General features: G+C 36.3%; 3 protein-coding genes, 1 long non-coding RNA gene and 3 pseudogenes across 12 annotated transcripts; 5 read left to right on the top strand and 2 right to left on the bottom strand.

Moving 5' to 3' along the window:
• Positions 1-89,266: 89,266 nt before the first annotated feature.
• Positions 89,267-435,128, bottom strand: LOC129045995 (uncharacterized). The gene is made up of 4 exons (XR_010409386.1): positions 434,988-435,128; positions 427,245-427,408; positions 190,065-190,135; positions 89,267-89,331 (listed from the first exon to the last, which is right to left on the bottom strand). It is a non-coding gene; the product is annotated as an uncharacterized LOC129045995 (long non-coding RNA).
• On the top strand, positions 233,033-234,542 carry LOC135363588 (elongation factor 1-alpha 1-like; annotated as a pseudogene).
• Positions 367,408-367,824, top strand: LOC123848601 (profilin-1-like; annotated as a pseudogene).
• Positions 435,129-435,165: 37 nt separating the features above from the next.
• GNPDA2 (glucosamine-6-phosphate deaminase 2) lies at positions 435,166-465,556 on the top strand. Of its 7 annotated transcripts, XM_064584435.1 has the most exons (8): positions 435,272-435,288; positions 435,829-435,902; positions 438,211-438,372; positions 442,390-442,491; positions 443,599-443,781; positions 448,589-448,773; positions 452,516-452,690; positions 465,536-465,556. In XM_064584435.1, exons 2-8 carry the CDS (start codon positions 435,869-435,871, stop codon positions 465,538-465,540), a joined length of 846 nt encoding a protein of 281 aa, XP_064440505.1. In that variant the 5' UTR covers positions 435,272-435,288; positions 435,829-435,868; the 3' UTR covers positions 465,541-465,556. The 7 variants fall into 7 exon arrangements, with proteins under 7 accessions (XP_045737162.1, XP_045737164.1, XP_064440506.1 ...); XM_045881206.2 differs by lacking the exons at positions 435,829-435,902; positions 465,536-465,556 and adding an exon at positions 458,074-459,086 and having other exon boundaries at positions 435,166-435,288; XM_064584436.1 differs by lacking the exons at positions 452,516-452,690; positions 465,536-465,556 and adding an exon at positions 449,715-452,476 and having other exon boundaries at positions 435,230-435,288.
• Positions 461,982-483,611, bottom strand: GUF1 (GTP binding elongation factor GUF1). Of its 3 annotated transcripts, XM_045881211.3 has the most exons (17): positions 483,203-483,611; positions 481,404-481,515; positions 481,105-481,253; positions 480,763-480,843; positions 479,799-479,876; positions 478,558-478,641; positions 475,784-475,848; positions 474,872-475,075; positions 473,362-473,501; positions 472,080-472,203; positions 471,556-471,688; positions 470,599-470,742; positions 469,138-469,271; positions 465,711-465,812; positions 464,752-464,871; positions 463,164-463,200; positions 461,982-462,157 (listed from the first exon to the last, which is right to left on the bottom strand). In XM_045881211.3, the coding sequence occupies exons 1-17, from the start codon at positions 483,365-483,367 to the stop codon at positions 462,020-462,022; spliced, it is 2,010 nt and encodes a 669-aa protein (XP_045737167.1). In that variant the 5' UTR covers positions 483,368-483,611; the 3' UTR covers positions 461,982-462,019. The 3 variants fall into 3 exon arrangements, with proteins under 3 accessions (XP_045737167.1, XP_045737168.1, XP_045737169.1); XM_045881212.3 differs by lacking the exon at positions 479,799-479,876 and having other exon boundaries at positions 483,203-483,603; XM_045881213.3 differs by lacking the exons at positions 474,872-475,075; positions 475,784-475,848; positions 478,558-478,641; ... (3 more) ...; positions 481,404-481,515; positions 483,203-483,611 and adding an exon at positions 473,679-473,774.
• Positions 483,612-503,467: 19,856 nt separating this feature from the next.
• On the top strand, positions 503,468-529,465 carry YIPF7 (Yip1 domain family member 7). The gene is made up of 6 exons (XM_054508940.2): positions 503,468-503,574; positions 505,497-505,613; positions 513,662-513,820; positions 521,842-521,989; positions 526,285-526,466; positions 529,053-529,465. The coding sequence occupies exons 2-6, from the start codon at positions 505,498-505,500 to the stop codon at positions 529,213-529,215; spliced, it is 768 nt and encodes a 255-aa protein (XP_054364915.1). The 5' UTR covers positions 503,468-503,574; position 505,497; the 3' UTR covers positions 529,216-529,465.
• A 3,948-nt stretch (positions 529,466-533,413) lies between these two features.
• Positions 533,414-533,895, top strand: LOC123848604 (ATP synthase subunit d, mitochondrial-like; annotated as a pseudogene).
• Positions 533,896-571,124: the final 37,229 nt, after the last annotated feature.

Below are 571,124 nucleotides of genomic sequence, written 5' to 3'. Positions count from 1 at the left end.
AAATTACATCTACAAAATACCTTTACAGAAACATCTAAATGAATGTTTGACCAAATCACTAGCCACCATAGCCTAGCCAGATTGACAAATGAAATTAACCGTTATAATTTATACTTTATACTTAATTTAGCTTTACCTTAATGTTAGTTAAAAGTGGCCTGTGAATATCAAATATTTGTGACTCTAGTTTTTATTTTTTTCATTTTGGCTCCATTAGGAAACAAATATAAAATTGAATATATTCTATATAAAGAATGCATTATTTAGTATTGTTTTAAAATTGGAATAGCCTAAGCCTTAACATATTGAACATAATTTATTATTGACCATAATAGCATTAATTGGATGCAATTTTTATAGCCTGCTGTCTGTCTTATGTTGCATTCAACATACTTTGTTTTTTGCCTGGTATCCCTGCATACAAAACTATTTTCCATGAAAAGGTGCTTGGAAAAGGCATAAGATGGGACAGAATCCAGGAAAGGTGTTTGTAAGGAGAAAAAGATTCAAAACTATCAATATGAGAGGAGAAATAGTCATTTATTTTCCACTCCACCCATCTCACTCTTCTGCACACTCCTTAGTAATGAATGTGAATATCAATAGTACTACTGATGAATTGAAAGGAATGGAAAAATCCTCCAGGTAGAAATTATTTCCCCTAGGTCTTGAACTCTGCAAAGGTGGCAATTACACCCCAAATCATAGCTAAGCCTCTAGGAGGAAAATTTTACACTAGAGATTTTTTTCCCCTCACTTTCTGTACATAGAAAAGTAGCTATAACTATGAGACTATATTAGTAAAAAAAAATTGTTCAATCCTACATTTCTGTCTTATAGATGTACCCAATGTTATACCATTTTCAGATCTGTAAACATATTCATCTGATTAATGTGTTACTAATCAAATGAAAAATCAGCATGATAGAACACGGGTTAAGGATTTTGAAAATTCATCTAAATGGAAATTTGGTTTGTGGATCTAAATACAATTTTTGACTGCTCATTATATAAATATTGCAAAAAGAGATATTTTTCTTCAAATATTTTTATGAAGCTCAAAACTTTTGCAAAAGTAATTCTAAGCCCCATTCAAAACTCTAAATATTAAATTCCTTTGAAAAATAAACAAAACAAAACAAACCACTTTGTCTCAAAGCACTGTTGATCATAAGAGTAAAATTTATTTATATCCTAATGAGGATTTGCGGGTGTTTAATTCAAAGGACTTTTATAAGACAGGTTTGTGACTGGTTAAAAATATGGAAAATGCTATTGATAATCTATTCTCAACTAATTATTTAAAATGAGATACTGAAAAAAGAATGGAAAAAATGTGACTGAAATTTGCTTTGGAATAGATTTGCTAGTACATTTTCAGTGGGATAACCAGTATTATAAGATATTAAATCATAGTTTCAGGGATCATAGCAATATTATATGGAAGTTTTAAGAATGAATAAAAAAGAAGATAGCAGAAAGGGAAAAATGAAGGGGAGGAAATCGGAAGGGGAGACGAACCATGAGAGACTATGGACTCTGAGAAACAAACTGAAGGTTCTAGAGGGGAGGGGGTGGGGGGATGGGTTAGCCTGGTGATGGGTATTAAAGAGGGCACGTTCTGCAGGGAGCACTGGGTGTTATATGCAAACAATGAATCATGGAACACTACATCAAAAACTAATGATGTAATGTATGGTGATTAACATAATAAAATGAGTAAAAACAAAAGATTTGCATTTTTCTCTACAGAGCTTATGCTAAAATCTCCATGTCAAATGTTGGTAAATCACTAGGTTAATCAACATCAATACTGAATTTCTGTTAAGTAGCCAAAAAATATTAACACAAATGTCAGACTACACAGAATTTAGGTTCTATACCAAAAAATAAAACATGTTAATACAACGTTGTGAAAATAGTTAGAATTTTGATCCTAATGTCAAATAAGAAAAAAATACCTAAATTTTACTCTAGGTATCTCAGAAAAGTTGACTCATTTCTATCATTTAGTTAATAAAACCATTTAAGTAGTGTAGCATGAAACATCAAGAGTGAGCTAAACAGTCTCTGACAGAACAATTTGCACCTTCCTTGCTTGGTCTTTATAGTTTTCTAGAATGACGATCATCTGCCAACTCTGTGACAGAATGACCAGAACAGTTTACAAAAGAAAATAAGGAAGCAAAAAATTAAAAAAAGAAGAAAAAGAAAAAGAAAACAAAAACCAAAGTCAGGTGACAAGAACCCTACCTTCAAAGATTTATTCCATTTGAACTGATGTGAAATGCAGACATTAATATTTTTTAAGTTCCCAGAGGATTCTACTGTGCATTTATTTCCAGGTATTCTTTTAGATGTCTAGGTATATATTACCTGTTATTATGTATGAAATATTAACTCCTACTTTACAATTTTTTATCTCCTACTTTCTCTTTAATTGTTTTGTCTAATATATTAAAAAATTAAATTATGGTATTTGGCAACTTCACCTTTTTGCTGATTAGGATGAAGATGTTTCTTACGTTTTGCCATTGACCACTGGGCTTGAGTAGGTTTGGAGTATGAATTTTACCATATTAATATCAACTTCACTTGTTTTTGTTGTTCTTCAATGCATTTTAAATAGAACAATAATGGGACTGATTTCTTACTGTTGTTTAAATGAGGTAGTACACAACTACTTCACAAAATTCTTTAATGATAGTTAGCACTTGACAATATTTGTAAGAAAATGTGTTTCAATCTATTCCATACCATTATTTGAAATTCAAATAGTATATTATCTTAGAGAAATATTTTTGAAGTTATTAATCTTCAAATTCTTACCAATACTGGTTATCATTTAATAATATTTTATCTGTCTCTCCTCACTAGTGTATGAGAAATCAGTATTTCCTTTCCATGAACATATTTTTATTTACTTATTTATTTTTTATTTATTTATTTATGTTATGTTAGTCATGATACAGTACATCATTAGTTTTTTATGTAGTGCATGAACATGTTTTTAAATAAGCTAAATCAATGCTTCTTCTGGTAACCTATTCCAGATTATTTTAATTATGTATAAAAAAGCCAACATATAGCATTAAAATGTTCAGAGATTAACAAGATAATTAATAAAGACTAATCCACAAGAAATTTACACACTTCAAAAATACTTTACATATTGAATAATTATACTCTTCAAACTTTAGTGTGCATTCTTTTTGTATACACATGTTAACACAAACATGTAAACCAGTAAATTAGAAGTAGTAGAGGAGTTTAAGGAACTAAAACTCTTAATAGTATGTAATATAAACATTTTAACTACTAAAATGTACTAATCAATTTTCTATTTCAGTTCCAACATGTAAAGAGCCTAGAAGCTGCCATTCCCATCCTTACTCTAAGAAAACAGTTTAACAAATTGAAAAGCAATGTCTTGCCTTGAACTCATCAGAAAACTGTAGCTGCTGGGCATTCTACCTCTCCAAATTGTGGGTGCTCATTTGGGTTCTTGTGAGATGTAGCAAAAGCAGCTCTTAGAGGGAGATTATATCATAAAATGCATATATTACACAAGAAGAAAGATCTAAAATCAAAAATCTAAACCTCTAGTTTAGGAAACTGGAGAAAGAAGAACAATGCACATTTAAAGAAAGCAGAAAAAAGAAATGTAATACAAATTAGAGCAAAAGTCAATGCAATTGAAAAGAAGAAAACAGTAAGAAAATCTATGAAAACAAAAGTTTATTCTTTTTTTAATATTTTTAAAATTTTAAGATTTTATTTATTTATTTGACATAGAGAGAACATAAGCAGGGAGAGGGAGGCAGACAGAGAAGCAGACTCCCTGCTGAGGAGGGAGCCCGATGAGGGCCTCGATCCCAGGACCCTGGGATTATGACCTAAGTTGAAGGCATGCACTTAACCAACTGAGCCACCCAGGCACCCCACTAAAGTTTATTCTTTGATAAGATCCATAAATGCACAAAATCATAACCTTTGTTAAATAATCTAAAATCCTAAGTATGCATACATTTTCTGACATTCAACTTTTCCCTGACCCTGAATATATTTATTTAAAAATTGTCATGCCCGTACCCCTTCGGATCCCTACATTTGTATCTTTGGGGTAAATACCCAGTAGTGCAATTGCTGGATCATATAGTAGCTCTATTTTCAACTTTTTGAGGAACCTCCATACTGTTTTGTATCTCTGAAACAAATAATATATTATATGTTAAAAAAAAAGAAGAAGAAGAAGAAGATAGCAGCAGGGGAAGAATGAAGGGTGGGAAATCGGAGGGGGAGACGAACCATGAGAGATGATGGACTCTGAAAAACAAACTGAGGGTTCTAGAGGGGAGGAGGGTGGGAGGATGGGTTAGCTTGGAGATGGGTATTAAAGAGGGCATGTTCTGCATGGAGCACTGGGTGTTATATGCAAACAATGAATCATGGAACACTACATCAAAAACTAATGATGTAATGTATGGTGATTAACATAACATAATAAAAAAAAATTGCCATGCCATTTTTGTTAAATTTTTAAACTAATTTTACTTAGGTGTAATTTATGTATAGTAAAACTTATAGATCCTTAAAATACAGTTCTATAAGATTTACAACTAATCTTCAACAAAGAAGGAAAGAATATACAGTGGAAAAAAGACAGTCTCTTCAATAAATGGTGTTGGGAAAATTGGACAGCAACATGCAGAAGAATGAAACTAGACCACTTTCTTAAAACATACACAAAAATAAATTCCAAATGGATGAAAGACAAATGTAAGAGAGGAAACCATCAAAATCCTAGAGAAGAACACAAGCAGTAACCTCTCTGACATCAGCCATAGCAACTTCTTAGTAGACACATCACTGGAGGCAAGGGAAACAAAAGCAAAAATGAACTACCAAAAATGGGACCTCATCAAGAAAAAAAGCTTTTGTGCAGTGAAGGAAACATTCAACAAAACTAAAAGGCAGACTACAGAATGGGAGAAAATATTTGCAAATGACATGTCTGATAAAGGGTTAGTACCCAGAATCTACAAAGAACTTATCAAGTTTAATTCCCCCAAAATAAATCCAGTTAAGAGATGGGCAGAAGACATGAAGACAGTTTTCCAAAGAAGACATGTAGATAGCTAACAGACACATGAAAAGTTGCTCAACATCACTCATCATCAGGGGATTACAAATCAAAACCATAATGAAATACCACCTCACACTTGTCAGAATAGCTAACACTAACAACACAGGAAACAACAGATGTTGGCAAGGATGTGGAGAAAGGGGAACCCTCTTGCACTATTGATGGGAGTGCACACTGGTGCAGCCACTATGGAGAACAGTATAGAGCTTCCTCAGAAAGTTGAAAATAGAGCTACCCTACAACCTAGCAATGGCGCTGCTAGGTATTTACCTAAAGGGTACAAAAATATGAATTTGAAGGGGCACATGCTCCCTGATGTTTATAGCAGCATAATCAACAATAGCCAAACTGTGGAAAGAGCCCAAGTGTCCATCGGCTAATGAATGGATAAAGAAGAGGTGGCATATATATAGAGAATGGAATATTATTCAGCCATCAAACAGACGTGGATGGAGCTAGAATGTATTATGCTAAGTGAAATAAATCAGTCAGAGAAAGACAAATACAATATAATGTCATTCATATATGAAATTTAAGAAACAAAACAGATGAACATATGGGGGAAGGGAGAAAGAGAGGGAAACAAACCATAAGGGACTCTTAACTATAGAGAACAAACTGAGGGTTGATGGAGGGAGGGAGGTGGTGGATGGGCTAAATGGGTGATGGGTAGTAAGGAGGGCACTAGTGATGAGCACTGGGTGTTATATGTAAGTGATGAATCACTAAATAATTCACCTTAAAAACTGCACCCTCCCCAAAAAAGACAAATGTATATAAAATACATTTCTCTCTCTCAGTCCACCAAATTTCCTACCACCCAGAAAGATTGCTTTTCAGTCAGTCCTCTTTCCAAGAGGTAAACACTATTCTGATTTCTATCACTGTATGTTAGTTTTACCTGTTTTTGAATTTTACAGAAATGAAATCCTACTAGTCCTTATTTCAGTCTTGATTCTGAAATCTGTAGGGCAGGACCGTTCAATGGTCATAGACTTAAACATTCAATATTGTATTTCTACCCAATTAATCTATAGATTGTAGTCCCAAATCAGTATCAGAGGAAGTTTCCTTAGACAAACTTATTTAAAATATCAAGGAAATATAAATGAAAAAGAATAATCAAGATAATCTTGAAGATGAAGAACAAAGTTTAGGTTCCTATAGGCAAAATGTAAATACTTATTATAGAGATATACTAAGAATTTGTTATAGTGGTTCAGGGATAGACAAAATAATTGATAAAATGGAATACTCCAGAATTAGATGCACAGATAGCTGGACACTTATTACTGAGATGGCACTGCAGAGAAGTAGGATATGGTCTTGCATCCATTGTATATCCATATGAGTTCTTACGCCATACCATAAACAGCAGAATGTACATATTAATATTAAAAATAAAACCATATAGGGGCGCCTGGGTGGCTTAGTCGTTGAGCGTCTGCCTTCGGCTCAGGTCATGATCCCAGGGTCCTGGGATCAAGCCCCGCATCGGGCTCCCTGCTCTGCGGGAGGCCTGCTTCTCCCTCTCCCACTCCCCCTGCTTGTGTTCCTGCTCTCGCTGTGTCTCTCTCTGTCAAATAAATAAATAAAATCTTTAAAAAAAATAATAAAAAAATAAAACCATATAATGTCTATAAAATGTAAGATAGCACAAGAGAATACTTTCATGACCTGGGAGTACACAAAGTTTTCTAAAATTGGACACAAGAATCACTAGCTTTACATGAAAAAATATAAAAATTAAAATTAGGAACTCATTGTCAAAAGACAGCATTAAGAGATTGAGAAGTAAAGCCACATATTGAAAACAAGTCATTTGAAATACATATAACCAACAGAGGATTAATATCCAGAATATGTATAAATGACTTCAGCAAATCAACTTGAAAAAAGACAAATTATAGAAAAAGGATATTCAAATTTCAACAAGCCATATCAAGAAGGATTCAGGTCATTATCTGTGAGGGAAATTAAATTAAAACCTCAGTATCACACTGCAGCATACCCCCAAAATGGCTAAAACTGGAAATGATAATACAAATATGTGATATTGTGAAGTAACTGGACTCCTTATAAACTTCTCATAGGTGGGTATATGGCTCAACCATTTTGGAAAACTGTTTGATACTATCTACTGAAGCTGGTCATATTCATAATTTAAAATTAATTATAAATTATAAATTAATCCTAATTAATTATAAATCATAAATCAATCATAAATCTAAGAGCAAGTAATTCTCCTCTCCAGAGAATGAATAAACATGTGCATTAAATATGCATAAGAATATGTATTTCATCCATATGTCTCATAGCCTCAAACTGGAAACAATTTAAAATTTCTATCAATATTACAGCAGTGAAAATGAACAATATTCTGCTACACTGGTAACTGAAATAAATCCACAATCACAATATTACATGAAAAAAATCAAGCAGAAATACACTGTATTACTCTAAAGTTCCAAAACAGGTAAAATTTTTCTGTGGACATGTATGTCCCTAAATTCAGTCACTTTTATCCTATATATTAAAATATTCTGTAACATCTTTCCCTTTACATAATTTTGTTTAAGTTTTGAATATTTATTATACTTAAAATAGCAACATTAATCAAAAGTCACCTTTACTCTCCACAGTGAAAAGTAATTGTAAAGACATGTATTTTAAAGCATAAAAATAAGAGTTAAATTTGAATAATCTTAAAATAAATTTTCAAATAAAATTCACTCCTAAAATTAATTTCTTATTATGGGAAACAAAATTTTTTGATCACTTCATAATAATGCAACATGCAGCTTGATGTTGCTTTAATTATATCAAATCCAAGAAACCACAACACACACCCATAACACAAACACAACATCAAGAGGGGCATGATTTATTTAAATTTCTTGTAGTATTGTGGAAATCTGAAAATGATTTCAAGAGGACTTCTGAAGTATTACTCAGAATTAGTTTTTCCTTTGAAAATGTTATTTGGTAATGTCCAAATCATTGAGAGGGAAACTGGTCATTATTAGAATTAGTTTGGAAAAACACATGTGAAGATTTCTGTTCAATCACTACATTTTGTTTCATAATATTAAAAAAAGGATTTCAGTGAGTCTTTTAAATGAGCTTACAGTCTAATTATTCACATAATGAAAATAGTCAATTTGTTGATTGGTTGACTAGAGCGAGAAAAGGGATTTTCACCTAAGGACCTAGAGCCACCGTGTTCGAAGTAAATTATCAATAGTTACTATTTATTAGCCCAGTACCAGTAAGGTACTATGCTAGAAATTTGCCATACCTTAATTGTCACCATGATCTTACAAAGTAGGTATTTTTATTTTTTGCATTTTAGGATAGAAAAGAAACTTTAAAAAAATAGTCTGATTAAGAGAACAGCTATTTGGTAGCAGATTCAAGATGTCAACTTGAGCCGAGCCTACCCTAGCACCGAACTTTTAACTCTACATTCTGCCATGAGCTAATTCAGAAACAGTAGTTAAAGATTCAGCTCAGTTTCTTTAGTGCAGGAGCAAGAGAGAATTTCAGAAAGCCGATGTCTAACTGCCGGCAAAAACCAGTATTTAAGAGAAATTGTATTATTTACAAAGATACAGTACTTACATATTAGGCACTGCATCTAATGGTTTACATGTGTTACATATTTAAGCCTTGTGAAAGTCCTAGGAAACAGAAACTATTATCCCTATTTTACCCGTGAGGAATCTAAGTTGCAGAGTCATTAAGCAATTTGCCCCACAGCTGGGATTCAAGTCCAAAGTCTAATATCTTAATCATTATGCCATATTAATCACATATATTTATCACTATGCCTCCATGCCACATCCCTAGAGCAGAAAAGGATATAAAAATAAAGAGTAATAGATGATAAAGTATAATAAAGTAAGAAGTAAAGCAATTCTGAATAGGAAGGGTTTGGAAAGCTCCTGGAAGGATGTAGAACGAGGCTGGATCTTTAAGGAAATGTAGGGCATCAACAGGTAGATGTAGCAGGAAAACAGACTGGGAAGACAAGACGTAGCAGGAGCCCAAGTGGGCCAGAAACCTAGGGATGAGTGACTAGGTCACTAGTATTAAGTAGAAGGATGAAGTAGGAGCTTAAGAGCAAATGGCAGGTAGATTCAAATCATGAAACACCATATATTTAGATGAAGGATTTGGAATTTATGTATATTGTTGTATAAAGATAAAAATAATTATCAAGCAGTTATTGAAGTGATAAAATTTGGGTTTTAGAGATTTAGTTCTAATGACAGTGGCAGTATGTTCTAGGTTTGGCCCTAACCATCCTTGTTTATGCTTATTATCCTAGGAAAATTGTTAATAGCACCTCCTGTTCTTTAAAAGATTCCTAGTTAGGACAATATATTTTGTTGTGACCCTGACCTGGGCAAACATTTATGTATCAGATTGGAAAAATAAAAATTTGGCACCATCCAGTGTTGGTGAGTGTCTAAGATTTTTAAACTGGGACAGATAGTTTGAAGGGTAGCTACATAGGGCTTATTAATTTTTTTTTTTTTTATAAAAAGCAATACCAGACCTCTATACCTACCCCAGGGAAATGTGATAAGGAAGCATGTACAAAGATATTGTCTCCTAGGACAAATCAAAAAACAAAGACAACTGCCAATAAATGAATGGCTATATAAAATACAGTATACATTTATTATGAGTTATGCAACAGTTAAAAAGACAAAAAGGCCTATGGGTTCTGGTATAGAAAGCAAATAAAACAATAATAACATTAATTTAAATGAATAGTAACTAATGTAAATGAATAGCAAATGTATTCTCTATTAATGTAAATAACTAGTAAAAGGGCTGAAGGGAAATCTACAAGTCTTTAAAGAAAGGACTGGAGTAAGGTTTATGAACAAATTAACAAGCTGTCTATAATTATTTAAGAGAAAGTAAACTATAGTTGTGGTTTTATACATAAATAAAGTAGGCAGATTTAAGAAACTGCATGATTAGAATTAACAAGTTTTGGAAAGTTATTTATATAGAAACTAAAGGAGTAGGTAGACTTAAAGAAGTCTCCAAATTTTGAACTTTCATTCCTAGAATGTCCTCATTTTGGAAATATTGATGGACTAAAATAAACCAAACTAAATATAACACACTTTAATTTGTTACATCCTTCACTGAGGCCCTAATGGACCCGCCATGTAGAGATAATTAACAACAAGTTGACCTTGCTTCTCTCTTCATCCCGAGACTTGTGTTTACTTGTATGGTATTGGATATAACATTATACCACATTGTATTATGGCTGCTTTATGTTTTCCTCACTAGTCTGTAAGCTTGAAAATTTTGTTCAATTTTCCAGTTTTACAACTTTACAAAATCCAAGCCAGGTATTTACCCATTATAATATTTCATATTGCCTGTGAATATAATTGCAATGTCACCTTTCCTCATAACTCTTAAATTAATATTTTAGCCACCTGTAAGTATACCTATTTATTTTTACGTCCATGTAACACTATGATATTATATTGATGTGATAGAATTTATAAGACTGGATTATGACATATGATTGCATTTTTCTTCCCTACCAATCACTGAGCTGGGATGGGAACATGTCTTGATTGTGAATCATACAGTATCTGGTGTATAATAGATACAAAGGAATATTGGTTGAATTAAAATGCAGAGGCATGACATAAGGAATACAGAAATGTTTGATGAAAAGGCTAAGAGAAATATTGTTTTTCACACTGTCTGTACCCCTTAAGTTTATTTAATAGTTTTGTATTAAAACACTATATAATATTTAGTAGATATATTTTATATAAATAGCCTCTTCTGAGGCACTTTAGAAAATAAATTTCACAGCTGTAATGTTTGCTTTTAGAATTGCTTATTAGGCAAGAAGTTATATTGGTAAATCAAGCAGAATGAAACTATATAGAAAATCCAAATCCATTTCTTTATAATGTCCCATTGAGAAAAATAAGGATATCCTGTACTTAAGTTTATAGCAAATAAGCTCATTTAACGTCATCAGTTCATTCATTTTATGGACTTTAAGACTTTTTAGATCCACAGTACTGTTTTTGTTTTAGTCATACCTAGCTCTAGTTTGGGCAATCCTATTCATTCTGTGTTGTGTAACTAAACATTTGAATATGTGACTTGAAAGTCAACCTAAGGTCCCACCACATATTCCTGGAAGCATCTATGGGTCTAACTTCATTTTAGAAGAAAAGGGATGACAGTTTCTTATTTTGCCTCTATTCTTTGCATTTTAATTTGCTAGGGTGTAGGTTAGTAAAATGATTTTAATTATCCTATAAGAACACAGTAATATACAATTTCTAAGTTTATACATAACAGAAGTGATTAAAATAGTGTAATTCATTTTATATTCTTTTATTTTAATGTTTATTAGTTTCACCATGCCTTACGTTGAGTTTGCAACCTATTGGCTTAGAATAAAACTTTATTACAGAAAAAAAAAATCAATTCACATTAGTGTTCATTTTAAGAAAGCAACAATAATGAAAAGCTGTATCAATTTCCCATTATGGTTTAGAATAACTAGTGACATAAAACTGGATATATTAAAAAAATGATAGTTCAGTCCAACTTGGAATTTTATTTTAAAAGAGAAACCATACTTTGTCCACTTCTTGGTATATTCTACAGTGTTAATCAATTCTTTACTCTGCATAGGACACTGTATGCTAAATAAATGTCTGCAAAAATACTTATGGGAGTTGAAAAAGGAATATTATATATTATCTCAATTGAAATATAAAACACAAAGTACTTTAAATTGAATAAAAAGGTTTTAAAGCTGAATCCAATTTATCACTAGAAAAATGTAACCTTATGAAATGTAATATTAGTGTCAAAGATCTGAATCTTTCTACAAAGAGGAAAATAAAAGCCTACCACTTTCTCACATATAGTAATATAATAATGAAAATCAATGTATACTAAGGTTGGCCTCTGCAATGTATTATATACACTAGTGGTATTCTAACTATATTCAAATGTATTATTAAGGAGTCTGATCTTTCATCCTTTTGTCAGCCAGGAGAGACAGACAAATCCACAAGTTAAACAGCATGTATGTATGTGTGCGTGTGCATGCAGATATTACATATGAACATGTGGGGAAATTTCAGGTTTGCTGAGAGAGTAGCGTAAGAAGGTAGGAATATTCAGGGACACCTTGGAAACTTAGTCATCTTAAAAAATTTTTTTAAAGATTATTTATTAGAGAGAGAGTGCATGCACAAGCAGGGGGAGGGGCAGAGGGAGAGGGAGAAGCAGACTCCCTGCTGAGCAGGGAACCTGATGCAAGGCTCTATCCCAGGGTCCTGGGATCATGACCTGTCGAAGGTAGACACTTAACTGACTGAACCACCCAGGCGCCCCAGAAACTTAACCATCTAAGGTTCTCTGAGTAAGGATATATCTGAGCGGATACTGAAAATACTTTTTATAAAATATTTTTAAATGGAAGCATATAGATAGATAGCCTTAGTTGTTCTTGAACGATGTAAGCCTGATTATAAAAGGCATGTGGTGTAGCAAGAATTTGGCTTTATCAACTCAGAAATGGCTTATATCTGAACAGGAGTCATGTGCAGTGATTATGTCTTGTATGGAACATCGATCAAGTAAAAGGCTACAACTTCTCTTGCTCTTTTAGGTTCTATATTCTTAACTAAATATATCACAAATATATAACGTGTGTGTTTAGTGAGTGTTTACCCTCAGTAACCTCTGAATGGCCCCATGACAATGAAGATCATAATCAGTATACTCATTCAAAGATGTGTAACAAACAAAAACAAAACTGTAAATAACAAGTATAACAAAAAAGATCTTTACTTAGTTATCCTTATGAATCTCAACTCTGTCAAATAAATTTATAGGGCAAAAAAACCCTATCAAGACAAAACTTACCAAGTTTCCTTTGCATAAGCTATTCTGATTACTCTGATAGCATTTTTAAATACTTTCAGTTTATTAACCTTGATATTATTATCCTAAGCACCTCCTACTATTCTCACAATGCATCTATATAAAACCTTCAAAAACTGAAGCCAGTAATAACACATTAAGAAAAATCATATTTAAAAATGCCCTAATTATTGTCACAAATACCATCAACCTAAGAACATTGTAATTATCATTGTAATTATTTATAGCCAACAGTAATCTCCCATGAAATTGGAAAAAAATTAAATGAGTTAATAAGCAAAAAGAGTCATATTTAACTCTTTTTTAAAAAAAGATTTATTTGGGGCGCCTGGGTGGCTCAGTAGTTAAGCGACTGCCTTCAGCTCAGGTCATGATCCCAAGTTCCTGGGATCAAGCCCCGCATCGGGCTCCCTGCTCCGCGGGAAGCCTGCTTCTCCCTCCCTCCCCCCCCCCCCCCCCCCCCGGTTATGTTCCCTCTCTCGCTGTTGTCTCTCTCTGTAAAATAAATAAATAAAATCTTAAAAATAAATAAATAAATAAATAAATAAATAAATGAATGAATACATATTTATTTATTTATTTATGGGGCACCTGAGTTTTTCAGTCAGTTGAACAGCTGCTGCCTTCAGCTCAGGTCATGATCTCAGGGTCCTGGGATCAAGCCCCATATCAGGCTCCCTGCTCAGCGGAGAGCCTGCTTCTCCCTCTGCCACTACTATTGCCCCTGCTTATGCTGTCTCGCTCTCTGTCAAATAAGTAAAATCTTAAAAAAAAGATTTATTTGTTTATCTTAGAGGGAGAGAGAGCAGGAGCAGGAGGGGCAGAGGGAGAGGGAGAGAGAACCTCAAGCAGACTGTGCTGACCATGCACGGAGCCCAATGCAGGGCCCAGTCTCAGGACCCTGAGATCATGACCCAAACAGAAACCAAGAGTAGGACAGTTAGAGGACTGTACCACCCAGGTGCCCCTCATATTGAACTCTTGCCCTAGTTTTCATCTCAAGAGAAATCAGAGGGGAAAAAATAAGAGCTTAATTTAATATAATCTATATGCAGTAAGGGAATAATCTCATCTCATCAATATTGTCAAACATATAAAAGTCATTGTTGTTAATCTCTTAAACTTTCAAAATTATGTGGATTACCTTTTCTGCATAAAAGCTGGCCTGCAGGGACACCTGGGTGGCTCAGTTGATTAAGTGTCTGCCTTTGGCTCAGGTCATGATCTCTGGGTCCAGGGATCGAGTTCCGCATCAGACTCTCTGCTCAGCGGGGAGTCTGCTTCTCCCTCTCACTCTCCCTCTGTGCTCTCTCTCTCGTTCACTCTCAAATAAATAAAATCTTAAAAAAGAAAAAAAGGTAGCATGCAGAATCACAGTTTTAGAAATGAAAATAAAGGGAGCATAAAAGACCATTTTGTATAAACTTGTTTTGTTTTACAGATATGGAGAAAAGCTAAATGATAAGGTTGCTTCAATTTAATGTCATTACTTGCAATTTCCTGATACTGAAAATGTAGTCAACTTTCTAATTAATGTGTCAAAAACATTAACAGCATCCTCAAGTCCTATTTGCATTGAAAATATCTTATTCTTACACATCCTCCTAGGTACACCCTATCTCCACTCTTCTATTTATAGCCCCAGCTTTATGAAAATGGTCTACACTTACTGTTCAACATACTTGCACACCATTTAAAACTGTCCCAAGGGGTAGCCTTCAACCTAGGTGGAGATGACAAGAGCTCTTAAGCTTCTAAAGCTGATTGTGCAAACTCACAAAATTTGTTTGTGCTAAAATCTGCAGAGAAAGTCCCTGGTGGGTTTCTCCTGTGCTTGGAGGCACCAAGTGGTAATTAATCACAAACTACAGGACATCTCAGAGTATATAAAATACAGGTTGTTGGGGCGCCTGGGTGGCTCAGTTGGTTAAGCGACTGCCTTCGGCTCAGGTCATGATCCTGGAGTCCCGGGATCGAGTCCCACATCGGGCTCCCTGCTCGGCAGGGAGTCTGCTTCTCCCTCTGACCCTCCTCCCTCTCATGCTCTCTGTCTTTCATTCTCTCTGTCTCAAATAAATAAATTAAAAAAAAATCTTTTTTAAAATAAATAAATAAATAAATAAAATACAGGTTGTTGATTATACAGGGTTGAGAGATGCAGATTTCTGGTATCATCTCTATGTTTCAACTGTAGTTGCTATTCCCTACTGAAACAACTAAGTGAGCTAAATTCTTAGCTCAAGTTTTTAGGCTACTTTGAAAATTATCACAATTCTAACATTGTGCGTAGGCAAGTAGACAATCATCCGAAAAGTGTATGGTGAGTTGGTAGCCACAGCAATGATCCAATAACAACTATGAAACAGAGTTATACCTTAGGTCCTAAGATACGCCTCAGGTAAGAGCTCGTGGTCTCTGCCCCCACTGCCCCATAGAGTTGCCCCATAGCAACTCTTCAGGTCATGGTCTCCAATAACCTTGTCATTAATTGCAAGGGATAATTCTCAGCATACATTCTTATTTAAATCCTCTAAGGCTGTTGACATTTACTACAATATCCTTCTTGAAGTACCCCTCCCCCCACATACATACACCTTGGCGTTATTGATATATTGATTCAAAATATTTTAATACACATATTCTTGATATTATATTAAATATATAATAATCATTTCATGAAAAGGGACTTCTACTTGTCATCAGCATCATCACTATTATAGGTATTAATATATGTTACTAGTTTTAATATTATTTATCAACATTCTGAGGATTTCCTATATCCCAGGCATTTCATTAATACCCAACTAATAATGTATAACATTCAATCCTCACCACATGACACAGTGACCATGAGGTACCTGTCAGACTACACCCCACATCCAATCACTAGACCTAACCTACAATCTTCACATCTCCTAATTACACTGTTATTTTAATTAATTAATCATTATTTTAAGTAGGCTCCACACCCAACATGGGGCTTTAACTCATGACCCTGAGATTAAGAGTTGCATGCTCTACTGACTGAGCCAGCCAGACACCCCCTACTCATGCCACTTTTCTTTATATTATTTTTATTACAGCTATTCTAGTTGAGGTTCTTAACATTACTCACAAATATTACAACCTCCTCCTATCTGGTTTCTCTGCCTCCAGTCTTTTTTTTTTTTTTTTTAAGATTTTATTTATTTATTTGACAGAGAGAGACACAGCAAGAGAGGGCACACAAGCAGGGGAAGTGGGAGAGGGGGAAGCAGGCTTCCTGCTGAGCAGGGAATCCAATGTGGGGCTCAATCCCAGGACCCTGGGATCATGACCTGAGCCAAAGGCAGACGCTTAACGACTGAGCCCCCAGGCGCCCCAGTCTCTGCCTCCAATCTTATCCTTCCCATAATTTATTCTCTACAATGCTTTAAGACTGGTATCACCCTAAAAGTAAAATATAATAATATACTACCATCTCTCAAATAGTATAATAACATTAAAATTCTTCATTTGTCCCAAATTTCTTACAGATTCACTCCAAATCTCTCTTTGCATGGCATTCTTAATCTAGATGATGGAAAATGAAAACCTAAAGGTTTATTCAAGTTTTTTTTTTTTTTATTTCCAGTAGTTTATGACATGGTGTTGCTAAAGTTTTAAAAGAATTATGTGTGCCAATGTAAAATACAAAAGAGAGACCAAACCTGAAAATTTTCTGAGCAGGCAAAAACATTTAAGCCATACAAGCAAAACTCAATTTTGCTTATTCTGCAAAACAAGTGAAACTTAACTTGGGCCACTTGTAAATGCCTCTGAAAATCATAAATGAAACTTAAGCTGTTCTTGAAAAATGACATGAGGTAAACACCTTAACCAATTCCTTATCACTAGACAAACTCAAATGCTATAACCAATCACTGTAAAGAATAAATGGCCTCTGCATTTTCACTATTACATCTTAGAAAAATATAATCTCAGAGCCTCAGTCGTCTCTCAGTTGGAGAGCTCCCAGTTTGTGAACTGTTTTTATATTCACAATTAACTCTTACTAAATACTATTTTACTGATCTGGTGGTTTTAATTTTGCTATTTCTGAATTTTTTATATGAAAGACTTTACTTCACATCAAATATATTCCAAACTAAGTATCAGTCGACTCTGGCTGAAATCCAAATTTGACAATGTGATAAGAGTTTTGAATCTTCCTAAAATATTCTTATCAAACAAAGGTGCCTCCAACTATTCTCTTTAACACATTCGTAAATAATGGGAGTTAAGGGTGGGGGAGTAGGTCTGGTATCATCCATAAATCCAAAGATGATGCTATCAAAGTAAACAACCTAAAGGAACAAATGAAAAGAAGTATTTGTTCTTCATGGGACTAGACTCTTGTAAACTTATTTTGCCTGAAAAAGTTTAAATTCCTTCTGAACTTGGCCTTTCTAAATCCACATTCTTAATAGAGTGCCATTTCATCACATTTAAAACCCACAGGGAAGTGAATACATTTCCAATAATCCATGGGTATCACCAATTCCCTTATATTTACTTAAGCACTGAATTCCTGCACCTGCAACTCAGATGTACACAGCCAGACAACTTTCTGCTTAATTTAGCATGGAGACTAGCAGCCAGAATCACAGAAAAATGAATCTTATACAGATACATATATATTTTATATATATGTAAATCAATGGGGAAAAAAGAAGTCTGAAGAATTGGGAGAGGTTTTATTTTCCTTTTTTTTTTTTCACTTCAATTAAATATAGTAGGGGTAAAAATCTAAGTTGAAGAGTTTTAAAGAATATGGGCAGATTTTCTTTAATAAATACAATTCATTTCAATAAATAATTTTGATCTATTATGTGCAGTGTGCTTTGCTTGGAAATGCACATTTAAAAATGTTTACATTATAGTCCATGCACTTAAATAGCATAAAATCTATACTCAGGCTCTAAAAGGCAAGTCTTTAACATAATGAGCAGAGAAGGCTGAATGAGAGGTCATGCACACACAGACAAGGTAGCAGTCACATCTGGTTCGAAGAACATAAACTAACATTCATATATATTTCAGTTTTTATTCTAATTTTACCATTTCCAAAAATAGCAGCTTTCTTTCCAGCCTAGAGGTGGCTTCCTAAATACAAATTTTCACTACAGGCTATGAATGACATCTTGGGATTGTGATACTTAGGCTATCCAATAAACAGACATCATGGCTACTTGACCTTAGGCATCTATTCCCAAAGCCATGCCCTGGATCTTCCACCTGCAAGAATCATTGTATCTTAGGTATCTAAACACCAATATTCATTCAATACTCATTCAACTAATATTACCAATTGCCTACCCTGTGCAAGTACTCTTTTAGGGATGAAATAGTAAACTAGAGTGTTCTTGCCTCATGGAATTACATTCTAGTAAGGAAGACAAACAAGAAGCAAATAAATACACAGTCTAATTTCATTAACTGGAATTATACTATGAATAAATACAAAACAAATAAAATACTATGAAGAGATTTTATTATGCTATGAAGAAAAATAAATCAGAGAAAGGGGACAGAGCATGATGGAAAGGTGACTATTTTAAAAGTGGAAGTGGGGGACACCTGGATGGCTCAGTCAGTTAAGCATCTGCCTTTGGCTCAGGTCATGATCTCAGGGTCCTGGGATCAAGTTCCGCATGGGGCTCCCTGCTCAGCAGGGAGTCTGCTTCTCCCTCTGCCTCTGCTGCTCCCCCTACTTGTGCTCTCTCTCTGATAAATAAATAAATAAAATATTTTAAAAATAAAGAAATATAAAAAAATAAAAATAAAAGTGGAAGTGGTCAGAGAAAGCCTCCTATAGGTGACTTTGGTCAGAGACTAAAGTAAGCAATAAGCCACTTACATGTCTTAAGAAATAGCATTCCAAGTAGAGAAAAGAATAAGTGTAAAGTCCTGAAATAGGAACAAATTTGGGATGCTGAAGGTTCAGGAGGAAGGCCAATGTGACTGGAATGGAGTGGACAAGTGTAATCATGGTAGAAGATGAGGCAGAGAGGGCCAGAGAAGATACAAAGTAGAGGCCTTGTGTTAAGCTAATTCTAGCCGATTTCACAGGTTAACCTGAAATATCCATAAACTAACCCATTTTCCTGATATGCCAGTGGGAAGGGAGGAGGAAAGATGTTACTGCTCCATAAAGTCTTTAAGGTATCCAGAATAGCATCATCTTTAACATATGGCTTCCAAGTTCATCTTGTGCTAAAACTCCATCACTTAGAATACATTCATAAAGCCACACATCATTGAAAGGGAATTTGGGACTTGCCGTCTAGTTGTACGCCCATGAAGAAAATGGTAGGTTTAATGAGGTGGTGGGCACTCTCGGCTGAAGTTGTGGGTGCCATAATAGGGAAGAGTGTTTTTATTCTAACTACAGTGGGAAACTGTTGGAGAATTTTAAAGAGGAAAATGATATAATGTATATTTTAAAGATTAATATAGCTGTTGGGGTGATAATAAAATATAGGTCAACAAATTTGATCTTTCCTTTTTTTCAAAGAATAGTTGGTGATGGCTTACACTACACTAGCCCTGAAAATAGTTAAGAAGTGTTTATATTTGGGCTATATTTTCCTGGCAATTTTGTATGGGGTATAATTTCAACTAGGAAGTTCCCAAGGCTGGGTAATATTCCTCTCTTTTGACCTCTTATAATCCTCTGCTAAATCACTACTATGCATTTGAAAATTCTCTTTTTTATCACCTATTTATGTGACTGTTTCTATTACATGTTGAACTCTCTGAGGATAATGACGCTATCCTCATAACCCTGATAGTACACTGTCTGATGAATTGAAGTACACAATTATTTTTTTGTATCGAATGAAAAAACTTGCCTATGGACACAAGCACAATTACACTGTCGCAGACAGAACTGGAATTCCTCATATGGGTTATTATAAAACCAAGCCTCATTCCACTACTTTATGTTCTAGCAATTTATATGTGGCAAAGGAATAAGGCAAATTTGTACTTAATCCTAGCTCCTTGATGCCCTAGGTATCCAGTCTGGAGGTTAAAATGTGGCAGCAGAATTTGCAAATTCACAATAACATTTTATATTAGATGGATATTTTGTGTCATTCATTTTGCCTGGAACAAAAACCTTCAGACAGAATCAGGGGAGAGACAAATGGGATCCAGATCTTTAAAAAAAAGTATTGACCTGGGTTAATAAATGGAAATGTAAGATCTTAACTCAAAAAATATAAAGGCACAGAGGACTAACATCGATATTCATTTGTTGATTTGTTCAGTGAATATTTATTGCCATCTACTATGAATGAAGAACTGGTATATCTGATGAAGGTATAGTAGTGGACAAAAAAGTTAAAATACTTTGCCTTCATGAAATTGGCTTTCTTCTGTAAACTGAATTTGATCTTGAATGTGTAACAGAACTCCAGACAAATGAAATGAGAAAACACAAAAGAACCTAGACAGAACAGATATCTCAGTGGAAAGAAAGGTACTATTTTATTCCAGAATTGCAGGATACAAAGATTACTACGAATGTAGGAAGAAAAAAAAAGTCTCTTGCCTTGTTCAGATTTGCTCAGAGACCAAGTAAAAATAAGGATACCAGTTGAAGGTATTCAGTGTTTAAATCTGTGTGAACAATATAATGTTCTTATTGTTATACAGTACTTACTAAAATGGAAACGATGTATAGGAGCAAATATTAAAAGAGTTTCTCACAGAAACTCTCACATTTTTTTTCTCACAGGAAAAATGGAGGTTGTAATGGGTTTCTGCTTATGCAAAGAAAACAGAATATATTCCTCCATTTACCATACCTCACTTTTCACTATCAACTATGGGAATACTTTTGACTTGATGTCATAATCGATCTGCAGTTAATTGTGGGTGCTCTGCTCATAGGTCTCCAATCAGAAGTGGCATGGATGCTTATGTATCTCCATCAGGTTGGGTGGCAAACTTGAACCTCAACCTGTGTAGTCTCTCTTCAGAAACTCTTCCCATTAGGAATCCTAAATTTGTCCCCTAAGGATGCTTAAGGCATTTGTTTTTACCCATCTTAATTCTAACAGTAAACTTTATTAGATCTTTTAGGCATACTTTTAAGGTTAAATAACAATTTTTTCCTACATTTATACATAATACTGTTTTTATTTCTCTTTATAAATACTTTATCTGAATATTTAACTTTGTTATTTTATTTATTTTTTAAGATTTTATTTATTTATTTGAGAGAGAAAGAGAGAGAGTACAAGCAGGTGGAGCAGTAGAGGGAGAAGCAGGTATCCCATTCAGCAGGGAGCCAGATGCGTGACTCCTCCCAGGATCCTGGGATCATGACCTGAACCTAAGGCAGATGCTTAACCAACTGAGACACCCAGGCACCCTAAATTTGCGATTTTAATTGCATAAGAGGGATAACCAGCCCAAGCTGCCAATCCTAAACATAACCCTTACCCAAAAGAAGCAAATATCTTCTCTTCAAATTAACTTCACAGAAGTATTTTCATCTCTGTGTCTGATCTTAAGTAATTATCTGAGATCTGAAGACAGCTTAGACTGTGAAATATGGTCAGCAGCCTGGGACTTATAATTGCTGCTCTTGCTGACTCAAGATCTTCGGAAAAATCTTTTACTGAAAAAGCAGTAAGATGAGTCAAAAGAAACTCTGCTGGGATACTTTATTCCTCAGATAATGTCAGTCTTTCTAAAGAAAATTAATGAAGAAAAATCATGGTTCCTAATGAAAATAAAATTCAAGTGATTTGTTTGTTCTGGTGAAAAATGCATGAAATTTGAAAACATAACGTTAAAATGAAAGATGAGTCTCCTCCCAAAAAATTAATTAAACTAAATAAAAACTGGGTTTTAGAAATTGATTTGTAAATGTTGCCTATTCATAAGCAATTTATCCACTCTAAGAAGATTAATCTGCTATAGTTGTAATTTGACAGTTCAGCACTAATTGAGAATCAAGAAGCTTAGGGTATTGTCCAAACAAGAACAATACTCATTTTTTAAAATATTCAAATTATGACAAGATGATACATCTAAAATAAAAAAATTCCACATCAAAAATAATTTATAAATTGCTTGAATATACAATGGTATTTCAAGCTTAAATAAATATTTTTCTCCATTGGATTTATCATATATTTCTTTATTAACAAATGCATCTCTCATCATTACACAAACATACTTTCCCTGCAGCAACTTTGATTAATTGAACCTGAAAAGAAAAATTTATAGAATCTAGTATATTGTAAAATATTTTAACACAAAAATATACTGCACATGCACATATTAATAATCCCAGCGTAGGCAGTATGACATAACTCACCTCATTTAATTCTAACCACCTATAATAAAATCATCTAGAGTTCTGGTTAAAAATTCAGATACGGAATTATTCTTTAGACTTGCTCTCTTTGTCAAAAAATAGGGATACTAATAACAAATAACTCATGGGATTTTTGTAATAATTATATAAGAAAATCTATATAAATCACTTAGCACAGTATCTGATTTCTAGTTATTATTATGTTGTACTGGTACTAGGAATATACCCTCCTATTCATAACTAAATTATAAGAACCACAGGTAATGGGTAGCTCATATTTATTCTGCTCTCTTTACCAAAACAATCTTGTCTAGAATTATCAGCTGGGATGCATCTAAATCTTTACCTTAATATGAGAGTATCCAGTTGTATTACTTAACAGAGAACCTTAGAATGAGAACAAACTATTAGAACTTCATCTAAAATAATATAAAGGGAACCATATGAAGACTTAACCATTAGGGAAAAATGAAGGGGGGGAATTGGAGGGGGAAACGAACCATGAGAGACTATGGACTCTGAAAAACAAACTGAGGGTTCTAGAGGGAAAGGGGGTGGGGGCATGGGTTAGCCTGGTGATGGGTATTAAAGAGGGCACGTATTGAATGGAGCACTGGGTGTTATACACAAACAATGAGTCATGGAATACTACATCAAAAACTAATGATGATGATGACGATTAACATTAACATGTATGGTGATTAACATAATGTAATAAAATAAAATAAAATAAAAAGACTTAACCATGATTGTATTATCCTAATTTATAATTGAACATTGTAAACATACATAAAATATTGATAAAATGAACTTTATAAAATTCACAACTTTTATCAAAATGTTATATTAACTGGATTATTTGTTTTTTGGGTGTTGAGTTTGAGAAGTTCTTTATAGATCTTGGATACTAGCCCTTCATCTGATGTGTCATTTGTAAATATCTTCCGCCATTCGGTAAGTTGCCTCTTAGTTTTGTTGACTGTTTCCTTTGCTGTGCAAAACCTTTTTAGTTTGATGAAGCCCCAAAAGTTCATTTTTGCTTTTGTTTCCCTTGCTTTTAGAGACATGTCTTAAAAGAAGTCACTGTGGCCAGTGTCAAAGGTTACTGCCTATGTTTTCCTCTAGGAGATTGATGGATTCCTGTCTCACATTTAGGTCTTTCATCCATTTTGAGTTTATCTTTGTGAATGGTGTAAGGAAATGTATGGAACTGGAGGGGATTACACCAAGTGAAATAAGTCAAGCAGAGAAAAACAATTATCGTATTGTTTCACTCATATGTGGAACATAAGGAATAGCATGGAAGACCACAGGGGAAGGGAGGGAAAACTGAATGGGAAGAAGTCAGAGAGGGAGACAAACCATGAGAGACTCTGGACTCTGGGAACCAAACTGAGGGTTACAGAAGGGAGGGGGTTGGGGGGATGGAGTAACCAGGTGATGGGTATTAAGGAGGGCACGAGTGGTGATGAACACTGGGTGTTATACACAAGTAATGAATTGTTGAACACTGCGTCAAAAACTAATGATGTATTATATGTTGGCTAATTGAACATAACTAAAAAAAAGTAATATTAAGAGAATGAAAATGCCAGTCATAGAACTGGATAAGATAAGAGGGAGGGAAGATAGGTGATAGATACAGAAATAGATACATAGACACATGGATGCATGCATATACACATATATACAAAGAAGAGGGCTCTTGCATGAATTAATGCTAACAGTGTGCTCTAAGGAGCATGATTAATGTAATCCTTTGTAACTAAGGCCAAAAATGTAAAGATAGTCATATGAATATATATATACACAATTTCTAAAGATTTCTATCTGAAAAACATTCCCTAAAAAAATTATTAAGATGATCCTAAAAGATTTTTTTTATTTCTTTGAGTTGAGTTCTTTCATAGCATTAGTCCATTTCTATGCCCCATATTATCCTTGCATTTTACCTTACTGTTGTGAAATTCACTAGTGACTAATTTTGGAAAATTTTGAGGCTCAACATATGCCTTGGCTCACATTAAAGATTTTATTTTATTTTTTATTTTTTTAAAAGATTTTATTTATTTATTTGACAGAGAGAGGCACAGCAAGAGAGGGACCACAAGCAGGGGGAGTGGGAGAGGGAGAAGCAGGCTTCCCGCCGAGCAGGGAGCCCGATGCGGGGCTCGATCCCAGGACCCTGGGATCATGACCTGAGCCGAAGGCAGACGCTTAACGACTGAGCCACCCAGGCGCCCCCACATTAAAGATTTTAATTAAATATATATCATCTGAATCCTTAAGGGGTGTTCCTTTTTTACACTAAATTTAAAAATGCCCATGAATGACTCCCACTGCATGTAAGTCCATGAAGCACACACTATAATTTCAGATTGATGTCTCTCAATCTTGCTGCATGTTACACTGGTGAAATTGGTTTTATATCCTGACACTTTTACTGGAAAGAACTGTATTCAAAATAAATGTGGTGTACCAAAGCAAGCCCAAGCCCAACTATATTTACAAGAACCTCACTTCAAATATAATAATACAGATATGTTGAGAGTAAAAAGATAAAAAAAAAAAGTACACCATAAAAAAGTGAATTTAAAAAAAAAGAAAGAAAGCAGAAGTGGCTATATTAATATCAGGGGAAAAAAAGGCTTCAGAGCAAAGACAATTACCAAGAACAAAGAAAAATAATAATGATATAACTACAAATCCTGTATCTATTAAAAGGAAAATAAGGGAATACTACCAGCAATACTATGCATGTAAGTTAGAAAAGGTAGAGAAAGCGGCCCAATTTCTTCAAAACACAAACTGCCAAACCTCCTTCACCATGTACCAGATTACCGAATAGTCTCATAAATATTAAAAAATTGAATCTGAAATGTAAAAGCTTTTAAAAAAGAAATCTCTAGACCCAGATGGTTTCAATGGATAATTTGTAGAAAAACCTTAGAATACTTTTTGGCTGTTTTTAGTCTCTATAAAAGTTGAACATATGATTACAAGTCAGTAGTTCCACTTCCATGTATATTCTTAACATAAATATATATGAAATATATGTATATGAAATACATATTGTGAATATAAAATATATCTACCAATGTTCTTAGCAGTTATATTTGCAATAATTAAAACCTCAGGAAGACGTTCAGAGCTCAGTCTTCTGCTTCCCTCAGAACAACTCCACTGCCTTGCCCCAAACATGCACACACAAAAGTGATCCCTTAGGCTTCTTTTCAAAATCCTATAACTGCTAAACAGAATTTGAAACCCTGTGCTATTAGGTACCTTGAGGAAATCAACTCTACCTTCCAATTGACCTAAACTTTCAAAAATGCTTTTGTTCGCTTTGTTTTGTTTTTAAAATATCCTTCCTTAATGAAATAAGAATTAACACAAGTTTTATATAAACATAATTCTGTTTCTGGATTCTTATTTTCTCCATTAAATTGCATTATAAAATTTCAAATTTATTTACATTTCTGAAACAAAACTGAGTTGCTTCGGAAAGAAGTAAAACTTGAAAAATCTTAAGACCAAGTAGCTTTCTGAAAAACTTAATCAATATTTAAAATAATACAGTGGTTCTTACAGTCAGAATTATGTTTCCAACATAGGCTGTGTGGCAGATGGTTCATTGTTCTCCAAAATCCATTATAGATTTCTCCCTTAGTAAAAGAGTTGTAACTGTCTGCCCAGATAGAGAGAATAGTTCCCAACCTCCTTGGAAACTAGTTAATAGATACATACTGTGAGTAATTCTAGGTCACTCTACTAAAATGGAATTGGTTTTCTTGGACCTAAACTCTTAACTCCTTACATAGGGCCTGAATATCATTGTGACAATAACTCAGCTTTGATCATGCAATAGGAACAATGAGAAAGGCTGAGTGAAAAAAAATTAAAGAAATCAATGCTTGTGGGTGATTCTGTGGAGTATCACCACCCCACCAAACTGACCCACTACATCTAGAAGGAGGGAGGAAGGAAATATTTTTTAGTCATTATATTTTGTGTCTCTTTGTTGTAGCCATTTACCTTACACCTTAATATGGGCTGTACAGCCAGATTGGGATAATGACTTAATTAATAACAAAACCAATTTGAAACACTACCCTGAAACTTAGCTTCTGGTCCAACAAAGTTCCCTCACTTACAAGAAAAATCAGGGCACTGGTAGACAACTATTCCCTTACAATTTACTTTCAAACTGTTAACTTTCACGGCTTTATTCCACTCCATCATTTGACATCCCTTGTTTTTCTTAAATCCCATTTACCAAACGGTTATTTTACTTGGATTGCTTTCAGACATTTCATCTGCCTTCCAAATCCTTCTCACCTGTACAATTATGAATGTATCCCTTTAAAATATTTAGTTAATATACATTCTGTATACCTTCTATATACATTTAGCACATATAAATAATACATAATATATATACAATATTTATTGTATGTATACTTGTATATTTTATGTATATTTATGTGAATGTATATAGATACAGATACATATAGAGAGAAGGCGAAATATATAGAAGATGAGTTTAGGATATGCCACCTCCAAAGTATGACAGTTTGGCATATTCATTATCTTGAGCTAACAGCTCTTGAGAAACAGTAGATACAAGGGCTCTCTGATCTACTCTTTTCTATCCCAAAACAGGCCATAATATTTCCCATGAGCAAGGTGTTCCCCCATACCAGGAAGAAACAAATCCCCTTATCACCAGATACTGGGGACTGACTCTGCAATGGATCTGTACAAATAACCTAACCAAATAAAATGATTCTTATATTCCACTAGTTTCCTCGCCCCATACATGTCCTAGTCACTTCCCCACAATATGTATAGCCCGTTTGTATTGTGTTTTCCTCACAAATGTATTGTTTCTTTGTCAAAAAGATATAAAAGCTTTCTGCTCTGTCAACTTCTTCAGGTGTTCATTTTTTTTTGAAGTCCCCATGTACACAAAAAATTCTAATAAAATTTGTGTGCTTTTCTCCTGTTAATTTGTCTCATATCAGTTTAATTCTTAGGTGCAGCCAGAAATCCTAAAAGGGTAGAGGAGAATTTCTTCCTCCCCTATAATCTGTATGTATCTCTCTATCTCTCAAGAGAGACAGGGGTACCTTGGTACCTATCTAGAGGTACCAGAAAGTGAGAGAAAGAGAAAGGAGGAGGAAAAGGGGGAGAGGAGAGGGAGAGAGAGAGCGAAACAGCTCCACCATGCTAGACACAAAGAATAAATGATGAACAAAACAGGCATAATATCATTTAGTTATAATCTTATTACGGAGACAAACATTAATAAAATTAATTACACAATAAATATAAAATCACAAATGTAGTGAGTACATAAGAGATAAATGATGCAATAAAACCTTTTAATAAAGTAATTTGATCCAGTTAAGGAGGCAGGGAAGGTTTAACTGGGGAAATGATTATTGAGTTGAGATTTGAATGAGGAATAAGAGATGACTGGATAAGAAAGAAGGCCATTTAATTAATGGAAATAGCATGTTCATACACCTTCAAGTTTAAACACAGGAATGCAATTTATGACTGGAGCAGAAGGTAGGGTCTAACCCATCCTAGTTCCTTACAAGCAGAGCTCCTAGTGCATTCCTGGCCTTTCTCTGCTCGATTCTCTTAAATGCCAGGGGAGATGGAATAACTTTATCTAATTAGAAAATCTGTTAAAAATAAACTAGTCATATTCAACTTGCATCCTTTCTTCTCCTTTTTGATAGTGAATTTGCCATCAAGGTCCAGAATTTTTCACCATCACCTCAGTCCCTAATCCTTTTTGGAAAGGTGTTCCAGGTAGTGATTTCAGCTTTACCTGTGACTTGGAAGGACAGAGGAGATGGCTTATTTTTGAGGTTTATTTAAAAGGTCCATTTGCCTCCCTACACCAAGCTTAGATTTTATCCCTCACCTTAGATCGTGTTAGTAAGAATAAGTTGAGGGGCGCCTGGGTGGCTCAATCAGTTGAGCAACTGACTCTTGGTTTTGGCTGAGGTCATGATCTCGGTGTCCTGAGATAGAGCCAGGCATTGGCTTCATGCTCAGTGCAGAGTCTGCTTGAGATTCTCTGCTTCTCCCTCTCCCTCTGCCTTTCCCCTTGATCACTCTCTCTCTTTCTTAAACAAACAAACAAACAAATAAATAAATAAACACAAAATCTTAAAAAAAAGTTGGTATTTTAAAATCTTTTGTCTTCTTTCTCAATTTTTTTTAGAATCTAGAGGTTCAGCCAAGGTAGGTTTAGTTGCACTATCACCAAAAGATCAGAACTTCTAAGTTTCTTTCTCAATCATGCAGTGTACTATGTGTCCAGATGACACTCCAGAGAATCTATCTTCTAACTTTTGACTAATCATTTCAGGCTGCTTTGATTTCATAGCATTCCATATGAATAGGTGCTTTTGCTATTGCTATGCACAGAGAAAGAGTGCACAGATAATCACTCACAACTCTTAAATACTTCTACTTCAGAAAATATACATGTCATTTCAAGTTTACATTTCAGTGGCCAACACAAATCATATAGCCATGATCATCTCCAAGGGACATATTTGTCAAAAGAGAATAAAATCAGATACTTCAATGAGCCCTAGTGATGCCTTCCATAATCTTCCCTTTCAGATCACTTGCGCCTAGTCAAATTTAAAACAAATAGCCTAAGGCAAAACTTAAATAAAAAAAGTCTACCCTAAGTATATCTCTGCCAAATCCTAAGTCTATATCATATATCTACGTCTTAATATTCTAGCATTTTACCATTCAATTCCATTCATCAGTAAAAGAGAGAAGGCAGAAGAAATAGTTTCACTGTTCTTAGGAGTTTAAGAAATGTGGGGATGCAGAGTTTCAAAGAGGACTGCCTACGCCTGTAATACTAATACAGGAAACATGTGATTATTTAAAAGTGTCTAAATATTAATTCATCTTTTCATTAAATCTTTTCAGTGACCCAATCTTTTAGGATTTTAGTGCCAAAAAATATTCCTAATACTTTAATCTATACAATCCATCTCTTCCTGCCTTAAAGTTGGAATGAAATAGGAAGGTTGGCACGCCAGTGACATGGAAAGGGCATAAACTAATGCCAAGCTATTTGTGAAGGCCAATAAAGGCTAATGTTTGTTGGGTCTATTTTAAGTAGCAAGACAAGATGGGTGAAATTATAAAAGTAAGTATCTCCAAAAATCTAATTTCAAACATATTTTGGCATGAATATAAAATGTTACTCATATATTTCTAAAGTTTCTAATATTATTAACTAAATTATGTTAACTATATAATAGCTTTAGTAAATAAAGTTGTCCCTCCAATCCACCTTGAGTAATCATTTATGAATATCTTAAAAGTGGGTAAAATATACATTCATTAAATCTATCAGTATTACAGGGTGTCTATTAATACCCTGAGCAATGATATGTGTTAGAAGAAAGACAAAGATGAGCAAGTGGTGATTTTAGATTCTGAGGAGCTAAAATTTATTAATTATGATTCTACAATAGATATTAGTGTTCAGAATAAAGAACAGACAAATATAAGCAAATATATGGTTTGCTACCATAACTAGGAATAAGAGAAAAACATTTTTCTACATCTACTAGGGAGCAAGTTTCATTTTACTCTAGTGCTCAATTGTCTTCTGTAAGTGACTCATTCCCTTCTAATTAAAAAGATAGCATTTTATTTAATAAGTATGGTAGATATTATATGGACTTCTCAAAAGCTATATCCAAATTAATTTCCCTTGTCTTCTTCAATTAGCAAAGCAGTAAAACTAAAATACATATTATCCAAGGTTTCCTTGAAGCTATGATTAGTCACATGAAGTACTCCATGAAGGACCTATCTTCCTTTGATACTTTCCTTTCTCTTAATTTAATGGAGACATGTTCTTCAATGTGATCATGAGAGCCAAAATCACAGGCTATAATTAGTAAAGCAGGGAGATAAAGGTTATCAAGTTGCCAATGCAACAGGGTGTCACACTACCAGCTCTGATGAACCTCCTTCTGAATTTCTTTACATGAGAAATATAAGCCTATATTAGTATAAGTCATAGTAGTAGAATTTTGTGTAATTCAGAGCCAAATGCAAACATAATGATAGAGTGACAGTCAAAAGACTGTTAACTAAGAACCCTTAGGAATTTGTTTTATTTTGTCCACTAACTATTCAATTTTGGTAGTAAAAATAAATAGCCAACCTTATTTTATAAATCAAGATTGAAGTTCTCATTTATTTTTCTAGTATCTTCTAATTTTGCAAAATAAAATAAAATAAAATGAACAAAAATATGCTTCACAATATTACCATGTAAATAAAAACAACCTTTAAGCTTCTGGGCTTGTGGTCATGTTCTCATTGTCAGTTTACACAGAGAAATGCACACATGTACATACTTACATTTTTAATATACAGAGAAGGTTGGCACACAAAAGCAATTTTGCACAGTGTATGGGAAACTAATTAGACGTCTTTTGAAATAAGATGTACAACACATCTTCCCAAATAGAATTTTCTAAAAGATAGTATTAGATCAGGGATATCCATTCATAGTCCAGCTGCTGAGGGATTAGATCCAAATCTTAGTATTTGACCTATTGTTACTCTTTTGAAACATAAGGGATTGTTTTCCTCTTATGGATTTACTGAAAGCAAATTTGCCAGTTGAAACCATCTGTCACTTATCAAAGAAAAGATTTATTATTTTCACTGAAAAGTTATTTGTAACAAAAAAAATACAAATCACTAAAGATAGGTTCTCAGTTTATGATGCATTTTTTAGACTTTTTGAGTCTCATTAACTGTACTTACTTTTCTTGATGCAGTCATCAAGGATCTAGCAACTTCCTGAAAAATTGCATCTGGGAAAGTCAAATTAGAAGCTAATTCTTAGATTGTAGGGAGACAAACATACCTGTAGTAATTGACCAAAGATATAATAACAAAGTCTTTTCTGGATGCTATGTAATCTCTGATTTCCTGTTAACCTAAAAAGTCCCTCACCAGTTATTAATTGAGTAGTTCCAGAAAGGGATCACTTTTCCATTGCTTATGAGCAAGGAAGGTGGTGAAGAAATGAACAACTGGCTGGATTTGGGGCAGCAAGTAAAATCTCAAGAGTGACCCTATGCTCCATCTTGATAGACTCCTCTTTTTGAATGTATCATAAAGTCATATGTCAAAGTAAAACTTGTATAGACAACTTTTAGACAAAATTGTAATGGTAAGAAGGTTTCAAAAGCAATTAAAAAGCCCTCAGAGATCCCACTGTATTTCTCCCCACATCATTCATTTTCAGTCACATAAGCATCTCTAAACACCTACAACAGGCATAACAATGGGTGGCAAGTTCTTAAGTAATAGTTTTAGTGAAGAAATTTCTTTTTTGAAAATACAAAACTGAGCTGAAATAGATTGGAGGCAGTTTTATTGACAAATATGGACATAAGTATAAGGCAAACTTGGTCCCAAATTTCAGCTCTTAGGTGGTCTAGTTACTTAATAAGAACAAGAAAGATATTTATAATCTTGAGTTCCATTATCAATAAAATAGGGATCTCAACATCTCACAAGATTTTTGTGAAGACTAAATGAGCAATAAAATATCCTATATAGTATGTAAGTAATAGTATATGTTCAATAAATAATAAATGTGATAATTTCATATTACGTAATTCTAAACTTAAAAAAAACAGTAGTCAAATGGGTGGTTTATTAATTTTCAAGTTTACTAATTCTATAGCATATAGAATTGGCTGCCAAAACCTTATCATTAGTCCAATCTTCTTTTGAGATAAAATCCCAATTTCTTTTTTTTTTTTTTAAAGATTTTATTTATTTATTTGACAGAGAGAGACACAGCGAGAGAGGGAACACAAGCAGGGGGAGTAGGGAGAAGCAGGCTTGCCCGCTGAGCAGAGAGCCCGATGTGGGGCTCGATCCCGGTACCCTGGGATCATGACCTGAGCCGAAGGCAGACGCTTAACGACTGAGCCACCCAAGCGCCCCCAAATCCCAATTTCTAACCAAGTAATTAGACTCTTCTACTTGGATTTTACTTGGGCATCTATAACGTACTCAGCTGAATCCACCAATTCACCTGCATCAGCATAATTACAAGTAAAATACACAGAACACTATCACTACCACCATCAAAAAATCTCCCCTTCAATTCTCTATGAGAGTCTTACCAAAATCTTCAACACCCCTTTTGAACCTCCTTCCCTATAAACATTCAGTCACCAAGTTCTAATAATTTGGTTATATATTACATATATCCTTGAATGGCTTCCATTGTTTTTTCATTTTTTCCCCATAATCAGGAACATGCAGTCATCTATAGACACCTTGACTACACTTACCCCTCAGAATCTATGTTCTAACCATATTGAAGATCTTCCTATCCCTCTGACACACCAAGTTCTCATAAACACTATTGCTTCCATCTATAATATCTGCCTCATGCAATTCCTACCCATCCTCCAGTGTTCATCTTAAATGGCAATTCCCCTGGAAGGCCAAATATAATATTAAAGCATTTAGGTTTCCATGGATACAAACCATATGAGACAAAATGTCATGGAGCAATAGGGATGAAATTAAACTATTAAAGTAGAATTAAAGTGAGATTTTTGTAAAGAAAAGTGAGCGTTTAGAGTTGGAGTTGCCAAACCTAAAATAGTGTTTTCCTATGGGAAGTAATTAAAAACTATTTGTTGAATTTGAATTTCATTCACTCAACAAATGTTTATGGAACATCTACTACATGACAATTATTGTTCTATGTTCTAAGAATAGAGCAGAAAAACTAGAATCTCTGCCCTCCTGGCATTAACATTCTGAAATGAATTTTGAAAAAGTTTATCATAAAATTATCCTTTAAAGGTAATGTAATAATATCAAAAAATTTTAAAACTTAGAAACAAAGAAAAAAATTCCATATCATCCCACTGCTTTGATAAAATTGTTATTTTTCATATTGGCATCCTGCCATTAATATTTTCCTCCTGTAAAGTTTCAATATAAATCAATGAGTGTACTTGGTAGCACATTAAATACTACAGAAGAGTTTTTGAAAAAAATTTTCTGGGGCACCTGGGTGGCTCAGTCGGTTAAGCGTCTGCCTTCGGCTCAGGTCATGATCCCAGGGTTCTGGGATCGAGCCCCGCATAGGGCTCTCCGCTCAGCGGGGAGCCTGCTTCTCCCTCTCCCACTCGGCCTGCTTGTGTTCCCTCTCTCACTGTCTCTCTCTGTCAAATAAATAAATAAAATCTTTAAAAAAAATTTCTGATGTTTTCTTAATTATATATATATACTTGAAAATACAGATTTACAAATACATATATACAAATATACATACAAATACATATATATGTTTGTGTACACTTACTGATTTTTAACTTTACACACTAGGTATTCATTCTCTGACATGAAAGATCAGGATCTAGCTTACTTACTCTAGACTATTCTATCATAATACTTGTTATGTGTATTATTATTTTAGTTCTGTCATTTACTGTAAACTTTTAAATACAACATAAAGTTTTATTTCTTTTTCCATAAATGTTTTCAGGAAGTTTTGACTGTCTACAGTGAAAGATGGTGGTTTTAATACTCCTATTCTTTCTCCCCATTGCATCTCCTAAATTCTGCTACTGATATTTTATTTTTACACAGTGAAGTTTAATCTTTATTTTCAGTTCTATAATAACTACCAAAGTTTGTAGTTTGGTCCATTAAGTCAAAAGCTATTAAAATGAAAGAGATGAAATAACACTGAATTATTAATGGAATATAAAATCTAACATTAGACTTAGTAATATGTTAGAATAACACATTTTTTAATACATCCAAAGTGATTAACCCTGGAACCACATGAACGAAGATGTTCTAGCCATTTAGGTAAAATTCATGATAATTTTTATGCTTTAATGATTATTTAAAATTCATAACACATTTTACTCTCATATTAAGCCATTTTTATACAATTTTTGCTCATTTTCTAAAAGTTTGCCAATTGCCTCATTTTTGTTATACTATTTTCTTATATTCTTAGACTTTTTACAATCTCAATTACAGCGTATATTCACTTGTGGTCTTTCTATACTCATTGGCTTCAATTAAGACTGACTATTTTCAGGCTGATGCACAGTTGTCATCTTACACCCCATATTTACTGACCCTGGGATCTAATCTGTTTCCTGGATACATTTTCCTCTGTCTTGATTTGTAAATCAATTTTTCTGGGGTACTTCTTCTAGTAACTTTCTTTTATAATAATAAGTATGGGCGGTGATTTGGGGAACCCATAACAACCACATGTTTGGTGACTCACTTGAAGGAACAACAGGACACAGAGGCAGTTGTTCTAATGACTATGGTAAATGACAGTGAAAGAATACAGATACACAGCAACAGAAAAAGACACATCAGGAAGTCTGGAGGATATCAGGAACAGACTTCCAATTTTTTTCCTCTCAGGTTAGGGAGTGGTAGGGCTGCAAAGAACATGCTTCTTTCTCCAGCAATGAAATGTTGCAATATTTATACAAGTTTTCTGTCCAGGGAAGCCTACTTGAGACTCACAATACAAGGTTTTTAAAAGGGGCTGACCATAAAGGCATTCTCTGCCTGGGTCATAAATACCAAAATTACAGACTCCCAGAAGTAAAAGAGGTTATTTATCACAAATCACATTTCTGCATCTTCCAATTATCTTGATACAGCAGGGTTCAGTACCAAGCATTAAAAACAACCTTATTAATTAGTAACATAAAGAACCTTCCAAAAACCAAGTTACCAAATATTATCCAAGGACAATTCCACAGCAAATCCTCTTAAACAGCCACATCAGACCTATTGTTGTAACTCTGCCGCACAGAGAAAACTTCCTAAACATTTATATGTCCAAAATATCTGAGTGTAGAATTCTAGGTTAAAAAAAAAAAAATTCCTTTAAAAGCATATTGATAGGCAAAATTCTAGATGGTCCCGCAAGATTCTTAGCCCTTAGTGTACTTACCCTGTATAATCCTTTCCCCTTGAGTATGAGTGGGATTTGTGAATATAATTGGATCTCACTCCCATAATTAAGTTATGTTATAGGGCACAGGTGAAGTATTTCACAGATTTAATTAAGGTCCTGATTCAGTGGACTTTGATTTAATCAAATAAAAGTATCTTGGGGGTGCCTGGGTGGCTCAGTTGGTTAAGTGACTGCCTTCAGCTCACGTCATGAGCCTGGAGTCCTGGGATCGAGTCCCTCATCGGAATCCCTGCTCAGCGGGGAGTCTGTTTCTCCCTATAACCCTCGCCCCTCTCATGTGCTCTCTCTCTCTCATTATCTCTCTCTCTCTCAAATAAATAATAAAATCTTTTAAAAAAACTAAATAAATAAAAGTATCTCGGTTGTCCCTGACCATATCAGGTAAGCCTTTATAAGAAGTCCAAGATGAGAGGAAGGAAGATGGTGGCAGAGTAGGAGGACCCTAGGTTCATTTCTTCCCTTGAACACAACTAGATAATTATCAAATCATCCTAAATATCCCAAAATCAACCTGAAGATCGACAGAACTAACTTTGCAACTAAAGGGCGAGAAAAGGCCAGATCAAAGAAGACAGGAAGTGCAGGGATATGGTTTAGGGGAGAAACAGATCATGGCTGCTGCAGGAAGGAGCCATGGTGTCAGAGAAGGGGGAGAGAGAGAGAAAGAGAGAGGAGCACACATGGAAATGCACAAGAACATTTCCCCATAACCACTGGCTTGGGAGCTGAATTTCATAAGTTCTTGCAACCAGTGGACCTTAAAGTCTGGAGTTATAATGATTACTGGGCTTGGTTGGTATAGAGCCCAGAAGGCACTGTGCTGCTCTTGGAGAAAAGGCAAGCAAACAACCCAGTGGCATACGGTATGGAAACAGTGATCTGCAGAGCACTGGGGCAAACATTAGGGAGATTATCTGCTCTTCTCAGAGTGTGTCCCTGAGAGATGGCTTCCAGGAAGACACCTCTCAAGGAACAAAGGAGCTGGCCAGGGCCACTTCCCTCCACTGTCCCTCATCATAAACACAGAGTCACCTGCAGAAAGCAGCATAGCACCAACACTGGCTACCTAACTTGCTTATACTAAGCCCCATGCCCTTGCACTCTAGTGGAACTTCCCTTTTCAGTCATGCTTGCTTCAGTCCTACTGCAGCAGGCCCCTCCCACAGAAGATCTGCACAAACCCCTGCCCAAACCACATCTCCTGACCAGAGAGTTTTGCAGGGTCTCAGTTCTGATGGAGGTGGTAACAGGTCTCATTTCACAAACAAGCCAAAGCACACCTAGTCAAAACTCACCACATTCAGGCCAGAGACCAAACACCACCCATAGCAGGCAAGGATAGCCTCTGCAAATGATTGGTCTAAAGGATAGAGCAGCAAGAACACAAGAGCAGAGTCAGACAAAGTGGCACACACCTGTAGTCCCACCTACTTGGGAAGCTGAGGCAAGAGGATCACTTAAGCCTAGGAGTTCTGGGTTATACTGCGCTATGCCAATCAGTTGTCCACACTAAGTTTGGATTCAATATGGTGATCTCCCAGGAACAGAGGACCACCAGGTTGCCTAAGGAAGGATGGACTGGCCCATGTCCAAAACACAGCAGGTCAAAACTACCATGCTGATTAGTAGTGGGATCATGCCTGTGATTAGCCAGAACACAACAGCAGAGCACACAGAGCCCACACCAGAGACACTCCCTGAAGTTTCAGGTCCTGGGTACTATAGGATCTCTTCTTGATAAGGCAATTACTTTCAGGAAGAGGAGACATAACCAGTTTTTCTAACACAGAGAAGCAGGCAGAGACTTAGACAAAATGAGAAGACATAGGAATTTATACCAAATGAAAGAATAAGATAAGGCCACAGCCAGAGATCTAAGCAAAACTGATATAAGTAACAGGCCTGATGGAGAATTTATTTATTTATTTATTTATTAATTTTTTATTTTTTTTAAAGATTTTATTTATTTATTTGAGAGAGAAAATGAGATAGAGAATGAGACAGAGAGAGAGAGCACAAGGGGGGGAGCGGGAGAGGGAGAAGCAGACTCCCCGCTGAGCAGGGGAGCCCAACGCAGGACTCGATCCCAGGACTCCAGGATCATGACCTGAGCCGAAGGCAGTCGCTTAACCAACTGAGCCACCCAGGTGCCCCTGATAGAGAATTTAAAGCAAGGATCATAAGGATAGTAACTGGATTTGAGAAAAGAATGGAAAATATCAGTGAAACCCTTAACACAGAGTTATAATCAATCAGGGGCACTTGGGTGGCTCAGTCTGTTAAGCGTCCAACTCTTGATTTGGGCTCAGGTCATGATCTCAGGGTCATGGGATCAAGCCCTGTGTTGGGCTCTGTGCTCAGTGGGGAGTCTGCTGGAGATTCTTTCCCCCTGCCCCTCCCACTGCTCCACTGCTCATGCTCTCTCTCTCTCTCTACAAAATAAATAAAATTAAATTAAAAAGTATCAATCAGTGATGAAGAGTACAATAAATTAGATTAGAAATAAGCTTGATTCAATGAATAACAGGCTGGAAGTAGCAGAGGAGTGAATTAATTACCTAGAAGACAAAGTAATGGAAAACAATGAAGCCAAAGAAAAAGAGAGAAAGAAGAATTACGCAAAATGAGAATAGACTTAAGGAATTCAGCGTCTCCATCAAACATAGTAACATTTGTATTATAGGAGTCCCAGAAGAAAGAGAGAGAAAGGGGGCAGAAAATTTATTTGAGGAAATAATAGCTGAAAACTTCCCTAATCTGGGGAAGGAAACAAACATCCAGATCCAGAAGGCACAGAGGATTCCCATCAACATCAAAAAAAGCAGGCCCACAGCAAGAAATATTGTAATTAAATTTGTAAAATAAAGAGATAAAGAAAAAAATCTTAGAAGCAGCAAGACAATATAAGTCATTAACTTACTAGGGAAAACCCATAAGTCTACCTGGAGATTTTTCAACAGAAACTTGTCAAGCCAGAAAGGAGTGGCATGGTATATTCAAAGTGCTAAATGGGAAAAATCTGCAGCCAAGAACACTCTATCCAGAAGGCTATCATTCAGAATAGGAGAGGTAAAGTTTTCCATATAAACAAAAACTAAGGGAGTTCATGACCACTAGATCAGTCCTTCAAGAAATAGTAAAGGGGACTCTTTGAGTGGAAAGTAGAGACCAAAAGTGACAATATAAAGAATGAAACACAAAAGCAGTGAAAATGAGTATTTCTGTAAAACATCAGTCAAACTCACAAAAAAGATATAAAATATAATAACATATATCTAAACTGTAAAGAAGAGAGAAAAGAATGTATTCGAACATAAGCAACCATGAACTTATGTAGATTGCTACATGCAGAAGAGGTTATGCACAAAACTAATGGTAACTATATATCAAAAACCACTAATACACATGCAAAGAATAAAGAGAAAGAAATCCAAAGATACCACTAAAGAAAATCAGCAAAATATGAAAGATCATAAAGGATCAGAGAAAATCTCCAGAAACAACCACAAAACAATAAAATGGCAATAAATATATATCTATCAATAATTTCTTTGAATATAAATGGACTAAATACTCCAATCAAAATACATACTCTTAACTATAAAGAATAAAGTTACAGGAGGGAGGTGGCTAGGGGATGGGTTAAATAGGTGATGGGGATTAAATAGTGCCCTTGTGATAAGCACTGGGTGATGTATGGAAATGCTGAATCACTATATTGCGATCTGAAGAGAAACCAGAGTGCTGAATCACTATATTGTACACCTGAAACTAATATCGCACTGTATTTTAACTAACTGGAACCGAAATGAAAACTTAAAAAAAAAAGTCCAAGATGTTCACTGAAGATAAATTCAAAGCAATGAGATACTCTCATGCTAAACTTGAAGATGCAAACTTCCATGTTCTTGAGGCCATGTTGCAAAAAACTGAGGATGGTCTCTAACAGCTGAGGGTCACTGTCCCACAACTACAGGGAACTAAATTCTGCAACAATGGTGGAAAGAGGACCCTAAGCCTCAGATGAAGCCACAACCCTGGGCAACACCTTGATTGCAGTCCTGTTAGCCTTCAGCATAGCATTTGGCATAATATACTCCTGGCTCTAGGAAATTCTCAAACAAAAATGTGTGCTGTTTTAAGCCACTAATTTGTGGTAACCTGTCATTAAAGCAATAGAAAATAGTGTTACTCCTTTTCCTGTAGTATTCTGCATGTTTGATCAGAAGTCAGTTAGTCTGAGCTTTGTTCATAAAATAAAAGTCTGTTAATTATTTTTCTTCCCTGGAAATTTCTATAGTATTCTATTTTGGGCATTCTAAAATATCACCATGATGTATCTACATATTCAAAAAACATGTACTGGAAAACTATTATGTGTCATCTTCCATTTTAATTGCTAGAGGTTAAGTGGTGAATAAAGAACAAAAGACACTACAGCCATGGACCTCATATGAGAAAAAGTAAATATATAAGGTGATGGATATTATATTTGATTATAATAAGTAATGATAACTGCTCTAAAAAAACTCAAAACCTTAGTGGTTTAACTCAACACAATGTGTGGTGTTTTTGTTATAATTATTACTTCCATTTTCCTGCCTTTCCTTTCTATGTTTCAGAGTATATTGCTTTTAATTATCTTACCGAGAGAATACATTTATTTTGACTAGGTTTCAATAAGAAGGGAATCTTGTTCATTTAACTTTACATCTCTGACAATTAGAAGAATTTTTTATAGGCTACCTATGGAACCCTGAATTTCAAACCTGTTATTTTTTTCTGCCATCCACGTAACTCTGATGCTGAGTGCCACGGGACACAGTCATATCATGATAAGACCCCTGTCCCCTCATTTTTATACCATGACATTAAGTGAATTGGCACAGTGGGTAATCAAACCTCCTAAAAGCCATTTATACATATGGATAGTAATAAATATAGATGGGAAAAAAGCAAAATATGTGAATATATTCTCCCAAAGCCATCCACATTAGTCTTTTTTTTTTTTTTTAAGATTTGATTTATTTATTCATGAGAGACAGAGAGAGAGAGAGAGAGAGGCAGAGGGAGAAGCAGGCTCCCAAGGAGCAGGGAGCCTGATGCGGGACTCGATCCCAGGACCCTGGGATCATGACCTGAGCCGAAGCAGACGCTTAACCATCTGAGCCACCCAGGCGCCCCACATTAGTCTTAATTCAATATTCCCCTTTTCAGATCCTAAAATACCTGCTACCTCTCCAACCACACACAACAAAAGGTGAAATGTGAGAGATGGAGTCAGAGTAGAAAAAGACCAGTTTATTAAAGGATTACAGTTAAAATATCTTTTACAAATATATGCAAACACATGTTCAAAGCCCTCTATGAGTCCTAAAAGAAGCTGGATCAAGTAAGAGCCCTGAGTATTAAGTTTTACTAGCTTCACAGTAAATCCACCTCTAAGCACATGAAGTTATCAAATGCCAGGCTTAGAAGTGATGCACATAATTTATCCCCATGTCCCATTGGGCAGAAGTCAATTCCCCCCATGGCCAACTAACTGCAAGAGACATTAGGAAATGTAGTTTAATTGTGCACCTAAAACAAAGTGAAAGCAAGCTTTCAGTGAACTCTTTGACACTGTCATAGCTAATGATAAGGGCTGTGCAGGAACACAAAGAAAGTTGAGGAAGAGACGCAAGGGGTGAAGTTAGTTAATTAGTATAGGGGTATCTGGGGAACCTATTTCAACTACAACCACTATGATTTAGGGCTTCTAGTCATGGTTTATGTTGCAGCACTGCCTGGGTTTAAATCTTGGCTCTACTCTTACAGACAGTCTGACTTTAGAAAAACTAATATATCTCTCTGTGGCTCAGTTTCTCCATCAGCAAAATTGGGATAGTATTATCACCTAAAGTCTTAAAATTGTGTCTGACAGTCTACAGTATTTGCTATTATTATTAGGCTTTATTAATAAAGTTATATTTGAGCAGAGATATGAAGATGCAAGGGAGTGAGTCATATGGAAATATGAGAGATGTTCTAAATAATAAAATCAAAATGTAAGAGGCTTTGAATCAACTTGTAAAATTTTGCTGACATGAGTCTAAAATTTGCTCATTATATTTAGAAAGGTAGAGAACATTAGTGTCCTTTACAAGAACTGTATCTGTGGAATGATAGAGGGTAAGCCTACTTAGAGCAGGTTAGAGAGAATACGAGGAAAGGAATTACAGGCATTAAGTATATATTGTCATTTTAGATATTTGCTATAAAGTGGATTACTGAAAGAGAGTCTTCTGGAGATCAAGTAAAGGTGTTGTTGAGACAATACAGCATATCTGATTTCTAATGAAATGACTCAGTGGAAAGGGAACTGATGTTGAAAAGAAAGACAACTGTTTACTTAGGCAGAGAGGATGAAATCCAGGTGCAAATGAATCATATGAAGTTTTCTCTAATAATGGGGCAAAGGCAGTAATATGGACATAGGTTAAAAGTGTGGGCAAAAAAAGAGCTTAGAGAAACTCTTTCTAATTACTTCTATTTTCTCAGTAAAATAAAAAGCAATGCCATTCATGGAGAAATAAGACAGGAGCAGTGTTATTAGTGATTTGGGCTGAAGAGGGAACAAGTAAGATAGATGTCTAAGAGATTGTGAAGATGAATGGTCAAGAACAGTGATCCTCAAACTTTGGCATACATAAGCATCACCCAAAGAGCTTGTTAAAACTTAGATTTCTGGCTCCTCCTCCAGAGTTTCTAAATCATTGCATCTGTGGTGAGGTCTGAAAACTTATTTATAATAAGTTACCAGGTGGTGCTAATCCCAGGTGTTCAGTGACTACAGTTTGAGAATCAATTAATTAAGGAATTTAGAATTCCTGTGCAGCAAACACAGGTGCATTCATCATGGATTGTGTGAAGGTTGTGTATTTTTCTCTTACCATACACAGTTGAAAGAAAATAGACATGGATTTAATCATGATTTTTTCTCCCAATTTCACATAAGTGGCCAGCAGAGAGGGGATTTAGGGTGTATACAATAGTGATTATAACGATGGACCAAAGACTCTGGCTTCAGGAAGATGAAATATGAAGATGTGACAAGGTGAAGGACACAAAAAAAGTATTAGTGTGTGCAAATAAAAAGAGTTAACATAGCAGACCTTCGATTACTATGCTTTGAAAATCCTATTTACAAAATTGCACCTTGACTGGAATCTGGGAGTTTGGATTTAAAGACAGACACATAATTCCCTGATAGGAATGGCTTATGTTTTCTAAACTGTATGTATAAACAATATGGTTTATGCTCAACATATGTTTTCCTTCTCTGAGTCTAAAATTCTGGTACATGCTAGGCAGACAGTGCCTACATAACCAGTTTCCAGCAAATTCTTAGGGAATGAGTCTCTAATGAGCATCTCTGGTAAACAACATTCACACATGTTGTCACAACTCATTGCTGGGGTATTTAAGGGCATCTTACATAATTCCACTAAGAAAGGACTCTTGAAAACTTGCATCTTATTTGCTTTAAAGTTTTTCCCATGCTTCCTTCCCTTTGCTGATTTTGGTTAGTAACCTTTTGCTGTAATAAGTTTTGGCAATGAGTATGACTGTATCTTGAGTCCCATGAATCTTCCTAAAAAATTACTAAAACTGGAGATGGTATTGGGGACCATCAACACTTTATAAAACACACTCGCATAATATATCCACAATGCAACTCCTCAGACAATGCAACTTTTCAGACCTCACCACAGATGCAATGATTTAGAAACTCTGGAGGAGTTGCATTGTGGATATATTATGCGAGTGTGTTTTATAAAGTGGTAGTAGCTAAAAACATAAGAGATTGTGACCATAGAATAGGGTGCTTGAAAATAAAATTATTATGGAAATGCAGTTGTACATTAAAATATTAATGCTATGGACATGGACGTTGTGTCTGAGATAGGGTGAAGAGTCAGTTAATTGGAGGAAAAGAAACCAAGGAACTTAAAGGCCAGATTTTTTGAGGAATCATATTCGTAGGAGATAAAAAATCCCTAGTATGCAGGTCTTTAATTCATCCTGCCAGGCATCAGGGGTCTCCTTTCCATCTGCAGACTTAATGTCATTCATTCACTTGGATAATTTTTTTTTCTATTATTTCATCTCTCCATTTTATCTTTTATTTTTTGGACTTGAGTTATCCAAGTGTTGGATAGCTTGAATTAATCCATTATGAGTTTTACTATTTTCTATTTGATTTTTTTTTCACATTTTTTGACTCCTGCCAAAATTGTTGGAGAATGGCCTGTTTTCCCATTTCCAAGAATGCCAAGTAGATACCAAACATCCTCTTTCTTTGTGTTTAGAATTTTCCTGAGACTTTACTAAGACTGGAACTTCATCAGCCATTTTCATCCCATGTTAGAAGGATTTTGGGAATCAAGAGAGTTCCCTAAAATAGAAAAGCTTATTTCCTAATGGAAATACTCTGATATTCTCTTCTCTGCCCATGCAGTTGGTGCGGGGGTATGGAGATGATGGTTGGATGAAGAATCAGCCATACTCTTCAAGTTAAGTAAGAAGTAATAAAAGAGAACTACTCATAGAATTTATATAAAAACAAAGAAAGAAAGAAAGAAAGAAAGAAAGAAAGAAAGAAAGAAAGAAAGAAAGAAAGAAAGAAAGAAAGAAAGAAAAGAAAAGAAAAGAGAAAAGAAAAAGGGAAAGGAAAGGGAAAGAAAAGAAAAGAGGAGAAAGAAATTAAAGTGACGTGAAATAATGGAAAAATCTGGTGTCCATAGGTGAAGAAGCCATGCAAGTACTGGGTCAAATTTCCTTCCAAAAATGAACTTTCCATTCAGGTTTTAGCTGACACCCTTCAACTGTTAATGCCTTTGAAAGTTTGCTTCTTATTTCAAGATGAGTCCATGTACTTTCTGTCCAGCCCCAACCAAGGATGGGTCATGGTGTGTTACCAGAGTCTGGCCATTTGGACAAATGTTGGCTTCTATTAACTGGCAACCTTTGCTCTTGTGCTCTCCATAGGATTGACTACTACTTTTGCAGATCTGCATTGCAGTATGCACTTTTCTCTACTCAGTCCTGCTTCCTCTCCCCTTTAATTTTCACAAGCATATTACCATCCACTATTCCACAATAAGACTATACTCCACAATACCAGAGTATTACTAATGCTGACTCAGTGTCAGCAATATTTTAGCCTTGATACTTATCTAGCCAGAGAACCCTGAATTCCCACTGGATTCATTTGGGTGGATTATACCGAAAGAGTTCTTAGAAAATTTTGGATTTACCATAGAGTAAGGGATATAGACAAAGAGGCTGGTATCTCTTTCCCACTTGAAAATGAATTTAAGATTCCCCTGAACAAAGAAGAAAAGGTAACCAAGCTTGAGTCATATTTAATATGCCTCATCTAAGAGTAGCCTGCAAGGCAAAGGAAATGTTACCCCTTTAGCAATAAGAGGCTGTAGGATGCAAGTGACATGGGAAATTGATGAGGGATATATGGCAGAAACAAGTAGCTCCCCCAAAATTTTATGCTTGACTTTCAGTAGTATAGGATTGTCAATGGGAATCTGATGGCCAGCCAAGGACCACATTTCTCAGCTGTACTTGCATTAACATGTGCCTATTAAACTGAGTTCAGGTCTGTGAAATAGAGTTCTGGTGGTGCATTCCACTTCCAGGTCTGACCCATAGCATTTTTCAGTACTGCAAGTTACATGTTTTCACCTCTTCCACTGGATCATCTGTACAGTGGTCACCGTACAGTGATGCCTAAGAAATCTTAAGAATTTGCATGTTGAAGGGGGGAAGAGCTTTTGATAGCTTTTAAATGACTACAGACCAAACTCCTCATTCATTCCCAAGCCCCACTGACAAGAGATATCTCCATTAGATTATTAGGTGAGCAAGAAATTAGATTATATTTTATTTCACCACTTAAATCCCAGGATTTATTTGTTATAACACTTAGTTTTACCCTGAGGAGTACAGGGGGCATCTCAAAGGAGATGGCTTAAGTAATGCCCATGTCGAGTAATGAGACAGCCAGAGTTTTAACTGCAACAGCAGATCAATAATGTCCAAACTCTTATAAGAACTGACTCTACCAGATTTCATCAAAATTCACCAGATATGGGCAAACTGTTTTCCGACCATTTTGTTTGTTTGTTTGTTTTTTTAAAGATTTTATTTATTTATTTGAGAGAGAATGAGAGAGAGAGCATGAGAGGGGGGAGGGTCAGAGGGAGAAGCAGACGCCCTGCCGAGCAGGGAGCCCGACGCGGGACTCGATCCCGGGACCCTGGGATCATGACCTGAGCCGAAGGCAGTCGCTTAACCAACTGAGCCACCCAGGCGCCCCTGTTTTCCCACCATTTTAACAAATTTAAACTCCAGCAATAATATATGGATTTCCCCATTCTTCAAAAACTCGTAAGACTTTCAATTTATTTTTATTTTTATTTACCTAGCAGCAAGTAGGAGAAAATAAGGGGAGAATGAAGAGCAGATTTTCCCCTCTTTCCTATTACAAGTCCTCACACCTCTGCTCAGATCTGAGCTACAGGGAGGGGAGAAGCTTTGAATTAGATATGAGTGAATATTTAAACTGAATTAGGTAGAATTTAGTCTAATTTTTTAATGAATAATATATAGTACATATATAGTAAATATATAGTAAAAACATCAAAAAGAATAAATAACTATATAGTAAAAAAAAGAAAAGGTTGTGTTTATGTCCTTGCCATAGAAACACTCAATTTCCCACCCATGATGAAGCCACTTTTAAAAAGTAATAAGTCTCAAATATGATTTCAGAGATTCTTCATAAACACAAAGACAAACAAAAATTGTAGAATGCATTATACATTGTTCAGTATCTTGCTTTTTCCACTTAAAAATAAATTTTGGGTTATCATTCCATATCAGTAAAGATCTATATCATTTTTTTTCTATCCATTAAATGGCATTATCTAACCAACCCACTCTTAAATCACTTGTCAATCTGTTAATTATAAACAAAGCATTGCTTAATAATTTTTTACATGTCATTTTTCTCAAATGCATAATTATCTGTAGGATAATTCTAAGAAAAGAAATTGCTAGAACAAATGGCACATACATTTGAAATATTGATAGATATGCTAAATTGACTGTCATAGATGTTTTTCTCATTTATACTTGAGCAATATGTGAGTCTGTTTCTCCCTCTTTCTAAAGAACAGACTTTTGGTTCTTTAATAATCTGAAAGATAAAAAATAGTATCAAGGTATAATTTTAATTTGCATTTCTCTTCTTGTGAATGAGGTTGAAAATCTTTTCATATTTAAAAGTCACTTGTATTCTTAGTATTTTCTTTATATCATTCACCTCTTTAAAAAAAAAAAAAAAAAAAACACGTTTTTTTAAAAGTAAACTCTATACCCAACATGGGGCTTGAACTCATGACCCCAAGATCAAGAGTTGCAAGTTTTTCCTACTGAGCCAGTCAGGCATCCCTCATTCACCTTTCCTATGGCACTAGATGTCCTTGTAAGACACACATGTGCCAGAATATAGGAAATAAACTTTATGATGATTGAGATGAGACACTAGTAAAGTTTTTGAGTCCAGTGGTCTGAGTCATGCTGGGATATCACCATCAAGGTAAAAGACAAGATGTTGCTCCTCACCCCCACTCTCTGCCCCATACCTCTTACCATTATGAAAGAGTCAAAGAGCTTAGTGAATTTGCAAACACATACTATACTTGGGAATATTCTTGTAATCTATTTATTTGGTGACACAGAAGGCTGCCAGTTGCAAGTAAGATCCAAAGCAGGAAGGAGTTCTGCGGCAGGTTCATGCTGTAGCGAAAGCTGTCCCGTCTTTTTTACCACATGGCTTAGCAAATAAGATATTAGTTTGTGTATCTTTGTTGATTAAGAATCATGTGTAAAGCTTTTTGTAAACCCTAACATGATAGTTATAGGTTTGGGAGTACAGAAATCCCTCCTATAGCCAACTATGCAATATTTGGAAAAAATACTCTTGGCCTGGTACTACATCCTAGTAAAGATTGAGAAATTGACAATGGAACAAGATATAGCCCATCATTATATAGCCATCACTGGAACCACTGAAGTACAAAGTTAGATAGGCATAGAAGTATCACTTGTATAAGTGAAGCACTACATTCTATATTGGGCTCTAACAGATAGTTCAGACTCAATGGCACCTATTAACTGATGCAACAAAGCCTTTCTCTCAATTCACACTTATGGGCTAAGGGGCCATTTCCAATGACCAATTGATAGACAAGGAAATGATGTCCACCTAATTCTTACACCAATAAATGGATATTTACAATAGTGAAAAACAGACTGCTACCATATTAGAGCTCCCACTCACTAGGGTCCCTGAAAAGTGTTGAAGGGCAATCTTTCCAATAGACAAAGCTATGGGTTCCACCTGGAAAACGACATGAGTAATATACACCAAACTCTGGTGATTAAATAGATGGTCTGGTTGATCAGAGACAGGGAATAAAGAAGATTTAAAAACTGGAAGCATAGAGTAATGAGGTTGAAGAGGCCACAAAGATTGCCAGTTGTGTCTCATGCCAATTACCCTCAAAAATTACCCATTTCAGAGGATGCTCTCAGTGACCAAGTGAAGATAATGACTTAGCTAGCTTCTGTCTTCAACTACTCAAATGCTTACATAGTTAATCCATTAAGTTAACCCATGGTGACAGGGATGGAGGATATATGTGGAACCAACAGCATGGCCCTTTTACATGAAGGCTAATCTAGCTACTACCCTGCTGAGTGCCCCATTTGTTATAGGGAGAGACTGATGCTGAATTCTCAAGACAGGTATTTGGAGACTTGTTGATTACATTCCATCTTAAAGGAGATAGTGATTCCAACAAACCAAAATGATTCATATTACAAATATAAGTCTATCTTCTTTGCCTATAGTATCTCCAGGAAAAATACCACCAAAGACCTTACATATTGCCTCATGTTTTGGTATAATATCCTTTCAGGTTGCTTCAGACCACGAGATGCAACAATGGGCTCATTAACCATGTGTGCCATCACTCTATAGCTGACCTGATAGAATGACTGAGAAGTAACTCAAGGACATCTTGATTGTTGGAGTGTTATTCTGAAAGGGGAAACTAGTCACTGTATCAATGATCAGAATATGATGCAGTATCACCAGAATATACAGGTCTGTAAACAAGTGGCAGAAGTAAATAGGTTCCTTTCCTAAACATCTTCTATTTGAATATCTCTTCCATGCATTCTCAGGGTCTGATAGATTTGATATTCTAGTTCTTGGGATAGTGGTGAAATGCAAAGGTTGGATAATTTAGCTAAGGAAGACAGAGAGAACTTGGATGAATCTTAATCTGTAACTAACACCAGGGAACCAGAGGGTAAAGAATGGAGTCATTGCTCTACCTGGGATGATGGTCCCAATTACCATGAGGAACTAGGATTGTTAGTACACAAACGACAGGAAGATACACACCTGGAATTCAGGACATTCATTATGTTATCTCCTGATCTTTCTCACTTCAATGATAACTGTGGATGGGGCAACCTTACAAGAACCAGGCAACTAAAGTTTCAGACATTCTGGAGATGAAGGTTACTATCCATCAGGCAAATACCCTCAAGAAGCTAGGTTGATTTCAGAGAATCCAGAATGGTTGATGGAGGCAGAGGTGATAATTTATAGGTCTTGGAGAGCTGCAGCAGTGAAGATCTTACTTTGTTGTTCATTGTTTTAACCATTTTTAAGCCTTCTTACGGCATTACAACTAACTACTAGCAAGGGGCATTGTTGGATTTTTACTATTCCTTTCAGGCATGAATTGAGAATATCTTACTTTCACATATTTGTATAAGATCAGGTATCATAGAGGATATTGGATATGAGTAGTGAAAGGGATTGCTTCTTTGGATACATTTTATGAGTCTTTCATATTTATCTGGCTGTGCCTGCCTTCCAGTCCTTGGCTTCTTGATTCATCTACTAATGCCTCTCTTTATTTCATCATCCTCTGAGAAGAAGTTTAGTCTCCATATCTCCAACCATAAAGAGAGCTGAGAGAGGTCCAGTATCCAAGCCCAAGGAACTGGAGCCATGAAGCTCTGGTTTCTTCCAGCCCTTCCAGACTCAAATGAAGTGCTGTATCATAAAACATGGGATCTGGCTTTCCCACAACTTCTTAGTGGAGTCATGAAGCACAAACCAGAAGTGAAGGAGAACAAACACCCTATGGGCCTAATTTGGCCAATAAGAAGAGGAAGACTAAAAAGAAAAAAAGAAAAAAAAAACACAAACAAAAAAACAAGAAGAAGAAGAAGAAGAAGAAGAAGAAGAAAAAAAAAAAAAAAAAGAACAGCACAGAAACTTTTCTCCTCCATCCCCTCTGAATGTTCTGAGTCATAGTAGTCCCATACAGCCTTTCTGTAGATGTTCTATACATCCAAACAACCAGCTATATTTTCTGCGAAACTCAGTAATTCACCATCATGTATTTGCTTTCTCTAATTATTGAACTCTTTGTGTTCTTGCTACTCTGGAAAATACACTTTAGTAAATATTAACACATCCCCCTGCCCCCCTTTCCTTACCTTAGTTTCTATTTTTTACAGTACCTGGACCAAGACAAAGTCCATTACTATCACTTCAGCCATATCTATTCTAATATATGCTCATCTTAATTCAGCTTTCATTTTTTTAGAAGGTAGTATTGTTTTTATAGACATCTATTATTTTGTCCTTTCTTTGGAAAGCTTTTCTATATATATTTGTCTTCTCATATTAGAAACAATTTTACTTTGTTTCTCCTTATTTTTATTCTTAGTGAGGTATTTGGTTGTGGGAACATTTGATCTGAGGGAACATTTTTTTCATGATGGTATTATTAATCTATTTGGGGTATGTGTGTGCATGTGCATGTGTGCGTGTATGTATTCTTTTCCTATTTTATTTTGGAGTACCTCTGTAGACCTCATGTGGCCAGGGTTACATTAATACCAAAACCAAACACCTTACAAGAGAAAAAATTGCAGACCAAAATCTCTAATATGAAAATAGATGCAGAAATCCTCAATGAAATATTATCAAATCCAATCCAACAATGTATAAAAAGAATTATACACTATGATCATGTGGCATTTATCCCAAGTATACAAGGCTGATTCAACATTCAAAAATCAGTTAATGAAATCCATCACATTAATAGCCTAAAAATGAAACAAAAATCACATGATTATACCAGCAGATGCACAAAAAGCATTTGAAAAAAACCCAATACCCATTCATGATAAAAACTCTCTGAATACTAGGAATAGAGGGTAACTTCTTCACCTGATAAAGAATATCCACACAAAAAAGTCCTGCAGCTAACATCATACTTGATGGTAAGAAACTCAAAGCTTTCCCAACAAGATCAGGTAGAGGGCAAGGATGTCCCCTCTCACTACTCTGTTTGGACATGATACTGTAAGTCTGTGTTAAGGCAATAAGATAAGAAATGGAAACAAAAGGGATACAGATTGGGAAAGAAGAAATAAAACTGTTTTGTTTATAGATGTCATAATCATCTATGTAGAAAATCCCAAAGAATCAACAAGAAAACGCATGTAAATCATAAGTTATTCTAGCAAGGTTTCAGGATATAAGGTCAACATACAAAATCAATTACTTCCCTTTATACCAGCAATGAACAAGTGGAATCTGAAATTAAAAGCACAATATCATTTACATCAGCACCCCCAAAAATGGAGTATCTAGGTAAAAATTTAGCAAAATATCTCTAAGACCTACATGAGGAAAACTATAAAACTCTGGTGAAAGAAATCAAAGAACTAAATAAATGAAGAGATATCCCACATTCTCAGACAAATCAATATTGCCAAGTGGTCAGTTCTTTCCAACTTGATCTATAAAATCCAAGCAATCCAAAAAAAGCAAAAAACAAAAGACACAACCATCAAGTTATTTTGTGGATACTGACAAGCTAATATCAAAGTTTATGTGGAGGGGCAAAACAGATTAGCTAACACAATATTGATGGAGAAGAAAGACTGACACTACCTGACTTTAAGTCTTACTCTGAAGCTATATTAATCACGATACAGTGGTGAAAGAATTGACAAATAGGGGCACCTGGGTGGGTCAGTTGGTTAAGCGACTGTCTTCGGCTCAGGTCATGATCCTGGAGTCCCAGGATCGAGTCCCGCATCAGGCTCCCTGCTCAGCGGGGAGCCTGCTTCTCCCTCTGACCCTCCCCCCTCTCATGTACTCTCTCTCATTCTCACTCTCTCAAATAAATAAATAAAATCTTTAAAAAAAAAAAAGAATTGACAAATAGTTGAATGGAACAAAATAGAGAGCTCTGAAATAGACACTCATAAAAAGTCAACTGATTACTGACCAAGGAGAAAGGCAACCAAAAGACAAAATATAATCTTTTTTACAGATGGTGCTAGAACAATTGGACACACACACACACACACACACAAATATAAATCTAGACACAGACTTTACAGACTTTACATCCTTCACCAAAATTAACTCAAAATGGATCATACATCTAAATGTAAAACACAAAACTATAAAACTCCTAGAAGGTAATATAGGATAAATCATAGATAATTTGGTGTATGGTGATAAATTTTTAGATACAACACTAAAGCTACAATCCATGAATGAAAAAATTGATGAGCTGAATGTCATTAAAATAAAGAACTTTTGCTGTGCAAAAGACAATGTCAAGAGAATGAGAAGACAAGCCACAGAATAGAAGGAAATATTTGCAAAATACACTTCTGACAAGTGACTGTTATCCAAAATATAAAAAGAACTATCAAAACTCAACAGTAAGAAAACAATCTGACTTTTTTTAAATGGGCCAAAGACATTAGCAGACACCTCACAAAAGAAGATATACAGATGTCAAATAAGCACATAAGAAGATGTTCCACATCAGATGTCGTCAAGGAAATGCAAATTAAAAAACTGAATTACTATTACACACCTGATAGAATGCCCCAAATCTGGAATACCAAGAACACCAGATACTGTCAAAGATATGCAACAAAAGGACCTCTAATACATTTCTGGTGGGAATGCAAAATGGTACAGCCACCTCGCAAGATAGTTTGGAGATTTCTTGTAAAACTAGGCATACTCCTAGTGATCCAACAACGGCACTGCTTGGTATTTACTCAAGAGTTGAGAAATTATGTCCACAAAAAAATGCCTGTATGTGGATGTTTACATCCGTCTTATTCATAAATGCAGAAACTTGTAAGTAACTAAGATGTCCTTCAGTAGATGAATGAAGAAATAGTAGCATATCTAGAAAATAGAACATTATTCAGTGCTAAAAAGAAATGAGCTATCAAGCCACAAAAAGACATGGAGTTACCTTAGGTGTATATTTCTAACTGAAAGTAACCAATCTGAAAAGGCTACATACTGCATAATTCCAACTATATAACATTCAGGAAAGGGGAAACTCTATGAAGACAGTAAAATGATCAGTGGTTGCCAGGGGTAGGGGTTAGAGGAAGGATGAATAAGCAGAGCACAGAGGATTTTTAGGGCAGTGAAAATACTCTGTATGATATCATTCAGTACATGCATTTGTCCAAACTCATAGAATGTAAAACACTAATAGTGAACCCTAATGTAAACTATGGACTTTAAGTGATTATGATATGTCAATATAGGTTCCTCAATTGTAACAAATGTACCACTGTAGTGGGAGACGTTGATAATGGGGAGGCTGTGGGTGTGTGGGGGCAGAGGGTATATGGAAAATCTTTGTACCTTTCAAGTTTTGCTTTGAACATACAAATGCTCTAAAAATAAAGTTTTAATAAAATAAAAGATAATTTTAAAAAACACAAAATACTAACCCAGAGTTTATGAAAGTCCTGTGTGTCTGTGTGGATGGCTTACATGGAAAATAATACCTGTGACATTTTCTGGGGTGTGCAACTGGCAGCATCTTCTTTATACAGCTTCCTTTTACCATTGTATTATTTCACTGATTTTGAAAACCCTGCATTATAGTTAATGGGTGAGGTTTCATATAGTTCCAATTTAACTGAGGATGGAGTATACAGTTCTCTTTTCTATTCTCCTTACTACATTAAATGTGGGAAAGAAAGACAAGTCTAGATGAACATCAATTCTCTGGACTTTACTTTTTTAAGAGCTGAAACAGCATCTTGGTTACTGAAAGTACTCTTTCAGATGAAATATTTGGGCACCTTGTGTGGGACCTGGAAGGCTTAGGTGATGTGACAGAAAGCCCACTTTCAGGTTTTTGGCTCCATAAAATGCCAGCGCAAGAAGAAAAACAAACAAAAAGCAAAACAAAAAAGACAAAAAACAGTCTCAAAATTTTGTGTAACTCCTTGTATTTCCATACCACCTGATGTTTCTTAAATGTGTCTCTCATTTCTTCAAATAAAACACTATAATTTTAACAATACATGCTTCATATGCAAGTTTTATATATTTATTTATACTTATATTATCATCTCTCATCTTATTAAAATAACTAAATTTCAGAGAACTTAAATTCCCTAATGTAACTTTTGCCTGATAATATTTCTTCTAGGCAAAAAGTGGTATTAAAAGGACAATTTTTTAATGACTCATGATTAAGTATTGAAAGATAATAAAGTTTGAGGGGCACCTGGGTGGCTAAGTCAGTTAAGTGTCCAACTCTTGATTTTGGCTCAGGTTATGATCCCAGGGTTGTGAGATGGAGGCCCCATGTCAGGCTCCACACTCAGTGTGGAGTCAGCTTGAGATTCTCTCTCTCCCTCTCTCTCTCTGCCCCTCACCTGCTTTCTTGCTTTCTCTAAAATAAATAAATCTTTTTAAAAAAGACAATAAAATTTGAATTTGTGATCACAGTGCATAAAACAGCTTCTCTCAATGGAAAAAAGGGAGGTGAATGTGGTAGCTTTAGGTATCAACTTGGCTAATCTACGGAACTCTGGTATTATCCAAACACTAATCTAGATGTTGCAAAGAATGTATTCTGTAGATGTGGTTAGCATCTATAATCAGTTGCCTTTATTTATTTTTTATTAACATATAATGTATTATTTGTTTCAGGGGTACAGGTCTGTGATTCATCAGTTGCCTTTAATGTAACCTCATAATGTGGCCCTGACCCAACCAGTAGAAGGCCTTAAGAGCAAAACCCGAGACTTCATGGAAAAAAAAAGGAATTCAGCCCAAAAACTGCAGCATCAATTCCCACCTGAGTTTCCAGTCTGCCAGTCTCATCTAGAGACTTTTGGACTGGCCAGCTTTCATAGTCATTTGGGTCAATTCCTTAAAAGAAAAGTAATCTCTCTTCCCTCTGCCCCCTTTCTCTTTCTCTCTCCCTCCTTTCTTCCCTATTTGTGTGTGTGTATGTACACATATATACACACAACTGGTCTGGATTTTTGGAGAATCCTGACTGGTACAGTGAGGTATGTCCATACTAAGGTAGTTCTACCACCCATTCATGACAGTTTCACAGGAAGAATATCTGAGAAATCTTTACTCTCCTTCTTCTGCTACCAGTTGATTCTGATCTTATTACAAGTGAGCTTGTAATAAGATCAGAATAAGATCACTCAAAAGGATCCTACAGACTACCCCTAATTACAATTTTCTTATAAAAATTTCCATAGGTTACATGTTCATATTTTGAAGAATTTGGTAGAAGAACTATTATCTTACATAGCAAGACTCTCATTGACAGAGGTATCAGGGATAGAGACATCATGAAGACACAGTACATAGATTAGATTTAGAGAAAATAATGTAGGAATGAGCAGATAATGTCCTGTATTTAACAATTAGATGGACAACTATGAAAACTCTTTTAAAATTTAGGTACACCTAAAGTATATGACATAAAGAAGAAATTAAATTTAATAATTATATGGTAAAGAAAGAATAATTATACTTAAGGACATATAGAATCAATTAGTTTTATAATGAAAGAATTTAAAAGTCATGGGTCCAAATTTCTTCTTTTTCAGAACAGCTTTAGAAATGTGAGAGCTAGGGCGCCTGGGTGGCTCAGTTGGTTGGGCGACTGCCTTCGGCTCAGGTCATGATCCTGGAGTCCCGGGATCGAGTCCCGCATCGGGCTCCCTGCTCAGCAGGGGGTCTGCTTCTCCCTCTGACCCTCCTCCCTCTCATGCTCTCTGTCTCTCATTCTCTCTGTCTCAAATAAATAAATAAAATCTTTAAAAAAAAAAAAAGAAAAGAAAAGAAATGTGAGAGCTAGGGGGAACAATCAGGCAAGTGTTAAAACTACATGGTGAGCTAAATGAATGTTCAGGTGAATATTAAGAAAGGCCTAAAATAGATGAAACCAAACAATCTCAGATAACTAAGTGGTATTTGAAACTGTTTAGCAGGATTAACATAAAGACAGAGAAACCTTACTCCAAAAATCAGAACAATTATGGATTCTAGATGAAATTAAAGCCAACATGAAGATACACAATGCTCTCAGGATTAAATTAATATTTAAGAAACATGCAGAAAAATAAGCTAACAGGAGATCCTGAGGCACTTAGGGCTCTAAGTATAATCATTTGAAGATACAGTGAGAATGTTGAATGAGTCCAGAGTTCAAACAAGGAAACTAAAATAGATTATATTAGGGAAAGTTTTCAATTAGTAATAATTGCGCCTCGGATAAAACTCATTGGCTATGATACTGCCACTTCTTTGTAAATACTAATATATTTTTTATTTATTACTAATCTCTCAAAAAGTATCAAAGGCATTGGAGCTTTTTTAAGCTGGAGAAGATAATTTCAGTTTCAAATTTATAAAAGTTTTCCTTTTTGTGGCACAAAACACCATAACCCACTTGCACTCAACTTTAATACCATTTACTTTTGGATTTTTCTGACTCATACATAGAATGAAAATTGTGGCTATTTCCAGATAAGTTGAGGTATCACAGGAATCTTATCATTTGGAACTCCTTGCTGATTTCCCACTGAAGTGTTGTCTTTTTCTCTTAACAGCTGTATTGATGTAAAAATTTGCATAACCAAAAAATTCACCTATTTTAAGTGCAATGTAATGACTTCTAGTAAATGCACAGTTATGTAACCCAGGTATGTTTTCTTGTGTATTTTCCATGTGTGCATTAATATTTGCTATGTATATACACATTAACACTGATGTATGAGTTATAAATTTTTATTTTTATTTTTGTTTAATATTCAAAGTTAATTTCTGAATGATTCAATTCTCTACAATTATGTTTAGAGTTGCATAAAAAAACTAGAAACTGTATAGGAGCAAGATGGTGGAGGAGTCTGGTCATCTGGTCCCAGGAATTCAGCTGGATAGGTATCAACCCATTCTGAACACCTATGAACTCAATAGGATATCGAAGAAAAGAATAGCAGCAACTCTCTGAACAGAAAAGTGACCACTTTCTGGAAGGTAGGAAGTGCAGAGAAGTGAATTCAAGGTGATATTCGGGAAGATAGACGGCAGGGGAGGGGACCTCCGTCGGCCACTTCTGGCAAGTGATAGAGCCGTGGAGCACAAAACCAGAACTTTTAGAAGTCTGCTCCACTGAAGGACGTCGCTCCAGTCACTAAGCAGGGGGTGAAACCCTCACGGGACAGTATGGTCTCAGGACCCTCGGGGTCACAGAAAGACCGGGAGTGTCTGAGTGCGGCAGAGCTCCCAGGTATTGGAGCGGAGAAGTCAGTTGCAGAGACAGAGCGGAGGGACAGGATCTCAGCTCGGGGTTGCCATAAACCATGATCCACGGCATAGTCGGGCCACTGCTCCTCCAGCAGGGACCCAACAAGTGGCAGGTCCAGGGAGACTCCCCTTCCTCCCCCGGGAGGAGTGGCACGGGAGTTCACAGCAGGGATCTGCTGGGTTTGGAGACTCCACATGGGGTTGGGTGCCAGAGATAGAAAGGCTTGGTCACAGGCCGGTGAGAATGAAGTGTGGCCAGGGACCGGGCAAATGGGGGTGATTGACTGCTTTTCTCTGGGGGCTCACTGAGGAGTGGGGGCCTAAGTTCTTGGCTCCACTGGGGGGGAGATTGGGAGGTCGCCATTTTCACTCTAATCCTCCAAAGCTGTACAGAAAGCTTGCAGGGAACAAAAGCTCCTGAGAGCAAACCCAAGCAGATTACTTAGCCTGGCCTCTGGCAAGGGTGGAACAATTCCGCCTCCGGCAAAGACATTTGGTAACCACGGCAACAGGCCCCTCCCCCAGAAGATCAGCAAGAACAGCCAGCCAAGAACAAGTTTACCAATCAGTGAGAACAGCAGAACTCCAACCAGAACTCCAGCACTAGGGGAATACAATACATAGAATTCATGGCTTTTCACCCCCTTATTCTTTAGTCTTTCAAAGTTAATTTTTTAAATTTTCTTTTTTTTCTTTTTCTGTTTTTTTTTTTTAATTTTTCTTTTTCCCTTTTTCAACCAACATCTTATCAATTCCTTTTTTTAAAAAAAAATCTTTTTTTTAAATATTTTATTTATTTATTTGAGAGAGAGAATGAGATAGAGAGAGAGAGCATGAGAGGGAGGAGGGTCAGAGGGAGAAGCAGACTCCCTGCTGAGCAGGGAGCCCGATGCGGGACTCGATCCCGGGACTCCAGGATCATGACCTGAGCCGAAGGCAGTCGCTTAACCAACTGAGCCACCCAGATGCACCTCTTATCAATTCCTTTTTTAAAAATCTTTTTTATTTTTCATTTTTAGAGTCATATTCTATCCCTTCATAGTTGTTAGTCTTATTTTTGGTATATATATAAGTTGTTCTCGCTTTAAAATTTTGGGATACAGTTGCGTCTAACAGACCAAAATATACCTTAAATCACTAGTGTATGGCTTTGTTCTAGTCTCCTGCCTGATCACATTCTCTCCCTTTTTTTTTTTTTTAATTTCTTTTCTTTCCGTTTTAAACCAAAGTCTTATCAATTCTTTTATAAAATCTTTTGTAATTTTCATCTTTACAGTCATATTCTTTTTTTTTTTACAGTCATATTCTATCCCTTCATCGTATACCCTTATTTTTGTACATATATAAGTTTTTATACCTTTAAAATTTTGGGAGGCACTTTCTTCTAAGAAAACAAAATACACCCAAAATCTAGTGTGTGGCACTAATCTATTACCAGCCTGATCATATCCGATCATATTCTTTTTTTTTTTTTAATCTTTTTCTTTTTAAATCTTTTTTTCTTTCTTTCCCTGTCTTTTCCCCCGGTATCAGGTCTCTTCTGATTTGTTTAGTTTATATGTTTCTGGGGTCATTGTTACCCTGTTAGCATTTTGTTCTCTCATTCATCTATTCTCCTCCGAACAAAATGACAAGATGGAAAAAATCATAACAAACAAAAGAACAGGAGGCAGTACCGACTGCCGGGGACCTAATCAATATGGACATTAGTAAGATGTTGGAACTAGAGTTCAGAATGACGATTATAAAGATACTAGCTGGGCTTGAAAAAAGCATGGAAGATACTAGAGAAACCCTTTCTGGAGAAATAAAAGAACTAAAATCTAACCAAGTCAAAATCAAAAAGGCTATTAATGAGGTGCAATCAAAAATGGAGACTCTAACTGCTAGGATAAATGAGGCAAAAGAGAGAATTAGTGATATAGAAGACCAAATGATGGAGAATAAAGAAGCTCAGAAAAAGAGAGATAAACAATTACTGGATCACAAGGGCAGAATTCGAGAGATAAGTGATACCATAAGATGCAACAATATTAGAATAATTGGGATCCTAGAAGAAGAAGAAAGAGAGAGAGGGGCAGAAGGTATATTGGAGCAAATTATAGCAGAGAACTTCCTTAATTTGGGGAAGGAAACAGGCATCAAAGTCCAAGAGGGACAGAGAACCCCCCCCTCAAAATCAATAAAAATAGGTCTACACCCCGACATCTAATAGTAAAACTTACGAGTCTCAGAGACAAAGAGAAAATCCTGAAAGCAGCTTGGGACAAGAGGTCTGTAACCTACAAGGGTAGAAACATTAGATTGGCAACAGACCTATCCACAGAGACCTGGCAGGCCAGAAAGGACTGGCATGATATATTCAGAGCACTAAATGAGAAAAATATGCAGCCAAGAATACTATATCCATCTAGGCTGTCATTGAAAATAGAAGGAGATGGGACACCTGGGTGGCTCAGTTGTTAAGCATCTGAGTTTGGCTCGGGTCACGATCCCAGGGTACTGGGATCGAGCCCCGCATCGGGCTCCCTGCTCCTCGGGAAGCCTGCTTCTCCCTCTACCACTACCCCTTCTTGTGTTCCCTCTCTCACTGTGTCTCTCTCTGTCAAATAAATAAATAAAATCTTAAAAAAAAAAAAAAGAAAGAAAATAGAAGGAGAGATAAAAAGCTTCCAGGAGAAACAAAATCTAAAGGAATAGGCAAACACGAAACCAGCCCTACAAGAAATATTGAAAGGGGTCCTCTAAGCAAAGAGAGAGCCTAAAAGTAACATAGACCAGAAAGGAACAGACAATACAGAGTAACAGTAACCTTATAGGCAATACAATGGCACTAAATTCATATCTTTCAATAGTTACCCTGAATGTAAATGGCCTAAATGCCCCAATCAAAAGACACAGGCTAGCAGATTGGATAAAAAAATAAGACCCACTGATATGCTGTCTGCAAGAGACTCATTTTAGACCCAAAGACACCTCCAGATTGAAAGTGAGGGGGTGGAAATCCATTTACCATGCTAATGGGCAGCAAAAGAAAGCAGGGGTGGCAATCCTTATATCAGACAAATTAGATTTTAAACCAAAGACTGTAATAAGAGATGAGGAAGGACACTATATCCTACTTAAAGGGTATATCCAACAAGATCTAACAATTTTAAATATCTGTGCCCCTAACATAGGAACAGCCAATTATATAAGCCAATTAATAACAAAAGCAAAGAAACATATTGACAATAATATAATAATAGTAGGGGACTTTAACACCCCCCTCACTGCAATGGACAGCTCATCTAAGCAAAAGATCAATAAGGAAATAAAGACTTTAAATGACACACTGGACCAGATGGACTTCACAGATATATTCAGAACACTCCATCCCAAAGCAACAGAATACACATTTTTCTCTCATGCCCATGAAACATTCTCCAAAATAGTACACATGCTGGGTCACAACTTAGGTCTCAACTGGAACCAAAAGACTGGGATCATTCCCTGCATATTTTCAGACCACAGTGCTTTGAAACTAGAACTCAATCACAAGAGGAAAGTTGGAAAGAACTCAAATACATGGAAGCTAAAGAGCATCCTACTAAAGAATGAATGGGTCAACCAGGAAATTAAAGAAGAATTAAAAAAAATTCATGGAAACAAATGAAAATGAAAACACAACAGTTCAAAATCTTTGGGATGCAGCAAAGGCGGTCCTAACATGAAAGTATACAGCAATACAAGCCTTTCTCAAGAAACAAGAAAGTTCTCAAATACACAACCTAACCCTACACCTAAAGGAGCTGGAGAAAGAAGAGCAAATAAAGCCTAAACCCAGAACTAGAAGAGTAATAATAAAGATCAGAGCAGAAATCAATGAACTAGAAACCAAAAGAACAGTAGAACAGATCAATGAAACTAGGAGCTGGTTCTTTGAAAGAATTAATAAGATTGATAAACCCCTGGCCAGACTTATAAAAAAGAAAAGAGAAATGACCCAAATAAATAAAATCATGAATGAGAGCAGAGAGATCACAACCAACACCAAAGAAATACAAACAATTATAAGAACATATTACAAGCAACTATATGCCAGCAAATTAGACAATCTGGAAGAAACAGATGCATTCCTAGATATTCCTAGAGATGTATAAACTACCAAAGCTGATATAACCACTAAGGACATTGAAGCAGTAATCAAAAATCTCCCAACAAACAAGAGCCCAGGGCCAGATGGCTTCCCAGGGGAATTCTACCAAACATTTCAAGAAGAATTAATACCTATTCTTCTGAAACTGTTCCAAAAAATAAAAATGAAAGGAAAACTTCCAAACTCATTTTATGAGGCCAGCATTACCTTGATCCCAAAATCAGACAAAGACCGAATCAAAAAGGAGAATTACAGACCAATATCCCTAATGAACATGGATGCAAAAATTCTCACTAAAATACTAGCCAATAGGATCCAACAGTACATTAAAAGGATTGTTCTCCATGACCAAGTGGGATTTATTCCTGGGCTGCAAGGTTAGTTCAATATCTGCAAATCAATCAATGTGATACAATATATTAATAAAAGAAATAACAAGAACCATATGATCCTCTCAATAGATGCAGAAAAAGAATTTGACAAAGTACAGCATCCTTTCTTGATGAAAACTCTTCAAAGTATAGGGATACAGAGTACATACCTCAATATGATAAAGGCCATCTATGGAAAACCCACAGCAAATATCATTCTCAATGGGGAAAAACTGAGGGCTTTCCCCCTAAGGTCAGGAACATGGCAGGGATGTCCACTATTACCACTGCTATTCAACATAGTACTAGAAGCCCTAGCCACAGCAATCAGACAACAAAAAGAAATAAAAGGCATCCAAATCAGAAAAGAAGAAGTCAAACTCTCACTCTTTGCAGATGATACGATACTTTTTGTAGAAAACCCAAAAGACTCCACCCCAAAACTGCTAGAACTCATACAGGAATTCAGTCAAGTGGCAGGATATAAAATCAATGCACAGAAATCAGTGGCATTTCTATACACCACCAACAAGACAGAATAAAGAAAAATTAAGGAGTCAATCCCATTTATAACTGCACCCAAAACCATAAGATACCTAGGAATAAATCTAACCAAAGAGGCAAAGAATCTGTACTAAGAAAACTATAAAATACCCATGAAAGAAATTGAGGAAGACACAAAGAAATGGAAAAACATTCCATGCTCATGGACTGGAAGAACAAATATTGTGAAGATGTCAACACTACCTAGAGCAATCTCCACATTTAATGCAATCCCTAACAAAATACCATCCACTTTTTTCAAAGAAATGGAACAAAGAATCCTAAAATTTGTATAGAACTAGAAAAGACCCCGAATAGCCAGAGGAATGTTGAAAAAGAAAAGCAAAGCTGGTGGCATCACAATTCTGGACTTCAAGCTCTATTACAAAGCTGTCATCATCAAGACAGTATGGTACTGGCACAAAAACAGACACACAGATCAATGGAACAGAATAGAGAGCCCAAAAATGGACCCTCAACTCTATGGTTAACTAACCTTTGACAAAGCAGGAAAGAATGTCCAATGGAAAAAAAAAACAGTCTCTTCAACAAATGGTGTTGGGAAAACTGGACAGCCACATGCAGAAGAATGAAACTGGACCATTTCCTTACACCACACAAAAAATGACTCAAAATGGTTGAAAGACCTCAATGTGAGATAGGAGTCCGTCAAAATCCTAGAGGAGAACACAGGCAGCAACCTCTTCGACCTCAGCCACAGCAACTTCTATCTAGACACATCGCCAAAGGCAAGGGAAGCAAGGGCAAAAATGAACTATTGGGACTTCATCAAGATAAAAAGCTTTTGCAAAGCAAAGGAAACAGTCCACAAAACCAAAAGGCAACTGACAGAATGGGAGAAGATATTTGCAAATGATATATCGGATAAAGGGCTAGTATACAAAATCTACAAAGAATTTATCAAACTCAACATCCAAAGAACAAATAATCCAATCAAGAAATGGGCAGAAGACATGAACAGACATTTTTCCAAAGAAGACATCCAAATGGCCAACAGACACAGGAAAAAGTGCTCAACATCGCTCGGCATCAGGGAAATCCAAATCAAAACCTCAATGAAATACCACCTCACACCAGTCTGAATGGCTAAAATTAACAAGTCAGGAAAGGACAGATGTTGGCGAGGATGTGGAGAAAGGGGAACCCTCCTACACTGTTGGTGGGAAAGCAAGCTGGTGCAGCCACTCTGGAAAACAGTATGGAGATTCCTCAAAAAGTTGAAAATAGAGCTACCATACAACCCGGAATTGCACTACTGGGTATTTACCCCAAAGATACAAATGTAGTGATCCGAAGGGTGCGTGTACCCCGATGTTTATAGCAGCAATATCCACAATAGCCAAACTATGGAAAGAGCCAAGATGTCCATCGACAGATGAATGGATAAAGAAGATGTGGTATATATATACAATGGAATATTATGCAGCCATCAAAAAACCCCCTGAAATCTTGCCATTTGCAACAACATGGGTGGAACTAGAGGGTATTATGCTAAGCAAAATAAGTCAATCAGAGAAAGACATGTATCATATGATCTCTTTGATATGAGGAATTCTTAATCTCAGGAAACAAACTGAGGGTTGCTGGATTGGTAGGGGGTGGGAGGGATGGGGTAACTGGGTGATAGACATTGGGGACAGTATGGGCTATGGTGAGCATTGTGAATTGTGTAAGACTGTTGAATCACATAACTGTACCTCTGAAACAAATAATATATTATATGTTGAAAAAAAAAAAAGAAGATAGTAGGAAGGTAAAAATGAAGGGGGGGGAATCGGAGGGGGAGACAAACCATGAGAGATTATGGACTCTGAGAAACAAACAAGGTTCTAGAGGGAAGGGAGGTGGGGGGGATGGGTTAGCCCGGTGATGGGTATTAAAGAGGGCACATATGGAATGGAGCACTGGGTATTATACACAAACAGTGAAATATGGAACACTACATCAAAAACTGATGATGTAATGTATGGTGATTAACATAACATAATAAAATAAAATAAATTAAAAAAAAAACTAGAAACTACTATTTTTTTTTTTTTTTTTTTGCCCACTGACTTACCATAGCGTGACAAGTTTAGCCTGAGGAAGTTAAGACAATAATTCTTTACAGGCTCATTTTTAGGTTTGAGACACAGATCAGTAGATTTCAAACTCTGCAGGGAAAAGTCTCTTGCAATGTTTTAAGTAGGGGAAGAGCGTTGTTTCAGAAAAAATATATATATACACATTTGGGTTTTTATTTTAAAAATTAGACTTCTGGATCCGTAATCAGTAAAAAAAGGAAGAGTTCAAAAGCTGTTTGGGGACTAAGGGAGGAATGCATTATTAACTATATAGGTAGTAGGTATTGCTCCTGCTGAGTAGACTGTCCTGTGGTTTCCCACCTAAAGTTACTTAATTGGCTGAATCTTATTGCAGAGAGAAGAATTCATGGCATATTACCACCACAGGACATTTATAAATTGTGACTATCACTTGAGCACACATAAAAAGAATCAAATGTGGAATTTCATCTAAAGAAAGACTTCAGATGGTAAAATCCAACTCAGTCCTGCTTCACTGATCTTAAGGAAGCCACAGACCCATGTTCTCAGCTGGTTTTCTCTTAGTTTGTAGGAATGGTATTTTGGGGAGAGAACTGGATTTGTCTTCACTTGAATATCTTAAAAAAATAAATGGACAGTGATTTTGGCCTTTAAGCCTATGAATCTTTTGAATTAGGAAAAAATATTTTTTAAAAATTAGTTTTGGGGCACCTGGGTGGCTCAGTCGTTAAGCGTCTGCCTTCGGCTCAAGTCATGATCCCAGGGTCCTGGGATCGAGCCCCGCATCGGGCTCCTGTTTGGCAGGAAGCCTGCTTCTCCCTCTCCCATTCCCCTGCTTGTGTTCCCTCTCTCGCTGTGTTTCTTTCTGTCAAATAAATAAATAAAATCTTTAAAAATTAGTTTCATTGAATTATAATTAGCATACAATATTATATTAGTTTCATATGTAAAACAGTGATTTAATAATTTTATACATTATGAAATGATCACCTCTATAGGTCTAGTTACCCTCTATCACTATAAAATATTAATTTATTATATTCCCCACACTGTAGATTATATCCCTGTGACTTATTTTATAACTGGAACTTTGTGCCTTTTTTTTTTTAGTTGACACATGATATTACATTAGTTTCAGATATAACACAGTGATTCAACAACTCTATATGTTATCCTATGAACCCCACAAGTGTAACTATCATCTGTCACTATGCAACATTACAATATCATTGACAATATTCCCTATGCTGTAGCCTTTATTTCCATGATTTATTCATTCCATAATAGGAAAAAAATATTTTCTAAAACAAACTGAAGATTTATAGGGTTTTGGTCACTAGCACTGAATATCGTAAATTAGAACACTCACGTGTAGAAGTTATTATGGATCAAGCTCTATGAGATGTGCTATATGGGTTGTGTAATTCAGTTCTTATAATAGTCCCTAGTTAGATACTGTTATTATTCCCATTTTATAGATGAGGAGATGAAGAGCCAGAGAAGCTAATCAATGATGTACGCTGTAAAGCTGAATGGCGGAGCTAAGTGAACCTAATTCATGTATCACCAAAGACAGAATTTTAAAATATATCTGGGTGATGACTGGCTGAGAGAAACTAACATTATGCTATCCTTTTAGTTTCCCTGAAGATCTCTTATTGAAGATCTTATTGAAAAAATCATCATGTCTTGCATAGCAGTTTCCACTCCATTGCACTCTTACTGATGATCTGATCGCCTGATTATTTTTCTGGGACTCCATGTGTTACACGCTTTATGACACCCACTTGTTATCTTCTGCTAGAGGACAGTTGAGAATGGTTAATTGCATTGGAAAACTTGCCCACTGTGTACATAGTATATGTCAGGCTCTGACTATTTTTCATTTCCTGCCCCTGACTTGTCCCCCAAATGCCCATTTCACCTCACTAGGTATGTGAGTAGCCACTTTGAACTGAGTAATTTCTTTGGACCACAGTTTTCTGGACTACAAATTGTGGATACTAAATGAACCTTCATATGAGTTCGTCATGATGATCCCATGAGACAATAAACATAAAATGCTGGGATCAGCACCTAAAATACACTAGCCAGGTGTAAAAGCAGCAGCAGAAGAAACCAGTGTAGAAAGAGTAGTGGTAATAGATACAGTGGTAGTTGTAGGTAAAGTATCTGCTTTAGTATATTTTCTCTGATTCTAATTTTATTTTTATTTTTTTTGAATCTAGTTTTAAAAGACAAAAAGAATCATGTAGCAAAAGTGAAAAAAAAATAAATTTAAAAAGAAGAAAAAAAGCCTTGTTTACAAGGACAGAGAACATGAAACAGTTTACTATAAATTTCTCAGTTTGATAATCTTATTCAGTCTGTTTCCCTAGGATGCCTTCAGGTACAGAAGTAAAGTAGCACACTATAAACTGCTTAAAAATAGGGGTGAGAAAATTAGAGAAGCCTTGTTCAAAACAAAGAAGCGGTTGTACATATGATTTCACTCATATGCAGAATTTAAGAAACAAAACAGAGGACCATAGGGGAAGGGAGGGAAAAATAAAATAAGATGAAATCAGAGAGGGAGACAAACCATAAGAGATTCTTAACTATAGGAAACAAACTGAGGTTTGTTGGAGGGGAGGGGGGCGAGGGGATGGGGTAACTGGGTGATGGGCATTAAGGAAGGCATGTGATGTAATGAGCACTGGGTGTTATATGCAACTGATGAATCACTAAATTCAACCCCTGAAACTAATAATATGTTAACTAACTTGAATTTAAATAAAATTAAAATTAAAAAAAAATAATCCAAAATGGCTAAAAATCAACAAGAACAAAAAAGAAGTGGCTGCAAAAGAAAGCAGAATAGTATTGCTAGTCAACATGCAACTCAGGTGAATATATGATAATGAGAAGATAGTTTCAAGTTCATGTGATTCCAATGGAGTCATTCTGTTGAATAGCAATTTGTATCTTGATTTTCAATTTTGAAAGAGCTTTTTCATACATTGTCTCCTTTACTCTTTGCAACATAGTTGAGAGGTTGTATATCCATTTTATATCAGGAAACTGAGGCTTAATGCAGAAAATCACTTACCCAAGACCAAAGAGGAAGAAGGTATCAGAAACAAGGGATACGATATTTTGCTTCTGATGTATACTCAATTTTTTCTACATTGTTTTGTTCCATATTGTTTCACACCCTGCCGCTCATGTCACATAGACTGCATGATTATTGAGTCTTATTCTATACCTTTTCTATAATAGACTACTTCTTTGGTTTTTTTTAAAGATTTTATTTATTTATCTGAGAATGAGAGAGAGAACATGAGAGGAGAGAGGGACAGAAGCAGAAGCAGACTCCCCGCTGAGCAGGGAGCCCGATGCGGGACTCGATCCTGGGACTCCAGGATCATGACCTGAGCCGAAGGCAGTCGCTTAACCAACTGAGCCACCCAGGCACCCCTAGACCACTTCTTAAGTGCATAAAAAAATATGGGTAAATTCACATTTAAGGTGAAATCTTTGCCAAATATTAAATGCTCTATTGGTATTTTTCTGAAAATCAGAAAACATCAGAGTGTTTTCCAACTGTGACATTTTCCTGGTTGTAATAAAGAGAACCAAATGCAAATTACTTGGATCTATAAACAAATAGATTTCAGAAACAGGTCAAACGCTTCTTCACAAACCATTATGATGTATCTTATTTTTTAGACCCTATCAATGAAGGCTCTCCTGAAAAATGAAGTAGAAAATAGAATGTGGTTTAATGAATTAGCATATATTTTCAAATTTAAAATATCAACTGTACATGTGTGTGTATAAATATACACTTTTTATATTCATGCATTTAAAAAAATCCTTCCTTTTAGTCTATTAACTAGGAAACATTTCTTTTTGGTACCATCAGAAGTATCTGCCAGAGATACAATGCAGAACTTCTGTTATAAGCATCATAGACATGCCTATGAAATTGCTTTGCAAATCTAAAGTTTTACTAGTAATCTTCAAATTAAATTATAATTTTCAAAATTCTACTGCATTCCTGTATTTTCTTTGTTTGCATGTGATAGCAATAAGCTAAAATATCTCCCTTGCTTTGGAGTTTCATGAATTTTAAGAAACCAATGTATCTATATTTTCTTATGGAAAAATAAATCAAATATTAAAAGAGGTGTTAATTGAAAAATTAATCTGTGTGACTAATCCCAGAAATCATAGCCTGACAGGTGCATACTTTTTTCTAAAAGACATCAAGCATTACTTAATGCTTCTTCATGTGAGCTTTGGTAAGTTAGTAGTTAATAAATCTGCTGACACTGAGGGTAAATTTCTTCTCAGATGGCTGTTTCCAATACTATATTTTCTTCAGAGTAGTGATAACTTGTTTCTTGAAGTGTCAACATTGGCCACACACTAATTAGAAAAGGTGCTTCTCAATTGTATTTTCATCCTTGTGACTGCTAAAATGTGCAAATATATATATATATTCCTCAGATTTATTTCTAAACATTTCTTGGTCATCTTATTGTTATATGAAATGATAAATACGATAGACTTTTAAAAAATTTCTTACAGCCCTGTAATCAATCAAGTCAACCTGACAACTATTTTTGTTCCAATCTTATTCACATGACTACAAAAATTAAATAGTTATAATTATGGATAGCGTTCCAGTAGGTTTTTAAGTTTTTGATATTTTGAATAACTCAGCTGTCAAATGATATAAAAATGAAAATTTAAAAACAAGTTCCAGTGAAATAATTAAATTAAGATCATTTTGGACTTGTATTCTTTAAAAATAAATTAATTTATTTTTATAAATTTATATAAATTTTATATAAATTTTTATATAAATTTTTATAAATTTAATAAAAAAATAAAGTAATTCTTTAAAAATAAATAAAGTCAAATAAATCTAATTAGACCCTAGACTGGTTGCTCCATTTGACCTTTATCTGTCTAGCAGCTATATTCTGGCAAGACATACCATGTGAGAATACAAGGCTTTTTTACTTTCAAAATAAAAATATCATTAAATATCACTGCTCTGTAAGAGTAAAACTGTAAGTGCGGCCATTGCTATAGTAACAATAAAATAAGCAGTTAGAATACTAATGAATCCATTTTATAGCAAAGTGGAATGAGAATTCTCAAGTGACCACACAGTCAGGGTCAGCTGTATATCTCAGCTAGCATTTCAGCAGGTCAATCAATCATTAATTAACTTTTTTAATCCTAACGGAGAAGTCCTCTTCGGTTGATAAACATCTCAAGAGAATCCCTTTTCAATATGACAGAATGCCACGTATCCAAACAGATTGTTTATCTAAATGCAATATTCAGAGGTTTTCATCTGAGATGCAGAATGTATTTTAAACATCATATTTAGTATGAGTATGTCATCCCACCCTAAAAACATTTGTTGCCTAGGTAGTCAAGTCTTGCCAATCAGAGTTAAAACCTAGGACAGAACATTAATGATTTCAGTATATGCGTTTTCCTAAATTTTCCACAGTGTTCTTTTTTCCCTCAGGTGCCACCAAAGGCTAAGGTAGAGATTGAAGTAGCACGTGCAACATACCTAAGCCTCCAGAATCTCAAGTTATCCTACAAATCCTTTAGTAATCTGTTTCCACAAAGAAATAAGTTTCTTAGTTTCCTCCCTTCTTTGAATTTTTCTTGTTCTGAGTTCCCAAAGGTTCACCAGTTAATTTATGGTAAGAAGTAACAGAGAGTGCATGATTAAGAGCACAAAGTTTGGAGATAGATCTGGATTGATACTCCTGTTCTTCTACTTATTAGCTAGATAACTTCAGGTGAGCATGGCAGATGTCACTATTCTCCAGTGATAAGTGGTTCTTTTCTTCTGCTAAGCAATAAGAGAAGATGGTGCTTCTTGTCCCCTTGAGCGTAGGAATAAACTTGTGTCTATGTTTGGCTAATGAAATGTGAGCAGACATGGTATGTACTACTTCTGAGTGAGGGCATTTAAGAACCAGTATTCAACTCTTCAAGGGACCATATGTTTGGGAAGCTGTGGGCTTTGGATTCTCCCTTAACTGGAATAACTGGATGGCCATACCACAGGCAACTGCCCTGCAGAATCACCAGGACACGAAGAATTTTTTATAAGCAAGACAATAAACTTTTATTGTGTTAAGGTACTTGAATTGCAGGGTTACTTGTTATCACAACATAGCCATGCCTGACCTGATAGACACAGTAAGTTTATTCAAATTTTCTAGTCTCCATTTTCTCCTGTAAAATGATGAAAATAAGACTTAACCCTCACAGGGGTATTTTAATAGGCTATTAATTTGAAAATGTATGTTTAAAATAATTAGAAAAATAATTTTGCTTACTAAGGGGTTAAAAGAAGCTATCTTACTATTATTATATATCGTAATACATACACAGCTTCAAGATGGAGGCTCTTATTATCATGCCTACAAATATTCTTTAAATACTAGAAATAGCTTAAACTTTTTGAGCTCTGTCTTGATGATCTACCACATAGAAGTAACACTTATGTTGTGCTTTGAATTCTGAAATATCCTTCAGCTTTACTGATGCCAATATTTTTAATAAAAAAATTGGGCTTAGCCTGGTGGAAATATTGATTGATCCATTTACCCATTAACTCAACCAATTAAACTGAACACAAATTATGTGCCAGTAAGTTCCAAGAGCCTTATCAAATTTATTTCCGCTGTTGAAAAAATTTCTAATATGCTACCTCTGTTTCCCCAAATAGAAACTCAGGGCAGTAAAATTTAGCTTCTACCCATTTCCTGGGGAAGTCATGATAGTAATAAGTGAGGATTACGGTGAAAGGGAAACATCTACTGTGATTATAAGAACAAAATGCTTGGGGCGCCTGGGTGGCTCAGTCGTTAAGCGTCTGCCTTCGGCTCAGGTCATCATCCCAGGGTCCTGGGATCGAGCCCCACATCGGGCTCCCTGCTCGGCGGGAAGCCTGCTTCTCCCTCTCTCACTCCCCCTGCTTGTGTTCCCTCTCTCACTGTGCCTCTCTCTGTCAAATAAATAAATAAAATCTTTAAAAAAAAAAAAAGAACAAAATGCTTTTAAGAAAGGGAGAATTGGGAGGAAATGGTTAAGTCAGATGCTAACATACAAGAAATCATACAAATTCCAAAATGTATTATTGTCAAAGAGTTAGCAAATTAAAATGCTAAAGATAAGAAAAGGATAAATAAGCATGGCACATAACTTCAGGTTTTTGCCTTAGTCCACATGTTTTTTGATTTACCTATTTTCTCCAGGTTCTGGACAAATAAGAGATTTGGTCAAAATGAATTTTAGATCCATGTCAATCTTAAAATAGAGTACTTTGTTCCAGATCATAAACATAAATGAGAAGAAGGGTGTGGTTGTATGGAAAGGAGAAGTATAAGATCTGTGTCCAGGAAGTAGAACCATATAAGAAGAAATGGACAGGAGTAGTGATTGTATAACTCTCCACATATCTCTATAAGTCTTTATAGACATAGATATATCAGGTGTATCAGTCAGCTATTTTTACAATAATATTGTATAATAAACTACCTCAAAACTCAGTAGCATACATTAAGTATTATTCTCATATAAACATTTGAGTTGCTGGGAGACGCTCCTTTTCAAATTGCAATTTGAAGACTGACAGATTTTGACGAGTGAGGGCTCTGTTCAGCTGGGCTTGGCTCTGAACTGTGGATTTGGTCCAAGTTGGCTTCAAACATTAATCATTTTCCATCAGAGGCTATTCAAAGCAAGCTTGTTTGTTTGTTTGTTTTTCAGGCTGAGATTGCAAGCTTCCACAGAGGTGAATGGAAACATGCAATGTCTCTTCTTAAGGCCAAAGTTTCCAAATTTGGACATGTCACTTTTTCCCATATTCCATTGTTTGTGAAAGGAAAATCACATAGTCAAGTCCAACATCAATGGATTAGAGTACTGTCCTCCTTCCATGTTAAGGGAGGGTGTAAATATTTGCTAAACAATAATATAATCTACCACATCTAGCAAAACTATTATCTAAGTGTGCCACCATATATATACATATGTATACTGGTTTACTGGTATATATACACATATATACATATATGTGTATACATATACATATACATATATGTGTATATATACATATATATGCATATACATATATGTGTATATATACCAAAGCATATATTCAATTAGCTCAAAAAAAAAAATTGAACAGGACTGGGAAATCTTAGAACAGAATTCATTTCAAACTCAATCAAGGTAGATTACATAACGCTACGACAAATTATTCTTGAATGTGCAATAAAGTCTTGCTCCATTTTGGATGTTTGTCAATAGTTATGAAGCCATACCCCTCCCTCTTACCTTTCTGCCCTGCATCTGAGCAAGCTGTAAGAGAGCCAAGGTGTTCCATCATTTGGTGCCAGCAGAAAATTAAGACCTTTACCTCAGTTTCTCTCCCCAACTGCCATAAGAATCCTAAACCAGTTCCCTTTCCCTGCTTTCTGCAGCCATTATTGAATGAGCTTGGGAAACCTGCCCTGCTCTCCCCAGAAAGCCTCATTGTGGTACTTTTCTATACCTTTCTGGTGCATCTATAGCATCATCAATCTTGACATCCAAACCAAATTGTAAATGTGAGTCTATCCCATCTCAATGGGTCATAACAGGTAGTTTTTCAAAGTACATTCCAAGGACCACTTAGGAATTTGATAAAAATTCATATAATTGAACCCAATAAATGACCTCTAAACTCTGGATTATAAAAAAGCATCATCAATAATTTTAATAACACAATAAAGTTAGAGAAATATTGCTAAAATATTAGGATACATTTGTCTGTCTTCTGTCCTTCATTTCCACATATTTTCTTTCATTCAGGATAAGGTATAGCCAATGTCTTTGTGTTGATGAATGATAAAAATCTCCTTCAAATTTCAGCACATAGATTACTTCCTGAGGGTGGCCAGGCCTGGCTATCAAAGCATATTGTGATACTATCCTATTTTACTTCTCTGTATCGCAGTTACTACTCTTTCATATTTTTCTTGCATACTTATTTGTTTGTTTGCCTCCATCTCCCCACCATGAATACAGGTTTTAAGAGAGCCGAGGCTTTCATTGTCTAATTTATTTCTCTATCTCCTGGACGAAAAACAATGCCTAGAACATGGTAAGCCCTCAGTCAATATTGGTATTAGATAAATGAATAAATAAATAAGGCAAATAAAACCTCATTTTTTAATCTTACTGTTTCAGAGTAGATTCTTGAAACTCATACAAAGAAATATAAGCTTGAAGGGATTTTATAAAGGTCTAATTATTTAAACAAGATGAGTTCTTTAGAGTTCCAAATAGCCTATGAAACGAAATGAACTCAAAACATGAAGTTAATTATAAAACCTATGTTGATGAGAATGAATGATAAACTAAGGTTTTTGTTTTTGTTTTAACCTATCGTAAAATAAAATTTAACCAGTTAGAAAGAGGAGAAACTATTAAGTGGAACATAAAAAGATAATAGGTTGTTAGAGCTCTGATTCATGGGACTGACTCTGCAGGAACAAGCATCAGCATCAGGGATAAAGCAGCTTTCAACCAAAACACAATCTATTGTCAGGATAATAGTTGAATGGGAGGAGGCTTAGCCCCTAGAGAAACTCCAGTCCTCCCTCAAAGAAATACCATATACATACCTATGTATCTACAGCAGCCAATATCACATCCATATAAAAATCATCCAATGCAATTACTTAGAGTAGTGACAACTATCTGTGTCCAAAATGTTGTTTAGTGCCATCCAAAATTCCCATTTCAACCTCTCCTCTTTCACGGACCCAGGAAAACATATATTCCTTGATATTGAATTTGAAGTCTAGATCCTTAGGAGGGTGTCTACTAAGGGACTTAATGAAACTATTTTAATAACCTTTTTTTGTCTTTTTCTTTTTTTTTTTAAGATTTTATTTATTTGACAGAGAGAGACACAGCGAGAGAGGGAACACAAGCAGGGGGAGTGGGAGAGGGAGAAGCAGGCTTCCCATGGAGCAGGGGGTCTGATGTGGGACTCAATCATGACCTGAGCCGAAGGCAGACACTTAACGACTGAGCCACCCAGGAGCCCCTACTTTAATATCTTTACCAAAGCTTTGAAAACAGTGAAATCCCACTTCTACCTATCCTGCATATATGCCAAAATTAGAAAATAACATAGAAATAGATCCACTATATGGAAGAGTTTCACGCTCTTACTTCTAGATGCTAAACATCTGAGCACAGGTAAGTCCAAAGAATCAAGTCTTTGATTCTAGCTTTCTTGGTAAAAGCTAGCAGAGTAAAGGGATATAAACTTGCCAAGATGTAATGACTCACTCGAAATTCAGTGAAATAAACAGTACCTAAGGGAAAATATGATTTGTGGATTCAGTGAGGGAAACAGAAAAGGAATAAGTAGTATAATATAAAAAAAACTAAAACAGCATGAAAACCAACACAAACATAGAACAATGCAGAACAGCACAAACAAGTTTAAAGTATACTGACGTAAGAAATTAGCCATACCATAATCTTCAATTTGCTAAGAGCAGTGTTATATAAATCAGGGTTAAGATCTTCAGTATGCAATTTCCATAAATATGAATTGGATTTGAAAATATTTTTATGGCAATAAGGGACTTTTACTGCAAATTTGCTTATCTCATACTATTAATTATACTACCATCTAATATGATTTTTTATACCAGTAATGGTAGGAATGAATTCCAAAAAAGGAGTAAATATTAGGTAGTATAAATTTATTCAAAAACAATATTGGTGTAAACAATTAACTATTTCACCTCTACCCTGAACTTGGAAGTATGCCGATGGTTCTATCATGTCACTTTAAACCAATACATATTTAGGTCTTAAGCAAAATTGTGCTATGTTTTTGACATTTTTGGAGTAAAAACTTTGTCAGCAAAAGACAATCTAATCTTTTTTTTTTTTAAAGATTTTTATTTATTTATTTGACAGAGAGAGACACAGTGAGAGAAGGAACACAAGCAGGGAGAGCGGGAGAGGGAGAAGCAGGCTCCCCGCCGAGCAGGAAGCCCGATGCGGGGCTTGATCCCAGGACCCTGGGATCATGACCTGAGCTGAAGGCAGACGCTTAAAGACTGAGCCACCCAGGCACCCCAAAACAATCTAATCTTAATAACAAAGCTCAGCAATCTTTTTAGGAAAATTACTTTTCTTTCAAATATTAATTTTATAAATGGAATTAAACCTAGTTGAATGCATTCTTATTTATTCTGACAAAAATCCAAAACTTGATATTTGGGAACATCTCAGATATGTTGTTACAAGCTTGCCTGGTATGTGGAGGTCACAATGAAATATTTAAAAAATCCATAATTTTACCACTTAGAATTGCTGATAACTGTCTCCCTGATCTAACTTCTGGTCCACAGAAAACTCAAATGCAAGAAATATAGGAAAATATTGAACATCCTTTGTTTAAATTACTCAGCAAACCTGATGAAGCAATTCTCAATTTCCACCAGGTTAAAGAATTTAACCATACCCACAGAAGTTTTTAATCCCAGCACAGATCATGTAGTTCATTTTAAGCATTATGCAGTTTCCCCTCGCTGAATTGGGACAACAATGCAAGGCCAAGCCTCAGAATAACTTTCTCTCAGCTGCCTCTCCTCTACTCAGTAACAATGGCACATCTCTCTACCTAATTTAACTTCTGTTTTTATTGCCTATATTTCTCAGCTTCATTTTTAACTTCTTAAAATGTATTTATTTCCTGCCTTATTACAATAACAGGAGTTAAAATACATTTACAACAGCAACAACTTCTGTTTCAAATATATTGGAACACAAATTATTACATTTCTCAAAATACATACAGAAATCAATTTGAATATAATAAAATTTTACATGATGGAGTTCATAATTTCTGTATTGAAGGAGAATTTCTAGGCTGGTGCATAAGCAGAGACTTAGAATAAAACCTCTGAAACTAGAAAGCAGCATCCCACATCAATTTATCATGCTATAAATAAATATATATGATAGTGAAGAAGATTCTGAGGACCTAGGAAAAAAGAACTTAAGTCTCAGCCAGATAAAAGGTGATCCTCTTAGCTGTACTAAGTGTTTATACAAATTACTTAGCTATGAAGATTGAGTGATTCATATAAAAAGCCACCACAGTCCTAACAGTTGCTAAATGTATTTATACTAAACTGCATAGAAAAACATTTCATCTATATTGTTGGGTAAAGCATTTTCAACTAATTTTGTTTTGGGGGTTTGTAAAATTCCAACTTAAGTATAGAGTTCTCCCCCATTTTCTGCATCACAGATACATTTAAGAACTTGAAAGATCTTACCTGATTAACTCAATCAAGTGTACAATACCCAGGATAAGCAAGCTCAATAAACTTCCCCTCCTGAACAATATATTAACAGGATCCATATAAGTCCATGTAAGTATACTAACTTTCAAAAGTATTTACTATAGTATAAATAGACTACTTAAAAGCTATAATTACCCATGGACTCTTTTCCCCCAGTAGATAGTGAGCCATTTTAGCCAAAAACTGATCTGAGTTGATACCATTGTGTCTTCAACACTTACAATAGTATCTGCTATGTAAGATGCTCCCTATATGTTTGTTGAAAGAATAAATAAATGAATGAAAATGTCTAGTTCCTCAACTGCCAAGCAGCTTTAATATAAAGAGAATATCAAACAAGTCAAATTTTGATGCCTTGGTAAAATAAAATTCTTGTTGGCTTTTGATTTGCTTGAATAGCATATAAATTGTCATTTTAAAGGGGGAAATGACAGATTCAAATTACCAGTCTCTAGAGAAACTGATTTACAGAATTTTATTAAGGTGGAATTCTAAAGCAATACATTAAAGCACATCAATGGTAGAAATATAATTAAAAACTGGTATTACCTTCTGTGTTTAACACACCTTGGGGGACTCTAAGCAATAAGCTTGTTAAGGATAAATTAGGCCTAACATCTACTTGGATTAGCGACTATCATCAATTTTCTAAAAAGATAAAGAAAAAGTACTCACCTCTGATAATTTATACAAACAACTTATACAACTTATTGTATGCCTCATATTATAAAAAATATGAAAAACAAATGAAAAAAGTTCTCTGCAATATTTGTATCTTATTGTAAATAAATAGCTCCCTAGTGCTTGAATACTCATTTCTTTATATAGTGTGAATTACTTCAGCATCTGCATGGCAACTGTACTGTGTTTTCAAATCCAAAAAGCCAATGACTGACAAAAGACTTTAAAGGCACCATTTGCATTTTCAATAATGTTTTGTTCGACTTAACAGCTAATTCAGAGTGTGGCTGAATCGATGGAATTTATTCAAGGGTCAGAAATGGACACAGTGAACAGAATGACTACCAGATCATCTCTGATCTCAACTCTGTAAAATTTACTCTGAATTTAAAATGTATTCAGAATAACACTTAACATTGCTTTTGTTATACAACCAGCAGTTTTGAGTTCTGTATTTGCAGAGCAAATTACATTTTAATTTCAGAGAAAGCTTTTAAAAATATACTCTTATGATGCAATAACAAGCCCACAAAAAAAGCCAATAACAATAAGCAAAACATCTGAATAGTCACCTTACAAAACATGACGTACTAATGACTAATAAGCATGGGAAAAAAAGATGATCAGCATCGTTAGTTTTCACGGAAATATAAATTAGAACCAAAATGAAATGCCATTAGAATGTCTAATATTAGGGCGCCTGGGTGGCTCAGTTGGTTAAGCGACTGCCTTCGGCTCAGGTCATGATCCTGGAGTCCCGGGATCGAGTCCCACGTCGGGCTCCCTGCTCAGCAGGGAGTCTGCCTCTTTCTCTGACCCTCCCCCCTCTCATGCTCTCTATCTCATTCTCTCTCTCAAATAAATAAATGAAATCTTCAAAAAAAAAAGAATGTCTAATATTAAAACAGCTAACTATAATCACATGTTGGCAGTATATAAAACAACTGGAACTCTCATTCATTGCTACCATAGATTGTGTGTGCAGGAGGTAGGGGAGGGGCAGATGGAAATCCTGCCATTTAAAACATATGGATTAACCTGGAGAATACAATGCTATGTGAAAAAAGACTGTTAAAGAAAAATAAATACTATATGGTATCACTCATGTGGAATCTAAAAAAAAAATCACAGAAACAGAAAGAATGGTGGTTGTCATGGGTTAGGGAAATGGGGGAAATGGGGAGAAACTGGTCAAAGGGCGCAAATTTTCAGTTATGAGATGAGTTACGAGGATCTAATACACACTGTAGTGACTATAGTTAATAATACTGTACTGTATACTTGAAATTGCTAAGAAAGTCGACCTTAAACATCCTCACCAAAACTAACAAACTATGGAGGTGATGAATGTGTTAACTTGATTGTGAAAATCATTTCATAATATTTACATATATCAAATCATCTCATACTCCCTAATGGGGTTGTGGCATTTGAATTTCCATGATTATAAGGTTTCATCTTACACATTGTAAATAGATTTGCTTTTTAAAAAAAAAAAAAAAAAGTCATTCCCTCTTTACCTTGACTTTTGAAGATTTGCTTTAAAAAAAAAAAAAGCTTCAGGGGCGCCTGAGTGGCTCAGTCGTTAAGTGTCTGCCTTCGGCTCCGGTCATGATCCCAGGGTCCTGGGATCGAGTCCCGCATCGGGCTCCCTACTCTGCAGGAAGCCTGCTTCTCCCTCTCCCACTCCCTCTGCTTGTGTTCCCTCTTTCGCTGTGTCTCTCTCTGTCAAATAAATAAATAAAATCTTTAAAAAAAAAAAAAAAAGCTTCATTGTTTTAGCTGTAGTAAAGAAAAACAAAATACATGGATCCAATTTTTACTTATTCACCTGACATACTTTACAAGCTAGAAATTTAGGAAGTGAGCAGAAGATCCCAGGATTTAGAGAGTCCAGGGATCACTGGTAATCTGTAAGAGAGAACTCAAAGAAAGACAACTGATGAAAATCCTTCTGCCAGCCAGTTTTCCCTTTATATGGGAGACACATTTTCTATGGCATTTCTCTACATCTCTCTAAATTTAAATCTAGTATTTTGTTTTAGTAAAGGTCAGGAATCCCTGACAAGAGATGTCCTGAGAGTATCAACTTATGAACACTTACATACATCTCGATGATGTTTTGACTTCAGAGCACAGCTGGGCATGTAAAGCAGTGATTAAGAATTATTTTTGGGGGGGGGGCGCCTGGGTGGCTCAGTTGGTTAAGCGACTGCCTTCGGCTCGGGTCATGATCCTGGAGTCCCGGGATCGAGTCCCACATCAGGCTCCCTGCTCAGCAGGGAGTCCGCTTCTCCCTCTGACCCTCCTCCCTCTCATGCTCTCTGTCTCTCATTCTCTCTGTCTCAAAAAAATAAATAAAATCTTCAAAAAAAAAAAAAAGAATTTTTTTTTTTTTATACTATTGTAAATGGGTGACAGGCAATTTTCAAAGATGGGAAGAGAAATAAAATGCTGAAACACTCTGCATGGGAAGAGAAATAAAATGCTGAAACACTCTGCACAGGGGCACAAAAGTGGCAAGTGATAGACGTTTCCATCTGATTTTAGAACCTCTGCTTGTGGGGCGCCTGGGTGGCTCAGTCGTTAAGCGACTGCCTTCGGCTCGGGTCATGATCCCAGAGTCCTGGGATCGAGTCCCGCATGGGGCTCCCTGCTCAGCGGGAGGCCTGCTTCTCCCTCTCCCACTCCCCCTGCTTGTGTTCCCTCTCTCGCTGTCTCTCTATCAAATAAATAAATAAAATCTTTAAAAAAATAAAAAAAGAACCTCTGCTTGTATCCACTAAAAAGCACCACCTGACAACTTAAATAATTTTGCACATTATTCTTTACTATATCATACACAAATATAGTAATGTTTAGAGTTATTTGTATTTACTAAATGACTTCTATTGCTTTGTATGGTGTCCCTGGGTTAGTTTAAACTTGATATGTGTGTGTTTCTCTCATTATATGCCATCAGTGGGTCAGAGATCAGTCTTACATGTTTATTGCAACAGTTTTCCCATTTTAGTTTGCTTCTTTGTATCTATGCAAACAAAATAATATTTGGGGCAGCAACAATCCACATTAATATAAACTAATAATGGACATATGAAAACAAGTTCTAACAGGTTTTATCCTCCATATATGTAAATACATACATATATATACATATGTATGTGTATATAATATATATAAATATATATTTTAAGAGATATCATTCAAGTGAAGGTTTACTAGAGAGCAGTCCACTACTGGCTTCTTTTGTTTTTCTTCCCCAGCTTTATTGAGATCATTATAATTGACATATAATATTGTGAGGCACCTAACTGGCTCAGTCAGTTAAGCATGAGACTCTTGATTTCTGCTCAGGTTCTGATCTCAGGGTCATGAGATGGAGCCCCACGCTGGGCTCTGCACCAGGTGGGGAACCTGCTTAAGATCCTTTCTCTCTCTCTCTCTGACCCTTAACCCCCCACCTCCACTCACACACTCTCTCTCTCAAAATAAATAAAATATAAAATAATAAAATAAAATAAAATAAAAACATTGTGTAAGTTCAAGGGGGGGGCAAGGTGATGATTTTGTAAAGTATACATTGTGAAATGATTATCAGAATAAGGTTGGTTAACACATCTATCATCTCACATAGTTACCTTGTGCATGTGTGGTGACAATTTTTAAGATGTCCTCTCTTAGCAACTTCCAAATATACAATAGAGTATTGTTAACTACATTTACCATGCTGGACTTTATATCCTCAGAACATATATATCTTATAACTGGAAGTCTGTATGCTGTGATCACCTATGTCCATTTCCCCCATGGAGGGACATCTTATTCAGCCATCTTGCTGACACTATTCTTTTTTATTCCTTTTTTTAAGATTTATTTATTTATTTTAGAGAGAGAGAGAGCATAAGCAGGGGGAGGGAGAGCGAGCGAGGGAGAGAGAGAGAGGGTGAGAGAGAATCCCAAGCAGACTCCCCACTGAGCACAGAGCCTAAAATAGGGCTTGATCTCAAAACCCTGAGATAGGATCTGAGCCAAAATCCTAAGTCTGATGCTTAACCAAATGAGCCACCCAGGCACCCCTTGTTGACACTATTCTGTCTTTCCTGTATATATTCGATTAAACAGTTGACATCTTAAAGCAAATTTGAGAACTACGTCTAAGACAGAACATTAAATGTAGTTAATATTACATGGAAAAATTGAAATTAAGAAGAAGAAGAAGAATTTTATTAAGTTTTTGAGAATGTAATTACCAAAGAAACCATAAGCCAAAACAGAGTTGTTACCAATTCTGACTTGAAATAATCTCTGGGACACTAAATTTACATGACCAGTAAAATGACTTTTAGGCTGAGATCCCTCGAGAAGAGCATAATCTCCAACATTCATTTTAAAAATGTTATGGAGAATAAAAAATAAGAAGGATCCCCCAGAAGACAGTAAGGAAATACAGAGAAAAAAGAAAATTCCTCCTAAAGATAATGACTGCTCTACACGAATCTAGGATTGCTATGGACCAGTGAATTTTGAGTGTCTTCCATTCTTCCCATTTACAAATGAAGTTTTAATTTTTGTTTCCTGTCCCCATAACACCATTGCAAATTCACTGCTGGGTGGGGGGATTCCAAAAACTTGGAAACTTATTAGAAGTAAGACACATTACCTAATAATACCTATAAGAGAAATCTCTTTAGAAATAATACTAATTTTGAATAGGAATAGAAATTCTTGAATAATTAACTTTTTAATAATATTAATTTTTTGATGTGTTGAGTTTTCCTGATAAATTACTCAATAATCCAGCAAATAAAATATATTGAGAAGACACATGTTGGTCAATCCTTGCATTATGTATCATTTCCAGTCTTAGGTTCTTAAGTTTCCCTTTAATGTTCTTCCATTTTAATCCCTTGACCTCACAATGCCTGGCACGCATGACTTCCCTACTACTCTTGAGCACTCAGACTTATTGATGAACTCAATACAGAGGTATTTCATTTGATTCACTTATTAAAGCCAATACTAAGATCAACTGAAACCTCAAATGGAGCTTTACCAAAATTATAAGGCAAACAACAAAAGAAAACTTACATGAAATCATATGATATATTGGCTAGTTTACTTGAAAGAACTAAAACATCTCCATTCTGGGGCGTCTGGGTGGCTCAGTCATTAAGCGTCTGCCTTGGGCTCAGGTCATGATCCCAGGGTCCTGGGATCGAGCCCCGCATCGGGCTCCCTGCTCCGAGGGAAGCCTGCTTCTCCCTCTCCCACTCCCCCTGCTTGTGTTCCCTCTCTCGCTGTGTCTCTGTCAAATAAATAAATAAAATCTTTAAAAAAAATAAAAATAAAAAAAATAAAACATCTCAGTTCTGGGAATGCATTATCCTTATTTGCTATCTCTAACCTATATTAGATACTTTCTATTGTTTAACATCCTGGTGTTAAGTGCCTAACATTATGTTGCCACCTAAATCAATTAGGGCTGGTTGAAAGTATTCTTCTAATTAGTTCCCAGGAGCCATCTGCAACAAGAAGGGAGAGTTACAGCCACGGACACAGTACTTGCAGCCACTGAAGGTATTATCATGTGTCACTGAAATTATACCCGTCAATAGAGTCAGTGTTCTGGGACATTAGAAAGAGGAAGTTTACTTACTGTCTGTAGTATAAGTAGACAGCACAAAGAGAAAATGAACAATAAAGCAAATGAGTGCTGTGGGCTAAACAATAAGGCTCTAGATGGATAATACTCAAACAATGGAACAAAAACAGACATATGTCAGGGAACATCCATCTCTATGGATTATAATCTTTCCTAACTAACAAAGTATAGTAACATTAAAATATTGTGGAGATTTTAAGAATATATATAGAAATACTTCTTTTTTTTTCATTTTTTGTAAAGATTTTATTTATTTATTTGGGTGGGGGAGGGGCAGAGAGAAAGGAGAGAAAGAATCTCAAGGGAGACTGTGCTGAGCACACAGCCCAGCATGGGGCTCCATCTCAGGACCCTGAGATCATGACCTGAGCCAAAATCAAGAGTTGGCCACTTAACCGACTGAGCCATCCAGGCGCCCTTACTTAGAAACACTTTTAAAATGTTCATATTCTTTGGATATCTCTTATCGTTCTTGGAATATATCCAAAGAATGTAATTAGAACAACACATCAAGGTTTTTGTACACAGAGGCTCGTTGTAGAGTAAGTTTCGCTGTTTCAAAAATTTGAACTTAAATAGGTGATTGTTTAAAGAAAAACAATCAGACCTTAGGGTAGTTTGCAGATATTAATTATCACTTTATAAAAGTAAACTTAATATTTATTATTGATGACATATATTCTTAAATATTTTGAAACAGTACTTCTTTATGAAATTACAGATATAAAATCAAATATAATAGCTACCTGTTTTCCCTGTTTCCCAGTTAATCAAAAACTATGGTTCAATACTACATAATGGAACTGTATTAATTAGCTAACAGTGTTTGTTAAGAATTCTTACTTGTTGCTGACAGAACAGAAACTAGTTATGGATAAAGGAAAACACACTGTAATTGGTTTTATCCTTCCTGTGCATTTTCTTTTCCTTTTTTTTTTTTTAAAGATTTTATTTATTTATTTGACAGAGAGAGAGAGAGCACAAGCAGGGGGAGCATCAGGCAGAGGGAGAGGAAGAAGCAGGCTTCCTGCTGAGTGGGGAGCCCTATGCGGGGGCTCCATGCAGGGTTCGATCCCAGGATGCTGGGATCAAGACCTGAGCCAAAGCAGATGCTTAAACAACTGAGTCACCCAGGCACCCCATTCCTGTGCATTTTCAATAAAATAGAGGCTTTTCTGAGATAACAATGTCATTTGGCCTTGTTACTAGATGTTTCTTTTTGCAGATCTAATACAAGGTCTGACGTATGGTAAGAATCCAATAGTTTCCTGTTGCATATGGAACACCAAGAAACTTTTAAGAAAGCAAGCATAAGCTTAGAAAAAACACTTTTTATTATCTACCTGAATTTTCAATGTTATTTAATATATTCGACCTATGAACTGTGGTATTCAGCCTCTAAATGTGAAATGCTATCGCATGAAAGATCCATTAGAGAACTTTCAATATTGTTCTAGAATAAAGATGCAATTATAAATTTACTTGTATCTGTGTTGTTCTTTAAAGTAAAACTTCACAAAAATTATAATCTAGTATTATGTAAGCAGATATTATCCAATAAGGATAAAGAATATGTACATTTTCACTGAGTCTTCCAAAAATTCATTGTCATAAATATTTGAAATAATGAAGAATATTCAATCTATAAGAATAAGGCAACAAAACAGGAATCCAAGGGCATTCTGATACATGATGTTAGTGATACAGAAATAATGGTATTGAAACTTGTGCAAGTGAGTCAAAGGAGACTGATGAGAAGAGTTAATAATAAGGTAATTTTCTACTCATTGTTCATTTTCCGCTTCAGCCTTTCATGCGCAAATTCTTTTTACAGAAATACAGCTTTTGAGTTCAGCTTAGGAAGTCATGAAGCAACGAATTTTAAACTCAACCTTTGGAAAAAAAGAAAGAGATGAAAACAAATATGCTAGAACTGGAATTCTTTTCTAAGAAAATCTTCAGAGCCCACATGACTACAGATGCCCCATCAGTAATGAATCCCTTCCCACCTAGATCTGCACTTGGTCATGATGCTTGATAATTATAGCACAAGCATGTATCATAGGAAATATAATACAATTTAAAATAGGAGGAAGGCAGAAAAGATATTTTAGAAACATTTCTATCAAAATGGAATTCTTGAAGCCCTGGAATATAGAGTTAAACACCAACTAACAAGCTGTTTGTCAAGTTGTTTTTTAATATTTAAGAGAACACAAGTATAAGTACAATTGTGCCTTTATTGTTAGCACAAGTAGAATTTTTCAAGTGGGTCCTGGGTATCATAATATTTCATTTTCTGAATCTGAATACTTACAGGTCGAAAAATCGATTAACAATGAAAGTTGAGGCAAAAGACAAATTATTTTCCAACATTATGCCTGCTTCCTTAAAATTGTCTTGATGTTTCAAATACAATATGGAGTTCAGAGAAGGCAATGGACAAAATCTCTAGCATGTAATAAATTATAGCTTTTAGTAATATCAATTTGGGAAAGTCTAATAATCAGAATTATTTATTCTTCAGGGATTGTAGGTTGATAAAGTTTAATGCCTATTAGTAAATTATGACAAACCTGCCTTTTTAAAGACATCCTACACATCTTATGCAGCAATATGTATGCCACTGTAGTTTTTCTGAACAATAGTCCATTTTTGTCTTTGGTGGTCAGAACACAGAGATTAGAAGAGAAAACTGCAAATTTTGTGTTTCTCCATGTTTTAGAGTAGAATTTTAAAGGCCAGATACTCATTTTCATTGTACCATAGACTGCTGACTAAGAGTGAAGCAAAGAATACTCCTTTCAGATAGGACTGAGCTGCAGAAAACTTGCCACATGGTTCCTTTCGGGAAAGAGATTCTTCTATGGTTTCTTTCCAAGGAGGAAATTTACAATACTTCACACATAAGACACATCATTATTTCATGTACTACTAAGAAATATAAACATACTGCCAGTTCAAAATGGGGGGAAATTCACTTAGAATTGATGGAGTACAGTATCCCAATATATCCCATTGCTTACAAATGGGCTGCAAGAGCTAGAGGACCTTCCCAGGAAACCACCACCCCTCAGAAGCATCCTGCCCCTGTTCAGGAAAACCACAGTTACCATATCAGAAAACTGGTAAACATAGCACCACACTGCCTCTGCCATCATTGGGTAAATGCCACTCTAACCGTAGAAAGCTAGTGAAGTGATAAATGCAGACCTGTCATGTGCCAGAAAAATGGATGCTTGTCGCTTCTTCTTTCCCTATTTCCCTCATTTTGGAATTCAAGTCTCCCTGTAGTGCATGTGTTTCTCAGAGCTAAATTACATCTGGAAAACTAGCTGCAAAGGAACTTGGGATATATAATTCTAGCTGTCTATCTTCTACAATACAGAAAGAAACACATAGAAGGTTAGAGGTTAAAATGGGCATTGCATGAGCCATATTCCACACCTTCCATTTCATTTTTGCTATCGAGTACGTAGCTGATAGATTGCTGGTACTTTCTGAGTTCTTGTGGAGGTAAGGGTAGAGACAGAACTTGGTTCTACTATCAAAAGCAGAAAAACATTAGTTTTACGTCCATGTTAAGCTTTCAGATATTAAGTTAAATGATCTCAGAGTAATAATATTTTATACGTGTTAACAGGCTTTTTAACTTCTATCGCATTCATGCTCTAGCAAATCAGAGATTTTTTCCTTAACTTTTTAAAAGTGCTGAATGATCTGCCACACTATTTAAAAGACAGTGGTAGACGCTAAGGCGTAATAAGAAGCACCTGTGATATGCCTAAACTTGTCCTTCTGGGCCAATGCTTTATAAGAGAGAATATTTTAGTCAGTGAGAATACTTTAGAATTCTTCCCTAGTACAAGCCATTTCAAAAAACTTCAGAGTCTATAATTGCTACTTTACAATACTGTCATTATAGCCCCCAGCAAGAATCCTCCCACCTCAATTTTCATTAGTGGAAGAATCTGAATAAGAAGGGAGGAGCAGAATCAAATAGGGAGAGGAAACAGACTATAAAGATAAAGCTACTGGCAAATAAGTACTCCAACTGAATCTTTTAAAACTTCTTTTGTTCTTGCCTTCTCTTGAAAACTCAAATGAATTCTCTGAATTTGATAAATGGTTATTATTGTTGCTGGATTCTCATATGGATTCTCATTGGTATATTTATTTATAATAGCTTCATAAAATGTGTCATAAACCATAATTATTTACCATAAACTCATAAAATGTAGATTAAGAGCACATTAATCTATTAATATGGCATCTATTTTTACCACTGATCTCTCAAGTTTTATAATCAAAGATGGTCAAAACTGGGAAGTTATCCCCTTGTAGCTGTTAAGAATCTCATCTGTGGGCCCAGACTGACTAGACCTGAAGCCTGGATCAGCCCCTTTCTCCCTGAGTGACATGGGTAAACTTTATTTGCTTCATAGAACTTAGAGCTTAATGGCAGATACGGATATTCTAACAGAGGGTTACAAGAGTGTGAGTGATCTGAAAGGGGGAGCACAAAGGGCATTGTTGGCAGACATAAGGTACGGTTGAATAAAATGTATGTTAAGGTAAAAGGCAAAAAATTCGACTAATTGTCCAGAATTTCATCAAAATTCAAATACTGGATATTCTCTGAGGACTAACTCACACTATGCACATGACATGATGTTAAGGTAGGCACCCTGCCAAACAGACTTTCTGTCAAGAAGTCCTCATTACACGGGGGTGGGAGGATGGGTTAGCCTGGTGATGGGTATTAAAGAGGGCACGTTCTGCATGGAGCACTGGGTGTTGTGCACAAACAATGAATCATGGAACACTACATCAGAAACGAATGATGTAATGTATGGTGATTAACATAACAATAAAAACTTAAAAAAAAAAAAGAAGTCCTCATTATATTAAACCCAAATGTTTCTTCTGCTGCATTCACTTCATTTTCTTTGGTATAGACTTTGGATGCACAACAGAATGTTAGCACTGGCAAAATAGAAAAGAAGCCATGATTCAACTTTATTTCTCAAACATTATGATAATCCATCCTTTTAAAATAATTTTTGGGTTTTATGGAGCCAAACTTTTAAAGTAGCAGAGAAAAAGAAGAAAATTAATTTGCCTGCAGAGAAAATAACCATGGGAAAGTGGACAATTTAACCTATACACGTGAACTATAAAAAAGGTCATTAAATTTGAAAACTCCTAGTGAATCTATAACTGGCAATAATGCAAGCTCTCTGGGCTATCAATGAGATTTTTTTTTTTTTTAATGTTTTAATAGGATTGAACTTTAAGAACAAACTGCCTTCTTCCTTTCCACCAAGTAGATTTGGGAACAAATGCTCTTAGGTACAAATATAATTAGATCCACACTATAAGGGGGTCATTTTCAAATCTCTTGCATGGAAAGGAAAAGAGCATCGGTAAAGAGAATTGCTCCACTCATATCCCAAGGGACTCAGAAGTATAAAAAAGCAACTAAAATTATTGTTCTACACGGTAGTGTGACTCTCTCTCCCCAGAAACAGAGAGGATAAGGGAAGATAAGAAAGTGCTATTATGGGTAATGCCCAGTAACAAAGAATACATTCTGGCTAGTTAAAGCCAAAAGAGATGGTTTATAGAATCATTGTGCTTTCAGAAAAGACAACCAAAGCCACAACAGAGAATGAGCCACCAAAGGAACCACCTCTTCTATGATAAGGAAGCCACCTACTGAACTAAGAGACTAACCTTAGAGCTATTTCTTCTCAATCTATACAATACACTGTAACTAGAAAGCGCCTTCCATGACTGATAAAGCACTACTGGTTTCAGAACCATGTTATAATGGTCATGATCAAAACAATGTCCAATTCAGTCCTCTTGATGCCTGTGATGCTGCTGACTGGACACTGATCCCTCTGCTGAGTGTCTGGTGAAATAAATAAATGCATTATTAAATAGGAAAGTAAATAAGGCTCCACAATTTTGCTTACCAGCAGGACTCTCAGAAGGAGCAAATTTCCAGCATCACCCTCACTTTCTATTTTCCAAATGCATGCAAATATTTCTAAATCACTCTGCAATCTTACCTTGCAAAGGAATCTAAGTACTGTGATTTTCAGTTTTCCAGCCTCTAAAGTTCAGGAAATATCACTAGAAAGAAGTTCGAAAGTATGTCATAAACCAATTCACTAACAATGTCTTTTGACATTATGAATTTTGATTGAAACATCTTTAATAATTAATATTTATTCTTTGATGCTTCTTCTGGCATGTTCAGTCCAATACATCTAATAACCTCCAGGCAAGCTGATCCATTTATAATTCATGCTTGTGAGAAACCAGGAAAGGGAGAACTAACCCTATCTCCAAAAAAAAAAAACACCCAAATCTATTTTTTTTCTCAATACAGATAGTGAGGATTTAGATAAAGGAGAAATACCTAGAGATACATGACTGGTAATATAGCTTTTTACCAACCACTGAGTTTTTTTTTTTTTTTTTCTTTCTTAATTTCTGGAAAGTACACTATCCTAGGCAGAATTATAAAATAATCCCCAGATTCCCAACCCCTGCAGCATACATCCTGTTTAATCCTCTCCTCTTGAATGGGTGAGATGTAGATATGATGGATTTCACTCTCATTATTATATTATATAAGATAGCAAAGGCTAAGGCATTTTGCAGATGAAATTAAGATTCCAAATCAGTTGACTTTGAGCAAATATAAATGAAGATCATCCCAGGTGAGTATGGTTTAGTCTGGGAAAGCTCTTAAAAAGGTACTGAGCCCTCCATTCAAAGAGATTCTCCTTCCAGCATATAAGAAGTAAGCTGCCATGTTTTGAGAGACAGGCGCCACATGTCAATGACCAGAGGGTGGCCTCTCTGAGCAGAGTGATCTTAGTCTATAGCTACCAAGAAATAGAGATCTCAGTCAAAGAGCTTCAAGAAAATTTGTTTCCAACAACTAAGGAGTTCGGAAGAGGACTTCGGATGTGCTTAAGATGAGTTTGCAGCCCTGGGGCCAACACTTTTGTTATTGTTATTATTATTATTACTGTTGTTGAAGTACAATTGACATACAATGTTATATTAATTTCAGGTTTACAATTTACTGATTTGACAATTCTATATATTACTCAATGCTCACCACAATAAGTGTAGTCACCATCTATCACCATATAACATTATTACAATATTACTGACTATATTCTGTATGCCATACTTTTTATCTCCATGAGTTACTTATTTTATAACTGGAAGTTTGTATTTCTTATTTCCTGTCACCTATTTCACCCATCCCCTCACCTCCCCCTGTACCCCACCCCCTCAACTAGCAACCACTAGTTTGTTCTCTGTATTTAAGAGTCTATTTGGCTTTTTGTTTGTTTATTCATTTGTTTTGTTTTGTTTTAGAACCCACATGTAAGTGAGATCATATGGTATGTATCTTTCTCTTTCTGATTTATTTCACTTAGCATAAAACCCCCTAGGTCCATCCATGCTGTTGCAAATGGCAAGATCTCATTCTTTTTTATGGTTGAGTAATATTCCATTGTATACCACATCTTCTTTATCCATTCATCTATCAGTGGATACCTGGGTTGCTTCTATACCTTGGCTATTGTAAGGAATGTTACAATAGATATATGGGTGCATATATCTTTTCAAATTAATGTTTTCATTTTCAAGATATACTACAAAGCTATAGTAATAAAAATAGTATGGTAATGGCACAAAAATTGACACAGAGATCAATGGAACAGGATAAAGAGTCCAGAAATAAATCCTTACCTACCAGGATCAATTAACCTATGACAAAGGAAGCATGAATACACAATCAGGAAAAGATAGTCTTTTCAATGCATGGTGTTGGGAAAACTGAACAGCTACATGCAAAAGAATGAAACTGGACCACTTTCTCACACCATACACAAAAATAAACTCCAAATGGATTGAAGACCTAAATGTGAGACCTGAAAACTCCTAAAAGAGAACATAGGCAGAGATCTCTGGGACATCAGATGTGTCTCCTCTGGGACATTATGGATATGTCTCCTCGGGCAAGGGAAACAAATACACGCGCACACACACACACACACAAAACTGTTGGGACTACATCAAAATAGATTAAAAAAAAAAAAAAAAACCTTTCACACAGTGAAGGAAACTATCAACAAAATGAAAAGGCAAACTAGGGAATGAGAAGATGTTTGAAAATTATATATCCAATAAGGGATTAATATCCAGAATGTATGAAGAATTTATATAACACCAAAAAAATCCAATTACAAACCAGGCAGAGGGCCTAAATAGACATTTTCCCAAAGAAGACATACAGATGGTTAACAGACACATGAAAAGATGCTCAACATTACTGATCAATAAAAACCACAATGATATATCACCCCATATCATTCAGAATGGCTAGTACCCAAGAAAGATAGAGAAGTAAAGAAAAAGAAAAAAGGGGGCGCCTGGGTGGCTCAGTCGTTGGGTGTCTGCCTTCGGCTCAGGTCATGATCCCAGGGTCCTGGGATCGAGCCCCACATTGGGCTTCCTGCTCAGCGCGGGAAGCCTGCTTCTCCCTCTCCCACTCCCCCTGCTTGTGTTCCCTCTCTCGCTGTGTCTCTCTCTGTCACATAAATAAATAAAATCTTTATTTAAAAAAAAAAAAAAGAAAAGAAAAAGAAAAAAGAAGTAACAAGTGTTGGTGAAGATGTGGAGAAAAGGGACTGTTGATGTACTCTTGATTGGAATGTAAAATGGTGCAACCACTGTGGGAAATAGTATAGTGGTCCCTCAAAAATTTAAAAATAGAAATATCATATGACCCAGTAATTCCACCACTGGGGATTTACCCAAAGAAAATGAAAACACTAATTCAAAAGATATGTACACCTCAGCCAACATTTTGCAGCTTTGTGATCCCCTGAGCAGAGAATTCAGCTCTATGCCCAAATTGACTATATCCAAATTGATTTAAAAAGGGTACCTGAAATCAATATATTGAATTATTTACTCGTTTGATGTCCCCCTAGATTTTAACATTCCAGGTAATGCACCACAGTAAGATACAAAATGGGAGAAAGCTGTGCCTTTACTCTGGAAAGTGAAACAGTAGTTTTGAGAGCATGCTTATTGCCTTTTCTCAAATTGATTTTATATACAACATTTATAGAATTTAAAGATATGGAATTTTATTCCTGTGAAACTATCCAAATCTAGACACCCAAGTTTGATGTCTGCTGGAAAGAAAAAGTGAAGCAGTTCAACACACTAATATGGTTTTAATATGTACATTATAATGGTAATCATTTTATGCCTTATATATTCTTCCTCAATGTTCAATGGAAATATCGCTCACACTGTGGCAAATAATCTTTGCAACATTTTTTCTTCCATATGTTTAATATTCTATAATAATACCCTGATGAACTTCAAACAAGTTAATTTGCCTTATAGAGTTGGTTATTTTAGTCAATGGGTCACTATTAACCAAGACTTTTGGGTGTACCATCTGAAAAGGTCCCTCTTTCCATCATTCATATTTTACCCTAATTCAGAGATAATAGCCACTCACCTAATTTGTCTTATTCTGTTTAGTTTATGTAAAGACATACCCACAAACATCCCCACTGCAGCTAGTTACTGTAAGAACACTGCCAAAATCCAAAGAATTTTTCCCTCATATATGCATGCTATTATAGATTCACAGGAGAAAAATGCTACAAGGTGCTTTCAAGATATTGTTTGTCTCTCCACATCTTCATGTTCACAGTGCCCACATGAGATTATTTCCATGAATAATGAAATGGTAAAATTGTCCGTTGTCTCGTTTTCTTTGTTTTGGCTTTATCTTTTTTATAACTGACCTGCTAATGTTACTTTTTTTTTTTTTCCCACTCAGGTATTTTTCAGTTAAACTTCTGTGTACATTAAATTCTTGTTTCATAAATTATTCTGCAAAGGTATAGTTAGTAATCCTAGGTCATTATTTAGCTATTTCAACATATGGATTTTTCATCCGTTTCCTCATTTGATTGGTGGAAACAAAGCAAAACTCCGTATCTTTTCAGTTAATATATTTTTGTGACGAAAAAAATGCCACTTGTTTCAGGTTGCAAAAATGGATGTTGGCTATAAATTCTTTTTCTGCTGCTATATATTTAATATTAAAGACCATTGTAATGAGAGTCAGGAGACCCGTCAAACCTCAATACATGTGACACCATATGTAAACTTGGGCAAGAGTCATCAACTTAATTAGGCCTTTCTTTCTCCATCAATAAAATAAAATAATAGGATGATCTCAAAGCCCCTTAGAGTTCTGATGCTTCTCACTTTTTAATACATAATTTTCTCAAATGTCTTAATTTCAAAAATCTTTCCTGGAATATACTGTGCAGACAAGTGGACTTCCATTTATATTTATGCACAATTATCCAAAGCCTGCATTTTCAATGCAGAAAATATGGCATAGGGCATGAAGCTTGGGAGATATTCAAGTATTTCTTTTCTTCTTTTTGAAATTCCCCGGTGCCCAGACTTTCCTAGTTAAGAGTTCTTACACTGAGGTCTGAAATTTGATTGCATTGAAGCATCAGAATATCTGCAACCTGCAATGTTTGTTTACCCTTATATAACCTAATCTTCCCTCTGCAACAGATAAGAACTTCCTATGGAGAAAAATCTGCTGCTCCAGGAGAGAGCCCAAGTGATTTCAAGCTTGCAACTTCAAGTGTGCAGCATGTTAATATTGTTTCTGCCCCGTTCTATCTCCATGGCTGCAGCTTGTTTGGGGGTGCTCTTGTTAACTCAGTCTGCATGAATAAACCATAAATAAAGCTTTGTTCATTCTGTCAATACTTTCTGCATTTCCCAAAGCATGACATGAAATTTCCAATGTAATTTTTTAAAAGGCTGAGGAATGCATGGTCAATTAAAAAAAAAAAAAAAGTCTAGAACTACAACTAATGTAAAAGAGTAGAGAGTAAGATTGGCCCAGGAAAAAGGTTACTTAGGGAAAGACTTCAAAGAGTCAAATATCTTCAGGTTGGTTCCCACTTGTCCCACATCAAGAACCAGTTCTTCCCATTGGGCTGCATAAAAAAAAGATTTGCTGCCAGCTCGGTGCTTAATGACCTCAGAGCTGGGAGCTCAGCAGGGTAAGAGTTGGAGCAGTTACTGTAGGAAAGCAAAACAACCCTTCTTTGGGAAAGCTATCTTGTTACAGAACATATATTCACAATATATTTTTAACAATAGAAATACTTTTGGTATATACTGATCATGTCCATTTAAGGATGTGATGAAAACATTCTGCTTTCTGGATTAAATAAAGAATTATCGGGGCGCCTGGGTGGCTCAGTTGTTAAGCATCTGTCTTCTGCTCAGGTCATGGTCCCGGAGTCCTGGGATCGAGCCCCGCATCGGGGTCCCTGCTCCGCGGGAAGCCTGCTTCCCTCTCTCCCACTCCCCCTGCTTGTGTTCCCTCTCTCCCTGTGTCTCTGTCAAATAAATAAATAAAATATTTTTTGAAAGAAAGAAAGAGAGAGAGAGAGAAAGAAAGAAAGAAAGAAAGAGAAAGAAAGAGAAAGAAAGAGAAGAAAGAAAGAAAGAGAAGAAAGAAAAGAAAAAAGAAAGAAAGAAAGAAAGAAAGAAAGAAAGAAAGAAAGAAAGAAAGAAAGAAAGAAAGAAAGAAAGAAAGAAAGAAAAGAAAGAATTATCTACACTTCTGCCAAAAAAACATAATCTTATACCCCAAACTGTTCCTGGACTTCCAACACTAGTAAAAGAGGCATTCCTTTTATCTTTACCCCCCTGCAAGCAGTGAAATTGCAATTTTGATTCTGACAGGAAAAGGGTTTACAAAGATTCCCTCACATGGGCCTTCATATTGAAATACAATTCTGTAAGGTCATTTAAGAGCTCTTAAATTATATTTAGAAACAAGTTCCAAAAAAGAGTATTTTACAGGACAATGAATGAAAATATGGATAAGGAGGGGGAAAAGAAAGTCTTGTTATCTCTACAAAGTCTAGTTTCTCTATTATCTTACAGAGAGTGTAAAGCCAGAGAGGTGAAATTACTTGCTCAAAGTAACACAGCAATAAGAGATATTTGCAAACATTTCTCTTCTATCACAGCTGTTTCTCAACTGCAGGTGTGAGTAAATTGTAGTCTGAAATGTTTCACTGCATGCTGAGTGGATACATTGTGATGGCAAATTCATAAAGCAAAAAAAGGCATCTTTTCTGGAATTCACCATACCTTCTCTCTGCATTCCTCTAATATTCAACCTCATCTGTCACCCCTCTAATAGTCATTATTGTATGTTAAATATGTTCTCAGTTTGTGTGATCTCCAGAGTTACCAAGTTAGGAGCTGAGAGTCGAGGTATTAGAAAAATTGGAAGAATTTCACAGATAAAGTTGATGGTAAGCATGAACAGCAACGTACATTTGAGTACAGAGTGCAATACATAATTTTTGAAAATCTGGGAATTCTGTGCCATAAATCTAGAAAATAATCGTTATTTAGTCCCATTTTATTTCTCCCCACATTAGGTCTCCATTCATCAGATACTGATTTCAATGTTCATGCCACTGCATGTGGAAGCTCACCAACCCTATTACATGGTTTGCCCAGGAAATTCGTTACACAATATTTCCCAGCTTCCTTTGCACTTGGGAACAAAGGGCACAAGATCAGGTTCTAGCCAACAGACGGTGAGTAGCAATGGTGAGCATTAATTCCAGGTCATGTTTATAAAAATGTCACCCCATTTATTTTCTGTGTTTCCCTCTACTTTTCTTTCCTGGCTTTATGCAAATGAACACAATTATCCTCAAGATCATGGTGGAACCACAAGATAAAAAGGAGGTGGGTCCCTGGAACATCAATTGGAGGAAAACCACCTGCTATAAAGAACATCCACTTTAGAATTTGGATGAGCTTTTTTGTTTTTTGAGCCATTATACCCACCGGAGTTTATTACAGTTGCTATCATTAACTAATATGCTACCTAACCAGTGATAATCTTATTTTAATTCCTACTCATCTTGCCTTGCCAGGAAAAGCCCATAAAAATAAAATGATAGGGGCATCTGGGTGGCTCAGATGGTTGAGCATCTGCCTTTGGCTCAGGTCATGATCTCCAGGTTCTGGGATGGAGCCCATGTCTTGCTCCCAGCTCAGCAGGGAGTCTGCTTCTCTCTCTCCCTGCCCCCTCCCCCTGCTTGTGCTCTCTCTGTCTCTCTCTCTCTCTCAAATGAATAAATAAAATATTTTTAAAAATAAAAAACAAAATGATAAATACTTCCTAAATGTTAATCCTAGTTTATATGATGCAGCAATTCCTTACTTGAGGCACCTGTCTCCCTGGGACTGGGGTTGCCCTCCTTCCCCTCAGCCTATACTTGAGAGTTATTACTTTAAATGACAGATAGTCCTGAGGGAGTGTGGTATGTTATAAAAAATGTCCAGCAATGGTCAGAAATACCAATTAATGTCTCATATCTTCCATGATACCACTAGCATTCATCAGATCCTTTCAACACCTTAAACCAAAGGAATTTTAATGTGGGGATTCCAGTCAGGCAGTGGTAATAGGACAAAAGGAGGAATGCCATCTTTTTTTAGTAGGGAAATTGGGAGCAAAGGGAGGTCTCAGCCTTTAAAGCCTTTCTCAATGGGTGGATACTGACACCAATTCTACATCAAGTCAGTGCCATCTGGGGCAGTAAAAATATGCCACTTTTTTTTTTTCCTACTGTTTGAAAGTACTTCCAAATATGTCTTACTAAACACTGTATTATATCTCAGGAATTTTTACCCCACTTAATATAGATCTTCATGTTATCAACTTTCTGTTACCTTAAATTTGCCCTGTGAACTCTTGGAAATTTGAAGTCTATCCAAGTTATATACACCATATACTTAGTTAAGGCAAATTTTAACATCCAGACAACTGGGGGTGGGGCATAGTAGGAAGACTCTAGGCTTGCCTCCTCCCACGAACACAGCTAGATAACCAACAAATCATTCTGAATACCCAAGAAATGACCTGAGGACTGATAGAACAAACTGCACAACTAGAGGGAGAAAAGAGGTCCCAGCAAAGAAGTTAGGAAGTGTGCAGCTGAGGTTTAGAGGAGAAATGGATCCCGGGTGCTGTGGAAGGGAGAAAGGCAGAAGAGAGAGGAGCACACAGGGCAATGCACCAGGAGAACATTTCCCCACAGCCATTTGGCTGGGAAAACGAGAGGGGCAGATTTTTGTGAGTTTTTACAACCTGCTGGCTATACCTCAAAGAAGGGGGTCCCTTGGGCTTGGCTGGGATGGAGCCCTGAGGGCGTTACCCTACTCCTGGAAAGAAGGCACACAAGCAAGGCAGGGGCAGACAGCATGATCTGAAGATTTCCCAAAGCGCATGGAAAGCCTGTCCCTCTTATTATTTTTTTAAGATAGATTTATTTATTTATTTATTTATTTATTTATTTATTTATTATTTATTTATTTATTATTTATTTATTTATTTATTTAAGAGAGAGAGAACACAAGCAGGCGGAGTAGCAGGGGGAGGCAGAGGGAGAAGCAGGCTCCCCGCTGAGCAGGAAGCCCTATGCGGGGCTCGATCCCAGGACCGTGAGATCATGACCCGAGCAGAACGCAGTTGCTCAACCAACTGAGCCACCCAGGAAGGCTGTCCCTCTTAAAGTGCATCTGTGAGAGGCAGCATTCAGAGAGATGCCTCTCCAAGGACAAAAGAGCCAGACGGTGCCATTTCCCTCCTCTGGCCCTCAGCACAGGTGCAGAGACACCTGCTGAGAGAGGCTAAATCAGACACTGGCTGTTTAGCCTGCTTCCCTCCAAATTCCACAACCTTGTGCTCTGGCATGACTGGCCTTCTGGGTAAGACCTGCATCAGTCCTAGCACGGCAAGACCCTCCCCCAAAAGACCAGTGCAGGCCCCTGCCACATCAGGTCCCTAAAGTTTGGAGTTTTTTTGTTTTTTGTTTTTTAAGATTTTATTTATTATCTGAGAGAGAGTATGAGGAGGGGGAGAGGCAGAGGGATAGGGAGAGGGATGAGCAGACTCCCCCCACTGAGCAGGGAACCTGACACAGAGCTCAATCCTAGGACCCTGAGATCATGACCTGAGTTGAAGTCAGACACTCAACCAACTGAGCCACCCAGGTGCCCTCCAAAGTTTGGAGTTTTAAAGGTCAACAGGTGTCGCTGGGATAGAGCTCAAAGTGCACTTGCATAATAAAGGCATATATGAAAAAGACACAGCTAATATCATCCTTCATGGGGAAAACTGAGAGCTTTTCCTCTATGGTCAGGAATAAGACAGGGATACCCACTCTTACCAGTTTTATTTAACATAGTACTGGAAGTCTTGGTCTCAGCAAACAGACAACAAAAGAAATAAGTCATCTAAATCTGCAAGGAAGAAGTCAAACTTTCACTATTTGCAGATGAGATGATATTCTATATGGAAAACCCAAAAGACTCCACCAAAAAATTTCTAGAGCTGATACACAAATTCAGTAAAGTCACAGGATACAAAATCAATGTACAGAAATCTGCTGTATTTCTATACACCAATAATAAGCAGCAGAAAGAGAAATCAAGGAATCAATTCCATTCACAATCGCAACAAAAACCATAAGATACCTAGGAATAAACCTAACCAAACAGGTAAAATATCAATATTTTGAAAGTTATAAAAAACTGATGGAAGAAATTGAAGATGACATAAAGAAATGGAAAAACATTCCATGCTCATGGATTGGAAGAACAAGTATTTTTTAAATGTCTACACTACCCAAAGCAATCTACACATTTAATGCAATCCCTATCAAAATACCACCAGCATTTTCCACAGAGCTAGAATAAACAATCCTAAAATTTGTATAGAACCACAAAAGATCCCAAATAGTCAAAGCAATCTTGAGAAAGAAAAGCAAAGTGGGAGGCATCACAATTTTGAACTTCAAGTTATATCACAAAGCTGTAATAATTAAGTCAGTCTGGTACTGGCACAAAAATAGACACATAGGTCAATGGAACAGAATAGAAAACCCAGAAATGGACCCAACTATATGGTCAACTAATCTTCGACAAAGCAGGGAAGACTATCCAATGGGAAAAAGACAGTCTCTTCAACAAATAGTGTTGGAAAAATCAGACAGCAACATGCAAAGGAATGAAACCAGACCACTTTCTTACACCATACACAAAAATAAATTCAAAATGGATGAAAGACCTAAATGTGAGATAGGAATCCATCAAAATTCTTGAGGAGAACATAGGCAGTAACCTCTTTGACATTGGCCATAGCAACTTCTTTCTAGATAGGCAAGGGAAACAAAAGCAAAAATGAACTATTGGGACTTCATCAAGATAAAAAGCTTCTGCACAGCAAAGGAGACAATCAATAAAACTAAAAGACAACCTACAGAATGGGAGAAGATATTTGCAAGCAACATATCTGATAAAGTTTTAGTATCCAAAATATATAATGAACTTATTAAACTGAACACCAAAAAATAAATAATCCAGTTAAGAAATGGACAGAAGTGGGTCACCTGGGTGTCTCAGATGGTTAAGCTTCTGCCTTCAGCTCAGGTCATGATCCCAGGGTCCTGGGATCGAGCCCCACATCGGGCTCCTGGCTCAGTGGGGAGCCTGCTTCTCCCTCTCCCTCTGCCTCTATCCCTGCTCATGCCCTCTGTCTCTCTCTTTCTGTATCTCTGTGTCTCAAATGAATAAATAAAATCTTTAAAAAAAAGAAATGGATAGGGTGGGAGGATGGGTTAGCCTGGTGGTGGGTATTGAGGAGGGCACATTCTGCATGGAGCACTGGGTGTTATGCACAAAGAATGGAACACTTCATCTAAAACTAATGATGTAATGTATGGGGATTAACATAAGAATAAAAAAATAAATAAATAAAAAATAAAAAAATAAAAAAAAAGAAATGGACAGAAGATATGAATAGATAATTTTCCAAAGAAGACATCCAGATGGCTACTAGACACAGGAAAATATGCTCAACATCATTCATAATCGGGAAAATACAAATCAAAATTATAATGAGATATCACCTCACACCAGTCAGAATGGCTAAAATTAACAACACAAGAAACAACAGATGTTGGTGAGGATGTTGAGAAAGGAGAACTCTCTTATACTGTTGGTGGGAATGTAAGCTGGTGCAACCACTGTAGAAAACAGTATGGAGATTTCTCAGACAATTCAGCAATTGCATTACTAGATATTTACCCAGGGGATACACAAATACTGATTTGAAGAGATACATGCACCCTGAAATTTATAGCAGCATTATCAACAATAGTGAAATTATGGAAAGAGCCCCAATGTCCATTGACTGATAAGTGGATAAAGAAGAGGTGGTATATATATACAATGGACTATTACTCACCCATCAAAAAGAATGAAATCTTGCCATTTGCAAGGATATGGAGAGAGCTAGAGAGTATAATGCTAAGTGAAATATGTCAAAGACAAATACCATATGATTTCATTCATATGTGGAATTTAAGAAACAAAACAGATGAACATAGAGAAAAAGGGAAAAAAAAAAAAAAAGAGGGGCAAACCAAAGAACAGACTCATAATTATAGAGAACAACCTGAGGGTTGCTGGAGGGAGGTGGATGGGGGGAGGGTTTAAGTAGGCGATGGGGATTAAGGAGGGCACTTGTGATGAGCACTGAGTGTTATATGGAAGTGTTGAATCACTAAATTCTACACCTGAAACTAATATTACACTGTATGTTAACTAACTGGAATTTAAATTAAAAACCTAAAAAAAAAAAAAAAAAACCACAACCCTGAACTGTTATTCTTCCACAGTAAATTTTGTTTAAAATAATTCCCCCTTTAAGAGTACACTTAAGATGAGCACTGAGAAATGTATAGAATCGTTGAATCACTATATTGTACAACTGAAACTAATATAATACTGTATATTAATTATATTAGAATTAAAATAAAATTTAAGAAAACAACCATCCCTAATTTCATACTGAAATCTAATAAAAGGTAACCTTCATTTTGTCTTATTGAAAGCAAACTAACAAACAAAACAACAACAAAAATCTAGATAATCAATCAGTCAATAATTAAGTCTCACTGGTTTAGTATCAAAATTGTTTAATTTAGTCATATCTCTACTCACAATGTAAGATTCCACTGGGGAGGACAACAGAGTGCACATGCATTTCCAATCTCTCGCTAGGACAATAATGCTGACTACCTACCCAGATTTTGTCTAGTGAACTACTCTTTTAAAAAAATAAATAAATAAAAATAAAACACTATCCAAAGTCTAGGTAAGCCAAAGAGTTTCTCCTTAGGAAAAAATCTGTATTCTCAGACTGGTGACTGTGAAAATTTTATGCAGGTATTAGTATTCTTCAGGAAAATATTGAAGAATTGGTAGATTTTCTCAGTGTTTATTTTGATAATTCGATGCTAAAAACCTGCTTTTAACATTTTTCATTTTTAGGGATAGCTATATAATAATGCTTCTCCATTTTGTATTAAATGTGCTGTAAGGAGTGACAGGAGAATCCTCATCGACTACTATATGCTGTAGTAATTAGAAAGGAATAGAAATTTTCATCCTAATTGAGAAATGTTCTGGCTCTGTCTAAATGAGGACAAATAAAAACTGGTGGAAACTATAAGGATATAATTAAATGGACACTGTTTGTAGAAACAAATGCATACTGGAATACTGACACGTCATAAGGATGAGATGGTAAATCAATTTGTCAGTGAATACTAATGAAAATAAAACATGGTTATGAGGTTTCCTTTAAAATTCAGATAATCAGAGAAGTTGTGCAATCAATTTCTGAGTTTAAATGTCTCTGCAAAATAGTTTATCTGAATCATTAAACTACCACGCTCACCAACTATAAGGAAAATATGCTGTATGACCAGGTTAAAACTGAAAATTGTACAATTCAAAATGTGATACAGACAAAGGGTATGTGTAATTATTCTTCCTAACACGAAGGGCATTTCAAAGTAATTTCCTTGGAGTATACTTACAAAACACAGCAACAGGATTTGGTCATAGAGCTTTATCAAAGACACCTGGTCTCTACCTTATAGTGATATCTTTGTTATTTAGTAGAGGTGCTCTAAAAATAGGTCTGAAAACGAAAGAAATACAAATCACTAAAAATAAAACAGACAATCTGATTTTATGGGCCTTAGACAGAGATTAGTGTTTCATAGCAAAGACTTTATCACATTTCTCTGAATTGTTACACTTCTGGTGAACATCCTATGTATTGGCATATACCATGGTCTGAAGTCCTCAGAACCAGAGGCAGAATAAACCAAGCTACAAGCTCTACCACATTTTCCTCAATTCTGGTGCTCTTCAAACACTTAGGAGGATGTTTTCTCTAAGCCTCATTGAGAGCAATTTTGTGTGGATTGTTCAACATTTCTCCAGGCAATTGGGGTAATGTGTGTCTGCAGATGACTCAGGGACTCTACTATGTCTCTTAAAAGAAGTTAATTATACTCCTATGGGATGATAATTACCATCACAGACTGATAATCTCTAAGGTTTGAATGTATTTTGAACATTCAAGTAGTCCCCATCCTTTCTGATTCATGAATCTTTTTAGGTACAGGGAAATTAGTACTTCTCAAGAGACTACTACATGCCTAGAGACAGTTGTGAAAGTAAGAACATCATTTCTTATATTGTATTCATACTTATTTCTCCTTAGTCTTGGAGCATAAACTACCTGGAGTAGTATTTCTTACAACATGGCCCCTAAACCAAACTCAACACAGTCGTTCTTAACAGAAACAACAATAATCCTTTTTTTTTTAAAGATTTTATTTTTAAATAATCTCTATACCCAATGAGGGGCTCAAACTTACAACCCCAAGATAAAGAGTTGTATGCTCTACTGTCTGACCCAGCCAGGGGCTCGGAAAGCAACAATTACCTTAAGTAAACTTCGCTGAATGCAAACTTGTCTTTTAAAAAAACTACATGTCATTCCATTATATAGACCTAAAAGCAGATAATAATATAATAATAGAGATTCACATTTATCTAAACTCTTACACTGTATCTGTATCAGTCAGGGTTTTCCAGAGAAACAGAACCAATAGGAGATTTTCTATATATATAATTGGTATATATAATTATTTCTACAAATAGAATTAGAGTTAAATCTTATTTTATGAAATATTATACTAAATGATTGTCCTATAAGTTCAAAAATCATTTAAAATACAAAATTGTACTTGAAAATTCCCTAAGTGCTCATCAATAGTCAGTGCAGGGTTACAAAGATATGTGATGTAAGGGGATTGCTATCTTTTGTAATCATTTACCGTTTTCAATAGATAACCATTTTACAATTCCATCTGAAGATTAACCGGATTTCTAAAATATATTTAAACTGAGTACTAAAAATCTCAGGATCTCTTCATCCATCTTGGGTCTCAAGATTAATTTGAGAGGCATTGCAGAGATGGAAATCTAAATTTAAGAGTATAAATTTAACTGTGTATACACACACACACACAGAAAGAGACGGAGACAGAGAATTGTTATAGAGCAGAGGAAGAGCCCAAGTGGAATATAACTGAAGTGGGAAGATCAATTGCAATAGAAGGCTGCACCTAGGAGGGGCATGTTCTTGGAATGAGTAATAGTTTTACTAAGGTCGGAACTGACATAGTCAAAGGGATAAGAAACAAAGCAGCAAGACAGAGATACATTTTCCCCAAGGCCAGGATGGATATTCTCTAACAAGGAAATTCCTACAGTGATTATTTTCATCTGATTCACTCTCCCTGTGGGGTGCTCCATAGTTACTTCATAAAGAAATTCTACTTTCCCTTACCACAGTTTTCTTTTCATTTTAAGTACAAATATTAGTCTTTCTGGCAGAGAAGGCAGAAACAATTAGCAGTTGAACAATTCTTCAAGGAATTGTGCAGAAAAGCTTCCAAATCATGAATGTATAGTTCTGTTTTGTTCACTAGATTTTAACCCACACAATTTATCTGTATAAAAATATTTACTTAGATATTTAACAACTCTTTCTATACAGATGGCAAGAGATCTACAGAAAGTACACACTCTCTTATATATGGTTTACCATCATTTTCCAGATCACCCGGAGGTAACTATTAACTGTGACATTATAGATCTATGGCAAATTTTAGGTCATTTCTTCTAGGACAGAAAAAATGTCTAGACTCTTCACCTTTCACTGTCATAGCAATGAGAAAGAGTAAGGAAATAGAAGTGAGGGAAGTTGGTCCTCAGAAATATTAGCTACCATTTATATGGAATGTTCAAAGGAACATTGTGAGAGAATCTTAAGGCTAAATGAGGCTAAAATACCAGTTATTTAGCCAAGTTTTCTAAAACCAGGAAAAAGAAAACAAGCAGTGAGCCAAAAGGCAAAGCAGAATGCAGATGAGCAAGTTAAATGAAGCCATTAAAACAGAAACTGAGCAGAAATAAAGGGAAGTTAGACAATGAGAGCAGGCAGTTAGTTGCACATGGAGTGGGCTGAGGTGGAATTATACCTGAAACAGATAATGGCTGATTGAGAAAAACCCAAACAAGTGTGTCTACATAATCATGTCAGGGATGTATGTGAATTTCATCAAGATAAATGAAAAACCTACCTCTCATTCCAGCAAACTGCACACAGGAGTATTCATAAAACGTTATGAATTTGTGTGGCTCTGTGGGATGCCAAAGGTAATGACAGCATTTCAAACGCCCCTATTTGTCTGAAGGACTATATTTTACTCTTCACCCTCTTTCCATAGGCAACAAGGTGACCAAAAGGTCTTTTATCCCTCCTTAGGTGGGACAATAACATTGACCATGACTGATCATTGCCTTGAGTCCATTCCCAGTCAAATATTCAAATTTTCTTATCCTTCCTCTTTATGGAAATGTAAAAACCCCACAAGAGATGCTAATGGACAGATGACTGCACCATCATAGGTTGTGGAATATTAACTGCCAAAACACCAGGCCATTAGTTCTGAAAGTACAAAAATGTTTTAGGGCATTCACAGATTACTGAGAAATTCAGGGGTAGTTTCAGATTACCAAATCAGAAGAGATTGGTAGGAAGGGAAAGTAATTAACATACTGAATCTTAGTTAATCTTAGTTATAGAACCAAAACATTTAATTTTAAGTAATGTCAAAATACTTAAAGTTCTTCTCTCTCATTTTCTGGAGAGAGGTACATGCCTGTTTGTACAAAACTCTACCTACCCCTTGGACTTCTAGGAAAGGGAAAAAAAAACTACCTAATGCAAGTAATATTTTGACCATTGAAGAATTATGTCAATATACAGGGCCCTGAAAAATGGTTCAATACAAAGAAAGTGAATAGTCTCCGTGAAGTTTGTTTTCAAATATGGGTGACCAAGAATATCTCACACTTAGCAGAACATCTTATGCTATTTTATTAAAAATATGCTGTCTAACGTTATGGAAAATAAGTATTCATCCTTAATAATGCATTTCTAATATGCCTTAGAGGACTCTAGCCTGTTGCATTATTTAATCAAGATAAATTTAAAATCCCTTAGATTACAGAGAGGTAGTCTTGTTTACTAAAAATACCACTCGTAGTTGAAGTACTGACATCCCTTCACAGACATTAGCTTTATGTAATAGAAAATGTCTCCTGCTTCCTGGACAAAAGGTCCAGGTCTCATGTACTAGTAAGCTGAAAGTCAAAGTTACAAAATGAGTCAAAAATCAAAGGGGCTTTAGTATTTTTACAAGGATAGCAAATCTCTCAGATTCAGAAGAGAAGAAAACATTCATTCATTACAGAGTCTGTTTTCAAGCTCTTGTCTCTTCATTGTATTTGGTTATGAACTGTCATTTCTGTTGCACCCTCTGTTCTCTTGGGTAGTGTTGATTAAAATAAATTATTCTTTAATTTATAAAAGAGGTTATCTTTCTTTTTTCCTTTAATATTTTTTTTCTTTCTGTAGCACCTAAAAAAAAAAATACCATGAAGAGTCAAGAGAACTTTTCAACTCTATTCTCTGTGACTGTTAAAATATATTCTGTTCTTCTTTACAAAAGCTCTGTACAAACAACTACAACAATTCTGCCTCCAATAGTACATAATATATTCATATCCATGCCGAATGAGAATAGTTAAAAGGTGTTTCTAAATGCCTAAAATCTTAATGTCAGTGTAACAGTGTTATGAATCAGATTTGTGGATGAGATTTTTACCTGGCTCTAGGATTTGTGAGCAAGTTAGTGATTTTTAAGTCCCTCATATTTAAAATTGGGAAAAGAAAATGAATAAAATTGCTTTCATAGAAAGAGGCAAAATTTTGTAGCATTTTTTTTCACTAATATCAAGTGTCACATATGTGAACTGAGTTGATGGTTTAAGACCAAAATCCTGAATTATCTTCTTTTTAAAACTGGTAACATTAGCCTAAGTGTATTATTTAAGATGAATTATAAAAAAAAAAACAAAAAACAAAAAACAGTACTTACACACTGAGACATCTTTGCAAATATTATAGGATGGACATGTGGTTTCAGGATATCTTTCTACGTTTTGTGTATTCAAAAATGGGAAAACTAAATGGAAGACAATGCATATTTATTTGGACCCCAAACAATTTTAATTTTATAACTTCAGTGTTGGAGCTACTTTGGATGAATAATTATATTTGATTTTTACACTATGCATATCAAATAGGTATTACTAATTATTATTATTACCATTGTACAGATGAGAAACTGAATCTCAGAGAGATTTTTAACACTCACTCTAGTCACATAGATAAAAAAGAGGAGACCACAATATGAACCTGGATCTAAGTTTAATGGAAATTTTCCACTGTACCTCAATGGATTTATTTAATATCTATTTAAGATCAGTTGAAGAAAGAGACTCACAAATGTAATACTTTACACATGCAACCTCCTACTTAAAATCTCCTGGATAACTAACAGAAATCTAAAACATAGTATGTCTAAAACCAAGCCAACTGCCAAACATCCTCCCCTGAACACCACCACCACTGAAACAAAGCAAAACAAAATTTCTTGAATGGTGTCCCTCATCTCAATAAATGGCACCACAGTGTGCCCCTGAAACCCCTGCCCCAAGCCCAGAGGTGAACCTAGAGTCTTCCCTTCCCATCACTCTCCAAGTCTCAATATTTCCATTTGCCTCTTTGTCTTCTGTCTAGTCAAAGCCAACCCATTTCTCCTTTAGAATATGACAAAACACCCCAACCCTGCCTCTCTGCTCCCCTACATGTCAACTCCTCCCCCAGTGATCTATTTTCACAACAGTCAAAGTGACATCTTGAAAAATCACAAGACCTTGACTCTGTAAGTTTTGAGAGACATTTTAAGATCCCTCATACAAGTGAAATCATACAGTAAATGCCTTTCTCTGACTTATTTCCCTTAGCACAATGCCCTCAAGATCCAATCATGTTGTCAAAAATGTAAGGATTTCCTTCTTTCTGTGGCTTAGTAATATTCCATTGCATATATATACATATATATATATACCACATTTTCTTTATCCATCCATGGACACTTTGGTTTTTTCCATGCCTTGGCTATCATGAATAATGCTGCAGTGAACATGGGAATGCAGATATGTCTTCAAAATAGTGATTTCATTTCCTTAGGATATATTCCTAGAAGTGGGATCATTAGATCATACAACAGTTCTATTTTTTAATTTTTTGAGGAACCACTCTACGATACTCCATAATGGCTATTCCAATTTACATTCCCACCAACAGTGCACAGGGTTCCCTTTTCTCCACATCCTTGCAAACACCAACTTCTTTTTTTTTTTTAATAGCCATTTTAACATGTGTGAGGTGGTATCTCATTGTGGTTCTGATTTCCATTTTCTGTGATGATTAATGATGTTGAGCATCTTTTCATGTATATGTTGGCCATTTATTTGTATATCTTCTTTGAAAAAAATGGCTATTCAGGTCCTGAGCCCATTTTTAAAATTTTTTGATGGGGGCTAAGTTGTATGAATTCCTTATATATTTTGGATGTTAATCCCTTATTGGTTTTATGGATTGCAAGTATTTTCTCTCATTCCATGAGTTGCCTCTTCATTCTGTTGGTTGTTTCTTCTGCTGTGAAGAAACTTTTAAGTATGATGTAGCCCCACTTGTTTATTTTTCCTTTCATTGCTTTTGCTTTTGGTGTAATATCCAAAAAATCATTAGTAAGACCAATGTCAAATAGTTTTTTTTCTCTACGTTTTCTTCTAAAAGATTTACAGTTTCAGGTTTTACATTTCTTTAATGCATTTCAAGTTAATTTCTGTAAGTGGTGTAAAATAGGGATATAGTTTCATTCTTTTAAATATGAATAACCAGTTCTCCAAAGAACATCTATTGAAAAGAGTAATCTTCACTACTGAGTATTTTTGGTTCTCTTGCCAAATATTAGTCGACTATATGTGGGGATTTATTTCTGAGCTCTTTGTTCTCTTCCAATTGTCTATGTGTCTGTTTTTATGCCAATAGCATACTGTTTTGATTATTGTAGTTTTATACTCTAGCTTCAAAGTAGGCAGTCTGATGCCTCCAGCTTTGTTCCTCCTTCTCAAGATTGCTTTAGCTACTTGGGGGTTTTCTGTGGTTCCACACAAATTCTAGGATTTTTTCTATTTCTGTGAAAAAGCCATTGGAATTTTGATAGGAATTACACTGAATCTGTAGATCACTTTGGGCAGAATAGACATTTTAAAAATACTAGTTTTTCCAATCCATAAACACAGGATATATTTCTATTTATTTGTGTCTTGTACTATTTATTTCATTAATGTCTTATAGTTTCCAGTGTACAGAATTTTCACCTCTTTGGTTAAATTTATCCTTAAGTATTTTATTGCTTTTCATGCTATTGTAAATGTAGTGGTTTTATTTCTTTTTCAGATGTTTTATTGGCCGTGTATAGAAATGCAACTGTTTTCTATATGTTTAGTTTGTATCATGAAATTTTACTGTATTCATCAATTAGTACTAAGAATTTTTTGGTGGAGTTTTTTAGGGTTTTCTATATATAAAATCATCTCATCTGCAAGCAATGATGATTTTACTTCTTCCTTTCCAATCAGTTCCCTTTTCTTTCTTTTTCCTGCCTAATTGCTCTGGATAGGAATTCTAGTACTATGTTGAAGAAGTTGTGTGAATGAGCACCCTTGTCATATTTCTGACCTTAGAGGAAAAAGTAGATTTTTACTGTTATATATGATGTTAGCTATGGGTAAGTCATATATGGTCTTTATTGTGTTAAGGTCTGTTATATACCCAATTTCTATACCCAATTTCTTGAGAGCTTTTTTTTTTTTTTTTTTTTTCATGAAAGGGTGTTGGAATTTCATCTTTTCTTTTTTTTCCTGAATCTATGGTGAGGATTATATGTTTTATCTTCCAATCTATCAGTGAGGTGTATAATGTTTATTGATTTATGTATGTTGAATCATCCTTGCAACCCAGGGATAAATCCTACTTGATCTTGGCGTATGATCCCTTTGATGTGCTAGGAATTTGGTTTGCCAGAATTTTGTTAAGGATTTTTAAAACTATATTCATTAGGGATATTGGCCTGTAGTTTTCTCTTGTGTCTTTATCTGGATTAGGTATTAGAGTGATACTGGTTTCATAAAATGAGTTTGGGAATATTCCCCCTCTTCAATTTTTTTTTTTTTTAGAATTTGAGAAAGGATTGGCATTAATTTTTCTCTAAATGTTTGGTAGGATTTACCAGTGAAACCATCTGGTCCTGGGCTTTTCTCTTGGGGGGAGTTTTTAAATTACTGCTTGAATCTTCTTAGTTATTATTGGTTTGTTCAGATTTTCTGTTTCTTCATGATCCAGTCTTGGAAGGTTATAATGTTTCTAGAAGTGTATCCATTTCTTATAGTTTATCCAATTTGTTGGCAAGATTTGTTCATAGTAGCCTCCTATAATTCTTAGCATTTCTATGGCATCAGTGGTAATGTGCCCTTTTTCATCTATAGTTTTGTTGATTTGAGTCTTTTCTTTCTTGGTTAGTCTCACTAAAGATTTGTCCATTTTGTTTATCCTTTTAAAAAATCAACTCTTAGTTTCATTAAGTTTTTTCTATTGTCCTTCTAGCGTCTATTTCACTTATTTATTTTTAATTTTTATTTATTTATTTGAGAGAAAGAAAGAGCACAAGCAAGGGGAGGGGATGAGAGAGAGAAAGAATCCCAAGGAGACTCTGCACTGAGTGTGGAGCCCAATACAGGGCTTGATCCCAAAACCCCAAGATCATGACCTGGGCCAAAATCAAGAGTTGGTCACTCAACTGACTGAGCCATCCAGGCACCCCTTATTTATTTCTGCTCTAATATTTACTATTTCCTTCTTTCTGCCCATTTTGGGCTTAGTTTATGATTCTTTTCCTAGCTACTTTAGGTATTGACATCTATTTTCTTGATTTATAGCTGTAACCTTCCCTTTGGAAACTTTTGCTTTTCTTGCATCCCATAAAATTTGGCATGTTGGGTTTGGTATGTTGTTTTGTTTGTCTCAAGGTATTTATTTCCTGGGGCACCTGGATGGCTTATTCATTAAGGGTCTGCCTTCAGCTCAGGTCATGATCCCAGGGTCCTGGGATTGAGCCCTACATCGGGCTCCCTGCTCCATGGGAAGCCTGCTTCTCCCTCTCCCACTCCCCCTGCTTGCATTCCCTCTCTCACTGTGTTTCTATCAAATAAATAAATAAAATCTTGTTTTTAAAAAAAGATATTTATTTCCTTATAATTTCTTCCTTGACCCTTTGGATGTTCAAGAGTGTGTTAATTTCTGGATGTTTGAATTTTTCATTTCTCCTCCTATTACTAATTTTTAGTTTCATACCACTGTGATCAGAAATAATACTAGATATGATTTCAATCTTCTTAATTTTGTTAAGGCTGTTTATAGTCCGACATATGGTTTATTTTGGAGAATCTTCTCTGTGTCCTTGAGAAGAATGTATATTCTGATGCTGTTGGATGGAATGTTCCATATATGTTAAAATCACTTGGTCTATAGTGTTATTCAGATCTACTGTTTCCCTCTTCATTTGTCATGTGGATAATCTATCCACTGTTGAAAGTGAAGTTTTGAAGTCCCCTATTATTGTTGTCTATATCTCCCTTTCATTCCCTTAATATTTGCTTTAAATATTTAGGTCCTCCAATGTTGGAATGGACATACTTACAATTGTTATAACCTTTTAATGAAATGACCCTTCAGTTATTATTTCTGTCTCTTGTGAATTTCCATTACTTGCTTAAATAATCAGGAGAATTATGTTCTTTCCCCAATAAACGTATTAATAAACTAAAGAATAAATGGAGGCTTTATTCCCCCTCCAAATTTAACAAATTATATTGTTTATGTAAATGTAATAGGATTGAATAAAAATCTTCATAATTGTGTTCAATACAGAAAATGACTGAAGTAGATGAAAATGCAACCAACTGGAAATTATGAAAAACTATCTTAGTTAAATCAGTAATAAAAGTGAAATTATTATCATATATCAGCTACCTTATTTTTCAAGCTATTTAAATTGGAACATATTCTACCTGTGAGTTAAGTTCAGGAAAAACTGACAGTAAAAGGACTGTATCAGACACAAAGAAGTATAACTCACATTTTTAGTCTAACAACAAATCGTGTTTACAGAACAAGTTATATGGCTCATTTTGCAACACAAAACAATCCTGAGGGTTTTTTTTTTCACCTTCAAATCAAAATTCAAATTAAAATCAGAAATGAAATGATGTTCTTATTTCAGCAATGAATACATGAGTGACTTGATTTTTCTTAAGACTGCATTTTTTAACGCTCATCTGGATATAACACTTTAAAGAGTCCCTTTCAATCCTTAAAAGACATTCAGTTTGTGACTGCAAAACACACCTTTTTCAGCTCCACTTATTCTGCAGAAGGACCTTTCCATAGCAAAGATTAACACAATATGCATCACGAGTTCAAAAATTTCAATTTGCTGCTATCCTTAGCAAATAATGAGAACCATCTGGACTGATTGATGCGGAGATTGAAAGTAATTGATCCTGCAATTGAGAAGCTTTTATGAAACATGAAATTAAACAAGATGATATTAAGCATTCTAAAGTTCATCAGAACGACACAACCAATGTGTTACTAGCTGCATTTTCTTTATATAAAAAACCTTGACTGGAAGAATATAACAGAAATAGAAGCTAAAAAAAAAATCTAGATATTGATGTATTGATCAAAGGTCCACAGCTGGTTTACTTTGTTACAATAAACATTCTATGTGGTGCATAAAAGTCTTTGATTTCTTGCCAAATGTCCTTTGTAGTAAAACATTATTAGTGGAATTACAATTATTAATATGTACAGATTGCCCTTAAAAAAAGCAAACTATGTAGAAAAGAATTAGCAATAGTTTTACCTTTGAATAAAACTTTACACTATTTCAGATCTTTTTCTTATTAGCTCCCTCTTGGAAAAAGAAGTGCTTCAGGAGGCCAGTTATTATTGCCTGAATTTCACAGCAAACTTTGAGGTAAGCAGAGCTTATTTTTTCCCACTTGAAGGATAAATAGCTAAATCTCCCAGAAGTTATATCATTTGCTCTAGGCTGGGTGAGTGGTAGACTGAGGTAAGACCCCAAATTTTTAAGTTTTTAATTTATAGCCTAAAATATATTCTAATATATCACATTGCTTCTTGATAAGGAAACACAGACAACTGAAAGCATAAATACTGCTTTGCTAGGAAGTTTTTTCCAACATTCCATATTGCTAATGACTCTGTTTATTTCCCTGTATAAAAAGACATTGATTCATGGGCATTCTTCCACATTTGCATTGTATTCAACTACATCACTAACTTAGACACTATTCACAATTCTCCAACATAAAAGGACATCTGGCAACAGTGGCCACTGTGACTCCAGTTTGAATCAGAAGGCAGGCCTTTTGTAACTTAAGGAAGACATCTTAGAATTTATCAATGTTCATAAAGTAGTATAAAAAAAAAAAAGACCTGACCCTGGCCAAAAAGTAGGGCTACCATTTCTGGAGATGCTTAAGGCTATAAGAATCTTCTCAAAATCTGAGCATAAGGTACAACAATGGTATCCTATGATATAATCTTGGATATAATTCTCAATACACACTATAAAATGTGACAAATTTTTAAATGTGACCAACTAAGAAAGAAGCTAATAACTCTGTTGTATATCTCAGTGCTGCAAGTAAACTAATCTAGCCTGACATACAGAAACATAATACATGTATTCAGAAAGATGAATGAATATTCATTAATATTCATATTACATTAAAAACAAATCATGTATAGTCATGGAATGATGCATATTTACATAGGAAAATGATATACTTGTTGTTTCTCTAAAGCTGCTAGAGAGGTTTCATGTAGAAAATAAGATTTTATAAGCCACACTAAGAAAAAAGACATCTTGAAAGATTGTGGAGAAAATGGCATATTTCAGAAAAAAAAAAAAAAACACAGGAAACAAACTGAGGGTTGCTGCAGTGGAGAGAGAATATGCTTACCCTCACCTTCACTTTTACTGGCAGAAAAAAACCTGGGTTTTAAAAATACACGTAGAAAGTAGTTAGGGATTTCATCCGTTGTTTTTAATTATGTCAATATAGCATATTTATTTGGTGCTGAATAGCTTACACCAGCAGTGCAATTATTAATCTTGATATATTTATTTATTTTAAGATTTTATTTATTTATTTGACAGAGAGAGACACAGCAAGAGAGGGAACACAAGCAGGGGGAGTGGGAGAGGGCAGGCTTCCCGTGGAGCAGGGAGCCTGATGCAGGGCTCGATCCCAGGACCCTGGGACCACGACCTGAGCCGAAGGCAGATGCTTAATGACTGAGCCACCCAGGCGCCCCAATCTTGATATATTTAATCCACATAGAAGCTTAAAGATTTGTAATGTTATCATAAGTATTAATTACTTCTAGTATTAGTAGTGGTATAGTATTATAGTACAATTAGTAGTTTAACAGTATAATCAGCATTATATACATTAAGATTAGAGGAAACAGAGCATGATATACACCATTTCACTTGTGACTAATAAGTAATGGCGTTCTGTCTTCTAATCCAAGTTCAGGGCTACTACTAGAACATAGCTGCTTCCTCTCCATAAACCATCACAAATATCACTGCTGTAATATTTATTTCATATAATCACCACACTTAAATATAAATTATTTTTTGAATATTTTTTAAGGATTTATTTATTTTTGAGAGAGAGAGCATGTGCAAGAAGGAAAGGGGTGGCAGAGAGAGAGGGAGAGGGAGAGAACCTCCAGCAGACTCCACGCTCAGCATGGAGCCCAAAGTGGGGCTTGATCTTACTACCCTGAGATCATGATCTGAACCCAAACCAAGACTTAGACACTTAACCAACTGAGCCACCCAGGCACCCCTGAGCCACCCAGGTACCCCTAAATTATTATTTAGTATTCATTTTATCAGGGAATAATTTTCTAATGCAACACAGGAACACAGAATGATACTACTCACGAAACTTGGTTCATGGGGACACCTGGGTGGCTCAGTCGGTTAAGCGCCTGGCTTTGGCTCAGATCCTTGTCCCAGGGTCTTTGGATCAAGTCCTGCATCAGGCTCCTTGCTCAGCAGGGAGCCTGCTTCTCCCTCTGCCACTCCCCCTGCTTGTGCTCTCTTCTCTTTCTTTCTCTGACAAGTGAATCAATAAAATCTTAAAAAAAAAAAAAAAAAAACTTGGTTCATGATACACTGTAATTATTGATATAAATCAGGGCCCTTATTATTCTATTTATTTATATATGTAATTATGTATTTTTAAGAATCTAATGAATACTTGTGAATTTAGTACCAAATCCAATTACTGGATCTTTAAAAATAATTTACATGTACTCATGTGCTTCATGTACTTTTTCTTATCCCGTCACTGTGTCTATAACCAGAAGTATTGCTATTCTGTATTTTAATAATGGTTTTATGTTTGTAGGCATGTGCACATGAATGAACGTGTGTGTGTGTGTGTGTGTGTACTATAAATCAAAAAGAAAAGGAGAAACAACTCAACAGCACAATGGATGAGAAGCCTAAACAATCACCTCTTCAGAGGGAATCCAAATGCCCAAAAAGATATGATGATATGCTCAACCTTGTTACCATATAAAGGTAACTGAAGTTCATGATGAGAACTGTTTTTCACCCATTTGATTGGAAATAATAAAAAAGTCAAACAGTATTAAGTTTGAGAGGTTGGCAATGAATAGAATTTCTTATATACTGTTGGGATAAAATTTTTGAAATACTTTGTTAACTGTGACTTTATTTACATTATTTTCTTTGTCCTGGTTCTTGCTTCAGTGAGTCAGCTAGGATGTGCAGCTCTGTTGCTAACAGTAACATGAATAAAAATAGTTAGACAATATAATTTAAAAAATGATAAGGCAGAAAAAGTCTTACAAATCTTCCCCATATACTATCATTCCAAATGTGCATACACATACACATACTCTTGTCTGGCATAAAAACTTTCTGAATAATTTTTTGAACTTTTGGGAACTTGAATAGAAATAATTTCACTTTGACAACAGAAGTGTTATAGCATTTCAATGTAATTTTTCAACATGCTGAATTTAAACCTGGAAGGGGAAAACATGGGGTGGAGAAGGAAATATACATATCAATATTTATCATGTAAAATACATATAACTAGGGCTCTTCGAAATTTAACTATGTATGATTTTAAAAGTCAAATACAGAATTACATTTCTGTGCTTTCAGAGAACCAAACAATAACATTTATAATATTTTTATTGATAACTGCAAAAATCTTTTGTGAGTTATTGCTTAGTATTTATGAATTGGAACAAAAAATGGCATTTGCTGAATTTGCAAAACAGCTAATTCATAAAAAGGTAAGTGACTGAATATTGCATATAAGGTACATAGCATAATATCTATTACCATAGAATATATACATGTTCACATATATTTATTTCCATACTCTAGAATCAGATTAAGATATGTTAAAATATTCAGGAGTATTTGTGAATACAATTGAGAGATCAATCTTAAAATATGTATACCTCCTTATTTAAACAACTCTTATGCTGTCCTTTAAGTAGATTTTTTAGAGGTTGATTATGAAAGTCATTAATCCTTTCCTTCTTAAATATTTCATATTTTCTCCTGTACGATGGTTGATTTTATGTGTCAACTTGACTAGTGATTCTGTTTTTCTCCAGAAGCTTGACTAAAACACCCTGCAATCGAAAATCTATGCCATGGGGGAATGCCGGTCCAAAAAACAAAGCAGTAAAGGTACTGAATGGCAATAATTTCAGAAGTGTTTAGTCTTAAGCAAGGTAACTTGAAAGCCTTGAAATTGACTGTTATTGAACATCTATTCTTTTTCAGTAAATAAATTTAAAATATTTTTACATCTTTTCAGCTTAATTCTCCCAACAACGCCTTAGAATTTTTATCACATTGCTGCAACAGACACAGTGGTGCCACTTTAATGTGTTCAGGTTGCCCTAACAAAATAACAGACTGGGGGCCTTAGACACAGATACTCATTTTCTCACAGTTCTGAAGGATTTCTAGCCTTCAGATCACTTCATGATCGAAGTGGTGGCAAATCTGGTTTGTAGTGAGAGTTCTCTTTCTGGCTACCTGATTCCAATGTCTCTTCCACTTCTTAAAAGTGCACCAGCCCTATAGGATTAGTCCCCCACTCTTATGACCTCATCTAACCTTAATTACCTCCCTAAAGATCCTATTTCCAATACAGTCACATTATGGGCTAGGGCTTCAACACACGAATTTAGAGAGGCACATTACACAGTCTCTGATACTATCCAATTATTCTACCTATACCCCACATATTTCGTAGCCCCACTACAGTTAGACAGGGACATTGACTAGTTGTAGCCAACAAGATTGTCACTTTGAGATCTAAGTATGAAAGAACTAAAACAGAACTTTCTAGCGATCTCTTCCTCTGCCACAGCAACTGAGAAGACCTGGTGCTCCAGACTATACAATACCTGATGGTGGAGACTACATCAGCCTGGTATCAGAGAGATTGCAGACCACAGCCCCCTTGCATGTAACGTGATTGGGAAAATAAATATATTTAGTTTATCCACTGTACACTTGGGATTGCTTGTTATTGTCACTTACTTGGATTTATACCCTACTGAGTGGTAGTTAGAGATGCAAAAGTCACCTTGGTCTAAATATAAACTCTGCCACATATGAAATGTGTAAACTCAAGAAAGTTTCTTGACATCTTTCACAGTCTTCACTTATAAAATGAGAGTAATTAATAATGTCAATTTCATAATAATGCCCATGTCATGAAGATTAAATGAAAGATTGCATGTAAAGTGCTCTTAAAAGTGCTTTGCTTAATAGACGATCGATAACTGGGATTTTTACGTTGAGAATCTGTGGCTCAGAGTTTATGCAAACATTGATGATAAAAGTTAAATATTCATGAGTAATGTGGGAAGTTCTTAGAAAGCTGGTAAGGGCCAGAACAGATAATAACAACTGAACTGACCAGTTATTGGCCACTGCATAGACATAGCTCTAAAAAGATGGTGATACTCACATATAGAGAAATGAGCTGAGAAAATTCAGGTTCACACCTAATCCCAAGTGAGTTCATATTTACTCATGGATATAATAACCATATAAGCAGAGTATTGCCGGTGATCATAGGTAACAATTGTTTTCTGAATTCAATTTATCAGCATACATTTCCTCCTGGGAATCTATACACTATTATGACCAAGAGAAATTTCCTCAGAATTTTTACTTATTCGTGGACCTTAGAAACCAAGATTACCACATTCATACAAGTACGAGGCATTACGTGTCCTGACCATTTTGGCATAACCATTTATTAACACTCACTCATGATGCATGAAAAAGCAGTTCTGGCTGCTCTTGCTAAACTATAAAGCATTATTTTCATATTTTCCTAGTCCACATACTCCCAAAAGCCACAATTTCAATAATTTAGAAGAATATAGCAACTGTCAGAAGAAGGTTTGTATGAAAATAAATAACAAACAGAAGCTTCTCTGAGTTTAATGTATTAAACTCTTCTGTAATCTCTTGGTTATAATGGATGTGCATTGATATTGCCTTGAAACAATAAAAATATCGAGCATCTCTAATGTACTTGGTCATATAAATGCCTCAGCTCTGGCTGTTTTCCCAAGAGTGCCAACACTGTACTCCTCCCAGTGAGTCCCAACATGAGAAGCAAAGGAAGCCTGAAAGCTAGGAGTTAGTATACACAATAGTTAGGGACAAGCTCTGAAGTCAGAGAATACAGGCCATCGCACTCACTACTCCATAATGTTGGCAAAGTTAGTATCTATGAGTTTCTTTCTTTCTCCTTGTAAGTATGAAATTTCAAATATGTAAATATTACGTTGTTCAAAATGAAACTTGAAAAAAAGGAGGAGGGGCGCCTGGGTGGCTCAGTTGGTTGGGTGACTGCCTTCGGCTCAGGTCATGATCCTGGAGTCCCGGGATCGAGTCCCGCATCGGGCTCCCTGCTTGGCAGGGAGTCTGCTTCTCCCTCTGACCCTCCCCCCTCTCACGCTGTCTCTATCTTATTCTCTCTCTCAAATAAATAAATAAATAAATAAATAAATAAATAAATAAATAAATAAAATCTTAAAAAAAAAAAAAAAAAAGGAGGAAGGTGTCTTCACTACCCCCAGTCTAGGTGTGAGAACTGAATGAGAGAATTCAAATAAAGTTCTAAGGACAATGCCTGAAACACAATAAGACATCAATAAATGTTACCTTTATCGTCAGCAGTTAGGAAAAATTTAAACTTGTGTTCTATTAAAAAAATGTATTACAACTTTTGGCTTTTGGCTCAGAGGAGGTGAAGGTGCAACTGACTTGTGTCATCCCGAATCTGGATTCATCTAACACAAGCCACCTCCACCATGCCACCTAAGTTCAAACCCAATGAGATCAAAGTCCTATACCTGACATGCGCTGGGGGGGAAGTCAATGCCACATCTGCCTTGGCCCCAAAGATTGGCCCACTGGGTCTGACCCCAAAAAACGTTGGTGATGACATCTCCAAGACAAGTGGTGATTGGAAGGGTCTGAGGATTACAGGAAAACTGACCATTCAGAACAGGTCCAGATTGAAGTGGTACCTTCTGCCTCTGCCCTGATTATCAAAGCCTTCAAGGAACCTCCAAGAAGACAAACCATGAGAGACGATGGACTCTGAAAAACAAACTGAGGGTTCCAGAGGGGAGGGAGATGGGAGGATGGGTTAGCCTGGTGATAGGTATTAAAGAGGGCACGTTCTGCATGGAGCACTGGGTGTTATACACAAACAATGAATCATGGAACACTACATCAAAAACTAAAGACGTAATGTGTGGTGATTAACATAACAATAAAAAATTTTTTAAAAAAAGGAACTTCCAAGAGACAGAAAGCAACAGAAAAACATTAAACACAGTGGAAATATCACTTTTTTTTTTTTTATTTGTGAGAGGGACAATGAGAGACAGAGAACATGAGACGGAGGAGGGTCAGAGGGAGAAGCAGACTCCCCGCCGAGCAGGGAGCCCGATGTGGGACTCGATCCCGGGACTCCGGGATCATGACCCGAGCCGAAGGCAGTCGCCTAACCAACTGAGCCACCCAGGCGCCCTGGAAATATCACTTTTAATGAGACTGTCAACATCGCCTAACAGATGTGGCACTAATCTTTAGCCAGAGAACTCTCTGTAACCATTAAAGAGATCCTGGGGACTGCCCAATCTGTGGGCTGCAATGCTGATGGCTGCCACCCTCATTACATCACAGATGACATCAATAGTGGTGCAGTGGATTGCCCAGCTAGTTAAAACTATAAAGGAAAATATTTCAGTAAAGGGTCATTTGACACCAACAATAACAAAAATGCATTATAACAATCAAGGGGAAGAGGCTAGCATGACCCATGTAGTAATGGATTGGAGTTGGAGACATCAGTAAGAACTTAGCTTAATATATTACATACAGTTGCAAATAGAAATATTTATAGATATGTGTATATACATAGGTTAGTACACACACATACATTTCTCTGTGCTGTCAGCTGAGAGGTCCACCCCAGTAGCAAAGGGCACAGATCTTGGTTTCTAATACTGAACCAAAAGCTCCTTGGAGAAACAGCTGATTCAAGGACTGAATCAGGAATTATAGAAGATAAGCTTGGTGTGTCAGAAAGTAAGAACATACTAAAAAACAAAACAATAAAAAACATTTTTGGAGTTATGTGGGAGTATGCCAAAGGGACACAAGATCCAACTAAAAGGCTCCCAGTAGCCAAAACTGAAAAATTTCGAGCAAAAAAATAACTCAGATTAATACCCAAAATATAAAATTAGTTATCTATAAGTTTATATCGATGTATAAAAATAATTTAACAAATTAATGAATGGAGAAGAGACAACTGTCTCATGTAGAAGAATTCCAAATAATTATGTAGATACTTCTCCCCTACGGGGGAGGTGGGGGAGAGCATAAATCCCAACTCCATAAATGTGGGCTGTTGATAGTGGCTCTTCCAAAGAGTAAAGACTCCAAAGAGTCTGCCTTGACCCAATCTTCAGGGCTAGGGCAGACACGGCATTGACTTCCCCACCAGTGCATGTCAGTATATGACTTTGGAATTTTCTATTCCAAAAACAGAAAGGTGAGGAAAAGAGTAACTTTACATTGGAGAAATCTGACAAACACTACCTCAGCCAGAGTTATCATCAATAGTCATGAGTCATGATGCTAGTATACATCTTTCATATAATGTGATGAAAATAGCACTTGAGGCCTGTGATTTCCTCCCTAAATCCCATAGCCCAAGTCTAGGCATGAGAAAAACATCTGAAAAATTCTAATGGAGGAGAATCCTACAAAATATCTCACCAGCACCCTCCAAAACTATCAGAATGATCAGAAACAAGGAAAGTGAGAAACTGTCACAGCCTATAGGAGCCTAAGGAGACGTGACAATTAAATGTAATACGATATACTGGATGGGATCCTGGAAAAGAAAGACAATATTAGGTCAAAACTTAGCAACTGCGAATAAATTATGGACTTTAGTTAATAATAGTGTATCAATACTGGTTCATTAATTGCAGTAAATATACCATACTAATATAAGGTGTTAATAACAGGGCATACTGGGTGTTGGGTATATGGGAATGCTCTTTACTATCTTCTCATTTTTTCTCTAATTCCAATACATTCTAAAAAATAGTACTAAAAATGCATTACAATAATTGGAAGAATTTTCTCTAAGATCTTAGTCATTCTAGATGATACTAGGTTGCATGAAAAGTGCTTCCACATTACAATGATGGAGTTCAATTCTACCTCTGCCACTTTGTAGATGTATACATCAGCACAATTTCTTAAAGACATGGTGCCCTTTTATGTGTACAATGAAGATACAAATAACCTCAGGGATGTGGCAATGAGAAATAAATAAAATCAAATACATGGAGCACCCAAAACAATGCCAGTCACAGAAAGCTTAAATCTGCCCAAGAATATGCAAATGGAATATAGAGAGCCAGGATTAGGATTTGGCTCCGTGAGATCCCACTGTCCCTGATCTTGCCATTCTGCAATATTGGTTGTAATTCAAAAATCAGAATTCAACCATTAAAGTAGCCCAGTCTGGAAGATTTATTTGCTTCGATAGCCCCTCAGCTGGGCTGTAACATCCTTTAGCAGTGACAATGTGAACTTGGAGCCTGTGTATAATAGTCATTGTAAGTCCCTCCCTTGAGATCTGGCTTAAATGCTGACAGTCAGTAGGTGATGGTATAAAGCCTGTTGGAAGTAAGGAAGACATGGAGATGAGGGGATGAGAGTAAAGCAGGTATAGAACACTGAAAGGAAGGCAGAAGATTAAAAACTATATCTACCTTGTCTTCAAATGAATTATCTGTTTTCCTGGCTTTCTGGAACTAGATTGCTAAATTCAGTTAAATTCAACATATTCTGATTAGGTATCCATCCTCATATATTTCAGGGTCAATACAGCATACATTCTAGCATGGCAATTTTATTCAACATCACATAATTTAAAGCAACCACTTTTTTTTTTTTTTTTTCATTCCAGTAAGTGGCTTGTGCATGGTAAGGTAGGAATCCAAACTCAAATGAATTTTCAAAAGAAAAGACTTCACAAGAGCATTATGGTAGTAACAGACCTCTACAAACTATATCCTTAGCTCCCCCAGGTCACACATTCACTCTTCTCTGCCAGGAGGTTTGAGAGACTACGTGTTCAGCATCACAAGAAGCATTAAGGGCAACACAAGACTGAATATGGTATGACTACCCTCCTCTAGGTGCTCAAACACCAGACAAGGCAGATACACAGTGGTGTATTATAGAACACATTTTGTGCCGTGGTAAAGGTCTGAAAGTATAGATATGAGAGCCATTAGCTGAGTTTTTATTAATCCCCCACACCCCCCAAAACTTCACACCTGCAGATGGTTGATCAAATTTATACAAATCATCAAATTTACATCAAATCAAACTGAGATCTCAACTTCAGTGGCCTATAGCCACTACTTTACACTAAAAACTACTGATGCAGTCAGCAAACTCTAGACATGCCTTTTTTTTATTTTTTAAAGAAAGATGTCATCCTAGTTAAATGGGGAAAAAAATTAACTAAAGAAGAACTAGGTTGGGTAATGAAAAACTGAGGGTACTTCAAAAGATGATTTCCCCAAAGTATTAGAAATGATCATTTTTTAAAAATTTGTTATTGTTATGTTAGTCACCATACATTACATCATTAGTCCGTGATGTAGTGCTCCATGATTCATTGTTTGTGCATATCACCCAGTGCTCCATGCAGAACATGCCCTCTTTAATACCCATCACCAGGCTAACCCATCCTCCCAACCCCCTCCCCTCTAGAACCCCCAGTTTGTTTTTCAGGGTCCATCGTCTCTCATGGTTCATCTCGCCCTCTGATTTCCCCCCCTTCATTCTTCCCCTCCTGCTATCTTTTTTTTTTTCATTATATATAGATTATATAGAAAATAGATTACAAAGACAGATCCTATAAATATATAAATAAAGCTATAAATATGTAAACCATGGTCACATTATGAAGTTTAAAATATGTAACTTTTCAGCAAGGCCGCTCCTAAAAATGTTACTATGACTTACAATACTTTCTGCCGTTATATGTCAGAACTCATTAGGAATTTAATATAATTTCCTTCCACTGTGAATTATGGACTCCTCTCACTCTTCATTTTTTTTTTTTTCCCTGCCTCTGAGCTGCATCAACTGTTTCTAAGAAACAGAAGTTGAAAGCACTAGGGAAGAATCTTGTACAGAACATAATCTATTTTTAGACTTTAGCTCATTCTGACATGAATGCAAGATCCACTGCAACTACAATACCTGGGAATCTCCTGTGCTTAGTAAACAAGGTCAATATATAGCATTCACTCTATTGAGAACAGTTAAATTCACCAAATAAGTGACATAGGTTAACGTAGGATCAAAAAAGCCTTGAAAATTTCACGAATCACTGAATCAGGTCACTGTAATAAACAAAGAGAAGCCTAAATGGAAAATGCTTTAAATATTCAACAAAGGACGCAAGGAAAAGAGAAAAAGATGGAGGGGGCAAAGGAAGGTCTCTTAGTCCTCTCAGGCTGCTAGAGCAAAATACCATAGATAGGGTGGCTTATAAACAACAGAAATTTACTGCTTACAGTTCTGGAGACTGGGAAGTCCAAGATCGAGGAGCTGGCAAATTTAGTGTCTGGTGAGGTTCAGCTTCTTCACTGAGGGTTGTCTTCTAACTGTAACCTCACATGTCCGAGAGGACAAGGTGGCTCTCTCTGGGGCCCCTCTTAGGAGAGCACTAATTCCATTCATGACGCCTCCACCCTCATGACCAAATCATCTCCCAAAGGCCCTATTTCCTCATACCATCAACTTGGGCATCAGTTTTCAACATAGGAATTTGGGGAGGACATATACCCCAGACTAAAGCAGAGGGGAGGAAAAGAAGAGGACAGGGCGTAGCTGAAACAGGCTACCCTCTCATCCCTGCACAACATTGGTGCTAGGTATTCTCACATGTATCATTTCATTTCATTTTCATATAGCTGTCATTTAGACCTTCTTGGAGCCTCAGTCTCCTCATCATTTAAACCTTGCAAAATGGCTGTGAAGATGAACAATATATATTCTTCACCTAATGCCTCATAGTTAGGAGATACTCAATAAATGGCTGGTATCAGTATCAACTGTCATCATCTATACAGCTGTTTCTTAGAAGAGCCTTTCAGGAACACTTTCTCCCCTTCACAAAAAGGGGGAAGAAAAAGAAAAAAAGAGGTGCTATTATCCTCCTTCAAAAAAGGCAGATTCATCCATGCTCATGGACTGGAAGAACAAATATTGTGAAGATGTCAATGCTACCTAGAGCAATCTACACATTTAATGCAATCCCTATCAAAATACCATCTGCTTTTTTCAAAAAAATGGAACAAATAATCCTAAAATTTGTATGGAACCAGAAAAGACCCCGCATAGCCAGAGGAATGTTGAAAAAGAAAAGCAAAGCTGGTGGCATCACAATTCCGGACTTCAAGCTCTATTACAAAGCTGTCATCATCAAGACAGTATGGTACTGGCACAAAAACAGACACATAGACCAATGGAACAGAATAGGGAGCCCAGAAATGGACCCTCAACTCTATGGTCAACTAACCTTAGACAAAGCAGGAAAGAATGTCCAATGGAAAAAAGACAGTCTCTTCAACAAATGGTGTTGGGAAAACTGGACAGCCACATGCAGAAGAATGAAACTGGACCATTTCCTTACACCACACACAAAAATAGACTCCAAATGGTTGAAAGACCTCAATGTGAGACAGGAGTCCATCAAAATCCTAAAGGAGAACACAGGCAGCAACCTCTTCGACCTCAGCCGCAGCAACTTCTTCCTAGAAACATTGCCAAAGGCAAGGGAAGCAAGGGCAAAAATGAACTATTGGGACTTCATCAAGATAAAAAGCTTTTGCACAGCAAAGGAAACAGTCCACAAAACCAAAAGGCAACCGACAGAATGGGAGAAGATATTTGCAAATGACATATCAGTTAAAGGGCTAGTATCCAAAATCTATAAAGAACTTATCAAACTCAACACCCAAAGAACAAATAATCCAATCAAGAAATGGGCAGAAGACATGAACAGACATTTTTCCAAAGAAGACCTCCAAATGGCCAACAGACACATGAAAAAGTGTTCAACATCGCTCAGCATCAGGGAAACCCAAATCAAAACCTCAAGGAGATACCACCTCACACCAGTCTGAATGGCTAAAATTAACAAGTCAGGAAATGACAGATGTTGGAGAGGATGCGGAGAAAGGGGAACCCTCCTACACTGTTGGTGGGAATGCAGGCTGGTGCAGTCACCCTGGAAAACAGTACGGAGGTTCCTCAAAAAGTTGAAAATAGAACTACCCTATGACCCAGCAATTGCACTACTGAGTATTTACCCCAAAGATACAAATGTAGGGATCCGAAGGGGTACGTGCACCCCGATGTTTATAGCAGCAATGTCCACAATAGCCAAACTATGGAAAGAGCCAAGATGTCCATTGACAGATGAATGGATAAAGAAGATGTGGTGCATATATACAATGGAATATTATGCAGCCATCAAAAGGAATGAAATCTTGTCATTTGCAACAACATGGATGGAACTGGAGGGTATTACGCTGAGCAAAATAAGTCAATCAGAGAAAGACATGTATCATATGATCTCACTGATATGAGGAATTCTTAATCTTAGGAAACAAACTGAGGGTTGCTGGATTGGTAGGGGGTGAGAGGGATGGGGTGGCTGGGTGATAGATATTGGGGAAGGTATGTGCTATGGTGAGTGATGTGAATTGTGTAAGACTGTTGAATCACAGACCTGTACCTCTGAAACAAATAATACATTGTATGTTTAAAAAAAAGAAGAAGATAGTAGGAAGGGAAAAATGAAGGGGGGAAATCAGAGGGGGAAATGAACCATGAGAGACTACGGACTCTGAGAAAAATATGAGGGTTCTTGGGGGGGGCGGTGGAGGGATAGGTTAGCCTGGTGATGTGGATTAAAGAGGGCATGTACTGAATGGAGCACTGGGTGTTATACGCAAACAATGAATCATGGAACACTACATCAAAAACTAAGGATGTAATGTATGGTGATTAACATAACATAATAAAAAAAAAAAGGCAGATTCAGAGTCATCTGGCAACAACTGGCTTCTAAGAGAACTATTTCCTGGAAGTAAAAACTACTCTCTTTAGAGGAGATCAACAGTTTCAAATCATTAGGATGGTAACTGCTCACAGGACTGCTGCACACAGCATGTATGTCAAACAAAAATAATGCCCCCTGAAGACCCAAACACAACTGAGAATAGCAGGAGACAGTTAACCCCAAGCCCACAAGGCTATAATATATTAAGGCCAATATAGAGTTTACCCTGAGGGGCATCTCTGTATTGGCATTTCCACGTTGCTTTTGCAAATTCATAGAAACACATTCACAATTCACACATCACAGACTCAGTAAATACATAAAGAATAAACACTGTGCTCCCTATTCCTTAAAACTACCCAGAACTACACAACAGAATTTCCTCCTTAATTTCTACATTTTACACTACATTTGATTATTCTTCTTTTCAACATATTTCATGGATTCACTTTTTCTTTATTAACTGAAGTCATTTCCATGGTGTCAATAACTTTTGTAGCTATGTCCTAAATTGTTCAAAGAATTAGACCTTGTACGGCTGGAGAAATGAAGCACACTTTAGTGAAGAGAATGTAAGTGTTCTAAGAAAGATTTTTAGCATAGTACTTACTGCACTTACATGTGTATCTGATTCTCCTCCACTAGGTTTGATGGCCAGACATTTTTAAACTTCAGATTATAACTCCAAAAGGAGATTCTTTTTTCCCCATTTCTCAGTTCTGCCATATTCTCTATTGCTTTATTATTATGTAAGATCTCTTCATGTGTGAGCAAAGACAGTTGCTTGAAGAATTCCAGGATTTATGGTTTGTAAGGTTCAGGATCAAAGAAAGAAAAGAATCCCCTCTTCCACAGTGTTTCTATCAATCCTCAATAAAGAGGATTTATTGGCCTTACTACAATCATGGGCCCAGATGCAGATTAATCATTGTTTTTTAAGTTTACACAGATCTTAAGACTGCTTCTCCTTGAAGTGAAGAAAGAAGGGCTGAGGATTTTAACAATACCACATGTGGTACAAGAGGCAGTAAAGTGCAGTTCTCAAAAACAAAGAAAAAAGGAAACAAAAATAAATTTACATATCCACTCTATTTAATTCCCCTTAATTTTAGTTTTCTCATTTGTAAAATGTAAATAATAGCAACAGTCTCACTGCTCCACTGGGAAGACTGAATGAGAGAACACATGTAAACCTCCTGGCATGTGGGAGGAATCCAATAAATATTAATTCCTCTCTTCCCAACTGAGACTACAGAACATGGTGATTGGATCTAAAAATATATGATGAGCTGTAATCATCTTTGATATGTTCATAAATAGTATGCCAACAGTACTAAGATGTATAAATAAACAGAAGTCCATCTCTAAATTTTAGTTCAGGAGTTAAAGGTAAATTGTAAATTATTAAAATGCCTGGAAGTTGTAATCCTGGTGTAGCAATTTGTTTTCACCTGAGTAACTTATTACACTTCAAGATCCCTCATTATTCCATAACAATTTCATCGCTAATGAAAATGAAATTACAGTGCAACATAGCTTCATGAAGTTACTAGATGATTTCCCAATTTTTACACTCTGTAGGTTAATCATGAATGTTGTTCTCATTTCAGAAAGTCTCTAATGCCAGTCTTACTATTCATGTCACAGTTAGCATTAACATGCAGAACTTTCATTTAGAGACACACAACTAATGACACTCTAGTCTTGACAAAATAGTTTGATGTCCCAAACAGACTGACAACAGTTAGAACTGTTTCAACATTTCAGATTGAACATTCACAAAATATAGCAAGCTCAGAATGAGAGAGCAAGAAAAATTGCTATATTCTTTCCAATTAAAAGGCCAGTGTCTATATATTATTGTGTCCTAGTCTTTACATAACTTCTCTCCCAATTCAGCCTTTCACATCCTACTCATCCATAAAAGTTAAAATGCAATATCTTCACATCTATCAAGTCTTCTAAATTATCTGTCACTCCCAGTTGAACTGTAAAAGTGATCTACTCCAGCAGATATAAATGCTCTCAAGGTACTTTGCTAATATTTCTTCTGAAGAACAATTTAAATATTATACTTTATATTATAAACATTATAGTCTATTAATACCATTATACTCCAGAGGGGTCCTAAAAAAGAGAAGGACAAAGACAACAGATCCAGTCCATAGTAATTTGGAACACTTGACTTTGCCAGTGAACACAATCAAGAGAATTCTTTTAGAGAACAATGAATCTGTAGCTCATCCCAAAAGAATATATCTTGATCCAGGAATATATAAATCAAATATATAGTAGATAAAAATGTGAGGTCTATCTTTTCCAAAATTATATTTTTTGTGGAATTCAAGGAAAATAACTTCACTAAAAAACTTTCCCATCAACTCAGACTTTCTGGAGCAGAAAATGAGACCTTGTTTTTAAGAAGCTCTAGATATCTAACTTTTATAAAGAAAAATATAGTTCCCTTTAATAAACATAAAAAATTTTAGGAAGATGATTATAGAACACTAGCAAGAATAGTGTAGAAAGAAATCAGTTAGTCAAATAGAAGAACCAAAGGAGATGAAATACGCAGAGGTCAGGTCTTCAAAAGATCCTTTCCTAAAGTAAATACTGATGGACTGATGAATGAAACAAAATTATAACATGTGTTTGGAGTTTGCTTCATTTTTTAAAATATTAAGCTTTTAAATTTTGATAATTTAACATTATCTGTAATCTTCAATCTTTGGTATTATATTGGAAGATGCAAAAGAGCTTAAATTGTTTGTTTGGTTTTTTTTAATCCCCTGTAGCAACTAATATGGTTATAGGGGGAAAAGTTAGTTAAGTAAATGTTAGCTGGTGAGAAAATTCATGTTAAATATTATAAAATTATAATTAACACTTTGAGAAAAATTTAACACTATGTATCATTATAACATATACTGTTTCCATTAAAGATATAATTTAACCTAGGATTTAGACTTTTATATACTTCTAAATAATACTTTTATAAATTGTAATCTTTGGGGATAGAAGTCTGATAATATAGAAGTTCAGTATTGTAAAAACATAAAACACTAACTGGAATTTTCACTTTTATTATGGAGACTATAAGGAATTATTGATGCTGATTTAATGACATGGAAGGCCAAATGTGTACCTTTGATTCCCATATCAATGCCTTCGTTGTGAATATAAACACCTCAGCTATGATAAAAGAGTAAACACACCTGATTTTGCAATGCAGTGTAGTCAACCATCATCAGTCAGACAAATTCATCTTTTATGTAATGGATTGTCATTTTCTAAGACACAGAAGAATCAACCCGAAAAACATGTATTTACCAGAATAATCTTTGAAGAGCATTTTCTATTACCATACATAATTAAATCAAAAATTCCTAGTGGAAAACCTGAGAATTAATCACATAAGGAAAGAAATTTGTAATCAATATGCATTCTATAAACACAGCATTTTATAGTTACTATTATATTGTCCTTTTTTAAAGTATTTCTTGAGGGCTACAGATGATTTTAAAATCTGTGATACATCTGAACAAGACCTCAGACATTAGTTTCTCTAAGAAATTGAAAATGGAATAGGTGGCAAGAATGTCACCCAACATAAAATTGAGATAATAGTCTGTATATAGCATGCTTCAAGCATAAATTATCACTCTTAGTGACGGGCAAGAACTGACAAAAGTGAAATATCCACTGTATCTATAAAAATATAGGTTGCATCCATATAGAGTTACTAGGCTTATTGCTTTGACAGAAATAGTTTATCCCATTCAAACATTTGCTCAGGTTTAGACTATCAATTTTGCTGACTTTTCTCTAAATTGAAAAGGTTTTGACTGAAGTAGCTGAACTAGTCAATTGTTTTGGTTTCCTATAGTTACATCTATAAAGATGATTTCCAGAGAAATGGATTCTCTAAACTGAAATGAACTTTTTTATAATATATGGCATGAAGTAGAATTTTCAAACTCAAATATATACAGAAACCAGGAAATAAAGTAAAAATTAGTGAATTATCCTATTGGAGTCAACTGGAGAGCTCATGAGAATAATACATCTTGAAAGGACAACTGAACAAGTGCTAGAAACCCATTAGCCACTCAGGTCTACCTAACTGTTGCCAGGCAGGAATATAGAAATGCCTTAATGTTTAGATTCAGGAGCAGGATTTCTCAATTTTCCTGATTTTCAAGAAAATAAAAAGTCCAGATATTTATGTGAAATCTTGCTATCTTTAAATGATGGGAAGCAATTCAAATACTTTATAAAATGGAGGTCAATATTGACTCCCTCTCTATATATAGACCTGCTTGTATATGCGTGTAAATATATATATGTTACCTATATGCATATGTTTATATTATACTCTTAAAATAAATATGTATATGTTTACACAAACCTATAAATATGTATGCATGATATATACATACATATCATACATATATGCATATACATACATATATATATACATATATACAAATGTGTGTGTGTATAAAATTTACTTCTGGGCCACATCCATCCTGGACTTTGTTGCCTTGACCTTCAGTGTAATGTAGTATTTACTTCTCCCTTTTTTACAAAGAAGATGTGAAAGGTCATTTTTATCTCTTCTAGTACATGTGTAGAAATGCAATATGTATTAGTTAAATGAAATACACGGTAAACATGTGTTGATAAATGTGACCTGGTAAAAGTTACGCTGTAGTCACTTGTGAGGACAACCAGTAAAGGCATCTGGTACTCCCAGTTAAAGGTCCCAGTTACCTTTGTAACATCTAAGAGTCCATGAGGAAATCCATTTCCTAAAACAGATTGACTTGAAAGGGAGAAATAAAATATTACACAGACTCTCTCCTTTAAATCCAAATCTTACCACTGTCAGCTTCAGAGAAAATGGAGTTAGTGTTTTTATTGTGCATAAGATGAGGCACACGTTAAGTGCTTCAGAGCAAATGATAAAATGACCATCCTCCTCCATAAAGAAGATCATGGTGAGGGGAAATGCCATAAATAAATCAACCTCTACTTAGATGATAGTGTGGTAAAAGATTTAAATACAAGTCCTCAAATTATAATTAACATTAGGGGAATTAATAAAATAAAGTATAATAGCATCATGTGACAGAACAGTATGTGGCCATTATAAAATGCATCTTTTTAGAATACGTAATGGAATGGGAAATGCTTTTAACATAAACCAAATAGGTTACAAATCTATAGCCTACAAATACTTATGAAAATGTTTACAAAATATCTTCAAAAATCAAATGGTTACAAATCTATTTTAGAAATATATCTTCATTTTGTCTAGATCTTTATTTCTATATATACTGATGTCTGTATTTTTGGAATATTGCTATTAAAAATTCTGATGCTGCAGTGAGCAAACTTGTATAAAAATATTCTCTATACTGATATCTATGGGAAGCTCTCCTCCTCTGTCCCCTTTCTATATAGTACATATGTAGTATATATACATGAAATCTAGATATATACTTTTATATGCCCAAGGGAACTATCTGGAAGTTTTCCTCAAGTCATCATCTTTTCTTGGTCCTCACATCAAATCAGTCACTAATTTCTATAAATCTATCAATTACACCTTTCTAATGTTCCTCCTCCTTTCCATTCTTCCTGCTATTACTCTTGTATCAACCTCTCAGTATTTCTTATCCATAGATAACTAAAATTATAATCTAATAATCTCTTAGTTGCTGTCTCTGTAGTATTTCTACATTCCACCTTTCCAATCCCCATCAATGCCTGGTTATTACAACTCATCCTGTAAAACCTCATGCTCTGAAGAAATCTGCCCCCAAATTCCCAACATCCTAACTCTAAGATAGGTTAACCTTCTCTCTCAAAATACATTGTTTGTACCTCTATCCCAATTTAGATTTATATGATATTATATGTATCTGTTTATGTCTTGCATCAGGACAGAAAAGCATGTATTTTTATCTTGTATCTCAATTCTTTGAGAGGAAGATGAGACATTTTTTAGAGTAAGATGTTTAATTTTAGAGTAAGATGAGACAATCTTAGTGTACAATCACAAAGCAATCTTTCTCCATCTACTATATGATGAGTAAATTTAAGACAAGTAAGAGTTGGCTCAAAGCCATTAGAGGTAATGAATTTTCAGAGAAAGGTTTTTTGATGTCTGTCTACTACTTTGAATACCACACCAAGTAAAAGCCTTCCAAAATTTTCAAACTAACTTGTAGATGCTTTGCAACAATGCTCTCTGCACCTGAAGACAAATACAGAATTTCAGGATAAGGAAGCCTTTAGAACACCAATGCTAATATTTGTTTCACTCTAACTTTGATAGAATATCATGAGTGGTCATTCAAATAATTGGGTTTAATAGATTAAAGAACCCCCAATAAACTTGGATATTCTCTCCCTCTTTCCATCTTTCTTTCTTCCCACACTCTCTCTCTCTCCCCTATCCTTCACTCTCTCGTACTCTCCCTGCTCCACCCTGTCTAATTTATTATTTATTTTTTTAAAGATTTTTTAAATTTATTTATTTGACAGGCAGAGAGACAGTGAGAGAGGGAATACAAGCAGGGGGAGTGGGAGAGGGAGAAGCAGGCTTCCTACTGAGCAGGGAGCCCAATGTGGGGCTCAATCCCAGGACCCTGGAACTATGACTTGAGCCGAAGGCAGACACCTAACGACTGAGCCACCCAGGTGCCCCTACCCCATCTAGTTTAAATGCTAGACAGCAAACTTGCCCCACTATCCACATCCCATTACAATGAAACTTCGCATCTCCTCCCATCAGGTATGGGGTACACTACCTCATCCCTTGAATCTTGGCCAGCGCTATGACTTGCTATAACCAACAGAATGTGGTAAGCAAGACTGAGCCACTTCCAAATCTAGCACTTGCTCTCTTTCACTCTTTCTGATTACCAGGCTAGCATGTAAATAAGCCCTGAGCAGTCTACTGGCTGATTAGAGACATATGACCCCATCACCACTGTTATCCCAGCCAACATTTACCCAACCCCCAGAGGCAGGGCCTCCTAAAATATCTGTATTTTATCTAATGTGTAACTAACCACAGAAGCACAAGGGTGCCCAGCCATGACAAAAGAACTTCCCAAATGAGTCCTGACCAATTTGCTGACTTAGAGAATCATGAACTAAATAAATGGCTATTGTAATAAAGCACTAAATCTGGAGGTAATCTAATACAACATAAACTAATTGATATAACCCCTTTGTGCTTTAGTTTCCTCATTTGTAAAATGGGAATAACATTATTGCCTATCTCATATGGGTGATCTGAGTATAAAATGAGCAAACTTATTAAAATGATTTCAACAGTGCCCAACACAAAAAAGAAAAATGTTAACTATTTTATTTCAATTTAGTGCACCTGGGCTTGAAGCAGGTTATTCTAAGACTCTCAGTTCCGACCTTTCTTATTTCAAATATGATTTGCAAATACACTATTTAGAAAACAAAATGAGAAAAAACATCATTATAAGGAAAATGTAATACATTCATCATCCTTAGAAGCAGCACAACCCAAACATTAGCATTTATAGCATTTACCTGAGAACTGCTAACTTCAACTTACATCCATGTAACACTTGCATAGGTGGGTAACTGGCCTCTATGTAAAAAGGTAGAGTAGAAAGACAGAACTTTAAATGTGTATTAAATAAATGTTTGTGGAATGCCCCGGTGTTTTGATAAGAGTATAGAAAGGTAATGCATAGACTATTAGCAATATTTCAAATACAAAGCACTCTATGATTGTCATACTAAGAGTATTAAGTCATAGTATCTTCATAATAACCTACGAAGTAATTTAGAAATACATAATAAAGGGCTACATGTGTCTAGGCACAAATGAAAACATTGGATCTCAAAGAAAAGGTCAGGATTATAGATTTGGACACAGATATGATTTTAAAATCATGAGCACATAGGTATGGATAACAAGTTGAGGTGAGAGAGCAATAAATGCTATGTCCATGTCTCTGAAGTGAGGGTGGTAATTGACATCCAAATGAACATCAGGAGAATTTTCATGTTATGCCCATCTGCTCTGACTCCTTCCTTTTCTGTTATTCCTCTCTCAGTGGAGTTGGTATGTATTTGTGCATGCTACTCCATGCCCTTTTCCAAAACTTTTCAGGATGGAGAGGGAAATTTACTACTTAGGAATGCATAATTTGAAAAATTTCTAAATGATAATGCCCTTCACCACACTAATAACACAGGCCTACATACAGCTGATATGGAGTTTTAATCTAGAAATTTAAAAATGGATTTCCTGTGGGTTTTTTAGAGAACATAAAGGAGAATAAATTTTTAAAGATATCAACAAATCAGCATTGATATAGAAGTTAGCATTAGATTGGAATGAAAGTGACAAAAAAGAGGCTAAAGTAATATGTTCGACAACTCTGGACTTGCCTCATAGGAAATGAGGACTCAGTGGCACTGTCAACTGATAACACCTATATGCTATGAAAACAATAGCCAGTAGATCATGATCTTTCTCCCTTAGTAAGGAACCTTGAATCTGGGAATCCAAAGGTAGAAATGGGATTGACTCCTCAGCTAGTATCCTTAATAATGAACTAGGAAAATAGTTGTTTCATCTCCCCATGACTCTGGGGGTTTTAGAAATTTAAGTTCTCCAAAGAGGAATTTTTCTACCAGAGGATTAAATAAGAGTCTCTTTGAAATGGATGCTGAAATTTCTACTAGATCACTTTGTATTCCTCATGCCACTAAATCTACAGGCAAATAAGGGAGTTACTGTTCTGGCCAGGGTGATTGTTCCTGGTTTTCAAGAGGAAATAGAGTTACCACCGGGATAATGGGATAATAGAGAGGTGTATCTAGAGCCTAAAATTATAGGAGCACCACATAGCACTACGATGTTCAATAGTCAAAATTAATAAAAAGCTGTGACAATGCAGTATTTGCAGGATGACAAATACCACAAGCATTTCAATAGATAAGGTTTAGATCCTAGTAAAGAATATGACCAGCTGAGATAATAACTTGTGGACAAGGAAACAATGGTCAAGAAAGAAGTTTTAAACATAACCTTCAACTGTGTGACTGCAGGACACCAGCAGCTATGCATATTTTACTTCTGACCTTGACATGTACGTATTTATTTACCTTAAGTGATTTTTTTTTCACATTCCCTTTCTACTGGATATGAGGTGTATTAATAATAGTTAACCTTGTAATTCAATACTTCAGTTATAGTATCACCAAAGAAAAAGTGAGTGAGCTAAAAAAAAAAGCAATGAACATAATCTCAAGGTGGATAAATGACATATGGGGCTTTGCATAGGACCATGTATGTAAGAGGAGTTATAGTATGGTAGGCAGAGTGTGGTGCTGTCATGGTCTTTATGTGGAAGTTAAGTATGAGTTAAATGCTATTTATGAAGGCTGAATTGAACTAAGAGGTGAAGTGTGTTGGACTGTCAACGATCTAATAGCACCGCAACCTCATTCTAAGGTTTCCTTGCAAAACAAAAGTTAATTATTACATTCCCCCAAATCCTTTTCTCAATGGTTTGAAGTTACAGTTTTCCAATGATAGGCACTTACTTGAGATTCAGAGGATGACAAAAGTAAAGATCATAATCTCTGGAGGCAATTATAGCCAGATATTTTGTCAAGTTTGTGACTCACAGCTGCTACCCAGTGAGTCCTATGAACAACTCACTTTGCTACTGCTGACAGAGATAATTGGTGGGAGCTTTCTGGAGTCTTCACAATTTCAGCATATCTCTAGCAAACTCTTAAGAACCATCCAATTTGTTACTTCAAGCTAAGAAAATCACTAGTAGTTTCCCTGACATTTGCTTCCCTTGCTCTTCCAGTAGCTGGGTAAGCTCCTAATTCTCTCAATTAATTTATTCAATGCTTGGAAGAAATAGAATGGCTTCTGTTTACTAATATATTCCGACTAATGACATTCTCTACAAGTTGCTCACAATACTTTTGCCAGAACGTAGTACAGTGAAAGATGAGAAATATGGTCTTTTTCAGGATGACCATATGCTAGCTTAAAATCATTGATTTTACTCTCTGTCAAATAAATAAATAAAATCTTTAAAAAAAAATCATTGATTTTATTACTAAGGAATGAGAGTTGCTTTGATGACAATTCTACCTCAAATAGTACGATCCACTTTTGGAGGGGTAGGGGTTTGCTCTTCCTCATTCTAGGGATCACCTTTAAGCTATTTTTCATAGCACTATATCAAGAGGGTAGAAATCTCAAGCAAAAGAAAACAAACACCAGACATCTACATGAGAGAAATTTCTTAAATATTATGTTGTTGACTGAAATGTTTTTTTGTTTTCTTTTTAGTTTGATTACCTCTATGATTTTACTCAAGATGACATTTTTGATATCCTCAAAAACACACATGCACAAACATTACCTAACACCTTCCTGAGCCTCAGTTTCTTCAATTTTAAAGAGAAATAATAGCACTTTCGTCCTGTTCACTACTCATGGATATTTTAGTAATAAAATGACATAATGGATGTAAAAATATTTTGTGACTGACAAAGCCCTATGCAAATATAAAGGATTAAAATTAGTTTTGCTTTAGTGGCTATATCAAAGTGTTCTACTGATATATTTTCCAAAAGTTCTAATCTCAGAAGGAGAGATCTATCTGTGGCTCTGGCAGTACCATGAAATGGATAAAGTTGCCCTCTTTTTTGCAATTTCTTCTGACATCTTTAAGTAACCCAGAGCAAAGAGGTTAGCTGACTCATATTCCCCACAACAGGATGACCCCAGCAAGTGTGTTCTTGCCACTGGCGATGCTGCTTGTGAATATTAACATTCACGGTCACTGCTTATCGGCTGACAGCTGGGATTTAAAATACTTGTAGCTAAATCATAAGAGCAGCTGAGAAGCACAGGCCATCTGCTGCAGGTGTGCACTAAAATACCCTCAAATTCATCAAATCCACGTTGACATCCATTAACAAAGCATTTAGCGGTGCAAGTTCTCTTCAGTAGTCTTATTTGGGGTTAGCTCCAAAATGTATCACTAAGCTTTGTGTCTTATTCAAGGAAACAGTCACTGTCCTCAGCCAAGTATGTTCTGACAGAGTGCTGTTCACATGGCAACATCCATCAGACCTCATGGAAGCTGGTGACCTGGCACATCTTGGCTTTGCACCTCATCTGTCTGGACTGGAGATTTATTGAATAGGTGCTTGCACTGCAGACAGAATTTTATCTATCTCATTATAATCCATTGTGTTGACTTCATCAGCTGCAAAAATAGCCAGAATGCACAATAAGCCCTGGGCTCAAATTTCCAGGAAGCTAAAGTTAACATTTGCAAGTTATTTTTGCTCTACTTCAGTGCCTGTATCTGCTTGTGTGTCATGCCTTTCTGTCATATGTCTTATGTACTAATGATGCTCACGGGCCACCCATGTCCCTGCTGTGGTCTACACTGGTCTAACTTTCCATGAATGCTCCAGGTATACAATAAAAACTCCCAGCTAGAAATTTCAATTATTTTTTTTATTGAGAAACAATTGAAATAACCTACTTTTAATATGTCTTAAAGGATCTTCCATAAATTCTTATATCTTAATGGAAGATGCTTTGTAATTAAGGAGTGGCCTGCTAAGCCAGTCATGGCCTTGTATGCATTCTCCAGTGGATTATGTTCAAATGCAGAATTACTCATTTCTGCTACTCACTCTTCCTCCATTTATACAACAATAAGGTACACATCTAAATACTTATGGCTTGGGAAGCCTTGGAGATCCTCCCAAAATAGAGATTTTCTAATAAAAGTGTTATGGAAAATATAAGTAAAGACAGGAGACCCAAGCCTAGAGCTCTGCTATAGCCACTTGCCATGGGCAGGGTTTAGCATTTCCAATGTGGCTTCTGCAGCTCAAGATCTAAAATTCTAATTTAATTTGTTTGAATCTGCATTTAAAACTTAAATATTATGCAATATTTTCCATTAAACATAATTGTTTTTTAATTTAATTTAATTTTATTATGTTATGTAATTCACCACACAGTACATCATTAGTTTCTGATGTAGTGTTCCATGATTCATTGTTTTCGCATAACACCCACTGCTCCATGCTAAGTTAAACATAATTCTAAACACACTTTATCTTTTTTTAATTTAATTTAATTATGTTATGTTAGTTACCATACATCATTAGTTTTTGATGTAGCGATCCACGATTCATGTTTTCGTATAACACCCTGTGCTCTGTGCAGTACGTGCCCTTTTTAATACCCATCATCAGGCTACCCATCCCCCCACCCCCATCCCCTCTAAAACCCTGTTTGTTTCTCAGAGTCCAGAGTCTCTCATGGTTCATCTCCCCCTCTGATTTCCCCCCCTTCATTTTTCTCTTCCTTCTCCTAACGTCCTCCATGCTATTCCTTATGTTCCTCAAATAAGTGAAACCATATGATAATTAACTTTCTCTGCTTGACTTATTTCACTTAGCATAATCTCCCCCAGTCCCATCCATGTTGACGTAAAAGTTGGGTATTCATCCCTTCTGATGGTTGAGTAATATTCCATTGTATATATGGACCACATCTTCTTTATCCATTCATCTGTTGAAGGGCATCTTGGCTCTATCCACAGTTTGGCTATTGTGAACATTGCTGGTATGAACATTGGGGTGCATATGGCCCTTCTTTTCACTACATCTGTGTCTTTGGGGTAAATACCCAGAAGTGCAATTGCTGGGTCATACGGTAGATCTATTTTTAATTTTTTGAGGCACCTGCACACTGTTTTCCAAAGTGACTGTACCAACTTGATTCCCACCAACAGTGTAAGAGGGTTCCCCTTTCTCCACAACCTCTCCAACATTTGTTGTTTCTTGCCCTGTCCATTTTTGCCATTCTAACTGGTGTAAGATGGTATCTCAGTGTGGTTTTGATTTGAATTTCCCTGATGCCTAATGATGATGAACATTTTGTCATTTGTCTGTTAGCCATTTGTATGTCTTCTTTGGAGGAGGGTCTGTTCATGTCTTCTGACCATTTTTTGACTTGATTATTTGTTTTTTGGGTGTTGAGTTTGAGAAGTTCTTTATAGATCATGGAAATCAGCCCTTTGTCTGTAGTGTCATTTGCAAATATCTTCTCCCATTCTGTGGGTTGCCTATTTGTTTTGTTGACTGTTTCCTTTGCTGTGCAGAAGCTTTTTATCTTGATGAAGTCCCAAAAGTTCATTTTTGCTTTTGGTTTACTAGGCTTTGGAGATGTATCTTGAAAGAATTTGCTGTGGCCGATGTCAAAGAGGTTACTGCCTATGTTCTCCTTGAGGATTTTGATGGATTCCTGTCTCACATTAAAGACTTTCATCCATTTTGAGTTTATCTTTGTATATGGTGTTAGAGAATGGTTGAGTTTCATTCTTCTGTATATAGCTGTCCAATGTTCCCAGCACCATTTATTGAAGAGACTGTCTTTTTTCCATTGCATATTTTTTCCTGCTTTGTCGAAGATTAGTTGACCATAGAGTTGAGGGTCCTTATCTGGGCTCTCTATTCTGTCCCATTGGTCTATATGTCTGTTTTTGTGCCAATACCATGCTGTCTTAGTGATCACTGCTTTGTAATATAGCTTGAAATCGGGCAACGTGATGCTCGCAGCTTTTTCTTTTTCAACATTTCCTTGATGATTTGGGGTCTTTTCTGATTCCAAATGAATTTTAGGATTGTTTATTCCAACACTTTGAAAAATGTCATTGGAATCTTGATTGGGATGGCTTTGAAGGTATAAATTGCTCTGGGCAGCATAGACATTTTAACAATGTTTATTCTTCCAATCCATGAGCATGGAATGTTTTTCCATCTTTTTGTGTCTTCAATTTCTTTCATGAGTGCTCTGTAGTTCCTAGAGTATAGATCCCTTACCTCTTTGGTTAGGTTTATTCCGAGGTATCTTATGGTTTTTGGTGCTCTTGAAAATAGAATCGATTCTCTAATTTCTCTTTCTACAGTTGTATTGTTAGTGTATAAGAAAGCAACTGATTTCTGTGCATTGATTTTGTATCCTGCCACATTACTGAATTGCTGGATGAGTTCTAGTAATTTGGGGGTGGTCTTTTGGATTTTCCACATAAAGTATCAATGTCATCTGTGAAGAGAGAGAATTTGACTTCTTCTTGCCAATCTGAATACATTTTATTTCTTTTTGTTGTCTGATTGATGTTGCTAGGAACTTCTAGTACTATGTTGAACAATAGTGGTGAGAGTGGGCATACTTGACGTGTTCCTGATCTTAAGGGAAAGGCTCTCAGCTTTTCCCCATTGAGGATGATACTCACTGTGGATTTTTCATAGATGGATTTTATGAACTTGAGGAATGTTCCCTCTATCCCTATACTCTGGAGAGTTTTAATCAGGAAAGGATGTTGTATTTTGTAAAATGCTTTTTCTGCATCAATTGAGAGGACCATAGGGTTCTTCTCTTTCCTCTTATTAATGTGTTCTATCACATTGATTGATTTGCAAATGTTGAACCACACTTGCATCCCGGGGACAAATCCCATTTGATCGCAGTGGATGATCCTTTTAATGTATTGTTGGATCCTATTGGCTAGGATTTTGCTGAGGATTTTGGAATCCATATTCATCAGGGATATCGGTCTGAAATTCTCCTTTCTGATGGGGTCTTTGCCTGGTTTGGGGATTAAGGTAATGCTGGTCTCATAGAATGAGTCTGGAAGCTTTCCTTCTATTTCTATTTTTTGAAACAGCTTCAGGAGAACAGGTATTATTCCTTTTTTGAATTTTTGGTAGAATTCCCCAGGGAATCCATCAGGCCCTGGACTCTTGTTTTTTGGGAGGATTTTGATCACTGCTTCAATCTTGTTACTGGTTATTGGCCTATTCAGGTTGTCAATTTCTTCCTGTGTCAGTCTTGGCAGTCTATAGGTTTTCAGGAAGGCCTCCATTTCAGCCAGATTGCTCAGTTTATTGGCATATAGTTGATGATAATAATTTCTAATAATTGTTTCTATTTCCTTGGTGTTAATCGTGATCTCTCCCCTTTCATTCACAATTTTATTAATTTGGGTCCTTTCTCTTTTCTTTTGGATAAGTCTGGCCAGTGGTTTATTGATCTTATTAATTCTTTTAAAGAACCAGCTTTTAGTTTCATTGATCTGATCTACTGTGTTTCTGGTTTCTAATTCATTGATCTCTGTTCTAATCTTAATTATTTCTCTTCTAATGCATGGTTTAGGCATTGTTTGTTGCTTTTTCTCTAGTTCTTTAGGGTGTAAAGTTAGTTGGTGAATTCAGGATTTTTCTATTTTTTTGAGTGAGGCTTGGATGGCTATGTATTTCCCCCTTAAGACCGACTTTGCAGTATCCCATAGGTTTTGGACAGATGTGTTTTCATTCTAATTGGTTTCCATAAATTGTTTAAGTTCTTCTTTGATTTCCTGGTTGACCCAAACATTCTTGAGCAGAGTGGTCTTTAGCTTCCAAGTGTTTGAATTTCTGCCAAATTTTTTCTTGTGATTGAGTTCCAGTTTTAAAGCATTGTGGTCTGAGAATATGCAGGGAATAATCTCAATCTTTTGGTATCAGTTGAGATCTGATTTGTGACCCAGTATGTGGTCTATTCTGGAGAAAGTTCCATGTGTGCTCGAGAAGAATGAGTATTCTGTTGTTTTAGGGTGGAATGTTCTGTATATATCTATGAGGTCCATCTAGTCCAGTGTGTCATTCAAAGCTCTTGTTTCTTGATTTTCTGCTTAGATGATCTGTCTATTGCTGTATTGAGGTCTCCTACAATTAACATATTTTTATCAATACGATTCTTTATTTTGGTTAACAGTTCGCTTATGTAGATGGCTGCTCCCATGTTGGGGGTGTAGATATTTACAATTGTTAGATCTTCTTGTTAGATAGACCCTTTAAGAATGATATAGTGTCCTTCTGTGTCTCTAACTACAGTCTTTAGCTTAAAATCCAATTTGTCTGATACGAGAATTGCTACCCCAGCTTTCTTTTGAGGTCCATTGGCATGGAAGATGGATCTCCATCCCTTCACTTTCAGTCTGGATGTATCTTTAGGCTCAAAATGAGTCTCTTTTAGACAGCACATGGATGGATCCTGCCTTTTTAATCCAGTCTGCAACCCTATGCCATTTTATGGGAGCATTTAGGCCATTCACATTGAGAGTGATTATTGAAAGATATGAATTTATTGTCATCATGTTGCCTGTGAAGATGTTGTTTTTATAGATTTTCCCTATAAATTTCTGTTCTGTATCACTCTTGGGGTCTCTCTCCTTTTATAGAACTCCCCTTAATATTTCTTGCAGGGCCGGCTTAGTGGTCACATATTCTTTCAGTTTCTGCCAGTCTTGGAAGCTCTGCATCTCTCCATCCATTCTAAATGACAGCCTTGCCGGATAAAGTATTCTTGGCTGCATGTTCTTCTTGTTTAGTATCCTGAATATGTCTTGCCCAGCCCTTTCTGGCTTGCCAGGTCTCTGTGGATAGATCTGATGTTATTCTGATGTTCCTCCCTCTGTATGTAAGGAATCTCTTCCCCCTAACTGTCCTTAAGATGGTTTCCTTGGAAAAAAAAAAAAAAAAGATGGTTTCCTTGGTTCTAAGATTTGCATTTTACTATTACATGCTGGGGCATTGGCCTGTTTTCCTTGATCTTGGGAGGGGTCCTCTCTGCCTCTAGGACATGAATGTTTATTTCATTCCCCAGATTAGGTGAGTTTTCAGCTATGATTTGCTCAAATATATCTTCTAGTCCTCTCTCTCTCCACCCCCTCAGGGATTCCAATAATTCTGACATTGGAACATTTCATGGTGTCACTTATTTCTCTGATTCTATTTTCATGGATTTTGAGTTGTTTTTCCCTGGCCTCCTCTTTCTCCCTCTTGTTTATTAATTGTTCTTCTAGATTACTAATTCATTCTTCTGCCTCACTTACCCTAGCTGTTAGAATATCTAGATTAGATTGGATCTCACTGATAGCATTTTTAGGTTCTTCCAGTTCAGCTTTCATTTCTGCCCTTAGAGACTCCATGTTGCCATTGATCAATTTCTCCATTCTAGCTATTGTCTTCACATTGCTAGCCTGAATTCCATCTCTGACATCTTGGTTATATCTGTAACCATTTGTAAATCACAGAAGTCACAGTCTCTGAGTCTTTCCTATTTTGGGGGTTCCTCCTCCTAGTCATTCTGTTGAGGGGTGGTTGAGGGAATGTAGAGAGTCCAAATTATTGACCACAACCCAAGCAAGATGCACCTGTTGTATAGGGACCTTAGGGTTGTCGGCCTCTTATTCTCCCAGCCTGTCTTCTGGGGGAGAGGCTTGCCATGCTGTTACTCAGGAAACCCTGTTTGGGCATGGTTGCCCTGCCCCCTGTGGTGGGGGATGGGCTCAGTGAAAACCAGTGTTGGGGGACTTTTATTCTCTGGAGGCTTTCCCTGGTGGCTTTCCACGTCTCTTCCAAGAGTCAGAGCAGAAGAGATCGATTCCAACCCTCTGCCTCAGAGCAGAGAGATCGCAGCCTGTTCCACAGTGAGCTCTCCAGGCCACACTATCTCTGTTTCTGTCTGTGCTGCTATGAACTACAGTGTCCTGGCTTGTGCTCCCCTCAGCAGCACTCCCAGTCCTCACTTCCAGGTCGGGGCTCGTCTCTGCCCTTTGTGCTTCTAAAACTGCCAGCTGCCCCCAGTTCGCACGCGCAGCTCCACCGCTCCCTGTTTCAGTCCAGGGAGCTGCCCTAAACTCCTTTCCCATCACTATTGGTCTGCGAGTCTGTGCCCGGTCCCCAGCAGGGGAGGCTATCATTCACCGGTGATGCAGGATCCTGATGGCTTGGCTCCCTCCCCCTTCCATTTATTTCCCAATATGTGCCCATGGAATCATGGTTACCCGTTTCATACCTCAAAACCAACTGCCTGCAATATTCTGTTTGTAGAGATCCAGATCTATCTTCTTACATCTCAGGCTGATTTTGTGGGTGTTCAGAGTGTTCTGGTAGATATCCAGTTCAATTTTGGGGACTGGTTGGAATATTACTCCCTACTCCTCTGCCATCTTTTCCTCCTCCTAAACACACTTGAACCATTGAAAATTTAGTACCCAAATTGAGAAGTGCTCTAAGTGTAAAATTTTGAAGGCCTCTTATGAAAAAAAAAATGTATAATAATGCAAAACAATGTAAAATAATTCTCACTAATATGTTTAATATTGATTACACGTTGCAATGACAATGTTTTGGATATGTGAGGTTAAATAAAATACATTATTAAAATTAATATCACCTGCTTCTTTTTACTTTTCCTTAATGTGGTTAGTATCAAATTTAAATGTACATATGCTATTTGCACTTATTTTCACTTGGCAGCATTTCCAAAAGGACAAAGTCAACAGAATTCCCTTTCTTTTGATGTCTGCCTTTACTCAGTGAAGTACTTTAAACTCTCTCATCCTGTCCAAGAGTTCTGATCCTTACAACTCTACCTTTTCCTGACTTTGTTTCAGACACCTGCTCCAAGTAAGAGTAATGACCAAAACTGTGTTACAGCAAAGAGAGACCCTGATCCTTCTGAATGAATGAATGAATGAATGAATCAATAAGGTAGATGGAAGTCAATGCAGATCCCCTATAGCAATGCACATTTATGTAGAGACAGTGAGGTTTAAGGCAGGAAAAAAAGATGGTTTCTGGACATCATGAATTTTATTTAAAGCCATTTCCCAACAAAATATCTTCATAAAGTTTTGATATTGAGTTGTTTTAGTACCAAATCTCATCTTTTGCATACATCATAGCCTTTTTATCAATTGTTTAAGGGACTAAATAAACCCTTATTATATTTAACTGGGATTATACATTGAATTATAACAAACCAATTAAAATATTCTAGCATGATTAATAAAATCAATAAGTATTTTAATAAGTAATAACCCTTGAAGTAATTTTATTTTAAATTCTTCTAAATTAAGGTTAGATTTGGATTCTCTTGTTAATATCAAAATTACACTTAAGGGAAGAGTATAACTATTTGGAATTAAATACTAGATATCTGAGACAACATCACATTATTGCATAATATAAAATAACATGATTTCCAAATTGTGCTTCATACAATCCTTTTGGATTCTCCCAAAAATGACAAAAATGCCTCTTGTGAGAAAGATCATGGCCGGCATCCATCTCCTGATTCTCAGTTATGGCTTAATCTAGAGGAGCTCCTTTATTGGAGAGAAACTCAGACAGTGGTTGAAAATGTAGGCTTTTACATTAAAGAAATTTGAGTCCATATCCAGGATTTGCCACTTAGTGGATAGGGGATATGGATAAGGCAGTTTCCTCAGAGGAAAAACACGGATGATAACATTTACCTCACAGTGGTTTTTGAGTGTTATTTTAGACAACAAATAAAAATGTGTGTAAAGCACTTAACCCAGAACCAGGCAAAGATTATCCACTCAGTCTAAAATAACTATTACAGAGGCACCTGGGTGGCTCAGTCGTTAAGTGTCTGCCTTTGGCTCAGGTCATGATCCCAGAGTCCTGAGATTGAGCCCCTAGTCGGGCTCCCTGCTCATTGGGCTCCCTGCTCATTGGGAAGCCTGCCTCTCCCTCTCACATTCTCCCCACTTGTGTTCCCTCTCTCACAGTCTCTCTCTGTCAAATAAACAAAATCTTTAAAAAACAAGTAAACAAATAAATAAATAAAATAAAATAACTATTACAGTTTATCTGTTTTATAGCTGAAGGTATTTGATAAGATTTCATTCAATTTTAAGAATTCTTAGATGAAATGTTTTATAGCCTCTGACTGAACCTTCTTTATCTTTGTTTTAGATATGCTACTTGAGAAAAATTGCATACTTACTTAAAGTAGAAAGCCTGAAGAGAAATGTTAGAATTAGAAAGTGTTCTTTCAACAGTGTGAATGAGTGTGATAAAACCTTATCAGTCTATAGGCCATGCAGTAGTAGCATTTGTTCACATTTATTATGAGACCACAACCTATCCCAATACCCCTAACCAATACTACTGGTCAACTCAGTGAAACTGTTCCTTTCTTTCTCTGCCTCACTTGTGTTTCATTCTCAAAACAGATAACAGAAGAAAAGTGTATATACTATCACAAATATTAATTCAAGTGTTTATACTGGTAAATTCATCAGAGATTTCTAAAGGCCACTTGAAAAATCAGAAGTTTCTTTCATTTACTCTCCTCTTGCAAACATCTTTTTGCTCCCAGACCATTATCCCATCACTTAATCATTAGTCCTGCCCCAATCTTTGAAATGCTGTGATGCCCAGGGTGCCTGGCTGGCTCAGATGGTGGTGCATGTTACTCTTGATCTCAGGGTTGTGAGTCCACACCCCATGTTGGATATAGAGAATACTTAAGAGTAACATTTTAAAAAAATTAATACAAAGGCAAAAAAGAAGAAAAGAAAATGCTGTGATTCTCACCTGAATACCTCTTTCTAATTATCTCCCATTTATAAAACTTCTTCATTCTTCAGGGCCTCTTCAACTTTAAGACAACTAAAATCTTCCATTATCTATAAAGACTTCTTTGATGGCCAACCCTCTCTCTTTCCATGAATTGTTCTCACAATTAAGTCAATGCTACTAATATTAAGTCCTTAATCGTTTTCTCCTTGTTCATGCATATACACTTTGCCTCCCAACTGGGTTGCAGATTCTTTAAGGACACCATTATAATGTATACTGGGTATAGGATAAAGGCTTGTCAATTGATTTCTCAGCAAGCCTTCAAGCCAACTGTTAAGTCAAGGAACTTTTAGCACCAGCCAAAGGCTCTTATACTACTAGCTTAGAGATGTTAAACAAGTGTGTGTGCTGCAAGGTCTATTTCAAAATCTTAGTACAGTCAGACATAAACACAACAAAAAGCTTGTCATTTGCTGTTATAATCTCTAATATTAGATCTCTATCTTAAATTTTACCCCAGTTAATTGCACCCAACCTAAAGATAAATTGGGAAGGTATTTTATAAAAAATATAAAACAGGGATACATTTTCCCAAAAACCATTTTGTCCTTTGGATTGTGTTTTAATCTCAATACATTTACCAGCTCATGATGCCAATCAACATGACAACAGAAATAGTGCTGATAGCTGGCTTTGCCACCACCCTCATTCCTAGTTGCTGTAACTAGTAAAATAACTGTTATCACTGGCTTAGATAAACTTACTGGCAAGGGATCTTGAGGATTTCCAGCTTGCCAATTCTAAAGAAAAATTAAAAATTTCTCCCCAATTTTCCCCTAAATCTTTTAGGGAGTAAAGTTCCACTTGACGTCTGCCGACAGGGTACAACCCTTCTCTTCTGCTTTAGGCTATACGCCAGGCTGTCATGCTGGACCTGCTGCGCTCCAAAGGTCAAGGAGTGGAAGACCCCATAAATCCCTGATATTCTACTTAGATCACAAATTGGAACTCTATTGTTTTGCAGTGTTGGTGATATTCCTCTTGAAATAACGGCGGTTGTAGTAAAATTAAGTGAATCCCTTCAGGTTTAAGTTATAGTCACTAAAGGTGGCTTCTTTGGTTTTGAATAAATCCATAAAGAGGAAAAAGTAACTTTGCAGGGTTGAGAGGGGGAGGAATAAGTGAAATAATACTTGGACCTAAGCAGAGTAGAATAAATCTTTGCTATTTATCATTCTCATATGGGAACTAAAACAAAACAAAACAAAAAACAAAGAGTAACAAACTGGACTTGTAATTACCTATTTGGTGAAATCTGTAAATGGAGCTGGAATGAGGGAGGTGACACCTCTTTTCCCTGGATTTATTCTGTTGTATAGTATATTCTCCCAAGTCCTTTTATTAGATCATAAATTCCCTGAATGAAGGACTCTATCTAGTTTTCATTACATTTGTGGAGTTCCTACATGTACCAGGAACTATTCTAACTAAATCATATATCCTGTATTATTTTACATATTTTGGGTTCTCAGTAATATTTTATATTTAAAATATTTCAGTGCTATAGGATTATCCTCTTGAATATCACTTCTTATTTTATACTATAGGTATAGAGATGATGAGAAATCAGATGATTTCTGCAGGGATAATAAAATAGACCCAATGAATGATTTGATATCTACTTTTTGACATCATCTATCCCTTTCTCATAAAGTAGAGGGCAAAAGTTGCTTATGTATTTGTCATTTCACATTATTTGGATTCTGGGTGAGAAATGAACATTTTATGAATATAACACAACATACCTTCCTTTACTTGTGGAGAATATTTCCACTTTCAATGCTTTTTATGCTCTTGTCAGTGTACTACTTACAAAGCACAGTTATTCAACTGGATGTATTATTCTTTGATATCCATAGAGCTTCTGCTTTTATAATCAGAACTGTTTGTCTGAAGAGAGAATATAAGTAATGCTTTGCTTAACTGAAAATGAATAACAAACAACTTCTCTAAAGCAATAGGTGCTCAGAGATACTGCTTAAGGAGCCTGTTAAATTAAAATGTGAGTAATTGTGAGAGGTTTCCCCAGAATCAGTGTGCAAGTCTTACTACTGAACCTAGATTCATTTTGTACATCCTGGAGTATCTCAGGTAGGGGTGAGGAAGTGTCAAATGTCACAAGTGACAGCTTCAAGTCTGATGAGGCACATAAGATGTTTGTGATTATCTGGAGTTCTAACAGGATTTTTATGGGCAAGGAACAAATCTGAGATTGAATATATACCCCCTTCCTATCCCTAAACATCAGATATATCTTCCCCTATATTCTGCTAAGCTTTTGTTTATCTACTCACATTTCCTCCAGAAACTTTGTTCAATGTTTAATTGAAGTATCAGATATGATCCTTTTTTCTTATTACGATAGCTTCCAGAGAGTTCTTTGTGTGAAGGGCAAGTATGACTTTTGTAGTCATTCATAAAGCAATGTGAATTAGGTTAATCATCTTCATTTTCTCTATAGCTAGGAGACCATATCATTTTTCATACAAACTAGGAAAAAATTTAGAGTCAAAAAGGGAGTTATATAGTTATTCCAGAATCATAGAATGTTGTTGTTTAACTGGGACTATTCAAGGAAAAATAGGATATATAATTATTTTACCCATAGTTCTACTGAACAAAATTAAGAGAAGTTTTTATATTGGTGAAATGAAAATGAAATAACATTAGAAACTAAAGCATTTGAGGGCACATGGGTGGCTCAGTCAGTTAAGTGTCTGCCTTCAGCTCAAGTCATGATCCCAGGAGCCTTGGATCAAGCCCTGCATCAGGCTCCCTGCCCAGCAGATAGTCTGCTTCTCCCTTTCTCTCTCCCTCTGCCTCTCCCCCTGCTTGTGCTTCTCACTCTCTCTCTCTCTCAAATAAATAAAATCTTAAAAAAAAAAACAAAAGAAACAAACTCAAGTATTTGAGAGACCCACAAGCCCCTTCCTAAAATTAGAGGTATAAGTCTGAGATTTATGACTGTGTAGCACTCCTGGGAAAAAAACGTTTTAAGAAACAAAGTATGGAGAGGTTTTTTTGTTTTGTTTTGTTTTGTTTTTTTAAAAGATGATGGTGAAAAATTAAAAGACAGGAACCATGGTGAGATTATAATGGTATGAAATGGCAATAAGGTCATGGAGAAAAAGGATTATGGAATCTACATCAAACCATAACGATCCCAACCCTTGAAGTTCTCAAAGAATATTTCACCAAGGAAAGTGTAGCAGCATTTTATCCTTATTCGAATGTACCTTTGAAAAGCAAACACAGACCTCCTAGGTAATCTGGACTGAATCATAGGGCACAGTTCTTTTCTAAATTTCTTTCCAAACAAGTTCATGCAAATGGTAAGTGTAACCAACCCTCTCCACCAGAACACACATAAGCAGAGAGAGGAATAAGATAGTAAAGGAGAGGTCCCCTACCTGCCCACCCATACCAGTGGTGCATAGAATAGAAACATCTAGCACACAGCCACAGTAGTGACTACAGCTCTGGCTGCAATACCAGAGAAGAAAAATCAGGGGGATGACAACCAAGCGTGTGTTGGGTTCACTTACAGTTAAGCAGCATGGGAAGGAAAAAAAAAAAAAAAAAAACCTAGAAGAGCAAGCACTGGATGAGAGTAGTTCCCACGTTCATGACATTTTAGTACCTAGTACCTTCATTGTATGATTCAAGTGAACCTGTTCATTTATTTAGCTAAAGCATAAATTGGCAATTCCTACTTCACTCTTTGTTCAGATTGTCAATAATATAATCATTCATAATGAAAGCAGCAGCAAAATGTTATGCAAATTATGATTTCTCCATAATTCAACATTTGCCTTGTGCAACTAATGAGCTAGTAGTATATGCACATTATAAATGCATACACACTTATAAGACCTTCTAAATGCACTCTCTTCACTTCATACATATCTTCATTTAACTAAGTAGCTTTAAAACTGTTTCAGCTATATTAGAATTAGTTTGACCTTATCAACACCAATGGAATTGCATTGCTTAGAGTGAAGCAAGAATTGGTGTTCCATTTAGAAACTGAAAAGCAGAGGTTTATGTTTATAAAGTAGCTTCCCAAGGTCAAGAATGCAAGAGGTGGTGACACTGGAACTCAAGACACATTGTTGATTATAACAGCATATCCCTCCCACCATTCCTAAATGCCATTCTAGATATAACTTATTACTAGAATAGACAGAGCTCAAAATATTTTGAAACCAGAAGACATTCTATTTTGGAATTACTGGATAGCTAATTTAAGTATATTAAATGTGTACTCTCCAATTTGTCTCTCTGTGTCTATCTCTTTATGTTTCTCTTTGTGGCTATCTCTATGTTTGTGTATAAGAGTAAGGGTACTCATAGCCAAGGAGGTAATTCTGTTTATTAAAAACAACATATTTCCCTTTATCTTTATCCTCTTTTAAAAAAAAAATCAACAGGGCACCTGGGTGGCTCAGTTGGTTAAGCGACTGCCTTCGGCTCAGGTCATGATCCTGGAGTCCCGGGATCGAGTCCTGCGTCGGGCTCCCTGCTCAGCAGGGAGTCTGCTTCTCCCTCTGACCCTCCCCCCTCTCATGTCCTCTCTCTCTCATTCTCTCTCTCTCAAATAAAAAAAAAAAGTCTAGAGATAGATAATAGAGATTTAGATATATTTGATGATCATTTTTCTATTATTTAAGATTCCTGTATCATTCATTCTCTTTATATTAATCTAAATTTGTCCAATTTAGATAATTCTGAGTCTTCTGATAGAGTTTTTAAATGAAAATCACTATAACTTGAACTTTACAGATCTGGAAAACATGATATGTTCCTTTTAAAAGAGAAATAAAAGGCTTTTATTAAGTTGGTCAGTTTCAAAAGTCCTTTTTCTCCCCATTGTCTCTAACATTGGCCTACCATTAATTTATTCGGGAAGGATCAGTGAGTATAGAATTCTTCCTATGGAAGTTAATTACTGCCTCATGCCAGAGAAGTTTTTGAGCCCTAATGGTCATGGGCCACAGCCCCTGTTGCATTCTCCCATAGCTCTCATTTTATATTATGTTATTCTTTTAAGTACCAAAGGAAAATAATAATGTGACAGAAAGTTTAGAAAACAGAGAAGAAACCCTCATTTTTCCACCTAACCACTTTTCTTCCATTTTCTCATCCAGCCATGTTTCATCAGCCTATTTTGCATATTTGTGATAATAAGGAATATATTAGTTATGGTCTATATACTGGCATCTGATAATTGCAAGAAATAATTGGTATGGGATGTGCCAACGGTTATTTTTGAATACCTCAATTCCCCCTAATAAATGGCTGACCTTTAGTAAATGTATAATCTATTTTTATGTCCCAGAGACATAACAATCTATCGTCTTTCTATAAGAAACAGACCAATTATTAATCTTTCTTTCCCTCTCTGCCTCATCACCACTATGAAAACTTTAATTTTCTTTGCTAGCTTTTAAAAGAACCTTGTCTAATCTTTAGGACTAAGACCTAAAATCTAGGCCACAAATAATTTTTTACTGGGTACAAATATATTTGAACACAAACAGAGTGGGTTTTCTGAAAGCTAAAACATTTAGTACAGATTGTTCCGCCATACTTGCCCAGAAAAAAAAAAAAAATAATGACCCTTCCAAATAGGAGAGTAAAGTGGAAATATCAAACAAGCCCATTGTTCTCTTTTTTAATTTGAATATTTTTGTTTTACTGACATCAATAGAGCCATACAGAAACACTCCACTCCTTTTTTTTTTTTTTTTACACTCCAGTTCTAAAAAGCCAACAGAAAATAACATGTAATAAAAGAATGATGTACTTAGGCAGTAGCAATATTCAGACTGCTAGTCATCATATTTAGTGGAAAACCATCTGGTCTGTATCTTACATAAAGACATATCTTCTCACAAATAAGTCTGTGAATAGGCTATAAACAAAATGTGATGCTTTGGCTTTTCTTTTTGATCCACAACTACCTACATTCTATCATCTCCCTACTGCATAGAAGATTGTTACTCAATTTTTTGACTTGCATCTCTTGCATCCTTACATTTCATTAGCAATTCACTCAACACATACTAATTGCCTCCTATATGCCAAGCACCCTTCTAAGTGGTTGGGACACAATGGTTAACACAGGGCCCTGCATTTGTAGACCTCTCTTTTGAGTGAGGGAAGGCAAACAGTAAACACACCCAATAAATACCCAATAAATATAGATGCTAGAAGGAGACGAGCGCTATGGGAAAACACATAGAGCAGAGTAAAGGGGGATCAGGGATGCTGTGGGGAGGAAAGTTTGCAGTATTCAATAGGATAATTTGGGTAGCTTCTAGGCAGAAAGAATAGTCAGAACAAAGGCTCTAAAGCAGAAGTGTCTGACCTGTCAGGAGACAATAAGCAGAGTGAAGGAGAGAGTAGTAGGAGACAAAGTCAGACAGGTCAGGGAGGACTTCCACACAGGAGTTTGTAGACCACAGTAAAAACATTGCTTTTATTCTCAGAGAATAGGAACCCATGTAAAATTGCCAGATTTAGCAAATAAAAATGAAGACACCCATTTAAATATCAATTTCAGATAAACAGTTAATATATTTTTTGTATAAGTATGCCCTATGCTATATTTGGGACAAACTTATATTAAAAAATTATCTGAGAGGCACCTGGCTGGCTCAGTCAATAGAGCATGCGACTCTTGATATTGGGATTGTATATTTGAGCCCCACGTTGGGTATGGACATCACTTAAAAATAAAATCTTAAGGGGCGTCTGGGTGGCTCAGTCGTTAAGCATCTGCCTTCGGCTCAGGTCATGATCCCAAGGTTCTGGGATCGAGCCCCACATTGGGCTCCCTGCTCGGCGGGAAGCCTGCTTCTCCCTCTCCCATTCCCCCTGCTTGTGTTCCCTCTCTCGCTGTGTCTCTCTCTGTCAAATAAACAAATAAAATCTTTTTAAAAACTAAATAAAATAAAATCTTAAAAAATTATCTGAATAATTTTAGTACAAGTATGTTACATTCAATATTTGGGATATACTTATTTCTAAAATCTTAAGTGTTGTTTATCTGAAATTCACAATTAACTGGGCATTCTATATTTTGTCTGGCCACCTTAAACCATGTGGGAGTTATGAACGGGAATTATATGGCCTGACATTTAAAATTATTGCTCTGCCTAGAAAATTGTTTTAAATGATCTACTTAAAAAAAATAACATATTTAAAATGATCACAGCTGCCTAGAGAATGGACTGCAAAAATAGGAAGACAAGCAAGGTGGCTTTTACAGTGGTCCAGGTGAGAGATCATGGTGCCTGGAACCAAGATGATAGATAGTGGCAGACAGAAAGTGATGAGAAAAGGTGTTTGTTTGTTTGTTTGTTTGTTTGTTTGTTTTTAAGTAAGAAAAGACAAAGAGAAGAAAAAAGTAGACATTTTACTTATTTAGTGCTACATATAAACAGATATAGTTGATATGAATAAGTTTGGTTCATTTAAACTAATTGGTTATATGATCATTTCTTTTGAAAATGAAGAAGGAAGGAAGGAAGGAAAGGAGAGAGAGAGGGAAAGAAAGGAAAGGAAAGGAAAGGAAAGGAAAGGAAAGGAAAGGAAAGGAAAAAAGGAAGAGAAAGAAAGAGAGGAGCCTGGGTGCCTCAGTCGTTAAGCATCTGCCTTCAGCTCAGGTCATGATGGGATGACATCATGGGATGGAGACCCGCATCAAAAAAATGTGGCCAATATCCATCTATTGATTCACCCATTCATTTATTTAATATTTACCTCTTGAGCACTCATTATGTATAAAAGTCTATGGGATATTCAAAACTAAATAAAATAGAACCTACTCTCAAAATGTATACCAATAACCAGAATGTTAGGTAGAATGTGATGAGCACTACAGGAGAAATACAGATAACATTCTATAGTAATAGAGGAAAGAATGAGCACAGTAAGGGGTTGGTCAGAAAAGGCCATGGAGATGGCAGCAATTATCAGTTGGTGACCTAGTTGGAATTTAGGTGGAATAAAGGCATAGTTCAGTAGGGTGAAAATGTAGAGCAAATGGAAGGAATGGAGAAAGCTGAAGTGTGCAAGATAGGTTAATCCAACATTATGGAAAATATTTAGTGCCAGATGAAGGTAGATGGTTTTACATGTTGGCAAAAGTAAGCTACAGAAAGCTTTTGAGCCAACAGCATGACCAGAGCCAAGATTAAAAATAATCAATCTGGCAGCATGCACAGGAAGAACTGGATGCAGGGAGACAAACTAGAAAACTATTACAATTGTCCAAGGGAAAAATGGCAATAAAATAAAAATATATATATATTTGTGTGTGTATCAGTTAGAATTGAAATTAAATGAGTATAATAGGCAATCCAAAATAAGGGTGGCTTATACATGATGGAACTTTATCTGTCTCTCATTTAAAAGACCATTAGTAACATTCAGGATCTAGAATAGTTACTTCATAGATTCTTTAGAATATCCTAACTATCTATACTACCATTCTTTTTTTTTTTTTTTAAGATTTTGTTTTATTTATTTGTCAGAGAGAGAGAGAGACAGCACGCACACAAGCAGGGCCAGTGGCAGGCAGAGGGAGAAGCAGGCTCCACACTGAGCAAGGAGCCCAATGCGGTACTCGATCCCAGGACCCTGGGATCATGACCTGAGTCGAAGGCAGACCCTTAACCAACTGAACCACCCAGGCATCCCTATACTACCATTCTGGTATGGCTTCCATCCTCCTGTTCCTCAAGATGGTGGCTGGATCTCCATCCTCACATTCTCATTTGCAGGTCTGGATAAGAAAGTACAAAAAAAGGAACCCCTTCCCTCTGAGTCTGCTCCCTTTAAGCAGCCTTCCTGGAAAGCATCTACACCTTCTGGGGACATCTCCTTAGGTGTGAACTTAGACTTATGGCCACCTTTAACAGCAGAAGTGGCTGGGAAATACAGTCCTGTTATGCAGGCAGAAACTAAGACTGGATTTTTTAATGTGCATCAGGTTATGTAATTAGTAATTTCTCCCATAAACTGAGACATATATGATTTGATGGCCAATTTAAAGGGAAGGGAGGTTAAGTAAAGGCAAGAGAATTAGAAATGTCATCAAAGTTGTAAGACTGAATGTTTGAGTTAATGTCTGTGATTGTAAGAGAAATAAGAAAATCATTAGAAAGCTTAGTTTGAAGAAGAGAGGATGGGAATTGGATCAGGTTGATATATCCACATGCATAACATTATGTTCTCTGATGTAGATATTTTAAAATGGGAATTTATCATATTTTCATTATAACTTAAAAGAATCTGGCATAATGAATATCAAATTGACATGCTTATTTATTGGAGAGTTGTTACCTATCTAGTGTGTAGGGTTTTTTTGTTTTGTTTTGTTTTTTGTTTTTTTTTAGGGGGTAGGGGAGGTTTCAGGCTCTAAAGTACAATTCAGAGATGCTATGCTATTTTGTAAAAATCATTTTTACCATCATTTTTGCTTTCCTATCACTACCCTTTTGAAAACTCTTGGATAACTGACTAATTTTCCTTTAACCTGATTGCACATTATTGTAATTATAATCAAAGGGATATGAAGATATTAAATTATTTCATCCATGGGACACCTGGGTGGCTCAGTCCGTTAAGCATCTGCCATCAACTCGGGTCATGATCTCAGGGTCCTGGGATGGAGTCCCATGTGGGGCTCCATGCTCAATGGGAAGTCTGCTTCTCCTCTTCTACTCCCTCTGCCTAACCACCTGCTGGTTCTCTCTCTCTCTCTCAAATAAATAAATAAAATCTTTTTAAAAAATTATTTCATGCATTCATTCAACAAATACTTATGGGTACCTCTCATATGCCAGGCACTGTTGTAAGTGCTGAAGAAAGGCTAGTGAATAAAACAAAGTATTTTCCCTTAAAAGCTTGTATTCTAGAAGGAGTATGGTAGGAAATGGAGAGATCAGATAACTGACAAATATATATACATGAAGAAAGCAGAAAATTGAGCACAGAAAGCAGGATAGTGAGACAAAGATTGATGGGGGATGGAGAGGGAGATGAGCCATGTAAACAGCTGGGCAAAAACCCTGCAAGCAGAGACAAGAGCAGATGCAAGGTAAAAAGACAGGAGGAGAAATAGCAGCAGGAGCAAAATCATATAGTGACTTGTAACACATGGAAAGGACCTTTTTTAAAAATAGGTTTTAAATTAATCAAGTGAATGAATGGAAGAAGGCATGGATGGAAGGGAAAAAAAAGGTCAGATGGACTACAGAATCAGATGAAATATTTCAAACTGATATGAAGAGATTATTGGTTTGTAGATAACAGCTTTGCCTTAGGGAAGAAATCAACTCTCTTTTAAAATTTACTTACTTGAAATAACTTTATAACTATTCAGTTTGCTTTGCTTTTGTTTTGTTCTAATTTTGAGTAGAGTTGACCTAAAGCATCAAGTATCAGAACTAAATCTAAAGTGTGTGAATCTGTAATACTTCGAGTGGGCATTGTCTAACATTTCCTTCCCTATAGGCTGAACTGTGATTTCTGTTATCTTCTCAGAGCTATTTTCTTCTGAAATGGAACACACAAGTTAAAGTCCTAAACCCATGGTAGGTCTCCATGGTTACAAGAGGACAAGCTGCTTCTGTGTCTAGAAGAGCTGGAACTGTTTTCACCTGAAAATGAATAGCACTCAGGCTACATTTTCAGAATGATATACTCAGTAGTGAGTAACACATTTTTATTCCAATATAAACAGAATGCATTTAAATCACATTAAGGAAGAGATGAAGAGTATTAAGGTGGGCACTTATTATTCTAATCCACACTGACACATGTTCAAGAACATGAACTCAGGAGGTCAACTGCACAATTATGAATTCACTGAACGCTACATTCAGAGTGGAAATGTCTTTCTAGAATTATAAAAAAGAAGCTGTAATCAGCTAATAATTGATGGGACACAATACCTATTTCCCTGAAATTTTATGTATTTTTATATATGTAGATTTGAATTTATAAATTTTATATATAATCCAACATCATATTGGATTCTTTATTTTAACATACATTAGTTATATGTAGAATATACATTTTCCATGTTTGGATATTCCTTAAATATACTTAGGAATTTCCCAAGTAAGAAATTTTAAATTTATCCACTTCAAATGAATCTCTTTTCAGTATTCTCAAGATTAAGTAATAATGTCTCAATTCAAAAGTTTCTTTTTCATTACCAAAAGCATTACACTAAAATAATTTTGTTGGTTTTGAGTGTAGATACAATTTTTGAAACCATTCACATTCCATGTAGTTTGGAATGAAGCGGTTTCATCAATGCTCAGCCTAATATAGGCATCTGTGTCTGTTTGCAGACTGTGATGCACTGGAGCAAGTCAGAACATAGAACTAGGCCTGACCAACAGGTGTTTCCATGTGTAAGGAAAAAGAAATCAAAGGGCACCTGGGTGGCTCAGTCATTAGGCATCTGCCTTCAGCTCAGGTCATGATCCCAGGGTCCTGGGATCAAGCCCCATGTCGGGGTCCCTGCTCAACAGGAAGCCTGCTTCTCCCTCTCCCACTCACCCTGCTTGTGTTCCCTCTCTCGCTGTGTCTCTCTCTGTCAAATAAATAAATAAAATTTTTAAAAAAGAAATCAATTAAGATGACAGGATAATGCATTCAACAATGGCTGAATCACAGAATCATGAGACTACAGAAAAAGAACAACATTACAGTGAAAGGAACAGTAGGCTTTGGCTTTCATCTCCTAGTCTTAAAAAAGACATTCTGATCATGAATGTAAGATAGTTACTAGCCAGACTGAAAATATAGCAGATTCTTAAAAGTAAACATTTCTAACAATGTATAAAAAGAGTTATACGCCACAACCAAGTGGAATTTATCCAAGGTATGGAAGCCCAGTTCAACATTTGAAAATCAACTAATAAAATCCATCACATCAACAGATTAAAAAAAAAAAATGATCATGTCAATAAATGCAGAAGAAGCATTTGACAAAATCTAATACCCATCATGATAAATCCTCTCAGGAAATGGAATAGAGGGAACTTCCTCAACTTAATGGTCTACAAAAAGCCTACAGCTAACATCATCCTTAACGGTAAACTAGATGTTTTCACATTAGGAGCACGTATAAAGCAAAGATGTCCCCTCTCACCATTTCTTCTCAATATCTTATTGGAAGTCCTTGTTAATACAACAGGTCAATACAAGAAAATGAAATAACAGGTCTCCAGATTTGGAATGAAGTCTTTGTTTGTAGATGATATGACTGTCTATGCAGAATATCCAAAAGAATTGACAAAAAAAGTCCTGGAACTAATAAGCAATTATAGCAAGCAGGATACAAGGTTAATATATAAAAGTCTACGGTGTTCCAATATACTGACAATGAACAAGTGGAATTTGAAATTAAAAACACAATAGCATTTACATGATCATACATCCCCTCAAAATGAAATACTTAGATATAAACCTAACAGAATATGAATAAGACCTATCTGAGGAAAACTACAAAACTCTAATGAACAAAATCACAGAAGAAGTAAATAAATGGAGCAATATTTCACATTCATGGACAGAAAGACTCAATATTGTATCTTTCTGTCAATTCTTCCCAACTTGAGCTATAGATTCAGTGCAATACCAGTCAAAATCCCAACATAGCTATGTTATGGATACTAACTGATTCTAAAGTTTATATGAAAGGACAAAAGACTGAAAATAAGCAATATATATTGAAGTAGAACATCAAAGTTGGAAGACTGATACTACCCAACTTTAGGACTTACTATAAAGCTATAGTTATTGAGATACTATTTTATTGGTGAATGAATGAAAAATAGAATAATGAAACAAAATAGTGAGTCCAGAAATAAAGTCTCATAAATATAGTCAACTAATCTTTGACAAATGAGCAAAGGCAATACAATGGAACTAAGATATTCCTTTCAATAGTGGTGCTGGAACAACTGCACATGCAAAATCATCATCATCATCATCATCATCGTCTAGATACAGACCTTACACCATTTACAAATATTAACTCAAAATGGAACATAGACTACCAGGAAAAAGCAAAACTATAAAACTCCTAGAAGATAACATAGGAGAAAAACCTAGATGACCTTGGGTTTAGTGATGCCTTACTAGATATAACATCAAAGACATGATCCACTAAAGAAATAATTAATATACTGGATTTTATTAAAATTTAAAACTACTCTTTTTTTTAAGATTTTATTTATTTGACAGAGAGGGGGACAACACAAGCAGGGGGAGTAGCAGGGGAAGTGGCAGAGAGAGGGAGAAGCAGGCTCCCCGCAGCACAGGGGGAGCCCAATGTGGAACTTGATCCCAGGACCCCGGGATTATGACCTGAGCCGAAGGCAGTGGCTTACCAACTGAGCCACCCAGGCACCTCTAAAACTACTCTTTGAAAGACCATACAACAGATTAGAAGACAAGTCACAGACTACAAAAGATTATTGCAGAAGATACATTGATGAAGCACTGTAATCCAAACATATTTTGTAATTAAAATATACAAATAACCATCAAAACAATAGGTAAACAATCAGATTTAAAAATGGACCTTAATAAACATCTCACCAAAGAAGATATGCGATGACAAATAGCATATAAAAAGATGCTCCACATCTTAGGTCATCAGGGAAGCGCTAATTAAAACAATAATGTGATACCAGTACACACTTATTAGAATGGTCAAAATCTGGAACACCGACAACACCAAATATTGATGATTATGTGGAACAACAGGAATTCTTATACTTTGCTGGCAGGAATGCAAAATAGTATACTTTGTTAGACATTTTGACATTCTAAAAATTAAACAAATGTTACTAAATGAAAGAAAATAGGCTATAATAAGGTCTGCTTATTGTATGATTCCAACTATATGATATTCTGAAAAAGGCAAAACTATGGAGACAAAAAAAAGAACAGGGGCGCCTGGGTGGCTCAGTTGGTTAAGCGACTGCCTTCGGCTCAGGTCATGATCCTAGGGTCCTGGGATCGAGTCCCACATCGGGCTCCCTGCTCGGCGGGAGGCCTGCTTCTCCCTCTCCCACTCCCCCTGCTTGTGTTCCTGCTCTCGCTGTCTCTGTCTCTGTCAAATAAATAAATAAAATCTTTAAAAAAAAAAAAAAAAAAGAACAGTGGTAGCCATAGGTGGAGTGGGGAGAGCAATGAATAGGCAGAGCACAGATAATTTTTACAGTGAAAATACTCTATATGTTATTATAATAATGAATATATGTCATTATACTTTTTCCAAAGCCATAGAACATACAACACCATGAATAAACCCTTAAGTAAACTATGGACTTTGGGTAATTATGATGTGTTGATATAGCATCCTTGATGAAACATGTACCATTCTGGTAAATGATGTTAGTAATGGGGGAGGTTATTAATATTGGGCGGGGGCATGGTTATAGGAAAATCTCTGCACTTACCTCTCAATTTTGTTGAAACATAAAACTGCTTTTAAAAAATTAAGTCTTAAAAGAAAACCTATAGTTAAATAGCAGATGTAAAACCTACCTTATCAGTTATTATATTACATATACATGGATTAAATACCATAATTAAAAGACAGAAAAAGGCAGAAATTTTATAATTACTCAACTATATGTTGTCTGTAATATATGGTTTAGATTCAAAACACAAATAGGTCGGAACTAAAAGGATGTAAAATCATATACCATGTGACCAGTAACCAAAAGAGAGCTGAAGTACTTATATTGATATCAAATAGAATTTAAGACCAAAATTGATATTAGAAAAAAGAAAGAATATCTCATAATGATAAAAGATCAATTTGTCAAGAGGATATAACAATTGTAAATATATATATTATATTTAATATGTATATACACACACACACACACCAATGAATAGAGCTACAAAATATATAAAGCAAAACTGATAGACATGAAGAGAGAAGCAAATCATTAAACAACAGCTGTTGGAGACTTTAATATACTATTTTCAATAAGGATAGAACAACTAAGTAGAAGGCCAGCTAGAAAATAGAAGACTTAACATGAAATCCAACTAAACATAACAGACATTGATAGAACACTCTACGCAACAATAGCCAAATACACATTATTTTCAACTGCACATAGGGCAGTCTCCAGGATAGACCATATGTTAGGCCATAAAAACAAGTCACAATAAATTTAAAAGAATGTAAATCACATAAAGTATATTCTCTAGCCAAATTAAAATTAATAAGAGGGAAATTTGATAAATTCATAAATATTTAGAAATAAAACACTTTCCTCGATAACTAATCAGTCGAATGAGAAATCACAAGGGAAATTATAAAATACTTGGAGATGAATGAAAACAAAACAAGGAAACACCATATCAAAATGTTTGGGCTGGGCTACAGCTAAAGCAGTGCTTAGAGAAATATTATAGCCAAAAACATCGATTTTTTTAAAAGGTACAAAAATATCACAACAATATCCTCACCAATTCCTTTGAGAAAGTAGAAGAGGAGGAGAAAATTCAACTCAAAGAAAGCAAATGTAAAGAAATAAATGTTAAACACAAATAAAATAGAATATAACAGAAAAAACCAATGAAACTAAAATTGGTCTATCAAAAAGATCCACAAAATGTACTAACCTTTTGCTAGTCTGACCAAAAACAAAACAAAACAAACAAAACAAAGCCTCGAATTGTTAAAATCAGAAGTAAAAGGATATTACTACCAATCTTATGGAAATAAAAAGTATTAGGAGGCAGTGCTATGAAAGACTGCAGGCCAACAAATCAGATAACCTAGATGAAATGGATATATTCTTGGAAACAAATTACTGTAACTTTATTCAAGAAGAATAAAAAATGTTAATAGTTCTATAAAGGTAGAGAAATTGAAATAACCAAAAATCTACCCACAAAGAAAAGTTCAAGCTCAGATGGCTTCCCTAGTAAATTCTACCAAATATTTAAGGAGTTAATACTAACCCTTCATAAATTCACACCCCCCCAATTTTTTTTTTTTAAAGATTTTATTTATTTATTTGAGACAGAGAGAATGAGAGAGACAGAGAGCACATGAGAGGGGGAAGGGTCAGAGGGAGAAGCAGGCTCCCCGCCGAGCAGGGAGCCCGATGCAGGACTCGATCCCGGGACTCCAGGACCATGACCTGAGCCGAAGGCAGTCGCTTAACCAACTGAGCCACCCAGGCGCCCCACCCCCAAAAAATTTTTGAAAAAGAATGAATACTTACCCAACTCATTCCATAAGACTAGTATTACCAAAACCAAACACATGATGATAAATGAAAACTTCAGACCAATAACCATTATGAATATAGATATAAAAATCCTCAACAAATACTAGGAAATTTTGAGTGCTAGAATACTCTCTCCCTAAAGATGCCCATGTCCTAGTCCCTGGGATCTATAAATGTGACTTAGGGGAATCAAGGTGGCACTGGTGTATGGTTATTAATCTGTTGAAATTAAAACAGGGAGATTATCCTGAATTAGCTGAGTGGGCACAATATACTCACAAGTTCCTTATAAGCAAAAGGGGAAGAGAAAGAGGAGAGAGTCAAGAGATATCTGAAGATGCTATACTGCTAGCTGTAAAAATGAAGGAAAAGTCAGGAGGCAAGGAAGGCAGGCAGCCTCAAAAAGCTAGAAAGGCAAGGATCAGATACCTCTCCTGCCACAGCCTGTAGAAGGAATGTAGCATGATTGTGGCATAGTTAGATGCATTGTATACTTGAAACTTCCACAACTGAAAGACAGTAAATTTGTGTTGTTTTAAGCCACTGTTTGTGGTGATTTGTCAGCACCATATAAAAGGGATGTATACTATAACCAAGAATGCATGGTTGAGTCAACATAGAAAGTTCAATCAAAGCAATATACCACATGAAGAGAATAAATGACAGAAAACAATTATCATCTCCATAAATAAAAACATGTATTTGACTTAAAGTTTCTACCAAGGTCAGTTATACAAGAGAAAAAAAAATAATAAAAGGCATCCTGATTGAAGATAAGAAGTAAAACTATCTCTATTTGCAAATGACATGATCTTTTATCCTGTAGAATCTATAATAAAACTATTAGGGTTAAAAAACAAGTTCAGAAAGTTTACAAGACTAATACACAAAAATCAGTTGTATTTCTATAGACTAGAAAAGAACAATTTGAAAATAAAATTAAGAAAACAAATCTATTTTAAAACAGCATCAAAAAATATTTCAAATAAATTTCACAAAAAATTTCCCACTAAAAATATCACTGAAATAAATTAAAGACTAAAGTAAATGAAAAAACATCCAGTGGTCATGGTTTGGAAGATTTAATATTAATAAGTCAGTTATTCCCAAATTAATCTACAGATGAAATGCAATCCTATCAAAATCCCAGCTGCCTGGGTGCCTGGGTGGCTCGGTTGGTTAAGCGACTGCCTTCGGCTAAGGTCATGATCCCGGAGTCCCTGGATCGAGTCCCACATCAGGCTCCCTGCTCGGCAGGGAGTCTGCTTCTCCCTCTGACCCTCCTCCCTCTCATGCTCTCTGTCTCTCATTCTCTCTCTCTCAAATAAATAAATAAAATCTTTAAAAAAAAAAAGATTAAAAAAAAAAATCCCAGCTGCCTTTTTCATTGCAAAAAATGACAAGATGATCCTATAATTTATACGGAAATTCAAGGAAACCAGAATAGCCAAAACAATCTTAAAAAAGAACAAAGTTAGAAAAATCACACTTCTCTATTTCAAAATAATACAGTAATCACAAGTGTATGGTACATAAGAATAGACCTATAAATTGATGGCATCGAACTGAAAGTCCATAAATAAACCCATTTAGATAGATATCAGTAATTGACTTTTGACAAGGATGCCAAGACAACTCAATGGAGAAATAACAGTCTTTTCAACAAATGGTTCTGGTACAATATCAAAAACCTACATGAAAAAGTTAAAATTACAAAACTCTTAGAGGAAAAATATGAAATATCTTTAGGCTCTTGGGCAAAGGCTTCTCAAATATGATGACTAAGTATAAGCAACACAAGAAAATATCTATATAAATTAGCCTTTATATCAAAATTCTTAAAAACTGTGCCTCAACAGACAGTATAAGAAACTAAAGGACAACCCCATAGAATGGGCAAGTATTTGAAAATCATTATTTTATAAGGGTCTAATATTTAGAATAAAGAACTATTATAAATCAACAACAGAAAGACAAATAACCCAATCAAAAAGTGAACAAAAAATTGAATATACATGGGGCGCCTGGGTGGCTCAGTCGTTAAGCATCTGCCTTTGGCTCAGGTCATGATCCTGGTCCTGGGATCAAGCCCCGCATCGGGCTCCCTGCTCAGTGGGAAGCCTGCTTCTCCCTCTCCCACTCCCCCTGCTTGTGTTCCCTCTCACGCTGTGTCTCTCTCTGTCAAATAAATAAATAAATAAAATCTTTAAAAAAAGACATGGAAAAATATACATCGGAACTAATAAGTATTGAAGATGTAGAGAAATTGGAACCTTCAAATAGTGCCAATCAAATTGTAACATGGTGAAGCTGCTTTAAGAAACAGTTCCTCAAAGAAAAAGAAAGAAAGAAAGAAAGAAAGAAAGAAAGAAAGAAAGAAAGAAAGAAAGAAAGAAAGAAAGAAAGAAAGAAAGAAAGAAAGAAAGAAAGAAGGAAGGAAGGAAGAAAAGAAACAGTTCCTCAAAAAAAATCACACATAGAGTTACCATGTTCCCTAACAAGTCCACTGCTAGGTATATCTCCAAGTGAATTGAAAGCATATATCCAAAGAAAATTTGTATATGAATATTCATATCAACATTATTCATAACAGCCAAAAAGTGAGAAAAAAACAAATGTCCATCAAATGATGAGTAGTAGACAAATGCTCATTTTTCAAATGAACCTTGAAAACATTATACTAAGTGAAGGACACCAGACACAAAAAGACACATACTGTATGATTCTATCTATATGAAATGTCCACAACTGGCAAATCCACAGAGACAGAGTAGTTAGTGGTTACCAGGGTCTGTAAGAAGAGGAAATGTGGCATGGCACCTAATGGGAATGGGGTTTCTTATTGAGATCATTAAGTATTTTGGACTTAGATACCAGGAATGATTAGACAACTTTGTGAATATATTAAAAAGCACAGAATTTTACATTTTAGAAACATGAATATTATATGTAAATTATCTCTCACTGAAAAAAAAATCTGTGGGAGGAGTAGGAGTCTAATTTCTACTGACATAACTGCTCTATCTCATATAATCAAAACTTCTTTTTTAGCTAAGTTGTGTTGGCTAGTACAAAGTTTTTTTGATTCATTGTACATTTTAAACCAAAATAGACTTACTGACTAGTACTAATATTTTTAGTATGGATTTTGCCTTTCTGTTTCTCTAGAAGAAAAACAGAAATATTCTGCAATGGAAAATCCATCTGAGCCAAAATCTGCCTTATCTTTTCCATAGAAATTTCCAAGTTTAGATAATCTCAAACAGAATCTTAAGATGGTTCTATTCTTTAAGTTGACATTTTTACTTAAATTGAGGCTTAAATAAGAAATGTCATTTGTAAAATACAATACAAATGTTGGTGATTACCAAACATCCCCAAATACTGTAGACTCTACATATAAATGCATTAGCAAGATATATGCTATTTTCTAGCAATACTATTCCAATACATTAACAAAAAAGTGCTAACAAAATGTGAAGTAAAAGATAAACTATTAAATATTAAATGTCAGTTCCTTATTTGTTATAATGGACCAAAAAATTGAGCTAATTTTAAATCAGCATTATTTAGGAATATGCATATACATTTACATACTTGTATTTAAATTGATATGAATCTTGATAATCTGCACAGAGCATCTGTAAATATTCTTTTTAATATGAACTTTTAAAAAACATATTAGTTATATATAATCTACCTTTGCTTTATACTTTCAAAATAAATTTCTTTATTTTTTATTTATTTGAGAGAGAGAGAGAGAGAGCATGCAGGGAGGGGCCAAGGAGAGAGACAAGCAGACTCCTCAGTTGAGCAGGGGGCCTGACACGGGGCTCAATCCCAAGAACCAGAGATCATGACCTGAGCTGAAGTCAGATGCTTAACTGACTGAGCCACCCAGGAGACCCAAATTTCTTTAAATAAGCAGAATTTTGCTGTAACTATTAAGAAGCCAGGGCTTATAATTAATTTCCTAAATCTACTAATACTACCTTCATGGCTGCCTCTGAGATAGAACAAGGTCAAAACATGTAAGCATTTAACTTTCAAAACACAAAAATACATTTACTTGGCATGGGATCCATGTGAATTATATTATTTTTCAGCTTGTCACTATAACCACTAAGAGTCTAATGCCAACAGAAAATGGATACAATCAAATAAAAAGAGCCCATGACCAATATTAAATTAGAGCTCCTTGGAAAAAAAAAAAAGAAGAAGAAGAAGCCATTTCAGGACTAAAACAGAAATTATACAAGATGAGCCTAGAGCATCTTGCGGTGCCAGAAGGTAAGGAAGTGCTCAAATACACACACACACATGCATGCACACACACACACCACTTCCCACACACAATGATGAGGGTATGTTAAAGATGTCAAAGGGACACAGAAACTGTGTGAAATGAAAAAGCTCCAAATGGCCAAAGATGGAACAACCTGAACTAAATATATTAAATGATGTTTGATTTTAACTCAAAGTATTAAATCCGTTAAGTCCAGCTAGTATAAATAAATGCGGGAATACATATATAAATGGGAGAAAACAGACAGACCTCTAATGCAGAAGAATTCCAAGTAATTTCTGTACATGCTCTCATTCAAGAAAGTAGAATGTAAGTCTCCACTCATTAAGTGTGGGCTCCATAACTGAATAAAGTATGGACTTTAGTTATAATGATGTATCAATATTGGTTTATTGTGACAAATGTACTGTATTATTATCAAGTGTTAATAACAGAAGAAACTGGGTATTGAGCATATGGGAGTTCTGTAGTGTCTTCAGAACTTTTCTATATATCTGAAACTAATTTAAAATAAAGAATTTAGGGGCACCTGGGTGGCTCAGTCATTAAGCATCTGCCTTCGGCTCAGGTCATGATACCAGGGTCCTGGGATCAAGCCCCACATCGGGCTCCTTGCTCAGCAGGAAGCCTGTTTCTCCCTCTCCCACTCCCCCTGCTTGTGTTCCCTCTCTCGCTGTCTCTCTCTCTGTCAAAAAATAAATAAAATCTTTAAAAATAAAATAAGGAATTTATATTTTAAAAAGAGAGCCTATGCAAGTTGGTATAAACTCAAGGAGATAAGAATAAAAGACTTTGACATTTTTCTCCCACCACTTAACAGAGAAGTGAATGACATCTTTCAAGTCACCTGCAGGTGGGCGATGGGGTTTTCTTAAATATTCTAAAGGGAAAAAAAATGAGGAAATTATTCAGACAAGAGTCAGAAGAAAAAAATTCTAAGAAAATGAAGATGAAGGTAATAGAATAATGCAATGAGTTGTTCCAAACAAGAAACACCTTGGGATCAAGCACTGTATATTATGATACAGTATTTCTTTTTTTGATAGATTATAGATTTTAATTTACTGCTTTTGAAAATTAAGAAATGAGGCATTAGGATGTACAACCAGCTCTTTTTTTTTTTTTAAGATTTTATTTATTTATTTGACAGAGACACAGCAAGAGAGGGAACACAAGCAGGGGGAGTGGGAGAGGGAGAAGCAGGCTTCCCGCTGAGTGGGGAGCCCCATGTGGGTCTCAATCTCAGGACCCTGGGATCATGACCTGAGCTGAAGGCAGACGCTTAATGACTGAGCCACCCAGGTGCCCTGTACAACCTGCTCTTAAAATATCTGATAGCATTACACCTATTTGAACTTTTATAACAATTAGTAGACTGGAACAGTATACTATCAAAAGAATCTAGGCTTTCTGGAAATGGCAAAGATCATTAGGTGAATTGAATCTTTTTTTTTCTTTTTATACATTTTAATACATTATAACATATAATGTATTATTTGTTTCAGGGGTACAGGTCTGTGATTCATCAGTCTTACATAATTCACAGCATTCACCATAGGACATACCCTCCCCAATGTCCATCACCCAGCCACCCCATCCCTCCTACCCTCCTCCACTCCAGCAACCCTCAGTTTGTTTCCTGAGATTTAGAGACTCTTATGGTTTGTCTCCCTCTCTGCTTTCATCTTATTTTATCTTTCCCTCCATTCCCCTATGATCTTCTGCCTTGTTTCTCAAATTCCACATATCAGTGAGATCATACGATAATTGTCTTTCTCTGATTGACTTATTTTGCTTAACATAATACCCTCTAGTTCCATCCACGTCAGTGTAAATGGCAAGATTTCTTATTTTTTGATGGCTGCATAATATTCCATTGTATATATACACCACAACTTCTTTATCCATTCATCTGTTGATGGACATCCAGGCTGTGTCCATAGTTTGGCTATTGTGGATATTGCTGCTATAAACATTGGGATGCACGTGCCCCTTCGGATCACTACATTTGTATCTTTGGGGTAAACACCCAGTAGTGCAATTGCTGGGTCATAGGGTAGCTCTATTTTTGACTTTTTGAGGAACCTACAGTTTTCATATCTATTAACATTACAGGCTAGTACATTGAAAACTGAACTTCCCCCGGTGAAGTTCCACTTCATGGAAAACTCAAGGGATTTTTCAAAAGCCTTTTTTTATTTGAAATTTTCTCCTGATTCATTGAGTTTGAGTCTTTGAGTCTCCTTGAGTCTTTCCTCACCAGATTTAGGACAGTGACTCAAAATTTAGCATTCATGCAATTTTCTAGAAATGGGACTTAGATGGGGAGGATGTAGCCTGCTCCCACCACTGATTCTGACTGGGTTGATCTCTGGTAGAATCGTGCTGGAAGATGGTCATGCTGACAGCCTTCAGAGTTCAACTTGAGAAACAGGAGTTTATTAAAATCTCCATGAAAACCTTGTTTGTCTTATCTTGGGAAAATGTAATTTTGTGCCCATTTGGTCCTGCTTTCAATGGACTGATATTAACCCCTTAAAGTACAATATTTGTATTTTTAATTGGACCGTCTAGGAATCCCAAATCTTACTTAATTTGATGAAACACTGAAGCCAATGAAAGAGACATTTGAGAGAAGGAATTAGTCTTTGATTTTAAATATATCACCAATGGTCTGAAAATACAGCTATATAGCTCTTAGTCTAAAAAAAAGATTCAGTTATGCAAGATGAGTAAGTTCTAGAGATCTGCTGTACAACACTGTGCCTGTAGTTTACAATACTGTATTGTGCACTTAAAAATTTGTTAAAAGTGGGGGTTCCTGGGTGGCTCATTTGGTTAAGTATCTGACTCTTGATTTCAACTCAGGTCATGATCTCAGTCAGGGTCCTAAGATTGAGCCTGGTGTGGAGCCTGCTTAAGATTCTCTCTCTTCCTCTGCCCTTTCCCCCACTTTAAAAAAAATTTTGCTAAAAGGGTACATCTCATATTAGGTGTTCTTACCAAACTAAAATCCTAAAAGGTCTTAAAAAACAACAAGCACCAAACATAACCCTTGATTTTGGGGCCTCAAGTAGAAATCTGGTAAGGAAGAACATACAGAATTTGAAGCTATATAAATTTAGAAATTATTTACTGTACAATATTGGGTAAGCTACTTAAACTCTTTGAGCTTCCATTTTCTTACATTTAATATGTAAATAATAGTACTTAAAGCATAGGGTTTTTAAGGCATATTCATTGAAATATGTGGAAGCATATGGTAAATTGTCAGGCACAGAATACACTAGATCCACTCGCTTATTCATTTATTATATTATATTTAGAATAGACCTCACAAGTTAAAATTTGTTAATATGTTAAATGCCATGAACAAGCACATTTAAAAATGACCATAGGCCATTACATTTCACAGATGTTAATACCGAATTTGAAAGAAGTTAAATAATGTGCCCTAGGACATAGATTTTGGTGTTGATTTTAGATCTACATTAGAAACAGCCGGCCAGCCCAGTGACATGGACCCTATAGCATACCACCCAGGAATAATGTTTCCTACTATTTTTACAATAACCAAAGGCCACTCATAAACTGAAAATCACATTTCTGGTCAGTACAACTATTTAAATGAACTTTTCAGGAAAATGAATACAGAGGGCAAGGAAGCTATCTAATTATGTCCATTTTTGAAGGGCAAATTTTCCTTCTAGTTAACTATTGTATTATAAGATTTTTTTGTTTATTTTTTCCATTTTAAAATATCTTGGGAATGCAAATTGGCATTTAAATTCTCTTACATTTTACCCAAAACAGTAGAAGGTATAGCTAATCCTTACTAAAGCTGGTGAATGTTCATTTTCCCCATCCAGGATATTATAGTGAATCCAACTTGCTGAAATCCCCTTAGGATATGGTTATGATTGTGTTATTTGGCTGATTCAATAAACAGGAAACAACTGCTAAGCTCTCCAGGGAAATGGTTGGGAAAATTATCCCCCAGATGGCATGAGCAATTATTTACTTTGCTTGAAATTTCTTCAACTTTTGGACAGAATACTTTTTAATGTAATAAATATAAAAATATTTGAAGATTTGGACATTATCTATAAAGACAAATACAATTCAACAATTGTGAGAGACGAGGTTTCTAATACACCTTGATTCAAATGTGTCCATAGAAAATTCCGCTTACCACCATAGGAATTTTTTTCCTGCAATGATTGAGCAAAGACCATAAGAGATGCATATAATAAAAGAGAGTGGGACAAAAGGTTTCAGACAAACATGCTATACCAACTCTAGGGCAAGTAGCTGGATATGGAAGTAACCAGGATTATGACCTGTGGTCTCATCTAAACCCTCTGTCTTTAGAATCTAGTTCAATCATATGGTTTTATTTTTTTATAATCATATGGCTTTAAATATCATACAGTCAGCATACTGATGACTCCAATTTACATCTCCTACCCTAAGCTTTTCCTTGAGTTCTAGACTTATATATCAAACTGCCAATCTAATCTCTATTTGAATATTTGATATTTCAAAATGAACCTGAAAAAAAAAAAAACAAAAAAAACAAAAAAGCAATCAGTTTTGGGTTTTCTGAAACAAACACCACCACCACAACAAACATCTATCCTTCCATAAGTCTTCCTCATCTCAGTAAATAGCTCCACCATCTGCTCAGTTATTTAAACTAAAAACCTGGCATATATCTTTCTCCCATACTCTATATGCAATCCATTTTCTAATCTGTTCCAATTGTAAACTATATTCCTAATCTATCGCTTCTTATCTTCTCCACTGATATGCTCCACTCCAAGCCATCAACACTGTTCACCGAGACTCCTATTGACAGTCTCTATATCCACTATCCACCATCCTCTTTTAAACTATTTGCAAAATACCAAATTGATTCTTAGATTTGGCATTTTCCTGTTGAGGAGCTTCCCATGGCTTCATCTTGTAGGTAGAACAAACTCTAATTCTGACTTTAACTTAAAAGGCTGATGAGTGGCCCCTACTTAGCTCCACTCCCTTGACTTGGCCACACCCACCTTCCTTTAAGGAAACTTTGCACTTTTCTGCTTTATCAGCCTTCATAGCTCCACCCCTGGCTCACAAATTCTGGCTTCTCTGCATCACTTATGCCTTGGCTTAAATACTACATCCAGAGAGTGATGTATAGAATTAATGTCTAACTCTAATGGAAGCTAAAAAAGAAAAGACTAGAGTCTAAGGAAATAAAATGTAAGTAAGTTAAGTGGGCGTTCCTCTTTCCCTACTGACGGGTAGAGGAAAAGTGGTTGTGATAAATTCTGTTGAAGTGTTTCTTCTTTGCTCTTTAAGTTTCCTTCAATGGAAGCTCCTCTAACCCACCTGGCCTCATTCCCAGTGGAATTCAGCTCTGCTGAATCCTCCTTGCTACACATTTTATAAAGATTGCCTCTGCCCTGGAACTGAGTAGGTAAATCTGCCTACATCTCACTAGCTGCAGATACAAACCGTATCTTAATATCTACTTCATCTGTAGAAAGGGTTCTATTTCGGTCCATATTTGCCTTATGTCATTTTATATATTTTTTTTTAACTGCTTCAATACTCAAGTGGAGAAGAGGAATGGCATCTGTCAGGACCTCTTATACTCAAAAAAGAAAAAAAAAAGTATGTGCTCTTCTGGCAAAGATAACAAAAATGAACTACAGCTGGCTATGAGCTACAGTCTGAAATAAAGCGTGGTGTCAGCTGGAACTGAGCACTTCTAGAAAAGGTCTTCTGCTTTCTGGTTAGAGGAATGGCCACTTTATTTAAAAAGTATTATATATGACTGTAACTTAAAGCATGGGGGAGGGTTCAATAATCATTTGTTGAAGTAATGAACAAATGAATGATGTGCTTTCTTTCCCTCAGGTGCACATGATTCAACACCAGAGAGACACAGTCTATTTGCCCCCCAAAATACAAGCACAGCAGCAAAGCATCCACATCCACATGCAGGAAGGGTAGCCAAAGTGACTAGGATGAAAGACTAATAATAACTGGTCCAGCAGACAAAATTTCCACACAATGATGGCAGATGGATTCTTTCAGGAACAGAAACAGTACATATACCTGGATAATTAAGAGGATGTACACAGCAAGGCAGCAGTGAAGAGGTATATGAAGACATGGGGAAAATGGCAACTTGAGAGAAATCAACAGGAAATAAAGATTTATTATTAGTACATCCTCTAAACCTAGAGAAATACTTTCCCAAATAGCATCATTTTATGTCCCTGCACCTGTTGGGTTATAGTTTACTAATTCCCCCTTTTTTCCCTGGCCTCCCTGAGGTTGGAAGTAAAAATTACCCAGTAGTCTAAGAAATATTTTCTTGAAATGTTATTTAAACTCCACAAAAATGGTGAGTCTAAAAAAGGAGAAAATTAAAAGAACTGAAAGTGATTGCTCACATTTTTATTCAACTACTTATCTAGCTTCTTGCATTAAGCAATGATTCCATGAAAGTGGCAAATTCTTACTTTGTTAATTTCCATAAGGCCTTTACAAATTCCCATGACTCTTTCCTGAGCAAAAACTCTGGCCTCTTGGGAAAAGCTCCCAATTCACATCTGTTTAGCATCACATTATCATGGTTTGTTATCACAGTAGCCAGGATTATCTCTTTGAAGATCAATTTCCTAGTGAGCAATCAGATCAAGAGTAGTCAATCTAATTCAGTCAGCTTAATGACCCAGATAACTGGAATAGTGCTGGTAATTTTGGTGATTAAAATGACAAATACAATTCAATTGTGCAAAATTGACATAGCTCAGTGCTTGGCTGTGATGTCAACACACATACAGGAACAAAACCCCCTCTGAGCCTGACCAAAGTACTTCAGTGGATACAGTCCATAACTACCCCCTTTTGCCATTGTATCACATGCCAAGGTTCTATCACTTTCACATCTCTGCTGGAATAATAAATTGAATTTTCCATATTCCTTACATAGCCTTATCTTAGTGAAAAAATAAATTTCACCCTCCCTCAATCATATAGAGTTTAGAGGTAGAGTCCCAACAATATGATTAAAATAGTCACAATTGCTTATCACTCTGATGGGAAAGGTCCCTTTGTTTTCAAAATAAACATAATGTCATATAATTTGCAACTCTGGAGAGTATTTTAGAAAAAGGAAATCTGGAACACCTGTTGTTGTCAAGGCTCAGGAAAACTGCCAGTAGCATTTTAAATGGTGCCTTTATACCTGTTTCACACAACAGCTGAGTCTCACCATCTGGGCCAGGCTGAAATTTCCATGAGTTCAGCCAAATTGTCAGAATAGTTCCTTTTGCTGGTCCTTCAAGCAATGGGCTGCTTGGGAAAACTAGAAATACATTTGACATCAGAATGCTGTCTCCAAATGCATGAAGCCCAAGTGCCATAAAATGATGGAAAGAGTATTAGGCTTACACACCATATAATCATTTCTAGTGTAGCACTGTATTAGAATTGGGGATTAAGCCAACAGAGCATGTTTGTTTAGAAGAGGGATAATTGCTAGGTGCACAGCAGTATAAAATTATTCCTCAAAAAGGAATATTGTATTTTTCTTATGGACAACTAAATAAATAAACATGTTGTGAATGTTTCAACAAGTCAGACAATGGAATGCTTCAGAGCAAAAACAACATATACTCGCAGATCATGAACTTTTTCTATGAAGTGCTTTAGACAATGAAAATGAAATCTAACTGCACTAAAACCATTTTACCCCTAGAGACTGTGGAAATTTTAACTTCAGAATTACTGATGAAAATGAAAACAAAAACCAGAAAATTGACCTGTAAAATGAGAAACATTTTTTAATAAGGTGTCATTTATAGTGAAATGTCCAGATCTTAAGTGTAATATCTCCATGCATTACAAGTGCATGCATCTATGTTCACCACATAGATACCAAGATAAAAATACTTCCATTAACCCATGAAGTTCCCTCCTAATGCTGTTCTCAATCTCCACTCTACTGCATAAACTACTAGTGTTCTAATTTCTTACACCAGGTTTACCTGTTATAAAATTCATGTATATGGACTTGTTGTGGAAATTTTCTATACCCTTCAAACTTCCTTTGGCTGATCTAAGAAATTGACATGGGACAGATTAACAGAAGAAAATCAAATTTAATTATGTACATAAAGGGAATCCACATAAACATGAGAGATTCCAAAGACAGTAAAGCAAAATGAGGTATACATGTTATTCTGAACTAAGGAGAAAGGCTAGTAATCTGGACTTCAGAGGGAAGGAAAGCAATTCATAGGAAGATGAAAAAGAGTAAATGTTTGGTAAATAAATGTTTGCTGGGTCATACAGAAACAATGGGGCATGGAGAGGAATTTTATGCTAAACAAAGTCCGTCAGTCAGAGAAAGACAAATACCATATGATTTCACTCATATGTAGAATCAAAAAAACAAAACAAATGAGCAAAGGGGAAAAAAAAGAGAGAGAGAGAGACAAATCAAGAAACAGACTCCCAATTATAGAGAACAAACTAATGTTTCCCAGAGAGGAGGAGGGTAGGGGGATGGTTTAACTAGAAGATGCGGATTAAGAAGTTCACTTGTTGTGATGAGCACCAGGTGAAGATTGGAACTGTTGAATCACTACATTGTACACCTGAAACTAATATAACACTGTATGTTAATTGGAATTAATGTTTTTTTAAAAAAGAGGAATTTCAGCAAAAAGAATTGGCTAAGTTCCTCCCTGTCTACCATATAAAGTTTATATTATTCTAGAGCCATCCATGGTAATAACTCCCTTCCTGGAGCAGGTGTTCTATCTAAATTCTTCTAGGAAGTTAGGGGAAAGGTCAAAGGTTCCTCCTGATCCTTCTGTTTCTTAAAAGTTATCAGCTTAAAATTATCCAAAGGCCAAAGACACACAATATTGCTCCCCTAGAGAATTATGCAGTTTGTACTTTTCTGTGTCTAGCTTACTATTTTAAAGTTGTATGTATGTCACTGTATATGTGAGTACAGTTTCATTATATAAAAATGCCACATTTAATTTCTGTATTTTTCTGGTTGAAAGGCATTTAAGTTATATCCAGTTTTCGCCTATTTTCAATAAAATTGCCATTAACATTACCAATATCTTTTTATGGATATATATTTGGGATTTTCTTGGGTAAATACCTAGTATGGAATTTCTGTATGATAGCAAAGGTTTATGTTTAACTTTATAAGAAAATGCCAAACTTTTTCTCAAAATGGGTGCACCATTTTACACTCCAACCAGCAGTGTATGAAATTCCTGGTTGTTCTACATTCTCATCAATATTTAATGCTGTCAGTCATTTTAAATTTAACCATCCATATCAAATCTCATGCTTTAATTAGCATTTCCTAAATAACTGCTATGGTGAGAACTTACTCATATGCTTATTTGCCCTGTGTACATCTTCCTTCGTGAAATGTCTTTTCAAATCTTTGGCTTTTTTTTTTATATGAGGTTTGTCTGTTTAACTATCAAATTGTAATAATTGTTTACATATTCTGAATACAATCCTTTGTCAGATATATGCATTGTAAATATTTTCTTTCAGTCAGCTGCTTACCTATTTATTTTTAATGTTTCTTTGGTGAGATATTTTGATGAAATCTAATTTATAGTCTCTTCTGTTTGTGATTTTTGATTCCTAAAAAATATTTGCCTATCCCAAGGTCAGGAGGCTGTTTTCCCATTTTTTTCCTAGGAAATTTATACAGTTTGCTCCTGAACAACACAGGTTTGAATTGTGTGGGTTCACTTATACTACATTTTTTTTTATACAGTGTAACACTGTAAATGTATTTGCACTTCCTTATGATTGTCTTAACATTTGCTTTTTTCTAGCTTACTTTAAGAATATACTATATAATACCTATGACATACAAAATATGTGTTGTTTATATTATTAGTAAGTGTTCTGGTCAACAGAAGGCTACTGAAGTTGAATTTTGGGGGAATCAAAATTTATACTGATTTTTGACTGCATGGGAGGGTCAGTGCCCCAACTCCTGTGTTGTTCAGCAGTCAACTATAATTAGAACTTTTAATATTAGTCATATTATTTATTTTGAATTAATTTTTGTATATGGTACAAAGAAGGGTTTGAGGATGTTTTTGGTCTTTTTGTCCTTAAATGTTTAATAGAATTCACCAAAGAATCCATCTCTCTAAGAAAAAGAATACAAGGGGTGTCTGGGTGGCTCAATCCGTTAAGCGTCTACCTTCAGCTCAGGTCACGATCTCAGGGTCCTGTGATAAAGCCCTGCATTGGTCTCCCTGCTCAGCAGGGAGCCTAAGTCTCCCTCTCCCCGCTGACTCTCCCCTCTGCTCCTGCTCACTCACTCTCTCTCTCTTAAATAAATAAATAAAATCTTAAAAAAAAAAAAGAAAAAGAATACAAAATTTAAAATACACTGTTAAGTATGGATGTGAATATTTATCTAAAGAAATCACTGCAAATCATGTTAAAAAATTGTTAAGTAATACAAGTATCACAAAAACCCAGAAAATAACCTATTGATTTTATGAGTTAACTGCCTATCTGCCAATACTTTTTATCCTAAATTGTTAGATACCTTGATTATAGATCAATAATTTCATTATAATCTGCTTTAGGGAGAATAGCATGATTGATCAAAATTTGCCTTTTATTTTATTCTACTTTATTTTATTTTGTTTTATATTTTATCTTACCTTTACAACTGGCAATTGATACTTTTATTAAAGATTTTCAGGTTGTAGTCACATTTTGGAAAAACTCATGTTTTAATAGGAAGTATAATATTTCTCACCATTTCATATTTTCTTAGGCAGTGACTAATGCAATCAAAATAGCAAGAAATTTACTTTTCTAATGTTTTTTCTAATGCATGATTTACTCCCTATGTTTAAAAGCATAAGCAAATAACAAAAAGCCCATTCATTACTGCTATTCAAAGTTTCTCTCTCTCTTAATTAAATTATTGTCTTTGGTATTATATGAGTATTTATAACAATAGGGTCAGAATAATTTCTAACAATTCCATTCCTTGATTTTATGATTTTTTTTTAGATTTGACTAATTTTTACTTAATTTCCTTGAAATTCTTTACCTAATAAATGTAAATATGCAAAAAGAAAAGATCACTTTTATATACATCCAAATCAGAAGGCTATGATTTCTCTTGTTTTTTTCTAAAATGTTCTATAAATATAGCTTGTAGTTTAAAGTGAAGTATCTGAGCTTTATCAAATTTTTGATAAATTGTTTCCATTTCATTTAAGTATAGGCTGCATCTTCCATGCATTTGAAAATATATTTTAAAGTCTTTAAAATGTTGTAGCAATGTTCCAGGACTGGCACTGTTTTACAGTAGGCAGATTATCTCATTAAACTTATCATCTTTAAAGAAGGAGCTGGCATATATGTACAACACTTCAAATGCAAAAGAAAACCTATTATTATAAAACACAAAAAAATGTCAATAACCTCTAGGACTCTGAATGTAGCCTTTTTCTCTGATGAGAACAAGGGAATAAGAACACATTAGACATGTGCTGCCTACTTGTTAATGTTCATAAAGAGAGTGCAGCCTTTGTCATCACCTTTCAGTCATATGACTGACCACAAATACTGACTGCTAAAGGACATTTTAAATCATCCCAAACACATTTCATTTGTTGAAAACAATCACTAAAAGATAATTTTCAATTGGCAAGGAAGTTTAAAATTGCTCAGAGGGTTTTTCATTATAATAGTAGTGCAAAATGGGGCACCTGGGTGGCTCAGTTGTTAAGCGTCTGCCTTCGGCTCAGGTCATGATCCCAGGGTCCTGGGATCGAGCCCCGCATCGGGCTCTCTGCTCAGCGGGGAGCCTGCTTCTCCCTCTCCTACTCTGCCTGCTTGTGTTCCCTCTCTCACTGTCTCTCTCTCTCTCTAAAAAAAAAAAAAAAAAAAAAAAAATAGCAGTGCAAAATAATTATCAACTAATTAGTCACTGTTCATCACATCCAACAAGAACCTACAATAATAGAACAGTGTTTAGTGACTGCTTTATTTGTTAGATTTATTGCTTCATTTTATTTTATTTTTTTTAAAGATTTTATTTATTTATTTGAGAGAGAGAGAATGAGCGAGAGCACATGAGAGGGGGGAGGGTCAGAGGGAGAAGCAGACTCCCTGACAAGCAGGGAGCCCGATGTGGGACTGGATCCAGGGACTCCAGGATCATGACCTGAGCCGAAGGCAGGCGCTTAACCAACTGAGCCACCCAGGCGCCCTGCTTCATTTTATGATAAAACTCCTTTGGATAAATAAGTCACTTTTTCTTTTTTCACCTTGGAATTTTTGTTAAGTGCTTTTACAAACTTTTGATCATTATCATACCATTTCTACTACTTCAAAAATGCTCCTTTGAAACAATCCCATCTACAATTGCACCAAAAAATAATAAGATACCTAGGAGTAAACTTAACCAAAGAGGTATAAGACCTGTACTCTGAAAACTATAAAACACTGATGAAAGAAATTAAAGATAACACAAAGAAATGGAAAGATATTCCAATGCTCATGGATTGGAAGAACAAATATTGCTAAAATGCCTATACTACTCAAAGCAATCTACACTTAATACAATCCCTATCAAAATACCAATAACATTTTTCATAGAACTAGAACAAACAATCCTAAAAATTGTACGGAACCACAAAAGACCCTGAATAGCCAAAGCAATTTGCAAAAGAAAAGCAAAGCTGGATGAATCACAATTCCAGACTTGAATTTATATTACAAAGCTGTAGTGATCAAAAAAGTATGGTACTGGCACAAAAATAGACACATATATCAATGGAACAAAATAGAAAACCCAGAAATGAACCCACAACTATATGGTCAATTAATCTCTGACAAAACAAGAAAGAATTCCAGTGGGAAAAAGACAGTCTCTTCAACAAATGGTGTTGGGAAAATTGGACAGTCACAAACAAAAGAATGAAACTGGACCATTTTCTTACACCACACACAAAAATAAATTCAAAATGGATGAAAGACCTAAATGTGTGATCTGAAACCATAAAAATCCTAGAAGAGACAGGCAGAAATTTCTCTGACATCAGCCATAGCAACTTTTTCCTAGGTAGATCTCCCGAGGCAAGGGAAACAAAAGTAAAAACAAACTATTGGGACTTCATCAAAATAAAAAGCTTCTACACAGCAAAGGAAATAATCAACAAAACTAAAAGGCAATGCAAGGAATGGGAGAAGTTATTTGCAAATAACATATCCAATAAAGGGTTAGTACCGAAAATATTTAAGTAACTTATACAACTCAAACCCAAAAAACAAATAATCCAATTAAAAATGGGCAGAAGACATGAAGAGATATTTCTCCAAAGAAGACATACAGATGGCCAACAGACACATGCAGAAGTGCTCAACATCACTCGTCATCAGAGAAATGCAAATCAAAACCACAATGAGCAAAGAGCTATCACCTCACACCTGTCAGAACGGCTAAAATCAAAAACACAAGAAACAACAGGTGTTGGCAAGGATGTGGAGAAAGGGGGACCCTCTCGCACTGTTGGTGGGAATGCTAACCAGTGCAGCCACTCTGGAAAACAGTATGGAGTTTCCTCAACAAGTTAAACACAGAACTACTCTATGACCCAGCAATCACACTACTGGGTATTTACCAAAAAAATACAAAAACACTAATTCAAAGGGATACATGTACCCCTATGTTTATAGCAGCATTATCTACAAGAACCAAATTATGGAAGCAGACCAAGTATTCATTGACTGATGAATGGATAAAGAAGAGGGATATATCTATATATAGAGAGAGAGAGAGAATGGAATATTATTCAGCCGTAAAAAGGAATGAAATCTTGACATCTGCAATGCCATGGATGGAGCTAGAGAGTATTATGTTAAGCAAAGTAAGTCAGTCAGAGAAAAACAAATACCATATAATTTCACTCATATGTGGAATTTAAGTGAATATACTTTTTTCTTTACCACTGTCTTCATGATTTTTAAAGGCTCTAGTTGTATTCATCTAGCCTGAAGATAAATTGAATGTCTCTATTTTCTGTCTTGTTTATAAACAGCTGATAAAAATATAAGCAAACTAGAGTTGGAATAGGTTATCAAGGATCTTTTAAGAGTTGGAAATACTTCCAATTTTTTTTTCTAAATACCTGTTTTATATGACTCTTTTTGTATTATATATTCTCTTTGGTTCCCTACAAGTATTTCTGGGACCAGAACTGTGAAGAAGAAGCCATTATTCAGAAACAGTGCAGAATAACACAATAACAGTATTTATTGAAGTTCACTGAACTTATCAAAATCAACACATTTGTCCAAACAAAGCTACTGCTCTTCTTCATGCTGATTCTGTGCAAATAAATCGTGTTTTTCTTTATCATTACTCTTCTCTCCTTTCTGTTTTTTTTCCCCCATTTGGGTCCTCATTCTCACAATTTTCTCCTTTTTTCCAGCTTTATCAAGGTATAATTGACATATAACATCATGTAAGATTAAGGAGAACAAAGTGTTGATTTGATACACTCATATACTGCAAAATGATTACAACCGTAGTGTTAGGTAACACCTGCATCACATCACATAATTACCATTTCTTTTTTGTGATAAATGGCTAGCAGTAAATTAACCATACTTAAAATATATCCCAATAAACCCAACAAAATGTATCCCTAACTCAATTTACCTTACTTAGCACCCAAAAATACCAATGACCACAAGAATACCACCTAATAGAAGGGGAAGTATAACAGAAGAAAAGTTAATTGGAGACAATGATCTTAATCCATTATGGTTAAAATATATTATTTTGATATATTTTATAATAACAAATTACCATGTAAATAAATTGCTAGGATTCTTCCTAGGACCCTTCCTAGGTCCTTGGAAGAAACTTGGTAAAAATCAGGGGTCCTATAATGTAAGCTTCACTAGCATTATGGCAAATCCACCTCAACCAGGTATTTAGATTTATATAGTTTTAATGGATTTGTATTATATAACCAAAGTATGAGTGCCCACCAACTTATTCTAAGGTCCCCATCCTTATAGAACTTGCAGTCTAAAAGTGAAAGCATAATAAAAAAAATATATATTATAATTATATGTAGAAATTAAATGCACTAAAGAAAAAATTAAATGGTAAAAAGACAAGTCAACTGTACAAAATATACAAGACCAAATTAACAAGTTTTTGCTGAATGAGTGGTAGCTCAAATAGACATGATACAATAAATACAGTGGTTAGGGAAGACTTTCCTCAGAATGTGAATTCTGAGAAGATCTCAGTGATGTGAATACCTAGAGTACTAAGGGAAAAGGCAGAAGGAATAGCAAATGCAGTCCCTAAAAAGGGATGGCGATTAATAGAGGAGCAGCAAGAAATCCAACTGGACCAAAGCAGAGAGCCTAAGGGTGAGGTGACGAGTAATAAGAGGTGGGCAAGTGCCAGTAAGACGCCATGGATAAATGAGAGGAAAACTATTAGAGGAATTTGAACAGGGGATAATACATTCTGACCTGTGTTTTTCAAAAGGTAATTCAGACTGTTGAGTGTATAATCAACTTCAGTAAACAAAAATGAAAAAGAGGTTGCCTGCAATATTGCAGGTATAAGGAGTTGGTGGCATAGATAAAGTAGTGGTGAAAATGGTGAGAAAAGACAAGAATTGATCTAAATTATTAAGCATTAGCTCAAAGAACTTGATGACATTAACTGTGTGTTATTAACTGAACACTTGTGTCCCTCCAGAATTTGTATGTTGAAATCTAATCTCCAGTGTAATGGTAGTTGGAGGTGGAGTCTTTGGGAGGTAATTAGATCATAAGGATAGAGCCCTCTTGATGGGATTAGTGACCTCAGAAGAAGCCAGAGGGCTACCTCATTCTTTTTTCTCCATATGAGGGTATAGCAAGAAGATGATCATCTACAAACCAGGAAGAGGAGTCCCACCAGACATCAAATCTGCCATTGCTTTGATCTTGGACTTTCCAGCCTCAAGAACTGTGAGAAATAAATATTTGTCATTGTGGGGCGCCTGGGTGGCTCAGTTGGTTAGGCGACTGCCTTCGGCTCAGGTCATGATCCTGGAGTCCCTGGATCGAGTCCCGCATCGGACTCCCTGCTCGGCGGGGAGTCTGCTTCTCCCTCTGACCCTCCCCCCTCTCATGTGCTCTCTCTCTCAAATAAATAAATAAAATCTTTAAAAAAAAAAAAATATTTGTCATTTAAGCTACCTAGTCTATGTTACTCTATTACAGCATCCCAAGATAAGATGTATGGGTAATAAGGGAAAGAGAGGAATACAGGATAACCAATAACCCCAAGGTATTTATTTGGAGTAACTGTGTGGTAATGGCATTTATGAAAATAGGGAGTACAATAAGTGGATGAAGAATTGGAAGACAGGGGCACCTAGGTGGCTTAGTGGGTTGAGTTTGAACTCTTGGTTTCAACTCAGGTCATGATCTTAGAGTCATGAGCTCGAGCCCCACATCAGGCTCCATGCTCAGTGAGGAGACTGCTTGAGGTTTTATCTCTCTCTCTCCTTCTGCCCCTCTCCCTGCTCGCACTTGCCCTCTGTCTCTCTCTCAAATAAATCCTTAAAAAAAAAAAATTAGAAGACAGTAGTGTTAAGTCAAGAATCAAGATGCCTATTAAACATTCAAGATGACATGTTGAGTAAGCAGTGGAGATAGGAGGCTGGAGTTCAGGGAAGAATGAATGCTTCCAATGTTTAGCTGTCTTTAACATGGAGATACTATCTCAATTCTCCTTTGCTCCTTTTTCCTAAACTTCTGCCCAGGTAAGGGTATGTGGGTGGAGGCCTTTTATAATTAATTCCTAGGTAGGTTACCACTTTATGAGGTTGGAACTGTGCCTCCTCTATTTGAAGAAACTCCTCAAATTTCTAATAAACATCACTCTTGTTCTACCTCTCCAATTCCCAGTTGCCTTCTCCTTTATAATCTCTTAGTTCTTTGGAAAAGGGAGTGGGGAGGAAGTAATTATTGGTTAGATGTCTGTGTTTTGAATACCATCTTACTCAGAATTTATACTAAACTTCAAGATATAGTTACAGGGATTTAATTACAAGGGAAAAATGAGACATCACAAATAACATGAAGGCTATTTTGTTGACTTTCCTATGTTTCTAAATGTTAACTGAAATGGCAGTTTTTCAAAATAAGATTAAGTGTGTGGCTATCACTGCCAGACAGCAAAATATCTTATAATGCTAAGATATTAAAATAAGTTGAGACTACTAAAAAAAATGCAAGAAAACAAAAAACCCAGGTACAGTTCCTTTTATGTGGCATATTTTAGCATCCTCCAAAATCACTCTGCAAATCAGAGGAGAAAGACAATTTTATTCAACAAATAGTGTTCATATATGAGGCTATCAAGCTGAGGAAAATAGTTTGAGCTCTACAAAAACATATACAATCAATTGTTCAATTAAAATGCTAATTGCAAAGAAATTAGATTATATCAAGTGAATACTGATTTCATACTGGGAAGGACTTACTAATCAATAAAGCAAAAATAGAAATATCAGGAAAGGGTTAGATTTTGATTACACAAAAATAAAAATCATTTTATGTATCAACAATATCTCTGACAAAATTTAAAGTGAAGTTAAAAACTGAGAAAGATTAACAGACTCTGTAACAGACAAGAAGTTAATTGTTTTGTTTTCCATGCCCAGTGTGGAGCCCAATGTGGGGCTTGAACTCACAACCCTAAGATCAAGACCAGAGCTGAGATCAAGAGTGGGGTCTCAACCAACTGAGCTACGCAGGCTCCCCAAGAAGTTAGTATTTTTAACACAGAACTGATATTAAGAGTCAATTGGTTAACACAAGTATAGTTTTTTAATGGGAAAAATGTAAAAAAGTTCATAGAAAACAAAGTTCTAATTATAATAGGAAGGGACTACTGTGCCTTTTGTTACTAGTCAGAGGAAAAAATGGACCTAAGAGAAGTTACTCTTTTTGCATTTAAAATTGGTAAATTATTTCATGTGCTCATTTCTTATGTGAATATTTTTGGAGTGTCTGTTATGTGCTGGACACTGCTAAGTATGGAAATATTTAAAAATAAAGTTTTCATGTCCTTTGTGGTTGCAATAAAATGCTAACTCTCCTAGACTCCTAATGGGAGTTTAAATTAATACAACATTTCTGGAAGATAATATGGAAATATCTTCAATATTCATATGATTTAATTCAATACTTATGTTTGTGGGAAAAAAACTATTAGAATATTGTGCATGTATGTGCACACATCTGTGTTGTTCTCAGTTTCACGTATAATATCTAATGAATTGGTAATGATTAAGAATAGAGAATTGGTTAAATTAATTATGATCAAACAATATAGCCATGAATGTCTGTTGAATAAATAAATGAACTGTGATATAGTGATTTCCATTATGTTTTAATAAATAATTATTCAAGTAACATAATTGCAAGCATTCTAATTTTTTTTAATGTAATAAAATGTGGTAGTTACATGAATTACACATGTGATAAAATGATATAGAACTAGAAACATATTTACCAATGTCTAATTCCTGGCCTAATACTATGCTAGACTTAGCATAAAATGTCATGGAACCATTGGGAGAAACTGGGAGAAGGAACATAGAAGCTATCTGTGCTATCCTCACAATCTCCTGTCAATTTATAATCATTTTAAAATAAAAAATTAAAACAATATAGCAAAATATAAGAAATCAAAATATAAGAAAGACCTTTTTTATTAAAAACTGTAGCTTTGATTTTCAGCCCCCTCTTCTACTCATCCCCCATTCCCAAAGGTAACCACCGTTATGATTTTGGTGTCCACCTTTCCAGGTCTCTTAAAGTAATTTAAAATAAATTGAGATAGGTCAGATCACAAAAGGGATCTAGTTATTGCCATAGACTGAATATGATGTCCCTTAAAGGGGCACCTGGGTGGCTCAGTTGGTTAAGCAGCTGCCTTCGGCTCAGGTCATGATCCCAGAGTCCCCGGGATCGAGCCCCGCATTAGGCTCCCTGCTCAGCGAGGAGCCTGCCTCTCCCTCTCCCTCTGCCTGCCCTTCTGCCTACCTGTTCTCTCTCTCTCTCTCTGTCAAATAAATAAAATTAAAAAAAAAAAAATGATGTCCCTTAAAATTCTCAAGTTGAAACCTATTTTTCTGTAATTAGCATTTACAAGTTGCTTTCTTTTTATTTTTTTTTAAAGATTTTATTTATTTATTTGAGAGAGAGAGAGCACAAGCAGGGGGGAGTGGCAGGCAGAAGGAGAGGAGGAAGCAGACTCCCTGATGAGCAGAGAGCCTGATATAGGACTCTATCCTAGGACCCAGAGATCATGACCTGGGCCGAAGTCAGCCGCTTAACTGACTGAGCCACCCGGGTGCCCTAAGTTGCTTTCTTTTTTAACTCAAAAAATAAGTTAAAGAAATGGCAACATTAATGCCTGTAGGTCTAGTTTGTTCCTATTAAGTGCTCTGTAGGGGGGTGCCTGGGTGGCTCAGTCAGTTAAGTGTTTGCCTTCGATTCAGGTCATGATCCCAGGGTCCTGGGATCCAGCCCTGCATAGGGCTCCCTACTCAGTGGGTAGCCTGCTTCTCCCTCTCCCTCTGCCTGCCACTATCCCGGCTTGTGCTTGCGTGCATTCCCTCCCTCCCCCCCGCTCTGTCAAATAAATAAATAAAAATCTTTATAAGTGCTCTGTAGAATTCCAAGGCAGGAGTATCTGTATCATTTAGCCATTTTCTAAAAAAGGCCTTTTAGGTCATATCCAGTATTCTGGTATTGCAATTAATGTGGCAATTAAAAAATGTCTCTATATAGTTTCTCTTTTTCCTCCCCGGCTTTGTTTGTCAAGGATATATATTTAGAAGGGAAATTACTTACTTGAGGTCAATGCAATTTTTGTTTCAAATAATACTGGCAAATTGCCTTCTAAAATGCCTGATTCAGGGTGCCTGGGTGGCTCAGTCGTTAAGCGTCTGCCTTCAGCTCAGGTCATGATCCCAGGGTCCTGGGATCGAGTCCCACATCGGGCTCCCTGCTCGGCGGGAAGCCTGCTTCTCCCCCTCCCACTCCCCCTGCTTGTGTTCCTGCTCTCGCTATCTCTCTCTCTGTCAAATAAATAAATAAAATCTTTAAAAATAATAATAATAATAAAAATAAAATAAAATAAAATGCCTGATTCAATTTACATTCCCTCTTTATAGAATGTGAGAAGCCTTTTTCCCACAGGTCTACATACAATTGTTTCTATTAACAGTTTATATTTTTCTAAGATTAAGGGCATTCCTGTTTTAATCTGCATTTTCCTAATAATCTTCTGTTGTTTGCTTCCTTAATCTTAAAATGTATTTAGATTTTAGTTTTAAATGGTATGAGGTATGAATTAATTTTATACTATTATATTTTTACATTATAATAATAACCTTCTTGACATTTATTGAACTGTTTTTCCCATTAATTTTGGTGTGTGTGTATGTGTATCTCCTACTTGAGCTCAGTGAAAAAATTATGAAAATATGAATAAAATTATGAATACCAAAAATGTATATGAAATATATACACATGCATGTATACATATACTTATATCTGGACTTTTTATTGTTACTTATTCACTCATAAACTAAGATTCTACACTATTAATTTCCACAGCTTTATGATCCATTGCTACCTGACAGAAGAAACCACTCTTCTTTGTTCTTTTTAAATTTTTTTCATTGCTAGTCTTATGCTTCGATATGTATTTTTTAAACCTTTGTTGACTCTTGTAACAATCACAACTGAGAAACTACAACATAGATGAATTTAGGGAGAATCAGCATCTTGATCTTTACAATGTTGAGCTTTCCCTTTTGTAAACATAGTAAAGATTTCCATTTATTCAGGTCTTTTCTTGTGCCCTTTACTAACATTTGAAAACTTCCTCCATAATGGTATACTAAAACTGCTGGGATTTGTAGGTTATCCGTTTGCTGAATTTGGAGAGTTTCTATTACTAGTGTGAAAGAAATTAATAATATTCTCCTTATTTATTGTTGCATTTTCTAATTTGCTTGTTGCTATTCATGAGAAAATTTACTGATCTTTGTCTTTGATCTTGTATCTGGCTACTTTGCTTGACCAACTAATTTAGTCTCGTTAAAAATCAGTTTCTCTCTATAAATCTGTCACTAATAACATTTAATATATCTTCCATTTTATAGTCCCAAAAAAGGAAATCTGAGGAGGTTATACCATGCTAACTTTACATAATCAACAAGAGGAAATTCAGGCCCCGAATGTTAAGTTTTTTTGAGGGCTGGAACATTTTATCCCTGGTACTTGGGATAAAATCATTACAGAGTAGGAAATCAAAAAACATTAGCTTGCCAAATGAAATCCCACACACACAGATATGTTCTGGCTATTAACAGGATTAGATGGGAATAAAATGAGGGATTTGAAATTAATACACGTAGAACAGTCTTGAAGCATAAGGTAAATGTGGGCTACTCTTCATCTTATTGTGTGAGAGGCATTATTGTGCCATGCTTGAGGGACAAATTGCCTAGGTTAAGTTCTGGCTCCACCACTTACAGCTGAGGGTTTTTGGAAGTTCACTTAACTTTTCCAAATTTCAGTTCCTTCATATATAACCAGGGGCACAAATAATGGGACACATGTCTAAGGCATATAGTATTATATGAGTTAACAGGTAAAGAATTTAAAATAGCATCTGTCACATTAAAAATATTAATGATTGTTAGTTGGCAATCTTTGCAGCATTTAGAGCAGGGCCTTAGACATAGTAGAAACTTAAAAATGTTTAACTTAAATTCAACTGGGGTGGGACAACTAACACCCGGTTTAGTTTCAAGGGAACCAGTAATATTCCCATATTGCCTATCTTATTGCAGATAAATGCATTTTTCCATAATAAGAGCTGCTACTATAACACTGATTATAAACTCATTCTAACAACTCCTTGTCCATAGCTTCTCACACAATGCAATACAGAAATATGTGTGTATCACATCGCCTCAAGCCACATCCCCACCCTGATCCCAATATAATCAATTTACAAATACCTTTTGCTCTACCTCCAAAATATACGCAGAAAATGTCTAATTCACTCAAGGCTGCTATCCCTCTCCTCTCACCTGGTCAATGAAGTGGTCTCCTTTCTCATTTCCCCATTCAATCCATTTCCACACAGTGGGGCGAATGGTCTCTGAAAAATAAAAAGTAGCTCAAATCACTCTCTTACAATTCTTCAATTTAGAATCTCAGATTCTAAATAAAAACAAGACTCTTCACCATATTCTAAGACTCTTCATGCTGGAATCCCGTCCACTCTCAAATCTCAAATCATTTATGGACAGAGGAAAGAACAAACGCAAAAGCTCTGAAGCAGAACACTTGCTTAACCTCACTCACTTTCCAGTCAACACCTGCTTCCCTGCATCTTTAAATGGGGGAAACCCTTATCTCCTAAGACCCCAGCTTAAAAAAAAAATCCTCAGAGATATCCTTCATTGAGCACTCTACTGAAACCAATTTGCCAATATCTACCCCAATCCATCTCTGTCATTTATCCCACTTTGTTTTAAACATAACACTCACTACCTGAAATTACCACATTTCTTATCTGTCTCCACCCCACCAAATCCTACAATCCAAAATTCGAATCACATTAAAAATTATAGCAAGGACCTTGTTTATCTTGTTCACCACTATACCTCCAGCATCTTGAAAACTACCTGCCACATAGTTTATACCCAGTAAATATTTGCTGAATGAATATACAAACACGGTTTTAATATTAAGTAAGAAACTGCTACCTCACTCCCCTCCTTCAACATATGTAATTTCAATAACTTCAGTATCTAGGACTTAATGGTTTTTGTTAGTTTTTACTTTATAACAGATTTCTCAGAACACAGGAAGATACTTTCTCACTATATATTTATAGGCTCTGTCTTATAGAGCTTCATTTGTAGTGATGAAATCTGATTTAAGGTTCTAGAAGTGCTACTGTTTTGTTTTGTTTTTAAGACTTTATTTATTTGAGGGAGACAGAAAGTGTGAGCGTGGGCAGGGGCAGAGGGAGAGGGGGAGAGAGAATCTCAAGCAGACTCCCTGCTGAGCGCAGAGCCAGATGTGGGGCTCAATCCCAGGACCCTGAGATCATAACCTGAGCCGAAATCAGGAGTTGGCCACTTAATGAACTGAGCCACCCAGGCGCCCCTAGAAGTGCTATTGTTATAACTAAGCTACCTCCAAAAATTTCTAAACTCACTTCCCATAAAAAGTCTTTCCATACCTGTATTGCCCAAAGATTTAAATATGGCTATTCTGAATTTATTTTCTCACCTGACTCAAGAAAATACTTCTATATAAATAAAACGAGATATATTTTAAATACCATCTTCAATTGCCTATCTTCATCTTACTATATAATTACAAAATTATCAAAGTCACATTCTAAATAGAAAAAAAAATTCACAGGATAAATGAATGAGGAAGTGATTAAGCTAAAATTGCCTCTGTGAAAGTTAAGCTGAGCAAATGTGATTCAAGAAGTGCTTCACTCGTTGATTGTTCTGCAAAGGAAGGGAGAGTTAAAAAATACTTAAAGTCAAGGTCATAAGGGGTAAATCATTCTGAGAATATTAATGAGCATTTATGCTATGAGACCTACATTAACAAAAGAAGGGCTGATCAGGTAATTAATCCTTGCATCTATTTATTTGTTTTTGCTTATTTGTTTCCTTCACCTAGTTTCCACTCTTGTTTATGCACACATCCACTTAGGTAACAAAACTTATTGTAGGTCTGCCATAAGGTAGGCCTCCACATCCAACCCAAAATCTGGTTTGGGTTGGATGTGGAGGATAGAGTGGTATATAAAATCAAACAGTTTCCCTATATCTGTGAATCTTGGAGTTCAACCCACAAACTCCATAATTTCTGATTCCTGCCTCTCCCTTTTGTTTACTGACAGGTAAAATTTCAAAGCGTAAATGACCTTATTTTAAATAGTACAATATCTATAATCACCATTAAAAGAAACTACGCATGATCTGGAAGAACAGGAAAACAATTTTTCAGTTACCAAACTGTGTATGTTTCCCCCTTCACTACTCATCTCTGCTTCATGAGGTTCTGATAAAGCCCTTTGAAACTATAAAATCCCTAGCCTCTCAAATACTAATATTATACCTACTTAAATTTTTGTGCAAATCATCCAACATTCTAAGGTAGGTCCTTTAGAAGTCATTGATGGACTATATTACATCACTATGTGATATGTACTCTTCCTTCTCTACATACTTTTTCATTCAACTTCTCGGTCATCCTTTTCTTGGGTATGACCACTACAGTTGAGTTGCTCTGCCTAGCTGCAACTTGAAAGTCACCTATGGCTTCCAGAATTCATACAACACATGACTTTCAGAGCACACATTTTTTTTTTTCCTCCAATGGAAAGAGAAATCATGATCAAAGGTGGAAAAATCTATGAACACTTTATTCTGGAGTTTATTCTTATATCCATGTCCCTTATTTGTTAACTTTTCCTTTCTGTTTTCTATACTAATAAGCATCCCAGACAACACTTAATTTATTATAATATCCAGAAGCTAAAATAGACTTTCCTGCATGTAAATGATGCATTAAGCCAGATTTTTATATTTTAAAAGTCAATAATTTTATTAAGTGTAGATTTTCAAAATCCTTAGAGAAAATTATATATATATATATATATATACACTCTCTCTCTCAAATAAATAAAATAAAATCTTAAAAAAAATACAAAGAGAAAAAATATTCCAATTAATTTTAATTGGTATATTAAAATTGGTAATATAAATACACATTTTTTTTTAAGACAACTCTGTCCTGGAAAGCAATATCTGATTAACTAAAGCTACTTGAATTTTTAACAATTTATATAGATAATTTAAAAGACATAAAGAACAAGAGAATGGGCCACCATACACTCATCGGCCAGCATCAGTTTTGGTCAAGTTTGGGCTAATCTTGCCGTGTCTGTACTGGCACTGAACTCCCCCCTCCCAAGATTATTTTGAAACAAATCTCAGATATATTATCTCATCAGTAAATATTCAGCATGTGTCACTAAGATATAGGACATAACCATAATACTATTATACATAAATCATTAAATATAATTACACTTAAAATCACTAAAAAATAATTCCTTAGTATCATCAAATACACAGTCCACAATTTTTTCTTGCTTAAGCTTAATTGGGATCCAAAATAAGGTTCACACATTAGAACTACTAAATATCTCTTAATCTTTTTTTAATCTATGTCTCCATCTTATTTTTCCTTACATTTTCACCCCTGTGGCTGAAGAATTCATGTCATTTGTCTTGTGGGGTTTCCCACAATGTATGCTTTAGTCATTATACTCTTGAAAACTGTTTAACATGACCCTCTTTCATCTGATTCTCCAGTAATGCGAAAGCTCTGGAGACTAAATGATAGTCCAATCTATTCAAGAATTTTTTTTCCATCATTCAATAAGTAACCAAAAAAAAAAAACTGCAAACAAATCAAATATCCATCATGGGGAACTAATTGAATAAAGTATGTATATCCACAACATGCAGTATTGTGTAGCTGAAAAAAGAAATGAGGAATTCCTCTAAATAGCACTATGTGGTGATTTCTCTACATATATTGTTAAATAAAAATACAAAATACAAATGCATGCAATGTGCTACAATTTATCTCAGAAACTAAGAATAACAATGTATGTGACTAACTGCTAATATGAAAAAGTGCAAATGGATAAGCCATAATTTTTTTTTAAGTATTTACATATAATGAGAGAAAGAGAATGGGGTAGAAGGAATGTGAAGACAGGAACTACATTTCTTTGAATAAACACTGTTTTACATATTTTATATAAGAACAATGTAAATATTCCACTTAATTATAAAATGAAATGATATGTAAAGAAACAATTCCTAAAAACTGAGAATAATATGAAACAAGTGAACCTGTATAAATAGTTGGTGGCACAAAGTACAAAGAGAGGGCGCCTGGGTGGCTCAGTTGGTTAAGCAACTGCCTTCGGCTCAGGTCATGATCCTGGAGTCCCTGGATGGAGTCCCTCATCGGGCTCCCTGCTTGGCAGGGAGTCTGCTTCGCCCTCTGACCCTCCCCCCTCTCATGTGCTCTCTCTCTCTGATTCTCTCTCTCTCAAATAAATAAAATAAAATCTTAAAAAAAAAAGTACAAAGAGAAAAAATATTCCAATTAATTTTAAGACATGGCAATTTGAGTGCATATCCTTAGTGGGGTATACCCTTTGGTAGGAACTGAAAGAACTGGAAAAATAAAATATTTTTAGTAATTCTATATTTGGTGGTAACATTGGTAATGTACTCTGAGAATGCTGTTGGTGTAGGGTGGGATCAAGCAAATGAGAATTTATGTTGGTAACATTAAAGACAGTCTTTTGTCTTAGAAGAAATTAGATACAATTTTTTTTTAGATACAATTTTTAGATGAGTAAATCCTATTGTCCTAAATCAGAAATCAGAATTAGAAATAAAAGTTTAAATTCATGTTTTATTTTATAAATATATTTTATACATATATTAGAGAGAGAGAGAGAGAGACTGTATATATAATACATTACATATACACACACACACATACCATATAGGTGTGTGTTTATGGAAAATGCCTAGAAACATGGCCCCTCAGTAGCAATAAATACATACTAGTATCCAGATTTTCATCAGTAAGTGCAAATTCTCACTAAAAGAAACCACATTTCTTAGGAGAAGTGGCAGATTCTTGATCTGATAAAGATATATATAAAATCAGTCTTTCATATCTTGTCATACAAGGAAATAAGGAAGCAATCAAAGACAACTAGAGTCTGCCAAAGGACCTCCTGGGCCAAATAGAACCATTTGGGGAACAACAAGATAATAAATGCAATGAGTTAAAACACATCAAATATATTTCATTACCTTAGTTCATGATTATATTAAAATAAACAAACTTAGTGGTCAAATTCAAAAGATGAAGGGAAACCAAATTATTATTGTGAAAACTAGAAAATGAAAGACGGGAAAAAAACAACAACAACACTTGTTTTCCATCTGGAAAGTATACCTAAGAAGGGGCGCCTGGGTTGCTGTCAGTTAAGCGGCTGCCTTTGGCTCAGGTCATGATCTCAGGTCCCGGGATGGAGCCCAGGGTTGGGCTCTCTGCTCAGCAGGAAGTCTGCTTCCCCCCTCTCTTTCTGTCTCCCCCCACCACCCTGCCCAGCTCATGCTTGCTATCTCTCTAATGAATAAAATCTTAAAAAAAAAAAAAAAAAAGAAAGAAAAAATAATTACCTAAGGATCATCAGAATTTGATGAGGGCAAGTTTTTGTTTATAAAAGTAGTCCAACTAATAAATGAAGAAGGAATGATATAATTAGAATAACATGATTTTGGGGGCACCTGGGTGGCTCAGTTGGTTAAGCATCTGCCTTTGGCTCAGGTCATGATCTCAGGGTCCTGGGATTGAGCCTGGCATCGGGCTCCTTGCTCAGCAGGGAGCCTGCTTCTCCCTCTGCCTGCCGCTCCCCCTGCTTGTGCTCTGTCAAATAAATAAACAAAATCTTAAAAAAAAAAAAAAAAAAAAATCCCACAGGATTTTGCAGCGCCTGACAAATTAACGGATCAAAGCAATGATCATCTGCAGCGGCTAACATCACCAAGAGAACAATCTGGCATTATGTGCCCCGATGGAAGTTCACAAGGCCATCTAGGAAGTAGTCTTACAGAAAAGAAAGAAAAAGAAAGAAAGAAAGAGAGAGAGAGAAAAGAAAGAAAGAGATAGAAAGAAAAAGAAAGAGAGAAAGAAAGAGAAAGAAAACCTTAACCATTTGAAAACTTCTAATGGCAATATTCAAAGCAGCTCAAACTTTATTAACATCTATAGGGCCTCACATACAAGTATATGAAGGATATGACAATACCCGGCAACTTGTTGGACCTCAAGGAAAACTGAGTAAGTGAATAATTGTATTTAAGATATTCACTTGGATTTGGAAAGCTGTTGAAAATGCTCGCTCAAAACTCTCAGTAAAAAATATTAATAAAAAATATGCTTTCTAATGAATACTGAACACGTGATAATTAAGAAGAGAAAGAGAAAGCCAGTATGATTTAAGCATAGAGCTTTTCAAGACAAGACATGTCTCTTATATAAAAGGAATAGTAAGCTGTTACAATGACTGTGACTCACTATTAAATTCACCTTTGCAAGCTTCTCTCAAAAATAATCTAAATGAAAGGTACTTCCAAAGGGAATTTTTACAGGTTAAGGTCTGAAAGTCAGCATGGGCCACATAACTCCATGCAGGAGAAAATGAATGTGCTGGGGAGGTGACAAGCTCTTTGTTCACAGGGGAAGAAAAAAAACCATGTCATCCATATCCTTGTAAAAGCCATCCTGCTGGGCAGTTGCTTGCAATGATAATCCTCTTTGTCCACCCTCTTGGACTCATATGGCTCTGATGCACATAATACCAATTCCTATGCAGTCTGTCGCAGTGACTTTTTGTGATGTTACAAACTATGCCTTAGGCAATTCCTAAAAGGTTATCCAAAGTATACAGTCACACATACACTTCTGTGTGCACACATGCACACTCCCTCCCTCTCATTTTATATGTAAGAAGTCATTGTCTAAACCAGCTTTGATGAGTTTGAAGCCAAAGCAAAAATAGGATTCTACTTGTACAAAAGAGGCATATTTAAGAAAGGAAAGACTGTGTTAAGTAGAACAATATACTGATTTTAAGTAAAATTTTTTAAAGTATTATTAACCTAATGTTTAATTGCATATTATCTAATCATGTATATGATATAATTGCCTTACCATTAACTAAATAGTTTATGTGTTAAGGAACACAAAACATGCCAACAACTAAATTTGCATCGTAGGGAAAATCATTTAGCCTCTCTAAGACTCCATTTCTTTATCTAGGGAATCCAAGAAAGTTGAAAGAAATCCTTTCCAAGATACTTTCAATTCTAGAAGGTTCTGAGTACATGATAACCTTTTAACATGCTATTTCCAACATCACAGGCAATGCTCATCTGTGCAATGTGTCTAATTTTGGCTTTATTCATGTGTACATCTAAGATCATGATTACAAACATGTTTTTAATACACCTTTCTGCACAAAGGCCATACAGACTACTACTTGTAGCTTAAAAAGAAAAAGGAATCAGAAAACACAGATCCTGCCCTGAAAGGTTCATAGGAGGGTGGTTACACAGGTAAGAGTAGCTAATTTTCAATGCTCTGATGCAGTATGGCTACCACACCGGAAAAGACAAAATACTCTCTCACAACCAGGGAGACATTCATGTGGATGGTGACGTTTGAACTGAATCTTTAAAGATGGAACAGTCTGGTAGTCTCCTATATGTCTGCAAATAAGTGTCATAGTTCCCTGAGAGTGAGTACTGTTTTTTATTAGTTTTAATTTTCCAATGTTGTTACTTATAGGAAGCTAAGATAGGTTTTGTAGTTTTTTGTTTTTTGTTTTTTTGCATTCAATTGAGAACAGAGAAATTCTAAATCATAGAATAATACCTGAAAGAATTAAAAATAGCAGAACAATCTCCAGATGCTAAGAATAAAATATTTTAAACCCTCAAAAGATGTTATTACAGCTTGAAAAAATTCTCAAAATTCAAGAATCTTTCAACTCAAGCTGAAAATATCATTGGTAGCCAGTTCTGGTAATAAATTATCTTGATAATCAGTATATTTTTTGGTTATTAATTAAGACCTAATTTCTTTAACAGTGATGAAGTCCATTTCTTATCTGATTCCCTATGGATATAGAGAAAAAAAAAAAACACAAAACTGGCACACTATGGATGACAATCCTTTATACAAACAGAGTAACAATAAATTTAAAATGAATATAGTAATGGGTATGGATATACCAGAAATATATAAAATCTGTTTTTTCTATAATATATCTTAATTTCTAAATTGAGCTCCTACTATCCTGATATATTAGATAGAAACTGAAATTGTTACTTTTGTAGTTAAAAACCATTAAATGTTTCAAACTAATAAAAACTTAATCATATTCATATAGTTTTCTCACTCACCTTTACTCTTCTTCCTTCCAAAGTTCTTACCAAACAAACAAAAATTAAAACAGAAAGCCTGTCTCAGCTCAAAAGCCAGAGAGAATAGTTGCTTTAACGAGTATTCCAAAACACTTAAAGAGCAGGGGTCCCCCAACTTACAATAAATACTTTGCAAATTTTGGAAGTGTTTGAGTCATTTTTCCCAATTACTACCACCAGATGATACTTGGTTATTCACAGTGTGAGGTAAGATTGAAAGTTTATTATTCCACAGGGCCTGATGAGATTATATGGCACAGGAGACCATAACTGAGCAGGAGCAACTGAAGCCAGATTCCGCCACCCCCTCCCCCCGCCCCCCACAAGGAGGTTTTTACCAGACAAAGCAAGCATGACGGCAAGCCGGAAGCCAGGGGAAAGGGCAGACCATGCTGCGCCATCGAACCCACCTGTGCAGCCCACTGGGCAGGTGTCCCTGTTCTTCCTCTGTTGTAAGGTTCTTACTGCATTTAAAATGGACAATTTAGGGCGCCTGGGTGGCTCAGTTGGTTGCGCGACTGCCTTCGGCTCAGGTCATGATCCTGGAGTCCCTGGATGCAGTCCCACATCGGGCTCCTTGCTTGGCAGGGAGTCTGCTTCTCCCTCTGACCCTCCCCCCTCTCATGTGCTCTCTCTCATTCTCTCTCTCAAATAAATAAATAAAATCTTTAAAAATAAAAAATAAAATGGACAATTTACTTTCAATTCTGCCTTAGTCCTTCTTAGTGAAAACAAAAAAAAATATCCTCTTTTAAACCATGGGCTTCAAAATACTAAATGACCCTCCCAAGGAGTGACTGTAACTCTCTAAGTATCACATACGCAACAAACCCCTAGAAGAATCAAAGTTGGTAATACCTACAATTTCACAGAGCCTTTGTGAGAGAGTTGATGATTAAATGAATAGAAGGGCTCATTATTTCTTTTATTGACAGAGCTGATAAGGGTCACATCCATTATGCAGGTACAGAAGAGAAAGGGGAAAAAATAAAGTTCCATTAGGCTCAGAATTTAGTTCATGGTTGTAATTTTGGGCATATGTTGATTCAATATCAAAACTAACTGAAGGGCGTCTGGGTGGCTCAGTCGGTTAAGCATCTGCCTTCGGCTCAGGTCATGATCCCAGGGTCCTGGGATCGAGCCCCGCATTGGGCTCCCTGCTCCGTGGGAAGCCTGCTTCCCCCTGTCCTACTCCCCCTGCTTGTGTTCCCTCTCTCGCTGTCTGTCAAATACATAAATAAAATCTTAAAAAAAAAATAAAAAAAACTGAATGTTTAAACCATTTATTTCTGTTTTTCATATATGTTTTCAAATATATATTTTTAAGCACAAGACAAAGAAAAGTTTCCAAATCACTGCAAATTTATGTCCTAACATGTTGGATTATTTCTTAGGATATATGAGACTTGCTCAAGTTTATCATAGTATATATACACCTTGGAATAGACTGGCAGTAAAAACTTCATAAAAGGGAAGCATTTTAATATTTAATAATACTATTAAATGGGACCTAAGATAGACCTGTTTCTCAATGCATTCTCTTTAGAAAATCTAAAAGTAGTAAGCTTCATAAGATGCATACATCCATGCCCATGCTATTTCTTTGATGATTTAACCAACTACAACAGTGGTTCTCTAACTTCGCATGCTTCAGAATCACACAGAAGGCTTGTAAAAACACGGATTCCTGCGCCTCACTTCAGATTAAGTAGGTTTGTGGTACACTTGATAATTTGCATTTTCAACAAATCCCTGGTAACACTAGTGCTAATGATCCAGGGACCACACTTTTGAGATGCACTGGATTGGCAGACAGCAACTATGTTGGTTTAAATCTCTATACAGAAATAATTAAATGTAGAGAATCTTTTTTTAAAAAAAGATTTTATTTATTTATTTGAGAGAGAGAGAAAACAAGCAGGGGGAGAGAGAGAAGCAGACTCTCCGCTGGGCAGGGAGCTCGCCAGGACCCTAGGATCATGACCTGAGCCGAAGGCAGATGCTTGAACGACTGAGTCACCCAGGTGCTCAATGTAGAGAAACTTGATAATCATTGGCATAGGATGAAATAAAGAATCTTATCTGAACGAAATGTAGCCTCAGAGGGAGCTAAGGTTAACAAAAACTTTCAAAAATAAATAGGTATGATCGAACTGATGTAGGAGGTGTAGGAAATAGAACTGATGTGTTGTTATCAGTACGGGGATGCAGCATCAGCTGTGTAGGGCAATTAACAGAAATACAGTAAGTGTAGTATAGTGCACTGTGTCAAGCCACACATAGTTGGAGGTTTACCACATATAATTTGCTGGTGTAAAATGAATAAATCTCATTATGATGAGCAAACACTCTATAGAAGACACTTTGCAAATGTTGAATTCAATGCATATTCCAGTTTTCATATAGGTTACATGAGATCATAAAAATTATGTACAGTAGCTGACTTATTAAGTGTATATTATGCAATGCAAAAATGCTACCTATTACCTTGGTAATAACAAGTAGGTAAATGGTGAGAACATCATTTTGTCAGCCTCATCAATACTTCATTCCTCAGAAGGGAAAATGCCCCATGCCTAGAAAAATAATCCCCACAAGTAGAATTTCTGCTGTTCAACACAATCTAATTAAATTGGCTCAGATTACATCCTTTTTGTTTGTTTGTTTTTCCTCTTGGCAATGGACAAGAAAGCCAGGCTTTGTCATTGGGAATTAGTTGCCCATTTCCTTGTGGATGGGTTTTCTCCCTTCTTGCTTATATTGGGGCTGGTGCAATTGATAAACAAGTTTCTTTTCCCTGTCAGAGTTTTGGACCAAGTGAGACAAAGATCCAGGTAGGCAGAGATCAAAATGACAGTTTTCACTTTAAAAAAAAGCTATCAGAGATCTTTGCAGTAACAATGGATTTCCTATTACCGAAAAGAAACATCTTCCCAGCCACAAGTAGTGCTAGATGTCTACACATCTCCCCTACCCCACCTTCCTGTCCCCACCAATGGACAGGATTTTTCTTAAAATGTTGATGAAAATTATTATATTACTATATCTGCAAATAATTCCTGACAGTAACATGCTTTCTGAGGTGAACATATCTAAGACAAAAGCAGAAAATACATGTGATTAAAGTAGATGCTAGGTGATATTTAATGCATGCAATATAATTCCTGCTTCTTCCACAAGCTTGGTGGACAAAAGGTCCACATTTGAGTGACTGACTTTTGTCAGAAGTACTAAATAATGAGTTTTTACATTCTCGGGCCAGTGTGATCTTTTTAAATATCACTCACACAAACTTACGCGAGGTCATGCTTTTTGCAGTGAGGCATCCAATTCAAGGCTAGCAAAAAATAATGAATATCCCTGTAACACTGATTTTTTATCTCGAAAGCTTTAAAGATACCGAAAATTGAGAGTTTATAAGGAGAAGATCCCTGTCTTAGCTCGGGATGCCATGACAAAATATCAGCCTGGGTGGCTTAAACAAGAGAAATGTATTTTCTCCTATTTCTGGAGGCTGGAAACTTGAGATCAGGGTGAAAGCCTGGTCAGATTCTGGTGACAGTTCTCTTCCTGGCCTGCAGATGGCCACCTTTTCTCACTGTGTCCTCACATTGTAGGGATTGGGAGGGGGTGGGGAGGAGGAGAGGAAACTTCTTATAAGGGCACTAATCCCATCATGAGAGCCCATTCACATGACCTCATCTAAAACTAATTATCTCCCAAAGTCTCCATTTCCAAATACCAGAACATTTGGGGTTAGGGCTTGAACATACGAATTTGGAAGAGGACAAAATTCTGTTCATAACCAGCCCTAAGAAGAAAAACAGCCATCCCCTGACTCTTTCTTGGTAGTCTTTAAAACTGATGTTAGAACTGTCACAGTTCTGATATATGGCCCAGTATCATTTATGACAAGTGGCACTAAAGATCATGTTTTAAAAGTATATAACTGTCCTTCCTGATGTCGATCTCCAAATATAGGGGCTTTCCCAAACACGGTGATTTTTCTTCATAATTCGTATCAGTTATATCTAGAACTGAAACCCCTGCACTGGACTCCAAACACATACCAAGTTGCCTACCTACCATCTCCAGTTGGAGGCATAATAGATCTCAAAGGTAACATATCCAACACACTCCTTAATCTCTACTATTTTCCCTATCTCTTTTAATAAGTTCCATCCTTCTAGTTCAGCCCCCAACCTTGGTTTTATCTTTAACTCCCCTGGCTATTTTACAGTCCACACTGCATTCACAAATCCTGTTAATACTGGCTTCAGAATAGATGTGGAGTATGTTCAGGTCTCACCACCATCGCTACCACACAGAATCCAACCGGATGTCTCCATATCCAGTTAGGTTTCCTGCTACAGCCTCCTAACTGCCCCCCTGCCTCTGTGCGGCCCACACTCCCTTCAGCCTATTCTCATCTCCGCAGCCAGAATGAGTCCTTTAAATTACAAGTCACATCAAGCCACTATTCTTAACATTCCTCCACCTCACTCAGTGCAGTAGCTACTTGAGGCTGTTGTAACAAATTACTACAAACTGGGTGACTTGAACCAATAGAAACTTATTCTGTCACAGTTCTAGAGGCTAGAAGTCTGAAATCAAGTAATCAGGGGGGCCATCCTCTCTCTGAAGGCTCTCGGGTAAGATCATTCCTTGTTTCTTCCTCGTTTGTGGGGACTGCTGGCAATCCCTAGTATTCTCTCCCATGTAGCTACATCACTCCAAATTCTGCCTATGTCTCTACATGGCTTTCTCTACTGTGTGTCTCTTTGTCCAAATTTCCCTCTTTATAAGGACACTAGTCATTAGAATAATGCCCATCTTCTCCAACCTACTGTGACCTTAAGCTTAAAAGGATGATATTTGCAAAGATCCTATTTCCAGATAAGGTCATATGCATAGGCTGTGGGAATTACCACCTGAATATTTTGTTGTTGTTCTCTTTGGGGTCGGGGAGGAGGGGCACTTTTCAATCCAGAGCAAAGTAAATCCAAAGTCCTTACAATGGCACACAAGTCTCAGTCTTTTGTTCTTCAAAGTGTGAACTACAGACCAGTAGTAACAGCATCACTTGGAAGGAAGTTTGTATGGAATGTAAACTCTCTAGACCTCCTAAATCAGAATTTTCATTTTAATATGACACCCAGGTGATTTACAAGCAAATTAAAATTTGAGAAGCACTACCCCTCAAAATGACCTACCCACTTTTCTGCTCTCTTCATCAACTACTCCCCCCGCCCCACATCACTCCATTACTCTGCTTCAGTCATAATGGTCTTTTAGTTGTTTTCGAAATGTCTATAAAACTCCTTTTCCAGATGTTTCCATAAATTATTCCTTCACCTGCTTCATATCTTTATGGAAATATCACCTTGGTGTAATTTTTCCTAGATACTCTATTTTTTATTTTTTTATTTTTATTTTTTTTAAGATTTTATTTATTTACTTGACAGAGAGAGACACAGCGAGAGCAGGAACACAAGCAGGGGGAGTGGGAGAGGGAGAAGCAGGCTTCCTATGGAGCAGGGAGCCCGATGTGGGGCTCCATCCCAGGACCCTGGGATCATGACCTGAGCAGAAGGCAGACGCTTAATGACTGAGCCACTCAGGTGCCCCTAGACAGTCTATTTTAAATGAACATCTTCATCAACCCCATCCCTCTTTCTTGCTTTATTTTTTACCACAGAACATCTAATCATCTAATATATTAAATATTTTACTTATTTTTGTTTATTGTTTTCTCTACCAACTCAAATAAAAGCTCCTTGAGCACAAGGATCTGAGTTTATTACTGCTGAACCTCAGGTTCCTGGAATGGTACAGAATACTCAGTAGAGGCCACTCAATAAATGTGTCAAATACATGAGTCTATAAGTTTACTAATCTATTTGCCCATATATATTATTTACTTCTTACTTTTTGAAATCAACTGTATTATATGCTTCATGTAATGCTTTTTTAAAAGATATATAAGCCTTATATAGGTCTATCATTTAGAAGGTAGAAAATTATAATTTACCAAAACATTTGTGAATCAGTTTGTTCTTAGGCTTCACCAACTCTCATGGTAAAGCCTACTTTAGCCCTAGTACACACTGTCAGAAAAAATGTTTTTATGCATCCTAAATTTATTCCTTTGGAGCTTCACAGGATGTTCCCTTGTTCTGTGATACAGAAATATGGTCACAAAGTGAGCACGTATCATGCCTTTCTAATATTCTGTCCCTTTTCATTTATTCTTCTTTCCATTTTCATCATTTCAAAATGAACATTCCTAACCTCTCCTCTACTTCTTTCCACAATCATGTTCTTCTCTGCGTATGTATATTCATACTATGTCTATATATGTATAATAAGTATACAATATTATATTAGTTTTAGATATATGACATAGTGATTTGACAATTCTATACTTCACTCAGTGCTCACCATAAGCGTAGTCACCATCTGTTACTGAGCAAAGTTATTACAATATTTTTGACTATATTCCCTATGCTTATACTTTTCACCTCCATGACTTTTTTTCTAACTAAAAGTTTGTACCTCCTAATCCTATCCTAAGCAAATTTTTAATAAGTCAAAGTCATTTTTGTCATCCTTTCTTCTTGTCCTAATCCCAGGTACTCTCTGCCACTCTGTGATCCACTCCTCTATGACAAAACATCCCAGCTGTGCACAGTGTCAAGGTGCCTCTAACCACTTCTCCCTAGAGATGTTAATAGATCTTGCCTCAGCTAAACTTTCTCAGTGCCTGGCTTCCTATCAGATTTTCAAGTCCTGTTAGGTCCTTGAAGGGCAATGCATAATGCATCCCATGCTAATTATCTGATGAGGGTCACTAGATTAACATTTTATCACACCAGATACAGTATCCATAGACCTAATAATACAAAAATTTCCAATTATGTTACTTCTTTGTATTAAATTCTGGGGCTAGTTTGAGGACTATGTCACAGCAATGGAAATATTAAGGACAGAAAATGGCACTTGTCCCAATTTTAACTGAATTCTCCCTAAGACCACACTGCTACTCATCATTACAGAATGCTTTCCAGGTAACAAAATACATGATTAAAATAGAACCTTGCTATAACCCTACGTGACAGGCAGGACCAATGTTATTATTCATAGTTCACAGATGAAGCAGTTAGGTTCAGTAGTATTAAAAGATTTGTCTCGGGTCACTGGTTTATTAAATAACAGACTAAGATCAGAACTAAGTTTTATACCTGTATAAGACTGTAAAGAAGAACCAAATGAATTACAAAATTTTCTTACAACAGCAATGACTATAACTGACCATTCCATAATTTCTTTAATAACAATCTGATATGACAAGATGGATGTGACAAAACACTATCTATTGATTATATTTGGGTAATAGTTGGGGATTTTTTTATGTTTGTTTTACAACTTTGCTACTTTAAGTTTTGTCACAATAAAGAATACACTAATTCATGTGTTTTCTTGATATGCTCATTAAATGAAATACATCAACTTCCACATTAACTAAAGGAATACCTTTTAATAATTATATTTATTACTATATAAATATCTCTTCAGTATGCACCTTTTGCAAAGTGATTTCTAGGCACTGGGATTATAAGAGTGATCAAAATGTTGCCCCTATTCTCATAGCATTTATATTATAGTGGAAAGAGGCAATGTGTAAATGCACAAATAATTTGAGAATATCTGTGTAATACATCTTTCAGCAATAAGTACTGAGAAAAGAAACAAAGCCAAGCAAAAGGATAGAGAGTAATGGGAGACTGCACATTTTAGGTGGTCAATGAAGGCCTGAGTTGGCAACATTTGAATAGAGACCAGAATGACACAAGAAATGTGAATATCTGAAAGAAGATTTTTCAGGCTTAAGTAACAGCGAGTTAAAACACACACACACACACACACACACACATCTAAGGTAGGAACTAATTTGATATGTTTGAGGAAGAGCAAGAAGGCCAATAAAGTGGGCCATTCAGACTGAATGACTGGTAGGGAAATAGAAAATAAGGTAAGAGAAATAGCCAGGTTGCATGGTGTACTTACCTGTGGCACTGTGGGCCTTAGGGTTTTGCCCTAAGTGTGATGGGAATCCATTAGAAGAGCTGTGTGTGTTGAGGGGACAGGTCAGTTCTGATGTGATTTAGACATTTTAAAGTTTTAAAGCGTTTCCTATTATTTGAGTAGAGAATTGTATTAGTTTTCCAGGGCAGCCAAAACCCAGTACCACAGACTGGGTAGCTTAAAAAAAAAAAAAAGAAGAAATTTAGTTTTTCATAGTTCTGGAAGCTAAATGTCCAAGATCAAGGAGTCTGCAGGTTAAGTTTCTATTGGGATCTCTCTTTTCATATAAATTGCCACCTTCACCTTGTGTCTTCATATTATCTTACCTCTGTACCTTTCGTGTCCAGATTTTCTCTTCCTATGAGGATCCCAGTCAGGGTTAGGACCCTCCCAGATGACCTCATTTTAATTTCATTACCTCTTTAAAGCTCCAATCTCCAAATAAAGTCACATTTTGAGGTAATGGAGGTTAGGACTTCAACATATGAATTTTCGGAGGACACCTTTCACCCCATAACAGGAATAAAATGCAGTGCAGCAAGGGTGAAAATGGGAAGGTCATTTAGAAGGCTATTGCATTATTCAAAGGTAAAATGATGCTACTTGGACTACATAAAAGTCATGAGAATTGGTCATTATGTAAATTATATGAAGAAGAGAATTAAGGGGCTAACCAAGATTATTTCATGAAATCCCTCTAACAGTATGTTAGGTCTGCTACTGTTTCTCCCTGTTGACTATAATTCATGCATAAGGTCACATAGCTAGCAATGCAGGAGCTAGAATTCAAATGTAGATGTGTCCAGTTCCAAAGATCACACCCTATACTCTCTGACATGCTTCATAAAGGTTGAGTTTTATCCTATCAGAAATACTTAATAATACATGTATAGAAATTATCTTAATTGGAAGGTCTTTGAGCACAGAATTAAAGAAGTGGGATTATATACATTTTCCTAAAGAGATAATGTATATTTACCTTGCCTTTGTACAGAACACATTTTAGTTGTAACTAGCCTTGAATGGAGACTTTTTTTCACTAGCTATTTATTTAGTCTCTATTACTTAATGGGTTCCATAATAATTTCTGTAAGGAGTCAGGAGAAACAGCTGTCTGTGCTTTGAAGGAATTTCCCATCATGTTGAGAAAGATGATATGAACATAAAATATGGTATTTGCTGGGTATCAAATGAGTTAGTTGACAAATAGTGCTGGAGGAGTTCAAAAGAGGAAAATGACTCCAGACTTCGGAAGAGTAAAAATGGATGAGGCTTAACCTCCAAGAATCTGTAAAAATCCAATCAATAAAAAAAGCAATGCCTAATAAGTTCAAATTTACAAAAGCAAACAATCTTATTTTCTTTTCTGTCCAGGTAAGCAAACATCTTCTCTTATGAAGTGCTGTGTAAAAATTCTCCCTAGAGTTTAGGCAACAAGGACTACTATTATCTACTCAGAGAGCATCCTGTGTTTTGCCTTCCTAGCAGCCCTCATATTTCTATTTCACTGTTGTTGTTGTTGTTGTTGAACACTTGCATCACTGTTAATTGGCAAGCATCATGAAAGAAGAGACAGATCAGATTTGTTTTCATTCTCTTTTGACTTCTCCAGCACATAAAAAGTACTGTGGGCAAAAAGTCATTAGAGTAGCTTCAAAGACATAAAATGTATCAAGAATAGTAACCAAGTAAGACATTTGTGTAAAATCAAAGAATTTGGGGGTAACTTTTTCAAGCCATATGAAAATGAAAAGGAAAATATGGGGGGAGGGTGCCTGAGTGGCCCAGTCAGTTTAGCATCCAACTCTTGACTTCAGCTCAGGTCATGATCTCAGAATTGTGAGATCGAGCCTGTGTTGGGCTATGCACTGAGTGCGGAGTCTGCTTTAGATTTGCTCCCTCTCCCTCTGCCCCCTTCCCCGGCACGTGCACATTCTCTCTTAAAAAAAAAGAAAAAGAAAAAAGAAAGAAAATGAAAATATAGGATGATATTGTACATACTATTTTATAAGCTTTTTGTTTTGTTTTATGGCTTAACCAAAAATTATGAATGATTTCTCATATTAGTAAATAACAACATTGGTATTAAGTCATCATCATGATGGTTCTATAATATTTTATTGTGTGATTCTATCATAATTCATTCAATTAATGCCCTATTGTTGAACATTTAATCTCTGATCATTTCCTTTTACAAAAAAATGCTACATTATACATTTTTGTATTTTTTTAAGATATGTAATCTCTGGGTCAAAAGATATGAGTAAGTTTAGGGTCTTTGGTAAATACTGTCCGAATTCCCTCCAGAAAGTATACAGTAAAACATCCTTGCATTTCAGGAAACAAGAATAATTTCCATATCCTGAGACTTCCTGCACTTTCTGGTTTGTAGGATTTTTTTGTTGTTGATTTGTTGGTTTTGGGTTTTGCTTTTACTTTTTAAGTAGGTTGCAGTATTATTTAGTATTCAGTGGTCATGGCTATTTGAAGAATAGTTTCTCTATTTGAGAGATTTCTCCAACACGTACAAACAAACACCAGTGTGTTCTTTCTCTAAAGGAAAATATAAAGCAGAAAGAAATTAAACGCTGCACAAATTCTGAAACTATGAAAATGTAACAATAGAGAAAGCAAGTAGAAAGTTTTTAAGCTATCCAATGACTTTAGCAGCTAGTGGATCCTACCATGCCTATTTTTGTACAGAATGAAAAAGACACAGTAGGTTCCTTTGGAACATCAAACTGAGAAAATTGACTACAGCTTTAACAGCCTTAAAAGAATTTTTTGGCAGAATGAATAAGTATGCATAATTGAGAAAAATACCCCAATCTGTAGGGGAAAAAAATAGATATAAAAAGAGGTTAAACAAGAATGTTGCTGCCTGTTCTTTTCACAACAATCTTCCACCTGTCCCTGACTGCAGTATTTAGGGAACCGAGATTTAGAGCTATAAAAGAATAGGAAGTTGGAGAGTTTAGGATGGAGGAATCTAGGGCTGTGTAGAAAGTACAAAGGACTTAGAGCCAGGAAACTTGACTGATATGCAATTGTGGGTGGGCTGTGAAGTCTGGAAGCCTGGTCTTACATCCCAACTCAGCTACTTACTTATCCGGGAACCCTGGGCAAATAATATCTCTTCTCTCTGGCTCAGTTTCCACATTCCCATAGAGAATATCACATTAGTGCCTAGCTTTCTTAGTACCTGGCTCATATGACCTTTTCATTAAATATTAACCATTTTTGTATAATATAACTAAATATGTAAACTTAGGCAAGTCACTTCACTTTTTACCTCAATTTCTCCAACTATAAAATGAATCACTTAGACAATGTGGTAATGTGATGTCATCTAGATTTAAAGGTTTATGCTTCTATGAGAACAACAAAAAGCACTGGATGCTACTATCAGAGTTAGTTTGGGAATGCTGTGAAGCCAGCAAAGTGAATATAAATGAAGAACTGAAGCAAAGTAGGGGAAAAAAGGAGAGAAGAGAAATTTGAAAAAGTTACCTTTATAAATAAAGGGGGATTTTATATCTACATTTATCATTTTATATTATACTTACATAAAATTATTTATATATACATATGTGTATGTATATACATAACCATAAAGCTATTAGAAGGGCACCCAGTTGGCTCAGTCAGTGGAGTGTCCCATTCTTGATTTAGGCTCAGGTCATGATCTCAGGGTCTTGAGATCAAGCTCCGCCTCACGCTCTGTGCTGAGCTGAGCTGAGCATGGAGCCTACTTGAGATTCTTTCTCTCCCTCTCCTCTTCCCTCCCCCACTCGTGTGCTCACTTTCTCTGGAAAAAAAAAATAGTTTTTAAATCTATAACTTTTTTTAAAAAACAGATTTGATTCAGGTTTTTCCTTCTTTCATAGTACAGATTCTGGACACGAGCTTAAGAATGACGGTGTGATAGCACTTAATATATGAGGACTAAAGGTAGGTGGAAGGAATGGTTCATTTTGCTGCTTAGTATGTGGTAGGGACTCATTTGGTGCTTCTGCATTTGTAGGTTTATTCTTCTCTATTTTAATGCTAACAATAGCCACATAAAGCAGATACTTTATCTTTATTTTTTCAGATCGTCAGTAGTCTTGTATTTGAATTCTTCCTTTGCCAGTAACTGATGGTAATCTTTAACAATCATTCTGAGCTCCTATTTCTTTATAAATGAGAAGAGGAACATAGCACTCAATGCCTTTTAAAAGGTGACCAAGAACAAGGAAGTTATACTGGGCATCTGCTGATTGGTTAAAGCAAGGTAACTTTCCTTATATGAAGAAAAGGGGAGTCTTGGAGCTAGGTCAGGTAATGTGTGCTGAGCAGGCAAGCCTTGATTGGTCAACCCAGGCTTCTCCTTTCTGGTGAAGCAGAGCACAGAAACTTAGTTAAGTTTTGGTTTAGTTTAGCATGAGAGACTCCATCTTTTTGTTTGTTTGTTTGTTTCAAGATTTATTTATTTATTTGGGGGGGAGGGGCAGAGGGAATGAGAGATTCTCCAGCAAACTCCCCGCTGAGAGAGGAGCCCAACATGGGGCTTGATCCTATGACCCTGAGATGACCCTGAGATCATGACCGGAGCCAAAATCAAGAGTCAGACCCTTAACCACCTAAGCCATCCAGGTGCCCCATTAAGTGATCTGGTTACTTAAAACTTATGACATGGCCTTTCCCCTATATAACAATGACTCCTTTCAGGAAAAATTTCTCTTTGCTATTCTGGTATAGCATTGGATGAACCTTTCACAATGGATACTACATTAGTCAGCTGGGACCTGCCATAACAAAACGCCACAGATTGAACAACCTGAAATCACGCTGTTGATCCTTTCCAATAATAAACTCATCATCTTTACAACACACTCACTTTTGCTTCTCATCTCCTTAATCCAGGAGCGGGCAGACAGTCAACCCAGCGTGTTTCAACACCAAACTGGTATTTCTGCTTGATTCTGTTCTCTCTCTCAAGCCCGGCATGAAAACAATCACGAAATTCTTCCATTTCTACTTCCTTCACACGCCTCAAATTATTCCTATTCTCTTTATTACCAATGCCAATATATTAGTCGATAACTCTGCTTATTAAAGGTCTTCAGACTAATTTTCTAGCCTTTGTTCTCCTCTTTCTCTACCCCCAATAATCAACTTCTTTAAAATGAAAACCTAGGGTGACTTTACAGTAAGTGATGTGAGACTCCAGCAATTTTAATTTTATTTTCTGCCTGAAATTCCACCAAAAAACAACAAGATGAAGGGAAAATGGTATTTGATGAAATAATAAACAAAATTACAAATCATATAATATGAAGAATAACTGCCAAAGATAGCAAAGTTTGTAAAATTTAAACATAAAATCTAGGGCTTTTACATCCCTATAAGACAAAGTTTTCAGGGAAAAGATTGTTCTAAAGTAAGTAGTAAGCTGACTAGTAAGGCACTAAATTTATTTTACTTGGAAATTGGAATTAATGAGAGCAGGTTAAGAGGCTAATGATAGAATTCTATTTTTTAAAAATAAGAGGAAAATAAAATACTAGATGTGCAAACCACATCTTTTTACAGGTGGGCCATAGGAAAAGCTGGAGACATCTCTATAATTACCCAGGTTTTTTAATCACTGAATGTCCTGGTAAACTCATGATACTCGAAATGGATGGTCATTATTTTCTCCCTTCCTACAAAGTTAGAAACATGACCTCATAAAGATCAGGGACTATCTCTAGAAGTCTCCCTCGTTTGGGTTAGTGAACCCAATTCCAATGTATGGGAGAAGCAAGGTATTGGGAAAGGACACAGAGCTTCTCTTCAGGCATGCCACTCTATGAGCATCTCCACGTGTTCACAAACCCAGAAATTCTGTCACCCTTGTCCTTTTGAGTTTTTACGGAGGCTTCATTATGGGAACATGATTGATTAAATCATTGGCAATAAGAGACTGATTCAACCTTTAGCCCCTCTCCCACCCTGGACATCTGGGACTGGGACTGAAAGTTCCAACCCTCTAATCAACTGGTTGGGTCCCTGGCAACCAGCCCATCCTTGGGTGCAGTCCAAAGTCAACTCATTAACATAACAAAAGGCACCTTTATAGTTTTCCCCACTTAGGAAATTTCAAGAGTTTGAGGAACTTGGTGCTGAAATGAGGACAAAAGATCAAATATACATATTTGGTTCCTGAACTAAGTTTAATATCATAGCATGGCAGAAAGACTGCACTCACTGATTTTGGAAATTTGCAGTTATACTAACCTTTGCCAGCAGATTATCTTTGTGTTAGAAAGGGGAAAAATTCTAAGTCACAAGAAGCTCTGCACCTGCCAATTTTTGTTATCTAAAGAGAAAGATGTACTAGGAGAGAGATGAAAAAGAAAGAAAAACAAAACAAAACAGAAAAGCAAAAACCTGCATGGCTTCATTCTGACTTTGAACTTACAGGGAACTGAATCAAGTGTTGATGAGAAAGTTCCCACAGACCACAGAAGGAAGCTCAAGCTGTCTGTGATAACTGCTCATTCTCCAGGCATATCTTACATTATTTATGGAAGAATAAATTATCTGATCCCAGAAGGACAACCTCAACTCAAATATAAATAGTAATTTAGAAACATCTATGTAAAATTACCATACTAAAAAGAGAAAAGTCACAAAATAAGGCAGCTCAGGAGATTATGAGAAAAAACTTGTATGTAACTAATGAAAATTATGACTATTATTTTTTGAACTAAAACATTACATGGAAGAAAATAGGACATCTATAAAAATAGTAACCTAAGGTTAGTCTTCAAGATATCAAGAAAGAAATCATACAACAGAAGGGACTCAGTGAGCTAGTTATTCAGCAAGGAAAAAAAAGTACGGGGCGGGGGGGGACTTCCAAAAATAAAGGTAAAAAATGTATTTATAGATATTCTGGATTTACATGTGGCCTTTCCAGCATGATGGTCTCACTTTTTCCATGTCCAGTGATAGTCACCGAAAGAATGTCTCAAGACAACAGGCTGAAGCTGCATGGTCTTTTTTTAACCTACTCTTGACAGTTACACAACATCATTTCCATTGCATACTATTGGTTAAGAGCAATACTAAGTCTCCAAAGATTCAAGAGAAGCAGACATGGATGGCAAGCTAGCAAGGTCAGATTGTAGAAAAGTATATGGGATGAAAGACTGTTTTTGGAAAATACAATCTGCTACTGCAAGATACAGAAGGGCCACCTAGAATTTAAGTTTTTCACACATGGTAGACATTCATCAGTTGTTTTACAGAGAGAACAGAAAAGCAATGCTTAAAACAAGTCATGTTAGTGGAGATCAGTTAGAAAAGCTTCTACTATAAACTGATCGCTCCATTTTCCAGAACAAAGAGAATTCAATGGAAAATATTTAAAACCAGTAAGTTGAGTAAGAGAGATATAAGTATTTTAAGATATAAATGCTACCATCAGTAGAGCTAGAAATAATATGGTAGACAGTGAAGGTTAAATAATAATAATAATAATAGTATAATCAGATGGTTAAGACTGAGGAAGCTGAAAAGAAATAAGAGCATACATTACCTTATTCTAGAGTATGAAGTTAATAGGTAATATCTAAAATGACTACATTAAGATCCAGTATTCTCCATACAAACTATGTAAGAAAATTCCCTGGAATGTTGAAATAAAATATCACCATGTCTATCCATAGGTGTCTGTATCTGGAATATGAGATAAATGTACTTTTCAGACATCTAATATAAATATTGAGAATTTTACATATAAAAGGTGTATAATAATTTTCATACCTATTGACTGTTTTGCATTTTTTCTTCTAATGATGGATATGATGAAAAAAATTTGAAGACTGCTGATAAATAGCTATGAAGTAACCACTTGAAGATTATAAAGCTTCACATAAAAAGGAAACATATACACATGCATATACACCAAGTCAAAAAGAAAAAAGACAGTGAGCAATTTTTTTAAATTTTTTTTTTAAGATTTTATTTATTTATTTGACAGAGAGAGACAAAGCAAGAGAGGGAACAGAAGCAGGGGGAGTGGAGAGGGAGAAGCAGGCTTCCCGCTAAGCAGGGAGCCCGACGCGGGGCTCGATCCCAGGACCCTGGGATCGTGACCTGAGCCAAAGGAAGACACTTAGTGACTGAGCCACCCAAGTGCCCCAGTGAGCAATTTTTTTAAAAGCACAATAAAAAGAGAAAATATAAGAAAAGTAAACTATAGGCGTAAGTAGAAACTTTCCTCTCCTATCAAGAAGTAAAAAAATTCACTTAATAAAAAATTCTCTAAAAATGACTCAAACAAAACCTGAGGATATAATACATATAAGTGATGCAAAAAAATTTGAAATGAAAACTAAGGCTTACTTACCAAGTAAGATTTAATTCACACTAAATATCAGTAAATTGATTTTTTTAGTGGCCACCTTATAATTTTAAAGAATTTAAGCCACAAAAAATATGCCATAAATCTTTATGCACAAAAAATGAAAACATGAAAATTTATAAATCATAAACTGCAAAGAATACAAAGTATAAAAACATACTAATAACGAATCATTCAAAAATACTCTGAAGCAACGACTGCTCAAAACATTGTCAAGGGGCGCCTGGGTGGCTCAGTTGTTAAGCGTCTGCCTTCAGCTCTGGTCATGCTCCTAGGGTCTGGGATCGAGCCCTGCATTGGGCTCTCTGCTCAGCTAAAAGCCTGCTTCTCTCTCTCCCACTCCCCCTGCTTGTGTTCCCTCTCTCGCTGTGTCTCTCTGTGACAAATAAAAAAATAAAATCTTTAAAAAATAATAGAAAATAAAAAATAAATAAAAATATGGAAAGACAAAGGTCATCAGACTATCAGAGTTTAAATTCTTGACAATACACAAAGTTGGTGAAGGTATGAAAACATTCAGTGGTTGAATAAATTGGTGGAAACTCTTCAAAGAACAACTGAGAAAAGTATTCAAAATTAAATACACAATAGTTTTGAAGTTTCATTTCTAGTAACACTTTTGACAGAGAAACCAACATGTTTATGGATGCAAGTTACTGGAAATACCTACCCAAGGTGGCCTTTGCTGGCTGCTCTAAAACTTGGTTCACCATCCCTACTATTAATCGTTCCCATATCTCTCTTAGCCTTATTAAGGGATTCAGCTCTCGGCATCACATTTTAACCTATTCTCTCACCATCTTTCCTTCTACTTTTAAATTACTTGAGGGCAAGAATTGTTCAAGTAATTGCATATCCTTCTGTAATGTCTAGCAAAAATTAACTGCTGAAAAATAGTTCTTGAATAAATATCGAATGAAAATAATGTCGGTAAGAAATTAGTAAAATGTGTTACTAAGTCACTGGTAAGGAAACCTTCTATGCCACTTTTAACATCAAAACAACTCTTGGAGCGCCTGGGTGGCTCAGTCATTTAGCGTCTGCCTTCGGCTCAGGTCATGATCCCAGGGTCCTGGGATCCAGCCCTGCATCAGGCTCCCTGCTCAGCGGGAAGCCTGCTTCTCCCTCTCCCACTCCCCCTTCTTGTGTTCCTGCTCTTGCTATGCCTCTCTCTGTCAAATAAATAAATAAAATCTTAAAAAAAAAAAAAAAAAAAACTCTTGTATTCTCACTTGTCTCTATTTTGGAGTAAGTACTATGCGGATGCTGCATTTTAACTTCTGCATTTCTTCATTTCTTTCCTTTTGTTCTTCACACATCTCCAGTGAGGAACAGCTCTCAAATGCTAGAAAGTGTTGTGCTTCTCATGCACAGAAATAACACTGGAAACAACAGTCTCCTTGCTTCTTACTCCTAGTTGTTGTATTTGTTTTTAATAGATGCCTTTTCTCGAAATTTCCATGTTTCCTTTTCATTCTGTAACATTACTTTCTGATGACTAAAAACCAAGGAAGAGGTGAGTTCCATGAGAAAGTAAGATACATAGTACAGAGGGCCATCCTCCCCTACGGCAGGGTTAAAGAGAAAGTGCTCAGAGTGATTGCCAAAGGATAGAGGAGGCAGATGGCAGACTTTAGGTATGGGAATGTGATAGAATGAGACATAAGGGTGCACTCAGTGATGGTAGTGAGTAAAAGGAATTTGGAGAATAGATATAAATACATAAATTCAGAGACATACATAAACTGCAGAAAGTTAATGCAAAAGTAAAAATGCTGAAATTAGTGTTAGTGATAATTATTAGGATGGAATATCAGGTAGGCCTAGCATTGATAATAGTATTAATAATCGTACATATCTGATTAAAAAGTTACTTATCCAGGAAGAAAATATATTCTCCCCCATTCTTGGCCAAAAAAGCATTAGGAATAACTAACTGTGAAAGACTCAAAATTTACATAAGAGTTTTGTTCACTTTGTCCTTATAGTTGTCACAGTTAATTGCTTGAGCATGCCACTGATTTTCTTTGAATCTCTGTGAGAAACTAGCCCTTTCAAGCTGTAAAATTTAGGTGACTTGTTTTTGTCACTACTCAGTGTAGAATGCGTTGGTGGTCATGTAGTATGCTTTGAAGGTACATAAATAACACAGCATTGAAAACACCTCTTTCCACTTTGTTGTTATATGCATTACCATAGCACTGGGAGGAAGAAACTTAGAAAGTTATTAAAATATTTCAGTTTTACAATACTTATGAGAGTCTCTCCGAATCAGGCTTACTAGTGAACAGTCTGGTGCCCTTAGGTTGACAGTATCTTGTGCCAATAAAATCTCCCAAAAACTCCTGGTCAAAGTTCTCAGTCTTGTGTTAAATTTCCCATGACTCGTAAAAAGTCATAGCTACAGTAAACAGAGCAAGAGATTGCATTATCACTAACAAACGTGTGTAAGGTTAAGTTTAAATAACATTTTGAGCCAGATCATGAAGGCATTAATGTTCTCCTCAGCTTGACTTAACTTTAGACCAGGTTCTTCCCGACCCTATGTCCCTGACATCCTTTCTTAGAGCATTTGCTCTAGAAAAATCACCATTGTGAATTCTTTCTCTGCCCCTTTGAAAGGTATGCTCCCAGCCTCTTGCTAGTTTTAAGACCCAGAGAATGTCTTTCCCAAGTACCTGGGACCCATCTCTTTGAAATGTAAATATCAAAGGAGATAGTACCCCTAACATTTAGCTAAAGGGTAGGAGAAAAACTTCAATGGTGTCAGCAAACACGGATGGCCTAATCAAAGAAAAACATTTGTTAAGTCAGGAATAACTCATTGGCCTGGACATATCTCATTGATCAACTTCTACCCTAAAGTCCTCCAATGCTTATTCCACTAGCTTACCCCAGTACTTAAAGAATATCCCATCTTTTTTGTTTCAGGGGAGTTGATTTCAGTCTCTCCTATTGAATATGGTTTTGTGAATGATACAGTTTTCACCAAGTGTTGGTAATATATCAAAATTATTTTACACCATCCAAAAAATTCAAAGTTTGTAAGTGATTCATTCATACAGCTTGTGGTAACCAGAAATAACTTAATGTCATGACTGTAGATAGCATAAGATATCTAGAGTAACCGCTGTGTAAAAGAGATAGAGCAAGATGCTCTGGAAACATGGATTATGAAGATTTTGTATATCAACAGATTTCTAAAAATAAGAATAAAATTATCAGCGAACTTCAGAAAGCTGCTTTAGTTTTGACTTGTAAAAAGTATATTTAAAATTAGAATTCTGACTGCTTGGCAGCAAATTATAATCTAATATACTATATCTTAAAGAAGAAAAAATGTTCTTAAATACAGAAAAGTATAAGATTAACAGAACAAGAATTTGAACTATAATCTTATCACTATTAATTTAAAAATGGAGTGGCCTTGACATTTAGAACAGGGGTCTCTCTACCTATCCCCTTTTGCTTTTTTTTTTAACTGTTAGATGTGAGTTTTAGTATATATTCATTTTATTATTTTTAATTTTGAAAATAAAGTAAATATGATATTTTCTTGTGGTTTTTTTCCTGTCTTAGATTTTTTTTTTTTAATTTCAGTGTGGTTAACATACAGTGTTATATTAGTTTCAGGTGTACAATATAGTGATTCAACAGTTCCGTACAACACCCGGTACTCATCAAGACAAGTGCACTCCTTAATCAAAGAGGTTACTGCCAGTGTGCTCCTCTAGGATTTTGATGGTTTCAGGTCTCACATTTAGGTCTTTCATCCATTTTGAATTTATTTTTGTGTCTGGTGTAAGAAAGTGATCCAGTTTCATTCTTTTGCATGTTGCTATCCAGTTTTCCCAACACCATTTGTTGAAGAGACTTTTTCCCATTTCATATTCTTGATTCCTTTGTCAAAGATTAATTAACCATATAATTGTGCGTTTATTTCTGGGCTTTCTATTTTGTTCCATTGATCTCTATGTGTCCATTTTTGTTCAAGTACCATACTGTTTTGATCACTACAAGCTTTGTAACATAACTTGAAGTCTAGAATTGTGATACCTCCAGTTTTGTTTCTAAGATTGCTTTTGCTATTCAGAGTCTTTTGTGTCCCATACCAATTTTAGGATTATTTGTTTCAGTTCTGTGAAAAATGCTGGTAGTATTTTGATAGAGATTGCATTAAATGTGTAGATTGCTTTGGGTAGTATAGACATTTTAGCAATATTTGTCCTCCCAATCCATGAGCATGGAATATCTTTCCATTTCTTTGTATAACTTCAAATTCTTTCATCAATGTTTTGTAGTTTCCACAGTACAGATCTTTCACCTCTTTGGTTAAGTTTATTCCTAGGTATTTTATTATTTTTTGGAGCAAATGTAAATGGGATTGTTTTCTTATTTTCTCTTTCTGCTGCTTCATTATTAATGTACAGAAATGCAATAAGTTTTAAAAACTAGGAGCTGTTTCTTTGAAAAGATTAACAAAATTGATAAACCTCGAGCCAGACTCATCCAAAAAAAAGAAGACTTAAATAAACAAAATCACAAATGAAAGAGGACAAATAACAAGTGATACCAAAGAAATACAAATGAGTACAAGAGAATATAATGAAAAATTATATGCCAACAAATTGGACAACATAGAATGAATAAATTCCTAAAAAAAATATAACCTACCAAAACTGAAGCTGAAGAAATAGAAAATTTGAACAGACTAATTATCAGCAATGAAATTGAATCAGTAATCAAAAAACTCCAACTAAACAAAAGTCCAGGACCAGACGGCTTCACAGGGGAATTCTACTAGATATTTAAAGAAGAGTTAATACCTATTCTTCTCAAATTTTTCCAAAAAATAGAAGAATGAAAACTTCCAAATTCACTCTCTGAGGCCATCATTACCCTGATAACAAAAACAGATAACGCACCACAAAAAAAGATAACTACAGACCAGTATCTCTGATGAACATAGATGCAAAAAATCTTCAATAAAATATGAGCATAGAGGGTTCCTCTTTCTCCATGACCTCTCCAACATTTGTTGTTTCTTGCCTTGTCAATTTTTTTCCATTCTAACTGGTATAAGGCGGTATCTCAATGTGGTTTTGATTTGAATTTCCCTGATGGCTCATGATGATGAACATTTTGTTATGTGTCTGTTAGCCATTTGTATGTCTTCTTTTGAGAAGTGTCTGTTCATGTCTTCTGCCCATTTTTTTTACTTATTTGTTTTTTGTGTGTTAAGTTTGAAAAGTTCTTTATGGATCTTGGATACCAGCCCTTTATCTGTAGTGTCATTTGCAAATATTTTCTCCCATTCTGTGGGTTGCCTCTTTGTTTTGTTGACTGTTACCTTTGCTGTGCAGAAGCTTTTTATCTTGATGAAGTCCCAAAAGTTCACTTTTGCTTTTGTTTCACCAGCCTTTGGAGATGTATCTTGAAAGAAGTTGTGGTGGCTGATGTCAAAGAGGTTAGTGCCTATGTTCTCCTCTAGGATTTTGATGGATTCCTGTCTCACATTGAGGTCTTTCATCCATTTTGAGTTTATCTTTGTGTATGGTGCTAGAGAATGATCGAGTTTCATTCTTCTGCATGTGGCTGTCCAATTTTCCCAGCACCATTTATCGAAGAGACTGTCTTTTTTCCACTGTATATTTTTTCCTGCTTTGTCGAAGATTATTTGACCACAGAGTTGAGGGTCCATATCTGGGCTCTCTATTCTGTTCCATTGGTCTATATGTCTGTTTTTGTGCCAGTACCATGAACTCTTTTAAAAAGGATTTTCTCCATGTTCATGCAGGGTCAGTCTGACCATTTGAAGATAAATATATACAGAGGTGAGTGGGTACACCTCTCCAAATAGCCTACATCTGTTCAAATAACCCATCTTCCATTTTCATTACTCCAGTCACACTCTCTAATGGTGTGTTACAGATGTTGCAAGTTTTTTAGTAACACTGTTCTGCTAACTTCTTTTGTAAGTATCACTGCATAAAGCATTGCTACTCTAAATTCATAAGGTTTGCTTTGGTCTAGAAGGAATAGTTATAAGTATGTGTCCTGCTTGCTATCTTATTTTAACAAAGAGATGTTTTAATAACAACTGGACAACACTTAAAAATAACATATTAATCTTTTTTTTTTTAAGATTTATTTATTTATTTATTTGAAAGAGAGAGAATGAGAAAGAGAGCACATGAGAAGGGGGAGGGTCTGAGGGAGAAGCAGACTCCCTGCCGAGCAGGGAGCCCGATGCGGGACTCGATCCCGGGACTCCAGGATCATGACCTGAGCCGAAGGCAGTCGCTTAACCAACTGAGCCACCCAGGCGCCCCATATTACATAATCTTGAAAGAACTTATTCATATTGTTTTACTGACTGAAGTAATCTTATCAAGTTTATATATATCTATATTACATATATTCTATTGTTTTTTATTTACCATTATTTGCCAAACCAAGAATGTATGCAAAATACCCTTCAATTTGAATAGTTTTACATTATATTCTATCCAGAAATTCAACTACATTAAATCTTGATAAATGTGAGGTTTGAATAGCCTTGGGTCTTTTGAATACATTAATAAAAAATAATTAAACTGTCTAAAGCATCTGTACTACATTTACTCACAACAACTGTTACAACTCAGGGGATTGGGATGAAGCACACTCTGATCTCAGTCACTGAAAATAATAAAAAATCATAGTGTCATGATAATAGGATAACTGAGCAAGTTGATGAGATGTTTAAATGGGCAAATCCAAGCTGATGTGGACAGGTGTCAATGACAGAAAAAGTGAAATTCAGAAGAAAGGGAGTGATAGTACAGAATGAGGATTGATGAGAACAAATTCTATTGTAGGATCTATTGTAGAAAGACAAACAGATGCTGAATGTAGAAAGTACAGAATTCAGCTCCAAGGGGAAAAGGTCTGTCAAAAGCAAGCACTGTCAGGTTTCTAGAAAATTGGGCTGTAATTCACCACAGGATTCCAGACTCCAAGCCAAACCTGGATGGTATAAAGAAGTAGGTGCTAGCCTCTCTCACGTTGATTTGGGAAAGGTGGTATAAAAAGCAAGTGAGGAGACACTGTAACTTACACTTAGTACCTAAGGGAATCTAGGGCTTACTCTATGATTACCAGCTCAGTAATAGCACAGTGAAATCCAGATCCCAGTTAAAAGGGTCAGGCTATTTTCCAGTTGTGTTTAGAAGCTGGCTTGAACAGTCAGGAGAGGCAGTAAGTGGGTACATCTCTTCCCAACTCCACTGTCAGGAACTTCATGACACAGTTTGAAACTGCCTGTGGCAGCAGTAATTGTTGGAAGTTGGCAAATGCTAGATATCAGAGCTTTTTTTTCTTTCTTTCCCTGAACTACCTATTGTTGACCATTTACCAGTACACCCTGTTACTTACACATGTTTACCTCTCCCAGTCAGAATTAGCTCAAGACCCCAGTCTTCATCTGTGACTTCAAGGGAGAGGGACTGGAATGAGAGATGCAATCTTTTTCCCCCCTAACTTCTGTGTTGTCACAAAGTCAACAAGGAAATCCATAAAAGAATCACTTGAGTGTCACATGTGTAATAAAAATAAAGCAGTTACAAAACAATCAGAAAAATAATTTAAATCTTATTAATGTTACTGTTTGGAATAATAGCATGTATCTTGTTAAATTATTAGACAGTATGTTTAGAAAGGTAATCAAGATAATTTCATCTACTGCATCTTAAAGATCAACAATTCAGGAGCCAAATTATTTTTTTTTTCATAAAAAATATACTTTAAGAGAAAACACAGTTAATAACTTTAAACTACTATTTCCCTATGTTTTCAATGAAACTTGTTCTACTAGATTCTCCGAGATTAAAAAAAAAAAAAAAAGATTTGTATGGTCAAATATATTTGGGAAATAGAATCTATATGTTTTAAGTATTCATACAGTTATAGACAATCTCAAAACACAGTTACAAGAACAAGTGGATGTTCTTTGATGTCAGTTCATTACTAATTGAATGCAGATGTCCTCCATGTTTTTGTCTTTCAGGGACTATGGATTAGAGAGTAGTCCCTATCTGAGACATGCTGGGCTGGTGACAGAGTAAAAAGAGGGAGCATAGAAACATATGATGTGTCTTAAACTTCTGTTCATAAATAGCACACATCCACTCAAATTTTTTTCACCAAAACCAGCTCAATAGAACGGGAATCAAAGTCTTCTTAAAGGACTCATAAGTAATTGGAACATAATACAATGTAATTCACATACTACACTATACCCTCCTCTTTGGTATCTCATGTTTTCTTAATGTTTTCCAGAATTTTGAAGTAAGAAAAGTTAAAGACTTTAAAATCAACTTCCAATTCCAGTAGAAGTATGCTGCCATTTATCAGAAGTTGCCACTGTTTCTAACACATAATTATGATCCTGGATCATTATTATCTGCATACAAGATTAGAATTTCCATAGCTACATAAATAATCCATGTTGCCAATTTAATTCAGAAGACCTAATTTTTTTTTCTTTTCATTAGAGAAAAAAAATGAAACCCTTTCCTTTTTAAGGAAACCTGAAGTCAGCTAGTCCTACCATGCCTCACTTTACTATGACATTTAATTAACACCCCAAAAACTATTTCCTCTAGAATTTTTCTTGTCCCATAAAGTTTGATTTACATGCTTCCTTGGTTTTGATGCAATCTCCCCGTTGCTCTTTCAAAACTTTCTCCTCTGACTGCTTTAGTACTTGTCTCACAATAACAAATAAACATCTATATTTAGGGCACCTGGGTGGCTCAGTCAGTTAAGCATCTGCCTTCAATAAGGTCATGATCCCTGGGTCCTGGGATCGAGTTCTGGGTCAAGCTCCCTGCTCAGCAGTGAGCCCCTTTCTCCCTCTGCCCCTCCTCCCTTCCCTCTCCCCCGCTGCTTATGCCCTGCCCTGCTCTTGCTCGCTCTCTCTCTCAAATAAAAATAAAATCTTTAAAAAACAAAACAAAAAAACTACCTTTAATTTATTGACTCCTTATTGAATCCCAATTATTCCATGCACACTCCATTCTCTTCTCTCTTGCCATTATTAACTTATATACAGTGGCTAAATTGATATATTTTCCGAAACTGACATCTACCAAGCCCTGGCATTTGAATTCCAAAGCTGCCTAACTCCACCATCATTTTTAAGCGCAACCTAGGAAATAGTTCCACTTTAGTTACACAGAAATCTGAGAACTCCCAATTCTATATTTCAATTCCAAGTAGATCTCCTGATATTTTGAGCCAGTTTCTGCAGATAAGTAGCAGAGGAACTATTTTAAATATCTTTCAACATTAATTTCCTCTCCCACACAGTAAAAGTGATGTTACGGTTAGGTGTTGTTGCTGTTGTTGTTGTTGTTATTATTATTATTATTATTATTATTATTATTTCTAGCCTCCCCTGGATTTATTTTAATCAATTATTATTTATTGTGTATCAAGACTATGATTGTGGCAACAATATTTTATAGTAATTATATTACATTAGCAGCAATTCTTTTTTTTTTTTTAGTTTGTTTTTATTTATTTATTTGTCAGAGAGAGAGAGAGAGAGACAGAGAGCACAAGCAGGGGGAGAAGCAGGACTCGATCCCAGGACCCTGGGATCATGACCTGAGCCGAAGGCAGCTGCTTAACCAACTGAGCCACCCAGGCATCCTGCAGCAATTCCTTATTGTACAACTCAATAGCAGAAAAATATAAATCAATGAAATATGCCAGTCTTTTGTAGATGAAAGAAAAACACCTTTCTGTTATTCACTAGACTCAAAGAGTGTAGTTTCTTTCCTTACATCAATTTTCAAGTTACAGGAAAAATATGAGGCATCTCTTCACCAGATATCTTCAAAGACCTACTTGCCCAAGTTTCTTTGGTATGAAACCACAAGATATTTCCTCCTGGCCCCACGGGCTTATCTTTTCTATAATTGCTGCGAATTCCTTCTATATAACACAAACTTTCAGTCCTGCAATCTATTTATCTTATTTCTTTCTAATGAATAATCCACTCCTATATTATTTGCAACTTTTGGCAGAGAGAAATATAAATCCTTAACTATTCTCTTTTATACTATTTTACTTAATATTTGTTATCCTAGTGATTTTTTTTATCAGTTTCTTTTCAGGGTACCAAATCTTTTTAATTTTGCATTTTGTTCTTCTGATGTTCTTGTAGTTTTCTTGACAGCTTAAATCAATTGCAACCTTATAGTTTGCAATTAATATGAGAGTCACATCTGAGCAATTTAAATAGAACAAGATAAGAATCATTTGCTGAGAAAATGGCAGATCTAGAAAAGACATCTTTGCTAAGAATTTTACAGTAGTTCCCAGCCACAAGTAGTACTAACTCTCCCTCTCCACCCCATGCTCCACACACAGGGACATTTGAAAATGTATGGATTCATGCTTGGTTACTACTGGGACTGGGGCAGAGAACTACTACTGGCATTTAATGTTTGGAGGACAGGGATGCTAAAGTCCCTAAAATGTTAAAAACAGTCCTGCAAAATTAAAAGTTATTTTGCTCAAAATGTCACTGTGAAAGTTAATGACAAATATTCCTAGCAGTGGCCAAAAGAGTTAGGAGATTTAAGCCAATGATTAATAGGAGGAATTGAATAGCTTTACTAGTTCTCTGTGATTAAATCTTGTATAATTTCATTATTTGTTTGAAGTGGGGTGAACTTTTCCAACATCAAACTCTTTTTAGGGCTATATTCAAGCATATTTGTAAAAATTCTTACAATTCCAAGAATTCTTCCACTTAGGTAAAAAGAACAACCAGTATTTCTTAAATCCCAGGGCTGTCTACCATTATTGCAAATAATTTATAGTTGGCTATAAATCCATGTAACACTAGCCACAATATTATCTCAGTGATCTTTGTCAGCAATTGTCGACCAAACCTCTAACTCTGACACATCTGTGGTTACTAATTTTCAAGTGGTGTTTCATTATTTAAAGCGAGTCAGCATATTCATGGATAATAAAGGTGCCTGAGATACAACATCCTATCTGACCAAATGAATGCACATGTCAATGAGTGTTTGAACCTGGAACAGACGCCTGGAGACTGCAGTAATGACAAGACAGACAGTTTCCATGACAACCATGTCATTGATCTGTGTAGAAGGGCCCACATTTCAAAGATAATGTTAATTCTGCTTAGGACCAGTAAGTCAATGATATTAACCACATTTTTGTCTCTCTTCAGCTAATTGCTTTGTGGCTTGCATTAATCATAGGTCTGTCAGTAAATATAATTACTTTGCATTAAGACCATAACTTAATTAGAATTTGAGAAGGATTAAAATGCAACAATAGGTTTACAAACCTGTGACTGAGGTCTCTCAAATGGGGACGCTGAGATCAAACCCTGGAAGGGAGTATAGAGAGAACTAATGTCACCCTGAGGGTCTTCTGTCTGAACTCTGGACAGCCAAAGGAGAGTCAATCATGAAGACTCTTCACATTTTTCCTCCAGGCTGGATGTTATTAATATTGATAATATGGCAATTTTCTTAACAGTTAAGGCTGGAATTTGCATTTAATTAAAAAATATAAAACTGAATAAGGTTGCTCTCTAGTAAGTTTGGGTGCAAACTCTATTTCAAGTGGTAAGAGACTAGTTATGAGTATCAGCCATTCATTTGGGTATTTGGCTTGTTTTTCTTCTATGCCCTTGTAGAAAGATAAGGGCAAAAAATCAGCCCCCAAACTCTAATAATTTACGGAACCACCCTAATATCCTCCAGTTACCCTGATCATTTCCTTCAATATGTAGTTCAATTCCACAGTTTAGAATAAACAAATCTTGTGCGACTTGGTTTATAACCTGTTTAAAGTAGTTCTTTCAGCAATTTGTAATAATAAATGTGTCAAGTTTCTTTAAGGTCTTGCATGTCTTTTCATAAAGTGTTCAGAACCCTTCACTTGTACAGTAACAATAACCCTATAAAATAAAAACATATGATTTATCTTTTTCACTAATGCTGGGAAACTAATATGAAAAATGCCTATAAAACTTTCTAAAGACTAGTACCCAGAATCAGGAATCTATGATAATGTTGTGGCTGAAGTACAAATATGAATAAAGAAACCATAATCCTTTGGGTTTAGAAGAATCATAGTGGTATCAGGAAGCCCTTGTGGGCCATTTATGGGTAAATACAGGATGAGAGGTGAGAATGTCTCTATACAATGCCTTTTTTGCCTTTCCTTAGGCACTTAGGGACATAATCTGTTCTATCCTCCTAACATCAGTATCACTCTTTGGAATAGGAGCCCTTTTCTTTAACTTTCCTTTTTCTGTGTCCCTCCAGAGGGTCATACTTGTTGCTCAAAGTTGTATTGCTATTTGTCACAAGGAAATAAAAAATAAATATAATAAACATCAAGTCCTTCACTCAGCTTGAGAATCATTACTAAATTCTTATAGAAATAATCCCAATTGAACTGTTTTTTTTTTTTATTATTATTATTATTTCCTTGCTGTGATAGTGACAGAAAGTCTTTTCTGATTTCTATGTTCTACTTTTCTTCTTGGGTTAGCAGAAGGGAGGGTGTTTCCTACTCCTCCTCCACCATCCTAGTGTTTCTGATCTTGTCCTGAATTTAATACAGAAACTGAAATCAAAACAAGCTTTGATTGTCCATGTTGCTTCAGTTGGACAATTTTCTTTATAAAGCTTTCAGGCTTGAACACTCATTCCTCTGTGCATATAATTTATATAGCCATATAAATTAGATTTCACAATTTTATGGTAAAATCCAAATTTAAAAATGGTACAACACAAAGTTTGCCTATTGGAAATAGTATCATCATTATTGCCAGACAATAGAGTTGTCCCATAATATTTTGCATGTTTATTAATTTACCAGCTTTGAGCAGCAAGCCTGGAATTTGTCTATTATCTGAAAAAAATATTAAGGGGTAGCTAGATTAGGATAGCTCAGAGACTGGGAAGGTCTAAAAGTAAAAACAAAACACACACACACACACACACACACATTGGGGGAGGAGCTTGCTACAGATAGACAGTCATACAGTTAGTTAAGTGGAGTCAATTATTTAGAGGATAAAGCCACAGATAACAAATAAGCATTAATACTGGCTAGTTTCAATACATTGCTAAAGGGAAGATCTAGCAGATGAGTAACAAGGTGCCTAATAAGGTGTCTAAGATGACAAGGTGCCTAAGATGATAACAAAGACCAGGTAAAGAGTACTTAGCACACTCTAACTGCATAGCAAGACTCTAGTTAAAGAATGGGCAATGGAAACAGAACATTTTTTGTATGATGGGTGAGTGATGATAGGGACTGCAAAGTGGGAGAAATCAGATGATCATTCATAGAGAAAATTGGTGAGAATAAAGAAAATATATAATTTATAAATATCTGGAAAGGCAAAAAATGAGGGGTTGGAAGTATGAAGAAGCAAAAGATTTTAGTTAAAGTACCTCCCCAAAACATATATATTAATTACAAGAAAAAAAGGCAAACTTTATGAAGAAATTAGCAGATGCCACTTTAACCAAGTGATCAAGGTTCACACTAGCATTGAGACAAATCAGCATCATATGCATAGTACAAAATAACTGGCCTATATCTTCAAAAATGTCAGGAAAAAAAGCATCACTAAAAAAAATTATACAAGATTAAAGGAGACTAAGGAGATATGACTGGATGACTGATGGAAACAATGTATGATCTAGGATTTTCTTTTGTTATAAAGATCATAATTGAGACAACTGGCAAAATCTGAAATACTATTATTTGTCTATGATAATTTCATGGTTTTTATTATTTACCTCAATTATGCAAGATGATGCACATGATTTATTAAGAACACACTGAAGATTTAGGGGTCAAGGGCATCATGTATGCAACTTAGTCTCAATTTATACATAAGTAATGTACTTGGAGAGAAAGAGAAAATTGAAGCAAACATGGTAAAATGTTAAAATTTGGGTGATCTGTGTATTAAAAAAATCCTTTGTATTATTATAGAAATTTTTTGTAAGTCTGAAAATATGTCATAGTAGAAATTTTAAAAAGGTCTATTTACTAGGCAATTTTTCAAAGCAGGTACTCAGTCATAGGGAAGACAAAGGTTTATTTACCAAAAGTAGGAAGAAAGTCAAGTCTCAAGAACAAAGAGTCTTTTTATTGATAGAAACATAATTAGAATTCATTTAAGCAAACAAAAGCAACAAAAGCTTTTGAGGGATACTAGGAAAAAAAAAAAAAACAAGAACAAAATCAATGGAAAGGCTGCAGAAACCAGGGATGTTCTGGTAATCTCAGTGCCTAAAGCCAGCAGATGTTTCTCAAACCCTCAGCTTGCCCCTGAGCATTTGTAGCTTATCTAAGACAAATTTCTCCTTTCATTATATGTATCTATCCCAGAGACAGACACTGATTTACTTGGCATTGGTCATTCGTTGGACCAATAATATTAGATGGGAAGTGATGATTAACAATCCATGTCACATATCCAACCCTGAGGGTGGCGTGTTGGAGGTATTACTACTGTGCAGTACCGTGATTGGTAGCTCTACCAATCATATCGCTACACTGGGTGAAGGAGCAATTCCCTAAAGGCTAGGAGTGAGGTAAACATTATAGTGTTACAAGTATTATGGTTTCAGTGAGAATTTATTCCAACCCCGCATTCAAGAGTGGGACCTAATTTTTCCAACCTAATGCATTAGATAGCATGCCTTGCCAAAAAAAAATGTGGTAGGATTAACAGGTCATAAAATCAGAGCCAATATGGTAAAATGGAAATGCTTCTGAGGCTTTGAGGATTCTGGCAATACTCTCCACCACTGAACTTGAACCTCAAAGATTATAACTGAAGCTGTGTCTTGCCACCACATCTAGCCCAAGAGTAAAACCAAGGTACTGATGAGAGGTGAGCATGAGACGAAGAAAAACTGGATCTTGATTATGTTCGATATCAATGAGACCATACTTGAAGCCAATTCTACCCCTAAAGTTTTTACTTGGAAGAGCCAATAAACTTCTTTGCTTATATCCATTTGGATTTGGTTTTCTGTCACTTGTATCAGAAATATCCTGATACACACACACACACACACACACACATCAATGAAGCATTTTCACCACTATAATTGAAAAACAGGATAAAGTGGTGCCTCCTGGGTGGCTCAGATGGTTGAGTGTTTCACTCTTGGTTTTGGCTCAGGGTCGTGGAATTGAGACCTGCCTCAGGTTCTTGCTCAGCAGGAGTCTGCTTGGGATTCTTCTTTCCCTCTCCCTTTGCCCCTCTCCCTGCTCATGTGTGCATGCTCTCTCTCTCCCAAATAAATAAATACAATTAAAAAAAGAAAAAGAAAAACTAGATCAAGTCAAAATCAAAAGTAAGCTTACCCTAATGGTGAATCAATGTAACTTAATTGTTCTTTAGATCCCCTTGACAGGTCAAGATTGATCTTAGTGTAATTGTTCTTTAGATCCCCTTGACAGGTCAAGATTGATCTTAGTGTCTAGGGTGGGGCCATTTTCATAAGCAAAGAGGAAAAAGCAGAAGAGCTTTAATAACAGGGACTCAAACATGTGATAGCAATTATTTCAACTTGATAACTGAATAACTACTGCATTCCTAAATTTATATGAACCAAATAAACGTATATAGAAGCTTCCCAAGAGATGTATACTTTTCTTAACCTATTAGCACCCATCAATTAGTACAAGAATTCAAATCAGGTCTCAAGAAGTACATTAATTCATAAAGCTCAAAATTTATCTTCCTTTCCATCATCTTAATACCATCCAAACTAATGATTTAAACAGTTACCAGATACTGGTCATTCACTGATTTCAAGGCTTAATAATAAAATCTTTGGGTCACCTAAATATGTAAAGCAAATATTAACAAAACTAAACGAAGAAATAGATAGCAAAACAATAAAAGTAGGGGACTATAATACCCCCTTACATCAATGGATAGATCATAGAGACAGAAAATCATTAAGGAAACATTGGCCTTAAATGACATATTAGGCCACATTGACTTAAAAGATGCATACAGAACATTCTATCCAAAAGCAATGAATACACATTCTTTTCACGTGCACATGGAATACTCTCCAGGATAGATCATATGTTAGGCTACAAAACAACTGTTAACAAATTTAAGAAGATTTAAATCATATCAACATCTTTCCAACAATAATGATATGAAACTAGAAATCAATAACAAAAAGAAAAGTGGAAAATTCAAGAATATGTGGAGATTAAACATCATATAACTGAACAACCAATCAGTCAATAAAGAAATCAAAAGAGAAAAGGTACCTGACACAAATGAAAATACAGTATACTAAAATTTATGGAATGCAACAAAAGCAGTTCTAAGAGGGAAGTTCATAGTGACAAATGCCTACTCTCGGGAAACAAGAAAAATCTCAAACAACCTAACTTACACCTCAAGAAAATACAAAAAGAAGACCAACGCCCAAAGTTAGTAGAAGGAAATAAAGATCAGAACAGAAATGAATGAAATAGGGACTAAAAAGATAATAGAAAAGATAATGAAACCAAGAGCTCATACTTCGAAAAGATATACAAAATTAACAAACTTTTAGTTAGACTTACCAAAAAGAAAAAGAGAAAATTCAAAATCTGAAAGAGGAGACTTACAACTGATACCACAGAAACATGAAGGATTATAAGAGACTACTATGAACAATTATATGCCAACAAATTGAGCAATCTAGGAGAAATAAATTTCTAGAAATATAAAACCCTTTAAGACCAAACATGAAGGAATAGAAAATCTAACAGATCAATTACCAGTAAGGAGATTGGATCTTAATGAAAAACTTCCCAACAAAAAAAAGCCCAGAACCAAAAGGCTCCACTGGTAAATTCTACCAAACATTCAAAGACAAATTAACACTACACTTCCTTCTTAAACTCTTCCAAGCAAATAGAAAAGAAGGAAACACTTCCAAACTTATTTTATAAGGCTAGCATTACCTTGATAACAAAACCAGGCAAGGACACTACAAGAAAAGAAAATTATGGGCCAATATCCTTGATGAACATAGATGCAAAAATCTTCAACAAAATATTCACATATCTAATTCAATGATACATTAAGTGGATCATACACCATGATCAAGTGGGATTTTTTCCTGGCATGCAAGGATGGTTTAACATGCATAAATCAAACCAACATGATATACCACATTAACAAAATGAAAAATAAAAATTGCATGATCATCTTAAGAAATAAAAAAAAAGTACCAGACAAAATTCAACATCTGTTCATGATAAAAAAAACTCTCAACAAAGTGTGCATAGAGGGAATATATTTCAACATAATAAAGACAAGTTCACAGCTAACATCATACTCAATATCACAAAGCTGAAAGCTTTTTCTCAAATTCAGGAACAAGACAAGGACACCCATACTCACCATTTTTATTCAACATAGTACTGCAAATCCCAGCCAGAGCAATTAGGCAAGAAAAAGAAACAAATATCCAAATGGGAAAGGAAAAATTAGATCTGTCTCTATTTGCAGATGATGAGATAGTATATATAAAAATAATAATAAAGACTCCACCAAAGAAACTGTTAGAATACATGAATTCAGTAAAGCTGCAGAATACAAAAGCAATATACAGAAATCTGTTGCATTTTTAAACACTAACGACAAATTATCAAGAAGATAAACTTAAAAAAAATCTCACTTATAGTTGCATCAAAAGAATAAAATATCTAGGAATAAATTTAACCAAAGAAGTAAAAAATTTGATACACTGAAAACTATGACACTGATCAAAAAAAATCAAGATGACACAAATAAATCGAATGATAACCCATGCTTATGGACTGGAAGAATACTGTTAAAATGTTCATACTACCCAAGGCAATCTACAGATTCAATGCAATCCCTATCAAAAATCCCAATGGCATTTTTCATAGAAATACAACAAACAATTCTAAAATTTGTTTGGAACCATGAAGGACCCTGAATAGCCAGTGCAATCTTGAGGAAGAGGAACACAGCTGGAGGCATCATACTTCCTGATTTCAAATAGTAATCAAATTCAATAGTAATCAAAACAGTATGGTATCAGCACAAAAACAGACACATAGATCAATAGAACAGAATAGACAGCCTAAAAATAAGCCTACACATATACGGTCAATTATTTATGACAAAAGGGGCCAAGAATATATGATGGAGAAAGGACAGTCTCTTCAATATATGGTGCTGGGAAAACTAGACTGCCACATGCAAAAGAGTGAAACTGGACCACTATCTTGCACCATCCACAAAAATTAACTCAAAATGGATTGAAGACTTGAAAATAAGACATGAGCTTTTTTGCAACAGGGTCCCCACCAGAACACAGGTGTCACAAAAACCACCACTCAACCTAAACCAAAATGGGAAAGGAAAAGACTCACATCAACATCGTCATCATTGGACATGTAGATTCAGGCAAGTCTACCACTACTGGTCATCTGATCTACAAATGCGGTGGGATGGACAAAAGAACTATCAAAAAAATTGAGAAGGAGGCTGCTGAGATGGGAAAGGGCTCCTTCAAGTACGCTGGGTCTTAGATAAACTGAAAGCTGAATGTGAACATGGTATCACCACTGATAACTCCCTGTAGAAATTTGAGACCAGCAAGTATTACGTGACCATCACTGATGCCCAGGACACAGAGACTTTATCAAAAACATGATTGCAGGCACATCTCAGGCTGACTGTGCTGTCCTGATTGTTGCTGCTGGTGTTGGTGAATTTGAACCAGGTATCTCCAAGAATGGGAAGACCTATAAGCATGCCCTTCTGGCTTACACACTGGGTGTAAAACAACTAATTGTTGGTGTTAACAAAATGGATTCCACTGAGCCACCCTACAGCCAGAAGAGATATGAGGAAATCATTACGGAAGTCAGCACCTACATTAAGAAAATTGGCTACAACACCAACACAGTAGCTTTGTGCCAATTTCTAGTTGGAATGGTGACAACATGCTGGAGCCAAGTGCTAACATGCCTTGGCTCAACGGGTGGAAAGTCACCCATAAAGATGGCAATGCCAGTGGAACCACACTGCTTGAAGCTCTGGATTGCATTCTGCCACCAGCTCGTCCAACTGACAAGCCCTTGCGTCTGCCTCTCCAGGATATCTACAAAATTGGTGGTATTGGTACTGTCCCTGTGGGCCGAGTGGAGACTGGTGTTCTTAAACATGGCATGGTGGTCACCTTTGCTCCAGTCAATGTTACAAGTGAAGTAAAGTCTGTTGAAATGCACCATGAAGCTTTGAGTGAGGCTCTTCCTGGGGACAATGTGGGCTTCAATGTCAAGAATGTATCTGTCAAAGATGCTCATCATGGCAATGTGGCTGGTGACAGCAAAAATGACCCACCAATGGAAGCAGCTGGCTTCACGGCTCAGGTGATTATCCTGAACCATCCAGGCCAAATCAGTGCTGGATATGCACTTGTGCTGGATTGTCACACAGCTCACATTGCTTGCAAGTTTGCTGAGCTGAAGGAGAAGATAGATCGTCGTTCTGGAAAAAAGCTGGAAGATGGTCCCAAGTTCTTGAAATCTGGTGATGCTGCCATTGTTGATATGGTTCCTGGCAAGCCTATGTGTGTTGAGAGCTTCTCTGACTATCCTCCTCTGGGCTATTTTGCTGCTCCTGATATGAGACAGACAGTTGCTGTGGGTGTCATCAAAGCAATGGGCAAGAAGGCAGCTGGAGGTGGCAAGGTCACCAAGTCTGCCCAGAAAGCTCAGAAGGCTAAATGAATATTATCCCCAGTACCAGCCACCCCAGTCTTAATCAGTGGTGGAAGAACGGTCTCAGAACTGTTTGTGTCAATTGGCCATTTAAGTTTAATAGTAAAAGACTGGTTAATTGCAGGAAACAAACTGAGGGTTGCTGGAGTGGGGGGTGGGGTGGGAGGGATGGGGTGACTGGGTGATAGACACTGGGGAGGGTATGTGCTCTGGTAAGCGCTGTGAATTGTGCAAGACTGTTGAATCTCAGATCTGTACCTCTGAAACAATGCAATATATGTTAAGAAAAAAAAAAGAAGAAGAAGGTAGCGGGAGGGGAAGAATGAAGCGGGGGAAATCGGAGGGGTAGATGAACCACGAGAGACGATGGACTCTGAAAAATAAACAGGGTTCTAGAGGGGAGGGGGGTGGGAGGATGGGTTAGCCTGTTGGTGGGTATTGAGGAGGGCACATTCTGCATGGAGCACTGGGTGTTATGCACAAACAATGAATCATGGAACACTTCATCTAAAACTAATGATGTAATGTATGGGGATTAACATAAGAATAAAAAAATAAATTAAAAAAAAACAGCTGGTCACATGTAAAAAAAAAAAAAGACTGGTTAATGATAACAATGCATCGTAAAACCTTCAGAAGGAAAGTGAAATGTTTTGTGGACCATTTGTTTTTGTGTGTGTGTGTGGCAGTTTTAAGTTATTAGTGTTTTTTGTTTTTTTTTTAAGATTTATTTATTTATTTTGACAGAGAGAGAGGGAACACAAGCAGGGGGAGTGGGAGAGGGAGAAGCAGGCTTCCCACCGAGCAGGAAGCCCGACGCAGGGCTCGATCCCAGGACCCTGGGATCATGACCTGAGCCAAAGGCAGATGCTTAACGACTGAGCCACCCAGGTGCCCCTTAAGTTATTAGTTTTTAAAATCAGTACTTTTTAATGGAAACAACTTGACCAAAAATCTGTCACAGAATTTTGAGACCCATTAAAACAAAAGTTTAATGAGAAAAAAAAAAGAAAATAAGATGTGAAACCATAAACCTCATAGAAGAAAACATAGTCAGTAAGCTCCTTGACGTAGATTTTGGCAATAAATTTTTGGATTTGACATCAAAAGCAAAGACAACAAAAGCAAAAACAAACAAGTGGGACTACATCAAACCAAAAAGTCTCTGCACAGTACAGGAAATCATCAACAGAATGAAAAGGCAACCAAAGGAATGAAATCATTACAGATCATACATCTGATAAGGGGCAAATATCCAAAATACATTAAAAAAAAAACCTCATACAACTCAATAGCAAAAATAAAGTGACTAAAAAATGGGCAGAAAAACTGAATAGACATTTTTCCAAAGATCTATATGGCAAATAGGCACATGAAAAGATGCTCAGCATCACTAATCATTGGAAATGCAAAACAAAACCACAAAAAGGTTATCACCTCATACCTGTTAGAATGGCTATTATCAAAAACAGAAAAAATAATAAGTGTTGGTTAGGATGTGGAGAAAAAGAAACCCTTGTGCAATGTTGGTGGGAATGTCAATTGGTCTAGGTGCTATAGAAAACCGCATAGAATTTCCTCAAAAATTAAAAATTGAATAGATGAATCAGAAATTCTAATTATGGGTATTTATCCAAAGAAAATGAAAACACTAACTTGAAAATATATATGCATCCCCATGTTCATTGCAGCTTTATTTATAATCATGAATATATAAAAACAGTGTAAACATCCATTGACAATAAGTGGATTAAAAAAATGTGACACACACAAAGAAATAGTATTCAGTCATCAAAAAGAATGAAATTTTACCATTTGTGACAACATGGATGGACTTTGAGGGTATTAAGTGAAATAAGACAGAAAAATATAAGTATCATATGATCTCACTTATATGTGGAATCTAAAACAAACAAACAAAAAAACACAAAACAAAAAAATAAGCTCAGAGATACAGAGAACAGATTGGTGGTTGCCAGAGGTGGGGTGGAGAGTGGGCAAAATGGGTGAAGGGAGTCAAAAGATACAAACGTCCAATTATAAAATAAATGTCATGGGATGTAATATACAGCACAGAGACTATTATTAGTACTGTATTGCATATCTGAAAGTTGCTAAGACAGTAAATCCTAAAATTTCTCATCACATCACAAGAAAAAAAATCTGTAACTATGTATGGTAATAGATGTTAACTAGACTTATTGTAGTGATCATCTCACACTATATACAAATACCAAATCATTATGCTGTACACTTAAAACTAATATATGCTAATTATACTTCAATAAGAAAGATCCGAAGACTGACATTTTTAAAATAATAAAAAGCTTACTACATTTCTTGAAGTTGGTTGCTTAATATCTCTATTTCTACTTGTATCTGCAAATGATGTTAATTATACTTTCCTACCTCCCATAAGAGCTATGATAATTACTGTTGGGAGGGCACTTAGGTTTCCATGGATAAGGGAGATGGTGTAAGGGCAATGTATTATCATCATTATTATTGCCCTGGACAGCTGCTCATTAAGGACTGCATTTGAGTAAAAACCCATGAAAGTTTAAATTGATATGAGACAGAAGTTGGTCAACCTTAGCCATATTTACTGCCAAGTTGAAGTCCAAAGAGAAAAACTTCTAATTAGATCATTTCAAGTGTCATCACAAAAAGGAATATAATAGTTTTAAAGTGTTTCAACAATTCAGCATTCATTCATTCAACAATTATTCAGTATCTGTTATGTTCTGGGTTCTCAACATACAGAAAAGCAAAAAAAAAAAAAAAATGCCTTTGTAGAACTTACATTCTAGGGTTTAAAATTTGCTATGTCACTATTTCTAATGCCACCTTTTAGAATGCATCCCAAACCATTTGTATTGTTTTTTTCCTTCTCTGGGAAAATATGTCCTAAATATTTGTTTTTCTACATAATGAATTTCTGCCCATTATGTAAAACTCTCGTTTGCATGCTAATTTTCCCCCTAAATGCATTGGATCTTTCCAGTTGTTCCAGGCATGTAACACAGTACTGAACACATACTATGCTCATAAATAATTCCCTAATTAAACATGTAATACCTATTAATATTTCTTTCATTTACTAACTAGTAAATGGAGACTCATATAATTCAGTGGGTGTTTAGAAATGATTCCCAGACACATACATCTAATTTGTTACATGGCTGAGAAAGACCAGGTTTGACAAAAGGGTCAAATTTAGAAAAAAAAATATTTTCTGGCTCTGCTCCTTTACTGTCCACCTGTTATTACAGAATTTCCAGTTTTAAGCAAGTCATTTCCTGCCAAAATCACTCCAGTCATCCTGTGGTGTATTTTCTGGATATCATGACCATGTCAATTAGCAACCACAAGGTATCCAAGAATTATTTCTTCTACTCTCGCCCTTTTTAATACTGTCAGCTGCTGAGGCCCCACTGTCTCCAAAGCTACATGAAGACATTTCATCTCTTCCTAAGTTGAGCTATTTTTTCCCCCCTAAGTGCTGCTTCTGCTGGGCAGCTCTGTAGCTACATCCTCTGGAGATTGGCAACAACAAAGTAATGTATAACCCTATCCAACATTAGGTTTTCAAACTCAGGTTGTGTGTTCAGTAAAAAGAAAAAAAAAAAAAAAAGAATGCATATTTCCTTTAAGAACATGAAGGGGAAAAAAAGAACATTAAGGAAATATGGATTTGAATTTCTATATCTTGAGGACTTCTTAGGCAAATTATCTCCATCAGTTTCTGGTTACCTTGGTTGATTTTTCCTTTTTTTCTTTTACCTTCCCAACCCCTCTCCCTGTTCTCCAGATTATATAAATGAGACCTAGTGGCTGGACAAGGAACAGTTCTGATAAATAAACACCATAATGTGAGCAGATTCAATTCTGACCTCTAAGCGTGTTATAAGTCCAAGCTTACCTAATTATTTTAAGGTAGAATTATCTTATCAAAAGTTCCTCTGTGCAAATAATTTTCTTGCATCATTCTCATTATCTTACCTGAAATTAGCATATTTTAGTCTAGGCTGAATGGGACATAGACCTTAACATAATGACTTTTCTGTTCTCTTATTGTAGGGTCAATGGACCAAGAAAGTATAAATCAAATAGTCACCCTACTCTGGTCACTTCACACACTGATTTTTCAAATATTTGAAGGCTGTGAAAATAAAATAAATTTTAAATTTTAAATCTGTACCTTTAATTAATGGAAATTGTAAAAAGGTCAATTAAATTAGTCACGTGCTAACTAAAAAGTTGCAATTAAAATTATGTAAGTTAGAAATAATGGTGGGTTTTGGGTGGAGATCATTGACATTAAAGGTATAAACAGCCACTTATTGTTCTTGCCAATTAAACCACTGCACTCCCAAATTCTACCCATAAACTTTCTGAAAGCACCATCCTTAGGTATAGCAATAAAATTAGAATTTAATACTACTCAATACCCATATTGCAGAACTCTGTTAAATGTTGAATCTAAACACATTTTAGTTTTGGGGTCTAAACAAACTTCTACTCTCTCCATTAAGTTTCACATTCCTTCCTTTCACAAACCTGAATCTTGAGATCTTGCCATATTCCTAACAGTTGACATGGAGAAAAGAAGTCAAGAATAAAGAAGCAGCAAGATGGCTAGTTTCAATCTCAGCAATGCCAATTTCTTGGACAAAATAGTTAACTTCTCTGTACATTTTTCTCTGTACATTTCTGTGGAATGGAATAATCCTATCCACTTTACCTAGAGCTGTAATGAGTATGTTAACGTAAAATGCTTTATACAATGGAACATAAATAGTAAGCACCAAATAAATATTAGTTATCATGACGACGATAATCATTACCACCACCAACACATCATCATTACACATCAGGCTCTGTACACATTAGGTACATGCATGGAGGAATGAGGAAAAAAGGCCCATTCTAAATTTCTGTGCCTCCTCAATCACATCAAGTAAAAGTGAGCAATCAGATGGTGAGATCTCCCACTCAAGCACAGTATCCACACCAACGTGGCCCAGTCAACTGTTATGAACTTAAACTGACCAAACTGATATACCCTTCTCCTTTAAAGAAAATATACAACCTGGTTAAGCTGAGGGATGTCTGGGTATGAAGAGGGACTGGGGAATAACCCTTGCTCATAAATCAGAGTTGTCAAATAATGATATGGATTGCCTCAAAAATACTGAACCAGAAATCGGAAAGCCAACCCAGTTAATGCTGAAGCAGAGATGCCTGTGGGTACATCACTGACTTTAATGTTCTTAAGCACACAAACTGGAGAGGCAGGGGCATGGGACAAGTGGAGGGTCGGGGCTGGGTATGAGTGAGGAGAGGAAATGGCAAGGCTGTACTCAGGAATGGAAGACTCACCGCGAGTGTGACATGCATCTCTGTATATGGACAGGAGGCTTAGGTGCGTGTCGGAGGATGAAAACTCTGTCTCCCCTGAGTGTCTGTATGCACATCCATTCATAGTGTGTCTGTGTTATAAAGAATGAAAATATAGAGAGAAGAGGCTGGTATGTCTAATGATCAATATTCAATGTAAGACACTGACCAAACATTTACTGGTCAAACTACAAATTGTTATTTTTAGCAATAAACTTTCAGGCCCTCAGAAGGCCTTAATATTTCATAATTATTGTCAGATTTCATTGCTAAGCATATAGGACACTATTCCAAGGACTAAACTGATCATATCTGCACTATTAGTCACCCACAAGATTGTACAGCCCAGTAGAAAATGAACTGATGAGTTTTCAAAAAGGAAAAGTTCAGATTCCTCTTCCTTTTACAGAGATGCATCTCTGAGGCAGGAATGGCTGCTCTGCAGACTCTTGTAGGATGGAACCATTTGTACCACCTCTCCTGTGAAGAACAATGATGCCCAAGAAAGTCCAAGTTTACTGTGCTGGTCCTGCCCTGCAAGGAGTGTTCCCAGAGAAGCAAAGCCAGATAAGTCATCTGACCTCCCTTTGAGGAACTCTCAAAGGAAATGTACCTAAGGCAAGGTGCTAGGAGGATCATGGTGGGACATCCAAATTTTGTGTCCTTCCATACAAGGCAAAACAAACTATCAAAGTAGAAACAGAACCCACCAGCAAAGAGCAGACTGCTCTGAAATGGGCTTCAAGTGACAAAAATGAGCCATTTTATTTTCTTTGCATCAGGCTGCTCTTATTTTCTCATTTCAATTCCTTTGGAATTGTGATATCCCTTGTCAAATTCCTTTGGAATTTCCACTTGGAAAAGTGATAGATTAAGTGGGGTATGTGTATTCCTAGGGCAATCATAACCCATTTACTTTAGTAGCTCATATTTTAAACGACGACAATTTTCTTTTACTCTTTAACAGGAAGATATCTCATCTCTTTGGTTTCTGACTTCCGCTTGTGGCAAGTGAAATGTGATGTTTGGTCAACACCGAGGCAGAACTATTTATCATTATATTGTTGGGTAGTGGGTATATAGCAGCAGTTCATTAACAGGCTATGGTATTTTTCTTAATACCCCATTAAGGGTTTTTTTGTTTTTGTTTTTGTTTTTTAATATAGCTGCTTGGAAATAAGACATAAGAAAAAATATTCAGCAATATTTATCCCAGGATATAAAATATTTAAGTATGTAGAGTATCACCAAGAACAATGGAACAACTTATTATGATAATCTATTATCATTATCCCCTAACTTTTAGACAATTGCTAAGACAATTTAATGTACGTATGGCACGTGGACACTCAGATTTTTATCTTCCTAGTATTCTGCAACTGAGTAAAGGGCATATCATGGTAATTAGCCTTTCATGCAGATATGTTTACCAACCCAACCAGGTTGTAGAATTAATTGCATACATTTTGCTATAATCCCAGTAGTAGGTAACATGGTTTAGTGTACGTAACAGGCAAGTAGTGGTAACCATGATGGTAAACTGCAAGATGAAATTATTTCAAAGTGCAACAAATAAAATCTTGACGAAATAATAGCTATTATCCATAAAATTACTGAGTGTTGCAAAAGGTCACAAAAGGAATTAGGAGGGGTGTTTATAGAAGAGACACTTAAAATTTATGATAATCCAGTTTTCCTATACTTTATTTTCTAATGTAGCAACTTGAGGATTTTGTCATATCTAAGAACTTATTTAATGTATATGATTTCCTTTTCTAGAATAAGTTTAGCTTTCAAAAGGAGTTATTAAATACCTTAAATGGAAAACATTATCATTAGCAATAAATTAGTAATTAAATACAGTAAAAGTGAAGCAATGGTATTAATTTTTCCACTTAAGTTCCATCACTGATAAGTACACTAATATTATTTTGTGTTGACTTCATGTTGTAAAATTTGAGATGTGTTTATACCGTCCTTGGTTCTTAATTGTGAACTGCAAGATACTCCTGATCAAGTTTCTCAATGAGCAACCCTTAGAACACTTCTGAAACTTGCTTTGTTATATCAGGTACTTAATATTAACCATGATATGGCCATTTCTCCTTCAGTAAAGTGATAGCACAGGTACCACAGTGATATGCTATGGACTAAATGTTTGTGTCTCCCCTTCAATGCACATGTGGAAGCCCTAATCCCCACTGTGGGGATATTAGCAAAGAGGGCCTTTTGGCCATAATTAGGCTTAGGTAAGGGCATGAGGGTGAATCCCCCATGATAGGATTAATACATTTATATGAAGAAATACCAAAGATCTCCCATTGTTTTGGTTTGTGGTTTTTTTGTTTTGTTTTGTTTTGAAGTATAGTCTGCAGATGGGGGACTGTCAGACAGCCAAAATAGCTACCTTGTGTTTTTCTCAATGGATCTCCTGCATTTTATTTAAAATTTATTTTATTTTTTTTTTAAGATTTTATTTATTTATTCATGAGAGGCAGAGGGAGAAGCAGGCTCCCAAGGAGCAGAGAGCCCGATGCGGGACTCGATCCCAGGACCCTGGGATCATGACCTGAGCCGAAGGCAGATGCTTAACCATCTGAGCCACCCAGGCGCCTTAAATACTTTATTTATTTATTTATTTTTTTTAAGATTTTATTTATTTATTTGAGACAGAGAGCATGAGAGGGAGGAGGGTCAGAGGGAGAAGCAGACTCCCTGCCGAGCAGGGAGCCCGATGCGGGACTCGATCCCGGGACTCCAGGATCATGACCTGAGCCGAAGGCAGTCGCTTAACCAACTGAGCCACCCAGGTGCTCTAAAATTTATTTAAGCAAATATATATCGGCCTCAAGTAAGCAGGTCAATTTTTAATTATTAGAGGTGTACATTATTCCCACACCCACTAAAGCTGCTCTGTGAAAATCTACTCTCTCCCCGGGGAATGGACATATTTTTCAACGGAAATCTTTATAAAAGTATCTATGCATCTGAAGCACATATCTTTTTATCTGAGGAAAATTTTAGAAGATATAACAATTATCTTTATCTTTTTTTGGGTATGTGTAGAAGAAATGCAAGCAGTAATTCTCAACTAATACTGTATATTATATCATTCATTCATTGAAAATTACATATTAAATGCTTTTTATGTATCAGGAACCATACTACAGGCAGAGATTAGACAGTTGATAAACAATGTTAAACTTCAGTGATATTTTACAATGCAGAATGATGTAAGGATTCAATTCTTATTTGTGGAAAATAGAATATCTCATTTTTGCCTCATCTGAAGAGACCATGTGTTATCTTTAAAAATAAATAAATAAAATGCATTAAAGGCAAAATCCCTCAGTACCACTAACACGAGAGAAAAAGTAAAAGAAAAAGAAGCAGCTAAAAGAAATGGAGCATAAAGTGAAGCAAGATCTTTGGAAAATTCAGTTAACAAGAAGTTTTCATGGTATGTAATTTATTCATGGCTCCTGCTGGATTTAGTTAATAGCATCTGCCTATTTTCTTGGTTGTGGTAGTCATCTCCTAAAATGTCTTAGCTCATATCCCAAGACAAGAGGCCTTGCTGTGTAACTACAAAGTTATCCCTCCAAAACAACATTCTGTACACCAAGAGGCTATGAAACAGGCAGGCAGATGTCTGAGGCCAGAAGACTTCGGGGATTGCTTTTCTACAACTGAAATTCACTGGGCTCTCAGGATTCACTGCAGTGTTCCTCATCTACTCAATGTCCTTCATTTTATGTTTTTGTTTATTTAGAATATATGTGAAAAAGGAAAGCCAGAACAATTATTTGGTTATATAAAGAGAGAACAAGACCACAATGTGTAATAGGAGAGAGTGAGCACCCACCTACATTTTGTGAATTTATTATATATCACTAAGTGTTTCAAACAGTATATACTATAATGACACTGAGGCACTCTAGAAACATTATACCTATGCTTACTATATGAATAACTTATTGTATAACATTTATGAAGGGATTCCAGGGTCATGATTTTATTTAGTCCTTGCAGCAACCCAAGTTAAGTTCTTAACTTGCGCTAAGAAGTATTTTTATTCCTAATTTTAGTAGAGATAATAAAATCTCAATAATATACTTACCTGGTAGGTAGGGAGCCCTTATTGAACCCAAGTTGCTTAAATTCAGTCTAGTCTTCTGTTACAATTTCTACTCTTCTTGCAACACGATGCCAAGTAACTGAGAAGACTGTCATTAACTGATCTCAGGTATGTCAATTGTGTCCACTCTATAGATGATCCAAGAATTAGCACCACTTGGATAGGAAGTGGGAGTCCTAGATTTAAAGTAGTATGAAGCTATCTGACACAATCTTGAACATTTTATTTAAAGTGAACAAACATCATTGAGACCACATGATGCCTACAGAAACCTTGTCCTAGATCACTCCATGAGGGCTCTTAGCAAAACATGCTCACTCAGCCCAAATGAGAATCATCCCTAGAATTGGTTATTGAATATAATTAGCAAAGATAAATCACTCAGAGCAGAAGAAAGTTATCTGTGCGCAGAATATTTAGGAGACTGTAGGGACAGATGGGCCAACTCAAGAATGGGCCTTCAGAGATGGTTATAGTCTTGGACTCAGGATTAGATTAGAAAGTAGAGTCTGGGGAGAGCTGAGACTTTTAGCAAATTAGAAAATATTTGCTTAGGAACTACCAGGCACTAGGAGTTTATTTCTTTAGCCTTTAAACCAATTCAGAAAAAAAAAAAATGTACAATTAATAAAATGTTGGTATCTATTAGAGGAAACCAACTCCAAAATATATAGTGACTCAGTCATGATGGAAGCTTAATTTCTGCTCACATTAACAATTCAAAAAGGGGTTCCTGGTCAACATTCTTTTTACCTAGTGATTTAGGCTCCTGATATTTAAAAGTTCTGTCATCCTCAAGGGACCCACCATTGTTTGTATTTAGGCAGTGCAGGGGAAAGAGAGTAAAGAGAAGGCACATTAGTTTCATAAAAGGTTTGAGTTGGAAATGCATACATCTCTTCTACTCGTAATCTGTTAGCTAGAAGCTAGTCACATGGCCACACCTCACAGTAAATGAGATTGGGAAATATTACCTGTGTCCCCAGTGAGAAACAAAGAAGAATGTGAATTTGGATGAATATGGAGAAATTTTTGCCAAAGTATCTTTTCAACAGTTATATATATGGATGGCCAGTGAGCTCTAAAAGTTGTAGCAGCAATGACAAAAGGCTGGAATATGTCTAAAACAAAGGATAACTAGACACGTTGAAGTGTAATATGGAAAGTGCCAACCAATTCCAGAGCTAAGCGGAGCTAATGCCTAAAAAATAGCCATAGTTTCGGGGCGCCTGGGTGGCTCAGTTGGTTAAGCGACTGCCTTCGGCTCAGGTCATGATCCTGGAGTCCCAGGATCAAGTCCCGCATCGGGCTCCCTGCTCAGCGGGGAGCCTGCTTCTCCCTCTGACCCTCCCCCCTCTCATGTGCTCTCTCTCTCATTCTCTCTGTCTCAAATAAATAAATAAAATCTTTAAAAAAAAAAATAGCCATAGTTTCAACTTTTTTTATTCTAATATATAAATATTTGTCCTTGTTCCCTTATATGCTGTTTTAACATCTACAGATAGGAACATTTATGGATAAACTTTCTCTCCATCACATATATGATGCCTTTCTCTAATTTGATATAAGGAATAAAGACATCACAGCTTGAAAACTGGGGAAGACATTTGTCTAGAAAGAACTACAACTTTGCAGTTTTCCAGAATTAATAGACCGACACTGATGTCGTAATTTGTCATGAGTCAAAAAGAAAGTAAGATTTAAATGAGACCCACCAAGGACACACATCTATAATGACAGGCAAGGTAGTGAGGTGGAGAAGGAAAGCTACATTTGCAGGATGGTTCCTCTTGTCTTCTGTAATAATTCTACAGCCACTGAGGTTGATACGATATTTGGAGGGAGCTAAATGTGAGGTTGTTAAAGTGAGTATGATTTAATCTATGTAAAATTACAATTTTGAAGTAAGTTTGAGTTGCAATTGACATTCTCATGACATCAGCAACAATCTGAATGTCAATAACATTTCCTAAAATTCTGCAAGCTAACTGATCTTGATTTTTACAAAGGCTTCAAAGCTGGAAAAGGCAACAGTGCCAGTAACATAAAATTTCCAAAATCCAGGGGGAAAATGTGTGTGGTATAAGCAGAGAATGGAAAATCAGGGTTAGAGCTGGGTGAGGATGCCAGCTTCCCACCGGAAGTACACACAGGGTTTTGAATCATCCAATCACTAGACTGTGCATCTCTCCAGTCAGGGAGGCTAGCCTAATACAGCCAGAGAAAACACCCAATCCCAAGTTTAGAAATCTCACTTTCCACATAAAAAAGGGTACTGAAGAGACTGAGTCAGTAATAACACCAAGTCCTTTATTTGTACTCCTATTTCCTCTTTTGACAGAATTGAGGCAATGATAAACATTGTTTTCATTTTAATATTCCCCTACTCCATCCTCAAATATAAAGAATACATTTTAAAAGTAAGCAATTTTATGTCTGTTGCAGGGCAGCAAATATTATAACTGGGGTGGTGGAGGGAGGTGACTGGACAATATTATATCATTAGGTGTCCTGTTGGAACCACTTGAGTTAGATTCAAGAGTTAAGTTCACCAATGTGAATTATTTTTCTCAGATTTATCTCACCTTAATTTCTGTGTGGACTTTTCTAGCCAGGTTTAGAGAAATTGGACTTTTGCCTGGGTTACCCTCAGGTTACATATGAGGAAAGTCTTCCTTTTATAAGTATATAAAATGAATGAACTGGAGCACAAAGAAACCTTAGTAAATTGGCTCAAAAAAAGTTATGTAATTTGAACCTACATCATTCCATTCTAAAATACTCAAAAGAATAAAAAAGGCAAAGTATCAATCTAATAAAACTGGATTTAACAACACAACTGAATAATGACTTTTCTCATTTAAAAAAAAACACTGAAATATTCTGTTTTTTTGCAAAAATATTTCTATCATTTTTCTCTAATTTTTATTTTTACTTTCCTGGAAAATCTACTCACATGGAAAGCATGTAAATGAAAAGTCTCAAGATTTTAACATTACAGAATTATAATATTTTAATAAAATTCACTCCTGCAAAACAATTGAGATGTCTACATTCTTTAGTAAACAGTGAGCTTAAGATTTTAAAATGTCAAGTTTTCATTCTTCATGTTTTAGGGCATTAACTGTATACAGAACTGTGCTGTGTGAGTTTGACGGACATCCCTGATAACTGCACAGTGGACAATATCTTCAGCCTTTTTGTTCATATTACATTAAATGAATATTATAATTTTTCTATCTACTCTACTTTTTATAGCATTAATTCTAGATCAAAGAAATAAAAATGTTACTTGCTTTTTTATTTATTTTATCTTCTCTAAAAGCCTTAGGCTATTTGAAAGGGAAGCATAAGTGATTCAAATTAAGTAAGGACAATTTGTTAACTAAAATACAAATTCAGGGCGCCTGGGTGGCTCAGTTGGTTAAGCGACTGCCTTCCGCTCAGGTCATGATCCTGGAGTCCCAGGATCGAGTCCCGCATCGGGCTCCCTGCTCGGCAGGGAGTCTGCTTCTCCCTCTGACCCTCCTCCCTCTCATGTGCTCTCTCTCATTCTCTCTCAAATAAATAAATAAAATCTTTAAAAATAAAATAAAATAAAATACAAATTCAAGGGGCGCCTGGGTGGCTCAGTCGTTGAGCGTCTGCCTTCGGCTCACGTCATGATCCCAGGGTCCTGGGATTGAGCCCCGCATCGGGCTCCCTGCTCCGCGGGAGGCTGTTTCTCCCTCTCCCACTCTCCCTGCTTGTGTTCCCTCTCTCACTGCATCTCTCTTTGTCAAATAAATAAATAAAATCTTTAAAAAATAATAATAATAAAATAAAATAAAATAAAATACAAATTCAAGATGGTAACATAGCATGTCATATCATAAGCAGATATTGATAAATAGATAAAAAAATACAAAACATCAATATGTTAAAAACTTGGTTTAAATAGAAACTAAAAACAAACAAAAAAACTTGGTTTTAAATTTTAAGTCAATTTCCACTTGGTATAAATAGCATTTTATTGTAGAAGAATAAATCCTTGACTCCTTAAAGATATTTTTATAATGTAGTAAAAAAACCTCAGTGCTTAAATAAAAAGCTTGCATTAATACTGTAACATTTTTCTTCTTGACTTTCAACTCATTGGAGCATGAACATCCTCTTAGCTGTGTAATTGGGTTTCTGTATGAAAAACAAAGTTTTTGAACTGGCACTAGAGTACAAATTTAATTAAAGACACAATTCCTGTAATGATCAGAACATCTGTGCCATGGCCAAATAGTTCTTACTGCTTACATTTCTAAGACCTTTATTTGAGAATCTACATAAGCTTCATTTAGCTCATGATAGTGGACAGCTATTTGCAATTTTGAAATCTAGTGAAGCAATTTGGTGACTACATAGACTCCATGTAAAGTTAATTATAACAAGTAACTAGAAACTTTAAAAGTCTATTTTAAACAAGTTACAGATAATAAAATAAAATTCAAAACAGAGAGAATTTAGTTAAAATAACCTTTTGTAGGTTCAAATTACATAACTTTTTTTGAGCCAATTTACTAAGGTTTCTTTGTGCTCCAGTTCATTCATTTTATATACTTATAAAAGGAAGACTTTCCTCATATGTAACCTGAGGGTAACCCAGGCAAAAGTCCAATTTCTCTAAACCTGGCTAGAAAAGTCCACACAGAAATTAAGGTGAGATAAATCTGAGAAAAATAATTCACATTGGTGAACTTAACTCTTGAATCTAACTCAAGTGGTTCCAACAGGACACCTAATGATATAATATTGTCCAGTCACCTCCCTCCACCACCCCAGTTATAAAGATTATCTTTTCCTTCTTCCACCTTTATAATACAAGAGGGAGAGAGAGAAGAAAGAGGTGTTAACATGTGAATACAGACATGAACATATATTTAATAAATGGAAAATATTCCTATACTCCCACAAAAAATCAAATAATGGCTTAAATGGGGGGAAAAATAGATTGTAGGATTTTTGTTTTGGAAGGGAAAAAAGGTGTGTTCAGAGGAGAGATATAGAAAGACAGTCACCAAACTTCTGAGGAGAGATATTAGCTATAGAACCAAGTATTTTCTTATACAGTCCGTATTTTGAAATTTTTACAATGCCTGCAAATTGTTTTCAGTTTTAAAATATTTTCAATGTAGTGGATGACAGCAGACATCTTTAGAAATAATATACCCTAAAAAGGCAGTCATTAAATGGGTAACTGAGAAAGTGTAAGAACACATAAGCATGAACACGTCTATCAACAAAGCTGAAGCCATAACACAAACAAATGGAGTGTAAAAAATTTGGCCAAGCCAAAACACAATTGTCTTCATACCAACTATAGAAGAAGGAACCAAGCAGAAAAAATATTTATCTATCCAGCACTACAAGTCATAGAAACACTATAGAAAGAATTCAATAAAAAACCTGAAATAAAAGAATTTGAAAACTAAAACCTACTTTTGAAAATATTGCATTATGTGTCTTTTTTTCTCCCACTGGAGTATAAATTCCATGAGGGCAGGAATTCCTATCCGCTCTCTTCTTTGCCATATTTTCCCAGAAAAGAGTGCCTGGTACTAAGGAGATGCTCAGTAAATATTCAAAAGAATGAATGGATAAATTGGATACATACTTGGGGCAAAAAAGCTCATTCGTCCTTACTATGGCCAGGATGAAATATTTCTTTTGACATGCTATCTGCTCTTGATCTGATGCCATGCCCAAAGAACTTTCCATTAGTGAGCCATTCTCCCAGGCAAAAGTGGTATATATGGTCACTAGAAAGTTACATCCTCCATCACAAGTTATATAGTTGTCATTTTATTCAATTATTCAGTAATTCAAAATATGTCCTTTCTAACCCCAGTGAAGCATTCCTGGTGTTGGTATTTGACCACTCTATGCATGTCAGCAAAGCCAAGATTTCTAAGCCAGAATCTCATTGAGGAGGAAGAGCTATGATAATCAGAGACTTAAAAGAGCTCATGTGAACTGACTCTTGTGGAAAACCCTAGAATTTTTTAATTTCACATTCTGCATCCAAATAAAATACTGTAAGTATACTATAAGTACTATAAATAGGCAATGGTCTTGCAAGTCTTCAAATACATCAGGTTCACCCTGCCTCAAGGTTTTGCATTTACTGTTTCCACTGCCTGGAATACTTTCCTTTGCCCCCAGGGTTTCAATAGCTCACTCTTTTGCTTTCTCAAATGATAATTCTCTTAAGCCTTGTTCCTGTTTCACCTGCTCATTGAAGATTTCCCTTGATATCCTCCTTATAAAAGAAACACCACACACTCTTTCCCTCTCCCAACTTGCCCTGCCATTATTTTTCTCCACAGGTCTAATCACTAAATAATAGACTTTATATTTTCATGATTTTGTTTATTTTCTACCTCCCCCACTAGAATGTGGTTTTCACGAGGGCTAGGATTTCTGTCTACCTTGTATTTTGCTATATCCCTAGTACCTAGACCAATACCTGGCACAGAGCAAGCACCCAGCAATACTATTGAATGAATGAATGAATGAATGAATGAATGGAGGGTTGTCCCTTAAGATCCTGATTGCTCCCAAATGCAATAACTGCATTCCTGTCTAGATTTGTAATGGCAAGACTACAGAAGGGTCTAAAGTTACTACCACTTTGTGAAGCATCTCTGGGATGCCAGCTCTCTTCCTCACGTGAATGTTTCTCAGTTTCTTAACTATATCAAATTATATGGTTCTTATCTGGTTCTTATGTTTAAGTTGCTTTTGAAATGTTAGTTTGCTGTTAGTCTTGATAAATAATGAGAATATGTGTACATTTCTTAATGCTTGTGAATATCTATTTCTCATATTTGTAAAATGTGATATAGGAAGTGTTTTTGAAGCTCAAATAGTGTAGACAAAAATATATCACAATTATCATTAAAATGTATCATTTGATATGATTATTTTAACACATTTATTGGAGCAAATTTTCATAAATTCTATTCAAATAGTTCTCACATGCAATCATCTATTCATTCAATAAGTATTTATTACACACACACCTGCTATATTTCAAAATATCTTAGGGATAGAGCACTGAAGAAAATGAATATTCCATGCCCTTTTAAGGTTTACATTCTAACATGTATACATGGGAAATGGGGAGACAATGAGACAACATCTACCATAAGTATTTGTTTCCTATTGCTGCTATAACAAATTATCACAAACCTGGTGGCTTAAAGCAACACAAATTTATTATCTCATAGTTCTTTAGGTTAAAATTTCAACACTAATCTGACTGGGCTAAGATCAAGGTATTGGTAGAGCTGCATTCCTTTCTGGAAGTTCTAAGAATCAGTTTCCTTGTCTTTCCCTGCTTCTAGAAACTTCTCATATGGCCCCTTTCCTCCATCTTCAAAGCCAACAATGTTGCACCCCTGAACTCCTATGATCGTCTTTTCATAGGCATATATCCTCACTACAGCAAAGAGAAGTTCTCTCTGCTTTTAAGGACTCATAGTATTAGATTGGATTTACTCAAATAATCCAACATCATCTCCCCAACTCAAGGTTCTTAACATAATCACACCTGCAAAGTCCCTTTTGCCATATAAGGTAACATGTTCACAGATTCTGAGGATTAGGAAATGGGCATCTTTAGGGACATTATTCTGCCATCCTCACCTTATCAGCAAATTAAGAGAGCTATGAAGAAAAATAAAGCAAGCTGAAAGCAGCTTGAGAACAATGGGGGCATATTTTTCTTTTTTGGAGGGGGCTCTCATTGGAACATCTGAAATGCCAGATTAGCACTTACTTATGTCCTCTTCAAGACATCACCACCTTTTCATCACAAAGCGATTTCCTGCACCCTTATGGAGCAATCTGCTGTGGTGGCCACCTTCTGGAAGAACTAAGTCTCTGTAATAATTGCTGCCTGTTTATTCAGATCTTCTTCAAAACACAGCAACAAACCCTTTTCCAAATCAGCATGAGACATTGGTGAAACCCCTTAATTACTGTTGCTAGACATCACCATGATTCTCCATATTTGTTTCCTTATTTGCTCTCTTATTTAGAACACTGTCATGTGTCCTTGGTTTCTAATGACCTTTCATCCTTTAGCCCAAGCATTCTACTCTACAATTTTGCTAATACTGTAAACCTGTTTTACACTATTTGTAGCCAGAGTCATATTATATCACATGTAACTGGCCACCATTTGGGAATCAGGAGGTATCACCACTGTAATGTCCAAGATAGTTAAAGCTTAATTATTTATTACCTAATGTTTTTAATCAATAATTTAATTTAAAAAATGCCTTACATATTTTCTGTAAATAGAAAATACTGAAAATAATTATCTTTTTCTTGAATTAAGAACATTATTGCAGCCATTAATTACTGCATTATGCTTCAATGGAATGGGGTTCCCCCCAACTCTTCTCTATAGTTTTAACTTATTTGCTGATAGGTTACTATCTACCTCAGTTTTATAATCTGATTTCTAATCTAGCATTCAAATAAATACAACCAAATGTATCAAATCGCTTGAAAACCCCCCAAAAATAAATAGAAAAACAGCCTTAGAGATTTCAAACAAATATTGCGTGTGAACTTGAATGTACTTAGCTCTCTACTGTGAAAAGTGGAGTTTTATTATTTCGTTTTACTTTTCTTATTAAAATGTAGCTTCCTACCTTCTACATTTACTCCTCAGGCAACATTAACCTGAACTGGTTATTTTGTTATTGGGTTGCAAACTATGTGAATAAATGACCTCATCCACACTGCTTCTCTTTTGTATAGGGATACAAAAAATAGTCCCTGCCCAGAAGAAAAAACTCCCTTTATCTAAACAAACAAGGAGTTAGTAGTCATGGGGTAGAGGGATTAAGGGATTTGTGGAAAAACTGAAGAGAACAGACTATGTGATAAGGATAGACCAGTACAGAAAAACTAAACTGAATTTAACTAGTCCTAAATTCTAAATATTTGGATTAATCTCCCTAAATCGTTTCATCATTTCAAGATAAATTACAGAAATGATGGCAATTTAGAAGTTAAATTTTAAAAACTTTTTCAAAGGAAGAATGGCAAGTGACACGAAACTTCCTTCAAGCCTTTGCAAAACATGTGTGCCAAACTGGTAACATGATTTATGAGGCATTAAGTAAGCTGTGTGGGAAATTCTATAAGCAACTCAGTCTTGGTGCTCTCTTATATCCTGGCCTATCTACCACATATCCCTTCTTTTTGGAAGGCTCTCTACTTCCTTTTTCTCAGTAACTAGCATAATTTCCACTCAGGTTTGCCCAAATTTATTTCTTCTAAGAAACTTCACTGATTCATCACCCTGCTCTTATCAGAGTAATATGATTTCTGGCTACTTGTCTGTATTCCCTTCTGGAATGTGAGCTCCATAAGGGCAGGCACAATATTATTTCTTTATTGTTATAGCATGAATAAGCAGTCCCTCAGCAAGTGGCACAAACTAAATTCTCAAACACAGTTTTTGACAAAATGAACAGTCTGATAAATGTTTATTCTCCTACTCAAAACTGGACTTGGCCTTAAGATGAACTACATACCTCCAAGCAAGAAAAGGAGATTTGTTGAGATCTGTGGTATCTGTTTTGAGGAGGAAGTCTCTCTGACCACATTTCTAAGATTTTTATTCCTATCATATTTTCCAATGTCAAGAAAAACTGTGAGACTTTGAAATGGGTGAAACATGTATCTGTTATCATCCTTGAGCTATTTTATATATATTTTACATATTTTATATATACAAATACATATTTGTAGAATTTTACATGTTATACATTTTATATATAATATATAAAATATATAAAATATATTTACATATTTTAGTTTAGCTATCTGTTAAGTTACAGAAAACTAACAGTAATGCAAATGAATTGTGCCCAGCAAATTGCAACTGATTATTTCCCTATATATATGGACCAATTTTGCATCTACATGTATATGCATCCAACATTCCTGATTGCTTAAAATGTGTGTGTTGTTTAAATTCCTTTGAACTGAGGTTCTGGTTCAAGATGGCAATGCAGGAAGACCCTGAACTCACCTCCTCCACAGACACATCCAATTATACCTATTTATAGAAAAATTCCTCCTGAAGAAGAACTGAGGGCTGACTGAACAGCTACTGAACAAGCAAAGATAGAGAAAATGGCAAGAACAGCAAGACATAGACACAATAACAAAGGGAAGCCCCACCTCCAACACTGTGAATGGCAGTGTAGGGATAGTACTGAGGGACTGGGAAAGATTCCTCTGTCCTTGGGCACAGAAAAAAGGCCAGGGTTTAAAAGAGCAATTAGCATATAAAAGACTGAACACTAGAACCCTGCCAAGCATTGGAGGAACTGCGGGGAAAGCTCTCCAGGTCAGAGGGACAGGAGATCTACGCTACACAGTTAACATTCCCACCCCACCTTAAAAGCTTAGATAGGAGCAGGGTCTGGACACCATCACGGGAGGGTCCCGTCATCTCAGTGAGCTGATGACTTCAGTGAGCCCAAGGATCGGCAAGCACACGCCAGCCCTACTCGTGCTGGGGCATGGAAAAAGAAGCCAGGATTTAAAAGTGCTGAGGACATCCCCCACCCCCCTCTCTGTCCACTGAAAAGCCCAGACAGGAGCAGGTCTGGATGCCACAGGGACGGGTTCTGATGTCATAATTAGTGGGTTGTGGCACCATAACTGACAAGTCAGATCATCACAGAAAGCTTGCAACCTCAGCAAGACCAGGATCCACAATGCCCACCAGCCCATATATAGATGTCACCTCTTCTTTATCCATTCATTAGTGGATAAACACTTGGGCTGTTTCCATAATTTGGCTACTATAGATAATGCTGCTATAAACATCAGAGTGCATGTATCCCTTTGAATTAGTATTTTTATATTTTGGGGGTACATACCTAATAGTGCAATTGCTATACTGTAGGGTAGTTCTATTTTTAACTTTTTGAGGAACCTCCATACTGTTTCCCACAGTGGCTGCACCAGTTTGCATTCTCACCAACAGTGTAAGAGGATTCCTCCTTTTCCACATCTTTGCCAATACCTGTTGTTTCTTGTGTTGTTGATTTTAACCATTCTGACAGGGGTGCTCATTGTAATTTTGATTTGTATTTCCCTGATTATCGGTGATGTTGAGCATCTTTTCTTGTGTCTCTTGGCCATCTACATGTCTTCTCTGGGAAAATGTCTATTCATATCTTCTGCCCATTTTTTAATTGGATTATTCATTTTTCAGGTGTTGATTTTAAGAAGTTCTTTATATTTTTGGATACTAACCCTTTATCAGATACTATATAGAGATTATATATACAGATATAACCCTTTATCATTGGCAAATATCTTCTCCCAATCCATAGGTTGCCTTTTAGTTTTGTTGATTGTTTCCTTTGCTGTACAGAAGTTTTTATTTTGATGAAGTCCCAATAACTTATTTTTGCTTTTGTTTCCCTTGCCTCTGGAGACATATCTAGAAAGAAGTTGCTATAGCTGATGTCAAAGAGGTTACTGCCAGTGTTCGCCTCTAGGATTTTGATGGTTTCAGGTCTCACATTTAGGTCTTTCATCCATTTTGAATTTATTTTTGTGTTTGGTGTAAGGAAGTGGTCTAGTTTCATTCTTTTGCATGTTGCTGTCCAGTTTTCCCAACACCATTTTTGAAGAGACTGTCTTTTTCCCATTGGATATTCTTTCCTGATTTGTCAAAGATTAATAGACCATATAGTTGTGGGTTCATTTCTGGGTTTTCTATTCTGTTCTACTGATCTATGTGTCTATTTTTGTTCTAGTACCATACTGTTTTGATCACTACAGTTTTGTAATATAACTTGAAGTCCGGAATTGTGATGCCTCCAGCTTTGCTTTTCTTTTTCAAGATTGCTTTGGCTATTCAGGGTCTTTTGTGGTTCCATACAAATTTTAGGATTGTTTGTTCTAGCTCTGTTTGTTCTAGCTCTGAAAAATGCTGGTGGTATTTTGATAGGGATTGCATTAAATGTGTAGATTGCTTTGGGTAGTATAGACATTTTAGCAGTATTTGTTCTTCCAGTCCTTGAGCATGGACTGTCTTTCCATATCATTGTGTCATCTTCAATTTCTTTTATCAGTATTTTATAGTTTTCAGAGCATAGGTCTTTCACCTTTTTGGTCAGATTTATTTCTAGGTATCTTATTATTTTGGGTGCAATTATAAAGGGGACTGATTTCTTGATTTCTCTTTCTGCTGCTTCATTATTGGTGTATAGAAATGTAACAGATTTCTGTACATTGATTTTGGATCCTCCTACTTTACTGAATTCATTTATCAGTTCTAGCAGTTTTTTTGTTGAAGTCTTTTAGATTTATTATACAGAATATCAGGTCATCTGCAAATAGTGAAAGCTTACTTCTTCCTTGCTGATTTAGATGGCTTTTCTTTTTGTCATCTGACTGCTGTGGCTAGGACTTCCAGTACTATGTTAAATAACAGTGATGAGAGTAAACATCCCTATCTTGTTCCTGACCATAGAGGAAAAGCTCTCAGCTTTCCACCCCCTGAGGATGATATTAGCTATGGGGTTTTTCCATTTACGGCCTTTATCATGTTGAGGTATGTTCCCTTTAAACCTACTTTGTTGAGGATTTTTATCATGGATGGGTGTTGTACTTTGTCAGATGCTTTTTCTGTATCTATTGAATGATCATGTGGTTCTTATCCTTTCTTTTATTAATGTAATGTATCACATTAATTTGTGAATATTGAACCACCCTTGCAACACAGGAATAAATCCCACTTGATTGTGGTGAATGATTCTTTCAATGTATTGTTGGATTTGTTTTCCTATTTTATGGAGAATTTTTGAATCCATGTTCATCAGGGATATTGGCCTGTAGTTGTTTTTTTAGTGGAGCCTTTATCTGGTTTTGGAATCAGGGTAATGCTGACCTCATAGAATAAATTTGGAAGTTTTTCTTCCTTCTATTTTTAAAATAGTTAGAGAAGAATGGGTCTTAATTCTTCTTTAAATGTTTGGTAGAATTTGCCTGTGAATCTCTCTGGTTCTAGACTTTTGATTGTTGGGAGTTTTTTGATTATTGATTCAACTTCTTTGCTGGTTATCAGCCTGTTCAAGTTTTTCTATTTCTTTCTGTTTCAGTGTTGATAGTTTATATGTTTCTAGGAATTTATCCATTTCTTTCAGGTTGTCCAATTTTTTGGTGTATAGTTTTTCATAACATCCTCTTATATTGTTTGTATTTCTGTGGTGTTGGTTGTTATTTATCCTCTCTCATTTGTGATTTTATTTATTTGGGTTCTTTCTCTTTTCTTTTTTATAAGTCTGGCTAGAAGTTTATCAATTTTATTAATTTTTTCAAAGAACTAATTCCTGGTTTCATTGATCTATTCTACCGGGCTTCTTTTTTTTTTTTTATCATTTATTTCCTCTCTAATCTTTATTATTTCCTTCCTTCTACTGGCTTTAGGCTTAGTTTATTATTCTTTTTCTAGCTCCTTTAAGTATAAAGTTAGATTGTTTGAAATTTTTCCTGCTTCTTGAGGTAGTCCTGTATGGTTATTTATTTCCCTCTTAGGACTGCGTTTGCTGCATCCCAAAGGTTTTGGACTGTTTTGTTTTCATTTTCATTTGTTTCCATGTATTTTCTTTTCTTCTTTGATTTCCTGGTTTACCCATTCATTGTTTAGTAGCATGTTGTTCACCTCCATGTATTTGTGGTCTTTCTAATTTTTTTTTTCTTGTGGTTAACTTCTAGCTTCATAGTGTTGTGGTCAGAAAAGGTACATGGTATTATCTCAATCTTTTTGTACTTGTTGAGGCTGGATTTGTGACTTAACGTGTGATCTATTCTGGAGAATGTTCTATGTGCACTTGAAACGAATGTGTATTCTGCTGTTTTAGGATGGAATGTTCTAAATATATTTTTAAATCCATCTGCCCCGTGTGTCATTCAAAGCTATCACTTCCTTGTTGATTTTCTATTTTGATGATCTGTCCATTGATGTAAGTGGGGTATTAAAGTTCCCTACTACTATTTTTTTTATTATCAATTAGTTCTTTATGTTTATTATTATTTTATATAGTTGAGTGCTCCCATGTTGGGTGCATAAATATTTACAATTGTTATATCTTCTTGTTGGACTGTCCCTTTTACAATGCCTTTCTTGGCCTCCTTTTACAGTCTTAGTTTTAAAGTCATTTTTCCAGTATAAGTATGCTACTCCAGCTTTCTTTTGACATCCATTTGTGTGAAAAATGTTTCTCAACCCACTCACTGTCAATCTGTAGGTGTCTTTAGGTCTAAAATGGTTTCTTGTAAAAAGCATATAGATGGGTCTTGTTTTTGTTTTTGTTTTATTTTAATGCATTCTGACATCCTATGTCTTTTGATTGGAGCATTTAGTCCATTTGCCCTGAAGTAATTATTGATAGGCATATATTTATTGTCATTTTTACTTGTTTTGTGGTTGTTTCTAGAGATTCCTTTGATCCTTTCCCTCTAAGGTCAATAACAAGACAAGGAGGCTCACTCTTGCCATTTTTATTCAATGTAGTATTGGAAGTGCTAGCCACAGCAATTAGACAAGAAAAAAGAAATGTGTGGTAACCATATTGTCAAAGAAGTTAAACTGTCATTATTTGCAGATGGCATGATACTCTACACAGAAAAATCCTAAAGACTCCACCAAAAACTGTTAGAATAAACAAATTTAGTTAAGTGGCAAGATACAAAATTTATGCCCAGAAATTGGTAGCATTTCTATACACTAACAACCAAGTTACAGAAAGATAAATTTAAAAACAACATCACTTACAATTCTACCAAAAAGAATACCTAGAAATACACTTAACCAAAGAAGTGAAAGACCTATACTCTGACAACTGTTGATGAAAGAAATTGAAGATGACACAAAGAAATTGAAAGATATTCTATGTTCATGGAATGGAAGAATTAATATTGTCAAAATATCCTTATTACCCAAAGCAATCTAAAGATTCAATGAAATCCCTATAAAAATACCAACAGAATTTTTCACAAAACTAGAACAAATAATGCTGAAATTTGTATGGAACCATAGAAAACCCCAAGTAGCCAAAGAAATCTTGAGAAAGAACAAAGCTGGGGTCTCACAATTTGTATTTCAATATATACTACAAAGCTATAGTAATCAATATAGTATGGTATTGGCACAAAAATAGACACATTAATCAATGGAACAGAATACAGACCCCAGAAATAAACCCACAATTATATGGTCAATTAATCCATGACAAAGGAGGCAAGAATATAAAATGGGGAAAAGACAGTATTTTCAATAAGTGGTGCTGGAAAAACTGGACAGCTATATGTATAAGAATGAAACTGGACTACTTTCTAACACAATACATAAAAATAAACTCAAACTGGATTAAAGACCTAAACATGAGCCCTGAAACCATAACAATCCTAGAAGAGAGCTCAGGTAGTAATTTCTCTGACACTGGCCATAACAACTTCTTTCTAGATATGTGGTTCCCTCCTAAGGCAAGGGAAACAAAAGCAAAAATAAACTACTGGGACTACATCAAAATAAAAAGCTTTTGCAAGGCAAAGGAAACCATCAAGAAGACAAAAAGACAACCTACTAAATGGGAGAAGATATTTGCAAATGATGTCTGATTAGAAGTTGATATCTAGGGGCACCTGGGTGGCTCAGTCATTAGGTGTCTGCCTTCAGCTCAGGTCATGATTCCAGGGTCCCGGGCTGCTCTGTGGGAGGCCTGCTTCTCCTTCTCCCACTCCCCCTGCTTGTGTTCCCTCTCTCGCTGTGTCTCTATCAAATAAATAAATAAAATCTTTAAAAAAAAAAGTTGATATCTAAAATAACATAAAACTCAACATTAAAAAAAATCATTAAAAAATGGGCAGAGGAACTGAACAGACATTTTTCTAAAGAAGACCTATAGATCACCAACAAATACATGAAAAGATGTCAACATGACTAATCATCAGGGAAATGCAAATCAAAACCACAATGAGATATCACCTCACACCTGTCAGAATGACTAAAATCAAGAAGACAAGAAAAAAAAGGTGTTTCCAAGAATGTAGAGAAAAAGGAATTCTTGTGCACTGTTGGTGGGAAGGTAAATTGGTGCACCCATTGTGGAAAACAGTATGGAAATTCCTCAAAAAATTAAAAATCAAAATACCATATGATCTAATAATTCCACTATTGGCTATTTACCCAGGGAAAATGAAAGCACTAACTTGAAAAGATATATGCACCCCTATGTTTATTGCAGCATTACTTACAATAGCCAAGACATGGAAATAACGCTAGTGTCCATCAACAGACAAATAGATAAGGAAGATGTAGTGTGTGTGTGTGTGTGTGTGTGTGTGTGATGAAATATTACACAGCCATAAAAAGAATGAGACCATGACATTTGAGACAACATGGATGGACCTTGAGGGTATTATACTAAGTGAAATAAGTCAGACTGAGAAAGACAAAATGCCATATGACTCCACTCATAAATGAAATCTTAAAAAAAAAAAAAAGTAAAAATAAAAATAAAGCAGAATCAGAACTATAAATACAGAGAACTGATGGTTTCCAGAGAGAAGGGAGATGGGGGATTGGGCAAAATGAGTGAGGGGGAAAGGGAGATACAGGCCTCTAGTTATGAAGTGAGGGGAATAAAAAGCAGAGCCTAAGGAATACAGTCAATGATACTGTAATAGCAATGTAATGGGACAGATGGCAGCTACACTTGTGGTGAACATGGCATAATGTATAAACTTGTCACATCACGAAGTTGTACACCTGAAACTAATGTAACATTATGCGTCAACTATACTCAAATAAAACAACACACACACACAGAAAAAAATTCCTTTGAAATTACTAATCCTCTCAATGAACTTGACACGTTTATTTTACATGAGACTGATGATTTCCTTCTTTAAAAATTATCCCTTTCTTTCCCCGTTTATAATATACATTTTATTACTGAAAACTTTTTGTATAACACGGCAATAAACATTTTGATTCTCTTTTAAAAATATCTTTTAACACCTGTAAATAGAATTTTTAACTCTTTAAGAAATATTCAACTTCAACTAAATGGTAGGCCAAAAAAATATAAATGTATTATAAAACACCCTTTCCTGAGTATCACATAATGCTGATACACACACACACACACACACACCCCGTGAAGCTGACAAACAAGCCTCTCCTGTCATTCTCAGCTTATTCCTCGTAATAGTGATATAATCATCTTCTTTAACTGACACCACCAGGCTAGGCACACATATTTTAATGACAAAATGCTATTTAATATTTTAAAAGGAACATTAATAATACAGTTTCATAAAAATAAATGAAGGTATGACAACATCAATTTACAACTTTCTTTGGTTTAATTAATATTATTGCATATTTTAAATTGTGTTTTACTCATCATCATGAAATGTTTAATTTATATGAAACTCCATTTAAAAGAGTACCTCTGGAGAAGCAACAATTTATTCCGGACTATGTATACATATTTGAATAAAGTATTCAGCTCACAGAGGACTTCATGGCAAGCATAATTCACAATTAAGCTGAGCTTGAAATGATCCAGCCTTATTCAAAATATATGAATTAGTTAGATATAATTACCAGGTAACACAAATGGAATGACTCCCAGCCTCTGACCTGATCTCTAATTCCTATCATTTATATTTTCCTATATTATTTGAATCCACCTTCCTACTGATTTAATTGGCCACATCCTTATTCAAAGGCCTCCTTGTCCTTGCTCAGATCACAGCACTAATCTCCGACATGGCCTCCCTAGTTCTCTAATCATCTTTTGCAATCCAGCCAGAGTTCACTTCATTTGACTCAGCAGTTTCTATATTTTCTTGTAATTCCTGATTTTTTTTTTAATTTTTATTTATTTTTGGCTTTGTACCTTTAGAAAGCACAGTTTGGCAATGTTAATACCCTACTTAAAATGTTCAAGTGACTCCTCCTGTCCCTCCCCGCAACTTACCTTATATCCTACATATTCTGTTCAAATGGTTCTATTTGCAGCTCTCCCAAGTTTTCATAAATTCTGTATTCGCTCTGCAACACCCCATATTCTTTCCTGTTCTGATGAATTCCAACTCTGCTTCTTTGTGAAATCTCCCATGATAACCACCTGATATAGATCCATTTTCTGACTTTCTGAAGAACTGCATGTTTATGTGGCCCCTTGCTATCCCATAAACTTGGAGAACTGGGACCTTGTTTATTTGTAATATTCTGATCCATTTACCTGGATATTATTTAAAAAATAACAACTTAAAAATCCTTATGAACGTGCTTTTGTAAGTGTGAACTTATGTCAGAAGTAGAAAACAGGAAAAATGATGATTTTATTCCTCTAAACATTTTATTATCTCCAGGAGAATATTTGGGGAAATTATGCCGTATCACTAAAATTGTAATATATCCAAGAAATATTTAATTCTTAGCATCTATCAGATATTCAGGATACAAAGATCATAAAATACCTCCCTGTCGATCAGTTTCCTTCCAAAAAACTAAATTGAACCACATTAAACTCTATTTTAGCAAGTTAAAAATACTTGAGGGTTGACAATTTCATACGGTTCAAACTAATATTATGGAAAAAGAGGTATAGAACTTAAAATACCAAAAGTAGACTGTCACTCATTCTTGAATAAAATAAGAAATGCATTAAGATCAAAGAGAAGGAAAACAATCCTAATTTAGGGTGGGAATGGGAAAAGCCACAACTAAGCAGAAGGACTTGAGCTAGATCATAAAGCATTAGCACCATTTCAACAGATAAAAATGGTGGAAAAGGCATTTCAATTACAGGGTACATTAATACTTTTTTTAAAAGTGAAAATCAGCAAGTCTCACTGAGGCTCCTATGGATGAAAGAAATAGAAATATATTTTAAAAAGTGTAACTAAAGAAGGTTATATCATATACCATATAGCTACACAAAAATTCAAAGATAAGAAACAAAGTACACTTGATGGGTCTGATGGGAACCGGAAATAAGAACTGAAATAGAGGCTTCTCTCTCCCTATCTTGGGTACTGATTATTCCAGTGTAACCAGACTTCCTGGGTTCAGACCCCAGCTTATCTACTCCATAGTTGGGTGATCTGAGTGAAGTAAGTCATTTACCTTCTTTCTGCCTTACTTTCATCTTAAAAACAGGGAAACAGAGTGATGAGGATTAAATGATATCAACATATGCAAAGTCATATATAGTACCAGGCATATAGTGAGTGCTACTTAAGGATTTACTAATGTTCTTTCTAGGCTGCTCCATTTTGCTACACCCCCCTCCATTGACTGGATTATACCAATTTATCTTGCTTGTCACTCAACATGAAAACCTCCTGACTCCTCTCTACTTTCTCTCTGTCAAGATAATCTATTGTCCTGTGTTAGGTCAATCTTTCAGGTCCTATTAGCCATGGAAAGGAAAGAAATTATATCCCAGGGTATGAAGAGCTTGAAGAATAGCAAGTGGGTGAGAGGATGTAATATAGCTTTATAGAAATAGGCACATTTTAATCTAATAAAAGTACTGAAGATGATTGTAGTTTTGTGACTAGTTTACAATGGCTTATAAAGTATATACAAATGAGCAGGCAAATTAATGCCCAATTCTGAGAGCTGTAACTACCCTGGTAAGGAGTTTAGACTTCACTTCACAGGTAATAGGGAAGCATCAAAGACTTTAAGGAAGACAGGATGTTTTTCTTTTTTTCTTTTTTTATTTTTTAAGATTTTATTTATTTATTTGACAGAGAGAGACACAGCGAGAGAGGGAACACAAGCAGGGGAGTGGGAAAGGGAGAAGCAGGCTTCCCGCTGAGCAGGGAGTCTGATGCGGGGCTTGATCCCAGGACCCTGGGATCATGACCTGAGCCAAAGGCCGAGGCTTAATGACTGAGCCACCCAGGCACCCCGGAAGACAGTATGTTTTATGAAGATAACTCTGAAAGCAGTGTGGAGACAGAAATAAATGGTGCAGAGATAGAAGGATATGAGAAGGAAGAACACAAGGTATGAATCTAGTGTGTCATTTGACCAACACAGTCTGCATAGATAAGTCAGCAACATGGGGGAAACCAAGTTCTGTCACTTCATTCTGTATAAGCATGGGTTACTACATATTTTGGATTTATCAAAAGCTAAACTCTGTGAAAACAAATGTTCCTACTTCTCAACAAAACTTTTCACTTTCTCTCTTCCATCATTGTAGTGGTACATTTAGGTTCTCAAAAGCACAAGATGATTGAGGGCTGGCAGTGTGAAAAGAAATATTTTACATAAAGAGTTCCATGTGATTCATCTTCAGTGACATCAAAATTAGTTTATAAATATTCACAGAATTCAGCTTTTATTAAATCCAAAATATGCTCTATTGCATGTAGGATTTCTTCTCTTTCTGGGAATCTTTAAATTCCTCAAATTGGACTGTCCGTAAAATCACTTTAAGAAACTTAATAAACATTCAAGCAACAATAGTAATTCACTTCTTGTAGTTCTATTACTGAGTTTTCATGTCATCACTTCATTCTTTCCATTCTTTTGCATTGAAGATAGTACCTCCAAGATGAGTACCTTCTTTTTCACAACTTTTCTACTTTGTCAACAATTGCTCGAGAAAATATAAGCATAAAAAAAATTCCTTAATATTATCTTTTCTAAAAATTAAGTCAACTTTAGTATGTGTTTGCTTGAATATTTCATAAAATATTTGGTCACTGGGACTAGGTGTTCAGGCAACCCAATGTTGATATTTAAATCACAGATATGGCTGCAAAAGGCTAGCTGTTTTGAAAATACTATGAAGAATAATTTACTCTTTTAGAGTAAATGCTTTGGCCATGCACCCAAAACTTAGCTGCTGTGACCTTGGATGCTAATGGAGTGAACTGCTTATATCTCTAGAAATTGCCCCCAGAGGGCAGCCTCAGAATGGGGATTATGTCCCACTTGCTACTCTCAAGGTGATTTATAGCAAATGTCTGAGTGACAAGTTACAAATGTCTGACCATCTTGCCTCAAGGGGAAATAACTTTGTAGGGGCAGTTTATGATTCAGAAGCTTCCCTGTGGATCAAGCCAAGGCTCCACTTTACATGAGGCAATATCTTCTTATAGTCTTTTCCTCCCCTATCTTGTTCTACATCTTTCCATATAGGTCTTTCCTGAAGAGCACAGCCCTAGTCAATTCCATGTACAAAATCCCTGTCTCAGGCTCTGCTTTGAGGGAACTCAGCCTGACTCTTCACTCACAGGATATCTAAAGGATATCTCCTTAACATGTAAAGGAGATACTAAAGGTATATAGGAATTTATTTCATTTGAAAGGTCCTGAAAGTCCTAAGACTTTGTTAAAATTTACCTGAATAAATATTTATGGAACTACATAAAGTACATAGTGCTTTAAAGTAAAATCTCTATTAATAATGCCATTACTCTGGGGTGCCTGGGTGGCTCAGATGGTTAAGCGTCTGCCTTCGGCTCAGGTCATGATCCCAGGGTCCTGGGATAGAGTCCCGCATTGGGCTCTCTGCTCCTTGGGAGCCTGCTTCTCCCTCTGCCTCTCTCTCTCTGTCTCTCATGAATAAATAAATAAAATCTTTAAAAAAAAAAAAATAATGCCATTACTCTGTTTCTAGAAAGATTCACTCTATAGCAAAATGGTAAGACAAGAAAAAAACTATTTCAGTGTTTAGCTTATACAGATATACTAAGCTAGAACAAGTATGAATTTATTGGTCATGCCCCCCCTCCCCAAGAGACCTTACCTCCCCAAATGCAAGTGATCTTAAAGGATGAGTAGTAATTTTTTGCCCTGCAGCTATAAAAAAATTCTGAGAAGTGCCTGGGTGGCTCAGTCGGTTATAAGTGTCTGCCTTCGATTCACTTCATGATCTCAGGGTCCTGGGATCAAGCCCCACATTGGGCTCCCTGCTCGGCAGCGAGTCTGCTTCTCCCTCTTCCTCTGCTCCTCCATTTCCTGCTTATGAGCTCTCCCTCCCTCCCTCTCTCCCGCTCTCAAAAATTATATATATAAAAAAGAAATTATGAGTTCAAATTAAAAATTTTACTACAATAATTTCATGTATCTCAAAGTCAGGAGAATAGTGTAGTCAGACTTAAAAGTTATTCTTTTTACCAAGTCAATTCTATTGTTCTCCCCAATCCTGAATATTTGACAACAGTTGACAAATTATGGCTTCCAATCACTAACTTATAAATGCATTACTGTCTAGTGTTTTAAGAGTCTGAGATTCCTTTAAAATAAGAGAAAAACCAAACAAAAAAAAACGTTTATTTGATAAATTTAATAAATAAGTGGTTCTAACAGAGTAACTTTGGAACCCAGTGCAGAATCTTGATTTTTTTCATCTCAAGACAACCTACAGGGTACCTTGAAATTAGTGACCCAATGAGAGTGGCCACAAACCACGTTTTTTGCTAAAGAGTTAAAATAAGTGAAAATATTTAATCTAGGAGAAGAAAAGAACCTCAGGATGATGAATAATAATAACATAATGCATATTGCTCTAAATCAAATCTATTTTTGATACAATGCTTCTCTTGATTCAGCCTAAAATTAACATAGCCATTTTGGTGATGCACATACATATGTACACATACATATGTATATTCATTCATTTAATTCTTAAAACAACTCCATGTGATAAATATAATCATTATTTTCTGTTTATTATTTTTTTCTTTTACAAAGATGGAAATTAAGGTGTACAGCTAAGGCGTGGCAGAATTTGAACTAAGTCTGGTTCAGAGTCTTTTACATTGTACTATCTCTCATAGTAGAGCTGTTTAAAATAGCTGAAGTTCTATCATGTCAAAAGGGTAGTAGCTTTTAATAAGAGAACAACTTGTGCTGGCTCATCTTAGCTTTTTAACTAAACAGAACCCAAAGGAAGAGGAACAGTGACCTACCGGAGCCAGCCTGTTTTTGACTGAAAAAGAAGGATCAGTAATTTAGGGCAAGGTTCATCAACCTTTGCACAATTGATATTTGGGACTGGATAATTCTTTGTTGTTGAAGCCCCTGTGCATTTCAGGATATTTAGCAGCATCTCTGGCCTGTAGCCCCTAGATGCCAGTAGCAACTCTTTAGTTGAGATAACCAAAAATAACATCTGCAGGTCAAAATCAGCCTGGGTTGAGGACAAGGACAGAGAATTTTCTCCCCTTAATACAAGAGAAAAATTACCAGAATAGAAGGTTTGAGGTCAAAGCAAAAGACTACAAAAAGATGAAAACATATTGAAAAGGGAGAGGCAGTATGTGGCCAGCAACCTAATAAGTAAAAAGTACCAAATGTAACTGATACACACCAGAAGCAAAAAAAAAAAAGTTTTGAAAGAAAAGGCACTATTTCCAATCCCAAGGTCTTATTTCCCTCTGCCAGTCATCCCCATCTAAGAGTGACAAGGACCCAAACTATTTTTCTAGCCCATTAAGGTATAATTGACAAAAATTATATATATGTAGGGTACATAATGTAATGATTTAATATACACGTACCCTGTGAAAACTCCAAGCCATTTTTAAGAGTGGAACCTGTCACAAAAAATAAAGATTCCAAATGCTATATAACCATCTATACAGCAAAATGAGGCTCATCACACCATCTCCCTCATTCTCCACCAAGGACAGCAGATACATAAAAGCACCTCCTCACCATGCTGTGGGCATCGCACAGGTCACTAGTTGATGGCAGGGCTCTCCTCTCGAGCTTAGATGCCTCAGATTCCCCCTCAACACCATCTTCAAAGCAGAATCTATCACTAATCAGAGCTGACATGTGAGATAAAATCAATTTTTCATACCTGTTACAGAGGCTGTATTTCCCTTAACAGACTAAGACTAACATAGCCATTTTGGCAATCACATAAACTACTAACTCATGGTGAGCTTATATTTTTACAAGGTATGTAAGCATTTTTTTCTTTTTTTTTTTTTAAAGATTTTATTTATTTATTTGAGACAGAGAGAATGAGAGAGAGCACATGAGAGGGGGGAGGGTCAGAGGGAGAAGCAGACTCCCTGCCGAGCAGGGAGCCCGATGCGGGACTCGATCCCGGGACTCCAGGATCATGACCTCAGCCGAAGGCAGTCGCTTAACCAACTGAGCCACCCAGGCGCCCCCTGTAAGCATTTTTTTCATCTATGTTACTATGAAGTAGTACTGGCCATTATGGAATTTTTCTCACTAGACAAGCTGTGTTTACTTTTATTTAAACCTATCGAGACATTTGAATCAGGTTCCCATGCAATAGATTTCAGTTTCATTTCCAGCCTCAAGTAATCTACAAATTTGATTAGAATTATTTTTATCTCTTAATCAAATAAATTAATAAAAATTCAACAGATCCTTGTTGCTCCAGAAACCTCACAATTTTACAGCTATCCACCTTCAGGTACCATTGACTCAATATGTAATCAACAAACATCTGCCTACAGGAACTCTTAACAGTTTTTGAAATGATTACTAACTATCCAAGTATAGCTGCCAGCCGATTATTTGATGTCATAAATCCTTGTCAAAAGCTTCACTGATGTTCAGATATATCATGTCTGCTACATTTACCCTAATCTACTTTCAACAACAGAAGAAAGGTTAATATAACATGACTCATTTTTAATGAGTGTTTTTTAATGAATCCAGTTCTTTACTACTTCTCAGAGCTCTCAAACTCAAAGCTTATGTGAGGTCTTTATAATCCAAAGTGGAATGATAGTGTAAAATCATGTCAAAAAGGGATCTACTGGGGGCACCTGGGTGGCTCAGTCATTAAGCATCTGCCTTCAGCTCAGGTCATGATCCCAGGGTGGTGGGATCAAGCCCTGCATTGGGCTCCCTGTTCCGTGGGAAGCCTGCTTTTCCCTCTCCCACTCCCCCTGCTTGCGTTCCCTCTCTCTGTCAAATAAATAAATAAAATCTTAAAAAAAAAGGGGGGGGAATCTACCAGCTCCCTGAAATCTAAATAAAATCTCTCTGAAATTCCATTCTAAACCTTGCACATGGGGCACCTGGGTGACTCAGTCATTAAGCGTCTGCCTTGGGCTCAGGTCATGATCCCAGGGTCCTGGGATCGAGCCCCACATCGGGCTCCCTGCTAGGCGGGGAGCCTGCTTCTCCCTCTCCCTCTGTCGCTCCCCCTGCTTGTGTTCCCTCTAATGCTGTGTCTCTCTCTGTCAAATAAATAAATAAAATCTTTAAAAACTAAAAAAATAGGGCGCCTGGGTGGCTCAGTTGGTTGGGCGACTGCCTTCGGCTCAGGTCATGATCCTGGAGTCCCAGGATCGAGTCCCGCATCGGGCTCCCTGCTCGGCGGGGAGTCTGCTTCTCCCTCTGACCCTCCTCCCTCTCATGCTCTCTGTCTCTCATTCTCTCTCTCTCAAATAAATAAATAAAATCTTTAAAAAAAAAAAAAAAAAAACTAAAAAAATAAACCTTGCACAGGACAAAAGGCCTCCCCCTACCTTCTTTGAATTCCTGGGGGGCTAATATTATTGGAGTTCTCTCTGGTTTCTAGCTTTATGCTTCAATATCAGTTAAGGGACTATCCAGCCATCCTGTAAAAACGAACATAAACTAGAAATTGATGATGTCATGATCCTCCTGTTAAGACGACCTTTCACCGGTCTAACATTAGGGAAGTTTCTTGGGTCATACTACCCGACGTTGTACTCCTATCCTACTGCTACAAAATCTTCCCCCTCTGGTATTCCCCACCTTCCTCTTCCTCTCCCCTCTTCCTTCGCAGAAGCAGAATTTATTTTTCTTTAATAAACTATAACTACTTGCTTTAGGTCTTGCCCTCAACATATCCATTATCTTTTATGAAAGCATTTTTCTAAAACGTAAGAGGATAAAAATACATATACTTACCAAGAAGAGGATAATGTGAATAAAATGAATAGGATGTAAAAATAAACAAATAAATAAATATAAATAAATAGACAAACCAATAAATAAATAGATAGATGATATAAAAATAAATCAACCAACCAACCAACGGACTGGATATCAGTACAAAGCAATGCAAGTCCAATGACATACGGCAACTGACACCCTGCTTCAGTGTTGGAAAGCTGAGAGGAACTGATTGGGACCACAGCAAACCGAAAAGGACATGTCCCGTCTAAGGCGGACAGCTGGAATACTTAGCCACAAAGAGTGTTTGACATGTGGGTACACTGATCTGGCCTTTTGAGGAATCTGGAATCCAAAGTTTGTGTAAAAACTTCTAAGTTTAAAATACTAGTTTAGGGGCGCCTCGGTGGCTCAGTTGTTAAGCGTCTGCCTTCGGCTCAGGTCATGATCCCAGGGTCCTGGGATCGAGCCCCGCATCGGGCTCCCTGCTCCACGGGAAGCCTGCTTCTCCCTCTCCCACTCTCCCTGCTTGTGTTCCCTCTCTCGCTGTCTCTCTCTCTGTCAAATAAATAAAATCTTTTTAAAAATTAATTAATTAATTAAAATACTAGTTTATTTTAATATATATCATTCATGTCATTATATCTGCAGGCTGTCTGGGGGTAACCAGTGGGCAATCACTGCTCTAAACAAAAATGTGTCCTCCCAAGTTAATTCTGGGGTCAGCTGTTAAGCAAATAAAATTTTCACAAACACCCACATTATCTACATTTTAAATGCCAGAGAAAGCAATTCATAGAGAGGTAGCTAGTGATCTGTGGATTTCAAAGGTAACACAAGAAGGCAGTATGAGAATAGCTATAGAATTCCCAATTCACTTAATTCAGCTTATTTTATATGAACAAAACTTTATGTTTTCTGTGAATGGACAGATTATCAGCATTTGTTATCACAAAGAAGCATTAGCCTTCACATGAAGCAGTGAGGCAAACTGACCACTCCCTGACATTTTTCATTGTTCTTTTCTCCATGTTAAAAGTTAGTGCCGTGCACCTATCACTGATTTTGGCCCCTGTCAGGACTGCTACTTAAAAAGTGAACAGCTGGGCGCCTGGGTGGCTCAGTCGTTAAGCGTCTGCCTTCGGCTCAGGTCATGATCCCAGGGTCCTGGGATCGAGCCCCGCATCGGGCTCCCTGCTCTGCGGGAAGCCTGCTACTCCCCGTCCCACTCCCCCTGCTTGTGTTCCCTCTCTCGCTGTGTCTCTCTCTGTCAAATAAATAAATAAAATCTTTTAAAAAAAAGTGAACAGCTTTTAACTATCATATCATGATTCTATAGCCTAATATGCAACTACCTGTTCACTATCACATAGAAGTACAGCTTTTCAAATATACAGAGAAGACTAACAGATGCTCTATAGTACATTTTAAAAGATCCCTTCATCACTCCTTCCATTGTTCTGTGTTTTTCCACATTTCTCTTGCCTTTTGGCACTAGATATATCTGGTGTCTTCTCCCTTATTTAGTTATCATACACTTTATGGCATGAAAGGAGTTAGCACTCACTTCATGATAGTTCTCTGAAGGCTATTTTGATCTTCCTAGAAGAAAGCACTGTATGACCTTAATAAACGGGCACATTATGTAACTGGAGTGAACATTTCCTAAAATTTCTACATAATTTATAACAGGCTCCCATCACAGGTCAAGCCAAAGCCACACTGAACAACTCTTGATATCCCTCTATTAAAAAAAAAAAAAATCACACTAAAGATAAATTTGTACAACCACCATTACTTTTTACCCAAGAGTAAAAAATGGAAGAAACTTCACAAGTATATCTGAGTCTGCAGGAGGAAAAAATGAACTTCGTATCCTAAAATTCCTTCAAGACATACTATTTTTATCCTTTCTTCCTCCCTAAAGTATCTTTTGCATTTTTAAGTACCCTGATTATTTTTGTAGCTAATAATAATTATAATCATCATAATGACAAAAGTCTTAGGCAGTAAATGAAAGATAAAAATTAACTACTGAGCTTCTGGAAAGGGGGTTGATTGTTTCTAGCTGGCATTAAGGAAAGATTTATTAATAACAATGCTTCACAGAGCTGTGTACATTTTCATGCCTACCTGCACAGTACCAAGAGGGAAATGCAAGCCAAAAGGAAATCCAGTAATAAGGTTAAATTTCATTAAAGTCCCTTTTATGTTTGTTAACATTTTACCAGATTTTCACAGACTTTCTGTGGATGTGATAATACTGAATACATTACAGAAAAACATTTTTCTCTTAGCTGAGCGATATGGAAATTAATTTAAAGATGTAAAAATCAGGTTTGCTGATTCTAGGTCTGCCTCACTCTTGGCCTTTAGAAATCCTATTTTCTGAGCCCCTTTGTCAATTTCCCTTTGTCAGGTAAGTGTCCTCACTGAATACCTGGGGATCCCATTGAGTGTTTGGGTCCTTATTTGCATGGTACCTGACAAGAGAATGAATCCTCATTGCTGTTGCACACTACAAAAGGGAGCCCTAGGGGTTCTAGAGATTAATGTGCCAGAGCAAAGCCCACAGCTCTTTATGCAGAAGTTATTAGTGCTGCAGTGTCATGGTCTGTCAGTATTTGTCTGGTCCTAGCCTCCATCCATCTGTTCAGAATGCACATCCAACTCCATCAAGGCCATCTTGAGCAGTTAGAGGGAGCTGGTCAGTATTCCAGTAACTCTCACCCTTAAGCACAGTAGTTGTGGAGATGTGATTAAAAATAGCTGTTCTCCTCCCTTATCCAAGGACTGAATCCCTGTTCATGTGTTAAGACCCTTCTCTACTACCAAATTTCCCAGACACAGACAAATTTCCCGGAGCTTTATCTACTACTTGCTGCCAAATGCTTCTTCTGCCATGTTCCACTAACCTGCCAAGAAAGCCACCTGTCTGGCTGGCTGTCCCTGGACTTCCTTGGTGATGACAATTGACCTATCTGCACTTCCCATCAGGAAGCCCTTGGTGGCTCTGATTCCCAAGCTGGCTTACCTCACAACCAATAACAGGGTCTAGACACTACCATTTAAGAAAAGTCTAGCATTAAATTTCTAAAATGAAGCTAAAAAGGCAGGATGATTTAGAAGCCTTGCCTCTCAGACAAGCCTAAATTTGTATTTGGCTGACTTAGCAACAACCAAAGAAGAGTCGGCTCTTAGTCCATAATTGATTTTAAAATGTATACACCTTGTTCATAATCTTGTTATAAAGCAACAAGGCTTTCCTTATAAGGTAGTATGACTAGCATTTTGAGAAATGTTTATATCTATTTTGAATCAAAGACTATCCATTAGGGTGGCTGTTCTGTCTCTTTTTTTTTTTTCTTTTTTTACAGTCTATAAATGTTCCACACAAAATAAAAAATGCATGGATGCATTCCATGAATACAATTAACAAATTGCAGAAGGTTTTGAAAACACACACACACACACACACACACACAGCCTTCCTGAAAATGTCAATGTTGGGGCAGATAGGGAAGAAAATATCCTGTCTTGTCCTATACTGCCACCAGGTGGATAATGTAAATAAGAACGTCTACAGCAATTAGGAGTTCCTTCTTATTAGCCAAAATTTGGATGAACTTACATCCTGCTGGGCCTGAGGACAAGCCAGTTTACATTCTTGCCACAGCATAATCAATAATAAAACTACCTTTTATTCTCAAAAGATTCCTAGTTCAGATGATAATTCATAAATTGGAAAAACAGAGGCTTATTTTAAAAGACACTACATCCAATTCTTGTCAACTTAATCTCCCTTGTTCATTATACTCCAGGCACATGGGACTTTATGTTCTTCAAAGATTGCAAGCTTTTCCCCCTGCTGTTCCCTCTTTCAGAACTCTTTTTCTCTTCTTCCAGAATGAAATAAGGCTGCTTCTGCTTGTCATCCAGGTCTCAGCTCAAATATGTGACTCTTCCTCTCTACACTCCAACTCGGCTGCTAATATCTATCTGCCTTGAAGACAGCAAGACTAATCTCATTAGTCCGTCAACCCTGTTCATGGCTGTCACTTTAAGAAGCTCCAGATTCTAGGGGCGCCTGGGTGGCTCAGTCTGTTAAGTCTGACTCTTGATTTCAGCTCAGGTCATGATCTCAAGGTCATGAGATGGAGCCCCATATCGAGCTTCATGCTGGGAATGCAGCCTGCTTAAGATTCTTTCTCTCTCTCCCCTTCCCCCAACTTCTCTTCCTTTCCTCCCCCAACCCCCCCCCAAAAAAACAGATTCCAGAGTACCCATCATCTCTCACACTCTAATCCTCATAAGGCATTTAGGGCTACCTTTATACCAGGAGTCCAGGTGGGCCTGACCTGGCATATGAATCAATGGTTTCCCTTACACTTTAAAAAATGCCCTTTTGAAAGGCACCTGGGTGGCTCAGTCAGTTAAGCAACCACTCAATTTCCGCTCAGGTCATAATCTCGGAGTCATGAGATCGAGCCCCAGGTGGGTCTCTGCACTGGGTGTGAAGCCTCCTTAAGATTCTCTCCCTCCCTCTCCCTCTCCCCCCACCACTCACATGCATGCATCCTCTCTCTTAAAAAAAAAAAAAAAGTCATTTTGAAAGATAAATTATATATTCACCCTGCCTCTTCTGTATCTTTCTCCTATCCTTACTCAACCCCAAAAATCTTCCATTGCACCCTCTGGGATATAAAGATCCTCTGTATTCATTCTCAACTTCCTCTCTTAATATTCCTTTATTTTCTTTCTGAAACTGAAATCTAGTTCTTTCCCAAGGACTGTGCTTTCCTATAGCTCTCTTACAGAATGATACTTCCTACCCCCTGGCACACAGTCTTTATACTAGAGGGTTTGAAGGCAACATACTTGTCTTCCTTAGTCCTCCTTCCTGTTTTCAGAACATTCTTGATCCCTCTAACCCAATAATACAAGAACTTTGAATCACATGCCATCAGGTGATAACTCAAAGTTGCTATCGTTTACCACCCTATATCTGTCAAATTTCTCAACAACTAAAAATCCTAGCTAACACCCTGGTCTGAGCCATTCATCTGTTGCTAGAAATACTTTGACAGTTAATCACCAAAAGAATTCAGTGACAGTGTTACATGTTAACTCAGGAGAATATTTTATGAGCTACTGTCTTTTGCCTGGGTTATTAAAATAGCTTCCAAACTTGTCTCCATATTTTCACCTCTGTTTACATAGAGTATATCCTCAACACTATATAGCTGGAATACTCCTTGTAAAACAGAATTTAGATCATTTCCTTTGAACTAAACTGTGCTACAGTTTCCATTTCCCTAAGAGAAAAGTCAGTTCTTAAAATGGTTTATAAAGCCCTTCGCCTTTTAATTTATCCCTCATTCACTTCATCTAGCCACTGGCCTCCTTAATATCACTAGAACAGGCTTCACACAATCTTCCCAAGTGGCTTTTTCCCCAGACTGGAACATACTTCCCAACTGTCTGCATAGCAACTCCATCATGACTTTGAAGAATTGGCCCAAATCCACTTTTCAGTATGTTCCCCTCGATTCCCCATTAAAAATTGTAACCAACAAATCCAATACAATCTCCATCAAAATACCAATGGCATTTTTTACAGAACTAGAAAAAAAAAAAACCTAAAATTTGTACGGAACCACAAAAGATTTCAAACAGCCAAAGCAATCTGGAAAAAGAAGAACAAAATTGGAGGTATCATGCTCCCTGATTTCAAACTATGCTACAAAGCTCTAGTATGGTACTGACATGGAAACAGACGCATAGATCAATGGAGGAGAATAGAGAGCCCAGAAGTAGGCCCATGCATATATGGTCAATTAATCTATGACAAAGCAGGCAAGAATATCCCATGAGGAAAAGATACTCTCTTCAATAAATGGTGTTGGGAAACTGGACAGCCACATGCAAAAGAATGAAAATGGACCACCACTTTACACCATGTACAAAAATAAATTTGAAAATAAAGACTCGAATTTAAAACCTGAAACCATAAAACTCCTAGAAGAAAACATAGGCAGTAAGCTCTTTGACATCAGTCTTAGCACTTTTTTTGGAACCGTTTCCTCAGGCAAAAGCAACAAAAGCTAAAATAAACAAATGAGACTACGTCAAAGTAAAAAGCTTTTGCTCAGTGAAGAAAACAACAAAATGAAAAGGCAACCTACTGAATTGGAGATGTCATACATCTGATAAGGGGTTAATATCCAAAATATAATACCTTAAACAACTCAATATCTAAAAAACCAAACAACCCAATTAAAAAATGGGTAAGGGACTTACATAGACATTTTTCCAAAGAAGATGTACAGATGGTTAATAGGCATATGCGAAGATGTGCAACATCACTCATCATCAGAGAAATGCAAATCAAAGCCACAATGATAGACCACCTCAGACCCATTAGACTGGCTATTATCAGAAAGACAAAAAATAATACTTAGTGAGGATGTGGAAGACAGGGAGCCCTCGTGCACTGTTGGTGGGAATGCAAATTGGTGCAGCCACAGTGGAAACCAGTATGGAGTTTCCTCAAAAAATTAAAAATAGAACTGGGCTACAATCCAGCAATTTCACTTGTGAATATTTATCCAAGGAAAATGAAAACACCAATTCAAGGAGATATGCACCTCTATGTTCACTGCACTTTATTTACAATACCCGATATATGGAAGCAAGCTAAGTGTCCATTGATAGATGAATGGAAAAGACGACATGGTGTGTGTATATATACACACACACACACACACACACACACAAAGGAATATTACTCAGCCTGGAGGGTATTATGCTAAATGAAAAGAAGTCAGAGAAAGACAAATACCATATGATTTCACTGATATGTGGAATCTAAAAACAAAAACAAAACAGAAACACACTCATAGATTCAGGAAATAAACTGTTGATTGTGAGGTTGTGAGGGTGGGAAGAAATAGGTGAAGGTAATTAAGAGGTACAGACTTCCAGTTACAAAAGAAGTAAGTCATGGGGGTATAATATATAGCATAGGGAATACAGTCAATAATATTTTAATAACTTTGTGTAATGAGATGGTAACTAGTCTTATCATGGGGATCATTTTGTAATGCATAAAAATATTGAATCACTATGATTTACACCTGCAACTAAAAGGATATTGCATGTGAATTATACTTCAATAAAAAAAACTGCAGCTACTACAAGTATCTTCTACTTACCATTAACCTGTCTCCTTTTCTCTTTTGCCACAGTACTTTTGAAAATCATTTCTAATATTTACTTATCTTGCTAGAATGTAAACCCCATAAAGACAGAGATTTTCATCTATCTTGCAACAGATGTATCCCAAGTACGTAGAACAGAGACCAGGACATGGTGGGCATGAAATAACCATTTTTGAATAGATTAATATAACAGTACTTAAGCTAACTTGTAGTTATTCATCCTAATGGGATCATAAATATAACCACATTCATAGATTTGTTAAAGATCTTTTTGAATATCATAATCAATCCTACCAATCAGAGATAAAAATGTAGGAGCATGGAGATCAAATTCTAGGGTCCACAGCTATGCTGAGTTGGCTGGCACTGTGTTTTTAAGTTTTGTATTTGAATGTCATTAAGTAATATAGTTTTTGATTTAACACAAGTCTCCAGCAACCCATATTGTCTTATACTCAAATGACATCACTGATTTTTTTAACCTATTGGGCTCATATATATGAGTTATATTTCTAACAGAATGATCAGAGAAGACAGTTTCCTAAAGCACTATTAGTGTTCTACTTGCTATTTAACAAAGCATGCTGAAGGCTATTGAAGGGAAGGTCATTTTTTATCCCATACATAGATATGGGATAGATAATTCTATAAATAAGAAAAAAAGTCATCAAAATGCCTTTAGTTATGGCTTCTGAGCCTACAAACTCATGGCTTCTGAGCCTGCAAACTCATTGAGGATAAAGTCCCTATCTTATGCACCTCTTAGGACTTTACAGACCCTAGAAATATGGTACAGAGTTAGGTGTGGCCTGCATGAGAACTATGCTGTTTTATTCACTATTGTATATCCAGTACCTAAAACTGGCCTTGCATAGGGGACATACTGCACTTGTTGAATAAACGAAAGAATATTTATTATATGAACAATGTACAAATGAGTATACTCTGAAGAGAACGAAATGTCCATTTTACTCTGTCCCAAAATTGTTCTTCTAGCATCCTTTCTCAGTTCCTACAAATATTCTCTGATACTTTATTGCAAGAGGAGTTCAGTGAGAATGTTACCTGTTACCTGAAAGGACTATCTTATAAGCTGTTTCTTTTTTTTTTTTTTTAAGATTTTATTTATTTATTTGAGAGAGAGAGGGGAAGAATGAGAGAAAGAGAGAGAGAAAGAGAGCACATGTGAGCAAGCAGGGTGGGGGTGGCAGGCAGAGGGAGACAATCTTCAAGCGGACTCCCCACTGAGCGCAGAACCTGACTTGTGGCTTGATCTCATGACCCTAAGATCACGACCTAAGTGGAAATCAAGAGTCGGACACTTAACTGACTGAGCCACCCAGGCACCCCATAAGCTATAGTTTCTTATTAACACAAAAGTAAGGATTAATTTATCCATTTAGTGTACTGTCTCAGTTGATGTAGATAAAAGGGCTCTAATAGAACAGGACACAGACCAGACATGCCTGATGAAGATTCCGTGGAGAGATAAGTTAGAGGACAGTTCTGAGGGGAGTTCTGCTATGGAGGATAGAGGGTGAGTAAGGTATGGTACTGGGAGCCAGTGTGGAGTGATAGAGTAGGCAAAATCAAGAGCAGAAGTTGAAGCATTTATCATTTTCGTCCCCATCTCTTTTGTTCCTTGCATGTTCTGAAATAGATTTGCCTAAATTCAACTGACAACTTTGTTTTTGTGATCATTTCTTCTCAAGAACGAAGGGACCATAGCAGACTATTCTTCTAGCCCTGGCATCTAATACATGGAGAATCTAATAATTGCTTTAAGTGTAGCTAAATAAATCATTTAAATGTATGGTTTGTTTGGCACATGTCACATAATCACTTTCATTAAATAATGCATTGAAAACAGTTGCAGTGAGGATTGAGATGTTGTCTATAAAACATTTAGCATGGTGCTGGGCACATAGCAGGTTCTCATTACGTAGTAGTTATTTATAGTATTATAAATATATGTTTTCTACTTAAAAATCTTCTCATATTGAATTTTCCATCAGGCTTCTGAATGAATCCCCATAATTTTGTATGTCTAAAGAAGGAGATGAAACACTGTCTTTTCTTCTGTATGGTTTTCAACTTCTCTTCACTTTTGTTTTATTATAGGACACAGAGGAAATTAAACTGTTACAATCATGATAAAGCATATGAGAATCAAAGAACAAAAATAAGGGGCAGTTTATCCTCATTCTTCTAAAAACACACCAAAGATCAGTTATTAGGGAGAGAGGCAAGGAGGACCTCCTTCCTTTAAAATACTTTAGAGAGTACCATAAGTTCCTCAATACTCCACAGTGTGGCTACTCCAAAGACCTATACTTCAGAAATATGCTAAGAAAAGATAATTAAATATCATTTTCTATTAATTAATTCTAAGTTATATTTTGAAGAATTTTCACTTTCTTTTTTTAATCAAATAAATATGTACATATAGAAGACTGGACTTCAGATCTCATACAAAATTCCACAGAAACTCATACAAGATAGTTAATTTTATTACCCAAATAAATTTTTAACCAAACTGATCACTGCTTCCTATTTTATAGGGATAAATCTCAAGCGTAATGAAAGATAATTATTGGTCATTTCACTTTAATTGCATCTATATGACAAACTATAAAGTTGGTTATTTAGTTTATGAATAATTTAGGTTTATAAATCAAAGATCTTTTATAATTAAGAACATATACTATTTGAAAGACTTACTGTATTTAAATACATACTCCATTTTTGTTCTGCTGATAATTTCACTGTAAAATTATGGTGGGTGGACTGAGATTAAAGAATTACTAAGTATTCTGTTCACCTCAGGGAATAACTTCACTGATTTCATTAGTTTTTTTTTTTTTTTAAGATTTTATTTATTTGACAGAGAGAGACACAGCGAGAGAGGGAATACAAGCAGGGGGAGTGGGAGAGGGAGAAGCAGGCCTCCCGTGGAGCAGGTAGCCTGATGCGGGGCTCGATCCCAGGACCCTGAGATCATGACTTCAGCCGAAGACAGACGCTTAACGACTGACCCAGCCAGGCGCCCCACATTAGCTTTTATTAGACATCCATCCCAACATTTTACTACAATGATGAATCTAGAATTACTCAACAATCAACATTTTAAAAAAATCACTGTTATCTCAGTTTCCTAATATGACAGTTCCTTATTTTGGCAGAGAGGGGGAGGGGTAAATTATATTTATGTAGTGCTTGATTATGGCAAATCTAAAGACAGACAAAGAGACAAAATTTATAATTAAAAAGATTTTCTTGGTTTTAGTGAATCATTTCAGTGTTTAACCCATCTTTGCTTAAATTTCAACTTGTTTATTTGGGTATCCCTTGATAATATACTGAGTAAAGGCAATCATGCTCCTGGATATAAAGAGTTAAGATAAAGACCAAGAAGAGGAGGGAGAAGATGAGAGAAAGTTGACCAGGAGGTGGAGCAAATGAGTGAATATTAATTAACTCTTCTCTCAAGTTCCCCTCTTCCTGTCCTTCACGCACAATCACTGGCAAGCACTCAGTCATAACTTTATCTCTGGATCTTACTTGGCAGAATTCTGCTTAGAGAAACACTTAGAATTTCCAAGATTAAAAAAATAAAATGTGTGTGAGGGGATATGGAGAGAGGTTTAAATGAGATGTTACAGAGAACAAATTTTCTTCAAGTTCTTTTCACAGCTGTGAATGTTCCAGAACACACAAAGAGGGTTTCTTCACAGATATTTTTTGAGTGTCTAACTAGTTTTTGGAGAAGAGCTAAAAAAAGACCAACTAGCAAGTTCTTGGAAGAGTGAGGTGATCAATGAGAAGAATCTAAACTAAAGAAATACCATTAAAAAGGGAGGGAAGAGAGGCACATGGGTGGTTCAGGTCATGATCCTGGGGTCCTGGGATGAGGACTGAGTCCATGTCAGGATTCCTGTTCAGCGGGGAGTCTGCTTCTGCCTCTCCCTCTGCCTCTGCCCCTGCTTGTGCTCTCTCCCTTTTGTCTCTCTCTCTCTCTCAAAAAATAAATGAAATCTTAAAAAAAAAAAAAAAAAAGAGGGGGAGGGAGGGAAAGAACATAAGGGGATTTCTAAAGTGGAATGGGATTTGTGGAATCACAAATGATTACTGGGAATGATTAGATCCTTGCAATAGCAGAGAAGGGGAAATGCAGCATGAGACCAAGAACAGGAATCTAGGTTGTCAATGTTATCATTAACCAAAAGAGAGAATACCTAAGGGGAACAGGTTGCAGGGGGAAATAATCCCTTGGGTTTGGGACATATTTGTTTATAGTTGGACATCCAGGTATGGTGTTCTAATATGGAATTGGAAACACCAGCCTGGAGCCTAAGAAAGAGATTGGGGCTGTGGTCAACCGTCATCAGGACATGAGTGACATTTGTTTGGAATCCAAGACAGGTACTTCCACCTGGACTTCAGGCCCAAGAAAGGGTAAAAAGAAGTGCTCTCTAAAAGTAAACTCGTGCTAATTAGAAAGGCAATATCCTTCTTTAATAAACCACCACCAAAATACAAATGAAATTTCCTTCAAAAGACTATATATGAAATTCCAATTATACTTGAATCGCATCTTACTATAAAATGGTTCTACATCTTAGAGTATGAAATAAAAGTAGGTATTGATTGTAGAAAAGTGTGTCAACCATACTTCAACAACAAAAAAAGAGATAGCATCTATATTGTTCAGTTCCATCCATTATTATTATGACTTTAAAATAAGTCATTTACTCTTGGAAATCTTAAAGACTATTATACCTATAGGTTCTAATTTTTTAACATTGTGAAATCTTAATTTTTCCCCTTATAAATTTCTTTCACTGCCTTTATGCTTTAAAAGGCTTTCACCAATTTTAGATCAGAGATATTTTCCTAGGATTTCTTAATTATTTCATAAGTTTTTTTTTTTTCCCTCTTACATTTACCTCTTCAATCCATCTGAAGTGGACTTTTTTAAATGTATAAAGATTTAATACCTGATCCAAGCCTCTTCATCTTACTCTCTCCTACCAAAATAATTTACCAGCACCATTTATCAAATATCCCTGCACTTCCCAATTTGATAATACCAAAAAAAAAAAAAGGAAATACTAATTTCTTTAAATACAACACACAAAAATGTTAAAAGCTTCCAACTATATATAACCTATATAAGTCAATAAGAGTATTATGAACAACAGAAAAAATGGGAAAACAGGACACAATAGAACATATAAAAGCAAAAATAAATGCAGAGGGAAAATCAGTCTTTCTTCAAAACTAAATGGAAAGACAACCCAATTCATGGATTGGAAATATTATTATTAAAATATCCACATTATCCACATGATCTACAGATTCAATGCTATTCCCATCAAAATTCCAGTGGTATACTTTAGAGAAATAGCAGAAACAATCTTAAAATTCATATGGGATTAGAAAAGACCTTGCATGGCCAAAGCAATGTTGAGAAAGAAGAATCAAGTTGGAAGTATCATACTTCCTGATTTCAAAATATATTACAAAGCTATAGTAGTCAAAACTGTATAGTGCTGGCATAAAAACAGACATGTAGACCAATGGAACTGAACAGAGAGCCCAGAAATAAACGCACACATACTCAGTAAACTAATCTTTGTCTAGGGTGCCAAGAATATACAATGGAGAAAAGACAGTCTTTTCAATAAATGGTGTTAGAAAAGTGGATACCTCACACCAAACCCAAAAGTCAACTCAAAATGGACTAAAGATTTAAATATAAGACCTGAAACCATAAAGGCCTAGAAGAAAAGCTTTTTGATTCTGGCCTTGGCAATGATTTCTTGGATATGGCCTCAAAAAGCACAAGCAACAAAAGCAAATATAGAAAAATAGGATTATGTCAAACTAGAAAGCTTCTGCACAGCAAACGATCAACAAAATTAAGACAACCTAGAGAATGGGAGAAAATATTTACAAACCATGTACCTGATAAAGGGGTGATATTAAAAGTATATAAGGAACACTTACAACTTTATAGCAAAAATTAATAACCCCAATAAAAAATGAGCAAAGGAACTGAAAAGACATTTCCCCAAAGACAATGTACAAATGCCAGATACGTGAAAAGATGTTCAACATCACTAATCATCAGGGAAATCCAAATCAAAACCCACAGTGTTACCTTAGGCCTACTACAATGGCTATTATTGAAAAAAATAAAGGTAAATGTTGGGTAGGATAAGGAGAAATTTGAACTCTTGGTCATTGTCAGTGGGAATGTAAATTGGTGCAAACACTATGGAAAACAGTGTAAAGCTTCCTAAAAAAGCTAAAATGGAACCACCATATGATCTAGCAACCCCACTTCTATTTATCCGAAAGAACTGAAATTAGAATCTCAAAGAGATAATAGCACTCCCATGTTCACTGTAGCACCATTCACAGTAGTGAAGATATGGGAACCATCCATATGCCCATTGACAAATGACTGCACAAAGAAAATTGGTATATGCAACAACAGAATATTATTCAGCCACAAAAAGGAAATTTTGCCATTTGTGATGTACCTAGAGGACATTATGTTAAGTGAAATAAGTCAGACACAGGAAGACAAATACTACTTATATAAGGAATCTAAAAGAGTAAAACTCATAGCAGAGTGTGGAATAAGGGTTGCCAGATGCTGAGCGTAGGGGTAAATGGGGAGATAATAGAAATGGGTACAAAGTTTTGTTTATACAAAATTAAGTCTTAGAGATCTACTGTAGAGCACAGTGTCTATAGTTAATAACAATGTATTATATACTAAAAATTTGCTGTGAGGGTTAGTCTTAAGTGTTATAACAAAAAATTATAATAATAATAAATAAGGTGGAGGAAATTTTGCAGGTGCTAGATAGGTTTATAGTATAGACTATGGTGATGGTTTCACCAGTGTATACTTATTTCCAAACTCAACATTTTATACATTATACATAGCTTTTCTACATCAAAACATTAATTAAAATTCAGTGTCTGACTCGATTTTAGCTCATGTCATGATCTCAGAGTTGTGAGCCCCACATCAGGCTCATTGATCAGTGCAGTCGACTTGGGGTTCTCTCCCTTCCCTCTGCCCCTACCCCCACTCATCCTCTTGCTCTCACTATTTCTTTCTCAAATAAATAAAATCTTTAAAAAAATAAAAATTAATGAAATTCAGTCTTTCTTTTAATCTAAGAAATTCAAATTTAAGCAAAAGATCCATTTTGAAGACTATCATAATGGCAGGAATTTTTTAAAAATAAGTGACTATTGGGGCGCCTGGGTGGCTCAGATGGTTAAGCGTCTGCCTTCGGCTCAGGTCATGATCCCAGGGTCCTGGGATCGAGCCCCACATCGGGCTCCTGGCTCAGCCGGGAGTCTGCTTCTCCCTCTCCCTCTGCCTCTCCCACTGCTCATGCTCTCTCTCTCTGTATCTCTGTGTCTCAAATGAATAAATAAAATCTTTAAAAAAAATAAATAAATAAGTGACTATTCCTGTGGAATATGTGAAAACACACAAAAACACTGACAGAAACATAAATTTGTACATTAGGGCAATTTGGCAATATGTATCAAGAATGCTTGTTATTTTTAACCTAGCTATCAAATTTCTAGAAATTGCCAGGAACAAATCGGATATATACACAAACATTCATATACATAGAGATTTAGGATAGCATTATTTAAATTAGTAAGAAGTTGAAACTACTTAAATATTCAGCAATAGGTATTTTTGAGTAAGCTTTGTGTTTAGATAAAATGTGTTGATAAAATTTGTTGATAATATCTAATAATTTAATTAGATATTAAAACAGTTCTAAGGAGTATTAATAGGAGAAATATTATGGATATTAGAAAGAACTGAATACATTCATGCATTTTTTAAAAGCGGATCTAACTTTACTTATTTACTTATTTATTTTTAAAGATTTTATTTATCTGTTTGACAGAGAGAGACACAGCGAGAGAGGAAACACAAGCAGGGGGAGCGAGAGAGGGAGAAGCAGGCTCCCTGCCGAGCAAGGAGCCCGATGCAGGGCTCGATCCCAAGACTCTGGGATCACGACCCGAGCCAAAGGCAGATGCTCAACGACTGAGGCACCCAGGCACCCCACATTCATGCATATTCTAAGTATTTTCAGTTTTAAGTAGACATATTGCTTAGGGCAAAAAATAATAATAATAATAAGATTGTAAATGTATGTTCCAAAATGTTAGCAATGTCTGTCTCTGGGTGGTAGCATCATTTGATTTTCATTTAAAATGTTCCACTTTTCTGCCTGATGTCAGTGTTCTACAATATCTTTATTTTTTTTAAAGATTTTATTTATTTATTTGACAGAGAGAGACACAGCGAGAGAGGGAACACAAGCAGTGGGAGTGAGAGAGGGAGAAGCAGGCTTCCCGCAGAGCAGGGAGCCCGATGCGGGGCTCGATCCCAGGATGCTGGGATCATGACCTGAGCCGAAGGCAGATGCTTAACGACTGAGCCACCCAGACGCCCCTATAATATCTATATTTTTATACTCAGAAAAATATTAATTTTAAATGAGTATCACCTAAAGACAAAATGGCTTGTATAACATAGTAAAGGAATATAACTAGAATTACTAACTCAATATGCCTACAAAATTTTACCTCAAATTTTAGTTTGGGAGAGGAACTAATTAAGAATGCTGTAAGATATAGCCATTACTGAATACAGGCTGGAAGTGTTAAAGGGTGTTTTGGTTTTAGTTTTAAAGAAATGGAACAAATGCATGTATATATATATACACATAAAACTCCTAAATAACAACAGGATGTAAATTAAGGATATTAGAATCCTTCTATCTGCCACTGGAACATATAATTCAAATAAGAATTACTTCATTTTGGGCGCCTGGGTGGCTCCGTTGGTTAAGCAACTGCCTTCGGCTCAGGTCATGATCCTGGAGTCTCAGGATCGAGTCCCAGGATCAAGTCCCGCATCTGGCTCCCTGCTCAGCGGGGAGTCTGCTTCTCTCTCTGACCCTCCCCCTTCTCATGTGCTCTCTCTCTCTCTCATTCTCTCTCTCAAATAAATAAGTAAAATCTTAAAAAAAAAAAAATTACTTCATTTTAATGTTAGTTCATTTTCCTAAAATGAAAGCTTTTAAAGCAAATATCCTGAATTACATTTTGTATACATTTTACTATACAAGAGTTGGAAATTAGCATAAAAATAACTACAGAAAAGCTCAAGGAACCTCCTAGATAATTTTTGCCTAAGACATTTTATATGCTTTTTTCTACATGAAGTACTTCTCTGTCTCTACTCCCTTAAGCCCCTTGCCCCTAGCTTGAGTAACTTAAACTCACACTCCTGGCCTTGCTTTAATTATTCTCTTCTGTTAGCCTACATTTATCCTCTAGGATAAGAATTCTTGCTACAGGCTGTCATAATAGCTAAGAATCCCCATTCCTTCCCCAAAAGTGATTATATACATTCTAATGTGTGTATGTGTGTCTGTGTGTGTGAGTGAGTGTTTGTGTATATGCATGTGTATTCCCGGGACATAATATATACTCAATAACAATTTGTTGAATAGATTATAGATTAATAAATGAATGAATCCATAACTGTGGTTTAGAGGTTACCCAACATGACTTCTATGCTCTTTCATAGTAAAATACTAGTAACTCCATTTTATTTTATTTATTTTTAAATATTTTATTTATTTATTTGACAGAGACACAGTGAGAGAGGGAAGACAAGCAGGGGGAGTGGGAGAAGGAGAAGCAGGCTTCCCGCTGAGCAGGGAGCTGATGCGGGGCTCGATCCCAGGACCCTGGGATCATGACCTGAGCCCAAGGCAGACACTTAACGACTGAGCCACCCAGGCACCCCAGTAACTCCATTTTATACAAGAGTAAATAAAAAGGTGGAGAGATTAAATTCTCACACAAAGCCATATGGATAGGGTATATGACAAAAATGCTTATATACAACTTTGATATTAATTTCAGTATGGTTTAATAATTATGCTGCCACATTCATTCATTCATTCAGAAGTACTTGACCGTATACAATGTATTTTTCTTTCACCTGTGATAAATACTATAACATTTAACTAAAATGCTTATACCTTGAACACACTTTAGAGTTCACCTCATCTGCACTGGCACTGCTGTGGATAATGAAGAGTTGAGCACGTTCTTCTTCCCTAACATCCTTTATTGAGATAGGGGCCTCCCTTTTTATTCCTGCTCAAAGTCTGAATCTCTGGGCCATGGGGCGTCCTTATCACCATCACAGCACAGCTGCTGAAGCTGCGGATGCATTCCCTAGTGCTAAAAATAACTTGATTTGATTGTTCAAGCCAGGCCTTGAGGCCCCAAAGCTCACCTCTCTCTTTTATCTTAAGTAAAAGCAGATAGTTGTGTATAATGCAAAGTACAGTGAAAGCCTGAATATGCTCCAACTCTTCTCATAATCCGAAACCTGAGGGACTGACTATAAGGAAAGGATTCTTTAACAAGTTGTCAGAACTGCTAAGACTTTTTTTTTTTATTTGCTTGCTTGCTTTTTAGTAGGACAGACCCTCTCTTGGTTTCATGGGAATTTATCAGCGGTTTTTCTTGGCAATGGACTGTGAAAATGAAATAAATTCCTTAGTGCTTTTACCACTTACCCAATTTGTATCAGGAATCAGATTCAAAAACCAATTAACAGCCCTACTGTGGTAAGAGGAGGGAGTTCTGCCCTAAAGAGGGAGACTTAAAGCAGTCCCTGAACAAGGATGTCTGATAATGTAGTAAAATAAAAATAAAGAAAAAATTTTAATAAATCAACTTGATTTTTGCTTAATGCATCACATGACATTATGTTTAGCATTTTTTAAATTATGACTAGCCCACCCTGGAGAAAGAAGAGTTAACCTGAAACCATTTTTCACTTATCAATCTGGCACAAATGTGAAGTTACACAGCAAATGTTACTGAAACTGTGGAAAAATATGCACTGATTATTTAATATTATTTGTGACAGTGCTTTTATGGGAAAAATTTAGGAATATCTAGGATAATTGAGACTATGGGTACCCTATCTATAATCCTCCATTTTCAATTTTGTACATACATTCTTCAAAAACATTGGCATCTGAACTTAATGAGTCATGTTCAAAGATGCTCATTGTAACTTTACTTGTAATAGTAAAAACTAGAAATAACCTAAGTGATAAAAAACGAGAGGATACCAAATTATAAAATACAGTACAACAGAAAAAAAGGATGAGGTAGATCTTTATATTCAAGCATAAAGAGATCTTTCAAGATATATCACTGAGTGTGAGGGGGGCAAGCAAATTGCAAAACAGTGTGTTTTTATGTCAAAAACAAAACAATACTCTGTTTTCTACAGTTTGGTATATTATGCAACTCAAATATGAGAAAGAAAAAGACACTAAAAGGATACACAGGACGACTTATTTCTCTAGTTACTTCTGGAGAAGGAGGAAGAGGCCCAAGATTGCAGTCATGATAAAGGGGACTTAGATTTATCTGGCATGTTTTAATTATTAATGAAGGCAATGCAATTAATGTGTTGCTTATATAATTAATGTAAGAGTTATTCTAAATATAATTTGATTTTGATTGTATCTCTTTGAATAAATGCCTCAGAGAAAATTTTAAGTTGGTCATGAATAATGGCCCAGTTCAATTTTTTTTTCTAAATTTTTTTTTTGCTGAACAATATAAAGCAGTTGATCTATTAATAGAACTCTGCTTCTCTGAGTAGATCTTGAAAGAAAATAAGAAAAGTCATTATTATCCCTCCTGCTAACCCTGGGGGAGAAGTAGGGGTCAACAGATTCTTCTGTAGAGCAAGAGAGGTGAGCGGAGGAAGATGCGAACCTAAGTCAAGTCAGTGGGCAAAAGGGGCCACCGTAACCTCTAACTATACACACCCTGAAGAAAAATACCTGCTGCAGAGTCTCCTACTAAGGTACCAGAATGAGAAAATTGGGTGAATAGGCCATTCCAAACCTCCTCTTTCACCTTCTTTTCCTTCATCTCTCACTACCCTGGAGAAATGGTCTCCTTTCCTATAGGAACTATTGTTAATGTTGATGAATGTGAAGAACTCATGAGGGCAAGTTGGGAAAAGGGGGCTCTTATTAACACAAAGAAGTAATCTAGGACAAGAATAATTATTAAAATCTACATTTTTAAATTACTTTTTAATATTTTTACTTTTAGATTAGAATCATTCCATTACATTAAGACTTCTTCTGTATTGGAAGTAGCATGATGCAATGGATATATTTGGGAGACCAACGATGTAAGACCAAATCATTGCATAATATTTACTGGGAAGCTTAACACTGTCAGGTCACTAAACTATTTTTTACTCTATTTCAGAAAAAGGGGTGAGGGGCATTATTCCCTGACATGATGATCTCATATGATCTTTGTGAGAATGAAAGCACAAAAGAGCCTTAAAAATTGTAAATCACTGTACAACTCATAGTAGGTTGAGTGCAGCTGGTTTTAGAAATTTAAAAATTGGGGAAGAGTAATGAAAAACAGAGAGGAGATACTGTGAATACAATTTTTTTAAAGAGTAAGGGGGGTGGGGCACCTGGGTGGCTCAGTCATTAAGCGTCTGCCTTTGGCTCAGGTCTTGATCCCAGGACCCTAGGATCGAGCCCCACATCGGGCTCCCTGCTCAGTGGGAAGCCTGCTTCTCCCTCTCCAACTCCCCTTGCTTGTGTCCCTTCTCCTGCTTTGTCTCTCTCTGTCAAATAAGTAAATAAAATCTTAAAAAAAAAAGAGTAAGAGGGAAGACAGTCAATAAAATATACCTTTAAGTTCATAAAATAAAAATATAGAGCTCAAATATACTCATTCCACTTAAACACTTAAACAGAATTTTATATAGTGACCATTGCCTTTACTTTTTCTGAGCAAGCACCTCATAAGTGAAATGTGGTAGAATAAAAACATGCTAATGAGTATGCAGAAATGACAGCGTTGAGTGTGTACAGGGAGACACCTGTTGAAGTAATAATATATCTGAAATTCCTATGTTTATTCCAATTGCTTCAGAGGGAAAGCAACAAAATATATCAAAAAATAAAACTAGGGTGAGTTTTCTAGAAAACTAATTTTAGATGAAAATTTCTAAAAGCTTTTAAGTTCTAGGAGATACAAAGCTGCAATCTGAAACTTAGAGGAACTGACACAAGATCACCACTGGCAGGAAAGGCCCTGTTTGATTGTGACCTCAGAGAACTTTCCTCTGTCCAAAGAAAAGAAGCAAGGGTGATGGCGTTTTGACTGCAAACACTAATGCATAATCTCTTTTAGCTTGACCTGATATGGATGCTACTTTCGGTCCACTGAATCCCAAAACACAAATTGTCATTGTATGATAACTAGCTCTGATGACCAGAAAATATTTTATCTTTTATTTTCTGTAGAAATGAAGAGAGAAAAAAACAATTGCCTTGACCCCAAAATAATTATTCTTGATAACCATAATATTAACAAAATTTACATTTTTTTTATGTTCCAGGCACTGTTCAAAGCACTTTATATTTAATCCTCATTAATGACCATATAAAGCATGTGCTATTCTATACACATATACATAATGCAAATACATATATACACAAACATACATATATACTTGCAAAATATACACATATTATTGATATAGATACAATTTTATATTTGGTTTACATCTTAAAAATAATTTTATTTTCATCACTTAATTACTAGAGATGATTTTTTGCAAATAAAAACATATACTTAAAACATAACGAAATTCAATGCCACATTTATATAAAGTATAAAAATGTCATGGGTTCTTTATTTTTTCAGTTTTCTTAATAAGCATATACTGTATAGATTCATTGTTTACATTATCTCTTTGTTAACATATGAAAATAATACACTGAGTTCAGGTAATAACTAGGAGTGTGGCTCAAAAAAAAAACTTTAGAAATTAGCAGTTGGTCAAATATCTGAAGTTTTTAAAAAACTATAAATACCTCTTTGCTAGCTTTTGGTCTCTAAACACTTATGCCTTCCTTCAAAGATTTTTCTCCACCTGAATGAAGTGATTGCAAAATCTATAACTGTTGATGCGTTTATTGTTAATGTCTACAATGCTTGAGTCTCTTTGCTAGGCACTGGTGACTTAATGAACATTGTGAACACAAAGCTTGTAGAGGGGCGCCTGGGTGGTTCAGTCAGTAATGCGTTTGCCTTCGGCTCAGGTCATGATCCCAGGGTCCTGGGATCAAGCCCCGCATCGGACTCCCTGCTCAGCAGGAAGCCTGCTTCTCCCTCTCCCACTCCCCCTGCTTGTGTTCCCTCTCTTGCTGTGTCTCTCTGTCAAATAAATAAAATCTTTTTAAAAAAAAGCTTATAGAATGGAGAGGAGACAAGTATGGACAAAGTGCCACTGAACCACAGAGCAAGGCCCCTGAATCCAGCCTAGTGGTGTCTCGATGTCCCTGTCCGTCTCCTTCTCCCTCTCCTCCCCCCCACCCCCCACCCCAACTCATACATGCACGCGCGCATGTGTGTGTGTGTGTGTGTGTGTGTAAAATCAATGTATCATTCTGAAGATAAGTAATTAGGTGAGAGGGGAAAAAAGCGAGAGGTGATGTCACCAGAGAGTATAAATTGGGCAAAATATTATCTGGTTCTAGGGAGAGAGCCCATTTTGCTCACACACAGGTACAGCACTTACTGTGCAAAAGCTGAAGAAGCAAAGTCATGTAGGGTGGTTCAAAAATGATAGAATCGGGGAAACCCAGGAATCATTGTGACAGAAGCCATTAAAATCCACATACTTCTGATGATGGCCACTATCCTAAAAATTCAGCTTTCAATAATTAAATGTTATTTTAAAATTCTTGGGGTGCCTGGCTCCCTCAGTCAGAAGAGCATGGGACTCCTGAATTCGGGGTCATGAGTTAGAGCCTCACATTGGGTGTAGAGATTACTTAAATAAAACTAAAAAAAAATTCTGAATAAAGTGGTTCTTACATAAGGGAATTCTACTAAAACATTAAAATAATGGGTAAATTACAGGGGTATCTGGGTGGCTCAGTCAGTTAAGCATCTGCCTTCGGCTCAGGTCATCATCTTGGGGTCCTAGTATGGAGTCCCAGGTCGGGCTCCCTGCTCAGTGGAGGGCCTGCTTCTCCCTCTGTCTGCAGCTCCTCCACCGGCTTGTGCTCTCTCTCTCTCCCTCTCTCTCGCTCTCTGGGCATATAAATAAATAAAATCTCAAAAAACAACAATAACAACGTAGAAAAGGTGGGTGGTATGTGTTAGGATTTGCCTAGTCTCAATTATGTATGCTAATAAGATTAAACATAGAAACAAATGAAATTTCTGCCATCTCACATCCTGAGCTTCTTAGAATTTTAGATTCCTGAACCTCAAACAACTATCACTTTTTTAAATTCATATTAAAATTGAATGTATGAAACAGCAAAAAAAAAAAAAGATTTAAGTTGGGAAGATGCATATAAACAGAAAACAAAAATCTAGGCAATATACTGATAACCAAATCCAATTTGAAGGGAATTGCCAGTTCAAAATATCTATTACGCAACATCTAAATACTCTAACTTTCTGAATCTGGTCATATATATAAATTTGGAGTAGTATATTTCTCAGTAGGATACATGTTAATAAATGGAGCAGATTAGGGCATAAAATGAGAAGCCTGATTGCATTTTCAAATATTTCCATTTCAGTTTTCAGAGCAAACCCAGTCATTTTTAACCTAGCTCTGGTATCTAGTCTTACTCAAAATACAGATAAAGTCTGAATCATAAATTAACATATAAATGACTGTGTTGATTTAGAAAAACTAAGTTGACCCTCAGGTCCTTTAACCATCAGTGAAGCCTAATGAAATAAAGAGCATTATAAGTTATGGGGAAAGTGTCACCAAGTTTTCATTGATTCATTCAATAAGTATTCATAGGGCATATTCCTGGAGAATATAAATTCCCTGCACTCAGGGTCCCTATCATGTACTTAAAGGTATAAAAAAGTCACAATTATATAATGCTAAATAGAATTGTATTAGTCAGGGTTCTCCAGAGAAACAGAACCAACAGGATAGACATAAATGTATATTAAGAGTTGTTTTGTTGTTTTTGTTTTTGTTTTTAAGGACTGGACTTAAAATTGTAGGAGGCCCTCAAGTCTGAAATTTGCAGGGGAGGCAGCAGGCTAGAACTAACTCAGGCAGGATTTCTGTATTGCAGTCTCAGAGGCAGAATTCATTCTTCTCTGGGAAAACTCTTGTTTTTGCTCTTAAGACCTTTAACTAATTGATAAGGCCCACCCACGTTATCAAGAATATTTTCCACTATTTTAAAGTTTACCAATTATATGTTTATCACATCCAAATAGCTTCACAGCAACATCTAGACTAGTATTTAGTTAGTTAGACCAAACAACTGGGCACTGTGGCCTGGCTAAGTTGACCACAAAATTTAACCATCACAGCAGCTTATGCTAATAGACAAAGTTAGTATTTCAGATACAACATTTGATATTGCAGCTCTCCAATGAATTTTAATCATATATAAATCCAAATGAGCCATTATGAATACTAGAATATTAGACCAGTTGCTAGTTCCTCTTGAATATGGGCTGGTCTTAACCTGCTTCTAAGGCAAGGTTAAATAGAAAAAACAGATACAGCTCCCCCCCACCCCCACCCCAGCTCATACGCCTGGGAAGCTTGCCCTGGGAACCTAGCCACCATGCTGAGAGAACTCCAGATTGCATCCAGAGACCATATATAGGTGTTCTAGACAACAGCTTCTGCTGAGCTCCCAGCTACCAACCAGAATTATGAGAGAAGCAGCCTCTGAGATGACTTACGTCAACATCCAACAGCAACCATATGAGAAATTCTGAGCAGAAACCAACTAGCTAAAGCCCAGTCAATCCCCAAAGCAGTGAGAATAATAAATTATTGCTATTGTTTTATACCACTAGGTTTGGTAAGAGTCGTAATCAACCAAAAGGTAACTGACATATTTTAATTAAATAGCTATCTTCAAAAGGTAATTAATATCTTGAATTTATTGAACGCTTACTTGGTGCTGGAAACTGTTTTAAGTACTTTATAAATGTATAAAATGTATAAAAACACATTCAATCATTACAATGACCCAACAGAGAGAGGTGTTGTTTTTACCCACTTTTACAGAGGAGAAAGCAGAGGCACAGAGAGATTAAATAAATTGCCCAAAGTCACACTAGGATGTATGGAGCCAGGATTTGAACTCAGTCTGGCTCCAGAGTTCATACTCTCTCTAACATCATACATTTTCCAGTGAAACAGAGAAGATGACAGAGGGGTTTTATTTCATACATAGAAGAACAAGGCCATGGAAGCACTGGTTAAAAGAAAAATAGAAAAGCCTTACAACTGTTTAAATGGTATATAATCCTGTTTGTTCCCATGTGGCACCAAAATGCTTGTTTTGTTTTGTTTTTGAGGCACAAGAAGACTATGAAAAGAAAGAAAAAGTTTCCTCTGCTACTGAGGCCTGGGAATCCTCAACAATTGCCATAGCTTTGAAGAGTCCTAGGATAACTTAATGTAAAATAAATCGGACTAGTTTGACTTTCAAAGGCTTAGATGATTTTATAATGCCATGATCTTCATGGCCCTTATTAAGCTGGGATCTATTCCAGAATAGACATCCGGAGCAAGGCAAGCACACAGAAAAAGGAAACAAACAAACATTCTCTCATCCTGCCAAATGAACTTCATCCTTCACTCATCAATGTTTGCCCAAGAGGCCTTCTTTCAGCTTGTCTGTGAGGTCCTAGAAACTTGTGACATCATCTTCTCATCTTGGCTTCTGTGTTCCTTAAACATATCCAGCATCACCAAATCAAATTCTTAAATTGTACAGAGTCTACATAACAACTAGAGGTAAAGTCAAGTCAAAATATTCTAAGTTGAAAGGTACTGTGGATTACCACCAGTTGATTCTACTTAATAAAGTCCTGCAGGATGACAAAAGGAGGCTGTGACAAGTAATGCATCTTGTATCACTATGAGAGAGAATTATTTACTAGAGAACCACTGAGCAGAGGACTCTGCCATTTAAGCATGGAGTCAAAAATAGCCTAATTATTTCTATTGAAACCTTCCTCATGGCATGGGCAAGATGATAAATGATAAAGGTGGACAGCATAGTTTTAAAAGTAGACAACCTTATCTTTCAGAAATGGAAGGAAGGTACAGAAAATAAATGTGAGACAAAGAAGAGCTGTCTTTAACATCAGGTGTTGGCCTGGGACTATTAGCTGGATGCTGGTGTTGCTAGGAGGTTACCTGATACAGACAGATCTCAATGTTCTCCCATGAACATAAATAATTTTACCAAACATCAACATTAGACAAAGCCACTCAGGGGTTATGATGGATCAAGACAAAAAACAAGACCAACCCCTGTACAGGTCTGAACATAAACATTGTCCAAACCATAAAAATAGGACGCCTGGGCGGCTCAGTTGGTTAAGCGACTGCCTTCGGCTCAGGTCATGGTCCTGGAGTCCCGGGATCGAGTCCCGCATCGGGCTCCCTGCTTAGCAGGGAGTCTGCTTCTCCCTCTGACCCTCCCCCCTCTCATGCTCTCTCTCTCTCTCTCAAATAAATAAATAAAATCTTTAAAAAAAAAAAAATAACTCAACATTCTCCCATTCTGGCTCATATGAGTAACTGTCGCTTCTTCATAAATTGCAGCTTTAGCCCTGCCCTCCTTCTAGATAAGATCTATTAAAATACCAAATCATGGAATTACCCACATTTCCTAATAGCATCCAATTCAAAGCAAATCATCTTTAAACACTCTCCAAAACCACCTACCGTGAGTCTAAATCCTACAATAAGTCCTCCCTAACACCCCACTACCAAGATGTTACTCAGTACCTGATAGCATGTAGTCTCTCTCCTTACAAGAGAAACAAGCCCTACTTGTTCAACTACACATGCATTCCTAGTGATCTTTAGCAGAGGGTGTAGACAAATGCAAGCAAGAAAGAGCCTAAGCCTTATATGGATCAAAAATATGGTAAGTCTCCAGTAGATCAAAGAGAATAATCATGGTAACTATTTTACTAAGTCAGACATCAACAACTGAATAGATGATTTGTACAATATATAGAATCTTCACAAAAATATTTTAAGTAATATTTAAGAATAAAACAGGCTACTTTTTTAACTGCAAAAATGGGAAACAATTTATTTTGGGATTAACTCATGAGAAAGTTGAATATACAAACACAAGGACAAACCAAGTTATCACTTCAGCATAAAGGTTGACAGATTCTTTGGTAATTTCATGACAAATATATTCTAAGTGTAACTCATTCTCAATATACTCATTTGGAAATTGTATTTTTCTTTTTTTTTTTTAATTTTTTTTTAAAGATTTTATTTATTTATTTGACAGAGAGAGACATAGCGAGAGAGGGAACACAAGCAGGGGGAGTAGGAGAGGGAGAAGCAGGCTTCCCCGTGGAGCAGGGAGCCCGATGTGGGACTTGATCCCAGAGTCCTGGGATCACGACCTGAGCCGAAGGCAGACGTTTAACGACTGAGCCACCCAGGCGCCCCAGAAATTGTATTTTTCTTAAATGAGGAAATCCAGTTTGAGCATTTTGATACTGCAGAAATCCACCTAAATACTCCTTCCCGGTTATCCTTTATCACTAAAAGTATCCGTATTTTGAGTGTATAGTTCACTTCCAAAGTAACTACTGTGGGCAGAATGCATATTTGATACTAAATCCATGACACTAATACCAGGAGGAAAAACTGAGCTCTATCCATTTTTATAATACTTGAACTATTTCTGTATATTATGTTGGCTGTCATGTAAGGAGGTTGAAAAACTGGTGTGCATGTGTGTGTCTGAGTGCATGCCTTCATAAGACCCTGAGTTTGCGGAAGCATCTTCTTGTTTGAATTCACCCAGCTGCCATGAGTCCTCAGGCTCTACCCCAGGGAAATGTGGAGGGCTCTTGATGAGGAGCTATAGCCTGATGGGCAGCGTGCAGATTTTGCAAATGTACCCAGAAAAAAAAAAAAATCAACCTCAATTAGGGCAAATTTAAAGATGATCCATCACATCGTTTGAAAATATAAAGGTGGCAAGGAAGGACGCCTGGTTGTGTTACTGTGGATTGGCCCGGGGTCATAAGAACCAGATGGAGAAGCACGAAAGAAACAAAAAAGAGACATTCAGTGGAAGCAGCCTTCACCCAAAGGGAAGCCCTTACTCATGAGAGTGTCTGGGTGAAGGGCGGGCTTGTGGAAAATGTAGATGAAAATTTCAGTCTGCTTTCTCCCCAGATGATTTCATAAATGTGCCTCGTATATTAAAATTGTCCATAATAATTTAAGTTTAAACAATCTTCTAAGAGGCAGTGATAGTGAGAAACCTATAAAAATAATAAATGTAGAAAAATTCCCAGGACATTCTTACTCAAAAGAACTCAATCAGAAGCTAAATTTTATGAATTTGTGAACACGACTAAATTTTTTTGCTAGGGTCCGACCCTAAACATACTGTGGTAACTTGTAAGGAAAGAACATATTTGAGTACGAGGAACGTAGGCAACTTTTAAACCGCAGAATATGTTCAATGACCATCAGAAAGTTCCTGTTGAAGAGACTCCATGCACATGCAGTGCAATCTCACAGGGCCCAACCCTGCCCAAAACATAAGAACTCCTTCTGAAGGGAAATTCTGTGCATGTGATCATTGTGGAAAACCCTTGGCTGTGCTTTCCAGCTCTTCCTCATTTGCATTCTCAACACTGTGTCAGCTTCTGCTGGCCCATGCTCTTTCTCCTTTCTCTTCACCTTTCCCTCAGTTTCCAGTCTCTCCCTCACCTTTATACATTGACACATCTCTGTATATTCGATACCATTTCCCTTTTCCATTCAAGTGCCGTATTTTTGCTGGTGAGTGTTACTTTCATTTGTTTTTCCTATCCTATCCCTTTTCTATTCTTTGGCGGAAGAGGAGGGCCATATTGTACCTATTCCATTTTTTTTAAGTTTATCAACTTTTTATTTTATCAAGGAAGAGCATTACAAAAACAACTATTATAACTATTATTTTGTAAAAAGAAAGAAAATTATAAAATCAAAAAGTAGGAAGGGCATAATCTCAGAATAAAGTATAGTTTCTTCCCAAGTTAGGACAGTTATAAAATTTATGCCAACAATACCCATCACCATCATACTTACGTTTCCCATTTTGCCAAAGAATGACAAAATCTTCATCTGGATGAAGTTATCTCTCAAGTGTCTTTTGGATTCTATGATCCTATTCATGTTCTATGATATTCTGTATATTTTATATATTCTTATTCTATATAGTAGTACACTTTTAATTGTAATGGTCTATCTTTTACACATGATTATGGATAGTAATTTTCAAATCCCAAGCAGTCTCTGCCTTACCTTATTTTTTAATTGAAATTCTTGTGGAGATAGTTGTAGATTCAAATGCAGTTCTAATGCAGTTCACATGTAGTTATGAAAAGTAATAGAGAAGCCCCATAGTTACTTTCTTTATCCATTGTAATACAGTATTTTGCAGAATACAACAAGGATATTAAATAGATACAATTCACCCATCTTATTCCAATTTCCCTACTTTTACCTATATTCATCTGCGCATGTGCAGGTGTTTGTGTGGAGGGGTGTATTTAGTTCCAAAAAATATTACCACAATTATAGGTTTGTACATCCACCACAGAATCAAGATGCCAAACAGTCCCATCACTGTAAGAATTCCTCCTGTTGCCCTTGATAACCATATCCACCTCTCTCCCCCTGCTTAGCCCCCATCCCTAACTCTTAGCAAATTTTTCATTTCAAAAATGTTATATAAATGGGATAATGTGATATTTAACCTTTGGGATTGGTTTATTTCACCTAGAATATCCCCTGGATAGTCATCCAAGTTCCTGTGTGTATCAAGGCTTTATTCCACTTTGTTGTTAAGTCGTTAGTATTCCATAGTATGTATATATATCATGAATTGTCAGCCATTCATCTTTTGAAGAATAACTGGGTTGATTCCACATTCTGGCTATTAAAAATAAAACTGCTTTGAATATTTGTATAAAAAAACAGAAGAACAGGGCGCCTGGGTGGCTCAGTTGGTTGGGCGACTGCCTTTTGGCTCAGGTCATGATCCTGGAGTCCCCAGATCGAGTCCCGCATCGGGCTCCCTGCTTGGCAGGGAGTCTGCTTCTCCTTCTGACCCTCCCCCCTCTCATGTGCTCTCTCTCTCTCATTCTCTCTCTCAAATAAATAAATAAAATCTTTAAAAAAAATAAAAAGTAAATAAATTTAAAAAATAAAATAAAAAAAAAACAGAAGAACAAAGTCTTTAATGGATTTTTTTCATCATAGGCAAGATAGAGGACCATCACATGTACTGAGTTTATCCAGCTGAATGTACTATTTTCATTCCAAGCACTGCTCAAAATGGTTTTAAATCATTTAAACTTCATAACAATCCTAGGAAGTAAATATTGTTATATCCTCCTGGTAGGAGTGAGAAAAAGGAGGCAAAGAGTGGTAAAGTAAATTGCTCATGGTCACATAATTTCTAAGTAGCCAAGCTGGAATTTGAACCCAGACAGTCATTCCAGAGATTATTGTAATCATAGTTTAATACAAAAATCAGAAAAAGCACAAGAACCAATTGAAAAGTAAATTATTTTTTAGCTATTTACAACTATTTCCAGGTTCTAATGAATTTGATCATCGGCATGTAATTTGACCTCTCTAGACCTAGACATATTTATGGATAAAATGTGGTGAATCTATTTCATTATGCATATGCTCTCTTTCAGAGCTCATGCTTTAATTTTTACTATGGTTAAAGAACTACATGCCTAAGTGGGAGACTTTTGACTTCCAGAACTGGCAAATAATAATTTCAGGGCACTCAGATATATATTTGAATACAAAGCAGCAGAACACCAAATATTCCATATTTTATATTTACTTTAAAACAGATTATTTTAGAATGCTTTTATCTGTGACAAATACATTTCCTCTGAGAAACATTTAGTTCTTACTTTAAGGCAAGAATTTTACAAATATTTATGCCAACTGTCCTAAAATAGCATCTCCAAAATTTTAAGAGCTTTTAGATTTATCACAAAAAGGGAATCAGAATAAAACCCTCTCTTTCCCACTCTACTCAACTTGAGTTTTAAAACCAATAATGACAAATAAGCCTATTTTTCATATCTCCTCTTTTATTCACATTACCCCTTCACTGACAGTAAAAAGACTAATTTTAAGTGTCATTTTTTTTTTCTCAGAACTTAAGGTTTAAGGCTTTTTAAAAATTCAAAGTTATTTCAATTGTATTATTAAACTAAGGTAGAATACTGTACAAATGATGCATAAATTGAAATTTCTGTACAACATAATGGTAGGCATTGTTACCTATGTCAAATAAGATGTGTATTATAACCCTGGGCAAAATGTTACATTTTAAAATTTAATGGACAAGTAAACTAATATTCTAAAAGAGCACCAGTAAGCTGTATCACAATCTATACTTCATCAATTTGTATTTTCATCATTTTTTAGATATTAAAAAGAAATTGCCCTGTATCACAGAAAATACAGCTTGAATTACACGTCTCCACAGAGAAGTTCATAGGAGGCACTTCAAAGAGGAAGACTCTTCAAACAAAATTCACATTTTTTTTTTAAAAGATTTTTTTATTTATTTGACAGAGAGAGATACAGCGAGAGAGGGAACACAAGCAGGGGGAGTGAGAGAGGGAGAAGCAGGCTTCCCGTGGAGCAGGGAGCCCGATGTGGGGCTCGATCCCAGAACCCTGGGATCATGACCTGAGCTGAAGGCAGATGCTTAACAACTGAGCCACCCAGGCGCCCCCAAACAAAATTCACATTTATTCTATTCCTGTAGAATTTAATAAATCATTGGTCAGAAGATGAAGTCTCATATAAAAGTGTTGAAAGAGAAATGGACATCATTTTTCTTATAGTTAACAATTTGGCAAACACCATGCAGAAGTTATGTTGGTTTCTAGAATCTTTTATAAAGTTGTTACTAGAACACACACATACATACACAAATCATAGCAATTTTATGCTTTGTGGTTGCAGACACATAAAAAATTGTTTTCCCAAAGGAGACTCTTTTTATTAAATGCTATGCCCAATTAAGTTCAGTTAATCGTTTTGGTGTAAAATGAGTTGCTGTGGAGTTGTTTTCCCTGAGGGAGTAAGCAGCTCTCTGGCTTTGGATTAGAGAACAGCTGAAAGCAATCAAACATCATTCGAGCTCCACAAGTTTTTTCTTAATATAGGATCATCTTGCCTAGATACCACTGGCTTTTTTTTTTTTTTTAAGATTTTTATTTATTTATTGAGAGAGATAGTGAGATACCACTGGCTTTTAGCAGGGCAAAAGTGTTTAAGTATCTGGACGTGATGTGTTTTTTTCCTAAGTAGGAAGGGGCCTCTTTAGCAAACTTATCTTGAGTGCAATGGGTGCAACAAATTTAAATGTATGTTAATAATAAATGTACTTAATTTGCCTTGGTCCCTTTTTGAACACTAGGTTTTGCATCAATTATAACAAATAGCAAGGATGTTACATTGTTTTATGTTTGTCTAAGAAATTAAGACTCCAAAAACTTTTCAATTATATGTAGCATTTGAAAGGTTCTTAATCATCTTTAACTATAGCAATCAAAATCATAAGTTGTTGAACAAAGCACTCAAAGGACTCAAGATGGAAGACAAACTGCACCTTTATTCTAACAGTGATGGAAGCCTAAATAAGATTCCTCCCCACCATTAAATCTCTAAAATAATGTGAAATAGACCTCTTCCCACAAGATAACAACACATTACTGTACTATGTAGTATGGCAGTATTTTTCCTCATAATCCCTACTGTACTGCATATAAATTAGAATTTATACGCTAAAAGCAATGCAATATTTCTATACATGATCTTTTTAAGGAATTACAAATTAGTCATCACTCTTCAAAACATTCTGCTGATTTCTCACTTTATGTTCTAGTAAGCCCAGCAGATCCTGGGACCCTACAGGAATAAACTGAAATTCAACTAATGAGTATTTTCATAAAATTATTAATTCCAAATTAACAGATTAGAATAATGTATTGTCATAATACAGCAACATGGCGTACAGGTACAATAGTGGAGACTTAAATTTAACATAGAATTTTAAAGTTATATTGTTATGTAAAATATTTAGAAAAAATTTCCCAAGCTGTTTCTACCAAAAACTTCAACATATCTTAATTCACTTCTTTGTGTAGGGACCAGATGTGAATGTAAAGAATTACAGAAGTCAGAATCTAAAAGTAACATGAAATAAATAAATGTAACATGGAGAAGTCAGAAGAAGGAGGGGCTTTAGAGCTAATACAAGACTTGCACACCTAAGTGTGGAGGTAGGGGACATAGTCTCAGAGGCAAACTCTTCAGGAGCAATCAGAAATCAAGGCACGGGGCTGGAAGTTATAATCTCAGGCACGATTTAGGTGAAGATACACATCAAAAGTTCTGATGGGCCCATGTTTTCATAGGAACTGTTCAGGAGCTAACTTAAATAGAGAGGGAGACTTATAAAGACACAAATGCTTCTCAGGAAAGTGAAGGGCAGAATTTCTGCTGAGGCCAAAGGAGGGTATGGAACCAATACCTGAAAAGCTGTAGGGAAGGAAAAAAAAAAAAAAAAAAAGAATCACAAACTCCTCTCTCCACACTCTGCTGATTTGCTTCACTCTTCTCCCACTTTGAAAATTACTTTTAGGGTGCCTGGGTGGCTCAGTTGGTTAAGCGACTGCCTTCGGCTCAGGTCATGATCCTGGAGTCCCTGGATTGAGTCCCGCACTGGGCTCCCTGCTTGGCAGGGAGTCTGCTTCGCCCTCTAACCCTCCCCCCTCTCATGTGCTCTCTCTCTCTCTCTCATTCTCTCTCTCTCAAATAAATAAATAAAATCTTAAAAAAAACGAAAGAAAGAAAATTACTTTTATCTGTTTTATAATGTTCATGATAGAGAGCTATCATCACCAATAGCCCCCTGCACATTTTCACCCTTTTATAAAAATGATGCCAGACTGATCAGAATCACCTGAATTCAGTTTCAAAGTCCTCCTGGAAAATGCTCATTGGCTTAAATCAGCAGTTCAATTACTTGTGGCTATAGGTAGTAACAAGCATATCTGAACAATGAAAAATACTTGGAAGTCAAACAGACAACCTGTAATTTCTGTATCAAGTAGAACTTTACCAAAAGCATGCATCCTAGGACAAAGCTCCAGAATACGGAAGAGAACTGGTAAGAATTAAGTGGGTCACTTAGTAGGTTTATAAGTCTGTTCTGCCAGACATTTAAAATATTTGAAAGAGAAGGGGTGCCTGGGTGGCTCAGATGGTTAAGCATCTGCCTTCAGCTCAGATCATGATCCCAGGGTCCTGGGATGGAGCCCCACATGAGGCTCCTGGCTCAGCGGGGAGCCTGCTTCTCCCTCTCCCTCTGCCTCTCTCCCTGCTCATGCTCTCTCTCTCCCTCTCTGTATCTCTGTGTCTCAAGTGAATAAATAAATCTTAAAAAAAAAAAAAAAAAAAAAGTATTTGAAAGAGAAGACAAACCTACCAAGGACAATCCTTCTGAGATCTTAAGCAGCTTTTGCAAATCCAGAAGGGGAAAAAAAAAAAAAAAATCACTGTCATATTCCCTAGAAATTTTTCTCTGAGCCTGTTATGATCCCTTAAAGACAAATTATATTCTTTTTGATATAACATAAATTTAAAATTATATGTAGTTAAATCTACCATTTCTCCATCATGATTTCACGTATTGATTTTAAGCTAAAAAGTCATCATTCATCCAGAGATATAAAAATATTTGACAATTTTTTTTTTTTCTCTTCTGTTGGATTTCTTTAAACTTCACTGCTAGGAGTCTCAGAATGAAATTTATCACCTACCTTAAACAACTGTATAGTCCAGGAAGCCTAGAAATCTACATTTTTAGTTTCATCTCACTTTGGTGACTATTCAAATTTATATTTTATTTTGTATTTCTATTATATGTATTTCCTATAAGCCATTTCAAATCTTTTGTCAAAAAAAGGCAGGTTTTGACTAACTCATTTTTTCCCCTTTTTTTAGGCTAAATCTCATATTGTCTTTATAGGTATCAATAGAGGAAAAAATGATACATTTAATGCAGTTATTCACATAAAACTTTTGAAAACATCAATTTTAGTAAACAAAATTGTTTTTATGTTCTCTATTATATTTTACAATATGTATTTTAATTTTACCTTCTTTTTAATGTGTTAGGCAGGGGTAGTAGTCAATATTTCTCAATATGGGTCTGACAACCAAAATGGATGCCATCCATAGTGCTTGAACAGAGTCTTGGCAGTGTTCCACTATGCCAGCTATTTACCCTTTAGCTGTCATTTTGGGGGTATTCAGATTGGCCCTAAAGGAAGGGCTTTGACTGTTAGGACAATGGGTGAGTACTTGAGAGCTTGGGGAACCAGATGCTTCCTAGACTGTATAAAAGTATTTCAACAGTGAATAGCCAGTGTACCCATAGTAGTGCATATTTGCTAAATATTAATCTGAGGCTAGGGATAGGGGCTTGATAAATAAATACATGATCACTTAAAGAGAATTCTTCCTACTCTTAGGAAATAAGTACATGACTTGAAAGCACTTGTGGTTTGTGAAGATGATCCTCCCACCTTTATTTAAGACATTTATTTATTTGTGTGTGTGTGTGTGAGAGAGAGAGAGAGTGCGCTCACTTGAGTGGGGGGAGGGGCAGAGGGCAAGGGAGAGGCAGAGTCCCCACTGAGCAAGGAGACCCATGTGGGGTTCAATCCCAGGACCCTGGGATCATGACCCAAGCCGAAGGTAGACCCTTCACCGATTGAGTCACCCAGGTGCCCCAATCCTCTCACCTTTAAAAACAAACTTTAAAACATCAAATATATTACTGGTAAAGCTGGATGGATATGTGGCTAGGAACTGAAACCAAAAAAAAAAAAAAAACTCCCTAAGAGTTCCAAACCAAGTCTTACCAGTCAGTCACCAGAGGATTGTGGCTATAGGTAGTATAGCTTTTTTTTTTTTTCCAAGACTTATTTGAGAGTGAGCGAGCGAGCATGCGCATGAGTGGGGGGGAAAGGGAGAGAATCTCAAGCAGACTCCATGCTGAGCATGGAGCCCAATGTAGGGCTCAATCTCACAACCCTGAGATCACGATCAGGTGCAAATCTTGAACCGGGGGGCCTGCCAGCTGGGGATGCCCTAGCCTTGGGCCTCTTACCATAGCTGGGCCCCTGGACTGGGGACAGACCCCAACCGCATCTGCCCTGCCATCCCCTGTCCCCACAGTCCCGGAGGTGACAGTCCTAAACACAGACGGCCAAGTGCAGGAGCTGGTGTTCCCCCAGGAATACCCAAGCGAGAACTCCATCCAGCTGTCCACCAATACCATCAAGCAGAACAGTCGCAATGGTCAGTGCCCAAGCTCTGGGCTGGCATCCCCGCTTCACCTGTGAAGAACATCAGTTCTTACATTGTATTGGGTTGAAGAATCCGAGAAAAGGGTGGGACTCGTAACCACACACAGAGTTGTTCTCCATTCAAGCAAGCCTAACATTTCAGGGGATTTGTGGGGTCCCCCCAAAGCCCCAGAGCATAGGACACTTTGTAGTTTGCAGGGCTCACTCCTATGCAGTGGCAGTTCTCATAGCTCAGGGAGGTCTGTCCCATTTGAGAGTAAGGCTCAGAGAGGTTGGGGATTTGCTCGAGGTCACACACCGCTTTCCTCTCAACACACTAAATGCAAAGAGTCCAAGAATCCAAGAGACGAGGTAGAAGAAAGGACAAGTGAGTTTGGCAAACCTAAAAGGTCCTGCATAGTGCTCCGTTCCACATTTCCTGGAGGAAGCAGAAATAAGAGGCAAGTTGGAGCAAGTGTGAGAGATGGAGAGGAAAAGGGAGAGGGAGAAAATCAGGAAAAGGGTGGAGCGGACCCAGGCTCAGATTTTTTTTTCCAAATATCATTAGTCAGATAGTTCACTCCTACTTTTGATGAAAGCAACATTAGAGAGATACCGATTCCTTTCGGGAAGTAAAGTGGGTGGTCCATCCACCCACTTTAGAGGGGTTTAATAAATATCAGTATACATAATCATTTATAGCTTCATGTAACAAAATTTGGAATAGCATATATATAGCTTCCTCAACTTTTTAACATTAAACTTTAAAACATCAAATATATTACTGGTAAAGCTGGATGGATATGTGGCTAGGAACTGAAACCAAAAAAAAAAAAAAAAAAAACTCCCTAAGAGTTCCAAACCAAGTCTTACCAGTCCGTCACCAGAGGATTGTGGCTATAGGTAGTATAGCTTTTTTTTTTTTTTCCAAGACTTATTTGAGAGTGAGCGAGCGAGCATGCGCATGAGTGGGGGGGAAAGGGAGAGAATCTCAAGCAGACTCCATGCTGAGCATGGAGCCCAATGTAGGGCTCAATCTCACAACCCTGAGATCACGATCAGGTGCAAATCTTGAACCGGGGGGCCGGCATTGTTAATTCACAGATGTACCTAAGAATTTACAGCAACCACTAAATCAATGTGGAATTGCATAAGTATTTCTGAACTCCTTGGTATTTTGGTCTCATTACTTGCTCTGATTCTCTCAGTTACACAGTTAAGCAAACGTCAAAAGCTCTATGAGCCTCAGCTCTTACCCTAGGTGATAAAGATAATAATGCCTCCCCTTCAGGAGATAAACTTACATAAACAACACTTTGTATAAGTGACTCATTACTGAATATTTTGCAAAATTCAAACCCAACAGGGTGGCCAGGTGGCTCGGTCAGTTAAGCCTCTGCCTTCAGCTCAGGTCATGATCCCAGGATCCTGGGATTGAGTCCTGCTCAGCAGGGAGCTGGCTTCTCCCTCTGCCTGCCAACCCACCCCCCTCCCTTATACTCTTCAGAGCACTCTCTCTCTCTCTCTCTCTCTCTCTGGCAAATAAATAAAATCTTAAAAAAAAAATAAATACTTCAACTAAGTTAAACAAAAGTGCCAAAATGTGTCAGTAGCATGAACCTACTTTACAACCCATTGATCTGTCCAGTTTTGAAAATAATTCCTAAAATTTCTTGGCTTTTTTGTTGGAGGATTTGTTTGCATTATGTAAAGTTTAAACATGGAGAGTTAATTAAAATTCTTAAATTATCCTACATTAAATCTGCATAATTTATATTTTTAATGCCACTGAGTTACAAAATCCATATACACATAAATCATAACCACCCAATTAAGTATTAAAAGCAAAATTTTAAAATGACGGCATTTTTCTTCTGGCCAAAACTGAATAACAGGCCCCTCGTAACTTTAATAAAACAACAGGTCGGGACAGGGAAATGTATGAAACAATAGGTCTCAAGATACTATGCTTCAGGTGACCTAAGGCAATAATTCCTGAAAAAGGTTTACCTGACTTGGTGAGGAAAAGGGAAGCCAGGCAAAGCTTAGCAGTTTCCCTGAGTTGAGCAGGTATTGCTGGAAGACAAGAAAGGCCATGGTGGCTAGAGAGCCACATAAGGACCTACAGAGATTCATGGAGGCTCCCCCTAGAAACTTCAGCCAGGCTATTACCAGCTCATGCATGTGAAGAAATTACCAAGGGCTGGGAAAAGGCAGTAGAGGGAATACTCTCCAGTAGTCCAAGGAGAGTTCCTGTTCCCACCAGCTGAGGGAAAACCTCAGAAGCAAACACCTCCAAGTAGAGTACTCAGAAAAGTTCTCTTACCACTGTGGCAAAATTTGCCCTTGAGTAATGTTACACATCCTACCAAACTAAGCTTTAAAGCAAGACTCGACAGGAATCAAATCATTTCCAAGTAAATTAACGGTATCCCAGAACAAATCTCAAGAATATTTATAGAATACAAAAATAGCCAGCACTCAGTAGGGTAAAACATTCACTCACTTTTGTTCCGTTTTACTTCCAGGAGCTTCACCAGGGTCCCACAGTGAACAGCTGAGAAAACCCCCCACATACTTCTGGCAGGGAGAGAGGAAAAGGAACCATTTTGAAAGACACCGGAACACTCTTCTTAACAAGGCCTGCCCTCAGGGAGAACTAGTTAACAGAGCTTAAGCAGATGGGTTTTATTAGAGCTTACTTGACCTGAGGGATGGGAAATACCCAACTCCAGCCCACTGGAGCCTTCTTGTCCCTCCTAAGCGGGGGGAAGGGGGTAAATAATAAACTCTTGTGAAGCTGACAGACCAGAGTGCACAGCCTCACGAATAATTCAGAGAGCCGTGGGACAACTTCAAGTGGCCAAATATGCATGTAATTTGAGTCCCTAAAGGGGGGTGGGGAGGTGACAAAAATTATTTGAAGAAACTACTGCCAAAACTTTTCCAAGACTGAATTAAACTATAGACCCATAGTTTCAAGACGTTCCACAAACCCCAAGTACAAGAGATGTGAAAAAAATAAAAACACCAAGGCACATCATAATCAAATTGCTTGAAGCCAGTGATAAAGATAAAATCTTAAAAGAAGACAGAGAAAAAAGGGGAACAAAGTAAGATCAACAACAGATTTCTCATTGGAATACAAGTAAGCCAGAAAACAAAAGAGCCACACCTTTAATGAAAAAAAGCCTGTCAACTTATAACTCTATTTCACTTAAAACCAAAGGTGAAATAAAGGCTTTTTCAGACATAAGAGCTAAAGGAGTTCATTGTCAGCAAGTCTGTATTACAAGAAATATTAAAGTTCTGAGGACAATGGTATAAGATAAAAATCTGAATCAACACAGGAATGAAGACACTGGGAGTAGACAATACGTGGGTAAATATAAAGACTGAGAGCCCTCTATCTATTTTTAAAATTTAGTTTACAATTATAAACTCACCCCCCATACACACTCAAACCTCAATGTTCATATGGCTTCACCATTTTACCAAACATTTTAGGAAAAAGTAATTCCAATTCTGCAGAATTTCTTTTAGAAAACAGAAGAGGAAACACTATATAATTCATTCTATGAAGGCAGTATTACTGTAGTCCTAAAACCAAAGACATTGAAGGAAAAGAAAACTATAGTACAATAACTCTCATAAAAATTGGTGCATGGGCGCCTGGGTGGCTCAGTCGTTAAGCGTCTGCCTTCAGCTCAGGTCATGATCCCAGGGTCCTGGGATCCAGCCCCACATCGGGCTCCCTGCTCGGCGAGAAGCCTGCTTCTCCCTCTCCCACTCCCCCTGCTTGTGTTCCCTCTCTCACTGTATCTCTCTCTGTCAAATAAATAAAACCTTAAAAAAAAAAAAAAATTGGTGCAAAAATTCTTAGCACAATTTATCATATTAAATCCAAAAAATATAAAAATTATAATATATCATGATCAAATAGGGGTTATTCTAGGAAGATAAGACTGGTTTAATATTCAAAAATCAGTCAGTGTAATTAATTGTATTCACAGAATGAAAAAGAGAAAACATATCTCAATAGATGTAAGAAATACATTTAACAAAAGACAAAGTCTATTATTTCTTCAGAACAAAAACTCTTAGTAAACCATAAATAAAAAGGGTGATTCTCACCCTCATAAAGGGCATCTATGAAAAACCTAAGAATAGATTTGTAGAACGGACATGAGCCGTTCTACAAGACATACTATAATGCTACAGTAATCAAGATAGTGCAGCATTAGAAAGAGAATAGACAAATTGATTAATGAAACAGAATAGAGAGCCCAGAAATAGACCCAAATAAATATAGTCAACTGATCTTTGACAAAGGAGCAAAGGCAATATAATTAAGCAAAGATAGTCTTAACAAATGGTTTTGGAACAACTAGATATCCACATGCAAAAAAAAAAAAAAAATCTATAGACCTTAAATCCTTCACAAAACTTAATTCAAAATGGATCATAGACCTAAATGTAAAATACAAAACTACAAAACTCCTAGAAGATAACATAGGAGAAAACCTAGATGATCTTGGGTATGGCAATGACTTCTTCGATATAACAATAAAAGCACAATTCATGAAAGAAATAACTGGTAAGCTGAACTTCTTTAAAATTAAAAACGTTTGCTCTCCAAAAAGCAATGTCAAGAAAAGGAGAAGACAAGCCACATACTGGGAGAAAATATTTACAAAAGACGTATCTAATAGAGGACTATTATCCAAGGTATACAAAGAATTCTTCAAATTCAACAGTAAGAAAACAAACAACCCAATTTAAACATGGGCCAGAAACCTTAACAGATCCTTCAACAAAAAAGATATACAGATGGCAAATAAACATGGAAAGATGCTCCAGATCACATGTCATCTGGGAAATGCAAATTAAAACAACAATGAGTTGCCAGTGCACACCTATTAGAATGGCTCAAATCTGGAGCATTAACAACACCAAATGCTGCCAAGGATATAAACAATAGGAACTCTCATTCATTGCTGATAGGAATGCAAAATGCTATGGCCACTTCGGAAGACAGTTCGGAGGTTACTTACAAAACTAAAGAAACTCTTACCATACAATCCAGCAATAGCATTCCTTGGCATTTACGCAAAGATGAAAACGTATGTCCACCCAAAAACCTGCACAGGGATGTTTATAGAAGCTTTATTTACAGTTGCCAAACTTGGAAGCAACCAAGATGTCCTGCAGTAGCTAAATGGATAAATAAATATAGAATAGTATTTAGCACTAAAAAGAAATGAGCTATTAAGCCATGAAAAGACATGGACGAAACTTAAATGCAAATTGCTAAGTGAAAGAAGCCAATCTAGAAAAGGCTACATACTGTATAATCCCAACTATATAACATTTTGAAAAGGCAAAACTATGGGGACAGTAAAATGATCAGTGGTTGCCAGGGGTCAGGTTGGGGGAAGGCTGAATAGGCTGAGCACATATTTTTAAGGCAGTGAAAATACTCTGTATGATACCATAATGATGGATATATGCCATTATATATGTATTCAAACACACAGAAGGTACAACACCAATAGTGAACCCTAATGTAAACTATATAGACGTTCAGTGGTTATGATGTATCAATGTAGGTTCATCGGTTTTAACAAAAGTAACACTCTGGTAGGGAATGCTGACAAAGGGGAGGCTTTGGACGTGTGGGGGCAGGAGTATAGGAGAACTCTGCGTACCTTCCCTTCAGTTTTGCTGTAAATCTAAAACTACTCTAAAAAAATGAAGTCTTCTGGGCGCCTGGGTGGCTCAGTCCTTAAGCATCTGCCTTCCGCTCAGGTCATGATCCCAGAGTCCTGGGATCGAGTCCCACATCGGGCTCCCTGCTTGGCAGGAAGCCTGCTTCTCCCTCTCCCACTCCCCCTGCTTGTGTTTCTGTTCTCGCTGTCTCTCTCTGTCATATAAATAAATAAAATCTTTAAAAATAAATAAATAAAGTCTTCTTTTTAACGATTTATTTATCTTAGAGAGAGAGAGAGAGCTCAAGCACATGAGCAGGAGGGCCAGAAGGAGAGGGAGAGAGAATCTCAGCGTGGAGCCCATCAGGAGACTCGATTCCAGGACCCTGAGACCAGGACCTGAGCTGAAACCAAGAGTCAGTCACTCAACAGACTGTGCCACCCAGGTGCCCTCAAAAATAAAGCCTTAATAAAAAATTAATTCCTGGAAAGAAACTGAAGGACTACATTAGGTGATATCAAGTATTTTAATAAAGCTACAATAACCAAAGCAGCGTAGTATCAGTTTCAATATAGACAAAGAGTTCAATGGAAAAGAACAGAGTCCAGAAAGAACTGATTGTTAAAAGAGACGCAAAGCCAATTCTGTGCAGAAAGGCAAATGGCGGGGCGCCTGGGTGGCTCAGTCGTTAAGCGTCTGCCTTCGGCTCAGGTCATGATCCCAGCGTCCTGGGATCGAGCCCCGCATAGGGCTCCTTGCTCGGCCGGGAGCCTGCTTCTCCCTCTCCCACTCCCCCTGCTTGTGTTCCCTCTCTCACTGTGTCTCTCTCTGTCAGATAAATAATAAAATCTTAAAACAAACAAACAAACAAACAAACAAACAAAAAAAGAAAGGCAAATGGCACATATTTATATTTTAAAAAGGGAAGAATTATTTCAATTTATAGCTTTTATAGCTTATACCATATACAAAAATTAACTCTCAACAAACAGCACGTAACTATATTAAAAATAAACATTATTTCAATCTACAGCTTACATCATATATAAAAATTAACTTTAATAGAGCATAGGCCTAACAGTAAAAACTAAAAATACTAAAACTACAAAACTTCCATAGGAAAACATAAGAGAAAATGTTTTTGACATTGGATTAGGCAAAGACTTTCCATATAGAAAAAAATAATAAACTGGTCATCATCAGAATGAATAACTTCTAGTCTTTGAAAGATACTAACAGAATAAAGACCGAAGACTAGAAGAAATTATTTGCAAATCATATATTTGATTAAGGACTTATATCCAGAATATGTAAAGAATCTTCAAACTTCAATAATAAGTATACAAACAACAAAATGTGTTGTCATGTATAGGTTATAGACCCCGTCCGGTCTTTCAGAAATGACTCAGATGCCTATTAGGAGCTGCGGGTATGAGGTGTGAATGAGGTTGGTGAGGTCATCTCCACCATCAGAATCATGTTGAGAGGCCTTCCTTCAAGTACAGCATCTGCTCAGTGCACTAGAGGGACTCCTCGTCTGTTTCACTCTTCCAGGTGCATACTGGAATGCCAGCCTTGGCAACGGCCACCACTGCATGATCCTAGATAGACAAGGGTCTGGATGATGATGGCTGTTTCCACCATCATCTGTAGGTAGGCAGCCTTGCAGGTGCCCTTCAGTGGCTTGGAGACCAAGTACATCTCTCGCATACGCATCAGGCCTGGCATCTCTCTCCACAATGTCCAGGGCTTTGTGTCCCCCCAGGGAGACAGGCTGATGTCGGCAACTTTGTAGGGCAGTTGTCTGACATGTTCCAGCACTTCCCCATGGAGTGATGGACATGGGTGAAGGGGCCAGCTGAGGACAGGGATGGAGTGGGCGGTGCTGGGCAGGGTAAGTTTGGCAATTTCTTAAAAATTTGTATATAAACCTGTTATATCAACCAGCCATTCCTTGTTAAGCTATTTACCCAAGAAAATGAGATCATATGTCCACACAAAGACTCATGCACATAAACATGAACATTGTACACAGATGTTCATAGAAACTTTGTTCATAATCATAATCAAAAGCTGGAAGCAAACACATGGCCATCCACAGATGAATGGATGATCAAACTGTAGTATATCCATATGCTGGAATACTACACAGCAATAAAACCAAATGGACTATTAATACATGCAATAAAATAGATGAATCTCAAAATAATTACGTTGAATGAAAGAAACTATAGAAGAAAGAATGCATACTAGAACTGTATAAAGTTCTTGAAAGTATAAACTAGAAGTCAGTGACAAAAATATCAGTAGGTGTCTGGGGCTGGGAGGCTGGGCAGGAATAAGTAAGAGGGAGGGATCACAAAGGGACAAGAGAAGACCTCTAGGGATAGAGAATATGTTCATTATGATTGTGGTGATAGAGTCACAGTATACACACATATCAAAACTTAACAGATTTGTGTACGTTATGGTTTATTATATTTCAATTATTCTTCAATAAACCTGTAAATGAAAGGAAAAAGAAGTATAGCTTACAACAGGATAATTCATTATGATAAGAAACCGGATTTCTTTTTAATTAAAAGGATTATTTAACCTGAAATTTTAAGTATTTTTATTCCAAATGAGACTAAAAACTCCATGAAGTGAGTGTTATGTCATAGTCATTTAACATATGTCGTACTGAACACCATGTGTGGCATATAGTAGTTAGTTAATAAATATGGGTAAGTTCAATATGTTTACCATTTCATTTACAGAAGGAAGAACAGTATGGAAGGAAGCATATTTAAAACTGAGTAGCTGGTGATTATTTAAAAATCATCTTCAAGCTGTGTCATTTCTAGGTCCTTAGAAAAAAATAAACAACATCTGTCTCTCTGTGCATTTGGTTTAAAGAACTTTGAGTTTAAGGAATACGATGTGCACTAACGTGCAAATTATTTTTCCATTTTCCAGAAAAAAGAAAGTGATTAAAAACTAAGAATTAACTTGGAGTCAAGCCCTTTAGATATTTTAAATTAAATCACAAGCATTCTTTTATTCTAGTCCCCCCCTCCATGAAGGAAATAAAAAGGCTTTTTCTTTCCACTTACAATACAGTATCTACAGCAAAAGACCTAAGACAATACTTTAACCCTTCCTACTTAACCTCAAGTAATACTTTAACCCTCCCTACTGAAAATATCTATTTGTTCTGTCCATATTCATTGGTTAAATCTCAAATTATACAAATGCAATTGAGATATCGTTATTTTTAAATGTAAGTGTATTTCTTTTATGTTGCCTCAATTTCCCAGGTAAGTTAGGGGAAAGGTAAAATACAACAGACCTGCATTTTTCAAATTCATTGCATATTTCCCATACTCCAATTTACAGTAGAGCAGACTTAAGATAAAATTCTTCATAAAATGTTTTCATTGTAGAAAGCATATGCATCCATCATGCTTATGGATCCAAAACACGCCTTTATTAACCTTTCAGAAGCTATGTTTTGTATACAAACAGAATATTGCATTTGAAGCAGTTGTATCTTCTCTGCAGATATCATAGATATTTCAACTTTAAGGGAAAAAAGCCCCTTCCTTCAATTAGGTAAATATATTTAACGGAAGAGACAGAAAAATATGGTAACATTTTTGCAAATGTATTTTCATTATGAAATAAAATTTTCTTTTCTGCCAGAATTAACCTTATTGAGCTGTTTCCCTGTCTTGCCTTCCAACTGAAACTATATGTCTTTGAGGAATATATTGGTCATAGGTTAAAAAAGAACTGTCAAGTTGGCTTTTTACACACGATGAAATGGAATATTTCAAATCCCTTAAATCATTTCCAAAATCAGAAGAACAGATGGTGCCTCAGAGCAGAGCCCCAGCCTGCCATTTGCCTGAGATTTAAACCAGGCTTAACTGTGTGAGAAGACAAGGGCTTCCTCCCGCTGGTCTGGAGGATCTTGGAAGGGCTCACAGAGAACACCACCAACAGTGTCTGGAACAGAGAGTAAGAAGCTGTGCCCAGAAGATCCATGTTTTTAGGGCTCTAGGTTTCAGTAGAGTCTTTTTGTTTGTTGATGTTTTCCCTCTTGACTCTGAAGATAATGATGTAGCAAAAGGAAAAGCATATTCGAAGTGGGGGCTTAAGCTGTAGGTACAGCCTACCATTAAATAGCAATGTGATCTTTTGGGTGACTTCTTGGCAAACACCTATTCCAAATACATTTGCCTATCATTAAGGTCTTTTCCAGGTTTGTCAAATAAAACACGAAAAAGCTTTTCTTAAAAAATAAATAAGTAAAACAGGAGATAAATTAGCAAACTGCATTTCCTTCTTTTCCTCAGCCAACATTTTAATCAAGTTTGTTGTTTAAGTTCTCTAGTGGCTATCAAAGCAAGCAGAGTGAAGTTTGGAAAATTCAAAATTGGTTGTATCTATTTGCATTTGGCATGGCCTGAGAGATCTAAACAATTTGGATTCTGGCTCCAAATCCTGTGTCTTGCATGCTCCTTTCTCTGTGCCCTATTTGGAAAACTTTCTTTTCATTCCCCAAACACACTACAATCTCTCTTCAGGGCCTTAGTAAGTGAAACTCCCTGTGTCTGAACATCTCTTCTCTGCCCAAGGCTGGCTCTCCAGGACCCATCAGATCTCAAACATTCCCTTGGGTGGGCTTTCCTGAAAATTGTACCTAAAGTTGATTTTTTAATTTTTTTTTTAAACACATTTTATTTATTTATTTATTTATTTATTTTAAGATTTTATTTATTTATTTGACAGAGAGAGACCCACAGCGAGAGAGGGAACACAAGCAGGGGGAGTGGGAGAGGGAGAAGCAGGCTTCCCGTGGAGCAGAGAGCCCGATGTGGGGCTCTATCCCAGGACCCTGGGATCATGACCCGAGCCGAAGGCAGACGCTTAACGACTGAGCCACCCAGGCGCCCCCTAAAGTTGATTTTTGACCCTTCTTTCTTATGGACCTTATTCTGCCATTTTATAACACTGGTTACGAGAAATTTTTATTTATATTTCTCCCACTAGACTGTAAGCTCCATCAAGGAAGAAAATACACTGATATATGTTATGAACTGAATGTTTATATCACACTTCCCCCCCAAATCCATATGTTGAAGCTCTAATCTCCAATAGGATGGTACCTGGAGGTGAAGCCTATGGAAGGTAATGAGGTTTAGGTGAGTTCATGAGGGTGGGGCCCCCATGAGGGGATTAGTCTCCTTACAAGAAGAGGAAGAAAAACCAGGGCTCACTCTCTCAGCCTTGTGAAGACACAGTAGTAAGAGAGTCATTTGCAAGCCAGAAAGTGAGCCACCAGAAGACAGGGAACCTGGGTTCTTACCCTAAATAGGATTTAGGATAAGATGTAATGTAATGCTGGTTAAAGGTGTATTTGGGAAGAAAATCAGTTTCCTCATGTACTAGATTAGAGAGTTTGAGTAGATGACTTCTAAGTTCTTTCCAGATTCATAGGTCTAAAAGAAATTAGTGAACAGTGCAATAGCAATTATTAGATTAAAGAGAAAGTCCTATTCTTAACAGTCATATGATCTAGGTACATGTATATAAATATAGATAATATGGATAGAGATATAAATATATAGAAAGGTATATAGATAGAGAGAGGTTTAGGTCTAGATACTCTTTAATCAGCACTTCAGGGTACCCTAGAGATAGCCATGTCCAGAAAACAAGAATAATGAAGGAAAAGAATTTATCCTTCCACAGGCAGAAAGGAGACATGAAAATAATGAAAAATAACATAACTTGTAGATATAGATATTTATATTTATAGCTATAAATAGCTATTATATTATCTACGGATATTATTGAATTTTGTTGCCTTCAAAGAAAAAATAATCTTTAAGACATAACCACTTTTGCTAATGACACTATCATTACTTAAAAGCTTTTTTGAAAAGTCTCCCTTGGAATTGCTTTCAGAATCAGTTTAAGAACAATGCAAAGAAGTCATAGTCATTACTTATATTTTTGGCTGCAAATATTATTGCTTAAAGTGGTCATCTAACTTATTTACCTTATGGCTTTTGGATTATTCCTAAAGTTAAATTTACCCTGAAATAAAAATATACTATAAATGAAGCTATTTATTCACCCAACGAGTCATCTTTCATTCCATAAACTTACATAGGACATCTATAAAAAATATTATGCCCTAGGACTGAAAATTATTTCCAAATAGAAATCGCTTTGTGGTAAATGGTCATAGATCTTCGTTATGTTCGTTGAAACTGGGTCTCCCCTCTTTCCCTCATGCCTCATAGTCAATGTATTAGGAAGCCTGTGGGCTTTAATATTGAATATAACCTGAATATGGACCATCTCATCATGCCACTGCAAGCATCTTGGACCAGTCCACCATCATGGATTGCCTGTATAACTGCAATAGCCTCTTAGCTGATTATAGATTTGATAGATATGAAAACTAAGAGTTAAGCACCATATCTGGTCTGCATTCTTCAAAAATGTCCAAGTCACTGTATTAGTCAGCTCAGGCTGCCATAGCAAAATACACTGACTCCATGGCTTAAACAGCAGAAATTTATTTTCTTCCTGTTCTGGAGGCTAGAAGTCTGTGATCAAGGTATCTTCAGCATTAGTTTCTAGTGAGCGTTTTCTTCCTGGCTTGCAGATGGCTACCACCACCCTCTGTCTTCACATGGCCTTTCCTCTGTGTGTATGCAGAATGAAAGAGAGAAAGTTCTCTGGTGTCTCTTCTGGTAAAAACACTAATCTTATTGGATCAGAGCCCCACACTTTGACTTCACTCAACCTTAATTACTTCCTTAGATGATCCATTTCCAAATACAGCCACACTGCGGGGTTTGGGTTTCAACAAATGGATTTCGGGGAACACAAACATCAGTCCATAATAGTCAAAAAAGAAAAAAAAAAATGAAGAACTGTTCTGTATTAAAAGAGACTAAAGAGGCACCTGGATGGGTCAGTCAGTTAAGTGTCTGCCTTTGGCTCAGGTCATGCATGATACCAGGGTCCTGGGATCAAGCCGTGCATCAAGCTCCCTGCTTGGCAGAGAGTCTGCTTTTCCTTCTCCCCCTGCTCGTTCTCTCTCTCTCTCTCAAATAAATAAAATCTTAAAAAATAATAAAAAAATAAATAAATGAGACTAAAGAGATATGGCAACTGAATATAACACATTATCCTAAATGGAATATTAATGGAACAATTGGCAAAACTTAAATAAGGCCTGAAGATTAAATATTAGTACTGAATCAACGTCAATTTCCTGGTTTTGACAATGGCCCTGTGGTTATAAAAGAGGATATCCTGTTTTTAGGAAATAAAGATTGAAGTATTTTGTAACAGGGCATTGTGTATACAACTTACAAATGGTTCTAAAACACACACACACACAAATAAAATAAAATAAAATAAAATAAAATATACACACAGGAAGAACACAATGCAGAGGAATGTTAACATTTGAGAACTCTGGGTAAAGGTGTATGAAATATTTTAAGTAATTTTTCTAATTTTTCTTTAATTCTGAAATTACTTCAAAATATAAAGTTTGAAAAGAATGTAATTCCATAGATTTCGCCTTTTTTAATGGGGGGGAGGGGCAGAGAGCAAGGGAGAGAGAATCCCAAGCAGGCCCCAAGCCCAGGGTGGAGCCTGATGTAGGGCTTGATCTCATGACCCTGAGATCAGGACCTGAGCCGAAATCACTAGTCTGACACTTAACTGACTGAGTTACCCAGGCGCCCCTCCATAGGTCTTCTTAAGTTAGAGCAACCTGCTTGATTTTTCACAGGAGGAGTACTAAGTTGCTACAGATAAAGAAGGCATTTGCTAGTGGGTGGGTGAATTCAGAAAATTAGCTCAGCTTGGTTTGTAGAGTTTTCACTTTTGGAACTGTTCAATAACAAAAATTCAACAGAGTAAATTATAAAGCTCTAACTGGCTTTATTAAATGATTCATGAATCAGGCAGCATTCTATCTAGCAAGCAGAGTGGGGCTCTGAGGAGGTGTACAAAAAAGGAAGGTTTTTATAGAAGGAGGGTGGGGCAGGGAAGTTACTGTCAAAAGAAAAGCATTGTTTCAGGCAAGGCCTTCCCTTAGGGGCAAAAGCCAGGTGTCTTACCAACCAGGTTACCTCATCTTCCTTTGGGGGATGGAAAGGGGCCCAGCTGTCAACTCTTTGGTATTGACTGAAAAATTCCTGACTGACCAGTTAAGATGACATTTCTGGGGGAGGTTGAAGCTGCATTTGACTAGGTATCAAGACCTGGTTTGAGAACTCAATCTAAGTGACACCATTCTGGGCCCGTGTTTTTTTTTGTTTTTTTTTTTTTAAAGATTTTTTTTTTTCTTTTATTTATTTGATAGAGAGAGACACAGCAAGAGAGGGAACACAAGCAGGGGGAGTTGGGAGAGGGAGAAGCAGGCTCCTTACTGAGCAGGGAGCCCAATGCAGGGCTCAATCCCAGGACCCTGGGATCATGACCTGAGCCGAAGGTAGACGCTTAACGACTGAGCCACCCAGGTGCCCCCGTGTTTTTCTCTTTAACACAACATACTTCATATGGAACATACACATATTTTTAAAAACCTTTTAATGGTTATATTCAATAAGTGGTAGGTCATTGGTATTTTAACTATAAAAAAAATACAATATAGTTCCTGAGAATATGGTAAACAGTAAAAAAATAAAGCAATAATTATTTGTTTTATTTCAGTGGTCCTCAACCAGGGGCAAATTTTGTCCTCCAGATACATTCAACAATGTCTAGAGATATTTTCTTTGTCATAATCTTGGGGTGGGGAGGGATGTTACTTGCATATAGTGGGTAGAGGCCAGGGATGCTGCTAAACATCCTAAAATTCATAGCGCAGCTACTTACAACAAAAACTTATCTGACCCCAAATGTCAATAGTGCCAGGTTAAAAAACTGCTTATTCAAATATATCAAGGATCACTAACTGGTTTCTTTCAAGTGTGCCCTTGTGAATTTGCAACAAAATCTTGTTTATTATGCCTCTAGATATTTAAACCTTGGAATTGCCTTTTCTATTCAATACTGACAAAAAAAAATTGTCTTTATTGTGTTTTATGTCAGGCCTATGCATTTGGTTTAGCCTTTTAATGTAAATTGCAGCATTCAATGGATCATTTACACCACTAGTTTGAATTCCTGATTTAGTCTTACGTCAAGTTAAGCACAAGTCATATCTTTCCCTGATGATTCAAAGCTCTAAGGGAGAAGTAACCATAATGTTTATTTTGCATTGTAGAAAACAAGTGTCACATATGGATAAAAGATTTAAAAATAAGTTTTATTGTTTCCCCATTCTGTCTTCCCTCCCATTATTCTAATTGACTAGAATGCCCTTGTCCTTCCATCTATGCTTCTCAAAATTTTGTTCATTATTCAATCGAATCTTAAATGTGACCTCTTCCAAGAAGCTTCCAGAGTGATTCCAATCTGAATTAATGTCTCCCTTATGTACCAAAAGCACAGATATGGAAAACTCTATTATGACACATTGCACAGAATTATTTTGGATGTCAACTTTTCTCCCTACTATGTTAGAAATCCCAGAGGAAAGTGACAATGTCATTCATTTTCCTATTCTGCATACCACCTAGCATAGTGTCTCAGATATTGAATGTGCCTGGCTAATTTTTTTTATTAATTATTTTGAACACTGATGACATTGATGATATTCAAAGCAACATGTCAGTAAATGATACACATTTTGAAAATCAGTAAGATAAAAAGATAAACATGATAATAAAAATGGGCAAGTGATATGAACAAGAAGTCATAGAAAAAATATAAATGGTTCAAAAACAAAAACATTTTCAACCTCAAGGGTAACTTATTACAATTAAAGCAATAATCATAGCAAACCTCCTCTTATTCTGTGCCAGGCACTATACTAAGCACTTAACACATATGGACTCATCTAATCGTCACCACTTTTTGCAGCATATGTATAATTATCCTCCTTTTACAGAGGAGGAACAGTGGCATAGAAAGGACAAGTAATTTGCCCAGTGTCTTGTGGTAAGTGATAAAGCTGGTAGGAAAACCGAGGTAATCTTGCTCCAAAGCTCAAATACTTAACCACCAAGATTATGCCATTTTGCCCATATATTTGATAAATATCTCTTCAATTATAATATACAGAAAAAAACTAAATACATGTTTTTGTATTAGATAAAATTGTTAGATGTTAAATGCCAGGGGAAAGAATCAGATAAAAGTAATATAAAAACACTCAAAGCCCAAGCAACTTGTTTTTCATATGTTGTAGTGGAATAGGGATCAATTTTGATTGAATTAATTCAATCAAATTAATCTCACTTAGAATCTTTATTTCTTATAGCACCTCTGACATTCTGATTTATACTGTGACTATCCACATCCAGGCATACTGAGAAAGTAACAGGAAAGAGAAAGATAACTCTCAACCAAAGAATACAAAGGAACATAAAAAAAAAGAAAAATTTCTTATTCAGTGTAAGTTTGTGTTTATGTGGAAGGTTAAAATAAATCTACCAATTCAATTGCTTTTGGGACTTGGAGAATTCTTAGGTATACACTATACACATAAAGACCAGTTGTCATGTTAACAATGACATTCACTATTTCTGGGGTAGTTTGATAATATTTAAAGGCTGAGTAATAACTTTGGACTTGAGTATACAGTAATGTTCCATGCATAAACATGCTCCCTAAATTTCTGGGGGATTTGATTTGTCTTGTTTTTAGTTCTGAAGTACAATTGCTATCTTCTCTTCAAAACCATAAAGCAAATCATAACCAATAAAATTGATATTAGATTTTTCTCTTCCTTTTAGAAAACCTTTCCCATCCTGGATATGTTAATTGTTACCTGCTTTGTCTCTCCCTTTATCTGAGAGTCACTATCTGACATTGAGTTTTCCTACACAGTGTCCAAAAGAAAGTACTAAATAAAAAGGTTAATTTATATAATTTGATTAGATAATTTGAAAGATTAATGAAGTGGACATTCTATACTCTCCCCACAGAGAAAAGCAACTGAAGGAACTATCTTACATTATTTTAATCAAACATAAATTGTGATTATGTAGGACAAAGTACAATTATAAATCACTCTTTTTTTCTTGCCAAAAGTTTGTAATTCTGGTACCAAGGTAATTTGCCTTCACTACTTCCTGGGAAGTAGAAAGATCAGACAAACCACACCTCCTTGACTTTGGATATTTCTAACTAAAAAATGAATTGCCAACAAGCTGATAGCAATGTATGGAGCTATCACATTAGGCTTATAGGAAAGAACAGCCCACGACCAAGACAGAAAACCTTTGAAGTGCAAACCCATTTTCTCCGAAATCTTAGCCGTATCTACTTCTTCATATATAAAATGAGATGACAGGTTTCTTGTCAAATTTCCAGAACCTTTAACACAAACAACTAAGTACTTATGTAGAGAACAGAGAACAGCTTATACCCCTTTTATTTATCTAAAAGGTACACAAATATGTGACCAAGAGCTCTTCCGGTATGCCTGAGAAAACACCTTTCTTTAGTGTTTTATTTGTTGAGCACTCTGTTACTTACTTGACAATCCTCTCAGCAATCCATGAGAACTTGAGCAAACTACTTGACCCCTCTGTGCTTTAATTTACTTATCTATAAAATGGAGATGATAATTGTACCTCCATATATGGTTGTTGTCAGAATTGAATGTGTAAATGAATATAAAGCTTTAAAAACAATCCTTCAAATATACAAAGTGCTCAATTAATGTTAGCTATTATTTGTATTAATCCCATCTTATAAGTAAGAAAACTGAGGTTTACAGAAGTTAATGAATATGCCCCAAGGTCATACGGTTTGAAAACAACAGAAGTAAAACTTGAGGGGCACCTGGGTGGCTCAGTCCGATAAGCGTCTGCCTTTGGCTCAGGTCATGATCCCAGGGTTCTGGGATCAAGTCCCACATCGGGCTCCCTGCTCTTGGGGTAGTCTGCCTTTCCCCTTCCCCCTGCCCCCCGCTTGTGCTCTCTATCTCCCCCCTAAATAAATAAAATCTTAAAAAAAAAAAAAGAAGTAAAACTTGAACCCAGGTATTGACTCCATAGTCCATATCTACACACTGCTCTATTCTGTCTTCCTTTGAACATCCTAAACGAAGTAATGAGGAAAAGCTGCTCTGTTTTGCATATTTTGACAGAATGCCAAGAGAAGATATATAAGAAGCTACAAATTATTTTAGTAGATAATATGTTAACAAGAAATAAGAGACCCTTAAACTTGTTATATAGAATGGAGGCTGAGAAATCATAATTTCTACAGTAAATGTAGTTAGAGGATTTTCCTTGTTACTACTAAGAAACATCCAGAGTTGTGAAGAGGGAAGACTGCCATAAACTGACACTGAATAATCAATCCAAACCACGAAAAACTGCCAACAAGACCTAAATGCATTTTTCTGCAAAGATTTAATAAATGTGGCTTCATAAATACTGTGCAATGTAAGGTATAAATTATGCTGCTTTCTCTCAAAAATTAGTTTCAGTGCAAACTGGAAGAAAGGCTGATATAAAATTCAGTAAATACAGAAACTTTAAAAGGAAAGAGAATAATAATAAAGACTTCTAAAGATTATGTGAATACTGTAATTATCTGTGCATAAATGAAAGCATTTTATCTTTCTGTGCCTAAACAGGAAAATAAATACAAAAAAAAAAAGGTTCCCATAGGAAAATTTTTCGAAAACCACTTTAAGAAATGGCAGCATTTCCTATATATAAGTACTTGGATTCCCAAGTTAAAATTTTGAACATATAACATCAATTTTGACATATATATTTTAATATATTTCTTTAAAAATCTTTTACATTTCTGGGTTTTTTTTTTTAAGATGTATTTATTTATTTATTTATTTGACAGAGAGAGAGACAGCAAGAGAGGGAACACAAGCAGGGGGAGTGGGAGAGGGAGAAGTAGGCTTCCTGCGGAGCAGGGAGCCCAGTGTGGGGCTTGATCCCAGGACCCTGGGATCATGATCTGAGCTGAAGGCAGACGCTTAACGACTGAGCCATCCAAGTGCCCCTCTTTTACATTTCATATATAGAATTATGCATAACATATAATAAGTGGAATGTAGATCCACAAAGCTGGTTTAAATAGAGGCTCTACTTCCATCAGTGATAGAAAACAAGATTTATATGGAGACAATTAGGGAATAATATATAATTAAGAGTTAAAATGGTACTTGGTAGCTAGAATAAAGGCTAATAGCAGATTGAAGTTAGTCAGACTGAGATATAAATTCCTGCTCTATTTCTTGCTACTAGCTACATGACCTTAGGCAAGCTGCTTAACACTCTTCATGAGAAAAATCAGAATAACAAAATCCACCTTACAGATTTGGGAGAATTAAATGTAGTAATATTTATAAAGTACCTGGAACACCATCAGGCTTATAATTAAATATTTAATAAATAGCAGTTGATATTACTGTATAATAGTAATATATTTTTAAAATATTTTATTTATTTATTTGAGAGAGTGAGAGAGAACAAGAGTGAGCATGAGCTGGGGGAGAGGCAGATGGAGAGGGAGAAGCAGACTCCCCACTGAGCAAGGACCCTGATCCCAGGACCCTGAGATTATGACCTGAGCCGAAGACAGATGCTTAAGGGACTGAGCCACCCAGGTGCCCCTATATAATAGTAATATTAATACCTAAATTAAAAACGCCACATGAGGTTAGAAGATTTCAAGAGCAGGCAAATTATAAAGCTGTTGCCCTGGAACAGTCACCTAGTATCCACATCTATAAAATAGAACAGATAAAACAGAGCCTTCACTGTGATGGCAGTCACTGGAATTCATTGTATTACAGAAACCCCAGCTCTGCAGACATGCCTTTTGGGCCCAGTCCTTACTGCTGGGCTTTGCTTCCTACAATACCTACAGCTCATTTTTAAATATAAAGCTATACAATTACCCAGATGACATCAAATGAGATATACTATTAAGACAAATGTGTATAGAACACTAATTGAAATGATTCTTATCATAGAAAACAAGCAGAATTGTACAAAGGGATGATTCTATTTGAAAAAATAATTAAAGTCATAAATATCTAAACCCCAGGAGGAATCTGGAATCACAGATATCTCAGTGGATTGCATAAAAGCAAATTGGACTCTACTTTTTGCAAATGAGTATCAAGGGATATTCTAAGAAAAACATGCAGCCTGATAATACAAAAGGATATGTTAATTTTCTCCTGTCTTCCTATCTTTAGAGATAATCTACAATCTCTTACACATAGCAGGCATTCAGTAAATGTTTGTTAAATAAATGATTCCATTAAGGATCAGTATTAGGTTGCTAAGAATACAGAACAAAGAAATAACAAGAACTTCAACTGGAAGAAATAAAGATCATTTAAATGTAATTTGCATGCTTAACATATTAGATTTAGAAAGGTAAAGAGAATTGTTCAGGGTCACTCAGCTAATCAGTGACAGACCTATAACCAGAAATCAAGCCTTAACTCCCAATTTAACTGGGAGACATATGTGATTCAAATTAAAACTGAAATTGTAAAAATATGTAATGAACTATAACATATCAAGGATTTGTCAGTAGGTTCACATCAAGTAAAGGTTATCGAAAATAAAGCCAGTGCTTCTATAATGTTTTTGAGGCAGTGGAAAGATCCCTAAAGAAGGCATATAGAGATCTCTTAGTACTGATTCTGTGATATAGATCTTGTGAGTCTCACTAAAGGGACTGATATGAATAACTCCATCTAATTCCCCCCAAAATGGATTACATACCCATTATATCTCATGCACTGAGCTAGCAGGTGAGAATACAAGGAGAAATGAAATGCAGGTCATGCTGTGATGGACCGATGTATTGTAGGAGGTAAGCACATAGACTGTTGAGCCAAACTGTATGTTCTACTTGTGGCTTTACCATTTACTAGCTACATGACTTGGAGTGCTTATTTAATCTCTCTTGGCCTCAGTTTCCTACTCCATAAAATGGAAAAAATGATAGGAATATACCTTATTTATAGAGTTATGAAGACTCGGTTGTTATGTATATAGTACTTAGAAAAATGCCTGTCACAGGTCTATAAATATTAGTCATTATTATTAACCACAAGGAATCTATAGTCTAACAGGGAAAATAAGAATATATATATAAAACTATAATCACCACAGGCTACTATAATGTAAGTTACCAAATTAAAGCATAAAAGTTTATCATAAGTTTTAGGAATCACTTCATTCCAACAACAACAACAACAAAGGTAGGAATTAATGCGAGCATCATTTTCCTCTGAAGGGTGTGATGATGGCAAAAGGAGAAGGTGAAGAGAAAGACCAGAAAAATCAGTAAAATGAGTGACTACTGGATTTAGAAATATGATGGTCTAAAGGTCATTTTCAACCTTTTGAGAAATTCACTCCCATGTAAGCTACAGGCAAATTATAAAATGGTTGTAGAGAGAAAGGTGAGAAAATATGAAGAGTAAATATGAGCCACATTTTAAAATTTATTTATTGACTCACCACTCACTCCTAGTTAATACAACAAATACAAGGGCATACTACATACAACCCAGCATGGTGGCAGATGTCTACCTGAGGTGTCCCCTCCTCAGAGGTAGACAGCCATATGATCCCTGTCTTTCTAGATCTCAGCATGTAAAAGAGGGTCTTCAGGGGGTGCCTGGGTGGTCCAATTGGTCAAGTGTCCAGCTTTTTTTTTTTAAGATTTTATTTATTTATTTAACAGCAAGAGAGAGAGAGAGCACAAGCAGGGGGAGTGGCAGGGAGTGGGAGAGGGAGAAGCAGACTCCCCGCTGAGCAGGAAGCCTGATGTGGGGCTCGATCCCAGGACCCTGGGATCATGACCTGAGCCAAAGGCAGATGCTTAACTGACTGAGCCACCCAGGCATCCCAAGTGTCCAGCTTTTGATTTTGGCTTAGGTCATGATCCAGGGTCCTGGGATCAAGCCCCGAGTAGGGCTCCATGCTCATCCAGGAGTCTGATTAAGGATTCGCTCTCCCTCTCCATCTGCCCTCCCACCCATCTTTCCCCCACTCTCACACGGTCTCTCTCTCTCTCTCTAAAATAAATGGATGAATAAATCTTTGGGGGAAAAAAAAAAAAAGAGGGTCCTCAGGAGAGGGAATAACAAATGTGAAGGACCTGAGAAGTCTAGTATTAATGTAAATAAAAAGATAAGACCAAGCCTTAAAGTACGCTGTAAGTGTAAATCATCATAAGAGAAGCTGGGTGCTGGGGTTCAGAACATTAAGAAATAGAGGAAGTGTATCAGAAAAAGAAATTTGGTGATGTTAAATATGAGTTCCTACAAAACATGGTCTAAGGAAAGAAAGGGAAGGGAAGTAGGGACTTATTCTAGTTAAATAGAATGGGGTAGAGTGGAAGATAATAAACATTGGTGGGAAGGAAGTTGTGAGGGCAGGAATGAAAAGTGGGACACAAATAATCAGGATATACCTTGGCTTACAGTGGAAGAACAAGTAAATGGCTGCCAGTGAAAAGAATTCTCTTAGGTAATCCCTAAAATCTGTTCTACTTCTTTGATTCTATGATTCCCTCAAAGAATAGCAATCGTACATCTTAGAATGTACAACATATGTTTCACTGTGTGTAATTAATGAGCAATACTCTATTCTTAAGGTGTGGCCTTAGTGACCCATTTGGATTTTAAGTTTCTGGTTTCTGTAATTAAACACAGCTGCTTAACCTCAATTGTCAAACCAAGGGCCTCAGGAGACTTCTAATTAGCATACCTGCTGGAAATCATTGGGATTTATGACAAGTATGTGCCACTAATTTCCAAGACTGATTTCATCATTTGAGGCCTAGGAAGTAAATTTAGTTTTGAGCCCTACTAAGTAAATTTAGTTTTGAGCCCTACTAAGTAAATTTAGTTTTCAAGAATAAATTTAGTAAGAAGATGATAAAATTTTTAAAAATATGTCCTAAAAGCATATGCAGACACTATGATCATGAAGTATCTTGTTTGTGATTGTAATGCTGCAGAGCTTACAGCATCCCCAAGCTGGAAAAGCTGTTCAGTATTTGCCACATACCTAGTCAGGTTGGTCTCATTCTAGCACCATGATTTTACATTGGTTGTCACTGGTGCTCTAAGGAGCAGAGCACATCAATCTCATATCAGAGAGCCATATGCTCTTTATGATGTACAAGCTTTGCAAAGGGAACTTCTGCAAGGGCTACAGAAAGCCCTTACAGGGTGTTAGTTCTTAGACTTATTGATAAGAGTTGTCAACAATATCAGCAAAGAAATCTAAGATTTTATTTTCCAAAGTGAGAAAGAATGGGAAAAAAATACACACAAAATACGTCATAAGCACAAATTCACAAAACTCTCCCCATTAGACTATACATATAAGAAAACCAGAGAAGCTTTTTATAGAATTGTAAAGAGTATAACCCACTTTCTTTTCTTTTCTGAGATAATGAACTATAGAGATTTCTAGTTCCAATTAGGATGTTACAATAGTAGGTTCCATGGCAGACTATGCTCCCACTACAAGCATTAGAGCTGTAGGGAAGAAGAACGGTAAGCCGAAATATCCGAATATCAGAAATGGGGGAGGCTCTGTGAGGGAGCCAATCTGTTACCAAACATTTTCTTCTGCATTAGGGTTGCAGAAACCTATTCTGTGAGGACATGTGCCAATTCTGGGTTCAAGCCGATGATGGATTGGCCCACAAAGTGGTACACTACTGGGAGGAAGAGAAATCAGAAAAGCTTTTCACAGTCATGCAACGTTAGGATTATTTGATAATTTGGGAATGCCATGAATCCTAAACATGCAATTAGATTTTCCCCATGTTACATTTATTATCTCTCAGGGAGGAGACAGTAACTTGCCAGGCTCTCAATAAAAAGCCTAGACAGGATGCAACGGAGTAAAGAAAATTCAAAGGTAGAGTCTCAACAAACCTTCAATCCATCCCTGATCCAACCTAGACCCAAGCTAGACTGAATAGTACGCCCCTCACCCTACCCACTTAATAAAGAAAGGCATAGTCTTTCAGGTAAAAGATAATGTCTTTTGGAGCTTCAACACAATGTCTCTTTAAACACAAAGCCCATCATACAATTAAACAGTACTAGACATGCAAAGAGGCAAAAAGTGTGACTCATAATCAAGAGAAAAACAAAGAACAGAAACAAACTCAGAGACTGTAGTAGCCAGCTAGCAAGATAGTCCCCAATGATGCCTGCCTCCCTGTATTTCACCCTTGTGTAGTCCTCTCCCACACTGAATAGTGCTGACTTTGCAACCAGCAGAATTTGGCAAAAATAACAAGTGTGACTTCCACAAGTAAGTCATAAGACTTTATAGCTTCTGCCATACTGCCTTATTCACTCTGGGGGAAGCCAGTGTCATGTCATGAGGATTCCCAAGTAGCTCTGTGGCAGTCCATGTAAAGCCTCTTGCCATCAGCCAGCAAGGGACTAAAGAGTCCTACTATCTGCAATGTGAGAGTACCATCTTGGAAATAGATCCTCCAATTCCAGTCAAAGGTCTAGAGGACTGCAGAACTGGCTGATAACTTGACTGCAACTGAATAAAAAGTATCAAGGTAGAACCATTCAGCTAAGCAGCTCCTAAATTCCTGACCACCACTACTGTGTGAGATATTAAAAGCTTATTATGATTTTTTAAGCTACTAAGTTTTGGAGTAATTTATTATATAGCAACAGATAAATAGATTTCGGTATCTTGAAGTGGAGTCTCTCCATGAAAAAAACAAAAAAATCAGGGCGTGTCTTTGGAAAGGGGAGAGTGCCCAGGAAGCGGGAAGAAGCTGGAAGGACTCTGAGGAGAATGTTAGTGATGTCTACATAGCTTTGAAGAAATAGATGGTAGAAACCTAACGGCCTTTTCAGAAACTGCCAATGGGGGAATTATAACCCAACTTTCTACAAATGATACTAATCTGGATAAAGAGCCTGCAGAATGCTATACAGCTATCAAGGATCAGCCCCAGCTCCCTGGTAACTTTACAGAAATACTAATGGATGTAACAATTCTCCTATGCACACAAGACTATTTGATCATCCCCGGAGAAAATATTCACAAATCATATACCTGATAAGGAGTTAATATCCAAAACTTAAAAAGAATTCAAACAACTCATCCCAGTACTTCCTATCACAGTGGATTCTCTGTCAGAACCATGCAGCAGCATCCAATTCAGAGAAAACATGCTACATCACTCTTTTGCCTAAAACAGTGGCTTTCAGTGGAGCAGGGGAAGAAGGGGTGTTTTTGCCCCTCAGGACACATTTGATCTTGTCTGGAGACAGTTTTGGTTGTTATAACTACAGAGGGGCTGACATCTAGTGAAGAGAGGGCAGAGATGCTGCTAAACATGCTACAATGCACAAGACAGCCCCCTACAACAATTATTGAGCCCCAAATATCAATAATGCAAAGTTGAGAAAACCTGGCCTAGAAAAATCTAGAGTTATCCACTTAGAATTATAGTATATTCATTAGATTCTTTTTCATGTTATACTTTGTAACATTTTACAGATATTTGGCAGCAGAGACCGAGTATGAGGACATTTCTACTCTGACTTGCCCTGAAGAAGGGAAACTTCAATTCTAAGGCCCCCACACTGAAGCCATTAAAGGAGCTGCCAAATACCACCTGTTTATAGACAGAATTTCACATACAGTTAAACACAGGTTCAGAAATCTCCTCTACATTGATTTCCATTTTTCCCTAAGTTAAGAAATGGCAAAGTCTTTGAAATAAGTATAATTTGTTCTGGGTACTTATAAAAGTACATTATGATTTCTAAAAAATCTTGAGAAAAATTTTTATAGAAATATTATCAGCACTTCATACTCAATTCTGAAAAGTATTGTTCCTTTGGTATTAACTAATTTGTGCTTAAAAGACACTCCTATTTCCTAATTCATCTTATGTATTTATTGATGAATAATAAATATACTACTCAATGATTCATTCAAGCCCAATAAACAGACACCAAAGGAAGAAAAGTAGATATGGTTGTTTTCCTGCTCTCATCTAAAATGTGCTCATTGTTAACTGTTTCTTAGGGACACTAAGAAGTTTGTTTCCTAAGTGTAGGCAGAATTTAACATGATACAGTGCTAATTATACAGCAGGATCATCCTACTAGTGATATCCACACACATGCCGTTTGATTTGGCCTCTGTATATATAAAGTGTTAAAAACCTTTATTTTTTTCATTCCTGGTAGCCAATTTTATATCCATTAAGAGAGAAAAGACCATATGACAGTAGTGTGAACTTTTAGATGCCATTATGGTAAAGACATTTGGATTTTTAGTAAATTTGAAATGCAATAAGATAAATTTACTGTACTATCTTCCAAAGCAAGATATACCAGTCTCTTGCTTTTGTAACTGACTGCATCCAAGCTTGTTTTGCTCGCTGCTCAACAGGCCAATAAGTTGAGAAACAAGATGTCGGGGTAAGGAGAACAACTTTATTTGGAAAGCCAGCAAACTGAGGAAATGGCCAATATTGTCCTAAAGCACTATCCTCCACCCACGATCTCTCCATGAAACTGCAGCTTCTTTTATATTAGGAAAAGGGGAAGCAGGAGGTGATAGGAGTCAAAAGGTGATAGACATTTGTAGGCATTCAGGTGCCTAAAAGGGTCTGGAGGTTGTGAAACTGTTCTGTCCTTAGTTGATCTTTGCAAACAAGAATCTGGTCATGTTGTTACTGTAAATCTTAAACACAGCATAGTCATTTCTGTATATACTTCCTTATCTCCTGAGGTAGGTTCTGGGTAAAGAGTGTTTTTTGCTAATCTTAGTTGTAACATGCCCATGTGCTGGGCTAAGCAGAAGTTTCTAAGCTATAGATCACAGCAGCAGAGGAAATAAAGCAACATGGAGTCAGACATGCTAAGGTTTTTTTCCCCTTACACTTTGTTACCTTAAAGTTTCTAAGAGACAGGGATATGAAGGATAATAAGGTAAATAGAAATACAGAATAAAGAGGAATATTCTCGATAGAAAAGTTATAAAGTGATCCTGTGTAAATGCATAGAAGTTGAGTTACTTCCTTTAGTAAATTTACTGAATATTGCATGTCATTACAGAATCACAGATTTGTAAGAGATGATAGGTCATCTTGTCATACTCCTTCATCATACTAGTGATGAAATTAATTTGATAGAAATTATTTGACTCCAGTTCTGAAATTCAGGCAGAGACAGAATTACATAACTCGTGTTTCCCAATACTCAGTTCATTAGTAACCTCACACCGTGATAGAACAGTTAGGAAACTTATTTTGGAGACTAAGTTTACACAAAATGCTCACAAATTTTGGGAGGGAACTTTAGGTAACTTTCAAGATAGTATGGAAGATAATGAAGGAGGAAAACAATTAATTCTCTGTATGATGCTAGCAGCAGTTCCTCAGGCAGTCTAGGAATCAGCTCTCTGGAGCTGGGAGGTTGTGAGTGGCAAGGCCTTCAGTGAAACCCAATACCAGTATGCAAACAGGTATCAGAAAACAGTAAGTTTCCTACCAATAAGACTGAAACCCAGATTATGCAGCTCAAAGTTTTCCAATTAGGATGATCCCTGTCCTCCTCCAATATGAGAAGCAGTAGGAAAGCCAGGTTTCCTCCTAGAGCAAACCCTATTGAGTATATAGCCCCAACTTGCCCGAGAGAAAAGTGCGTTACCAGCACCGCACCTGTAAATTTCTTTGAGCCCAACCATGTATTATCTGTAGCCTTTGCCCCGCCCCTAATTCAACAGAAACACAAAGAAGGTTAAAGAAGTCAAATAATTACATACTATACTATGAGATATAAAGAACAGGATACACATGTACTTGCCTCTGTAGTCACTTACATATAGAATATGGCTCTGGCACACTCCCAGGAGAAATATGTTTCAGTCCTACCTCAGGGATATAATGTATTTTGTCCATTTCATATAACAATTACCTGTTATGATGGTTAATCTTAGGTGTCAATTTGACTGGGCTAAGAGATGCCCAGATAGCTGGTAAAACATTATTTCTGGGTGCCTCCATAAAAGTATTTCTGGAAGAGAATAGTATTTGAATCAGCAGACTGAGTAAAGATCTACCTTCACTAATGTGGGCAATTATCCAATCTGTTGAAGGCTTGCATTAAACAAAAAGGCAGGGGAAGGATGAATTCTCTCTTCTTGAGCTGAAACATGCATCTTCTCCTGCCCTTGGATATCAGAGCTCCTGGTTCTCTGGCCTTTGGACTCTAAGACTTAACACTAGTGGCCCTTTAGACTCAGACTGAATTATACCACCAACTTTCCTGGTGGTATATATATATATATATATATATATATATATATATATATATATCCTATTGGTTCTGTTTCCCTGGAGAGCTAATATACCCATGAATGGACTTGTTACAGTTTAAAAGAAAATATATAGGAATCTGAGGTGGGAATGTGGTACATAAAACAATGCAACAAACTAAACAGAAACTCCTATCGTGATAAAACTTTCAAGAAGCATTCAAATACAAGTTGTTATTTTCTTATTAAAATACAGGAGTATCTATGTAATTTTTCCTGCCAGTACATTATAGTTAGAGAGACAAGAGATTTTATATGACTACAACAGGCAATTTTGGCAAGTACACAGTGGAGCACAATAAACGTCCTTAACTCACATGGATCTGGGTATTAGCAAACAGAAACAAATGGCCAAAGTAAAAGAAATGCAGGTGAGAAAGTATGTATATTAGAGACAAACTAAAAGTATATATATATATTTATTTCTGTCTATGTTTTATTTGAATGTATTTTTTTTAGTTTCTCTTTTAACATATGAATCCATTTTTTTATTATTATGTTACATCATACACTACATCATTAGTTTTTTTTTTTTTAAAGATTTTATTTATTTATTTGAGAGAGAGAATGAGAGACAGCACAAGAGGGAAGAGGGTCAGAGGGAGAAGCAGACCCCCCTGCCGAGCAGGGAGCCCGATGCGGGACTCGATCCCGGGACTCCAGGATCATGACCTGAGCCAAAGGCAGTCGCCCAACCAACTGAGCAACCCAGGCGCCCTCATTAGTTTTTTTTTTAAGATTTTATTTGACAGAGACACAGTGAGAGAGGGAACACAAGCAGGGGGAGTGGGAGAGGGAGAAGAAGCCTTCTTGCCGAGCAATGAGCACGATGTGGGGCTCAATCCCAGGACCCTGGGATCATGACCTGAGCCGAAGGCAGACGCTTAAGGACTGAGCCACCCAGGTGCCCCTACGTCATTAGTTTTTGATGTAGTGCTCCATGATTAATTGTTTGAGTATAACACCCAGTGCCCCATGCAGAACGTGCCCTCTTTAATACCCATCACCAGGCTAACCTATCCCCCCACCCCCCTCCCCTCTAGAACCCTCAGTTTGTTTCTCAGAGTCCATAGTCTCTCATGGTTCGTCTCCCCCTCCGATTTCCTCCCCTTCATTCTTCCCTTCCTGCTATCTTCTTTTTTTTTTAACATATAATGTATTATTTGCTTCAGAGGTATAGGCCTGTGATTCAACAGTCTTGCACAATTCACAGCGCTCACCATAGCACATACCCTCCCCAATGTCTATCACCCAGCCACCCCATCCCTCCCACCCCCCACCAATCCAGCAACCTTCAGTTTGTTTCCTGAGATTAACAATTCTTCATATCAGTGAGGTCATATGATACACGTCTTTCTCTGATTGACTTACTTCACTCAGCATAATACCCTCCAGTTCCATCCACATCATTGCAAATGGCAAGAGTTCATTTCTTTTGATGGCTGCATAATATTCCATTGTATATATATATACCACATCTTCTTTATCCATTCATCTGTCGATGGACATCTTGGCTCTTTCCACAGTTTGGCTATTGTGGACATTGCTGCTATAAACATCAGGGTGCACGTACCCCTTCAGATCCCTACATTTGTATCTTTGGGGTAAATACCCAGTAATGCAATTGCTGGATCATAGGGTAGCTCTATTTTCAACTTTTTGAGGAACCTCCATACTGTTTTCCAGAGTGGCTGCACCAGCTTGCATTCCCACCAACAGTGTAGGACGGTTCCCCTTTCTCCGCATCCCCACCAACATCTGTTGTTTCCTGACTTGTTTATTTTAGCACACTGACACAATAAATAGAGAACTTTGGGGAACAGAAAGATATAGAAGAATGACAAGTAAAATGATGGTGGAAGATCAATTAAGACAAAGACTAATTACAATTAACTGTTTTTTAGCCTATTCACAAAGTTGTGCCAACATTGCCATTCTCCAATTTTAGGACATTTTCTTTTCTTTTCTTTTTTTTAATTTTTTTATTGTTATGTTAATCACCATACATTACACCATTAGTTTTTGATGTAGTGTTCCATGATTCCTTGTTTGTGTATAACACCCAGTGCTCCATGCAGAACATGCCCTCTTTAATACCCATCACCAGGCTAACCCATCCTCCCAGTACCCTCCCCTCTAGAACCCTCAATTTGTTTTTCAGAGTCCATCATCTCTCATGGTTCGTCTCCCCCTCCAATTTCCCCCCCTTCATTCTTCCCCTTCTGCTATCTTCTTCTTTTTTTCTTTTAACATATATTGTATTATTTGTTTCAGAGGTACAGATCTGTGATTCAACAGTCTTGCACAATTCACAGCGCTCACCATAGCACATACCCTCCCCAGTGTCTATCACCCAGCCACCCCATCCCTCCCACCCCCCACCACTCCAGCAACCCTCAGTTTGTTTCCTGAGATTAAGAATTCCTCATATCAGTGAAGTCATATGATACATGTCTTTTTCTGATTGACTTATTTCGCTCTGTACCCCAAAGATACAAATGTAGGGATCCGAAGGACATTTTCATCACCAACAAAAATCTTGCATGCACATGAAACCTCATGCCCATGAGCAGATGCTCCCCATCCCACCTCACCCCTGGAAACCAACTCACCTATTTTTGCCTCTATGGATTTGCCTAAACTATACCTTTTATATAAATGAAATCATACAATAGGTGGTCTTTTCTGACTGGCTTTTCACTTAGCATAATGTTTTCAAGGTTCATCCATGTTATAGCATGTATCAGTACATCATTGCTTTTTATTCCCTAGTAATATTGCATTGTATGGATATACCACATTTTGCTTAGCCATTCTTCAGTTGGATGGACATTTTGGTGGATTTCACATTTTGGCTAATAGGAATAATTCTGCTATGAATATCAACTACAAGTTTATTTATGGGTATAGTTTTCAATTCCTTGGATATATAGAATTGCTGTATCACAGGATAACTATGTTTAACATTTGAGTAACTGCCAAACTGTTTTCCAAAGTAGCTGAACCATTTTACAATCCCACTAGCAATGTATGAAGGTGCAAATTTCTCCATGTTCTTGCCAAAACTTGTTTTAATCCGTCTTTTATCCATCCTAGGGTGTGTGGAAGAGGTATCTGATTTTGGTTTTGATTTGCATTTACCTAATAATTAATGGTACTGAGCATTTTTTCATGTGCATATTAGCCATCTATATGTGTTATTTGGGTAAATGTGTATTCAGAATTTATTGTCCAGGTGTTACTTGAATTATCTTTTTATTGTTGAGTTGTAAGAGGTATATATGTCCTTATCATATGTATGATTTGCAAATATTTTCTCCCATTCTGTGGGTTGTCTTTTCACTGTTTTGATGGTACTCTTTGAATGACATTTTTTTTTTTAATTTGACAAAGCCCATTTATTTATATTTTCTTCAATCACTTGTTGCTAAGAAACAATTCCCTAACCAAGTTGAGGAAGATTTACTTCCATATTTTTTCTATGATTATCAGAATTTTAGCTCTTATATCTAGGTGAATAATACATTTTTAGTTAATATTTGTATATGTATCAGGTAGCAGTCAAATTCATTCTTTTGCATATGGATATCTGGATATCTTTTCAAGATTCTCTCTTTGGTTTTGACTTTCGATAGTTTGATTAAAATCTGGCGTATATCTCTGGCCCTATTCTACTTAGAATTCATTTAGCTAGTTGGATGTAGAGATTAAATGTTTTTCATCAAGTTTTGGAAATTTCAGCCATTATTTCTTCAAATATTCTTTCCACCCCGGTTTCTCTCTCCTTTCTTTCTCGGACAACCATAATGTATACTTTGGTATACCAGATGGTATTCCATAGGTCTCTAAAACTCTGTTCATTTTTCTTCTTCTTTTTTTTTTCATTTTGATCTTCAGCCTAGATAATCTCAATTGACTTATCCACAAGTTGGATGATTCTTTCTACTACCTGCTCAAACTGACTGATTTTTCCAGAGAAAATTTCACTTCTGTGTTTATACTTTTCAGCTCCAGAATTTCTGTTTTGTTCTTTTAAAATGCCTATCCCTTTTTTGATATCTCTATTTAATGATGCATTTTCCTCATACTTTCCTTTAATTTTTTAGACATGATTTCCTTTCTGTTTTTTTAAAACATATTTATAATAGCTGATTTAAAAACTTTTCTAGGAAGTCCAACATCTGGGCTAACTCAGGGAGAGCTTACATTGACTGTTTTTCTGTTTTTTTCCTGTGTATTGGTCAAACTTTCCTGTTTCTTTGTGCAGCTTTATAAATTTTGTTGAAAATTGGATATTTTAATTAATATAATGTGGCTACTCTGGAAATCAAGTTCCCCTTCCTGTCAGGGTTTGTTGTTTTTGCTGGTTGCTATTGTTTGTTGTTGTTGCTCCTGCTGTTTTTGTTTTTGTTTGTTTAGTGGCTTTCCTGGGCTAATTCTATAAAGTCTGTAATCTTTGTCATGGAGGTCATTGAAGTCTCTGCTTGGTTTACTTAATAGTCTCCTAATGATTGACAGGGATTTCTTCTAAATGTCTTAAACCAATAAGTCTCTCAGTCTTTGTTCTTAGGGAAAGTCTTTAACCTTTCAGTATTTTACAACTCTACTTATTCTTTACTTCCTGCTTGTACAGAGTCTCAAGGTGAGCCAGAGATGAGAAATTTGGGCCAAATCAGATATTCCTTAAGCATGCACACAGCTCTGTGTATGAAAACAACCTACTAGATCCCTCAGAAATATGTCAAAACTCTTTAAAGCCTCCTATGTACATTTAATTCTCCAGTTTTTTCTTTTGAGATTTTTTTTTTTGCCAGTCCCTTGTTATAACCAACTAGTATCACAGCTTAGGCGACTGCAATGTTAAATAATACCACCAATTGTTTTTAACACACCCTCCCAAGGATAGAGCTTTTCTCAAATGACTGCTGCATTAGATCAAATAAACGCCAAGTCCTATGAATGGTGTTTTCCCAGAGTGCTGCCAGACAAGTCAAATAATGATACATTTCTGGGAATGGGACTTTTGGGGAGCTCCAAAACTGTCTGCCTACTCCAGTAAGCACTAGATTCCTGGTTTTCACAGATACTGTGGTTGTGATATTGCTGTTTTCAAGGTCTCTGTGAACGTGGGGAACAGATGATGGGAACAGAGCAAATTAAAATGCTACAAAACTCACCATTCATACCAAGATCCAGCCATTAAAAAAATAAATGCTTCCTCAGACCATTACAGCTCTTTGCTAAATTTCCAGAGAGAGTTCTGAAATGGTTGATTTGGGGAATTTTTGCCATTATTCTCATTGCTCTTATGGAGGTGTGGATTTTCAGAGGTTATTACTCCAACATTTCAGAAATGCGTATGTAATCACCTTTGAGGACACTGCTTGGGAACTATTTTCTAGAGATAGATTTTTCAAATGCAATTAAAGATCAAAGTGATTATTAAATATTCCAATGCAGCTGAAATAGAAGAAGCACAAAAACACCAAGGCAGGTGCCCTCTGCTACTTTTCATCCATTTTGCATTTTCTTTCTCCCACAACTGTGGGAAACAACCTTCCCTTACCAAAAATTCCTGAGCTATTTGGCTTTTACTCTAGCTCTCAGAAGCAGTTTACTCTTCCGATTTATTCTGTTTCTGTTTCCTTTGACAGTAATTGGTTTGGGTTTTTAACTGGAATGGTAAGTTCTATGAAATATTTTAGTCTTTGGTAAAATTAACCACTTAGGGCTCAACCTGGGCAAAAATAGGTCTCTGCATTACCTAGATAAACATGGGTAGGTATTGGTTTACCTTCTGTTGCCTCCTTTCTGAAATTTCTTCTTTTGAGAAGAGTGATATCTTAAACAACAGGACTTGTTCATTTATGGATAGGTGAAGAACTTTCCCAGAAAAGACTTTCTTAACCACAGATCCCTGACATTTAATAGCACCCTGATAGCTATCACCCTTGCTGACTTCACTGTTTGTCATAGCCCTTATCACCATGACATATTACTTGTTTGCTTATTTACTGCCTGTCTTTCTTCACTAGAATGTAACATCCAAATGCAGAGGGACTTTGTTTTCCTCATTGCTTTCTTTACAGTGACTAGGAGAGTGCACCCAGTTGGCCTTTAATACATATTGATGGAATAAATGTTATAAAGGTATCATTTATCAGACATGACTGAAATATGGATACTCCTAAAAGTAAGTCTTTTATATTTAGCATGGGGAGAAATTTACAAAATCTATAGGGAAAAAAGAAACATGTATTATATAAAAAGGAGTTGATAATTAGAAAGAAAATTTCTTTGTAAGACCTTGACATTTTATGAAATGTCACAGATTATTGAATTCATCTAAAACTCACAAATGCAGTTTGACAGAACTGTATATACAGACATCTGTATTTTTTAATATATGTGTAATGTCTGTGCTTGCAGGTATAACTATGTTTTTGGTTTTCCTCTTAAACCTTTGAGTATAGTATGTTATATGGTGCCTAAAAAATAGAAATCTATTTAGAGATATATTTATTTCCCAAACCCCCTTTCCAATATTTATAATCAAGAAAAATTAGATCAACCCAAACTCAAGTTTATCATTAGCCCCTGGTGTGTGGATTCCATGATTGATTTAACTAATGTGTGAATTCAGGGAAATAAATAGTAAGAGTTGCTGTAAATTATGTTAAGGGGTGACATTTCTTTTGTGCAAAGAAGAGGATCATTTATAAAAGAGATCTGTCATTGCTTCTCCTTCAGACCAAAGGCAGGCAGGCTTTATTTAATTTCCTCATATACTAGTGACCAAGAAGCAGCAAGGATGAAAAAGAGTTATGGGAAAGAGTTATTTTTAAAGGACAGCTTTGCCATTTACCATCTTGTGCCCAGTAAAGTAGTATGGGACAACTCCAGGTAGCTAGTGGTTTTGCCTGTCTACAGAGATAAGGCTAATGAGCCCTCCTTTATTACTGTCAGGTGTTTTGTTGTTGATAAGACCCCTGTGGCTTTTAGAGATCAAAAATGAAGCTACTTCTGATGAAAGCCTTCATTCTGGCTACTGAAACAATATGCCAAAAAATTAAAATACAATCTTCTGACAGTTTTTTCAAACAACTCAAGCCATATCTACTAGACTCTCTTGATTCCTTCAGGTCCAATGCCTGAATACATATTTTTCCTGGAGAAAAGCAATATATAGTAGTTAAGGGCATATGTTTGGGACTCTCAAACGCCTGGATTAAAATTCTAACTCTGTCACTAATTAGATGTCAAATTATTTAACCTCAGTAAACTCTAGTGTCTTTAAGTTGTTGATAGGGATACCTAGAATAAAATCTATGGCAGAATGAATTTAAGAAATCGCTTTAAAAAACAGTGCCCAGCACATTGCAAAGGCTCAATAAATGTCAATTATTATCATTAGTCCTTGCTTTCCATTCTCTCAGCCACTACATTAGGTAAGATCTTTGTTACCTCATGAGCAGGCAATTGAAATAACCTCCTAGCTAGTGTTCTCATCTTTACTTTTTCTCCTCTCTCCACATTTTTCCTTACATTTACATTCTATAAGAGCATAATTTCAGGAAGAACACAGAGAAAGCAAGAAACAGAATCATAGATCAGAAGGACCCAGAGGGAGATAAAAATTAATAATACATAGCATGTATTAAGCACTTATTCTGTGACAGGAACTTTTAATTAATTAATTAATTAATTTATTTATTTATTTATTAAAGATTTTATTTATTTATTTGACAGAGAGAGACACAGCGAGAGGCCGAACACAAGCAGGGGGAGTGGGGGAGGGAGAAGCAGGCTTCCCGCCCAGCAGAGAGCCCGATGCGGGGCTCTATCCCAGGACCCTGGGATCATGACCTGAGCCGAAGGCAGACGCTTAACGACTGAGCCACCCAGGCGCCCCTTACTTTTTTTATTTTTTTAAAGATTTATTTATTTATCTTAGAGAAAGAGAGAAAGAATGAGTGGGAGGGGCAGAGGGAAAGGGAGACATAATATCAAGCAGATTCTGCACTAAGTGTGGATCCCCACACAGGGCTCAAGTTCACAACCCTGAGATCACGACCTGAGCTGAAACCAAGAGTTAGATGCTCAACCGACTGCACCTCCCAGGTGCCCCTGTGATAGGAATTTTAAACACTGTACAGATATTTATAAATTTAATTCTCACAACAGCCCAAAGAGATAGATATTAATTTTATCCCTCATTTGAGGTAACTGAGGCACAGATGAATTAAGTAACTTATTCAAGGTCATACAGGTGGTGAGAGGTCATATTACAAATATATAATAGCAAAATGGGCACTAAAATTAGAACAGAGAACCATCACAAAGTCTATCAATCAAGTCTCAGCCCTGAGCTTATGAACGGTAGAACTGGACTCAAATTCATGAACTCTAGATTCAGCACCCGCGCTCTTAACATGCCACTAGAAATGAGAACATCACTGACAAGGCAAATCATCCTGTAGTTAATGGGACAGTTCAGTTTGCTTCTTGGGATAAGAATCTAATTAGGTAGGTATTTCAAAGCATCAGACAGTGAGGGCCACAGAAAAGGTTAATTCTTAATCATTATTTGAGAATTACTATGTGTATACTGAAAATAGTTTGCACCTCTAAATAACTAAGCAATTTACAACCACACATGATTCTGGTTTTTAAGAGTTTCTTATAGTTTTTACAGAAATGCAGTAGGAAAGATCTCTAGTTGAAGACAAAAAAAAAGCACCTTGTAATTTAATATCATTAGCATCAAGATAACATATCTTGATAGGAAAAGAGCTTTCTAGAACATGGACTTCCTGATTTTTTTTTTCTTTTGTCAATCAGAAATGAGTATACACAGATTAAAAGTATAATTAAAAAGATATCACTTTGCTATTATTGCCATTTTTTGTGCTATACTAAGTATAGTGTAGTAGTACTATAACTCCAAAAGAAAAGTGCATTAAGAAGTTATAAAACAGTCAAATGTAGAATTAGAGACTCATTATTTTGGACATATGACATGATTTTTCTAGAAATTAAGGCATTTAAAACAGGATACCAAATATATGCATACACACATACACATAAATTGCATATAAACTCAGATTTGGATAAATTTAGCCAAAGTTAAATAGGACTAACACATATGTTTAGATAAGTATCTTATATCTTAAACTTTTGAGACTGGCTGGGGCAGATTAGGAAGTGATTAAGAGCAGAAAGCACTGGTGAAAAACCATTGTGAGTATTTTGGAAGCAATCTAGAAGGCCCCAAGAACTAGGCAATTGCTAGCTACTACCTCATCTTTGAGGTTACCAGTTCCCTAGTATCAACCAACATTTATTTAACCGAAGACATACAAATGACCAACAGGAATATGAAAAGATGCTCAATATCACTAATTTAGGGAAATGCAAGTTAAAACCACAATGTGATATCACCTCACACCAGTTAGCATGGGTTTTATAAAAAACAAAACAAAGTACAACAAATGTTAGCAAGGATGTGGAGAAATTGGAATCCCGGGACACTGGTGAGAATGCAAAATGGTGCAGCCACTATGGAAAACAACAATGACATTCCTGAAAAAATTAAAAATAGAACTACCACATGATCTGGAAATCCTACTGAGTATTTATCCAAAAGAATTGCAATCAGGATCTTGAAGACATATTAGCACTCCCACATTCACTGCAGCACTATTCACAATAGCCAGGATGTGGAAACAATCTAAAGGTCCATCAGGGGATGAATGGATAAAGAAAATGTGATTTGTACAACAATAGAATATTACTCAGTCTTCAAAAAGAAGGAAATCTGCAATATGCAACAACATGGATGAACCTTGAGGAGATTACGCTAAGTGAAATAAGCCAGTCACAGGACAAATACTAAGTGATTCCACTTACATGTGGTAGCTAAAATAGTCAAATCAGAGAAGCAGAGGGTGGAATTATGGTTTCCAGGGGCTGGGAGGGAGAGGAAAATAGGAAGTTGCTAATCAATGGGTATAAAGTTTCAGTATGCAAGATAAATATGTTCTAGAGATTTGTTGTATGAAATTATGCTTACAGTTATCAATACTGTATTGTACACTTAAAGATCTGTTAAGAGGGTACATCTCATGTTAAGTATGTTTACTAAAACAGAATAAAAACAAAAGTAAAGAAAGCAAATCAGGAATGGGGATGACAAGCTTGGAAAATCAGGAAAACATTGGGATGTGGAGATACTCTATATTCAGCAGCATTATCATTATCCAATTACTTACCCTTTGCTTTCCCTGTTTTAATCTTCTAGTCAGAACTTCTACCCAAGTGCCAGGTCACAGAAAAATCAAACTGTAGAACTAAGAGTTTCAGAGGTAGTTGTTGATAAGGTAACACTGAGCTTTTGCTTAGGAGAACCTGCTATTGCCCTAAAAAATTCAGTAGTTTAATTAGCTTTAATTCTTGGTTAATTGTTGTATATATCACTCAGACTTCAGAAACAATTTTAAGACAGTCATCATTAATATCACTAATTCATGCATAACCTTTAGAAAAATTTAATATGCTTTCATGAACATCATTTTATCTATATACCAGCCATGGTCAGGTAGAATTATTTCTGATTTACAGATGAGGATGAGGAAGCTTATATAGGCTAAGCCACTTGCCAAAGAAAACACTAGATCTAAAGATATTTTAGCATTAATTTTAAGCACTTTCCACAAATTTAGGTTGTCTTCTTTTAGAGTGCTTCCTCATCTCCATTCCCAATGGACTCCTCTCTTCTTACCAGCAATTCAATGTCTTTCTGCTGCTCCCTAGCTGTCAATGATGTCCTTGGCCCCTCTGTTTGAACCCCATGGAGTCATGCCCTCCAGGCTTTCCTCTACTCTTGCTCCGTACAGCATTGCTTCTTGTACCCTAACTCAATGGGGTAACTGCTCTCTGCTACCCAAAAGAAAGATGATACAAGAAAGTATTCATGAGTTATATGAGGATGTGGCCTTATGTCTTATCCATTCCAAAGTTCACACTGGTATTTTAAGAATTTTCTATGAGCAAAAAGACAACATACAGAAGTAATTTAAAATTATGGTACATGTTTGGGTAATAACAGTGCTCCCTAATCCTAGATGAACTTTCAAATTATTAGGAATGCCATTTTTTTCACTTATTTATTCATGATAGTAGAGATCATAATAATCCTAGGATTTATAGAGTATAAAACTCTAATGATCAGCTTTTTGTTGCTAAGTCGTTTTGTCACATAACACACATGAGCAAGAGCCATATTGATTCTAATGCACTTCTTAGAAGGCTTCTTATTCTAAGTCTGGGTCCATGTCACAGCCTGTCATCCCCCAAGAGTCTTATGTTAGTCAGCACCAGCACAGAAAAAATGATGGTCCAGATGTTGGGTCAAAGATCTGCTAAGTACAATGAATCCATGTGCATCAATCACAAGTGGAGAGGGAAGAAGTAGGATGAAAAGAAGTTGAAGGTACATGCAGAGGAAGAAAAGAATGAAAATAAGGAAAGGCATTTTTTTTGTAACTTTATAATATTTTCTTGTGGAAGAAAGAAATGGGCTCTGAAGACTATTCCAACGAAAAAGTTTTTAAAAAGATCTGAGTAATGTTTACCTTTCTGGATTAAGTTTATAATTCCTCAAATTATAAAATTTGTGAAATCTTCAAGTTTTGAAGTGGGAGAATGCCTTAGTATGCATACTATCCAATCTCTCATTCAATATAAGAATCTGTAATATCTGTAATTCATGATCATTCAGAGTCTACTTAAGCCCGTGTTTGATTCTATTGGATTTGCCCCCGTAAGATATCTATCAATTCCCTTAGTTCTGACATCTGAAGTTAAAAGAATAAACCTAATCCCTTTATCACATATCACTATTTGAAATGATTCAAGGTAATTATCAATTTCCCCTTACCAAGTTAAAGTTGATAATTTTCCTTCCACCATTACACTACTTGTAGTTACTGCCCCCATTTGGATATACAAATTTCAGAATATTTATTTGAAACAAAACAAAACAACAAAAACTCCTTTCTCTGAAGTCAGTCATGCTAAATCCTTTGAATTCCTAATGAAAGAAATCAATAAAGAGCACTTTTATTAACTGTAGTATAATGTTTAATATAGAAAGACTTGATTTTGTGAATTAAGATTCAACTTCCTCAGTCTGTTCAGTGCTATAACTGAGAATTTACTACATTTTGTGAGAGATAAAAAGGATCAAAGAGTCAGAAAATTCTAAGTAAACAGCAGTTCACACATTTTAATAACAGGTATGTCTTGGAATATTAGGTGCAATGTGAAACTGCTAGCAGTGAAGAAATAACTCCAATTGGGGGAGGTGGGAGGAAGAAAAGAAAGGTTTTCACTTGCCAACACACACAAAAAAACCAAATTGATTTCTAATTTGACCTTGCCACAGGAAACTTCGCAACTACACAAGAGTTGCCAGCTGAAGAACTTCTGCTACTAAAAGTAAAAAGGCAAGTTTTTCTAGTCAGATTTTTGTTACTATGGAAGAAAAAAAATTTACAGTCTCTCTTAGTTATGAAAATGTAAATATAATCAAAGTAGGCAGCCAATGCCCTGAGGACAGTATATAACAGTACATTTTTCTCCTATGGCTTATCAAATGTTGACCTTGAATAATCCCTTTGAGGGCAAAGATGGGATGGAACAAGGGAATTTATTTGCCAAAAGGTCCTAGATACCCTCTGGGTTATTCTTTCTTTTTTATCATCAACTTAGCCACTTTATTTATTTTTAAGATTTTATTTATTTATTTCTCAGAGAGAGAGAGCATAAGCAGGGGTAGGGGCAGAGGGAGAAGCAGGCTCCCCGCTGAGCAGGAAGCCCAATGTGGGACTTGATCCCAGGACCCTAGGATCATGACCTGAGCTGAAGGCAGATGCTTAACCAACTGAGCCACCCAGGTGTCCCTCAACTTAACCACTTTAGAGAAGGGCATCGGAGAATATGCCTTTCTTGCTTGCTGAGCAGCTTGACCGGCTGCCTCCTACAGCTAGTCAAGCTAAAATTTCAGTCTCTCTTTCTCGGTCCAAGTTGCCGGACTGTACATTTGTCAGTGCATTCTTTCTTTCTTTCTTTTTTTTTTTTTTAAAGATTTTATTTATTTATTTGAGAGAGAGAATGAGAGAGAGAGAGAGAGAGCACATGAGAGGGGGGAGGGTCAGAGGAAGAAGCAGACTCCCCGCTGAGCAGGGAGCCCGATGCGGGACTCGATCCAGGGACTCCAGGATCATGACCTGAGCCGAAGGCAGTCGCTTAACCAACTGAGCCACCCAGGCGCCCTTGTCAGTGCATTCTTAACAATTTAAAAACTCACAAGTGGTTTGTTGTTTTTTTTTTTTAAGATTTTATTTATTTTTTTGACAGACACAGCGAGAGAGGGAACACAAGCAGGGTGAGGAGCAGAGGGAGAAGCAGGCTTCCCGCCAAGCAGGGAGCCTGATGTGGGACTCCATCCCGGGACTCCAGGATCATGACCTGAGCTGAAGGCAGTCGCTTAACCGACTGAGCCACCCAGGCGCCCCTCACAAGTGGTTTAAACACTTCAACAGAAATATGAATGGCACAATAGTTTTACAGGTATTTCTTGAAAATGATGAGACCTCCCTGTAACTCCTACTCATCGGTTCTTATTTAGTGCTCAGAATTCTTTATTGTTAAGTAGACATAGTATTCTAGTAAAATACTTACAACAATAAATAAAGTATTATATAAAAACATTCTCCGTTCTGTAAAGGTCAATATGGCTATTAGCACCTGAAGAAAAATTAACATAAATAATTGATAAGCTGGATAACACCACTTTAGCCCTATTTTTTTTTAAATCGCAATTAGACTTCTATTTCAAACCATAGACATTTTATGGGGCACCTGGGTGGCTCAGTCGGTTAAGCTTCTGCCTTAGACTCAGGTCATTATCCCAGGATCCTGGGATGGATTCCGCATGGGACTCCCTGCTCAGCGGGGAGCCTGCTTCTCCCTCTGCCTGCCGCTAGCCCTGCTCCTGTGCGCGTGCGCTCTCTCTTTGACAAATAAATAAAATAAAATATTAACAAAAGAAAAAAAGAATGGTAGTATAGATAGTTAGGATATTCTTTTTTTTTTTTTTTAAGATTTTATTTATTTGGCAGAGAGAGACACAGCGAGAGAGGGAACACAAGCAGGGGGAGTGGGAGAGGGAGAAGCAGGCTTCCCACTGAGCAGGGAGCCCAATGCCGGGCCCTGGGATCATGACCTGAGCCAAAAGCAGACGCTTAACGTCTGAGCCACTCAGGTGCCCCGATAGATAGGATACTCTAAAGACTCTATGAAGTAACTATTCTAGATCCTGAGTGTTACTAATGGTCTTTTAAATGAGAGACAGATGAACTTCCATCATGTGTAAGCCACCCTTATTTTGGATTGCCTATTATACTCATTTAATTTCAATTCTAACTGAAAAAAATATTATTCAGCATCAATATTAATATGTTATAGTCTTTTTAAAATGTGATTCATAATGAAGCATTTTAGATCATTTGAAATAGCAGTTTATAATTTTAAATTAGAAAAAGGAATTATTATTTTATACTCTAACAGCCATTTCTATTTTTATTTTTTACCTTTTATTTTTTTAAGTTTTCATTCAAACTCCAGTTGGTTAACATACAGTGTAATATTAGTTTCAGGTGTAGAATATAGCAGTTCAGCATTCCCACGCATCACCCTGTGCTCATCACAAGTGCCCTCCTGAATCCCCATCACCTATTTCACCCATCCCTTCACCCACCTCCAGCCATTTCTATTTTTAATTTGAGTTGATTGCTTCAATTAGCAGATTTCAAAATGTTTGTGTTCCTCCAAATTTAAGGAAACATCTGGCATTATCTGGCACTAATTTCCTACCTGGGATTTTAAAATTTGAATATTAAGGGAGAAACTGAATTTTAATTATTTCAATCCTACTGATTACTGGTTCATCCAACGATTTTTTTTTTAAAGCTGTTTCTGAAACTTGAGTTCTCTGGATAATTATAATCATAGAAATACAGAAACATACACTAACAGATTTTATCTAAAAACTTCAGATAGTTTGAATGGTTGGTAAAAATGACAAAATCATAGATACCCAAGGAACAAAAAAAAGTCATATACTGCTATATGGGAGGTATACACAGGATCTATGCCTGAATGTTATTTCTGTGACGTCTGTAAATTGCTCAGTGAGATTCAACATCAATACTGGAAACCAAAATACTGGTTGTATAGCATAAAGTTCAAGCTTCTTGTTCTTCCATAAAGTAGTGACACCACTTTTTACTTTGTTTATTTTTCCTATTAAAGCTATCCTAAACTACAGCCAAAATGCAATTCATTGTCCTTGCAAATATTCCCTGTGCTCTATTTCCATATCTTGGCTAATATTTTTCATCTGCATGGAATTTCTGTCAAATCCTTCAAGAAGTTCGACCAACTCTCCCAATTTGCCCAGGATTCTCTGGGCACTTTTAGGATGCAAAATCCTATATCCCTAGAAAACTCTGTCTCAAGAAAACTAAGATAGCTCATTCTACCTTCAAGAGCAAGCATAATGATCTTCACTCTTCCTCCACTTTATCAACCACTCACTTGAGTGCATGGTGGAATTTGCCACTTTTCTTTTTTTTTTTTTTTAAGATTTTATTTATTTATTTGAGAGAGAGCACAAGCAGGGGGAGAGTAAAGGGGAGGGGAAGGGGGAGAGGGAGAGGCAGGCTCCCAACTGAGCAGGGAGCCCGATATGGGACTTGATCCCAGGACCCTGGGATCATGACCTGAGCCAAAGGCAGATGCTTAACAACTAAGCCACCCAGGTGCCCCTAGAATTTGTCACTTTTCAAACTGCTTCACCACTGAATGCTTAAAATCAATTATATCTATCTCTGTTTTAAAAAGTACCATAACTTTTACAGTTCTTCATACTAAAAAAAAATCTCCTATCAATCCCCTCCTTCCTTATAGCCGGTATTTTCTGTAATCCACACAAATCAACAGTCTGATTTCTCTAACCTCGTCTCTGTCCTAGGAGACCAACTGATGTACTGTCTCAACCAGTGTCCCTTGCAACTCTGGTTTTTGAATGGATTCAGCCAATGAGATGAGATATCAGAGGGTAGGAGGAGAGTGAGGTTGGAGACTTTTTTCTCCCGTTTTCCTTGTACTACCAAAGACCACATTTCATTTTCAGGCGCCTCCTCTAATATCAAAATTCTCATTATCTTCTTTCTCTCAGCCTCTCCCTCTCCCTCTTTGTTCCCCTCCCATCTCCATTCCCTTTCTTCTATAGCCATTCAGGCCTAGGGCAGGTAAGAGCTCCCTGCTCTTGATAGTCCTTGCGAGGTTTACCATGCTTTTTTGATTGCCCAAATATTAGTATATAAACTCTCACCTCTTTTAAGAAAACCATTTATTTTCTACTAGCATCTGGTTGATACATCCACTTTATCCAAATCTATAAATCCTGTTAGCTGTATTTCCTTCAAATCCAATTAAATTTGAGAATCCATTATTTCAATCTCTATCTCGCCAACATCCTTAGCCATCTCATATCCTAGTCCTTCCAGTTGTGCCCATTCAGCAATTTCTCTAAACTTATATCAAACCAATCATATTTTTCCTCTTTTATTGTTATCCTAGTGGTAACACAGCAGGTGAAAATCACACCTTCAAGCAGATTAGTAACTCTTCAAGTAAGGAGGTGAGTTAACTCTTCAAATAAAGAGGAGTCACTGGGCTGGAGTCCCGAAGAGACCAGAGGAATAGGCAGGATAGCTTCTTCCCCTCCCCCCATTTTTCCAGCATAAAACCCAAGCCAACAAACAAAGTCATGCATAGAGAACCGTCCTAAAGCATACTTACTAAAACCATGAGCAATATCATGGATGGCTTAGCAGAAAAAACAACTCAATATTAAGCCACTAAATATCAAGCTTTAGTTGATTAAATATCACTTACCTGTGGTCAGAGGTATCCTAGAGCATGAAGCATTGCTGATCATTTAGGTAGGATTATGATGGTGAAAAAGAATAAGGTGGTAGGAAGAGAAAGGAAAAGGAGTCAGAGCATGGGTGAATTAGTCACAATCTGACATCAACTTCTAATCTTAGATCATACTTGTATTCTTGGAATAATTGATAAATCAGAAAAGACAGAAGGAAAAACAGACACTCCTGGAGGACACTAAATTTAACATATTCCAAAAAGAGCTTGAAAAAGCTATTATTTTCAAAAAGGAGCAAGAGAAAAACTACTTGCTCTCAAATCAGAATAGTCAAACCATGAGCAGTTTCCATGCTCACTAGAAAGCAAACGTGGGTAGTTGTGAGGCTATGTATGGTGGAGAGTGGGAAGGGCAACTTCACTGGCTAGTTAAATTCTCTGTTGTGATTATATAGGTAATCTTCAGGTTTAGGAGAAAACAGAAGAGCAAGTATGATAATTTCTTTGTGATTTTTATTTGTTGGATTTTTCTTCAAGGAAAATAGAGAAATTATATTGATATATTCAGGGTTCAGTAACAAATATATTTCCCCCTTCAAAAAACACCTAACAAGAGGAATGTGTCACATTCCTAATATTTATTATTTTATATAACTAAGAAAATTTAAGGCATTGAATAATTAGATCTGCAGTCTTCTGATAGGGACTTAAAAGTAATTGAAGCTTTAAGAGATGAATCTCCATTTCCATAATTAAGCAAAGAAGTTTTGTATCTGATAGACAGGTGTTGGAGACTACAAACGTGAGCAAAGGGGAAATTGCAATTAGCTGAGAGAGCCCCTGCCAGAGAATAGATAATGTACATTTCGATGATGCCTTGAGACCCATCTTCAACCCTTTCACTTCTCTCTTAAGAATGAGAACAAAGTGGGGCACCTGGGTGACTCAACTGGTTAAGCATCAGACTCTTGATTTCAGCTCAGGTCATGATCTCAGGGTCATGAGATTGAGCCCCACATGGGGCTCCATACTCAGTGGGGAGTCTGCTTGAGACTCTCTCTCTCCCTCTACCCCTCCACCTGCTCTCTCTCTCTCTCTCTCACTCTCTCTCTATAAATAAATAAATCCTAAAAAAATAAAAAAGAATAAGAACAAAGCACAACACACAGGGGCCCTATGCAACCATGTCACATCCCATATCTACCAGCTGCATATGTCCTGAAGAAGAAGCTTCCCATAGTGAGAGATACCTCCCTTGAAGCCAAAAATGGGAGGTTCAAGGATGGATTAATACTATCCTTTTCCATTTCTTAAAAAAATAGGCCCCTTTATTTTTCTGTTGTATGATTTTAAGTTTGCTTAATTTAGTGGAAATCATCAGGTGTGTTAGGTGAAATAAGCTGTTAAAAGTAAGCCAGCCCAGGAGTCATTTTGCAACAGTTTATATATACATTTCTTTCCTCTGGAAATCTCTCCCCTAGAGGTAAATTATTTTTTATCCAGATTTTTCTAACAGTACACACACACACACACACATGCACACACACAAAGAAAGTGCCCAATAACTATTATTTCATAGGCATGTGTCTGAAAAAGTAGGAAATAACATACAATTTTTTCTGGCAAGGCAGTGAAGAAGTTGGTTCCTGGTGCAACCAGGAGTAGATATCACAGGCTGCCATTTTTTAGGGCACCAAACCCTCTGTAAGGTTGAACCGTTTGTTGTGACATTCAGAAAAGAGCTGGGGCTTGACATTTTTCTTGCAGAGATCATTTTTATATGCTGTCTTTTGCAGGCTGGTTTTCCAGAAACAGACACGGAGTTTGGCATGTAAGACAACTATGAGAGCACATGGAAAGGGAAGGAAGCAGGATCAGGCACAGCGAGCCACTGAACAGCATTGCAGTCCTAGCAAAGTTTTGGCTAACCCCGAACTGAGCTCTAGAGTACATATGGCCCACTCCTTGGTGGACCAAAATGGCAGGGCCTGTACACCCCACCATGATTAGTCATTTGATGTGGACGACCCCAGGAAGGCTATCCCTTCAGTGAGGCAGCTCTCGACAGCTGAGGCAAACACTGAAGGAGCTAACAGTTGGAAGCAGTCTGCAGACAGCTGGAACAAGTCCTGCCTTGAGGGAGATCTGGCCAGTGCATTTCCATTTCACCACTGTCCCTTCCATTTATCAATTGCAGTTGTTGTTCAGTAGGAATTAGAATTCAGTGGGAGACACTTCCAGCTATTTTTTACCATCAAGTTCAGAATCACTTAATTTATCTGGTTTGGCCCCAAATGAAAAATAAGAACATCTAATCTCAGAGTCAATAGGCTGTTTAAATTTCAGTGTTATTCCCCTTATAATTTAGGTACATAAATTAATTAAGATATCATTAAATTCCAATCAAATGGGGCGTTTAAGCATACCTATGACATTTGGAAACACGTTGAATTTTACTACATAGCTTTTCTGAACCAACTCGTGGTTTCGTATGGTTTCACTGAATCTACTCGACTTTGAAACCTGGATTTGATTTATCAGGCCTGTCAAGTCCAAGATACATCTCTCTTTCTAAAAATGGTTCTGTCTTGAATGATATGTGGAGCAGATTAACTGGGTAATGTCATCAGCTGTAGCCACTGTTGATGCTAACTCTGCAGAATCCTGTACACTGACGGTTAGGCGGATTTAGCTTGTCCACTTCAAGATGTTGGTAGAACGTAAAGAGCCTGTGCTAACTGACTCTCAGTAATTGTGAAGCCAACAGTGGACTGTAAGGTCATCCACTGAAAGGAGCCAGAGGGCTTGGATACCACCTTTTAATGGCCTTTTCTTCAGAATGTATTTTGATCAAGTGGCTTCAACATAAATGGGTTTGTGCGTGAGTTTGACAAGATGGCTAAGTCTCCCCCCTTATTTTTTTTTAAAGATTTTATTTATTTATTTGAGAGAGAGAGAATGAGAGAGAGCACATGAGAGGGGGGAGGGTCAGAGGGAGAAGCAGACTCCCCGCCGAGCAGGGACCCTGATGCGGGACTCGATCCCAGGACTCCAGGATCATGACCTGAGCCGAAGGCAGTCTCTTAACCAACTGAGCCACCCAGGCGCCCCCAAAATAACTATACTTTTTACATATGGCCACGAATCAGCCCTGCCAGTTAGGTGTGTTATGCTCCCTTTAGAGATGAGAAAGCCGACGTTCTCAGCAGTTAGATGACTTGGCCCAGTGAAAAGGGCTATGACCCCAGATATTTCGACTCTGAGAGCTTTCTGTCAGACTGCTGCCCATGCCCTGCCCACACCCCTCTCCCCCTCCGGGCTAACCAGGTCTGACGATGTTCTGGAATCAGACCAGATAGGGCATATTCAGGTAATATGTTTGACAACACGAAGCACATGAGGACATCAAAAGAGTCGTTACCTTGAGATGGTGAGTTGATTCGTGCTTATTTGAAAATTTTTTATTTTTTTAAATTATTTTTATTTTTATTATTTTTATTTTTTTATTTTTTTAATTTTTATTTTATTTTATTTTTTTAAAGATTTTATTTATTTATTTGAGAGAGAGAGAATGAGATAGAGTATGAGGGGGGGAGGGTCAGAGGAAGAAGCAGACTCCCCGCTGAGCAGGGAGCCCGATGTGGGACTAGATCCCAGGACTCCAGGATCATGACCTGAGCCGAAGGCAGTCGCTTAACCGACTGAGCCACCCAGGCGCCCAAGTCTCCCCCCTTATTAAATTTTTATACTGGTCAAAAAAATTAGATCCTTTGGTCATTGTCTCTGTCTTTTTTTTATTCAGAACACTCTACTACGAAACTTACCCATCTGAGTGGGAGTTATTTCCTACTTTTCCATACATCTGTCAGTGCACAGCAATACTGTGCCAGTTGTGATTTTGTGCATTTTATGTGTTTGTTTGTTTTTTTTAATTTTGGCAAGTCAACTCTAATTATCCCTGCCTGATTGGATCCTGAAATATTGACATTGTTATAACCCAGGATCGAATTTATACACTATTAATTAGAGTATGACTATTCTTGGGATTTCTCCAACATCTCTAGTATCTCCATAATGATGTGATGCTTTATTTCAAAAATGACTCTTTATATACTTCATTCTCTAAGATATCTGGCCCAATTCAGTCTTTGCATTTTGGATATAAAATTATAAAAATGCTTGAGGGCATTAGAAGGCTGGTAGATGGCACAATTTTCTAATCAAATCTAAGATGTCATTGATTGTACCATGAAAACTAATTTCAGAGATGTTACTATGTGATGAAATGTAGTATTATGATACACTTTGCCCCTAAGAATCACCTTTTCTTCAATAGGTTTTAATTAATGAAATTCTTACAAGGACTTTTATGTGCATAATCTTTAATTTATTGCTCTATATAGCAAACGCTTACAAGGATAGAGCAAGAGTAGCCCTGTGATGACAAATGTATGAGCAGATAGATATACTATGACTAATAATGAGAGCAATAAAAACTTCAGTAAAATGCAGAGTCAGCTGACCTAGAGTAACAATGGTTATTAGAACATAGTTATAGAAGTTCACATTATGGGGAATGCTAAGCAAACTTTGGGGTCATCAGTCAAATATGAAGTAACTATATTGATTCTGGTGACAAAAACAGAGTACAGCTAGACAAAATATAGGACTGAAGATTTAAACATCCAAAGGTTTCAGGAAAGGAGTACTGATCTTTTAGTAGTACTAAAAGGAGAGCTCCAAATAAGTTATTGCTTTCATAAAATTAATATTAACTCACCCTCTAAAAACAGAAGGGAGGAGAGAGAGAGAGAGAGACTCTTTATACTGGGTATTTACAAAGCAACATTACAAACCATGTTATTTGTAAAGATGTATAACTGCTTTCAGTAAAACACCCTCCTAGGAAATAGAAATGTCCCCTCTTCTTCCACCTTGGAGTATTTGGTATAAATGTCTAGTAAGAAATCCACATCGTCTATTCAGGACTTCTTTCATGAAAGTCAAGGTTCTCAGAGACTTCACTGGACTGGACACTGGGAAAGGAATAGTTTTGGCTTCTTAGAATGAGGCCTTATCTCTCCAGCACCAGAGCCCTTATAACAAGTGAGTAAGTTATCCTCTGGGACAAGGCCATATGCCAGTGGTTAAGGCTTATTATTGAGTTAGTCAATAGTTTAGAACCATGAACAAATGTATAAGAAAAGAAAATTTATCATATACCAGGAGTGGCACCAAGAGTCAGAGAAATAGCTCTGTATTCAACTATTGGGGCCACTTAAGCAAAGACTATAGGCAAAAATGATTTGACCTCATGACAATCTAAGGAAAGCCCAGAATTCTGCAATAACACAGTAGATAATTTATCAGAGTCAGTGATATTTACCTATTACTATCTATTGAAAAGGAAATGTTTAAGGTAAATTTCATAAAGTATATTCTTTTACTTTAAATAAGATAGGAAAAGAAAAGTATAAAAATATCAACATAATAATTGAGAAACAAAGAGGCCACGGTTTAGGATAGATACATAGTTCAATCATCTGTCATGAACAACTGAAATCTTTTTTATTGTTCTTTGATAATGACATGTGTCTCAAAATCATTCTGCAAAAGCCCTGAAGAGAAGTTACAAGAGACAGAAATCATGGAAGCTGTTTGCATAGTAAATGAAATGAGAAACAGTCACTTGGGAGAACTCCCCTTTGTGACGTCTACAGGACTGGTTTCAGTTTCTGCAGTAGCCATCTTGGCTCCTGCTTTAACACTAACTTCTAGAAGTGTCATGCCACAGAGCTGAGTGAAGATGTACGAAGAAAATAGTCTTTAAAAAGAGGAACTAAAAAAGCAAATATAAATGGCACTTTTTAAGATGTATCCCTTCTCACAGAAACCCCCTTCTGTTTCATTTGTTTTCCAATATTCCCATATAAATAGAAAAAATGAGTTATATTTTTTATTATACTACTGTTTCCACCAATTTCTTCTGTGTAATATTTACTGCTTTGATATTGTTGTTTTATCTCTGAACATACGAAGGAGCAAATAAAATATGGTAATACGTTATTTTAAAGCCAGCACTTAAAGAGCTATAAATGGAGCACGTTCCTTGTGGCAAAGGGGAAAGAATTGCCATAAGACAGTTTACATTTCCTTTGCTTGTTTTCTGTCCTACTTATGTCTGAAAAATCTTTGTAAAATAAGTGAAAATAGTTACTCATAGGCTTTTTATGATAAACCATCTTCATTATTTAATATTTTCTCTTGGTGCTAAATTGATGCCAGGTTTGACAAGTTGATGCATCTTCCAAAGTTCCTGAAATATAATTAGATCCAGTAGGCTTTAAATCTTCCTATGACAGGGATTCTATTTAATCTAAGCCAATATTTAAACCAATATATCCTTCTCTCTACTGGAGTTTATCAATATAGAGTGAACACAAAAGTTTATGGGAAAGGAAATACTGGCCAATCATAATGACGGTGACAACAGCATTATTATTAAAAAACAGTACAGCAACTTTGTTTAAATTAAGCTACTTTCTGATTAAGGTTATTATATTTTAGATATTCTGAATCATTTGATGTGTTGTCTCTGCCTTCCTATTCCTGAACCTATTCCATTAAATTTAAAGAAGCCTGTATACCAGCTCCCTATGTTAACCGCTCTAAATCATATTCATAAATACAGGCAAACAACGAAGTATCACTAGAGGTGATTTGGGGACTTCTTTATGCTAAAAAAGAAATCCCAACACACACAAACACAATTACACACTCAAAACCAAAAGAGATCATTTGGAGGTTAAAACCAAACTTAAAAAAAAAACGAGTGAATTACTTATCTCAAACCTTAGCTTGTTGGCATGGTAACCAGGACTCTGTGTCTCTTCAGCTCCTAACCAGTAGCGATATGCATACATTCATCTCTATCACATTAGCCAGCCTGGTGCTCAGACAAGCAATTGACTGCTGGGAGCTCTACTGCCTGGAACATGTCATCTAGCCAAGTAACAAGACAATTGCAGAGTAGGGGAAGTGATTCCTTTACTACTCTCAGCGAGATGTGTGATAAGGGAGCTTGTCTCCAAAGTATTGTTTGTAGATGTGAAACCCACATTTATTGATGGAAGTTTGTACTGACACTTACTACTGGCTCTTCCATTCTGAGCAGCACATCACCGGCAAAGAAAATTCTGCCAATAACTATGCTCAAGAGCACTGTGCCATTGGCAGGAAAAATTACTGACTTATCCTGGGACAGGATTCACAAATTAGCCAATGAGTTCATAGGTCTTTAAAAAATCTTAGTTTTTCACATTTTTGTTGGGGGGAACAGATTCTGGGTTTAACTCTTGGCTTATGGAAAGTCTCTGTTGAATAAAGTAAGAAGTCCAAGGTCACATTTCCCATTTTCCCAGGTCCCACAGCTGTAACTAAATTCCATGTCCCTATGATTCCATCCTCACCACACATACCACCCTGGGTATGCATGTATGTATACATATCCTCAGTACTGAGTGCCCAACTTATGATAACTTCACACCCTTATTAGATAGACAGTACTCCATAACCGCTTCTCTCAAATTTGAAAATGACTTGAATGCAAATCTGTCAGAATTCCAGACCAATATTGAATGCTATCCTTGTATCCCATTCCCTTAGCCACATAAGCCCCAGTCATCTCTGCTTAAAAAGCTCACGATTAATAGCTTCCTATGGCAGAGATTTACAGAGTGCCAGTGAACCAAATGGTATAATATTACCCTTATCATGGTAAGTACATGAATAAGGAAATGAAATGTAACTCTTGCCATGTTGAGTACTGTGGTATTGTGGTTCCCAAAAATGTTTATTCTGCCCTTTCCACCATCAAAAAAGTATATCATCTAGTGGGTAGATTGATACACCACTGGCTTCCAGACTCATACTTTGATTCCTGGAGGAGACTTGACCAAGGTACAGCAAATGATGAGGCCTAGACCCACTTGGATCATAGGTTTGCCCCAGTGTATTCCAATCATGCCTTCAAATACGAGTAATGAGTTGGAAGAGAGAGAGTGCCCTGGGCATTTAAGAACATTACTGCCCCAGAGAAAGATAATGAGGAATGCGCCATATGTACCCTTTCCCTTTCTTTGTGTCCTACAGTATACCACACCCATGGAGCTTTAGCTTCCATACTGAGAGACAATACAGCTATTTAGTTAGATTGTCTTCATCTGCGATCAGGTCTGATTTTTCCATGTGTACCTGAAAAACTTTTACATCACATCTCTGAAACTTAAAATTTTGTAAGAAACATAATTAGCAATCTTGATGCTGTTCAAGTAGATATTGAAACCATAAAACTAGAGGAAGCCTAATAAAAAAAGTGGAAGAAAAGAGATTTTTTATATATTACAAATATGATAACAAATTTAAAATTTCAATAGAGGTTAAAAAATAATAAGGTAAACATAAATGAAGCAAAATTACTGTTCTCTAAGATAGAGCTGAGGAAATCACTCAGAAAACCTAAAGTCGGGTGTATTAGATGCTATAATGTAAGGACAAGGATTTTTGCCTACTTCCTATTGTATTCATAGAGCTTAGAGCTCAGTATTTACTTATTCAATAAACATTTATTAGCATATTAATTAATTAATACTTATAAAGCAAAAAGACCAAAATAATGTAAATTATTAAAGTAAGAAGACAGGGAGAATCAATATAGGAACGACAATGTCTGTCTAAGTAGTATTCTAGAAATGAAGAAATGAGGATATAAAATGGGAAGAGGAGAAATTTTTCAAAAATTTTTCTAAGCTGAAGGAAAATATAATCTCCAGAGTTAAAGACCATACTTTGTTCTAAAAATATGAATAAAGGGGCACCTGTCTCACTCAGTTGGTAGAGCATGTAGCCCTTGATCTTAGGGTTGTAAATTCGAGCCCCGCATTGCATCTAGAGCCTAATTAAACATATATGTACTTATTTATTTATATATTTATATATAAATATATAAAAGTATAATAATATAATATAAATATAATATGTAAATATTTTAAATATTAAATTTATATTTTATATAAAATATTTAAAAATATATAAAAATAAATATATTTATAAAATGAATAATTAATCACTACAGATGCATATTCTAGCAGAATTTCAACCGCAAAATAAAACTGTGCTTAAAATCTTTAGAAAGTACATCTACATTACCTACAAAGGAAGAAGAATCTATCAATCTTCTCAGCCAAACAGAAGGCTAAGAAGCAATGGAACAATGACTTTGGAATTTCTCAGGGAAAATTAGTTTGAACCTGGAATTCAATATCCAGTCAAAATAACAATCAGGTTTGAGGAGAAGTTAAAAACATTTTCAGATCTTCAAGATTAAGAATGATTACATGCTTGTAGGCATCCTTCAAAAAACTTGAGTTTGTATTCCTGAAAAGTAAAAAAAAAAAATCAAGAGAGAGAAGCACATTTGGATTCATTATAATTTTGCAATGGAGTTTCTGTGCAATTGGTTCAAATAAAAACAGGAAGTAGGAGGGTTCTATAAAAAATTTCCTTAAGAAAAAGACGGATCCCATTCAATGATCTGTATAATCAAGATCTTGAAAGATTTTACCAATATGACTAAACTTATGGGGTGTTTTGCTGCCAGTAATAACAAAAAAATGGAATTAGAAACTCTTCGGAGAACCATAAGCTGTATAAGAAACCCAGAGACTGGGCGCCTAGGTGGCTCAGTTGGTTAAGCGACTGCCTTCGGCTCAGGTCATGATCCTGGAGTCCCTGGATCGAGTCCCGCATCGGGCTCCCTGCTCGGCAGGGAGTCTGCTTCTCCCTCTGACCCTCCTCCCTCTCATGCTGTCTCTCATTCTCGCTCTCAAATAAATAAAATCTTTAAAAAAAAAAAAAAAAAAAAAAAAAAAAAAAAAGAAACCCAGAGACCACATCTTGAACACACTAAAATATAATGATTTTGAGCATTAAAACCTTGGAATGTTCTCTTTCTTTTGGCACAATTTTAATTATGTAGGATTACATTCCCTTTCCAATGGATCCACAACAGTACTTAGATTGAAATGATATTTATATTTTAATAATATAATAAATAATTTAAATAATATTTATGCATAACATTAACCACATTTACATAATGTTAATATTTTATGAGGTTGATTTGTTTTCAATTTTTAAAATCAATCTACAGTGAAAACACAGGCAATAACATTAAACTTGAAAAAATGAAACAAAATATAATTTGGCAAGTCAAACAATGATATGGCTGGGGCACCTGGGTGGCTCATTTGGTCAAACGTCTGCCTTCAGCTCAGGTCATGGTCCCAGGGTCCTGGGATCAAGTCCCACATCAGGCTCCCTGCTCCATGGGGAGTCTGCTTCTCCCTCTGCCTCTGCCTGCCATTCCCTTGCCTGTGTGCATGCTTTCTCTCTCTCTCTCTCTCAAATAAAAAAAATGATACAGCAGACAGAATTTAGAAAACACAATGGCAAGGAGAATTAAGAAAAATTAAGTATACTACTTTCTTTATCATATGTAATATGAGGTCAATGAGTACTCATAAATTATATGATTCAAGAAATATTTGTTGAAGAATATTACTTGAAGTCATAAATATAATACTAGAAGAATTATAAATAATATGAATAATTTGGTACTAGAAAGAGGAAAGGTAAAAATTAAAACGGTGATGAAAACTGAGTAGATACTGTCTGAAGTTGATAAATCAAGAAATAGCAATAAAAACATAATTTAGAGAAGCAATGATAACCACACATGAACTGAAAACAAACATTCTTTAAAGTGCTTACAACTGCAGATTGCAGCTAGAAGTTAAGACAGAGGAAGGAAGAAATTTTCATTTTAAAATTTCCTTTCAAACTATCTTAACACACACACATATGTATATATATATAACACACACATATATGTATATATATATATAACATATATGTGTTTATATAATATATATATATATGGGGGGGAGAGTTTCCTCTTACTGTTTTTTTTTTCTACAAGAAAACATGGTTTCTTTTAATCTTCACACCCACATCACCAACCCGTTCTTCTCTTTTAACCAAATTAATTAAGAATAGAAATTCCTCTTGGTTATTGTAAGTATTACCTGTATATATTTTACAGCATTCTCGAAGTTTCAATACACATTCTCTCAGTTAATCTATGGAATAAGTTATTATCCCCATTCTATAATTGCTGAAACTTTGTTTCAAATCAGTTAAATAAGTTCCTCAAATTACCCAATTTTTCTAAAACTGTGTGTGTCAGAAACTGTGATAGGCACAGGGAATCCGATGGCCAGATAGTTGAGTGGGAATGGACAGTGTTAATAACAACAAATAAATATACAATTAAAAAGGAGATAGGTGATCCAAAGGAAAGCAACATAGTTTCAAGAAACCAACACAAGTTAACCTGTTTTAAGTGAGGTGAGTGGAAGTTAAAAAGGCAAGGAAAGGAGAGCTGCTTTATAGAGAGAAACAGAATGGGCAACAGTCCTGAGAGATGGAGCATTGTCTAGGAAATGAACTAGGGCTGCAGTGGCCACAGGAAACAGCCTAAGAGGGGCAGTGTTGGAAGATAAAATTAGAGAAGTAAGCAGAGCCAGACTATGCAGGATCTGTAGGCCATGTTAAAGACTGCTTTTTTTTTTTTTAGATTTATTTATTTATTTATTTGACAGAGAGAGACACAGCAAGAGAGGGAACACAAGCAGGGGGAGTGGGAGAGGGAGGAGCAGGCTTCCCGCGGAGCAGTGAGCCGGATGCAGGGCTCGATCCCAGGACCGGTCCTGGGATCATGACCTGAGCCGAAGGCAGACGCTTAAGGTCTGAGCCACCCAGGCGCCCCAAGACTGCTTTCTTTATCCTAAGGACAATAAGAAGCCATTTAAAGGACAAGGAGATATAATATGATTGGTTTTGCATTTTAAAATAAAGATTCTGGATACAGTGTGGAGATCTGGAGGGTTGGTGTAGATGTTCAGTCTCCAAGTCCAGTGCTCTTTCTATTAGAATTATCTCTTGAGAGATATCTTCCTATTAAACAAATACATCATTTACTTGGATTTGGATGTTTTTTCTCCAACACTGTTAAATATTGCCTGGAACACTACTTTGCCCACAGAAGAAAATCAATAAATGCTGGGTGAATAAATGAATATATTGCTTCTATGTAATTTTTAAAACCACTCTGCCAAAAGATGCCATCAATAGATCTCTTTGACTTATATTTCCCTTCCGTGGAATATCAGTTATCTTTCTTTGCCTGTCTCCTCTCCCATATAAGGAAAATGTATCTTAGATATTATCAACCCACAATAGTGAAGAGATTTCTGTAAAATACAGAGGAACAGTTTAGGAAAAGTGGAAGGAAGAAAAGGAATTCTGAATTCTCAAATAGTCATTTAATCTAAGAAGGATTAACGTGATTCAAAGGGTTATAAGAACTCTGTATTGGGGTGATGAGGGGAAAGAAAGAGAAGCAAAATACTACAGGTGTGAGGAAGTAGTAACTAGGGAGCGTGGAATGAAATAAGTTAACAAGGAGGACATGTAAGAAGACATACAAACACACAGACACATACAAGGCCCACACAGATAAAACATGCAAACAAGTATGCACATGTCTGCATGGCCACATGTATTCACACAAATCTGCAGGTACACAAACCCTATCAGCAGTCAGAACACAGTTACTACACATGTGAAACAGCCAAGCCCCTAGCGGGGTGCAGAAGAAAGCTGGGATTCTTATGAAAATTCATATGCATACTTGTGTGTGCATGAGTGTTTCAGGTGATTATCAATACTTAACAGTAAAACTCAACACAAGCAAATGACACAAGGCATCCTTTTTTCCACGTAGAATATACCGAAATCCCATCTTCAAATGAAATATGGTCCAGTAGCCTTTGTCATGTTAGTCCCTGATTCATCATGTTACATGTGATTCATTTACAAGGAATAACTGACTTAGATACCAATTAATCATTTCAGGAAAAGACCTCAACATATCAATTTGGTGGGAAAATGTTTAGAAAGCACCTTACATAAATACTCTTATATTTCCTTCTCAGCTGATGATGTCCTGACCACCCACACACACTTAACAGTGTGCCAGAAACTATTATCCTTGTTTTTACCTTCCCACACATAATGCTATCCCTTCTTCCCCTAAGCTTGTTTTTCAGGTTGTGAAAAGATTGGAACACAATGTCTATTTCTATTAGCTTTGAAGCCTAAATAATAAGATACACTTCCAGCTGAGAAAGTATATTTTAGAAGTTTGTGTTCATGGTTCATAATAATGAAATCAAGAGGATTGGATCATTTGAAATGGATTTACATTTAAAAAATTCCATTTTTCACAAAGGAAATGTCTTGTACACATTAGTATGTGGGAATCTTCCAGCATATGAGAGAGTCATAAATTTACCAAAGACTTTGAATTTTTCAGGATATTTAATGAAATATCAATAGTATATTAAGACAGACATATTTTGACTTTTATACATACAAGATTAAATCTAAAATGTTAACTAAATTAACAAATTCTCTCTGAACAGAAATCCTATTAATAAGCCCAGATCTGTAAGGAATGTAGTCTTTCAGTACTGAACCTGTGATGGCAAGACCTGACAAAAGAAGAGGAAGATGTCCCTAGTGCAGGTTTCCCAAGTCTCTTTCAGGGAAAACATGTCTCCCCGAGCAAAATGATTCAATTGCCTGAGACACCAAGCAACTCAACAACAACAACAAAAAGGCTTCCTGATTTTTTAATCCACATAACACACACACTATGCATTTTATCCTTGGTGGTGTGTATGTTGGGGGGGTACTTATTAGGACCTTCTGATGATGAAGAAAAACACCAACTCTGATTTACCTAAGAACACAAAGGAAATTCTGGAAGAACTGAACACCCAGGCTGTGAAAGGAGCAGGAACCAGGGGAGGCAAGAGAAATTTATAGACAATCCTCTTATGTACTCATTGGATGATTTAGACAGATGATCTTTTGAATCTGTATCTTTCCATGCAGGAATAAAATTTCTGGGAGTGACACATGCTTGTCCTTGGGTAGGTCACTTTCCTACTTTTCTAAACTAAGGGGAGGTGAGTTCAGGGGTAGGTTACTGTAGAATCCAGAAGAGGCATCACCCAGAGGAAGAGAGGGTATAAGCAAAACAGAGAGGCTAGAGACAGAAACATGCTGTGCATACAAGCCAGCTTCCAAAATGGCCCCTGATAAACCTCATGACATTGAATAGTCTCCTGCATGTTGATCAGGACAGATCTCTGAGACCAGGAGAATACAGCAGAAGTGAAGAACATTTGTGACTTCCAAGTCAAGGCCCTAAAAATCATTGGAACTGCTGTCCTGATCTCTTAGAGTGTTTACTCCGGAAAAAGCCAGCTTTCATGCCATAAGGACACTCAAGTGGAGAGCCCTATGGAGGGCCCCATGTGAAGAGGGACTGAGACCTCCCTTCAACAGTCAGCACGAACTTGCCAACCATGGAAATGAACAATCTTGGAAATGGATCCTCCAGGTCTAGTCAAGGCTTCAGATGACTTTCACCCCAGCCAAAATCTGACTGCAATCTAGTTAAGAGGCCTGAATTAGAACCTGCCCAGCTGGACCATCCCAAATCCCTGACCCACAGAGATGGTGAGAGATAACAAATAATTATTATTGTTTTAAGCCATCAGAATTTGAGGTAATTGGTTGTATAGTGATAGACAACTCATAAAGTGACCTTCAGCCACTAAAGAGAAATCTGAGAGGTTTATGAACAGGTCAAACCAGCAGAAATCAGAGTCAATAATAAGTCATCAATAAGTGTGCATTAATTACCTATAAAATAGTGAGGCAATATTATATAATAGTTAATGGTATGACCTTTGAAACTAGGCTGCCTCGGTTAGTACCCTAACTACTCCATTGTGTGACCCTCAGCAAATTACTTACCTCTTTGGGAGAGAATACCATTTTCTCTAATTTATAGAATGGAGATGATAAAAATGATACTTAATTCAAAGGTTGATTATGAAGATTATATAACATGATCCAATAAAATACTTAGAACTTTGATAAGCATATAATAATTTCTATGGCATGTATTATATAACATATATAGCTATATATTACATGTATACCTATATATGTAATATATAGGTATATATGTAACATATATGTAACATGTATATGTAATACACACACCCCTACATACATATATATACATATATACATTCAGGCACTGACATACATCTGTATACTCATTTAATTCTTATACAACCTTATGAAATACGTACTACTATATTATCCATTTTACAGATGAGGAAACTAGAGTATAGATAGTACAGTGTAGAGCCTTGCTTCAAATCCAGAGAGTTTGTTACCAGAGTTTGCACTCTTAACTATTATGACATAGAAATCTCCAGTTAATTAGACACATACCATAAATACTTGATATTATTGAAAAATTGTGCTAGTTCATACTGGAAATAATGCATCCATCATCTTTTTTTTCTTAAGGAGGTTGCATTTTAGAGGAGAAAATGAGATCGATAATAAGAAAATCAGATTTGTTAGGAATATTTTGTTTTATAGAAAAAGTATTATGTTTCTTTATGAAGAATTAAGTTAATATTTATAAAACGGTCTCTAGGAACTAGTAATGGGACAATACCTCCATATAAACATGTTCTTGATAGAATAATTACATATATACATTCGGGGGCTCGATATAATGTACACCAAACATCCTAAGTATGCTTTAGAGTTTTCAACCTTTCCCTCATTGCCAGATTTTCAGCCAGTATTTATCATTGTTTCCCATGTACAACCTCAGAAGTCTCCTTAAACTGCCCCTGTCTGTATTCCTAACTTGCTTTGAATTGAGAAAATAAATAGCCAAGCATGGTAAATTGAATAGTGTGCTCAAAAATTCATGTCTCCCCAGACCTCAGAATGTAATCTTATTTGGAAATAAATTCTTTGCAGATGTAATTAGTTAAGGTAAGATGAGGTCATACTGGATTAGGGTGCACCCTAAATCCAACGACTAGTGATCTTATAAGTAAAGGAGAGAACACGCAGAGACATGCAGAAATAAGACAGAGGCAAAGATTGGAGGGATGCAGCTACAAGCCAAGGAAAGCCGAAGATTGCTAGGAGCCACCAGACCTGGAAAAAGCGAGACAAAATTTTTCCCTACAGCATTCCTAGGCAGCATGCCACAGCCAACACCAGGATTTCCAGCATCTAGACTCCAGAACTAAGAAGATGAATTTCTGTTTTTTGTAGTCATCAGACACAGCTAGCAGATTCTCAGTCCGGAGGCAGCGTAGGCCCAAGCTCTCCACCTCCCCCACCGGCCAGCCCGAGGCACCTGAGCCCAGCCCCAGCAGCAGTGCCATGGCCAGATGGAACGCCTACAACCATAACCTCATGGCAGAGGGCACCTGTCACCCCAGGGCCGTCGTGCGCTCTAGGGCTGTCCTCCACTGGGGCCACCTTGCAGGGAAAACCTTCCTCAACCTCACGTCAGCCGAGATGGGTGTCCTGGTTGGCAAAGACCGGTCAAGTTTTTTCCATGAATGGACTGACACCTGGGATCCAGAAATGTTGTTATCTGGGACTCACTGCTGCAGGGCAGGGAATTTACAGTGGCTCTTTGTAACAAGACCACCGGTGGAGCTCCCACTTTCAACATCACTCACAATGACTGCAAAGATGCTAGTCCTGCTGATGGGAAAAGCCGGTGTCCACAGTGGTATGATCAACAGGAAATGTTTCGAAAGAGCCTCCCACCTGCGGCATTCCCAGTACTGACCTCATCTGTCCTTTCCCCCGACCATTCCCCACTGCTTTTGCACCCCTCTCCTTCCCATACACACACACACACACACCATTTTATTTTGGGGGCCATCACCCTATCCCCCCTATTGTTGCCAAAACCACATGGGCTGAGGGCTACAGCCAGATGGACAGACACCTCCCCTTACCCATACCCCTCCTGTGTGGGGTTGGAAAACTTTTTAGTTTGGGGGTTTTGTTTTGTCTTCTGAATAAAAAAAGATTCTACTAAAAAATAAAGTCATCAAATTAAGTGGCAAGTTATTAAGGCAGTCCTAGGAAACTAATATGCTAACATTATAGAAATTGGGTTAAAAGGAGTCATTATAGAAATTGTGTTAAAGGGGTTCTTGCAGGAGGGTACTTCTCTCAGTGTGGATGTAAGAACCTTTCCCAGAGAAAACATGCATGTCTAGGGGCTTGAGGAAATATTCAGGAGCTCCCAAGCCTCTATTTATTCTGGGCTCCAACTCAGAAGGAAGAGACTGAAATTGTAGTCAGGAGAGCAAAGGGAGACCTGGAAACCAAGGATCCCTGCTTTGACTGGTAATAACATAACTAGTCCCTGAGATCTCTTAAATTCTAGGAGAAAATAAATGTGTGATTCCACCAGAGAATCTCATTACTTGAACCAAACACAGGTGATAATCCAAGGTCAGAGGCACAGCAGAGAGAATAGATTGGCCCCAGTTGGAGTCTCCAAGCATCATGCATCACACATGAGTCAAAGGTTCATGGAACCACTCTCCACTGGTGAATTGTGTTTATCAGCAACAGCAGGTTAGATTATAGAAGTTAGTGGTGTGCTCTTGATAACTGAAAAGACAAGGACACTCCACAATTGAATGTATTTGGAACAAGCTGTTCTAAATCCTATTATTTCTCCTTCATTGCTTATTACTAGAAACTTACAAAGAAGAGAAGTAGCAAAAAAAGTCATTTCTATGGAATTAGGATGTAATTTGACTTCTTTCTATAAAAATAACTAATGTTTCTTATTTCCTGAAATTCTTCAGTTGGCTTTTGATGATTCATAGAATACAATGTAACATGAGAACAAGAGTTTATTCTCCAGGCTTTAAGCAGAGAAAATCAGAGGAAGATGTCTATTGTTCAAATGATATAACTTACCCAAAGTGCCAGGAAGATAGTGTAAGTACTCGCTAAAAATTGTTCCTTCCAGTTACCTTAAAACTCTTTTTAAATTTTCTAATTTTCTTTTTTTAGTGTAACAGTCAGAAAGATTGCCTTGGCAATTTTAGAGTCTCACAGCTACATATTCAAAAAAAACATTCCCAAGTTCTTGTCCATTGCCCTTTGAATTGTGATTAGTAGTACTAGTTCTAACAACTAAGATATGTCATAAACTCTAAGGCAATTAGTGTTCCCCTCACTTTTCTTTCTGCCAGACATAAAGCCTCATCCCTTTAGAATTTATTTAGGGGCTTATTGTTTTATTTTTCTTTTCTTTCTTTCTTTCTTTCTTTCTTTATTTATTTGAGAGAGAGAATGAGATAGAGAGCATGAGAGGAGGGAGGTTCAGAGAGAGAAGCAGACTCCCTGCCGAGCAGGGAGCCCAATGCGGGACTCGATCCTGGGACTCCAGGATCATGACCTGAGCCGAAGGCAGTCGCTTAACCAACTGAGCCACCCAGGCACCCTGTTTTATTTTTCTTTTTCTCCACTAGAGGCACTTTAAAAGTTTCACTTTTTTATAATACCCAAAAAGGAAAACAAAACAAAACCTACACTGATGGTGATAAATGTATCAAAGAGATACAGGAATTAACTAAAAGAAGTTCCCAATGGCCAAAACTTGAACTATTTGAACAACAAAATAAATAAAGTAATACTGGATTAAAACCCAAAGTATAAAATAAGTATCTCTGAGTTCATACTGATATAAATAAATGACTGAATAAACAAATGGGTGAGAAGAGACAAATCTCCCATGCAGAAGAATTTCAAATAATTTATATAGATCCTGTGCCCTGAAGAGACTGAAGCATAACTCCCCTCTTCTGAAGTGTAGGGTACTTACAGTGACTTTCTTTCAAAGAATACAATATGGAAAGAGGCAGGAAAATAACTTAGTGGAGAAACTTAACAAACACTATGTAGCCAGGTGATCAAGGTTAACATCAACCATGAAAAACATGTTGACAGTATATACCCTAGATATGCAGTGATCTCTGTGGTCTTCCTTCCAAAAATCCATAACCCCAATCTAAGCATTAGAAAAAGATGAGCCGAACTCAAGTTGGGTGATATCCTACACAATACCTGACCAGGATTCCTCAAAACTCTCAAGGTCATCAAAAGCAAGAAAAGTCTGAAAAACTGTCACAGTTTAGAGAAGCCTAAAGAGACATGACAGCTAAATGTTATATGGTATCTTGGATACAATCCTGGAACATAAAATAAATGTTAATGTAAGATATTAATAATAGAGGAAACTGGATATGAGGTATGTGGGAATGCTACTATCTTTGTAATTTTTCTATAAACTTAAATCTACTCTAGAAATTTTTATTTTTATATATTATACAAATTTTTATATATTATTGGTCTCTATTCTTGGTTTCTTAGCTATAGCTAGCTAGCTCCCTCAGGAAGCTCACTCAGCTTAGCACCTCTTTAAACCCCACAAAATCCCTACAAGATAGATTCTATTATTATAGCATTTTTACAGATAACAAGCTGGAAAAGCTTAAAAGCTTACCAAAAGACCTGTCCAAAACATGTCAGTGCTAGAAATGGAACTCAGCCCAGTTCTAGAACTTATATTCTTAACCACTATCTCTCATACTCTCCCATCATGTGACAGTATATATAGAAAGTATAAAAAAATCTACACTTACGTATTTAGAACTGATAAATTACTTTAGGATGTTATTGATTACATGATCAAAGTGGAATAATCTATTAAGTTTCTGTAAGTTCCCACAACAAATTATTAGAAAATAAAAATATTGAAGAACATACTGCTTGTGGTAGCATCCAAATTATGAGGTACAGAAAATCTAATAGGAGATGTGTAAGACCTCTACATAGGAAACAATAAAACATTATTGAGAGAAATTAAAGAAGATCTAGATAAATGTAGCTATGTAACATGTTTACTCATGAGAACACTTGATATTATGAAGGTATCAGTTCTCAAACTTCTAAAGAATCGATACAATTATAACTGAGTAAGTGTATGTGTAACTTTAGAAATTATCCTAAAATTTAAGTTGAATGCAATGGACTTACAATAGTCAAGATACTATTCAAGATAGAAGAAGGGGAGGGCGCCTGGGTGGCTCAGATGGTTAAGCATCTGCCTTCGGCTCAGGTCATGATCTCAGGGTCCTGGGATTGAGTGCCGCATCAGGCTCCCTGCTCCTTGGGAGCCTGCTTCTCCCTCTGCCTTTCTCTCTCGCTCTGTCTCTCATGAATAAAAAAAAAAAAAAAAAAAAAAAAAAAAAAAAGAAGAAGAAGGGGAAATATTTGTTTTAACACTTAGTAGAAAGATTTATTTTAAAGCAATACTGGGTTAAGATGTGATATTAATGCCTGAATACACAAACAGGCAACTGAAATTGATTTAAAAAGAGCCCAGAAAGGGATCTATGCATATATGGACATATAATTTAAAATAAAGATAGCATGGTGGAACAATGCAAGAAAGACAGCCTTTTCAGTACATAGCCCTGAAACAACTGCATAAAATATGGGGAAAAAACCCAAAATCTACTTCTACTCTATATCACATATAATCAAAACTTACTGACATGTAGCTTTGATGTAAAAGACAAAGCTATCAATTTTCAAAATTTAATATAAAAGAATTTATCTTCATGACCTTGGAAAAAGAAAAAGTTTTTTAAACAGGACGCAAAAGCACTAAACATAAGAAAAAGATTTAATAATTGGGCTACATAAAAATTAAGAACTTTTATTCTTCAAAAGATATCATCAAGAGAGTCAAAAGCAAACCAATGTACAGAAGAAGATGTAGCACACATATTAGAATATGTAAAGAACTCCTATAAATCAAAAAGAAAAAGCTAACTAATCAAAAGGGAAAATAAGCAAGGGTAGAACGGGCACTTCAGAGAGAAGACAGCCTCATGGCCAATATATATATGAAAATATTTTTAATCTTAGAAGAAATCAGAGAAATTCAAATTAAAATCACAAAAAGATACTACTAGAAACCCACGAATAACTAAAACTAAGATCTTACAGCCAAGTGCTAGCAAGAATGCAAAGCAACACGAACTAATATGCATTGCTGGTGAGATAATAAACTGGGGCAACCACTTTGGAAGGTTTGGAATCAGCTGCTAAAATTGAACATATGCACACACTATAATAGGAATTTCACTGCAAGGTATATATCCAAAAAAATGTGTGCACATGTGCAGCAAAAGACATCTACAAATATGCACCTCAGTTATAAACACCTCAAACTGGAAAAAGCCCAAATATCTGTCAACATTAAAATGAGTAACAAATTGTAGAATACTCAAACAATGAAAAAGAGTCAACTCTAAATACGTCAACAATAGGAGTGAATCTCACAAACAGAACATTGAGCAAAAGAAGCCAGAAACAAATGAAACATTTACTGCATGGTTTGATTTATATGAAGTTCTACAACAGGTAAAACTATAGTATAATGATTAGAGATTTGTGCACCAAGGGAAAAAAAAATTACAAATAAAAGAAAGCATATATTATGAAAGTCAAGGAGAGCTTACTTTGGGGATGGTGATCCAGGCTTTAGTAATTGGTAGTAGACATGATTTTCTGGTTGTTCACTTTGCACTTTGTAACATTTCGTTGATTTGTATTTTTTTGTTTTATGTACTCCTCAACAAAATGTATCTTAGATATAAAAATATAAAGTGTTTTATTTTTTCATTTAAATATATTTTAGTTCTTAATTTAAAAGTTTTATAAGAATAAGGCATACTACAGTGTTGTTATTTTCTCCTTCCTGTTACAGGCTACAGAACATGAGACCTTTAAGATCCCATCCCCAGGTAGACCTAACTTGCAAAATATCTAATCAAAGCAAAAGTAAAATAGAATTTTATACTAGAAAAAAGATATATCTACCAAGGTTGACTAGAACTTTAATTACAAATTGCACATGGTTTCCAATAAAATCTTCCCAGAGAAAGCAAGACTATAATCACTCTCACTACTATACTGTGTCCCCATTGTGCTGTTAGACAGGATGGTAATTAACATGGTCACAACTATAACTGTCAGGCATGAAAGCAATGCTGAATGTGTTTCTCACCCAGCTGCTATCAGCATGGGGTAGAAGAATGAAAACAGTGCCAAGAAATCAATCTCCTCCATCAAAACTGAGCCGACTCTGAGCAGTAGTTCAGTAGTTTCATAAGAATATACACAACCTCAACTAATCACTGCCCAGAAAATTAATACAGAAGCCAATAAAGAGGTATGCAATAGTCCATACTTCACCTGTGGTTCATGTGCAGGTGTTCTAAATGCCTGCCAAGAAAGTATGTAAGGTGTTTCAGAAGGCAGGAAAGAGGTAAATAGCATCTTCCTGAGTATACAAAAGGAATATGTTAATTGTCAAAACTAGTTACAATCAGGAAGATCCCTTTACTTGTAAGACATTTTTATTACATAAGGCTTTTCATTTCTAGAAATTAAGAATGAATGTTATTGCAACACCAGCTGGGCAGTAGTACATTATTGTAATGGGAGAAGACATCAGATGGCAACATTCTTTAGTAGAATTGTGCATGTAGAAGACTAGCCAAGAAATTGACTGAATTGGGTCAATTTGGCTAGTGGCTAGTTAATTTTGGCTAGTGGCTAACTTTAAGGTATACAGGGTCCCAAACCAAAAGACAATTTCTTTTTGCAAGATCCCTTTCAATAAAAACAGTCTGATTAAAAATGCATTATAAAAATTCATGGATCTGTGAAAGATATGGAAAGTAGGACTGGCCCCAGGAAGAATTTTAACTGCAATGCAGGCCTGAGAAAGTCTTGTCCAAACTGGTGGGGAGCTCTAGAGGCAGTATTGGCTATCAGAGTGTTCTATGTCAGGCCAAAATGGCCAGGTTTTAGGTAACTCACTTATTCAGTCAGCAGTTGTGGGCTTTCCTGGAAAAGGTATGACCTGGGGTGGAACAACTTTGGGCAACTGAGGCAAGTCCTGAGGGAACTGAGAGCTGGAGGCTGTCTCCTGACTGTAATGCACACAGCTGAGCAGCAAGTTCTTCTCTGAAGGGATATTTCCCTAACACATCTCTAAGTCACTATTGCCCACCCCCGGAACTACTGGTACTAACTTCATAAACATTCAGAGGATAGCCTAAGATTGCCACAGGCCTCTTTTCCAAGGGAAACTTAGAAGAGAAGGATATGGAAGTTAGTCCTAGGAAGGCATCCAATGCTTATTGTCTGTCTCCTTTGCTATCCATTCTAGAGTCCCCTCACCCTGAGCTACCAACCCTGTTGACCTTGATGGCTATTGTAGTCAGCTAGGGCTGCTATAAAAAAGTGCCATATCCTAGGTGGCTTAAACAATAGACATTAATCTCTCAGAGTTCTGGGGATGGAGAAGTCCAAGATCAAGGTGCCAGCCAATTCAGTTCTTGGTAGGGGCTCTCTTCTTGTTTGCCCATGGTCACCTCCTTGCTATGTCCTCACATGGCAGAGAGAACTCTGGTATCTCTTCCTCTTCTTATAAGGGCACTATTCCCATCAGAAAGGTCCCATCCTCATGAACTCAACTACACATAATTATTGCTCAAAGGCTCTATCTCTAAATGCTATAATATTGGGGGTTAGGTTTTCATCATGTGAATTTTGGGGGGACACAATTCAGTCCATAGCAGTGGCTTACCTGATGTCATAAAACACACATTCATCTCCGAGGTCCCTGACCATGGATGGTCATTATGCCCAGGCTGAGGTTGCTTTAACTTCATTTGTAATCATGACAGGCCAATAAAGAACCAAGAGGCATTCAAATAGATCACTTTATTTTACACAAGATCACCTATATAACCACAGAAAGGGGAAAAAGTGCTGGTACTACTACTGGTGGATGCCATGGGTGCCTGGACTACTTGGTTAAGTAGCTTTTTTGTGTCTTCTGAATCTGTCTATGCTCGTTCCTGGGTGTAACTCTTAATCCATCTTATGATGTATTATTGTCAGTATTACTTGACTTTATGGTTTGGTGGGAATTACAGGACCTAACTCATGATAATTAGTTCTGTCCATATGGTCACTTGTAGTCCCTGGTCAGGCCTAGTAGTTTGCCAAGAGTTATTTTTCAAAAGACATATAATTCCCTGATGCAAATGTTTTTAGAATCCTAGGAGCCTATATTAAAATTCTACCACTGGTACTTGGCACAAAATCAACCTGGTACCTTCACCTACCGCTGATATCTCCAAAACACTGGTTCCGTCAGATTGCATAGTCCAAAACGCAAGGCTTGTACCACAAAAACCAGGCTTGACCTGCTAGGCCCTTCACTGCTCTGGCCACATTCAAAGCTAGCAAAAAACATTTCTGTCACTTACTGTATCAGGTAAGTATGAAATATGTTGCCTCCAGAACACAAAGAAACCCATCAGGCATTGTGCTTTCTTATTCTGGGTAGAAGAAGCAATATGTAATAATTTATATTTTACTTTGAAAGAGGGCCTGGAAGGCCCTTACCACAAAACCTCTAAAATTTTACTCAAGTGGCTAGACCCCTGAATCTTCTCAGGTTTATATCCTACCTTCTGGAGCAAATTTCTCTTAACAGGCCTATAGCAAACCTTGCTAACCTCTTGTTCATCCAGACAGATAAACATAATATTATTGATGCAATGAATCAATGTAATCTTCAGGATATCAGAAATGGTCCAGACATCTTCAGACTACATCATGACAGAGAGCAAGAGAATTAAAGTATCCATGGAGCATAACTATGTAGATATAGGCTATATTAATCTCTTCTAGAAAGGACACTATCTCTAGCATGGTGGCTGTGGTTAGAGCTACTATTAACTTGAGCTTGCAGTAATGCATGGTCATTCTACAGTATCCGTCTAGCTTCTGCAATGGCCAAACTGGTGAATGAATAGAAGTACCACCGCCCCTTCCTCTTTGAGATCCTTAATAATACCTCTAACCTCCTCCATCCACACTCTATCTCCTGTAATGCTCTTTTGTTTCTGGTTTACTGTGTTGGCTGGGGAGGGCCATTTCATTTGGCCATTACTCCACATATCAAAGACTCACATATCAAAGACTCAGTATATGTCAACTGCTAAGCACATCAGTTCCAATTATATATTCAGGGCATGGATAAATGACCATTAGGTGGGTTTGAAGACTTGATCGGTCGATCATAAGCTGGACCTTGGCCAGCATTCCATTTTTCACCTGGTCTGATATATCCCCACTCTAATGGGGGACCATGGTGCTAAGAGTATCAAGGTCAACTCAGACCCTATATCCAAGAGTTCTCAAATGCCTGGGTATGCCTCTTTATCCTGTGTATCATTGTTTGAGTAAATGGCCACAAGTAATATAGAAGAAGAACTGGAGGAATAAGTACAGTATGTATTTGAATCAGTGTTGTATCACACTTCCTTCTGGAGGCTTGATGACTTCTTCAGTCAGTGGATTCCATTTCTGAAAACTGGAAAATTTTTGTGGAGTGACTATCTCAGCCTCCTGCTTGTCCATTCTTATTTTCTTTTGATTATATATATTTATAAGTACTTTTACTGGATGCCCATATGTATTTCCCTTTGTGATGTTGAGTTCAAGTGACCATATTTGTAACTCTTTGTGTGTCAAGCTCCCTGGGTTGCTATTCCAGTGACTAAAATAAATTGAGACTCTGACATCTAGTGGCTAAGCACCACCACCTGCCCTTCATTGTTTCAGAGTCCTCTCATCCCCATGGTCATACAGGAGCCAAGTTGTTAACGCTTCTCCTACATTAAGGCCTTGCTATGGGGGACGACCACCACCAAACATCCAGGGATGCTGATGCATTCACTAGCACATTCTTTATGGCTCAGTAAATGGTGTGTCTTTTAAGGTTTCCTATGGAACATAGTCATCTGAAAAGTTCTCTGGCCATACATAATAGATCCATTCCAGTATTTCCATTTCCTCCAGTCTTTTAATCTCTTCCTCCACCATCTGCCATGGCAGTTATAGCATTTCAACTTCACTCAGCATGGGCCATCACTTTTTTTCATACTTCTGAGAGCCATCTGAATAGCAAGTTCTCTCTATCCCCTGAGACTTCTGCCAGTGTTGATTCCTGTATTTTGGGAAAGCACTCCCAAATTAATACATTCTTCTTTATCTAATTTTATGTTAGGGACTTCCTTGATCAAACAATCTCAGAATCCACACCCAAGCAGACTCCCCCATATCCTGCCCCTATATCAGTTCCAGAATATATATGCTAGAGGGATGTTATCACTTAATCCTAGTTATAGTTGTGAAAGAAATGGCCATGAAATGAAGGAATATCCTGGGGTGAGGGTACATGTTCCCTTATGTACTGATTTTAAAAATAAATAAAATCTGAAAGCATTCCACATAAGATCAGGAACAACACAAGTTTGTTCATTCTTAACACTTCTATTAAATATTGTACCCACAGGTTTTTTTCCAGGTAAGTTAGGCAAGAAAAATAGATAAAAGTCATCCAGATTTTTTAAAAAAGGAATAAAACTATCTTGTTTCATGAATAATACCCTCTTATAAACAGAAAATCCTAAGGAATCTACCAAAAAACTATTAAAGCTAATACACAAGTTAAGCAAGGCTGCAGGATACAAGATCAATACACTAACAATTTTATTTATACACACTAGAAATAAACAACCTGAAAATGATATTCATAAAATAATACTATTTATAATAGTATTAAAAAAGTAAAATACTTAGAAGTAAATCTTATAAAATAAGTATAAGACTTGTACATTGATAAATAAGGAACATTGTTGAAAGAAATAAAAGAATACCTAAATAAATGGAAAGACATTCCATGTCCATGGAATGTTGTTAAGATGGCAACATTCCTGAAATTAATCTAAAGATTCAGTGTCATCCCTATCAAAATTCCAATTTCTTCTTTTAAATTTGAAAAGTTAAGCATAAAATTCATTTGGTTGCATCCAAACCAACTGTGGGATATCTGTATACACAGTAACTTAATAAATAACACAGTTTTATGTTAAATGAAGATATAGATACAAAATAATTTGTGCTGGATGATTTATTTAAATGACCCCAAGAAAAGACAAAACTAATTTAAGGCAGTAAAACCCAGAACAGCAATTAGTAATTGATTAGAAGCTAACGTCAGGTAACTTTTTGGACTGATGAAACTATTCTCTAATTTGATCATCGTGTCAGATACATGTCTGCTAACATTTGTCAAAATTTATCAATGTATATTTAAGATCTGTGCGTTTCACCTTATGTAAATTATACCTGAATTTTATAAAAGTATGAAGCCAATCACCCAATGATCAATTTCCTGACTGCCAATTCTTCAGTTGAGGACTGACCTTTTTCTCTCCTTCCCTGAATCTGACTTTGCTATTTCATATGCAGATGAATGGATTTCCATTAGGAAAGGAGCTATCCCTCCATTTTTTTTTCACACCTACATTCTGCACCTGCGTCAGAAGCTCTCAAACCTTAAACCAGGTTTCAGACAGTTTGTGGCTGCTGTTTCTCACTACACTATAGAAAGAGGAGTAAAGGCAGAGCAAGACATGAGGACAGGAGGTAAGAGATGACAGTAAATTCCCCTTAAGTGAAAACTCAAGCTGTCATGTATAAAACATCTGCACAGAAAAAGAAAATGCAAAGGCAGTGCAGCAGCAGAGGATGGGGTCAGACAACATAAGAGGAAAATTAATCCTTCAAAAAGTTGTTAGAAAAAAGTTTTAGAAAATGCTTCCTCATTTGAAATCAAAAGATTTCATTTGGAAACTTTGGTGTTTCCAAATGTAACCATAGGAAAATATCTTTTTAAAAAAATATTGTTTTAAGTTTTTACTATATTAAGATTTTAATAACTCGGTGATTTTTAAAAATTCCCTTTCTAGATTTCCCCATCTCAACTTTTTTATCAAGTAAATTTGCCACCTGACGCTTTTAAAATGTATCAAGCCTTATAACATAACATAATATGTATGGTTCATACTCTGTAACATTATGTATCTATTTATGTCTTACTAATTTTTCTTGTGATGAAAATGATTGCATTTCTGTTGAGATGTCCTTTTATATCTAACTGGCAAATATATATCATAATTCATTTAGTCTTGTATGAAATGTTGCAAGCCTTTTTTTCAGATTTTTGTTTTCTTTTACTTTTTTTTTTTTTTTTTAAGATTCCATTTACTTATTTGACAGAGAGAGACACACAGCGAGAGAGGGAACACAAGCAAGGGGAGTGGGAGAGGGAGAAGCAGACTTCCCGCGGAGCAGAGAGCCTGATGCGGGGCTCGATCCTAGGACCCTGGGGTCATGACTTGAGCCGAAGGCAGATGCTTAAGGACTGAGCCACCCAGGTGCCCCTGTTTTCTTTTACTTTTTAAAACATGTTTTTAGTATGCCCTGCCCTAAAGAGACCTTATCTTTCAGAAATTCATGCAGACAACTAAAAGATGTACTACAACCCCATATCAATAATATAACTGTAATTTGGATGTTTGGGATTTTCTTGGACGGCTAAATGACAAAGAAAATTAAATTTACTACTTAGAGTTTAGTTTTCAAGAAAGTAACCATATTTCACACTATAAAAGCAATATTTTTATAGCAAAGCCATAATCAGTCATCATTTTCTTCACTTTTTTAAAAAGACTTTATTTATTTTTAGAGAGAGCGAGAGCATGAGCAGGGGGAGGGACTGAGGGAGAGGGAGAGAATCTCAAGCAGACTGTGGAGCCTGATGTAGGGCTTGATCTTACCACCCTGAGGTCACCACCTGAGCCGAAACCAAGGGTCGCTCAACCTAATGAGCGACCTTTCTTCACTTTTTTAATGACAGGCTTTAAAACTGGTAAACTCTAATCAAGTAATCTCAGAATTGCTTGATTTATTTACTGTTAATTACAAGTAAGCCCTTTAATAATTTAAATGTTTCCTGATTTAAAAAAAAAAGGCATTTAACTACTAACACTGAGGGGCGCGTGGGTGGCTCAGTTGGTTAAGTGTTTGACTCTGGATTTCAGCTCAGGTCTTGATCTCAAGGTGGTGAGTTCAAGCCCCACACTGGGCTCCACACTGGGCATGGAGCCTACTTAAATAGTAACATGGAAATTTCCATACTTCTAGTTTTGTTGGTTGTTGTACAATTTTTTTTTAAAGATTTTATTTATTTATTTGACAGAGAGAGACACAGTGAGAGAGGGAACACAAGAAGGGGGGAGTGGGAGAGGGAGAAGCAGGCTTCCCGAGGAGCAGGGAGCCCAATGTGGGGCTTGATCCCAGGACCGCGGGATCATGACCTGAGCCAAAAGCAGACACTTAACAACTGAGCCACCCAGGCACCCCGGTTGTTGTACAATTTGAAACACCATAAAATTAAAAAGCAATAAGTTGGGGAAAATAATTGTAGTATATATAGCAAACCACAATCATATATTCCTAAGAAATGTACAGAGTTTATGCAATTCATAAGAGGAGAATGAAAAATGATCAATAAACATATGGAAGAAATGTTCCCCTTGAAACCAAATGTACTTTATTTTTTTTTTAAGATTTTATTTATTTATTTGAGAGAGAGAATGAGATAGAGCGAGTATGAGAGGGGGGAGGGTCAGAGGGGGAAGTAGACTCCCTGCTGAGCAGGGAGCCTGAAGCAGGACTCGATCCCAGGACTCCAGGATCATGACCTGAGCCGAAGGCAGTCACTTAACCAACTGAGCCACCCAGGAGCCCCCCAAATGTACTTTAAAGTAGTATAAACACCATTTTTCCCTAACAATTTGACAAAGATTATAAAATGTCAATATGTACTGTTCAATAAGATGCAACAAACTAGCTGGGGGAAATTTAAATTGGAATAAGTTCTATTACACTGGAATAAGCTCTTCATTGGCTGCATGCATCAAGAACCTTAAAATTATTCATACTCTGAAATAGCAATTCCACCTCTAGCAATGTAGCCAAAGGAATGATTGGACAACAAGCACAGAAGATGATCATAGCAGATCTTGTTGTAACCTAAATGTCCAAAATTTGGGTATTAAAGTAAATTTAAAACGTACTATTTTGATGAAATGCCATCCAATCCAAAAATCACATTTTCTAAGACTTCACAATATGAGTAAATGTTCCTACTTCAATTCTAAGTGAAAAAAAAGGAAAAAATAAAACTAAACTAAAACCAAAACAAACAAACAAAGTCACATGCATAGTTTATCAGCTTTGTGTAAGAGAGCTAGCTTTCTCTCTCTCCTAGAAAATTCAGGGGGAAATGAATTGTCCTAAAAAGATCACATTTTCAATCAGTGTAGACTGGGTCAGAATATACATATGCAGAAGCTTCTGAAGGGCCAAAAGCATGTCCATTCCACCAACTCCCACCTGGGGAGAAGGAAGCCACCCTCCCATATCTTCTATCACCAAGATTTATCATTTAATTGAAAACGTTGGTTAAAATAGAGAATTAAAAAATTAGATGGATAAGAAGACAAATATTCTTTCACCAAACTTTATATGACCAAAGCCTAGCCTTTACATACAAGTCTGCTGACTATATAGTTCAGTGCCCTCTTCATGAATAAACCACATACAAAATAAAATATCTGTGGTTTCCAGTATAGGCTTCTTTAAACTAGAGGACAACCTACAGTCAATTGTAAGGAATATTAGTACAAAATCTTTCAATGTTTCTCATTCCTTTATTTTTCCTAATCATTTACATTTGACTCACCCAATCCTAATTTAACAGCAATTTCTCTTTAGTGACTTCTATTATCATGTTTTCCCAAGGCTTTCAAGTTAGCTTTCAAAAAAATACAATAACTGCATTTCTTTAACACTCACATTTCATGAATTTACAGAAATTTAATTTTACTTTGAGTTACTCTACACAAAAATCTAGAATGTATACCATTAGTTTGGTGGTCAGGTCAAATGGAGAGGAAAGTGATATAAGAGGAAGGAATGATTACAATTCATTTAATGCAGTGCTAAACAGTTTGTTGAAAGAGTAGCAAGACTAAACATACCTCCAGATAACCAAGTAAGCACCCAAAGCCACCATGAACCCATGGAGCCATGATTAATTCTGAAAAATATTGAGTTATTAGTTACAGCACTGAGATTCACAGTAAGAAACCTACAGACGCAGTTGTGCTGTGCTAACACCATTTATTATTAACTTATAAACAGCTAAAGTTTCTTTTCAAAGTTCAGTGAAAGAATATGGGATATAACTCCGGAAAACTGCTACTTTTTAGGACATAGTGTTTTGGTTTTCTGCACACCATTTCCAATAATCTCATAAATTGTCTCAATATCACACATGATGGGAAAGAAAAAAACACCATGTCCTCTTTGTAGCCCCCTCACTGTTCCCCACAGGCTACAGGACATCTAGCTAGTATTTGAATACCCAAAAAAGAATACTTGTCTGTTCTTGGTTGATCAAGATGGGAGAGCCCAATTTAAGCTGACTACATCATATACAAAATAGCTTCTCAACCATGTACTTCAATAGGATATAGGTATGTCACAAGGCATTGATAGCTATACATTTTTACAATAATATTTTTTTTACAATGATGACAAATTTCCCACAGTTAAAATTATTATGAATACTATTTCTGTGCCCCATTGTGGGAAAAAGTTCTCAGTGGGTCTCTCATGTTTCTATATGTGTTATGAGCAAAGTTATTGACAGATTTTTTCTGGACTATCTTTTGAAGAATGTCTGAATAGCAAACATCCATGGAAGATAGATATACTATCTCTGAAGCAGAAGGCAGATTTGTTTGCTGTCAAGTATAATATAGATAAATGTCTCACTTCAGAGCAAAGACAGGGTAGGTTTGCTTGTAGTCATCTGTAAGAGATTGGGGTTCCTCAAACATGGGGTTCCTCAGCTATGATACAAATTTGTGGCATACATAGCATCCACTGGGTCCACCTCTACGTTGCTCCTGTGGGACTTGATGGTGGTCCCATGCAAATTGAAATTCATGCTGTCTACTATACTGAGAGTAATAAAATTCTTTGTCTCTGACCAGGAGTCTCATGTCTTCTGCCAGTATCCATGAAACTTTGAGAGGCCAACTTGTTAGCTTATAAGTAGGATAAAATCTCAGACCCTTCACAGTTCTTGATAAACTTCCAAATTTAGCACATATGAACTTATCTGCCTTTAGATAATTTCTCTATCAGTAATAGCTCTTAATATTGCCAGGTGGGCAATATAAATATATTGATTCAGAAGTTTCCTAATTCTGGTATAGTAGATACCCTGGAACATAACCTTCAACTACTATCATTTCTTTTCTGAAATATGGCTAGTTGGACAGGCAAAAATAAGAACCTTGATGGAATTGTTTTCTGATATTATTTTTCTAGTAAGAAACTTGGAACTTTAGGGGCGCCTGGCTGGCTCAGTCATTAAGCGTCTGCCTTCAGCTCAGGTCATGATTCTGGGGTCCTGGGATGGAGCCCCACATTGGGCTCCCTGCTCAGTGGGAAGCTTGCTTCTCCCTCTCCCACTCCCCCTGCTTATGTTCCCCTCTCGCTGTGTCTTCTATGTCAAATAAATAAATAAAATCTTAAAAAAAAAAAAAAGAAACTTGTAACTTTAGAGAAATTATCTGTTCACTTTCATAGTTCTGTGGACTTTTAAATCTCTAGCATTCAGATGAAAGAAATGGCAAAAGAAGGGTAGTTTGGCTATCTTTATCTATGTCAACTGCAAAGGGACTGTCACCCAGCTCATACCATTGCAAACTCTTCTGATTTCAGTTCATTTCCCTGACAAACTGCATGGTTTGTTTTAAAGTATACATTGCCCCCGTCAAGGAATACATCCACTGCTAAGATAAAAAAAAGACCAGTTTGATGACATTTTAGCTTTTATTTCCCATATTCATTGACAGATTTAGCTGAATCTGGGGATATGAACATCAGGATTAGGGATGAATCTTGTGGGTTGCCTATGATATGCCTTTACAAATCCTTGAACTGATATACCTCGAGCCATAAATGTTTCACCTATATTTCTGCTATAGCATCCTAATTTATCTTCCTGATTTCACCACTGTCTTCCAATAATCTAGTCCATGACAGCCACCAGAGTAATTTTAAGCATAAATTGTACCATGAAACATTCTATAACCAAAATGATTATTTTGGGCACACATTCTGTAACTCTTAAGTGGCTCTTAATCAATAAACCTGTACAGTATGTTAAATCCATTTAGTTACTTTGGCATATATTTGGAGCATATACAAGAAAGGAATACTGCTCAAGGTTAAACATTCTATGAGTTTCACTGAGCTTTTATTTATGGCTGAGGTGAGCATTTTTTTACACCTGCTTCCAAAACATTCCAAGGTGAAATCATAGTGCCTCTGCTCTCTGGCCAAAATGTGGGAACCTCAAGTGTGCATTCATCTATGCTGGGTCAAATCCCAAATTATATTTTAACTAAAATGCTGCTATTTCCCCAGATAGCTTCTGTCCATCTCCATGCAGAGACAGAGGATTTCTATTAAGACATGTGTTTTTATCAAGCTCCTCAACTTGAAATCTCCTTTTAGACCCTTCAAAACACAAGTTTTGCACTTAAAAACTCAGAAAAGCTGTTTTTCAAGTACTTGTCAAAGAGTATAACCACAGAATCAAGGTTGATCAATATCTATCAAAAACTAGGTTGAATGAAACTATTTATGGATGATTGAAGAACAGGTGGTCCATTCATTCATCTATTTTAAGTATCTCCCTGGATTGAGTTTGACCGTCACAGAACTCTGAAACTTTTGGCTTGCTCAAAACCTTATTGTGAGAGAAATGCAATTTGGTGTTTAAGCTATTATTCTACTTTGACACATTTTTTTTAAGATTTATTTATTTATTTGAGAGAGCGAGAATGAGAGAGAGAAAGAGTACATGAGATGGGGAAGGTTAGAGGGAGAAGCAGGCTCCTCGCTGAGCAGGGAGCCCGATGCAGGACTCGATCCAGGGACTCCAGGATCATGACCTGAGCCAAAGGCAGTTGTTTAACCAACTGAGCCACCCAGGCGCCCCTACTTTGACATATTTTTAAGTAATAAATCATATTCCAGTAATAATAACTTATTATGTGTTCACTATGTGCCAGGCACTATTCTAAGAATCATGTGCATAAGATTTCATTTAATCCTCACAAATAACACTTGAGTTAGACACTATGGTTTTCCCTATTTTACAATAAGAAAGCTAGGTCACAAAGAGATTGAGTAATTTACTTAAGGTCACTCAGAACCTATTCCCTTAATGACTGCAGGAACGACTACTCCTATAGTTAGTTTCAGGATATAGTTAGGAATATTTTTATTATATTTATATGATGCCCTCTCCATGGGGACCAATGGAAGGAATAGCTCCTTCACTTTAGTAAAAAGAAATGTTATTTTCTTTTGGAGCCAGAAATTATTCTTTACTATCTAGATATTGTAAATTATATAAATGATAATTTATTTTTGTATTGCTACTCAAAAATTTGGACCCATAGCCACTCCTACTTGAAAAACTGACAATATTATAAGCACACACTTTGAATATCAGAGTCATCAAGTTTTCCTTTTGTCTGTGTTAAATATAAATATAAATATATGCATAAACTTAGATGACTTCTCAAAGACATTTGGCTAATTGGTTGTAGTTAGGGGATCTAAGTTGTTGGTCTCCAAATGCTCTATTGTGTTATCCTATATTGTTTCCTGATGGAAAAGAGGAAGACAAATGAAAAAGAAAAAAAAATTAAAACTAAACACGCCTCCGAAGAGCTGAGCCAACCTAGAGACCACAACCACTGTGGGTTATTTCATGGTTAAATCTGAAAAATTAGGATCATTAACTGCAACTCTAGAGACTGTGTGTGTGTGTGCCTATTTGTGTGTGTGTATACATTTGTACAGAAGAAGGAAGGGAGGGAGGGAAGAAGGGGAGGGAGAAAGGAATTTATTAGGTTATTATATTTTTTTAAATTATTTCTCTTCTTATCACATTTTATGGTTAAGATGAACTGAGATTTCAGTAAAGACACTGAATATCACGTCTTCCCAGTCCCTCTACTAAAAGGATTTCTCTATGTTATGCCTAAACAACCGGTTCATTCTCTGTAAATCTACATTTCTTGCCACCGGAATTGGATCAGTAGTTAACACCTGACAAGGTAGCCAATCCACCAGTCTGTATGTGACTCAGGTGAAATGATAAATTTTGCTTATCAGACTTGTCTCTCTCAGCCAATGGCACAGGGGATATATTGAGAATATGTTGATTATCGGTGCATCTAAAAGTGAAACATATCATGTGTCAGGATAAGCCATAAGTAGATGAAAAGTGGAGAAGGGTGTTAGCAAGTGGGCATGGGACTTTATTGTTTATTGAGTGATTGTGGAGCCCAAGTGGAGTTGACTGTTTAGTTCTGATCAAATATTAAAGTTATTTGTCAGCTTGGTATATAGTTCCTCCCTTCCCTCACCTCATATAGGCCACATACAGACAGCTGAAGAAAAGTAGAAATAAAAAACAGGCTCAGAAGAGAGAGGCAGCAAGTCCAGAAAAAGAGACAGGCAGAGATGAAAGTCAGGAAATAGAGAGGCCAATCCAGACTATGTCAAAGCCTCCCATTTTGCTGAGTCATTTTCCTTAAGTTCTCTGAAATAACTAGCATAACAAAGAAATAGGAAAATTTAATATCTTTCTGGGAAATTCTGATTTAGCAGATTTGGGAATGTGCATTAACCTATTAACTTATATTTACAACTCATTGTGAGTTAATTTATTGGATAATAATTTTTCCAGGAGCAAGAAACTTCTTGACTGATAGTTAATGGAGGTTTAAGCAAGAGCAAAATTGATCACTGAGAAGGATGAAATTCATAGGTCAGATTCCATAGCACATCACCATACAGGCAGAAATATGTACAAGACTACTGCGCATCTATGCAGGAGCCCTCAAGAGTAGACAGGAAAGATAGGAGAATTCAAGATTTAAATATCATAAAAGAATTGGAACAATGAGCTCAAATGCCATCAACTTCCTTCTCCATCTTATGTCTGTGTCTCCCTTCAGATCTTCCTCTCTCATGATCTCCCCACAGATAAGTTTCATCTCCTCCTTGGCTCATGTAGTAAAACAACCAGCCAATAATCCATGGGTCTCTCATATTATAATCTTGGAAGCAAGAATAAATTGACTCTAATTTTCATCTGCTTTCCTAGGGAAGAGACTCAATCACCTAGGTGGGTCAAGTTTTCATATCTGGCCCAACCAACTATAAGAATGGAGGACAAAATTTTGTAGCAGTCATATGGCAACTCTCACTGCAACCATGCAAATGCATGAGGAGAGGGTGTCTAGAGAAGAGATTTTTAACCAATAACACAATAACTAGGTACTATAGAATATAATACAATTGGCAAATATAATTATAGTCAGCATACACCCACCCTGTTCCCTTTCTCTTCAAAGAAATTTAGGCAGTCCCTTTTCTCACTCTATACTCACCATGAGATTCTGTTGGGTTCATTTAAATGCTGTGTAACATACGGAGGTGGCTAATGATAACGAAGGGAATTTATTATTCTTATTTTATGTTGATGGCAAAGTCAATAAACTTTTAGAAATAATTTGGCAATTTTTATGAAGAACAATTCTTATCAGGCATATGTTTTCTCTTTAAATCTAAAAAAATCTTCATAAAGAAAAAACTAGAAAAATAAAATAAAATAAGAAAAAGAAATAAAAATAATAACAACAAAAAAAAGAATGAAAAAAAGCTAATCAACAGTGACCATGGAATATGGAGTAATTCTCATAAACAAAGGCTGGGGTGAAAAGACAGTGAATTCAAAATTGTATCTATGAAGGGACTGCAGTTATTTAAAAATGACTGAGTGCATATGAACAATAAATACGTTAAAGGAGCAAGGAAAAAAACAAAACTTATTAAAAATCATTTAAGATCTGGGTTTTTGAGTGACTCTATTTCAGAGTTTGTTACTCATTATAATTTTCTTTGCATAATAAATACACATAAAGGAAAATATGCTGGGAGAGGAATTACAAAGTAGGCATTTACCCAGAGCCTAGAACCACTGTGGACACCTTAGTTTGGGAGATCCTCCAGTGCAGCCTCAGGTCTCCTGCCCTGACCCCTTCCACCACACATTTGCTTCAGGGATCACTTTAATATTTTCAGATCGTCTTCTAAAGGAACTGAAAGTTCTCCACTTGTTGCCCATGGCTGGGTTGTTGGGTTCATTCTTCCTTTTGTTTCTAGCCCTCTAGAGGGAAAATTTCTCTAGTCATGCCACTAGGTTTCTAAATACAGAAACTCAAACTTTCCTTATCTAGGGGAAATTTGAAATTGTATATATAGTTAAACTAAAAAGCACAAATAATTGCTCCAAATTCGAGTGGAGAGCAGTGAGAAGCCACTTTTCTCCCAAATCCCCCTCACATGGTGGTTCCCACACCTCCTCAACTCTGTTCTAGAGTTTTGCTCCATCACTCCTCTCCTATTTGTTTATTTAAAAGAATAACCATTTGTCAACCATTTGTCTCCCCTTGAATGCCATTTTTCTGACTTACACAAAGCACTATTTAGAAAAATGTATAACAATTTTTGGCAATTTCTTCTCCACAATTAGACATTTAGGGTGATGGTGGTCAAATGCTTTGAAATCTTAAGATGTGCAACATTAAGATTCCTATTTGGTAGCCCTTCCAATATAACCCCCTTTCCATGTATTTATAGAAAGCCATTTATCTGCCATGAGAGACTATGGACTCTGAGAAATAAACTGAGGGTTCTAGAGGGGAGGGGGGTGGGGGGATAGGTTAGCCCGGTGATGGGTATTAAAGAGGGCACGTACTGCATGGAGCACTGGGTGTTATGCACAAACAATGAATCATGGAACACTACATCAAAAAAAAAAAAAAAAGCCATTTATCTGCTAAACTCCAGTTTAATATGTCCCCTTAGATACAAAACATCTTCCTTTACAAAAGCTATACTAAAATGAATCTTGCGTACACTTGCATCATTCAAACATCAAAAACAGAATTTTAGACTGTTTCTCTAAGATATCTGATTCAATAGTCTGTCTCTATCATTTGAATTTTATTTTATTATTTTATCTTTATTTTTGCTGTTTCTCTTTTGACAAACAGATAATGGAAAAGGAGAGGGATGGAGGAGAAGGGACACAAGCCTGCACTTTCTGAGCAGAGAAGCAGAACCAAAATAACTTCAGCTATTGTGTTCTTTGCAGTCATAAGCCCTTCCCACCTCCGCCAAAGGTGATTTATTTTCAACTAGGAACAATTTGTCTCTGTTTGCTTTAGGAGATTCTCTTGCTTTAACTAAGAGGGGGTTGGGGGTGGTGGTGGGATGGACACTATCTCTTCTGAATGTTTTTGAGCAGAATTGCAGAGTTTAGGTTAAATGAACCTAGGAATATACCAGCACTATTCGGTATTTAGCATATTAAACAAAGAGAAAGAAAATACATTACTTTTTATAGCTTCACATGCTTCTCCTTTTCTTTGCCAGTGGTTTTTCTAGTAGCGCTCTCAAGTTATTTTTAACCTTAAAGTTTAAATTTAAAAAATACCAAAGTATTGACACTTATTCTGAAGACAGGTGAGCCTTTAATCTTTCATAACATGCCAGTGAATTTACTTGAAACATAGTTTTTAGTACAGGTTGGTTGTGTTTTGTGATGCTAGGCAACAGAAGTGTCCATGACACCGCTGACACTCCATTTTTGGAGAATGGAAGCCTTCAGTAGTTGAGGTAGTTACACTATAGCCATGCTTCTTTTGTAGACATTAATATTGTAACCCTTAATGTATCATTTTATACCTGGGCAAAATCCATCTCGGCATCAATCTCTGTGTCAAGAGGTACTAAATTACTCTGAAAGGCTAAAACAAAGCTGGAGGATAGAGAAATATGACCACCTAATTCCCCTGCCCCAAATTGCATGGCTGGTACACATGCTCTGGGAAATGAGCTGGGAAAACAAATATAATATGTAATAAATGTTCAATAAACAAATGGATAATCTAACATGTATTACTAAATAAATACTTGTACTCATCTGGGCAATATTTAAACAATTTACTTTTGGAGATATTTTGCGTTTTAAAATTCTGAAAAGATTTTCTTTTTTCATTGAGATAAAATATACATAAAATTTACCATTATTTTAAGTGTACAATTCAGAGGGATTAAGTATATTCACAAACTTGTGCAAGCATAACCACTATCCATTTCCAGAACTCTGTACTCATTAAACAATAACTCCTCATTCTACCTCCCCCAGCTCCTGGTAACCTCTGTTGTACTTCCTGCCTCTATGAATTTGCCAACTGAGGCAAATTAGGTACCTTATATAAGTGGAATAATACAACATTTGCTTCTTAGTGATAGGCTTATTTCAAATTGTATAATGTTTTCCAGGTCTGTCCACGCTATAGCATGTATTAGAATTCCATTCCTTTTTAAGGCTGAATCATATTCCATTGTATGCATACACCATGTTTTGTTTATCCATTTATTTGATGATGGACATCTGGGTTGTTTCCACTTTTCGGCTGACTGTAAATAATATTGTTATAAACACTGGTGTACACATATCTGTTTGAGTCCTTGTTTTCAATTCTTTTGAGTATACACATAGAAGTGCAATTTCTAGATCATGTAGTAGTTCTATGATTAACTTTTTGAGGAACTGCCATTTTGTTTTCCATAGTGGCTTACACCATTCTACATTCTTATCAGCAGTGCACAAAAATCTAAATTTCAAGATGTTTTACTTTTTAAACCTTCTCTCTCTCTCTCTCTCTCTCACACACACACACACACACTTTCTTTGGCAAGCATTTATTGAACATTTATTATCTGCAACATGCCAGGGTGAGTCAAGGATAAATAAGGCAATTGTCAAACATTCTTTGTACAAAAATTTTGAACAAATATTAAGTCCTAATAATACTGGGTAGTCCTAAATTAAAATTTCATGTTAATTGACTTGTGTAAAAGAATGTACTGCTTATCTGTCTAAATTACTTTCATTTATGGAGGTTGTTTCTTTGTTTTACTCCTGTACATATTATTTTTAGATCCTTAGAATATAAAAAAAAAAATGAGAGTATATTAATAAGTCCGCCTAAGTGAACAGAACACAAACATTGTAACCTATTTTAGTCCACTCAATATGTAACAATACTGGGAGAGAAAAAAAACAATATAATTATAGCTACAATTATTTTAAATGCTTACTCTGTGGTAAAAAGTGGGGTAAGTGCTTGACATATATAATCTATGAATTAGAGACTATTATGTCTGTGCTAGGAATAAAGAACCTGAGACTCAAAGACACTGGGGGAATTGGCTCAAGGTCACAAAGTATATAGCAAAGCAAAGATTCAGACTCAGCCCGGTCTTACAAGTTCAGTATCAAAAACACCACATTTATTTATTTTGACAGTGTTTGATAATACTTAAATATTACACTTATTGTGTAATAGTAAGAAATAATTTTCAAACTCTACCCTAAGTCCTGGAAGTACTTGACAGTGCCCCAAGTCCTCCCACATCAAGCTTGGAACAGTTAGAATAAAGTTATATTGCTATTATTTATCAATTTAAGATATCACTATCACTTACTTCAGGGAAATTGCATTACTCCCCAGAATACTATTTATAATTGTTTAACACATAAAGATTTAATCCTTTCCACTTCTGAATACAAAGTCCAGCATCATTGGAACTAGAACATTTAATCAATTTTAGGAATTGCAGAAAGTTCAGCAAAAATCCATCTAAAAGACTTCTCTGCACTCATAAAATCTTCCATTGGCTTCTCATTTTCCTTAAAGTAAAAATCTCAAATCCATTACCTATAATCCATGACATCTCTCAGGCATTACGGCCACCACTGCTGGCTCACTCACCCTTCTCCCGGTTCACTGGACTCCATTGTTGTTGCTCTAATACACCAACCAAACCCATATCAGGACATTCGCACTTGCTGCCTTCTGCTTAGAATCCTCTCCCTTCTGGTATCCACATGGCTCATTCTCCTCATGGCTCCCTTCTCCCCCAGCAATTTATTTTGTTTGACAATTATCCTTTTTTTGCAGGGCAATAGGCTTCCTGGTTCCTGGTTGGTGTTTTCCCTCAGCACTGGTTTGAGTACTCTCACTCAGAGGTGGAATGCACTGATAGAAATTTGCAGCTTGACCTTGTAGGATATCAGTGCCAAATGTCCTCTGGTATTGGAGAGATAAAAACCTCACATTCTCTTGGGAGAGAACACTCAAATCTGCAGTGTCAAAGGGACCTTCCTGACCATAACCATTTGCCCTTTACAACGACTGATGGCACTGAGGCGCCAGGAAACTTCTGAGGGTTACCATGTATTACAGTATATTCGGCTTCAGTATCAACCAGAGCTGTCACCTTTCGTTTATTTCTGGGGCACTAGTGAATAGTGAGCTCAGCATGGGGCCTCAATTATCCCCAGTGGCCCTTACCTGGACATGATCTTGGCCTGCATCTTACACTTGGCGCATGGAAGGTATCCATCCCCAATAGGACTGTATCCCCAAGGCCTCTGCTGGAGCAGGTAGGGCACTAGTGAGTAGGGGCAGATCTGAACTGCTGTTCAGGTTTTAAGGCTTTCCACGGGCCAACCGACACAGCATTGGGTTGCCGGTCTATCTTTTCAGGTGGGGTCTTGGCAGCAAAGAGGTCAAACCACATTTGCTTCAAGATTACTTTTACCAGACCCCTCAGAGCCAATTAGGATAGCTTTTTGGCTTCTTGAGTTCCCTCTCTGTCTTTGGTCTTTCCCACAGTCCATACCCATTCTCAGGATTTGTCAGTTTCCCCAGTTAAGCAATGGATTGCCCAATATCATAAATGTCTTGTCCAACTACTGGGATAGCAGTGTATCACACCAGGTGCTGAGGGCGGACTGGAGTATCTTGACTTCTACTCATGCAGTGAATGAGGCCTGATCAGGGCCTTCAAGGACAGGGGAGTAAATGGCCTATCTCATTCCCAAATCCCTAAGAATTTATTGTACCTCCTCTATAGATTTCCAGGGTCCCATGTGCAGGTGGAGATTCCCCTCATTGAACCAAACTTCCCTACAGAATAGAATAATCCACTCCATAAGGGAGTGAGTAAACTGAACTCCCTGAGCACCATGCAGGCACAGCCAGAGGACAGGGCGTCTGGTGATAATGCTCATTTTCTCTGCCTCCTGTCAGAGAAAAGCCATCACCTCCAGTATCCTCTAGTCACACTAACCATGCCTGGCTACTTGGCAGCCATACTAATAAGCTCAAGTGGGAGTATATTCTTTCATCACGAATGCTTCCTCAATTGGGGACTGCCCCACTGGCTGGGGTTGTTGCTATGCTTTTGCTTAGGGGTCAGAGAGCAAAGGGGTTTTGTCCACTTCACAGTGAATCACAACATCTTCCTCTTCATTCCGCTCACTTTCCCAGGGATTTCACTTCTTAGTGTCCCAATCAGGCTGTGTCACAAGCACTCAGACCTTAATCCACTGCAGCCTGCACCCTACTAGCTTTGCAAAACAGCAAGCTAAGGTTTCCAACTTATTATCCTGTATCCTGCTTTCCCACATTATCTTCTATCCCAGAAGCTAGCAGAATAGTGGGCACCCACACATCCTTCTCTAACCTCGTCCTTCTTCCAACTTTCTAACCTGAGCTTCAGGCTCTAGTTGGGCATCAGTGGCCAGCAGAATTGCCCACAGTATATGTCAGCCTACTGTAGCCACCATTCATTTCTCTTCTCTGCTGCAGTATACTCTACACAATTCTTCCAACAAACTCATTAAAATAGCAGGAGTTTTCAAGGCATCCCCTGAAAATCCATGCAACCATCTGCAAGCATCTAACATACGAGCCATCCTTCCCCACATAGAGGTCGATGGCCAACCATGGATGTCCCCCATGGATACTCCTTTCCCAAGACCCATTTCTCCAGTCTTTTGACTGGCTCCCCAGTTACTGATTTGCAGTCTTGGTAATTCCCTAGGTGAAATTTGAAACTGGCCCCTTTTTATGGAGGCAAGGAGAGACTGAAAAAAGAGGCTGGCCAGCTTGGTAGGTGATAGGTTTAATAAGCAAGGGGACTGTCACACAAGGCTTGTCTTGAGTGGCTGTAAGATGAGTAGATCTCTGCACCCACCTGCTGTAATCTCAAGAGTGTATACAGAGGCCTTAACTGGGTTCAGTTACATATACTGTCCAGATGGTCTCAACTTCCTCTCTACAGGCTGCCTCTCTCTCACTGGCTAACCTTCAGTCATGTCCTCTCATTGACCTCCTGCAGTGACCATACATATCATGTGATGCATTCTTTTTAAATGTTTATTATCCATATCCTTCTATTAGAATAAGGGACTTTATTTTGTTCACTTCTATACTCTCATTATTTAGGTAATAACTTGCTCTTAATAAATATTTCTTGTTTGAAGAAGGAAAGAAAGATGGAAGCAGGAATGAAGGGAGGATAAAAATTATTTTATTGATATTCAGAGAAACTGGGTAATTAGTGGTTCTAACATAGATTTTACTGAAGAACTAGATATTTTGAATCCAGACTGTGGATTTAGGTTTATAAAGTACCATGTAATATTTTCCAGCAAAACTGAGTTTGAAAGATGATTTGGATGAGCAGGAAAGGCCATGTAGTGGAAGACAAATTAAGCATCATGGGGGAAACAAAACAATAGAAAGCAACAGGAGAGGCACATCAAGTTGTCAATGGTATTCTTAAGAGCCCTGCTACCTCCACCCAATCTCAGCATGACTGTGGCAGTATTAAAGGATTTTTTCAAAGCCTCCTTTAGACTATAACTATGAATTATTAACTGAAAGGTCTCTCCAGAAATCAATGGTAAATGTGGATTTCTGATTCAAATATTTATAGTGGATCCAATTTACCAGGCACAATTTTAGGCATGAGCATAGCTTTTGGATTTATAATAGAGCCCTCCCCCCCATTTCCATCACAATGATGGTAAACTCTTAATGTATTTCTGTTATGATCTAGAACACACCCTGTAAGATACAATCTTTTGAAATGTATTGAGGCATATTTTATGGTTCTGCATATTATTTGTTTGGGGGAATGCTCCCTGTGCCCTTGCAAAGAATTTATACTCCATAATTGTTGAATGAAGTGCTGTAAATATCAATTAGGTCAAGGTTAAAGACCTCGTATATTTTTATTGATTTATATATAACTATTCTATTAAATACTGATAAAGCAATGTTAAAATCTCTAACTATGTTTGTGTGTAAATTTCTCCCATTAGTTCTGCTTTGGTTTTTTTGAAGAATGTGCTTCCAAGCTCTATTATTAGATGTATCTATACTTATGATTATGTCTTCTCAATTAATTGGACCTTTTATCATTATGTTGAAATGACCCTCTTTATCTCATATAATATTATTTGTCTTGAAATAGATTTTGCCTGCTATTACTGTAGTCACATCAGCTTTTTTATGGTTACCATTTGCATGGTTTATCTTTTTCTATACTTTTACTTTCAACCTATTCGGGTTTTGTACTTTAAGTGAATTTCTTATGGGACGCCTGGGTGGCTTAGTTTATTGAATGTCTAACTCTCATTTTAGTTCGGGTCATGATCTCAAGGTTCTGGGATTGAGCCCCACATTGGGCTCTGCACTCAGTGGGGGGTCTGCTTGAGGATTTTCTGTCTCGCTTTCCCTCTACCCTCCCCCTGCTCACATGTTCTTAAGTGACTCTCTTATAAATGGCATATGGTTGAGAATTGCTTTTTTTTAATCCAGTAGGACAATTTCTGCTTTTTAAAATGAGTTTCTAGTCAATTTTTGTTCATATAATAATATTTTTGTACTTAGATCTAACATTTTTCTATTTGTTTACCATTAGTCTGATATGTTTTAGTTTCTACTTCTCTTGTTTTCAAGCTTTCTTTAAAAGTATTCAAATATATTTAGTAATTTATTTTTAATTCCTCTAGCAGGTTTTAGGTTTAACTTTTGGTATTCTTTTGGTAACTTTGCTGGTTACTCTAAAGATTACAAAATTCATTTCTATAACAACTTACGTAGAGTTAATATTATACTACTTTATGTAAACTGTAAGAACTTTCCAAGAATATAATTCCATTTACCATTTCCCCCATGACCTTTTTGCTATTGTCATATATTTTATATATTTTATATCTATGTATGTTACAGCCTCACAATCCAAGTGTATAAATTGCAATAAACAGGTATCTTTTTAAGAAATTGGGGGAAAAAACCTTAGTTTTTTATCTTTAACTTCATTTTGCCATTTTTAGAGCCCTTTACTGAAGCCCATAGATACAGGTTTATATCTGGCATCATTTTCTTTATTGTAAATAACTTCCATTATCATTTCTTATGCTTCAGATCTTCTGAAACTGAAATATTTCAGCCTTTATGTATCTGTAAATGCCTATTTTGCTTTTATTTTTGATACAGAATGCTAGGTATAAAATGCTAGATTGATTTTTTTTTTTTTCCCCTTTGAGAACTTCGAAGTTATCATTTCATTATCTTCTGGCTTCATTGTGTCTCATGAGAAGTCAGTCATAATTTCTGTAATTGTTCTCCATTACAAAATGTGTCTCTCTCCTATCCCGAACTGTTTTCAAGATTTCTTTCTTTACCTTTACCTTTTCTTTATCAATCATTTGACTATGATGTGCCTCATGTTCTGTATATGTGTTGTCTTTATGCTCCTTGTGTCTACTCAGCTTTATGTTTCTGTACATTGAGGTTTTTCACCAAATTTGGAAAAATTTAGCTATCATTAAATATTTTTCACCTTCATTTTATCTCTTTACCTTTTGTAAAATCAGTTACACATTGTGTTAGAGAGCTTGAAATGTTCTATACTAACGTTCTTTTTTTCTTCAATTATTTTTCTCTCTATTCTTCAGATTGTATAATTTCTATCAATCAGTCTTCAAGTTTGCTGACCAGCCTTTTTGTCTGCCATCTTCTATCTGCTATTAAGCCCATTAGCATACTCTACTTTTCAAATATTACACTTTTAAGTAGAATTTTCATTTTTTTCTTTTTTATAACATCCATTTTTCTGCTGAGATTCTTCACCTGTTCAGCATCATTTCCTTTCTTGAACTATATCTATAATAGCTGACTTAAAGTCCTTGTCTTTAAAAGGACATGAAAAGACACTCAACATCACTCATCGTCAGACAAATACAAATCAAAACCACAATGAGAAACCCCCTCAAACCTGTCAGAATGGCTAAAATTAATAACACAGGAAACAACAGATGTTGGTGAGGATGCGGAGAAAGGGGAATCCACATGCACTGCTAGTGGGAATGCATACTGGTGCAGCCACTCTGGAAAACAGTATGGAGGTTCCTCAAAAAGTTAAAAATAGAATTGCCTTATGATCTAGCAATTGCACAACTAGATATTTACCCAAAGGATACAAAAATATTGATTTGAAGGAGTACATGCCCCTTGATGTTTATAGCAGCATTATGAACAATAGCCAAACTATGGAAAGAGCCCAAGTGTCCACTGATTGATGAATGGATGAAGAAGAGGTGGTGTGTGTATATATATATATGTGTGTGTGTGTGTGTGTGTGTGTGTGTATTACTCAGCCATTAAAAAGAATGAAATCTTGCCATTTGCAATGCTGTGGATGGAACTAGAGTGTATTATGCCAAGCAAAATAAGTCGGTTAGAGAAAGACAAACACCATCAATTTCACTCATATGTGGAATTTAAGAAACAAAACAGATGAACATAGGGGAAATTTTTTTTAAAAAGAGGGGCAGAGGGCAAACCATAAAACAGACTTTTAACTATAGAGAACAAACTGAGGGTTACTGGAGGGAAGGTGGGTGGGGGATGGGCTAAATGGGTGATGGGCATTGAGGAGGGCACTTGCGATGAGCACTAAGTGTTACATGGAAGTGATGAATCACTAAATTCTACTCCTGAAACCAATACTATACTGTATGTTAAATAACTTGAAATTAAATAAAAACTTGGAAAAAAATAAAAATATATAGGTATTAGGGGGGAAAAAAAAGAATCTGGCTGGCAATTAGAATCGCTCCTGCTCAATCCAGTCCCTTGGTGTCCCACTAGTTTTTGTCCAGTAGTATATTTTAGTGTTATTTATAATCCTTTCTTTTTTTAATTAAATATATTTTTTATGCAGCCAATCAAGAAAAATTTTGAGTACAAACTGTTCATGATATATAATACTATATATGCCTATTTTATTATCTGGCAGTCTTCTTATTGTACATGTAAATTATTGACTCTTTTCTGATTAAAAAAAAAGGTCATCTGTTACTTGTATCATTGTTCACTTATATGTCATGTATTGTATTGCTTTCCTTTGGCTGTCTTTATTTTTTTTATTTTATTTATTTATTTATTTTTTAAAGATTTTATTTATTTATTTGAGACAGAGAGAATGAGAGAGAGAGAGCACATGAGAGGGGGGAGGGTCAGAGGGAGAAGCAGGCTCCCTGCCAAGCAGGGAGCCCGATGCGGGACTCGATCCAGGGACTCCAGGATCATGATCTGAGCCGAAAGCAGTCGCTTAACCAACTGAGCCACCCAGGCGCCCATCCTTTGGCTGTCTTTAATATTTTCTATCCATCTTCGGTTTTCAAGAGTTTATGATGTTCCTACATATGGTTGTTTTTGTTTTTATCCTAGTTGGGGCCAACTGGATATTCCTGTTTTTTAATCAAATTTGGAAAATTTTCAGTAATTACTTTAATGTCCTATTCTCTCTTTCCTTTTCCTTTGAGACTTCAATTACATGTATGCTAGATTTCCTGCTACTGTCCCTGAGGACAGGTCACGGAAGCATTGGTTAGTTTTTTAAAAATCTCTTTTCTCTCTGTTGTTCAAATTGAGGAATTTCTATAAATTCATCTTCAATCCTTAGCAGTCTCCAAAGTAATGTTAAGGTCAATCAGTACATTTCAAAATTTCAGATATTTTATTAACCTATGCTAAATTCTTCATTTCGTTCTTTTCTTAGTTTCTATTTTTTTCTGTTGAGATTCTCATCTCTTTCGTTATTATTATCATCTTTATCTCAAGGGATTTGGACCTATTTTTCATAGCTTCTTTAAAATATTTCTCTACCAATTACAACATTTGGGTCACATTGGGGTCTGTTTTCTGTGACTTTTTTATTTTCTTAAGTATGAGTCTTATTTACCTACTTCTCTGCATATGTATTTATTTTTAATTTTATGTTGGAGATTTTGGATGAAACTTTGTAAGGAATTGGGATTATGACATACTTGCAAATGTGTTGATTTTTTTCCCCATCAAGCAATTAAATGGTGTATACTTTTGTTCTTATAAAAAAATAAAAAAACAAAACAAAATAAAAATAAATAGTCCTTGTCTTCCAATTCTAAATACTGAATTATCTTTTTTTTTTAGGGTTTTATTTATTTATTTGACAGAGAGAGAGCGATCACGAGAGCAGGAACACAAGCAGGGAGAGTGGGAGAGGGAGAAGCAGGCTTCCCGCTGAGATGGGAGCCTGATGCGGGGCTCGATCCCAGGACCCCGGGATCATGACCTGAGGCGAAGGCAGGCGCTTAACGACTGAGCCACCCAGGCGCCCCACTACTGAATTATCTTAAAGAATGTTTCTGCTGTCTACTTTGCTTTTGAGTATGGGCCACATTTTCCTTTTTTGTTTATGTGTGCAGTAAATTTCAAGTGTATACTCTACATTGTGGATCATAGTAAAACTCTGGATTCTTGAATCTTCGTCAAAAGAGTGCTGATATTTGATTAGCAAATACCTAAATTGCTTGGTGCATATCTTGAACCTGTGGAGGTTTGCTTTTACACTTTCTTAGGAAGGGTTTATTTCAGATTAACTTTAGCCTTCACCTTAGGAAGAATGCTTAGCTCTGAAGAAATAAGAATACTCCTTAGTTACAGTCTTTCTGGGGTTTCAATGAAAAACCCTTCTCATTTGAGAAGATTTAAATGTCAATTGCTGTCACTGCATGTGGTAGACAGTAATTCAAATCTTTGCTTTGCATTTTCAGTCTACAAGCTGTTGTTTTGCCTACATCCCTTAGAATCAGCCCTATGCATATATAGTTCAGGTTTATCCAAAGATATGAGAGAAGTTTATACACAGTGTTATGGCCTTTCCCTTCTGTGACTCCTTCCTTTTCACTACTTCCTTCCTCAATTTCCAGCTGATTTAGCAATCCTAAACTCTAGCTCTAACCACTTAAGCATTTAGCACTATGGATTTCTGCTTGAGTCTTAGCTCCCCTTCACCACATGAACTAGGATGTGCCCTCAGGAAATAAACATCCTGAACTCACCTAGGAGCTTCCCTTATTTCAAGGGTTAGATAATTTTCAGCCTTATTTTCTTTGGGTTGATTTCCAGAGTCTTAAAATAGTTGTTTTATTTTATAGCTCATCTAGACTTATAATTGCTATCTATGAGAGAACTAGTCATATATTAGGTACTCTACCATTACCAAAACTGGAACTACCTAGAGATTTGTTTAAAAGGCTAAATATGATGAGAAAAGGCCTCATGGAATCAGGGACTTAAATGGGTTTGTTACAACGATGGTATCATTAGAACATCTTATAGCTGCTGAATGCAAATTTTTAAAATATAGGATGTAATAAAGATTGCTGGGAAACAGCAGATAGTTAATAAGTATTGCTGACAAAGAAAGGTGACTGTTTTGGGGGCACCTGGGTGGCTCAGCCATTAAGTTTCTGCCTTCAGCTCAGGTCATGGTCCCAGGGTCCTGGGATCAAGCCCCGCATCAGGCTCTCTGCTCCGTGGGAAGCCTGCTTCTTCCCTCTCCCACTCCCCCTGCTTGTGTTCCCTCTCTCGCTGTATCTCTCTCTCTCTGTCAAATAAATAAATAAAAACTTAAAAAAAAAAAAAAAAAGAAAGGTGACTGTTTTTGAACTTATGAGGAAATAGCCTTAGGAAAGAAAATAATATGGTGAAAAAATCAGAATAGTCCATAATGATAATCTAGTCTAATCACTTACTTACAGATAATCAAGAAGAGGTTATAACTTGTTGAAATATACTAGATAGTTAATATCCTGAGTAGATCCAGTTATAGAACCACAAGTTCCATGATGCCATATTCTCTCAAGCCCTACATTACTTACAGACATCATAAACCTATTTCACAGTAGACAATATTTTCAGTGTGGCCATACCAATGATATCATATTTCTCACTAATTTTCTAAAGACAGTTAGATAAAGATGAGCTGCAAAAACTCATGGTGATGTCCATAAATAAGAGGTATTTGGTAGGAAGGTTGAATCATTATACTTATGTATATCATTTCTGTATCATTCCATACAGACACTGTTAGCTCTTAGAACAAGGTTAACTTCTACTCGATAGGAGAAATTATTACGTCTAGAGCATAGAGTTACAAGTTTTCACAAGATATGGCAAGAATTAGTTGTACATGCTAAGACACGGCTTCCAAGGGGATTTTGGCAGAAAGGAGGGTGTAGGTACTTCAGGCAAACAGTAGGTATCAGAGTTCTATTAGGTTTGTCAACAGAGTAAGGGAGGAAAAAACCTAAAGGTTCAAGGATGTCTTAGTAGGTAACTGGATTTCATCCAGATGCAATTCAGGATGATGACTAGATCCAACAAAATGGTTTATGGGGGAGAGGGTGCCTAACTTCCACTATTATTATATATATGTAATTTTAATATATTAAAATGACATTAATTATCTTATTATATATTATATTACAATTATACTATATATTATTATGTTATATTAATATATGATATAATGTTATTATTAATAACTTCCACTATTCTTCAGGTTACCATCTCTGGGCTCATCTCTACCTCTACGCGCTTTTAACTCAACCTGAGACAAAGTCTCCTTCTCTGAAACATTCACGTGAAAAGATATACATACATATATATATATATATATATATATATCCCTATGTTCACTGCAGCATTATTTACAATAGCCAAGATATGGAAATAACATATGTGTCCATCAATGGATGAATGACAAAGAAAATATGATATATATATATATATATATATATATATATATATACACACACAAGGCAATATTATTATAGCCATAAAAAAATTGAAATCTTGACATTTGTGACAACATGGATGGACCTCAAGGGCATTATGCTAAAGAAAATAAACCAGACAGAGAAAGACAAATACATGATCTCTCTTAGCTGTGAAATCTAACAACAACAACAACAAAAATAAGCTTATAGATACAGAAAACAGATTGGTGGTTCAAGAGACAGGGGTGGAGGATGGGAGAAATCAGTGAACTATTTTTATTTTTTTTTAGTTGAAATAAAGTGAATAATTTTTTTTTAAAGTCCCTCGGTACTCCTATGATTCTCTGGGCATCCCCTAACAAAGCTCAGCACACCCACCCTACAATATTAGCTGTTTGCCTTCCCCTCCCTCCAGCACACATAATATGATTATGAGGGCACTGAAAACATGGACTATATTTTTTATGTCTGTAATCCAAAGATCAACACAATGCTGGGCACATGTTAGATACTAAATCATTGTGGATAACAGATGGATGGATGGGATCCTAATCAGCTAGGGCCCCCATAACAAAATACCACAGTCTGGGTAGCTTAAACAATAGAATTTAACTTTCTTACCATTTTGGAGACTAGAAATCCAAGATTAAGGTGCCAGCAGGTTTGTTTTCTTCTCAGGCCTCTCTCCTTAGCTTGCAGGTAGTCATTTTCTTTTTATGCCCTCATTAGTTTTCTCTGTGCATGAACAATTAGACATGTGTCTTAATTTCCTCATCTTATAAAGACACCAGCCAAATTGGGTTAGGGCCCATCCTAACAGCCTCATTTTAACTTAATCATCTCTTTAAAGGCCCCATCTCCAAATACAGTCACATTCTGAGGTACTGGGTGTTAGGGCTTCAACATATGAATTTTGTGGAGACACACTTCAGCCCATAATGGATGGCACAGTAAGACAGTCTACTAGTCCAGAATCTCAAACACAAGGAAACATGCCAGAACAGAGGTCTGTGAACTGAACTTTAGTATAAAAGAGAACCTGGGTCTTAAAAAAGAAAGAAAAGGGAATGTAAAATTTGGAGACTGAAGATATGGGTTCAAATAGTAGTCACCTTACAAACTGGACAAATCACTTGGATAAATCATTTACCTCTTCTGGATCTTGATTTCCTGAACTTCAAAAAGGGGCTGGTAATAGTACTTACTTCCTTTCACAGGGTTGTTATAAAGATAAAATAAAATGTGTGAAATTCTTGGGGCACTTGGGTGGCTTAGTTGTTTAAGCTCTGCCTTCAGCTCAGGTCATGATCTCAGTGTCCTGGGATCGAGCCCCATGCTGGGCTCCCTGCTCAGAGGGGAGTCTGCCACTCCCACATGCCCCTTGTGTGCTCTCTCTCTCAAATAAATAAATAAAATATTTTTTTAAATGTGTGAAATTCTTTATAGAATGTACTACAGACACTAGTTATTTTTTGTATCATTGACAGATCTGAGAAACAAGTTCAGGAGATACCTGGCTTAGATCTACTGCAGGAGACTGAAACACCAGCAAGCCTGAAGATGATAGGTAAAGGGTCAGTGAATCTGAGAGTGAATCTTCCTCAGCCAAAGGCTGGAAAAGAAAAACAATCCAGCAGCTCCTGGGCTAGGAATCTTTTATCCTTTGGATCAATTAGTTGGAAAAATAGGCATTATTAACATGAATTCTTTAAGCAAAACTAATCAGAAGCATGTTAGCCTGACCTAAAATGTGATGAAGACTTCCAGGGTGTAGGTTCCCCTTTGTACTTTATATTGCTACAAAAGAAAAACTTCTAGAAACAGTTATTTCATTCTGCTGTCATAAAATGTTCAAAACAACAACAACAAAATAGTAGTTTTTTTGGTTGTTGTTGTCTTGTCTTTGTCTATCATGGAGATGAAAGAGTAAAAATAGTTTAATTCCCTTTCATCCCAAAACTTTAAAATCAGACAGATACTGACAAGGATTCTTGAAAAGACAGGACCAGAAAGAAATACTGAAATCATGGACACTTCCATCCTCATGTTACAAAGGAAAAAGTGGGAAGAGAGAGACTGGAGCAGGTCCCTAGCCAGTGAGGGATGGAGCCAGAGTGGAACCTGGCCCTCCTTCCTAAGTCCTCAGGCACATTTGTCCATTTCCTTGCTCCATGTCTCCTCGGGGGCCTTGGAAAGCATCCAGTCCAAAACTGCCTCACATTGGTAAAGCATTTTTAACTCCTAAAATATATATATGGGTATTTTGAACATAATTACTATTTAGTTATCTCTGAATAAAATCTCTAGAAAAATCATTGGCTCTGTGGAATTATTTAATTTACCAAGGATGGTATTTTAGTCTCTAGGAACCTCTATCTAAATTTAGACTTTTCCTGCAGCAATATTTCTTTAAAATGTAAACCAAGCACAAGTTATCCAGTTACATCACTTCACCTTTAAGCAACCGATTTTTCAAAATATGGATAAATAGCGACTCCCAGCGGCAAAACGTGTATCTACAAACTGAAGAACTGAAATAAAATGAGATGCTGTTCAGAACAATGTTGACTAATTGTGGAATGTTAGTGGCCAATAAACACACCTTTATTAAAATAAAAAAGAAAGAGACTGGATGATTCTCTCCTAAATTTTCAAAAAATATCTCTAATGAGAAGTAGAATGTTATCGTCTAATTATTTTGCTATTAAATGGTGTCATTATATTAATTCTAATACACTGACACTTTCACTATATTCTAAAAATTAATTAATTTGAAAATTGATTTAAAAGCTGTAACTATGAACATAAACTTTTAAACTATGACCATAATAAAGTTTTTTTTAAATAGCTGACCTTAAACTACATTTTAATCTTAGTGCTATTTCAGCAAAACCCAGACAGAACACAATCCATATATCTAGCAAATTGACTTGTATGTGTTCAGTGAATGAGATACCAGTAGTGAGTGCAATGATTATTTCTGTGCTAAATAAATATTGTCATATAGGCTGAGCCTATGAAGTCTCCTCAAATTCTTAAATAATATAATTCATATACTTTCCTTCATAATGTATAATAACTAAATGTAGACATTTAGTGTCTTTTCATACCCTTTTTGATTTTATAAAATAGCTCCAAATTTTCCCACTTACAAAGCTATAAAAATTAATTCTCCCTGGAGCACTTAAATAATATCATGATTCGTATTTTTACATTTCTTTTTTTTAAATTTTATTTTATTATGTTATGTTAATCCCTGTACATTACATCATTAGTTTTTTTTTTTTTAAGATTTTATTTATTTATTTGAGAGAGAGAGAATGAGAGAGAACACATGAGAGGGGGAGGGTCGGAGGGCAAAGCAGACTCCCTGCCGAGCAGGGAGCCCGACGCGGGACTCGATCCCGGGACTCCAGGATCATGACCTGAGCCGAAGGCAGTAGCCCAACCAACTGAGCCACCCAGGCGCCCTACATCATTAGTTTTTGATGTAGTGTTCCATGATTCATTGTCTGCGTATAACACCCAGTGCTCCATTCAATACGTGCCCTCTTTAATACCCATCACCAGGCTAACCCACCCCCCCCACCCTCCTCCCCTCTAGAACCCTCAGTTTGTTTCTCAGAGTCCATCGTCTCTCATGGTTCATCTCCCCCTCTGATTTCCCCCCTTCATTTTTCCCTTCCTGCTATCTTCTTCCTCTTCTTTTTTTTTTTTTTTTTAACATATAATGTATTATTTGTTTCAGAGGTACAGGTCTGTGATTCAACAGTCTCACACAATTCACAGCGCTCACCATAGCACATACCCTCCCCAATGTCTATCACTCAGTCACCCCATACCTCCCACCCCCCAACACTCCAGCAACCCTCAGTTTGTTCCGTATTTTTACATTTCTATATAAAACATGTGGTGGACTTGCTCATGACATATAGCCAAGCCACCACTGAATTTGACTGCCTGGTTTTAATTTATCCTGAGCTTCTATTTCCTAATAAGTCATTTTGTAAGACTTTTTACTTTGTCATTATTTCCATCACCAATATTTGGAAATGCCTTCATTCCTTTTCAGGCCTATTTTCAACATAATAGAAATCCACTAAATCCTTGTGTGTGTGTGTGTGTGTGTGCATGTGCACATGCATTAATGCAAATGGATAATTGGCAAATATTAAGAATCTTCTGTAATCTATAAACTTTGAATTATGGCTGAGGTTTAAGATATACATCAAAACATGCACATTCACACTGTACATGTGGTCAACGACAACTATGAACTCTCATTTAGGGTAACAGAGGTCTCAACACACTTTGAAAGGGAACTCTTGATAATATAAACATAAACTGAATTAGAGAAAAGCATGCTAACATCAATTGAAGCTGAATGTTTAAAATGCTTGCTTTGATGTCTATGAAATACAGGAAAACTAATTCTGACTTTGACAGTAATTTGTTTACTCTGTTTAGTTTATAAGGACTTTTCAACTATCCAAATTATTTTCCTGTGTGTGGGAAGGGACATGTCATTCACATGTGAGGACGCATTTACAAATTAACAGAATTTTGTTTTGGAAAATCTCGCAAACTGCTACTTGGGGTTTTTACTTTGGGACTTCTCTTTCCAACTAAATGGTTTATCCATTGAGCTAATTATCATTAGGGTCACTTAATTTCCCTGAGATGTTAGCATAACACAAGGATGAGTAAAATACATTAATGGTTGATTTAAGTCTAAGAATATATTCAGAATAAATTATCTCACTTTTGATGTTCTAATTTCCCCTATAGGACCAATACCCAACAACAAGTCATTGCATTTTATAACTGGCAAATAGAATCAGAATATACAAATCTGTGATTCTACCATTTAATCTAAGACTATAAATACTACATACTGTTGAAGGAGGTATATTAAATGTTTGTCAGGGTGATATTATATTGACTATAACTTTTTTTGGTGGGGGGGAGTATTTTCATGGTTAGCAATAACTAACCTGGAGGCCCTGAAACATTCTTCTCTATGATCAATGAAAGGTTAATTAAAATGTTTATTAGTTTTGGGGTGCCTGGGTGGCTCAGTCGGTTAAGCATCTGACCCTTGGTTTCAGTTCAGGTCATGATCTCAGGTTTGTGGGATCAAATCCGCATCAGGCTCCGCTCTCAGTGCAGAATCTGCTTGAGATTCTCTCTCTCTGCCTCTGCCTGGCCCAACCAAATAAATAAATAAATCTTTTTTTTTAAAATGTTTATTAGTTTTCTGTTAACTAGATAACAAACATAGCAGTAACGTGAGTAACAATGGCAGTAACAGCGGCGACAGCAGCTTCCATTTGTTGAGCACTATGTGCTAGTCATTGTTCTAATGTCTTTACATTCATTAGCTTGGCTAACAATCCTATGAGGTAAAGAAGAGAAAAATATGCTTAGCAAGGTTATAGACCAAGTCACATAGGTGTTAAGTGGTAAAGATTAGAAGTCAAAGGTCACAAAGATATTTATGTGGTAGATGTCATGAGTCTAAAGTCACACAGACAGTAACAGGTAGAGATTATGTGCCCAAAGTCACACAGGCAATAAATGATAGAAGTTAGATATTCAAGGTCAGATGGGTGGTCAGTGGTAGAGGCTATACGTCCAAGATGACACAGGTGGTAAATGATCACATCTCTCTAGCCTCCCTTCTTTCACTGATAAACTAAGGGCTTTGGTCTGAGTGATTGTGGAGGACATTGCTAGTCACCTGAAGTTTATTTTTCCTTTTCTGTATAGTAAGAGAGCTAAAGCTGACATGACTGCCTAACCAGGACTCTACTTCCCAGTACCCCTTGTAGACTTGCTTACTGACTGAGTTTCACCAATGGAATGTTAGTAAAAGTGACCTTACCTCTTCCAGGTCTGGCTTTACAAAACCTAGCACTGAGGAAAAAAATTAACTTTTATTTTCTTTAAGCCACTAAACTATTGTTAGTTCTGTTACAGCAGACAATCCTTAGCTTCAATAATACAGTGACCATTAAGAGACCTTAAATTCTAAAATTTAATCAGAAAAATTAAAAGATGGTAAATGTTATGCTCATAAATTTCAAAACAAACAAATTTGGTTTATGAAACTAGGATCCCCAGCACTAGACTTCTTTTACTAAGATGATTTATAATATACATCACTTCTGAAATTCACTTCCCTGGATTCTAATAATTTTATCTTTCTTCATATCATGGCATTGCTAAATATAACCTTAACATCCCCTATCATATTTCCTTAGACTTTTAATACATAACATAATCTTAAGTGAAAACTGTAATAAAGAGATCATGCTATTTTCTATGGATAAGAAATTCTGTCAGATCAATTTTCTAGCATTTGAAAAACTTTATGCTCAGAATCCATGACTAAATTGAAAGAGATTTTCTTCCTGTAATACCAATCACCTTGAATTCTAATGAATATAAAAAAGGGAAAAACATTGTGAGAATAAATCAATTCATTCTTTACCAGAACAGCAGCTTCCAGTAAGTAGTGTATGGAATAATTTATATTGTGAAAAATATGTTTGATATTTTCTTGTTGAAATTAGTTCTGTGGAAATTATTTTAGGTATGGCAAGATGGGAGCACATTACATAATAGTAGCAGTTTCATCATTAAGTCCACAAGTATTTTGAGGTATCTGTTAAATGCTCCCATGGATCAGCGTGTCACAAAAATGTGTAAGACACTTAGAATAAAGCTGGAGAACTTATATGTCTTGATTTCAAAATTTATTACAAAGCTACCATAATCAAAACATTGTGGTCCTGGCATAATGATAGACTGAGAGGACAATGGGACAGACAGAGCCCAGAAATAAACCCTTGCATATATACTCAAAAGATTTTCAATAAGATTTTCATTCAATGGGGAAGGGACAGTTTTTTCAACAAATGGTGCTGAGGAAACTGGATATCCACATGCAAAAGAATGAAGTTGGACCAAAAATAACTCAAAATGGGCCTAAACACAAGACTCCAAGTACAAAACCCTTAGAAAAAAGAAAAGAAAAGAAAACATGGCATTGGATTTGGCAATAATTTTTTGGATATAATGCTGAAGGCAGAGACAACAAAAGAAAAAAATAGACTGAACTTTGTGAAAATTTTTAAATTTTGTGCATCAAAATACACTATCAGCAGAGTAAAAGTGCAACACACAGAATGGGAGAAAATATTTGTAAATCATATATCTGATAAGGGATTACTATCCAGAATAGAGAACTCCTAAAACTCAACAATTAAAAATAAAAATTCAAAAAAGGACCACAGGCATTCAACAGACAATTCAAAAAAGGGCAATAGATATTTCTCCAAAGATATACAAATGGCAATAAGTGCATGAAAATATACTCAACATCACTAAAATTAGGTAAATGCAAATCAGTTATATGGAAATTCTATCTCATACATACCACAATGAGATACATACATACATACACACAAATTTACACCCATTAGGATGGCTACCATTAAAACAAACAAACAAACAAGTATTGTTGAGGATGTGGAAAACTTAGAACCCTTGAACATTGTTGGTGGGAATATAAAATGGTACAACTGCTGTGGAGACAGTATAGCAAAAAGCTAAAAATATAATTACCATATGGTCTAGCAATTCCGCTTCTGGGTATCTAACCAAAAGAAGCAAACGTAGATCCACAAAGAGATATTTGTAGACCCGTATTTATAGCGGCATTATTCACAATAGCTAAAATGTAGACTCAACCCAAGTGTCTATTGATGGATGAATGGATAAGCAAATGTTTTATATACACACAATAGAATATGTTCAAGTCTTAGAAAGGAAGGAGAGTCTAACATATGCCACAACATGGATGAAACTTGAGGACATTAAGGCAAATAAACCATTTACAAAAAGACAGATATTATATGCTTCCATTTATATGAGACACTTATAGGAATCAAAATCAGAGACAGAAAGTAAATGACTCTTTCCAGTTGTGGGAGGAGTTATAGGGAGTTATTGTGTAATTGATAGAGAGTTACACTTCTCTCCATTGAGATATATGATATTTGGTTTAAAAACAGTAAATCTATTGGAGTGCTTTTTTAATTTTTAAATTTTTTAAAAGATTTTATTTATTTATTTGAGAGAAAGAGTGAATGAGCTGGGGGTAGGGTGGAGGGAGAGGGAGAAGCAAACTCCCTGCTCAGCAGGGAGCCTGACTCGGGGCTTGATCCTAGGACCCTGAGATCATGACCTGAGCTGAAGGCAGACGCTTAACCAACTGAGCCACCCAGGTGTCCCTGGAGTGCTTTTTTTAAACATCAGAAATCACAACTCTGGGTCAATAAGTGCATGAAAAATTAACTTCATCTAATGTTTCCTATTACAACATTCCTGAGACTGGCTGTCTTACAGCATATATGCATTCCATTCCTCCTTCTAGCGTTAGGAACATTAAGTTTATAATAAGAGAACATATTAACAAAAAATAAATAGTAAGCATGATGTCAGCACACAGCATATATAACCTATTTTACTGTCAAAGATCCTAAATTTTAAGTTGTGTTTGTATTCATTCATAGCCACTAAAGTGGTAGAAACCCTTCTATTCTGACGAAACTGGGCAATTTCTACATGCCTTTAGTGTTTCCATGCTCCTGAACTTCAACCTCTTCCTAGGATTTTAGTAATATTATTACCTTCCAAGTTTTTCAAGATCCATACGGATCTATAGTGTGACTCACATGAGCCCTACCTCCCCCCTCTTGCCTCCATCCAGCCCGACCCCACTGGCCTCTTTGCCTACAGTTATCTGCATCTTTCAACAGCACCCATGGCTTTAGCATTTGAGAAACAGAAAATTAGAGCCTGATCAATATCTTCTCAGTTACTTCCTTTGTTTCTTTATAATGTTCTAAATTCATAATTAGAATTTATAAAGTTCAGAATATGTGTCAAACACTGTTTTAGATGATGGAGAAATAAGAACAAATAGGACAGTTTCTTCCCAAAAGGAACCAACAGTTTGGAGTGAATAAGCCAATACATGCCATGTAAGAAGTATGGGCAGGATCCTATAGGGGCATAAATCAGGGCATGACTGATTATCCCAGTGAAGCCTAGAAAAGACTTTACTAAGATGGCACTGCTTAAGGAAAGTATTGGAAGAGAAGTAGACATATGGGCAGAGGGGGACTGGAAGCAGGAGATAAGAGAGGCAGGGACCAAGTACTAAAAAACTGAAGCAACATGAATAAAAATATAGAGACTTTAAACAATATGGTACATACTGGAAAAACTGAGGGCTTTGGCTGGCATTATAAAGAAGTCATAGTGAAATAGGACTTTAGAGAAAGAATAAAAGAGCCAGTTCATACTAAGGAGTAACACTGTAGTACATATATTTGAGTAATTCTGATGTGCCACGTTCTATTCTAGACTCTACTTGCATAACCTCATTTGATTCTCACAAAAACCATCAGTTTGGTAGTATTCTTATTCCATTTTAAGTATGAGGAAACTGAAACACAGAGTGGTTTAGTAACTTGCCCAAGGTCACATAGCCAGAAAGTGGAAGAGCCAGAAAGTCTGACATAAAAAATTAGGCTCTTGGCCATCAGGCTGACTCCCTTCTGCAGTGTGTATTATATTACATTGAAAATGATGAGCCATTAAAGGGTTTTAAGTAGAAGAATAATATGACTATTCTAATAGTAGAATGATACAGGATTAAAGTTGAGATAGAAGGCAAAAAAACTGAAAATGAAATGCAGAGAAATTATATTAAGGAAGTAGCTATGATACTCAGAGACTGATTAAATCAGTTAGCTTTTACTGCATAATTAACCACCCCAAAATTTAGTGGCTTAAAACAACAAGCATTTAGGGCGCCTGGGTGGCTCAGTTGGTTAAGCGACTGCCTTCGGCTCAGGTCATGATCCTGGAGTCCCAGGATCGAGTCCCGCATCGGGCTCCCTGCTCGGCAGGGAGCCTGCTTCTCCCTCTGACCCTCCCCCCTCCTATGTGCTCTCTCTCATTCTCTCTCTCAAATAAATAAATAAAATCTTTAAAAAAAAAAAAAAACAACAAGCATTTAATTAAACCATAAGTTTATGGATTAGCTAGGGCCAGAAGGTTTAAAAGGGCCTTGCGCATGTGTCTAAGTCAACTGGTAGGTGAGCTGTAAGATAGCTATGCTGATCTTGGCTGGATTCTCATATCTAGGGCCTCAGCTGGGATGAATCTATTGATTCAGCTCCACTCTATGTGGTCCTTTGCCCCCACTGGCTAGCCCAGGCCTGTTCTCAAGGCGGTAGAACAAAGGTCTTGGTGAGAACAGCAGAAGTATGCAAGGTTGCTTGATGCCTAGGCTTGGAAATAGCTCCAATATCTATTAATCAAAATAAGTTAAAAGACATTTCTCCAAAGAAGATATACAAATGACCAATAAGAACATGAAAAGATGCCAGTATCATTAACCATAAGGGAAATACAAATCAAAACCTTAATGAGATACCACTTCAAACCCACTGGGATGGCTCTAATAAACAAGACAGTTAATAACATGTGCTGGTGGGATGTGGAGAAAGTAGAGCCCTCCTACACTGCTGGGGTGGGAATCTAAACTGGTAAACCACTTTAGAAAACAGTTTGGCAGCTCCTCAGAAAGTTAAACATAGAGTTAACATACGACCCAGTAATTCTACTTCTAGTGGAATCTCAGCATAACTAAAGGCCTACGTGCATATGTCCATGCAAAGACTTGTACATGAATGTTTACAGAAGCACTATTCATAATAGCTAAGAAGTGGAAACACTCAAATGTCTACCAACTGATGAACAGATAAATAAAAAGTGGTATATCTATACAATGGAATACTGTTTGGCAAAAAAAAAAAAAAAAAAAAAAAACCAAAAACAAAATCCTAAGATATCATAGATAACCTTGAAAACAGTATATGCCAAACTAAAGAAGCCAGACACAACAGATCACATATTACATGTGTCCACTTATATGAAATGTCCAGAATGGGCAAAGCTATAACGATAAAAGGTAGAATAGTGGTTGCCTAGGATCCAGGGGTTGGAGGGCTGTGGGGAATGACTATTAATGGATACAGGGTTTCTTTTGGGGGTGATGAAAATGTTCTAAAATTGGTTGTAATGATAGTCACATGGCTCTGTGAATATACTAAAAATTATTGAATTGTACATTTTCAGTGGTTGAATTTTATAATATGTGAACCGTATTCCAATAAAGTTGTTAGATTAAAAGAACACTTATTGGGCTAAAGATAAAGGGAATCTGGGATGACCTTAGAACTACAGATTTGCAAATATGGCTATTATACTTGATACTAGAAAAAAACTTCTATGCTTAATGTATAAATATTTGGAACAAGGGAAAATACATATTGTTATGTATATTGTATAATAAAGACACAAATACACACATATGTATATATATACACATATATAAAAATTGTCATAATACCTACTCAGATTCAAGGAGAGGGGAAGTTAACCCATCTCTTGCAAAGTCCCCTTGTAAAAGGTGTGGATACAGAAAAGAGATAATTGCCATTTTTTGAAACAGAATTGATAGGAAAGAGGAAAAGAAAACATCAATAATGACTCCCTGGTTTCTTGCCTAAGAAATTGAGATGGTAATGGTGTCATTTGCATAGATGAAGTCAATAGGACCCCTCACTGGTTTCTCCCCAGAAAGTGAATAAAATTTCCACGCATGTTTCCAGTGGTAGGAAAGATAAATCTATACAAACAACAGAGTGATAACAACTGAAAGACCCATGGTAGAATATTCAACATAAGACTCAATTTTTTATTTTTTATTTTTTTTATTTTTTTTTATTTTTAAAAGATTATTTATTTATTTATTTATTTGAGAGAGAGAGAATGAGAGACAGAGAGCATGAGAGGGAGGAGGGTCAGAGGGAGAAGCAGACTCCCTGATGAGCAGGGAGCCCAATGCGGGACTCGATCCCGGGACTCCAGGATCATGACCTGAGCCGAAGGCAGTCGCTTAACCAACTGAGCCACCCAGGTGCCCCAAGACTCAATTTTTTAAAAAAGCTGTTATTGAAAACTACATGTCATATGATGTAGCAGTGTAATCTACTGAACTTTTATAGCAAACAGTGACAGAATGTGTGAAAACAAGCCATGATTTCCTTTGAGGTCTGAGGCAATATAAAGTCCACTCACATCTGCCAAATCAACCTTCTTGTGGGAATTCACCAAAATGAAACCATTGTCAAGTATGCTATATAAATAGGCTTTATATTCACTGAGCTCTACTGTTTAAATCAAGTTAAAGGCCCTTCTAGGAATAGCAAAATTTCATATGTGCTATTATAGAAAAGAGCAGAGTGGGCTGTGAGAGAGAATGTCTTGGGGTCAGGGAAAATGACTGAGAGCATTCATTGTCATGAACTAGGACACACTACTGCATGACAGAAAGGAAGTCACAGTACTTGTCATGGTTCATAAACGCGCATTCGTTGCTTAGCTCAAAGAGACTAGCACACTATCAACTGGTTTTATAATTGAGGTTCACTTTTTTAATACAATCTGCTTCTAATTCCTGACTCCTATGTTTAGTGCAAGTTCACCAGGAACGAATGAAAGAAATTCAGTTTTTATTACCCTGATATTTAAGGCTTTCCCCCAGCCTTCCCCATTTCATTATCATGACTCATTTCTCAATTCTCTCTTAAATTTAGACCATGCTGGTGTCCAAGTGATCTATGTGCTATCCACAAGCATACCCTGTCCCCTTGTTTCTTCACCCTCACTCACCTCTTTGACGTCTGCCTGTGCTTCTTCCTCATTATCTCAACTCTTCCAAAATCTTACTTGTCCTTTGAGTTATGACTCCTGTACCAACCAATTCCAGAAACTTACTATGATTTTTCTGTTTCCTAAGCTTCCACTCCACATTGTACCTCACCTTTGTCACTTATTCCGCTCTGCCTTCTACTGAAGTTTTCATTTGTTGCCAAGGGGTTGGGGGTAAGGGAAACAGGTGACGATGGTTAAAGGGTACAAACTTTCTTTTTTTTTTTTTTTAAAGATTTTATTTATTTATTTGACAGAGACAGAGATAGTGAGAGCAGGAACACAAGCAGCGGGAGTGGGAGAGGGAGAGCAGGCTTCCTGCCGAGGAGGGAGCCCGATGTGGGACTTGATCCCAGGACCCTGGGATCATGACCTGAGCCGAAGGCAGACGCTTAACGACTGAGCCACCCAGGCGCCCTAAAGGGTACAAACTTTCAGTTATAAGAGGAATAAATTCTGGGGATGTGATGTACAGCATGGTGACTACAGATAATGATACTGTATTGTATATTTTAAAGTTGCTAAGAGAGTAGGTTTAAAAAGTTCTGACCACACACACAAAAATTATAACTATGTGAGGTGATAGATGTGTTAACTAACCTTAATGTGGTAATCATTTTGCAATCTATAAATATATTATTATTATATTGTATCCCTTAAACTTATACAATGTTATATGTCAACTATATCTCACTAAGCTGGGGAAAACATTTTTAATAAAAAATAAAAGGTTTTATTTGTTTTATCCTCAACCTCCTTATACATTTCCCAAGGAAACATGAATTCACTCTTTTTCAGTATGGAGTCACCAAGAGTAGGAAGTAGAGGAGTGAGGTCAGAGCTTTCCCTCTGCCAACAAAAAGTTCGGTTTTTATCTGCTTCACATAACAGTATATAGACTTCCAAGAATATATCATTTGAAGAAAATGTTCTGTCATTAAAAAATGTTCAAATCTTAGGGGTGCCTGGGTGGCTCAGTCGGTTGAGTGTCTGACTCTTGATTTCCCCTCAGGTCATGATCTTGGGATTGTGAGATTGAGCCCTGTGTCGGGCTCCAGCTGGGCATGGGGCCTGCTTGGGATTCTCTATCTCTATCTGTCTCTCTCTACCCCTACCCCTCCCACTTGCTCGCTCTAAAAAAAAAAAAAAAATTAATGTTCAAAAATTGTATTTATTTTGGCATCCGCCCCATTCCAAACATTATTTCTTTCCCTTGGGTGGTGGGTAGCAATGTATATGAGCTAAAATTAGTAAGATGATTAAAATTGTCCTCTACCTACCAGCAGGTAACAATAAAGGGATATCAAGTATGAGAAAGCTCATATCAAATCAACTGGCATATGTTATTGATTGCAAAAATCATTTGCTAAAAAAATAGAAGTGGCAAGCCAACAAAAAAGCAAGTACTTAAGGTAATTGCTAGTGATGAGTTCAATTTGGATCAAACAGTCATAGAAAAACATGATCAGAACTTCCAAAAATGATCAGAACTTCTTAAAATAAGTATTAACCTGATATGTGGGCAAATATTAAATTGTAGTGCATATTCATGTTTGAACTCCTTACCTAAACAAACAACCATAACTATATGCTATAATCATACCATTTTAGTCCTCTATCTTTGCTTTACCCTCTATGGTAGGCAAAATAATGTGCCCCCAAAGATGTCCATATCCTAATGCTTAGGGCCTGTGAATGTGTTACATTATATGGCAAGGGGAAGATACAATAGCAGGTGGATTTAAGATTGCTAATCAGCCAAAATTAGAATAAGGAAATTATCCTGGATTATCCAGGTGGGTCAATGTAATCATAAGGGTCCCTCAAATGGGGAAGAGGGAAGCAGTGGAGTCAGAACCAAAGAGATGGCATCATGAGAGAGACCTGGCTGGCTTTGAAGACTGAAGGGGGCCAAGAGCCAAGAAACCCAGGAAACCTCTAGAAGCTGGGAAAGACAAGAAAATGGATTTTCCTTTGGAACCTCTAAGAAGAAGAAATGCAGCCCTGACAATACCTTAATTCTAACCCAATGAGACCCACTTCAGAGTCTGGATTCCCAGACCTGTAAGATAATAAGTCTGTGTTTTTTTTTTAAGCTATTAAGTTTGTGGTAGTTTTTAGCAGCAGCAATAGGAAACTAATGTATGTGCAAAAATTATTCCAACCTTCCCCAAATGTCCAGAAACTGCTCCCTTACCAAGTATCCTGTCCTATTTCAATCAACTGTCAGTACTCCCAAACTATCTTTATTTGTATGATAAATATAATCTTATAAGATAGTGATGTTTTCTATAAATTGCTTTGTCAAAACAATTACTAGGAAAGATATTACTGAAGACTTAATGAATATTTAAGTTATAATTATACAGCTATTTTAATTAATGTCATTCAGATACCAATTTAGAGAAAAATATATTTTTAAATCCTCAAATAGCACTCAACAATTTTTATGAGATATTTTATTTTTGAGAAGACAAACCTGCTGTTTGTGTTGAGTTGATCTCTTCTTAAAAACAGACTATTTAAGAAAATTAGTCATTGTGTGTTTGATCTTCCAGTAATAGGCACATAAGCGAAACATAAGAGAAGGAGGAGAATAAAGGTGTTATCTCACTTCTAATGCAATTTCACCAAGATAGTAAAAATGTGTTTAGATGCCTATGAAAGTCAAACACAACTGGGAATTGCAGAACTCAAATTAATATTCATGGGCATACAGATTGCTTCTGTTTCAAAAATGTTTTCATTTCAGTATCTTTTAGAAAGGTATGAGACTCTTGTTATCTAAATAATGAAGTCATCACCAGGTAAGATTTGGCAATGTATTATGAATCCCTGTAAACCTCAGTTTTTCTTTTTTATATGATTTTACTAGACTACCCCATATGGGTTAGTTCTGAGGATCAAATGAGATGATGTATTTAAAGCAACTTGTAACCTGCCAAATTACTTTTCCCCCCTCAGTTTCTACTATAGGTCAAACACAAAGATAGGCACACAAGAATTAAACAATAACTGAACAATTAATGTACAATATAAGACACAGAATGCTATGAGGATCCATGGCTAACACAAGTTGAGAGGGGAACTGTGAAATATTTCCATTCCTAGGAAATGAGAGTGCCTACTATGTGCAAGGCACTATGCATACTAAGTGTTTGTTATATCATTTCACCCTCATAGTAAACCGATTAGATAGTGCTATTTTCTCTTGTAACTGATGAGAAAGATCAGGCTTATGTAAAGATAGGCTAACTAATTTTTCCAAGGCCTAAGAAAAATAAGGAATAAAGCCAAAACTCATTCATTTTTTTCACGGATTTATTATTGAGCACCTACTATGTGTGAGGCATGTTCCAGATCCTGAGGTTACAGTAGTGAAGACAACAGATAAAAATACCTACCTTTGAGAAACTTATATTCTAGAAAGGAAAATACACAAAATAAAAATTTTAAAAAATATATAATAGTAGATCACGATAAATACCCACTAAAACAAATGAAACATGGAAGTAATATAGAAGGGGAGTGAGATTGAACTTTTAATTAAGATGGTCAGCAAACTCCTCATGTTGAACATGTTAAATTTGACATACTTGTTAGGCATCCAAATGTATTTGTTGAGTAGGCAGTGAATATACGAGAGAAGGTGACATTTGAGTAATTGCTTAAAGGTAGTGAGGGAGTTAGACGTGCAGACATCGAAGGAAAAAGTATTTGAGGAAGAATAAACAGCAGTCAGAAAGGTCCTGAGATGAGAGGTTGGTGTGGCTAAAGCCAAGTGAGAGAAGGGAAGAACAGCAGAAGATGAAATCTGGATGGTAATGGTGGAGGGGGGCAGCTCTTGTACTTCATAGTCAGGTCTTTGGCATTTCCTCCTGATTAAAACAATAAGAGAAACAAAAACAAAAAACAAACAACCAAAACCCTGGGTTTTTATTCTAGGAGGATGTGTTTTAACAGGATCACTTTGGCTCCTATGCCAAAAATAATCTGAAGAGAGGAAGCAGGGAGGCAGGTTAGAACGTGTCTTCAGATGGCTGAGTAATATTCCACTGTATATATGAACCACATCTTCTTTACCCATTCATCTGTTGAAGGGCATCTCGGCTCTTTCCACAGTTTGGCTATTGCAGACATTGCTGCTATGAACATTGGGATGCATGTACCCCTTCTTTCACTACATCTGTATCTTTGGGGTAAATACCTACTAGTACAATTGCTGGGTCGGAGGGTAGCTCTATTTTTAACTTCTTGAGGAACCTCCATACTGTTTTCCAGAGTGGCTGCACCACCTTGCATTCCCACCAACAGTGTAAGAGGGTTCCATTTTCTCCGCATCCTCGCCAACATTTGTTGTTTCCTGTTTTGTTAATTTTTGCCATTCTGTCATCTAGGAACGAAGATGTTCATTGAAAGATCGTTTCTCTATGATGTTATTTCTTAGACTTATGTAGTGGGCCTTTCCTTATGCTTAGACACACACATTTCAAAACACTTATATCTTCATTAAACAAGATGCTAGTTGCAAGTTGAAAAAAAAAAGAACATGTCTTCAATAGTCTAGATAGTCTAGACATCAGAATGTAGGGCCTTGTGTTAACATGTTAACAACAGAGGAGTGGCAAGTTATCTCAATATATTTGAAAGTAGAGCCAACAGGATTTGCAGATAGACTGAGTATGGGGTATAAGAAAAAGAGAAGAATCAAAAATGGCAGCAAGATTTGAAGCTTGAGCAGCCAGAAGGATAAACTGCCATTAATCTTTGGGAGGAAGAGGTTTGTTGGGAAATACCAGGGGCTTTGATTTGGATATGGTAAGTTTGATATTCCTATTAGACACTCATGTGTACTTGTCAAATAGGAAGCTACATATATCAGATTGGAGTTTAGTGGAAAGACTCTGGGCTGGACAAAGAGATTTAGAAGCCATTGACATTTAAATGTTATTCCAGATCTGTCTGATTCCCAGACCCAGCTCCTAACTGTTGAGAACAATTCTCCAGTGCATTTCTACATGTCTCAGATTACCTTTTTAAGGACGTTTACACCCCAAACATCCTTAGAAACTGGAGAGAGTATCTCTCTTCCTTCAGGTTGAAAGGCTGATTTGCTTCCTGATCAAGATAATTAAGGTAATGTCTCCCTTGGAAGCAAAGATTGAACAGACTGGCTTGCAGCTTGCAACCCCCTTATGAGACTGGTTTCCTAAACTCAGTGTTCCTCAGCTATGACACAAATCCATGGTGTGTGCAATGTCTACTAGGACCCAGTCTTCATCACCCACAGATGATGAAGGGGGATCCAGAGGGACCAGTGCAATCATGAAGCTCATGTTGCCTGATGTCCCATGAGTAATAAGCTGTTTAGATCCACTTAAGCTCATTGTTTCCTTACCAACAAAATTTACGGAAATGTGGGAAATAGGTTCGTCTAGCAGCTGAAGCAGTAGCTGCTGCTTAGGGACTGTTTGACCACTTAACCAGAACTACTATGTAAGAAAAAACACTGAAAATTTTATAACAAGAGCAAAAGCATGATCTGACTTCGAGTTTGAAATTAAAATCCCTCTGATACCAAAGGGAGAGTTGGACTGGAAAAGAAGAAACAAGAGTGGAAGAAGATAAACCAGTCAGACTGCTATCGCAGTAATCCACACAAGAAACGATAGAGGCCAGAACAAAGGTATTAATAAAGGCAACTGAAAGAAAGAGACAGATTTAAGAAATATTTTAGAACTAAAATCAATTGGCTTTCAAGTTGTGTCTTTACAACTTCAGGTTAGAATAACTTTAACTTTAAGTAAGAGAATAATTACGGTCACTTTCTTATATGAGAAGAATGGAGGTAGGCATAGTTGCCACATCCTGTCAGAACTCTGTGCATTGTTCTCAAGCAACAGCCTGGAGCATCATATCCTCAAACAGCAATGTCCATAAGAGGAAGCAGAGAAAGGTCTTTCCCAGAAGCCTTTATGCAGGGTTCCCCTCAGGTTGCATTAAACAGATTGGGCTGAATGCCCATGCCTAAATGCGAGTAAAGTTGGGAAATGAGATCTGGCCCTTTTGGCCTCTATCATGGTAGGGAGGTTCTAAAAGCAGTGAAAAGAAGGTTGGGATTGGCTGTTGGAGATATAACCAATAGTGTTTCCCAGGGTAGCTCTGGAGGCTAAGAAAGAAGTCAAAATAATTGCTTAGACAACTGACTTGGACTGATGTGCAGATGGTATCACCATTCACGGAGGTAAGCAATGCGAGAGGGGAAGAGAGCCAAAGAGGGAATCTTGGAAAGAGAAGCCCATTTGAGAGATTGAAAAGGAAAGTCCATGAAAGTAATAAAGAAAGCAGGAGAGGGGCTACTAGGTGGCTCAGTCAGTTAAGAGTCCAGCTCTTGATTTGGGCTCAGGTTATGATCTCAAGGTTGTGAGATGGAGCCTGCTTGAGATTCTTTTTTTCTCTCTCACTTCCTCTGCCCCTACCCACCTCCCTCCCTCTCTCTCTAAAAAAAAAAAAAAAGCAGGAGAGGGCAATATTTTAAGATGGATGAGAGATCAATGGTAATAAATGCTTCCCAGAAATCAAATAAGATGAAGAACGCCTATCAATTTTGGCAGCAAATATGTCACAGAAACTATTGCCAAGAAAAACACATGGGAGGTAGTTAGAGAGAAATATTTTTTTTTAAAGATTTTATTTATTTATTTATTAGAGAGCTAGAAAGAGAGAAACAGCATGAGAGGGGAGAGGGTCAGAGGGAGAAGCAGGCTCCCCGCGGAGCAGGGAGCCTGATGTGGGACTCGATCCCAGGACTCCGGGATCATGACCTGAGCTGAAGGCAGATGCTTAACTGACTGAGCCACCCAGGTGCCCTGAGAAATATTTTTTTTAACTATTTATTATGCTGTTTATTTTTTTATGAGGGCAATGGGAGCCCATAGGGAAAGAGCTGAGAGATAGGGGAATAAGAATGATCTCTAATGGTGATACAATTGTAACATAACAACTGCCAGGAAGTATCCCTGCATCCCTTGGATCACTGTAGAAACAGCACAGTCATCTACCAAGAATCTAGGATGGTCTGTAGAGCTCCCTCTTTCTCCTCACATATAAAATATCGGGAGCCACTGTGCTTGCTTCGGCAGCACATATAAAATATCAGGAGCCACTTCTCATTTCTGCCCTTTGCTTCTTATTGCTATTTTATATTCTGAAGAATAAATTTTCTTTATAAAAGTTAATTTTCTTCACTAATTTGCTTCAGTTCACTACTCACAAATAGGGAGAAAAATTAAATTTAAGGAATATGCTAACCAAATAAAAGCACAATTCCTGTGGCAGTGATCTGAGACAGAGTCCCAGTTCATGTGGAAGAGTTTTTTTTTTTTTTTTAAGATTTTATTTATTTATTCATAAGAGACAGAGAGAGAGAGAGAGGTAGAGGCAGAGGGAGAAGCAGGCTCCCCCCTGAGCAGGGAGCCCGATTCCAGATTCGATCCCAGCACCCTGGGATCATGACCTGAGCCGAAGGCAGACGCTTAACCCACTGAGCCACCTAGGTGTCCCTGGATGAGTTGTTATTGGCAAAAAAAGATCCTAACATTTTACATCACTATTTTATGTTTTTCTTTTCCTGTTCTCTGGTAAAACTTTTAAATATTATAAATGAAAGTAGATACTAAGTTGTATATTACAGTAAATTTCAGTTTAATGGATTTTTTAAAAATAGTCTCTATTGTCTGTTATGGCTATGCTATAGGGGGTCAGCCAGAATGAACCACTATCTATAAAGAACAATTGGAAAAAACAAAACCTACAGTTCTTAAGAAAATGCTGTCCTATCAGCGCAGCCTGTTCTATATCAGGTTCAGTCATGCCCTCTTGTGTATAACTGCAGCATAGCAGCTTCCATTTTAAATTGAAATACAATGAAAACTGTTTTCAGGTTCTATGTTCCAGGTTCTATGCTGGGCACTGAGGATACACCTGTGGATAAGACCTACAAGGTCCCTATCTTCATAGAAATTATTTAGGACTTACTTTAATTATCACATAAGTTTAAATTCTATTTTAAAATCTGTGTATGAAGAGTAAATGTGTCATTATATGGTACAAATATTTTTATCAGTTACAAAAATATTATCGGGGCGCCTGGGTGGCTCAGTTGGTTAAGCGACTGCCTTCGGCTCAGGTCATGATCCTGGAGTCCCGGGATCGAGTCCCGCATCGGGCTCCCTGCTCAGCGGGGAGTCTGCTTCTCCCTCTGACCCTCCCCCATCTCAAGCTCTCTCTCTCAAATAAATAAATAAAATCTTTAAAAAAAAAAAATATTATCAATAATTTCTTTAGTCTATAATCTTCAATTATCAATTCGGTTTGCCCCTAAACTTTTCTTCTTAACTTCTAGTGGTAAAAATTTCATAATACACTGATTTAGTATTATAGCTATTATTTGCAAAGATAACCTTCAATAAAGTATATCGTTATGTTTAATTCTAAAGCTCTTATTTAATCTCAGTGTTAGTTGTCACTGAGAAGCCTCCAAAGCTATAATTTCATAGTTTATGATCCCAGGAAAACTTTCTTTATTAAATTACCAACAAGAGACAATGCTTTAGTTTCTGCTATTAAAATTGAAATCCCCTAAATCTCATTATATGTTCTTACATCTGCATTTTTATGATGCTTATCTAAAAAATCTTCTGAAAAATCTCAGTGCTGATATAAATTCCTCAAATTTTATTACCTGGTTTTTGTGGCTTTCAAAAACAAAGTCTTTGTTTCAATTTAAAGGAATGGCAAATTAATTGTGTTGGCCAATATTGATGGCATATTATGTAGCCCAGAATGAACCTTCCTATAATGAATACAAATATATGATATAAACCACGGTAGGCAGATTTGGGAGAATTTGACTTTAAAGAAATATTTAAATCAATACTCATCCATTCTCACCCTTAACAGATCATCATATCTCTGTATCAGGAGATTGTGCGGTCATTCCAAAAGTGTGAAGACCCACTGGGCATTTCCCATTTAATCAATTGCCCAATCCCTCTTATTCTCCCTGTAGGAGTGCTCTCTTATTCTACTTCAGTGTTTGTAGGGACTATCTAGTTAAGGTTAGCTGTATGAGTGGTGACTTTAACTCCTCCTCTAAGTATATCAAACCCCAAATGACCCCAAATAAACCTAAATTCTAATTTAAAACACCAAGCCTGCTATGGAAATGTAGCTTCAAATCAAGTTCTCCAGTCTCTCATTACAACTAAATGACTGATTCAAAAGCCCGCTTACATTAAAAATCTAAATGCCCTCATTGCCCTTGCAGACTGTACATTTTCTTTAAGAAACAAATAATATAATCGTCTTCTACTTTCCCCTAGGAATGCTTTTGCCCATCTTATTGTATATATTTAAATATCTGGCTAAAATTATGAATGAAAGCTTGTCAAATTGTAATGCTCCTGCAATGCCTACCTTGTCTATGGAGACCTAAGTCATGAACTAATAACCTAATCTGACCAACATTTACTCCTGCCTGATGCAAAAGGTAAGGCAACATCTTTGCTTAGGAGTCATGAAACCCACCTCAGCAGATATTTCCAACATCTGTATTAGCTCATATTTGAGTGTGGAGGGATCCATACATGATCACATTCTTTCTCTAATGCATTACAACAGATGTGCATCAGTTAGCAATTGCTATAATAATAATGTGAAATAAACCACTACCAAGCCCAATCATATTAGAAAGGGTGTAGATATAAGGAAAGATAGAAAATTGAAGCCATTTCTGCAATCAGTATGCCACAAGGTATCCAGTAATAATGACCATAAAATTATCTCCTTTGTGAATCAAATCAGACCTTACTTTTGCTTTTATTATAAACTCTAAAATTAAAACACACATGCATGCACACACAAACTTTCTGGGTGCCCCCCCAACACTCATGAGCTCAGTCATGTTAATCCCTATCTCTACAGTTGCTACTTACAGCAAAAGGTTATTCAAGATTTAGACTCACTTTTCATGTAAGGGCTTACAAATATTTTCATGTAATTGACATGACACGTAAAAAAAAGAACATATACATACAGCATACTGAAGTAAACTAGTGGAGTTTTGAGGGCATCTATATCAGGCTAGTAGAAAGTTGCATTAACTTCTTCCTATTGCATAGTTCAGAAAAGAGGAATGACAGATAAAGCATTAAGAAAGATATTAAGTTTTAATTTGTATAAAACTTCCAAATAAAATCTTTTTATTTTTATTGGCTGAGGAATTTGAACTTGATTCCATGAACATAACATGTTTTTCTATTAAGTTTTATGCTTGACATGGCTATAAGTAATCCCTGATAATGACTTTTTAATGAAGAAGCCTCTGAAAATTCAATAGCTGCTTTTGTAGGAAACAAATAGGTTGTAACACTGACAGAAGAAAATGTATTACTTTTCCACTAACCACAGCAACTCACTTCTCAGCATTAGACAGAATTGGGGTAGTAAAATTTCATTAAGTGGTATTTTGAGGATCCAACCATTCTTTAAATCTAGCTGAGATGGAGTCAGAGAGATCTGATTCACCTTTCTGGCTTAAACAAATAAAAAACTGGACAAAATATATGAAACAATAACTCTTAAGACACTGTACATTAGGCAACAAAAGGCAGTGATCTCTGAGTAATGGGAAATGAAAAGCAAGCCCTATGATTATCCCAGCTTAATGCCTAGAGAAAGTTCTTACAATGTAGTACAAGGAAAAGAACTCAGGCAGAGACCCATGGTCTCTCTGTGTTGAGGAGAGACATTTGGGAGTCCAAGGAAGCCATGGTTCCACAGACCTGCAAGATCACAGATAGAGAACTTAAAAGATCTGAAGAGTGTTCCCCTTAGTATTCAGCTAAGTATCGATCAGCACAAACATGTAAGGAAACTACCTGAGACTGAGAACCCCCTGAAAGGATCAGAGGGAATGGTCTCTGAGGCACACATAGGGACAGACATAGTTCCTGTTCCCAAAACTAGGATAGAAAAATCATAATTCATGAGATAAGGTTATAATACTAACAATAAGGTTCTTGCTTTGCAAGTAGGAGAAATTAACTCTAGAAAAATCCCTGCTCTAGTCCCACCTTAGAAAGCTTGAGAGCAGGACCCAAAGGGAGCAAACTATTTCTAAGTAGCTTAGCCATGTCCCAGAACAATTCTCAAGGACATTTTTAGAAAATAGCAATATCCAGCACACAAGATGGTAAAATTTATGATGTTAAAGTCAAATAAATATTATCAGGAATACAAATAAGCAGGAAAATATGAACCATAATAAGGAGAAAAATCAATCAACTGAAAGAGAACCAGATCTAACATGAGTGATAAACTTAGACAAGGAAATTTAAGCAGTTATTATACTTATATTCCATATGTTCAAGAAGCTAAAGGAAAGATTAAAGATGTTAAGTAGAAACATGGACAATAAAAAAAAAAAAAAAAAAAAACCCTCAAACCAATTGTTTAGGGATGAAAACTACAATGTCCAAAATGGAAAATACCCTGTATTTTGTTAGGTGACAATACATATCTTAACAGATTTCAGAAGGTTGAAAACATATCAAGTATCTTTTCTAACCATAATGGATTAGAACTAGAAATAATAACAGAAGGAACATATACAAACATGTGGGCATTAAGCAACACCCTCCTGAATAACAAAGAGGTCACAGAAGAAATAGAAAGAGAAATCAGAAAATATCTTGAGACAAATGAAAATGAAAACAACATACCAACCTAAACGGGATGCAACAAAAACAGTTCTAAGAAGGAAGTTTATAGCCATGAATGCCTACATTAGAAAAGAAGAAAGGTCTCAAATAAACAACCTAACTTTACACCTCAAAGAACTAGAAAAAGAAGAATAAATCAAGCATAAAGTTAGCAGATGGAAGGAAATAATAAAGATTAGAGAAGAAATAATCAAAACAGACAATAGCAAAATAGAGGGTGAAAATTGTGATCATCTCAATAGATACAGGAAAAAGCATTTGACAAAATTCTACACCCTTTCATAATAAAAACTCTCAACAAACTAGGTATAGAAAGAATTTACCTGGGGGCACCTGGGTGGTTCAGTCGTTGGGCATCTGCCTTCAGCTCAGGTCGTGATCCCGGGATCCTGGGATCGAGCCCAGCATCGGGCTCCCTGCTCAGCGGGAAGCCTGCTTCTCCCTCTCGCACTCCCCTTGCTTGTGTTGCCTCTCTTGCTGTGTCTCTCTGTCAAATAAAGAAATAAAATCTTAAAAAAAAAAGAAAGAATTTACCTGAACATAATAAAGGCCATATATGATAAGCCCAAAGCTAACATCATAATCAGTGGTGAAAACTGAAAGGTTTTTTTCTAAGATCAGAAACAAGACAAAGATGCCTACTCTCACCACTTCTAAACACAATACTGGAAGTCCTAGCAAAAGCAACTAGGCAAGAAAAAGAAATAAAAGGCATTCAAATTTTAAAGTAAAAAGGAAATTATCTGTTTGCAGATGGCCACATTTCATATGCAGAAAACCCTAAAGACTCCACAAACTATTAGAACTAATAAATGAATTCAGTAAAGTTGCAGGATATAATATTAAAATATAAAAATTAGTTGCATTTCTTTACATTAACAAAGAACTATCCAAAAAGGGAAATTAAGAAAACAATCCCATTCATAATATTATAAAAAAGAATAAAATACTTAAAATAAACTTAACCAAGCATGTAAAAGACATACATTTTAAACTATAAAACACTGATGAAAGAAATTAAAGAAGACAAAAATAAATGGGAAGCCATCTCATGTTAATGAATTGGAAGACTTAATATTGTTAAAATGTCCACACAACCCAAAGCAATTTACAGATTCAATGCTATCCCCATCAAAATCACAAGGGCATTTTTTACAGAAACAGAAAAAAAACAATTCTGAAATTCATATTAAACTACAAAGATTCCAAATAGCCAGAGCAATCAGAGAAAGAACAAACCTGGAGGCATCACACCTCCCAATTTCAAAATATAATACAAAACTATGGTAATTAAAACAGTATAGAACTGGCATAAAGACAGATATGTAGACAAAGAGAACAGAATAAAGAGCCTAAAAAACAAAACAAAACAAAAAAAACCCATGCATACATCACACAGCCAACTGATCTTTGACAAGGGAACCAAGAATACACAATGGGGAAAGGATAGTCTCTTCAATAAATGATGCCGGGAAAGCTGGATATCCATATGCAAAGCAATGAAATTGGACACAAAACTCAACTCCAAAGAGATTAAAGACATAAATGTGAAACTGGAAATTGTAAAACTCCTAGAAGAAAACATATGGGAAAAGTGTCTTGACATTGGTTTGGTGATGATTTCTTGGAGCATATGCAGTAACAGAAAATAAACAAGCAGGACTACATCAAACCCAAAACTTTTACATAGCAAATGAAATAATCAACAGAATGAAAAGGCAACCTACAGAACGGGGGAAATATTTGCAAACCATATGGCTGGTAAGAGGCTAATACCCAAACTATATCAAGAATGCCTACAACTCAATAATAAAATAACAACTCAATTAAATAATGGGCAATGGATTTGAATAGACATTTCTCTAAAGAAGACACAGAAATGGCCAACATGAAAGTATGCTCAATATCACTAATCATGAGGAAAATACATATCAAAACCACAATGAGACATCATGTTACACCAGTTAGGATGGCTATTATCCACAAAAAAACATAACAAATGTTAGCGAGGATGTGAAGAAATTGGAACTTTTGGACACAGTTGGCGTGAATATAAAAAAAATGCAGCCACTATGGAAAACAGTATGGCAATTCTTCAAAAAATTAAAATATAAAACTACCATATGATCCAGCAAGCTCACTTCTGGATATATATCCAAAAGAATGTAAATCAAAATCTCAAAGAGATATCTGGAGTCCCATGTTCATTGCAGCACCATTTATAATACTCCAAAATATGGAAACAACTTAAATATCCATCAACAGTTGAATGGATTAAAAATGTGATATATACATATGATTGAATAGCATTGAGCCTTCTGCCTATGCAATGACATGGACAAACCTGGGGCACATGATGCTAAAAAAGATAAGCCAGTCATAAAAGGCAAATGTTGCATGATTCTACTTTATATGGGTTATCTAAAAATAGTCAAACTAAGAGTAGCAGACAATACTTTGTTGCATGCCAAAGGCTGGGGATAGGAGAAGATGGCAATTTGTTGTTTAATGTATATAAGGTTTCAGTAATGCAAGATAAATAGGTTCTAGAGATTTACTGGATAACATACAGTCTATTATGTTAACAAACTGTACTATACACTTAAAAAATTTGTTAAGAGGGTAGATCTCATGTTAACTGTTCTAACCACACAAAAAAGTAGGGGACAGGGAAGAAACTTTGGAGGTGATGGTAATGTTTATTTCCTTGATTGTGATGATGGTTTCATGGGTGTATGCATAGGCCCAAACTTAATCAAACTGTATACATTAAATATGTGCAGTTTTTCTATATCAGTCATACCTCAATCTTTTTTTTTTTTAAGATTTTATTTATTTATTTGTCAGAGAGAGACATAACGAGAGAGGGAACACAAGCAGGGGGAGTGGGAAAGGGAGAAGGAGGCTTCCCGCTGAGCAGGGAGCCCGATGCGGGGCTCGATCCCAGGACCCTGAGATCATGAACTGAGCCGAAGGCAGACACTTAATGACTGAGCCACCCAGGTGCCCCAATCTGTTTTGTTTTTTTTTTAAAGAAATAAACTTAAAACAAAGACTTGGATAGGTTAAAAGTAAAAAGTAGAAAATACATACCATTTGACCACTAATCAAAAGAAAGTTAGAATGGTGATAATAATATCAAAGCGATATCAGAACAAAGAATATTACCATGGATAAAGAAGATCTTTTCATAATGATAAAGTGGTCAACTCACACATTCTAGGTAGTTCTGCTTGTAAGCATTTTCACCACATAACTAATTGGCCACAAGGCAATTTTGCTATAAAAGATAAAATCATCAAAAATAAAAAGGCATTCACTAAAAAAGACATAATGAAACACAAAAAAGGAATAACAAAATTAAGAAGACTCTTGTGAAATATGAACTATTTGAATATACTTAAAATGTGTGTGGATTCATGTCAATGCTATGCAAATAACCGATTTTTTTGTGTGTGTGGATTGTAACTAAGCACTTGTCTTCAAAGTCTTTCACTCATAGTATTACACATTTTTTTTGCTTGCTAATTTATCTCCTCATTCAGCATCACACTTTTTTTGCTCAAATTTCTTCCTTCTTAAAGAGAGGTATCAGTTTCCAAATGCTAAGTTGCAATTATGGAACTGAATTTTGTATTGCACTGTGAAAGCCTTCAGTGCCGTTGTTTGGTTTTGGCATATTGTCACATGTCCATTGATGAATGTTCCAAAGGTCTATGGAAAATGTGAGTTCAACACTCTTTGCCACTATACAAACCATTATGAGGGCTAAGATTTCTGTAATATAAAAATGGGAGTACTGTGCTAATAGAGAAATGAAACCAAACTTCAACCAGTTTTTGTTGTTGTTGTTGTCGTTATTTTTTATGGAAAAATTGCCTTATGGCCAATTAAATATTCAGTGGAAATGCTTGTGGCAGCTCTGTGGAAAAGATGCTTACCGTGAAAATACTGGACATGCCTTGAAAGAAGCCACCAAAAGACTTGTCTTTTATTTTATCAAACTCAGAACTTTCATCTAATGCTACAGCCAGTCCCGGGGGAAGGAGCATTTGTCAAATACTTCACAGTCAAGTGTTCAGGTGCTTCTGGTTGAAAGACCATCACCAAGAAAAACTGTGCCCAAGTCAGGTTTGTCTCAGCAATGCAAGGTATATTTAACATTCAAAAATCAATCACTGTGATTCGCCAACAGACTAAAATGGAAAACCATACTATAAAAGATGCAGGGAGTATCTGATAAAACCTAATGTCCATTCTTTATTAAAAAAATAATAAAAACTATCAGCCATTAATGAAATGTCTGATACTAGGGCTGGGGCAGGGGAAAAAAAATGAGCCTAGAGTCTTTCTGCATCTGGATCTTTGCTTCTATAATACAATCCTCACCCATTCTACCTCTTTCCTAAAACACAATCTGCTAGCCTCTTACACATTCATGAAGTTTAAGGGGCTCCCCATTGCTTACAATAAAAGTTTAAAATCAATGCATAGTCTACAAGGTACTTCATTTCACCTCTCTCTCTTTCCAGATTCAATTTCTGCTAGTTTTTTGAAACATATTCTACTCTTAGCTACATGGGAGTCGTTCAGAATTCCATATGTATGTTTTTTCCTTTCCTGGCTGCATATTTTGTGCAAGCTATTTCCTGGGCTTAGAGGGTCCTTCTCTGTATTATTTCTGAAAAAAATCCAGCTTACGCTGATCTACTCCTGACCCAACTTCAATCTGTTCTTTCTTTTTTTCCCTTACATACCAATTGGATCATGGTTTATCCTACTAAAATATTTTGGAGCATACAGAAATCTCATAGGCCATACATTCCAATATGCTATTCTTACTTTTCTTTAATAGCTCTATATAATCTACATCTTTAATATAGCTTTTACTTAAATCTTTCCTTCAAGCCCCCTTCTCATGGGAGTAGGAAACCTAAGTCAATTATTTTCAGGTTCATCAAATCGTTTTAGTGTTTTCTTAGTCGTCTCAAATATAAATTCTGTCCTGGGTGCCTGGGTGGTTCGGTCAGTTAAGCATCTGCGTTAGGCTCAGGCCATGATCCTGGGGTCCTGGGATGGAGTCTTGCAACAGGCTCCCTGCTTAGCAGGGAGCGCTTCTCCCTCTCCCTCTGCCCCTACCGCCTGCTCATGCTCGCTCGCTCTCTCTCTCAAATAAATAAGTAAAATCTTTAAAAAACATATGTGTGTGTGTGTATATACATAAATTCTGTCCTTTCTGACTACCCCCCTTCCCTATCTTTGACTCGGAATGGAATCTAAGGTAGAAAGACTACTGTTATTTACATCAGTGGAGGCATTTACTGCTGTCATTCTCTCTTCTCTGCCATCCACTAAAATGATAGTTATCTCTTCCTGTGTATTTTTAGTCTTTGGCATATATCCCCGTTGGTATCTGCTGAAACATTTTTTGCCTGTTGGCCTCCATTTGCATGATCCATGTTCACTAAAACACTACTTCATGCTGTCAGCCAAATTCAGCTGTATGTCAGCTACTCAGGATTACAGGGTATGACTGTTGTCTGATGCTTCTCTCGGTGCCCTGTAGTAGACCAGGGCTGTCATCAGCCATATCTTCCTGTCACCTACATAGCCACCTCTACTATAGTGCTCCTATGGCACTGTAAATCTGTCATCTTCTTTGGGTGACAGCCTTTTAAAACTTTTCTTCCAAACTCTCCATCCAAAGCCTTGGTTCAGGGGACCCTCCTGTTAATCCTGCCATTCCTTGGGGCTTCATTTGGAGAACAAGACACAGGTCCTTTCTTGCTCAAGCCATCTCCAAATATAAAGGACAACCTTAATTAGAGTCTCATGACTGAGAATACTTGGCTTTTTTAGGATTTGCTGGGTGATTTCTATATCCCCACAAGACTTACTTTATTGGGAGCAAGGACTATGTATTTGTTTTACTCCTGTCTGGCACATAATATGATCTTGGCAAGTATTTTTTGAATGGACAAATGAATGACTCAAATGTCCCTGCCTTTGTCAAAAACAATTTTCCTGATTAGTATTGGGTATTTTTATATTTTTAAAGGTTTTATTTATTTGAGAGAGAGAAAGAGAGAGCACAAGCAGGAGGAGAGGGAGAGGGAAAAGCAGACTCCCCGCTGACCAGGGAGCCCGATTCCGGGCTCGATCCCAGGACTCTGGATCATGACCTGAGCCAAAGGCAGACGCTTAGCCAACTAAGCCACCCAGGCACCCCAGGTATTTTTCTTTAATGGCAGTAACCCCTTACTTTAATCTTGGTACAAAGAGAATGGCATATGGGTTGCAAGAGGTGAGAAACATCAACTTGAGAGAAAAGGAAGACAAGATATGATATAGGGGAATCAAGGCAGATTAATCATAGTAAGTACCTACAGTAGGGGCAGAACTTACATTTCTAGTGTCAGAAACACATAAAGAAGTAAAAACATTGGGAAAGAATACATTACACAAATATCCTTCTATGCTCCAATAATATTCCCTGCAAAGCTCTTTTTTTTTATTAGTTGGTCTTTCTGACCACAGATGTATAATAGATTTTTGTTAGATGATAAGTTATACTGGGAACGTGTTAAAAATTGCTTTTGTAAAATGAACTCAAGCCTATAGTTCTAAGAAATCTTGTCCTCTAATCAGTTCAGGAGAAACTTTGAAGTCTTATCATTGAAAATGAAACATCCCACTCTTGCCTGAAGAATTTCAGAATTTGACCCTGAGAAAGGATTTACAACCCCTGTGCAGAACTTCAGATAAAGAGTTTAAGGACATAGCATTTTTCATTTATCTTAACCTTGTCATGTTCAATGAAACAGTTCCTTTGAGTCCGCTTGTCACCTCATGCTGGTAGTCAGACAGTATTGTTCCTAATAGAACCCTAAACAGTGTTTCTAATGGGAACATTAGTGAGACCACACGACCCTTCTTTTGAGTGACTGCTGTTTTAACAATAACTTCCCTATCCCTGCTTCCTTCCTTCCCCATCCTGAACAAAGAACTGTGATACAGTTCATAGCTAATTCTGCTTCCTCTACCTCTTCTTAGAATCGTTCAGCACAAGTCCATATCCTATTAAAATCCTGAGCCCAGGACAAGCTGCCCCGAAATGTATCATAATGGCATATTAATTATTTTGAATTGAAGCTAATTGAGGAAAAACCTGTGCAAGGATACTGAGACCCTCCTGTCACCCCAAAAGCAGGAAACCAACCTCCATAAAAAATACCCTCCCTGCACTAAGGAAAGACACTCCAGGGGTGCTTGGGTGGCTCAGTGGGTTAAGCCTCCTACTCTTAATCTCCCTCCAGGTCATGATCTCCAGGTCCTGAGATGGAGTCCTGCCAAGGGCTCTGAGCTCAGCACCAATCAGCTTGGGATTCTCTCCCTCTCCCTCTGCCCCTCCCTCCCCCTCTTGCTGGTGATCAAGCTCTCTTTCAAGAAAAAAAAAGAAAAGAAAAAAAAAAAAAGACACTCTTATCACCAGAAATAGAGACTTTAAAGTTGAGAAAGCTGTAGAAATAAAACTTGTTACATTTTTACTAATCTACAACCTCAGCCTAAATTCCCCTTGGTAAGCTCCCAAATGCCTGTTTTCCTTACAGTTAAATTCCTCACAAATTTATTGTGTTTGTCTAAAATGTATAAAAGCTGCCTGATTTGGTCATTTCTTTGTGTCTCAATATATTATTGGTCCTCTATGCATGGATAATAAAACTTTGTGTCTTTTCTTCCTGTTAATCTAGGTCATGAATATTGAATTCTTAGGCCAGCTGGAAGACGGTGAAGGGTAGAGGAAGAATTCTGCCCTAGTGTTTATTCCTTCTAGGTTTATTCCTAGGGAGCCCCTCCAAGGCTTCCCAGGGTATACACTTTGCTTTTCTGCAGCATGTAACAAACTTAACTTTGATGAGCTTATTGATAAAAGGCACTTAGTAAACATTCAAAAGCTTAGAGATAAAGATGAATTCATATTGCTATTATAAGCAACAATTTAAGTAATGCTTATGTATGAGCACAGCAGTCCTACATACTAAATTTCATAAACCCAAAGAATCTACCTCAATTCAACTTCTGAGAGTTGATAAAAAGACTGGCGGGAAGGTGATGGCCCAGGAACTGGAAACTCCCGTGCAGGAAAGGGTTCCTGCCTCTCGGAATTCTTAAGAACCTCCGCACAGCTCATCCCTATAGAGCTAGAGGCATGCGCATGCGCAGTACCCGCGGGCTGCGCCGCGGTCCCTTCTGCGCCTTGGGTTTACATCCGGGTCTCTGGGCTTTGCGCTCCACACGCCGGCTCCGGGTTGCTGGGTGCTGGTTGTTTCCGCTGTTCCAACATCGGAAGTGCGGGTGGGTCGGCAGGTGAGTCCGGGCTGGGGACCAAGAAGGGGAGTCAGGCGGAGAACAGGTTGGTCATTGCCCCCTGGGGTGGGCTTTGTGCCGAAACGGGGACGTGCGGCCAGGACAGATTGGGGTCCCAGGAGCTTCGAGGCGGGGCTAAGGATGACGCGTGGCTGCTGGTGCCCTTCGAAACTGGGCCTCCGGGAGCAGGTTCCTATCCCTTCCTCTCTTTTGACGGCTTTCTCCTGACGCTTGTTAAAAATCAGTATCAGTCACCCTCATTTGTATTCGTTATAGTTTGCGGAGTGATTGGGCTCAGCAGCCACGCAGCTAAGGTGGGTTTGCAGCCCTGGCGTTTGCCTTCTAGGTAGGGACCACAGCCTTCTCTGCTGCTTCTCGCCCCACATAGGGATGGGGCTCCCCTGCCCTGCACTTCAGAGACATTTTCAGGTCAGGTGTAGAAAAAAAGCTCAGAGCAGGAATTCTGAAGTTCAGATGCTAGTGTAGCTCCTAGACTGACTGTGCAACCTAAGTCTTGTGCAAGTTCTCATCCTGCTCCAGAGTCCTGAGATTTGTATTCAGCAGCGCATTCTCCAAGTTAATGCACATTCAGAATGAATCAGCACCAGAGGAAGGTGAGGGAATTGGGGGGGGGGGGGGGGGCTGTGTCATTTTTTGAGCGCTATGTGGTTGTGATGCCAGAGAATTGCCCAGAGCCACACCAGTTTGGATCTATGAGGATTGGCAAAAACACATTTTTTAATCTGAGTAAATGTGACCAAAACATTTTGCTTTCCTCTGCGTGGAATGATTCATTTGAGACTTGTGTAATGAAGTCTGAGTACTCTGAATTTAAAACAAACAAAACTTGCCTGTACCTGATCTGAGATTAACTTGAACTTCTTTGCAATGAAGTCTCTTCCTGTGGTGTTCTTTTCAAAATTTAACCTGATTGTAATAATCATCTATGATATTTCTAAAAGTGCAGATTCCATGGATCCCATTTCACATCTGTTGAAACACTTATGTCCGGTGAGAGGGGCCTGGGAATCCATATTTTTAGCAGGCATCCTAAGTGCTTCTTTTAAGGCACATCTGGAGCATGGGTCTTTCAGTCAGATAGACCCTCTCCCATTAATAGCTTTATAACTTTAGCAATAAATTTCTGAGTTACAGTTTTCTATATCTGAAAAATGAGGATGATAATTTTTACCCCAGAGACTATTCAGCGATTCTAAGCCCTTAATAGTAGGGCCCCTATCTTAAATCATTTTTGTGATTACACAACTTAGTGCTTGCATTTAATAGGCCCTCATAAGTGTGTTGAATTGAGAAAAAGAGATAGCGTGCCCAGAACACAGAAGATACTTGGAAATTCTAATGCTCTTCCTCCTTACCTTACAATTCTTTTTTCTTTTTATCAATAATCAGTTTGCTGAATATTCTTGTTAGAAGTAAGTATATCTCTTGATGGCCATACTTATTAGCAGTTAAGTATATCTCTTTATGGCCAGGAAATGTTTCTGATTCTTAGTGTAACTTTGAAATTGTTTCTGGCATTAGATCATTAATGAATTTAAATAGAGGCCAAGTCCATTTGTGTTGGAGTGAATTTATGACTTCCTATGTAGATTATTGTCTGTAAATGCTATTTGTCTCTCGTTACTGTGCCAGAATTTTAAATCACGGTGATCATAATTTCTTGTTATGCCAGAATTCTAAATCTTTATGTTTTTAAGGATATCATTTAGGTTTCATATATTCATTGTAATAAGACCTATTCCCATTAATTTCAAGAATTTGACTTATTTTTGTATGTAAAGTGTATAGAAACTCAGGACTGCTGAAGCCATTTGTAAAAGGATTGGTGTGGGTGACAGATCCATTTAAATATGAAACTAAGAATTAAAATCTGGGAATTAGGATACAGTGTAAATGTTACAAATCTTATCAATATAAAAATAATACATTTTACAGAAATCAAGGGTTGTGAGTCATGGTAGTAGGTCAATCCACATTGTCTAAAATGGAATCATAGTTTTTAAATGACTCTGATCTCAATATTTTGTCTTAACCTTAGATTACTCTTTTAGGAACTAAAATTGCTTTTTATGAAGAATTTTTTTTTTCAGAGATCAGCAGTTTTAGTTCACTTTTTCTTTTTTTAAATTCAGGAAGAATTAAATATTATGCTTTTTATTAAAAACAGCATGTCTAGTATGAATCTCATTGTTGAGAATTATTTCTATACATTCTATTTATATGTGTGCACGTTAGATAGACATCTAGAATGTTGTATGCCTAATAGTTTTTATTTATGAGTGTAGGATTTGAGTTGATTTTTTTTTTCTCTTACACCTTTCTATATTGAAAAATTTTTAAGTGCAGGTATCATTTTTACAAAAACATTTAACAAAAGGGAGGTTTGGTTATTACAGTATTTATAGGGAGAGTTCTGGATTTTAGTAAGTAACCCAGAGGTTGCTAAGTATCATTACTCCCTTTAACTTGCATTCAAGAAATGAGTACTGCTTTGTTTGCCTTTAGGTTTGTTTTATGTTGCTTTATATAACATCCCTGTCAAGACAGTGTAGTGTCGTGGCTTATAAAAACTTTAAGTTTGCCTTGATATGAATTCTGGCTTTGTCATTTAGTAACTGTGTGACCTCAGTCAAATTATGTGACTTCTTCTCCTCATCTAAAAGTGGGTGTTATATTTAATTCAGAAGATTGTGTATGTACCTAAATTACGTAGGCCACTGCTCAGAACCCAAGGTCTGTTCAAAAGAGAAAGGCTATTACTATTTTAAAAGTACAGGTTGTATTTGTATATAAGTATGTCTTTTTTAAGTGATGTCCTTTTTAAAGTCATCAGTCATCATAAACACTTATGTTTGAGTGTCTGTAAATTACTTAAAATGCTCTACAATGGAATTTTCTCAGGTTTGAACTTCTTGTCCTGGAAGCTGTGCATCACCATAATGAGGCTTGTAATTCTTGATAACTATGACTTGGCTAGTGAGTGGGCAGCCAAATACATCTGTAATCGCATCATTCAGTTCAAACCTGGACAGGACAGATACTTTACATTGGGTTTACCAACAGGTAATACACCTTCCCCCCCGCCCCCCCATTTTAGGTACATAAAATCATGGGATGGAAGGGTTTCTTTTAGTAAAATATGTTTCCCCTTTATTTCTTGCCATATCACTGAATGAACATATTAGTATATAGAGCCAGAAATGCGTATATAACTATCTGGTATCTGTGTTTCATTACTGTTTTCTTGTATTAAAATTATGTATCACTTACCACTCCAAAATGCAAAAGGAAATTTCTTGTATTAAAATTATACATCACTTTCCACTCCAAAATGCAAAAGGAAATATCCTAACTTAAGTGATGGTCATAATATTTTTGTACCTTTATCTAGTCATCTTTTGTTTGTTTTTAAGGATGTTACTTTCACTATTCATATACTTAATTAGTAGATTAGCCTTTCTAATGATTGTTAAGAGGTATCTGAACTATGTACTCTTGTCTCTTCATTTTACTTCCCCCCGCCTCATATACTTTTATTATCTTATTAGCCTTTTATAATTTGTGTTTATTTTCTTTTTATTATAGAAGTATTATGACTGAAAAATTGAAGACTGGTATGTCTTCATGACAGAGTAAACCTAAGTATGAATTGCACGTTTTGTTGTATTTAGTTCCCTGTTAAGGTTTTTCTTAAAAATTAACCAAGTAGTGTCATTGATCTCATGGCACTTAATTTTTTTTTTTTTCATGGCACTTAATTTGATATTGTTGACTTCCACAGTAAAGAGTATTGCACCTGGAATCAGAGCTACTACTTACTTTCTTGGTGACTGCAAGGCATTTATTCTACCTCCCTAATCTTTGGTTTCCTTTCCTTTAAGAAAGATAAGGATAATAATAGCCGATAATGCTGTTTGAGGCTCAAATAAGGCAGTGTTTGTGCCACTCCCTTACGTACTGTAAATACTGTATAAATTTAAGGTTCCCATAAGTGTGTCTTATTTAAACAGTATTTTTTTCCTTCTGCTCCTCCCCCCCATATGTGCTAACTACATAAAAGCTACAATTATACTTTTTTCCACTTGTGTAATTTCCATGAAAGGTATTGTTTAGCTCATGAAGTTGTTTGTTTGTTATCTTGCTATTTGTCTTTGGTCCAGGGCAGTAGATCTTGGTGAGAATGGTAAAGAGGGACTTAAAAACTGTACACACCAGACTGGCAGCATCAACACCCACATTTTTTATACATGAGCCTCAATGGTTGGACATGGCCTCTGTATCAGTTTGCATACTGTAAACCCAGGCTGCAACCAGGCTAGCTGCTTTGATCACTCTGTCTTAATTATGATGTAGAAATAAACAGTAATTTTAGCTTGGGGGCAGAAAGTCTTCAAAGTGATGAATGCAAGCAGTCTTAAAACATACTTTTGTGTATTTAGATCTACAAGTTTTGCTTACTTTAGGATAGTTTAACTGCTAATAATGCACCTGCCAGTGACGTATCTTGGAAAACCTTCATTGACATTTTCCACTTTCCTCCTTCATTGACCATTGACAGTGTTAATCACGCTCTCTCCTCCTTGCTTTTGAAGTTTGAGCATATGTTTATGTAATTGTATGTAGCATGCTGTATTGTAATTATCCCTCCACCAAGCACAGTTTCTGGAGAATATCTTTTCAGTGCTTATTGATGTGATCTTAACAAGCTTCACATGTAAGGGCCTGCATGCTTCCTGCCTCCCAAACTTATTCCCTGATTCTCTTACTCTGAATCATGATAGGAAAATTAGACTACTTGTAGTTCAAAGAATAGACCTGACCTTGCTGGCTTTACTTTCATCATGTTGCTAGTGCGTTACATAATGAAAACTACATGAGCCATGGAACCAGACAAAATCTCTTGAATCTCTGGCTTCATTACCATATGATATTTGGCAAATTCCTTAATCTTTTTGACCCAGTTTTTCCATTCTCAAAATGGGAAAGATAATGCCAATTTCCCAAGGTTTACATGAGCTGATGTATAAAAATACCAGTATATAGCATCTAGCACATGGTAAACATACAAATGTCATTTCTCGGCCTCCTCCCCCATCTTTTTTTGTTCTCAACTACAACCTAACCCTAATTTTAACTATTGGAATTCTACCCCTTCTTCAAGACTTAGTTGAAATGTCATCTTCTTGGATATCCTTCCTTCAACAAACAAGACTATAATCTTTTCTTCTTTGATTTACAACAGTTCTCCAGACTTCTTATAGGTTATTTATAATATTTTTGTTATGATTATTTGCCTATTCCTATCTTGTGAGGTTTTTTAGGATAGAAACAGTTTTAATTTTTCTTTCATCTGAATCATAGTAAGCACTTGGTAGTAGTTATGTTAGTAAATAAGTTTTGCAAAGCAAATATTAAAATGAAGTTTCTTTAACCAGTGCACCATGTACCGTATCTTTATTTTTTTTTCTTCAGCCACTGGATTAAAAAGTAGGAAATGAATGTGTTTTTTTTTGTCTTCACCATTGTGACTCCTCACCTTTTTTATTCATATATTCTTAAATCGAGGGAGTCCTATAATTAAACTCTTAACATTGAAACAAACACAGATTTGTTTATGCTTCTCAAAAGAAGGAAAAGCACACTTATCCATCTTTAAGATAGGTCTTATGTTAGTGGGTTATAGTTCTTTGAGATGGAATTGTAAAATTTATAAATTATTATAATTTAAAACAGTATGTTTGCTTTAGCTTTAAAAAAAATCTTTAGTCTGCTGTTCTCTGAACCTATATTTATTATTTATAGCCACTTGTATTATTCTTTCATCTCAAATGAAAGGCAATCTTTTTACTACTATAGAATTTCCTTTTTTGTTTTTTTGTTTTTTCTTTCGCCAAAGACTGTTTAGTTCTGTCATACCTCTGTCTGCCACTTGAGTAGAAATTTTGTGTGCAGATGTTTTGTTTTGTGATGGTGGATATATTAGGAATTAATCAATACTCCAGCCAGGATAGGGAGAGCCAGATCTCTTGTTAAGAATGCATTCAATCGCGACGCCTGGGTGGCTCAGTCGTTAAGCGTCTGCCTTTGGCTCAGGTCATGATCCCAGGGTCCTGGGATCAAGCCCCACATCGGGCTCCCTGCTTGGCGGGAAGCCTGCTTCTCCCTCTCCCTCTGCCCCTGCTTGGGTTCCCTCTCTCGCTGTCTCTGTCAAATAAATAAATAAAATCTTAAAAAAAAAAAAAAATGCAGTCAATCTCTAACCTTCCAGTTTGTAGTTAAAATGAAAAAATACAGCAAATTTAAAAATGGAGGCCATCTACAAGTGGCTAAATTTATTTATCTTTATTGTGCCATGTCAAGAAGCACTATCAAACTGATTTTAGTTTTATAAAACATGTAAAAGAATCACATTTATAAAACAATAAAATCAGATAAAATATCCAAAGCCAAGATCCCATCTCCCAGAGGTCATTTTACTTCATACATTTTAGCTGATATATGCTGAAAATAACACAAAATAAGAAACAGAACCTCCAGTTAAAATCATAATGGCTAATGTTCCTCTAACAGTCCTTGCCAATTTCTGAGTCTATTTTGAAAGTAGAGGCAGTATTTAAATTTAGCTCTGGTTTCCCTTTTGATTTCATTAAATGGTCAACTTGATCTTTTTATATTTCATTTATATGATATAAATCCTTCTCTATAAAAGCTTTTACTCAAAAGGTGAGGCGTTTATTTTTCTTTTAATTCAAATGTGCTTTCTAGAAGTTTCTAATCTTGTAATATACATTAATTCCAAATACTGAACAACTCTAGAATAATTTTCCAAACTATAATTTCTATTGACAGATTTCTAGTTTTAGTCAGCAAATTCTAATTTACTAAGATTTCAAGGTACCTTGCAAATGTATGTATAATTCAAAATACATTTGTTAATTGAATATGTATTTAAATTAATCATTGTTTCCCTAGTAAATTAGAAATAGAGAATATCATTAAGAGAATAAAGTAAATATAAACTTTTTTAAAAAAATAAGTTTTTCATGTTACGTTAGAAAATGGACTCTCTGTCTGTTTTAGGAAGTACACCTTTAGGATGTTATAAAAAACTAATAGAATATCATAAGAATGGAGACCTTTCTTTTAAATATGTGAAGACCTTTAACATGGATGAATATGTAGGTAAGTATATTGTTTGAATATATTATTTGGACATGTTATATTTTATTTTTTTATTTTATTTTTTTTGGATATGTTATATTTTAAATAAAATGAATATATTTTAAGAATTAATATGTTATTTGAATTTATGTTTTGAATGTAATATAATTAGAAGATAATGTACAGCCTTGTGGTGAGGTTGGGAGTTTATATTTAAAAAATCTATATTTTTGTGATGCCAGCACGATATCGTGGAGGAATATGGGACTAGAAATCAGAAGATCTGTATTCATTCTTGGGCTCTGCCACTTACCAATCATGCAACTTTGAGCCAGTACGTCACACATTTTGGTTTTTTTTTTGTCCCCTTAAGGCAAAGTTAAAACCAGTGTTGTTGTGGGGATAGAGCACCACATATGTAAAAGTAATTAGTAAAATAAAGATTTTTCAAATATAAGTATATTTATATTTGTGGCTATGAAGCTTTTATGCCAAATTGATTGTTAACTTGCTTAATAGGAAAGATCTGTGATGCGAATAAACTCTTGTTTTAAACTTTGAACATAGGAATACATTTTTAATGTTAGCCTAAGTGATAGCCAAAGAATTGTTGTGATTCAGTATACTTTGCATGCATATAGGAAAAATAGATGAGAAACATGGACCAACATTTCAGATGTATGGCTAATTATTGTTGAAATTAATACGTAAATCAGTTCCATTGGTAGAAGTTTTGTGCCTGAGAAGTGGAGTACAGTGATTAAATGCATGTGAACTAGATTTCTGTGTTTGAATTCCAGTCTTTCTATGAGCTGTGTGACTTTGGGAAAGTTACTTAATGTTTCTGTACTTTTGTTGCTTATAAGATAAGAATGATAAAAGTAATTCCATAGATGTTATATAAATCATTTGAATTAATACATACATGTAAGGTGATTAACGCCTGGCATATAATGACCATGTATTCCACATAAAAATGCCTTTAAATTGGATTTAATTTGGATATCCATTGGATATGGAATAGAAAGGTTATATATTTTAAATAGCATTTATGGCTTAATCAGAAAAGTAAACTTTGGATTTATTCCTGGAAATACTTACATTTTTATTTATTAACTTTTTATTTAGGACTTCCCAGAAATCATCCTGAAAGCTACCATTCTTATATGTGGAATAACTTTTTTAAGCATATTGATATAGATCCTAAGAATGCTCATATCCTCGATGGGAATGCTGCAGATTTACAAGCAGAATGTGATGCTTTTGAAAAGAAAATAAAAGAAGCTGGAGGAATTGACCTTTTTGTTGGAGGTACGTAAAACATTTTCTCATTAATCTTACCTTTGTGTAATGTAGGGAACATCTGTAACTGTAATACCCATTTATTCAGCTACTGATTTTTATTTTACCTTATTTTCATAAAAAAATATTAAGGTCGCAAGTTAGAATTGCTTAAATTATGTCTTGAGAAATAAGTTCCAATACCTGCTAAACTCTTTTGTATTATCTCTTTAGAATTAACAGTTTACCACATCTTTCAAAATGAGTGATGTTTCTTTTCCTGAATGATAATTATCTTTTATGATTTCTTTAAAATCCCAACCCAGCTTTCTTACCAAATTACAGGGTTAAATCCCTAAAAGTTTGCATGTGGAACAGTGGATTTTCGCATTTCTGTACTGATCACTTAAATTACTTCATCTCATTAAAAAAATCAGTTAAGACTGATGTGAGACTTTATCATCACCCTTTAGTTAATGTGAACTAAGCTGTATAACTGTCTTTATAAACTCCACATGAATAAATGTTTAATTGGCTAAATTCCACTTGAAATTTATATATATCTACATGCATGTGTGCGTTTATAATGTACCACTGAAAATAGGAAATTTCTTTGTAATGACAATATGGTTTTCTATCGTCATTATGAAGCCTGAGACAGCTAATTAATTACCATAAGAATAGTATAACAGCAATGAAACTGAAACCAAAATGCTTTTTGCCAAAGTTCTTAGTATTCAACTAAATGAACTAAAGCTCTAAATTAAGTTCTCCAGATATATCTTATATTTATTAAAAGACTGCTTAAAAGTATATGAATTAGATCTTCAGTAGAGCTGTATTGAGGCTGACTGATGGTTGAGGTGGCCAGATATAGTTGTGGTGGTTGGTTGCCCTTGGGGAAAATGGGACATGAATTCGCATTCTGTTTGGGTCACTTATTATCTGTATGACCTTGGGAAGTTTATTGAAGTTCAGTATAATTGAGTTATTTGTAAAACAGGAATTAATCTCACTGGATACCCTTAGAAGTAATTCAGTAAAAAAGCAGGAAATTCAATGAACTAAGGAACAATTATTTCATCATCTACAGTTCAGAAAGAGAAGACTGAATAACACTTAATGGAGTACCAGTTACACACCAACCACTATGCAAGCATTTTACACGTTATAACATGGTGAATTCTCACAAGTTTTGGAATGGTTAATATTGAGATTTTCTCTTTGAGGAAATTTTTTTCTGTACCTAACAGAGCCAATATCATTTACTTTATTTTGTAAATGGGATGGTTTTATCTGAGCAAGAATCTAAGCTAGACTGTTTCACTTTTCAAAATAGAAAGTTATCTATGTTTTAAATAAAATTCCAGTATTCCTGGAAAATATATGTATTCCAGTTTTGTCCATATGGTTCAATTCTGAAATAATTACTATTTGTACTTGCCAATATTAAGGGTAATTTGGGAACGTTTAAGGAATGCACTACCCATGCATTCTTTAGGTTTTCTAAACTCCATACAAAAATCAAGTAGAATTACTATAATGTATACCTAATTACTGTAATGTAATTATACCTAATGTATCTGTATTTTAGTTATATCAAGAAATATTTTACTCATTTACCATTATACAAAAAGGCATGATAGTTAATAGAGGTTCATTATTAAAAATGGCTTAATGAAAAATATCTTTTACTTCATTTAAATATTTTTTTTCCTTTTAATTTATTTGCCTTACCTAAGGATCCATGTGACAAATCCCTTGGGGATTCTATGCCAGAAAATAGAATTTACTTGGGTGGGGGTACCTAAGAACTCTTAAACTCCATTTTCTCCCTTTGTCTGCTTTCCAGGAAGTATTTACAGCCTAATGTAGTGTTTAAGCCTGAATATCCCTCATCAAAGATTTCTCTTAGAACTTTCTTCTTTTCCTATAGTTTTAAGTCACTTCTCATTTCTTTTTGGCTTAGGTTTTTTGGTGTATTTCCTCACTGTAGGTCACCTTAGTTTTCCCTTTGAAACAGATGGATTGTAAATTATAATTATGTGTGTGTATCACTGACTCTTATACTAGAAAGAACTTTACTTTGTTTTCTAACCAATTTTTGTCTTAAGCTTCCTGTAGACATTTTCTCCTGACCAATCAATCAGTCAGTCAATAAATAAGATTTCCTTGCCTCTTCCATTAACATCTTCACTGTAGTCATGTCATGATCAGGGTCTGCCATTTTATATTTACCATCCAAAAGACATAATTACTCTGTATAGGGGAAGAAGGGTTAGCTTATTGCATTTTCTTTGAACTTTTTCCTATTTGGAGTACCCTATTATTGGATGTATACTCATGCAAGAATCTCATTTGATTCTTTGCCTTTGTTGATCTAGATTTGTTATTGGATTTTCAAGACGAGGCTTGGTATTTGGGTCTTATCACTTACCCTTCTTTTGTTCCAGGGTTTGTTGGTTAATAAAAACACTTAAGAACTGAGCCAAATGGGATCAAAATATCAGCCTTATTAAAGGTAAAGTTGGATTAGAGATTTCAGGTTGGGCTTGAGGCCAAAATGGGGTTTCCTATTCTTCCCCTCTAAACTGGAAATAGTAGAATGAGAAGAGCTCAAGACTGTGAATCCATCGTGTCTTACTCCTGGGAAATAGAACAGGAATTCCCTTTCCTCAGTAGAAAAGAAAAACGAAATATATACTGCCAGAAGTTCTCATTCTCCCTGTGATGACAGAATTGCTAAAAGAAAGAGTAGAGTGCAATCAACTTGCAATTTTCATTTTACAAAAAGATTGCAATCATGCAATCCCTGACCCACCCCCAGCAATAAAATACACAAATATGAAATTTTATAAACTCTAAGGATATTATTAACTTTAAAATTATCTTAAGATACTGTTTTTTAAAAAAATAAAAAGACTGTGGGGAAAACCTTAACCCTCTCCTTTGGGTACATGATTAGAATCTTTGGTTTGCAAGTAACTGTAATCTACTTTGGGACCAAAAGTGAATTAACTAGAATGATTCTGGGCTAACACACAGAATTGTTAGAAGAGTTGAAAGAGCCTAGTCTGTGGAAGAACAAGAACCAAGGAGCCTCAAATCTCCAAAGCAGGAACTTATGGATACTCTCCTGCAGTGCTATCATCAGATACCTCAGCTGTAGATGCCCTCCTTCTTTTCTCCACCCCACACAGGTTTCAGAATTTCCTGAAATTCTGACTGTTTCAGCTTGGGACAAGTGTTTATCACTAGACCACAATCATCCGGACTCAGAGAGATACAGAGTAGATAAAGGTCCCCTCCATTGTGAGGGGAGCAGAGCAAGGTAGAAGGAGAAGAGAAAAACTATACTGAGCATACCAAAGAATAGCAACCATCTTTTCATTTATTCAGCCATTATTTATTGAGGGCCTCCTATGTGTCATGTATTATTCTAAGGGGTAAGGGTATAGTAATTAAGAGAAAGTCCTTACGCCGATGAAATTTATATTCTACCCCACAGAACTGTAGGAACACAGGGAAGGCCTGTAATCCAGACTCTGATGTTTTAGAGATGTTTCCTAAAGGTGTAAATATATTAGTTTAGACTTAAAGACTGAATGAGAATGTGCCAGACATATTTATATCAGGAAGCTCAATTTCTAATAGTTACTTCTGGTCAGTAAGGGAATATATTGACCCTTCTCTGTCTTGAACCACTGCTGATAATTTCAGCCTTACTCTACACTTTTGTATGACCCACAATACCAGTTAGAACACTAATGTTGATCCTTGAGGACTTCCCTGTTTTTTCTGGAACTTTTATTTTCCTGGTCCCAGCCTTTCTTCTCTATACATACATAGAGAAATATAAATATTTGCACAGATACATATTTAAGAGGAGAAACAGTAGTTTTACAAATCTGAAAAGAAATGCATATCTATAATTTAAAAACTTATATTTATAGGCAGATACATATACACCAATGGAAAAATCCATACATAATAACCACATGTAGGTCAGGCTTTGTCACCACATTAAAAATTCCTAGAATGTGGTGCTTTGGTAGCTTATATTTGCTCCCTAAGATTTTCATTTCTTCTTTGTTCCATCAAAACCAGGTTATTCTTTGTCATATTTTACTTTATTGTAATCTGGGAGAAATTGGTTTGAATTATAGGCTAAGAGTCAGTAAAATACGCATATCTGTCATTAAAGTAAAATGCAGAGTATAAATATAACAGGTATTTTGACTCAGAACTTGTGGATTTATTTTTTCATTGAGGCTGTCAGAACTCTGACTAGCTAGTAGGGTACACATATGTAAAACTTGATTTATTCATGCCATAGAAGGATTCTTCATTTTACAAAAAGATTTACTTCCAGTTTCGTTCAAATAAGGAATGTCATATTTTTATCTATACTTTAGAGGCAGTCCTAGAATATTGGAGCTAGCAGTGGGTCTCTTTAAAGCAGTGTTTTCAGGTTGTGGTTGTCACCCATTATTAGGTTATGAAATCAGTATAGTCATTCACATTCTGTATTTTCCTTTTGTATGTTTTGCTAATGAAATAGAATGACTCCTAGCAGGGGTAAGTATTGTTTCATGCAGTTCTTGTTTTTAATTACATTTGTATGTGTGTATATGTGTGCTAGATTGCAGTGTCAGTTACATTCATGCTAGCTCAGTGCTAAGCATATGGAATACACTGAAATACTTGTTGAATCAAATACAGGAACAGGTATTTAATGCAGCATTAGAATATGGCTATTTGCTCTTAAAAACAAGGTGAACTTTGAGAAATCTTATTTATTTTATGCGTCTATGTGTGTGTATACTTCTTTTAAAAGGAATTGGTCCAGATGGTCATATCGCTTTCAATGAGCCAGGATCCAGTTTAGTATCAAGGACAAGATTAAAGACTCTAGCAATGGACACCATTTTGGCAAATGCTAAATATTTTGATGGAGATTTATCGAAGGTGCCAACTATGGCTCTAACAGTTGGTGTGGGGACAGTGATGGATGCAAGAGAAGTAAGAATTCAATATTCTTTGCTATCTGTAGATTTTGGAGGAATTATGGCACCAAATAATTTTTGTTACATCCTATTCACTAGGTAAACTGTTATCGAGCTCTCAATGACTTCTGTCTCATTGCCAAGTTTAGAGTCCAACTAAGTCTTTTGGAGCTAAGAATTAGGCACCACCCCTTCTGGAATACTGCTACATTGGCCTGTTCTGCTTCTCAGTTTGAGTTCCTAAAATCATACTGATCAAATGGTCTGTTTTTAAGTGAAATGGTGTGGTGAAAGGTCTGTTGTAACAAAAATGCAATGCTGGTTAAACTGTTTTTGGAGGCTCAGGATAATTTAGTGTAAAATACTTCTTGACTGTGGGAGGATAGCCAGTTAGTTTCCAGCATAAAAAGAACCCATTTAAGGCTGAATCTGTTCTAAATTTGGTATACTTAAGAAGGCAAGTACTCTGAACAATATATCCTGCCTAATTTTTAAATTTTTAATTGGGCTTTCATTTCCTTCCCTGAGAATGACAGAACAAATTATAGTCAGCTCAGGATTCTAAGTGGCTCAATTATATGGAAACTCCATTCCTTCCTGATAACAAGATGGGACAGGTTCAGAGGAAAGCATTCAGACAAGTTATGATGAATAAGTAATGTATCTTAATGTAAATATGTCTAGACTTGAACATACAAATAGAACTGTCATTCAAAATGAAGTTTTTCATCTAAAAATCATCAGTATGTGAAGAAAGACCTTCACGAATTGAAATTCCATAGTAATTAAGTTGAAAAAGATTTTAGAGCAATTGTATTTCTAAAATATGAAACTGAAAGTTATGCAAATAGATTTCTTACATTTAACAAGATTTATTTGCTAATTTGTAATGTAACAAGCTAATTCTTAGAATGAACAGAGAGTTATTAAGATACTGATTTTTTTTCTTTTGGTCAGTTTTTCAGGAAAATTTTATGATGTCACTCAGCTCAAAGTACTCACTCTCAGCATGACTACAAAGAAAATTATTATGGCAAAACTATTCTAGGACTTCATTATTTTCCCAGGGGCCCTAGTGCTTTGATTTTTCTATCATTCTTTTGAAACAAGTATCACATCATCATACTTAATGGTTTTCTTATCTTTAATTGTAAGGAGCTTAATGTGTACAGATTTTCATTTGCCAGTGATTTTAACTGTGATGTGAGCTGTTCTTCAATTTTAGTTTCATTAAGAACAGATACACTTAATAAAATTTTGAATCAATGTGTGGGGAAGATGCTATTATTAGATGGAAAGTACACATGAATGGTAAACTAAATTTCTAAGTGGTTAGTGTATCAGGAAGCAGCTTCACAGTTTGGCAGCTCTGTTAATGAGGACCTTCTGTACATAACCTTGGAAGTGACACCCTGGAAGTTATTATAGGTTTCCTTAAAATTTGGGAATTGTCAACTAGATAAGGAACCACTCCAGTCACTACTTTATCACTCTTCTTGGCTTGAGGCCTTCACACTGATTACCACTGTGAAATGCTCTACTTTTCCAGACCTTGCTTAGCTAAAACGGCACCTTTCAGTTTTCAACTTTCAGAATTACCTTTCTTGACCATAATCCTCATAGTCAAAGTTACTTTCTTCTATTTTCTCTTAGACCACTCTGTTCTTTTCCTTTGTAGCACTTCTCACAATTTCTGATTGTTCTTGTATGTTTACTGGTTTAGTATCTTTTTTCTCACTAATTTACAATCTCTGTAAGTTTATAGGTCATGTATATCTAGCACCTTACACTGCCTGTCACATAATAGGTATTTAATAATTGTTGGGAATAGTGTGAATGAATTATGTTCATAATTCATGTTGGACAAAGTTCTATCCACAGCTGTCATTTACTTGAACCACCAAATCTGACTTTTGTTGACTTTAGGCTCTTTGCCAAAATCTAAATTTACCTTCAAAGGATTGAAATTTGTTTTTACTGAGGTATATTTAAAGATAATGTCATATACTTTAAAGATAATTTCAAAAGAGAAATTATTTTCCACTATTGCAACATCTTTATAATTGTTATATATAATAATAATACTTTGGATATTTATTCTTAAGGTGACGTAGGAAAAACTAATTTAAAAATCTGCTTTTGATTTTGCTACCTTGCTAAAAGTCACCAAAGTCAGTAAGGACTTCTTCATTGCTAACAACCGGCATCTTTTCTGCAGGTCTTATCCTATTGGGTCTCTTTTCATCATCTACTACTGTTGACCATCCCTCCCATCATAAAACTCTGCCATTACTCTTCTTACTTTCTGAGCATTCCTTCTCAGTCTGCTTCCCAAGCTTTTCTTCTTCATCTGCCTTTTGAATATTGTTGTTCCCTAGGGTTTCATTCTGGAACTGCATATTCACTCTGTATGCTTTGGGGCATGACCTTTTTTCTTTTTTTTTTTAATACGTCAATAGCAGTCACTCCTTGAAACGTTCTTTCAGTAGTTTCATCACTATTCCTAAAAGATAAAGTACTCTCAGTACAGTGATAATAATATGTATCTTTATCTTGTACTCCTGAAGCTGCACGTTTTGTATTTCCAACTTCCAGCTGACATCTCCATATTTAGACTCCCTGTACTTAAGCTGTCCAAAATTTAAATTTATCTTTCCACCAAATTTGCCTTTCTTTTGAATATTCCCTCCTTTGGTGAGTAGCAACACTCACCATGAAAATTAGCTTGATGGGGCGCCTGGGTGGCTCAGTTGTTAAACGTCTGCCTTAGGCTCAGGTCATAATCCCAGGGTCCTGGGATCAAGCCCCGCATCGGGCTCCCTGCTCGGCGGGAAGCCTGCTTCTCCCTCTCCCACTCCCCCTGCTTGTGTTCCCTCTCTTGCTGTGTCTCTCTCTGTCAAATAAATAAATAAAATCTTAAAAAAAAATTATATGAGGTTGAAAAGTGTCATTGTTTCTTCTCTACATCTAATCAGTCACCAAATCCCAACCATTTAACAAGTAACTTAGAGGTAAATAAGGACTATTAAGCCTATGTATCAGTTTTTTCAAGGATTATTGCAAACCCCTTCTCAATCATAAAAATGGTAAAGATTCATTCTGACACATACACACTCACATTTGCACATGTTCTTTGATTTATATTTATAGGCTTTTAGGAATTTGGGACCAACAGCTTGGATTTTCTGTAATTCATACGGGTATTCTTAGTCTTGTGTGCTTAAAGGACAGTTCTTACATTTAAGTAGATCCCTAATCCTTCTTTAAATCTAGTTTTAGACAACTTTGATAAAATCTGTGAAATAGTCTTTAGGCTTCTTTCTCTTTCAAAGTAATATCTACTGTATTGATTGCGTTAGAGCAATTTGGTATATCATTCCTAGTTATGTAAATTCTTTGTTGACCTGCAGTTCTGCTTTTGCAAAACAGCCCTTTTCTTTCTTTTTTCTTCATTTTCCCAGGTCACTTACGCACATCAGTATCTAATGTATTAAGTACCTGCATTATGGTATATTCAGTAATACTTCATAAGAAGATACTATTTTACTTTCTTAAACCAGAAGTTACACTTTATGCTTGCCTTTTACCTTGAAGAACAAAAATAAATACCTTGAACTGTGAAGAAATATGTAGCTATTTTATTTTACCTTCAGAAGAGTATTGGTGCTAACATCTTTCTTTAAAAAAAAATAGAGCTTTTTAGTCATTTGAAACATGTTTTAAGAATTAATTAACATGTAATGGTCATGACTTTTCAGGTAATGATCCTCATAACAGGTGCACACAAGGCATTTGCTCTCTACAAAGCAATAGAAGAAGGAGTAAATCACATGTGGACTGTTTCTGCTTTCCAGCAGCATCCCCGAACTATTTTTGTGTGTGATGAAGATGCTACTTTAGAATTAAGAGTTAAAACTGTGAAATACTTTAAAGGTGAGCATTGAAATTTCAGAAGCAGACTGTGAGAATGTCCCATTGTAGATGACAATTAAAACTTAATAGAGTGTGGAGTCACGTCCTGCACTGTGCCTATTGAAACCAGCATTTTGCCAACATAGTAGCCAGTTCTTTTTAAGGAACAGAAAAGTCTCACCTCAAATAATAGCTTTCAAAATAGTTTCCTATTTTTTTCTGAAATCCAAAATTTGATAAAAAATATCTTACTTTCATATTGTATATATGAGTAAGTAACCCAAAAGGAAATATGTATATATATATAAACACACATATGTGTATATATATATACTTTCTGATTTTCTTTTCATTGTTTCCCTGCCCCACCTTCCTCACTAAGGTATGGTTTAGAATCTAAGCAGCAGGTAAGTTGGGTCACCCACTATCTCATTTAATCTTCACAATTTCAAATTATTCCCATATATCAGTTTAATGGTTCAGTGTCAGAGCAGTATGGAATAAACTCTGCAAGTAAGTAGGGGTTTGACTGCCCAGACTTCTGCATGTAGCTTGTCCTTTTGACTCTTCCCTGCAGTCTAGTTCAGTAATTCTTAAACCTTCCTGTACCGGGTTGTATGTATGAAACTACATGTGCTTGATGTAATGGGTGATTTAAGAGATTTTCAAGGAAAATTTGACTATACTGTTTAGAAACCATTCCCTGCTTAAGAGTGAATTCCACATATACACACACATAATAAACAAGCTGTATAAATAGGTGCTCTTTATAAAGTATTTATATAGCTGATATGAAAATATATAACTGGTCATCTATATATATATATATACACACATACAGAGTATGTAGTATGTGTACTATTGATATTAGATGGATATGTATTTTTAATCTTTGTACTCTAGTTACTAGGTGCTTATTTAACATGTATTAGAAAAAATACACTAAACCGATCAAACTTGTATTCTGTAAATATCATTTTGACAGTTAAAGAAGTTACCATATTTTATTGCCTGTGAGACACATCTTTTTTCACATCTATCTTGTCTAAAATTGGGATGTGTTTAAAATTGGTGTCATTATCAGTTACCTAGTAGTATTTTTTAATGATACATAAAATAATGTGTCTCATAGTCTTCAGCATCATTCATGAAATAGTATATAAATTTAAATTACGTCAATTTAAAAGAAATCTTTAATTCATAGTTCATGTAAATGGTGTGAATGTGGCAAAAATCTTGATGATACACAAATGAAGTTTGATGAATAGTGAACAATCAAAATTTTAATCATGCTTGGGGCGCCTGGGTGGCTCAGTTGGTTAAGCAGCTGCCTTCGGCTCGAGTCATGATCCTGGAGTCCCGGGATTGAGTCCCACATCGGACTCCCTGCTCAGCGGGGAGTCTGCTTCTCCCTCTGATCCTCCCCCTCTCATGCTGTCTCCCATTCTCTCTCTCAGATAAATAAAAAATCTTTAAAAAAAAAAAAATTTTTTTTTAATCATGCTTAGTTTTATATTTGCACTTAGCTGTTGTGAGCACTTTCCTATTTCACTATTCTTCAAATGCATTTTTAATGGCTATATAAATAGATGTATCAAAATTTACTTAAACCTTTCCTTACTGTTAAATGCTTATTTCCAGTCATTTATATTTTTATCAAAAGTTACTTTTTTTTTTTTTTTTTACCAAGCCACAGAAGTATCAAACTGAAATATTGTCAAGTTTTTAAATAAGTTGACAGGTAAAAGAGATCTGTGATGAGTTATGAATAAGAGTCCTTGTATGGAGTTTTACCCATATATTTCCATGTAGTCTTTCAGATTTCATTACAAATAGATTCCTTGAAAAAATTAATAAAAGGAATCCCCATTATCCACATATTTTAATGCCAGAGATTCATTTAACATTCCCATGTTCTGCTACCAGCAATCCTCAGGTAAACCCTTGTGCTTATCAAATGTTGTCAATTCCATTTTTATCATAAAATGTTTACATTTTAGTGTAGTAAACATTTAATAAGATAATAATAGCCAATACTTGTATGACCAGGCACTATTCTAAATGGATTATACTTGATTTACTTAAATTCTCACAATCCAATGAAGTGGGTATTCTTATAATCCCATTTACAGGTGAGTTAACAGGCTTAATAGAGATGTTAAGTCACCCAAAGTCATACAGCTCATATGTGGGCAGAGCTGGGTAAGTGAAACCAGTCTTATCTGGTGTCTGGGCTTTTGTCCACTGTTTATACTGCGTCATAGAAGAGAAATAAACTCTGGCTATCTAAATCATATTTGTTTGTTTGGGTTGCTTTCATACTGTAATAATTGCTTCCAAAAAGGTATGGACATAAAGATAATTTAAAACACAAGGGGGGTAGGTGATTACATGTATTTTGTTCTTTTAATTCATCTGTCCAGATTCTAAGCTGTTCTGAAACATTTTGAAGTATAGACTATTCATGAGAGAATCGCTGCACTGCTCTTTTGAGGACATTGTATTTTCTAATATGGATCTGTATGTATTTCTGGAGAGGTTCAGGGTTATCAGCCTGTCAGAGAGTGCCTCCTGTCAATATGGAGAAAAATGGAATTGAGATATTATTCTGGGCTATATGCAGACCTTATTTTACAGTAAGGTATTTTAATACAGGGTAGAGTGAGTATTCATTAACTTATACGTAAGTATAGTTTTATATATTTGCCATATTCTCATTGAGGTATTTTACCACTTTAAGATGTACTGGAGGATATGAATCCTGTAGTTACCTTCTGTAGTTCTTCAGATTCCAGTCACATTACTACCCTATCTTCTGCCATCACTAAAATGTGCTCTAATTATGTAGGCCCAGAAGAAAATCTAGGTTAACTGCATCTAAAACAATAAAAATCATTGCAAATGGAAGTTTCAGTATATACCTTTTGGAAGATAGAAGTAAATTGCAGGAAAAGTTTAATATTTAATGTTTTAGTCTAATTTTTTTGTTTTTGCTGATTTTATATAAAGCCTGTATTTTATGTCCTTGAGAGTATATTTTCAAGACCTCATCATTATGGTGAACATTTTTGCTTCATCCTTTGTAGACCCTATTCCAGTAGCTTGAAACAGAGATTGAATGATTCAGATGGAGTCAGAACCATAAAATTGACATTTAGAATCTATGACATTTAACAACTTCTGGCAACATGTTAGGAAGTCTATACGTTTTAGTACTCAGAATTTATTTTTTTCTGTTAATGATTTAAGTAGCAATGATTTGTTTCTATCAAATTCTTGTATACAAAATTGTCAGTTTTACCTTAAGTCATAATAAATTCTTTATCATCCAAAATGCATTTCTAGTTTGGAAACAGCCTTATGTGTAAAAGTTACAGCCAGTGTATAGTTAAACTTTATAGAGTTGAATTTTTAATGTTTATTCTGATGTTTTGGGTTTTCAAGCTCTAATGTATTATTTCCATGATCAAAGCTGTAAGTAAATGATAGATGAATTGTATCAAGTAGAATGATCTTCTTAATTACAGTGGCTTCTCCACAGGTTACATCTTCTAAACTGAGTGGCTAAAATTACCATTGTTTTTGTGTCCCCTCTCCTCCTAGGTTTCTCCAGTTCCCATTTTACTGCTCTTTACATTCTGGTTGTTGAAATGTATTGAAACTTTTCAGTTAAATCCTGTTTTAAATAGGATTGGTTCTATTTAGAGATATTATCTGGTTAATCGTTTTCATTAGCAAATATTTCTTCTGCACTATAAAAATTACCCTTTAATGTGTATTTTTAGTAAATATAAATTATATTTTCCAGTTAGTGTCATCAGCCAAGAAAACAGGCCAAAGTGCCTTCAAGTACACAGTCTCACATGCTGTTAGTGAAAAAAAAAAAAGAAAAAAAAAAGTGTAAGATCTCTTCCTGAAAGTAGTTGACTCAGCATCATAAAAAGTTGGCTTATTAAGTGATTTGAGAAAATAAAATGTAATATATTTCGTTAAAAGCTTCACAAAGGTTCACTGCATTATTTCAGCATCTGGAAGTGTGCCTGGTACGTTGGAGGCATTTGATAAATTGTGGGTAGTTGGGACAGATGGATGGATGGGAGAACACAGGACTATGAAACCACCGCAGTCTAACCACTAAATTATGTAAAATCACCCTATGAAGCCCAAAGGATATTAAATAAAAAGAGTTAAATAGAAGCTGAAGAAAACTTTTTGAGTTGACAGGATGGAAAGCCCTAGAAAATGGATAGTAGCACTCAGATTGGGAGGAAATCGCTCTTCCATAAGAGCTAACAGGAGCAAAACAAATTCCCGTTAATAGAGAACAGTTCAAGTATATTGATAAAGGGCTAGACTGTATTTTTTAAATTTTTTTTGTAATCTCTACACCTAACATGGGGCTTGAATTTACAAACCCAAAATCAAGTCACATGCTCTTCCAACTGAGCCAGCCAGGAGACCCTGGGCTAGATTATACTTTAAAAGCAAAAGGAAATGTAAAGGTTAAGAGCAAAAAGGAAAACCAGGGTTCAAATGTCATGACTCTTCACCTCTTTTGGGTCATGGACCACTATGAAAATCTGGTGAAGAGACTGTCCTCAGAAGAAAATGCACACATGCACACACACTTGCATACACAAATTTGTATATTAATGCGGGAGATTCAAAGACTCCTTGAACCATCTCTAGCTCTTTTATATCCTAAGATTGAGGCTGTACTTGATTTCTGCCAGGTGAACAGCTTCCAGTTGTCATGTTTGGGAGTCAGAAATGATTCAGTATTGACTGCTCTACTTTTTTGGCATTCTAAGTTTAAATCTTTGGTTATGTTTAAATACGGAGTCTTCAGCTTTTTAATGGCACCTTGGATTTTTTTATTAACCTCCTTCAGTATAGTTTGTTATCACCCCTATTGTAAATACACGTCAAAATAGTGGAAAATAATTTGCCAGATGAATGGATAGGGTAATACTTTGGGGAACTTAAAGCTATCCCAGTTTAATAACGGTTCTGAGTTCCTGGGCTGGAGTCTGGTAGAGAAGTGCAGAGGATCAAACTCAACAGACTTATAGGATGTAATTAAAATGTATTAACCAGGTCATTATTCAAATTTGTTATTTTGCCATATTGAAGCTTTGAAGGCAAGAACTGCTTCTACTCCCAAGGAATTTGTACTCATTCTATATCTACAGCTTCATAAATAACTGTAAATTACTATTTGCTAGGTAGTTAAAACTAAACATTATGAAACATTTCTATTTGCATTTTTCAATAAAACTTAACTATTCTGTATCAGATGGGAACCAGTATACTTATTGTATCTTATAAACTCTTCTATTTTCTAAGGTAAATGAGAGATAATTCAAATTAAAATAAAACTAGAATTGTGCTTTTTTTCTTTAAGGTTTAATGCATGTGCACAATAAACTTGTGGATCCACTATACAGTATGAAAGAAGGAAATTGAAGGAGATTGGAGCAAAATTCTGCTTGAATGAACAGAACACTTTTTTAAGTAGTAGATGAATTTTCAGCTATGCAATATAAAATGGGGATTTTTTGAAGACTGTCATTTTTGAAGTCCAATATCTATATGTTAAACATTCCATATTTAGAATGTGTCCATTTTATACTAAGGTTTAGGAGAAGTAGTTGGTTCTCACAAATAGCTGTTTATTATAAAGTACGGAAGCCACACAGCCACTCTGTAAAACATCACAGAAATGAAATCTTTGTTTAAAAATTTCAAGTCATTTTAAATGTGAAGAATCTACACATCAAGTATCATTCATATGAATCTGGTGGCATTCTCAGAGTTATTTTTTAATCACATAAAGACACTCCAAGCCTTTCAGATATCAAACAATCATTGCAAACCTTTACTTTTGGAATGTAATCTTTGTATTTTCTGTGCATTACACACAAGCTTTTCTGCACGTGGTTGCCTTAGTCATCTTTCTGCAGTAGCATCTGGACATCAAAAGTCCTGCTATATATTGTTGGAACAGAGAATATGAAGAGATGCCAGTGCCTAAAAGTACAGTTTACGTCCTTTTGGAAAGTATGTATAAGTGCATGATTTTTGTGCACCACCTTCTATAGCACTTTTTTACAAATGTGCTCTTATTTTTATTTAATGACTTGGGTTCATGCTTTTAATATAAGTATTTTGGCAATTATGAACTTTATACCTAGCAACATACTTAAATTCTTTTGAAGACAATTTTCTGATTATTGTTAAATTCATAAATGATTAGCTTTATTCCTTAATTATATGTCTAAAAGGATAACATGATGAAGTATATATAAAAGGAATTACTGTAAACTTAGATTGCCATTAACAACTTGCATCATTAAATTGCAAATAAAAGTATATTGTTTTCTATCTATAACTCAAATAAAGCTTATAACAAACAAATGTTTTCTAAATTTTATTTCCAGAAGTGAAACTGAATACGTGCATCTGAGATATTCCAACATTATTAGTAGTATTGATTCTGTATTTACTTTTTGTTGCCATCAGGCACTTAAGAGATTTAAGTTAGAAGACAGTAATTCTACCTATAATTTCTTAGTCACTCAGTGGGGAGTAAAAAATTCTCCCATTTCTTCAGTATATTTTGCATCTTACAAGCCCATCTCAGAGAAGCATTACTTCCATACCTTAACTAAAATGTGACTGAAATGTTTGTTTTTTTTTTAAAGATTTTATTTATTTATTTGACATAGAGAGAGATAGCGACAGCAGGAACACAAGCAGCGGGAGTGGGAGAAGGAGAAACAGGCTTCCTGCCAGGCAGGGAGCCTGATGTGGGACTCGATCCCAGGACCCTGGGATCATGACCTGAGCCGAAGGCAGACGCCTAACAACTGAGCCACCCAGGCGCCCAAAATGTGACTGAAATGTATTTACAATTAAGTTCCTTAAAATAAACAGCAAATAAAAATAAATAAAACTGTTAGTATAAAATAGGTTCCTTAAATCCCAAATAACGTAGTTATAATTGCCTTGTGTTATAAATGGTCTTTAAATAAGTCGTATCATCTTCCAGTCACACACCTGGTAATAAAGTACTGATTACTACAAACTACCCTATCTAAGAGAGTCATAGTGTTACAGTGAAAACGCTGTTTTGGTGCATGATTAACTAGTTATTTCTAGTTATTTCTGTGCTTAAATGTGGCAGCTGAAACACAGCTTAGAAGACCTTTGCATCACTGCCCTTGATGTTAGGGGGCTATTTTGAGTCAAGCCCATGTACACAAGCTCCTCAGCAAACTGATTTCTGGCCACTCTAGCTCCCTAGCTCAGAGGCTAAGCTGCTGTTAAAGAACTAAGAAGCCTATCAGATTCCCACAAGGCAATAAAGCATGGTAGCTAAGAACTAGTAGAAACCACCGTTTGAATCCCAGCTCTGTCAATAACTGACACCGGCAAGTGTTAGGTCTGAGCTGCTTGCCCTATAAGATGGTAACAGTACTTGTACCTCGACTGTTGTATAGACTGAATGAAGCAGTGCCGACGGAGTTCAGCTCAATGGCTGTCATATGTTATACTCAATAAATGGTGGCTACTCTAATACTCATATTTAAATTATTGTAATGTTTGCAAAAATCTCAGTACTGTTAAGGTCCTTAGAAGGCACACAACTCTGTATCATGAAAATCATCTGTTTGGGAGAGTGGTCAGGAGAGCGAACTTAAGCTTATACTACAAAATTTGAAAAATACTTTTATCACTACAAGTAAAACTGCTTCCTAAAGTCAGAGGTTAAAGGAAGAGAACTAAATCTGTCCAAATTATACACATACTAATACAGCATAAATATTAAATAGTAGACACATGGTGCATACTTCATGCCAGGTACCAACTTATAACTTTCTCCTGACAATAATGGTAGAACAGAACATTTTGTCTTAGCAATTACATGTAAATGCTCTTCTAGTTCCTTTTTTTTTTTTTAAAGATTTTATTTATTTATTTGAGAGAGAGAGAATGAGAGAGAGCAAGCACATGAGAGGGGGGAGGGTCAGAGGGAGAAGCAGACTCCCCGTCGAGCAGGGAGCCCGATGCGGGACTTGATCCCGGGACTCCAGGATCATGACCTGAGCCGAAGACAGTCACTTAACCAACTGAGCCACCCAGGCGCCCCAATGCTCTTCTAGTTTCAAATATACTATACAAAATACAAATATTGTTATGGAATTTCATATTTCATCTGTTCTATTACAGCTGGAGGGGATAGGGAAGATATATGAGCAGAATATATAAGCAGGATGAAATCACAGGCTAATTAACCTCCATACACAATTTTAAGTAAATCCCACTATCTTACAGTTAGAATTACCTCATAATGTAATAACCTTAGTATAAAATATATCGATAGTCTTATCCCTATAAGACGTTTACCTCATTCAGTTCATTCAAGGCAGAGGACAAAATTCAATGGCTAAAGTATCTTATTGTAATACAATCTGCCCTCTAGTTTGTTCACTAACTGGGTGAATGGAGGTAAGAAGAGCCATGATGGCCATTTACTGGCTGTGTGACATCAAGTAAGTTACTTAACTAAAGCTCTGTCTCCTCAACTATGAAATCTAGACAATAATTATAAAACTGCCATTAATAACAGCTGCTAATACCAAACACCTATCGGTCTGCACCAAATGCATCTTAATTATCAAGATTAAGACAGCCCCTACCCTTACTTTAATTTAGATGTGTATTAAACTGTTTCAAACATAAAAATTTTAACAAAAACTAGACAGCACATGTCCAGCTAGAATGCTGTTTGACTTTATTTGATAACTGACTCCTATAAATCTAAATTTCTCCAGCTAACAACAAATTGATACTTAGGTGATTCTGAAAACACTTTAGCTGAAGCTTGAACTAGATAGAATCTAAAGTATGGGGCCTTTTAGTGTAAGAAAAAATATGCCTGAAAACAAAATAGTTAAGATTCACTGAACAGTACTGTGTCATACACTCTTCTGAGTATTTTAAACATACTATCTGATCCAATCTTCACAACAACCTATGGAGGTAAGTAACAGTATAATCCTGACTTCACTAAAGAGTAAACAGAGAGCTTAAGCAATAATTCACCTTGCTAGCGAGTGGCAGAACAGAAATTTGAAACCAGACAATATGCTTCAAAGTCCAAGCTCTTACCTGCCCACTCCTTACTTTTCAAAGAAGAGCTAATCGGTTATTTAAACCTAAAAACCCTGAAAGTAACAAGCAAATTTTAATAATTTTAATTCTGTTGTCAACATACAAATTGCTATGAAAAATTAAAAGATACACAAGTTTTAATTTATGAAAACTCATTGTATTTTTTCCACCAATTACTTATCAGGTTGTGTTCTTAGAACTTTTATAAAAGCATCTTTTGGAACTTCAATGTTGCCAATTTTCCTCAGTTTTTTCTTCCCTTCTGCTTGTCTCTTCAAAAGTTTCATTTTTCGGGTAATATCACCACCATACTGAAAAATATTTTTAAAAATTGGAAGTCCAAATCACTCCACAGAAAATCATACAATTGCATACAGACATCAATACAGTTATAATAACCTCACAATTATTACCCATGAGGTAGACATCTGCAAAGTTACCTATCACCTTCACAGCAGATCATAATTTAACATCTTCGAAGAACGATAAAGGCTTTATTTATTTTTTGGATGGGGATGAAGATTACCAAGGAAACCCAATATTATATTATGCATGTCAAGAAGAATTATCAATCCTCTTACTGATTCAAGTCTTAAAATTCTGGATCATATAGCTGTCTAATAAATTCATATAGGCATAAGTGTGCCAGTCCTGACACTAAGGATTTAGAAAAAGCATTCACCATTTACTTTTCATAACTGAGTTAAGAAATTTTAATGGGGGGGCGCCTGGATGGCTCAGTCGTTAAGTGTCTGCCTTCGGCTCACGTCATGATCCCAGGGTCCTGGGATCGAGCCCCGCATCAGGCTCCCTGCTCAGCGGGGAAGCCTGCTTCTCCCTCTCCCATTCCCCCTGCTTGTGTTCTCTCTCTTGCTGTGTCTCTCGCTGTCAAATAGATAAAATCTTTAAAAAAAAAAAAAAAAAATTTTAATAGAAGGGACCACAAATGGCAAAGCAATGTAGGAGAGGTGGATTTCAAATTGCCATACTCTTCCCACTCTAAGACACAGTCATTGCCTTCAAAATTTCTCCTTATAAATTAGATCAATAAAACATGTTATCCTGATCATAACTATTACAAAAATAATTTATTGGGTAGTACTTCATATAAGGAAATTTTTATAAATAAAGATACAAAAATAAGAATGTTATCAAAATGAATATATTAACAGTCAAGCTGAGATTTACCTATTTAAAAAGAAAACTGGGGATGAAATGGTTATTGTAAAAACAATGGAAGCCAATATATACCCCCCTCTGATTTTACTCATGAAAACAGATATATTAATAAAAAGTAGAATACAGGCAGATACGTACACATTTTGCCAAAACGTTTTTCCTATAAGCTTTCACACTGTAAAAGAGGAAATTTTATATAAAAATTATGTAATTTCAATATACTCTTTAAAAAGGAATTTTATTTTCAAAAACAATCTCCTTTCAAGATTTAAATAATCATGTTATACCTAAGTAAAACTGCCATAAACAAATAGGTCAAATGCTCTTATCTATTTTTATGTATTTGGCATAAAATAGAAAATGGATTCAACATCAACATAAATTTTATTAAGAATAAAAAAGGTCAAGACTTGTGGTAGTCTTGATTAATCCAAATTCAAGAGTAAGTATAACCTTAATTATAAGAATTATACAAGGTCATTTCTGGCTCAACCTAGAACTGTTCTTACCACTACTATTTCCAAAAAATTTAAAAATAGTTATCACATTACTAACTCTACCACATGTGGGTTAAGAATGACTAGGAATATAAAAAATATATTACTTTTATAAACCCCTTTTCAGGGCAAACTAAATAATTTTAATATATCCACCCAAGCAGATACAAACTAATCTATTTCTATAGTGTTTCTAAGAAATTTGGAAGAAATTTGAAAAAAGTTCCATTTATATGTATTCCTTAAGAAGATATAAAAATCTTTTTTTTTTTTTCTTCTCTAAGGTATCTTCTAACCTCAACACAATTATGTTAGACTTATATGCTGTTTTAAATTGTACTTTCCAGGATGTTCCCTGGTTATCAACTCTACTCTGCTAATCTCTGGGTACTCATGAAACTCAAAACAATTAACTAAAGCAAAATTGTCTTAGGAAATGAAATTCACTGCATATATAGGCATAAAATTTGTCCCAAGACTATGTAAAAATGTTGGTTGTAATTTCACCACTACTAATACATGTAGGTTTGGGTTTAAACTACAACCGAATAGCAATTTCCAGGTAGGGGATACTTCTGATTTTCCAGGAGTCAAGGAAATATGCTACATGCTACTTCCTGCATTTACTGTTACCTAGTAGAGCAGCTTATTCCATGTTCTGATCATATCTCTCATAAAAAAGACCAGTTTCCTACATAAATTAGCCTATCTTCCATGTCTACTATAGATTACATAATCAATCTACAATGCAAAGCTCAACATAACAGCATTCCTGTCTGTCATCTCTGATTGCTAATTTGGCTAGATCTGAGAAGTGATATTAAATGCTTCAAGTAAAAATCGTAATTTAGTTTTGTCTTTTGGAAGAGTATCTCCAAAACTTTTTTTTTTCCTCAAAATTTAAGTTTCAGTTGCTATTAGCTTATAAATTATACCTTACCCAAGAAATTCAGTAATCATTCAGTAAAATCAATGGAAATAAAGCAATTCCTCAAACCCATGCCCATTATATTATTATAAATAATATCACTCAGTTTTAAGTAAATCACTGTAACAGTTATCAATTAAGTGGAATTAAAAATCAGATTAGTGTTTCTACAAGTAGGAATAAAGCTTAGGCCAATGTGAAGTTAAATTTTTCAATATTATTTCATAATACAGTTCTAGTCCTATCATTTCTAACCATTTATCATTTCTAAAACAGAGAACAAAAATGAATTTCAACTCACGTTTCTCTTGCAATGATTTTACTTCCAATAGCAGCTTGAATTGCTATCTCAAACAGCTGCCTAGGAAGAGAATCCTTAAGACGTTCACATATGGCTTTGCCAACAGAGTGTGCTTTGTCTCTGAGAGAGAAAATGCAACTATTTACATATCCTAAATATGAATATTTAAAGTACCTTTCTAATCCAGATACATAATCAATGTAAAGGTGATTTCTCAAGGAGGTTCAAATGGAAATCATTTGTCATAAACATCCCTTATTATGAATCATATGACTTTTCTGATTGCAAAAATAACATTATGACCATTACAGGAAATGTAGAAAAACATACATAAAAACCATTCTTGATGCCCTTCCCTTCAACCACAGAAAACCAATGTTAAACATTTTAGAATGTCTATGTTAAACATACATCCTCCCATTATTTTTCTGTATGTTTGGTATTTTAGTTTGAATCATAGTGTATATATGTCAACCCTTTTATTTAATAGGCATTTTTATGTCACTTAAGATTACTTCACAGTGAAGTTTTAATAGCTTAACAGGATTATTAAATAGGTGCTACATTATTTTTATCAATCTATTTGCTGAACATGTAGGATATTTTATTTTTCACTATTATAAATTGTTTTATGAATATAAAAACCTTTTTGTTCTCAATTTTAAATCTATCATAAAGTTTACAACCATTTCTTCTACTTCGTCTTACCCTGGTGAGGGAAACATTTCTTTCCATGACACTATTCTTTTTGACTATTTTAATTCTATTCTTTCATATTTAACAGTTTGAAAAGAGAAGCATGGAAAAAGAACGGAAGGAAAACCCAGTACAAGGAAATTTAATTACTTTTAAGTTTTCAAAATGTAGCTGTCAAATAAAAATAAGCAATCAATAATTAAATAAAAACATGTCAAAAGTGGTTACTTTCACATTATATGATTAGTTTCTATTCAACTTACTTGTGTACAATAGTTACCAGCTCCTCTACAAGATTTCCATTCAGTAGAATATCCATTTTTACAAGTTCTGCAGTCTGGTAGCCTGCATCTTCATAATCAAAACTAACAAGGAAAAACATCCAAGTGATAGATAAACATACTTCCCAAGAGACTGTATGATTTTTCTTTGCAAAACATCTTTTTTCTACCCATCCCCATACACCCCACCCAAAGATCTAACTTTCTATCAAAATATTAAATACACATTTCACATAAACGGATGTAGATGACCACAGTGAGGAACAAACTCCCTCATCTTTTTACATTTATGAAATGAAAGGCAAAAGCAAGGGGAACATGCTTTACAGGGGAAAGGAAAATAAACTGGTAAGCCAGTCTAGGAAAATGGGACACGGAAGGCAAATGTCACCTTCTTCCCAAAGTTTCCTCCCAAGAGCTGGCTGGCTGTCGACAACAGTATATATTAACGGGTCCTTCTCAGAGATTCATTAAGTTTGGGTTTCTGTTTAGCTTTCTATTACCAGTTAAATAAATGCTATGGCACTGATAAAGAGTCACTATCAACAAGACTTTGGATTTCATATACTACTCTTCGGTTTGAAACTTCACGGGGCTTTTCTGAGGATGAAATAAGTTAATACGTCTAAAGCACTGAAACAGTATCTAATACAAAAACAGTGTTTAGAACAGAGCCTAGCTTAGCACATAAAAGCACTTGGTTAGCATCCGCTATCACTATTAAACAATATGGCCAAAGCTTACAATGCTAATCAAAACAGGTTTAACTCTCAAAACTGAAGTCTAAGGAGAAAGAAAACTTTAATTATACTTACATGTCTTTTCAATTATGGATAAGAACATGTACAGTCCTAAACTGTCTTATTTATTTATTTATTTATTTATTTATTTATTTATTTATTTATTTGACAGAGAGACACAGCGGGAGAGGGAACACAAGCAGGGGGAGTGGGAGAGGGAGAAGCAGGCTTCCCGCCGAGCAGGGAGCCCGATGCGGGGCTCGATCCCGGGACCCTGGGATCATGACCTGAGCGGAAGGCAGACGCTTAACGACGGAGCCACCCAGGCGCCCCTAAACTGTCTTAATTTTAAAACAAACTGATGCCTAGAGCTGCAAGTATTTGGTTTCTAAACCTTTACCGGGAAGGTCACAAATTGATACTGATACTCTCGAAAACCATATTATTACCTAGTTTTGCTAAAATCCTTTCTTCAAGAAACATTAAGCATTTACTATATGAAGATACCATCTTAAGTACTACACAGAATACAAGATAAAATCTAGGCATAGTCTCTAGACTTCACCTGTTTACAACTTTAAAATCTTCAGTGCTCCAAAATTTTAGAGTTTCTCCACTCATTTTTTCAAAAGAAACCATTAAACAAATGTCTGTGTTTCCAAGACAGCCAAATGGAAACCTAACCTCTATCCGAAACACAGTTATTCATTCAAGTGGACCCTGAAATGCAGGAAACAGTTTTAGGACTCCAAAAGGCTACTTGGGGGTTTAAGGACAAACAGTTCCATCAAGTTAAGGGTCAGGGCAGCCTCACTACAGTCTTCATATAACAAAGGAATCCTTCTTCCGACCCAGCTGCAGAAGATCCTTGCCACCTGGCGTAAGAGAAATTGTTCCTTATCTCAGTCCACAAGAGGCCGATGGCCTGGGCTAAAAGATCACAGACTGTGATGCATTTTTATTGTTAGGAACTGAATATATGTAAAAAAGGTCCATCTTGAACGTAAGAATCCCCTTAATTCTGGAAGCTGGCATTATTTTATTTTTACACAGTTCAAAATTAAACATGTTCTTTCATTTAATCTGAAGTATGTTTAAGTTTCTAAACTAAAAGATTTTAAGCCCACTTAACTCATAAAGTGGTTTCCAAATGCAAACTACAAATGACAGACTTTATTAAAAACGTTTATAAACACTTAGCTTAGTAATCATTCTTTTAACCACAATAATTGTTCTTTTATTTTTTATTTTTTTGTTTAAAGATTTTATTCATTTATTTGTCAGAGAGAGAGAGAGAGAGAGAGTGCACAAGCACGGGGACAGCAGAGGGAGACAGAGAAGCAGGCTTCCCGCCGAGCTAGGAGCCCCATGCAGGGCTCAATCCCAAGACCCTGGGATCATGACCCGAGCCGAAGGCAGACTTGAGCCACCCAGGCGCCCCCACAATAATTGTTTTTTAACAACATGCTGCCTCAGTTCACTTTACTTTAAACCCCACTGCCACTTATTTGCTTAAGTTCTTGTCTAAAAGAAGACACGGAAGAAAAAAATTGGGTGAAAAAGTAGAAAAAATGATTTCTCAATACAAACACAAAGAACACTCCTTTATATCAATTATGACTCTTTCATTCTAAAGCTCATTTCATAAAGCTAAATTTCCAGGTCACTGTAGCATGTTTTTTGAACACTGGAACTCTTCTTCGAATGTTAATATTAAATATGCCTGCACATGCATGTAGGTGCATGTGTATTTTACAGATGTGAATGTTCATTTTCCCCACTTCACAGCGTTTTATATTCTTATATTCCAATATATGCTATCCAATAACGTAAGATTTTAGGATACTAAGTGCATCTAGAGTTATTTACCCCAACAGAAAATACTCCCAAAATGCTATGCATGGAGTTCTTTGTTACTTAGTATCTTCCTTCACTTCTATCAGGCTGTTCCTCCATGCACTCCTGGGGAGGAGACAATGGTTTTCATAATGTGAACCACTTATTCTGGAGAAGACCAAGTTATTAAAGTGTTCACAGATACAGGGGCGCACCTGGCATTTTTTAGACTAAATATGTACTTCTGTTTTCCAAATACATAGAGGTGCTCCCAGGATTACATAACACACAAATACAATGTACCACTAAGATCACAGTAGCTTCTTAAAATTACGTATTTTTTTTTTTTTTTTAAGATTTTATTTATTTGACAGAGAGAGATACAGCGAGAGGAGGAACACAAGCAGGGGGAGCGGGAGAGGGAGAAGCAGGCTTCCCGCAGAGCAGGGAGCCTGATGCAGGGCTCGAACCCAGGACCCTGGGACCATGGCCTGAGCCGAAGGCAGACGCTTAACGACTTAGCCACCCAGGCGCCCCAAAATTACGTATAATTTTTAACAGACAGGGGAATATACCCCTTCATGAAGAGGACACTTTTTTTTTTTTTTTTAATTAAAAGAAGGGTAATAGTTTGATGAATGGAAGGAACTCATTCTTCCATAAGCAAATTATGAATACTCCCTAACACTTTTAGGGTTGCTTCAAGCCTTTCTATCCTTCTCCACTATCTTCAAGAGAGCACAGATTATTAAATAAGTGGAGTATTAGTATACTCATGTCGGTCAGTATTTCAAAAGTTATCCAGGTATCTGAATTTCCCATTAAATTTTTACCTAGCATATCCAGAAGACAAGGATTTCAAAGAATCATAAAAATCCACCACAATTTCATTCAAAGGGAAGAGATATTTAAGCATAACTCTATTTTGATCAATATACATCATATTCTTCTGAACTGCTCTTCGAGCCTAAAAAAGAAAAATGTGTTTAATGAGAACCTATTTAAATGATTTACAATGAATATAGAAAGATGTCAATTACCAACCTAAAAATTTCCTTACAAATCCTAATAAAGAGAGGGCAAAATGAAGGAATATTTAATGGTCTACTAAAAACTTGCAAATAATACAATACAGAGAGAACTATTTCGTATTTCAATTATATTTATTACCAAAGCTTTTAATCCTTTGTCTTTATCTAACAATTTTATTTTTAAAATTATATAGTATTTAATGATAAATCAAATGTAACTAAAAATAATATCAAAGTTCTAATTTCTTGTTTTACAAACTTAGGTCCAAAGAAATTAAGCAAGTGACCAAAGTTTTCTAGTTTGTGATTACAGAATTAAAATGCAAGTCCACTACTAATCATCTGAGAGTTCTTTCCAATATATGTCAGAGTACTTTTTTTTTTAAGATTTTATTTATTTGACAAAGAGAGATATAACGAGAGAGGGAACACAGGCAGGGGGAGTGGGAGAGGGAGAACAGGGAGCCCTATGTGGGGCTGGATCCCAGGACCCTGGATCATGACCTGAGCCAAAGGCAGAGGCTTAACGACTGAGCCACCCAGGTGCCCCATGTCAGAGTACTTCAAATAGTTTTGTTGAGGACTATGATTTGTGGATTAAGTCATTTATTACATTGTGGCAAAAACTAAGGCAAAATGGGGAATACCCACCCTTTAGTCAAAAGTCTCAAGTATTATAGTCATCTTTCAAACTACCCTCAATTTCAAGTACTATGAAGGCTAAAAGGAACTATTCTTTTAGCTAGTCAATATAAATAGGCATCAAATTTCTTTCCTTTGGGCTAACATATCAACTCAGTAAATTAACATGAATGATCAAAATTCTGGTTCTATTTTTCTTAAAGTCAAAATTATTTTAAAAGTGTATCTATATCGGGCGCCTGGGTGGCTCAGTTGGTTAAGCGACTGCCTTCGGCTCAGGTCATGATCCTGGAGTCCCGGGATCGAGTCCCGCATCGGGCTCCCTGCTCGGCAGGGAGTCTGCTTCTCCCTCTGACCCTCCCCCCTCTCATGTGCTCTCTCTCTTTCTCTCTGTCTCAAATAAATAAATAAAATCTTTAAAAAAAAAAAAAGTGCATCTATATCTACATCTCTATCGTATGTGTGTGTATACACACACACACACACACATAGTTGTAGATCTTCATGAAAATTTCTTACAAATTCAATGTGCTCTACAGAGAGAAATTTTTCAAAACCTGAGTTGGAAACCACTGTTAGGACTAAAATTAACTTTTATATTAAATTGTATTATACTTATACCTGGCAAAGCATCATTACTTTTCCAGTATATTCATCTGGTGTGATAATTGTACCCAAAATAACTGGCTCCAAATATTCTGTTACTTTTGATTTATCAGGGAATTGTGCAGGATTGATGATTGTAATTTCCTTTTCTCTGTATTCCTAAAAATAAGAAAAATCACCAACAGCTAAAAAAAGTCTTAATTACCGTGTTTTAAAATTTGCTTTTAATTTATAGATGTTAGAATTTATTATAATTGCATTTGCTGAATAAAAAAAAAAAGAATTCCTAAAACTTAGACTATTATCTTTACATGCTTTGTATTTTAAAAACCACCCAATTGTAACCATTTAATAATTTTTAATAAGTAACATATCTTGTTCATCAACATCTACTAAACACATCTCATGTACCACTTAGAAAAAGTATGATGTAAAAGCACATTTTAATCTGCCCTTTATAAGGCATTATCAGTAGTTTCCTAAGTTAATCTTGTTGGAAAATATTTACAGACACCAAAGTTAAAATTTGTTTAAAATGAAGAGACTGCCATTTAGATGGATTACTGTCTCTATCACTACCTTGAAATCTAAAATTTTCTACAGCCAGGTAGCGATGAATAAATACTTCACCTTTCATAAGATTAACTACTTATGACCAAAATTATATTCTTCATTTCTGTACTGGATTTAGACAGCATTTTAATTACTAATTCTACATTTTATTCTCAGTAACAGGCTAGACTGACAATATATAGATTTCTATCAGGTTAAGATAAATACTGCATAAATTAGTTCTCAAGTGGCTTCTCCATCATTAGTCATAAAGTAATTCAATTTTTAATGCTACTAATCAGGAAATATTTCATCTAATAGCCAGTCAGCTAATGGTGTACTAAAAAGTTTCTCTTGCATTCTGCATATACATACATACACTTATTTTGTTTTCCCTTGTATGCTGGTTCACAACAGTACCTTTATCAATTTTGCTGACGAAAGAACAGCTTTATATGGAACAGTTGGGGTTGTCAAAATTACAGAAGCATTATATTCTTGCTCCAGTCGCTGGTTGAAAACTTCCATATGCAAAAGTCCAAGAAATCCCAACCTGGGGGAGAAAAAGCCAAACTCCAAAATGCTTATGGTCTCATGGGCCCTGGTTTCTTTGATGAATGCAGTGTTACTTTGTGGGGGATGGGTAGAATCAAAACTCATTAAAAAAAAGTCATTCAAGCAATTCACATCATAATTAAATGCTAGGAAAAGTTCATTAAATAAGATTCAAAATTTAAAAAAAAAATTTCTATTGGAATTCTATTTAAAATTGCTATAAAGCTTACCCACAGAACATGAATACAGTGTGAAATAGGCAGATGTTTGTTTTGGTTCACTTTACACTAATAAGAACTTATCTTCAGAAATGAAATGTTCAGGAGCAATGAACCACTTAAACTTCACTTTTTAATAAAAATTTGATCCTACAGGGAAAAGAATCTTACCTCCAACCAGCACCTAAGGCAAGGCTACTATCCCGATGAACTGTCACACTGGAATCATTTATAGTCAGTTTTTCTACAGCACTCTTCAGGTTATTATATTCAGATTGGTCTATAGGGTACATTCCTGAGGACACAATGATTTCTAATTATCACATGTGAAAATCTGCCTAAAAGCTAAATACACAATGCTTCCAAGATCAAAATTAATCATTTAGCTTTTAAATTACTTCCCTATATTTCACTGACCACAATAATTGGTTTGCTAAAGAAACTGAGTATTAAGTTACACTGGCTTCAAAGTACCTTGCAAGTTTCAAAGCCTTAATGAATTTACAAATGGATTCACAACCCAAGTGATGTTTTTATGCTTTTGCAAAAATATAAGAAAAATTACAAAGAACCATGGGAATCAGGCCTATTAGAAAAATACATCATTTCAAGAAACAAAAGTTGAAGACATCCCACAACCACAAATGAAACTCCCTTAGTAGATGAAAAACAGAAGTAGAAATGAAAGCTACACTGAATTCTGTAGGGCAGGTAATCCATTAAAATCAAAGATAAATTTTGCTTTTCTCAATTCACCAACAAAAACCATACAATTACTGATTCATCAGATTCTTTTTCATCTGAAACCTCAAGTCCTCATCTCTCAAGTCCTCCAAAATTCCAATGATTGGCTTTGCCTAAACGTGGGGGTAAACAAACTTCATACTTCCCCGTGACAGATACAAAGGGAGAAAAGCAAGTGGAGGATACCCAGCACGGAGTAACTTGACGACCTTCAATCAGGCCTTCCTTTTCCAAATGTCTGTAACACTACACAGTACTAAAAAGTTGTGAAGTCATGCATACAAGAGGTAACACTATCCTCTGCCATGTCTACACTAGTACTGTACAATATTAAAGAAAGTCCAACAGGAAGGCAGTCAGTAAATGTCCACTGACAATTAGTACTGAAAACATCCTAACTAGAAAAATATTCCAAATGCAATGACCTACTCTCTAGGGAAACAAAAAGGAAATTCATATCACTATGTTCTTTTATATATCAGAGAGCTTGTTTCTTAAGAGCTTATAGTTTTTAAGAAGTTCTACAAAAATGTAGGAAATGATCTCCCACATAAAGTTTCACTATACATATGAAATTAACTGATACATAAATAGCACATAAAAAAAACTAAAAGAAATACAGTATTCTGGAATTAGCTATTATTTAAAATGAATATTTCTAATTTAGAGAATAAACTGGCCTTCATCCTTGAATTTGTGAGCTCCTCACCTGCAAATACCATTGGTTTCGCTGATTTAAACCCAGGCAAGGGCTCCACTGGTTGTTTATGTAAATATAATGTATCTCCTATTTGTGCTTCAGTGACATCTTTCATCCCAGCAATCAGATAGCCCACCTGTCCTGCATATCTAAATAAAATTATTATATGGAAATATTTACTGCTTTAATAAAGTTTCAAGTGCATACTCAACAATTAGCTCTACCTTTCCCGGAAATGATTACATTTTCCAAACAAAACCTCATCTAATTCAAAGTAAGTACTACATATCAATTCTCACTGCTAAACTGTCAGCAAAAGAACATACCATGCCTTACAGTCCATTATCAAGGGCCTCTGCAACACAACAAGTCTACGGCCTTCCTCATGACTCTGCCCACCTTTGCACATTAAACAACAGCTTCTAAAATATAATGTAAACATAGTGAAACTAAGTGCAGAAACACAAAATAACTTCTTGTAGTGTAAAACACTATTTTATTAATGAATTGTGTCACTAATGTGCTTTAAAAAAAAAAAAAAAAGATCAATTTTTAACCAAGCAGAAAAATGTGAACTCTAAACAAATCTGACACCAATCTGATGTTCCTCTTGTAGGAAAAGAGCACATCCCAAGATTTCAGAGTTTTAGCTTAGTTTTTGTTGTTTTTTTTTAAAGCAAATTTCCTACATGATAACAAACTAATTTACGTTTAGGATAAGGTATCAGAATCTTAAGTGAAGATACAGTAATGGTCAATGTACGAACTGTATGATGGAACACAGACTTTGGAAATATTTGAGTAAAATTAAAATAGACTTTATGACTCAATTAAATAAAAAAATGTAATGAGCAAAATAGTACTGGTTTTAGACATACATTAAACTATCAAGTGTGACCTATATAGTTACTACCTTAATTTTTACAGATGAGGAAACAATGACCTTAGAATGCTCCAAGTATGTGCCAGGTGATTTATTTCATCAGTACCTGGAGTACTGATAGAGCAGGCACTCAAGTATTTGTAAGTGAACTCAAATTCAGTTTTTCTAATGCACACTACCTTGCTAGCCCCATGTGTCATGGATTCTAATCAAAGTTTTACTGTGAATTCCATACGAAAGGAAAAAATTACCAAATTTTCTTCACTACTTTTATGTTGAAAAATCTAATTATAAAAAAATTAAATATCAAAATTGATACCCACTATGATTTGGATATGGGTGACAGAACCATCTCTTTCACTGTCTCATCAAATACATCAATATAGGACCCAATGTGCACCAGATCATAAAATTTGTTATGACTAGTCAAAAGGAATAAAAATATATCAAATTTATACTGTCCTTCACACATGAGAGTCCTCTTGCAAGACCATTTACTATTTAGTTGCATTAAATAATCAGTTTGGGTTTTTTTCTGAGTTACCAAATCGGGATCATTCTAAGCATACCAAGCTGAGAAAGGCAGAGATCGAAACACATACAAGTATATTTTAATTGCTATTGCAGATTACTTACAGTTTATGTGTTGGCTGCTCATTAGGATTCAGAACTCCTACTTCATTAACTTCATACGTCTTTTTAGTATGTGCAGACATAATTTTATCTCCTTTGGAAACCACTCCATCAAATAATGCTACATTGGCTATCACACCCCTATATTGGTCAAATGTGGAATCAAATACCAAAGCTTTCAGGGGATTTTTGCGATGCACTTTGGGACTATTAAAAATAAGTAAAAAGAAAATATACACATAATAAATTAAAATCTTAATAAAATGCCTATTTTAAAATCAAATATTATGCTTAATTTATTCTAGTACCTGAGAAAGTCACCCAAGTGACAGCCAAAATAAAAAGATGTTCCTCAAGTACAATGCCTATTTTTATATTAGTTTTATTTCAACCTTGAGTTTTAAATGACTGTTGTAAGGACGCCTGGGTGGCTCAGTCGTTAAGCGTCTGCCTTCAGCTCAGGTCATGATCTCAGGGTCCTGGGATCAAGCCCCGCACTGGGCTCCCTGCTCAGCGGGAGGCCTGCCTCTCCCTCTCCCACTCCCCCTGCTTGTGTTCCCTCTCTCGCTGTCTCTCTCTCTGTCAAATAAATAAATAAAATCTTTAAAATAAATAAATAAATGACTCTTTTAAGATGATTTATGAAACTGATGAAATACATTTATTCAGTATTAAAACACAGTAACTGCTAATTTATTCAAGTCTCTTTATTACAATGATTATTAGGAAGAGAACCCAATCACCCTTGTTTGCTTTTTTTTTCCCTATACTGTGCTTGACTTCTATGTATCAATAAAAATAAATAATGCATTTTCACTCACCACAAGAATGGTCTAATCTAAAATTACAGATCAGACTGACAGCCTTTGTACTATTAAAGATAAACACACAGCACAAAAATAGCAAAATACTTACGGTGGTATTCTTTCAATGACTGCCTGAAGAACTCTTTCAATGTTAGTTCCAAGTTTAGCAGAAATCTAAAAAAATATGTATTAAAAAAATAAATATTTACAGACTACTTTTCAATCCAGGTGACTGAGCTTTATAATCAGAAAAAAGAAAGAATTCTAACAGTTATCAATTTGAAGAAAGTAATAAAAGGAAGCACAAAGCATATACTATACTGACAAATGTCCTTCCATTACAATTAGGTGAGTCTATGGTTCTTGGATTAAATTACAAAAGCATTCTGATTATGGTACTGAAAGAACAGTGGTCTAAGAGTTTAAAAAAATCTGAGTAACAGTTACAATTCTGTATGGACTGTATGACTTTGACCAATACATATTTGAGTTTCAAGTTCCTCATCTAATAAATGATCATTTATATTTTTTCTAAATCTCAAGATTGCTGTGTAAAGAGAATAAACAATATATGTGGATGACACACATATAGTTACAAGGCATATTACTACTATGGTTCTCCCACTGAGAGAATGAGCCTGAAGACTCAAAAACCACGGGTATGACTCACCTTTGTCATCACTAGTAACTGGACTGCCTCTTGAAATCTTGATTTTAAAACCCATTTCCCAAAAACCACCTCTTAACCTTTAAACTCTCTCTAGATCAGTTTCTCAAGTCAGCACTAAGGACAGTTTGAGCTGATAATTGTTTTAAGGGTTGTTCTGTGCACTGTAGAATGTTTAACAGAATCTATGGAATGTCATCTACCCACAAGATGACAGTAGCACCCACTCCCCAGTACGACAACAAACATCATCTCCAGATATTGCCAAATGTTTCCCAGGGGACAAAACTCCCCCCTAATGAGAACCACTGCTCTAGACGCCAGAACCTTCTTTGCAATGATCCATCAAGTTCCCACCTCTAAACCATTGAATGTACTACCTTTTTTCACCATCCATTAGTCCCCAGCCCCCTCCTTTCCCAGCTGAGACTCCAGGGTCACAGTTCAACCACTATCTATTCTTTCCCTATCATAAGTTCGGTAAAACTCCACTGTGACTGCTTCCAACAATGTGTCTTGTCTTTTTTTTAAGATTGTATTAATTTGAGAGAGAGCGACTGAGTTACCACAGGCAGGGGGGAGGGACAGAGGGAGAAGGAGAAGCAGACTCCCTGCAGAGCATGGAGCCCAACACAGGGCTGGATCCCAAGACCCTGAGATCATTCCCTGAGCCAAAGTAAAACACTTAACTGACTGAGCCACCCAGGTGCCCCAACAATGTGTCTTTTCTATGCCTATAATACAAAGGGCTTAACATTACTGGAGAAAAATCAAGTAACTGGTCTGGCTAGCTTCTTGTGAATTCATGACCACACATCTCAATGTGCAGTTAAACTTCCTAACTTCCCAGGATGCGTCCCGTAGTAAATTCACATTACCACTCATTAAGGTGTTTCACACCACTTTCCTTTTCAATCTACACGTTTTCCCCTCTGGCCAATTCACTCTTGGTTGACGACTTTGCCTGTTATTTCGTTTAAGGAAACAGAAAATACCACAAACTCCCTTATCCAAAATAAACAAATCTATCTATCTATACTCACAACCATTTTGCGGTCTCTCATTACAATTTGAGAATTATTCCCCCTTCTCTGAAGACTCAATCCTTCCACACTTTCTATTCTGAATCCTATTCTAATCCTTCTCAAGTTCTTACTCATAACGCCCTCAAATTGACAATAATGTAGTTTGGCTTCTAGGACCTTTTCTCTACACTTCTCCCTAGGAAACCATATTCGTTTACAAGGCCTCAAATACCACATACATGTTAAAAACTCCTAAGTATCTATCTCTGACCCCAATTCTCTCCATGAATGCCTGAATTGTAGATTTACACAATATCCCTACTTGGATGTCTAATAGACATTTCAAACCCACTACGTCCAAAGCAAAGCTTTTTCTTTTCTCCTGTATCATTTCCTCTCCAGCTCCTCCTCATATCAATATTAACGTCTAGTATCAACTATTTGCTTAAACCCAAAGCTACCTGTTTCTTCCCTTTATTTCACTTCCTTACATGTAACCCACCAGCAAATCTCTCCTATCTACAAATATACATTAAATTTGCCCACTTCTCCACCATCACAATCACATACTTAGCCACCTCCACAGCACCTGAGCTATTACTGGAAGCTGGTTTCCCTTTATCAATTATTGTTTTCTAATGAATTCTCTATAAGGCAACCTGACCAGTTTATTTTCTTCACTTAATTTAAAATCCTTTAACTTAGAATAATTTTCAATACCTTCGAATCTTGAGAAAGTGATAAAACCTTTGTTCCTTAGTTTTTTCAACTGGATCACAAGAATAATTCCTAGCTCTCCTAACCATGTAACAAGGATTTTTGGTGAAGATCAAATGAAATATCAGTAAAAAGAACTTTGCAAAACTATGAAAGCTTTATATACCAATGGACTATCAAATACTATGAAATTTCACTTAGGCCAATACCTGAGATTTTTTTTTTTTTTAAAGATTTTTTTATTTATTCATTCGAGGCACAGAGATACAGAGAGAAAGCATGAGCAGGGGGACAGGCAGAGGGAGAGGGAGAAGCAGGCTCCCTGCTGAGCCAGGAGCCAGACGTGGGGCTCGATCCCAGGACCCTGGGATCATGACCTGAGCTGAAGGCAGACGCTTAACCATCTGAGCCACCCAGGCGCCCCATGAGATTTTTTAAAGTATAACTATGTCTTCAAGAAAAAGGGTATTTTACCTTAATACATTCATCACTTGGAATATCAAACACTTTTTCAATTTGCTTTTCAACCCTTGCAGGATCAGCATTCTTCAGATCTATCTTAAGAAAAAAAATTATGTCTTAACACAGTAAAAATAAAATGTATTACATATTAATAGCATTCAGAGACAGTTAAAAGCATACCTATAATAACTAATCCCTCTATTTTTCTTTTCAAAAGTGTTAAAATAATCTAGATATAGGCAATATAATTTTAACAAGTATGGCCACCGAAAAACAGAGAGCAGGCAGAGCAGAGCATGCAAAAAATGTAGACAGCTGGCCAATTCAAGGCATAAGAGTTCAATAACAATTTATCAACCATGTCAACTGATTTTTTAAGTTAGATATAACTTGACAACAAACTGTCTTACCATAGGCAACTTTGCCTCTTTTAAACTTAACTCCATTATAAAAAAAATTCAACTGAATGCAATGCAGTGTTTTGTTTTGTTTTGTTTTAAGATTTTATTTATTTATTTGAAAGAGAGAGACACAGCGAAAGAGGAAACACAAGCAGAGGGAGTGGAAGAGGGAGAAGCAGGATCCTCACTGAGCAGGGAGCCCGATGCGGGGCTCGATCCCATCATGACCTGAGCCAAAGGCAGACGCTTAACGACTGAACCACCCAGGCACCCGTTTTTTCTTTTTTTTAAGTAGGCTCCATGTCCAGCAGAGCCCAACGTAGGACTTGAACTCACAACCCTGAGTTTAAGACTTGGGCTGAAATCAAGAATCACACACTTAACCGACTGAGCCCCCTAGATGCCCCATAATGCAGATTTTTAAATTAAGAATCTTTATTAATTTCAAAATATAGAAGTTATGGTTTATCAACAGTGCTCAGGTTAGCACTTAACTGTTATGTTTCATGTGTTACATTGTTTTCCCCAAAGTCGTAAGTGCTTTTTCTTTTCCAATATATGTGTTAGTGTGATAAACTATTTTTTTGGCTGCCCTGCACATACTCCTTTCGTACAGAAATAGCCTTCAATCACTCCATGTCAATTCAGGCAGACTGTCTTCTAACTAAATTGTAAGGACACAGGAGTTTGAGTTGCAATTCTATCACATGCAATTCAAAGAAATAAATCCTACCAATATGTTTAATATATAGTTGAAGACTCTTCATATAAAAAATAGTATACTTAATACTCAAACACCAAATCCGCTTTTAGGAAGCAAAATACTGAACACTGTTGTCCCATTAGAATTACCTTGTTTATAACCGGAATTACCGACAGCTGTGCTTCAAAGGCAAGAAAGAAGTTTGCTACAGTCTGGGCTTGAACACCCTAGAAATACCAAGGCAGAAGATACTGATATGACCCTTCTACCATCTATCACAAAACTTAGCAATTTAAGACCATTCCATACGTCTTCACCAAAAGCAGAGGCATAAAGTATGGTATCTATACTTCCACGAATCTGGATAATTCCTTGTGAAAATTCCTTTCATTTTGGGAAATATTACTGGAGACAAAAAAGGTGAAACATGAACCCTCAAGGTCATGAAAGCCTACTAAGGGACACAGTAATGTGATGTGGTTTATAGAACCCTGTACTATGTATATAAGGTAGACACTGACTTTCCCTGACAGGAACAAGGAAGGTTTAACACAAGAATTATTCTGGGTTTTGAATGAAAAGTTTGTGAGAAACCGAATTATACCAAAGGGTTTACTTTAATAGGACATCATAGGTCTCACATCATAAATGAATATTTTTTTTATGATTATCTTTGTACCACACAAGAACCTGGTAATGTTACTGACATGTTTCTTTAAACCTAACACTTCCTAAATTATTACCTTAAAATCACCCAAATGACCTCCAAATTAGATTCATTTTCAAGTTCTGCTAAAAATTAATATTAAAACCCCAAACTAAGAACGGCTAAAAATGGAGGTTTTGGTAGGATGAATGTATAATATACTTCAACAATCCCTTCATTCTTCTGATCAGCTTAAGTGTTTAAAATATGAACTAGTCAATTTCACAGACTGCTTTAGTGCAATAAAATTCAAATTAATAGGACCAAATCATACACTTTGGCTTAAGTAATACAATAAATCTTATTATTTTCAAACACAAAAATTCCATTTCCAAAATATATTTTAAGGAAAACCTCTTGAAACAACCAAAGAGCATGTCATACCACATAAAATTAAAAGTACCTACCTCGTTTGCATCAACCACAAGTAAAACACCCTGGCAAGCAGAGAGTGACCTGGATACTTCATAACTAAAATCAACATGGCCCTGAGAAACAAAAAATATTGTTACTTCTAAAGTCAGCTGTAATTTTTTTAGGGAGGGGCATTATGGCAAATCTAGTGACTCCCCTTGATAAAAAGTTAATACATTTCTTTTTTGGCCTATACTTGTGAAACGATTTACTCAAACATAAAAACACTGAGAAAACAAAAAGTGTTTAATGTTCAGTTCAAAAACTGAACAAGGATTTGTGTGCACTATTAATACAAGGCTGACTTAACAAGAGAGACAAAATATTAAACTTACCGGTGTATCAATGAGATTTAAAAGGTACTGCTTTCCTTCACAATTATAGAAAAGAGATGCTGTCTGGGCTTTAACAGTGATTCCTCTTTCTCGTTCCACTTGCAATTTATCAAGAACCTGCTTATTATTTTTTGTTTTATCAATTGTGCCTATAAGAAGAAATATTAGTATTTCGATGGGCTTTTAAAAAGACACTATACTGCATATAAAATTAAAACCAAAACTTTAAAAAGCATAGTAAAAATGATGATTAATTACCCATGGCCATCAATTAACTATATAACATAAAATGAAAATACCTGTTAGTTCCAGGAGCCTGTCAGCTAAAGTACTTTTGCCATGATCCACATGTGCAATGATACTGAAATTTCTAATATTTTCAACAGAGAATCTAGACATGTCAATTTTTTCCTAGAAACGGAAGAAAAATAAAACATTTATGAGTATACATTTTGCATATGAAAAAAGTATACTAATTCAAAGATTATTCCTTTAGTTTGAATACTTTCATTTATAACATTTATATTATTCCTATGAAATAAAAAGATGCATGGCTAAACTCTAATTACAAGCAACTGATTACAACAGCACTCATCAAATACATCAGTGTCACTGTCAAGGTAACAACTTAGCTAAAGAAGAGTCCCTTATAAATATTTCCACCACTTAGAGGGCCAATAAGGAAATGAATTTATTTTCATGAATGAAGAACACAAGATACCTAGAACTCCTGAACAGCCTTAGAGCACCCGGTCTAATAAAACTGCTTGAGGCAAAAAAGCTACAGAAAAGTTTTAAGAATAAAAAGGAAATTCTTTCCCCCATCACACATTTAGTCAGCAGTCAAATCTATTTAAAAATCTGTGCTCCTAACAGAATCTTCAAAAGTTTAATTTAGATGCAATTAGGTTATTTGGCAACTTCTTTGGAGAGAGAGAAAAAAAAAGGTAACATCAGCAAAAAAACTAAAAAAACAAAAAACCTCATCACTTACATTTAAAAATATTTTAAAATGTAACTCCTGATTTTTAATTGTATTCATCTTCTTTAACGTTTTATGAAGACTCACTGCAAATTGCTAAAAATGGTTATTCAAATTGAATGTCAGTTTTTTTGTACTCTAAACATTTTATTTTTCCAAGCAAATCCATTCCATAATCAGCATTTAAAAAGTAAAATTACAATGAAATACACAATACTCATGAGCTTTACATTTTCTTTTTATAAATGAAGACGATGAAGGTGCAACTTCTATCTGAAAGAAACTGAGAAAACAACTAAACCTGATTTGTTTGCCCAGTGGATTTCCCACACCACCCTTTCAATCGCCATTCAATTAAAAAGATATACAGGACTGCACCACTTTTAAGAACTCTGAATTGCAACATAAATCCATTTTACATTCCACAATCTAGAAGAGGGCAATTATCATACTTGTCTTATTTTTTCCAGGTACTCCTAACTTGCATTCAATTACTCTACTTTTCTGCCTAAACTGTATCTCTTCCTATAGCAAACAAAGAGTGTATTTTTAAAAAGTTGCTGAATTCCTCACCTTCTCCACCACAAGAACAAAGACTAAGAAAACAAGTTTGCTTCGGATCACGTAAGAAGCTAAAGCACACCCAGCACTTCTTACATTATAGACACTGGACTAAAAAGTTCTACGCCTTACACAGCACAATACTCACGAAGAGCCATTCTTTTATTCTTATGTCATTTAGCAAATGAAGAAAACAGTTACGGAAAGTTCAAGCAGCTTCCCCAGGCCACAGAGCTAGTAAGTTGCAGGAAAACGGAGGTTACACTGGTGGCCTCTTCAGCAGGTTTTTAAGAGAATTAAATGCACGCCAAGTCCCTGCATCAGTGCCTCGCATAATCAAATAAATTAGTTACTGACATTACAAACTAGTAAACTCGAGAAGTGACTCGCCCTGGGTCACATTGATGAGCTGTGGAGGATTCAAAAACCCGAGAGCAAGGCGCGCTCTTGGCTCTACCTCCCTCAGAGAATCTCAACCTGCATTCACGCTTCCACTGTCGCAAGAAGGCCCTCCCAAGTTTTAAACGCGGTTAATCTGAGACTAACGGCGGTCACCTTGCGGTCGGCAGAGCTGTAGAGCCTGTCCAGAGTCCTGGACGTGGCAGCAGCCCCACGGCTCGGCGTGCGGCGGGGCTCCAGGAGGCCCCGATGTGCGGCTGCGGAGGCCCACGCCGTGAGCGCGCGACCGTGCCCCCTGCCCCGACCCACAGGAGTCCACATCCCTCCGCGCTACGGAAGCGTCAGGAGAGGGTCTCGAGACAGCTCGGCGTCATGGGCCGCGGCGCGATTTTCCACAAGGAGCCCTCTGCTAAGAGCCGGCGAAAAGCACCCAACCAGCTTTACGCAGCAGGAGAAGAAAAGGTACCGTGGCCAGTGCGGCCCAACTAGCGACCCCGGCGCGGCACCCGAGGCGCAGCGCCGCTCGTCGGCGTCCGCACGTAGCACGACAGGATGACGTCAGCGCGCCTCCACGCGAGACTGTAAGGAAGTCACGTGAGCGCGAACGCTCCGGTAGTGTTAGTTGTGCCCCAAAGCTGCCTTGTGATTTAGCTTCTCCTACCACTAGCACGATAATATAGCAGCTATTTTAAAATTTGAAAGTCGAAATAAACTCCCCCCCGCGTTGCTTCTGATATGGCTGATATTTTAGTGCATCTGTAAGGAAACAGGCGGTAAAATTAATTCCAATAATGTATCCTAGGACAGTTTGGACCAGAACGGAAGGTGGAAAAAGTTACACGCTGAACTCCCAGAAGTCTCCCATCATCTTGAAGTTTGATTTCAACAAATATTGACCTTGCAGAGGGCAGATCCCTGGTTAAGTAATGTAGGTGCTAATGATAAGAGATCATGAGACCTATGTAGCACATCCAGCGTCTGTCTCCCAGTATCTTGGGCTTTTCTGGAATATCTGAAGTTTGGTGCAGAGGAATGAGACAACAGCTGTGTCGAGTTCACCGTTGTATTAGTTCTACTTCGTGCTTGGACTATAAATCAGAACGGTACTTGATACAGCACTAATTGCTACCAGCTTTGTTAGAGAATAAACTTAACAGCTACCTTGAATTACAATGAACACAATAATTCATGGCAGTTCATATAAATCAGTTGCAAACTGCAATAATTTGAATATTAGTCGTCTTGATTTGACTATATATACTGCTATTATATACTTAAAATTTTTTCCTTAAATCAAATTACCTTTTATACTTAATTTAAAAGAAAAATTTGTATCATTACCATACATTGAAAAGCATTGTAAAAAAAAAAAAAAAGCATCGTGACCTGTCATAAAACAGTAATAATAAGTGTAATTAATTTTTTAAAATGTGATTCAATGCTAAGGTCTCACCTGGGAAAGGCTTTGAATCTCTCTTGATTAAACACGTAGATTAGCAGGACTCCTGGGTGCTCAGTCAGTTTAGCAACTGACTCCTGATCTCCCCTGGGGTCATAATCTGGGGTGGTGTGATCCAGTCAGATATCAAGCTTGTAGCCTGCTTAGGATTCCCTGTCTCCGTCTGACCCTGGCCCTCTCCCCTAACTTGGGACTCTTGCTTGCACCGCATGCTCTCTCTCAAAACAAACAAAAGCCAAGAACGTACAAATGTAGGTTAGCAGACATTAGAGAAAAATTTTAAAACATAACACTAAACAAAGATTTTTCTCCTAGACCTAATTAGCAGTATTGAAATAAATTTGAAAGGAGAATTTTCTTGGGGCGCCTAGTCCGTTAAGCACCTGCCTTCCGCTCAGGTCATGATCCCGGGGTCCTGGGATCCAGCCCAGGTGGTTGGGCTCCTTGCTAGGCAGGGAGCCTGCTTCTCCCTCTCCCTCTGCACCTGGCTTGTGTGCTCTCTCTCTCTTTCTCTCTCAAATAAATAAAATCTTAAAAAAAGGGAGAGAGAAAAAAAAGGAGAATTTTCTCTGTGTGATTGAGTATTCTTGATGCCATACTTATCTCAGCTAAAATCATCTTGGTACTTTCATTAGTCCCACCCTTCGGGAACACTGCTGTATCTTATGTAGTTGATGCTACATTCCCAAACCCACAGATGAAATATGTATTCATTAGAAAAGTAATCACTGAGCATTCCTAAGTAGGTACTATACTCGATATGGGAACTCAAAGAAATTAAGCAAGTTGTCTGAAATTACATAATAGGTAAATGGAAAAATCTGTATTTGAAATCAAAGCTCAACTCTCTGCAATATCTTTAACAACACAAGTTTATTTAGTTTTCAATCTGGGAAGAAAGGAGAGGTTGAGTCACTAAAGTTTCAAAGTGGAGGTATATTTTCCTCTGGGCCTTGAAGGATAAAAAGTTTTTCTCAAAGAGATAACTAGAGCCTAACCAAGCAGAGGAATTAGGGACAGCATAATTGCACTTACTATGTTCCCAGTATCACTCTACACACTTTCTATCTATCAACTTGTTTAATCCTTACAGAGACCTCTAATGCAGGTACTCTTGTGACTGTTTCTATACAGACATCTGAGAAAAGTGTGGCTTTTTACGTAACTGCCCACAGTTACAGTTAGCGATGAAGTGGGCTGTGAGCCCAGGCAGTCTGGCTCCATAGTCTGCACCCTTAACCATTCCATTAAAGTCTGCTGAGCAACGGCGGGGAGTCTGCTTCTCCCTCTGACCCTCCCAACCCTCCCCCCTCTCATGTGCTCTCTCTCTCAAATAGATAAATAAAATCTTTAAAAAAAAAAAAAAGTCTGCTGAGCAAGGGTAAATGAGTAAAAACATACTTCCTATTGAGTTAATGGTCAGTAGAGGGACATGGGCAAGATTTGGGACAGTGACATTTTACTTGAGGCAAGGATTTCTGAAGAGTTCATATCACAAAAAAAGAATCATTCCCTCCTATGAATAACTATAATAGGGAGATTACATCCTTACATATTATATCAATCCATAACTATCATATTTATGTATATCGTATGTATATTTTAAAACATTTGAAGGGCTTATTAGTGTGCTAGGACTGCCATAAAAAAGTACCACAGACTGGATGGCTTAAACAACAGAAATTTATTTTCTCACAGTTCTGGAGTCTGGAAGTCCAATATCAAGGTGTGAGTCAGCAGGGTTACTTTCTCCTGAGGCCTCTCTCCTTGGCTAATATGTCATGGTCTTCCCTCTGTACTTGTTTGTGTCCTTAATCTCCTCTTATAAGCACATGAGTCATTTTAGAGTTGGGCTTACACTAAAAACCTCTTTCTAACTTAATTACCTCTTTCAAGACCTTATCTTCAAATACAATCATATTCTGAAGTATATTGGGGTTAGGATATCAACATATGTATTTGGGGGGGGACACAATTTAGCCCATAACAAAGTGAATAATAACAACATAATACAGAAATAATTTTAGCACCTGTAAATTTGTTTCAAAGTTATGTGGAGCATTTTAACATTAGCATACTATTAATAATGTTTAAATAACATTACAGTAGTCCTCACAAGCCCATGCACAAATTTATAAGCATATCCACAGGATGTTAACAAAGGACCTCCAATACTGCTGGTAAGCAGCTAAAATGCTGCCACCATGTGTCTCCAGTGGAAAATACAGCTTGAAATTCATTTTTAAAGTCAGTATTTAAAATCTGTGATTATTTTCAGAGTTTCATATATTTTCAAATTAGGGCTTTATAAATATTTTTATATCACAAAATAGAAGGTTCTTGAGGAAAGAAGGAGAAAAGGTTCTTGAGGAAAGAAGGAGTTATATATGGAAAAATCAATTTCAGTCAAGTTTGTGAAGAACTTTAAATAGGGTCTTGCGAGTTAGCATTTCACCATTATCCTGTGCAGAAGCTATTGCACCATAGGCAAGGAAATAACACACTAGGTTTTTGTTTAGGAAGCCTACTCTAACAACGGTGTGTAAATAGATTGAAGTGGAAAGCAGATGAAGTGATGACAGAGAAATGGGACAGAAAGAGAGATGAGAGGCTCCTATTTTTATACTCTGGGTGAGACACAGTAGGGGCCTGAATGAGTAACTGGCAGAGAATAGAGATGAAAGAGTAACTGGTGGGTATTTTGGAGATGGAATTAACAGGGTTCATTTGATGTAGAGAGAGCGTCGAGTCCAGGATAACTTCATATTTTGTAGCTTGGGTATATTGGAGAAGGTAATTGATGTTTATTAAAATGTGAAACTTAGATACTCAGTATCTAACAGGTTTTTATAAATGGAGCTTGGAAGAAAAGTTCAGGGCTAAAATTTTAGAAACTACATATAAAAAGACAATGACAAAAACTGGGAGTTTTTGAAGTCAGAGAGTAAGAAATAAAATAGTTGAGAAAGAACCTGACACACTAAGTAGGATACCCTTTTGTGAAAGGAGAGAAACAGTTCACAGTCACAGAATTGCATGTATGATGTGTGTTTACATTTTTTAGAAATTCTGGTAAGTATCCGAGAGCACAGTATTAAGTTAGGGAGGCAAAAATGAAATAGATATGGTTACGGTAATGAAAGGATTCACAATCAAGGGAAGAAAGCCATTATATAAAAGATAACTGTATTACAGTGTTGTAATTGCTACAATAGAAATATGGATAGGTTATTACAGGAGAACAGAAAGGAGGCACCTTCCACAGTCAGAGGGTGGAGGTGTCAGAAAAGTCTTCACGTAGCAAGTGAATTTATACACATTTCTAAGGACTTAGTGCCACATACTCATCTTAGCCCTTTATAAATATTACCTCAACTAATCTTCAAAGCAACCCTACAATTAGTATTATATCCCCTATGTTAGAGATGGGGAAACTGAGGCTTCAGCAGGTTAAATAGTTTGTTTGCATTCACATACATAGTATGTAGCAAAGGGACATTCAAACACTCCTCTGATAGATTTCAAAACCATTCTACTGGCCACAAAGTTATACCTCCTACTTTGCGTGTAAAGGTTTGACCAGGCTGAGAATTGGAAGTAGAGGGTGGCATTCCAGGCCTCATATAAGCAAAGGTGTGATACACATAGGAAGCTTCTACCACTTCTAGCTTGCAGGAATTTATAGAGTTCAGAAAGAGATGAAGCTGCAAAAGAAATCAGAAGCCAGACCCCGGAAGGAGGAGCCTGGACTTCATGTTGGTAATTATAGCCACTGCAGGGTGAGACAAGGGAATAACACGATGAGTTAGTGTTTCATGTAGGTCTTTCTGACAGCTGCCTGATGGCAGGGGTTAAGTTAGGTTTAAGAGATAAATGATGATAGCTTATTACAGCAGCGGTAGTGTGGGTGGAGAAGAAATAAATTTGACAAGAAGGTAGAATTAGCCTGCCTTGAAAAGAGAATAGAATGTGAAAAAGGCAACTTTTACAGAACCAAAGTAAAAAAAAAAAAAAGGATTTTCCTATTTCACACTTGAAATATATCAACGGGTCTGTGATTTTCATTCGTCACAGGTATCATCTATCGGTTTAAAAGATTAAGTTAAGAATACTGGAGAAGAGGCAATACTTTGTTTTGCCCCTGTGAGACTCTTGTGACAGGCTTTACAGATGAAGACCGATTCAACTACTTTCTAACTTCATGGGATATTAGTCTTTATGATTAAAAAAAGGAGAAGAGGGTGCCTGGGTGGCTCAGTTGGTTAAGCGACTGCCTTCGGCTCAGGTCATGATCCTGGAGTCCCTGGATCGAGTCCCGTATCGGGCTCCCTGCTCAGCAGGGAGTCTGCTTCGTCCTCTGACCCTATCCCCTCTCATGTGTTCTCTCTCTCAAATAAATAAATAAGTAAAATCTTTAAAAAAAAAAAAATAAAATAAAAAAAAAATAAAATAAAAAAAGGAGAAGAAAGAAAGAGAAAAACCTTAAAAACAAAGCTTCTGGTTCACAAATTCCTCCATGAAACTTATTGATGCAGGGATTTAGAAATAACTGAAATGACATGCCTCTGGCATTCTTACTTCTATTGTTTGGATATACAAAAACCTGTTTGATGACCTAGCTTAAAGTCTTTGACCTCCTGAAAAGGCATGCTACTCATGCACCAAATTATGTCACACATGAACGGCACGGCCGCTGTGTTCATCAGTCAAGTAACTTTCATAACCACAAGGGAATGCCCAACAGTGGCTGTACCCTTTGGAATATCATGTTTGGGAGCACAGATCTTCACTAGTAAAGCTATGAAAGCAATGTCTTCTTCCAAATGGTATGTCAGTGAGCATTTGTATTTCATTTAAGAAGAGTACTCGATTTAAATTTTAAGCGATTTTGTTATACGGAATTAAATTCCAGGGCACCTGGGTGGCTCAGTCGGTTAAGCGTCTGCCTTTGGTTCAGGGGCTCAGGTCACGATCCCCGGGGTCCTGGGATTGAGCCCTGCCCCCAGCTCCTTGCTCCTCGAGGCGTCTGCTTCTCCCTCTTCCTCTGCCCCTCCCCCTGCTCGTGCTCTCTCTCACTCTCACGCTCACGCTCACTCTCTCTCTCTCAAATAAATAAATAAATAAATCTTAAAAAAATTAAATTCCTAAGTAAGTGATTTAATATGGATGTCAATGTGTAATTTTTTCCTCTTAAAATATGGGGAAGCATCAGTTTGCAAGTGGTTTTGTTAGTTTGTTTGTTAAGTAGGCTCCACACCCAACAAGGGGCTTGAATTTACAGCCCTGAGATTAAGGGTTGTGTGTCTACTGACTGAGCCAGCTGGCACCCCCAAGTTTGGAAGTGTTTAAACTGAGGAAGTGTCTGAATCCAGCATGTACAACAATAGCTAAGTATAGGGCAGCAATAAGATCCCTTGGGTATTGCAGCGTTTCTACCAGAAGATGTGCTGTCATTCTGGTCAGAACCACAGAGCTCCCAAACCTCAGCAGGGCGTTCTCCAAAGGAGAAACTAGGTGCTGACAGGAAATGAGAATGGTGGTGGCTGCTGGTGGCAGTAAATGTCTATGACAGGAATTAAAGGATTCATAATCAATCCAGGAAAGTGCATTTCTAAGAGCAAAAATGCCAAGGAAAATAGATCCTTATTCCTCGAGGGAATTAATTTTTTTGTGACTTCATTTGTCTTTTAGAAAATCACTTTAGCATCGACTTCTTATTTATTTTTGGCCTCTCTGATATTTTTTTTGTGAATCATTATTTGTACAGTGCTGATCATTTTTTCTTCTTCTAATTGCTCTGATTTTTTTTAAAGATTTTATTTATTTATTTGATAAAGACAGATAGTGAGAGAGAGAGCGAGAGAGAACACATGCAGGGGGAGAGGCAAAGGGAGAGGGAGAAGCAGGCTCCCCGCGGAGCAGGGAGCCCGATGCGGGACTCGATCCCAGGACTCCAGGATCATGACCTGAGCCGAAGGCAGTCGCTTAACCGACTGAGCCACCCAGGCGCCCTTATTCGCTCATTGGACAGAGAGCGCACACAAGCAGGGGGAGCAGCCAGCAGAGGGAGAGGGAGAAGCAGGCTCCCTACTGAGCAGGGAGCCCGATGCGGGACTCGATCCCAGGACCCCGGAATCAGGACCTGAACAGAAGGCAGTCGCTTAACCAACTGAGCCACCCAGGCGCCCCTAATTGCTCTGATTTTTATCATTAGTTTTAGATTCATTAAACCCCTCACAATTATTCATTAGGGAGCTACGTTAGGGTGTGTCATTCCATTTTGTGCTTACTTCTCTTTGCGGGGGGTGGAACTTATTTATTGCTCTGAAGGAAAGAAACCGTTTGAAGGAAAGAAATTGTCACATCTAGAGTAAAGAATATGAGGAATAAGTGCTTTTAAAGTTGCACTAAGAACATGAAAAAAGTAAACAACTGTCAAAAACAAAAAAGGATTAGAGGGGGGCGCCTGGGTGGCTCAGTCGGTTAAGCGACTGCCTTCGGCTCAGGTCATGATCCTGGAGTCCCGGGATCGAGTCCCGCGTCGGGCTCCCTGCTCGGCGGGGGGTCTGCTTCTCCCGCTGACCCTCCCCCCTCTCATGTGCTCTCTCTCTCTCTCTCTCATTCTCTCTCTCAAATAAATAAATAAAATCTTAAAAAAAAAAAAGGATTAGAGGCTCTATGAAAAGAATCTCTGCAGATCGCAGTAGATTTAAGTTTGCAATAAAAAGTGTGAGCAAAATTGTTGACACATTCAGGGTGTACATCAAGCAGCTTTGCTCACAAATTATAGTCTCCCATCAGAAGCTTCTGCTGTGACCACATCAAGAGTGTGGCATTTTTTCTAGATGTACTTATTTGCAATATTTCAGTGGTTATTGGAGGTATTTTTTTTTTTAAGATTTTATTTATTTATTTGAGAGAGAGAATGAGATAGAGAGAGCATGAGAGGGGGGAGGGTCAGAGGGAGAAGCAGACTCCCCGCCGAGCAGGGAGCCCGATGCGGGACTCGATCCCGGGACTCCAGGATCATGACCTGAGCCGAAGGCAGTCGCTTAACCAACTGAGCCACCCAGGTGCCCTTATTCGCTCATTGGACAGAGAGCGCACACAAGCAGGGGGAGCAGCCAGCAGAGGGAGAGGGAGAAGCAGACTCCCTACTGAGCAGGGAGCCCGATGCGGGACTCGATCCCAGGACCCCGGAATCAGGACCTGAACAGAAGGCAGTCGCTTAACCAACTGAGCCACCCAGGCGCCCTGGAGGTGTTTTTATACATGATAGTCCAAAAACTTCATTTTATTGATGAGAAAACGGAGATCCAGAGAAGCTAAGTAAATTGTCTGAGGTCAAATGGGGGAAGAAGACCTCCTACATTATTGGATATAAGCCTCCATGTTTGCAGGAAATAATGACGAGGGAAATCTCTGAGACAAAACTCGGTAGCTTTCTTAGTGGAGAAACTTGATACTGTTCTCCCCTCTAGAAAAGGGTGAACTGTAGGTCCTCTGATATCATGTAAATTTTGTTGGATGAATCTAATGTCTCCCATTTCCCTTCTTCGTCCTAACAAATGATTTAGGGAGAAATAATGTGAGTGTCTGACATCGGGAGGAGACATTATAATGGCTATTGTTTTGGCTTGCCAGATAAATTATCTGACTTTCTTAGGAAAGGAGAGTGGCATAATATTGGCATGATATTTACAAAGATGAGTTTTTGCTCATTTAATTAGTTTTTCTTTTTTTTAAGAACTTACACAAAGGCAGTTTTACTGACAAGTTTCTTTTATTATCTGTTGTTAACAAAGCAACACACATTCATTATCTCATAGTTTCTGGGTCAAGAAACTTCCCATGACTTAACTGGGTCCTCTGTTTTATAGCCTATCACAAGCCTGCAATTAAGGTGTTAAATTAGGAATGTCATCTGAACTAGAGTCTCATCTGAAGTTGCAGCCAGAGAAGGGTCTGTTACCAAAGTCACTCAGTGATTATTGGCAGCATTCAGATCGTGTTGACTGAGGACTTCATTTCCTGTCTATTTATAGGAGCCCTCCCAATCCCATGTTACCGGGGGCCTCTCCCACACTGCAGCTTGCATCATCAAAGTGGGCAAGCCATGAGGACAATAGATAGAGTCTCCTAACAAGACAGAAGTCATAATCATTTGTATTTAATCATGGTCATAACACCCCATCACCTTTGCCATGTTTTACTGATTAGAAACAAGTTACTTGTCCAGACTACACTCAGGGAAAAGTATTGTACAAAACATGAATACCCAAATGCTAGATCAATGGGAACCATATAAGATGCTTCCTATAACAACTAGAAAGCAACTTTTCCAGTAAGACTTCTCAGTATAACTATTATTCTGTGAGAACTGTAGTATTATATCCACAGCCTAATAGTCACAACCTAAAAAGCTGCTTAGTAGATTTCCATATAGAAGCAATGATGCAACAGAAAGTAGATTTTGAAGATAATTTTACTATGTTTAAAACACATGATAAACTTACTTTGGCAATAAAAAATTACCAGAAATTATTTATAACCAAAAATTTATTTCTCCAACCAAAAAGATAATCAGGGCACGTGGGTGGCTGAGTCAGTTAAGTATCTGACTTTGGCTCAGGTCACGATCTCAGGGTCCTGGGATGGAGCCCTGCTCAGTGGGGAGTCTGCTTGTCCCTCTCCCTCTGCCCTTACCCCTGCTCATGCACGTGGGCTCGCTCTCTCTCTTTTTCTCTCTCTCTCAAATAAATAAATGAAATCTTTAAAAAATAGGTAATCAAACATACTTATTAATGGGACTTGAAATATTTATTTTTAAGAATTTATTTTTTAGGAGTAGCTTTAGGGTCACAGCAAAATTAAGAGGAAGATACAGAGATTTCCCATATCCTCTGTGCTCTGTCCATCAATCCTAACTCCCTGACACCATGGGTGATTTACTGTCTCCATAGTTTTGCTTTTTCCAAATATCATATAGTTGGAATCATATAGTATATAACCTTTCCAGATTAGCTTCTTTCACTTAACAATATGTATTTAAGTTTCCCGCATGTCTTTTCTTGATAAGTCCTTTCTTTTTAGCACTGCCTAATATTCCATTGTATGGATGTACCAAAGTTTATTTATCCATTTGCCTAGTGAAGGACCTTTTAGTTGCATCCTGGTTTTGGCAATTATGAATAAAACTGCTATAAGCATCAATGTGCGGGGTTTGTGTAAACATATATTTTCAGTTCCTTTGGGTAAATGCCAAGGAATGTGATATATCTATTTTTTTAAATAGAAATGTTTGTCATTAGGGCGCCTGGGTGGCTCAGTCGTTAAGCGTCTGCCTTCGGTTCAGGTCATGATTCCAGGTCCTGGGATCGAGCCCCGCATCAGGCTCCCTGCTCCGCGGGAAGTCTGCTTCTCCCTCTCCCACTCCCCCTGCTTGTGTTCCCTCTCTCACTGTGTCTCTCTCTCTGTCAAATAAATAAATAAAATCTTAAAAAAAAAAAAAAAAGAAAAGAAATGTTTGTCATTAAAATTTGCTGAGCGGGCGCCTGGGTGGCTCAGTCAGTTAAGCATCTGCCTTCGGCTCAGGTCATGATCCTGGGTACCTGGGATTGAGTCCCGCTTTGGGCTCCCTGCTCAGTGGGAAGCCTGCTTCTCCCCTCTCCCACTCCCCCACTTGTGTTCCCTCTCTCGCGGTGTCTCTCTCTCTGTCAAATAAAAAAAATCTGCTGAGCAATTAATTTATCCCTGTGCTAATTACTGTGAGCTATTACTGTTTCTAACTCCATGCTATATATATATATATATATATATATATATATATATATATATATATATATGCACATATGTATAAAACATATATAATACTGTTAGATACATATTTAATAAATCAAGCTCATATAAGTTCTAAAGGACATCACATGATTTGAGAAATATATGTAAATGGTCAGTCCTGAAAATCAATTCTGCCAAATGAATTTGAGAGTGTATTTATTAGTCTTATTTGTTGAATGCTATGAACAGAATAGTGGATATTCTGTTTATCATTTAATCAATTTATCAGTTAATTGAAAGCACAGAGAAATAAACTTTTAAGTGGATCTACTTTTAATAAACTGCTAATTGGAAAGACTATGAAAAGTGAAAAGTAATTGTTGATGGAGATTTTTACTACGTTATGTGATATTTTAGAGTATGTTCCTCTGATAAAATGTTAAGAAGGTCTGTTACACAAGTACTTATTCATAATACATATCCATTAGTCTTGATAAAAAAATCCAGTAAAATTTTCGTTGACCTCATTTGGCCATTCATTAATTCAACAAACTTTAATTGAGCATCTTCTATATCCTGGCACTGTGCTATATGCTATGAATGAAATACAAATGCAAATCAGCTCTCAAGTGTCTTACCAAAATAAAATACCAGCCTTGGACATAATTATAGGAGGTGGTAAATTATGGCAACACTGAGATATATGGAAGGAAGATTTACTTACAGCAGTAATTGTCATGATATATTTAGACTAAATGTTGTGTTTTCCCACAAATGGTTCTATTAGGTATACCTGTCTATCTATTTGGTTTCACAGTCATACCCTTGATTTTAATCACCTGATTCCATACTATAACGGTGGCTTCTGGGCTTTAACTTTGCTCTGAAACCATTTCTTATTTTAAACATCTTTGCTGAGAGAGAATGGAGTTGGCAAATAGTTTTATTTTCAAATCAAGCAAAGCCTACTTCTCTTATATTTTTTTCTAAATTCTGTTCAGAACCTTAGCAGTTCCTACTTCTATTCATCTTTTTCTCCTCATATTTTTCTCATGGTTTGCTGAAAGAAGCTGGTTGGTATTTTCTGTGTTCTGCCTGGAAAGTTCACCTTTCTATTTCTTGCATTAACGTGGGCAACATTATTGCCAAACTTTCTAATCCTACATAAAATGGGTCCCCAATTTTTCCATCTTCCAAAAACATTTTTTTTCACTGTTTTTCAAGCCCTTCAGGCTTCCACCAACAGTCAACTTAAGGTTCACTTAAAGTCAACTTACAGCTTTTTCTTCCTGCCCAGTTCCAAAGCACTTTAAAACATTTTTAGAAAACCAATGAATGGGAGCAGAATATGCCACCCAAAATATGTCATTTAGATCTGAAAAGGCTGTATAAACAAATCACACTAAATCCTCACTAATTTACTACCCTAAGCCCAAACTGCTTTGTCTTGTCAATTCTTCACAAATTTATTTTTCTGTCTTATATCAATGCTATTATTAGACCAACCAATCTAGAAGAAGAAGGGAAAAATTTCCTGCCCCTCCACCAATTCCACATACCAAATTATGTTCCAGTTATTTATTGCTGTATTACAAACCATTCCAAAATATAGTGGCTTAAAACAAGAACCATTCCTTTCGCTCATCAATCTATAGTTTGGGCAGGACTTGGCAGGGATGACTCACTTCTATTTCCCGATATCTGTGGTCTCAAAGGGGATGACTGGAAAAGCTGGAGACTTAAAATGCCCAGCATCTCTTTCTCTTCCTTTTGGTCGCAGGGCTTCTCCAGCATGACAACCTCAGGATAGCTGGTCTTATGACATGGCATTTGGTCCAAGAACAAGGGTTCCAAGAGACCCAGGCAAAAGCTGAGTGGCTTCTTGTTTATTATCCAGCCTTGGGAATCTGAGAATACCACTTCCACCACATTTAATGGTCACTAAGGCCAGCCCATATTTAAGATGAACAGAAATAGATCCCACTTCTTAATGAGAATTTGCAGCTATCTTTAATGTGGCTCAAATTGCACAGTGTTCAGTTGCAGAGGTGTATCACGGTTTCTGTAACTAGTCCCTTAATATTAGACATTCAGGCCGTGTAAGATTTTACTCTATGTGTGTCCCTGATTACATCCTTAGGATAAATTCCTTCAATCGCATTTGCTAAGTCAGGGGAATATACAAGTTTTATAATGTGTTTCAATGCCTACTCACTTGCTAAGGATTTTTAAATACAACATATACTAAAATAAACTCTATGTGAGAGTTCTGGTTGCCTTCATCTTTACTAAAACTAGATGTTTTCACTGAATTTGATCTATGTTAATTTGATAGGTCAAAATTATATCTAATTTTACTTTAAAATTACTAATAGTTCAGGGTGCCTGGGTGGCTCAGTTGGTTAAGCGACTGCCTTCGGCTCAGGTCATGATCCTGGAGTCCCGGGATCGAGTCCCGCATCGGGCTCCCTGCTCAGCGGGGAGCCTGCTTCTCCCTCTGACCCTCCCCCCTCTCATGTGCTCTATCTCTCTCTCTCATTCTCTCTCTCAAATAAATAAATAAAATCTTTAAAAAAAATTACTAATAGTTCAAATATTTTTCACAGTTTTGCCTATTACAAATTGCTCATTTCTTTGCTGTTCTTTTCTCTTTCATTTTAATTTCTTTGTCCTTTTATTCTGAATTAGAAGATAATATCTTGAGTGTGTTCTCTGTAGCCCTGATTAAATTTTCTACACTGCCATTTATACTCTGTCATTTCCACTGAAGATTTAAATTATTCTGTTTTACTGAACGGCTTTTTTTACAAGTTTCCTAAATGACACAACTCCCTCTTGGTGTCAGCTTCCTGCTCTTATGTTTTCTTCTCATTCATTGTCTTCTCATTTAATCTGTTCTTTGACTTTGAAGCCATGTGTACATATTGTGAGAAAAATTTAAGTTAAAAAAATCCATTGCATTACTCTAGTTAGTGGGCATTTATAAACCACAACATGTTGCAGGCCTACAAAAGGGAGAGATGAAAATGGACACCGCTGGCAATCTCTCCAAGCTGTGGCCTCCCCCTCTTCCCTCAGGAACTCACCAACACTGCAGATAAGCCCTGGGGAAACAGGGAGAGTACAATATAAATTTGTATCATTTTTTTTTTCTTATTAGATAAGAGTAAATGCAAATAGTAGTTCTTCTATCGGTTTCTCTACTCCACTGGGTCATGCTGCACAGCTTGCACATCAGATTCTTTGGTGAAAGTATCGTGGGACATGAAAAGCTCTCTTCCCCCAATGTACATTGTCACTAAATACCTCATGTCTTTGACCCCACCAACAGCAGCATAGAGGGAAGACAATAGTTCCCAGGATGCATGAAACCATAATTAGCAAGAACGTCCATCCCATCCCACTGCGGCAACTCCCCTTCATATTTCCCAGCACCAGTCCTCCTTCTCGCTAGAAGTGATCTCTAAATACGTATCAGCCTAGCAGCAGGTGGTTGGATTTTTCTACTGGCACTTTAAAAAGCATCATCCTGGGCGCCTGGGTGGCTCAGTTGGTTAAGCGACTGCCTTCGGCTCAGGTCATGATCCTGGAGTCCCTGGATCGAGTCCCTGGATTGAGTCCCGCATCGGGCTCCCTGCTTGGCAGGAAGCCTGCTTCTCCCTCTCCCACTCCCCGTTTGTGTTCCCTCTCTCGCTGTGTCTTTCTCTGTCAAATAAATAAATAAAATCTTTAAAAAAAAAAAGCATCACCCTTACAGTAGTGTATAGCTGCTTTTTTCTTCTATTTAGTATAAAACCTAGGACTCCAAGGATCTCAGGACTCTACCTACTTCTTTTTGTATGAATGTCTGTTCTTCTGCATGACAGAAAGAATGGGATAGTCAAAAGTCATTTTTATCACTGCAGACTTATCAACTTTATTATAGAAAGTCCGCCCAGATTCTGGCAGGAAGCTGATTCCAAGCATCAGTTCTTGAGATTGTGGAGTATTTCTCTTTTTCTAAACCCCCATGAGTATCCTCCTGGGAACTGTGAGGTAACTTTCTAGCCTAGTGCCATTTTAAACCAGAGACCCAAAACATTTTTTAAAAAGAAATGAGACTGTATTCAAAATATTGATTTGTTACTCTGTACACTACTTTCCTACTTCACGTTCGTGAATACAAACATAAATACTTCAAAGTACAAAGCTGTTTGTAAAAAGGACGCCTCTCTGTCAAGGCAATGCTTGAGTAAATGTCCATTAAGGCAAAATTTTAAGCTGTAAGTAGGGAGGTCCTTGTGCCAAGAGGTGGAGATACTGTTTTCTGAAATAGAATTTCTATGTTAACAATTACATTTAAATATTTATAATATTTGGTCATTTTTTTCCCTGAACTGCTGAAACTACTTTCACCTACTCAATATAATAAAATATTCAAATTAAACTTGGAATACCTTGAAAAAATCCAAAGGTACAATTGCAAAGGTATAATTATGGCAGAACATGGGAAAGATTTTGCCTTCCGTTGCTGAAAGAAATATAAACAACATATGCTTGCATCATTTCTGATTGGCATCTAAGAGAGTTTAATCAAAATAATAAGTGGTATATTTGTAAGAAAGTCCTTTCTTAGTCTTTCTGTATTTAAAAATTTTATTGTTTTAGAAAATATAAGAGATAATGTTGAAGCAATGTTTTATGTCTAATCACTATGTCTACATAACAGATACCCATCACCTTCTTTTGGTGAAATGGATTTGTTCATGTAGATTTATGTAATAACAATGTAGAATTCACTAAGAAATATTTATGTGGTGAGTGACTGTAAATAGTGGACACAGAGTGAATAAAAATACCTGGTATTCTCCAACTTTATTTCCACCTAGAAGCATAATCATAACAGATAACATTTACTGAGCATTTACTATTTGCTCCACACTGTGTTAATGATTCCTATTACAAAAGCCTGTTTAATCCTCCTATTTTATACACAAATTTATTTATATTTATATATTTTTTTAATTATTTATTGATTAATAATTTAGGTATATTATAAAACATGGAAAAAAAACATGGAAAAAAATTAAGTTGATGAGCTAAATGTAAAATAAATAGTCCTTAAGCGGTAGGGATACATTTTCTTCTTATTTTACAGATAAGAGAACTGAGGATCCATGTGGTTATAGAACTTGTGGAGGAATTTATGTAATTCCTAGCAAAGATGACCTATAAAAATTCTGTTGGTCTACTAAATGTATATAAATTGGATTTTGCTATTACATTTTAAAATGATTTTATAATAGTATGTTTACTAAGAATGTATAACTCAGCTACGACTCATATCAACTTTCATAATTTCAGATGCAAAATATGTTTTTGCTAATGTTATTACCAAACCAAAAACTTCCTGTGTTCAGTAATAATTCTGCTAGTTTCCATTTTTTCTCAGACAAAAATGGAAGCTAACAAGAATTAGCCAAATTGGAACTCAATGATAAATTATGACAACATTAATCAGGAAAACCCTGTAATTCTATTTTCTTGCCATAGAACACATTGAACTCTTTAAAATTCATGCATTGAAACAGAATTTTATGTCCATTTTCATGTGACTATGAAATATTCAGGGCTGAAGTTTCAGGCTTATAAAATGGAAGCAGCATGGTCTTTAAAGGGCAGATGATCGGGAACAGATCTTATGTGGTATTAACAAAAGGAGCATATATAGAATACTGACCAAATATATTTTTTAAAAAAGTAATGGAACACAGATTGTATTGTATTCTTTCTGCCTTAATAAAAGTAGTAATTTATTTTATTTTTTAAGATTTTATTTATTGGGTGCCTGGGTTGCTCAGTTGGTTAAGTGACTGCCTTCAGCTCAGGTCATGATCCTAGAGTCCCAGGACCCAGTCCCGCATCAGGCTCCCTGCTCAGCAGGGAGTCTGCTTCTCCCTCTGGCCCTCCCCCTTCTCATGTTCTCTCTCTCAGGAGAATGATTGTGAACAGAACATAGCGCTCTTGTATCGGGTGAGAATCCTTATTCATATTATCCAGTCTTTTTGATCATTCAGAACCCAGAAATAATTATTTAAGTAGTTGAACTAAAATAATCACTGATGAAACTGTGACTATAATATTGATTTAAACTTTCTATTTTGGAGGGCTGCCTGGGTGGCTCAGTCGGTTAAGCCTGTCTTCAGCTCAGGTCATGATCCCAGGGTCCTGGGATGGAGCCCCACATCCGGCTCTGTGCTCGGTGGGGAGACTGCTTCTCCCTCGGCCTGCTACTCTCCCTGTGTGTGGGCTCTCTCTCTCTCTCTCTCTGGCAAATAAATACGTAAAATCTTTAAAAAAATAAAATAAACTTTCTATATTGGAGATAAATATATATAGATATATAGATATATATCTTCACCTTATACAAATACTATGTATATATTAGATGATTCATTAATGGGAAAAATTTAAATGTATATTTTATTCACATACCATGTTACATATATAAGAGTAGCTTCAAAGTATTCTGATGTATGTATTAGTGGTTCATTAATGCACTTATCAGCAGGATGAAGTCATTTGGTTTTCAATGTTTCATGGCTTATAGTTCACTTGAGGCTTAGATTAATTTCATTTTTACATGCCATTTTCGGTCCATGTATTTCTGCAATTCATTTAATCAAGCTGGTTTTTCACGAAGGAAAATTAAGTTGAAAAGCACAAAATCACAAAATAAAGTTTAAAATTTAAATGGACTAAAATTGAACATACTATGTTCGGTAAACTTTTCAGTGAATTTGTATGTCAGAAAAAAGAATGCACTCTGAGTCCTTGCTGTTAGAGGAAGGAACTTATGTTCTCACACAAAGAACTTTGAAAGAAGGAATGCAAAGTATGACGATCTAAATTTAGCTACTATATAACAATTTGGCCTTTTCCTATGACATTCATACATTAGGACAAGGAAATTGTCAGAATTCTAGAAATCATCCTCGATGATTGTCCCTCTCTTTTCCCTCCTATTCAGTAGAAGTTGAATCCTATCAAATCTTCTTTCTACGTATATTTTTTACCTGTTCAGTCCTAGCTCCATGAGACCTTATTCACTTAGAACAACTTACCATCATTTCCCCAGAATGAACTTCTTCCTTAGACAACTGCCCCAGTCTGGACCCTTCCAATTCATCCTTCCCTTAGCTGCCAAGATTCTTCCAGCAGTTCTCCTACTTCCAATGCTGTCCTCGTCTAAGCCGCCTGTGTCTCATGCCTCTGTGCCTGCACAACATCCTCCTAACTGATCGCTGTGAAAACTGATCATATCATCCCACTGCTTAAAATCTTGCAGTGGCATCTCATTTCAAGTATAATAAAATCTAGACCCCTTACTGTGTCCTTTATGATCTGGCCTCTGCCTATGCCACCAATTTCCATCTCCTTCAACTTTTCCCTGATTCAAAATCACTACTGCATGATTTCTTTCTAAACCACAATCTGCAAAATTCCTTGCCACCTCAGAGAATTTACCTTAAATTCTCTTTACATGTCTTTCAAGTGGCTTCTTTCTCAACAGTCAAGTCCCAATCCAAATGACCTTCTTAAGAGGCCTTCACTGAATACCCGATCCCTCTCCCCTTTGCATTCTCCATCTAAATAGCATATGCTAACTTCTTGATAGATTTCAGTTGATTCCTGAAATTATCTTGGATAATAATGTGGGCTCTGGACTTAGCCTACCAGGTTTTAAACACTGGCACTTCCACCTTCTACCTTCTACTTGGGAAAGTTATTTAATCTCTATTTCTTTCCCTCTAAAATGGGATAATAATACTTCATAAGGTTGTTGCAAAACTTAAATGATTTAAACCTAAAGTTCATAGAACAATGCCTTGCTAGTCATTATCATTTGCTGTAGATATAGTAGAATCAATAGTAAAATATATCTCTTTATAAGTTTGTCCACTTCTGTAACTATGACATCTAGAACACAGTCTAGCACTCAATAATAGATTCTCAATAAATGTGTAAGCCACTGTCACCTGACTAGTGACCTGGTAAAGGACAGCTCTGATCAGAGAAATACAAATTCCAAATGTTTTAAAATAATATGGGAAAATTTATGTGATTTACCATTCTTGCCTTTGGCTCTAGTTGAAAATGTCTAACTGCCAAATATATTCACCCTTGAACAGCAAATTTAAGTTACTGAGATCTGGATACATGGGAAATCTCAGTCCTATAAAGGGGAATCTGAATGAAGCAAATCCCAGAGGAAACTGACTTCCAGCTATGAAGTTGATATTAGAAACAAAATCACCAGGTCTAGATGGGACTGGGGAATATTAGGCAGGTTACCTGGGTCAGAACTAGGGAGAAGACTCCTGGAAATGACCCACAGATATAGAGGGATCCAACTTAGGTAGCTTCTAGGGAAGGAAATGGGTCTCATGCTTCCAGTGGTCAGGATTGGCTCAAAAATGGAACAGAATATGCTTGGGCTTTTCTGGAGAAGTAAGAAAGGAAAAGAAATCAAATGTAGATTATAGGTAACTTTCTTAAATGTTGTTTATATAAGTTAGCTCAGATTTGGATAAAATTGACAACACCCCATTTTCAGATTGTTGATAAAATCATTATGTTAAGGTCAAGTACCATATATTGATTTTTACTGCATATTATTAGGAAATCTTGTCTAGGTTGAATATATTCTTTTTTTAAAAAAAAGATTTTATTTATTTATTTGACAGAGAGAGACAAAGCGAGAGAGGGAACACAAGCAGGGGGAGTGGGACAGGGAGAAGCAGGCTTCCCGCGGAGCAGGGAGCCCAACGCGGGGCTCCATCCCAGGACCTGGGATCATGACCTGAGCCGAAGGCATACGCCCAATGACTGAGGCACCCAGGTGCCCCGGTTGAATATATTCTTAAAAGCTATGAAGGAAACAGAATATTAAGGCCTCTTTCTTTCCATTGCTTGCCTCAAATAAATGATCTTAAGTTAGAGTTTAATGGGACATGCACACAGGAAAACTGAAATCTGCCATTTCACTTTATCAAATTGTATGTCTCTATACCATTCACTGTGTTTGTAAACTTTAACAAGTCCTATTAGATACTGAATACTATGTTTGGCTTTTGGCAGGCTTTTTTTCCCCCCCTTTTGGCTGTAGCATCTGTTCAGACTGTCAGAGTACAAATTTAGAAACTTAAATGGAGAGCCAGCAGGTCATCATCTCACGAACTGATTTGTTATAAATTTCTCAAGTGAAGCTACATTGCTTGGAAGATCTTTTGACGTAAAAAATACAAAGGTATGTGTCTAGTCCTTCTAAAAAACTTGGCATTTAAACAAAACATGAAGCCGAGTTATGTAAGGACTCTCTTACCAATAATCATGTTACGTAAAGTATTGCATGTTATGAAACCTTACTGTATTCTGTGACATTACTCCCTATGCTTCATAATAACATGTTTTCATGGGCTGAGAAAGTTATGTTATTAAATTTTAAATTCTTTAAATTTTAAATTGTTAAAAGACAACATTCTCCTAGTCTTGATTTTAGTTTACATAATTCATCATAATTCATAGCTACTTTCATACACATTACTAATGAAAAGTCTTGATTTATTAAGTCAGATATATGAATTGCTGCATCTAATTTTAGAAAACTTTCTGTATTTCTATTGAGCTAAAGAAATTTGATGTATTTGACAATTACTCGAATATTTCTGATTAATGAACCTCTTAGAGCTAAGGCTGTTTATGCAATTTCATTTGAAACTTATTATTAGTATTCCATAAATTATTATATTATGTGGATTGCTCCTCATGATTTTTAAATTTACTGCTTTTTTTTTTAAAGATTTTATTTATTTATTTGAGAGAGAGAATGAGAGACAGAGAGCACGAGAGGGAGGAGGGTCAGAGGGAGAAGCAGGCTCCCTGCTGAGCAGGGAGCCCGATGTGGGACTCGATCCCAGGACTCCAGGATCATGACCTGAGCCGAAGGCAGTCGCTTAACCAACTGAGCCACCCAGGCGCCCTTAAATTTACTGCTTTGAAATAGAACGCTTTTCAAAGAAAAATAAAGATTAAAATGTTGAGTGGAATAACCGTACCTATCCACTTGAAAAGATTCTCCATTCTGTAATTTTCATCCAAAGGAGCCACTATCATCCTTTTTTTTTTTTTTTAAGGCTTTATTTATTTATTTGACAGAGAGAGACACAACAAGAGAGGGAACACAAGCCGGGGGAGTGGGAGAGGGAGAAGCAGGCTTCCCGCGGAGCAGGGAGCCCGATGATGGGGCTTGATCCCAAGTCCCTGGGATCATGACCTGAGCCGAAGGCAGATGCTTAAAGATTGAGCTACCCGGGCGCCACAGGGCCACTATCATTTTACTATTACTTTCTTCCCCACCTTTTTCTCCTCTCGAGTCCTTCTTCCTTCCTCTGGTATTTCTGGGCACTAGGTCTAAATCAAGATCACACACTCTTCTTCGCTCTCTAAGAGAGTACAACCTATGTAGAGGGTGTGTATGGAGAGATAAGACTCCTCCCTTAGCAGAACTGAGCCTTTCTCCCTCTGACTCAGGCAGAAGCCTAGGAGCAGCGGGCAAGGCATGAGAAAAAGGAAAATGTTCCAAATACATTTTAGGAATTGGAAAGTAAAACTAGGAAATTGGTTTGTAGGACTTGGTTGTTTTTGTTTGTTTGTTTGTCTGTTTTGTTTTGTTTTGCAGGGGGTGGGGAGGCTGCTGGCACAGTTTAAAGCTCTAGGAAAAATGAAACTCAAATAGAATTATCCTCAGCCATTTGCTTTCTGGCTTTGCAACATGTGTACACGCATTTAAAGTGAGGAACTAACACTGTTTAAGGGAAAGCCTTCAAGATGTGTACCAATTTTAAAGCTTTTTCTCTTAAAATTCTGGGAATAAGGAATTTGGTGAAAAAGGTTAGTTCTTTCACATCAGTTAAAGTCAATTTAGTCAACATCACAGTCCTTGTTAGTGAAAACGTCAGAAAAGTTCATTGAAGATACACATTTTATAAGTGGCTTACTAAATACACTTCCATACCCTTTCCTAATACTTAATTTAACCCATCCAAAGAATACCTTGTTCTCTAATAGGAATTCATCCATAATCACATCATCAATTAATCCTTGTAAATATCTCAAAAGAAGTTGTATTGACTCATAAAGTTCTCAGTAAAAAACATTCTTATTTTTCAGGATGTCCAACTTGGGACAATTTGACTCTGATTTTTACCAATCTAATTATACTACTGATAATCAGGAGCAGAGTTCTGAAGATTCTAATGCCTATGGACATGTTTATGGATCTAGAAAGTAAGTACTTTATATTGAAAAATATGCTTTTCATTTTAAGAAGGCATAATATTTTAGCAAGGGTTTCCACATTGGGAGGGCTTCCTTGGGGAAAGCAAAACTCTCCCCAGCATATCTTGGTAAAATACCCAAGAAGAAATGTCAGGAAAGGTCAGAGAAATCAATTCAGTTCACCGCAGGCCCATTTATAAGTGTGTGGCTTTTCTCCTCTTTTCAAAATACCATTTAACAAGGAGACTGAATACAGGCCCTGGACAGAACAGAAAACATTTTCATTTTACATGATATTTTTTGGGAAACTGCTCAAGAAATAGATTTTATTTGACTAGTAAACATTTATTAAGTGCTTGCTTGTGTGTTAGGAATTAAGAAGGGTGCTACAAACCCGAAGATAAAAAAGAAGTCTATAATCTTTTCCCTCATAAAATGTAAGAATTTATGTTGGACAGTGGCAATTAAATATGCAATTATAATACAGAGTGAAAACTCTTAAATGGAATTGAAATAAACATATTTCAGAACGTGTTATTTATTTTGAGTTGACAAGTCAACTTGAGTTGAAAATAAAAATGACTAGAATTTAGTAATTTACCCTTTACTAGGGTAAATAGGGCATTTAGGGTAAGAAGAATTGGTTCAAGTTCAGGCTCTAGCCTTTGTGATATGGGGAAAGACTTTTAACTTCCCTGACTGTCTTACACTGAAAACTAAGGACATTAATAATTCCTACTTCATGGAATTATCATGAAGAGCATTGTGCTAATGTGTAGGAGAGTATGTTTTAAAGTAAAACCATTATATAAATGTTATTTTTTCCTATAACTATAGCTTGCCAAAGCAATGAACACTTGGTCATCTAAAGTCCCTTAAACTTATTTTATTTATTTATACAGTTGCTGCTTTGATGTTCTTTTGTGGGTCTAGATTAGTGAACTGTGAGAAGGGTCAGACCTCTCAACTTTCAAGATAACTGTCACTGAACTCTTACTATGTGTTAGGTACTATTGTGAACTTTATGTAAGCTAACTCATTGGATCCTCAGACAATCCTGAGATGAGGGCCAGTATTTTTCCCTGCTTTATTTATGAGAAAGCAGGGACCCAGAGAAACTAAGGAACTTTTTCAAGGACACATAGCTAATAAGAAATGGGTTTGGATTTTAGTTCAAGGTTGTTTGATTAGACCCAATACTAGGGTGGACATATAATTTATTGTACAATCAAGACATTTGTAAGAGTAAAATGTATGCTAGTAATGATAATTTGGTACAATAGGAATAAAACTGGGTCATCTTAGGTAAAGATGGGATGTGTGGTCACTGTTTCATTCCGACAAGTTTAAGCCAAATAACCATATAACAAATATTTCAAATTTATTAATTCTTCAAGTTTAGTTTTCTAAATACAGATAAGTACACTGAAAGCTCCAGATAAAGGAGGAAAAGATAAAATAAATACAACAGGCAGTGGGAACTCTTCTGTTCCAACTATGCACGGGACAATTTGGAAATTGTTTCCACAGGCTGATCACTCCTGAAGACACAGGCAGATAGGTGCTATTTTCTAGCTACTCCTGCTGAACCACTACTCGAAGGTGATAGGGAAAGGTATTGATATAGAATATTTTTAAAACTATAAAAGTTAAATATCTGGAGTTTTGTCCCATTCACGAACCTAGTCTATGTTGTCCAGGTTCAGTCAGGTACCATAAAAATTTCCTAAAATGAAAAACAATCTATACCACTCCCTTCCTCCCTCGCTCTCTATGAATGTTATCATTAGGCAAATCAAGATATTTTAAGAAAAATAGGACAAAAGGATAAGGCTGTAGAGATGGCTCAATCATTGCAGAATCTAACTACAGAAAAATAACTTGATTTTATTTCATTTATGATTTATACTTTGGAAGATCAAGAAAAAGTGTTTGGTGTCAGAAAAGTGTTAATCAGGCAGAGGGAGTAGCTTGGGCATTAAGGTCTTAACAGGATGGTAACTCAAAATATATAATCCACAATGAGAGCTATCTAATAGGATTTTTCTGTTCTGTTCTCCTATTTTAGTGAAAGAAACTAGTCATCTTCTGTTTCTTTTCTCCCTTCTTTTCTCCAGATGGAATAAACACCTGGGTAGCATCCACAATCTACATTTTCAGATTAAACTAAACTAAGAAGTCTAATAAGAGAGAAACAAAGCTTTCTCTTTATGCAGGGACTCATGGACCACAGCTTTCTCACCCTTCTATGCCCTGCCCGCAAACCACCACCCAATTTTCTTTCTCCATTTGATTACGCATATCAACATTGCCCAGAAATCAAGATGACAAAGAAATGAAAATTAACATAACCAAATGGGGAAAACTCAAGATTGTATTGTATTAAGTTGATGGCCTAGCCTGCTTCAGTTGCTTAGCATTTAAATCCAAGTCGTGATTTGGGCACAGTACCATTTAAATTCCAATCCACACTACAAGTCTCAGGAATTAGAAAAGGGCATATTATCTGTGGTAGTTTTATGAGGTACATAAAATATGGAGTCAAGTCAGTGACTTACTAGTGTACATCAAACTCCAGAGACTCGATCTTTTATTCATACAATGAATAGTTCAATTAAAATACACCCCAAATCAGAATAAGATGCTAACCATCCTGGCAAAAAACACAGGAATCCAGGGGATAGTTATAGTCAGTTAGTCTCCTTCTCTCTGTCTCTCTCTCCACCCTTACCCTCATATATGGGAGTTTGTTTTAAAGATTTTATTTACTTATTTATTTATTTGAGAGGGAGAGAGAAAGAGAGAGAGAGAGAGAGCACGCATGCACACACATACACGCATGTGCCTGCAGGAGCAGGGGGAGGTGGGAGGGGCAGAGAGAGAGGGAGAGAATCTCAAGCAGCCTCCACCCTGAGTGCGGAGCCTGACCCTGGGCTCAATCCCATGACCCTGAGATCATGACCTGAGCTGAGATGAAGTGTCGGGCTCAACCAACTGAGCCACCCAGGTGCCCCTATTGGAGCTTGTTTAAAAAGCTTGCTCAGTGGCATACTGATCTGAAAGCTGGTCGACTGTGCTTACTAAAACAATAAAAATATTTATATTTAAAAACGAGTTTTCTTATTTTAGAATAAACAAGAAGGAGTGTCCTCATTTGAAATAACTGTTCATCATTCGGATAAGCACTATTTCCAATCACCTGTAGCCAGTCCTCTAGGCTCTATTTTCCCACTATATTTTTCTATTTTTTAAAATGAGAAATCTATTCAAACTATTTAGAGAAAGGAATAGACATTTCTGCAGAAAAGGTGACAACAACTAGAAAACCCCCTTTGAATGTTTTCATAGGACTTTAACAAATTGAGACTGAATCCCCAGCTTTTGTGAATCCTGTGAGCTGATCTTCCTCTAGTATCTCAAACATAGTTTTGACACTGCCTATGGCCCGTGTGCACCTGCCGTTTCAGCCAGAATTCAGTATAAGTCAGCTCCCCTGCCACCATTCCCTAAAACGCACCATCATTCAACTGATCCTATACATTTTGTTCTTACCAGGGATATTTAAAATGCCTGATTTTACTGGTTCACCTGGAGACTGACATAGATAAAATGTTTCTGAATGTACAGACTGCATTTTTTTAATCAACAGGGTATTTTGGTTGTCAATCGGTCATACTGTTGTCTCAGGCTGTTTCAGGTGATGGTGTTGCAAATTCTGAAACCCTTCCTAGTGTCAGGTTCCTGGAGGCACGCTGTATCATCTGGCTATATGAAATATACCCATACTTTACTATTAGTTAAAATGTGCAGGTGGACTTTCAATGACTTGTACTTATCTGTTGGTACATTTTTTACCACCTGATTTACACTCTAGCCCTCCATGTGACACTGGGAGTCAGTTCATTGCCCCCATGCCTCCTGGATCAGATTGACAAAGGAAAGCAGCGTCAGGTGGCCATCACGAAGGAAGTCCAAACCAACAGTTTTGGAAGAACAAAGCTTTTAATAAAATATGTAGCTAGTGACTATGCGACAGGACACAGAAAGCATATTTCTGTAATCATAAAAATTATAACTGAGTCTTTTAACAATGATGTTCTATATTTGCTTTGGATGGTGAATGTTAAGTCCTGTTGCCTCAGAGCCAGGTAGAAACTTTTCCCCAGCTGGAGACTACGCTTTATCTTAACACAACAGAATCCATCTGGAGACTTGTTGGAACTTTATAAACCCAGGTATGGGTGGTGAAAAGGGAAATACTGAAGAATTGGTGAATGTACAGAAGGTTTTTATACAGACCAGGTGTATGGCCATTGCTTTATTGCTTAGAGATAAAAGTCCTGGCATGGGTGTAGTGGAGATTCTCCTGGTAAGAAAACACAAGACTGGTGGGATGTTGTCAAAGTCAGTTTGGGTGTTCCAAGGAAACCAAAATGATAATAAGTGAAAGATGATCAGCACAGAAGGCATATAAACTCCTGGCCTCCTATTTACATTGTTTTCTTTGAGGGAGAGACAACTACTTACAAATAGAGAAGATGCTGTTCCAGGGTTTGTGGAAGGTGTCTAGAATGCTTTAGTGTAAGTCTCAGGAAGAAAAGGCATACCAATACATAGCTCGTGCTTATTGATCATTTTTTGCATGCCCAATACTATTCTAAGTGCTTTACTTATTTCAGCTAATTTAATTTACAATAATCTTATAAGGTCCATTATTATTATTATTATTATTATTATTATTATTATTATCATTATCATATAGCAGACTTTTTTATGGCTTGGGTATAATTGGTAGAAGAACCTTAAGCCCTGTTCAACTTTGATATTGACTAATACTTTTTTTTATTTGGTTCTTACTGGTTCACATTTTTTTGAGGTATAGTTGACATACAATGCTATATTAGTTTCAGGTGTACAATTTAGTAATTAGACAATTCTATACATTAATCTATGTTCATCATGATAAGTGTAGTTACCATCTGTCACCATGCATTATTACAGTATTATTGACTATATTCCCATGCTGTACTTGTCATCCCATGACTTACTTATTTTATAACTAGAAGTTTGTACTTTTTAATCCCCGTCACCTATTTTGTCCATCCCCCAAACCTCCTTGCCTCTAGTAAACCACTAGTTTGTTCTGTGAGTTCTGTTATTAACCTCATTTTACAGATGACAAAATCAAGGCACAGATGTGAGGTAATTTGCCTAAGATTATAAAACTGGGATTTGAACACAGGCAGTCTAACTCCAGAGGCGTGTTTGCTAACCACTGTCCTTGGTTTAGGATAAATTCTATCATTGGACTGTTTTTACAAGCAGAAGTGTAACCCCCACAGAGTCAGGAAGCAAAAGAAGAGTAGTATGACCAAGAATGTTGCCAGTTATCCTAAAGGAATCTTTTGCAGTCATCTCAGAATTGTTTTAAGTAATTTTTACAGGAGGAAGAGATGCCTACTAACAAAGTGAATGTTTAAACGCTACCAGCCAGAGTCTGGTGTTTCTTTTGGTCTAATTCGGTTGACATTTGTTTCATCTGGAATGATGTGCTGAGTTAGATATCATCAAAATTGTAATATGCATCTTCTCATGGAGCTAATTAAGATGCTGTGTAATCAAGGAGAAGAGGAATATTTTGCTGGTATACTCTGCAAAACTCCCATTACCATATGAAATATAGATATGATATAACCTTACCATCTTAAGTATTGCATACACTAATCTAACTCATGCAATTGCCTTTAATAGGTTAATATTTCAGGGCTATGGGGTTGACAAAGCAATTAGTAAAGTGTTCAAGATAAATGGTTAAGAGCACACTTATCATGATGAGCATTGAGTAATGCATAGAATTGTTAAGTCACTATATGGTACACCTGAAAGTAATATAACCCTGTATGTTAACTATATTGGAACTAAAATTAAAAACTTAATGAAAGAAGAAAAAAGAAATACATGGTTAAATAAAATTATGGTTGTTCATTGCAATGTTCAGAAAAAGGCCTAAAACCTGAGAATTGGGTTTATTTACAGAGTTTGTTGGGTAGAACTGTGGACTAATCATGTGACTATATTGGTATTGCTTAGATTTTGTTTATTGAGATGTAGTATAAAATGTTACAGTCAACATGTACAAAGTTATAAGATAAAAAGAGAGAATTTTAATTCAGACAGTGATGGCAGGTGACCATGGTAATTTTTGTAGATAAAAGCTTTTGAGGTTTCCTTTGTTGGACAGATTTTGAAATTATACTTTCTTAAAAAGGTGCTGGGAAAATTTTAATATTATGCCTCCATTATAATAAGGACAATAGAGCCCAAGCTCCTGATGAAGAAGTTTTGCTGGATGAAGGAGCAGAGAAAGAGAGGAAGGAAAGAGAAAGGGATGGGATCTAGCTGGTAATGGGCACATTTTTTTTTTTTTTAATGTGTTTTTCTCTTTGCAGGGGTTGGGTCAATCACCTAGGCCAAATTCCCTCCTTCATGGAAATTGCTTTGCAGGGAGTAATTGTGAAAGTTACCTTTCCTCAAGCCTGGTTAGTCAGACCTGGGCCTGAGTTATGGTGATGCTAGGACAGTTTGTTCATGAAATAGTCTTGGTTAGATGCTGGCCCATTAAGTCAACTTCATTTTCCCCTTTTATACTTCTAGAAATGCTTACATTAAAAAAAATATGGATCAAGGGGGGCTTTTCATCAACCAACAGGCCATTTAGTTTCTTATTTATAATTCATTTCTACCAGTACTTTTGATAGTGGTTCTATTTTGCTGAGAAAAAGAAAAAAAAAAAAAGGTTAGGAATATGCCTCATGGCTAAGGGAACAATAACAGTAATCAACATATGCTGTGGAGGATTCAAGAAAGATTACAACAGGTCCTTGTCCTTAATGAGCTTATGGTTGAATTAGTGAATGATTAAATGCATATATCTTTATTTTGGTAGCTTTATTTTCCAAGAGAAGGTTATTATCTCTGTCAGGCTTACTCATATAAGGGAAGTTGAATATGTTATTCTTAGACTTCATATTAAGATTAATGTTGGAAGGAAAGTATGAAAAGCCATTTTGTAAATATTTTAACACAAAGAAATCACAGGGAGCTGCAAAGTTCAGAATCCTGAGCTGTGTTTTTAGCTTAGCCTAAGGGGTTCTGATGAAAGAAACTGAAACATGTTAATAAGGACAACTCTTTATGTGTCTTCCCCTTCCTTCAGGTAAAAACAATTTAAAATGATCAAGTAACCTCCTATACTTCTTTATTTCCTTCCTTCTTTAGCTCTAAGAAATTATGTACTGAGTGTTGTTTTCCAGCTTTCTCACACAAATGGTGAAATAAAAAACCAATAAAAATGTGGTCAAGGAAGTATCAAAGTATCATGTTTCAACAAAACTAAATTGCATATTTCAAAAGAAGGACATTAGGCCAGACGTAGAATCCTTTTAGGTACTCAAAGATAATTGGCAGTAATTGGGAATGGCCAGAGCTAGAAGGTCAATTTATGTATTTGTTTTTTCCTATGAATTGACTCTACTATTAAAATTGTGATTTTTACTTATTGCTTCCACAGATTTATAGGGCATGTCATGTTTGATGATTGCCCCTGGAAATCAGTAAAAAAGCAACATCGTATAGTCTGAGCACTGCTCAGGCAGCTTCACTTAGGAGTCCAACACCTGAAGTATTATTTTGTGACACTGGGCAAGTCCTTCAGTCTCCATGAACCTCTGTTTCTTTATCTGTAACATGGGATTAAAACTACAGTTTTTACCTTACAGAGTATTCATTATGTGAGAAAATGTGAGGGGAAAGTTTCCAGCACATTGTACATAATCAATAATTATTAGTTGGTATGGATCTTTCTTCTAGAACCTTCTCATGACCAGTTACTTCATTTTTTTTAATTAAAGGTAAATTTTAAGCAAGTTACTTCTTTCATGGGTAAATAACCACAAAAGCTGGGAGAACTCATAGAAGGAGAATTGTAGTTTCCTTCCGCAATTCATCATGATATCCCATTCTGAGATGTATAAAAATCAGTATTTTTCTTTCTCTAGACAACAAGCCAGCAAGCAGCCTCAGCCTGTCTTTGTCCCACCAGAGATGCTCATGTCATCAGGTTGCGAGGGACAATTTTTTCAGCCAGCATCCAACCCGGATTATTATTCACAATCTTCTTACGTTGACAGTTTTGATGAAGAGCCTCCTTTGCTAGAAGATAAGTTAAGGAAGTGCTATTAGTGTGTGATCAGCTAGAAGAATAATAGCAATAATCAGCACTTAATGTGCACTGTCAGCATGCCCTTTACAGTGTTTTATGTGCGATCGTTCCATGTATAAACAAGTCTGCCAAACTAAGGTGCATAAACCATTGGAAGTTTGTCTCATGCTTGTGTGGGGAAAACTGGAAGTAGATGTGTTGCCATTGCTGTGCTATTAAATGCAGTTATCAAATGTTTCTTCGGTTTGTTAAAGTGTGGACTCCCTGACTGGGGTCCAGACAACAGTGAACACGTCTTTTAGCAGAGTGGTTATATCAAAGTAACGACCCTTCCCTACCGCAGTTAATGAAGCTACTTCATAACAGCATATTGTATCTTCTGCTATGATGCCTGGGAGCCTAGGGGGTAGTTTCTCAATATTTCTTTATCGTCATGGAGACAAGCCAGTTTTTTTTTTTTTTTCCCCTTGGTTCAGAGGAGCCCCCTCATCTCAGCTAGGTATGGCTAAGTGGGGAGGAATATATGATTCCGGTAAATAACACTGCTGGTGGCAAGGAAACCGGTGGACTTTTGCAGCTGAAGGTCCTTCAGGGATTTTTAGGGGTATTCCATTCATTCACTGATTTTTTTTTTCTTTTTTTAATCCAGCCTACATCTGCTACTTTTGCTCTTATAGCAAATCAACATTGATGCCAGAAGCATAAGGGCTAGAAAACTAAAACTCAAGTAGATTTAAATTTAAGAGCCAAGGAGAAGTATGACTATATGAATAGTTAACAATTATGCTCTCACCCCTTTATATATGGTCAAGTGAAAAGGGCTAGATTAAAATTCCCAATATTTTACACCAAAAGTTCAGTGTTTGCCTCATATGAACAGAGCCAACCACTTGGTATTAAAACAATCTTTCTTTGTCTTCAAAATTAAAAAAAAAATGAAAGATTTAAACCACTCAGAAAAGCACAGAAAATTATATCATAGGTTTGTTGGCTCTTTAGAAGCCAGTTAGATTTTGGGATCAGTTACGTTTAACCAATTCATTCCAGTTTGCCTCTGCAATAATAATCAATATCTGAAAATTATAAGTTATCCTCATTAAACATTCTCCTTGATTCCACCAACATCTCTACTTAAAAAAAAACTATCAGTTTTTATACAATTGACGTCTATTCAATATGGAAATTCAGCAAATAGAGAAATATATGAATAAAAATATAAAAACCACCTAAAATTTTGTCTCTATGATATGACTTCCATTAATGACTTGATGTATTTTACTCCAGATTTTATTCTATTTTTATGAGTGTGTATGTATGAAATACATATATGTAAATATTTTACGTGTGTATATATTTTAAGTATATACACTTAAAAATGAAATACAATATTTTTTGAATATGTATGTATTTATGAATACTTAAAAATGAAAGTTGGATCATACAATGGCTATAAAGTTTTATAGCTTTTTTTCTAAAGATTTTATCTATTTATTTGACAGAGAGAAAGAGAGAGAGAGAGCACAAGCAGGGGAAGTAGCAGGCAGAGGGAGAGGTAGAAGCAGGGTCCCCACTGAGCAAGAAGCCCGATGCTGGGCTCAATCCCAGGACCCTGGGATCATGACCTGAGCTGAAAGCAGACACTTAACTGACTGAGCCACCCAGGCGCCCCATATTTTGTAGTTTTTAAAGTTACTTTATACTGGGGCGTCTGGGTGGCTCAGTCGTTAAGATCTGCCTTCAGCTCATGACTTTCAGCTCAGGTCATGATCTCAGGGTCCCAGGATTGAGCCCGGCATCGGGCTCCCTGCTCAGCGGGAAGCCTGCTTCTCCCTCTCCCACTCCCCCTGCTTGTGTTCCCTCTCTTGCTGTGTCTCTATCTATCAAATAAATAAATAAAATCTTTAAAAAAAAAGTTTATACCAAAAGTATTTCTATGCATGTATTCTTTAAAGTCATTAAATATTATTTAAAAATGTGATATAGAATGGCTTCATAATATTTTATTATATAAAATACCATAACTTAAACTCACCTTAAAGGCTATTCCTTATAATAAGTAATGCTTTGGCGAACATCAAAGTAAATAACTTTCATCTCTAGAGAGTCTGTCCTTAGGATGGATCCATAACACTGGGATTACTGGGTCAAAAGATATTTATATTGCCAAGCTGATCTAGAAGAGCATGATCCCCTACACCATCATAGTAGAATATGAGATGTCTTTGTTAATTAGATGGGTAAAAAGCAATACTTTGTAGTTCTTGGTTACTAGAAAAGTTATACTTTTTTCTTCATGTTTATTGACTATTCTTGTTTTTCATATTCTTTGTCAGATTTCTTATTGGAATCTTAAGATTTTTCCCTTCCTTGTTTGTTTTTAAGGATATTTATATGGTAAAGATATTTAATGATTACCTGGAATATGTATTGCCAACATTTTTTTCCTAGATGGTGTTTCCCATCTAATTTGTTAATAGGATATTAAAGCATATGGAAATTTTAATACTTATGTTTTCAACTCTACAATATTTTTCTTGGTAAATTTTCTTTCTGTTTGCTCTTTTGCTTAGAATATATTTCTCCAGCTCTCGGTGCTGTTTTTGTCCTTTTGTACATTCTTCAATTTTTAAATTATCTTTTTGTTTTGCACTTAAATTTTTGATTCATTAAAAATTATTTTAGGTTAGAGTGTGAGGTAGGATTTAACATTTTTTTCTTTAATGAATAACAAATATTTCCTGTAACATTTATTGAAAATAATCTTTTCTTTTCTGCTTGTCTGAATGTCTCTATTGTGATACTCTAAACTAGAATGCATCCTCCCTAATATCTTATTAAATTCAAATAGGAAATATACTAGATTTCCCCTCCCACTGTATATAGCTTAGAGAAAATTCTTAGATTTTATTTTCTCTTTGTGATTGTCCCCACCAAATTGCTAGTGTATTAGAGATACAAGAGATTGCACCTAATATAATTTTGCATTTTGAATCTATGAAATTTCTAGATGCTTATTCAATACGTTCTTCAGGCTGGATGAATTTGTGAAAGCCTCGAGCCTCATCTGTTTCAAAGATATGAAAAAGCCACAGGCAGGGTTCCTAGGATAAGGTGATAAATGTCATTTGCTAGTTTTTATTGAGCATACACCAAACAGGGTATCACATTATGAAGCTATAATAATTAATATCCCTTGCACAAAAATATGTTATTTGAAAATGTGCTTCTTTATTCCTTAAATACTTTGTTGTCTAAAAGACTTGTTTGGTGGTTTTATGTAAGAATGATAACTTTTGCTATTTGATTATATACAGTCAATATGTCAACAAACGTATCTTGAAGGATAATAGTCAATTCAAGTCTGTCAAACCAGAAAAATTACTCTGATATTCAGTACTTACATTTGTAACACAGCCTGTGTTTATATTTAAAAGGCCAGTGCCACAATTTGCATAGAAAACAAAGATATTAATTCATTTTTATAGCAAATATATCATATATTTTACTACCACTAGATGACAGCAAAACAATAACTTTTACATTCAAATTTCACAGCAGTTTCATCCTTTATCTTGTATAATAAGGTATTAAATTAGGTTATCTACAATCAATAGATACTTATAATCTCACTTGCATAACTTGTAATAAATTTGAAAAACAAAATATTATGATGATGTATTTTGGTAGAAAACACAAAATCTTTTTTGGTATGATAATATTTGGCAGGTCTTATGTTCACTCACCGTTTTCATGACTCAATGTTGAAACACGTGCAGAAGTTAATTATGCCATCAAATAAATATTTGAAATCAGTAATAATGTCTCACAAGGCATTTTTCATTTGAGTTTCTTCAGGAATAATTATTTTGCTTTTTGAGGAAAAAAAGGTATTTTGAATTAAAGGCCACTTTGTTGTGGTAAATGCTGAAAACATATTGCTAACATAAATGTCTTAATTGAAAATAAAGTTTGAAAACAACATAAGGCTTAGCTGAAATTAGTTTAAACGACAATATTTCTCAATTTTAAAAATCTTCTGCTTTTTAAAAATCAGATTAGACATTCTAACTTCATTTTAAGCTTGTTGAACTGCTCATCTCCTCAAAGTGTATGTTCATTAAGAATTATATAACTGTACTGTGATAATAAAAAGGATGCAGCATGGAAGTTGAAATGTACATGATTTACTCACTATTAACCAGTCAAATTCTTTCTTTTCAAGCTAGGGATAGCAATTGCCAACCTGGATATGAAATGAGTGAAAAAATATCCTTACTACTGCAGTGTAGACCAGTGTCTGTCCAAACTTTTGAAGATGTCTAAGTGCCTGTTAGAGTAAGACCCCTGTGTCGTGGCAGGCGTTCAAGTCCATGTGGGGACCCCGGGGTCATGGCAGGCGTTCAAGTCCACGTGGGATTCTGTGTATAGAAGGTCAGACATGCGAGCTGTCAGGCGTCATGTGCTATGTGTGGTAACACAGGTGTCACGTGTCTGACCAAAGATGATCATTAAATCCTGGGAAGGGAAGTTCAATGCCTCATACAAATGATTTAGGGAAAAAACCCTTCACACGGAGAACTGGGCTCAATTAAAAAAAAAATACAACCATTATGAGATTAGATACACAGTGACATATATGTCGTAGCTATATGGTTAAAAGCAAGATTTTTGTTTTTTTACTGTTGTTTTGTTTTGTGGGGGGGGGGCATGTGCGCCTTTATGCCAACCTCTTCCTGTTTCTCCCGCCTTCAGCTAACCGCTTTTCTACTCCCTTTCTATGAGGTGACTCATTTTTCTCCTTAATTTCAGACTCCACATATGATGCCACACGGTATTTGTCTTTCTTTATTTCAATTAACATAATGTCCTCAAGGTCCATCCATGTTGTTGCAAATGGCAGGATTTCCTTCTTTCTCATGAATGAATATTCCATCATACGTATATCCCGCATATTTTTTATCTGTCCATCCACTGACAGACATTTAGGTTGTTTCCATGTCTTGGCTATTGTGAAAAATGCTGCATTGAACATGGGAGCTCATATATCTCTTTGATACCCTGTTTCCGTTGCCTTTGGGTATATATCCAGAAGCTGGATCATATAGTAGTTCTTTTTTTTTTTTTTTTTTTTTCTTTTTAAACTGGCCAGGTTCAGGGCTCAGGTCATAGCCTCTGGCTGCCACCCATTGCTGCCCTGGGGACTGACTTGCAGGGCTCTGTGCTAAAGCCACCATCTCTAGGAGCCCGTGTCCTCCAGCTGTAAGTGGACCTGTTGTCAGCCTGGCCTGGGAAAGAGCCACAGTGGGGCGGTTGGAATGCCAGAGCCCTATTATTTATTTATTTATTTTAATTTTTGAGGAATCTCCATACTATTTTCCTCAGTGGCTGCATGAATTTAAATTCCCACCAACATTGCACAAGGGTTCCCCTTTCTCCACATCCTAACCAATACTTATTTCTCCTCTTTTTGATAATAACATTCTAATGGATGTGAGGTGGTATCTCATTGTGGTTTTGATTTGCATTTCCCTGAGGACTAGTGATGTTGAGCACCTTTTCACGTACCTGTTGGCCATTTGCATGTCCTCTTTGGAAAAATGTCTATTCAGGTCCTCTGCCCAGTTTGTAATTGGATTGTTTGTCTTGGGGAGGAAACACGGGTTCTTGAATCAGATTCTCCAGTGTTGAAACGTATATTTTCTGCTTCTACCTCTGTGACTTTGAACAAATTCTTTATATCTCAAAACCTCAGCCATCTGATGCACAAAATAGGTATAAAATAATAGTCCTAGCCTCATTACATGTCTGTAAGACTAATGCATACAAATTTTGTAGAGCTCACAGCAGAATTTGGTGAAAACAGTAAAAAAAAACACCACCAACAAACAAAAAAACCCCATTCAATTCTTTTTAGTTGAAATGCACTGTTCTTTACAGTAGTTTATCTCTAATTATTCTGGGCCTCTGCCTTACTCTTATTCAAATTTAAAATGATAGAAGGAGAGTAGCCAGCTTGATTATTGGTTCCTAATAAAGTCATGTTCTTCTCCTTTTTGAATGTTCTTTTTTTCTACTCAAGATACATCTTAATGTTTATCTTTATAGAACTGGTGAGAAAAGAAACTGATGTGTTAATATTTATTTCTGTATTCAGTGGATGTCAGATGGCTGGGTTTTTTAAAAAAAATGTTTAAATAAAAATGTAAGAGGGGCAGGATCTAGCAGAAGGGTCTGTGAGGTGGCAGTCAGAATTACTTAAAAACAAAGCATTGGGGGAAAAATCAGGTATTTCTAAATGAATTTGGACTCAAGGACACTGAGCCCCACTGATTTGGAATATTTTATTCTACCACCAGCACTAATAAAAGGGAAAGGTTAACTTGTCTCAAGAATTTAATCTTTGGGTACACGGACTCAACCACACTAAGGGAAAGGTTAACTTGTCTCAAGAATTTAATCTTTGGCTACACGGACTCAACCACACTAAGGGAAAGGTTAACTTGTCTCAAGAATTTAATCTTTGGGGCGCCTGGGTGGCTCAGTTGGTTAAGCGACTGCCTTCGGCTCAGGTCATGATCCTGGAGTCCCTGGATCGAGTCCTGCATCGGGCTCCCTGCTCGGCAGGGAGCCTGCTTCTCCCTCTGACCCTCCCCCCTCTCATGTGCTCTCTGTCTCTCTCATTCTCTCTATCTCAAATAAATAAATAAAATCTTAAAAAAAAAAAGAATTTAATCTTTGGGTACACAGACTCAACCACACTAAGGGAAAGGTTAACTTGTCTCAAGAATTTAATCTTTGGGTACACGGACTCAACCACACTAGCACTGACCTTATTAAAATATGGGCGCACGAAAGAGCCATCCTCTTTTCTCCTTTGTGGAGGTTCAGGCAGTTAGCATAGAACTGCTTTTGTCATCAGGCAGGGTGGAAATAAAATCCCAGACCTGGGCTAAATACCTTTAGTTTAGATAATACTGCTAATTAAACAATTATACCATGTTTGATATAAGTATGATATGATTTCAAAAGTGTTGCAGGATTTTCTGCCTTTAGTACCCACAGTTCTTGGTCACACCGCTTCGAAGAATGAGGAGGTAGACCAGAAGAGTGGTGGGCAGCAAAGCAAAGTATATTGAGTGATAGTATAAAGCTCCTGGAGAGGGTGGGGGGCCCAAGAGGGTTGCCCTTGGAGTTTCTGAGTTTAGGGGTTTTTATGAGCTCTTTTGCAGAACTATCTTAAGCAATCAGGGTGTGCCGAGTCATGCCAGTCAGGGCTTGGGTCAGGTATCCGTCTACCTATTAGGTTAATGTCAACATACTGATGGTTTCTTTTTGCTGACAACTGGGGCTTATGTCTTAATTGCCCACTGCCTGTGATAATGACAGATGGTTTGTGGCTAATTGTCTTATTTTAGGATGTTTTGCAGAAGTCATTTCTGCAAAGGCTGCAAAGCAGAATGCTACTGTAGTCCTGTTTAAGCTGCAAAAGAGGATGTTAGTGCTGTTTTAGCTGTCCTGACTCCATATTTTTCTTGTTGGGGACCCTGGCCCTGACTGCCTAACTGTCTAACTAACTCCTAACAGTGTTATCAAGGGAAAATGGGGGAAAAGGAAATATCTAAATAAGCAATAGGATGAGACTTTCGGTCTGTTAGCTACCATTTTATTTTAGTTTATTTTTTATTGTAGAACATCTATTTCCCAATTTTCAACTAGATTTTAAGCTTATATTTGGTGCATAAGGCAGGGAAATTTTTCCTTGGTGTAATTATTTCTCTAAAATACTTCTTTAGTTCCTTGTTTGGGAACAACAAATCTTTTTTTGTTGTTTTTGTTTTTGTTTTTTAAATTAACTACATATTGCATAGAACTTTAGATTTTGAAGGTGTAACAATCAGATTAAAGTGCTAAATAAATTGATGAGATATGTTAAATTTAAGTAAATATTATTCATGTTTGTGTTTTATGTTTGTATTATTACCTTTTTTTTTTTTTACCTTTTTTTTTTCTTTTTGTAGAACTTGGAATTAATTTTGATCACATATGGCAAAAAACCTTGACCGTGTTAAACCCGCTGAAGCCAGCAGATGGCAGCATTATGAATGAAACGGACCTCACTGGGCCCATCCTGTTCTGTATCACTCTAGGAGCTACCTTGCTTCTGGTAATAGACAGCGGCAGGCACCAGATTTTAATGTGTGTCCTTTCAAGTGTCGTTTTCAAAGAAAGTGTTTGTTAAAACAGAAGAAAATGTGTTACTTTATATAGTGTAAATTGTTTAATTCATAACTACACTTTTTTTGGGGGGGGGTGAGAGAGACATAGTTAATTGAACCCTAGTGACAAAGAGAAATGGCCCTCAAGTTATTAGGACAGATAAAATATAAATGTAAACAGAATTTCAAAAATTAAATCACCAAGCAAGTTTTCAACAAAGCAGGAGATCCCTTATGTCTTTCTTGTTATTCAGAAAAGATTGTCAATCTGAAATATTTGAAGGAACACATGGATTTGGGAAACAGAGGCCCAAATTTTATTTCTCGTTTTCTGTGACATTTCTGTTGTGACACCAGAGAAACCCCTTCTCTTTGCTCATCATTTTCTTTGCTGGGGTGTACCTATAGAATATTTCCAATACTCTGTGAGGTATGAGTAAGAGATGAGTCGCCTTGTTTCTGGTTAGGTTATTATGAGTACATTACTTTGCAATGATAACCAGTGATTTGTTTATTCAATCTATATATTTCTCTGTTATTTGAGTTTCCTGCTTGTTATATAGGCAATTTTCCCCCCTGACTTTACCATTTGTCTTGTGTATGGGCCTCTTTCTTCCTTTAAATCTGTAGTAATGAGATTGAGTCCCCAAAGAAGTAAAGAAAAACCCATTTCCACCCAAGCTAAGTTTAGAAGACATTTTAGCTCATACTTTAGAAAAATGTTTCATTTAAAGAAAAAAGAAGAAAAAGAGAAAAGTCTATGATTTTAAACCAAGGAGGTAATGACCATATGTTAAAAACAGAGGATGAAAAAGATGGTCAGGCCAGTCTGAAAAGTGTAGTTTCATTAAGGCACAAAGAGATAAACTTGACAGGAGAAAGAATACAGGAAATTAAAAATTCTAGGAAAAGCCCTTAAAATAACTGTTCAGTCCACGTCTCTATCTCTTGGCTATCCACTTTCCATTAAGTGTTTTTTCTCCAATGTAGCTACAGTTTTCAAAAGTAGATGTAAAATGTATTTGCAACTAAATAAATTTTCACTCTTTATTTATTAATTTACTTTATACCAGTCAAAATACTGATAGCAATCTAGTTTCTGCATGGTGATATGATTAATAATCACATCATATTTATCCAATAAAATAGTATTTCGTGATAGCATCTTATTTCTTCCTTTGAACTGCAGCAAATGCAAGTACTCTGTAAATCAAACACTATATCAACTAGAGTTTTAATTTAGTCTCTAACCTCCCTTCTGTCTTTGTCACAGTAATTTGATAATCTTAGCTACACTAAGTTAATACCATGTCAATTAATCAAATAGAAACAATCAATTTAATATATTAACCCATATTTCTTTTTCAAGTGATTTCTAATATAACAACTGTTTGTTTTCTTGTGGAAAATGTTACCATTTCCTTAAAGGAAAACATTAATCCCATTAAGATCTCTTTGGGGTGTGTAATGTTAGTCGGAATTATTTAAATATCCTCTTTTTTAAGTACAAAGCAATATAGGCAAAGAACTCAACTGGAAGTGAGAAAATTGGATGTACCCTTAACTTTGCCTCTAGGTATGATCTTGAAATTTTTGTTTCCTATTTCTTCATTTTGAAGACAAAAAACGTTTATGTAGGTTCCTTTCAGTTCTAAAATTTGGAGGAATATGTGAAAGTGCATACTTTCTGAAACATTTTAAGCAGACATTATCAGTTTAATTTTACCATTAGACATGATTACTTCAGAATTGATTCTAACACATGTAGAGCAATAAGGACCAAAAACAACAACAAAATCACCCAAGTATATACTAATGAAGTCAGATTTCACTCAGAGACTGTTTGAAGCTAAACTAACCATGCCCTGGATATCTAGAATTAAAATGTAAAAGAAAAGTTTATGGGCTGGAACATGCATTATACTAGAGAAAGCAAAACTAAATCCAAAACAATATTCAACTTGTTCGTTTTCTCCAGAGGCATGAAACTTATAGTTATATACTTATCATTTTTATGATTTATGTTGACGTAAGGCATGACACAATATCTTTTACTGGACTTTCTTCATGTTGAAGAAGGCGAACCAAAGAGGACAGCCTCAAACAGCATAAACTTAGTTGTATTCTTGCTCTCAGAATTATTTTCACACCCAAAACAGAGAAGATAAGTGGTTTAGAAGTATGGCTCCATTTAATTTTTCCAGTAGATCTAAGAGTATAATCTGGAAAAGGAACATGCATGACCCACGTAAAAGCATAATCAGAAGAATAATGAGTATTGCAAATCCAGATATAGTAATGAAGATGGTACAGGGAGGACGAGTAAAGTTTTGAGGTTAAGAAGAAATGGAACATTTGCTTTCATTTCAGTTACAAGCCCTTTTTTAGAATTTGAAACAAATTAAAAATGGCGGTGGCCCCTGCCAAATGGAATTACAACTTAGAATGGATAAACTAACAAGAAAAGAGATGAAGAGGAAAGTCACTAACTGATATCTAAAGGGACAGTTTTACTATCAAATTAGTTTTGTCCACCCTCTGTATACCCCACCCTATTTATAAAATGGCGTGGGGTCAGGAAGGTCTAGCTCTGTGTCCTTTGGTTGTGAGGAAGTGCCCTTCACCGTTACAACTGTTGCTACCTCAGAATTAGCCCATCCAATTAAAATATTAAGTAGGATGTTTCTCTAATCCATTAAAGTGATTTTAAATAGTCACTATTTTCCAAGTGGAGCAAACTCACCCAATAGAGCAATAACTGAGTGATTCTTAAGCATGTCCATTAGCATTATTAGTATTATTTCACAAGATAGCCGTGAGAATACAAAAGTTACTCAATAAGAACTCGTTATGGCTAATGCAGAAGAGAATTCTGCAAGCATAGTCCAGGGACATTTTGTGAAAGGACTTGGTAGTGACCAGTCTCCCCATCTGTGTAGAGGCAGAAGAATTCAAAATAGCTAGACAATTTTGAACATTAAAATGGTCATAATATTCTCCATTAATTAATTGCAAAGTAAATATCTCTTTACTCTGTAAGATATAAAGACTGTACAGATAACTGCCATGGAGAAGAAAACATGACAGCTAAAAAGCTCACTCTCTGAATTTATCAGATCCTTCATTGTTTTGCACGATTCCCATGAAAAACAGAGTCCACCTATTCAATATTTATCCAGAATTTCTAATCAGCTTTATGTAAATAGAAAAACTAAATGCGTTCTTTACTGGAGCTTTGGCATCCTCGGGTAGCAAACATTAAAATATCCCCTGTTGAATCAAACAGTAGTTTGTGACTTTCTCTGGATGAGTTTAATGGGACTATTTCAGCTCCCAATCCCTAGTGCCTGTGGGAGATGGCTGTTTTTATGAGTCCTCAGAAAATCAGTGTTGTATCCTGAACACTACTGATTTCCCTTTAACAGTACTTCTTTTATGATTCATTACCAGTTGGTTTATATAAACCAGGTTTTCATAAGGTATGTTCAATTAAACTGGTAATAAAAATTAAGAAAACAAAGGATTCTGTGGTCAAATAAGTTTAGGATATGCTAGGTTAAGTAAGTCCCATTATCTTAAGACTTGTGAGAGCTCCTATAGATGTCCAGGATCTAACTTTAGAGCAAAACTGACTAGGTTCAAAGCCAAGTTCCACCACTTAACATTATTTTATTTTGGGCAAGTTACATATTCTCTGCACCTTAGTTTCCTCATGGGTAAAATGAGTATAATAATTGTACCTATCTCATAAAGTTGTTGTGTGGATTAAATAATTTAGTACATGTGAAATGCTTAGAATAGGATCTAACAGTAAATCCTATAGATATTTGCTAACATTACTAATTTGCCTTGTAAAATCTTCAAGATGAAATTGGAATCTTTTTCATTAATTAATTAGTTCATTTAATTATTTAACGAATAGGGGGAGAAAATATATTCTTACTTATATCTTGTACATCTAATAGGTGATCTATGATTAAAAAAACACCTAAAAATTTTTCATCTTTTCTGTGGCATGCATGTGCCACCCCAAATATAATCAGTAATGTTTGTTTTCAGGACCCGAATTCCTACGATAGCCAGTGTTTTTTTCCAGAACTCCCAGTCTCCTGATGGCTGTACCTGAGAAAGACATGAAACAGTGTTGGGCTGATTGATTCTAAAATGCTCTCAGCTCTGTTGATGTTCCAGTTTCCTCTTGATGTTTGTTGTGTGTTCACCTGTGTTCTTCCCATTGTTTCAGGCAGGAAAAGTTCAGTTTGGTTATGTGTATGGCATGAGTGCCCTAGGTTGCCTAGGGATTCACACCTTGCTAAACTTGATGAGCTCCTCAGGGGTATGTTATGGCTGCGCGGTGAGTGTTCTGGGTTACTGCCTGCTCCCTATGGTCATCCTGTCCAGCTGCGCCATCTTCTCTTCACTGCAGTAAGTGTCTGCGTGCGCTCATGGACCCCACATGCACAGTCCTCTCTCAAACTTGCCACACCAGGGTAACAGTTAACCTCTTTCTGATCTTTTTGGGAATGGAATTGGGGAAACTTTGGCTATTAAAAGCTACAGACAAATTCAGGAAAGTAAGTCAGTTTTGGCTCAGGTACTGTTCCTATTTGGATGATTTAAACAATAAATTAAACCAAGTTATCTGTGAAAGTGGCACTTTGGAAGTTGTTGCCTTCTTCAATATGAACTATTGTCCAGGGTAATAGAATAGCGACAGAAAATTCACTTGTTTGATTTTGGAAGATCAAGTGCCTGGTGAGCATTGACAAATTGCTTCAGCTCCCAGGCACTCTGCCTTCTAGGCAGCAAGCAACTGTTCTTTCTCAGCTGGGCTCCTTGCAGTGAAGAATTCCCAGGAGCCCTGATGAGGATATTAATGCTGGAGAACTTTATAGCATATATGCTCAGCCAATAGATTTTTTTTCTTTTTTACTTTCTCAGAAGTTAGGATTTGCAATTCAAAACTATTAATGAGGATCCAGTAGATATGTTTCTGTTGGGCAGTTTTCCAGGGCATATGCACATCACTACCATGGTTTGGAGAGAGCAAGTAATTACATAATCCTTTGTCCCCTACATGCTCTGAACCCAATAAACATTTGCCATCAGTGTTCATTCTTCTATATCCAAGGAGGCACAATTTGCATTTTTTTGAATGATCCACATTTTAGATTATTAACACTACATTGGATAGCATATTATATAAAGAATGTACCAGTGTCAGAGGTAGACATTTTAGGAGAGCCTTTAAAAATTTTGTTTAGATATCTCATATAGTTTTTTTTCATAACATTATTGAGAGTGACTTAGTTGGAAATGCTACTTTGTTTTAAATGGTCTTTATTTATTTATTTATTTATTTATTTATTTATTTAGCTCGAGTGAAAGGGGCAGAGGGAGAGGGAGAGAGAGAATCCCAAGCGGGTTCTTTAGCAAGCTTTTCCATTTACTATGTTGTTTGGTACAGATATTTGGCATGTTAATACAGAATTTAGTTCTACAACTTCTATTTTGTTAAATGCTTCTGCCAAAGAATGCTATAATGATTTACCATCTAAAAATTTTAAGTTTAAAACATTATTTCCAGCAAAGTTAAGGCTTGGAGCATCTCAAATGACTCTAGATTATTAGGGGAAGAAAATAAAAACTAAAATGAGATTTTGAGAATCATCAGAAGTCTGGACCTTTTTTCGATATTCATTCTGAAATGATAAAGGATGATTTAGAAATCTTTTAAATTATATTAAAGGAGAGTAAATGATCCAACCCCTAAGGCTATTACACTGAAATTTCCTTTTTGGACATATTACTATATCATTCAAATCAGTCATATATAATTTTACAGTTTTGTTCATAAAAACCTGCATGTTAGGTTGACCTATAAATTATTCCTGATAGATATTAATTAAACCAATGCATATCATATTTATTAGGGTGCACTTGAAATATTTTTGGTTTATTTATAATCCAAAGCATCATAAGCTATACTGTACAATTTTTCATTTGTTTTTCTTTGGTTCAGTTATTAAAAGTAAAATTTTTGTCATTTTCACAAATGATAAACATAATTCTCAACTTCAGATTATACCAGCATCTAGTGAGACAGTGTAGTTTGATGGTGAAAGGAGCAATGTGCCATTAGGAATTAAGAGATCTTGACCTAATGCCCATTTCACTGTGTAATTTTCCTCAAGTCACTTCATTGATCTAAAGCTGGGGACTAGATATCTTGTGATCTTTTGTAGATCTTATAGCTTATTTTTCTAAATAATGCATTCTTTTTTGCACATAAGGAGAGAAATTCACTCTTTACTCCCATATCTCCTCTTTTATCCCCATGGTGGCTAGATTTAACTACCTTATTTGCCCATTTCTTCTTAAAGAGCCAATTGCCTCCACAGTTATTTTTGAAGATATCAATTTGAACAAATCCATTCCAATACTCTAAAGAATCCACAATACACCTACAAAAGGAATCTTCAGCGATGAGGTGGGAGGCCACCATCGCTCATTGTGTTCCTTACTTGAACAATGTCAGGCTTTGCTATCTCAGAAACTTGAAAAGCGGACCTGGGCGCAGTGGGGACGAGGCCCCCTACTGGAAAGCAAGTCCAGTTATCTTTCTGCCTCATACCGTGCACCAATTTGGGAAGATAGTGTAGGAAAATGAATCTGTAACTATTAAAGAGGAACCTAAGCATAGTTTTTATAAAAGATTTTCAGGAGTTGGGATTTGAATGTTGACAGATGAGGGTAATTGCAGGTGAATTTTTGTACTCCTATTAGTTCAAGTTTTACTGAAGTATAAAATGTTTACCTCTGATGGGGAATCTGACTTCCATATTTTCAAGCTGGCCGAAGCCTTTGACTTCATACAGTTCTTCACCCTCATTTTGCAAATGGAGAAAGTAGTTATAAATATTGTACCAAGGACATTTCAGAGGCAGCTCTGAAACAATAATCTCCTTTTCTCTTGATATAAGGTAATCATCTCTTTTGTCTTTGCTATAGGGGCACCTTTGGAACTGTGTTGGCTCTGGTCATCGTTGGCTGGTGTAGTCTCTCAGCTTCCAAAATCTTCAGTTCAGCCTTGGGCATGGAAGGACAACAGCTTCTTATTGCCTACCCTTGTGCCTTACTTTATGGACTTTTTGCCCTCCTAACAGTTTTCTGAAGAGCATTTGAGATGGTGTTTCAAGATTCTATTTGTTTCCTGTTCACATTATCCTGGAAATGGATTAGCATCCAAATTTGGTAATATGATTTCTGCTTTATTTCTGTTGAGAGAATAATAAGCAAAGAGATAAAATGGCACTTAAGGATGGTACTTTAATAACTTGTTTAGTTTGAATGATGTTTTGCTTTTCGGTTTGGTGCATTAAAACATTTTAAAATGCTTTAAAATAAAAGGGGATATAGTTGTACTGCTGTACCCTGCTTCTCTGAATGGATCTATTTTTTTTATTTTATTTATTTATTTATTTTTAAAGATTTTATTTATTTATTCATGAGAGACAGACAGAGAGAGAGAGAGAGAGAGAGAGAGAGAGAGAAGCAGGCTCCCTGCTGAGCAGGGAGCTCGATGCGGGACTCGATCCCGGGACCCTGGGATCATGACCTGAGCCAAAGGCAGATGCTTAACCATCTGAGCCACCCAGGCGCCCCTGAATGGATCTATCTTTAAGAAACTGTAAGTAAGTAAATTCACATGATGACTGTGCAAAGTAAATCAATGGTGAGCCTTTTGAGAAACATTCATGACAACTCAAGCTACATTACATGATTAAGGTCACCCCGTCCAGCATCTTTGAAGGATTGCAGGGGAAGGTTACATAGGGTTTTATTTACCTGAGAACTCAATGAACTTCCTGTTTTTCAGTTCATCTACTATAACAACTGTTCTTTTGTCCCGTTTGAACAATGCATTAACACCACTTTTCAAGGCTTCTTTCTAGGTTTAGATGCCATGATTCATTATTATAATTTCTTTCTTTCATATGTCCTCAGTAACCTTACCGTTTGCTCTGTAAACATACACATGTGATGAGAGGAAATCCCACTTGTTTCACTTTAATTATATTACTATATCTTAAATGGCTCCACAGTTCTGCCTTTTGAATCCTACGACATTATCCTACTGAACTTGCTTCCACACCTTCTGAGATGATTATATCACACCACTTCTTCACTGCTCAAATCTTCAATATTCCTCCCGCATTTCTCACTGTTGGTTGATGACCTTTCTTTGCACTTTATTGAAAAATTAAAGCATCCAGAAGATAAGTGCTGCATCTTCCCACCAACAGTATATATATATATATGCATGTGTGTGTGTGTGGGTGGATGTATACACACACACAAGAGTATTCTGCATTCCCTCCTGACACTGTCTCTTCAGAGCCAGCCCTTCCACCTATATAACTAATATTTTCCTCTTGATCTATATAAATTCTGATCCCAATTCCAATGCGTAGGGGTTTTTCCCACACCACCAAGCAATGCTCCAACACCAGCTGGATGCCTTCCAATTTGACTCTGTTCTGATACTATCCACCTGGATATAGTTCAGATCCCACAGGTTAAGGGCTCAGTCCACAAGTCCACTCTTGGCCCCCATTTCAGATGCCAATTGCAATTCCAGTTTATCACCTGTACTTCTGACCAACCAGTTATAGATTGAAGGTTCCAATGACCTCTTCCTTGGGTTTAATTAATTTGCTAGGGAAGCTCATAGAACTCAGAGAAACATTTTACTTAATAGATTGTCAGTTTATTATAAAAGGATGTAACTGAAGAACACCCAGAGGAAGAGATGCAAAGTATGGGGAAAGGACACAGAGCTCCTGTGCCTTCTCTAGGTGCAGCATTCTCCCAGTAACTCCCCATGTTCACCAACCCAGAAGCTTCCTGGTCCTTTTGAGTTTTTATGGAGGGTTACATAAACATGATTAATTAATCATTGGCCATTGCTGATTGAATTCAATCTCCAGCCTCTCTTTCCTTCCAGGAGGTTGGGGAGTGGGACTAAAAGTTCAACTCTTGGTTCCCTTGGCATCCAGCCCCAAAGGGTTTTCCAAAAGTCACCTCATTAACATAACAAAACACAACGTTAGGAAATTTCAAGGGTTTTGGGAGTTTTGTACCAGAAACAGGGTTGAAGACCAAATGTATATTTCATACTATAAATCGCAATATCACACTTGTCACTCATAATCAGAACATAAACACGTTTCATTATCTCCTATCTAAAAATAAAAATTCTTTGATTCACCGTCACTTTCCAGTTAGGGCCCATTTCTGTAACAAAAATCTTTGAAACAGGTGTCTATTGTCTCTGCCTCCACTTTATCACCATCCATTCTCTTTTTTCTTTTTTTTACAGTCCAGCCAAGATTCATTACCCTATTCATTGAGGCCACCTTTGCCAAATCAGCAATAACCTCCACATCTGGCTAAGTCCAATTGTCAATTCTCAGTCATTCATTTTATTTGAACTCTCACAGGTATTTGATTACCCTCCTCACCAACCCCTGTGCTGAAACATTTCACTAGACTTCTGGGACATCGCACACTTTTTTTTTTTTTTTTTTTACTATCTCACTGATGGCTCCTTCTCAAAGGCTTTCTTCCTTTCCTCAATCTCAAATCTCTTCTGTATATACTCACTTACTAGATGAGCTCATTTAATTGCATAGCTTTAAAATCTAATGGCTCCCAAATTTCTGTCTCCCATCTAGCAATCTCCCCTAAGCTCTGGACACGAACCACAAGTCAGCCAGTTGCTCAGTCTAAAAACTAGTAGTCTGTCTTCATCATTCTTACTTTTACTTCCAACATCTGATCCATCAGAACATCCTGTTGACTCTATAATCAAAATAATCAAAATGTATCCCAAATTTGACCATGTCTCATGAGTTCTTTCATTGCCAATGCTCCTTCAAGCCATTATCATCTGTTGTCTAACTGAAGCAATCTTCTTATTGGTTTCCAGCTTCCACACTTTCTCCCCAGTAGGCTTTTCTACACACACAACCTTTATGATCCTTGAAAAATGTAAGTCAGCTGTGTTATTCCAAGTCCAGGGCCCTTTAATGGCTTTCATTCACATTTACAATAAAATTCAACCACCTTTTCATAGCTCAGAAACTTATTCAAAGAGTGGTCCTCAGAACAACAGCAATAGCATCCTCTGGAAGACTGCTAGAAATTCAGAATCCCAACCCTTGCCCCAGACTAACTGAGTTAAAACACTAACTGTGTTTTAACAAGATCTTAGATGATTTGTACGCACAACAAATCTTGAAAAGCACTGCTGGAGAGAAGAAGGCCTTGACTGAATGATCTGACCATGTTTTGCCTTCCTGACCTAATCTTCCATTCTCTCCCATGTTCCCTGGTTTTACTGCTACTTCTTAGACCACTAAATTTATCCACCTCAAGATCTTTATAGCCATTCAGTCTACCTGCAAAATTCTTCCTCCAAATCTTTCATATTAGTCAGGTCTCTGTTCATATTTTACCTCCTTAGAGAGGCCTTTACTGGCTATTCTTTCTGAAACAGTACCTCTCCTCACTTTGCTCAATCTATGGTATTGCCTTACACTCCCAGAGTTCTTACAATTACCTGAAATTATGTTATTTGTTTCTTTGTTTTCCATCTCTAAACACTTTGAGACCAGAGACTTTGTCTATATACAACAGTTCCTGACAAAAAATAGCAGGTTAATATGTACTGATTGAATGAATGAATGAATGAATAAGACTGTGGTTTGCTATTGATTGTTGTAGTAAACAAGACAACCAAGGTTACAGCCCTAATAGAAATTACAATGGCAATGGGGGGAAAATAGACAATAAATAAGACAATTACAAAAGTATGAGAAGAATACTAAGGTAGGAATGTGTAGAAAAGAAGGTGGGACTTTAGTAAATATTGGACTTCTGTAGTTTCTAACCCATTAATGGGCCTGTTAGTGAAGCATGGAATTTTCTTAAAATCTTGCTCTATTTGCACTGAGATGACCTTACCAACTCTTTGTTTAAGAGACATGAAGCACCAGTGCTGTTTAAGTGATTTATTTATAAAATCATCCTATTGCTTAGCTATGCATTTACATGATAGACTTAAAATTTTTACCTTTCAAAAGTGCTTTTACATAAAATAAATTATAGGTAAAAATTGCTCTAAATTCAGGATGTAAGCTGACATTTTCTATGCATAGAAATAGTAATACACAGAAAAGGTTTGATGTTTTTACTATGAAAAATTATAACCTCCATATAAATATCCACATAAACAAAGTACTAAATATTTCATAATAGTAACACATAAGAATAAATTCTATTTAAGAGGGTCGGTGAAGGATCTCAACATGGCTGCGTGAAAACTTGCTCTAAAAACCATTGACTGGGTAGCTTTTGGGGAGATCATACCCCAAAACCAGAAGGCCATTGCTAACTCCCTGAAATCCTGGAATGAGACACTTACCTCCAGGTTGGTTACTCTCCCTGAGAAACCACCTGCTACCAACTGGGCTTACTACAAGGCCAATGTGGTGAAGGCTGGTTTGATAGATGACTTTGAGAAGAAGTTTAATGCCCTGAAGGTTCCTGTGCCAGAGGATAAATATACTGTTCAGGTGGATGCTGAAGAAAAAGAAGATGTGAAAAGTTGTGCCGAGTTTTTGTCTCAAAGGCCAGGATTGAGGAATATGAAAAAGAGCTGGAGAAGCTGAGGAACATAATTCCATTTGATCAGATGACCATTGAGGACCTGAATGAAGTCTTCCCAGAAACCAAATTAGACAAGAAGAAGTATCCCTATTGGCCTCACAAACCAATTTAGAATTTATAAACTTGAGTTGGGGAGAAAGTTCTGGCCCTCGTATTGTAAATGCTGGACATTAAAAATAATGATATGGTGAGAAAAAAAAAAGAATAAATTCTATTTAATAGTTTCTAATAGCAAAATTATGAAATACATAAGAATTAATGTAAGGGGTCCTCTGCTTGTGTTCCCTTTCTCACTGTGTCTCTCTCTGTCAAATAAATAAATAAAAATCTTTAATAAAAAAAAGAATTAATGTAAAAATAAATATGGATGATTTCTATGAAAATAATTACAAAATACTAGATTCACTTTTTTAGGAAGACTAGAATATGCAGATGGATATACTATACCCCAGGACAAGAAATTGAACTTTGTAAAAGAACATCCCCAAAATAAATGTATATTTATATACATATATATGTATATATGTATATACATATACATAAGTATAAATATATTTAATTCCAATTAAAATTCCAGGAGTATTTTTCTTGGAAGTTGGCAAAGTGATTTTAAGGTTAATCTGGAAAAAATAAGCAAATATATAGCCATAAAAAATCAGAAATAAAGTAAAAATTTATTACAATAGGCAGTGAGTTAAGTCAATTATTTTTCATCTCTATGGTCGAATGTTAGGTAATGATAGAAAAATAATTTTGAAGAATCATGAGAAAATACATGTATTAAATTCTCATAACTTTGATATTTACTGAGGAATTATTATGGGTTGACCTGGATGCTTTACATTATTAACTCACTTTATCTTCACAGTAACTTTATGAAGTGTTCTTATCATCACCTCCATTTTACAGATGAGGCTACTGAATTACTAAAAGGCAAAATTCCTTGCTCAAGGATATTTAACCAACTACAAGGATTTGAATCAGGGAAGTCTGACTCCAGAGTCCATAACCACAACATAACACTGCCTATTACTGAGCAAAACCCCTCATTACATCTTCATGGCCACCAACATGTCTACTATTTATTCTACTCAGATTTATCCTTTCCCTTCAACCTTGGCCAATGCTAGATAGAGCCAAAAAGCTTTACCTGATGGAGAATAACAGTATAGAAGAAGAATCTAGAATGTCTAAAAGGACTAAAATGTTGCCTTCATGACTCCTTGGCCCATTTCTGAACTCTAGTTGGAATAAGCTATGCATATTCAGATCTCGTTATCATTTAGATAGGAAAATCTCACAAAATATAGGCCTCTTCTCCATTCCAAGTTATAATGAGTGTATTATATAGATTTGTATGGAATGGAGATACTTTTCTTTTCTAATAAATGGTGAAATTTATTTATGTTCAGTGGAGTATATTACAGAATAAGTGATAAAGTGAAAGGAAGCATAATTAGGGTACACAACTAGAAATATATGTCTTTGGTTTAACACACTCTGACAACCCTTTTCCCTTTCCCTTTCCTCAAATGTTTTCAACTTCTTTCATCTGAGAAAGTGACATTTTTTTCACTTTTCTGTCTTTACTGGTTGGATAAAAGTTACAGATTGTGTACTAAGGGTAAATGGCACATTTGGAGTCAAGAAATGGCCTTCATTTCTACAGGAATGATTGGGGACATGTGCTGAAAATAAAAGTCCTGAATTACTTAGACTCAAGTGCCCCAGTTCACAACAGTTTAACTAGGGCAGTGGCCTTTGCAACATTTGAGGACAGATGTTTTCCTACTCTGCTCTGGTTCCCAGTGAAGAATGCCAACTGTGAGACCACATTGACCATCTCCCACTCCTCTTTTTCTTAGAGCACTGTATGTTCTGTACCATTTCTCAGTGACACAGTCAAGGATCCATAGCTTTTCAAATCCATTTTCATTTCTAAGTGGAAGTTGGGAATTATTATTATTTTTTTAAGTTTAAAAACCAATCAGGCTACATCACAGAGAATCTCTGATGATGGTGGCTAAGTACATATTTTCAGAAAAAAAAAGTAGATTTTTTAATGAAGGTAGGATTCATGGGCTTTTACACTGCTAATTAGCCATGCAAAGTGGTGAAAATATTATGTATAAGGACTTTGATGTCAAAGAAAGAAGAAGGAAGGAAAGAAGAAAGAAGGAAGGAAGGAAGGAGGGAAGGAAGGAAGGGGAGGAAGGGAGGGGGAAGAGAGGAGGAAGGAAAGGAGGAAGGTGGGAAGGTGGGAAGGAAGGAAGGAGGGAAGGAAAGAAGGAAGGAAGGAAAGAAGGAAGGAAAGAAGGAAGGAAGGAAGGAAGGAAGGTAGGAAGGTAGGAAGGAAGGAAGAAGAGAAAGGGAGGGAAGGAGGGAATCCTAGATTCTGGTCCTGGGTTCTGCACATAGACAGCTTGGTGACTTTTTCACACAGAAAATGAAGTCAATGATGCAGAGTTTGCAAGGTCCTTACGAAGTCTAAATAAGATGCTGCATATAAATTACATAGCCTAGTGCCAGCCAGGAACATAGTAATTACTCAGTAAATGGAAACTTGCCCCGGCTCTAATAGAGCCTCTAGGATGAGCTTTTAAGAAAGACTATTTGCTTTTCCATTATATCATGAATAAAATTATGAGTAAAGGATAATGACCTTAATTGATATACATACGTAGTGGAAAACAATTGTTTTGACATAGTAATGCAATTGGTGAGGGGATCATGCCAAGGCTAGCTAAACTTTTTTTTAAGTGTTACTAGAAATGTTAACACAATTTTACAAATTTGAAATAAAGGTCTTCATTGAAGTTTAATTATTTGTTTACCAAGCATCTAAACCTCTTTCTTATGTTCAAGATACCCCCCACCTGCCCCCAATCTGCCAGAGCAGAAACCAAAGCAGGAGTTCTATCCTTTCTCTCCGACCCCTGACCCCTAGTGGCAAGTGAACCAGGATCAGCCAGTTAGATCCTGTTGGTTAGCGCTTGGAATCCTGATAAACTGGTAATGAAGGCAGAGGGACAATTGAAAGTGCTCATGGAAACAGAAGGTCAAATTCAAGCAGGGGCAGAAGGAGTGCGACAGAACAGCAAGCAAGGGCAGATCCTGGCAGGGCCTCCTTGGTGACCTAGTGAAAGGCACGCACAACCTCGGTTGCTGCCTATAACTAGCAGCAGTGAGCTCACCACCGAAATAGGCACTGCAGTTTGTCTTGCTTTTGGAAAATGTGGCAACTATAGAATTTATCCTTATTTAATAAAAAGTGTGGGCCATGTGGATAAATGGCCATTCGGAACTTCCCTCCAAGGGTCTTTTGTTGAACCGGCAGGCGGGGATGAGAGAGAAGCCAGTACAAGCACAAGCAAGACTGTCCTTGTGTCAAAAGGGTATTAGAGGAACTTTTATAGCATCTTTCCATATTTCTTGGATTCTCTCAGAATGATTATTTGCAGAGGCCTCAAAATGCTATTTAGTGTTTTTATGTTTGATATTCTTCATTCTCCCAGAGAGACTGCTGGAGAGAGTCCCAAAAATATATAGAATATGCAAGCATATTTTTTTTTTAAAGGTTTATTTATTTGAGAGAGCGAGAGCATGAGCAGAGGGAGAGGGAGAAGCAGGCTTCCCACTGAGCGGGGAGCCCGATGCGGGGCTCGATCCCAGGACCCCGCGATCATGACCCGAGCCGAAGGCAGACGCTTAACGACTAAGCCACCCAGGCGCCCCAGAATATGCAAGGATATTTTTATTCCTAGCATTATTTCTGGAAACACTGACTACAAAAGCATTTATTTTATAGCTATTTGGATATGACCCTTGGTCTGTCTCGCTGCAAGGAACCATAGAGCCAGGTGTAATACTTTGCACACCTATAACTTATACTTGCCTTATTTATCTGCCCTGAGTCATGAGTGCTATTAAGAAATAATGCTTAATTAAAATGATCAATCAGAAATATAAATAACTCCTCCCCGATATGCATTAATGCTTCCTTATCCTATTAGAAATACCACTTCCAAGATTTCCCATGTTAAATTCCCTTCAGCATAAACTGTTCAATAAACCTTTTATCATGTATAAGCTTTGATAATAAAATAGCTTCCTTAAATAGCTATTAATATTTACTTAAACATATTTTCATAGATTATTATTTTAGAATAATGAAAAATTCTATTTACTGATCTTTGCTCTCAATTATAGTTTCATCTTGAGAAGATTCTTCTTGAGCAGAATGAACTAATCCAGAATATTTTTAAATTATCACCAGAAATGTTATGGATCATGTGCACAACCTCACAGAACTTCAGAACCAGCAGCCATTGGTAGTGAGAGGCTTCTCTCTTAAATGACCCAGGGCTGCTAACACCAGGCTGCCCCCCCAGCTCCGTGTGTGCTGCCCAAAGGATAGGCCAGTGGAGTTGTTTGGGTTTGCTATTGTTGTTGTTTCAGATTCTTCCACTCTGCTTTTCTACTTTTATTTCCCTTCCCTGTGGTAGAAAAAGAAGAAACATTATGTATGTATACAATAGGCTGGAAGAAAGTATCTAAAGAACTAATACATGGTGGGCATCTACTATATTTCAGTGTTTTATATAGAATGTCTCATTTTATCATCAGAAAAAACAGTGAGGGGGCACCCAGGTGGTTCAGTTGGTGACGCATCTGCCTTTGGCTCAGGTCATGATCTTGGGGTCCTGGGATCGAGTCCCACGTTGGGCTCCCCGCTCAGCAGGGAATCCGCTTGCCCTTCTCCCTCTGCCCCTCCCCCCAACTGGTATGCTCTCTCTCAGTCTCAAATAGATAAATAAAATCTTAAAAAAAAAAAAAAAGAAAAAGCAATGAGCATTTATGCTAATGAAAAATATAAAGTAAGAGAATATAGTGCCTTTTTAATGTGTTCCCATGGCATCCTGTGTCCACTCCTGTGGTGGGTATTAGAAATGCCTCTTTATTTGTCTATAGCTTCAGTGGAGCTAAGAGTCTTGAAGATACTAATCGCATTGCTTTGCTAGGGTTGCTATCACAAAGTACCACAGACTGGGTGTCTTAAGTCTAAGATCAAGGTGATCGCAAGTTCGGTTTCTTCTGAGACCTCTCTGATGGGTTTGCAGGTGGCTGCCTCCTCCTGTGTCTTCACGTATTCTTTCCTTGGTCTGTTTTCTAAGTCTTAATATCCACTTCTTACAAGGGCACCCATCCTACTGGATTAGGGCCCACCGATATGACCTCATTTTACCTTACTTATCCCTTTAAAGGCCCTACCCACAACAACAGTCATATTCTGAAGTCCTGGAGCTTAGCCCTGCAACATACAAATTGGGGTGAGGGGAGCACAATTCAGTCTACAACACTCTCCATGTCTCATCATTTTTATATCCTTTTATCATTTTATGCACCACAAGATCAGTGCTTGTTTCTATCATACCATCCGTTTATGCAAGTAATTTTCTAATTTCTTCCTCAACCTGCTAAGAACAACAATTTTCCATACTCCGTATGACACCCCCCCCACCCCGCACCTCTCCGCCACGTGTAGGCTCTGTCAGGAAATATGGCCACTGCCAACGATTCCTTCCCTCTCTGTACACATGTGCTACGCCCTTCTTGAATCTGGGCTGCTTGCGACTTACGGTGGAAAGGACCATCGTGGTTCTGAGCCCAACCCTTAGGAGGACTGGCTGCTTCTGCTTCCTGGCTCTTAAAGCCTTGCTCCACTGTTCAAGAAGTTCAGGCTTCTCTGTTGGAATAAGACACTACACGGAGGAGCACTGAAGTCCAGAAATCTTAGTGATGAAGATGCCTTGGACATAGAGCTCCCACCTTGAGAATATGTTGATGAGAGCTCAAACTAAAAGGGCTGTCCCTCCCTGATCGCTGTCCTTTGAGGTCATAACCACCTCTGTGCTCATTTGCCTTCATTGAAGTCCCCACCCCCATTTTACCACCTTCAGAATGGATGGATTACCATCACCTTAGAGAATTATTTTGCACCAGCCCAGTACATAGAGGAGGCAATGAAAGCAGTCTCGTCTTCTGTCCTTACCCAAGAAGTTAGCTGGTGCTGTCCAAAGGGAACTCCAAACCTCTAAACAATCTAATAAAATTAATGTGTTTTTAGGACAAACTCTTGCACTTTTCACATAAAACCAATTTCACATAATTTGAAATCTATTCACTGGAGCAACCATCCACAGACTATTTCTCAAATATTCTTGAACCTGAAATGCCTGTTAAGGTACAATTGGTACTGTCAACATTCCTTGCACAATTTTAATGAGAAAAAAAATTAAAAGCACACTCTTCTCTATGGCCAGTCATTAATCATTGTAATGATAGCTGGGAAGTAAATTAACTGATACTATAACCTCTTCCCCTTCAGAAACTAAGCAATCATAAAGGTACCACAGGAAAACTGGTTACATCTGAACAAATTTTTTAAGAAGTGATGATAATTAAAAATGTTAAAAATCAAAGTGTTGAGGGTTTTTTTTGTTTTGGTTTTTTAAATTTTGTGGATTTTTTTTTTTGTTTTTTTAGTTAAAAACGGAATTCTGAGAACTCCAAACATGGAGGGAGTACTACAATTCTCATCTTGTCCCCACTGTCACTTCCTACATGCTTCTCAGGCCATGCCTTAACCCTCTTTCTTGTGACTCCCTCCTCCAGGGGACCCTGTTATATCCACTGAGGATTTGGAATCCTTATTGTGTCCTGCTCTTTTCTCAAGGGACCTGCATATCCTGTAGATGGTTTGTCCTGCGCCCACCTTCTGAGGTCCTCGATCACTGCCCTAGACTTTATTTCTCCTCTGTCAAGTGTCTTACTACTACAATCACACTCTGGACTTTACTGTTTACTTGAATTGTTTAATCTCAAAAGAAAAATTTCTTTAGCATCATCTATTCTTCATTCTTCATTCTTTCCTTTTTTATTTCGGTATTTTTTTCCCATCCCAAGACACTTCACTTTTGTTTCTATCCAGGCCAGATATCATGGTGTCTCACACTCAACTCCCATAGCCCTCTGCACCTTCCGTCAGCTTGTTTTGCTTCGTTGCAAACAGTGTTGGATTATTATAAACTTCTGGTTTCCTAATTTCTTACTTGGTCTTGTGGGAGTGGCTTGAAAACTGGAGAATCACACATACTACATTGATTAGTTTGATTTCAAGTTTATAAACTCAAATATCAAATGGGTTCTCAAAGCAACTCAATTTTTATAAAAGTAAAACATGTTTATTATACAACTTATAAAAATAAACAACAAACTGTGGAAAGAAAAAGGACCTATAATATCACACAGAAGAACTGCTATTAAGATTTTGGTGCTTTTCCTCATTGCTATGTATGCAAAACGCAAAAGGTGCACATTATTTTTACAAAATGTCCCTTAACATTATAAAATGCTCTTAGTCTATAGTCCATGAAATTTATTTCCAATATCCAAAATTTAATTTCATAACATTCTCCCTTTGAGACATATTACAATTTAGTTTAACTTTCCCTTCCTGGTGGATATTTAGGTTGTTAGTGACCAGCAACTCAAACTTTTTTCTCTAGAATGAATTCCTAAAAATAGAACTTAGGAGCTAAAGTAAAAAACAAACAAACAAACAAAAAACAGTTCTGAAGTTCTTAATATACTTTGACAAACCATCTTGGAGAAAATTGAGACCAGTAGATACCAGTAACAGTGGAAGTAACAACTGTTTTGTCCTGCATTCAGAACACTGAGTGACATGTGTAGAAGTCATACTGAGAGCATCTAAAAGGTTTTGTTAATTTAAGTGACCAAAATTTGTGTGTATTTCTTTGATTGTTAGTAAGACTCAAATTTTTCACTTTATAATTTTCTTGGTATCTATGAATTAGCTCTTCATATTTTAAGGTCATCGTTGGGACAGTTCCTGACCATCCCACTGTCCCATTCCTTTTAGTTTCCTTCAGTGGTCATTGTTGTTGTCTGGTAGTTACCCACTCCAATGCCACACCTTCCCAATTTTGCTACCGATACTTTAAATTATATTGAGTCTGTCTGGCAAGAATATTCCTTCCCCTGCCATCCCCATACTCTCTGTTTTATGTACTGTGTAGGCTTGTTTATAGACAACTCAGGATCATTATTCCCTTTGCGTGTGTTACTTTGAATCACATGGCTTAGTAACCTTGGAATTAAATTTACCGAACTTCCACCAAGAATATTCCAGGTAAGATTCCAGTAAGTCTTTTATGCAAGATGTAGCTGGCTGAAGAGAAGCAGAAATCATCATTTATCCTAGGCAGTGGTGGGCAAACATGAGCTTTGTCAGAAGGCGAATACAGATGGTCCCCAATGTAGGATGGTTTGATTTATGATTTTTCGACTTTAAGAGAATGTGAAAGTGATACTCATTCAGTAGAAACTGTCCTTCAAAGTTTGAATTTTGATCTTCCCAGGCTAGCAATATTCGTACAGTCTGATACGCTCTGATGATGGGCAATGGCATCAAGATGCAGCCCCCAGTCAGCTATGTGATCATGAGGGTAAACAACTATATGCTTACAACCATTCTGTACCCATATATCACCATTCTGGTTTTCACTTTTAGTACAATGCTCAATAACTTACGTGAGATACTGAGCACTGTTGCATGATTTTGCCAAAGTGTAGGCTAACGCAAGTGTTCTAAGCACATGTAAGGTAGGCTAGGCTAAGCCATCACGTCAGATGGGTTAGGTATATTAAGTGTATTTTCAACTTATGATATTTTCATCTTATGAAGGGTTTATCAGGACATAACTCCGTCATAAGTTGAGGAAGATCTATATGAGCTTTTCCCACCTTCAGGGTATTCTCTCATTGGTCATCCAATTCTATAGGCAGTGGAGATTATCACTGGCATTTTCCCACAATTCCCATATAAATTGAACTCTTGAATTCTAGAGGCCTCCCTGTTAGGTGTGCAGTTCCAGACCAAAATCCTACATGATTGTTCAGGCAGGACCACAGGCAACTACAAGGCTTTGCCGAGCAGGGGGGAAGCTGCCCTCATCTTAGCAGACTTGTTGCATAACCAGGGCACTGAAGTTCTCTGGAGGGAAGGATAGTCAAGGAGTCAGGCTCCTCTGGGCCAACTATGTTCATGTGCACATTGGAGACCACTTCATCAGGAGGCCTAGGGGATCTCTGTACTTCCCAGACCTTCCCTGGCTCTTCCTGCTGGCTCTTCCCTGAGTCCTACCTGCCAGCTAATGAATCCATAAAGAGGTAGAGCCTTTTGTTCAGGACTTCTCAGTAGTGATATGATCCCTGCCATCCTGACCACATCCACCTGACCCCTGGCCTGTGCCATTTCATGGGGAGAAATAGAATACTGGGAAGCCAGTGTCTCCTTTTGTCCCTTGCTTGCACTGTGGCAGCAAGTAAATAAAAGTTTGAATTATTTTTCAGTTTGGCTTGTTACCCTAACTGATCACATCACACCTGATCACCGGACCCCCCCATCTTTGCTCTCCTCGTTCTAACACTACCTATTATATCCCTTCCAACATCAAATACATGGGTTGTTTCTTTTGTTGACAGAACCCTTACTGATACATGCAACTAGTATTTTTTCTTTCCCTCCCATTTCCCAGGAAGAAATGTTACATTTCCTGCTCAGGGTTAATAATTCATTTTCTCAGTCATTTATTCAGCTATTCACTTAAACATATTTATTAAACATCTGTACTGTGTTATTATCACTGGCACTGTGTTAGTTCCTAAAAATATAAAATGAAGATGGTCTACACCCTCAAGGAGGTCATTGTCTTGACTACGACACAAATGGACAGATGATTACAATTCAGAAATAATTGAGTGCTATAGGGAACCAGAAGGAGGTTGCTCAATATAGTCAGTAGTTATGTATTTACACAGGAGGTGATATCTTGGTCCAGAAAAATCATACAATAAAAATTTGTTGAATAATGATGAATAGAAATGGGCATTTGTCAGAGGGTGTGAGGCTGAGGAAACTAGGAAGGGGAAAAGCAGGGAAAGTTACCATGGCCAGAGGAGAGGGGAGATCTTCAGCCAAGAAATGGAAAGGAAAACCACTGTGTGTTGTTTGATCATGAAGTGTGAAGGAGGGAGGGGGAGAGATAACCCAGGAAATCAGGCAGTGGCTAGCAAATATAATGATTTATACACTATAAGGAGGAGTTTGTGCTTAATCTTGAAGGTAATCAGGAGTTATTGAAGAATACTATGCAGAGAAGTTGTTAACTAAAATATGAGTTCTTTGAGCAATTTTATACACCCATCACAATAAGATCTTTCTGTAACACAGTGCTAAAAACTTAGGAATTCTTGGAGGTTTCTAGGCAACTTCCTATGAAGAAGCAGGGGCACATGGAGGGGTGTAAGACAAGACATGTGTAGAGTGGACAGTGAAGGATCTTGCTTTCAGATTCATCGGTAACCACATAAATTAAATTTAATGAACTAAAATAGCAACTCTATACTACATTCACTCCTAAATTAGCAAAGATAAAAATGAATGTTAATACTTATGAAGGTATGGTCATGTGGACACTCAGCTGTAGTATAAATTATTACAGATTTTTCTGGGACTCAGTTTAACAACATTTGCCAAGAGCCTAAAAATGTTTATTATGTTTTGACCCAGTAATTCCACTCTTGTGGATGATTAATGCAAACAAGGCTTATCATCACCACTAGAAAATAAAATGGCAACAACTTATGATGCTGTGAAGAGTAAATCAGATAATGCTTGTAAAACACCTGTAACACTGCTGGGACATAGAGGAGTTCAGTAAATGTTAGGAGTCATTCTTCTTTTGCATCTTGATTTAAAATATGCTGATGCAATAAATAAATGAGTGAGCAAACCATAGGGTGTGTTGACTGCTCCTTACGTGCCAGGCCCTTGGCTTATTGCTGAACATATAGTTGTGGATATTGTGGCTCTGGTTCTTATCCTTATGCAATTATCTATACCATTATGGTGAAAACAGTCTCTAAATAAATAAACAGTATAAATAAATAAATAAATAGTATACACATTGAAGGAAATGAACATGGTACAGGGAGAGAAAAACAGAAGAGATTAAATTTAGAGAGGCAAGGTCAGGACAGCACTTGTTGATCTAGTGAGCCTTAACCAGGGACCTTATTATTGTTTGAATTGTGCTCCTACCCCTGCCATTCGTATGTTGAAGCCCTAACCCCTAGTGTGATTGTATTTGGAGATAGGGCCTTTAAGGAGGTAATTAAAGCTAAATGAGGTCATAAATGTGGGGCCCTAATCCCATAGGACTTTTGCTCTTATAAAAAGAGGAAGAGAGAACAGAGTTCTCTGTGTGTATACAGAGAAAAGGCCATGTGAGGACACAGAAAGAAAAAACCATCTTCAAGCTGAGGAGAGTGGTCTCACCAGAAACTAATTCTGCTATTACCTCAATCTTGGATGTAGAGCCTCCAGAAATATGAGTAAATTGATTTCTATTGTTTAAGTCTTCCTCTCTATGGTATTTTGTTATGGCAGCCTGAGCAGACTAACACAAATCTGAAGGATGGAAGGAGATGGCCATGTGTACAGTAAGGAGATGAGCACTTCCAGGAAGAAGGGACAATAGACACAAAACCCAGGAGGCTGAAAAGAGCCTGATGAGCTTGGACAACCAAAGGAAGAACAGCGTACCTGGGGTCCTATCGATACATCGTGAATATTTCCAAGATATCTTTGTGAAATGAGGTGGAGATGACATGGTGACTAGTTATGGAAATAACAAATGGATTTTGAGTCTGGTAGACCTGAGTTCCAGTTCTAAGGAGTAAAATGTGATGGATGTGGGAGAAGAGACCAAAGTTCTGTGTGCTGGCCGTGCCTGAGGCAATGGTAACCACTGGGTAAGTTCAGCCTTTACATGTTACAGATGTCAAAACCCAAACTCAGAGAGATGAAGAGTATTAACAGGGCTTAAACAGACATACAAGGGATGCCTGGGTGGCTCAGTCAGTTAAGCATCTGCCTTCTGCTTGCGTCATGATCCCTGGGTCCTGGGATTGAGCCCTGTACCGGGCTCTCTGCTCAATGGGGAGTCTGCTTCTCCCTCTGCCTGCCACTCCCCCGCTTGTGTTTTCTCTCTGTCTCTGTCTCTGTGACAAATAAATAAAATCTTAAAAAAAAAAAAAGACATACAAGACGCTAGCTAATGTCAGGCACATTTAAAGAACCTATAGGTCTCCTATATCCATTTCATATGTTTTAAAACAACCCTCATTAAACCAAATTGATGTCTCATAATTTGGCAATGGCACCAAACCTAGATTTCTAAAAAAGCAGTCTCCATAGTATGTGAATAATTTTTTTTTAAGATTTATTTATTTATTTCAGAGAGAGAGAATATGTGAACATGAGTAGGGGAAGGGACATAGGGAGAGGGAGAAAAAGAATCCTCAAGCGGACTCCCTGCTGAGCACGGAGCTTCCTGTGGGGCTTGACCCCAGGACCCCCAGATCATGACCTGAACTGAAATCAAGAGCCAGCCACTTAAGCCACTGAGCCACCCAGGGCCCCAGTATCTGAATAATTTTAAGGAACACAGAAACTGCAAGCTAAATGCATTAACTGTTAATGCTCTTGTCAAATATATTTGCATCTATATTCTTAATAGTACTGACCAGGCACTGTTTGAAGGTTTAAGGTTTGCAGGTCCTGGATCTGTTGCATATGTTGCTTATTCACATTGCACTACAACCTCCAAAAAAATCACTTCCATAATTGTAGTAATAATAATATAATATATATTTATATATATTTATATATATATATTTATATATATACATTTATTGACTATACTAACAGGTGGCTAAATGTTTTATAAAGCATATTTTGTCCAAGAGATAGGTACTTTTAGCTCCAACTTATGAGGAAAATAAGGGAATATGTGGAAAAATTACCCAAGGTTATCTGGCTAAAAAAATAAAGGGGCTGAAAATGAAGTGGTTTGCTGATAAATGCTTAGCAATCAGCTCTCTGCTAAGAGAAGGAATCCTTGAACTATAGCATTTGAGAATTTCTGTGGTGTTAATGTACTCACTACGGTTGATTTCAAGCTACAATGTGATATCGCTGAGCCAGAAACAGACACACAGTAGCACCCCATTATATAGCACTTCTACCCTACCCATCTATTCTCAGGAGCCTGGGTGAGTCAGTTCAGTACACCACTGTACAACAGAAGTGTGACTCTAGACTTTGTACATCTAAAAACGATGCTCTAGTTTCTCTCTTTGACACCGGGCTTTAAAACTGGCACAATAGGTACAACTTGCCAGGTATATGTAAGAGACTGGTTTATGATTATTCTGCCTTTTTTGATGTTCCATTTCTTCAACTTTACAGCAAGGGGTCTAAGTTTCTTTCTGCCTGGTTGGTTAAAAATTAGAATCATTTGGAAAAACACTGACTTCCTTTGTTAATTCCCCATGTCTTCAGAGAGTAGATTGGGCAACGGACTGACAAATTCCAAGGATCATAGTTTTAGAAATGTATGAGGTGTAGAACACTACCTTTTTAGAGAGGATGTAGGTAAAACTGATACTTGCTCACCCAACACTTATTGCCAAACTTTTCTGAGTGCAGAGTCTCAATTTCAGTCTGGTTTTATGTCTTTCCCCACATACTACTTTGGTAAATCCTTGCGGGTCTAAGCCAACTATCAAGCCCCATGACTTTTGCCAATGATGGGTTTTGGTTTGGGCACATCACTCATTTATGGCCAATGAGATATGAAGTGATGTCTGAGAGTTTCTGAGAAGAGTTTCTAAGTTCTTAAATGCAAAGACAAAGAAAGGATAGTCACTTATTCTGCCTCCCTCCAATGGCATAGTGATATTTGATGCCAGGAGACATAGGTGTATTACAACAATGACTAGCTAATTACTATTGAGTAGGAAGATGGCATAAACCTTATTATTGCTGCTAAATTAATAACCTTGGAGTTTCCCTCCCTCAGGGCTTCATATTCTATGAGCTAATAAATCCCCTTCTTCGTCATTTGAATGGATCTTCTGTTTCTCAGACCCTTACATCTAGCTCTGTACTATCTTTCTATCCCATTTTTTTTCAGTCTCTCTTTCCTCTGGATTATTTGTTATTCCCTATCTTAAATTTTTATAATGGAGTACTTGGCTGAAACTTGATGGAAGATTTGTGAAACTTTGAATAATAACTAAGGAAAAATAAAAACCACAAATATTTTCACCTCTCAAGAGCTGGAGGCACCAATAATCTTTTGAAATAAATTATCTTTAATTTAAAAAAGGTAAAGAATTGGTATGAGTATTTTATTTATATAAATGTAGAGGCATGGCCACCTATTATTCTTGTGAAAAACTAAGAAATAAGTCATTTGCATGTAGCTCTTTTAAACTGAACATTCTTTCTGTAATGTAAATTGTTATTTTGGATGAGTCAATGCTGTGCCTACACAGATTTATTTGTTTGCTTGTTTTGGCTTAATTTGGAAGTGGGAGGATTTTCTTCTTATTTTTTTCCCTGTGTGGGTATCGGATGCACTTACATGTTCTTATGGAGACATTTTTGTGTATGTGTGCGTGTGTATGTGTGTGTGATAACCAGGTGCTTATAAAGAGATAACAAGTTGAGATGCAGAGAAACACTGGAGGACCATGTGAACTTGAACTTCACCTCATTCTGGAGGAGGGAGTATAAAAAAATTTGACAAGACAACTTGCGTGGAATGTTCTCCAATGCCAATGTCCAGAAAGACAAACATACACACAAGAAGGATGAGGACTTGCTTTAGATTAATGGAGACAATGAGATATGACTATTAAATACAATGTGGGATCACCAATCCAATTTCTAAAATTCATGAAGAACATTATTGAGACAATTGGCAATATTGAATACAGACTGTCAAGTTTCCCAAAAGCATTAAGTGCATTGCAATTATGTCAGGAAATGCCTTTGTTCTTAGCACGCATATGCCCAAATGTTTAGAGACGAAGTGTTGTTTACTGCCTGCGATCGATTCTCAAATGTTTAAAGAGCAAAAAATATACAGAGATAAAGAAAATGTGGCAAAGTGTTAACAGGTAAATCTAGATGCAGGGCATCGTGCTATTTTCCAGCAATTTTTTGGTAAGGTTTGAAGTTTTTAAAATAGAAAAGTTGGATAAAATAAACGTGTAATAAAGAAAATTGACTTTGTGGTTGTTCAACCTGGATTAACTACTGATGTTTCACATATGGTAAATGACTCTGCATTGGGAAAACAGAGGATATTGAACCACTGTATTTTGAATTCATTATCCAGTTGTGAATAGAGAATAAGGACACATAACTGATGGTTCTAGGGGTGGTATTTTCTCTGAATAGAGCAAATGGTTCCTCTGTAAGTTTTCCTGGGAAGAAATATAAGGTAGATGAAGAAATGAGCAGTTGGAAGACAGGGCCTCGAGTGGGAAGGATAAATGTGGGAGGGAGGAACTAACATTTTACAAAAGGTGCTAGTGCATGCAGGTGTGTGGAAGGTGGCATTCCACTGGCTCCCGCCACATGGCATCAGCCTCTTAGTCAAGCCTGGAGGCGCTGCAGGAGTCCTGAGCTGATGGCCTTGAGAATGCTTGCATCTAGTATTAGACTTTCCTTAAAGCTTCATGAAAAGTCAGACTGAGCTCTGCTATGGAAATATACAGCCAGACCCTTCACACCTCTCCCAAGCCTAAGGAAGATCATGTGCTCTCAGAACCCTGGAGGCCATCAGTAAAAGACATAATGCTCGGTGCTTGGTTTCTGCAAGAACTGACAAGAACAGAGGAAGGGACCATCTCCACCAGAGACTCGCCCAGGATGATGGGGAAGGAATCTTTGAAAGGTCATGCTAGAGTCTACTATTCAACCTAGTAGGGTTTGAGCACCTTTGTGATTTGGCCCATTAATGGCAATGTGATTTTAATGGTAGTCTTAGTCTTGGTTCATATCTAATGTTTATATTTAAGGAAGTGTCATATCTCCCCTACTTGAGTATAAGATTCTTTAGGATAGCAACCGCCACTTATTTTTCTTCTTATCTCTTACTGCTGTTTATTATATTGTAACAGGTATGTATTAACAATGATCTCCTTGACCAAACGTTAGACAGGATCCTCTGAGCCATCTTCTCAACTAGGGCCTGACCTTTGCGCTTCTTTCTTCCTCTTTGCATTGCCAAGTTTTAGCAGATGTCCTGCTAAGTCCGTTTAGCCAGAACTCCCACACTCCATATCTGATCACCTTCAATATCTAATCAAATTCCTTATCCCCCTCAACTCCTCAGGTAACATCTGATCACCCTGGCCTGCCTTCAGCAAGAATCCTGGCAGGTTGGTTAACCAGACTCCCTCTTTACCCATGGTTTTCCTCTTAGCAATTTTCCATCCACTCATAACCACCCTGATCTTTGGCTATAAATCCCTACTTGTCCTTGTATTTGGAATTGACCCCAGTTCTATACTGAGGTCTCTTTCCCCCTATTGCAATAGTTCCTGAATAAAATATATTATCACCTTAATTACTGTCAGGCTCTGTTTTTTCTTGTTCGAAGAGCACAGGGTGACGTATGGAAGTGTTGAATCACTATATTGTATACCTGAAGCTAATATTACCCTGTATGTTAACTAACTAGAATTTGAATAAAAACTTTAAGAAAGTATGAAATAAATATGTTTTGAGTGAAACTGCCTCCACATTACATTTCCCAGTAATATCACTGTGATTATTGTAATTTTAAAGAAAGTATGTTCCAACAACTCTGACAAAAATTAATTCTTAAAATTAATAGAAAATACTTTTTAAAAATTTACCTCTTAACCTCCACTTTGTATTTATTATTATCTATAAATACTATTTTATTTATCTAGTTAGTTAATTTTTAAAGATTTTATTTATTTATTTGACAGAAGGAGACAGTGAGAGAGGGAACACAAGCAGGGGGAGTGGGAGAGGGAGAAGCAGGCTTCCCGCTGAGCAGAGAGTCCAACGTGGGGCTCGATCCCAGGACCCTGGGATCATGACCTGAGCTGAAGGCAGACGCTTAACGACTGAGCCACCCAGGTGCCCCTATAAACACTATTTTAAATACCATAATACCCTAAGCCATTTTCCCTTCTCTGAAAACAATTCCTGGGCCCCCCTGCCGTGCAAATAATCATGTTCTCTGATTCTTTAGGCTATATCGATGTTTTCTGAATAACACAGTCTGTAAAGGTATTTTTCTTTCATGCAGAATCTCTACCTATATCCCTGAGTTTGCAAACTGAATGTTGATGGAACCTTCTGAAGCCTGAATGAGAGCTGAAATGTCTGCATCGATCAGCATGCCTTTTAGAGTGCATTTCCTGTGTCCTGATGACCCTGTTGGCAAGGTATCTCTGTTTCTGAATTATGAATAGTACTTATATGAGAAACTGCTCCCTTTATTTGTGAGCTGCCTTTCAGCGAGAGTATTATAAATGTAGGATTTGGCTTGGTCACACATGGGGTTTCATTGAAAATGATGCAGGGAGCCCTCTCCTTCCGATTTTGGGGTTAGTGTCAATACTGCCCCTCCACCAAAGGATTCTCATATTTTCTGCAGGCTATTGATACCAGATAATGCTGGTAAGAATTATACTTTGAATAATCCACATAGTCATTAAAGTTTTAATTGTAGATGAAGCAGAGATAGTAGTGAAGTCTAGTCCCAACATACAGTTGGACCTTTATAACTACAAACCCTACACAGTTTCTTTCTGTTCAGGACTTTCTATTCTGTCTTAAGATGGACTGAGGCCCTTAGCACACAAATTTTAGGAAATCAGTCAATTGATATTAAACTCTTCAATATGCCCCAAAGCTTTAAGTACAGATTCTGCTCAAATTCCAGAGTGGAAACAATATTCAGTTTTATCTCGTTCTATAATCTAGCTCTAGTTTTAATAAGACTTTATTCTCTTTGTTAAAAGATTGTGTTTGTGTGAATTAATGGTGGAACTTGACAAAACCATGGTTATTTTCAGAAAAAGATAATCTAGATCAACCCCACCCTATAAACCTCAACAACCAAGTGATTTTAATGCAGACAAAATTACACTAAGCATTTAACTTGTAAGGCTTGAGAAACATACTTATAAACTTCCTTACTGTGATTCTAAAAGGAGCATTCATTTGACAGACACCAAAATGCTGATCTGCTTTTGTGTGAGGAGAGAGTTCCAGTTTGTGTATGACTAATTTTCGGTTTCTTTGTTTTTATTAGGTGAACACTTCCTCCAAATAGATTCTTTCAAGTGGCTTCTGATTTAATTCATGGATATAAATTCAATTGTTTAGATACCAGGTGAACAAAGTATGTGTGTGTATGCATCTCTATCTGCCTATCATCTATCTATCTATCTATCTATCTATCTATCTATCTATCTATCTATCTAATCTATCTACCATCTATCTATCTTCCATCATTTTCCAAGGTCACATACTGAAGAATTGACTAAAGTAATTCAAGTGTTATAAAGCATCATGATATAAAACTGCATAATGTGATATGAATGAGCAATAGCAATATGTACATATAAAATATAAATGTGTATATTATAAACTTGTTTAAGAAAATCTGTGCATGCTAGAAAATTTTTGAATTGTTATTTATCAAGCAGAATGCCACTGATATGATAGAACCAAGTTACTTTTTGATTGTCTCATTAAAAAAATATGTCCAAAATGAGATTATTGATTTGAAATAATGGTATTGTTAATCTAAGAAAAAGGGTAAATATGCAAATCTTATATCTCAGTTTCATAATTTATATGTTTCTGACTCCTGAGAAACTAGGACAAGGGAGAATATGGAGAGATCACAATAAATCCAGGTCTATATCCTATCAGCTACACAGTACTATGCATGTGTTTGGGTGCTTAAAAGAAAAAAGATATAGCTCCTCCCTATAAAAAGCTTACTATCTGTGTAATGGATATTGCCTATAAATAGAGGATAGGGTTATTTATCCTGTTGTATGAAATATAACATCATATGAATTATTTAGCTTGTTGTATGGAATCCAGCAGTATATCATGATTTGCTGCTACCTATTCCTAGGTAAAAATGAAGGAGACTACTGACTTTCAAGGCCAAATGGATATTAGTTGATTCACTGAGACTGATGCATTAGATAGAACTCTGCAGATGTTGTAGTTAGGATCTTTTAGTTGAAGGAAATAGAGACCCACTCAAGTTGTCTTAATAATGAGCGATTTATAGTAAAGAAGCATTTAGGGCAATTAGAGAGAGAGATGGAATAAGATTCCAAGAATGGGAACCATAGCTCAGTTGACCTCTCATACAAATGGGACTTGATCCAAGGCAGCACTAATACGTTCAGCAGCAGAAGTCCATGAATTGTCCTGAGCTTCACAGCAGTGCTCTGTTCTTTGCATTGACTTGTGCATTCTTTCCACTACTCTGTGCTCTGCTTCCTAAAAACTTTGGCTCACTATGACCCTTTATCACCCTAGATCCAAACACTGATTGGCCCCATCTCATCCTCATGGCTTCACCTTATTCTTCTCAACAGCTATAATTCTCGGGGTTAATTGCTTGATTTTCTCGGTATTTAACAGATAAAATTCTTGAGATAAAGAATTTTATATGGCTCTTCTATTAGGATGCTTGTTTTTCTTTTATTGATTTTAAAACATTTTAATATATCAGAGTTAACCAGGGTTTTTGGTTTAAAAGCAGTTTTCCCAAGACAAGTGCCATATGATTTCACTCATATGTGGAATTTAAGAAACAAATGAGCAAAGGGAAGAGAGAGAGAGAGAGACAAACCAAGAGACTCTTAGCTATAGGACTCTTAGCTATAAAGAACAAACTAATGGTAACCAGAGAGGAGGTGGGTGGAAGGAAAGGTGAAATAGGTGATGGGGATTAGGAATACACTTATCAGGATGAGCACTGACTAATGTATAGAATTGTTGAATCTCTATTTTGTACACCTGAAACTGTATATAACACTGTATATTACCTATGCTGGGATTAAAAAACAATAATTTTTTTTAAATAAAATAAATAAAAATAGTTTTCCCAATTTATTATTTGCTTTTTAATTTAGATCACTGTTTTCTGACATACTTTAGTTTTAAATTTTTGTCAAATATATCCGTCTCTTCTTCCTAGATCTTGCTTTGTTTTCAGGCTCAGAAAGGTCTCCCCCTCTAGAGCATAATGTAATTATTCTCCACCATCAGTGTTTTTTGAATTATGGTCTATAGACAATCTCACCAGAATCACCTAGATTTGCTTACTTAAATTGTGCAGTCCTGGCCTTCTCCCCCAGACTTACTAGATTTCTTTTCAAGAATTTATCCTTTTGCATATTAGTTGAAATGTCTTTTTAGTACTTCATTAAGACTATAAATTACTTTTAAAAAATTATAAAAGGATATTATTTGAAAAAGTTCTGCAAAACAGAAATATATAACAAAAATGTGAAAGTTATCTTCCAGTTCCTTCTTTTAGGGGATAACAAGTTTGCTTTGAATTTTTCAGGACACCTTTTCTATCACAGCGGAATTTTGATGATATCGTACAAACTGAGACTATATCATCTTGCAGATTAAGACTTCATAAACTTACATAAATTAGTTTTTATTTTGAAGAGAAATATAACAAAAATTGAAGTATGGATTCTTCAGTATAATATAAGTTTTCTTTCAGGAATAATACAGATTATACATTATGCTATGTTCTTTTTAAAAAATTTTTATTGTTATGTTAATCACCATACATTACATCATTAGTTTTTGATGTAGTGTTCCATGATTCATTGTTTGTGCATAACACCCAGTGCTCCATGCTGAATGTGCCCTCTTTAATACCCATCACCAGGCTAACCCATCCTCCCACCTCCCTCCCCTCTAGAACCCTCAGTTTGTTTTTCAGAGTCCACCGTCTCTTATGGTTCGTCTCCCCCTCTGATTACCCCCCCTTCATTCTTCCCCTCCTGCTATCTTCTTCTTTTCTTTTCTTAACATATATTGCATTATTTGTTTCAGAGGTACAGATCTGAGATTCAACAGTCTTGCACAATTCACACATTATGCTATGTTCTAAAGCTAATAATAAGGTAATTTAGATATACATGTATCGCTTAAAAATTTTAATGTAGGTTACTTTATATTATTTAAAATTAATATATTTCCAAAGAAAATATTTTAAATTATTCATTATCACATGAGCTGAACATAGTAGTAAAGTTATTCATATTGTATTTTCTATCATGCCAAAGTCTTTGCAAATTGTTGTAGGGTAAAATTACTTTTAAAAATTCTGGTCTTGTGTAGTTTGATGTTGTTGATAAAATTTTCAATAGACATTGAATGTCCTCAGAAGTGGCAGTTTTATGTCAAGTGCAAAAAAATACATGTTAATCTTGGATGACAGTTTGTCTTTTATCATGGCTTTCCCATATATTATTGAACTTGATTTTGAAGATGAGCAGGCTATCTTATTCTATTTTTTGACCAGGAAGGAATTTACAGTCATTAGGTACAGAACAATGAATTTTTTCTTTAAAATTTAATGTAGACTTTTGTTTTATATATTTAGTACTATTTTAATTGTATTATTTTAATTGGATTCTGTGATATTGATTTTCCAGTGATGTATTATCAACTGATTAAAATAATTTCTTCTGAAAATGTAATATCTTGGGCCTAACCTCTGGATATGTTAGAACACATGTTTTAATTCATGACCTTCTCACTATTCACTGAGAATGTGGAGTTTGCACAAAAGAGAACTCATTGCTATTTTTCTATACCACATATTTATCTACAGATCTTTCTTGCCTTACCATGGGGTTCCATCCCAATAAATCCACTGTAAGTTGAAAATACCAAGTTGAAAATGCATGTAATATGCCTAATCTACCAAATATCCTACCTTAGCCTAGCCTACCTTAAATGTGCTCAGAACACTTAACATTAGCCTACAGTTGGGTAAAATCATCTAACACAAAGCCTGTTTTATAACACAGTGTTAAAAATCTTACGTAATTTATTGACTACTGCGTTAAAAGTGAGAACTAGAAGGGTCATGTGGGTACTCACCCTGGTGATCTCCGCTGACTGGGAGCTCTGACAGTGCCCCTGCCCAGCATCACCAGAGTATCCTCATATGCGCACATTGCTAGCCCTGGGAAAGATCCAAATTCAAGATTCCAAGTGCGGTTTCTACTGAATACTACTTTTGCACCCTCCTAAAGTTGAGAAATTGTAAGTCGACCATCTGAAGTTTGGGACCATCTGTACTAACAAGTCTGGTTGTGTGACCTAGAGCTCATTCTTTAGACTTTCCTCCTCTGTATCTGAACTTACTCCCTAAGTAGTAATCTTATGGAGCCCCAGGGGGTTAGATTCAGCTTTATGCCAATGACTCCCAAATTTCCCAGGCAGTTAAGGGCTGAGTAATCAATGCTACATTCCCCCTGGGTAGAGTGAAGGACCCCAGTGAGAACCCTTCATGGGAGTATTGCTGAAGAGGCAAAAAACTTTCCATTGGTGTTGGTAAGTGAAAAGCAAAGCTTCTAGGGGATTTTTTCCAGTCATCTTGTGGGGAGAACTGACAGAATGAAACCAGCATGGGGAAAAGCACTGCTGAGAAGTGGATAAAGATGGATTTTCACTAATTCATTTGAGCACATAAGCCCAAACAAGCTTACTCCTGGCCTTTTCAGTAACCTTTTTATTCATACAACCCAAAATTTACCTTTATTTGCTTAAGCCACTTTTAATTGATTCTCAGTTCTTTGCAAATAAGTCAATGACACAGAAAATACTTAATGGTATCAGATGGTAAAAACCCACATAATTTTTAAATTTCTAGTATTATTTCAGATAGTAAAGCATATGCAAAGAAAGATATAAAAATGTAATTCTCATTGAGAAATAGAATTATGAGTCTCTTATTTAGTGGCTTTCTTTAATCTTCAGATTTTCTACAATAAGCATCTATTATATTTATAATTGGAAAAACTATAAATCTACTTTTATAAAAACTAGCTTTTCCATTATTATGGATACTGTTATTTCCTCAATATTATTACTGACAAATATTCTCTGTGCTTAAATATGGATTTGCTTGAGAATTTAATAAAATATGTTTATTTTTACTGGATTCATGATTTGAGTTCATATAAAACAAGAACGTATAGCTGGAAAACAACTTTGTCCCAATTCATAAAGATTTTTTTTGTTTCCTATTTTAATTGTGTGCTTTTAAAATATACAATTCTTACCTCTAAAACTTTAAATTTTCTCTTCTTTTAGTTGCCTATAGATTATCTTTCTATTGTTTGTTTTGGAATGTTCTAGTGCATGTATTTTCTATTTCTTTTTACCTTCTAGAACATGACATGAATGTACTTTCTTTTTTTAAAAAAAAGATTTTATTTATTTATTTAAGAAAGAGAGAGAGCAAGAGCAGGGGAGGGGAGGGGCAGAAGGAGAAGGACAAGCAGGCTCCCTGCTGAACAGGGAGCAGGGAGTCGGGGGGGTCGATCCCAGGACCCTGAGATCATGACCTGAGCTGAAGGCAGCTGCTTAACCTACTGAGCTACCCAGATGCCCCATGAATGTAATTTCTTTTAACTGTAGCTTTAAGTGCATTGAAAGCAATGTCTTGTGAATATCTGCATGAATAGTTGTGATTGAAGTGGACAGTAATTGCTATTTTAAGTGCTCCTACTACTGTCTGTGTAAAAAAAAAAAAAATTAGGTTTTTAAGAGTTTGTGTTTTGAAAAGATTGCAGAGGACCCAAGCGTGATATGAGTTGGCTCATATTTAGCTGATAGGTAAAATTTACTTAAAATTATCATATTAAAATATCTAATATTGAATAAATTTTATATCTAAATATAGAGGCTGTATGATTCATTGTAAATAAGCTTTGTGCAGTATGTAGGTATTGGAAATTGCAGTATGTGAGGAGATAATACATAAATGTTTATGAAGCATTAATAAGCATCAGACATTTGGATGTTACAATGTTATGAAACAACAGAATTTTTTTCTTTCTAATATTAGGAAAAGAGTTTTATGTAGCTTAGGAGTTATTTTTTTCTCCCAAATACCAGAGTGGTCTACAGCAGTTACAAGAGGAACTATCTCTGGTATTCTCAGGCAGCTGCTGAGGAGTATTTGCCAGAGGTGGAATGGAAAAAACAGCATCTATGGAGAATTTGCCAATCTACATATCTGTGTAAGGATTATAGGAATACAGCTAGAAAGTTTCTACATTAAAGTCAACTTGGACCAATTACAGAAGAGACAGAATTCTCTGCAGTTTGTATAGAAGCTCTTATACAAGGAAGTAATTAGCCTGACATGAACCAGTTTGGGAACAGAACAGGGTTAGTGGGGTGGTTAGGAAAAAAAAAAAAAAGAAGAAAAGATAAAAATAGCCGAAGCAGATCTGGACCAGACCTGGAACAGAGAGATTCACTTGAGGACTCTTAACTAAGAGTTTGACTATATCTTGGAGTCCAGCAGTGGATCATTCACCCTAGAACTGTATGTTAGTCTTAACTGCTTTGATATTATTTGTTATTATTGTCATGCTTAGGACTACACAGTTTATTCCATAATATTTATTCAGTTCTTCTCAACTTCTTTCCCCCCCTAAATTAATAGAGCTTCAGAGATTGCTACCTAAACAGAAAGAACTTAATTTCCACTCAGTTTAGTCGAACTGATATCGAAGGGTTTAGTAAATGTCAGGCAGAGTACTCAGTGAGAAAGGTGAATAAGAGCACTTCTTACCTGGAGACACCTAGACAGCATAATGCAGTAACTAGATAATATGAAAATGAGATACTAAAGGTCACTTTACCCAGACCTCGGTGAGGCAGGAGTCAAGAGCTGGGGGACAGGTGAGGCTTGCTCAGGAGGTGATACTTGAGCTGAACACTGAAGAAAAGTAAGAGTGTGTTATGCAAAGAGTGAAGGTGGACATGGTTTGGATTGCAGCAGGGTGAGGGGTAGAGGAATAATTTAGAATCAGAAAATGGGATTACCAAAGGCATGTCATGAGAACACAACAGCTTGGCAGCATGTCTTCTGTGACTCTGTTTCCTAATTTTTAAGATGGGGAGCATTTATTGATCTTGATTCAAGTTTTATTAATTGCTAATGTTAGAAGTATTGCTCTATTTGAAAAAAACCACACATTTCTTACACATTAGAAGTCTGGATTCAATATAATATTAATGGTTGTAAAAATCTGGTTATCAAATCACTCAAAGTTTGAGGGGTGCGTGGGTGCCTCAGTCAGTTAAGCCTCTGCCTTCAGCTCAGGTCATGATCTCAGGGTCCTGGGTTCAAGCCCCCCATTGGGCTCTGCTCAGCAGGGAGTCTGCTTCTCCCTCTCTCTCCCTCTGTGCTCTCTTTCTCTCACTCTCAAATAAATAAATAAAATCTTTTTTAAAAAAATCACCTAAAGTCTGAGATTCCTGATTGGTGAGTTTTTCTTATTTTCTTGAAGCATGTGGTATTTTTGTAATTTTGTATTTTTTTAAGTTGTACTTCATATATCTTAGCCCATTGTATTGTACTGTTTAGTGATGTTTGTAAATCAAAATATATATGCTTTAAAATCTTGCTACCATTTTTTTTTAAAAAAAGTGAAACTGTTGGTTAAACTTTCAAAATAGACACATTTGTAAAAGATACTAGAACTTTAACAAATAAACCAATTGCTCAATAATTATAAGCTTGTACCTGTTTGAAATACAATTTTGTACCTTCAAAAATGTGGGGGGGGGGCGGAGCAAGATGGCGGAGGAGTAGGAGACCTGGATTTCGCCTCCTCTCAGGAATTCAGCTGGATAGGGATCAGACCATTCTGAACACCTACAAACCCAACAGGAGATCGAAGAAAAGAATAGCAGCAACTCTCTCATCAGAAAAGCGACCACTTTCTGGAAGGTAGGACGTGCGGAGAAGTGAATCCGAGGCGATATTCGGGAGGATAGACGGCGGGGGAGGGGCCTCCGGCCGCCGCTTCTGGCAAGTGATAGAGCCGCGGAGCACAAAATCGGAACTTTTAAAAGTCTGCTCCGCCGAGGGACGTCACTCTGGTGGCTAAGCGGGGGGTGGAACCCTCCGGGACAGTGTGGTCTCAGGACCCTCGGGGTCACAGAAAGACCGGGGGTGCCTGACTGTGGCAGAGCTCCCAGGTAACGGAGCAGGGAAGCCGGCTGCAGAGGCGGAGCCCAGGCGCGGGCTCTCAGCTCGGGGTGGCCATAAACCGTGATCCGCGGCACAGTCGGGCCCCTGTTCCCCCAGCAGGGACCCAACAAGCAGCAGATCTGGGGAGACTCACCTTCCTCCCCCGGGAGGAGCCGCGCGGGAGTGCACCGCAGGGATCTGCTGGGTTTGGAGACTCCACCCGGGCTCGGGTGCCAGAGATAGAAACGCGCGGTCACAGGCCGGGCGAGCACGGAGTGCAGCCGGAGACCGGGGAGACGGGAGTGACTGACGGCTTTTCTCTGGGGGCTCACTGAGGAGCGGGGCCCCGAGTTCTCGGCTCCTCCGGGGCGGAGATTGGGAGGCCGCCATTTTCACTCTCCGCCTCCAAAGCTGTAGGGAAAGCTCGCAGGGAACAAAAGCCCCGGAGAGCAAACCCGAGCAGATCACTTAGCCGGGAGGGGGCAAGGGCGGGGCAATTCCGCCTCCGGCACAGACATTTGGAAACCATGGCAACAGGCCCCTCCCCAGAAGATCAGCGAGAACAGCCAGCCAAGACCAAGTTTACCGATCAATGAGAACGGCAGAACTCCAGCACTAGGGGACTACTACACATAGAATTCATGGCTTTTTTACCATTATTCTTTAGTCTTTCAAAGTTTATTTTTTTTAACTGGTTTTTTTTTTTTTTTGAATTTTTCTTTTTCCCTTTTTCAACCAACATCTTATCAATCCCTTTTTTTTTAAAAAAAAAAACATTTTTATTTTTCATTTTTAGAGTCATATTCTATCCCTTCATAGTAGTTACCCATATTTTTGGCATATATATATAAGTTGTTCTCTCTTTAAAATTTTGAGATAGTTTCTTCTAACAGATTAAAATATACCCTACATCTCTAGTATATGGTGTTTTCTATTCCCCTGCCTGATCACATCCTCTCCCTTTTTTTTTCTTTTTCTTTTTTCTTTTTTTAAATCCTCTCCTTCTTTTTTCAAATAACTTCTTATCATTCCTTTTATAAAATTTTTTATAATTTCCATTTTTCCAGTTATATTCCATCCCTTCATCATATCAACCCTTATTTTTGTACATATATAAGTTTTTCTTTCTTTAAAATTTTGGGAGGCACTTTCTTCTAAAAGACCAAAATACACCCCAAATCTAGTGTGTGGCACTGATCTATATACCAGCCTGATCATATTTGATCACATTCTAGTTTTTTTGTTGATGTTGTTGTTTTGTTTTGTTTGTTTTTGTTTTTATCTTTACCTTTTTGTTTTTCTTTTTTTTCTTTTTCTAGTTTCTCTCTTTCCCTTTCTTATCCCACTGCTTCAGGTCTTTTCTGATTTGTTTAGAGTATATTTTCTGGGGACGTGGTTACTCTGCTAGCATTTTGTTCTCTCATTAATCTATTCTCCTCTGAACAAAATGACAAGACGGAAAAAATCACCTCAACAAAAAGAACAAGAGGTAGTACCGACTGCCAGGGACCTACTCAATACGGACATTAGTACGATATCAGATCTAGAGTTCAGAATCATCACTTTAAAGATACTAGCTGGGCTTGAAAAAAATATGGAAGTTATTAGAGAAACCCTTTCTGGAGAAGTAAAAGAGCTAAAATCCAGCCAAGTAGAAATCAAAAAGGCTATTAATGAGGTGCAATCAAAAATGGGGGCGCTAACTGCTAGGATAAATGAGGCAGAAGAGAGAATCAGTAATATAGAAGACCAAATGATGGAAAATAAAGAAGCTGAGAAAAAGAGAGATAAACAACTACTGGATCACAAGGGCAGAATTCGAGAGATAAGCGATACCATAAGACGAAACAACATTGGAATAATTGGGATCCCAGAAGAAGAAGAAAGAGAGAGAGGGGCAGAAGGTATAATGAAGCAAATTATAGCAGAGAACTTCCCTAATTTGGGGAAGGAAACAGGCATCAAAATGCAGGAAGCACAGAGAACCCCTCTCAAAATCAATAAAAACTGGTCAACAGCCCGACATCTAATAGTAAAACTTACGAGTCTCATAGACAAAGAGAAAATCCTGAGAGCAGCTCAGGAAAACAGATATGTAACCTACAAGGGTAGAAACATTAGATTGGCAACAGACCTATCCACAGAGACCTGGCAGGCCAGAAAGGACTGGCAGGATATATTCAAAGCACTAAATGAGAAAAATATGCAGCCAAGAATACTATATCCAGCTAGGCTGTCATTGAAAATTGAAGGAGAGATAAAAAGCTTCCAGGACAAACAAAAACTAAAGGAATTTGCAAACACAAAACCAGCCCTACAGGAAATCTTGAAAGGGGTCCTCTAAGCAAAGAGAGAGCCTAAAAGCAACATAGACCAGAAAGGAACACAGACAATATACGGTAACAGTCACCTTACAGCCAATACAATGGCACTAAATTCCTATCTTTCAATAGTTACCCTGAATGTAAATGGGCTCAATGCCCCAATCAAAAGACACAGGCTAACAGACTGGATTAAAAAACAAGACCCATCGATATGCTGTCTGCAAGAGACTCATTTTAGAACCAAAGACACCCCCAGATTGAAACTGAGGGGGTGGAAAACCATTTACCATGCTAATGGACACCAAAAGAAAGCTGAAGTGGCAATCCTGATATCAGACAAATTAGATTTTAAACCAAAGACTGTAATAAGAGATGAGGAAGGACACTATATCATACTCAAAGGATCTATCCAACAAGAAGATCTAACAATTGTAAATATCTATGCCCCTAACATGGGAGCAGCCAATTATATAAGGCAATTAATAACAAAAGCAAAGAAACACATCGACAACAATACAATAATAGTGGGGGACTTTAACATCCCCCTCACTGAAATGGACAGATCGTCTAAGCAAAAGATCAACAAGGAAATAAAGACTTTAAATGACACACTGGACCAAATGGACTTCACAGACATATTCAGAACATTCCACCCCAAAGCAACGGAATACACATTCTTCTCTAGTGCCCATGGAACATTCTCCAGAATAGATCACATCCTAGGTCATAAATCAGGTCTCAACCAGTACCAAAAGATTGGGATCATTCCCTGCCTATTTTCAGACCACAATGCTTTGAAACTAGAACTCAATCACAAGAGGAAAGTTGGAAGAACTCAAATACATGGAGGCTAAAGAGCATCCTACTGAAGAATGAATGGGTCAACCAGGAAATTAAAGAAGAATTAAAAAAAAAATACATGGAAACCAACGAAAATGAAAACACAACTGCTCAAAATCTTTGGGATGCAGCAAAGGCAGTCCTAAGAGGAAAGTATATAGCAATACAAGCTTTTCTCAAGAAACAAGAAAGGTCTCAAGTACACAACCTAACCCTCCACCTAAAGGAGCTGGAGAAAGAACAGCAAATAAAGCCTAAACCCAGCAGGAGAAGAGAAATAATAAAGATCAGAGTAGAAATCAATGAAATAGAAACCAAAAGAACAGTAGAACAGATCAACAAAACTAGGAGCTGGTTCTTTGAAAGAATTAAGAAGATTGATAAACCCCTGGCCAGACTTATCAAAAAGAAAAGAGAAATGACCCAAATCAACAAAATCATGAATGAAAGAGGAGAGATCACAACCAACACCAAAGAAATACAAACAATTATAAGAACATATTATGAGCAACTCTATGCCAGCAAATTCGATAACCTGGAAGAAATGGATGCATTCCTAGAGATGTATCAAGTACCAAAACTGAACCAGGAAGAAATAGAAAACCTGAACAGACCTATAACCACTAAGGAAATTGAAGCAGTCATCAAAAATCTCCCAAAAAACAAAAGCCCAGGGCCAGATGGCTTCCCAGGGGAATTCTACCAAACATTTCAAGAAGAATTAATACCTATTCTTCTGAAACTGTTCCAAAAAAGAGAAACGGAAGGAAAACTTCCAAACTCATTTTATGAGGCCAGCATTACCTTGATCCCAAAACCAGACAAAGACCCCATCAAAAAGGAGAATTACAGACCAATATCCCTGATGAACATGGATGCAAAAATTCTCACCAAAATACTAGCCAATAGGATCCAACAGGACATTAAAAGGATTATTCACCACGACCAAGTGGGATTTATCCCTGGGCTGCAAGGTTGGTTCAGCATCCACAAATCAATCAATGTGATACAATACATTAACAAAAGAAAGAACAAGAATCATATGATCCTCTCAATAGATGCAGAAAAAGCTTTCAACAAAGTACAGCATCCATTCTTTCTTTTTTTTTTTTTTTTAAGATTTTATTTATTTATTTGAGAGAGAGGATGACAGGAGAGAGAGAGCACATGAGAGGGGGGAGGGTCAGAGGGAGAAGCAGACTCCCTGCCGAGCAGGGAGCCCTATGCGGGACTCGATCCTGGGACTCCAGGATCATGACCTGAGCCGAAAGCAGTTGCTTAACCAACTGAGCCACCCAGGCGCCCAGTACAGCATCCTTTCTTGATCAAAACTCTTCAGAGTATAGGCATAGAGGGTACATACCTCAATATCATAAAAGCCATCTATGAAAAACCTACAGCGAATATCATTCTCAATGGAGAAAAACTGAGAGCTTTCCCCCTAAGGTCAGGAACACGGCAGGGATGTCCACTATCACTACTGCTATTCAACATAGTATTGGAAGTCCTAGCCACAGCAATCAGACAACAAAAAGAAATCAAAGGCATCCAAATTGGCAAAGAAGAAGTCAAACTCTCACTCTTTGCAGATGATATGATACTTTATGTGGAAAACCCCAAAGATTCCACCCCAAAACTGCTAGAACTCATACAGGAATTCAGTAAAGTGGCAGGATATAAAATCAATGCACAGAAATCAGTGGCATTCCTATACACCAACAACAAGACAGAAGAAAGAGAAATGAAGGAGTCGATCCCATTTACAATTGCACCCAAAACCATAAGATACCTAGGAATAAATCTAAGCAAAGAGACAAAGGATCTGTACTCAGAAAACTATAAAATACTCATGAAAGAAATTGAGGAAGACACAAAGAAATGGAAAAACGTTCCATGCTCATGGATTGGAAGAACAAATATTGTGAAGGTGTCAATGCTACCTAGAGCAATCTACGCATTCAATGCAATCCCCATCAAAATACCATCCACTTTTTTTCAAAGAAATGGAACAAATAATCCTAAAATTTGTATGGAACCAGAAAAGACCCCGCATAGCCAGAGGAATGTTGAAAAAGAAAAGCAACGCCGGCGGCATCACAATTCCGGACTTCCAGCTCTATTACAAAGCTGTCATCATCAAGACAGCATGGTACTGGCACAAAAACAGACACATAAATCAATGGAACAGAATAGAGAGCCTAGAAATGGACCCTCAACTCTATGGTCAACTAATCTTTGACAAAGCAGGAAAGAATGTCCAATGGAACAAAGACAGTCTCTTCAACAAATGGTGTTGGGAAAATTGGATAGCCACATGCAGAAGAATGAAACTGGACCATTTCCTTACACCACACACAAAAATAGACTCCAAATGGTTGAAAGACCTCAATGTGAGACAGGAATCCATCAAAATCCTAAAGGAGAACACAGGCAGCAACCTCTTCGACCTCAGCCAAAGCAACTTCTTCCTAGAAACATCGCCAAAGGCAAGGGAAGCAAGGGCAAAAATGAACTATTGGGACTTCATCCAGATAAAAAGCTTTTGCAAAGCAAAGGAAACAGTCAACAAAACCAAAAGACAACTGACAGAATGGGAGAAGATATTTGCAAATGACATAGCAGATAAAGGGCTAGTATCCAAAATCTATAAAGAACTTATCAAACTCAACACCCAAAGAACAAAGAATCCAATCAAGAAATGGGCAGAAGACATGAACAGACATTTTTCCAAAGAAGACATCCAAATGGCCAACAGACACATGAAAAAGTGCTCAATATCGCTCGGCATCAGGGAAATCCAAATCAAAACCTCAATGAGATACCACCTCACACACTGAGGACAACACAGTCCTAAGTATATGCTCAACACTTGAGAATGGCTAAAATTAACAAGTCAGGAAACGACAGATGTTGGCAGGGATGCGGAGAAAGGGGAACCCTCCTACACTGTTGGTGGGAATGCAAGCTGGTGCAGCCACTGTGGAAAACAGTATGGAGGTTCCTCAAAAAGTTGAAAATAGAGCTACCATATGATCCAGCAATTGCACTACTGGGTATTTACCCCAAAGATACAAAAGTAGGGATCCAAAAGGGTACATACATGCACCCCGATGTTTATAGCAGCAATGTCCACAATAGCGAAACTGTGGAAAGAGCCAAGATGTCCATCGACAGATGAATGGATAAAGAAGAGGTGGTATATATATACAATGGAATATTATGCAGCCATCAAAAGGAATGAGATCTTGCCATTTGCAACGACGTGGATGGAATTGGAGGGTATTATGTTGAGTGAAATAAGTCAAACAGAGAAAGACATGTATCATATGATCTCACTGATGTGAGGAATTCTTAATCGCAGGAAACAAACTGAGTGTTGTTGGAGTGGGGGGTGGGGTGGGAGGGATGGGGTGACTGGGTGATAGACACTGGGGAGGGTATGTGCTCTGGTAAGCGCTGTGAATTGTGCAAGACTGTTGAATCTCAGATCTGTACCTCTGAAACAAATAATGCAATATATGTTAAGAAAAAAAGAAGAAGAAGAAGAAGAAGGTAGCAGGAGGGGAAGAATGAAGCAGGGGAGATTGGGGGGGTAGACGAACCATGAGAGACGATGGACTCTAAAAAACTAACAGGGTTCTAGAGGGGAGGGGGTTGGGAGGATGGGTTAGCCTGGTAATGGGTATTGAGGAGGGCACATTCTGCATGGAGCACTGGGTGTTATGCACAAACAATGAATCATGGAACACTACATCTAAAACTAATGATGTAATGTATGGGGATTAACATAAGAATAAAAAAAATAATAAAAAAATTTTAAAAAAAGATCATAAACACATATTTTTCAAACCAACACTTAGCACTATTTTTAAGGGTTATATCTAGGAATGTGTCTATTAAAGTTAGGAATAAAACAGTATATTCCTTATCATCAATATTATTTAACATTGTTCTGGAGGAACTATTCAAAGCAATTGAATTTCAGCTCCTGCCTCACAATATTCCTGTACAAATTTCTGGCACCATTCTCAGTAATATCAGCATTCTCCTCAGATCCAATTACCTTTCTCTTTGTTTCACCAGACCTTTGTATCACCAGAACTGAACCACTTTCAAAAAAATCTCAATTTCTTACACTGCACCCTCTATACAGTTCCTTTGAGTTTTCCCACTCTTTTTTTCAAGTACATTCCCTGCAACTATAAGGAGACAGAACAAGTTTGAAAACAGCAACAATAATACACTGAATTACTGGACTTAAAATTATTATATTATTCTAAATTGTAGTTTTGTTGTGTCTATTGTCATCATTTCTTTTACCCATCAATGAACCACCTTTGGCCCACTGATCTGTTGTAACCAGTGAAGCTTGCAAACTTAATAAATGTAAATATTGATGTGCAAATGCCATGAAAATAATTTCTCTAGGAATTACACTCAATTTAATGTAAACTGAAACAAGTAACCAACACAGTCCTAAGTATATGCTCAACACTTGAGAACATTAATTTTTATTAAGGACATAATAAGGTTTTGGTTTTGTTGTTGTTGTTTTAAGTAGACTCCACACCTAGCATGAAGCTCAACATGGGGCCCAAATCCACCACCCCAAGATCAAGACATGAACTGAGATCAAGCGCCGGACTCTTAACTGACTGAGCCACCCAGGTGCCCCAAAGGACATAATAAGGTTTCTATGAAAATCGAAATCAATCTTAGAGTTCAGATTTATAATACATTTGAAAACAAATTAATTTTATTTATTTTTCTGCTACAAATGCTAATCTTCCCATGGAACCACCAGAAATCCAAAGAATACACTACAGTTTTATTGACATGGAAATATATTCCATAATACATCATGTCCTTAAAAAAAGGTTATAAGATAACATGTTTATATAAGTATGTTAATATGATATTTTATATATATATATACAAACAACATGGATATATTTATATATACAACAAGAAAAAGGGATAGCTAGGTTTAGAAAAATGTTCAGCAAATGATACAAGTGGATATTTCTGAGTGAGCTTTTTATTCTTTTTTCTCCCCCATATTATAAATGTTACGAGGCCATAGTCTAAAATTTTGTCACAATAAATACTTATTAAGAGGACAAATTAATAAACAAATGGCAGCACCTGATTTTTTTTTTTTTAACAATTTTATTATCGGGGCGCCTGGGTGGCTCAGTCAGTTAAACATCTGCCTTCGGCTCAGGTCATGATCTCAGGGCCCTGGGATCGAGCCCCACATCAGGCTCCCTGCTCAGCAGAGAGTCTGCTTCTCCCTCTCCCTCTGCCCCTCACCCCCGCTCATGCTCTTTCTCTCTCGCTCTTCTCTCTCTCAAATAAATAAAATCTTAAAAAAAAAATTATTTATCAGTAAATGGGTAATTCTAACCACTGCCAAACTTCAGTGATCATTAGCCACAAGTGATGAATTAGTGAAAACGTAAATTTATTAATACCTGATATGCCCTGTTGCAGCTTATCTCCAAATCTAGCCACCATCAATTTAATTCCTCCTCATGCTCACATGTCACACCTACATCAAATGGTTGAGTCTAATTCCCCTCTTCTTGAGTCAGGCCAGATTCTACTGCCCTACTAGTAACATTCTAGGGAAGTGATACTTGGAAACTTCTGATGCTGTTTCTTTCTGTACCTCTTGGAATGCTCACTTTGGGGACCTACCCTTTTGGAACTCAGCTATTATGCTGTGAGAAGCCCAGACTAAAAAAGGACTCCATGCATAGGAGCTCTAGTCTTGAGCTCCCAGATGACAGAGAGCATCATCTGCCAGCCTTGTGAGTGAGCCATCATGAATATCTAGCTTTATCAAGACTTTAATGATGCCAGTTTTACCAGGTGAGAGACCCTCAGTGGGAACTGCCTGGTTGGACCCAGTCACCCCACAGAATCATGAGAAATAATAATAAAATTTTATTTTAAGCCATTATGTTTTGGGGTGACTTTTTACACATAATAGAAAACTAGAAGATACACCATATTCTTATAAATTAAAAAAATAATATATTTTAAAGATTTTGGAATATACTTCTTGCTCAAGTATTTTTCTCTGAGTCCTCAACTTCATCTGTTGAAATTCATCTTTTTTATCTGAACTTAATCCCTCCCACACCGACCTAAGATAACATATTCAACTTATTTTATGTTAGTGTAAGTTAGTTTGTGAGACTTTCCATTACTTTCAGTAATGATATTTTGCAAATTTTAATGAAATAGACAGTAAAAGAGAGTGATATAGGCCAGAGGGTCATCCTGGGAAGGTCCAGGCATGAAGTTGTGCCAACCTGTAGTGGAAAGAGAAGGATGTAAAAGGGTGTGTATGTGTGTTCGGTAAGGAAAGAGCCCAAATTAAACTATAAATAGGATGATCTTTTACCTCCCTCCACAGCTTGGAGATTTCTAATGTTTTCCATTATGTCCTAACATCTAAATAGGAGATCTTCTGTTTTCTCCCACCAATCAAGACATCCAAACAGTCATTCATTCATTCATTCATTCATTCATTCATTCATTCATTCAACAAGTGTTTAATAAGCACCTGCTCTGTCCAATGCCCTAAGCTTGGCAATAGGGATATAGTGACAAAAAAATAGACAACTAGAATGCCTGGGATATATAGATGAGACATCACAAAAGCTGGTTTTGGAGAACTTAAATCAGTAGTAGGATGCTGATGCATGCAATGATTGAAGAAGGCTGAGTGAGCTATTAAGGCATAGCCAGGAAAATATACTTCAATAATACGATCAACAGTTTGTCCAGGCAGGTTCATACAAGCCTTGGTGTTAGAACTGGCCCTCTGTGTGACACTATTTCTGAGTACTTGACTCGAACAAAGTATAGGGAAACACTATCTTTTATTTGTTCCTCTTTGGGACTACAAGTTCCAACATTTGTATGTTATAATTCATGATTATAGGATGATCCTCCTTGTTCTGGCTCAAGAACCATCTGAATCTTCCAGTCCAGCACCTTCTTGCATGATCCCCATTCCTCATCACCCTCCTTGGCCCTTGCCTCTGACCTCTTCCCCCTTAAACTCCTACAAATCAAAATATTTTCAGCTTTTTTTTTTTTTAATGTAAAGACCATTAGAAAGGGGCTATTAGAAATAATCTCCTGACACTGTCAACATAAAATTTTCATTTTCATCCAGTTCTAGTCTGAATTTTCTCTCAAAGAGTTGAGGGGAAAATGATACAAGTTGGGTAATTTAGTTGTAATACTCTAGTTAAAAAAATTCTGTTCCAGGGTATTTACTTTTTGAAAAACACAAAGTTAAGTAATTCTGGAAGAGTAAAGCAATGATACAAAACTCAGAAGGAACACTGCTATAATAAAATACTCAAAGCAGTCTTACTCTTTTTGAAGTAAATACAATTACTTTCTCCCTTTGCATACAACCATGGCTAGTTCACAGAAGAGGTAATGGGAGAATTATCATAATTTAAACAATACATTCAATAAAGCTAACCTGTTGTCACTGAAAGCCTCCCAATCCATTTAAAGTAAGAAAATAAAACACTCAGAGCTTTTGGCTAGAGCCACAAAGATAAATGAGGAAATGGAGTTATGTTAAGTGGCTTAGGAAGAGAGCAAATTTAACCTTAGAGATGGGAAACTATAAAAATGTACAAACTAATTTTTGTGTGCCTATTTGCAGATAGGAAGAACAAAGAGAAGAAATAGATCTATGCATTTTGTGGAATCATTTAGTATAAATCTTCATTGCTGAAGACAGCAAGTCCTGATGCCAATCTATCACAAAGAAAGTTTATTTATGTACTTGTCATTAAGTTCAATATATATCCAAGGAATCACAAGAATCGCAGACCAAAAGCTAACCCATGGAAATTTTAATAGTACCATAATAATCAAATTGC

The sequence above is a fragment of the Mirounga angustirostris genome, unplaced genomic scaffold (assembly GCF_029215605.1).
Source record: "Mirounga angustirostris isolate CCGP_5_RB_7025 unplaced genomic scaffold, mMirAng1.0.hap1 SCAF_2, whole genome shotgun sequence".
In the NCBI taxonomy this organism is placed as follows: Eukaryota; Metazoa; Chordata; class Mammalia; order Carnivora; family Phocidae; genus Mirounga; species Mirounga angustirostris.
Note: the sequence above shows the minus strand (reverse complement) of the source record. Positions and strands in the feature narration are given on the sequence as shown.

Excerpts from the sequence above, each read along its gene's own strand:
- GUF1 (XM_045881211.3), bottom strand. The coding sequence starts at position 483,367 with ATGTGGACTCCTGTGGGTCGGGGCAGGGGGCACGGTCGCGCGCTCACG. Across the intron at positions 481,254-481,403 it reads CAGGCTCCTGGAACTAACAG|GCACAATTGATAAAACAAAA; the intron begins GTATTTTCATTT and ends TTCTTCTTATAG. Across the intron at positions 469,272-470,598 it reads AAGTAATGATGCTTTGCCAG|GCTCGAAGAGCAGTTCAGAA; the intron begins GTATAAGTATAA and ends TTTCTTTTTTAG.
- YIPF7 (XM_054508940.2), top strand. The coding sequence starts at position 505,498 with ATGTCCAACTTGGGACAATTTGACTCTGATTTTTACCAATCTAATTAT. Across the intron at positions 513,821-521,841 it reads GAAGAGCCTCCTTTGCTAGA|AGAACTTGGAATTAATTTTG; the intron begins AGATAAGTTAAG and ends TTTTCTTTTTGT. Across the intron at positions 526,467-529,052 it reads GCCATCTTCTCTTCACTGCA|GGGCACCTTTGGAACTGTGT; the intron begins GTAAGTGTCTGC and ends TCTTTGCTATAG.
- GNPDA2 (XM_045881205.3), top strand. The coding sequence starts at position 435,869 with ATGCACATTCAGAATGAATCAGCACCAGAGGAAG. Across the intron at positions 442,492-443,598 it reads TAACATGGATGAATATGTAG|GACTTCCCAGAAATCATCCT; the intron begins GTAAGTATATTG and ends CTTTTTATTTAG. Across the intron at positions 443,782-448,588 it reads AATTGACCTTTTTGTTGGAG|GAATTGGTCCAGATGGTCAT; the intron begins GTACGTAAAACA and ends TTCTTTTAAAAG.